At 42.0% G+C, this 576,716-nt stretch overlaps 6 protein-coding genes across 11 annotated transcripts; 2 read left to right on the top strand and 4 right to left on the bottom strand.

Annotated features, from left to right (window-relative positions):
• Positions 1 to 168,613: 168,613 nt before the first annotated feature.
• On the top strand, positions 168,614 to 366,908 carry tenm1 (teneurin transmembrane protein 1). 2 transcript variants are annotated; one of them, XM_061247744.1, is made up of 31 exons: positions 168,614 to 168,830; positions 186,173 to 186,433; positions 248,909 to 249,137; positions 260,867 to 261,105; positions 275,444 to 275,599; positions 281,597 to 281,805; positions 284,458 to 284,668; positions 285,963 to 286,064; positions 294,897 to 295,091; positions 298,805 to 299,005; positions 304,522 to 304,707; positions 305,735 to 305,761; positions 306,642 to 306,788; positions 311,314 to 311,530; positions 313,309 to 313,428; positions 314,070 to 314,331; positions 315,723 to 315,990; positions 318,109 to 318,252; positions 318,819 to 319,068; positions 319,916 to 319,936; positions 322,853 to 323,085; positions 339,305 to 339,459; positions 345,712 to 346,078; positions 351,794 to 352,304; positions 353,885 to 354,057; positions 357,337 to 357,572; positions 360,052 to 360,345; positions 361,482 to 361,869; positions 364,082 to 365,302; positions 365,531 to 365,673; positions 366,153 to 366,908. In XM_061247744.1, the coding sequence occupies exons 1-31, from the start codon at positions 168,614 to 168,616 to the stop codon at positions 366,906 to 366,908; spliced, it is 8,139 nt and encodes a 2,712-aa protein (XP_061103728.1). The 2 variants fall into 2 exon arrangements, with proteins under 2 accessions (XP_061103728.1, XP_061103729.1); XM_061247745.1 differs by lacking the exon at positions 305,735 to 305,761 and having other exon boundaries at positions 275,444 to 275,581.
• Positions 366,909 to 373,814: 6,906 nt separating this feature from the next.
• Positions 373,815 to 378,169, bottom strand: LOC133133142 (SH2 domain-containing protein 1A-like). Its single transcript, XM_061249183.1, has 3 exons — positions 377,858 to 378,169; positions 375,185 to 375,248; positions 373,815 to 374,768 (listed from the first exon to the last, which is right to left on the bottom strand). The coding sequence occupies exons 1-3, from the start codon at positions 377,992 to 377,994 to the stop codon at positions 374,625 to 374,627; spliced, it is 345 nt and encodes a 114-aa protein (XP_061105167.1). The 5' UTR covers positions 377,995 to 378,169; the 3' UTR covers positions 373,815 to 374,624.
• A 6,599-nt stretch (positions 378,170 to 384,768) lies between these two features.
• LOC133133690 (type-2 angiotensin II receptor-like) lies at positions 384,769 to 387,683 on the bottom strand. Its single transcript, XM_061249839.1, has 2 exons — positions 387,427 to 387,683; positions 384,769 to 386,501 (listed from the first exon to the last, which is right to left on the bottom strand). Exon 2 carries the CDS (start codon positions 386,462 to 386,464, stop codon positions 385,301 to 385,303), a length of 1,164 nt encoding a protein of 387 aa, XP_061105823.1. The 5' UTR covers positions 386,465 to 386,501; positions 387,427 to 387,683; the 3' UTR covers positions 384,769 to 385,300.
• A 12,700-nt stretch (positions 387,684 to 400,383) lies between these two features.
• LOC133133029 (cell surface glycoprotein 1-like) lies at positions 400,384 to 414,084 on the bottom strand. Of its 3 annotated transcripts, none has more exons than XM_061248969.1 (10): positions 413,970 to 414,084; positions 411,598 to 411,699; positions 410,947 to 411,066; positions 409,513 to 409,567; positions 409,325 to 409,423; positions 408,644 to 408,735; positions 407,956 to 408,066; positions 405,119 to 406,661; positions 403,687 to 403,956; positions 400,384 to 402,186 (listed from the first exon to the last, which is right to left on the bottom strand). In XM_061248969.1, exons 1-10 carry the CDS (start codon positions 413,979 to 413,981, stop codon positions 402,089 to 402,091), a joined length of 2,502 nt encoding a protein of 833 aa, XP_061104953.1. In that variant the 5' UTR covers positions 413,982 to 414,084; the 3' UTR covers positions 400,384 to 402,088. The 3 variants fall into 3 exon arrangements, with proteins under 3 accessions (XP_061104953.1, XP_061104954.1, XP_061104956.1); XM_061248970.1 differs by having other exon boundaries at positions 403,687 to 403,923; XM_061248972.1 differs by having other exon boundaries at positions 403,687 to 403,893.
• A 2,600-nt stretch (positions 414,085 to 416,684) lies between these two features.
• On the bottom strand, positions 416,685 to 517,467 carry LOC133132719 (connector enhancer of kinase suppressor of ras 2-like). Its single transcript, XM_061248381.1, has 22 exons — positions 517,404 to 517,467; positions 485,770 to 485,933; positions 474,780 to 474,982; positions 473,452 to 473,539; positions 472,122 to 472,163; positions 468,297 to 468,416; positions 466,760 to 466,819; positions 463,666 to 463,734; positions 458,417 to 458,563; positions 451,046 to 451,176; positions 449,451 to 449,662; positions 448,230 to 448,316; positions 442,246 to 442,493; positions 435,082 to 435,130; positions 432,945 to 433,117; positions 430,736 to 430,809; positions 429,619 to 429,690; positions 425,568 to 425,638; positions 424,606 to 424,706; positions 422,044 to 422,602; positions 420,301 to 420,500; positions 416,685 to 420,039 (listed from the first exon to the last, which is right to left on the bottom strand). The coding sequence occupies exons 1-22, from the start codon at positions 517,465 to 517,467 to the stop codon at positions 419,818 to 419,820; spliced, it is 3,156 nt and encodes a 1,051-aa protein (XP_061104365.1). The 3' UTR covers positions 416,685 to 419,817.
• Positions 517,468 to 544,032: 26,565 nt separating this feature from the next.
• On the top strand, positions 544,033 to 573,642 carry LOC133132520 (ribosomal protein S6 kinase alpha-6-like). Of its 3 annotated transcripts, none has more exons than XM_061247982.1 (22): positions 544,033 to 544,317; positions 552,952 to 553,011; positions 554,952 to 555,068; positions 555,366 to 555,447; positions 556,560 to 556,640; positions 557,765 to 557,844; positions 558,922 to 559,028; positions 559,514 to 559,551; positions 560,143 to 560,285; positions 561,274 to 561,344; positions 562,024 to 562,112; positions 562,782 to 562,846; positions 563,364 to 563,466; positions 563,716 to 563,840; positions 564,596 to 564,721; positions 565,923 to 566,012; positions 566,730 to 566,888; positions 567,970 to 568,131; positions 569,185 to 569,261; positions 569,582 to 569,699; positions 570,845 to 570,985; positions 571,957 to 573,642. In XM_061247982.1, the coding sequence occupies exons 1-22, from the start codon at positions 544,267 to 544,269 to the stop codon at positions 572,080 to 572,082; spliced, it is 2,211 nt and encodes a 736-aa protein (XP_061103966.1). In that variant the 5' UTR covers positions 544,033 to 544,266; the 3' UTR covers positions 572,083 to 573,642. The 3 variants fall into 3 exon arrangements, with proteins under 3 accessions (XP_061103966.1, XP_061103965.1, XP_061103964.1); XM_061247981.1 differs by having other exon boundaries at positions 544,033 to 544,326; positions 564,599 to 564,721; XM_061247980.1 differs by having other exon boundaries at positions 544,033 to 544,326.
• Positions 573,643 to 576,716: the final 3,074 nt, after the last annotated feature.

The following is a 576,716-nucleotide window of genomic DNA, read 5'->3' as shown; positions in this document are numbered from 1 at the left end:
AAACATTAATAATAAAAAGCTATAAAACAAAGGAATGGTTGCGAACTTGACAGGAAGAGGATGCAGGTAAGGAAGATGGTGAGGAGGCCATAAGTAACCCAAGGACTGCAGTTTAAGAATGGCAGAGATTGAGACTTGGTTACCTCAAGACACAACCAAAGAAATCTCCAATGGCACCTCCATACCAAACTCTTTGTAAGGGTGGCACAAAGATTGCCCTTACTGACTACAATAAACAAAAGCATATTGAGTTTGCCAAACCTCATTGGAATTATGACTGTGGACAGTGACTCAAAACATACATCAAAATGCACACAGAAATGGTAAAAACAACCATGTTCTGCAACAGTCATTTCAATCTCCAGACCTAAATCCCATGAAAAACCTGTGGTCTGTGGTATCCCAAGGATATCAGTGATTCTGAAAAGTTGTGTTCTCAAACCTTACCACAAATTACAGGAAAAGACTCAAAGACTCATCTTTGCCAGGGGTGTTTTGCACAAAGTATTAAACCAGGGGTGCCAATATTTCTGGAACCATAAATGTCACATATGTAACAATAGAGGAAATCATGAAGGGTGTGGAATTATTTTAAAACGTCTTGACCCAGGCCTGAACTTGACCCAGACCTGAACTTCCGTAGAGCTATTAATCAAAAGTGCTTGCAACTGCACAAACGCTGCATGCAGAAAGTTTCAACCAGATGGTGTTAACCGCAACCTTAAAAAATAGAGAACAGTTAGGGAGAACAGGAACTTCTAGGCGGGTGACCTAGGTCACCCAGATCGCTCTTAACAGTCGAAAATAACTGTCTTGAAGTCACAAGAAAATACTGTGGCTTCTTGGAATTAAGGATAAGGATGCCTTCTGATTGGAGGAGAAGCAGATGTTGTCAGTCCATCACAGATGCCGACCAATCAGCATAGGCTCATGAGGGAATAAAGAGTGGTTTGAAGTTGGAAGAAGTGTGCGCGCTCCTGGATGTCAGCTGAGCAAATTGGTTGAGAGTCTGCTCAGTTGTTATCTGTATTCCTTGCTTACTAAGTTGTCTCATTAAATAGTTTATCATTGAATTTCAGTCTCAAGTGTCCTGTCTTCATGCCCACCTAAACGAACATGCAGAAGAGGAAACTAAATTCACCAACAAGGGGCAAATACTTTCACGGCACTGTACACGTTTACCATTTTACAGAAACACGTTTTTGTTTTCGAGTTCCCCTATTTTCTGCTGTGCAAAATTAAGTTACATGTATATATATACATAGTTATATAATAAATAGCTGGTGTATAAATAAATAGTTGGGGGAGTAGGGGGTGTAATGTCAGATGCTGCCATGATTTGTGTTATAAGCCACCCTCTGGTGTCCATGTTTCTTTTTTCTTCCGATGCATTTCGCATACACAGTTCACTGAGCCAGATGGGTTTTAGCAGCACGAGTTTAGCTGAGGAGGACTGCGCTTTTCCATGAAATATTGAACAGGTTCGGGAGTAATGCAAATCTCATGTGCAGTCAACTGTGGATATTATGGAAACATCTTGGATCACATTACACAATACATGAGTAATGAGTGTTGCTCAGAGTCTTAACTATAATCCTTTGCCCCACTTTTACATGCTTAGAGGCAGACTCACTCTCAAGAGAAGTTTCCTTAGTTTGGCAGATATGTCACCTGCTCTTTTTGAAGTTCTGTGGCTGCAGGGCATTTGTCCAATTGTACTAAGAGGGAAAAGAAATACATATGTGCCTGTCCTTACACCCCGCCCCCCCACCAAGTAGACATTTTACCTCTTTACAGTTTTTATTTTTTGTCATATAAGATCATTTTCAGTTTCCATGCATCCGTCATAATCAATATTTTCTGATCGTCTTCAATCTTGGATATTGCAAAATGGTTGTGGCTGTTAAAGGTACAATCGGTAAGATTTGTGTTAAAACATTGTTACAAGACCATTGTAAATCCCTTCCCATCACTGAAAAAGGCTCACTCACCCTCTGCTTGTGTCTATAGTCCTTAAATTTGGGTTTAAAAATACAGTTGACGGCCCGACACTGTACCAAAACATTGTATAACTACAATAATATAAGCTCATTGGTTGAAAAATGGCCACACTGCCACTGCCACAGCCAATGGATTCAACGCCAGCATGTTTACAGGGAAGGGGGATGGATGAACAATATTGTGGTTTGAAGGTGTTTTTGTTGCTGCTATTCCTCGCTTGACCGTTAGAAGTCTGAAATGACCTATTGTATCTCATGCAAGTTATGCAAATGCAATAATAAAAATAGCAGTGTTCCCCATATATATTTTATAAATCCTAATGCATTTTCAATGTTGGATGAATTTTCGCAATATATACCTGCGTTCTCACCAAGATTTTTCCGAATCGCACCAAGGCATAGTCCTGCAATATGTGAAGGTTACTTTCACACACAGTGAGTTCATTTTAATCAATTCCCAAAGGAAGAAGCAGAGGAGAATATTATTCTGCACTGGATCCGGACATGTGTGTCTGTGTTCAGAGGAAAGCGGGGCATGTTTCTCAAAAATATCACTCATCTGAAGCAGGCACTGTGACACATACCATTAACAATGACTGTAATGTGTCTGAGGAGGTGATCTCCCGGTGAGAACACAGTGCATACATCTTCCTTGGCGTTATTCAGATTTACATGTTACCAATTATAACTGTATAAACCAATTCACATATTTTCTGGTGTTACAGATGTACATGCATTTGATAATATAAAAAAGTAACATAGCTGTTTTTTTGGAATATGATTTGATTCACTAATTTGATGAACAAATGTATTTATTTGACTACTTCCTCCGGTAACAGTACTTATAGGACATGAAATCCATTTGAGAGCTCTGGGGAATTCCTCCCTTATCTTTCTGCAGAATTCCAAAGCAATACCCAGCATCATGTCTGTACCGTTTTGTTTATATACAGTAACCATGTTGGCACCGGCTTCAGACAGCGCATCCTCTCCGTTTTAGCTTCACAGTACCCACAAGAAATCCAGAAATTCCAGTGTACTTCCTTTGTGAAAGGAATCCTACCTTTGTGATTCCGAATTGTGGCATTCCAATAAGGATCACTGCCTTCGAGTGAAACCACTTAAGAGAACCATCAACTTTTTGGTGTTAGTTAGATCGGTTGAAACTCACATTGTGAAAAAAAAAAAAAAATCCAAATGAAAACAATCATTAAAAAAAAAAATAATAATCAACCCAGTTATCTGATATAACCCGGTTTAGGTAAATGTTTTACCTCCCTTTCTTGTGACTTTGCACTTGTTTCTAGAATTAGAAACACATCTTATACATGGTAAGGTATATAAAATATCCTGTTCAGTGTGAAGACCAAGCTTGAGGGCCAGTTTCTCGTGATGTATATCAGTATCGCCGACCTTGTGCCCAGGTGATAAAACATTATGAGCTTCTGTCGACAGTACGGTGTGCAGTCACTAAGCTAACATGCGCTTAAATCGTCCTCTGTGAAAATGTCATTCCACTCCTTAATTACCAGCGCTGGCTTTTCGTCGGCTCATAAAACTCACCTCGCCAATATTAAGCGGCCTTTGTGTGTGTATATATAAAGACAACCCTCGCTGGTGCAATCTGGCTATTCAAGTGAAAAATTGTCACTTAGAGACCTCAGAAGCTACACTGATATTTTTTTTTTTACTGTCCTTTCGCTATTAAAATTGGATTCGTCGTGGAAAAAGTAGACTTTGTAATTAGCTCTCTCAGATGGCTTAACTATTTCGGGCATGACCAGAAAGCACCTATGGCTCAGTAGAAGAGGAAAGCGAGGTTAAGGAACAACAGAAGGTCACGTCCCCACAATGAGAACAATATCTGAATATGAGACTGATCATGCTAAATATGCACTTGTAATGTGAACCTTTATATAAAAATACTCACTTTATTTAATTCGAAGGGCTTAACCAGAGTAAGTTCTATAGCTCTCTTTAATATATATTATACATATACATTCATTCATTCTCCTAACCCGCTTAACCTGAACAGGGTCGCAGGGGGGCTGGAGCCTATCCCAGCATACATTGGGCGAAAGGCAGGAATACACCCAGGACAGATCGCCAGTCCATCGCATGGCACACACACCATTCACTCACACACTCATACCACGGGCAATTTAGACTCTCCAATCAGCCTAACCTGCATGTCTTTGGACTGTGGGAGGATACCGGAGTACCCGGAGGAAACCCACGCAAACGCGGGGAGAACCTCCTTGCTGTGAGGCGGCAATGCTACCCACTGCACCATCCGTGCCGCCTATACATATACAGTAAACCAAAACTGTAATCTGTTGGTTATTCACTAAATCTATTCTGGTTGAAGCACTTTGTGATGATGCATGGCCTTGCATGGGTGATTCACCACAACCATCACATATGTAATACTGGGTGATTCACGGCAGCCATTTTATGGCACAATGTGAACCTATTGTGTCTGCTTAGGCAACTGTGAGATCATTAAACAGCCATTTGCAGGCAGAAAGAAAGCCAAATTAATTTGGACTGGAAACCAATAATCTGTTTTGTTTTGTCATAAATGCCATCGGGCCATAAGTTGTCAGGTATGTTGCTGTCATACTGTAGTCAGATACGAGTAATGTTTGACTGTTTGATATCTTATGCAAAAAAAAAAAACTCAACTCATCCTCATTTGTTGTTAGATCTGCAGATGTTTATGACATTCAATTTATCCCTAGCACTTGTTATGAAATGGATGCCGTGTTATTTTTGCTGCCAAAGTAGTCAGTCTTGTGCTCAGAGCCCCAGATTAAAACCTGATAAGTGGCACAAAATCCATTTCTCTTTGCAGTTCTGCACATTTTCATCATCCGCAATCATTATAAAAAATTTAATATTTAATTGGGTACAGTTCTGTAAGCTAACAAACTAATGAGCAATTCAAGCAATCTATTTTATTTTTCAAACTGCCAGAATTTCTGAATCGCCTGACATTTAAAATTTCATAATGGAATAGAATGCAAATGTTGTGTGTTTTTGAGTATTTTAAAAAGCATTTTGCTGACAGAAGACATAATGAATTTTTATTTACATTTTTAAAATATTAAAATTACTAAACTAAAAAGCACTTAGTACTCTGAATATGTACTCTTCGGACCCCAACAGACTACGGTGATGTGTCCATTAAAAACAGCCGAGGGACACATTAAATCGAATCCCGCAGTTGTAACTGAACAGTTTTCTTGTAATGGTCAGAAGAGACAGTCGACTGCAGACCACAAAACCACGAAAATAGGTGGTGGTGAAAAAAAAAAAAAATTTGCAGGATGAAACTGGATATTCCCTTTGTACTGAGGCATGTTCTCATAACACTTGCAGTGTGTCAGGTTGTAAATATAGTGTTAACGTATATTTCAAATGTATTTTCTCTACACACACATCTATTTCATTGCATTGAATGGGAGCTGAAGTAAAGAGAACAAGTTCTGCAGCTTCTATCCAGGATTACTGACACTTCTTCCAATGGCCCGGCAGTTAAACCCTCCACGTCCACGTCCATCTTCCCTTCCCAGCTGTGGTCATTATTGTTCATCCGCACGGCTGTTCATGACAATGCTTAAGTTCACAGTAGTGCATCAGTGTTGGTCAGCCCAGTGTAGAGCACAGCATAGACAGCAGGGATCGGTGCAGTCTGTTCTACAGTATACAGACCAGCTCTGTGGCCATGCAGACCTGCATTACATACACTTAATCAGCGGATGATAACTGAATCATCGGTCACAAGGGAACGATTGGTTAATCCAAAACAGAAACCTACAGGGAGTGGTTGTTGCCATAGGCAGAGAATATTTTATGAATCTACAACAGCTCAATGGCCAAAATCTGGTGTAATGCCAGAGAACTTAAAGCCCTGGGAACAGGGGGCTTCTTGCCACCTTGTGTGGGTGCAAGTGGCAATTTGAAATAAAAAATAAAAATCCAACTATGTAACTATCATAAATGATACGAATGTTTGTGTAAATTGTACAGACTGCTCTTAAATTATTTTCCTTAAACTCCTTAAAGACCTTCATGTCCTACAATATGGCAGTTCTCCTTCCTTATATAAGCTCCTTTAGGCAGCCTCACTCTTTTCGTTAGCTACCAAAGGCATCTGTTTCTGATCCCAAGAGAGATATCCTCAGACCTGTGATGCCATGTGATCATTTGCGACAGTATTTCCCCCAGTTACAACATCCATCACAATGCCGTTTGCGACGGCTTTGAAATTCATACAGACAAATGAATGCGCAGGCTGCAGTTCCAAGAACCCATTTGAACAAATAGTTTCCACAGGGGAGAGGGAGCAAGAGAGATATAGAGAAATATTGCGCTAATAAATACTTGATGAGACACGGTGAATATATGCATAGCAATACAGGAGCGTGAGGCCAAAACAGCGTGTAGAGCCGAACCAGCTGTGGTGGGGCTTGAGGGAACCCTCAAAGAAGCACTCTGAATGATGAGCTCCGAAGAGCGGATCCCCGGTTTCACCCGGAGCGGTCAGCTTTCCTCGAGGTAGTGCATGGGCTCCCATTAAGGAGACTCCCACTCCCTCAGAAACCAGAGGGGATTCAAACAGCAAAACTAAGAGTTGCTTTTTTTTCTCTCCAATGTAAGATTTTCCATTCCATAAAAAAATATCAAACGTAGTATTTATCTCTCCCTGATGCTGGCGTGGTGGGTGGAACAAAGGCCAGTGTACAGGGCCGGCCCTTCCGCTTTTACCGTCCGCCTTTGTGGGGAGGATGAACATAGCAGCATCTGAAAAGTGAGGAACAGAGGGGGACGGGGGTGGGGAGAGGGGAAAGATGGGTCAGGTTAGGCAATTGGCAGCAACCGGCATCTGTCAGAGGATCAGATGCAGCGAGGCGCCTCAGGGCTCTCCAAGGGCCTCTGACAGGTCGTGGAGCCAGGAGGCACAACACCCCGATCGATCCCACGCAAAACTCCCCGCTCGTAGCTCAGACGGATTGCGCTCTCACACACTTACTGCTTCAGAGAGCATAGAGGTCGGAATAAGGGAAGATTTGTAGAAATGCCAACACTGACAGCACTCCGGCTACATGGAGAATGAGTTAGCATTAGCACTTTACCGGAGGTGCCCAGAAGATGATGCTGAACTCCCTGAACCGGGTGACACCAATTGGCGTCATAAAGCACTACCTTAAATCTCTGTCGAGTAACTCTTATTTCTGAACAAAGGAACGTTTTTTTTCACGCAGTGGAGACTTGCGACTCAAAATGAGTGGCTGCATGAGTGGTTATCTATTACATAAATCCGTTTAATTTCAAAATATGTGGTGTGAAAATGACTATGAAACCAGCCCTCAGAAAATATCAGTATGTAAAGTTATTTACTAAATGTTGATGATTATTTGAATTATACTGTACAGATTACACGGACTAAACAATAAATTAGTAATTAAAACTCCACAAAGATGGAAACAAGCCATAAGTTCTAAGAACTAATGAAGATGAAATGGTATGTTTTGATTTGCTTTACAAATTTGCATGTAAGAAAAGGTTTTCCAAAAGTTACAGCTATACTGTATACCTGACAGGACTACCTCAATAATAGCAAAATTCTATACTCTTTCCCTTGAAGAATCAACATTTTAATGTAGCCGTCTGGTGTTTCCAGTCAGTCCCTTTCAGTACCTGACTGTTTCTTATTTTCCATCATTCCTGCAGTCTTATTGTCAGGCTATATATAAAAATCTTTAAAAAGTGCTTTCTTTACCATTCCTGTTGTGTACATGTTAATTTACTCCTGTCTAACATTTATTTGTTGTTTTTTTTCCAGTTTTACAGTATACACTTCATAACCTTTATTTATTGTATTTATTTACATAATTTGCGGACCCCAGGAGATCAGCAGTTTGAGATACTCAAACGCCCCTCTGGCACCAACACTCATTCCTCAGTCAAAGTCACTGAGATCACATTTTCCATTATTATTCCCCATTTGGTCTGAACAACTGAATGTCTTTACCAGGTCTGAGTTTGATATTTGCATTAAATGTTGAAACATAGAAACAGATAAATAATTACTGTAAACGTTATTGTTATGTTTGTGAAAATTATTTTTACACGCACTCATTAGACTAATCACAGCAGATAAATCTTCATGTTTTTCCTCTCTGCTGATCCAACTCACCCAATCTCCTCTGTTCCATCACCTCTCACATCAAATGCAGCCTTTGATGACAATTTAAAAACAAAACTAAAGAACTTAAAACCTGAATGCTGCTCTTCAACTTTTTGGTGCCGCTGAGTTGCCAGCTGAGGTAGACCGCTAAATTCGATCAACTCTGCTCGATAGCCAGCTAATAACTCTAGGTAGCAGAGAGTAAGTGAGATACAATTGGTCCACTGGAGGCAAAGTTAGCAGGCCAATGGCAGAAACTAATTCACTGCGGTTTTCGAGTGGCCTGTTTTTAGAAGAAACAGATTTTTACTTCTGAAAATATTTTGAAAATGTTGCATGCACACACACCTGAAATTTTGCCCATTAACAATCATATAGTATACATATTTCACAGCGAGGCTTCGTGCTTTTGGTTATGGAATTGGGCTTGTAACCTAGATGTTTGCAGGTTTGATTCCGGAGTCCCCACAGTTGTCGTAGCCTTGAACATGGTACTTAACCGGTGTCATTCCATCCAACTCCAGTCCTAAATATCTCTCCTGTGACCGTTGGGAATTCCAGCCTGACCAAGAACTGAGCACCACAATTTCAGTTTTGGATTTATTCTGTCCTTCAGTTCTACAGTGAGCACTATTTTTACTCGAGCTCATAGGTAATGTGATGATCTGAATATTGCTGAATATCAAACTTGTATCATTGTTCCATTGTCAAGATCCCAGGGTTAGCAAAGATAGATGTTTAAAGAGATTCTTGTCTCTTGAATTTGCATCAGGCATTCATCTTTTGTTGCTTAGAAGCTACTTTTTAAGCATTATGTATGAGTAATACTAAATAACTGATTATTATGCTATACAGTCAACACATAAAAAGGAAAAGAATATATATTTATATATTATAATGCATTCTAAACAGGTGGGAATGGCCGTATATAATCAGGGTTCGGGATGACAAGCTTGTTGAGCAGACAATGCTTAGTTTATTTGCTTTCTGAATACATTCAGATCCCTGAGCCAAGCAGGGTTTACCAAAAGGTCACAGCTGTGCTTAGCGCTGAATTACAATGAGGCTATAATTTTGTTTAAGAGGAAGCTAATTTCGGTTTTTCACTCGAGGAAGAAACACATGCATGCACGTGCGCACGCATTATAGTATTTCCATACATTGAGACAGCATTTCATTAAATATATGGCAGCCATACCCTTGAACTAGATATTAGGAGGCCATGTTGTCAATGTCATCAATACGTTTTCTAAATATTTATTTTATTGGCCAGTTATGGCTTAGCTTGGCTAGTGTTGGCATTGTAAATGTAACAACTTCAGAATGTGGCATGTGTTTTGTGTGTGAATATGTGCATAAATCTGTGTAATAAAGGGGAACTCAATCACAATTTTAAATTTGGTATGCTGTGTGATCAGTATGAAGTATAATTTCAGAGAGATAAATATATATGTTTTAATGTGCATTTGGCCCAGAGCTGAACCCTCCTATTAACTGCTGGTAGCAGAATAAAAACAAAGGGAGCTATGGCTTGCTGCTGTAAGTCAATATGAGGACATGTGATATTTGCCAGAATTACTTTTCCCTGATCACTTATGCTAGATTTAGATAGTCGCCCTTCTGATACTATATACTGTACACTATTTATTTCTTTAAAATTAGTTTTTGCCTCTCATAGATGGTATGTAGTGGCCCAGTGTTCAGACACAATGCAGTATGAAACATGCATACGCAAAATTAAAAGATTTGCAGGGAGAGTGATACGTATGATTTGAAAACACATTCACACAGGTCACATTAAGAGAAATCATAACCGGCAATTGAAGGCCTAATTTTTTTGTTAAACATAATACGCTTTTATGTTTGTGTGCACCTGCATGCTGAACATTGAACTTTGACATTTCCTCTGCTGAAATGCATCCACATATGATGCCTTTTGATGAGTGCAGAGAACTTGATTTTGAAATTTTGATTTGAGTGCAGAGAATTTGATTCACAAATAAAAGGCAAAGCTGCACTTGCGCTCTTTTCAGTTTGTACTGAAGTTTTTACTTTGTCCTTCCAAATTTGCTCAAACACAACATGCATGCTATAGGAAGCAGTCATATATTGAACATATTTTCCAATATCTGTGAACCAATTTCTACCTTTGTACCTTTGTTCATAACAGAACTTTGAACAACTTTGTATGTAATGATTATACTGTATTATGGCAGTGTTACTTATTATATGATTTTAATAATGGACAAAACAGGGCCTCAAGTTTCCTTACCTTTAAACAGAGGATTACTCTCAACTGGTTTCCATTTACATATCTTGATTATCAATTATTATTTAACACTTATTTAATTGAATAACCAATGTAAATAAATGCAGCAGTGGAGGCTGGGATGCCGAAACGGTGGGATATTTAAGCAATAACTCATGACAGACAGTGGTATATTGTAATTTTATCATCACAGTTAAGGAATGTTGTTCAGCCTGACTCACAGCAATGGGTCGTAACCCCCGTAGCTGTGAAATTATTCTGTTCTGGAGTGATTATTATTATTGCAATTATAACAGTTACCAAATATGAAGATATAGATAGACTCAGTCCAATTAAAAGCATTTTCTTTATTAACAATGTAATCTACAATAATTTACAATAAAATAGTTCCCTGTTGCTCCAGATAGAGTTTACGTTGCATAGCATAAATGGGAACTCAATCACAAGATTATATTATTTGAGATAATATAACTATTGTATTTGCCATTATGTTTTATATTTGGTTGCATATTGTTTGCATGCCATAACTTCCTGAAGTCTGTGACCTAACAACATCAGAGTCTGGATATCATATTTTCAGGTTGTCGTACAAATGATACAAAAATCTCTTTGGTGTGACTAGATTCAGCTGTAAATTACACCAACAGTATGGAATACATTTGTTGGATAAGTGGCTTTCTCATAAAGGGTCCAAGGTATCAGATGAGCCTCAAACCATTGTGCCGCTGCCAGATATGCTTTAGATACTAAAAAGGATATTTCTGACTAATTTTCCTGTTCTTCAATAAAATAATTATTCAGGAGAAACATCCCTTGAATTATCTACTGTTTGAGGCTGGTTTGATATCTCAGACCCTTAATGACTTAAAGCCATTTAGCCAATAAATGTGTTCCCTACTGTATCAGAACCATTCACAGCTGAATCTAGTCCCACTAGATCCATTCAAATGCAAACAGTTATAGTATGGCTAAGTATGACGTTAATAAAAAAAAGCCAGAAAAAGGCAATGCGTGTTCAAACTTGCAAGCTACCATGAGTGAGCAAACAAATCTGGCATCTGAGTTTCTGAATCATGTGGAAGCAGAGGCAGTGTATTGCTCTGCGTCCCTGCTCACATGGATATCCCTTTGAAACACAGAAATCTTTAAGTTAAAACATTAATAAGCCATAGATCAAACTAAAATAAAACTGGGGTCATAGGGTCAAAGGTCAGTTCTGAGGTGGTTTCTCCCAATAACCCCTGTGCATTTAAAGGTGCTGGATCAGTAGGGTATCAAACACATGAAAAAGTCCACTGGAATTGGAGAGTCTAGTGGACTTTTTCATGCATTTGTTTGATGACCAACTTCTTGACATAACATTTCAAACTAATCTGTATGACATCGAAGCTGGAAAACTTCCTAGTCTGTTTCTACTGAAGAGAGGAAGGTGTTCATGCCCATCAATATCCTCAAAGGGGATGATGACACCAGCATATTGTAATTATTGGCCCTCGTATGCACAGCTGAGATGCTCATACATTTCCTCTCTGATGAACCTTGATTCTTGCTAATCTACACTAACAATCTTGAGCGAGAGAGTGAGAGAGCGAGAAAGATGGGAAATTGGGCCTGAAATTTCAAGACATTCAGGGACAAGCATGGTAACAGCAACTGTCCGCGCTGCCATTTCTTCTGACACCCTGATCTCCACCACTACGTTGATCTTCTTGATCCTAATCACTGCTCTCACTTTCATCATCCCTACATGAACCATCTGATGGAATGTAATCCACTAGTAGTCTTGATTCCTCCTCAACACTAAACTTTTTTCTGGCCATGATGTCTTGCAAATAGGTGTGAAATTAATATATGTGAAGCTAAATTAAAACACTCAGAGTCTCAAATACTGCCAAATCCCTAATTTTGCATGAAGAAATGAACCCTCAAAATGGTGTCCTAGATGCACAGTTGTCACTGAGAGAAACCACCTGTTTTTTGCCTTATAAAATTGGCAGATGTTCATTTATTTGATACATGTTATTAATAAAACTAAATATTAAATATTAAACCAATCTATATCACATGGGAATCAGTTTGAAGAGCACCCTCAAGCAAGCATGTGGACCCAACTTCAGGCAGGAACTACAAGGATTACATCACTTCCTAGGTGCTACTTCTTTTCCCATCCCCTTAAGGAACTTAAGGAAATATTCATAAAATACATTGGTTCCTCGATAAACAATAAAACTAATTAAGAGGGAAAATAGGTGGTTTCTCCCAGAAACCACTGTGGCTCAAAGAGATATCCTGGGCAACACTGTTGCAAGGTGATTAACATAGTATCGGTTTTTCATTTTGACTTCTTCACCGGAGTGATAATTGAAATAGAACTGTAAACAAGCATTAGAAGTCATATCTGGTATATTGTTGTTTTTTCCCCACTGCTATTAACTAATCAGATTGAGAGATTCGTTTTGCCGATTTTATAAAAAGCATTACCTTTATTAAAGTGATCAATTTTACCGTTTTCCATTTACTTTGATTAACAATCGAGTCGGTCAATAACCAAGACCAATAGGTAAAATGACTATCAATGCATCATGAGATTGCATTATTGTTCTTTGCATTATAAACTTGTGCAGCATTTTCCAATATCCATTTATGATAACAAAATCTGTTATTGTGCCAAGATCCTTCACATTCTTTATTCCTTCACATAGGTATCTAGTTTACCCTTATTCTTTCTTATAGCCATCTTCATTATAGCCACATTAATTTACCTTACTTAATTCCTCTACATTCTTTATATTATCCCCAATTATTTGATATGCCTGTATTTGTATACAGCTTTGACGGCCTGTGGACTGCTGGCCACATTCCGTTTAATTGCCCATCGAGCTGCAGTTTACAACCTGTGCTATTTATGACTCCACCAATGTGCGACAGTTGAATTATGAAATTCAGGATGACGAAGGTGCAATGTGATAGTAGGGACAGTCAATTTTACCTTGCAGATTCAGTAATTATAATTTCTTAATCATTATATGCAACATATTGGTCGACTATTCTGCATTTGTTTGTTCAAGTAAAACGGTTGAGAGCACTGATAGTTTTAAGTAACATTTCATGGCGTCTTCTTTGCAGCGTGCCACTACATACATCTAAATGCTACACAATTTTATGACAAAGATAAATGCTAGCGCACAAAAATCACTATATTTATTGATCTTTGTTATTCGGTTAATTAATTACTTGATTGATCATCAAGGAATGTAAATGGAAACAGGTTGAGAGTAATCATCCATTTAAAAGGTTACAGAAGGCCTGATTCCACATTGCATGATACGCCAGACGGAATTTTATAGTGGATTGCGGCAAGGGTATGTATGTAGCAACTTGAGAAAAGAAACTACCTCAAAATGTATGAGTGGGGTGAACAGCACAACAAATACGGTGAGTTTCCAAACAAACCTTTGATAATTAGGAAACGGGAATTAATAATAATTTCCTGTTAGAGTCCCATGAAGGTCAGTTGTCTCCTTAGAAAAGCCTGCTGTTATTCACTCCACAGGATCAACGACAATAGTACATATGTGCAAGGACAATCAATTCCGCAAATGCTACCATGAAAAATTGGTTTAATATGAAATCCAAAGAGTAATAATTGTGTCATCTGTGGCCCTTGCTGCAAATGAAGGAAATTAATGTGTATTGACTTTCAAGGGATGCCAGTGTCTAGACGCCGTATTATGTAAATGACAAGATGCAAAATTGGATTTGTAGAGTCGCTTGCTGTTAAAGGAAAGAACTTGCCCTAAAGTTCCCATCACCCTACCACCATTTTATAGCACTACATGCATTGTGACCTGTTGTATTGACCTTTTCTTTGTGTAGTCGTGTCCTCTTCATTCTTACCTGTTTCCCTTTTAAAGCCGAGGTCAAACCGGAGAACGAGCGATGCTAAGAATGCAGTCCCGCAGTTTACTTGAACCCTGTTAGAATTGTTACGGATTACCCTTGTGTTTCCCCGTTCAGCAGTATTCACACAGACATACACAGCAGGTATGGGGGGAGTGAGGTGGAACAGGAATTATATGCATCCTGTTTTTTCGAAAGGTGTAACCCACAGGTCAGGCACACCTACAAAATCTTCATTACGTTTCCACATTTATATGCTAATTTGTGTTCGGAGACTGTCATGCACAAATGAGACTCTGCCTGAGGAATCAAAATGATTTCTTCAGAATTTGGGAATAATTACATAAGCTAATGTGGGAGCACACACACCCTGGCTCGTGCCCTGTCACGGAAAACCCTAGACCCAGTGAGAACTGTCATTCAAAGAAACATAAAAATACATACATAAAAGGACATATGGTCACATTGTGTGTCAATGTGATAATAAAAACACAAAGCACACATTGATGTGAACACACACACAGGCATACAAATAGAGAAAAAAAATGTTCCTGTGTGTGTGGGGGGAGGGGGTGGATTTTTTAAATGAAATTGGAATCAGATTTGAATTAATGTGAGAGAAGAGATTTGACTTGAATGAGGCATGTTATTATCTGAAACATTTCCAAGAGGTTTCTTACACGGTCTGTGGGAATCAAGATATATCCAAAACAATAAAGAACAGTGCATTCACCCTGAGACCAACTGAACTCTGACCATGCCCTGATTTTATACAACCCGAGGGTCTCATAAGTCATAGTTGGGTTGGCTAAAATGGTAAAAGTACAGGTTTCTGTCTCTACAGTTTTGGCAGGTTACAGTTTAAAATATTCAGTGTACACCATAATTATTTCATTTTGAGCTCCTTACATGTAAATCAGGACACATTTGGCTGAATATGCATGCCGTTTAATTCTAGGCCTTTGCAATTTGTTGCATTTTCCCTTCTACATCTAAAAAGGAAATTCATGTTTTCTGGATACTATGTAAAGGCAAAACATATAGCAGAGTTTTTACATTGAAGAATCGGCCTGTAGCATAGTGGTTAAGGTAAATGACTGGGACACACAAGGTCGGTGGTTCAAATCCCGGTGTAGCCACAATAAGATCCGCACAGTCGTTGAGCCCTTGAGCAAGGCCCCTTAACCCTGCATTGCTCCAGGGGAGGATTGTCTCCTGCTTAGTCTAATCAACTGTATGTCGCTCTGGATAAGAGCGTCTGTCAAATGCTAATAATGTAAAAGAATCAAATTACAACTGAAAGTTAGTTTGATTTTATTTAAGAGGATCCTAATTTGTGTTGGACAGTATTTTTGGCAGAGCAGTGTTGTAGTAGGCATGTAATGGAAGGGCCATGCAGACATTTTGGGGGGCAGGGCTTATTAAAAAAGGCACTCACTCCACCATCACACATTATTCCCACCCCAATGTTGCCACACCACCACATCCATAATCACACACTATTTTCATGGGGCGTTTACAATCTACTGAAACACATTATTCCATGGAGAAACCACAGATTTGATGTAGTAATGCAAGTCAGTCAGGGTAAATCATGCAGTCAGTGTTCAGTTGTTTAGACCAATTCAGACATTAGATCAGTGGTTCCACATGCAAGCAGAACACACTCTTATATATTTGTTACATCTATGCGTATGGCTGAAACTGATCCAGGGTCAGGGAGGTGAGAAATATTTTGTCTTTCATTGGAGACAGGTGTATATTTGCCTCATTTAGCAGTGTTTATGCTGCGTCTTATTTCCCAATCAAAATTGATTGAAATAACCCTTAAAGTGATCCATCCATATCTGACAACAGCATGATGGTTCGAGGCTCATTTGATACCTTGGTTCCTTCGACTTAAAGCCATTTAGCCAAGAAATATGTTCTTTACTGTATCAGCATAATCCTTCCTACCTCCCTGTAAATCTAGATTCAGCTGTAGATTCCCAGAGAGATCTGTTACATTACATTACATTAATGGCATTTGGCAGACGCTTTTATCCAGAGCGACGTACAAAGTTGTTTGATAATCAGAATTTTCTTCTTTTTTTAAATACTGCAACACGCAAATGTATGAATATACTTCTTACCCAGCCCAACAAAACTAGCAAAGGAATCATTGTAATGACACAAGTAAATGACATCGATAAAGACAACAGTTAAGGTTTACAGGGAGGTAGGAAGGACAGGGCAGTGCAGCTTGAAGAGGTGTGTCTTCAGTCTGCGCTTGAAGAAGGCAAGAGATTCTGCTGTTCTGACCTCCACAGGGAGTTCATTCCACCACCGTTGAGCTAGAACAAACAGTCGTGAATGGGAGGTGGAAGTTCGGAGAGGGAAATGACGCCAGGCATAATGTGGAGGCCAAACAAAGAGGTCTGGCAGGTGTGTATGGTTTGATGATATTTTTGAGGTAAGCTGGGGCTGACCCCTTAACTGCTTGAACCATGACAGGCAGCCAGTGGAGGGAAGTAAGCAGGGGGGTGACATGCATTGTTTAGCAGTGTTAAGCAAGGTTGAAGACCAGACAAGCTGCCGGATAAGTTCAGGGTCTGATGGCAGCTGCTGGGAGGCCAGCCTGCAGTAGTTGGAGTTGCAGTAGTCCAGGTGGGACAAAACCATCGCTTGGACCAGGAGTCTGTTGTCCATCACCACGCCGAGGTTCCTTGCACAGGGTGATGGCATCAGTGAGGTATCCCCGAGGGAAATGGAGAGATCCAGATGGGGAGAGTTAAGAGCAGGAATGAAGATAATGTCAGTCTCACCTGGGTTGAGCTTTAGATGGTGGTTGTTCATCCAGCTCTGGATGTCACTCAGTCAAGCAGAGATGCTGAAACCTGTGTCAAATGGTGGGAGTGAGAAGAGTTGGGTATCATCAGCATAGCAGCGGTAGGATAGACCATGAGCAGTGATAGCAGGGCCAAGGGATCTAGTGTAAAGAGAGAAAAGAAATGGGCCCAGGACTGAGCCCTGGAGAACTCCTGTGTCAAGGGGTGTCGATACTGTACCAGCCTAGGCAACCTGGAACGAGCGACCAGAGAGGTAGGACTCTAGTTCAGGGCTGTGCCGCAGATCCCCGTTGCAGACGGGGAGGAGAGGAGGATGGAGTGATCCACAGTGTCAAAGGCAGCAGAGAGATCTATGTCATGTCTCATGTTTGTCATGTCATGTTTTATGTTTAGTTATTGTCTTGGTTATGTTATTGTCATGTCACGTATTATGTTAGTCTAGTATCACCACGTTTTTAGGTTTCATGTCATGTTATGTTTCATGTTTAGTTATTGTTACGATTTAATTGTTAGTCTTGCCATGTCATGTTATATAGTTTGTCATTGTTTTTCAAACTTATGTCACAATTTATGTTCCATGTTGTGTTGTACTGTTCATTGATTTAGCATACACTTTTTTGTGTCTTTCTGCAAACCTTGCATTCCTGCTTTCTTCTCTCTCTCCCTTTCTGTCACTCACACCATAATTGTTTCAATTTCCCTTGTCTATTTACTAAATCTACTAATGCTAGATCAGGATTGGGTAATACTAACATACTAATCATGTGTTCATGTTACCTTACGTTTCTTGTGCATGTCATTTACTAATTTACTAATGCTAGGGCAGGATAGGTATATTACTAATGATTACTAATTACCTTGTTAACTTGTCAATCCTCCACACCTGATTTCCATTCTCTTGCTGCTCTCAAGCTAATTGTCTACACCTGTCTACACCTGCATATAAGCTCAGTTTCATGTCATGTCTGTGTGAAATTGTTTGCCTCCTGTTCGTCAGTGCATGCTCTTGAGCGGTTATACCAAGCCATTGTGTACCCGCTACGATCCAAGCCTGGTTTTGACCATTGTTTATTGACTTCTGTTTTGTTGACCATCGCCTGCCTGTACCACGACTTTGCCTGCCGTTTTTGCGCTTTTGCCCCGCGGAGCAGACTTCGGTCGTGACTCTTGCACCGTCATTGACCCTGAGCCTGCCTACCGTCCGCCTGTACTTCTGCCCCGCTGACAGCTTTCCTGGCTACCGGACTTCCCACATGGTGTACCGACGACGAGACTGCCTTCTCCCTCGGTACTGCGCTTTGGTTTTCTGGCTGGATATTTGCGTGTATGAACATTGCTTGTTTTTGACTACACTCTCTGGATATTCCCCAAATAAAGCCCTGACGGGACTTTACTACACTACTGGGGTCCTACATTTTGGGCCCAAACCCCCCACACACCCGTCTCAATCTAGAAGAATCAGGACAGAGGAGAGAGAGGCGGCTCGTGCGGCATGGAGTGATTCACTGATGGAGAGAAGCGTGGTCTCTGAGTGGCCAGATCTGAAGCTAGACTGATAGGGGTCTAGCAGGTTGTCCTTAGAAAAGAAAGAGTCAATTAGAAGCAGCTCCTTCGATTGTTTTCAATACAAATTGGAAGATGGCAGTAGTTCTGGATGAGAGGAGTCCAGGGGTGATGTGGGCCTTCTTGGTAGATGGAAAACAGCCAGAAGAGTAGAGTTCACAAGGGAGGATGTCAGGTGTGATTGTCAGGAGGAGAGAAGAGGGGATGGGTGTCAAGAGCACAGGTTGTAGGGTGGTGGGAGAGCAGGAGTTGAGACATTGGAGTCTGTAAGGGGAGAGAAAGTGTAAAAGGAAGGGATGGGCCTGGTGGGGTGGCACAGAGAGCTGGGCGGTGGTTGCAAAGGATCTGCGGATGTCTGATCCTCATGGAAAAAATGAAGAGACTATCAGAATTCCTACACTTTTAACCTGATTTAGATGTAAATACCCTCAACTTAAAGCTTTGAACTCAAATTCATCATTTACTTCCAACTCCAATATCCTGTGGTAGACAGTAAATATAATAACTTGTATGAAACCACCAAGAATTGTGGTTTCATAATTAAAACTGTGCCTACCTGAGCGATATGCAATGCAACTATGTTTTTATGACGAGTTGTATTCGGAATGTTGGAAGACACGATGTTGATTGATTGATTTAGACAAAAGCATTTGGAAGGGGTGGATACTTTTGTAGATACTACTTTACATTTCCCTCTTTATATTTTTACAATTGACACCAGCCAGCAAAAACCCTAGGAGCAATTTGTTTTATTTACTCATTTGCACAAGTTAGTGGCATATACAGAAGTACATTTATGGGTAGCTCCAGCACTCCTGTATCATACCAACTGCTGCCTTATGGTGCTATAAAAACACAATTATGGAAATACTTTATTTTTTTAATTACTATTACAGCAAAGTACACAACATACAACCCATTTACTATCCGTAGGAGGTCTAAGCAATTTATAAAATCAGAAGGATTTACTAAACACACCCTCACCCACCTTATTTACAGTTTTGGAGCAGTGACAGTGCAAGTCCCACATGAGTTTTACCAGAGTGAAGTCAGCTTAATAAAAAAAATAAAAAGCCGGGTGTCTCGCTGGCGCAGCCTGCAGAGCACTGACCGCATGCTCAGTGTGAGCCGCGACGTCAACGGTTCGAATCTGACCGTCTGACAATTTGTCGCATGTCTTTCCCTCTCTCTCGCCCCCATTCTTCCTGTCTCTATATACTGTCCAATAAAGCTGAAAAAGGCCTAAATAAATAAATAAAAAGCCAACCGACTGACAACTTTGCTACATTTTCTGCAGGTCCATTTTCTCTAGAGATCCACTTGTGTTTAAGGCATCCATCTTCCTGCCTAACTAGCCAATTTTTAAATTTCACTGCCAAAACTAAGTAGGCCTGATTATATCATTCAGCGTCATCACTTTATAAAAATAGACTTTTAGATTGGACAAGATAGCATAGACCTGCATGTTTCCCAATATTTGCACATTAGAAAAGAGGACAATACCGCTTTCAATTAAAGTAGCATGCTACAGATAATTTCATATATGTATATGTACATAATAGCCTGCAAGCTACTCACCAGCAGTCTGACTTAATTATTAATTATCTAATTAATTATTTTCTCGCGCCATGTTCACGTTTGGTTGTGAAAGTGACTTGTTTATCTTTAATATTTATCTAGTTTGGGGGAGAAGGGGCAGGACATTGTGCATCTGGCCCAGTTTCAATGTAGGGACAAACATTGTGAGGGACAAATAAGGCTCTCATATTGGGATGCGTGCCCTGTTGAAATGACACATTCTCACATTATGAATTTGGAGATGCCTATGAGATTATTTGGGAGCCTAGTCTAACTATACAGGTGACTGTGAGGAATACCACTTGGGCATTATGCATACTACAGATTAAATACAGATGTAACTTTGATCAGGATGAGAAGCCGCAAGCCTCACTTAGAGCTGCCATGTGAATCAGCCTGGTGCAGCAATGTAAAGGCCATTACGCATTTCTTCTTCTGTTAAATGAGGTGTTTCAGTGAGTCACATGGTGCCTGTATGTCATTTCATGCCCCACAGCATATTCACCGTGGTGTGTTCTGACACAGGTGGCAAACGAGCTAAACACCAAAGCACCACATTTCTGCACTGCATTTCTCATTATGTTCTCTATAATAGGAAGACAAAGGTGCATGGTTGGCCCACTCAAATTTCAGCAATGCAGTGATCAAGAGATGAATGGGGGAAAAGATCTCTACATGGAGTGATGGCTGTATGGTCACACCCCACATTGAGGCTAAAGGGCTGAATAATCACGTTAAAATATATGTTTTTACATCCAGCGCTGTGGAAATGTATGCATTTAATTTTTTGTAAATTAAAATTATGACCTGAATAATGCTGTACTTGAGAAAATTGACTGTTGGACTGCATGTAAACACACACACACACGCATGCACTTGTTTCACATTTCAGCAAGCACTCCAGATTAGTCACAGATTGAGTTCTCCTCCCACCTCCATTTAATATACTGTACATTCTCAGAGGATGTTTATTGGGGTTACACTTTGGTTTGGCAAAGCGTGGGGAAAACAGTTCTCACTAAAGATTTTACTAAAGTGCTTTATCTTGGCTGGTATTTTTCTATAGATTCCAGCATTCACTGGCAAAAATCATGTGACTCGATGCGGTAAAGAAGCTACGAAATGAGGTACCACTTGTCGGGATTGACTAATCCGTTTTGTAGATATGGCATGTTAAAGTAAAGTGACAGAAGTGGTTTTGTGAGCGGTTATCACAGATTCTCACGTAGAAGTGACAGAGGTGTAAAATCAGCCACAGCTTTGGAGGGTTTTGCATGTAGGCATTTAGGTGGTAGGAGTAACACTTGAAAGGCAGCAGAGAACAATAGGATAGTTTCAGTCAAAAAACAAAGTTTGAGTTTCCCCTCTGTGAAAAATATTCTTGTCCAGACTCATGTCGGTAATATGAAAATACGTAGCCTCGTTTTGAAGTATGGCAGTGTGCGTGTGTGTAGTCTGTAGGTGCTCTTGGTCCGCTGTCAGTCTGGTAAATGAAAGAGCAGCCAGCGGAGGTCGGAAGATGTGCGCAAATGCGGGACAAATGAAGTGGAGGAGGAGGCTTTTTAAAAAGTAACATTTCTGGGGACGCATGCGCTGACCGTGATATCCGCCTTTCAGGTTGTATAAAGCTGGGGTTTTTACCCGGTCCAAACACCATCAGCTCTGTATACAAAATTGGGTTGTTCCAGTCCTTACCTGGCTAGCATGTCTAATTTCAACTCATATGCAGCAAACCATTCTGCAGTGTCCAAAGAAAGCTTTTACCACAATATCAAGAGTTGGTGCTGGCTCACTACGCCACTACGGGGTGTAGGCTCTGGGTATCACATTTCCAAGATTTTTTTGTAATTATTATTTTTTTTAAATTAACCTTTAGAACGATGAGGATTGCATCTGCATTACAGAACACTGTCGCTTGTGACAGGTATTGATTTAAGACGTTATGAGGAGGCAGCCGGTGGATTAAGGAAGCAAAGTAAAAAAAATTTTTAAAGGCATGTAAAATCAATGTCAGTTAACTGTACAGCTACATCCCCCGAAACTAACTGTAGAACAGCATTGGTGTTCGCTAGTTCATGAACTCAGATGTTCTAGGGTGTTACCAGGCCCTACTGGAACATGGGTAATTAGATGTTCTCATTGATCTGACTCCAAAAGATAAGTTAACTGCTCCTCTGTTCGAACAGTCCAACAAATGGAACTGCAAATGCCCGCCAGTAGTATGGCTGTGTAGATTTGGACGTGCCTCTGGCCTGTATACTAGTGTATAGGAAGCGACTATGGAGTGCAGGTATCCTATGTTGCACATGTCTGTTTGGGCTCTAAACTGCATAGTAAGCAGTGGGCGAGTCAAGAGGATGCAAGTCAAAATCAATACAATTTAACAATGTGCAATGCAGAAATAGAATGACAATGTGTGAATGGCATGCAGGAGGTCGTATTAGCAAGTCTCCTCGAACCATTCCACGTTTCCCTCCATTACTGGCATTTAGCAGATGTACGTTGCTGTGGACAAGAGCAACGAAGTGCAAATCGAACACAGGGACAAGTGCGATGAGGACCCTAGAGGAAATGTATACCCAGGGTTTACAGGAAAACAAATCAAATAGTCACAAGACAGTTGGAACAAAGGTCCTGCTGATGTTCTCTGTACCTCTAAAACCTGGTTAACCTTTGTACACAGCTGGATGCCGACTCACAGGTAACTTGCATTACCTGTGGTTTATTACCAAATGGTATTTAAAGATTTGTATTCACCCAGTTTACCACAACAAACTATTTCCCGACAACATTAACTATCTAAAGATACCAAAAACAGTACCATTTCAACTCATCAGTTCTGGGAGCATTCCACTGAGGTGGTAGAATTGCGCAGAGGCAGCACAATGATGGGGGCAATAGTCCTGTATTGACAAGCACTGTCTTTTCATCAGACCTTGCTGACCCTGTGTCAACATGGTCAACACAGTCCATTTCCTTTTGGGGGTCTGCAGAGAGGCACACCCATAAAATGCCCTACATCTGCGAAACACCTACATGTCTACATTGTGAAGCACCCCACCATTTTGCTCAATACCACCACCTGTAACATCATGCTTGTCATTGTTGCCAAGGTTAGTCGTCATCTCAGGTTCTAATGCAACAACCATTCTTACGGTTTGCAGCATCCAAAGCTCGTAGCAGGCCCCCAAATACATCCTCACGGTCTACAGATTCAGCCTCAGCAGGCATATTAACGGCTGCTTGGTTAATATTGTTTAAAAGTCTAACTTATTGATACTGTAAATAGCTGTATGAATATAAATACAGCAGTGTTTAAACACTAGCCTGCATGAGGTAAAACCTTCCCTAGAGACCGGCACGAGAATCACTTCATTCTGAGTGCCTGGTTTGGATTGGATACGGACTTAAGTCATGACTTACTTCCTGACAAAGAGATTAACGTAATTTTTCGTCACCACTCTAACATAGCTACAAGCTGATGTACCTGCAAAGAACATGGAGGACCAACAGGAAATGCAGCTAGATTTCATTGTCGGTGTACTAGAATCACACGGCTGAAGTCATTGGTGTTTATATGAATCTGCTATAAGTTATGAAAATGATAAAAGCAATTGAGAATTTCTAAATATGGATACGCCCCCCCTGTTAAAACATAACTTAACTGTGGTTTATCAAACCTGAGTTCAATTTATCTAGCCACACCCAGGCCTGATTACTGCCACACCTGTTCTCAATCAAGAAATCACTTAAATAGGACCTGCCTGACAAAGTGAAGTAGACCAAATGATCCTCAAAAGCTAGACATCATGCCGAGATCTAAAGAAATTCAGGCACAAATGAGAAAAAGTAATTGAGATCTATCAGCCATTTCTAAAGCTTGGGAACCACAGTGAGAGCCATTATCCACAAATGGTGAAAACATGGAACAGTGGTGAACCTTCCCAGGAGTGGCCGGCCGACCAAAATTACCCCAAGAGCGCAGCGACGACTTATCCAAGAGGTCACAAAAGACCCCACAACAACATCCAGGCCTCACTTGCCTCAGTTAAGGTCAGTGTTCATGACTCCACCATAAGAAAGAGACTGTTCCAGAGTTCCAAGACGAAAACCACTGCTGAGCAAAAAACATTAAGGCTCGTCTCAATTTTGCCAGAAAACATCTTGATGTTCCCCAAGACTTTTGGGAAAATACTCTGTGGTCAAAAGTTGAACTTTTTGGAAGGTGTGTGTCCCATTACATCTGGCGTAAAAGTAACACCGCATTTCAGAAAAAGAACATCATACCAACAGTAAAATATGGTGGTGGTAGTGTGATGGTCTGGGGCTGTTTTGCTGCTTCAGGACCTGGAAGATAAATGGAACCATGAATTCTGCTGTCTACCAAAAAATCCTGAAGGAGAATGTCCGGCCATCTGTTCGTGACCTCAAGCTGAAATGAACTTGAGTTCTGCAGCAGGACAAAGATCCAAAACACACCAGCAAGTCCACCTCTGAATGGCTGAAGAAAAACAAAATGAAGACTTGAGTGGCCTAGTCAAAGTCCTGACCTGAATCCTATTGAGATGCTGCGGCATGACTTTAAAAAGGCGGTTCATGCTCGAAAACCCTCCAATGTGGCTGAATTACAACAATTCTGCAAAGATGAGTGGGCCAAAATTCCTCCACAGCGCTGTAAGAGACTCATTGCAAGTTATTGCAAACGCTTGATTGCAGTGGTTGCTGCTAAGGGTGGCCAAACCAGTTATTAGGTTTAGGAGGCAATAACTTTTTCACACAGGGCCATGTAGGTTTGAATTTTTTCTCCCTTAATAATAAAAACCTTCATTTAAAAACTGCATTTTGGGTTTACTTGTGTTGTCTGACTAATATTTAAATTGGTTTGATCTGAAACATTTAAGTGTGACAAACATGCAACAAAAAAAAAAAAAAAAAAAAAAAATCAGGAAGGGGGCAAACACTTTTTCACACCACTGTATATATAGCCTGGTGGCTTCCTTTTCCTTTAACAGCATTCTAGGATTCATGAGCTGCTGAACATAACTTTATTTCATCTTTACCCTCAATAACAAAACTGATGGTTAAATGGGTACAAAGAAAATTAATAACCCCATCATACTCAATTTAGGCATTGAAGAATAAGAATAAAGTCTGTTTCAATAATGTGTGTGTTTGAATAATGTATGCATTTGATTGATGCCCACCTTAATATTCACAATACCGGTAAAATTTAACACATTTCAGAGAACCAAAGGGTACTTGAAAACCTTACTTTAAGTATCAGTCATATCTTAGGGGACCTTTGGACATAGGACAAGCTAAATCATATTTCTGTGGCTTGCAGTTACCTTTTACCATTTCAGAACCTAAGATTAACAAAATGGCATTTTAAAAAACGTGGTATGTTTCAACCAGTTAATGCACATTCTGCACGAGGCTTGTGGCGGTGTTCATATTAGCCGGTGGGAAATGGTGCACAAGCCAACACTGGTGTATTTATCACAGTCAATACCGGCATTTTGCAATTTAAACATTTTAAATTAAATGCAAAAAGAAACAAAGTTACAAAAAGTAGTTGGTGGTTTGCAAAATATGTAATGAAACCCCACTCCCTTTACTACACTGCCGGTATCAATGGCGTTTCAGGGAGTAAGTCGTGTCAAAATGGTTGCAGCCTATTCTGCACCCAGTGTGTAAAATTGCATAATTTCATGTAATCTGGTCAAAATAACAGACTAAAGCATTACAGCAAAATAGTTATGTACTCTTTGGGCAATGGGTTCCCCTTCAGCACATTGTTTATTTGGAAATGTGTTATATGGGTACAATTACAATTATATATGGCACTCGAGTCCTGCTGTTCCCCAGTACATCAATCTGCAATCAGCAACATTCAGTGGTTTAAATTAAGTTTAAATGAATTTCTATTCGATAAAAATGAGCCGTCTTGCATACTGTGCTGCATCATTTACAAGAGGTCATGCTTAATCACTATGTTTAACACAGAAGAACGGACATTAGAGCAATCCTGCTTGTTAAAATAAGCAGCTGTATACAGAAGTAATTTTACTCTTACTTTCCTGAACTACAGGTGGTACCCCTTACAATTATTGTAAATTAATCAGTGAAATTGGCAATACAATTTTACTTTAGTCACTCAGTCTAAAGGAACGGTCATTCCATAACTTCCTGTTTCAGTATAAAAATTATAAAGGTAACAAGCATACAAAAATCCCTTTGTCAACCATCAGCAGGGGAAAAGCTGAAGAACTGTTAATTCAGAAGATAGATGGCAATTAAATATCATAAGTCAATAAATGGGCACAAAAACATACCACTTAGAACTAAGAGCAATAAAAAGGCGTAACATATGGAATGGTTGCAAAGCGCATTTCATCCCCATGGACAGGAAGGTAAGGGAGGCCATAAGTAACCCAAGGATCGCAGTTTAAGAATTGCAGAGATTTGGCTTTGTGACAAAACATACAATGGCACCTCCATACCAGCAAAATCTTTTGAAGGGTGGCACGAAGACAGCAGTTATATTGAGGACAATTAACAATACCAAGCATCTTGAGTTTACCAAACGTCATTGGAATTGACTGGAAGAGAGCGCTATGGTCAGATCAAAATTGAACGTTTTTGGCCATACATGCCATCAACATGTTCGGCAGCAAAATGGAATGCATAAAAGGAAAAGCGCCTCATACCTGCTGTCAAATATGATGGTGGGTTATTGATGTTTTGCTCTCCAGGGGCACCATTTGAGCACAATGAACTTAAATCCCATTTATATTTTAAAAAATAATTTAAAATAAAAAATCAAATAAAAAAACATTTAAAAAATAAAACCAAAAGGTGGTCTGAACTGAAGATGTTGGTCTCAAGTATCTGATAAAGTTCTGCATGCAAGAAGTCAATAAGCCCTAAAATGTGTTCTAACCTTATCACAAATTATAGGAAAAGACTTGTGGCAATCTTTGTCAGGGGTGTGCGCAAAGTATCAAGCCAGGGGTGCCAATAATTGTGGAACCTCTTTTTTTACTTTACTCATGTTGGAAAATAAAGCTTATGTCAGAATTTTGTTTCCAATTTAGTACAAACTTTACAAAAAATTTATTTGAATTTACCTAACATTTCTTGCCATTTTGCTTTCATGGCAAGGTGCACTCAAGCTGGACGACTACACAAATTTGTGCAAAACCTGATGATCCACTGAATTCAATTTTATTTGTATAGTACTTTTCACAGAAGACAGTCCCAAAGTCACTTTAGAGTAACAGAAGGTAAGAAATAATACCCGCCCTTAGCCCCCAAATAGCATGAAGCTACTCCCTTATTGGGAGAAAAATAACTCCTTGATGGGAAGAAATCTTGGAAGGAACCCAGGTATAGGGGGATTCCCATCCTCTGCTGGCTTATAGGTTCAGATGGTATCATTTGATGCATTACACTAGTAGGTAAACCAGAAAGTCCATATGGAGGGATGTAGTGTAAGTGCATAATTCTAACCAGGTGTGTTGGTATCGCTGCGGGCCGTCCACTAGACGCGGTAAAGTAGATTTGAAATTGCTATTTTGAACAGCGGAGGTTAGGGCTTGAGCTAGTTTGTTTTTATCGCTGTGTTAATCACTGAAACTGGTTGCATACCTGTGAAGTGATTGAACGTTTCTTTTAAATAGCACTGGAATTTGTCAGTAGATCAGCCTTGATTTGATATTCCTTGTAAGCGATTGTGGGCAATTGAAATAGGTGTGCTCAAAGCGCTCCGTCCCAGTTTGTTATGTTTCACCCCATCCCAGTCTGCCCTCTCCTTTGAAGACACTCCCTCCAACCTCAGCTACCCCCCGCTGACCCCCTGTGAGGACTTTGCGGTCACAGGGGGACTATGGAACTGCCACTCTGGAAGGCTGACTTCATCCCTGCATATGCCTCCCTCCAGTCCCTACCATTCCTTGCCCTAACTGAGACCTGGATCACACCTGACAACACTGCCACCCCCGCTTCCCTCTCCTTCTCCTTCTCCCACACTCCCCGGAAACTGTTCTCCATTTTCTCCTCTCCTCAGCACACCGCCTCCTCTACCTCAGTCCTCCTTTGCTGCTGATGACTTTGCTGATTTTTTCGATGAGAAGGTCACAGACATCCGCAGATCCTTTACAACCACCGCCCCCTTCTATGTGCCCCTCCCCCCATCTAGGCCCATCCCTTCCTTTTCCACTTTCTCTCCCCTTACAGACTGATGTTTCTCAACTCCTGCTCTCCCTCCATCATCCAGAACTACCGCCCAGTATCTCTTCTTCCTTTTCTATCTAAAACCATAGAATGAGCCGCTTCTAGTCAACTTTCTTCTTTCTTTTCTAATAACAACCTGCTAGACTCCCATCAGTCTGGCTTCAGATCTGGCCACTCGACAGAGACCACGCTCCTCTCCGTCAGTGAATCACTCCATGCCGCACGGGCAGCCTTCCTCTCCTCGGTCCTCATTCTTCTAGATCTCTCTGCTGCCTTCGACACTGTGGATCACTCCATCCTCCTGTCCTCCCTGTCAGCAACAGGGATCTGTGGCACAGCCCTGGACTGGATAGAGTCCTACCTCTCTGGTCGCTTCTTCCAGGTTGCCTGGGCTGGTACGGTATTGACACCTCAGCCCCTTGCCACAGGAGTTCCCCAGGGCTCAGTCCTAGGCCCGCTTCTTTTTTCTCTTTACACTCGTTCCCTTGGCCCTGTTATCACTGCACATGGTCTATGCTACCACTGCTATGCGGATGATACCCAACTCTTCATCTCATTCCCACCATCTGATACACAGGTTTCAGCCCGTATCTCTGCTTGCCTGAGTGACATCCAGAGCTGGATGGAGAACCACCATCTAAAGCTCAACCCAGGTAAGACTGAAATTATATTCATCCCTGCTATTACCTCTCCCCATCTGGATCTCTCCATTTCCCTAAGGGATACCACACTGATGCCATCACCCTGTGCAAGGAACCTCGCCATGGTGATGGACAGCAGACTGTCCCTCTCCGAGAACATTGCGGCAGTGACCCGGTCATGCAGGTTCTTCCTATACAACATACAGAGAATCTGCCCCTTTCTCACCCCCTACTCGACCCAGCTCCTGGTCTAAGCGATGGTTTTGTCTTGCCTGGACTACTGCAATTCCCTCTTGGCTGGCCTACCAGTGTCTGCCATCAGACCCCTCCAACTTATCCAGAATGCAGCAGTTTGTCTAGTCTTCAACCTTCTCAAATACTCACGTCACCCCCTGCTTACTTCCCTCCACTGGCTGCCTGTCATGGCTTGCATCAAACTCAAAACATGGTGCTGGTGCTAGCCTTCCAAGCAGTTAAGGGGTCTGCCCCAGCTTACTTCCAAAAAAATCAGACCCTACACCCCTGCCAGACCTGTTCGTTCAGCCTCCACAGGCCGCTTGGCACCTCCCCCTCTCCGAACTTCCACCTCACACTCACGACTACTGTCTGTTCTGGCTCCACGGTGGTGGAACAAACTCCCCTTTGAGGTCAGAACTGTAGAATCTCTTCCCATCTTCAAGCGCAAACTGAAGAAGCACCTCTTCAAGCAGCACCTCTCCCTGTCCCTCCCTACCTCTCTGTAAACCTTAATTGTTGTCTTTCTGTGATTTACTTGTGGATCAGGATGTTTTAGTTTGGCTAGGTAAGCAGTGTTTGGCTAGGTAAGGGGTTTGTTCATAATTGTGTGTTTTTTTTCTTTTCTTTTTTTTCTTTTTTTTTTAAACAAACAAAATTAAATAGGCCCTGGTCCTTATCTTTGTTGTGCAGGTAGCAGTACTTCCCTCTAGGGTCTTTCAGCGCACTTATCCAGAGCGACGTACAACAAAGTGCATACCTATAGCCAGTCAGTTTAGATAATATTCATGTTTGGTATTATTCTGATTGTTTCAGTGCGACTGGTGCAATGGTTTCAATTCTGCAACAGCAAACCTTGGAATCATAACAAACCAGGAACCAAGGAGACACTGTGTGGAGCTCTGCCCCAGTGAAAGCCATGTCCCTCAACCCCCCTGATCAAATCTTGTTTCCTGGGGAGGCCTGGCTCCAAATTCCAAATGGTTATAAACGCCAGATGGTTCATTGGTTCATTGCGGAACCATTTGAGTGGTCAACATCAAAGGCCTGATTTTGGATTTAAGGAGACCAAACCAAGCAATCAGGGAGGATGCAATCAGACTCCCGTGCACAACGTGCACATCTCTTCTATGTACAGGGTGTCTGTAGCCAGACCCCCGTATGTAGCTTTTATTACCAGGTATGACTTAAGACTCTGTAATTTGGTTTCCCTTGTAATACTTATGTATATTTTATTTGGAACTAGAGTGTAATTACATATATAACCTGCCTGGTAAAATAAATTAAAACTTAATCTGTGTGGTTTCGCTTATTGAACACTCACTGTTACACAGGGAATGCTGTGTTACCCCCTCAAACTGGTCTAGGGAGGATGTCAATTCACGCTTAATGTATCACGGCGTATCGCGCCTGTAGACCTCTGATGGTAAATCACTCGCCTCCGCGTGGTAGTTCATTCATGTCGAGAACAACCGTAGCTAATGTTAGTTTTCTTGGGTCCCTAGGCAGAGGATTGTTCAAGCGAGCCCGTTATGGTACAGGATTCCTGTAGCGATCAAGTCCAAATTATAAATAAGATATCGACCAAATGTGGATAACTAATCTAAATTATTATTCAAATGGAGTCAGATAAAACGAAAGTGAATGTGTTGGCCCCATTGTGGAGATTCTTGGTCAGCCCAGACCAGTAAAGAGCGCGAATACTGTCTTTGTATCGTGGTCCTCTCTCAGTTATGCGCATTTGTAAGTTCCCACTCAGCTCTGAATTTATGAACGATTCTAAAGAATTGCATCAAAATACATCTGGGTAGGGTAAAGATCTTCTCTGATTTCTCCATCTCACTAGGGGATACCACAGTGACCTCATCCCCTAGTGCAAGAAACCTTGGAGTGGTGATGGACAACAGGCTATCCAGGCTGTTCCCCCCCTGACCTGGACGGCAAACCGCAGTCGTCAAGGCATCCCTTACCGCGGTCGCAAAACCAAAAATATAATGAATCTCAACTTAGCAACCTGGAACGTATGAACTCTCTTGGATATGTTGGATGACGCTTCAAGACCCCACAGGCGCACCGCACTTGTTGCCCACGAGCTTGGCAAATACAACATCGACATTGCTGCCCTGAGCGAGACCCGTTTCTCAGGAGAGGACTCGCTCACAGAAGTTGGGAAAGGATACACCTTCTTCTGGAAGGGCCTTCCAGAAGACACCCGACGACTACACGGAGTTGGCTTTGCCATAAAAACCAAACTCCTTCGTAACATCCCAGAATCACCCCAGGGAATCAGCGAAAGACTAATGACCTGGCGCATTCCACTCGCCAAGGGCCGCTTTGCTACCCTCATTAGTGCATACGCACCAACCCTGGTTGCAGACGATGGTTTAAAGGATGCATTTTATGAGGTCCTAGACAGTATACTGTCAAAAACACCTTCCTCCGACAAAATCATCCTTATGGGAGACTTCAATGCCAGAGTGGGCACCGACAATCTACTCTGGCAAGGAATTATTGGAAAACATGGCATAGGCAACTCAAACAGCAATGGCCTAAGGCTTCTCTCACTCTGTGCTGAACATCAATTGATCATCACCAATACCATATTCCAGCTGAAAAACAAGCATAAAACATCATGGATGCACCCACGATCTAAACACTGGCATCTACTCGACTACATAATCACTCGTCAACAGGACCAGCATGACGTGTCCAAAACTCAGGCCATGCATGCATCCAGTCCCCTGATGCCCTGGCGAGTTACCGCTGGAAACTCTATGGTCTCTCCACCCTCCAAGCTAGCAACCCCTGCAGCAACACCCTCAACATTGAGCGTGCCTGGGCTAACCTCAGCTCAGCCATACACACAGCTGCATCTGAATCACTAGGCCTCGCCAAAAAACACCATCAGGACTGGTTTGACAGCAACTGAAAAAAAAAAAAAAGCTGAAATTCAACATCTCTTGGAAGCAAAACGTAAGGCTTATACTTCCTATATCTCAAACCCACAGTCCTCCTCCCTCCTCTCACGGTGGAAAGCCATCCGTGCGGAGATGGCTTTCCGAACCATGGAGAATGAATGGTGGCTCAAAAAGGCTCATGAGATCCAAGCCTTTGCAGACTCTAATAACACACACGCCTTCTACCAAGCAGTCAAGTCACTCTATGGACCACAAAGACATGCCATCTCCCCAGTAAGGTCCACTGATGGCTCAACACTTTATAGGGACAAAAAACTTGAATTATTGAAGGCTGGGCCAAACACTTCAAATGGCCTCCTTAACCAACAAAACCCCTCAGACCACTCTATCATATCCAAACTTCCAAATCTCCCACCAGTACAAGAACTGGATGATCCGCCCACCTTCTCTGAGGTCCTTGCAGCAGTAAGAGGCCTCAAAAACAATAAAAGTGCTGGCCCCGATGAGCTCCCTGCCGAGTTCCTAAAGAAAGGTGGCTACTTCCTCACATCTAACCTACACAAACTCATACAAGCAATATGGTCTCAAGAAACTGTCCCCCAAACCTGGAAAGACGCAAACAATCACAATCCATAAAAAGAAAGGAGATAAAGCCATCTGTGGGAACAGCCGTGGCATTTCGCTCCGGTCTGTGGCTGGGAAGGTGCTAGCACGGGTCATGCTGTTCCCCTTGACCCAGCACATCACAGAAAACATTCTTCCTGAAACCCAATGTGAATTCAGGAAAAGCCGTAGCACTAGTGACATGATCTTCATCGCTATGCAGATCCGAGAGAAGGCTAGAGAGCAAAATCAAGACCTGTACATTGCTTTCCTGGACCTAGCCAAAGCCTTCGACACAGTTGACCGGCAGGCACTCTGGAGTATCCTCACAAAGTTTGGGGTCCCACCCAAATTTTTGAGTATCCTTCAACAGCTACACTCTGGCATGCAAGTCTGTGTGTTAATCGGTGGACAAAAATCCCCACCCTTCCCCTTTCAGGTAGGGGTAAAGCAAGGTTGTGTACTTGCTCCAGTGATTTTCAACCTCTTTCTGGCAGCAGTAACTCTCCTTGCGCATAAGTCTCTCCAAGCCGATGGTGATGGGATCCAGCTTCAGTTCCGCCTTGACGGCAACCTTTTCAACCTCCGCCGTCTACAAGCCTTCACCAAGACTACAACCATCACTATACACGAGCTACAATATGCAGATGACTGTGCCCTCATCGCTCACACCCCTGCCGCAATGCAACATGCACTGGACACAATAACAGAAATTTACTGTGCTGTTGGCCTTCAAATCAACACCCAAAAGACGGAAATTATTGTCCAGTCTGCAGCTCCTGTACCCACCCCCCCAGTGTTCAATATCCACGGTTCACCACTAAAAGTGGTCCACCAATTCTGCTACCTCGGCAGCATCCTTGCATCAAACTGCCAAATTGACAATGACATCCAAGCACGAATCAATCGTGCTTCATCTTCCTATGGCAGGCTGCGCTCTCGGGTCTTTGAGAACAACAACCTAAAGTTACCAACTAAGGTAGCAGTCTACCAAGCAGTCTGTGTTTCCACCTTACTGTACGGTGCTGATGCATGGACCCCCTACCGACGTCACATACGCCAACTGGAGGCATTTAATATAAAGTGCCTCCAGCGGATCCTAAAAGTCACATGGCAGGACCGAATACCCCATACAACCATCCTTCAACGCACCCAGACAATCAGTGTGAAAGCAGCCTTAGTACAGCGCCAACTCCGCTGGGTCGGGCATGTAATTAGGATGCCTGAACATCGCCTCCCAAGACAAACCCTGTATGGACAGCTCCTGGGAGCCAGCAGGAACCCTGGAGGACAAAAACAGAGGTTCAAAGATCATCAAGGACATGCTCAAGAAATGCGGAATAAAGCCAGGGGATCTTGAAGCAACTGCTATGGACCGCCATGTCTGGACTACCTCTGTGAAGTCTGGCGTCGCCCTACTAGAATCAAAACGCACATTCCAGAGAGAAGTACAACGACAGCGCAGGGATCACCATGCGCAACAACCCCTAGCATCACTAGACTCAGCCCTCACGTGCCCTAGCTGTGGCAGGGCATGTGGATCGAGGATTGGGCTTCATAGCCATCTTCAATGGCACTGCCGTCAGCAGCGGTAGCCACAACACTCCACCACTCACCCCAAGGAAGTGACGTCATCTTCGGCAACGATGGTCAGCAGCAAGCAAGCAAGCCTTCTCCAAGAACATCGCTACGGTGACCCGGGTGTGCAGGTTCTTCCTGTACAACATCCGGAGAATCCGACCCTCTCTCACCACCTACTCCACTCAGCTCCTTGTTCAAGCAATGGTCATGTCCCTTCTGGACTATTGCAATTCTCTGCTGGCTGGCCTTCCAGCATCTGCCATCAGACCCCTACAACTCATCCAGAATGCTGCAGCCCGTCTGGTTTTCAATGTTCCCAGACATTCACATGTCACCCCCTTGCTCAGCAACCTCCACTGGCTGCCTGTTATGGCTCGCATCAAATTTAAAACTTTGGTGCTCGCATACCAGTCAGTTAAAGGATCAGCCCCTATATATATATTCAATCCCTTATCAAGACCTATACACCAACAAGACCCCTCCGTTCTGCCACTTCGTGCTGTCTGGCGCCTCCCCCTCGCCACACCTGCACCTCACACTCACAACTGCTGTCTGTCCTGGTCCCACGGTGGTGGAATGACCTCCCGGTGGACGTCAGAACGGCAGAGTCTCTGACCTCCTTCAAGCGCAGACTGAAGACCCATCTCTTCAGGCTACACCTTTCCCTCCGCCACTCACAATCACCGTGATTAGCCTTAGACTGTAATGGCACTTATGTATAGATATCGTTACTTGTATAGGTATTGTTGTTTTTATTGGCTGTTGTATTCTAGCTGCCAACTGTGGTGTGCTAGTTTGAAAGTTGATTGTACTCTTCAAGGGTTCTGAATTTCTGTGTTTACACTAGGACTCGAAACTGTACTGTCCTCTCAGGTCCACTTTTGCACGTGTTCTTGTTTGATTTGCACTTTGTTGTACGTCGCTCTGGATAAGAGCGTCTGCTAAATGCCACATAATGTAATGTCATGTAAAAAGAGGCATCTGTTGATGTAACCGTCATATTTCCAAACAACGCATTTCCTGTGTGCATCGCAACTTGAATATTCTGAATATTCAGGAATGCGCGTTTGTAAATTCCAACACACCGGTGATGCGTTTTCATCCTACACGGCCATCTGGAGTGCAACTGAGTCCGGCACACACCCATACTCCACTGGAGTATCCCATGCAAGGTAAACAAGGCATGTTTCTTTAATTTAAAGAAAATAGGTTAAATAACTGCTCCATTGATGGATCAAGGGTTTTCAGAGGACTTTTGATTACATAGGGTGTTGGTGATTTAACGTTGGTGCGCGCTTGTTTGGCCTTGATGTATGAAACTTATCCCTTGTCTGTTTAAGCGTTTATTGTTGTGGTTGTTGTTTAACGTTTAATGTATAAGTGTTTCGTACTTGTGTCTGGTATACCGTTTTGTTAAAAATAGCTTATGCATTTTTTGGCATTAACTTTGGTAGTTGTGTTGTTTAGTTTAGAGTCCTAATAATACAAAGGAGTGCTAACATTAAGTCGTGCTAATTGTGCATCCTAGCTTAAAAACGGTAATCTGTGTGCGATTCTGTGAGTGACACGCGAATAGCCTTTGAGAAGTTGAAGTTTGAGTTGTCAGTAATTTTAATTTTGTAACTGAAATCATGTTTGGGGAAACGTGATAAGAGGCAGGTTCCCACTTCTGAGAAAGGCGGAAAGGCCGTACCTGACGTTACCAGTGACTCCCTTATCAAAGATACAAAAGGTTTTATATATTCACATTTGAAATTGGAGGACATGGAAAGGTATATTGAAAATAAGTATGGTTTTCAAGTTGACGAAGATAAGGTGTGGAGTTTGGATAATATAAAGAAAGCGTACGGGAAATTACTACGCATGTCAGATAAACGTAAACTTCCCCTCACTGTGCTTATTGTTAGTCATATGCAAAGGCGGAATTAAATGAATGCCAAGGTTGAAACCAACCGCCTCCTTGACATTGAGAGAGAGAAAATAAAAAATCTAGCCGAGGAACTAAAAAGTGCCAGAGCAAAGAGGGCTAAGAAAGACGCCAAAATTAGTGCATTAAAAGAACAGATTAAACATTTGCAGAATGTTCAGTCATTGGCTCCTGAGAGTGGGGTGTTCACCGGGTCAGTTCAGCCTTCTGCTCCGCCTCGTTATGAAGATAGGAAATCTGTCATTTAGCTCGTAATGAGTGGACTAGCAGTGATAGTGACAATGAAAACTCCGACAATGACATGGCACCAGTAGCGCCACACTTAAGAGCTTTAACACAGTGTGCATTAGTGTTCTGCAGTGGGTTGGTAGCATTTTCTCCGGGATTAGTTAAGTATCATTTGTTTGTTTGCGGTTTCTAATTCAGTATAGTTGTCATTATAGTGTTCTGCTGGGTATTTCTTTGTTTGTTTGTTAGCTAATACAAGTGGTGTTTATTTAGATTAGTGAAACGGGGTTTGGTTTGTTTCTCTCAGGTGAGCTAGGCTATTGAGTTAGGCTATTGTTTTTATTGGCTGGCAGGCCACAGCTTTTGTTGTAGGAGGAGCCAATAGTTTACCCTGCTTAGGGTATAATTACTGGCACACCTGAACTCACTTCAGTGTGCATTAGTGTTCTGCAGTGGGTTGGTAGCATTTTCTGTATTCAGCGTCAGTGTTATTTAAGCAGTTGTGTAGCGCACCAGCGGCAGCCTCGGCTACTTGCCTCGGCATACGAAGTCACAGGCATACAAAGTCGAGGGTGTCTATCTGCGGGTGTCCATCGAGGCTGTCAGAGCCTGATGAGTGATTTTGTTTTCGCTGCCTGCCCTCATTTCACTACGTTTTATTCCTTTGGCCTTCCCAGTTCCCTCCATGTGTTTCCTCTCCCCAGGTCCCAGTCTGGTAGGAGGTTCGCCTCCTGCCAACATGGGCAGAATATTTCAAACCTCATCTTCCCTCCCAGATCCGCTGGTATTGATCTCTGTGTGGCCGGCGGCCTCTGGAAGTGCCAGTCCGCCGTCCAGAAAGCAGACTTCATATCTGCCTATGCTTCCTCCAGCTAAATCTTCCTTCTTTCACTCGAAAATTAACGCGCCCACCTCTAATCCCCGCAAACTGTTTAACCTTCTCCTCTCTTCTGCTCTCATTGCTGTCTGGGATGGGTGTCACAGGGTCTGCACTCACTTGGTTTTCCTCCTACCTCTCTGGTCGCTCCTACCAGGTGACTTGGAGGGGCTCGGTCTCTGACCCTCACCCCCTACAAAGTCCCGCAGGGCTCAGTTCTTGGGCCTCTCCTCTTCTCGCTATACACTATGGGTCTCATTCATGTGTTGGGGCCAACGTAAGAACTTTTTGAAACAGGGAAACGCCTTTGTCCACGCCATTGATGACGCAATCAACGCCGCCTCCCACTGTAATTTAATGGAAATTTAGCCAATACAGTAACAGCCGGAAATACGCAACTGCTGGACCTCACAAAAGCCTCAGGCGCGAATTTCACTGCCTCTTTCTAACCTACGGCTATCCCATGCTGTTCGTTCCAAAAGAGACTCCCATCTAATTAATTTTAAGAACACTCCCTTTGTGTCTGAACCCTTGATCACGGTTCTATTCATTGGGCCTGCTAGTTCTGAAATTATACACATCCGAATACTTGCAAGGACCCGATATTTTATCGGAGATCGCACATACATTGTGCGGTTTTAATCAACTTTGGAGCTAGAAGACGACCGGCTTCTCTTCCTCCTCCAACCACGCGTGAGACGACGACGCCTTCCCCTGGTTAGGCCAGAGACGGATTTCCCTGGTCCCGCCAGAGACGCCCTTCCCCCGGGACAACGGTACCTGGGCAGCGTTAATTCCCTGGAGCATCACAGATTCTCCAAGCAAGAAACTTTGCCTGCTGACGACGGTCAGCTGTTTGAGACTGGTCGAATATCATCAGATATTCGCCCCCAAGTAAGGCTGCGCATCTGGGCATTAGTTTTGTTAATGTTATATACATTGTATCGTTAGATTAACTTTATGTAACTTTGTTAAATTGTTTCTCGTTTACAACTTCCACATGATCATCCAATTACATTGTTCTCTCGCTCTCTCTCTCCTCCGTACAAATAACCCTCCGGGCTTATAGTCAGTGGATTGTAAGTTTATAAATTAATTTAATCAAGCACCGCAAACTCGCGGAAACGCTTCCCAAAGCGCAAGTACTCTTGTTGCGGTGATTTCATTAATTTGTCTCCTGACCACCCAAATTTTAGCTAGGTGTACGCGCCATTACGCGCTAGAACCATAGGTCCACCATTATAAGGCCCTACCTACATTCTCCACCAATTCCTTCCCCCATCCTCTTCGCCCGCTACGTGTACCCACGTGCACGCGCTCTTTCCCTCTTCCTTTGTCTCCTTCCCTCGCTTTCTCGACGCGGGCATACGTGTACGCGCATTCCTTTGTCCTCCATCTTTCTTCCCACTTCAATGCGTTACTTTTCCGTCACCCTTCTTATTTAGCTGTGTTTATATGTTTCTTGTGTTCAATAAATACCCCTTTATTGTAACCGGTTGTCCGTCAATGTTTTTCCAACACTAAATCAAGCCAACTAGCTATTTAAGAACTACTTATATGAGTTCGAATTTTATAAGTAGCCTTATAAGTGGTTGTTGAATTCATAGTATTAATTCAACGGTATGACTGTTGAATGATTTATTAAATCATTACCATTGAGTTCGTTATTAATAACGTAGCTAAATTTAATAATTAAACGAGACTGATTACTAAATACGATATTACCCTTCGGAACCTACACATGAAACGTTAGTAAATCTATGTGCAGATTTGCACATAAACGTCCACGCTACTAAAAACCTACTCTGGATTCATGAACGCCGCGGGAAACTCAGATCTGATCGTAAACTCGTGTGTATGATCATGAATGCCAATCCATCGTAAAGTGAAAGCACGCTCCCGGTAATCAGCAATTAGCATAAATCCCCGCCCATGAATAGACAATAATTACCATATAAGGAGGTGTAGACGCATCCAGTCGACCTGTCAGTCATCATGGCGCAAACAAAGAGAGAGAAAGGAAAAAAAACTTTTCTGAAGCGGATATCGAAATCATTTTGGGTGAAGTGGAGTCAAGAAAAAATACTTTATTTTCCTCTGTCAGTAGTGGTGTTGTGACAGGGACAGGCAAAGCGAAGGCCTGGAAGGAGGTGACAGATGCTGTTAATGTTGCCTCTGTAGACAATAGAACCATATCCGAGGTGAAACGTAAATGGTTTGACATGAAACTGGAGGCAAAGAAACGCATAAGCGCACAAAAAACATGCATCAGCCACAGGAGGAGGCTCACAGGCACAAATATCACCTGCTGACGAGCGCATCACTGGCATTATTGGGGAGACCTCTCTGTCAGGAATTATACCTGACGGAGACACCGACATGCCTCCACTGGAGACAACATCAAACCCAGATGGTAAGGTGATAATTGTTGTATCATAATACATTCTGAAAACCATCACTGATAGCTTAGTGGTTAGTATAGTTTAACCTAGGTCAGTGTCGGAATGTAGAGCTATTTAACATTCATTTCAAGAAAGGATATGGATAACATATAGCCCACTGCAGTTTTGTATGCATCATCTTCAAATTATTTGAATCTTAATAGCCTAAAGCTGTTTTATACTGTACAGCTCCAAATAAGTCAGTCTGCAGCCAACGTAAAATAAACATTTTTAAAATAAGATTTATTAAAGGTTTCTTTCAAATGAAAAAAGAGCCACACAAAACGAAAAAAAACAAACGTCTCATATTTCTAGCTGGCGAGTGCAATTGTATAGGCAGGCTATATTCTTACCAATGAGCCAGCCATTCCTCACAGCTCCATCCTCCAAACGTGTGCCAACTGCGCTATTACGCAGGATAAATGCATCATGCGTCCCACCAGGCCACCGTGGCACAACGTTTAACAGCACACACTGCCTCACAGATCAGTTGCACATTAACGGAATGAAAGTTTTTCCGGTTTATGTAAGCAAATGTGTCACCAGATGGAGCCTTGATGCGTACGTGTGTGCAGTGTATGGCACCGATGACACCTGGCATGTTTGCAATTGCACTGAATCCCTGCATCACTTCTACCTGCCGTTATGCGTTATAGGGAAATGTGATGTACTCTGGCACTAGTTAAAATACCATTGAGCACAGCAGGGAGGATGCGGCTCATAGTTGGTTGCGAAATGCCGGACCTGTCACCTATCTCACTCTGGAAGGTCCCTGTGGCTAGAAAACCAAGCACAGATAGTACCTGTAGATGTGCAGGGATGGCATGGCTGCGCCTTGTCAGATTAGGCTCCAAAATGTTGCATAAATGCAACAGAATTGGTCTTGGTAGTCAGAAACGACTAATCAACCATTCATCACTCTCAGCCAACATATCTGCCCGATCCCTGAAATACCTCTCTCTCCAGCGTCTTAATTGCGCCAAATCATGCAAGAGCGCAAGGTCAGCCATTGTTACCATTAACTAAGACTGAAGGCCTTTTATATTGTGGGAAGTTTAATTAGAATTGACTCCACCCGAGTGACCCAGATATGGTAATTGTTTATATCCTTTTTGTGATTATCCTATTATTGGCCTATATTCTTATAAATATATATATTTTTTAATTATCATTCAACATGTAGAAAGAATGTGTAATCTATTGAGTCGATTTACATAGATAATTCACAATCATGAACCTAATCTGGATCTTAAACCTGCTAATTGCCAACTAATTTAACTAAATGTTATATTTAATTGTTTGTCATGTTCATATCACATGTTTCAAAGGCATCTGCGTATTGTTTACATAAGAGCGCAATATGAAGTAAAATGTAAATTTCCAATAGTGACAAGCATTATTTATGTGCATTCTTGAATTTACACAAGCACTACGCGTGGTCAGCAGCAGGTGTAGATTTTGTTAGTAGCTACGAAAAGATCGGAGCTACTGAAATATTGATGAATGCCAAAAACCCGTAAATTCCCCTCTACTTCCATTTTACACAAAAATTCGTTCTGCTCACGTTTCATGAATGAGACCCTATGTCTCTTGGTTCTGTTCTCTTCCCATGGCTTTTCTTATTCTTACGCTGATGACACCCAACTTTTTATTTCCTTCCCCCCCGACACCCAAGTCACCACACAGATCTCTGCCTGCTTGGCTGATGATATCTCTGCGTGGATGACTTCCCATCACCTGAAGCTCAACCTTGCCAAAACTGAGCTTCTCTACATCCTTGCTAAGTCAATCGACCTCTCACTGACTGTTGAGGACTTTGTAGTTTCCTCCTCCCGTACGGCAAAGAATCTTGGGGTGACTAACTGCCTCACCCTGGCTCCACAAATATCCTCCACTGCCAGAACCTGCAGGATCTTTCTGTATAATATACGCTATATCCGTCATTGCTGGTCTCCCAGCGTGTGCCATCAAGCCCCTCCAGCTGGTCCAGAACACTGCAGCCTGCCTGATCACCAGTCAGCCCAGGTCGGCTCATGTCACCCCGCTTCTCATTGGCCTCCACTGGCTTCCTATTGCCGCACGCATCCATTTCAAGGCCCTAGTTTTGGCATTTCAGGCTGCTAAGGGGACTGCCCCACCTTACATACAGTCCTTGATCGCTAGACCACTCCGGTCTGCCAGCTCTGGTCGCCTTATGGTTCTGTAGGAGGGAGGCGAAGTGTGACTGCCATCTGTGAGGAGCCTGTGAGCTGGGGGGTTGACTCTGCCATTTGTGAGGTGGGGGTTCTGGTGTGTGTCAAAAGGGACAAAGGACAATGCTGTTTGTAGTACCTTTTGACGAGTTCCAGACCAGTGACGCCAAGAAGATAAGGGATAGATATATGGTGGGTGGATGAGCAGTTCCCGGGCAATTAGGCCATGAGGGCCATTAAAACTCCTGGAAAAAGAATGTGCCTAAAATCTTATGACCCCACACCTGGTCACTTCCAGGGGGAAAGACTCCGGGCAGTACCACAGTGGCCTCCTTTGGGCACTGCTGTCATTACCCCAGGGACTACTCTCTTGGAGGAAAACCAAAGAACTGTTGTTGAGATGGTCAATAGACCCGGTACAATATTGTAAACATTGCCCATGTGATCCTTGTTGTATTGCAATATGCCCATTGTAGTAATAACATGAATTACATGTAAAATGGATACACAGGAGGGAGGTTTCATGATAACTGCACCATAACAAAACATTAGGATAATCTGTTTGGTATGGATGTGATCCAGTAAAATCAAGGAATCAGATGAGATACATTTCATACCAAATGGATTTTAATAAACCATAGTTTCAATAACTCAAGGGAAAACCTACACGTCCTCTCTTGGTAATCATCTAATTTTCCCTACGCAACAACCCCCAACGGTGGGGGTCTAAATTCCAGATTCGACAACCCCACCAGGCTAATTTATGGCACTGCCGCCTGGATCAAACACATGATTTGGCATAAAAGCCAGGGAGACGAGCCTATCAGGGAAGATCGCACTCGACTTCCCACACTGTGCATACTTTGTATATGTGTGTAGCGAAAGCAGGCTGGGTAAGACTATGTCACTCTATTCTTTTTATCTTCAATTTGTCTTTTCGTAATTGACTGTGTAATTCTACGCTAACTGCCTACCCGTCTGCAAATAAACTATTTTGTTTGTAACTTGCGTGATCTCCATGACTCTAATTCATCTTGTACCTTTTCAGCCTAAATTACAACTGAATATTGAGGGGGACAATGGGGACCAAGGACTGACCGATCGGCAGTCCCTTGGTACAGGTGATAGTTCTAAGCTGTGAGGCCAGCAAGTTTCTGCCAACGTAAAGGGTCGGCTATGCACGGCTCTTGTGATTTGACGCGAAGGGAACCCCTGGGCGTTACGGCGCTGGTTCCTGTCAAATTATCTCTAAGGAGCCCAGTTAATGCTACGCCGACCTGGGCTCGCAACTATCATGACTGTGTTGCATGTATTGTGTTGACTGGACCCTCAGCCTCTGAGTTCTACACCGAACTGAGATATTCAGCAATAATGTTAATCGCGAGAACATATATTGAGTAATGGTGGCGCAGGTACGAGTCGAGTGTAATCACTCCCGAGGTTCGCGTAAATTTCAAACCCAAATTTCTAAATTATATATCTTAAATGGAGTCAGATAAACGAGTGGAACGAGAGTAACCACTAAGCTTTCAATACGGCCCCGTTTACGAACGGAGAATATTAGGAATTTTACTGATCTGTTTCAGGCCAGTTGTAAGCGGGATATAGGGCAGGTCAATCCATATCCGACCCGTGACAACAGACCCAGTATATTCCTAAACATAATTGTGCTCTGTTTGTGTGCGGAGGATGATAATTAAAATCTTTCATTCAACAGCCAGGAAAGAACACGTCGTCCCTTCACCTCCAGCTATTCCCTCATAGGTCTAGCTGTGCAGGTTCTACAGTTCCCTCTCTACATGCACCTGGCGGTTGAGCTGCACGTTCACGCCTGTTTTCCGTTCTGGTTCCTCAGTGGTGGAATGACTTGCCTACCACTGTCAAGACAGCAGAATCCCTGCCCCTATTTCGACGCAGACTCAAAACAAGTGCACTTATGATGACGACTATATGTTATATAGAACATATGACTATATAGAACAGCATTCCATGTGTATTTTCCTAGTTCTGGATGTGATGCTTTGACTTGTGGTAGAACCTATGCACTTGTAAGTCGCTTTGGATTAAAAGCGTCTGCCAAATGACAAAAATGTAAATGTAACAAAGACGTATAGCAGGTGACATTCGGTTCAGTCACAAACCAACCAAACCCCAAAACATTGACAAGTGGTCACAGGATTTAAAACATCCGCGTGTGGCCGGCATGGACACCTGGGCTAAAATTAATAATTTGAAAACAATTTATTGTCTACATCCGTATGACGGTGTACAGCTGATGGCAACGGTGATAACCCCCACAGAGGTTAACAAACTTAATTTGTCTGTTACTATTGTGTTGGAAGGTAATGGTCAAAATCTTGCTAAAGGATGGGAGGTAATTGAGGAATTTATACGGAAAGCTACAAATGGATCTACGAATTGAGGAAAAGTGGCCGCCTGTATTCAAAAGACTGGCAAGTCGGTTGATGTTTTTTCTGAACGTTTTTCTGAAACCTTTTTAAAGCATTCAGGAATTAAGGAAATAAAACGCGACGATTGTTCCTCCAGTATAAATGGTCCTCTGAAAACGACTTATGCAAACATTGTTGCCAGAAATGAGATCCGCCACCAAGCTGGCAAGATGAAACCATTACATTTGATCAGCTATTATCGGCAGCTAGAAGGGTAGAATTGGAAACGGAATGCAAGATCCGTGTTTTGAATAGTTATGGACATAATCACGCACATGGTAGACGCAACAATAACTGTCGTAATTGTGGGAAACCTGGACATTTTTGGAGACAGTGCAGGGCACCAAAGCGACACAGAAATGATGCCCCCTCCACACGTAATTATGCAGAAGGGGATACAAACACACTGTTTTACCGGCTTCATATGCGAAGTATAATACATTGCGGTTAACAGACTGTGTACAACGATGCTATGGCGCAAGGGGGCAGCCTGTGACTTTGCGACAGACACAACCTGTGCCCATTTCAGTAGGGCCTGCAGAGATAACGGCTAATCTATTGGTTGGAGAAGCGTGTCAGCCCTTACTGGACATGGCTGTTCTATTGAAGTTAAACTCGAGTCTTGAATTTTCTGACGGTAAAGTCATGTGGAATTTAAAACGCCTACAAAAAGCAGATGTAGCTAAACACCCAATTTGGGCGGAAAGTAAAAACGACTGGTCTTCTTGATATGGAACCAGTGTTATTCACCGGGACATTTCCCGCAAACACGCGACCCCATTAGCAGGGAGGCAATCGATGGCATTAGACCTACAATTAAAGAACGTCATATTTTGGTCAAAACTCAGAGTTGTTCAAATAGTCCTTTGTGGCCCGTGAAGAAAGCAAATAGTAGCTGGCGTTTGACTGTTGATTTCAGAGAGGCAAATAACACAATTGACAAGCTGACACCTTTGGTAGCAGATCCCTCCACGATATTCAACTTTTACAGTGATTGATATGGTCAATGCATACTGGACCATACTTTTAGCTACAGATTGGTGAAAGCTCAGGAGAACGTACTCACTACCTGGAACCACAAATAAAGAGCTGAACTTGTCTTACACCCTCGAATTTCGAGTAACAACTCTTTCTTTCCTGAAAACGCGACTCGAATTACCAGCAGCGAACAAGTCATAATTCAGAAGAAACAAGAAGTTCTTCACCAGGTAAGACGGAGGTTGTGCTCGGGGTATTCTAGCTGCCAACTGTGGCATGCTAGTTTAGAAGTTGATATAAATCGGAACCCTTGAAGAATACATCTGTATGGTTACACTAGGCCTCGGAACTGTACTGTCCTCTCCGGTCCTCTTCGCACTTGTACTTGTGTTTGTCTTTGATCTGCACCTCTTTTTACGTCGCTCTGGATAAGAGCATCTGCTAAATGCCTTGCAATGTACATACAATCCGTAATCACTCCCCAACTCCTCAGCAAGACCACTTTGGTCTGCCAGCTCTGGTTGCCTTGTGGTTCCTTCACTACGAGCACCTGGCAGTCGAGCTGCATGTTCACACCCGTTTTCCGTTCTGGTTCCTCAGTGGTGGAATGACTTGCCTACCACTGTCAGGGGGAGGGGATTCTGCAGAGAGAATCCCTGTCTGAGGGTATAGTTGTACAATTAACTAGTGCAGACCTTGATTTGGATGTTTTTGAGCATAGTTGAAAACGTGGTTGAGCAATTTTGATATCTTGGCTGATGACACATTTTGTTCTGGTGGCGCACATTAAAAACCTGAACGGTGGTGTGGGAGCCCGCCGAAAATCATAATGTCAAGGGGCAGATACAGGTGTATTTCCTGGAATGTATCCAGAGAAGGACCCAAAAAAATGACAGGAAGTGGGGAACACCACAGCAGGAAAAGCTCTTCTGGTTCAGACTTCTCATGGAGACAATTCAGCAAGCCTTCTATCATCCTCACAGGAAGGTTGCAGTGGATGAAAGAACGGTAGCAACTAAAGCAAACACTGGTATGCAACAGTATATGAAAGAAAAGCCAAAGTTGGGTTTCAATTTGTTTGTGCCGTGTGACTCGAGCAATGAATATACTATGGACTTTGAAGTGTATCACTTGTGAATCGGCATACTTGGGTTCTGGATATAATGTGTACATGGACAATTTCTATACAAGCCCAAAGCTCTTCAGGGACTTGGACAAAACACTGGTGCTTGCGGGACATAGGAACAGGAAGGACTGTCTGTAATGCTCCAAGTCAAGGAGCTTTGAGGTGGATAGGGGATGGTCTTCTGGAGTTTGTGAAGTGGATAGACACACAAGGTGTCTGTCCATTCCACAATCCATGCAGCCTTCACTGGGGACACAATTCAACGGAGGGTAAAGGAAGACGGTTATTGGATTTCCAAGAACTTCCCATGCCCCCTGCCATCAATTACAATGCACACATGGGGGGTGTTGCATTAATTACCATGCATTACTTGTAATGTAAAATGTTACACTTCCAAGGCATTTAGCAGACTCTTACTCCAGAGCAACGTACAATGAAGTGCAGATCAAAAAGGACAGTACGGTTCTGAGTCCTAGCGTGATTATACAGATACAATCAGAACCCTTGAAGAATACATCAACTTACAAACTAGCATACGGTTGGCAGCTAGAATACAGAGTACAATACAATAGCGAATACAAAACAAACTATAACTAAGTACCATTATAGTCTCTGGCATATACAAGGCTAATCATGGCAGTGAGGTAGGGAGGGAAAGGTGCAGCCTGGAGAGGGGAGTGTTTGAAAGAGGTCAGAGACTCTGCCATTCTGACATTCACAGGGAGGTCATTCCACCACCTTGGGGCCAGGACAGTCGGGACATAGAACCCTGCATGCTCCATGTTTACCTAATGCGTTTGTATGGCCATGTAAGCTTTTCAAATCTTATGATCCTACAGCCTAGATGTCAACCATGTGGCTTGCTGCTACCCAACTGTTGAACTTCTCCGGCCAACCTACCCACTTGACCAGAACCAGCCTTTTCCCCCTCTGCTTCTTCTCCGCAACCTTTTCAACCTTAATTGTCCCATCTTAATCCACGGTAATCTTCTGCGATTCCTCCTCATAAAATGTATTGTCAATGTTTTCACAATCATAATCCCTCAATTTATATACGGGTGGAATTCTGTAGACCCGTTCAGCAACTGAAATATTTGTATATAGTTTGAGTTTCCAAAGTGCGTGGGAAGTTTGCAAAAGGCCATCACCCTCCTCAAGCTTCAACTTCAGCTTTACCTTTTTGGAAAAACACTAACACTTAAGTGTTAGTATCATTTACATCAGGCTTCATTTTAATTGTACTGTGGTAACTTATTGTATGACTATATCTTGTACATTGTCTATATAGCGCCTTGTGTTATGCGCTGTGAAGTAACACTATATTCTTGTTTTATGGTCCTGTTAAACTGCTCAACCACTGAAGCCTTCACATTACCTGTGGCAAAATGTGTTGCTTCATCAGCTTTTGGAAACCCTTGTTGAAAACTTATGTACCTTTAGTCTAATTTTTAGGACATCGGTGCTAGAATGTCTTGGAAGTCCCTAGTCACCACGGTACAGCTCTTGTTCTTGAAGGCAAATCCAAGCATTTTGACCATCTACACGTTAACATTTCACATTTACATTATGTTCAGAAACTTGTTGACTAAAATCGATCTGCCATTGTGAGTCGATGTTACTCACAAAAATCCTGTTTCTTCTGAAATTAACTGACAGGTTTATGTAAAGTGTAGGCATCTTCCCCGACAACCATTCCGTAACTTTTTGACAGCTTCAGTCCTACCGTTTCAAAACAGACCTCTTTGCAGCCATTCTTTCCCCTCATAAGAGCTGGGATTTTCTGGGGCATAATATAGCCTTCAGATACTTCTCTGCATCCATCCTTACAGCTAAGGTAAGGACAAGATGTGCACAGGGTTTGGTCTCAGCCCAAACACTTTTGAGTGCCTTGGAGTGTAGGTCTGCCAGCCATGGTGTCTTGACTTTGCTCACCAATTGGTCAGTGGTAGTGGTATTGAAACTAGAGCGCCTCAGGTTCAAAAATAGACAACCGTGTCTCCTCTGGCTGTGGTGGTCATATCCACACCCCAGACATTCGCCTCTCAGCTGGTTTTCAATAACTAACCAGGATCATCTTCAGGACTTTAACCACAGGTGTTGTAAGGCAGTCAACTTCATGTGGCTGCTCTGGCAGTGGTTGGTCACGCTTGTTGCAGCCAGTTGTATTGTACAGCTCGCCATCTTCAACAGCACCATGCTCAGTTGTAAAGGCCATCTCTATTTTCATTGTTGAGCCATGGTTCTGAAACGGCAGTTTAATTATTCACCAGCTGCTCAGAGTCCCACAATTCTGCATTACCTGAACCCTGTAGGCTGACTGGCCATGCCTGAAAGAAAGCATCAGCCTATGAGGGGTGTGTGGGCTTGACTTATTTCACTATAGCGTTAAGATAAAACCTCTTTAGAATGTTAAAGGCGTTGTATTTAATAAAATAAAAATAATTGTTCACAACATACAATACACAACTCTTTGTAATATACAGGACCTAAATACCACAATACAATGTTTTTACATTTAACTTCATTTAATGAAACAAGACTGATTATAAAATATGGTCTTCTTCATCCTCAGTGTTGTATTGTGATCAATTTCCATTAACTTCTTAACTTTCAGAGTCAAAGGATCTCAAGATGGAAATCTTCAAAAATATCATCAGCTTGTTCAAGCACTTTGTTCAAATCCAGGTCTTCAAAACAGTAAATGCTGTTACTTTCTGGTGGTATTCTGCGGAGACAGGATGGTGACAAACGATGTCCAAGAGCCAATTCATTTCCTTTTCCCTTTGGCAAATTGACAGTTAGTGATACAATGCTGATGTGTATTAGTGTCCCTGGTTAAAATTTACTTTGCCTCCTTGATCCACTGGTTACATTGTAGCATCTTTTCAAATCAAACCAGTCACAAGCGTTGCACACAACACCATGGTCTGTAATACAGACACCATCCTAGTCTTTCCAGCAGTTAATTAAACTAAATTTGGGGGACTTGCCATCCATGGTAATGCGATACTCGACTCAAGGTCTAGTGAGCCAGCCCCAACTCTTGAAAATCACCGCAAAAGCTTTCTCTGGACACCGCAGAAGAGTTTGTGGCATGGCCCCAGCTTCCAACAAGGTAGGTGTTGAATTAGACACATTAGAAGGGTAAGGCCTGGAACTAAACAAATCTGGTATACCTGGAGCTGATGATCGTTTGAGATGTTAGGACTTGGTAAAAACCCCAAGCTTTATACACAACCTGATGGGTGGGTTTGTGTCCATCTTTGCAACATGTTAACACACCTCACATAAATGTTGCTTTTAAAAATAATAAATAATAATTGCCCTTTCCATACCCTCAGCACCTCATTGGCTCCCCATTCACGTCACAAAGCACACATCACATCCTCCAAATTCTGTGGTTCTGTTCAGTTACCAACCTTCTTAAGTTAAGAATCTTATTTCTTGTAACTTCATTGGCCCCACAGAGACCATTACCTCTGAATTTATATTTTTATTGGGAAATTCATGAATTATTTTCAGCATTAAAAAATAAAGGGGCAGGTCAAAACTAATGATGTCATCAATAAGCCAATCACCCATCAAATTGCTTTTGAGGTTTGCCATACCCAATATCTGTCCTAGGACATTTGTAACTTTAACAAACCCAGCTCCAGTGCTGTGGGGCACTGGTCAAAATCCTGACTGGAAAATTTCATGCATGTGATTTGAGTTAAGGCAAATAGAGTTTTGCTTTACCATGAGATTTGGCTTCTTAAATAATGGCTTAACAGGCATTTCTCAAGAGTCTGGTACAGATCCTGTTTCTAAGGATGTGTTAATGATTAAGCACATTATGGCTTAGTATGGAGAGAATTCTTTTTATTTATTTTTTATTTTTATTTATTATTAATTAACCAATTTTGAGGGGGGATTGGATCAAATAGGCAGGTAGTTGTCTTTGCAGACAACCATTTTAGACATGCATCCACATCAATGGGTGTAACAGTTTACTGCCAGTCAAATGTTTCTTCCCATCACAGCCAAGAGTTGGCCCGGAAAGTTGTTTAAAAGTTAGTAATTATTCAGTGAAGCATTGCATTTTGACATTTGCCAATGCATTCTTTACTAAAGCAGATTAAGACCAATTATGTAAATCAAATTCTGAAATTAGAATGAATTTGGCCTATGTATTGTGTACTAATGCAGATGAATTACACAGTCCAACATGTTTGGAAAAGCATTTGTCCTAATGAATAGTCAAATTTAATATTCACAACCTTATTTGCAGAATAAGATGGCCTGTAAACAGACAGCCAAAAAAAAAAAAAAAAGGACTGCATGCTACCACTTATTTTAGCTGGGTGATGCTGTACACAGTTAATAGGAAGAACTTCAAAAAGAGGAACAGATTTCCACACTTAGCGGTCAAATTCAGAGTAGATCGATAGAATTCCTGCAAAATCACCACCTCTACCCAACAGACGGGCTTAAACCAACAGGAGGCGCATCATTAAGGGCACCATATTCACTAGGTCTTAACCAGGTTTCAGTTAAACAATAGTATTGTGATCGGTGTTCAATTCATAAGTGATGCTTTGGGAGCAAGAGATCTAATACAGCATTTAATAATCCAATTTGTAAGAATGATTCTTCACTGCTTGTAGCAACAGGATATGCTTTTATAGCAGTGAGGCGTTCCAAATTAATACCCTGGTTTGCTTTAAGTTTGTCTGCTCCTTGCACTAAACCTCACCACCTAGAGTGGATCAGGGTTGCTGCGTGTTCAGCTCCCATACCCATAACCACCACAAGGAGGCAAGTTTGGCCAGTCAGCACAGCCAAAACAAATGCTACAAATAATTAAAGCCTACAGGGAGGACCACCATTCAGGCTAGCCAAAAGGATCTTGCAAGGATAGGTTCTCAGCCCCGATGCAAGCAAAACAGACAGCATAACTAAGCTCCAAATTGGGCACCAACCAGCACAGAGAACCAAACAGGTTCAGCATTTCTAGCTTCTAATGATTTCTGCCATGAGGCCTGCACTGGAGAAGGCTGGATCAGGATAAACCCAACGTGATAGTGCTGGTTCCTACCTCTTTTAAGACCATAAGAAAGGGCGTCGTCACACCCTGATTGGCCATGAGGAGAATGCACAAGGCTGCACTTAATTAGTAATCAAGAGCCAGTTCCCACACCCTGAGCTGCAACTGATTAAATTATCTTCCAATTAACTGTGAAAGTTAGCTCTGCTGCAAAAAAAAAATCTCTAAATAGGCTGAATGAAAATAAAGTAAAGAAACTATTATCAGCACCAGAGAGTGGGTGACTGCTATGATGTTACTGAATGCTTGGATTTTGTCAGTCTTCATGAATGCTCAATGGGGTTAAGGTCAGGTGATTAACACTCATTATTTGGTCTTCAAGTAGTTCTTGCAAAGCTTTGAAGTAACTTTAATTTGTTTTACAGTTTTCAAAATCCTTCAACTTTCTGTTTATTTCCAGGATTACATGAAAAGGATGAACAAGATGTGTGCTCTCAGCGACTTTGGGCCACAGCCACGTTCAAACGTAGCAAAACATTAATTTAAACAGAAACGGTAGCGCACTGAACATCCTAATGCAAACCGTGGGTGGACTGACTGACACAGTTTGCTCCAATGCGTCTGAGAAGGCGTTCCCCAGCCTTTAAAGCATAAGCCTACAGTTTTATTGATTCAGGCCACACCCCCGACACACCTGTTGTAAAACGTTACACACCGTTGGGAGAGAACATATCGTTCAAACAGTAGCAAAATGTTTTTCAGATTGAATATGCCATCTTCCTGTTCTCAGATAAGAACCGTAAAATGAGGCTACAGTTGGCATGTGATCCAGACATCCCAACCTGTGGGGGATTATGCGACCCCCTGCAAATTATGCTACCTGGAGGGATTCCCCTGCACGTTGCCATTCCTCAATTTGCAACTGTTCATCAATTGGCTATACCAGGGGTCAGCAACCCTGGTCCTGGAGAGCCGCAGGGTGTGCTGGTTTCTGTTTTCGCCTTAATACCAGCAACTGATTCAGACCCAAGAAACCAGGTGAGGCGAGTTAACTGTGTAATCCACTGCTTTAAATGATCAATTAAGTGCTGAGTAACGACAAAAGCCAGCACACCCAGGACCAGGGTTGCCGACCCCTGGGCTATACGATAATGCAAACTTCTATACTTCAATTCAACCTGTGGTGCAGATTGCTGATTTGCAGGCGATCCCCGACTACTCACACTTCAGGGAGCAGGTGACAAATTTTGGGAGACTTCCAGAAGAGGTGGGATGCCTGGTGATCACCAAAACTGGATGATTAATCTGAAAAATTGTTCTCAATCTCTGCTGTGACATGCAGTTACTCGGGTCAGAATTTAGTGCAAATAGCATAAATCCACAGATTCATCCTGCCTGTGTCAATGGTGTAGGCTGCTGGCGTGGTATGGGGAATGTTTTCTTGGCACACATTTGGCCCCTTAATACCAATTTAACATAATTTGAATGTCACACTATACCTATATGTTGTTGGTGACCATGCGCATGCCTTTATGGCTACAGTCCACGTTTTTTAATGGATACTTCCAGCAGGATATAATGTGGTATGTCAGAAACCATGCATCATCTCAAGCTGGTTCCACATAACTTTTACTCCAAAGGTTAATGCTTGAAATTACAATAATATCTGTGGCATGAGTCACATCGTGAGTGCTGGAACAATTCTGTCAACAATTGATTGTGTTATAACTAAAATATTTGATCATCACGACATTGGCTCTGATGGTAAGAGCAGTCGTCTGGCAGTCGGAGGGTTGGTGGTTTGATCCTGCCCTGGGTGTCTCCAAGTGTCCCTGAGCAAGAAGCCTAACCTCGAAATGCTCCTGACAAGCTGGTTGGTGCCTTGCATGGCAGCCAATCACCGTTGCTGTGTGAGTGTGTGTATGAATGGGTGAATGAAAAGCATCAGTTGTACAGCGCTTTGGATAAAGGTGCTATACTAATGCCAACATGATTTGACAATATTGTTCCATAGCTAGGTCTTTTTGCCTTCTAGCATTTGGTTTACATTTTATTTACAGTGTGTGTGTTTGCTATGTAATGGCCATTCTATAGTTTGTGTATATAAGGAATGGCTGTGCTATTATTTGTATGCACTGTATTTTAACACATTTGTGATCAGTGAGTTGTGCCGTTAAGCAGAGCGACAGCAATTCATAGACCTGCTGATAGATTTTTATGGCTGAAATGACTTGGAAGAAGGACGCTGTTTGCAGTAAGCAAATAGGCTATGGAAGCTGTTAGTCCGCTGAGGCAGTTCCAGTTCTGGATGAAATAATTAAGGCTTTAGGCTGAAATGTCCATCCATATGTACATACGGTAACATTACATGGTATCCTCCTTGCTACAGGACCTGACAGAGGGGGAGGAGATGGTGGAAGTCAAACACTTATGCATTGTTTGCCATGTCACTGAAACCTATAACAGGTTACCAAACACTCACATTCAGTATGTTCATGAATAGTTTGACACTTACAGAAAACCACTGGTATGAGTGATAAATCCTGTTGCCAACAACTGAAATAAAATGTAGTTGGCTATAACTAGCTGGAGTAGTTATTTTTGTTATTTGGAAAATTGTATTTGTTCAACATTTTTGTCCATTTTTTGGGGGTTTTTGGAAAAATACAAACTGTCCTTTCCATACGCACATTGTGTTACTTAGAGCAGAAGGTTGCTGGGGTCCACTGATATGTGCTTTTACATTTGAGTGGGTATTGAGGATGCTGTTCGCAAACAAGAGAGAGGGAGGGAAATGAGAACGTATGAACACAATCCATTAGTGAAAAGGTATCAGCGGGAGTGGATACTGTATACAACAGTCCCTACTGACATCACTGAAAACAAACAGTACTTTAGTCCTCTTTCTGTGAAGAAAGTGGGAACACCATGACAGACTCCCACAGGCTAAAATGATAAGTCCTTCCATTGGTCTGATGTTTTTTCTTTCATTTTCATCACCTAATTGAAGATATACTTAATGTAAATTATCATTTCATTTGCATGGAAATGCTTGAAATATAAAAAACATGTGAATTAGACTGAATATGTCCTACGGCTATGCATGTATACCTTTATAATTTAGTCTTAAAACCAACAAATATTCACAGTTTGTGGAAGAGGTTTTGGTTATTTCACAAGAAAAATCATAGGCTTGTGGGTGGTAATGTGTGTAAGTCGGGGGTACGGAATTCTCCGGAAATCTGCTGAAATGATGTAGATTTGCCATCTGTGTAAGCAGATTTGCTAAGCATTTGCAGGGGGTAAAACACATCCAGAACTGTCATCACACACAATACCATAAATCACTGGTGCACGGTTTCTGAACTCATGCACCTGCATTTCCTGTTTTATGAAATGTGCTAAGTGATGGGGGATGTATTTTGTCAGTTAGCCTTAATTAATTCCTGCATATTTTCTGGGAATATGTGATAGAGCAAACACAAAAAAATGATTATGCAAATATGAATGCATATATAAGGACATCAGGACTGAAGACAGTCTTTTGTAAAATTGTAGGTAGGGAGAGGGGGTAAGCATACAATCCTAAGTGTCTTATTAAATCATTTTTAAAGCATACATTTTTATTTTAAACCACAGGCTTTCATAATTAATGGCGGCTCTGACAGAGGTATGACTTGGTGCAGATAATGTGGAAAAGTAGCTACTTAAAACATGTTCAGAAAGGATAAAAAGAGGTGGGGGAGTTAAAAAATATATAAATGTGAAGGAAATTTCATGGTATACTGTATAACCACACATGCAGAAGATCATCTCTGAACACACAATGCATCATAACTCTAAGTGGATAGGCTACAGCAGTAGATGTATAAAAAATAAGTATAATAATACCTGATAAAGTGCTCGGTGCGTGTATGTGCACCAAGATATGCAAATAATGGCTAAATAGCACTTTGAACAGAAAATTGTCCAATATGCAAAAAGTGGTTATGTGGATTCAAAATCCGAAAGGAAAGCTTGCTTTATAAGAGATACTGCAGAGACTGTAAAGCGTTACTTTGTTGCGAACTTCACCAGGGAAATGGTTACAACTATGCCTGCAATTATATCCCTTATCCAGAATGTTTCAAAGGATATTAAGACATCTAATAACTAAGAACAATGACACGCAAGGCAGCAGGCCCAATGGCTTATATCCAGGAGTACTCATATACCCAAGAGAACTTAAATAATTTATACAGTAACAAACAAGCTTCAGAAAGTACTTCAGAAAGACCCCTAGACTTTTTGCACATTTTATTGTGTTGTAGATTTTATTTTTAATGGGTCAATAACCCATAAGGCAAAGTGACAGGGGTGTGTCTATGGGTGGGCTGGGGTGGGCATTAGAACGCTACGTAGCTACGCTACAGCTTTAGTTGGCTATCATTCACTTTCAAAAACGTTTCCATTGATATTGGCAATATGGCCTACTGGTAGTGCGTGCTTTCCCATTTTCCCTGTTCAAGTGCAACCTTCACTTTGCCTTTTTACAGCTCCATCATGGCCAAAGACCAAGTCCTGTGAAGCTATGTAACATGGCAATGTCCGTAGCATGATGTATTTCCTAACTATATTGCATTTAACAGATACACTCATTGTGCATTTTATTAGGCATTTATTAGACTTTAAAAAAAAAAAGATTGGTTCAATAGTTTAATCATTTTAACTTCTGCTGCTGTAGCCTCCCCTCCGAGGAATCGCCACCTTAACGTGGTGGAGGGGTTTGTGTGTCCCGGTGATCCTGGGAGCTAGGTTGTCGGGGGCACTGTTAGCCCCCAGTAGGGTCTCCCAAGGCAAATTGGTCCCGGGGGAGGGGCCGGACTAAGAGCGATTCAAAGACTCCCATGACACGGCCACACAAAGACCCAGTTACCTCGCCCGGAAAAGGGAAACCGGGGCCCCCTGCTGGAGCCAGACCCGGGAGGGGAGCTCGTCGGCGAGCGTCTGGTGGCCGGGCCTTATCCCATGGGGCCCGGCCGGGCACAGCCCGAACTGGTCACGTGGGGTCGCCGCCCTGTGGGCTCACCACCTGCAGGGGTCGGCATCGGAGTCGGGTGCTTTGCCCAACGGGCAGTAGGCAAAGGCGGGGATCTGGGCGTGCTGATCCTCGGCGTCGCAGACTGGTTCTGGGGACGTGGAACGTCACCTCTCTGGTGGGGAAGGAACCTGAGCTAGTGCGGGAGGCGGAGCGGTACCAACTAGATATAGTTGGGCTCACCTCCACGCACAGTACTGGTTCCGGAACCAAACTCCTGGAGAGGGGCTGGACTCTGTTCTTTTCTGGAGTTGCTCAAGGTGAGAGGCGCCGGGCGGGTGTGGGGATACTCACAAGCCACCGGCTGAGCGCCACTGTGTTGGAGTTCCACCCGGGGAACGAGAGGGTCGCTTCTCTGCGACTACGTGTCGCTGGGGGGAAGGCTCTGACTGTCATTTGTGCGTATGCACCAAATGGCAGTTCAGAGTATCCGGCCTTCTTGGAGTCACTGGGTGGCATCCTGGAAAGGGTGCCACCCGGAGACTCCATAGTTCTGCTGGGCGACTTCAACGCTCACGTGGGCAATGACGGAGAAACCTGGAGGGGGGTGATTGGGAGGAACGGCCTGCCTGATCTGAACCCAAGCGGTGTTTTGTTATTGGACTTCTGTGCTGGCCATGGATTGTCGATAACAAACACCATGTTCGAGCATAGGGTAGCTCATAAGTGTACTTGGTACCAGAGCACCTTAGGCCAAAGATCGATGATCGACTTTGTGGTCGTATCATCAGACCTGCGGCCGTATGTCTTGGACACTCGGGTGAAGAGAGGAGCAGAGCTGTCAACTGATCACCACCTGGTGGTGAGTTGGATCAAGTGGCCGGGGAGGCTGCCTGACAGACCCGGTAAACCCAAACGTGTAGTGAGGGTGAACTGGGAACGTCTGGCGGAGGCCCCTGTTCGCGAGGTCTTCAACTCCCACCTCCGGAAGAACTTCTCACGCATCCCGGGGGAAGCTGGGGACATGGAGTCCGAGTGGGCCATGTTCAAAGCCTCCATTGCAGAGGCGGCAAGCAGGAGCTGTGGTCAGAAGGTCATCGGTGCCTGTCGGGGCGGCAACCCAAGAACCCGCTGGTGGACACCAGCGGTGAGGGAGGCCGTCAAGCTGAAGAAGGAGGCCTTTCGGGCTTGGCTGGCCCGGGGGTCCCCTGAAGCAGCAGACAGGTACCGGGTGGCCAGAAGGGCTGCAGCTTCGGCAGTCACTGAAGCAAAAACCCGGGTATGGGAGGAGTTCGGGGAGGCTATGGAGAAGGACTTTCGGTTGGCCTCGAGGAAGTTCTGGCAAACCATCCGACGACTCAGAAAGGGAAAGCAGGGCTTGTCTCAGGCTGTTTTCAGCAGGGGAGGAGAACTGCTGACCCGGACTGGGGATATTGTCGGACGGTGGAAAGAGCACTTCGAGGAGCTCCTGAACCCGAACAACACGTCCTCTGTGGAAGAGGCAGAGCCTGAAGACTCGGGGGAATCTGCACCTATATCCCTGGCGGAAGTTGCTGAGGTAGTCAAAAAGCTCCTCAGTGGCAAGTCGCCGGGTGTAGATGAGATTCGCCCTGAGATGCTGAAGGCTCTGGACATTGTTGGGCTGTCTTGGCTGACACGCCTCTTCAGTGTCGCGTGGAGATCGGGGACAGTACCTGTAGAGTGGCAGACCGGGGTGGTGGTCCCCATTTTCAAGAAGGGGGATCGGAGGGTGTGCTCCAATTACAGGGGTATCACACTCCTCAGCCTCCCTGGGAAAGCTTACTCTAGGGTACTGGAAAGGAGGCTCCGACCGACGGTCGAACCTCGGATTCAGGAGGAGCAATGTGGCTTCCGTCCTGGCCGTGGAACAGTGGACCAGCTCTTTACCTTGGCAGGGTTGCTGGCGGGGTCATGGGAGTTTGCCCATCCAGTCCACATGTGCTTCGTGGACTTGGAGAAGGCTTTCGACCGTGTCCCCCGGGGAACCCTGTGGGGTGTACTGCGGGAGTATGGGGTACCGGGGCCGTTGTTACGAGCCATCCGGTCCCTGTATAACCAAAGTGAGAGCTGTGTCCGCATTCTCGGCACAAAGTCAAGCACGTTTCCGGTGGGTGTTGGACTCCGCCAAGGTTGCCCCTTGTCACCGGTCCTGTTTGTGGTATTCATGGACAGGATCTCAAGGCGCAGCCGAGGTCAGGAGAGTGTCCGGTTTGGTGACCTCAGAATCGCATCTCTGCTTTTTGCGGATGATGTGGTTCTGCTGGCTTCATCGGACCGTGACCTTCAGCACGCACTGGAGCGGTTTGCAGCCGAGTGTGAAGCGGCCGGGATGAGAGTCAGCACCTCCAAGTCCGAGGCCATGGTTCTCTGCCGGAAAACGGTGGATTGCTCCCTCCGGGTTGGGAACGAGTCTTTGCCCCAAGTGAAGGAGTTCAAGTATCTCGGGGTCTTGTTCACGAGTGAGGGTAGAAGGGAGCGTGAGATCGACAGGCGGATCGGTGCAGCGTCAGCAGTAATGCGGGCGTTGCACCGGACCGTTGTGGTGAAGAAGGAGCTGAGCCGGAAGGCGAAGCTCTCGATTTACTGGTCGATCTACGTCCCAACCCTCACCTATGGTCACGAGCTTTGGGTAGTGACCGAAAGAACGAGATCGCGTATACAAGCGGCCGAAATGAGCTTCCTCCGTAGGGTGGCCGGGCTCAGCCTTAGAGATAGGGTGAGGAGCTCGGACATCCGGAGGGAGCTCGGAGTAGAGCCGCTGCTCCTTCGCGTCGAAAGGAGCCAATTGAGGTGGTTCGGGCATCTGATCAGGATGCCTCCCGGGCGCCTCCCTTTGGAGGTTTTCCGGGCTCGTCCAACTGGGCGGAGACCCCGAGGGAGACCCAGAGCCCGCTGGAGAGATTATATATCTCTCCTGGCCAGGGAACGCCTCGGGATCCCCCAGGAGGAGCTAGAATGCGTTGCTGGGGAGAGGGACGCCTGGAATACCCGGCTTTGCCTACTGCCCCCGCGACCCGACTCCGGATAAGCGGGTGACGATGGATGGATGGATGGATGGATGCTGTAGCCTATCCACTTAAAGGTTTGATGCATTGTGTGTTCAGAGATGCTCTTCTGTATACCACTGTTGTAATGTGTGGTTATTTGTATTACTGTCACCTTCCACAGTCGCCCAGTGAGATATTGCAATGCAGGGACCACCATCAAGGCTAGCTCAATGGATGGCGGAATTCAATAGGTCTTTGTTAAAATCACTATGGCATCACATGTTAAATACTGAGATCTCCTGAACATTGGCCAGTTGGTAACTAAACAGTCTTTATTAGGAATACACTTTTTTGGAAAGCAATGGGCATTCCATCTCTGGTAATTTAACAGTTAACACTACTGATTGGCTAGACTTCACTCCTGACTCCCAAGTAAAGGGAGGGGGGGGGACCAGCAGTTCCCAGCAGTTCCCGGCCCTTGAGGACCCTGATTTGATTATCCCTGCTCTAGCTCTTGCATACAGCCATGATAAGGAATACTGGAATGATTGAGACGGGTGCGTGGGGGTTGGACCCAAAATGCACGACTCAGAAACAATAGTAATATAAAGACCCCTCAGGGCTTTATTCGGGACGAATCCCAGGAGAGTAGTCAACACAAGCAAAGTCCATACACGTAGATCCAGCCAAACAAAAAGTAAACAAACAAAAAGCACGGTGCCGAGGGAAGAGGCAAACTCGTAGTCGGTAGACGTGCAGGGAGGTCCGGTAGCAGGAGAGCTGTCAGCGGGGCAGATGAACAGACGGACGGCAGGCAGAGGCGTAGTCGTGGACGAAGCGGGAGTCGAAACCATGAAACAATCAGCGAAGCAAAAGTACAAAAACGGTAGACAAGGACGAAGTCAAAAAAACAAACGATGATCACAAAACAGAAATCAATAAACAATGGTCGGTAAACAGGCGTGGATCGTAACGTGTAATCAAACAGTAAATAATGCTCAAGAGTTGCGTGGTAAACAGAGGCAGACAATTTTGCAGTGAACAGTTGCGCGACTGGGCTATAAATGCAGGTGTAGACAGGTGTAGACAATTAGTTAGAGCGTAGCAAGGAAATGGAAAACAGGTGCGATGGATGACAAGTTTAACAAGGAGATTAGTAATCGTTAGTAATAAACCTATCCTGCCCTAGCATTAGTAAATTAGTAAATGACATGCACGAGAAACGTAAGGTAACATGAACACATGATTAGTTTGTTAGTCTCTACCCAATCCTGATCTAGCGTTAGTAGTTTTAGTAAATAGACAAATAGAAACAATTAGGAAGTGAATGACAGAAGGAGAGAGAGAGAAAAGGCGGAACGCAAGGTTTGCGGAAAAACATGTAAAAGTGTATGCATAAACCGTGACCAGTTAACGTAACAATAAACATAAATCAAAACATGACACAACGCGAAACTAAGACGATAACCACTAAACATAACCAGGAATATAATCGTACGAAAACATAACTAGACATGACAAGAAAATAAATCGTAACGAGACATAACTAAACATGACAAGAAAATAAATCGTAACGAAACATAACTAAACAACATGACGAACCTAGACTAACATAATACATGAAGACACTACGTGACTAAGACAACATGAATAAACATAAAACATGGAGAGACAGACCTGAAACGTGACATGATTCCTGATATTATTTTTAAGCTATTGTCTTCAGGACTCATCATCCGAAAACACATCTGAAAACACAAAGCAATTGAGCAAGGCCCTTAACCCTGCATTGCTCCAGGGGAGGATTGTCTCCTTCTTAGTCTAATCAACCGTAGATCACTCTGGATAAGAACATCTGCCAAATGGCAATAATGTAACAGGAAAAAGTGCAGAAAAATGTCTCTTGCATGTGAGCATGGAGTACTGTATTGTTAAGCAGTAAACTGCAGTGAAGCTGAATACATGGGCAGAACAGTACAGCAGCAAATAAGGAACAATAGACTGCTGGATTCAATCAATATATGACCTGGCATGAGCTTGAGGTTTCACAGGGGAGGCAAAAAAAAAAGTAATTTAATTTAATACCACAATCACAATCCTGAAGATCTAGCATTCCCCCACATTCTTTTAATTCTAATTGTTGAGTAAGTAACTGAAATATCGTTAAACATTGGGATTAATTAGTCCTCCAGAATCGATAGATATAAGAAATATCTTTGACCCCCAGTAAATGTTGGAGTCCCGTACAAAACCTTTGGGGGTTCATACTTTTCATACATACATACTTTTCTTTGATATGGTTCTAAAGTAGGAGATGATCTTTTATTGACTCTGTGATGACAAGTTGCAATATAATGTAATACTATCATCCTATTATACAAGCCCAATTCCAAAACAGTTGGGATGCTTTGTAAAATGTAAATAAAAACAGAATGCAACGATTTGCAAATCTCATAAACCCATATTTTATTCAAAATAGAACATAGAAAACATATCAAATATTTAAACTGAGAAATTGTACCATTTTAAGGAAAAGATAAGGTAATTTTGAATTTGATGGCCGCAACGCGTCTCAAAAAAGTTGGGACAGGGCCATGTTTACCACTGTGTAGCATCCCATCTTCTTTTATCAACAGTCCATAAATGTCTGGGAACTGAGGAGACCAGTTGCTGGAGTTTTGGGAGAGGAATGTTGTCCCATTCTTGTCTGATATAGGATTCTAGCTGCTCAACAATCCTGGGTCTTCTTTGTCTTATTTTTCGTTTCATGATGCGCCAAATGTTTTCAATTGGTGAAAGGTCTGGACTGCAGGCAGGCCAGTTCAGCACCCAGACTCTTCTTCTCCGAAGCCATGCTGTTGTAATAGATGCAGTATGTGGTTTAGCATTGTCTTGCTGGAATATGCAAGGCCTTACCTGAAAAAGACATTGTCTAGATGGGAGCATGTGTTGCTCTAAAACCTCTATATACCTTTCAGAATTGATGGTGCCTTTCCAGATGTGCAAGCTGCCTATTCCATAGGCACTAATGCACCCCCATACCATCAGAGATGCAGGCTTTTGTACTGAGCGCTGATAACAAGCCGGATGATCCCTCTCATCTTTAATTCGGAGGACGCGGCGTCCATGGTTTCCAAAAACAATTTCAAATTTTGATTCGTCTGACCACAGAACAGTTTTCCACTTTGCCTCAGTCCATTTTAAATGAGCTTTGGCCCAGAGAAGACGACGGCGTTTCTGGATCGTGTTCACATATGGCTTCTTCTTTGTATGATAGAGCTTTAACTTACATATGTGGATGGCACGGCGAACTGTGTTCACAGACAATGATTTCCGGAAGTGATCCTGAGCCCATGCAGTGATTTCTGTTACAGAATCATGCCTGTTTTTTTTAAAGATATTTTTTAGGCCTTTTTCAGCTTTATTGGACAGTATATAGTATAGAGAGACAGGAAGAATGGGAGCGAGAGAGAGGGGAAGACGTGACAAATGTCGGACGGTCGGATTCGAACCGCCGACATCGCGGCTCGCAATGAGCATGCGGTCAGTGCTCTACAGGCTGCGCCACTGAGACACCCCATGCCTGTTTTTAATGCAGTGCCGTCTGAGGGCCCAAAGATCACGGGCATCCAGTATTAGTTTTCGGCTTTGTCCCTTGCGCACAGAGATTTCTCCAGATTCTCTTAATCTTTTGATTATATTATGTACTGTAGATGATGAGATTTTCAAAGTCTTCGCAATTTTACGTTAAATTTTTCCACAATTAGTAGACGCAGTCTTTCACAGATTGGTGATCCTCTGCCCATCTTTACTTCTGAGAGACTTGGCCTCTCTAAGATGCTCAAATCATGTTACTGGCCTGTTGCCAATTAACCTAATTGCAAAATGTTCCTTTCTTTTTAGTACTACTTACTTTTCCAGCCTTTTATTGCCCCGTCCCAACGTTTTTGAGACGTGTTGCTGCCATCAAATTCAAAATTACTTTTTTTTTTTCCTTAAAATGGTACATTTTCTCAATTTAAATATTTGATATGTTTTCTATGATCTATTCTGAATGAGATATGGGTTCATGAGATTTGCAAATCATTGCATTCTGTTTTTATTTACATTTTACAAAGCATTTTTTTTCTTTATTTTCTGTGGTAGACGCCTCTTCATTGGTCAGCAGGAAGTGACATACAGTGCAATCCATAAGTATTTGGACAGTGCTTCTTTTGCCCTAGCACATTGGATTTGAAATGAACCCATGGAAATTAGGTTAAAGAGGAGACTGGACACATTGCAGTCTGTTATTGGCGTTTGTCAAGAGTTGTGCCAATGACAGTCAAAGACGGCTGAAAAAGAACAATATGAGGCTGAGGAATAGAGACATGCACAAAACTATATGCTTACCAAAATTGTTTGGAACATCATTAAGAAGAAAGTGATTACTGGTGATCTCAGTAATCGCAAATGACATACTAGGCCAGAAATATTTAAACAATATCATCAACTGGTACCTCATTTTTTAGCTCTCATTCTGTACTTTAACTGAAACAGTCACATTTTGAAACATGTATCCGGAATATGTAGCTGGTCACATATTTGTCCTTAATGTTGAAATATGAACAGCTCATTTTTCCCCCCTTTATTTTCTTTACAAATTTGACATGACATTTTTGTGTTCACTGAAAAATTAAATGACAGCACTATCAGTAAAAGTAACGTACAGATGCTCGGTCAGGCCAGGCCATGATTTTCGAGATTCAGTCAAAGGGTAAAATGCTGCTGTGATGTGGACATACGTAGGCGGCTCTGACTGCCAAGATAAATATCTCTTTCATGGTAGTCAGATGAATCATTCCGGATTGTGCGTTCCTGTTTACAAGAAGGCAGTCCATTCATAAGATTAAAAGATGTGTGTCGCATCCGATAGCTTTGTCCAGATAGGATCAATGAATACATCTTCAAGATAATAAAAGGCACTGAATCTAATAGTGGGGGACAAGATGCACCATGAGATAAGACACTGCCTTAGACAGGAAGAGGGCAGTGGGGGTTGGTAGGGGGGGGCTTATTTCTGAATATACAGACCACTTTATTAGGTACACCTTTCTAATACTGGGTAGGACTTCCCTTTGCTCCGAGAACAGCCTGAAATATTAGTGCGGCACGGATTCAACAAGGTGCTGGAACTTTCCTTAAATATTCTTGTTTTAAGAGATTTAAGCAAATTAAGAACAAATCTGTTCATACGAGTGTCGAGCATGAGGCCCGTTCCTTAGACATTCTGTTCCATGTTGACATGATAAAATCAAGCGCTTGCTGCAGATTTGTCGGCTGCACACTGATGCTTCAAATCCCCGTTCCACCACATCCCAAATGGGCTCTATTTCTTAGAGATCTGGTGACTTTAGAGGCCATCGGAGCACACAGAACGCATTGAGATGTGAGTGAAACCAGCTTCAGATTAAATGTGCTTTGTGACATGCCGTTATCCTGCTGGAAGTAGCTGACAGAAGGCAGGTAGACTGGTAGATGGAAGGATTGCAGATGGTCAGCTACAATACTCGGATAGGCTGTGGTATTTAAACAATGCTCAATTTGTATTATGGTTGGCATTTATATAGCGCCTTTATCCAAAGGGCTGTACAATTGATGCTTCACATTCACCCATTCATACACACACTCACACACCGATGGCGATTGGCTGCCATGCAAGGCGCTGACCAGCGCGTCAGGAGCATTTGGGGGTTAGGTGTCTTGCTCAGGGACACTTCGACACAGCCCGGGCGGGGGATCAAACCGGCAACCCTCCGACTGCCAGACGACCGCTCTTACTGCCTGAGCCATGTCGCCCCCTATTAAGACGCCTAATGTGTCGCAAGAAAATATTCACCACACGAATACACCACCACCACCACCAGCCTGAACTGTGCACAGGATGGAACCATGGATTCTTATTGTTTATGCCAAATTCTGACATGCTGCATGTTGCAGCAGAAATCAAGATTCCTCAGACCTTTTTCCAAGCTTCAACTGTCCCATTTTGGCAAGTCTGTGTCCACTGTAGCCTCCGTTTCCTGCTTTTTGTTGACTGGAACCAGATGTCTTCTGGTGCTTTAGCCCATTCGCTTAAAGGTTTGATGTGAAGTGTTGTTCACTGTTGTAACGTGGCTATTTGTGATATGAGGTTACGCGAGGTGGTTAAGGTCACCTTCATTTCATATTGAGCCAGTCTGGCCATTCTTCACTGATCTCTCTCATTAAAAAGGTGTTTTTTTCCACAGAACTGCCATTCACTGGATCTTTTTTAGTTTTTTGCACCACTCTAGTCACTTTTGTGCCTGAAAATCCCAGGAGATCAGCAGTTTCTCAGATCCTCAAACCACCCCTTCTGTCACCATCAATCATACCATGGTCTAAGTCACTTAGATCACAGTTCTTTCCCATGTTGTTCATTCTGAGGTCTGAAGAACAACTGAACCTCTTGACAATGTCTGTATGTTGCCACATGATTGTCTGATTAAATATTTCTATTTACAAGCTGGAGTATGGGTCTACCTAATAAAATGGCCACTGAGTATATCTGTTTGCAAATGGAGCCATTTAAAAAAAAGGTCTCCCCAAGAGCAGAGGTGATGACCAGCTGCTGTTTGGCAGGCCAATCGAGTGAGTAATGGGGTCCTGGGAATGCAGTCAGCGAAATCCAGGGTGGGGGGGGCAGTGATGGGGTGAGCCCTAGCTTTTATCGAATGGACAGATCACCTTGTACGGAGAGAGGGAAGAAATTTCATGCTGTGGGGTCCTGGCTTTTTGGCAGGCTCCTCGAGCAACAATGAGGGGAATCCTCATTTTCGGTCCTTCGCTGTTTGCAAGTGGCATCATGGGACGGCTTTGCAGATCATGTCTGTGTTCTCTCCTGGGAGTGCAGATGGATGCACCTTCCATGCCTCTGCTCTGATGTGCTTGTAAAATGTTAAATTATGGCCGCCGGCATGGCATCAACAACTTCTGTGCAGTGATGGGCAGAGGACAAGTTATGTTCTAATGCAATTACCTGTTTACCTTGAAGCTATGCTTAGGAACGCAAAGGCAGTCCCGGTTCTGCCAAAGCGGAGTTTGGCCGGCTCATGTGGGAGCGGGATAATTGGTCCACCACTTTGAGGGTGAAGGGAGGGACTCGGCAGGGGAGCTGTAGAGCATACAATAGAGCGGCGATTGCACTCGCCTCGGAGTCACGGTCGCGGTGTTGAAACGATGCGGCTTGGAGAAGGCGTATCATTCTCTGGAGCGCTAGATCTTCCCGGCCGCCGGAGGGGGTCGTAGGCGGTGTATCCCCAGCTAACATGGGTAATTGGAATAGATAGGGTGCAATTGGCTACCAAATTGGGAGAAAATTGGAAAAATCTGAAGCAAAAAAAGAAACACAAAGCCAGAATGAAGGAGCACTGTGATTTTGGGTGAAACTGAGACTAAGTGGCTTCAAATGCATAACTCCTGTTCCTGAGGATTCATTGACCTGTGAAAGACTCAAAGGGAAAATGCTCAAATGCTGGTTTAAAGTCGGTTCTTTGCAATGCCTCAAGGAATAGTCCGTAATGGGTGTATGAGAATGGTTTAATCCATGCAAAGCCGTCTGTAATTACAATGCCACTTTGGTAGCACAAGGTTGTCCACCTTAGATCTAGGCTCACAGCCAGACATCTACCTAACTCGGTCAAGGATATTAGACAGGAAAATGGCAGCTTTCAAGCTTAGTTAAACCATATAAGTATGGTTGCATAAAAATGGTTGTTTTCCTTTTTTAAAAATAAAGTCTTAGCTGTTTATGTGCACCTGAACACCTAAATCATCATTGTGTAATTCCCATTGGAATCCAGTGTATGGATGTATCTTATGTATGGCTGTACATTTGTTTGTCTGCAAATGAAGAACAACATATGCCACAATCAATTATTTATTAGTCAGGTGGGTCCATGTCATCTTTATGTTTTGGAGGGAGATAATACTGAGCCAAGAAACATAGTAGTCCAATTTAATATGTAATAGTATAATATTCATAGGGGCTGTTTTGTTCTTGTTTCTATAACTTCCTGCTGAGTGGGGTAGTTGACAAGCTGCCAATCGAGACCTTATAATTATGAGGTTGTAATTTACATTTTTGACAAAAATTAGTTAGTGCCATAAATATTTGGTTATAGGGCACTACAAACACTCAGTGAGCAGTTTATTAGGTATTTATTAGACTTATTTTTTAGATGTGTTGTGTGTTCAGAGATGCTGTTCTGCATATGACTGTTGTAATGTATGGTTATTTGTGTTACCTTCCTGTCAGTTTTGACCAGTCTGGCCATTCTCCTCTGATGTCTCTCATTAATAAGGCATTTCTGTCTGAAGAACTGCTGCTCACTGGATTGTAAAACATTTTTTTGCATCATTCTTTGCTCTAGAGACTGTTGAGTGTGAAAATCCCAGGATCAGCAGTTTCTGACATACTTAAACCACCCTGTTTGCCACCAACAATCATTCCACGGTCAAAGTCACTTAGATCACATTTTTTTCACATTAACTGAAGCTCCTGACCCGTATCTACATGATTGTATGTATTGCATTGCTGCCACACAATAGGCTGATTCGATAATTGCATGAATAAGTAGGTTTAATAAAGGAAACATGTTCCTAATAAAGTGCTCGGTGAGTGTATACGCGTGGCGTTTTACACAAAAATACTGTTTACAAGTCTGAAAAAAGCTACATTTAAAATGTTTTATCTGCTTGGAGCCCATTCACTTCGGTATCTCCGAAGCTCAATATCTCAAAACCACTCAGAACACAGATAGAACCTTATAATTCCAAGGTCACACAATAGAGGGTGTACTTCATGGACTAGCTGTCTCTCTTGGGACTGCACTTCCCCCCTCAGGGGAATTGCTAGTGCTATTGCTTTAGATAAGAGTGTCTGCTAAATGCCAAAAAGTAATAATAAAATGTAAAGGAAAGCTGTATCCTACCTCCAAAAGACAACAGCAAGTACAATGACAACTATAATAATAATAATAATAGTAATAATAATATAAAAAAAGATGTTGTTTTGTAGAAGGAAGTCCCCAGTATTCAAACTGAAAGATTGACATCCCATTACATAATGAGGAAAGCCCAGAGCACCAAGACCCAGGTCAGAATTCAGCAGCAAGTTGTGCCCAGGGAAAGTACAGACTGTTCGGAAGCTTCTAGCTTCAGTTTGCTGATTTCATTATGTTGTCACATGGCCTTCTGCTAGACTCTTCAGACTGCAAAATGCTCAGAGAGAACACCGTTGCCGTCTGTCTGAGGACTGTGACCTTACCTTCAGTTTCTTCCAGAACCGATTCTTTAGGTTACAGTTCATTAAATCCTTTGCAGAAAGCAACATAGAAGAGACTGCTGAAGGGCATTAGTCAGCACAAAAGTGTCTATGTATTCTGGAAAATGAAAAGCATAAAGAATGGAATGAATTTTTCTATTTAGTGGTTTACCATTCAGAAGGTAGACAAGTATAAGTAAAAAGACTTAAGATGAAAAACTAAAGGGCCCATAAACTTCCATCCATCCATTATCCGAACCTGCTTATCCTGAACAGGGTCGCAGGGGGGCTGGAGCCTATCCCAGCATACATTGGGCGAAAGGCAGGAATACACCCTGGACAGGTCGCCAGTCCATCGCAGGGCACACACTCCATTCACTCACACACTCATACCTACGGGCAATTTAGACTCTCCAATCAGCCTAACCTGCATGTCTTTGGACTGTGGGAGGAAACCGGAGTACCCGGAGGAAACCCACGCAGACACGGGGAGAACATGCAAACTCCACACAGAGAGGCCCCGGCCGACGGGGATTCGAACCCAGGACCTCCTTGCTGTGAGGCGGCAGTGCTACCCACTGCACCATCCGTGCCGCCGCCCATAAACTTAAGGCAGGATAATTACACCAACAATGTTAATGACCTTGACGTTTTTATGACTTGTGTGTTGAATGGAGCTTGTATTGAAAACATATTGAAAACAGTCTGAATTGGTTCACTTTGTGAGCTAGCTTGAGCAGTGCTGAAAAAACGTTAATGGAGTTAATATCCAGTCATGTTTAGATCATAATAGGAATTGTTTAACAGGGATTTCATATATTTTATGTCTGGAAATTGACATGCTGACCTCATTTACAGGTAATGAATAATACCATATTAGAATGAATGTGTGGCAGTTGTGTAGTATGGAAATAACCGAACTTGGTGGGTAGCTAAAAACATTTTTCTTGCCTTATCTAGTGCATTTCCACTGTATTATCGAGTTACTGGACATGAAATGATTCACTAAATATTCAACTTTATAATAATATTGCAGCAGTTCTGTGGGCAGAAACACCTTGAGAGGCATGAGGAGAATGGCCAGACTGGTCAAAACTGACAGGAAGGTTACAGTAACGTAATTAGCCACACATTGCAACAGTGGTATGCAGAAGATCATCTCTGAACACATAATGGAAATATTTAAATGAATTTAAGAAATATTTTGCTAAATGTGTGTAACATTTAATTACACATTTAGCTAAATATATGAAACATTTAGCTAAATGTACAAAACATGTATATGGTCAGTGTCAAAATATGCAGTTGTGACGAGCTGTCAAGAATGTGTGCAGGATCTGAAGGGAAACCTCCCCTTTAGGATCTGCTATATTCCACTTGAGTCTGTGCATCTTCACTTGAATTACATTTGCTCTGCTGCACTTCAACCATACATGTGTGTGGTGTGTGTGTGTGTGTGTGTGTGTGTGTGTGTGTGTGTGTGTGTGTGAGAAAGAGAGAGAGAGAGAGAGGTCTCAACATACTGTATTGTTTTTTTTACTATGTCAATATGTTTTTTTTCATATGTTTGCTTTCATACACGTTGCATGTTGTATATGCGGTTCCTATGTTCCTGTGTTTCTGTATACAGTATTGTAAGAAAAACAGGAAGGTCACCCAAACTTAATGAAAATGATGTTTATTTACAGGCAGTTGTCATAAATACATGAAATGTATTCTGGATTCAGCAGAGTCAGACTGAGTCCAGAACCTGTGCTGTAATGGCGTTGTATCCCATTCCAAGCCTTGATCAGGAATGTCCAATACACATTATAGGAGGATGCAGACAAATATGTGACACCTATCAGTCAGGCCATCATGTACTGGCCATCCTGCTGTGACTGAATTAGCATGTCTGTCGACTCAAGTAGCTCCTTATCTCTCCCTCCCGGCCTCTATTCTACCACTGTACCAACATATTATAATACTGATAAGATCCAGAGAATGTGTGGCCAGTAGACATATTGGCGTCAGAGACAGATTGCTTACAGTATATACTGTACATCGTATTATGTGTTGCTTTGGCATGACGAGTGTCAAGAAAGGAAATTGAAATTGTGTGAAAGAGAGAGTGAGAGAACCCATTCACTTGATTTACAAAACAAGGACATTTTAGATAAACCCATTGTTCCATTCCCTTGAAAGTACATATTGCCTTATCTCTCCCTTATTATGCTATCCATTGCTTAAAACCTTGCCCTTACAATTCACCGGCATGATCAATGATTCCCAACCACCCACAAGGGGCAATAATCTACCCCATTTTGCCATAAATATGGATCTTCAGTAACGGACACAAACACACACACATACACTTTAGTTTGTTGTTGATGGAGTTCTTTATTCACAGGATGGAGACGGAATCATATTTTCCACCTATAATTACTTCAATTGTTGGCAATTATTCCACAATCTGAGTTAAATGGCCGATTAAACAACTGAAAAAAAACCTGGATTGCAAAGTTGATTGGCTCAGCACCCTGTGGTTGGCAGAAAGTGAAAATACAAGGGAGACTAATCAAGGCTCGATTCAATTCAATTGTATAGCCCTGATTGGAGACACTTTACAGAAAAGTAGGAAGTAGGAAAACTGGGAAAAACTGAGGCCGAACCCCAAAGAATCCAGAAAGTGAGTTTGAAAAAAACACTCAAATGGTTGCAAGAAAGAAGACATTTTGGGAGGAACCTAGATATGGTGGAGGCACCCATCCTCTGCTGGCCAGACCAGCAATTAATATAGGCTGAATGGTAACAAAATTGGGTTGTCTACCGGAGAAAGTAATCATACTGGTTGGTAAGATTCTAATTTCTAGGTGTTACATTAGTAAGTAAAATATATAGTCCAAGCAAATACGTTTACATTAATATGCAGGTCAGAAGGTGGAAGCAAATACATCTAGCCCTCAGGTTGCATCGTGTGCACCAACTAGGGGAGGGTCACGGCTAGGTCAGCCACGGCTAACTGAGGGTGGAGGCAAGGGGTAGAAGCACCAGAGAATATAACGGGAATGGAGATGGGTTTGGAGCTAGATGATTAAATATTGCACAGGCCTGAGTGCAATATAGAAAAGCCCCCCGGGTGCTACACTGTGGTAACAGCACATGTACAGAAAGGGTGTGTACACCACACAACCTAACACTGCACAGGATGGCAAACCAGAACTTTTTCATGCAGTGACAGGCATACAGTGTGCTCAGCACAGCCTTTCCTGCATGTCTTTAACTATAGCTTTCTCTAAAAAGGTGTGTTTTCAGCCCACGCGTAAAAACCGGGAGTGAATCTGAAGGCCGAACGTGCAAATGGAGATGATTCCAAGCTCTGCCTCCTACTGTAATTTCAGTTATTCTTGGAAATACCTAGCATCTTGTGAATTGGCCAATCATGGCGGAGAATAAAGGCCACCTAATTCACAAGGATAGGTAAATCAGATATTCTTTATGATGTTCTTTTTATATCATTTCACCATTGTAAGCCTTATACATTTGGAGAAGAACCTTGTTGTCGATTCTACATTCAACAGGCAACCAATGAAGAGATATGTGCACTGGAATATGTTCACAATTTCTTTTCATTTTTGTGCCATTTCAGCTGCAAGACTTTTCAAGGTCAAATTAGTCCCACCAGATAAAAAAGCATTACAGTAGTCTACCTAAGAGGTTAAAAAGCATGAACTATTTATTTGTAATCATACAGGATCAGTATCTTCCTCAGTTTAGACATATTTCAGTGGTGAAAAAAAAACACTCCAGTCATATTATTAAAGTTGGCCTGAACAGCGAGCTCTGAGGCTGAGAAATAGTAAATGGTTGGCATTTATATAGCGCCTTTATCCAAAGTGCTGTACAATTGATGCTTCTCATTCACCCATTCATACACACACTCACACACCAACGGCGATTGGCTGCCATGCAAGGCACCGACCAGCTCGTCAGGAGCATTTTGGGGGTTGCTCAGGGATACTTCGACACAGCCCGGGCAGGGGATCGAACCGACAACCCTCCAACTGCCAGACGACTGCTCTTACTGCCTGAGCCATGTCGCCCCTTATAGAGAATGACTTATAGATCATGAAATTGTAATTGCATAATGTTTGGAAAACAATTAGCGACAAAAAGTCTTCGATAATCAACAGTCAGCACTCTGAAATCTGCAAATGGAGTATAATTGAGTTCAGTTTACCAGATGTCTTATTTATCTGTAATTGTGAAACTTAAGTTTTGATGGAGAGCACAGATGTAGCTCCTTGGCTGTAATTAAATTTAGCTCATTCAAGAGCTGTAATCCTGTTTATTTCCTCTTTTTCCAGCCGGGGTGAATACTGCTTCCAGTTTCCACTGTATGGTGGCAGTCTGTAGCCTCGTGGCTAAGGTACATGACTGGGACCCAGAAGGTCAGTGATTCACCATGATAAAATCCATGCAGCTATTGGGCCCTTGAGCAGGGCCCTTAACCCCATATATTGCTACAGGGGGATTCCCTCCTGCTTATACAACAGACAGCACTGCTGGGGACCATGCTGTCTTGCCTCCCTCAATCTGTACCATATATGAAATCACTGTTTCAACCAGGGCATATTTGGTGCTCATTTGTGCACTCATTCGAATATTTGAGATCACTCCAGATCAACTGCCTGTACACCAGGTTGCAGATATTCATCTAGCACAAGCAGTCCAATAGTTACATGAAGGACTTAAATGGGAAAGAAAGAAAAACTCAGAAGGACGATGTCAGTGGTGGACTACCTGCAGAAGTGTCCCTTGATGAGATGAGTGCTTCTCCTCGTTGTAATGACAGGTATTGTCTTTGAAAATGGGTACAGCATTCTAATGCTCTCTATTTGTCTGAGAGGGGAGAAGATCTCAGACACAAGACTGGCATTTTCATTTTCCCTCGGTCATTGTTTCTACTGGAGAGCGGGAGGAGTACTTCAATTGATTTTGTGACTCATTTGACTTTTACTGGCTCCCCACATGTACATAACTGAATGAAAGGCTGGCGTCTAGTTAGATGTTCTAATTAGATGCTTCTAAATTTGTATGGGGTCGGTTGGTGGGTTGGTGGGTGGGGAGGGGGTGGTCGGGGAGTGCGGTGAAGTTGAATGCGAAATCCGAAGGGAAGCTTTCTTCCCTGCAGTTATTTTATCGCTCTGCAACAAAACACAGCAGGCGAATCAAATCTATGCACGTAAATTTTCAGAATAATAAGAAACATATTTCGAAAAGATGTCTCGTTAATATCCAAAAATATGAAATATGTACGCGGAGCAATGGGATGAGAGCGCTGGATCCCTCGAAAGGAACAGGACGGATGAATTCTTCATCAACACCTAAAAACCCTTTGTGTAGTGTACTTAACAACAATGCTTAAGGCAAGTAGTGACACTGGTGGGAATTGAGGAGTCTTTCAGCTATACTAAATAATACATCTGAATGACTGTGTTACTTTCAATCAGAGCATCCCGCTGCTCACATCCCAACGGGTGGAAAAGCCTACATGAATGCAGAACGCTTTTCACAGTCTCGTATGATTCTCGGGGGTGGGGAGGCCTAGCACTGCTCTCTGCTCTGGATCTGAAACGTCCGTCATCCGAGTCCATCCAACTGCGCGTCCCCGGGGGACAGGAGAACAGCAGTCCACAGGCGCCTTGGACTGAGTGGCTAAACAATACACTGCAATCGCTCACTCCAACGAAAAGACAAGGTGACTGTCAATAATACACGCTACAGACAAGCGTGTGTGTCAGAGATGCCCCGGTAACGCATGAGTGCTGGGGTCATCGCATTACTTCATGGATTTTAACCAATAAGGCAGTCTTTCCCAGAATTCCGTTGTGCTCTTTACATTACATTGCTCTTTGAGGCTCCACCCAGGGCTTTTCACATCAGGTTACCAGCTTCCAGGGGATATCTCTGGGATTCAATCAAATGACATAAATGATAAAATGTGAATGATTATCTTTAGCCAGACAATAAAAAAAGGGGGGGGGGGGGCTTTCTGAATCGATCCGGCATCAATATCACAATAAAGGCAGTTTTCTTTCTTGCCATAGAAAGACATATGGAAGTGAGCGGTTTTAGCCAATGAAATTTGCTATTAGTTCTCATGAACTAATTGACATTGTTGGGTGTTTATGTTTGGTTAGGCAGTAGAAGCATGTGTGTTTGTGTCACACATTACTAGCATGCTAAATCCAGCTGAATGCACAGCAATGGAAAATTATCACATTGCGGCTAACGGTGGTGCAACCAGTTCTCGAGTTTACTGGAAGCGGGCAATTGCTTATGCACAGGGGGGATTTATGTGTTTTTCAAAGTGAAATCGTAAAAATGTGCTTGTATTCCTATTCCCTTTGTCTATTATTTCATTTTGTCGAAAGATTATAAACCATTCAGTGTGAGAAACATGGAATAATAGAAGAATGCTTTTTCTTGGCACTGCATTATACTATCAATTTTAATTATTTTTGATATTGTGTGTCCTGTAAATAGATGCTTTATTGTAACTAAAATACATTTTAAAATCTGTTCTCATTGTGATGCTTATAGCATTATTGCTTCATGTCATTTCAAAAAGAAACAAGCTTAATGGTCATTCCAGTGAAGCCAGTTGGCATATTTGCATAAAACATTTGCTGAACATCTCACCAGGGCCAAGTGAAGCTCAGCTGTTTGTGCTTCTTGCAAATATAATGTGGTTCAATGACGCAAAATGTTTGTTGGTGAATGCATTTGCATTTAATTACGATTGTAAATTGTGTGTAAAAATCAATTACGGGTTTTGTAATTGACTTCATTTTCACATGCCAGCAAGATACTTTGTTAATTACAGGTCTCTGTATTTGTAAGAGAATGTGGTTTGGTTTAGTGATGTGATATGTAAAACAAACAACATACAGTGTAAGTATTTGGACAGCGGTACAATTTCTGTTCTTTTGGCTCTGTACTCCAGCACATTGGATTTTAAATGAAACAATGAAAATTAAATAGACTGTATACAGTACAGAAGTACAGAATTAAGCACCCTTTACTTTCAGGGTATTTACATCTATATCGGGGGATCTGTGTAGGAATTACATCCCTTTTCATATATAGTCCCTCCCTTTTAGGGGACCAAAAGTAATTTTGCTTCTCAGCAGTTTCTGATTAGTTAGGTGTATTCAATCACTTCCTTACTGCAGGGATAAGAAACCTTTCAGTATCTAGTCTTGATTATAGGCTTTTGATTTCCTTTGGAGTCTGTTATTGGCAGTTGTCAACAAGGGGACAACAGTAGTGCCAATGACAGTCAAGGAATCATTTATGGGAATGAGAAATAAGAAAAGAGAAAACAATAGGCTTACCAAAATCAACTGTTATCAGCCACCCATATCCATAATCACCTTGAGCAAGACCCATCCCAACTTTACTATTTTGCAGCACAAAGGAGTTGTGCACTCCCTGCGAACAATGTCATTTAGCAGGTTGTGTTTTGCATCTGATATAATTTGGACTTGATGGAGTGATAGGCTACTGCTTATGATTGAGGAAGGGAAATAAGAAGGGGGAAGGATTTTTGATGTATAGGCTATATACACTCAGTGAGCACTTTATTAGGTATGTATTACACTTATCTTTTAGACTTATTAAGTCTTCTGCCCTGGCGGCATGGATGGTGCAGTGGGTAACACTGCCGCCTCACCGCAAGGAGGTCTTGGGTTGGAATCCCTGTCGGCCGGGGCCTCTCTGTGCAGAGTTTGCATGTTCTCCCCGTGTCTGCATGGGTTTCCTCCGGGTACTCCGGTTTCCTCCCACAGTCCAAAGATATGCAGGTTAGGCTGATTGGAGAGTCTAAATTGCCCATAGGTATGAGTGTGTGAGTGAGTGAATGGTGTGTGTGCCCTGCGATGGACTGGCGACCTGTCCAGGGTGTATTCCTGCCTTTTGCCCAATGTATGCTGGGATAGGCTCCAGCCCCCTACGACCCTGTTCAGGATAAGCGGGTTAGGATAATGAATGAATGAATGAAAGTCTTCTGCCAATTAAAGCCCATCCACTTTGAGGTTTGACACATTGATTCTCTTCTGCATACCACTGTGGTAATGTGTGGTTATTTGCGTTACTGTTACCTTCCTGCCAGCTTTGACCAGTCTGGCCCTTCTCCACTGACCTCTCTTCACAAAATCTCTGGGACTGTGCCATCTGCATGCTGGCTATTGAACCAGTGGGTCTCTGGAGATTAATAAAGTGCATCAGTGGTAGACAGTCACATGAAACGGAGCAGCTGAGGCCAGATAAGCAAATGTCCTTCCACAACCTCCCACAACCACGCTTTTGATCTCCTGATGACTTTCTTTTTGATTATTTCTCTTTGATCACTGCAGCAGTGGTCTGGTAGGCTAATAAGGGAGTCTGCTGATAGCATCCATAGGCACATAACAGTATATTACAGCAGGAGGCCCTGTGAGGTCTTCATTGTAAGTACTTAGCAAACCGGCGAAATTCATTAATATTGCCTGGATTTTACTGGTTATACAAAGCTATCGGCTACATTTAGGTTTTTTCAATTAAGTTTGGCCTTTAGTCTGCATAAACTTGTACATCTTTTAAGGAAAAGAATCAGCAAATATCATGATTTGCGGGCCCCTCCAAACCTGGGAGTCATCCCTGCTGAAAACAAAATGCTCAAGCTAGGTTTTAAAACAGCTGGTTGCTGGTAATTTCAAGATGGTCATAGCTGGATCATACACCAGGGATACTGATGTTTTTTTAATCAATGTGGCGAAGGAAGCCACTTGAGTGAGTGGCTCTGTGAGTACATTTTAACAACGGTTTTGAATCCTGAATCGGTAGTATGGTTTCTCTTTACACAGCATGGATACCCTTTCAATATTGTTGGATAAATATGTGGTGTTATCAGGGACCTCAGACGGACAGACAGTTATTCAAAAGTACTGAAACTGCTCTCAGCCATGTTTCCCCACATCCAATAAATCCATAGTTTGAAATGTTATAACGAGTAAAAAATCCTTACTATATGTCTTACCCAGGGGCTAAGATCCTGTACTATCGTATGTAAAATGAGACATAAAGATTGAAACTGCTGTTTGTTTGCTCTAATGGAGCCCTCTACGGAAGGTAGAATTGCCTTCACCGATCGCCAATGAGGAGCTCACACAAAGTATCAAAAGACACTTTCAAAACTCACCCACTCCGTCTAGCTGAGGGACGATAAGACGTCAGTCACTTAGCTTTGTGAAAAGTGCTTTGAAGACCCGCCCACTTTGGCAGAAGTGCTTTAAAGCCCTGCCCATTTTGTTTCGCCGGAAGTTCTTTGAGGCCACACTTACGTTTTTAGCTGAGGCTTTTAAAGTCACACCCACTTCGCTTTGGCATTAGTGCCATGTCATTTTGCATTGCCATATACACTTAAAAGCCATTGCCACCTTGCATTGTCATTGGCAGAATTGCTTTAGAACTACTGTATGCCCACTTTAGTTTTGGCAGACGTGTTTTAAAGCCATGGGCAGTTTATTTTGACAGGATAACTTTAAAGCTACACCCACTTGGGTTTGGTAGAGGTGCTTTAAAGACACGGCCTCTTTATTTTGGCAGTCGAACTTTAAAACCACACCCACTTTGATTTGGTAGCGGTGCTTTAAAGACACGGCCGCTTTATTTTGGCAGGAGAACCTGAAAGCCACACCCACTTTGCTGTGCCTCGAGGCTTTTAAACCACACCCCCTTTGCCTCGGCTGAGGAGGTATTGTTTTCAATCCGCACTCCAGCCGGGCTGAGTTGACGCTATCGATCGGCTTAAAAGCTTTGAGGATTATGCTTTTTTCCTTCGCTTTTTCAGGAGCCAGTCCTAGCGCTTCCCATGGCTGGGGCCCTCTCGGAGCGCGACGGCCTTCAGACACGGACGGGCTGTGTTCCCTCACCTGAGAGCGGGACGCGTCCCCCTCCGCATAGCCACACGACACAGTCCTCGGGGGACAGTAATCAGTCACTCGCATCAGCTGCCTGTGCAGCAGGAGCAGAGCTGCCAGCGTGAGGTGATTTCACCTACACAGAGGGCAGCTCTCCAACACCTTTTGTCTTTCTTCTCGAAGCCACCGACGTGAAAAATATTCCCGTCCTCAGTCGGCAAGGTGTTGATTTTCTCTCTCTGTTGGCCGGTTTTACCCACTCTCCTTCCCTTTCTTTGGCTTTTTCATTCTGTTCACAAACTGGTTTATGTTTGTTGCACTGTGCTGATCTTCGGAAAGCCAGCTAAGAAGACCATCAGAAAAGATATCGATCCGAGGACTGGCTGAATGTCATAGATAGGCGCTTTGAAAAGGCCGGAATGCAGTTAGGCTAATGTCTGAGTACACGTTTGTTCCTTTAACACCCAGCCATCCACGTAATGGCTTTGGTATTTAATACAATTAATAGTCATTACTGTTTTTCAGTTGTGTTTTCACTTGAGCAACAGTGGACAAATAAAACTGTTCAAGGATAACTAACTGCCTGGGGCGGATTTTGTTTTGCACAGCTAGCAATGGGCTACGGTACCTTAGCAAGCAATTACACACAAAGTGCTATTATCCAAATTAATGAACTGTTTTATATTCCTGGTACACGGTATAGAAAAGGACTTACAGATGTTGGGGAAGACTTCAGCTGAAAGAATAGCAAGATCGAAGTGACCATGTAGTACAGCCAGACTTCATTTTCTGTGTTGACATATATTGTCTAGACAAAACTAATTTGCCTGCTTATTGTAATATTGATTTCTATTATTTAAAAATGCAACAGTGGTGCATGGTCAGATTGGTAATCTGAGTATTAACTCCTTGACCGTGTCAATCTCCAGCTTGTTTGCAGTACATTTTTTATGCAGTCACTTCAGAAACAATAGAATCTTGCTCCTTGTAAGACATTTATTTTCCCACGGTGGTTGATTATTTTCACAAATCAAGAATTACAACATTATTATTTAATTTCCACATTATTAATGAATGTATCAAATCTAGGTAATTTTCACACTTTTAATTGCTCAGTGCATTATGAAGATCATAATATTCCCTTCATGCATTTATTGAGAAGGGGGCATGTATAATCAGATCACATCACCAGAATGATGGCATATTGTGCATTATCTCAGATAGTAAAAGGAATAAAGCAACCCAAATTCATTGGATGTACTGGCATGTCCTTTGAAAGATAGCCACATTATGATGAAATATGCAGTTTAAAAAAAATCCCAGACATGTCTATTAATAATTGAATAAAGCCTTAGTAATCATTCAAAACATGTATAAATGTCAAGGCATCAGTGAAGATCCCCTTTCCTCAAGTTCCTTTATTCCATGCAGAAGCGTGGGGAATAAAGAAATCTTAAATAAGTCAATAAAAGCAGCACAACAGCAGCATGTGGGAATATGGCATGTAAGCTCTGCCTGAAGAAAGAGTGAATCCAATAAATGTCCTCTGCAGTGGAGGCTCTGTTTCCAGTAAAAATGCACATTATTTGTTCCCCGCTGCTCCGGTAGAAGATGAAAATGTAAAAGTAATGCGCGTACCGCGGTGTGCGTCCGACGCCACCTGGCCCGGTCGCGTTTGCCTCCTGCCACCGACTCCTCGTCCTAGATGTACACCGCTGCATGAAATCTTGACGCTCTGCCAAAGCCTATTACTTTTCCCCTTTCAGGAACACCCTCCCCCGTGAGGAGAGAGGAGAGCCGGCCTCACACGCCGTCAACACGAGCCGCGGAGGCAGAGGCCCGCCTGTTTTGAGGTAAGTGTTGCATTTTTCCCCGGTTGTAGTGTTTCTCTTGTTCGTTCAGGGTAAGGGGGTGGTGAACAGGCGGCCATGCGTCAGCCGCGTGGGCTTTGCGAGGAAGGTTCTGGAGACCCGGCAGCGGTCACGCGTAGAGTGCCTCTCTTGTGTCCCAACCAGCGGTCGCAACATGTCCTCCTTCTTTTCCAGGCTCTGTCCCCGTCCAAAAAAAAAATAATGAAATAACTTTTCCTAATCTGCGTCCACCAACTGCGTGCCCTTTGATGAACCTTGTGAATTCACCTGTGTATTTGCAGAGGCACAGACCAAACCCACACAGAGCAGACATGATATCCAGGAAGTTTGGCTCTGCAAAATACCAATCATTTTTTAATGCAGTAATGGTCAGTTCCACCATGTGGTGTATTCACCTTCTTCTCATCATTTTCTCTTTAATTATACGTATGATGCAGTAGTAAACATCCAAATCACAGAAGCCACATGAATTCTTCTGGAGAAAAGAAAAGGCCCCACTGTTATCTATAGGTCCAGCGAGCAAACACTATCCAAACCCAATACTCAAGGGGGAAAACCTGGCGTAGTTTCCATAGAAAATCAATAAAGTGGTCAGTTATAGGTCTTCAAATTAGGACAATATGGAGAAGTATTTTTTTTAAATGCCGATTTTCCGAAAAAACACCTGATGTGTGGCTAACTGCATGGCAAACATATTTCAAAACCTAGATTCACATTTGTATTTATTGCTAAGAAATCGTTGGCTAGCAACAGTTAACATCACTTGCTCACAATACTACATCATTAACATTGCTTCTGCAATCGAATATTCAAAGTGAAACCGTTTGATTATGGTCAGTTAGCTACGGTTAGCCTGCTTTTCGTGGTCATGGCCGGATCATAGTGTTATTGATGTGGTTCCTTACTGGGGGATTCAATAACAGAAGAAATGTCAGGAAATGAAACCTCAGGCCACTGAGTTGGATCATTTGTGCACTTTGTAATTGCGCAAGGACAGCACTATTCAGTTCATTTTCCCAAAATATCTTTGCAGATCTAGGTTTTTTAGGATTGAATATAATTTGCTTGCATTATCATAAAATAGCAATGATAGCTATTCAGAACAGAATGTATTCAGAACAGTGACCAGCATATTGTCCAGAAGGTAAATTGAAAAAAATGGACTTGGTTTATTCCATTGAATCATTAATAAAGTGCACCAGTTTACGCATGTTGAAAAATAAAACTCATGTCAAGAACTGTATATAACGTTTTATAACTGTATAGCACTTTTTGTGAAGATTTATCAGGGGTGCCAATAATTCTGGAGCCCACTGTGTGTTTTTCGGAGGTACTACTTCAGCTTGACAAACAAACACAATTTAGCGAAACATTGGTGTCATTTTCAAACGCAATTCTCGTTTTACCGTTGGTCAATTCAACGTATTTGAGAGTCACATGTCTCTGCTGCTTAAAAGAAGAAACCGATCCTATGTTCAGAAATAAGAGTTATCCGGCAGAGATGAAAGGGAATGCTTTATGATGTCGATTGGCCTCGTCTGGGTTCAAGGAGTTAAGGAGCACACTAGGAGTCATGATAGATAAATGAGTAAGGAATGTAACGGAATAAGAGGTCAAGAGTTTATAAAAAATTAAACCATGTGTCAGTTTTACAGGAGGAAAGCCTCATTTAAATAATCCAAGATTCACCGGTACACCTGATCAGTCTCTGAGGCTGGTATGGGTCCTTCATTTCTGAGCATGCTGGCGAGTTCTACACCTCCGTAACCTTGAGAAACAGCCTCGATTCTCACTTCAAAATTCCATCCATCCATTATCCTAACCCGCTTATCCTGAACAGGGTCGCAGGGGGGCTGGAGCCTATCCCAGCATACATTGGGCGAAAGGCAGGAATACACCCTGGATAGGTCGCCAGTCCATCACAGGGCACACACACCATTCACTCACACACTCATACCTATGGGCAATTTTGACTCTCCAATCAGCCTAACCTGCATGTCTTTGGACTGTGGGAGGAAACCGGAGTACCCGGAGGAAACCCATGCAGACACGGGGAGAACATGCAAACTCCGCACAGAGAGGCCCTGGCCGACGGGGATTCGAACCCAGGACCTCCTTGCTGTGTGGCGGCAGTGCTACCCACTGCACCATCCATGCCGCCCGCTTCAATATTGAGGGTGATAAACAAATCATTCTGTTGGGAGTGAAAGTAATCGCTCTGTGTTTGTCTGCAAGCTGTCAATCTTTGAGTTAATATTGTTATGGATTTTCCTTGGTTGTGGAGTATGATCTGATAAAAACATATTCGTGCTGGGGTTTTTCCGAAAGACGTGCAAATGGTACTAAAGACGTGCGCAGGTTTGTTTGCTTTTCACGCAGACAAATTTGGTTTTGATTTGTTTGGGAGCAGAACCAGCGACTAATACACTTTACGTTTTTATCTTTAGGGCTCGGTCCGCATCTGAACTTTCGGGCTATTATGAGTGCTTCATTGGAGACTCAGATAGAGCGAGGTGTTTTGCTCAGGAAGATATTAACTGGTAAATCTTAAAGGCATTAATGACCTTCCGGGCATTTAGCATTGAAAAACGATTGCTGGCAATGAGTGCTGGTTGGAACATAGGCTGTGGTGGTGTTCTCTGCCATAAGATACAGCTCCCTCTGTTGGTTTCACACCTGAACTCACCAGATGGAAAGCAGACTCGTTGTTGTATAATTGATCATGAGTAGTTTGGCTGTATATTTCTGCGCACTATGCTTGGTCGGTTATGGAGATTTACGGCCTGTGTGGGCTGTTAATTACTGGGAGTTATTGAGCTTGTGGCAGATTCATGGTCCACAGGGCCCCCACCGTGGCAGGCAGAGAAGACAAACTCCGGTATGGTCAATACTTACAAACAATATGGTGCGTTTTCATCGTGGACAACATGCCTAAATAAAGGAAATTGTTGGTAATGCACATTACTGTTCCCTTTTAATGGAGCCGAGTGAGGTACTAGCATAAAATCCGCAAAAGGGTAAAATGGGGAATATGTTATGGAACGTTACAGCTATGTCACTGCAGAACATATGTTTTTCTTTATTAATCAGCCATAATACATTCAAAATACATAGTAGACAAGCCTTTTAGCAAGTGGTGTTCTGCACGTGGTATTTTTCATATAAATAAATTCTAATTGGCATAGGTATTTAAAAACATGGGCAAGTGGGCTGTGGGCAAGAATGTGATTCTAAGGAGAGGATTTTTTAAAAGAAACTTTAAATGCAAGCTTCATACTTAAATCAATCTGGTCCAAGCTTTTGCAAATATCTGTGCATTCAGTTTATCCAAGCAAAGGATATGTGTTCAATTATTGATTCTCCTTCCAAAAGTTTTGCTTGTTAGAGTGTCACTTTACATTAATTTGAAAGACAGCTGGTAAGATTTAACATTGTTTCTAGCTAAATTACATTTTCTGGTTGTCTGCAATCACAGTAGATGTCAGCAGAGCCCCTGGATGATGATACGTCACCTCCACTGCCACAAGCTGGTAACAAACTGATATGCAATATGTCTAGGAAAGTAGATATTAGGTTTGGCTCAGCCCAAGATCTTTGCAATGCCTGCAACTGTTGCTAAAAGGAATCTATTCCCATAGATTCAATAACATTATGTCTACAAGGGCAAATGCAACCAAGTTCCCTTCCCTACCCCCGTAGGGTCACTGTAGGCATTGTCAGTGGCACTGTCATCTGATTGTCACCTGAACAATTATACAATTATAAAAGCAATGTAGTTGGCGTAATTGTCTAAACCACCGGGTGTGAGGAAGACATGTGACATGGATGGAATGTGAAACAGTCTTTGAGTGGTCTTCTTCAGAGCTCTATTTAAACAAGAATGGCTACTGATATCAAAGACTCACCTTGTGCATATTTTAAAATATGATAAAATGTTCATAGGAAATGTAAAAAGATTTTATTTATTTATTTACTATTGTTTTCACAAAGAATACAGAACAAGCAAGAAAGGTGTTGTTAAAGAAATGTAACAAATGTAACATGAATTAATTGTTGCATTTAACGCCTTCTGAGCACCCTCAAACCTGAAAATGACATACCCAAAATAAACTCCTGAACCCTTTTGGTTACAGGCATATGCATGGTCTCTTCTGAAGTCTTCTATTAATCAAATGTTTCAATTCATTTGAATTATACTAGCAAATACAATAAATAAATAAAAATAACTAGCAATCACAACTTATACATGAATAAAAGGGCCACAGATACATATGCTCTCCTGTATAGGTGAACAATGGATGCCAATGCTGCAGTGAGCATCAGAGTAAGAGATGGAGGAGGGGTTGGAGTTCTCCAACACCATGCCAACCTCGGCTCCTACAATACTGCCCATCTGATCACCTTTTGGCCACCCTCCACATCATGATTCCACCAGCACAGATGGATGGGCCAGAGCAGCCCATGTATGTGGTCATCTGGGACAACTTTAGTTCCACCAAGCTGCTCTGGTCCACAACTGGTTCCTTGCCCACCCCAGATTTTCCGACATTTGTCTCCCACCATATTCACCAGTGCAGAATCTAACTTTTCTCTGCATGGTGATGGAAGGTTTACGACCGGAATTCACAAACACAGATACCCCTTCTACAGGCAACGGAGAAGGCATGTGGTGATATTCCTATAGTAGCATTCGACAGTTGGATACGTAATGCCAGGATATGCCTACCCCTGCTTGGCCAGAAAAAGCATTGCTTGTGATGTGGATGTGGTTTTGTGGCCAGACATAACGGAAGACAGGAAAGAGTAAAAAAAAAAAACTCAGTCATGAATACGTGGAAGTGAGTGCTACGGTGCACTGTCCCAAAACCCGTGTATGGGAGTATTTCAGAAAATGGGAAAGTGGAGAGGGTTGTCAATATAGAAAGGTTTTGGGGCAGGAATCAAACCCTGGGGTCCCAGGGGATGCCTGTGGGTTTCAAATACCAGCTGCCCTACAGTGAGCAGCACATGGTCATGCCTTGTTGTATTCTATTGTCAATGTAATCTTTTCTGTTGCAGAGAATCTTTGAGGTAGATGCACATCCTATTCCACATGCATATGCTATACACTCAGTGACCACTTTATAAGGTAGACCTCTCCTCCAGCTTGTTAATGCAAATATTTAATCAGCCAATCATGTGGCAGCAAGTAAATGCATAAAAGAATGCTGACGTGGTCAAGAGGTTCAGCTGTTTTTCAGACCAAATGTCAGAATGGGGAAGAAATGTGATCTGTGTGACTTTAACTGTGGAATGATTAATGATGTCAGATAGGGTGGTTTCAGTAGAGTTTACTGAGAATAGTGTGGGAAAAAAAAAACGATTCCAGTGAGCAGCAGTTCTGTGGGCAAAAACGTGTTGTTAATGAGAGAGGTCAGAGGAGAATGGCCAGACTGGTCGAAGTTGACAGGAAGGTGACAGTAATGCAAATAACCACAAATTATAACAATGGGATGCAGAAGAGTATCTCTGAAAACACAATGCGTCAAGCGTCTAAGTGAATAGGCTACAGCAGAAGAAGACCAATAAGTCTAATAAATACCGAATAAAGTGCTCACTGAGTGTATTTACATTGAAGAGGCTGGCTTTAACCTGGTAAAGGCATGGCAACCTGGCAGGAATATCACTGGCAACAGGGCAGTTGGTGAGGTCCCTGGCCAGCGTGGGGGAAATATAACAAGGGGGGCAGCCATCGGCCATCAAGGCATTCACTGTTGCCATGCCAACCTTGGGCCCTATAATACTGCCCATCTGATCACATTTCAAAACGTCATCATTCCACCAGCATTCCACCAGCAATTTTTCTCTGCTTGGTGATGGAAAGTGTATGACCGGAATCCACACACACAGATGCCACACTGTGGCAAATTATCATTATGCCACCTGTGGCAGACACATAATACTACAGTGGGCACACAAAGGAATTAACTGATAGAGACCAACCCATAGTCCTCCCACTGATTTCATCAGGTGGGGGACAATGATGAATATGAGATTAAAGTGCAGACTGTCTGACTGTCAGCTTTAATCTTATGGCATTTACATCAATATTGTGTAATCTGTCTAAGAATTTCAGCCCTTTCTATAAATTGTCTGGCCATTTTATGGGAGCAAAAATAATGGGACAATTGACTGCTGTTTCCTGGCCTGCTGTATGGCTTTGCATCATTGGTTCATGCACAAGTAAGCTAAAAAAAGGTCTAGAGTTTATTCTCGTGTGGAATTTGCCTTTGGATTCTTTTGCTCCAACATGTAAACATATATCTAATGATGTTTTTAAAATATTGCCGTGTTAACGATGTCTCCAAACAGAAATCCTGAAGGTCCCCTTAAGTGTGCTGCTTTATCTCTCCCTACCATACTGTGTGCTTTCTCAATAAACCTTCATCTCCCTTTCTGGGGCAGTCGCCCTATAATATCCACCAGAACATACTGTATGTGAGGGGAGACAGAACTTAGCCTGAGGTAAAATTCTTTTTTTGATGTTTCTTTCATTCCTTGTCAGGAATATATGTCCATATTTTAGTTAAAATAGATATTTTAAATCCTTTTGCAGTGGAAGTCCAGCTCAGCTTTCCTGACAGCTGTCTAAATCTTTTTTTCTTCCGATTCAGTGTGTAACTAATAAGATGAATCGTTGAATCACTGTATATGATATTCAGAATGAATCAATTAATCTGTCACATGTTTGTTATCTATATTATGAGAAACTCCAACTGGAACTTGTGCATTGTTTTCCACGTTTTTTAGAAGTATTTCAGCCTACCTTACACAATTGGTGAATCTATTTTAAGTGCTGTAATATTTTACTGTGTATTATCTAGTTGTAATTGTTATTTCATGTTTATCAAAGTAAATGGTATAAATATTTTGCAATACAAATTTGGACATTGTTAAAGTAATAGGTATATTGTATGTGCCTAGCCTTTGTGCCTCCCTAGGTGGGGTATTTTGGTCAGTGTATTGAAAGCAGTGGCCCTGGTCATACATTGTTCCCAAACCTTCCCAACCTTTCCCAAACATTGTGCTTTTATTTAAGATGAGCCAGATTTTCCATGTTTTGCAAATATTTTGTTGTCTGTTGTGATCACTCATAGCATACTAAAAAGCAGAACAGCTGCACCAGTACAATCAGAGAAGCAGAGCTCTGAAACAAAGTCTTATGGACAGATAAAATGAGTATTAGCCTGCACCAAAGTGATGGAGAAAGAAACAAACTGCTCATCTGTGAAACCTGGTGTTGGTAGTGTTATGGCTTAGGCATATATAACTGCCACTGGAACTGGCTCACTTGCCTTAATTAATTATGTGACTTCTGAAGTGTACAGAGATACAGTATCTTATCTGCTCAGATGACCAAATGCCTCATAACACATTGGACCTTGCAGTGGGACAATGACCACAAACATACTGCTAAAGTAACCAATTATTTTCTCAGGTCATAAATGTCAATACCTTTCCTGAATGCAACTGCACAAGGGCTTAACTTTACGGTGAAAAGCCCCTAAAACAGGAACCTAGGATGTCAGGCCTCACAGAGCATCAACAGGGAACATACCCAGCATTTGGTGACATCTGTGGGTCACAGTCGTCAAATACAAAGGATTTGCATCCAAGTACTATACAGTATGTGATGATTTTATTTCAACACATGTAATACTTGTACAATGATATTTGGTCCTCTGAAATGGGGGATTATGCATACAAATGGCTGTAATTCCTGTGAGAATCACTGAATATGGATGCAAATACCTTCAAATAGTACACTTTCACCTCTTATTCATTGCTTCAAATCTACAGATGTACAAATCTACATGGGTACAGAGCCAAAACTAATAAATAACAAATCTAACTAAAATACATTGTGTCATTGTGCAAATATTTAAAGACTGCACTACATACATAATTGTAATACAGAAAAAGAAAAATAGAAACAGACAAAATCTCATTCTTCAAATTATTATTATTATTTTTTGCCATCTATTCATCCTGAGGAAGCCCCATCATGGGATCCTGCTTATTCTGGATCTGGATATAATGCAGTGTGTACTTTTACCATGCACCTTTACCATCGTTGTTTTTCTGACCTGCACATCTCTCTCTCTTCTATCCCGCACCTCTCACTCTCTGTCTCTCCCTGTGTCTCTTTTCACAAGGATACAGAGACTCGCCTTAATTATTTTCCCAATAACAGGCAAAGGTGGGGGATTTTCAGCCGAGTAGAGTTTTGAGAGCCTGGTAAATGGTTTGGACATCTGGCAGCTGGATGTGTGTAGGAGTTATACAACGGCGTCTGTATAGCTGTGGTCTTTTGAAATTCAATGAGATGGGTTCAGGCTGTTGCAGAGAACAAAAGTAATGGAACCGAACCTTGAGCAATGAAAGGGACAGTGCTGCAATGCCAGTCTGTCTTAGATGACATTTATGAGGACTTTTTGCATGGCCACTGCACTGACACGGGGCAGAATGAAGCAACAATATACACGCTTTGATCTCAGGTTTGATATTCCCCAGAATCTGCCTTCATAGCCTCAGAGTACGTCAGACGTGAACAAATAGGAAATAGCTTTTGTGGTGGCTGAAACCTTTATTCACCTTTTTAGTAGGAAGCTGGCTACATGTATATCAATCCCTAATTATCTTGTTCTATATACAGCTACAATCCATTATTAATTGTTCCTATTAAAATGTTTACCACTGAAAGGTAACAAAATGCAGATGTGCTCTTCTGCTCTAATCTGTGCTCTTTCCCCTGTTCCGGTATGTGTCAATGTCCTTGGCGTTTCACGTATTTTATCCCTTGTTGCTTTACTGTTTTCGACTGTGATGATGATTTCTGGATTCCCTTTTGTACCGTTTGCCTGGTTGGACTGCCTGTTGGTAAACAAACTGTTGCTCGTGACATCGACACTGTCTTGGATTACCCTTACTACATCTGTCTGCTGACGATTGACCCGTTTCTGTTTGAACTGGCCTTGTCGGAATAAAAGCCTCTATTCAGCACACTTCCTAGTTGCTACTGGTTCCTCTGCCTCACCATTTGAAAAAAAGGATCTCCTAAATACATGCATGTACAGATTTATACTATTACGAAAGATCTTGACCTTACGTAAACTGGTAGGATCAACTCGTCAAAAGTATACATTGGAGAGGGTGTGTCTGTGGACATGTACAGTGCCATGAAAAAGTATTTGCCCCCTTCCTGATTTCCTCTTGCATATTTGTCACACTGAATGGTTTCAGATCTTTAGACAAGATGTAATATGAGATAAAGGGAATCTGAGAAAACACAAAACACATTTTCATTTATTTATTATTGCATGAACTGCTTGGCAGGGCCTGAAACAAGCAGTTTATGCTTGAAAACCTACCAATTTGTCTGAATTAAAGCAGTGGGGAGGCGGCTAAAATTCCTCTAAAGCAACGTGTAGGACTGGAAATTAAAGGAAGCGCTTGGCTGCAATTATTGCTGCCAAAGGTGGTGCAATCAGTTATAAGGTCTAAGGGGGTAATTACTTTTTCATAGGGATGATATGGGTGTTTGATATTATTTCATTTATTTAATGAAGAAAACTAATGTGTTTTGTGTTGACTTGGTTCCTTTGCTCTAAAATTACATTTTGTTCAAGTTCTGAAACCATTCAGTATGACAGATATGCAATAATGGAGCAAGTACATACATTGTCATAGTACTGTAAAAAGAAAAATCCTATTTTATAATCTATAATCTATAACAGGAAACCATGGCTGTTTGATAGATTCACGTTTTGTTGGTTTAAACAATTTTTCCCATTTAAAAGGTCTGCACAAAAATACAAAAATTTGGTGAACATGGCTGGTAATATAATTTTTCTGTACTCGGAATCAGATTCAAGATTAAATACTCTTGTGCAATGTTGGTTACGCACAACCAAACAGACACAGTAATTGTGCGCACTGAAGTCACAGGCAGCGCGACACAAGAAAAGAGCCAGAGGCTAGGTTTGTTCCTCGCCGTGAGTAGGTGAAGGCCAATGTTCGACAATAACACCTACAGAATTATAGGGCCGAAAAAGAAAACAAACAGCAAACTAAAGCCGTGCCTTCCATTTTAATTTACAGTTTGACAGGTGCCTAGATCCGTGGAGATGGCCATCTGGAGGGCTGCATTGGTCATTTGAGCAGGCAGTAGAGGCTGAAGGTTGATGGATTCTCCCGGGCATTCTGCAAGGGGAAAATAGAGGGATTGTGGAGAAGCGGTTAACACACATTATGGTTCTGCATTCGGCCTTCTCCCTTTTCCCTCTGGGGGCCGTGTTTTCTTATTTAGGTGCGCTGTATTTTGGGCAGCTGTGCTGGTTTCTCATGTGGGACAGCTGTGGGGAGAGAGTGGTGAACAAAAGCCAGGGGATCTGTGTCCCTGCTGTTCTCACGGCTTCTCTTGTACAACGGCAAGCACTTATGAATGTTGGCAATGTATAATCACCTAAAGAGAAGACATTGGGAAATGAGAGAAAGAGAGAGATAGAGAGGGAGTGTAAATGTAATGTAAATATCTACCCAGAGAGAGAGGTATGCATTAGGCATCTACCCTGAGAGATCTACCCAAAATGATGTACCTAAATTCAGCATTGCAGGAACTAAAGTAGGAAGATGGAACCAGCATAAAATAATAGAAGGAAATATTTTACCTTCTGACCCTTAACTCATCCGATTTTAAAACTGTAACCCACCTAAAATGTATACTGTATATTTAAGAAAAATCTCCCAACAGTTATAGAAATACTGCTAGGATTGACCCTGACCCTGATGGCTAATGCTGAGTTAAGGAGGCTGAGAAAATGTATGGCAATTACCTTTTCTCAACATTGAGGTGGCCGAAAGCAGAGCAAGACATCATGCTATTACAATCAAAATATTTCTTTTTTAAGGCTCCATTGAAGGAGACCAAAATTAATGTTATAACATAATTCAGCTTGAGCATGGAATACCTCTAACAAAATGGGAAATTCACTTCACCATTTTTTCGCCAGAACCATTTTCAGGCAAAGATTGATGTTACAATGTGATAAGGCCAACCATGACACAAATAAGGCCTTTATTTTTACCTGATGCAGCCTGAAAGCCGAAAAGTTTAACACTAGGAAACCTCAATGACCATTCTTTACAAGGGCTAAGGTAAGACACTCAAATTATATTTTCAACTGACCATCGCAAATCGTAAAATTACATTCCGAACTCCACCAAGGCAACAGTGATAGCCTAATGAAATAATATTATAAGACACAGTGCCTTCTTCTGGATTACAAATGATAGTTAGTTGTAAACACATAATTTATCGGTCACTATCTTTATTGTGAGCTCATTTGCTATAAAAACCTGAATTTTTTTATTTGTCAGCAGATATTTTCAAAACACTGAAACATGCATGAGTTGCATGCAATTTTCTTGCATGAGTAATAAAAACCCACAGATTAATATTTGACAGAGTGATTTTTTCTACAATAACAGCAAAATAAGAGTATTTTTGGATATCTACAGTGGTTTCATGTTTCATCTGGCCTGTGGCAAATTTGCATATATTTTATTTTTCCACAGTAACTACCACCAGGTGGCAAATGTGAGCACTGAAATTCATAGCGGTCTGAAATATTAGCAGGTTCCAACAGTAGGGGGCAGCAGTGCCCTTTTCCATCAGGAGAGGCTTGCGTCATCATTATATGCCACAGCTTAAATACCCGCCATATTGAGTTTGATGAGGGACCATGCATTAAACACAGAACTCTCATACAATTCTCAGAACAGTTCTGTGGTTATCAACTTCACAACATAGAACCACAACATAACCTGATTTAAATGCCTATTTACACACAACTCAGATAAACAGTTTTAAATATAGATTAATTTGTAAAGGGAGCAACTCATCCGATTTCACAATTATTTTTTATTTAAAGAATAAAAAGAAAGGCAGAAAGGCGGATTAACAAGCTGGTGTACAGGTCTACCTAATAAAGTACTCACTGAGTATTTTCCCCCCTAGCACACAAAGATGTTTTTATTTCGGCCTGTAGCGTAGTGGTTAAGGTAAATGATTGGGACACGTAAGGTCGGTGGTTCTAATCCCGGTGTAGCCACAATAAGATCCGCACAGGCCCTTGAGCAAGGCCCTTAACCCTGCATTGCTCCAGGGGAGGATTGTCTCCTGCTTAGTCTAATCAACTGTACGTCGCTCTGGATAAGAGCGTCTGCCAAATGCCAATAATATAATGTAATTTCCCCAGACATGCTCTGACACCCTCGTTTGGCAACTGCTGAAGCTTTTATCATTGGTTCATCCTCAGTGGTACATAATTTAGTCCACGTCCTTTTTGTTGTGCTTGAGACCAAGGACACATATGAGCATGCCCAGATGAGCAAAACTGCTGCCCTGTGTGGTGGAATGTTTCCCCAATGGTTTCTATTGGCATTGAGGTCTGTACAGATTATATGCTAAACGCACTGCACGCATGGCCATGTTTAACCAATGGGCAACATGGGCTGCTGCCCAGGGCCTCCCCTGCCAACGGGGCCTCCCCAGGATGTCCTCAATAGTTTTTTTCATCAATCATAGGCTTGTGTCTAATATTTATTATAGTACGACAAATATATGTTTTTGTTTTTTTTGTATTGTTGTGCCCTCCTCCCTACAACGCTCTCATTCACAAATGCTTTTGATTGACCTTTTATGCAAGCCGTAGTTTTCAGCTATTTAGTTGCAGATCACACTCTAAGCTATCATACATTCACAGCAGACATAAGTATATCAGATACGATATACTTAACAGGAAGTCGGGGCAAATCTTGTGGAGCCTCACCCTGGCTCCACAAGTATCCTCCACTGCCAGAACCTGCAGGTTCTTTCTGTATAATATACGCCGTATCCGTCATCTCCTGACTGAGAAAGCCACCCAGCTCCTAGTCCAGGCGCTCGTCATTTCCCGCCTGGATTACTGCAACTCCCTCCTAGCCGGTCTCCCAGCGTGTGCCATCAAGCCCCTCCAGCTGGTCCAGAATGCTGCAGCCCGACTGATCACCAATCAGCCCAGGTCGGCTCATGTCACCCCGCTTCTCATTGGCCTCCACTGGCTTCCCATTGCCGCACGCATCCGTTTCAAGGCCCTAGTGTTGGCATTTCAGGCTGCTAAGGGGACTGCCCCACCTTACATACAATCCCTGATCACTCCCTACTCCCCAGCTAGACCACTCCGGTCTGCCAGCTCTGGTCGCCTTACGGTTCCCTCTCTACGTGCACCTGGCGGTCGAGCTGCACGTTCACGCCTGTTTTCCGTTCTGGTTCCTCAGTGGTGGAATGACCTGCCTACCACTGTCAGAACAGCAGAATCCCTCCCCCTATTTCGACGCAGACTCAAAACCCACCTTTTCAAACTCTACCTTAGTCCTCCCTCCTGATTTCCCCTGCCCCTCCTTTCTGATATCCCTATCCTTGTCTAACCTCCCCCCCCCCCCCCCCCCCCCAAAAAATAAAAAATAAAAAAAAACTTCTGATGACAACTATGTTTAGAACAGCATTTCCTGTGTATTTTGCTAGTTTCTGGATGTGATGCTCTGACTTATGGTAGAACCTATGCACTTGTAAGTCGCTTTGGATTAAAAGCGTCTGCCAAATGACTAAAATGTAAATGTAAATGTAAATCTTACTTTAAAGTAAGGGAAGAGCTACACACAAGTAAAGATGATAGGTGGCGAATGTAAAATGCTAACATTACACTGAGTAGTGAGAAAAACAATAAGACTAGCAATGTTGCTAATAGTATGATGGCTAAATTATTCTCTCAATGGCTGCCACACTGTACCACCTACTCAAGCTGATTCATTATGAACTTTTAATGCATGTATTTATACTGCCTTACTGCCTGTTTTTTTAATTTATTTTTTATATGTATTGCTCTCCAACAATTGACTTGGTATTAAATATTGTTTTATTATAATCTTATCATTTACAGGTTCACCAAAAATTAAAGCATGAGTGTACGTAAATCTCACCATTCAAATGAAAGGGAGAAATTTATGGTAAGAATACCAAAATGTTTTTGCATGAGGCCCATTCTTCGATATTGTGGAACAAACTACATTTGCGACCTAGTCACTACAGTTTTGGGAAATAGTTGTGGCTAGTTCAGTAGTTCCTCAATCCATCATAATATTGTGCTTGAGCTGTGACTTTTTGTTGTTATTTGGGAAACATACCCCAGGCCAGTTCTATGCACAGCTCTTGATATTGTTGACTGGTACACCTTCCCAGACTAGAGAAAATCAACGTTTGGGTTTTCTGGAAGTAAATGTCCTAGATTATATTTGCTCCTTCCTCTACAGTTCATGAAGTAACCTTGTTTATTATTTACTTGACGTTCTCTGCAATAACACATCCATGAAAATGTATTTCCAACAAGCCATCAATGTTTATATGATAGTCATTACCACGTTATTTCTAGTAATTTGTACTAGTAATTATAAATAATTGCATCAAATTGTAAATGCATTTAAGAAATGGTACTTTAAGGAAGACTACCGTAAAGATTAATATCAAAGTGTGTTTCATATGTTCCTACTTGTCTGTTCCACTGTCACTTTCACAGAAGCCTCTGTACCATTGTTTATCTGCCTCTAGTGCCTGGGCTGTTCCTCCTGATAACCTGATCATCATTCTGTCTGAACTGCACTACGGTGCTTTTTCATCTCCCCTGCCCCCCAAAAAACAAAAACACCAAATGCACTTCTCGCTTCCTGTGCGGAATGGACTCTGTGCTCTCAATAGCCAGTGAATGTCATTGAGCAGGTTATTTAAAAAAGTGTTGTTTTTCTCAAAATTCCCTGCCATTTTCGAAGGGAACGTTTGATATTAAATGTATGAATGTCATGCCCTTTGAAAGATTCTGCTCATTATTAAGGTCGTGCTTCAGGAGAATGGAGGTTTGAAAGTCTAATGGGAAAAGAGAGAAATAAAAAAGCTTTTCACTGGCTTCTGCTTCATCAGTATTCTTCCTGAAAAGAATGGAAAAATTCTTTTTTGAGGCTAATTTGAATGACCAAGCAAACACTATCAATGGTTAATGGTCCAATGATGTCTCCTAGTTGTACATTTTCTTTTGGACAAAAAGGTATTTTGCACAAATATAGTCTGTGGTGTTTTTGCACAGCAGTAGGTACTTAGATTTTAGTCTACTTCATTAGATGGAACATTTTCCTGGAGTATATCATTTAATTGAGCTCTGTACTCCACAATTTTTGATTTGTAATCAAGCAAATACTTGTGCAGATTTTATTAAATGGTATTTTCATACACTTTCATTTCACCGTGTTGAAATTACAGCACTTTTAATCCATTAATGATCTGCAACAGAGACATAAAAATGGCTACTTTTACTTTCATAACATTCTCAGTGATGGGGTATTAAGGGTATTGTATACATTTTGGTTTCACCTCTTAGAAATTACAGCATTTTTTATGCATAGTGCCTTCATTTCAGGCCACCATAATGCCCAGCACAATATTATAGTGTCCTGAAATGGGGGAACTATGTATAAAAACTGCTGCAATTTCCAGTAGGTGAAACCAAAGTGTATACAAATACCCTTAATATCCCACTGCTGAGAATTTGCACTTTACAGGGCCACATCAAGAAAAAAAAAATCTCTTTGTCCCAAACATTATGGAACACACTGTATAGCAAGTGTTCTGTAATCACTGAATGTAGCTGAATTGCCATACAAGTGAGAGACAGGTAATCTATGACGATACAGAATCAGTCTTTATAAACCTGACCTCTTTAGTTTGTTTCTTGGCACCTTTGCCTGTTGGTAGAAAATTAATATTAAGAACCTTTGAGCTGCATGGCATTATCTTTCAGCACAAGCAAATTGGTACTACTCCCTATACAATCCGTTTTTTTCATTGCCTGTCTAGTTTTACAGTTAACTTGTACGGACCTTAATTAATACCTGCGGTTAAATGGATCAGCTCTTTGCTGTATTAGAGAGGTCTCAGGTAACCTCTTTCAAAGAGGAAGCTGTGAAAAAGTATATTGTAGCATTGATCCATTTGACATATGATTTTAAAGGCCATTCCATCCAGCCTGCACTATTTCCCAATATTTCCCATGAGCTTTGCCCAGAGCCTCCTTCATAAAGACATGCACTGATGCATGATAGGAAATGCTTTCCATGTTTCCTTTATTACAGTTCAAATTTTGTGTCCACACCTTTCTTTGGGCAGAGGGAGCTTTGTGAGATTGACTCCTTGCCTTTGGAGACTTCATCATTACAGCATACATCTGACCCAACACAAGCTTGCCCAACATTTATCAACTTTACAGAATAAATTGATATCCTTGGTTTTGCGCTTATGGACACCCCTTTTCAGGTCAGACCACAGGTTTTTGACGGGATTTAAGTCTGTGGACTGAGATGGTCATTGCAGAACATGAGTGTTGTTTTCACTTAACCATTTCTGTGTGGATATTCCTCGCAGAGACAAACCAGATGTCCTGCCAAAATGTCCTGGTATTGCTGAATTCATTTATGCCATTGAACGTACATAATGCCACTGGACCACTGGCAGCAACATATCTCCAAATATCTCCGAAACATAAATGACCTGAATGTTTAGGTGCCTGGAAGTAGTACATGGCCCCTTCTGCCAAAGGTCATCAGAAAGCCCAGTCCATAATCAGTTTCTGGTGCCTATAGGGCCTCAATACTGATCAGGATGAGAGAAATTACAAATAATAATGATGAACAACCTATGACTTGTATGTTTAAAATATGTTTAAAAAAATGTTTAAATGTTCATATTTCAGTATGTTTGGCCACATATTTCCTGCTGATGGTACCAACATTTGATGAAAACCACTTTTTTGAAAACCACCATTTTGTTTTCTTCCCATTCTCAACGTTTTGTTGTTGATTGTAATGTATCTTGAGGCTGAGAGATCAAAAGGAGTAAATGCAAAGCAGTTAATTAAAGCTGAATAGATTGCTGATGTGATTCTAACAGGTTTTTTGGCTCATCCACCTACACTGTCTAGGCTTTGGATCCTGCGTGTTATGTTCCCTTTGTGCTGCTATCTTATATAAATCATATCCACTGCCTCCCACTATAATTAAGTAAAACTACCAGTAAAGTGGGTCACACAAGTATGTGCACACTGAGGGGGACACTGTATCATGGCAGTGTACGACATCATTTTATGGGGCTCCAGTATTTACTGCTGGTTTCTGTCCCATTGCACCTCAGTGCTTTGTCAGAGTTCTCCTTTCAATTCATTTAAGTTGTGGATAGACAATTTCAGGCCTAACGGATCCAGTTCTATTTCAGTTTACCACTGATATACACCTAGCATGCCAGGTGAGTTGACTTTTTGTCCTGTTTAATAACTGCTATTAAGCAATTACTATCCGAGCTATAAGCAAACTTGTCAGACCTTGTGGGCCTCTGGGCCAGGACCAGCTCATTCCCTGGTCCGAGTTCCATAAATCCACCCATTCATTTAAATGAATTTCCCCTGGATATCACACACACAACAGCATTAGTGGTGAAAATCTCATAACATGAAATAAGTGGTATTTCCTTGCATTTGACAATTGAATTAGTTTAAGAGCAAACTCAATAAAGATCGCCTCAATGAGGTGATTTAAAAGGATGCTTACAAGCTTATCACATTTGGCCAGAGAGTCACATCCTCAGGTCTGTCTCTCATGTATATGTGCTGCATTAAAGCAAAGCTTATTGCAAGACTGAACTTGCATATGAACTTCCTTTATGAGCATAATTCAATTGTATATGCTCATATTCTTGTAAAGGGAAGGACTTTTTTTAGCTGGTTTTCTGCTTTAATTCTAACTGTTTCAACCCATTTGAATTGTTTCTAACCACATTTCTGTTTATCTCTTGCCAGCCAGTGGAGGATGGGCTCCCCTTCTATAGCAGGGTTCTTCCCAAGATTTTTCTTTTTACACTGTTTGAGGGTTTCTCTCAACACAGGAGAGTTTTTTACCTTATATTTGCTATTTGCTATGCTGTTTGCCCTTTTCTTTTTTACCCTTCTGTTACTCTGTAAACCGTTTGTGACAGGCCTCTGTAAAAAGTGCTATACAAACAAATAAATTGAATTGTATTATGTTAAATGTTGACGTATAATCATTGTGGGTTTGTTCTTAAACGATGGCAAAAAAGATGACCACTATGACATTTCAATAACATAATAAAAAACTTTGAGATTTTTTCTTTATTTTTTTCTTAAGTATTGCCCCTTTTCTTGACACACACTTGAAACTGATATACCCAAAATAAAATGGTTACTATTTTTGAACCTTTTTGACTACAGGCATAATCCTGGTCTCTTCTGAAAAATAAACCTTTGGTTATTTTGCAAGAGTCAGAATTACTGTTAATTTTACTAAAACAAAGTTACAGAAGCTCAAACACAGCGAAAGTTTTTTTTTTCTGACTGAAGATATTTCTGGTTTTGACTAGATAGAGATTAGTAGTTGTGGCCGGTGTGCGTAGAAACACAATGGAGCCAAGTCATAACATTGGACAAATCCCATTTTAAATCTGAATTTCTGCATTGTTTTCTCTATTTGTTGTCTAGGCAGTTTTCCAAAATGGACATCTGGAGACTCCAAAAGGACACATGGAAACTAAATTATATTATGGGTCTTTTATGAGGTGTAAAATACTGTATTTTGTTTACTAAATGGTTTTTATCCTGAAAAAAAGTGTTTGCACCACCCCTCTCTGTCCCAAACTCTCTCTCCTTGCAGCTCTCCTCAGACAGCAACAGCTGAAGAAGATCATAAAATATAAGTACAATAATCACAATAATAAACAATAATAATAATTTTTGGCAAATACCCCATCAATAAGTCAAACACATTTCACAATTTCACATGCAATTTATTATACAAAAGCAGACTGGATCCTTATTTATAAGCATACTGAATAATAGTAAAATATTTTGAGAATGTATTTAGATGCTCACTGATATAATGGGGTCACATCACTGAAAATGCCCTCTATGGTGCGGTTAATGGTGTTTTCACTCTTCCTCATAAATATTCGCTCAGACAAGAGATGCCTTGGAACTCCTCCAAAGAAAGTCCCCTATTTAGATGTAGGCATCACAAAATTATTTTTTTGTTGTAAAACATCAATCTTTTTTGGCAGAAAATCTCAAACTTTCTTTGCCAAAGTGCAACAGTCTCAGCATGTGTATTGTAAATGCTATGTTTTTATTACGCAGGCAAAAAATGCTGTGTTTTATACAAGCCTTTATACAAGCCTTTATCGTTACCGATACTGGTCAGTGACACTCATACTTGCGCTCATCATATTCTAGAAAGCCTATGCAAAACATAGATAATAACAAGTTAGCACATTTTTAGAAAGAGAAACTATTACACATTTGGTCCGGACCATTGTCATGAAAAGGACACTGACATTGCCTTATTTCTTGTAGAATGTGGATGCAGAGGTCCCCCCACGCTTGTTTTACCACCCAAATGTTACAAAATGAAGAATGCTAAAGCAATGGTATCTTAAAATAGCTTATACAGATAGAACCTTAATCTTTTAACACTTTCAAATGGTATATCCTGTTACCATAGTGATTGAAAATTCCACTGTGAAAAAAAGGCATGAATGCAAACAAACCATCACTGACCCAGCCCTGTGCAAGTGAGGTTTATGTGAATGAAATGAGAGTACATGTTAAATCGTGGAGGAACTATGTATATAAAGGGCTGTACTGCTAACATGACTCACCCAGTATGCACGGGGCGGCCCTTGAGCAAGGCCCGTAACCCCACATTGCTCCCCGGGCGCTGCACTATGGCTGCCCACTGCTTCTAGGTAACTAGGATGGGTCAAATGCAGAGGACAAATGAACCCACAGGGTTCAATAAAGGATATCTTATCTTATCTTATCAGTATGGATGCAAATATCCTCAAATGAAAGTGGACAGTGTGCATTTTCACCTTATATTCATTGTTTCATTGTAGTTCACCACCAAACAGTTTGGTTCTCACGTCTTTGGTTTGTTTGTATCAAAAATGCACAGTTATGTTTTCAAAATAGGCACTCAGAACTTGAAAAAAAGGAATGTAAAGGTTATATTGGCCATTTGGCCCACACTGAAAATTAGGAATACAAAGGTCGCTAGACTCATGCTGCTTTAATTTAAATCAAGTATCTTGCTTGCACAGTCTGCACAAGTTGTGGCAAGAGCAACTTACAGCTGTCAGTTAATCATTTCGCCAAATGGCGCATGTGTGTGGCACTCAGATAACATCTCAGGAAAAAAGTAAATGGAAAACGTGCATTAGTCCATGAAAAACATTAATCAGTTTATAGAAAACATCTGTCGTTTTAAGGAAACCGCCTGTCATCAATGTAAAACATCTGCCAGTCTATAGGAAATGTATGTCAGTCCATGGGAAACATTTGTCATTCTATTGAAAATGTCCTTCAGTCTATGGAAAATGTCCCTCAGTCTATGTGAAAACATCGGTGTGTCTATGTAAAAATCCGTCAGTCTATGGAAGAGGTACATTTTATGGAAAACATCCCTCTGTCAAAGGAGAACCTCCTTCAGTAACATATATAGGCAACTTTGTTAGCGGTAGCAGGCCATTTGTCACTGACCATTTTTGCTTGGCCTGCCTGATTTGGTATGAAGCACTGATTCGGACAAAAGTCTGTCAAGAACACCGCAGGGTCAACCGTGAATTGAGGGTAACTTGCGCAGCCTGTCGAGAAGTAAGTAGCGAGCAGCCTGTTCAGTATTGGCAAATAAACCTCTTCTTCTATGCATGTACAACTTATTCTGTTCCCAATAAGTTTCCAACCCGATAGTACTTTTTAAAAGCTGATTACCTGAGTATTATGTCAATATTACTTACAACTTAGCTAGCTTCCAGCGCATCGCTTTTGTGGAATTTTGCTGATCCTGTTGCTGGGTAACTACAAGTTAGCCGAATAACAAAAATTTTTCAACTAAATTCAGGTGGATGATATCCTGAGTTTGTTTTTCATTGTTTCAATGAAACGTCGCCTTCATTCCATTTAAATAGACATTATACTATCAACATTACAATATGCATCACTTAGCCTATTTACCTATAAAGAAGGTTGGCTTTTTTTCTTTGCACAAAATTCATAATTTCGTTGAACAAAGCTCCGTTCCCTTTATTTTCCGACAGTAAGTGAGCAAGTCGCAGGACCACTCTGAACAACACATCCCAATGTGTTAAGATATTTTTACAGTATAGATAACACTGCCTCTTAAAATTCCCCCAAAGTGGTAAATTAGAGGCTAGCTAAGTTAGACAACTTGTAAGCAAAACAACAGTTTTCTAGGGACATTCACCTAATACTCCATTAAGTATAGGCAGTAATATGACCCATGTCATCTTTAGTTTCAGATTAGCAGTGTTTTAAAAGTGCAATCTTGCTGGAAGCTTATGAGGAACAGAATAAGTTGCACATGTACATTAGAAGAATTTGTTTTTGCCAACTCTCGACAGACCACTGGCTATTTACTTCTCAACCGGCTCAAATCTACTGCCAATATACTGAAATCAGGTACTATAATATCAAGATCATACATTTCTTAGACTTAGATGTTTAGATATAGAAATGATCATCGTCTTCAGATATAGAATATGATATTATGCCTGGTTTTGAAATGCAGTCATTATATTTTCCAGAAATGTCCACATAATGTCCTGCAGGCACACTGCAGACTTTCAGCTTTAATTTGAGGGTATTTACATCCAAATCAGGTGAACGGTGTAGGAATTACAACAGTTTGTATATGTGCCTCCCACTTTTTAAGGGACCGAAAGTAATGGGACAAACTAACAATCATAAATCAAACTTTCACTTTTTGGTTGCAAATCCTTTGCAGTCAATTACAGCCTGAAGTCTGGAACGCATAGACATCACCAGACGCTGGGTTTCATCCCTGGTGATGCTCTGCCAGGCCTCTACTGCAACTGTCTTCAGTTCCTGCTTGTTCTTGGGGCATTTTCCCTTCAGTTTTGTCTTCAGCAAGTGAAATGCATGTTCAATCGGATTCAGGTCAGGTGATTGACTTGGCCATTGCATAACATTCCACTTCTTTGCCTTAAAAAACTGGTTGCTTTCGCAGTATGCTTCGGGGCATTGTCCATCTGCACTGTGAAGCGCCGTCCAATGAGTTCTGAAGCATTTGGCTGAATATGAGCAGATAATATTGCCCGAAACACTTCAGAATTCATCCTGCTGCTTTTGTCAGCAGTCACATCATCAATAAATACAAGGGAACCAGTTCCATTGGCAGCCATACATGCCCACGCCATGACACTACCACCACCATGCTTCACTGATGAGGTGGTATGTTTTGGATCATGAGCAGTTCCTTTCCTTCTCCATACTCTTCTCTTCCCATCATTCTGGTACAAGTTGATCTTTGTCTCATCTGTCCATAGGATGTTGTTCCAGAACTGTAAAGGCTTTTTTAGATGTTGTTTGGCAAACTCTAATCTGGTATTCCTGTTTTTGAGGCTCACCAATGGTTTACATCTTGTGGTGAACCCTCCATATTCACTCTGGTGAAGTCTTCTCTTGATTGTTGACTTTGACACACATACACCTACCTCCTGGAGAGTGTTCTTGATCTGGCAAACTGTTGTGAAGGGGTTTTTCTTCACCAGGGAAATAATTCTTCTGTCATCCACCACAGTTGTTTTCCGTGGTCTTCCGGGTCTTTTGGTGTTGCTGAGCTCACAGCCTGTTGTGTTCTTTCTTTTTAAGAATGTTCCAAACAGTTGATTTGGCCACACCTAATGTTTTTGCTATCTCTCTGATGGGTTTGTTTTGATTTTTCAGCCTAATGATGGCTTGCTTCACTGATAGTGACAGCTCTTTGGATCTCATATTGAGAGTTGACAGCAACAGATTCCAAATGCAAATAGCACACTTGAAATGAACTCTAGACCTTTTATCTGCTCCTTGTAAATGAGATAATGAGGGAATAACACACACCTGGCCATGGAACAGCTGAGCAGCCAATTGTCCCATTACTTTTGATCCCTTAAAAAGTTGGAGGCACATATACAAACTGTTGTAATTCCTACACCGTTCACCTGATTTGGATGTAAATACCCTCAAATTAAAGCTGAAAGTCTGCAGTTAAAGCATATCTTGTTTGTTTCATTTCAAATCCATTGTGGTTGTGTATAGAGCCAAAAAGATGAGAATTGTGTCGATGTCCCAATATTTATGGACCTGTGTAAGCCAGTCATAAGTAACTTTTGGTCTCATGCGCTGGTCAGCTTGCTGACTTCCCCCTCCTGGAGCATACATTGTTAGCCCACACCGTTGGCTCACATGCCTGTGGGGGAGAGCTAGAGAAGGCGCCTTCTTGGGCCCTGGGGGCCCCCCTTTTCTCACATTCCTGACAGGTTAGAGCACAGGAATATTGGAGATGGCATAAAGATGTTTCATGATAATCCCAGGTCAGAATATAGTAATGTTTGGTGTTATTCTGGTTCAGTGTGACTGGTGTAATGGTCTAGTTTTTGTAACAGTCTACCTTTGATAGCATAACCATTCAGGAGCCGAGGGGAAACTGGGCAAAAGCTATCTCTGTAGAAGCCATGTGTTTTAGCCCCCTGAACACTGCCTGGTGGGGCTGGCTGTAAATTACAGATGGGTGACTCACTTTTAGGGTCAAGAACTAAGGCCTGGATTTCGGAGATAAGGAGAAGAAACCAAGCAATCTGGGGGTTTTGTCTCTTTTCCTTTCATTCACCCAAATCAGGTTTATCCAAAAGGTATATTACCATGAGAGGCACAAATACATATTTACAGCATAATGCAGTTATCGTGAGAACTCCCAACTACAGCATTCATAGATATGATGGGGCGGCCTGTAGCATAGTGTTTAAGGTCAGGAAGGGCTGCCATTTGTGAGGGGCCTGAGAACTGGGGTTTCTGGTCAATGTTGTTTAAACTAGCTTTGTCAGGCCGAAGGAGGTAAGGGGAAGATGTTTTAGTTGAGGGGTCAATAAGTCATGGGAATCGTGACCAACTACCAGGGCACCTCCAAGGGGGAAGACTCCGGACAATGCCACGGCACTGCTGCCATTACACCGGTGACTGTTCTCCTAGATTAAATATTCAAAACTGCTATTAAGATAGTAAATAGACCCGGTAACACCTTGAAAACATTGCCCATGTGATCCTTGTATTATTGCATTAAGTCTTATGTGATGGTAACAGGAATTGCATGTAAAATGGATAATCAGGAGGGAAGTTTCATGATAACCGCAACATAATAAAACATAAGGGTAATCTGTTTGGTATGGATGTGATCTGGTAAAATTAAGGAATCGGATGAGATACATTTCATACCAAATGGAGTTTAATAAACCATAGTTTCAGTAACTCAAGGGAAAACCTACACGTCCTCTCTTGGTAATCATCTCATTTTCCCTACTCAACAACCCCCAAGGGTCCAGGTTGATTTATGGCACTGCCGCCTGGTTCCAAACGTATGATTTGGCATAAAAGCAAGGGAGACAGACCAATCTGGGAAGATCATATTCGACTTCCCACACAGCATATTGTACGTGTATGTAAGTATCAGGAAGATCACTCCCGAGGTCCGCGTAAGTTGCAAACCCAAATTTCTAAATCATATTTTAAATGGAGTCAGATAAACAAGTGAAACTATAGTAACCACTAAGCGTACAATACGGCCCCGTTTGAGAATATTAAGAATTGTACTGATCCGTTTCTGGCCAGCTGTAAGTGGGATAATAATTAACCCTACTAATGTTCTCCCAGCAATGCCAGAAGGACAAGCAGGCAAAACCCCCTTCGGCCCCCGCTAAATTCCGTCATTGGGTTAGCGTGGGGTTTTACACCTGACTGTATCAGATAAAAATGTGCTGCTCCAATTTCTGACCGTGGCTTGTGATTCACCCTCACACTGGTGTGGGCGCTGGTGGGAGTAGGTCCCCGCTTAGGAAGAGCTCTGTGCTCGTTAAGTAATCCAGGACCTCCTTGTCATCAAGTTTAATTTCAATCATGGGCTTCAATGGCTCAGAAAATTTGTCCCCTTCAATCCCTCGACAATGAAGCAAAGGTGTCATCTGAGTCTTAACAAGAGAAGGGATAACGATCTCCCCTTTGGCACAAAGAGGCTTCATCTCATCTAACCAGCCATCTTTACCTCCTGCTGAAGAATAGACACAAAACAGCATACCTGCACTGTTATAAACAATTGTATATAATGCGTGTGTGTTTCCATGTTGTCACTGTCTGTGTGATTCTGTCAAAAACATAGCTTTTCAGAATCTGTTTCAGGGCCTGTGCTTGGTGCTCTCCTTACTAACAAGAGCAAGCATTGGAAGCAAACTTAATCTCTCTCAAAATAACAAGAAACAGCACAGAGCTCTTGCAAGCTAGATGTTTGAGAAAAGGCAGAAATATATGACTGGCCCCTCGTAAGAAACAAAAACAATAGTCAACATTTATATTTGATGGTCATTTTATTGGCATGGCACCCCACGTGCAGACGCAGCAAGAGAGATTTTTAAATTCACTCCTCGGCCTCGGATGGAAGAGTGAGGCAATCTAAAATTGCTCGGAACAATGCGTCCAGGAAGGACGGAGAGCGCAGAGTCAGTAAATCCATACGGATTGCAGGAAGTCTGCGGACGGATATCGAACCGAGGGATGTTTGTGAGATAGGGGTCTTTCGGTGAATTGGCGATCTCCTACCCCCCTTAAGCGCGGACAAAGATCTGGGCCTGCCACCCGCTGGAGCCAAATTCGCCATGCTCCTCCCTCCCTGCCCTTCTCACCCCCCAGCGGGAGGCTGTATGGAGACTAAAAGGAAGAGGGGAAAGGGCCACAGCAGGCGGAAGGCTTTTGCGGCACTCTCCAGCGGTTTCCTAGAGCGGGTGAGCGCGGCTTTGAGGGGGAGGGAGTTTAGGGAGAGAGGACAAGAGCCGTCTGGTAATGCAGGAGAACGGAGCTCCAGATTTCTGTTTCTTTTTTAATCTTCTTTTCAGTGTGCAATGCGTAGGTTTCTCTTCCCAGATAGAGTTTACCCAAGGTAATGAATCAAAGGTGAGCAGCCTGTGGGCTAGTGGTAAAGGTGTGTGACTGGAACCCAGAAGTTTTCCGGGTGAAGCCCGGGTGTAGCCACGATAAGATCTGCGCAGCTGTTAGGCCCTTGAGCAAGGCCCCTAACCCCGCATTGCTGCAGGGGGGGATTGTCCGCAGGTTAGTCTAATCAACTGTTAGTCAACTATTTATTTATTTATTACACTGATGTATTACACTGATGTACACACTGATGTTCTTTTTTTGTCAATTTTCCTTATATGATTTTCTCCTTGTTTCTCCGAGAGTACTAAATGCAGTTCCATCGAAGATGAATGTAAACATTTTTTAAAGTCACTCTCAAGCCAACATCATGAAATGCCATAAGCCATCTGATCCTGTCATATTTAATGTTTGATGGATGGCAGAAGAATGACAGGCACTAAATCTCATACAGTAGGCTAATTAACGGCCAGCTACGTATGTGCCTCACGAAAGAAAAATCCCTGGTCTGATTCAAAAACATGTATACAGAACAGATATTTAGAGCAGAAAAATCTTGGGCCAAACACTGTTGGTGCAAGACAAATGTGCTAAAATTGTTTCTGGTTTGAAGCAAGTCAGTATTTACTCGAGTATAAAATGTCCTCTTATATTAATGCATTTTCTACTAGCATGTATTCTCTACTATCAGTGTGACCCACACATGCATATACTGAGCAATAACCTGGCTTTTCCCCACCAGAGATGCATGGAGAACAGCCTCTGTGAAGCAGCCTTAGCCACAGATTGTTCCACAGATTCTTAGATCAAAGCGTCCGAGAGCCCCATCTCTGCGCTCAGACTGTAGCTAAACTGCTGAAAACTGGCAACGGGTGATACTTCATAAAAATTATATGTCTCTCTTGGTTGGGTAAACTTCCAAAATGTGCTATTTCAGCATCTGCTGAACTGCCTGCTGCCAGCCCTGTGTTACAACCGTAATGGAGAAACGATCTGATGCAGAACGCAAGCGCCATGTCGCTGCCAATCCAACATTGTGACCAAGTCATTAATATCCCAATGCCATTCAAGGAGTCTCTGACACAGGCACACAAACGGTCATTTATACTGACATATCATGTGTTGATAGGTGGGAGGCCAGTGGTTCCTTTTAATGAAAGATAAAGAGGCTAATTTGATAATTGCTAGTCGGATCATTTAACTTTATTTACATTCATCACGGGTTTTGAACTTCTTTCAGCGCTAAGCTTTGTGTGTATTTACCTGAGCTGACATCAGAAAGGCTTTGATTAATGCATAAGGTCTGTTCCAACCAGATAAGATTTATTTATTTATAATTTTTTTGTGTTACGTTTTAATAAGTACTGGTACTGTGTTTTTTTTTTCCAGATTGAATGTGGGGTACACAAAATTAGATTTCTCATCAAACTATGCTTAATACATTCAGAAACAGATTGCCTTTCTGCTTCCCTGGGGCTTGTGAATGTCTGTAATTTATTTATTCCTATTCCCTTCTAGATACTACCAGTTATCAAAGAGCCTCATAATGAGTGGGGGGAAAAGAAAAAAATAATAAACTTTTTGTCTTTCCCGAGACGTGATGTAGGAATCTAGTGAAGGGTTTGATGAGCTTGGAAACCCAATGACTCCAGGATTATTGGCAACCCCTGACTGGCAATGTGCAAAAAATACTTGTGTGTGACCTGCTCTATCAAAATCAGTCGCATTGACCCTAAAACGTATTTTGAGTTTTAGAAACTGTATGTTTTCTCACGAAAGTTATCTCTCTACTCAAGGGATATCAACAGATATCAGATATTGTGTCCCGTTGCATTTTGACTGCCACCAAACCATCCATCCATCCATCCATTATCTGAACCCGCTTATCCTGATCAGGGTCGCAGGGGGGCTGGAGCCTATCCCAGCATACATTGGGCGAAAGGCAGGAATACACCCTGGACAGGTCGCCAGTCTATCTCAGGGCACACACACCATTCACTCACACACTCATACCTACGGGCAATTTAGACTCTCCAATCAGCCTAACGTGCATGTCTTTGGACTGTGGGAGGAAACCGGAGTACCCGGAGGAAACCCACGCAGACACGGGGAGAACATGCAAACTCCGCACAGAGAGGCCCCGGCCGACGGGGATTCGAACCCAGGACCTCCTTGCTGTGAGGCGGCAGTGCTACCCACTGCACCATCCGTGCCGCCGCCACCAAACCATGTTATTATTATTATTATTATTATTATTATTATTATTATTATTATTATTATTATTATTATTATTATTATTAGAATATTATTAGTTTACTACATTCAAATATACATATATGCTATCATTTATCATCGGGTTCTAGCTAAATGGCAACATGTCACTTTGGCAACATGTCAATTAAATGTGACATGTAACGTTGCAATGAGCTTGACTATTGCCGGGATAGAATGAGAACGTTGTGTCGGAGAATATTTGGTGTTGAAACAGAGGTGCATAAAAGAAGATGCACGTCATACCCATTTAGTGGTGGACGTTTTTAATTCCAGAGGTCCAGGGGCACTGGTTAACAATACAGGAAAAGTCTCAATGCTGTGATCCTTGCCAGAGGTGGGATGCACCAAGTACTAAACCAGGGGTGCCTTGATTTTGGTGAAATCTATGAAATTAATGCTTTTGGTTGGTCCCATTTTAACATTAATAAAGTACTATTCATGTTCAGCATTCTGAGTTTCTCAGTATTTTTGTGCATTGCAGTGTATATTCAGCGCTTCTGGAGATACTTCTCAAATTTTTCATTTTAATGCTTCACAGAACAATTTTCAGGAGATAATTTGGTGTTTACAGAATTTAACACATCAAAACATAAACTTGGCACATAAGGCTCTGTTATAAAGATGAACATCTTTATTGGCATCTCAGCACAACTGACAAAACAACCTGGTCTCCCACTCATCCCCCATCCCATCCTGATCTATTCTATTTCTTCCACCCTAAAATTCATACTTATCTTCGACTCCTCACATCTCCGAATCAATACAAACCAGAATGAAAGTATTGAATAGATACTAGTGTTTCCCGTTCTTTGCTAAACTATTGCAGACAAACTACAGTATATCATTATTATTCAACTACATTTATTTCAGGGTTAAATATGATATAGTGTTTTAATATATTCAAGAACCCTCTATTTCATAATTACCCATTCAATTGATTCCAAGTACTCCAATATTGATAGCATTTAATTGTATTTCTTGTATATCAAGACTGGGTTTCTCATGGCAAGATTGTTCAGACCCATAAAATATGACTGCCTCTGTTTCATTCACCAGACACAAGCACAGGGGTGAAAAAACCAACCTCCTGGCAATTGTAATTTTATGTGCTTAAGCCATTCCAAAATATCAATCTGCACTTGCAACAGCTGTGTTTGGATTAGTGGCAGGCAGTTTGCATTGTACAGGAAGTGAAAAGGTTTGCAAAGGCTTGACTTCACCCGTGGTGCCATCCTGTCAAGTTCAACTTTAACACCGGTAAAGGTTACAGTCAGTTTAAATTTAATTTTAAAAGTCCCATCATCCCCTATGTACACCTCTATGTCTATCTTTCCAAACAAGTATCAAATGTAGAGTAATAAGGTTTCTTATGAGTAATTAATATTTTAAACCGTAACAGCTGAAATAAAGCATGATTAAATGTCACAGCCTGAGTCAATACGAGACTGAACACAAGGACTGAACTGGGTTCACAGCGTTTCAATAAAATCTCACACTAGAAAATAAGATTTGTTCCCTGATTTTATACTGCTATATATAACCATTATGTATTATTGTATAACACACTATCTTGTCTGCATACAGCAAAGTTGTGTAACCTTAATAAGATAAGAAAAATAATTTGAAAATGAAAAAGAATCCATTTGAGATTTTGGCTACATTAAGCATCAACAAACATGGAGCTTTCCCTTCCCAATCGTGTTTCAATTTACAAGTCTGTCTTTCTTGACTTTTGTCTGGAGTATCAGATATGTCAACATGTTCACTGCAGGCCCATCTGTGAGGTGCAAACTGAAGAATAAAGTCATGAAAAATATACATTCACCTACAGATATGTGAACATTTAGATTTCATGAATTATACATTATTTGCTGTTCTGGTTCATGAATATTGTGCATGCAGTCAATATGTGGCTTCAAGTGTACTTCTTAAAATAGGAAACTATAGAAACTATAGAATATATATAACTATTGTATATATATTCTCAAATTTGGTTGGCAGTTAAACTATGGTGGACCACACTGCAGGTAGCACTGCCTCTGTCTGTCTGTTTATATGAGGTTATTAATAAATTCCAAACAGATTTTAAAAAATTGTATCTCACTGCTGAAAATATATTGGCCTAATTCTGTTTGTCATTCATTAGAAGTTTTATATGAATTATATTTTGATGCAACTTTTAAAGTAAATAAAGGCAAGTTTAGCCAGTGTGTGCAAGTGTGTATAGACAGAAATACACTGTGACAGCCCAATCCCACAAATGTTGGTTCATAAAATTATAATTCAGTTCATCACATTTTGCAATAAGGTTAGAGTTCCCACCTATCCTGTGCTATTGCAAACAAGTCTTAATTATACAAAGAAGAGATTTCAGTAAGAATGTTTTAAAAGCTGCCTTCTGTATTGTTATGTGTATCGACTGTGGAGCTGCACAGTCAGGACCGGCAGGGGCCAGATTTCATACAGCACCAGGCTTCGGGGCCCATCCATCAACTAAAATCCTCAAGTTCATCTTCAAATGGTCCAATTAGGAGAGAAAAGTGTTGATATGGCAAGCCCCTTGCCACATGCGTTTTTCATAGATTTTTAGGAGCGTAAGACCGCTCTGAGGAAGCACTCAATGTGACAATCTGTTTTTCTTCCATCTTATTTTAAAATGTAACGAAAGCCTGCCCATTGAATTCTGAATTCCCCCTTCCACCCTAGACTGTCTCCTGTCGGCCACATTTTCACCTGGCCAAAACCAGACGCATTTTCCAAAGAGGGCAAATGTATTTTATCCAGAGGTTGTAATGCTATAATTTGAATGTATCTTGATTGCCCACCGAGTGAAAGCTGAATACTATTTGCAGATAACTTGTGAGATTTGGATAACCTGGCTACCATTTATTATGGAGAACCAATTAGAGTGGAAAACAAAGAAGATTTGGTCATTGCTTTATGCTGACACACACACACAAAACTTTAATAGTAAAAAACATTTTTTTAAATATCATTTCCTGATTAATCTGTTTTAAAAATGGACAAATGCCATTTGCTACCTGGACAGAGAGGTAAAAAAACTGCATTAACAACTGGTGTACTGCTGTCAGAATCTGCAACATCAAAAGATAAACTCTGACTAACTTTTCAGCAGGTAATGGACTTTTCTAATGGAACTCCACTCAGTGGTCTATATTGTTCTCTTTGAAGGCAATGGCAGAGGTGTGTTTTTGATGGACACCAAAACCACAGTGTGAATGCTTCTGTGTAAAGGCTGTATAGTACATCTTCCTGAAAATGAGCCTGAACACTTTAGGCTGGTAGAGTGTGTGTGTGTGTGAGTGAGTGAGTGAGTGTGTGTGTGTGTGTGTGTGTGTGTACGTGTGTGCATATGTGTGTGTGCATGCAAGCGTAGGAACAAACAAGTATATATGACCATATATACACTGGGGTCCAAAAGTCTGAGACCACATTGAAAATCTGGGATGTTTTTTTAATATAATCCTGGAAACAAAACAAAGGATTTTGAAAAAAAATTACAAATTACAAATGAAAGTCAGTTCACAGCTTAGCAAAAACTACTCAAAGGCCAAAGAAGAGTAAGGAGTGCTGCACAATTCTTAACCACCTGACCTCAAACCCATTAAACATTTATGGGGGCACTTGAAAATTGACAAAAGCCAAGCATTCAGTAAAATCACAAAATGCTCTTTGGGAACATAATGCTGGGATAACATGAATCATGACAAATGTGTCCATGCCAGCTTGAGTGCACATTGCCATTCAAGCAAAAGGTGTAAATACCAAATACTAAGAAATTCTGAAATTAATGTCATCTTTTAAAAGATTCAACTTTTCAAATTGTTATGCAGATAATATAATTAGTAATGAAGTTTGTATTAAATTAGAAAATAATGCAAAATAGAGGCATTTTCGCTAGTCGTCTCAGACCTTTGGACCCCACTATAGCTTTCACCCAAGCTATTCACTGCCAATCATATGGCAGCAGTGCAATGCATAAAACCATGCAGATATGGGTCAGGAGTTTCAGTTAATGTTCACATCAACCATCAAAATGGGGAAAAAATTATTTTGACCGTGGCATGATTGTTGGTACCAGATGAGCTGGTTTGAGTATTTCTGTAACTGCTGATCTTCAGGGATTTTCACACACAACAGTCTCAAGAGTTTATTCAGAATGGTGCAAAAAAACAAAAACCATCCAGAGAGCAGCAGTTCTGCGGATGGAAATGCCTTGTTGATGAGAGAGGTCAATGGAGAATGGCCAGACTGGTTTCAGCTGACTGATTGAGTTACTGAAGGCTACGGCAACTCCAATAACCACTCTGTACAACTGTGGTGAGCAGAAAAGCATCTCAGAATGCACAACACGTTGAACCTTGGGACGGGCTATAACAGCAGAAGACTGCTTCGGTTTCCACTTCTGTCAGCCAAGAACAGAAAGCTGAGGCTGCAGTGGGCACAGGCTCACCAAAACTGGACCATTGAACACTGAAAAAATGGAACAGGAATCTGCTGAGGCATTCACAATGCAGAAACTTTTTATCCATTTCAGGACACCGTAACATTTGGGACAAATGGCTTCACAGGTGGTTTGATTAGTTGGGTGTGTTCATGGATTGCTTCTTTAGTACAGGTATACGAGAGCTTTCAGTCTTTATTCTAGCTTTTGATTGCCTTTTGAGGCTGTTATTGGCATTTGTCAACAAGATGACCGAGTTGCTAAGAAGTGCCTAAATGATCTTGCAGAGTTCTGGAAAAAATGTTTGGACAGGTGAAACCAGGATTCAGTAGCTTCAGTGTGATGGAAAGAGCAAAGTGAAGCCAAATGAACAGCCCAAGATCCAAAACACCCGCCTAATCTGTGAAACACAATGGCAGGGTGTTATAGTTTTGGCAGGTATAGCTGTCACAGATACACTTGTCTTAGCAACAGGAGAATTAATTTTGATGTGTACAAAAGCATCTTATCCACTAATGTTCAAGCAAGTACCTCTAAACTCCTTGGAGATCCATTTTACTAAAGCAAACAAAAAAAAGTTTTTCAAATGATCACATGATCTGAATACAATTGAACTTGAATTTCATATGCTGAAAAGAAAACTTAAGGCAACCCCCCCCCCCCCTAAAAAAAAGAAAACACATGAAGAAACAACAATAACAACAAACAAAACAAAAAAAACAGGAGCTAAAGATGGCTGTAAAACAGGCATGCCAGAGCATCCCCAAAGAAGATATCCCCGGGACAAACTGTCATTGCATGCATGTACTAAATATGACGACTTTCATCTGCAAAACATTATGTCCCAAACATTATGGGGGGTCTATAATGTTTGGGACATTATGGGGGGACGATAAAAGCTGCTGTCATCTACTTATATTATATAAAAATACCCTTTAATGAGAGCTGGGAATCTACACTTTAAGCACATATGCATACATATGTCTTTGTGCTGCTCTACACTTGCAACTGCACTAGTTTTTTAAATGATACAAAGGAATATCCATGAAACCATTTCAATTTCTCATAAATGTTTGATTGATAGATGCACACATAAACTATGCATAAGCTATATGTGTCAAAATTTACTTTGTGGTTGGCTCTATGTTTTGCTATTGGATTTTGCTGTAAAACTGGTCAGATATTTCACACTTTGTTCTGCAAGCATGCTACCAAGAGAATTGCTAAATGAGCACATAGACTTGAATAGAAAATGTGCATCTTGGTGTTGAAATAATTTCCCTTGACATGCATAAAGGCCGGTCACAGGACAGAACCCGGTTCTTTAGTAATTCATTCTTGTAGTATATCACACTACATCATAGGGCTAGGCTTGCGGGGGTCTCAAACTCTAGTCCTGGAGGTTTAACTTGGGTCCTGGAGGCCAACAGTGCCTGCAGGTTTAACCTTAGGGCTTTCTTTCAGACAGCAGACAATTTTGGCCATGGAAACAAGGTGTGGGGAATACACAAAATACCAGCATACACACATGGATATGAGTGAGATCCTTGATCTAGAATGAAAGAAAACTAAAATAAAACAATCTACAGTTACAGTGTTAGGCTTCATTTTTATGGTTACATTTATTGGTAAGGTGCATGCTCCATAGCTGATATTAGTATATTCATTTATTAACTGAAGATAACGGTGCAACCACATGAATAGCATTTCTGCACTTTTGGAGCAGCCTAGTCTAATCTATCAGATTAGACAAGGACCAAGGAATATTCCAAATGCTCTTGATAAAAAGCCATACACATCCACTTTATTTTGCTTAACTTGTGAGGATCACTAATGTTTTATTAACCTTTTTAGGAACATGCATTTCATGTTACTTTTCTTTGAAAATGAAATTATGAAAACTTTTCAAGCTCCGACAGCAGTATTACAGTTGGCAATATGGTCTTTAATATATCTTAATTCATGTCACAATACGGTGGCAACGTATTGTGATGGGTAAATGTTTTTAAAAAAATACTCAGTTCTAAATTTGGATGATCTGTCACTGTTAAATATTTACCTACGCTCAAATGTTACAATACAAAACAATCACCTATCATGTGTATTTGTTCCCCTACAAATCACTCTTAATGTACATTCAAACAATTCCTGACATAATTCACCCTTGCAACCACTGCAGCCGCGCCTCGCCGTCGGGGCAGTGTTTCGGTGTATGCTGGTGTGATGCCAATTCCTCATGCCACACCCCCTTCTACACCGTGTCATGGTATATTCCAGTGATGCTGAATTTGAGAGCTTGGATCCGCTACTGAAGAATCCTGGAAGATTTGCTACTGATTCATTGCTCTCAGGAAGAGGCAATATCACGTTGACTGCCTGGCTTCTCACTTCCCCTCACTAAGCACACCTGCTATTGCCCGTTACATCCCCGTGTTGTGTCTGAAAACACTAGATATCTGACGAGCCAAGCTTGACTCATAAGCATAACTGACTCGGGTCTCGCTATTTTTCAAGGATAAATGAAGATAGACCAAAGGGGGATTTAAATTACCTTTATCTTTATTTTTACTTCACCCTCGCACTGAAACTATGGAATGGAACTAACCTCCCGGCGTGGTCACGTCTTGCAAAGGTAATGTCTGCTGTTTCAGCGAAATGTTGCTTATTATTTGTATAATTCTGTGCAATTGAAGATGTCCATCTGAAAGACAGCCGCAGACTCAGAATTGCATCCTGGCTAGCGCCTAGCTGCAAAAACCGGTAGCACAAGATTCATGTATAGTTTATTGAAACGGTTATGTGTTCCATGTTGCCAATTAATTATCGACACAATTCGACGTATCTAAGGGTATACGTTTATGTGATATGGGCCCGTAATGACAACACGTTACGGAAATCGCGAAGCAGCAGTAGTCATTCTGGGCAAGAGACGCCTGTTAAGACACAGTCCGTGGCGTTACATTGAGCTAATTACTGTGCTGCTCTTTTCTGAAAATCTGTTTTAGAAAAGGAAGTTTCTTTTCTTTCGCGTGAAGCTGGCATTTATGTTAAATCTTGCTGGGCTGTGTAAAGGATGAACCAGACCGATGCGTGTTGATGGGTCATTATTAAACTTTACGTTTGAAATAGTTGGTTATGCTTTATTTTATTTTCATTCATATATATTTGTAATTTTTACATTCTGTGCTTCACCATTATTGCGGATGTGAGCTGCGGGTGGCAATATAGCCTATACTTTAAAAAACGAATCAGACAACTTTTGTATGCGATTTATTCTTGAAGAAACATTATAGTCTAGTATAATCACATGCGGGTTGGCAAGTCCAATTTCCCCAAAAAATATATGTAAATAAGCAAAAATATATTGCAACATAGCCTCCTTATCCAATCTTCCATAATGGAAAAGGGGATGCTGTAGATTAGACTACTCAATCCGGAGTCTGAGCAGCCTAATCTATAGAATCTGGAGCTTTCAAAATGTGGCACATTTTTGAAAAGGGGACGAAGTAGTCGATATTGCACTGTTATCCATCTGTTGCTTTCGGCTGCACCACAATAACTGCATTAAAAAAAATAGTTAGAGAGATGTTAAGTACATGCAGTCCGGCATTAGGCTACGATACATTTCGAATATAATTTCAACACACCTACCTGTATGAGAACATTTAGAGAACTGTAAATTACAATAATGTGCGTATGAATAGGCTATTCGATGTTAATCGTAGGGACGGTCGCCTCTGCATGGTGTTCTCTCTTCAGCTAAAACTTTGTTTCTCCATGCTAGATCGAACGTTTAGGACTTTTACAGGAGCAAAATAATACTATGCCTTGAGAATTGTACTGTAGTCTATGAGGCAACCGGATATGGCAAGTCTGTTGAAGAGACCTTTGTTGCAGTCAGAAAGATCTGACTGATGGATTTGTATAGATGTCAACATTTTCCACGTCACATTTCAACAAAATCGGTAGTCGAAAAAAGATTTTGTAGAAGTTATGGTGATATTCTTACCTACGATGTGTGAACATTGTATTTATTTCATTTTAAAGGCTGCTAGGTTAATGATGTTTGAATGAAATAAAACACTCAAGGGCGCTTGCCTGAAATATTAATGATCGTATTATTATTATTATTATTATTATTATTATTATTATTATTATTATTATTATAGTCCCCACAGAAGTACAGAACATACGCACAAGTCACATAAGTGAATATAAATCCACTGGATTTCATGAGTTCTTCAAACAGCTGTGGAAATATTACAAAAACTGAGTAACCATAAAGTGCACTCTCGCAATTATATGCATTTTGCAACAACGGTCTCTACATACTACAGCTTTATTATATAGCAAAATAAGTATTAAGCAGCCGTTTAAAAATGTACCTATGGTTTGTCTGTTCTCTAATAATCACATTTTATATTATCTGGTACCAGTCACTGTCTTTAGAAATGGTATTGGTAGTGGTATTACATGCAGATAGCATATCTTCAAGCATTATTCATTTAGTGCAAATAAAATGTGTACTGGTGCGTGGGCATGGTGATCTGTCATTACTCAGGGTAAATGGCTGATGATTTATATGTGAACATTGTGTTGTATCATTTTGCCCAAGGTCACCGAGGCTAATACTTGTGGAAATGCAAACTGAATGTGGGGCTGTGCCATATGGCGCACCATGTGATTGATTACCCCTTTTTTTATTTGAACAATGGGAATGGTAGTTATTTATGCTATTTATTTATTAAATTTTTTATGGTAGAATATTTTACAGCTTTGTAGTCGAACCATGCAGATTTTAATGATACAAGGCTTAAAGTAAAGGCATGGGATGACTTAACCTCTCCTGAAACCCAACAAGGATATTTTAAGATATCTCCCTTGTTCTGTGTAAGAAAAATGATGATTAGACTCCAGCCAGGTCCTGATATTTCTCATGTAAACAAAGGTGTTTACATCCACATAGACAGCCACCGCTTGCAAATATTACTTTGCGTTACAGCTTTGATTTGTACTACATTATTTGGGGGAAAATCACACAAATAGTTCCTACCATGCCACTGCAACTGCATCTGTTTTTATAGTACAACACAGGCCAATCCAAAGTGGCTGCATGTTCTCCCATGTTATAATGGTCCATCTGTTTCTCAACTGGAGACGCTGTTATACTGTATACCTGATCTAAACAGAGTATAAATTGGCATTTGCTTTATTATTTTAGGAAGGTTCATAACCATGTTTGACAAGTAGAACACGATATTGCCAGCGAATGTTTCATTTCAGTGTCATGGTGTTGTTGTTTTTTTATGGCTTTACGGGCAAACGGTTCTTTACAATCAGTGTCTTAAAGGCAGGGGGAGCTCTCTCATCAACGACTCCCTGTGTTTACCAAGGCTACGTTTGCACTGAAGCTGAGCTGAAAATGTGTTCAGTTTGATTATTTCCATTATTCAGAGAAGAATGTCCTGAAATCATGGCGACATATTTTTCTTTCTTCATTGAACCGCACCATGTTTTCTATTATGCTTATTTTCAATGTAAAGAGCTTTGTATTTTTCTTATGGGAATGCTATAACGAATTCCCATGGTTTAGCCTAACAAATCAAAGGATGGAATTATAGTACGCAATTATCATGAAAACATTTCTGAACACAATTAGGCTCTGTTATTGTACATAAGTTTTCATAGGTCACAGTAAACAGTTTTTTTTTTTTTTTCTTACATGCTATTAAATGTACTTTTGCTGAAGCCCCAATACCTTCCTGATTTCTCCACATTCACATAGTCATAGTCAATAGTGTGGGTAATGTTATATGGATTTGTAAAGAAAGTAATAAGTAATTTTGGACTTCTAACGGTCAAGAGAGGAATAGCAGCAACAAGCACCTTCAAACCACAACACTGTTTATCCCTCCCCCTTCTCTGTAAACACGCTGTGGCAATTAGAACCAATTTTCAACCAATGAGCTTGAATTATTGTACAGCTATACAATGTTTTGGTACAGAGTGTCGGGCTGTCAACTGTATATTTTGAAACCCAAATTTAAGGACTATAAACACAGGCAGAAGGTGAGTCAACATGTCAGTGAGCCTTTTTCAATGATAGGAAGGGATTTACAATGGTCTTGTAACAATGTTTTAACACAAAAATCTTACCTATTGTACCTTTAAGTACATGTTAAAACTCTCTTATTAATATCACTTTCATTTTTAAAAATCCAACTGGTTTTAGGAAGGACCCTTATGCCTCATAACCCATGAAGTGCTGTTCCAATTGAATTTGAAAGCTCAGTCAATGTTCAGTCAATCTGTACAACCCTGCCTCACACAGGTAACACTTATAGATACAAACTAGAAGAACCTTGATTACTGGTAAGTGTTTAGATTTCTGAATTGTCCATCACCACTCTTAAATAGCTCTTCATGCCACTTTGCTGGAGTAGCCTAAATTAGCCAGAATTTCGATGTCCTCTCGTCATTGTTTGATGGCGCCTGCAATGTGCTTTAATTCCCTTATTCTTTGTTTGAGTGAATGATACTTTCACAGTTTAATTCTCAACCGTCAATTGAAATGTGTATCTGCCTGACCTGATTTTGGCCAGTGAGCTCGTTCCTGTGCTGGGGCAGGACTGTCCTCTGAATTATGTGCAATATTCCTTCTTGGAGCAATCATGAGGCTATGTTGCTAAGTGTTGTCATTGATGGGATGTGCATTGCTTGCATTGCAATGGCGTCTGTAAAACTTGAGGGTGGCTCAGGCTATTAAAGCACTGTTCTAGTGCATGGATGGGCCCCCGGTCTGATATCTGTGAACGCTCTGTTCTAGTACCTGAGTAGGCACTATGGCTTCTCTCAAATCCAGATGGTGCCAGTCCTGACAGTGGAGTGCAGCTTTGTTGGGTGACACATAGTTAGTTCTAACATGGCCCAAGGTTTCGTGGGTTTCAGTGGACCAAAGCATCATATAGTTTATCAAAATTTAGTATGGTAAATATTTCTTACCTGTAATGAAGCTAATAGTGCTTTATGTGTTCCAAGCATCATCTTGCTTAAAAGCTTTATCTGGATTTCATTTGTTGTAGTGATACTTATACTGAGTTTACGAAAGTGTGAATTTTTTGCTTTGCTACAGAAAGAATGGACATCTTTCTTTCTCATCTAAATCCTTTGATTCAGCCTGTGAATACTGTAGGGGAACACTACGGTCAAATTATTTAGTATTCCATAGGTCTCAACATTATTAACAATCCAATCGTGTAAGCCTAAACATTTCATATGGTATGAATTTTAAATAGTTTTGACTTCTAGTAGGCTTCGTATTCTACAATCCTTAAACCTAATCTAACATGGCTGTCTGGCGCTGCATGTGATGTGATGTTTAGTGACAAAATATATCCTTGAGCATGATGCATTTGATTAGATTTTTCAAGATTCTATTGTTGTTCATATTTTCAAAGAAGACCGTTTAAAATGACAACGAACAAATATGATCAACTTTTATAAATCTTAGAAAAATTGATTATAATAAAACAAAATAATCACAACAAAAATCCCTTTTCTCAAACCAAAACACTGTTTATTTGTTTATTTGGATCCGCGTTAGCGGTTACAGCTATTCCTCCCGGCGCCCACAAAGAATAAAAAAACGGACGAGAACTGTCATATTTACGCCTTGGGTACTTTGTTATAATAACCCCTCTAAAGAGGCCAAGAAGGTGAAAAATTAGCCTGTCACACACTCTTAGCCAAGAAAGGTGCTTATGCATGTCATAGACTAGTTCTAAATTGGCAAGAAGAGCAGCTTTGTTCTTTCTTGAGGCACTTGACCATACGGCTGAGCAGTAGTCTAAATGAGATAACACTAAGGTCTGAAAAGCGTGGACTATTGAGTGTGGTGATGAAAATGTAGAACATCTTCTAACCATAGCCAATGCCCTGCCCGTTTTCATGACAACCTTTTCAATGAGTTCAGACCAAGAACACTGATTGCCTAATGTTATGGCAAGCAGTTTGACTTGTGCTACCTGTTCAATTTGTGCACCTATTAGTGAAGGTCATTTGTCATTTTTAGAACCTGTCGTATTCATATGCATGCTCATGCCCGCACACACACACACACACACACACACACACACACACAAAGCATCTGTGTGTGTACATGGGCACGCGTGTGTGTGAATAACATAGGTTGACAGAATGTGCATTGCATCATTAATTGAAATGCATGGATCTCTTGCTAACTCTTGCTGGTATTTCATTAGAACTGGTATATTAAGCATGAGGCTGTATATTTTGCATGGGTCTGCAGGAGATCTAATCACTTCCATGTAAACATTTTTAAATTCTATGGGAAATACGTTTTTGCAGAGGGAACCATAGAAGTTGATCAGAAGTAAAAATGAATGTGTTTTCATAGGATTTCTACATGTATATACTTTTTCTGTTTTGCATTATTTTTGTAATCCATCCTTTCTAGAAACCAGAACCATGTTACCATGTTTATATGAGAGGGATTGAACAGAAAGACAGATTTGTCAGCACATAAGCTACCATGAAATTGCAATCCTAATTACGGTCTTTGTGCTAAATCCCCTTGTCAGACAGACTGATTTTAGGTCTGTCAGACATGAGAGACTTCTGCACTGTTTGTTAGGAAGCGCCAAAGTGCTGGGGTGTAGATTAAATGATGAAATACTTTCGTGACTGGAGAATACTCAGTGAGTTATTTCCTATATAACGGGGCTATTAGTATCATACTGTAACTCATATATGTGTCCTTTACAGTAGAGTGACTCGATAAATCACATGGAAATATCCAACCCGAGGCCTGCCAGTGCCCCTCCACAGCACTTTAATTCCAGAGGGTTCCAGGTGAACCATGTTTAATTTCGCCCAAGCTTTCTGAATATTTATAGTCTTAAAACCAGACAATCCAGCGCTGAAAGCTCTGATGAATAGAATAAAAGGCACGGGAAGGGAGCACCTAAAATCCAGTCACGTAGACCATAAAAGGGCGGCACATCATGATTGACCGTTAAATGGACCAATAATGTAGGCTTCCACGGACAGATTAGAGCCACGTCTTTAAAAACCGCACCCTTTTCTTTTATTTCTTTCTTTCCGCATTGTCTTTAGGTGACTGTCAGTGGATGTTTTTTTTTTTTTCTGTGAATATTTTATTCATGTAATAAGTTATTTTTCGTGGGGGGGGGGTCTAGTATTGGTTATATTACACAAATGCCTTTTCCAGAAAGACTTAAGCTGCTTTCACATGATCATCGTCAAACTCTTATGTTCCACACCAAGTATGGCGTTGACTACACATGAGAAGAATCGAGTGCCGCCAGTTGTTGAAACTTGTCGTCATCCATCCAGGAAGCTGTTAGTTTGTTAAACTTTAACAAGCCACAACATTGCGATAGTCGTTGGTCATCTGTGGTTCTAAAAGGCTAAATTGTGTACTCGCATTGTGAAAACAATAATATTGATTTTCTCAAAACGTCAAGAAACTCAGCTGGTTAACTCAGTTAGCCATCTAGCCTACGTGAAACATCTCTGTCTGTGTTGCTAGGTAGCGTATACCTGCTTCATACAAAGCTGTGATGTGACTAGGAAAGGTCAGCTTCAAACGAGGTCAAATTTGAAACAATTTGAGCCCTGATGGCACTCAACTTGGCTTAATTTTGAGTTGTGCCATAAGCCAGGTTTAGCATTGCTGCCAAGTCGTGCTTCAACGTACCATCCATAGGAATTTAATGTCTTGATACCGTGCCAAGTGTTTTGACGCTGATCATGTGAAAACAGCTTTAAGGTTCAAGCACAAGTGTAAATGTTATGGATTGAAGTGTAGTAATTCCCCCAAGGAAGAAGGTGTAGTCCCAGGTGATACATCAGGTAGAAAAAGTGCAGACTTAATTGACAATTTACCAGTTAACCTATTGAACCTTAAACTAAGTTATTAGAAAACAAGAACCACCCTACTAAGTATTAAAATACATTACATGAGCAAAGGACTGCATGCACTGAAAACAGAAAAAGAAGTTGCACGTAATTAGGTGTTAAGGCTAGTTAAAATTCATATTGTCATATACTGTAGAACAATGTGGCATGATTTAGATGGCTCTGGTGTTCGATGTGGCTGAAGCCGTTATGAATATATCTCGATTTAAAACGCAACTGGGAGTTTTGATGACTTTTATATACACTCAGTGAGCACTTTATCAGGTATTTATTAGATTTATTTTTTAAACTTATTGGTATTCTGCAGCTGTAGCCTATCCACTTAGAGGTTTGATGCGTTCTGTGTTCAGACTGTTGTAATGTGTGGTTATTTACCTTACTGTCACCTTCCAGTCAGCTTCAACCAGTCTGGCCCTTCTCCTCTGACCTCTCTCATTAACAACACATTTTGTGCCCACAGAACTGATGCTCACTGGATGTTTTTTGTTTTTCACTCCATTCTCTGCAAACTCAAGAGTCTGTTGTGCATGAAAATCACAGGAGATCAGCAGTTTCTGAGATACTCAAACCACCCTGTCTTCTCAATTTTGACATTTGGTCTGAACAACAGCTGAACCTCTTGACCAAGTCTGCATGCTATTAGGCTATTTAGTTGCTGCCACATGATTGGCTGATTAAAGATTTGCATTAACAAGCTGGTGTACAGGTCTACCTAATAATTGCTCACTGAGTATAGTTGAGTTATCTGGATTCCCTATCATTTCTCCAGTGGCTTTATCTACAGTTAGATATATATATAGCAGTTACATTAGAAAATAATAAGAATAATAATGCTGAAAACTCATAGGGGAAAGGTGGAAAGTCCTGCCGTGCGTTCCTACCACCCATGAACTAATTCTACTTCCCGGCTGAACAATTGTGCTAATTAGCACATACATGTGATTGGAACAGAATACTGGGCAGGACTTTCACTTGTCGTACAGTATGTGGTGTGAGCAGATGGCCTGGTGAGGGGCCTGGTGAGTCAGAGCTCTAAGCATGGCTCCACCTGCAGCTGAGAGAATCGAACACTCACGTTTAAACTTCACAATCCCCTGCCGTGCTATACACTCTCCGAGAACTTTATTAGGAATTTATTAGACCTATTTTTTAGGCTTATAACGTCTTCTGCTACTGTAGCCTATCCAATGAGAGGTTTGAGGTGTTGCATGTTCATAGATGCTCTTCTGCATACCACCGTTGTAATGTGTGGTTATTTGTGTTACTGTCACCTTCCTGTCAGCTTCGATCAGTCTTGCCATTTTCCTCTGACCGCTCTCATTAACAAGGCGCCCGCAGAACTGCTGCTCACTGGATATTTTTTGTTTTTTTTGCACCATTATGAATAAACTCTAGAGGCTGCTGTGTGTGAAAATCCCAGGAGCAGCTACAGAACAACAACAATCATGCCACAGTCTAAATCACTGAGATCACATTTTTTTCCCCATTCTGATGGTTGATGTGAACATTAACTGAAGCTCTTGACCCGTATCTGCGTGACTTTATGCATTCCACTGTTGCCACACGATTGGCTAATTAGACAATCGCATGAATAAGGAGGTGTACAGGTGTCCCTCACTGAGTATATGTCCAGCATTTTGAGTTTCTCAGTAATCACATTGTTTATGAATTTTTTTGTGCATTGCCAGTCAGGGGTGCCCATAATACTGGAGCCCACTGTTTTTGTAATGATTTGCACATGGCAGTTCAAAAAATGACATTTTGATTTGTGCTCAGTACTTTGTAATTCCAATGAGTTCCAGTACCTCGATATCTGAAGTGTCTTAATGCCTTTCTAACTTAACAAAAACGGTTGGTTACACGGCAAACAACAGTTCCCTTTGAAGCATTAACGCTTGTTTTATTCATCAATTTCCTATGTGAAATTAAACAGACAGACCTGAAATACTCTAAGATATTGCATTGGTAAACAGCAGTTCCCCTTTAATCATGCATGATGTTAATGTGGCTAGAGTCCTACTGCTCTGATGTATTAAATCGGCTACAGGGGGTGACTCGAGTGGATCAGCTTCACTTTAGCATGGTTCATTTTCCCTCGGAAATGCGAATAGAGACAATAAAGACTTTTTTAACTTCTTTAACCTTAAACTTGCTGTTATGTCTGTTGAAATTGTGTCCTTTCTCACTGTAGAAACACAGCACTATAAAGGTTCCTGGTCCAGGTGGAATCTTGAGTATGTCTGACATAGGATGGTAAAAAAGGTATGCTTTCGAAAACGCATATATAAACTGCATGTGTATTATGGGGTTCATAGTCTTATTTTGAATTACCTCATAGATACAGCAACAACAGCAGTGTTTCCTGAAATTTAGTGTGTAAGTAATGCAATATTTGAATCCTATTTACATTTCTGCATCTGTCCTGTGGACTGAGCTTGGTGTAGGGGAGGTATGAGGGGTTGAAGTAAAGAAAAATCATGTGTCGTTATAAAAGTTGATGATGTGAATTGCAAGTGAATTGATACATTTGCAGTTAAATGATAAATACATTTCATTAAGAAAAACATAACTTATTTGAACAGGCTTAATTTTGTATTATTGCTCTGCCCGTTTAACATTTATTGTGTGCACTGGCTGGCAGTTTATCACTTAGTATGTGCATTACTCCTCCTGCCAATCAAAGAGCCACACGCATTAAATTTCATCTAAGTCTTTAGCTCCCGATTGCTAACCTTCAGTAGGCAAATCATCCGCTGCGACCTCAGATGCCAACTCCTGAACTATCTCTAGTAGTCTAGGATTCACTTCAATACCACTGTGTTTTCAAGGAATGACTGCAGCCAATTAATTTGACGCTGCATCACATCGTGACTAGAATTACTGAGCCCAATGTTTGTTCTTGCATAAACAAGTTTTTGCAGGACCAAGTCCCAAATTTCCCTGCTGTTTTACCTTGCCGCCACCATGTTTAAATATTTTTCGAAATGACTCTGATTGAATGTTGAGGGAGAACAACAGTCAGGAGCAGGAAACTTCAAACTTTGTGGGTTGGCCTTTCATTGACAGGAGGTTGAATGCAGCCACTAAACGATAAAGGGTAAAAATCCAATTTTTGTTACTTCTAACCCTCATAGGGAGGGGCACATTAGACTAGCTAGCAAATATTTTCATTATTATTTAAAACATTTAAAAAACTTTACATGATGGAATAGGTTATACTGTATATCCCCATGCAATGTTTATTTTGACTTTCTATGGAATGCATGCAAAAGCTATATTTATGTTTTTTCAGTATGGAAAGAAGCCAGTGTGTTGACATTCTGTCAATATGAATGCTAGTTTCTGTAAGTGAGAGAAATTGGACACAACATTTAGAATCCTAGTGACTGTGAATTAATTTAATAATAATAATAATAATACTACTAATAATAACGCTGCTGCTACTATTACTACTACTACTACTACTACTAATAATAATAATAGCAATAATAATAGCTACAATAATAGTAATAATAATAATAACGTGTTTAATTAAATAACTGACCACACTGAGCAGCAGGAATTAAATAGGCTCTTCTGCTATGAAAAACAGCATGCTGAATTTTGAAAGGAAGGCCCCAACAGTTGTGTATACCATCTGTTTGTCAGAAGGGCTCATTATTTTTGTACCATTATTTGTTCCAGCAGTATTTCTTCATTTCAATTTTGTTTGCTTTTGGCTTTTTTGTTTATCTGGGCTACAGACACAGCAGCTGGCTGTTAAAACTCCAAAATACCATCAGTTCTAGATAGCCGCAAAGTGCGTCTCCGTAGCGCACACGTGGCGTTGTTTCACGCGGGCTCCAGCGCTCCACTTCGGGTTGTCAGGGAGGGGGCCGAAACGCCAGCGATGACAAAGTGAGAGCAGTCGCTTGTGATCAGCGCAGCCTCCAACCGGGGGCATCTGACAGACGTGTCTGTGGGCGCTGAGTGATGCGATGCATCTGAGTGGGCGGCCAAGCGACAAGGATGGAGCCAAAAGTTGAATGTCAGATCGCGCGCCGCTCGGGGGGGGGGGTGGGGGGATGGGCAAAACCATGCGTGTCACACATGCGTTTGACATTGAAGGTCCTGAGTGACACCCTCTTAACGCGGGCGAAAGATTTGCAGCAGCCGCCATGCGCCACGGGGACCCTGAAAATAGAGGCTAGCGCTCCCGAGATAAATTTACCTGCTGCCTGTCAAGAGTACATGTGTTCCAGAACAAAACACCCCCCGTCCGTTTTCCCGTTTGATACGTCCCCGGGTAATATATATCGAGAGCGCTGCCGTGTCCATCTCTTCATTGAAATGAGGGTTAGGGAGAAACTCCCCGGTGCCTGGCTGGTCCCACTGGTGGCTGCACACGTAGCAAAGCGAAATGAAATTAGCGCCCAATGCCGAAGTAAGGTTCAGCAGCCTGAAAGTCATTCCAAAGATGCGCTCCATCTTTCACGGGTCACTCCTAGAAAGGGAACAGTTGCTGTGTTCTTCTTCTGGTGTTCTTCTGGTGTGCTACTTCTTCGACGGGAGGACTTTCTTGACGCAAAACTTTACATCGGATTCTGAACTCTTTTTCAAAGAATGCCATTCATTATTTGAGTAAAACCAGAGAAGAGAATCCTGCTAGGGGCCATAGTTTGTTTCACAATAAAATGTCAAACCTTTTAGTACACAACTCTCCTTAATGTCTTTTCAGAAACAATCCTTTATTTGTAGTCTCAGTACAGTCATGTTGCCACCTATTTTTTATGTACAGTATAGAACCATTGCCAGTATCTAAGTAATCCAAATAAACAAAACAAAATCATTTGGACCCTTGTTTGGTAATCCTCCTACTCATTTAGTGTCAGTGACAGTAAACATGAATCAATGGACTGTATTTTGCCTTGTCCGTTTTGGTACTGAACTTCTGTGAGGAAGTGAATTTAAGTCCCCTGAGAATGCAATACGTTGTTTTGCTTTCCTCATTGTTGTGACAGTTTCAATTTCAAGTTTAAAATTGAGTGTAAAATTTTTGACACTACCAATGTTGCTATTCTCCTTTGTGGATGAGCAATTGTATGCCCTTTTTATGCAACTTATTTGACCTAAACAACCTTTCTTTTGGAAAATACAGTTTTCTTTACAGGCATGTGCTCCCCTTCAGGGCAGACAGTATAGAGCCTAACTGTTGTTTGTCCTTCATGGCAAAATGGCTCTCTTCTTACAAATCACTAAACTGTGAAAATGAACAACATAGTAGCAAAATTCATTATTGCTTAATTTCTTTTCTTAAAATGAGCTCAAGGACAAAGCTCTATAGCAGTTCGTTTGTATATCCCATATGGTCTAAATCCATTATCCCCAAATGTGCAGTTGATGTGACCTGTCCAAGCTAATTTAGGTAAGGGTAACACAGGAATGGTTCACTGCCAGCCAATGGTGGTGGCTGTGTTTCTCACACATGGGTTTGGTGTTTACTCTGAATTTCATTGCAAACTAAACAGGGAAAAAATAACTGTTTTGATGTTTTATTTTGTTGTCTCTTTCCTTCTTAACCACTGCAGCAGTATGTTGCTTGTGACATGGAATTGCATCTATCAGAACATATCAGAACAGTATGTGGCACCCTGAGGATTTGGTGCATCATTATTTTACTTCACTGTGAGCTTTTTTGGGCTTTCTTTATTGTCTTCAGTTGTTTCTGTTTTCAAATGTTTATTTCATTTTTAAACATTCTCAGCTTGAACCCGATAGTAACCCTGTTGCAATTTGTAAGTTATTCATTCAGGAATTAGCTCAACATAGTCAGAAAACTATACCTATAGACAAAAGGCTGTGGGGTACTGGAATACATACAAGTGTGTCTTCTGAATTGTAAAAAATTAACGTGTCTCAGTAGTCAGTGTCGAAAAATATGTCACGTACAAAAGGTGACAGAAAATGTAATGCCTGATGTGTACTATCAAATTGACAGAAAAATGAATACTGAAAGAACACTAATGGTCAGTACGACACATAATTCGATACACTTCTGTGGTTTGGAGTGCATCAACGTACTGTGTCGTGCTAGTGTATCCTTAGACTGTTTGTAAGCTGTGAGAGTGGAGGCAATCTTCAAAGTCAAAGTGAAACCCGGCACTGTTCAGGGTGAAAACCTAAAATGTCGTTCCGAGCTGTGAAAGCTACACCTGCATTTATGGATTATTTCTCACAAATCACGCCAACGATGGATGCATTAGCACCAGTCACCTTTAATCTGTGTGCACTCAGGAAAAGAGCAATTTACACCCCCCCCCCCATCCCCATCCCCATCCCCATCTCCATCTCTCCTTTCCAGTGTCTGCTTCATTAATGGCGTTCGTTTGTGGGGAGTGATCCCTGATCCGCAAGCTTTTCTCACAGGTCCAGGCTCGTTCTGTGACAAGGTGAAAAATAATGATAAAATCCAGCTCTAGGATAGAGGAATGGAGAAATAAGGAGCTTGTGTCAAGAGTGCAGGCTTCTGAAACGGTGTCATGATATGCGAAGCTACACATGACAGTGGCCGTATTCTCCCCTCCGAAAAGAGATCCGAGAAGCGAAGTGTGTCTCTGTATGACAGTTGTGTGCTTTTGACAAGTGCCTTGGGTATCACCTGCACATCCAAGTAATGAATGTTAATGTAAGAACAATGACTTATGCAGCATTTTATGTTTGGTTGGGCTTGAAACGATTGGTGAATTGGGCCTACCCCACCCCCCCCAGCCCAAACCGATATTCTTTTTATGGCCAACATCAATCCTGTTGGGTTGAAAAGAGCTCCAAGTCATTTTATTTTTATTTTTATTCCTATGGTAGGATTGTTGGAATGACATGACAGTGCAAGCAAAAGTGACGGTAATAGCTCAAACAACAATCTTTTGCCATGTAAAAATACATTGATTAACATTTCCAACAGTGTTCTGTAAGCCTGTTGAACCTGGCCCTCCTGTTGACAAAAGAAGTCATAGCTTTCCTTTGGAGCGACTGTAAAAATGCAGCACTGGAGAACTATTTTTTCTTTAGACACTGCTTTCCTATTTTGAGCATATAAATTTGATTTTGAAACAGCAAGCTGTTTCCACAGGAAATCATCCTCTATTGACAGCTTCCTCTAGTTTATTTTTAGCTGTGTTCCACTCAGATAACTTATGGAGAGATAGATAGCCAGATAGAATACTACAAATAATTGTTTGATGTCTAATACTTTGAAAAAAAAGAAAAGACCAGGGATAATAATAAAAAACAAAATAATTATACCATTATAATAATTATACCAATTGTACCATTATTATTCTTCTATAAATACAGGAACATTACATTCTTGAAATGTATGAAATAATAATCATGGCCTATATTTTAAAGGTATGTTTTTGTTCTGAAGGGCACAATAATTAATACCATTGAATTGATTGATTGACTGCTTTAAAAGAAGAAACATGTCAATGATATATAATGATGGACATCTTGCGGCACTACACTTTGTCATTACAGCCCATATTTTAAAATTCATGAAGGATGCGGATTATGGTGAAGACAAATGAAGCAGAGCAGAGAGTTTTGCATTGCAAATGACTTGCATGAACAAGATGATTCTGAGCGATCCATTTATTCATACGATCTTTAGGAATTCATATAATTCAGCTAATTACATGCATCATATATGTCTTGTGTTATTTAATGGCCTCACATCTTTACAGCACAACATTAAGGTTGAAGTTTGTGTGAAGGTTATATAGTTGAGCTCATATTGTTGAGCATTCACACTCGAGAAGTAATGCTCAAAATCCTGAGTTATTTGGAATAACACCACAATCAGCTTAACCTAGCGAACAATTTCATAATTTCCTGTGACCTTCTGGTCTACAGGTTTTTTATTTATTTTAATTTTTTATTTATTTCCGATTTTTCCCTTTTTCTCCCCATTTAGTAACCAATTGTACTCCCCTCTATTCCAATTAGAGTTAGTGTTAGATACACCGTCCACACCCCGCCCCCTGGCGGGCCGAGGAAGAGCGACACACCTTCTTCAAGACGTCTCATCTCTCTAATCGTGTCCGTGATTCCGAGGGGTCCGAGGTGCTTATTGTGCGCCGATCAGCTAACCCTGCCAAGACCCTCCCTCTGGAACAGCAAGCCAATTATGCTGCTCCACGTGAGCCGGCCAAACTTGGCTTTTGGCAGGACTGGGACCCCCGGTCCTCAGTGTGCAACTGCAGGAAACTGCAACCGCAAATCTGCTGCATCTTAGCCTGTTGCGCCACCGCAGCCCCTTTCTGGTCTATTATTTCTAAGATCTCAGATTTGAAAATCTAAATAAACTATTCACATACATGTAAATGTCTGCTGGAGTGATAAAAGCACGACTGGGAACATTGCAAAATATAAAGCTCATGTGTTCAGTGACAGGAGAGATGTGTCTTCATGGTAAATTAGTCTGAATACATACAATTGTGCTTCAAAGCTTGACTATTGCAAAGTGCCTTTTTTTCACAGAATGATGCTCAAAAAAATGACTCAATATCCATCATATACAAGGACTACTGTACCTTATTGCAATAAAGTACCACCATCTTCCCAAAGTGAGACACATTTGCTACATTAATAACTTTTTTTCTGAGATATGTGCCTTCTGTTGCTTGCCAGCTGATTCAGAAGCACATCCTAACAGCTGCCATTACTGCATACTCAGAAAAATCCAGCACTGTCAGTGTGTCTGTATATACGGGTGGGTTTAAGAGGAATTTAACCTTGGTTACTGTACGGTAGTGTGCTAGATGGGGCACACTGCTGTCTATCAGTATTAAAAGTATTTGAAAGCTTCTCAGCTCATCGTGCTTTGTTAAGGGAGATGGAGGAGACTCCAGGGAGACCTGTGGATTTGGTCTTATTTATATTTATTTGGCATTATTATTGCGGAAAATGTAAAAGACAGGAGTATAACATGCAATAGATATGCCAGAAATATGTTATCAGCTTTTTTATTCGAATATTTCTTATCAGTTGTGACTGATATAATAATGAAGTTATTGTATACGTATATACTGACAAAATATAGTCTTGAAAGGAAATATGCATATATTTTGCCTATTGAGATGTTGGAACTGGAAACCATTCACACTGGAAGAATATTTATGAGTACTTTATTTAGAGCAGCCATCATCAAATCTGGACCTTGAATCCAAATCCAGCCCTGGTTTTCTTTTCTCCCAGGTGATTAGCTGAACAATTTGTGCCACTGATTGGCCAGACTGTCTTCACGCCAGACTCCCAGGTAAAGTTCTCAGTTCTCAGACCTTGAGGACTGGGATTTGATGATCCCTGATTTAGAGGATCAAATGGATTGGAGTTTCATAAGCATGAATTCTGTTCCTTTAATGAATGTTAACTGCCCCACCTATACTGGAGCCCATCCTTGTGCTGACCTGTGCTCAAACATACCAACTTTACTACACCAGCACTCTACACTACACAGCCAATCTGAGACCATATGCTGAATCTCAACTTAACACCTTACCTAGCAATGTTTCAGATCATATTGAGACAGCTTGAGAGCTATCTGTCAGGCAGACACCTCCCAAGTGGCATATGAATCTCAAACTATTTTAAAATTCTCCCTGAATTTTTATTTTTATTTATTTATTTTTTTCAAGTACTGTTTCACCTTTCAGGAGCTGGGCCAGAAAACCAGCATCTAATGAAAAAAACCTGCAATGAACTTATCACCTCTGCTTCCTATTCACAGCTGAAATAAGAATAGTCACTTATGTAATTCACCACCACCAAAATAAGTTACCATTTTCTGTATTCAGTGTTTTAACATCCCTATCATGGACAGAGGTCACATTAAATGGTGAGATAATACTCTAAATTTTAGATTTTTCTGAAATGTGTAGTGGCCTAGGAGTGTGCTTTATTAATGATTAAATGGACTCAAACAAAGTCTTATGTTTTTCTTGATCTTAAATAGTGCCCCTGGACCACTGGCAGAAAAATATAAATGTCCCACCTCTATATTTGACAGTAGGTATGAGGTGCTTCTCCTTGTAAATATTTCGTCTTTTTCTACCAAACATGTTGATGGTGTAAATGGCCAAAAGGTTCCATTTTGACCATAGCACCCACCTTCAGCCATAATTCCAATGCCATTTGGCAAACGCTCGGTTTCGTTTAATGTGCTCAGTAAGGGCTTTCTTCGTGCCACCCTTCCAAAGATTTTGTTGGTATGCAGGTGGCGTTTTATGGTTCTTTTTGAGACTTGGTGACCACTCTGCTCTGGACTTTATGGTCTCCCTCACCATCTTCTTCACCATCCATGGAGACAATGTGCACTCGCGTCCTCTTCCTGGCAACCAATTTTACTATAGTCCTTACAGTGATAAATGATATGGTCAAATGTTGATGTATTTTTTGTAGCCATTACCAGACTTGTGAAGGTCAATTAATATCGGTCTCTTTTGAATTGACAGCGCTTTTCCCATGCTGATGGATTACAAAGGGATTTTTCATGCTTGTTACCTCATATTTATACTCTTGTGAAAAAATAATAAAAATTGATTAAAGAATACAGAAACATGAGGGCAAATGTATTGAAATAGTAGTTTTCCAATATGTTTGAACATAACATAGATTATTATCTTATTATATGCCACCTTTTTCTTAGTTTTATCAAGGTTGCCAATAATTATAGAACTGACTGTATAAAAGGAATGTAATTAGGAAATAGGAATGTAATCTCCAACCCGAAAACATATGTTTCTGTAAACGGGTAAGGCATACAATGTGGTCCAGTCATATTTGGACAGTGACCCAACTTTTGCTGTTTTGGTTCTCTACTACAACACATTGGATTTTAATGAAACAATGAATATGAGCTTAAAGAGCAGACTTAATTTGAAGGTACAGTACTGTGCAAAAGTTTTAGGCAGGTGTAAAATGCTGTAAAATAAGAATGCTTTCAAAAATAGAAATGTGAATAGTTTATTTTTATCAATGAGCAAAATGCATGAACAGAAGAAGTGAATGAACAGAAGAAAAATCTAAATCAAATCAATATTTGGTGTGACCACCCTTTGCCTTCAAAACACCATCCGTTGTTCTAGGTATACTTGCACACAGTTTTTGAAGGAACTCGGAAGGTAGGTTGTTCCAAACATCTTGGAGAACTAGCCACAGTTGTTCTGTGGATTTAGGCAAACTCAAATGCTTCTGTCTCTTCATGCAATCCCAGACAGACTCCATGATGTTGAGATCAGGGGTCTGTGGGGGCCATACCATCACTTTCAGGACTCCTTGTTCTTAACGCTGAAGATAGTTCTTAATGACATTGGCTGTATGTTTGGGGTTGTTGTCCTGCTGCAGAATAAATGTGGGGCCAATCAGATGCCTCCCTGATGATATTGCATGATGTATAAGTATCTGCCTGTACTTCTCAGCATTGAGGAGACCATTAATTCTGACCAAATCCCCAACTCCATTTGCAGGAATGCAGCCCCAAACTTGCAAGCAACCTCCACTATGCTTCACTGTTGCCTGCAAACACAATTCTTGTACCATTCTTCAGCCCTTCGGTGAACAAACTGCCTTCTGCTACAGCCAATTATTTTGACTCCTGTGTTTTTGTGCATAGTTGAGTCACTTGGCCTTGTTTCCACATCGGAGGTATGGCTTTTTGGCCGCAATTCTTCCATGAAGACCACTTCTGACCAGACTTCTCCGCATAGTAGATGGGTGTACCTGGGTCCCACTGGTTTCTGCCAGTTCTGAGCTGATGGCATTGCTGGACATCTTCCAATTGTGAAGGGAAGTAAGCATGATGTGTCTTTCATCTGCTGGACAGCACATCTGGAAACCCCTGTCTGCCTTGAAATTTCTGCCTGGGAGAGACCTTGCTGATGCAGTATAACTACCTTGTGTCTTGTTGCTGTGCTCAGTCTTGTCATGGTGTATGACTTCTGTCATTAAACTGTCTTCAGCAACCTCATCTTGGAAGGAGTTTGACTGTTCCTCACCCAGTTTTAACCCTCCTACACAGCTGTTTCTGTTTCAGTTCATGATTGTATTTCAACCTACATATTAAATTGATGATCATTAGCTCCTGTTTGGTATAATTCTTTAATTACACACCTGACTATATGCCTACAAAATCCTTGACTTTTTGCAAGTGTACCTTGAAGAATTGATGCTGGTTTGAAGGCAAATGGTGGTCACACCAAATATTGATTTGATTTAGATTTTTCTTCTGTTCACTCACTTTGCATTTTGTTAATTGAAAAAAATAAACTATTAACATTTCTATTTTTGAAAGCATTCTTACTTTAGAGCATTTTTTCACACCTACCTAAAACTTTTGCACAGCACTGTATATACAGTACATAAATATTGGGTGATCTGTGTAGGAATTAGTCTTTTAATGCTAATCCCCCCATTTAAGGGGAGCAAATGAAAGTGGATAGTTTCTTGGACAACTGTGTGTTGGTGCATAATTAGTTCCTACACAAGTAAACTAACAAAAGATCTAGTATTGACTCTAGGTGCGGCATTTGCATTTGGAACCTGTTTCTGTTGTCTCTGAACATGAGGACCAAAGACGTGTCAATGCCAATAATGAGGCTGAAAGATCTGAATAAATAAATCAGAGACATACGCAAACATTGGCTGCTTCAAAACCAACAGTTTGATACATTGTTTGGAAGCAAGAATGCACAGTAGAGCTCAGCAGTAGCAAACAACACTGAGGTGTGTTCAAGACAGTGAACATTCACAGTTACTGTTGAACAATTTGAAATGAACATTCCATTTCTTTTGCCACCAACGCATTTTGAATACAAATGGATGCGACTTAGATTTAACAATGCAGCTAGCTGATTTGTTGCTTATCTGTAATTTCTTTTTTAAAGTAAGAGCAAATATTGGTAAGTACAAACTTAATTAAAGTGTATTATCGCGGCACACTACCTTTTCAAATAGTTACCGTAAATCCTCAAATTGTGTCCGGGGTCTTTTATTTACTTAGGCTGCACAAAGCACAGGCCTTTATTTGGGGCAGGCTTGTATTCGAGGCAGGCCTTTATGTCTTATTAGGCTCCTGTTGTAGAATTTTATCAGGAAACACCGTTTGGTAAGTCATAGTGTCAGTCTTAACAGACTTAGTTTATTGCAAATATTCTCAAACACAATAAATCTCATGCAAGTCCAGAATCCATAAAATAACAACTTGCCAGACACGCCTTCATGAACAATAACAAATTAGCGTAGATAACAGCAAGTTAAGGATCTTTTTTTCCTAAAGTGCGTTTTATTGTGAGACATGCCTTTCGTTTGGAGCAGCATACCGGTAGGCTATCAAAAGATTTTCGCTTTGGTTTGGGATTTAATTTACTTTTGGATTGTTTGAATCTATTGCTAAATGTTTGGACTGATGGGCACTGAAATCTGGGGGGTATTTGATGGTTCACTGTTAAGTTTTATGTGGTTGAAAGAGTGTCAGGATTTCCACCCGTCTGTTTATTGCGAGCCAAGGCAACCGCTTTCATTCATTCATTGAACGTGCACTGTGCTGTAAATACATGGAAACCTTATTGCGTAGCCAAGTAGCCTAAATTGAGTTAATTTTTAATTTAGCCTGATTTACTTTGTATTAAATTCGTAGGCTGGAATGGCTCGCGGCAACAATTGTGTTTAAATGTATACTGCTTCAGCCTTTGGCAAGCTACTTAAAAGGGGGCGGCAAGCGACTGGTAGCTTGAGAGCAACGTGTTGGAGACCCATGGTGTAGGACAACGACTTTTCATTGGCAACAGTATTAAACCACCCAACAATATAAAATATTAAGAAGAGCTCTTTTATTTCATTGAGTTAAATCGAAACAATGTCTTCTAGTGCTCATGGTCTGATAGCCCTACTGGTAGGCAATATTACCCCGGCTTGTATTTGGGGGCCGGCTTTTATTTGTCCGAATCGGCCACGCCCCCGGCTATTATCTGAGGCCCGGCTTCAAATAGAATCCCGGACACAATTTGAGGATTTACTGTAGCTAACTTTAGCTAAAGAAGTTTTAATATGTTTGAAAACACTCTACAGGATGTAGGCATAGATGCGTGAAAGATGACCATAAACAGAAGATTACTCCAGCATAACCTCAGTGAATTCACCGCAAGATGCTAACCACTGGTAATCCTCAAAAGCAGGTGAGGGTTAGGGTGAGGATAGAGTTTGCTTAAAAAGCACATTAAACAACTGTAGAGTCCTGGCACAAGGTCTCATGAACAGATGCAAGGGTGTAATTTATTTGGGGGGTGGGTGGGGGGGGGTTAGGGACATAAAATTACGCCCTTGGACTGATGAGACAAGTATTAGCCTGTACCAAAGTGATGGAAAGAGGAAAGTGTGGAGATGTCTGGCCACTTCTGGAACTGGCTCACTTCTCTTTATTGATGTTGTGACTGCTGACAGCAGGATGAACTGTGAAGTGCACATAAACATCTTATCTGCTAAGATCCAACCAAATGCCTCAAAACTCATTGGAAGGCACTTCACCTTGCAGCCCAAACATACTGCTAAAGCAACCAAGCCATTTTTCAGAGCCAAGAAGTGAAATGTCCTTGGCTGGGCAAATCTTACTGAATATAAGGTTGAAGACAAAAAGCCCCTAAAACAAACAGAAACTGAAGATGGATGCAGTGCAGGCCTGGCAGAGCATCACCAGGGAAGATACCCAGCATCTGGTGATGTCTATGGGTTGCATAATCCAGACATTCAAGTATTAAATATGACCAGTTTCTTTAAGATTGTTAATTTTTCAAATGATTTATGTTCTCCTAAAATGAGCCTATGGACAAGGGCGTAATTCCAACACGGATCATCCGGTATGGAAAGAAGTAAACTCAAATTAGAACTGACAGTCTTTAACCAGTCATTGTTTCATTTCAAATCCAATGTCCTGTTATATTTATGCAAGAACTCACAACAGACAGTTGTTGCAAACTCACAAAACGGGTGCAGTTGGCCTGATGTGAGGTTATCAACATGTGCTATTGTAGATATTATAGACAGAATGCAATCTAAAATCAAAAAAAAATTTTATTAACAATTTCATTACAAGTGTAATTTATAAGAACGTAGTTCCCGCCAGGCAGTTGCTATGCAATGTTAGTAAACTCTCTTTTGTTCTGCTGAGGTTGTTCATCTCATTTTTTTCACAGCTCTGTGTGTTATTTTTTGGCCTGGAGGTGGATTTTTATTGTGGTGACATGCATTGCTCCATCCAATGTTTTATAGTTAGACCTCTATGAATCTCAAAGTTGACCTCAAATATTTCCATTTTGGGACTTATGGTTATTGTTACATATAACATATTTTTTATTTTGACTGCTTACCCACAGAGTGATAAGAAATTTCTATTTTGGCGAAGGTCTGTGATGACAGTTCTGTTGCCACTATGGTAATAAGTATGGTGTGGTAATAAGATGACAAACAGCTGATGTTTACATTTTTTTAAAGAGGGTGGAGCCAGGTGTAGCCTATTCATGACAATGAATTTCAGGGTTCCATCTGGCTGTCAAATCAACACTGCTGAAAGTTTGCCTGTGTCTGCAATATTCTACAGGTGCGTGACACTGAGAAAAAAGGCATCATGTTTGTCAAAGGACACTTGAAATATAAATGATGTATATCCTGCCAAGCATATTTACTGTATCAATTTGCAGAATTTAATCTTCAAGTTTCTTTAAGTGTGAAGTCTTCTTCACACACCATCTGTAAATACATTATGTGATTAAACAGGTTGAACACTTTCCTGAAAACCAGCCTTTTTTTTGCATGAGGAACAATCAATCAAACATACAGTGGGCTCCATAATTATTGGCACCTCTGACTGGCAATGCCCAAAAAATAAACATAATTATTGAGATAAACAAAAAAATGCAAAAATGCTTTGGTACTTGCTGCATCCAACTCTAGCAAGAATGACAGCATGGAGTCTTTTCCTGTCATGCTTGAGAAGGAAGGGATTTTGGACCACTCCTTTCTGCAGATCCTTGCAAGACCCTTCACATTCCTGTGTTTGCGCATATGTGTTTCGCTCTTCAGTTCAGCCCACGGGTTTTCAATTTAATTTAGGTCCGGCACCTGAGATGGCCATCACAGAACGTATAATTTGTTGTCACAGAATGATTTCTGTGCGGATTCTGTGGCACAGTATGCTTTGGGTTATTGTCTTTCTGGAAAGTCTACCTACAGCCTTAGTCTCAGCTTTGTGGTAGAGGCAACCAGATTGTCTGGCAAAATTGCCTGACATTTGGTGGAATCTATTATACCACTGATTTTAACCTGTGCCCCTGGACCTCTGGAATTAAAACAAAACGTCACTGACCAACTCGCATATTTCAGTGTGTGGAAGGTTAATGCACTGCAACCTTTTTTTTGTTTTAGTGATCATCCTGCTGGACTGGCGTGACATTAAATGTAAAATATGAAGCATGTAAAAATAAACTTTTACTTTTCTCTCGTAAGTGAAAAGTAAAATCAATTACTGAATTGATTGAACTAAATATCTCATCTGGTTTGACAACTGTATTGCTAGTGCTGAAAGAAATTTGAATGTCAATTGTGTGTGTTGAATCTCACAGTTTCAAGAGAAATAGATGTTAATGGGAATTCTTTGAAGCATAGTTCCAATAAAATGCGTAAATAAAGAAAAAACCTTAACTGCTGATTGCATTTGCATTTATTTAGAATCAGCTACTGGTCAACGTATGGTTGTTTGGTTTTCTGGGCTGCTTCCTGTGGCATTCTGGGCTGCTTCCTGTTTAAGACCGTATCAAATAGATTTAAAGACTGAGATCAAACTGTACTCTGCAGCCATGTTGATACTTTTATGTACTGTGTCTTACCTTCTTGCTGACATATTTTTGATCTTTTGTCAGAAGTCATACCACCATGCACCTTGCTCCTACTGAATGCCTGGAGCTAAGCAGGTGTGGGCTTGGTTAGTACTTGGATGGGAGACCGCCCGGGAAAACTCAGTTACTGCTGAAAGTGGTGTTGGTGGGCTAGGTCTTTCCTCTGATCAAGTTATCCCCAATGCCCCAGTGCAATGATGGGAACACTGCAGTAGGATATGCGGTCTTTCGCATGAGGTGTTAAACCGAGGTCCTGACTCACCGTTGTCGTTAAAGATCCCATAACACTCTTTGCGAAGAGTAGGGGGTTCCCCAGTGTCCTGGCTAAATTCCCAACCCTGGCTCTTTCAACCTGCTACCTAATCATCCCCTGATTCAATTGGCAAAAACATTGTTCTTTCGCTCTCCACCTCAGCTGGTGTCTGATGAGCCTTCTGGTGCAAAATGGCAGCCGTGCATCACCTAAGGGGGTGCTACACATTGGTGATGTTTGAGGCGAGTTTCCGTCTCACTGTAAGCACTTTGAGTGTCTAGAAAAGCACTATATAAATGTAATGATCCATCTATTTAAATGTGTAGAATTGAACCTGGGGGCATGTAGCAGAAAGCTCTGTCAGGAAGTAGTTTTTAAGTTAATATTTGGTTAGAATTAAGCCAGGAAAAAACTGGGTGTGAGTGTTTAATACTGTGTTGAACATGAGGTTGCTTACTCTACAGAAAATAGGGGTAATTAACACTGGCTCCTATTTTCATGACGAACCATAAATAGAAACAAGCATTAAGTACTACATACTTATAAAATATGTTGTGTTTCTTCAAGATATTCAATGTTCTAATTTTCACGTTTGCTGAATTGTAAACAAGCCTGTTCTCTTATATTATATTTACATATATGTTCTTCAGTTATTATTGTTATAACTGACTTATTGGATCCCATTAGCTAGCTGATTAACACCATTAGCACTTGCGTCAGGAGAATTAGAAATTGTATGCTATCGCTAATTTTCAATTTAAAGTATTCATGAAGTCACAAGATTGCTTATTTTTCAAAGATTTATACAATAAAGTATGTAATTTGTAAACAGGAGAGCCGGAGATCTGACGTGTTGTGTCATCCTTGTAAGTGATATTCACATCAAGTTTATCTTTGATTGACAGCCAAGTAAACAGAGCCCTGCTGTTTACATTAAAGCCACCATGTTACTTGGCATCCAAATGACTAATAGCACATTCTCCTGTAGTGGGCAGTGTAAGTGCTTGCTGCTTTCAAGATGAAATAGGCTTAATATCAAGGCATTTTGATTTTTAATGATGCAAATTTCTGTTAAAAGAAATACACTTACTAATATACTGTAGCTGTAGCTCATATAGCATAAGGTACATTTCCCCAATACGGATTACCTTCCTTTACTGTGCCACAGAAAGTCTCTGGGCTTCAAATTTCAAAAAAAATTTCTGATGCTTCTCTCTCACTGTGAGTGTTGAGTGCTCACCTCAGTTTGTAATCACCAGTGGCTACCGGACTCAAAGAGGACTCCATATCCATTAAAATCTAGTTTAGCTTCACTACACTGACATGATGTTTAGGACATAGGGTTATCCACCCCTCCTTCCCAGTCAACTTTAGAAATATTAATCTGAGGCCACCCTTTCGCATGTTAGAGAAAATAACATACTGTACTTATTTACAGGTTTTAGCAGTATAGGGATAAGAGCTTTTTAACATACCGGAAACTGATAGTGGAATGGCAGTGGTATTAATTTACAGCTCCCTACCTGATGTGAGCTTTTATTTCTGGCACACAGTGAGTGCTACTAAACATTGGTAGCATTAGAGGTGAGTCCCCCCCCCCCCCCCACTTCATTGTGAAACAAAACTGGTCACTAAACAAATAAATATTGTGGTCATGTTCATACTGTAATGGATAAACAACTCTTCCTCATTATAGAGATTGATGCGTGTTCCACTGCCAACAGGAAATACATTACCTTGTTTATTCACATTTTATGTGTCCTTGAAAGCCAACATAGATCCCTTGAAATTTAATAATTATAGATTTAGAAAGCGCAGTGAGTAATTACTATGAAACGTCCCTCTAACATTCACCTTCACAAGAGCAGCAATGGGAAAACTTTGTTTTATAAACTGCCTCAAAACCTTAGTGTGACACTTGTTAATTTGGGGGAACAATTAATGTGTGGCTTAGTAGTTTATGGGCTATAACTGTAATGTTAGATTCTTCCTGAAATCCACTGCACATGGTGCGTCTCTGGAAGTGAGCGCAAACCCAGAGCATATTCACAAAAACCCCATGTTCCATCCAGTTTCATGCACAGGTCTGAATGGAACAGGGACCATGTAGCTTTGCTGGGCCAGGAACATATGGTAACACTGAGGAACAATATGGACTTTCCAATCGCTTATCCTTCACCTGCTTATTCCTTTCCTTGCTCCGTTTCTAGCTCCTAGCTCCGCCAATTAAGGGGGGCAAGAAAAGGAAGCTAGAAAAGGAGATGAAGATGGGGGAATCGAGAATCAGATCAGTCAGTTACAGGCAGTAGCAGATGCATGGCAGATGGTGGCAGGTGGATCCATAGGTCGAACATTTATACGAGGATTAAACCAGGGTTCTTCGATCGATTCCATTGGTAACTGATTAGTGATGTGGTATTAATCGAACAGGAGTGTGTGATAACACTGATTAGTGATGTGAGATTACTGGAACGTGTGTGTGGTAACACTGATTAGTGGTGTGGTATTAATCGAACAGTGGTGTGTGGTAACACTGATTAGTGATGTGATATTACTGGAATGTGTGTGTGGTAACACTGATTAGTGATGTGGTATTAATCGAACAGGAGTGTGGTAACACTGATTAGTGATGTGCTATTATTGGAACAGGAGTGTGTGGTAACACTGATTAGTGTTGTGCTATTATTGGAACAGGAGTGTGTGGTAACATTGATTAGTGATGTGATATGACTGGAGTAGTGGTAATGCTCTGAAGTGGTAAACTAGGAGCTTGTTGTAACACGGCCAAAGTCCATGCTACTTGAGGGTACAGCTTGGCTACTTCATTATGTTCTGTCGACTGCACACTCCCATTTTCATTTGTATGGCCCCAGTCACTCACGCCTTCCTTCAAACTGGCAAACATGTGAGCATACTGTCATACAATTCTCATTTTTCTCGAATGCATTAACCTTTAAAACTTTGGTGCATGAGAAGTTGCAGTGCCACATTTAGTCCTACCAGCAGTAACTGAATGTTAATCAGAATAAATGTGTCATAACAATTATTACAACTGAGCAGTTGTGTTTCATGGATGTAGCATTGCCATAACTGGACAAATTATTCAGCCTGCAGCCTTTTTAAGGTGGTTATCTAGGTAGCTAATATCACCTAGCTAGTGATATTTTCACACTGTTAATGAAACAAAAGTGATAACTTGTTATACAGTAAAACATCACATTTTTATGTTTAAATTAATGAAGGGAAAATGGAAAATGTTTGGCAATTAGAAATGTGTAAAATGTAGGTTTGGAAATAACATTTCACAGGATTTCATGTTACAAAGGACAATATTGCATGGCAACTTAATGTACATAATTTGTGAATTTTCACTCTGTTCATTTACACAGATTGTAAATGATCATTGTGGTGTTGATGCAATTACATAAATGGAAGTTTCTGTAAATAATTGGATGTGTATGTGTGTACAGTATGTGTTTATACACAGTATGTGTATATGTGCACATTACATTACATTGTGTACGTGTGTGTGTGTTGGGGGGTTGTATTGATCTTTCATCCTGCATCTGACTGTTGTCAGCTTCAATGTGACAGTTACTAGGAGGTAAAGGCTCCACCAGCTGCTGTGAACATGTGAGCAAACCATGGCAACGCTCTTCTCCATTAATTGGAATTCCTTCATCCTTGATGGAAAGGCTTAGTGTGGGAGCTGATTATATTCCGGCTGAGATTCCTGTAGTTTCTCTCTTTGGAAACGGTGCTGTATATCCCTATATATTAGTGCTTGTTTGCCTGCTTTGTTGTGATGGACTGACAGTTTCTTTAACTGCCTTTGAATCTTGTTTAATTTATATAGTTTGACTAACAAGTGTGTGGAATATCGGCATAAGCCATTAGGAAGTAATCTATCACAGCACTACAGTCACTTTGTAGATGGTTTTATCCAGAGTTATTTTAAGTTAGCGCCAATTAGTGTGAAGTTACCCAAACAAACCAACAAGAAGTATTGTAAACAAAAGTGAATGACCACAACAGTAAAAATACCTATACCCATAAATATCATCATCCCAGAAGGAATTTCAAAATAAAGAACGAGGATACCAAAGAGGGTCAGGGGACGTGTGCTGCAGTCTGAACAGGTGGGTCTTCAGTATGTGTCAGAAAACAGTAGGGTGTCTGCTGACCCCACAATAGCTCATTCCACTACGTTTGAGTGTAATAACGGTTTTAAAGGCAAGTTTTGTAATGGACTGCTTTAATTGGTTTTCCACTTCTGCAGTCATCACTGGACAGTTTTCAAGGATTTTATTAATTATTTTTTAAAGGAGAGTGGACAATCTACTCTTCTTGGAAAAGCAAAGAGGGAATTGAACCCCTGGATATACGGGGTGGGATTTGCATATGGGTTGCACGTAGACCAGGTTCTTGCAAACCTGCTCTAGCTAGATATCTCTGAAAGGAAAGTGAAGGAAGAGGGAATTTAGGCTTTTCCCCTGTTTTGCCAAATTTGGAAACTTGTATCAACACTAATTACTGCAACCTTCGCTGTCGATGGAGAGTGCAGGCAAACAAAGATTCTCTCCTCTGAAGTATGTGATGCCACTGTTCACACCGTTTGCACAGATAAGAGTTGGAGGAAGACACTTGATATGCTGTACGGCTCAACATGCAGACTTGCGCTCACCTGGACAACCAGAAGGGGCCACTAGTACAGTGATGAGACAATGTACTCCTGGTGGACTGAAACTCTCCGACCCTTGAGCAACGCTAGTTACCCATCGCCCTGTGGCACAGTCAGGTTCGAACCCAGGTCATGGGGCCCATCCATGCACTAGAACAGTGCCTTACCACCATCTTAGTCTTATTATGTCATGAGAATTCAGTACATTACATGCTGGTTAGCGAGACGGCCAGTTTAATATTTTTTGAATCAACAGCCACAATTCACTTTTGGTTTTGCAGGCTGATTAAACCATTTTTTTTGTTTTTCCAGGGAAATAGAAAACACTGCTTTAGTTTGCCAGTTTTATATAATGTTAATGAGAGGTACTGTACTGACACTTACCTTTGCATTTCTGCTTCATCAGCATTGCTACTGACTTCTTGATTTCAAAAATGAAAGGAGAAACATTAGCTTTGAATACCAGGCCAGTGCTTTTGTCTGTGTCCGTCTGCACACAAATCATGTGTGTGCAGGAATTGGCATTTGGAAAGCTTGTAATGAGAGCAAGGTTGAAGCTGATTTTGCCAAGCCCTCTTGTCAACCTTGAAGGGTGTGGCATTCCCACCCTATTGATATTCCCACCCAGGATCGACTCCAGTCAGAATGAAAGAGATTAACCTTGGACTAGGGGAGGCCTTGTATGTAGATCGACTCCTCATCTTGAATTTACACCGTGGATCAACGGACATTTTCAGAGCACCCTGTTAAATCCCTCTTTGTTGGTAAAATATAGGATAATAGTGCAAATAAGACTTCAGTTCAAACTCAGAAGGTATTAGACATATTCAATCACAAGGAACACAGAACAAACATATTCTCAGTGACAGTAACCATATGCAAAAGGTTTGTAAAAATATTATATGTTGATACAAGTTCATATAAACATGTATGTTGTACTAAATTACACATACAATACACAGTAGAAAACATAAATTTTTTACATGACTGTGGCTCCTTTTATACAAGTGCAAAAACATACAAGAAACACATATGGAGTAGAAAAATCAAAAATATGTTATAGAACTGGAACTATTTATGAGACCTAATATTAAGTATTCTGCTACTGTAGCCTTTACACTTTGACATGGCATGTTGTGTGTTCAGAGATGCTCTTCTGCATACCGCTGTTATGGTTATTTGCGTTACTGTCACCTTCGACCAGTTTGGCTCGACCTCTCTCATTAACAACGCATTTCTGCCCACAGAACTGCTGCTCACTGGATGTATTTTGTTTTTCGCAGCATTCTCTGCAAACTCTTGAGACTGTGATGCATGAAAATCCCTGGAGATCAACAGTTTCTGAGATAGTCAAACCACCCTGACTGGCACCAACAATCATTCCACGGTCAAGGTCATATTTCTTCCCCATTCTGACTCTTGACCATGTGCATGCTTTTATGCATTTAGTTGCTGACACATGGTTGTCTGATTAAATATTTGCATTAACAAGCTGGTACAGGTATACCTAATACATTGATCAGTGAATTCACATTAATTAACTCGTTCCCTAACATATAATGCACTTCACAATTAAATTTCATATTGTGACCATAAGATTTGTGCAGTATATTGTATTCTATTGTTTATAAAACATAGGTGGCCTGTAGCGTAGTGGTTAAGGTACATGACTGGGACCCACAAGGTCGGTGGTTTGATCCCCGGTGTAGCCACAATAAGATCCGCACAGCCCTTGTGTACCCTGCATTGCTCCAGGGGAGGATTGTCTCCTGCTTAGTCTAATCAACTGTACGTCGCTCTGGATAAGAGTGTCTGCCAAATTCCATTAAAGTATTGTAACATAGTGTTTTATATATCTAATCATCATACATGATTTTTACAAACCCTTTGCATATGGGTAGCTGTAGCTTGTTCTATATAAGGTTTGTTTTAACTGCAGCTTACTTCATTTTTAACTTTGAGCAACACCTCTTAGCGAATGCAACAATGCGCCTATTCATACAGAACATCATGACTTCAGCAGTTGCCGAAACAAATTAAAAGTGCTATGCGAGCATCCAGGAAGCACACCGCTTGCTCAGTTGCTCAAAGTTACAGTAGGGACAAAGCATTCTGCCGTCAGACCGAACAGAGTCCCCCCGGTGAAAGATGTGACGGTTCCAACACAATGGTCCCAATCACAAGTTTATCTCACTGTGCAGAACAAACAGTTATTCCCCAGTCCCAGTCTCTTCATCAAGCCACAGAGGGCATTCTGTCCTTTTCCAGCACAAAATGAATCTGGGATTGGAAATTGTATCGTTGTGTGTGCGTGTTATTTTTTTACACCTCCATTATGCAGTGAGTTTATGGCGTCCTTGAATCTGTAAAAAGTACATTTTTACAGTCCAAATGTATATAGAGTCGTATTATAATTATAATCGCCATATTGTTTTTATTGTACCGCACTATTTTTAACAGTTTTTTTTATCATTTTCTTTCTTGTGTGTGTGCACGTGTGTGCATGCGTTTGAGCTAGCTCTCTTAACTGTATAGACAATACTATACAGTGAAGCCTGATGACATAATTCATCTAACTAATAGGGGTGTGTCCACCATTCGGAGAATCCTACTGCATTTTTGATATTATTTTCCAGATACAGCTGCAGTTCAATTACTGCAGATCAATATCTGCGGTCGGAGACAAAATGCATTTTTTGTTAAATGTGCCTTTGTTGCCATGGGGTTCTGGTGGCTCCCCACCAGGAAGACTTTGAGGTAGTTCCCTGATCTGCTTATTTTGGTTTATTTCTGTTACTGTCCTGCACGCATGTGGCTGTGCAAAATAACTGCTGCAATACAAGGGTAAAAAGGGGAAAAAAATATAACTAAAATGCAAAAAAATGTGTGCATGTTGCATAACGTGATCTGAACAGGAAGCCTAACAACTCAAAAAGCCTGCATAAGTACACATTACTGTCAGAATGTGCTAAATAGCTGTCCTTATTTGCTCTAGCTTTGTCCTAATTATCTCCCTGCTTACCAGCAAACCACACCTAGAGAATGCCCGACAGCAGCTAGCAGTGCTGCTCCCGGAAACCATTTTCTACAGATTCCTGGGAGCAAGCACCATTCAGAAAGTATTATTATAATAATTTTCCCCTTTGGGTGCAACAGAAGATGTAACCCTGTTTCTCAATGTAATAATCCAAAGATTGCTCCATTTCTAAAATGTACGCCTTTGACATAGTGAAATGGAAAGCACAGAGCAGGGTGTGAGTTCACAATTCCATTAAAAAAAAAAAACTAGGTTAGGTGTTCCAATTTGACAATCTTCTCTGTTCACTCTGTGTGGGAGTAAACCTCTGTAGCCAAGGCTCTCAACCGAGCGGTCCAAGCTAATTAATGTGACTTTCAAGTCAGTGTGGCTGCTTTTTCGCAACTGTCAGAGCAACTTTTACCTGTTGTGAGGACTTCAAATACACTGGACAATACACTTGGAAGTTAAATAAGCGTTATAGTCATACTTACATTGCTATACTCTGTGAAAAAGATTAGCTCTGAAATGGGGCAGTGATGTTTGATTAGGTACGGACTCTTATTGTGCTGTCTGCATCTGGTTCTTTGCGTTTGCAGTGGTGCAAAATGCCATTTCACTTGTACAAATGTATTTTAATGAGTAAAGAGTTTGGAATTTGCAGGTGCATTTCATTTCATTAGAATGACACCATTTGAACATTATTAATTTATTTTAATATCATTTAAGAAACTGATTCAATTTTTGTTCTCATAAGGCAGCATTCAATTACTTTGAATTATGGAAATGCACACCATAGAGTATATAAAAATATATTCATATAGATATGCATTACATTTTACTCCCACCAACTCTTCTTTATTTCCCTTGTTGCTGTGTGGAATATTGCCTTTCTTAACTTCTGTTTCTGTGGTACATCACTTCGTTCTGAGTTTTTACTTCAGTGTGGGCTGTGCCTTTGTTCTAAGCAGACACGAGGGTCAGAGTTCGCATTCTAGTGAAGGCTCTGTAATTACAGCAACCGGCAATTAACGTGAGGGAAGAAAGAGGCAGTTTGTCTGCTGGTGTTCGGTACAAATGTTCGAAGTCGTTCTTTGTTTCACAGCTTTTCCACAACTCCACAAGGCCAATTTGTTTGTGACCCAGCTAGCAAATTAATTAGTCAATTGCGCAGACACACACACGCAAACATACATGTACGCACACAAACGGACATCAATTAAATGTATTCCGTTATACCATGAGTAGATGGGTTTATGTAAGCCACTTTGTACAAGGGTTTGTTTAAATGTACAATTTACTCCCTAAATTGATTGTTTTAGTGCATGTTTTTTGATATAACATATCCAAACAAGACAATTCCAGCCTATGTTAATTTTCAAAACATAATTCCTGCCGCACTGACAATACTTTATTTCTAACTTTGAGAGATGAATCATATTTCCTAGTTTAACCATCTGGTTGTATTCTGGTCAAATTTGACTGATTTACACTTTTTCTGTGTCAGGAATGCAGATTCTTTCAACCAGTTTCCATAAGTCTTCATCAAATTTATATATTAGGCATCTGAATATGTAACATATAAGCATTCATTTTTAGGGTTATCTGTTTCTGGTGAAATATGTCCAGCTGTCAATTCAGAAGACACAGATGGTAATTGACCCTCACAAGTCAGGTAATGAGTACAACAACACAAAAAATATATATAGTTAAACATACAACTTAACACTGTAAAGGTAATAATAAAAAGGTGTAAAACATATAGAATGGTTGCAAACTTGCCAGGGAGAGGATGCAGGTGCATATTAACCCCACAGATGGTAAGGTATTGAACCCGTAGATACAACCATTTGCATAAACCACAGTGTCCGGAGCACCGCGGTACAGAGGGAGGGAGGAGATCATGTCAGTCAGTGGCCACGGGTCAGAGAGCTCTGCCCAGAGCTATTACCAGCCATCGCTGGACAGCAGAAAGCGCTGGAGCAACATCGTTGGATTTAAATACCAGCAAGACCACCTAACTCCAGTGAAGCAAATGATGACTCATAACAATGCTATGAGTTATTTCAATAACTGTACATTAAGTGGCAGTGTCTAGATCAATGTCCACAACAAAGATACTTGAGTGTCAGTTTTGTCAGGTGTAACGTAACCTAGCAAGCTAGTCAGCTATCGTTAGTGCAGTGGGGATACATTATTGCATTATTGTTAGTGGAGTGGGGATACATTATTGTTAGCTTACGTTACCAATACCATTACTTAGCTAGAGCAGCGGGGATACATTATTGCTAGCTAACGTTAGCAATACCGTTGCTTAGCTACCAATGAACTACTGTTCAGCGGAAGAAAACATTTACCATAAAACAGTGTTGTGTTCTCTACATTGAATGTTGGCAAGAACTAGCTTACTTGCATCTTCCAGGACCGTGTAGTTTTGACTATTTCTAAAATCAAATAGGATTGTTTGCGTAAAAGAGAAATTCTTAGTCCTTAGCCTTAGCCTACTATATCCACTGGATATTCCCTGTCACCACAACATTAATCCTGTCACCACAAAAATTGCCCTGCGTCGTATAAAATCGAATGCCACAGCAAAGTTTACTGTTACATAAAATATAAGCCAAATTGTATATAAACCATTTGCATAAAAGTAAAATCATTAGACCTGTCGACTATGGAATCTGTACAAAATGGGGGTAAGCAGTGGAATGTCAGGGATATGGCTGTTGTTGTCAAGTTACACAAATTAAGCTGAGAACAGAAAGCACCTGAACCTAATTATAATATTCAAAAAATCATTTTGCCACTCTAAATTAAAATAAACCATGAATGCATTTGGATCCTACTAAAAAACTTACATCCGAAAATTTTGTGTAAATCCATTTTCGAAGGATTTATGGTCCATTTTGTTCGGCTCACGTTTGATAAATGAGGCCCGTTGTGACACAAAAATAGTTAAAAAAGATACTACATACTAAAACTAGAAGTTTCTTTCTCCTCAGTCATGTGCAATAGCACATGCACAAAAGGGTTAACCCAATGTGCAGTTTAGAGCTGTGTATTACTGAACGTAGAAATGGATGACAACAGTGGCACCTCATACTCTCCTAATATGTTAATGCAAGCACTCTAAATGTAGCCCTCTGCAAGAGCAGTGACTCCCAGAAAAAAAGTAGAGAGATCCATTATGGCTCGAGTTGCTGTATGAAGGAGTAGGAGAGGACTGGAGCTTCGACTAAAGAAGGAAGCAGCAGTTTTCTTTTCCTTTCTTTCTTTTTTTTTTTTTTTTACCTGTCTCCAGGGTACCAAGCCTGTTTTAAACAAAGCAAACAGAAGGTATTGGCACCTAAAGTAGTACAGCAGACTTTTTTGAGCTGTGATCAAAGCCGAACAGTGTTAGTCGTGTGTCATGTTTGGTTCTACCAGAGCACTCCTCATACAAATACCAGAGATTTGCTGGCTCGGAGGCTGGTTCATGCCACCACAGAGGCGGCATGAACCGCAGTCAGCTTCTAAAGGCTGCCTATGTGTCACAGCCAAGCTACAAATAGAAGTACTGAGGGGAACCGGGGAAGGTCATGCTTATATAGCATCATACAACAGTTTGTGATTGGCTGTGAGGCATTTGAAGGAGTGGCATTATCACACAATAAGTCACTCCTAACTTGGCAAAACCAAACCGCTATGTTTATGTTAGGGTGATTAATTGTATCGCAAATACATAACCTAGCAGCTCTTCAGAAGAGCTCCTTTCGGTTGTTAAAACAGCATGAGTTTGAACCTGAGGGACTGTATCATTCTTTAATCTGTTTTTATAAAAACGTGTTGGTAAAACTGTTGTATAGTTGCTATAATACATAAGAAGGAGTGACTTATATAAATATTTATTTTGTGTTCATAAAATATTTATAAATAAAAATGTATTCATCGAGTTTATAGATGGAAAGTCTTTTGTAATTAAGCTAGTTAGTTCTAGTGAGCAAAGCAATCTGCCTTCCTTTCGCTAAATGATGACTAAATAATTCCTTATTAATGTGTCAGCTGTCTAAGCCTTTTGTAATCAGGCAGACACATACAGAGCCTGGGGTGAAAGACTTGTGATGGGTGGATATCATGCAGTCTGAGGAAGGACGGCAGTGCGCCCCTTGTTGCAAATGAGCATTGCCACGGACTAAACCTCAACACGACTTCACGGGCCAGAGTCAGTTGATTATCTGAACTGATACATGTGCTGGCAGGCTTTGAGCTTCACACATAGTTTAATACAGGGTGAGTTCTGTGCAAACGAAGGTCTGGGCAGATTGCAGAATACATTTTGGGATATTGAGAAATATCATGCAGTTTTCAGCTGTCAAACCTGTGCTGAAATGTTATCATTCTTCAGACTGTATGGCATCAGTGATGTATTGTCATCCGATCTGACTTCATCCATGAACCAAAAAAGCTTCATGTCTGATTCATCAGGCAGAATGCAGTAGGTCTTTAACTCCCTGAAATCGCTGTTTAATTTCTCTATATAGTTGCAAAATTGATGTTTAAATTGTCCTGGTTTTAATGTCTTCAATGTGTCCTCAGCATTTTGACATTATGCACGTTTCTAAGTTCATCTGTCCATGTCACTTGCAGTTCCAGGCACCAAAGTTCAGTTTCATGTCACTTAATTCCTTATCATTTTCATAAAATTCAGATTTTGTTGTTTAGATGGAAATTGGCTGGGCCTGTCAAGGACAGAGACTTGTCCTGAAGGAACACCAGCATTGTCTTGGCTGTATGCTCCGGTTCATCGTCGTGCTGAAAGGTGAACCATCTCCCCAGTCTGAGGTCATGTGCACTCTGGAGCAGGTTTTATTAAAGGACATCTCTGTATTTGGCTACATTCATCCTTCCCTCAATAGTGACCAGTCTCCCTGTCCTTGCTGCTGTGAAACACCCCCATAGCGTGATGCTGCCACTACCATGCTTCACCGTAGGGATGATACTAGCCAGGTGATGAGCAGTGCCTGGTGTTGCCATACATGTTGCTTGGAGTTCTGCCCAAAGAGTTACATTTTTATCTCATCAGACCAAATAATATGTTTCCTCATGCTCTCAGAGTCCTTGCATTTAAATTGCATTTGACAAACTCCAAGCGGGCTGTCATATTCCATCTAATCAATCTTCCAGGAAGGTCTGATTGATGGAGTGCTGCTGAGACGGTCGTCCTTTTGGCAGGTTCTTTCCTTCTCTGCAGAGGACTTCCGATGCTCTGTTAGACTGACCGTTGGGTTCTTGGTTACCTCCCTGACCAAGGGCCTTCTTTCCCAGTTACTCAATGTGACCGGACAGCTAACTCTAGGAAGAGTCATGTTGGTTTCAAACGTCTTCCATTTCAAAATTATTGAGGCCACTGTGCTCCTGGGAACACTCAAAGCTTTGTAAATGGTTTTATGCCCTTGCCTTGATCTATGCCTCACCACAATTTTATCATGGAGGTGTACAGAGTGTTCCTTGGACTTCATGGCTTGGTTTTTGTCCAGACATGCAGTGTGAATTGTGGGACCTTTTATTTGCTAATCAAGTTCTAGAGACATATCAAGGATAATTAAAGCATGCAGGATGCACCTGACCACAATTTGGAGTGCCACAGCAAAGGATCTGAATAATTTCTAAAGACATGTTTTCACTGTCATTATGGGTTATTTAGTGTAGATTGATGGGCAAAATGTCAAATTTATCCATTTAATATTAAATCTACAACACAATAAGTTGTGCAAAAAGTGAAGGTGTCTGAATACTTTCTGAAGCCTCTGTATGCTCTGAATCCCCTTCTGATAATGAGCACAGAACTTGCTGGCTAAATAAATAATTAATAAATAAATAAATTCAAAGTATGTCATGATTTTTCATTTCTACAGCTATTTACCCAAACTCGTGGGACTCATCGCAAGCAGTCTCCATATGTTGCAAGGCTGTTTACTGAGCTAAGATTTGTACATCAGTTTTCAATTTATTCCTGTAAGGAACAGACTGTTCTGCCCAGCGGGTATCCCACAATGCTGTGCATGTGGTGTGACAGATTGTCCAGTAAGTCCACGTCTGATGTGTTCTCTCAGGAGCAGGGCCTCTGCCATCCTGATTTGAACAGTTCTTTACTTCTTAGTCATCTATGTGCATTCTTAGTCGTCTTCAACATTTTCAGAATGACCAGTACATTCATGAAAAGAGTTTGACATTTTGCGTCCAGGGCACTGCATCCTTTTGATGCCAGTGGCAAATTAGATAATATTACTCTTTATTTGGACATGGATTTCCTTATGTGTTTCTGTAATCTGGATTGATTGTAAAATTGACAAGTGACAGCTCTGCTGTTATTTTTGGCTAGAAAAATAGATCAGTAATTAGCTTCGCAACTCACAAGCTGGTGGTTCACTTCTGACAGTGGTGATACTTCCCTAATAGACATGTTGAAAGCAAAATCCCTTTCATGGTTAAGGAAGTATTAAAGAACTGCTATTATGCTTATGATGTTGTGGCCCATAGGTTCCTTAGTGTGCATCCACCGTTTCTCAAAACACTTTTGATCTTTTCAGCTAACAAGGGATCCCTCTCTGTCAAACGTGTTGTCAAAGTGTGATTATAACAGTGGGAAAACACTGCCTTCACCATGAGGCTGGACTCCATCAGGCAAACCCAATTTCAGAGAAACAGTGATGCTTCATGGCACTGTTATTATGAGCACAAAGAGTGTCAAGAAGACAGTCGGTGTTGTTCAGGCATTTGACAGTTTGAATGTTCAGGGTCAACTGATTAGAACCTGTTCCATACAGGCTATATTAATGTTGTAAATAATGAAACAGAATCTCTGGTTTGGGTACACCTGATATTGCAGTCCAAGACGAAACATGGGATATACCACAGGCTCGGGAAAGAGCTCCGATTGGACGTTATTTAGAGATTCTTTATTTTAGATTGAACCATTCACAGTTTGAACACCTAATAGTCCCAATTTGTTTTGTTTGACCTGACAGTTGAAGCTAGCTATCTATATTGTCTCATTTCCTAGCAGCATCTAGCTGGTTAGCTAATAGTGAGCTGGATCCAGCCATTTTATCATTTCGAAAATAAGAGAAGTAAAAAAATGGACAGATTGCGATATCATAATAATGTTTTTACATTTTTTTATTCCAAATGTCCTCCCTTTCTTCGACCTCTAGCATATTTCTAGCTTGCGGTTGTCCATTTTGAGGAACGTACCACTTCCGTCCCACTGGCATTTGACCTTGCCATGGCAGTAGACAGTAAAAATAAAAATGTTATCCCGACGGCAAGTTTGTCCTACTATTACCGACTTCGCTATCGACAGCTGCCTTGCCATCATTGTCTCATTGAAAACAATGATATCCTGTTTCGCCGTGCCGTCAACAGTTTGCTGTGTGGATGGCCCTTTATGCTGTGCTCACTAACATTCATATTTCACATTCAGGATCAAGACAACTAGAGGGAAATGTTGAAAATATCAAATATCAAATATCAAAATATCAAAAAGGTTATTATTTAAATTCTCAAAGTAGTTAGTTTATGGGTTGCATCTTTACTTTAAGCTAAAGGTTGCTGGAAAGCCAATGTTTACTTGAAATGTGTTGTCGAACAGAAATTTAATGTTTCATAATGTAATATTTGATGAGGAAAATGTATAGGATTAGCAAAGCACCCTCTCTTTAATGTTTAGAGTTTTTCATTGTCATTTGAAATACTGGAGGCTAGTTGATGGAATACGTTATAAGGCCCGGACACACCAAACCGACGGTCGGCCGTCGGACGTCGGTGGCGCCCTGTCGGCCGAGTCTTTCCGGTGTGTCCCGCACGGCGACACGCCGTCAGCGTGTTTTGGAGGGCTCCGATGAGAGAGAGCTCTCTGATTGGCTGTCCAGCTAGCGAATCAGTGCACGAGAAGAGAAACGGAAGCGACGAAAGCAAGCCATTCCAAAGTTACTATCACTACCAGACATAATTTTCGATTAGTATTACTAAATAGCGAGAGAACAAGGAAATTGCTGCAAACTGTTTGTTGTGAGCGAGAAAATGGCTGCTTCTAGGTCCAACGCAATGCAAACGCATTCCCCGGTCTTCCGGCTTCCATTTTTTGAAAGACAAATACATACTACCGCCACCTGCTGGTGTGGAGAGTTATTACCTCTCACGCAGGCGCAGAACGTACGTGCAACTCGGCCGTCGGCGGACCGTCGTTGCGGTGTGTTAGGCACAGCCAACATTAACGACGCGTATCGACGCGAGGCGTTAGATTATGGTAAACTTTTTAATAACCTGTTAATAACATATTATATTTTTCATATGCACTAAGATTGCTTGTTGTGGAGCTGTGAAGCTGTTGGTTTTCAGAATATTGTTACTATGGTATATCAATCCTATATTTCTGCTTCTATCTTGAAGGATGTCTGAATATACCACTTAATTTCATCCATCAGTCCAAGGAATTGACTGCTCCTCAGGCACAGTCAGATTCTGTCTTAGATAATAAGATAATTGACCCATTGATCGCTCTGTGAGGTACAGATACAGCATATAAAAAACCGGGTGCAAATTCTGTGTTTTTATTTTGGACGAGTGGGTCATAACAAGCATTCATGTTCCATTTGATTATACAAGAGTGAAGGCAAACCTAGGGCAATGCATGTTGTTGATGTTCAAGTCTAGTCTACTTCAAACAGTTGTCTTGTGACATGACAGGGCGGTGTTAGAATGTTTTTGAAGAAAATCTTAGTGGTGTGTACTGTCCAGTTTTCAAACGCCTACTCTCGTCAGCTAGCGTTTCTGAAACTGACCATGTCAAGTCTCGTCTCAGGTTGACTCTTTGTTGTCAACTGGTTTCAGAACATTGGGCTATGTAATAAACAAAACGTATTATCTTAATAACCTACCACAAAGCAATTCACTAGAAAAACGGCCAGTAGTGCCGCAACGGCATCGGTGCCAGTGTCAGACACTATTTACGAAGCTAGATTGTTTTAGCTAATGTTATGTTGCTAAAAAAACAACACAGTACCAAACAATATAGACAATACAACGTTTTGTTAGCTAGCTAAATAAAATACACATATAAAGGTCACTAGAAGAAACATTGTCAAGCACGCAGAGTAGTTATTATGCAAACATTTGTTTATGCTTTGGTGTGGACTGCCTAGTTTTTACTCCCAACGTTCTGAGATTTTAATTTGGGCTTTCTTATCTTTCTCCCGCCTCGTCTCACTTCAGAATAATTGAATTCTGACAATTCTTTCAGTTAGTGTCATAAATATGTTGTTTATTGTGCACTAAATATAGTTTTACACAGTTGTACGCAGAAGTACAGTGTAAAAGTATGAAAGAATGCTACACCTAGGTTGTAGCTCCTTGGAGCTTGTTCACTTTGGAATCTTTGAAGCTCAATATCACATAACCTCTCAGAACACAGATAGAACCTTATAAATCCAAGGTCATGATTAACGGACCATCAAAACAAAGTTCTGGAGGGCGGGGTTACTTTTTTAACTTGGGAGAACTTTAGGGCATTAAATAAGTTGCTGTGATGTGCCTCGTTGCTGGGGATAAACAGTGAGAGTGAGGGAGGGGGATAGATAAGATGCAAAAATTAATTTACAGGTGCAAGAGTCTGAAAAAAAAAAGGGGGAGCGCAGTTCATTAGCAGTGGGAATCCTCCACTGTAACTCAAAACGTGTCAAACCCAGGCCCTATAAAGAAAAGCCTTTTTAAATGCACAAAGCAATCCTGATGTAATTAATTTAATTAATTAGGCTACTAAGAACTAAGAGCAAGTTAGGTTTAATAGTTAACTGCATTACCCATTTATTTAATGGGATGACCTGAGGGATAAGTTGAGGTAATTGCTTGTCTTTTAAATTTTTTTTTTACTTTACAGCATTTCTTTAAAGACATCAAGCACAGGTTTTTTGCAAATGACTGACAGTGCATGGGTGATGTACAAACCAGATCTGCATTCACTGCGGCAGTGCCATCCAATGTAACTAACAATGGCCCCTTGCTCCGCTATGGGCATGGTGAGACTGAACACTGTGTTCTTTCCATAATTTAATGATTCAATGACGAGTGTTTTGCAGATAGGACGAATATAAAGTATTCCCTGAGCCTTACAGGATAGTCTACCCTTGAAAACAAGTTTAAACTCAAAAGATGTTGAGATGTAGAGATAATGATGCAGTGTACTATCAAACATATTAACATTATTAAAATATGTAGTGCTTGATACAGTAAATATTGGAGTGTCTCCAATCAATCTTAGTTCCTTTTGCTAGCAAGGTTATCAATTGCTAATTCAAGGTTATCATTTATGTTTTGATGGTATAGATATTTATGAATTTCTTTACGCCTGTGAATGATTGAGGTTGGAAGGTGATGGCGTTTCCCTGCAAATTGAAATGTTGAGCATCTTGTGTCTTCTCCCCCCATAATGTCCTTCCCATAGTAGCATGAAAATATTGCTTTGTGTTGCTTTTGATTAGAGGTGACACATTTGAGACATTGTGTCTTGGAGGTACTTATGCTCTTGAACAATGGAGAATGCCCAAAAGCAACAGAATATTCTTAGTCGACCCAAGCTTGACTCTTGCGTTTACCTCTGTGTGTATGCGGTTGTTTGCAGATGACCCGAGGAACTTGTCTAACAATGTGTGTTCTCTACAGAGAGAGGTCTTGATGGATGTCTAAAAAGGCCCAGGGCTTGCCAAAAAAAATATTTCTCCTCAGGTAGAATTTCGAGCACATCAGTCAAGGGAGCGGGGCCAAAATTTCCCGCTAGGCATGCTGGCGCCAGCGCTGAACCTTGGCGGTTCTCCGGAAACGAGTCCGCTAACTGTGTGCGTCGGCCATTTCTGTCTCTCCCACCGGGCAGTACACTGAATACTCCCACAGCCAAATAAAGCAAGGGAGCGAGGGAGAATATGTTCCCATTTCCCCTGTGAACACTGCCAACAGCATGCCATCCCGAGCTCTTTCAGCAAGACAAGGCCTTCACGGACGACATCCATCGCCCCCTTTGGTCTTTTTCTTTACGATGAAAGAGAAGAAGCAGAACTGCCGTATATCAGAGAGAAAAATAACGGCAACATTCATGCTCTCCCTCTCCACCTCAACTGGAGTGAGATGAGTGCCCTGGCACAAAATGGCTGCTGTGCATCACCCAGGTTGGCTCTGCACATCGGTGTTGGTTGAGGCGAGATTCACTGTAAAGCCCTTTGAGTATTTGGGAAACGCTATAGTATGTAATGCAATGTCTATCTATCCATCTAGCAAGATTCTGTTTTTGTTTGCTGTTCATGCATATTTTCTCCAAAAAATAAAGAAAACTCAAAAGTGAAGGAGAAAGTGCATTTCATTCAATTAGACTGAATCTATAGGACCACAAGTCTCTTTATGAATGTCCCAGGATCCATTAATGCATTTGTCTTCTGTTCCTGCATTAATTAACCATGAGAGACCACTCTAAATGGCCCTGTGCTTTCACATTTAGTAACAAATATTGTCATACAAATCCAGGATTCATTATCGTAGTACTGTAGGTGTGTTTTAGACAGAACAGTGAAACTACTCAGAGCTTCACTAGGAGTGACACATTTGGAGGAAGAGTTAAGTAATCGCTTCTCTTTCAAGGTCCAGTCTTACAAAATCTTACCAGCATGCGCAGTTTCCAAATTACTCCACAAAGAGTTTGATATTACAGTCTGTAAATATTGATCAATGATTTATTACTTCACATTTTAACAGGATACATTTGTTATTAACACTGGTATGGACTGGCAAGCTGGGTTTTAAAACAACTAGTTACCAGCATTCGCTGGTTGACCAGCTCATATCCAGCCAGACCAGGTTATGAGCAGCTTGACCAGCACAATCTTCAAGCAGTTCAAGCTGACATGGCAGTATTTTACAGCAGGGTTATTCTAATTAATTCATTATTCATACTGAACATGCAGTTAGTGGTATGTTACTTATTCAGATTTTTAGATCCACACTGCTTCATGCTCTTTTTTAGGTTTATAAATGATTTTTTTTGTCACAGTGATGAGTTTGTGGAAACATACTGCAAACAAGATGAGAAGAATGCGATGTGCCCCAGAGTTAAATTTAGACCTACTTAGCAGTTGGAGTCCCCGATGACACATCCATAAAGCCGAACATGACTTGTATTTCCTTGTACTCTGGGTATTTGGACTGAATTTTGCTTATCTTCAAGAAAGTAATGACAGAAAATGTGATATGATGTAATAGCAACCAGCAGCTGACTTAAGAACATGGTGATATGAAACCTTTCTTAGCTCCAAGTGCAGTGGAAGATGTGAAACATCAGTATAAATGTATTATACGAGGAACAAGGCACTCTTGCATGTAATAGATGAGTAGTGTTGGTTATACAGTAAGGCACGCTTTATGTGTGTGTGTGCATTTCCAGGATAAATATAAGAAGAAGACGAAGAAGAAGAATTTATTAGACAGGCAGATGGATAGATACCTTTATTTAAACAGAGTGAGGTGCAAGTGCAAGTTTATGGAAAAAAACATAATTTAAAGAAACCCTCAATGCTAATCACTTTGTCCAAATTGAGGGTAACCTGTAGGTGATTCAATTTAAAAGGTGCATAGAAGGTCCCTCTAATTCAGTATTTAAATGAGGGTTATAGAGAGTAGCAAGTTACTGAGAGTGAGTATACCAGTCAATGGATCTAAATAGGGAACAGATATAAGATGGAAGTTTATCTGACATCGCTTTGTAAATTATTATGAGGCTGTGGCATTCTCTTCTAGCTCAAAGTGAGGTCAGGCCTACTTTCTCATACAATGTGCAGTGATGTGTTCTAAAACTATCATCTGTAATACATCTAAGAGCACTATGATACACTGCATCAAGCAGGGTTGGAGCAGATGCCTGCATACTGTATAGATTATATCAGCATAATCTAGCGCAGATAAAAAATGTTTTTAAAAATGACGTAGTCTAAACGTCCCTTTTAAGCAGTTTATTTTCCGATCATCATCTAACCAGATACCAAAATACTTACAACACTGGGTTCTCTAAAATCTCTAACTTTTTCTCTAATTTGTCTGGGCTGGGGTGACCACACGTTTAAGATCGAATGGAGCATTCTGAATGGCATGAAAAGCCTGGAAAGTTCTAAAAGCTTCATGAACTGAGGGTTTTGATGTGAAAATGATGGTCATCTGCATTGATGTCAACAGAACTATTTGTAATGAGTGAGCCCAGATCATGTATGTATAAAGTAAACAGCGACCTAAAGTGACCTAATGTAGAACCACGGGGGACCCCCTTGTTTGCTTGTGCTTTGTCTTTAACCCATTATGGAATCTTATGGGCGCCCTATAGAAAACCAATAGAAAGGCCTTGGAATCACAACGCATTTCAGCGGTGATATGTATTGAAAAACAGTCTTATGATCAAATACAATGCTGGCGTCTCTTCCACCCATAGGGGGTTAATATAATCCTCAAACCACTTTGTCAAAAAGACATTGTCATCACAACCAACTGACTTCAGCCAAACTAAAAGAACACTGCGATTTACTGTAGTAAAGGCCTTCGATAAATCAATAAATAAGGCAAAGACAATGCTCTCTATTGTCCAGTGAACTAATTACTTGGCTGAAAGACTTAAATGTGTTATTGTAAAACAAATAATAATTATCGAATCGTCTTAAAATATAAGTGGCTTGTAATATCGCATAATTAAATTACTTCCAATGCGGAGTCGGACATATTCAATTCCCTCCCTAATTCGGAGCGTCTGATGAACTATTTGCAGCCTCAGTCAGACGCGATCCCCGCTGCCATTTCAGGAGAGTGACAAAATCCACGGGTCCCTGACATGGTGTGAGCGTGGGGGCACTGCTTCTTTTCACGCTGCAGCTCACAGCCAAGCTCACGCAGAGCTGGAGGAAGATATCTCTAATGCGGCTTTTGGCATGCGGTCAGGTGTCAACCAAACCTTCCCATACCCTGCACGGTGATGTAATCAGCAATTACGCATCGCCCTATGGCGCTACGGGCTCATCAGCGCCGGCGCAGGATGGATTCGACTGGATTTTATCCGAGGCCGTCGGGGTCGTCCCTGCGCCCCAGCGTGGCGCCTTAACCAAATGAGCCACCCAGCAACCCCCATAGATTCATATTAATGTACCGAGTTTTTACAGTATGCATAATTTATAGCCGTGCGGGGACTGCCTTATGCTGGCTGTCATGTGTGATTTTTTTTGTTCTTTGCCGCTTGTCTCAGATGTTCCTGAATGCATGCATCTGTAATACTGTATGGACTAATCCCCCAAAATCAAAGCTTCCCTGCTGAGAAAAACAGCTCAAGCTAGATGTTGAAAGAGTTGGTCGCTGGTTGACCAGTTCATACTAAATATGTTTTTTTCAGCTCAAGCTATGTTTAGCTGGTGATTTCAAGGTGGTCATAGCTAGATTTTACAACAGGGTCCTCTTTGAATAGTGTATGCAGTTCATAATACACTTTCTGTGTATGGACATTTTTGTTTGTCATCTCGGTTGTAGAATTAGCAAATTGGCTCCAAAAATGCCTTGCTGTTATACATATACCCTGTAATAGATTCATGGAATACATGAACAATGCAACAGTTTCGCACAGGCCATGACCAAGCCGTGTTATAAAAATGTCCACAGCAAGGTTGAAGTGATTGGATTATTAAAACGCTTGCGTCTTTTTGACATTTTTATTTCCCTGCATATCCGAGGTAAATCCAATAAGCGCACCCATTAGCTGGAGAGTGTTGAATAAAAGTCGGCCGTTGTCGTAATGACCCATGAAAACTAGGTTGAGTGGGGAGGGCAGAGGCCCACAGTAAATTACATAAAGGATTTGTCCAGGGTGACTCGTGCTACTTACTGACGCGTGTCTCATATCATATATTCTGTCACCCGTTCAGAGGAAGAAACATAAAGCACCTTCCTTGTAGCGAAAAACGGAAGTGCAGTGCTGTGCTCATTTGAATGGCTAACAGGGGAGGTGCAGTGTACTTAAGGGAATGTACAATCCTGTGTGAATGGCTATCAATTTAAACTAGCTGCAGTTAATGCATTGTTCCAAATTGATTTGTGACTCCAACGTTGTTAATACTAATTGCTTCGAATACTAATTGTTAGCATTGTTGTCTGTCCATCGTCTGTATAACATCTCTTGTTCTATCTTTTATGCTGAAGAAGGCGTAAGCCAAAATGCGTCCACGGTGACCGCTGCCGTCTAATATATTCCAAGAGTATTTTTTCATTTTTGTGGAAAAGCTATGCGAACACGTAGTGCAGTCCAGTCAGGCAGGGCCGGGTGAGTTTTGGGTGAGCGGAGCGGTGGTCACGGAGCTGTGTGTGTGATGGGGAGTGAGCGAGCGCCCACAGCTTGCCCCCAGCACATAGACGAAGTTCGCTCCCAGTGCACCCCTGTGCCTCGCAAACGGGAGGGTTTTCCCTGGCCTAACAGGGGATCCGCATGAATATTTAATTCCCCTCCCAATTACCGGCCGCCACGCTCCCGAGAAGCGCGCAGAGATGCCGGGACCTGTCAGCAGCATTCCAAACTGAGCAACCCCCCCCCCCCCCCCACTAACAGGAATCAGAAATTTAATTCATATATACCCCCCCCACCACCATCACAGACAGAGACACACACCCGCCCATCCAGCCACTTTCAGATGCTGGGGGGCATGGGAATCCAGAGACGGCAGGGGGAGGTGGCTCGGGTATGGGGACTTCAGGAGAGAAGCATTATGGGAGGAGAGTGTGCACTGAACAGGGAAACAAATAATTAGACTTGAATGAATTATTCCAGCTACTCCTGTTGGTGAGTTGGTGCAGCTATTTTTTCTTTTTCTTTTTCAGGCCTAATGTTTTGATGCATTTCAAGAGCTTATTTATTTTTCATCAGCTGCTGTCAAGATAAAATACCCAACAACAGTAAATATGATAAAGCTAATATTAGTTCCTGCATTTCCTAAGATTCTCTATGGACAGATTCTACATATCTAAGTGGTCTTTTTTATTCACAAGTTTGTTTGACAAGTTGATCACGACTACTGCTAAACTCAAAAGACTTTGCGCTGTAAACACTTGCTTTTGTTAATTTGAAAATGAACTATGAATCAGAATATTTGATGTCAAAAATAATTAGGAATAAAAAGGAATATATTAAAATATATAAATAAGGCAAAGTTAAGACTAAGTTAGTTTAACACGGAGGAGAAGCGGCATGCTTCTATGACACTCAGCAAAATGATAATAGCCTGCTGGAGAGGTTGATTGTACTGTGTATGTCCTTGAGGTAATTATACAGTGTGAGTTACACATGGCATTGTCTGCTTCTTGGAGACGAAATAACATATTTTTTCTCATCCAAAATGTGCATAAAATATAGAATTAGAGGGAGATTATACAGTCTCTGAAGCCTATGTACACTGTCTCTGTTCCATTTCTTTTGTATTAACAATTCCCTCTTGGTACTACTGGCACACGAATATTATCTGAAATAGCATTAGTTTTTATTCTGGTCATTTGCATTCCTAGAATTCTATAAGTCGACAAAAAAGTACAAACCAGGACACGATGCCGAAGTGTTGTTTACTCGGGCCTGTGTTCTCCGTGCCTGCTTGGCAGTCTATTCGCAAAGCCCTAATCAGCTCATTAAATCTTACTCTGTGCTCATCGGAGAGCCCGGTGTTTTTCGCCCCGCGCTCCTCCGATCGTTGATGGGCGCGCGGAGAGGCCCGGGCTGTGCCACGCCTTTCACATTTCAGTACGCACGAGAAATACCATAAGGTGTGAAATGAGGGTGTTTCGTTTTCGTCCTAATAAATCTCTGAAGAGACAGACGCGGGCGGCCACGACGCAACGATCGTCCGCTACACGGGGATCGTTAAGGGGCGGACGTGCTGCAAGGGCAGAGGCGAGAGCGTGAGGCTCTGTTGAAGACGTGGAGTCATGTTTGGCAAAATGGGGGGGGGGGGGGGGGGGGGGGGGGTGTTCATAGTACTCGTGCCATTTGTAAATGGAAAAAAATGACATTTTCTTTTAATGACATTTCACAGTGATATTATTTATTTATTTATTTATTTATTCAGTCATTAATTTTTTGAGTGAGGCAAAAAGTGTTGTCGTAAAGATCAATTCCGAGACTGATTAGATTTTTGGTAGTGCATGAACTACACAGCTCTTTGTCCAGACCAGTTAATATACAGTGCATACTGTTTCAGCAGATCCTTCAATTAAGTAAGCTTCCAGTCAATCAAATGAGCACAAATACTCCTTTTGATTGTAAAAGCCAGGTGTTTGTGGTTTCTTTGCTCAAAAGCACAATTTTTAAGAAATTCTCCAAAATTGCAAAACAGTCTTTGCGAAAATGGACACTAACACCTGGAAATGTCAAATTCTCAATTTAATTGCTTTTCTGTCTTTGTGTGTGTGTGCATGTTTCCGCACGTGTGTGTGTGTGCGCATCCTTTTTTTAAACATCTGAAAACAATATTTCCTATTATGGAAGAGAGATATATTTTCGCCTTATAAAGAGCCCACAGATGATGTCCCATGTTTCCAATATTTATTATTTTCAATAGTCGTACCCAGCACACACTATATGTTTATGGTCTACTGCAACAAAGAACAAACAAAAATGTATGGACAGTTTGTAAACTGCCTTATCTGCTGGGTTAGTACAGACAGACTGGACAGCCAGTATGAACAGATAAATATTAAGCTAGCAGTTATTGGATATTTCAAAAGAGGATGGTATTCTCATAGGGCTGGCGTGCAGTGGGTTTAACAGAACCACTCTATTAGTAATTTTACACAATCAATCAGAGATTCATTTGCATTTATCAACAATGTACCATCTGGTAATAGAACATTTTGAAATCGTCATCTCTCTGTTGTATGGTCACCATAATTCCTACAATTTATTTGCTTTCAAATGAATCCCTTTACTTAATTTATGGTGTGGCTTAAAATGTACTTGTGTTGAGGCTACTATGCTACTAAAACAATTCATCAAATTTGAATTTGAAAAACGGGCTGTAATGATGAGTCTATGGGCAGTGGATCTGGAAATACTGCAAACCTCTGTGGATCTGCAAACCTCGCCTTCTGGTCCTCTTGGTTGGCTCAATTGCATAAGGCAAGATCAATCGAGCACAGAAAACTATTTTAATACAAAACAATTATGTGTTTGACCCAGGTCTGAAGGGCAGTCTGTAGCTTGTCTATACCTTTCACATTTTATGTGGTGGTTGGAGGCGTGCACCTCTTGGTTGGTGCAGAGAACAAGCACACCATCCTCGACTTCCCACACTCGCCCTGGACTGTGAGTCAGAGTGCTGAGTAAAAAAGCCTTCATTTCCACAGTGGGAAACAGTTCCTTGTTCATTCGTCAGACACGCCCACTGGGAGCCCGCACAGTCAGTCTAACCACAGTGCGCTTTGCCTCTTAACTTTCAGTGACGGGCTTAAGCAAGTGTCGCGTTACCCCCCCCCGCACTCAATGTTATGAGTAGTCACTGAAAGGAATTAAATATGTTCAGTAAAATTAAAAACATAAGCCTTTGTTATTCAGATTCATAGAGAAAGGGTCCTTTGCCCAGAATATTTAGTGATTCACAGAGAAAGGGTCCTTCACCCAGAATTAGGGCTTCAGTCTCATCGGCTCAGGCAGAGAAGAGCGTTCTCAAAGGAGAACGAAAACAGCGCTTAAAAACAAGCCTCTAATGGTCAATTAGCAATACAAAACACTGCCCACGTGCAAAATTAATAACGTATTCCCACAGCAAGGCAGGGATGGGCCATATAAATGAGTATTTGATTATCACGTTTGTCTTAAAATGCCATTCAAAGTTTCAGATGTGGCAACAGCGCATGCGGCTATCCGTTGCCTGGGAGCCTGCATTGTCTGTTTGATGTAGCAGGAGAGGATTGAGGGAGGTTATTACCTGGGAGTCGTCCTGTTTCTCTGCCGGAGAACTCAAGGACAGTGCTGTTGTTCTATCTGCAGTAGGGCAAGGCTCTGGGCCAGTGCTGTGTCTGAGGTTTAGTAGCTGTCAGGGGGGTTGACAGAAAGGTCAGTGCGGGCGAGTCTACGGGCGGAATAAAGGCATTAAGTCAGTCATTGAAAGGTCAGGGGTGGGCCTACACCGAACCTTCAGCGTGCTCCGGCGTTTTTAGTACAGTCCCAGGTGTTGAAACAGCAACCTGGAAAACACTGTGGTTTAGGTAAAGGACATTTAAAAAAAATCCACAATCTAATTTCACTGCTGCTTGCTGCTTTTTTGTTTTCTTTTTCCACTAGCAAGGAATAAGACAGACTGTTCCCCGGCTTAGGCCAGTAAGAAGCATGATGGCAGTATTAGAACTAATTTAGAATATTAGATTACAAGTTCCTGTTCTCTGATGCGGAGATTAATCACGTGGAAGCACACAAATCACATCATTATCCCCTCCAAAGTTTCTCCTGGAGTTGTGGATGAGAGTCATTATAACTTTTGGTATTTTTTATTTAAGTGCTTCAGAAATTACACAAGATTAAAGTAATCTCTCATCCTGTTTGCCAAAGGACTTTTCACTCCTGCTGCTTTCAACGCGACAAAATCTGACTGTGGTACGACCCAGCAACATCTCAATGCTCAGAGGGTTTGGTGGATGTTAGTAACACTGGATGTTCTTAAATCTCACATACTAGCTTCACTTAATCAGAGCGGAGCTCCAAAACTGCACAGATGATGCCCACTGTACAGATGGTCTAAAGCCCTTCCTTGGTGTCTCCTTGTACCTCCAGGTTGCTCTGTGCGCTGCGTAGTGGAGCCCATGATTTAATGAGTGTGGTTGAGCTTGCCCAGCCATGGAACAGAGGGATTGCAAACCCTATCAGCCACTTTCCAAGGCCCGGCACGAGATGGAGCTATCCTACACCAGCTCTTCAGAAGACAGCGACGACGGACGCGACCCGCGGAAACCCTACACCTCCCGAGACACCCCGCCCGACTACGGCCAGGACCTGCGGCTGAACTACAACAGCCACAGCAAGAAGCGCAAAGTCGGAGACGGGCCCACGCAAGGTGCGGTACCCTTCCCCGCTGAGTAAAACTGCTCGAGCTAGGTTTTGAAACATCTGGTAGCTGGTTGACCAGTTAAGACCAGCTCCCAGCTCGACATGGTTTAACCAGCTTTAGCTAGGTTTTGAAATTGTTGGTAGCTGGTTGACCAGATCAGACCAGCTCCTAGCTTGACATGGTTTGACCAGCTACCAGCTCAGACAAGGTACCAGCAGTAACTGGTTGACTAGCTCATGCACATCTAGACCAACTTATGGCCAGCTTGACCAGCTCAATTTACAAACTGTATTTTACAGCAGGGTTCTGCTCTTTATCAACTTCAGATGACCTGCTCCTCCAGGAGATGCAATACAAGTCAATCAAATACATAAATAAGTTTGTTCTGTAGACTAATTACTGCTAAATTAGAGTCATTACCTGACCTTGTTGTCTTCAGCTGTAATAAAAAGTAGTTCCTGTGTTACACATGGAAATGAGGCTGGATGGGTTGGGCTCACATAGGTCATCACCACCTGCATCAGAGCCAAAATGGGGCTTATGGTTGGAAATGATCAGGGGGTTATGGCAGTTATGCAGGTATTCTGCTTCCTAATGTCTCTTGTCCTCTTTGGTTCTCTGTAGCAGCCAATTAAGATGAGAGATGTACTGTGAACATAGAAACTGGTCAGATCCTCTTCGCCATGTGTGCATTATTCAGTTTCCTCATAACCAGGGCAGTGAGTTTCTTGAAAATCCAAATTAAGACATTCTGGCTTACTCAATCAGAAAATGAGATATTCATATATAATGCATTCATTAGTATAGCAATGCTTTCTGACTACTATTGAATCTATCACCAGCATATCTTACTAGTAGCGAAATACCTAATTTAGCTAATTATGGTGAATACTTTAAAACATAATTACAGAAAGATTATGCTATCTTTAAAACATTAGATGTCTTTCACTGTTCATGGAAAATATTCCTTAAAATTAATTACCATTGAAGTTATTATCAAAGCTTGTACTCTTACCAGAAGGAGGACACATTAGTACGTAGCAAAAGGAGTTATTGAAGAAATGTCCCCTGGTGTGTTTACAGCGATATTAGTGGCCCAGAAGATTCAGTTCTTCTGTTAGAGGATGTACACACATAAAGTTGAAATTGTGTGTTTATACTGCAGCACATAACATTTACGGTACCCTACTTTCCTTTTTTGCCACAACACTTAAAAAGGGAGATGGAGACTGCACCAGGAGTCCCAAGGAATAGCTGAATTCATAATTCTTCCTTTTTGTAAGAGCTGTTTCCACACTTTTGTTTTTTGTTTGTTTCAGCCTTTTCAGATTGTTTCATTCCTGCTTGCAAACATGAAAAAGAAAATAATGTACATAGGGCATATTTAACTGCTCTCTCTGTGTAATTTAAAATAATCTATACTAATTAGTGAGTTAAAGAGGAAAGATACATTAAAGAAGTAAAGAAGAAAAGAACATTATCTGTTTTGAAAACTGGGTTATGATCATTCATTTTGCTCATTATATCTAATTGTTTATTGATCAGTGGTAAAACAGTAGGTTGTTCAAGTAAGATATTGTAGGAAAACTATGCTTCATGCAGGTAACCAATCACTAAACTAAGTATAATTGGCTCTATCCACATGATCTGTTCACCTGTCTCCAACTGTGCGTCTGCATTCTACATGACCAGTTTTGCTTCTATGTTGGGAAAAAAAGATTTGCCATTTGAAGTGCTAATTACTTATAAACCATGCTGAACAATAACAGATTTTCTCAGCTTTCTTAGTTGTATTGATTAAGCGCTTACTCTTGGCCCTCTTGGTGTTGCTGCTAATGAATTATTGTAAAACTGTATGCCGCTAAAAAAGACTAGTCTTTGGAGCAGTAACAGAAATCAAGCTCTGCCTGTACCCGTTAGGCACTTGTACAAAGTACTGTGATGTATGGCCAAGATCAAATGTAGCTACTGTAAACCCTGATACAAGGTTCAAAGTACAGAGAAATACTGAAGAAAACCATTTTCTTTCATATTTCTCGAAGACCAAAGTTAGATCACCATCAAATTGAGATATGAGAGAGTCATTGCAAATATTGAATCAGCCAATCATGTGGCAGCAAATAGATGCATAAAAGCATGTAGAAGTTGTCAAGAGGTTCAGCTGTTTTTCAGACCAAATGTCAGAATGAGGAATAAATGTGATCTAAGTGACTTTGACTGTGGAATGATTGTTGATGCTAGACAAGGTGGTTGGAATATCTCAGAAACTGCTGGTCTCCTGGGCTTTTCATGCACAACAGTCTCTAGAGTTTCTAGAGCAGAGAATGATGCCAAAAAATGAAAAAACATCCAGTGAGAAGCAGTTCTGCAGAAACACGATGTTAATGAGAGAGGTCCGAGGAGAAGGGCCAGACTAGTCAAAGCTGACAGGAACACAAATAACCACATATTACAACAGTGGTATACAGAAGAGCATCTGAACACACAACGCATCAAACCTCTAAGTGGATAGGCTACCACAGCAGAAGACTTAATAAGTCTAAGAAATACGAATAATAAATACCTAATGAAGTGCTCACTGAGTGTATATATTAACATTTAAAATTTTAATTCAGGCTCACATATCCGAAGAGCTCCCCACAGTGTTCTTTAACAATCATTACAACTATCTTAGCATTTGCTAACTCTCAGGCTATTCTCAGCTCAAGAATAAAACACTGGGCAAGATTCAATCAAATGTACTAGGATTTGATCTCGGTTTGATTTGATTTTATTGAAATATGTGTGTGCACTTAAAGGGATTATGTACATTTAATTGAATTTAATATGCCCTTAAAGTGACTAAATGCATTTTCCTGAATTGGGGGGGAATTGAATTCCAGTATGTGGACGTATCTTTTTAAGGTACAGCCAGACAGCTTGTGGAACTGGAGTATTGTAAGCTTTGTAAGGGTTGAGACAGCAAACACAGTTATGCAGAGTATTTATCATTAAACTTTAAAAACTGTGTTTTAGAAATGAGCATGCCTGTAGTTAATGTTAAAGCGTAATAAAAGCTGTGGAAAACACAGCTTCCATTGGTTCCATTGGTTCCATTGGTTGTGGTTACTGGTGTGCAGTGGTTGGCGCATCCAAAAGGGTTGTCTGCCAACCTTGTAGGGACCTGCAAGTGGACGGAAGCTTCCAGAAAATGGGCTAGCTGCACCACTAGCAGAAGTGAAGTTTAGAAATGTGCATTCTCCTGCCGCGAATTGATAAACAATTGATGGGCGGATTAAGTAACCGAAAAGTGCAAACTCCCCTCTGATACTGATACCAATTAAATTTGTTAAATGAATCATATGAATCTTTACAAGTATAAATACGCTAACAAATAATTTACAAAAACTGAAAACAACATCCTGCAGCACTCAGCCCACCACATGCTAATCAACTGAAATCTTGATTATCATGATACACCCCTAACAGCTGCACTAATAACAGTGATCACTTTAAAATTAGGTCTGTATTCTTTTTAAAAGAAAAAAGGACAGTATAATTGCAAAAGGTTATAGAATATTGCTTGATTTTCTTATATCTGAATATCATATCCGTATCCGTACAATTAAACTAAGTGTAATTGTGCTTGTGCAAAGTGAATGTAAGGTCGTCAGGCTAAAGCATAACTTTATTATCAGGCAGTTTGTCTATTCCTGGGTGTCTAGTCCTCCAGCAATAAAAACTTGTGTGTCCCTCCGCAGAGCGTTAAGTTCATAGTCCGTTATTGCAGCTGCTTGGAGAAACTCCCTTATGCCATTGTTTATTTTAAGGAGCTTATAGCCTAACAGCACCTGCTATCTTATTATTATTTTTATTATTATTATGTATTGTTGCCTAGTCCTCTGAACATTACAATAAATGTTACTCAGATTTTAGTGAAGGGATATACTGTAAGTATGACTAAATACGTAATGCACAAATGGCTGTGTTTAATTAACACATAGAAAAGTGTATCTTCCTTTAATACATGACGGTCAAGGTCAAATAAAAAAGAGACAGCCATGGTTAGAAGTTGCTTATGAATGCAAATGAATGAGGAGGTCAGGACCTTCCGCTCAGATGAGGTGCAAAAAGGGACATCTGATGAAAGAGCTATGAATATACACAACTCTGTAAATCATGAACTCTCAATGTAAAATTAGCCATTCACATAATATGCATAATATGAATATTATTCATTTTTTATATTATTCTAGTATTTCTCTATTTTTAGGTTTTAGAAATATCTCAAATCCAGCCTCGGAAACAAACACAAAGCAAACCAGAGATCCGTATACTCTAGACATTCTAATTAGTCGTGTTTATTTTAGTAGTTATGAAGTGCTTTACAGGTACTGTATGTCCTATATATTATATTATATTTGTTAAATCAATTGCTTGTTTTAATTACAGAAACCAGAAGCTTGTGCCAACACTGTAAAAAGTGTTTGATTCCCCAATTAAAAATTATTTAGCAACAGACTAAAATACCACTTTAGAGTTTGTTCAGCTCTCAAGGTTCAAAGTTCTGTGGATTAAGTCTCAGCTCTGGTGACAAGGCTTTTATATTGGCACAGTACACTACAAAAATTCTTGTAAAATATTGGTAGTTTTGTGAACTACATTTTATTACTCCATTCAAACTCCATTCAAATACAAAACCAAAATTAAACCTGGAAGCAGGGGTTGAAGGAGGCCAAGCAGTCCAGCTGGGCAGGGTCGCCCTGGTTTCTTGATCAGATCATGTTAAAAGTGTGGCTATAAGCACTGATAGCAAGTATTATGTCAATTGACCAACGATTGGATGTAACTGACATGTGAGCTCACGTCCAGTTTAGGTTGTTTGAATGTTTTTGAAAATCAAAAATGCATCAGAGAAGTTTTTTGAGGATTGGTCTGAAAATGATCGGTGCCCCCAATAATAAGAAAAGGTAGAAACACACTGTGTGCCTATGTAATCCATCCATCTTCTTTACCACTTAAATTATTCAGTATAAAACATAAAAGCAATAACCATTGACTGTCCCCATAGTCAAGAATTTGCAGTGGACATTTGAAGAAGGCTGCGCTCGGCTAAGTCACAGTATTACAGAATATGTTGTAAATGTTTCAGGATATGTGTGAAAGAAATAATTCAAAGAATTTTCATTTTAATTAAACAAGAAATGGGCCAAATGGGTGGGTGGTGGGGTGGGTGTCTAAAACATGTTTGTGGACATGGACGAACCTTGGGGGCAGAAAGGTAGAGAACCACTGCACTACAGCATACATTTAGTGATGTATGTTCCCTTTAAAATAGAGCTGGACTTGCAGAGCACAATGCGAAATGCACACATGAGTTTGGATAATGACTGAAATGTCAGTTAACCTCAATCATAGTTTATTATGCATTCATAAGCAACTGACTGGCAAGAATTTGGCGTGTGTCATTAAAGTGTATCTCTGTATTCACAGCCTTTTGTTTGATGCTGTTATATATTGATTGAAATATTACATGTTGCATGCTTATTAAAGGTATTTTTTCCCCATCGATTGTATATAAATCAAGGAACAGAGATGTTGACTTTTGTCTCTGAATGCTCAAAATCCTGCCAGAAACGATGAGCTTACCTGGCTTGATGTGAGCAAAAGACAGCAGTTTATTGCTGCAATTTATGGCTGTATTCAAATGACAGTGCAGAAAAAAAGCTCTAGTTACCATGGAAACTGCATACACTGAATAAATAGCATTCACTGGCTATGGATTTTTTTACCTCAGCAGATTGACAGCAAAAACAGAATACAAAGCACTGTGTTTCAGTTGACAAGGGGGATCTTCCTTCCTTTGATTCAGGGGCTCAGAGGTCAAAGTGATGTCTACTAGAACTAGTTACAGGTTAAGAACTATCTCCAGTAGTGGATCAAGAACTGCAGGGGTATGGAATTAGGAAAATCACTTGTGTTACGCTTAATCAAGAGCAAGTGTGTGGAAAGTCTCCATGAGTACATGGCACTCAGTGAGAGAAATATAGTCCCCAGTCTAATGCAAATATAATTCTCAGGCATTAGCTTTTTGTATGGAATATATTCATGACTTGGCAGCAAATTATATGGTGTATTAAAAGGGTTTTTACTTGGAGATTTTTCAGGAGAGTAGTTCTTACCATGGCAATATTGAAGAAGTGTGCTGCATTGAATGTTTTTGAATCAATACTTTGGTCGTAATACTTACGGTACAGTATGTGTCTGGAATTAATCAGTAGCCTGATGTTAATTACAAGGGAAGGTTACATGATTGGATATGTGGAATTTATATTGCACCAACTTTCACTACACACACCCACTATTTCTTATGATATTTTGCCTTTTGCAAATGTGTAAAGTACAGTTGTCTTCCTTTTTTCAGCGTTAAATTCTGGACTTTTTTTCAAAATGAGATACTGCTGTTTGAATTTTAAATGCAGTTTGTTTTGTCTTGGATAATCTGAGGCAAATTATTCAACCTGCCTCAGCCATCGCTGTCTCTGAATATAATATTCCACTCTGCAGTGCAAGAATAAAAAAAATGAAGAAAGTTGATTCTCCCTAAAAATGTTAATTGAAGATTAAGCTGAGATGCAAAAACTATAAGAGGAACTGCACGTGTGTCACAGCAGGCTTTAGAGCCAGTTCTCTTCAGTTGTGCTAATTACTGTGGCCAAAGTCTTACCAGTGCGTTCCAGATTAAGCTCTCACCAGACAACATCACAAAGTCAAGGACATTTAGACTTTCAGATTTTTTCTCCTCTTTGGCTCACTCTACATTACGCTGCCTAAATCGAGCAGGTTAAAGAAACCGGTGTTCTGAAACACCGGCGATTGTGCGACGGTCTGAGATCGCGGCGTTTTTCGTGCCCGCCGAGGCCGAAAATAAAACAGGCAATCTCGCGTCACCGAGGTTAGCGCGTCATCTGAAATCATTAATTACGAACTGGCGAGCGGCCCGCGTGGTAAGCTCTCCCCATAGGGGGCCGGGCGTGGGACAATCCCGTCGCTCTCCCTCGCCAGCAGACATTCGGCGAGGACAGATGGCGGCGGCGACTCTTTAATCTACGGGAAGGCCCTCCGAGGGCACGGGCTGGGCCGTTTCACAGCTGGCCTGCCCTGCCTTCCCAATGCGGGGATCAGGAGGCGCTCACACTGCAGGATGTGTCCACCCGCCCTTCCTTCTGCAGAGCGCATATTTTTTTTGCGGAAGCTACGCACCAGACCTGGGTCAAAAATATGTGGTTTGGATTCATACTTTTCTGTGATTTACTGATCTTGTCCGGTGTATTGAAACCTATGAAATACTCTCAAAAAGTGAAAACCCTACCTTCTGGTCCTCTTGGTTGGCTCACTTGCGCTAGGCCAGATCAATCCAGCACAGGAAAGTATTTGAATTCTAAATAATTACATATTTCATTAATAATTATGTAAGAGAAACTATTAGCTTCTAAGCTACTGTTTGCATAAGAGTGAGATATTCTTACCCCATTAGCAAATCTTGACATGAGTCTATCTGATTAGGTTAACCAGAGCCCTGTTGGCCAGTACAATTTATCTATAGCAAGTCATAATCCTGTAATTGTCTGTTACCACCACATATAACATGGATGTGGGGTTGGATTTTAAGAGGCAAACAAACATAAAACTATGTACAGAAGTACAATATGTATAATAAAAGTATAATAAGGGCTCAGGCAGTAAGAGCACTCGTCTGGCAGTCAGAGGGTTGCTGGTTCGTTCCTCCGCCCGGGCTGTGTCGAAGTGTCCCTGAGCAAGACACCTAACCCCCAAATGCTCCTGACGAGCTGGTCGGGGCCTTGCATGGCAGCCAATCGCCGTCGGTGTGTGTGTGTGTATGAATGGGTGAATGAGAAGCATCAATTGTACAGCGCTTTGGATAAAGGCGCTATATAAATGCCAACCAACCAACCAATATTGCAATATACACAGACCGAGAGCAATATGATGTCTCCAGTACCAACACACACGCTGAAAAAAACTGTTCTCTGATATTGACATATCCTACAGTCATGTATCCACAACAGCCAGATACCACCCCCGGGATAAGCTAAAAACAGTTTTACAGCAATATACCATTGGTGAAAGCTTAGTGTATTCTGCACAGATTTATGTCGGGCAAAGATTTACCTGCAACGCAAACGCTCATTGGAATGTTAGGCACGTCTGTATAACAGTTCTGCGATGGGAACGCAGCGATATTCCGAAACTGTCCGTCACCTGAATATGACATATTATACCTTGTTGGAAAGGGTAGGAAGTTTACCATCTTTTACATTAGTTCAGTACTGAAATGACCTAGCAAGCAACAAGAAACAGTTCAAGACAACATTTAGGTATAATCCCGAAATGACTGGACGGATTACAAAATCAACTTCAATGTTCGTCAGAAAACAATCGTAGCTTCATAACTAGGTGGAATATTTGATTCCATAAATATGTCTGTATTGAATAATTTGCAAAACAAACTTCTATTTCTACCAAAATGGAAATAGTATGTCGGCTGGACACGCAATACAATTGAGCTGAAAAAAAACAACAATGTGTTTATTCATACAACTTGTTGTATATTTTTGTTCTTACATTGGAACAAGATTTTTTGACTTCGAGAAATGGTAGCAAGGATTGTTACAATATGCCTTTTATTGTCTGAGTCTCTGGTGACATGAGGGCTATAAACTGTGAGCGTGGCGAGGGGGAGGCTGAAGTTGTATTGCCCTGTTTTGCAAATTAAAGGCTGATAAGCATCTAAACTATTATACTTGCTCATGGAGTCTTTTTAACAGGCATTGTCATTTTGCGGTTTTATTACGTCCCAGTTTATATTATAGAAATATATAAGTATATAAGTTATAAGCATAAATTAAGTTAAGTATAAATATTCAACTAAAATACTTGTGAAGATTGCCTTTTTTATTTTTTTTGCAGTGCACTGTATTGTATATCAGGTGCATTCTGTTTTGCTGTGAGTGATTTACCCGTGGTAAGTGTAAATATGTCAGATATTTGCAGCTTTGCATACAAGATAAGGTTCTGGTCCTATGGACATGCAGATAGAGAAATGGCTGCTTTTAGCATACCGCAAAGCCAGAGTAAACAGCGGCGACCACTGCTGTCAGTCTAACTATTAGGAGCGTGTAATGGCAATCACGGTTACTGTTGATTAGCTGAGGGTGGGCTGGGAACTGTAGGATTTTTAATGACTGTTTGTTGCTGAGAAACAGAGAAACAGCCTGAGGTTTCATCAAGTGTTTGAGCTGTAATTTGTTCATGCCAGTACTGACAAAGAGTGTTTCGGCTGCACTTTGTTCATGCCAGTACTGACAGGGAGTTTGAACGGCAGTTGAGCTGTAGTTTGTTGAGTGCAGACTGTTTCTTTTAGGGCTCCAAATCTAAAGTGCATTACATATGTTACACACAGAAGCACAGGGACATCACTGACAGTGATCAGAGATTCCATTTGTAGGTTTCTGCAGTAGCCCTTGACCTGCGTTAATTTATGTGAATAGGATGACATGTAAAAACAATGAAAGGAAAGAGACTATGCATTGTTTATTTATTTTTTGCACAGTGATCTGCGACATGGCTTTGGTTTATTGTCTCTTCTTGGTATTAAATATAAAATGACTTTCAACTCCATTAAGCATATGAGATGTCATTTAAAACGAATGTACACTCAGTGAACACTTTATTAGGTAAATATTAGACTTATTAAGTCTTCTGCTACTGTAGCCTATCTACTTAGTGATTTGACGCATTGTGTGTTCAGAGATGCTCTTCTGTATATCACTGTTGTAATGTGTGGTTATTTGTGTTCCTGTCACCTTCAACCAGTCTGGCCATTCTCCTCTGACCTCCCGCATTAACAAGGCATTTCTTCCTGCAGAAACTGTTGCTCACTTGATTTTTTGTTTTGTTTCTTGCACCATTCTCTGCAAACTTTAGAGAGTGTTGAGCGTGAAAATCCCAGTAGATCAGCAATTTCTGAGATACTCAAACCTCCTTGTCTGGCACCAATAATCATTCTATGGTCAAAGTCACTGAGATAAAGATTATTTCCCCATTTTGATGGGTGATTCTGATTAACTGAAGCTCCTGACCCGTATCTGCATGATTTTATGAATTGCAGTGCTGCCACATGATTGACTGATTAGATAATCACATGAATAAGTAGGTGTACAGGTGTCCCCAATAAAGTGTTCAGTGAGTGTATATTTGGCTTTATGTTCTCAAACTGGAAGATCAGATTTTTTGCAAGAGTATAACAAAATAAGCATGCTCATCCCTTTTACCCCATGCTCAGGTGTAGAGAACAAGGAATCAAAATTAAACACAATATCCACAACACTCGCAGGCTGAAATGAATGCTTGAAATGAAGAACCTTTCACACAGTTCTATTCTAGTGTTCCATGCCATTAAACATTACAGGATCACTGCTACTCCAGAAATCAGGGGCACCACAACTCAATATTCACCTGACCCTTGCAGTAGTGTGTATTTTATTCTGACTCTCGGTTGATTTAATTGATGTACTACTTTGAACTGCATTGGCATGCTCTTGCTGACACAAGTCCTAGTTTTCTAATGCAAATTAAATGTTTAGCACACACTCTGGTAAAATGAGAAATACTGGTTTCTTTTATTTTATACTAAACCAGTGTTTTTACCAGAGAAAGCAGTTTTTGTGTTTAAATGAATTCCATGGCTTTCATGGTTGGAAATATCATGGTTATTTTACTTCTCAGTAGCCACAGATGTGTGTGAAATTAGCTCTCTACACCCAAAATTGTTCTAAAATGCTCCAAAAGAAAGGTTTAGGTAATTCAGTAACCTTACAAAAGAAATGGTTGCAGCTGTGAAGTACAGATCTGGGCAGGTAATATAGTGTTCACTGGCTATTTACATATTACACATACATCAAGCATTTTAGTCTTTTAATGAGAAAAATTTCTTTTTTTTCTGAAGCTGAAATTATAAGCTCAGTTAAAAATAAATGCACTTCCACCACCAGTGACAAAATTTACAAATTGGTTGGATAATTGAAAGAAAGATTCTGTCTGCATAATAACTTCCTGTCAGACTGTTAACTTTACATTCTAAATCAACACTCGACACGCTAGTCTTAGCTAGCAATCTTTGGCTATTTCAGGCAGTTAAGAATTTTAAGAATGTATGAGACAAAAATACTTTTAATTAGTTAATACTGAAGTTATTGAAGCTTTCTCTGCTCCTGATAGGAGAGTGTATGCGCACATTGTCCGTAAATCCTTCGGAAATGCATTTACACAAATTACCGAAATAAAAGTTTTCGGATGGTAGTTTTTGTTTTTTTTTATAGATATTTTTTAGGCCTTTTTCAGCTTTATTGGACAGTATAGTATAGAGAGACAGGAAGAATGGGAGCGAGAGAGAGGGAAAGACATGCGACAAATGTCAGACGGTCAGATTCGAACCGCCAACGTCGCGGCTCGCAATGAGCATGCGGTCAGTGTTCTACAGGCTGCGCCACCGAGACACCATGGATGGTTGTTTTTTAATAGGATCTGAACAGACTTCACGAGTGCTCTCAGCTGTTCGTATTGTGTGCAGTTTTATTAATCCATTCATTCATATTTTATTTTGATTTATTTTAGTAAGCCAATTAAATATTATAATCATGTCATATAACAAACACAACTGGATTCAACATTTTAATGGGTGATGTTTAATTTGGGTAATCCTGATTCATTAATGTTTAATTGGAGTTATATATAAATTCCGTACAACACATAAATGATGTTAGCTATACATAAGGTGTAGAAGTCATAGCTACATTCATGATGGGAGGATTTCCAAATAATTAGGATTTTCTTGGTAGTGTAGCTACTGCCTTGCACATCGGTTGGGGTGGATTTGATTGGGTCCCAGAACAGTTGCATGTCCTCGAACATATCAATAAATAAAAATATTCTTGATCCAATATCTTGCCTAAATTATTGACTCTGGTTAAACATGTAGTCTGTTACAGATTGCAAGCTAATAGGTAGCTCCCGCTATTAGTAATCCTAAACAGTGTGCGGAGGTGAACTAGTGCAAATATAGGTATGAAATGATATTATCATTTATTTAACTTGAATGGTTGCTTAATTAGGTAATGGAAGCCATTTCTCTTGTTGCATTCACTTACAGTATGTAGGTTTTAGACGGCTAGGCTATATCTTGTCTTCCCCAGCTCTGACAATTCACTGCTTACACTACGGAATAAAATATGTTTTTGGCTTGCAGTTCCGTTAACAGAACTTAAATCTCTGCATTAGAGAAGCTTTTTTCTTTAGTCTTTTTCAGCTGAAATTCCAAGCTTCTTATAAGGCATTTTAGGGGCGTCAATGTATCACAAATTCCGTGAACGTGCTTTTGATGTGCGATTACTTGGTATTTATCTACATTTGCACGTGGATACAAAAAAAAAAGTTTATCATGTGTTTGTTAAATCCGGCTGAATTTGTTTCACATGAATTTGCACACGGATTTCTGAAAATATTGATAAATGAGGCCCATTGTCCTTCATGGTACCATCCCTTGGCTTCCAAGAAAATGACTCTGGTAAGGCTCAGAGGTTTTCCCAAGAATGCTTCTCATCTCAGGAGTCGGCAAATGATGATCTGTCACCCATGCAGTCAGAGCCACAGAAGTATTCTTCTACTTCCCTGATTAATACCAACCTTCCTGGGAGAGAGTAAGCGCTCCTCTCATTATTCCGCTCGCTTTTCCCACACTGCTGCGCTTTACCATCATTCTTCAGTTTGTCCAATAACGCCAACAAAGCTGAAATTTTGCACTTCTGAGCCTATAGTGAGTGGGGCCACTACACTGCTAATTTTCACAGGTTCTCATTTACTTGACCAACAATGAGAGGGTAAAAAGGGTCCTTAACCCTTAAACCAATCTACACAGTTGTCCTCTGATAGGCGGTATTACAACTTTGTTGCATTCAGGACAATAAAAAATGGTTTTATCATCTCCAAATTAATAATGTAGGTTTTGTTTCTTCCATTCATGTATAACTGTCCAGTTTTTACATTTCACCTCTTCCAAATTCAGGATTTTATCAGATGGCTCATGATTGCACCTTGCATTAATGCAATTTCCAATCACTATGGTAACAGGATATACCATTTGAAAGCATTAAAACTCATGGTTCTCTCTGTATAACCTATTTTAAGATGCCATTGCTTTAGCGACAACAGTTCCTTATTTTGCAACATGTGGGTGGTAAATAAGTATGGGGGGACTTCCACTTCTCTGCATTTTGGAAATCCATATACTACACAAAATAAGGTAATGTCAGTGTCCTACGGCAAGGGTCCAGTACACCAAATAAATTATAGTTTCTAATTCTGAAAACATACTAACTCAAAGAAATGTCAATAGAATACTTGGATGTCTCTGGAGCAATTGTCATTGTTGTATTATCTACGTTTTGTTTAGGCTCTCTCGAACAGGATGAGCCCACTTGCAAGCTTGTCTGACCAATATTGGTAATCCAGTTGTCCAATAAAGGCATGATCCCCATCTGTGAGCAAGAAATAAAGTATAACAGTATTAGCATTTAAGCTAATGACATTACGCATTCAAGCTAAATTCCAACGATGTATAGTTCTACTTTTTTTTTTCCTGACTAACAAAACCTTTTTAATACTCATATTGGGACTGTTACATATTTTACATATCTTCAATAAATGGACATCAATCAATATATTAGCATACAATATGTTATTATTGTGATTATTGTACTGATTTTTTACAATGTTATCTACCTGTTGCTGTCTGATGAAAGCACAAGGAGAGGGAGAGGTAGGGGGAGGGTGACAGGTGGGGCAATGTGCAAACACTTTCTAGTTGTATGCTTTAGTAAGCAAAATACAGTATTTTGCATGTCATAAGACCCATGATATCATTTTGTTTCCATGTATCCTTTTGGAGTCTCCAAATGTCCTTTTTGGAAAACTGCCTAGACATAGCTTAGACAAAAAAAAATCATTATGGAGATATTTTGAAATTTGAAAGGGGATTTTTCCAGTGTTTTGGCTGTGGCTCTATTTCTAAGCACGCCACAATAAGCTGTATCCACTGAAAAACAGAAAATATTTTCAGTGAGAAAACAATTTTCCACTTCCACTGTGTTTGAGCTTCTGAATCTTTTGTATTTTTACCTTTCAGAAGACACCAGCATTAGGCCTGTAGTCAAAATGGTTCAAGAATAGTAACCATTTTATTTGGCGTATGTATTTTTCAAGCTTGTGTCAAGAAATGGGTTGATACTGAAGGGGTTAAATATTTAAAGGTAAAATTTGTGTTAAAAAATTGTTACTAGACCATTGTAAATCCCTTCCTATCATTGAAAAAGGCTCACTGACATGTTGACTCACCTCTGCCTGTGTTTATAGTCCTTACATTTGGGTTTAAAAATATACAGTTGACGGGCCGGCCAAAATATTCATAGCTCAATAATTCAAGCTCATTGGTTGAAAATGTGTTCTAATTGCCACAGCCAATGGCATTTCAATGTCAGTGCGTTCACAGAGAAGGGGGAGGGATAAACAGTGTTTGTGGTTTGAGCGTGTTTGTTGCTGCAATTCCTCTCTTGACCATTAGGAGCTTAAATTCATCATTCAGAGTAAAACGGCACATGCATTGCAGGCCAAATTAGAGCCCTAGTTTCAGACAGCTCAGTTAACGCAGATGTCTAAGGAGACAACGCTCTTGTTAATTACCGTTCATTGGTTTTATGCTACTAGGTGGGCAGCCTCTCATGATTTAACATGAATTAATCACAACGCTCACTTACAATATTGAATGAACTTTGGATCATATCGGAATGAATTCAATGTACTTCTCAGTCGAAGCTAATTAGCATCATCGGGCTTGAAGGTTGGCAGTCACTTCGCTGTTGTTCAGATCACCGTACAACGGCCGAACCCGTTTGAAAGCAGAGCGACGGCTTCCTGTTCTCGCATTAAAGCACGGGGGCTGCGGTTGTGTACATTTACATTGGCTGCCACTAGCCGTCTGAAGTTATGGGATATGACAGCAAAGGGGAGCTGCCGGATCATTCCGTGTGCAGCTCGTTTTCAGAGAGGGTGTGAGAGTGAGTGAGAGAGGGAGAGGGAGAGGGAGGGAGCGAGAGAGTGAGTGAGAGAGAGAGAGGGAGCGAGAGAATTATTTCTTTCCCATGGTGCATCTGAACTTCTGAGCTGTGAGCTAAACGCCCCCACAGGGGAATGTAAGCGAGCAATAAAATATATATGACTTTGTAAACTTCACACACACCCTAACATGCCGTACTGTAGATGTGAAGCCATTAAGTCCTAACCCTTTCCACTCCAGATCGATGCCGATTTTCATTATAATGATGCCGGTTTATTCCGTGTTTAATGCGATGTGGTTTGCAAAGAAACCTATTTGAAGGACTGTAGGAAATACATTCAATGGCTTCATCAAAATAGTTTATGTAGTTCATGAAATGGTCAATAAAGGAGATAGAAATGACCGTGTTGTTGCTACTGGTCTCGGGTGACGAAACATTCTCCTCAGAAATCAAATCACTCAGTCAGAAATCAGATCTCCATTCCTGCCATTGTAAGCCATAATGAATTCACATCTGTAGCTATCGATCATACGGTGTCACTCACTACATTGTTATTATTGCTTTCTGCAGTAATAGTTTCAAACATGTCCTTGGTATTACTTATTTTTATTTCCCAAAGTGAATATCAGCTTTTAATAAATCAGAAGGTTGCTGTACTGGAAGCCTACTAAATTGGACCATATTGGTCTTGTTTTGCGCAATTAAATGGTAAAATATACACAGATCAGGCACATGAGCCTTTACTGGCAAACAGCCTGAAAAACCTTGGCATTCTGAAATTTACCACTATATCGAAGCGTTTGAGCAAAGTGAAGTGTTGCCTGTGAAGTGTTGTTGAATCTCTTCCTCCAACATCGCCAGTATGGAGAGGATATACCGTAAAGCCACACCTACATTCCGGTTTCACTGCAGACAAACAAAAATGAAAGAAGCAATAAAATAAAAATGAAATATCTTACCATACACCTCTGTGGAAGCTGCTTAATGGTGAGAAAATGTGTTATGGAGAAAAAATTGACTTATAGGAACAGAGATTCTGCCAGTGTCACATTGGAAAAAAGCTCTTTATTACATTTTCAGGTGAAATACTGTACAGTATTACAGGTTAAAAATAGACCATGTACAATACACTTCACACCGCAAGGTGACAACTTTGAACAGATTAATATCCATGCATTATGCTCTGGCTCGAATTGTGTCATTCTAGCTGGTATGACCCTTAAATCATATTTTACACATATATCGGAGTGTATGTGGTCTTGTTTTATTCAGAGAGTATATTTCTGATTATATGGGTGGCCTGGAGGCTACATTTTGCAGTCTATAGTGCCATTTTACTAGATGTTTTGCAGTCTACACACAATGTGAATATGGAAATGTGTCAAAATGAATGTCTTATGTGGCAAAAGTGAATTTGAAAATGTGTCAAAGTGAATCTTTTATGTGACAAAAAACTGAACGAGGGAGTAGAATGCTTTCATGCCACATCAAGACACTTGTGTTTATGTCTTTATTATTTTGACAGGATAACACCTGTTAGCCAAAGTTAAATATTAGTAACAACAAGTTTGCATGTTGCAATCCAGCTGTTCATCATTTCCATGTAAATGAACTGAAGAAGGGTTTACACAAGAGAAAAACCAACAAAGAGAAACGTGGTATTTGGCTTGTGCTGTCAAGACTGAATTATGTAAATTACATTAATTTCAGGCAGCATGCATGAAAAATCTTAATTCTTGTGGCCAGAATTTTTTTTTAATGTAGCCTGTTGTATAAAACCTCCTGCAACAATAGGCCCTATAAGTCAACTTTGGTTTTGTACATGACTTATGTTTTTGGACTATTTTGTTCACATTATCGTCACCTTAGAATTATAAGGTTCTATCTGTCTTGTTGAGATATTGAGCTTCAAAGCTTTGACATCGTACCGTACACAACAAAAGTGAAATGCAGGGCAGTTGTTCATCGATCAAAATGACATACACCCTAAAATTATTCTGTGAATGTAGAATATCAAAAAACTATCAACAGCATATTTACTACGCCGATGTCAGTCAGTACCTTATAATTCTAAGCTCTCATTATGTAAATAATCAGATGAAATTTGCCTGCATTTCTGTCGCCATGGTGATCCTGTGGCGCGGTCTCAGATGATTTCCCCGATGATTTCTCCCACAGAGTTGGAGTTCTGTGAGCCTCCCCAGATGCTCTGCCCCAGCTACCAGGTGGAGCTGCGCTCGGTGCCCCAGCGCGGCTACCCGCTGGCCCTGGGTTCCGACGTGGACACGGAGACGGAGGGAGGCCCCTCCCCGGACCACGCCCTGCGGCTCTGGATGCACGAGATCAAGTCGGAGCACAGCTCCTGCCTGTCCAGCCGAGCCAACTCCGTGCTGTCCCTCACCGACACCGAGCAGGAGAGGAAGTCTGACGGAGAGAACGGTAAGAGCTTGCGGTGCACTGTAGCGTGGGCATTGGTGCCCACGCCCCCCTTTCTGATATCCCTATCCCTCTTGTCTAACCCCCCCCCCCAAAAAAAATAAAAATAAATAATAATAATAATAATAATATTTCACTTATGATGACTATATGTTTAAAACAGTACTTCCTATGTATTTAAAATGTAAATGTAAAATGTGTGTCTGTGTGTGCGTGTGGGCCTGTGTGTGTGTGTGTGCGTGTGTGTGCAGGCCTGCATGTGTGTGTGTGTGTGTGTGTGTGTGCAGGCCTGCGTGTGTGTGTGTGTGTGTTTGTGCTTGTGGGCCTGTGTCTGTGTTTGTGAGCACCTGTGTGTGTGTGTGTCTGTATGTGTGGGCGTGCAGGCTTCTGTGTGTGTGCATGTATGCAGGCCTGCATGTGTGTGTCTGTGTGCCTGCGTGCAGGCCTGCCTGTGCTTCTGAGGGCCTGTGTGTGCGTGTGTGTATGTGCGTGCGTGTGTGTGTGTGCGTGCGTGGGCTGTAGCCGGGAATCATTGTGGCTTTGTCCTCTCATCAGGGTTCTCGGTTCTTGGTTAGCTTCTTGTGTCTGTTCTGAATTGATCAGCACTTTTCCCCGCTGTGCGTTCTGATCTTTCCCTCTCATCTCCCTGAGCGGTGGAACTTAACAACCAGTACATACTAAAAAACATAGCCGGTGCAACCTCTACTGCTGTTAGCCGTGGGTCTGCTTTACACGGCCTAGGTGAGGAGATTTAGAGCGCATCGATGGGTCGTAGCTGCAGTTACGTTGCTGGAACAGCAGAGAGAAGTCCTGTGGAGTGACCTACTGTACGTACGCCATCGGCCTCTAAACCTCCGGCCTGCCCTTTCTTCACAACATCAAAACGAGTCTTCTGTAGCCAGGAAAGATGATATATGAGGCCGAGCCTGACCTCGTTCCGCTGACTGTGAGAGAAACCGTGATATGGATTTTAAGAGATTACCGCAGAGATCAGCCTGCCGAAACGCACCTGAGATCCCCCGACAGCGCAGGGGAGGGAGGGGGGCGGGAGGGCTTTCCGTCAAACACGTGAACCCTGCTCGTTCCGGAAAGGTCCGGAGGAAACCGCAGGTAGCGAACACAAACAAAGGAGCTAGTTCCATCGATCGGCGGCGGTAATTTATGCTCCGCGGATATAGGCGCGGCGCTCTGACTCACACCTCGCCTCCCCCCCCCCCGCTTGGACCGATGCCGGAAAAGGGCGAGAAAATTGGCGTGAGATTGGAGTTTGTTTGCGACGCGTACCTCGCCAGAGTCGCTCCTAACGAGAGGCGGGAGCGGAAGGCGCCGCTTCACCTCTGTCGTGTGCGGAACGGCGATAACGGGCGCAGAGTGCCAACGGGACGCGGCGCGCGCGTCTCTCCTTACCGCACGCGGCAGAGGACGCGGAAAAGAGGGCCCAAAGACGGCCATCCCCCTCGTGCTAAAAATGGTCTGCCTGTTAGGGCTTAAAGGGTAATTACACTCCCTGCTGTTAAATCCAGCTATGCCAGCTTGAAAATTGAGCTGGTCAAGAAGGTTATAAGCTAGTCTAGCTGGATATGCGCTGAATAACCGGCTAGTGCTGGTAGTTCGTCTGAGCTACCAGCTGTTTCAAAATATAGCTTGAGCTGGTCAAACCATGTCGAGCTGCGTGTTGATCTGAATTCTACTTACTTCCTCCACTCCACTTTGGCTCTGCCCCAATCAGGATGTTAGGGTACCACTTTGAAGGTGCCTCTATGTCACATAGATGTTAACCAAGGTATTGAAAAAATAGTTGATGCGCACAAATTTGTCAGTTTACTTCTTAACATACATTCTCGAAGTGGGAATGCCAGCTGTTATGGATCAATGCTACATGGAACACTGCCGGCACCTGATTGGTAAGAGGATACTTTATGCAAATATGATGGACACACCCACCCCAGAACACATTTTTCAAAATTGTGTAGTAGGTGAGTGTAATTAGTCAGTCCAAAAGGCCTGTGATTTGGCTGAGGTTTCATCTCTCACATCTTATTAAAGTTGGAATAGGTGAGTCAGACACCAAGGATGGGATATTCTTCTGAAGAGAATAAGTTTAGTCTTCATCCATAATGCAGACCCTCTCTCTCTCTCTCTCTCTCTCTCTCTCTCTCTCTCTCTCTGTCTCAGTAAAGTAAAATAACTTTCAGAGAAATTATTAATCTACATGTAGTCTACTGCAGAACTGGACCAAATACATAATTTCTTTGGACTCAAATACTTTTCTATGCTTTACTGAGCTTGTCTGGTGTATTGGTACCTATCAAATACCTCAAAAAGTGCAAACCCCGCCTTCTGGTCCTCTTAATTGGCTCAATTGCACCAGGCAAGATAAAATCGAACAGTATTTGAATCCAAAACAATTACGTATTTGACCCGGGTCTGGTCTACTGGACCGTGACCTTCAGCACAAAGTCTTTTTCTATTTTTTTCAAGGAGGGTGTTGCTTCTCATATCCCAGCAGGCAGGACTGAACTGGCAATTATAAGCGTAGTATCCTCAGACACACTCACATTGCCTTGAATTAATGGGCCCAAATTAAAACAAATGGCCAGATGGTCCAGGAAGAGAAACGCTAGGGACGGAAGCCGTGGTTCTATTAATCATACAAACGGCATCAATTGATAGCCTCTTATAGAAGCTGAAAATGTTCACTGGCCGGTGCGACTGACTATAAGCAAAGGGGACATAAACAAATGCTTGTCTGACATTTTCCTCCTTTGTTATTTGTTCATTTATTTCATAATGAAAATCTATTGTTAATGTGGTGGAAAATACTGCTGACATTTTCAGCAAAGAAGAAAAAGCTCAATCGAACAGTGTCCGCTTTTATTAAACACCAAATATCACATCGCATATATAGAATGTCAAGTCTTGTATACCTCAATTTTTTATTTTTTTGTAAAAGAGTTGACATGAGTAAAGTATAGTCAACAAAGGCCACTGAAGATTATACACATGCAGTATATTTGTTCAGTTATGACAACTAAATACAACTGATAACAGCGGCATTCGTGCAGACTGTGGAAATATGAGGCTAAGACAATGTTGCAGTAACAATGTACATGACTGAATCTCTGAGTAGGCTGTGCTCACAGCCTCTGAGCTGTGTGTGATTGATGTTTGGCAGATCCAAAATGGAGCCATCAAGCGCTGCTGTGTAGTACACTGATAGGAACATAAAGCAGCATAAAAGAATGCCATTTTCTGAGATGTACGTCTGTTCATCAAACCGATCGTTGAGCAACTTATTGTGTGGCTGCGCATTTCTGTTCAGTTCACTGGTGTATCATGTCCAGTCTTATGCACTGCCGAAGTGTCATGTGTGTTTTTGTTTTACTGCTGAAATCATGTGATATAAATGCATTGGGGATTTATATCGAGTCGAGATTTGTGGAGATGTTTATAACAACCTCAGTAATAAAACATCCCCTTTTAGCCAGACAATAAATCTAGGACAAACACTGGAACCTGTTTTGAACAGGTCATGAACTGTGTGAAACGGTTATTTACAATTATTTGAAGCCGCAGTGAAGACATTATTTTTCCTGTGTCAATATACGTTCATTTTGTTTGCTATAATATGTTTAAAATGTTATCTATTTTAACACGGATCACCTGCGACTTGATAGTTTACATTAGTTACATTACTCTTTTTTTGGAATCACAATTGTTGTGTTCATTTACACTCACCACCCAGTCATACTGTAAGCAGCATAGGATATGTGTATTTTAATTTGTTTGTGGATGATCATAACTGGGCAGTCTTTGTATACGTTTCATCTGCATTGTAGCTGAATGTCTCACGTTAAACCCTTTGATTTTCTTTCAACAGAACAATTTAATTTATGAACCATTTCATGAATACGTTATTATTTAAGACCTATGCCTTATACACCCATAGATGTCAAATAGAATAAACCTGAAAGTTTGTGCAGTCAAAAACAATTGAGGCCTTAGGATCATTTTGTGCCCTTAGGTGTCAATGTTTTATGAATCTGAAGGCATGTCCTACCTTACACGTAGACAAAACAAATGCTAATATGCACAGGATGCAAGGTAGTTCACCTCAGATGTTGAAGAGAGGAATCTGGAGTCAATTATGCATGTGGAAATTCAAAGCAAATGCAAATGACCATTTAGAATGGCTCAGAACACCTATCATGCCTGCACTTGAGTGAGAATAGCCTGAACATTTGGGTCATTGTGCTTAGCTTAGTTATTTTAGCCTACCGCTACTCTAAATCTAGCTTAACTATTGGACTTTTAAGGTAGTACAATATGGAAATAACTACAGTAGAACCATCAGAGATACAAACCACGAAATAACAGTCTGACTTGTCAGCTGAACCAGGAAATACAGTAGCACATCAGCAATTACGCATTTTAAAGCTCCTTATTAAACAATATATAGATTCTATTGTCATCACTAATACAAAAAAAGTGAGTATTGATTGATTAAATGATTGATTTTTATTTATTAAACGGCCTGCTTTAAAAAATAAAGGTCAAATGATGCACATAACTCAGTCAGTAAATGACTCAAGTTAAAATTGATGCATTTAGGTTTCACTCTCTCAATTATGACCATGCCAGAGTACCGAACAACCCGTATTCCACATGAGTTTCCATCTCTGAAGTTATTGGTTTTACCCACATCAAGTGATTCTTTGTAATTGACTCCACCTGTCTATTTTTCATGAGCTTACATAAATAATTTACAATAGTAATGCGTAGGGTATAAATAATGTCTACCATACGCACTGATATGAATGACATGATGGAAAAAAGAGCATCTATTCAATTGTCATTTGAAATTAATTTATGTCTGTTGTTCAGCATACACGGCAGGCAAAATACTTTCAGTCTCCTGTAGAAATATAAAGTGTGAAATGCTATTTATTTGTGTGAAGCACAAAGTGAATGTAAATGACGGCGTATACCTGTCCCAGGAGGCCTATTATAAAATGCTATTCTTGTGCTGTCAGAAAGCAAACTCCTATGCAAAAACATCAGCATTTGCTGTTTGTTTGTATATTTTCTTGTACTACATCTGAAGTGTTTCGGCGGAGAGCACACATTTCGCATTGTTCATTTGATTTTTTTCTTTTGAAGGGATCACATTATACATTCTTTATAAAGGGTCTATGGATATAATACATAACTGCGTATGCACGTTTTCACGAATGTAATTGTATGCAAAAATATACATCTTTGAGAATACCGTCAAATGTTCCACCGTCAATTGGACAGCCTGAGCTGCGTTAGGTGATTCATACTTTGTGAGGCAACATAACAGAAAAGATGCAAGGGAAGCCTGCTACTGATATTGTACAAACGGCAGTTATCAGATTGATGTGGCTGTTAACTACAAAGGGAACACTGACAAACAGCAATACGGAGACATTAGAATTAGTCATACATCAGTCTGTTTCATGTGTGTTTGTTTTTCTGTTTTAATCAGGTCCAGGGGGTAGTGCTGTCACTTCATTTCTTGCCAAAAGTATCATGAGAATGTTAAAAAAAATTACAGATTGAGAGTCCAGGTGAAATCCAGCTCTTCACGATTGTAACATAAAACACGCAAGTCTGTGTCTGTTATATCTTCCTGTGAAGTCCATGGTACCTTCAAAGCAAAAATGTAAGTGAACCCGGTGGAGATTTTTGCAGCTGTATTATATAACCAGCACTTTTCAGCATCCAAACTCACTGCATCTGTACAGCCCTTTACATGCATAATATGACAGCCATAATTAAGCTTAATTAAGCTCATCTTAAGTAGTTGATCTATGAGCAGTTAAGTTTTAAAGTGGCACGAGTGGGTTGAAACAGAGAAGTGGGAATGTAAAATCCTTCATATTTCTTTATTATTTGACACACCAGTGACCCCCAAAAAGCTCAGAGGGTTTCCTTAAACGGCTGCGCTCTGTTATCATTTGTCCGGTTGCTTGACAGTTTCAAATTAAATACCTACAAAACAAAATGGAGAAAATAAAAGTTCCTCACAAATCAATAGCTTGTTGGTCGCAAACTGTGAAATTGTGACAGATTGCATGTGGATTTGGTCCTGGACTGCTTCCTGGGCAGAAGTAAATCACTGCAAGCATAGACAAAGATGGAGTAATACACTATTAATCAGCACCTCTTTTCATTTTTAACTCTTATACTGTATGTTGGTGACTATCTTCCAAAAAGGGATATTCTTCTTTGTTGGTTTTAGTTCCCTGCTCTTTTTTTTCCCCACACACAGGCCATCTATTGCAGTGCGCTCCTGGTGTATGCACCAGATAATTGGATATTTATGCATTTAAAAATGATGCCCAAAACTACCATGTCCTACTTTGCTCGTTATTATTCAGAAGCGGTTATTATTCTCTTTCTGAAATTCTCGGTTAGCAAGAAGGAATTTCGCTCCACAGTTAAACACTGTATGTCCTACCGGGCTTGCTGCAGTTCTCATGCTAAGTAACCCAATTAGCTAAAAGCAGTAACCTTAGGTGATCTTAGGCTGTGCTTGAAAGGCTGAGAATTATGCATATTTCCGTGCAGAGTGTGTGGATTTGTCAACATGTCTACGCGTACCTGTAATTTCGTATTCGGTTCTATTCCATGCTGCACATCTTAAGATAAGCAAACGTCTTAATGCTAAATCTGCTCATTCCTCGACCGTTTGGGAAGGTAGAATGGTTTGTCATGATGAGACTGCTATGCCCACGCATTCTAATTAGCCATGTCAGGCTGTCTTTCTGGAGCAGCTGAAAATATAGCCACTGCAACTTTTTCCAAGCTCATCGTCAAACTCCAATCGCACATTTTAAGCTTAATTGACAAGTAATTACATTATGAAATATTGCCGTTTTCATACCGAATCCCCGCTTAGGTTTTCTATTATGAGTGTACTTTGCATGTCATCGAGTTTACGACTGTAAGAGTTACAGACGGTGCCATCAAAGAGGATCCTATTTTCTGTGTGAAAATACGTTGTGGTGCTCGATAATATTTCCAAACCGCTAATACAATTCTGTACACATCCAAACATTTTAGAATGACAGATGACTGAGAGGCGCGACAGAGGTGAACCACATGAAAAGAGGCCCCCCAATCTAATGACTGTTTGACAGTGTCATCATTCCATGGCTGAATGACTAAAAACTAGATTTGAGCAGAATCCAGACACTGCTCCGACGTCTGAAGAGTGCCAAGCTACCTCGGGCCCTTGAGCCATGAAATTACCATGCTACTCATTAGCGGCCAGCCAAGCCCCCTTAGCACAGACTGGGAAAAAAAGATTATCCGTACATAACCAACTCTGGGGTAAATTGAGATTTTAATGGAAGCTGTAGCCCCTCACGATTGAAAGAAGGCCCTTTCACTTTTTCCTCTAATGAATCTCTGCAGTCTCCATTTGGCAAACGTGGAATACGCGGTAGTATCGCAACACTACCAGTGAATTTTTATACGGAATAAAGTAACATTAATAAAGGGCATTGCTGATATGCTGCCAAGCTGCGTACAAACAGCGGTTATGTTGAGAACACATTCTTCCTCCATGCCTTGCAAAATAAAAGTACAAAATGGCCGGGGTTTTGAGGGAAGTTGGGTGTGAGATTAAGGCTTGTACTGAGAGACTGGAGAAAAGCATCTGGATTTTAGCTCCTAAAGCACGGCCCCCGGGGAGTTATCGATCACTCTCTTCCTGGTGACTGCAGGGTCTTTAGCTGGACTGGTAGCTTCTGTCTCCCTGGACAATTCGACGGAAATAAAAGGTGACAGAGCGGTTGACACTCGTCTTCACCACGCACCTGGGGAATCGGCCAAGGCGATGCATGGATAAGGGGAGACACTGGGGGTGATAGCATTTCTTATATCAGAAAACTCACCGTGGTTCGGCTGTACCGCACGTAATGGGAGCGATTTCTATCACGTTATTCATCCAGCTGCGAACCGCAGATGTGTGGTCTGGACTTCCGCTGGAGCCAAAAGTCATCTCACCGCCTTCATATGGCAAAATAAAGAATCTGTGCACATACCATGCTCATCCTCCTGCTGAGTCATAAATATCTAATTTATATGAATTATGCTTGATGAAATTCATACTCAAGCTGCAGGGGGAAAAAAATGAAAATACAAGTTATCTCCAAAACTTTCCGTCGTGTAATTTGATATAAGTATTAAAGGTGACAAGTCTTAATATAAAATTTATAACAAGGAGGTATTATTTGTTCGATTTGTTTTCCCTCCCCATTCCATTTTAAGTTGGAAAATTGGCAAGAAGGAAAATGAGAAAAAGATAACTCGAGCTCTGCAGCGGTTCAATAAGATGGTTCTATTAATGATTAATATTTCAGGGGACCGTGCACAGCACGGCTGATACTGTCTGATGAATTCACATGTTTGAATTCACTTCAATGGTTTAATCTAAAGTGTTGACGTCTCGAGAGTGCTCTTTCCCTCGGCGCTCAAAGGCAGGGCAGCCGAATACTCAAAGCAATAGTGCGCCACACTGCCTGCTACCTGGCACAGTCCAATTAGTTGAGATAGGGGAAAAAACCGTGGAGCACATCGCTAGGAAAAACAGACTTATATTAATGAACTTGCCGAATGAACTAGGGTTCGCTATGCTGCAAACGTAATGGCGTTTTTAAGTTATGTGTCTCTTAATGGCCCGGGCTGTGCGTTTCTGAGCTTTCTTGCTCTCAGTAATGTCTGTGGAAATTGAATAGGTTTTTTTTGTATTTTATTTCTATGTAACAGCTGCTCTTTTCATCTTCATAATGAAAACATCATCTTGGTACTGTGTGAAACCTGTGCCTTGAGGAAAATTGCCGTCGTAGCAATCTGAACAAGCCTTACTGTACTTACTTCCTGTCAATCTTGAATACTCCAGGTGACTTCCGTCAGGTCTTGGATTACCCCCAATTTAGCTTCTGCAGATTTGGCGGAACAACAACATGAAGGGTTGGTTCATATGAGAAATAGAAGAGTACAATGCATGTGTCTGTAACCCGCACGTACAAGACAGCAGTTGATTTAAGTCCACATTTTTTTTATTATCCCATGGATTAACATAAATCCTATGGTTATTAACATAAGGGTGGATTTATTTAAGTCTTTTTTCCTTTGTTTTTATTTTTTTGATTGAATTGTGCATTTACAATAGCTGCCTTTGTCATTTTGATTGAATCCACAGTTGGGTCCTGGCAAAAATAGATTTCTTTTTGTTGTTTGACCTTCACCAAATTTAAGAACAATAGTGTATGAAAAAGAAAAACAAATACAACAATAACAAGCTAACTGATGTTTTATGAAAAAGGTGTCAGCAGAAGTTTGAAACAGACAGAAACAAATGGCTATTCTTAAATGGCGTGACCTGTTTTTCGAAAAGCCAAAGTGAAAACCGGGTATGTTTTTCTGTTTGCGCTGTAGCAGTATGTAGCATTGATATTTGAGGCCTTAACATAGTTCAGAGTCAGAAGCTGAATGGTATCCTCTGCTTTAAAAAGTCCATATAGAAACTTCAAAGCTTTATTGAATTTTTACTCATAGATTATATTGACTCATCCTATGCTCAGACAGTTAAGCTAGGGCAAGGCTTCATTTTATAACTGTCTATTGTGGGATTAGCATGCCATGCTATTGTAACAATGTGTGCTGTTAACTCATTGAATACCACTGACATTCCAGTGCTGCTTTGAGCTTCTAGCTCACACTTTATCTGAAGTGTATAGTATACAGGTGGCCTGTAGCGTAGTGGTTTATGTACATGACTGGGACCTGCAAGGTCGGTGCTCCGATCCCCGGTGTAGCCACAATAAGATCCCCACAGCCGTTGGGCCCTTGAGCAAGGCCCTTAACTCCATATTGCTCCAGGGGAGGATTGTCTCCTGCTTACTCTAATCAACTGTACGTCGCTCTGGATAAGAGCATCTGCCAAATGCCATTAATGTAATGTAAAACCTTCAAGAATTTCAGTCTAATGGCTTATAACTTCTAAATGATATGCTATGCTTCCTATGTAAATGCAATGCTTTATGATGGATTACACGCCACATACATACCTGTATAAAACCCTAAAATGTGATATAGCATGCAATGTCTAATGACTTATCAATCAAACACAAAAGCTTCAGAACATCACGTTAGGGAGATTACATGATAAACTCACTAAAAAAAAAAGTCACTGAGCAAGTAGCCTAGGCCTAATACAATTATTTTTATTTGCATTGCAAAATTGTGCACATTTTATCAACATTATATGTGGGAACATGTAGACTTCCTCATTCTCCGTACTCGGATAATAGGCCATTTATGACAGACATGCAGATGAAACAATCTTGAACAGATTGCTGGTTATGATGAAAGCTAACTCAGTAGTTAACAGAGTGGTGTATCTTTGTTTGTTTGTAGTGATTAGTGATTTAGTGGATTTTTCTATATATCAGGATGCACTGCTTTTTTTCTCTCTATATATATATATATCAATAAATATATATCAATAAATAAATGATTTCCTTTCAGTTAAGGTTGTTTTAAGAATCTACATAATGTGGCTAAACAGATCATCCTTACCCTTATCAGATCAAGCTATGCAGCTAACTTTAAGAACCTTTGTCTTGGTTTCCAGAATTTTATTTCGCCTTTTATTTTTTTTCAATCAAAGAATACAGTCTTTGGATGCATATATTCCGTATTTTGATATCCTATCTTTCTAATGGCATGCAAAAGTCAGGTTGTCTGGAACTGTGTGCTGGATGGTTGAAAAAAAAGACAAAAAAGTTTGGAAAGGATTTTAACGAGGATCTCATGCAGAGTTGTTGTTATTGCTTTGGGGGTAATGCCAAGGCTATGAATATCCCAAAGATGCCATTGTTAATTCATGGCTTTTGGTTAACCTTCACTTTATTTCTTATTTGGCTTTCAACATGGCACACGCTCACAGACTAGAACATATGCCAAAGTTTAGTCTGTCAATTTGAACGCTGTATCTGTTTTTTTTACCTGATAAAATATGCTTGTTTTTTCTTCGATTTTTCTAGAGATGCTTTGGTCTGTGCTGTTATGCAAATTAACTTTTCTCTCCATTTGTTTCACCGTGCACGCTACGGCCAGTAATAAGATATGCATCTGCCACCCCCCACTCTCCATATTGGTACAGTACCACAAGTTCAAGTGACATCAGTCTACAGCAGACTAATGACACAAATTGTTTATTATTCCACGGAATCACCTTGTCGTTCTTGTGATCTGTTCGAAGGGGAATTTACATCAGACCAAAGCAGGTGTTGCCTCAGACCTAAGCTTTGTTCACTGTAGATTAGAGGAATCGAAGCTGAAAGGAATGTGGAGTGTGCCTGGCATCGCCGAGTGTGATTAATGCAGAAAGCCACCACGGTGAAGAACCGCCTGAGAAATATCTGCTTCTGTGGCGGCCATCTTATGACTGACTCTCATCTGAATGTGGTTGATGAATAGCTTGTGTGCTTTTCGTTTTGGATTTACTCATTAAGGATGAATATCTTTTTCAAGAAATTTCTACCCCTAATGCACCAGATTCATTTATTGTAAGAGCTCATCGACTCTTATAGATAAAATGAACTGACATAAATGAGATATATTTAATTGTCAATACATGGATATCATATTCTGAATAATAAACCAACCGTCAAAGGTCTCTGGCATCCAGTTTGACAAAAGCAGCATTATTTGTACATTTTAACATTCATAAATCCGTTTATTGTATTTCTGCTACATTTATATATTCAGCTACAAGCAATCTCACCATCCTTTTAAAGAGCAACAGCCAGGTTCATTTTTATATGTCAATAGCATAAAGTGCTTTCATCTTCCCATTATTTCTCTATGAAATTCATTATTATTTCTAAAATTTGTCGGTATAAAACAATCTACTGAAAGCATGTAACTGCTTTGTCACTGATTTTTATTTGTTAGTCTGTCTCTATGCTTCTTTGAGTAAGCCATCTATTCTCACATTTTCTCCACAATTTTCTCTCACATTTTGAAAGTTGAAACTCCAGTGCAGTGTGCTTGACAAGCAGCACAATTACCAAATGGCAGGGGAGTTGATTGAAAGGGTGCATGGATTTGACTCAAGATGACAGATAGAAAAAAAGAAATGGCTTATCATTAAATGGTGGATATTCAGTTCAGAGCAAAAATAAAAAACTTGAATAATGCAGAATCTGAAATAATAGGCACATTGCTAAACGCTACAAAGCCATGTTTTCTCAAAGAAACATGTAATTTCTGTCGAAAAATAAACTCAGTGATAACCCAGCATAATGAACTGTAAATAAATGGCATCAAACAGTTCCTGCTGATTTTTTGGCCATACATTCTGTGCTGTGAAAACTCCCATTTCACCTCATCCCAAAGGTGCTCTGTTGGATTCAGATCTGTGGACTATGCAGGGCACTTTGATAAACTGAAGTGTTTCTTTTTAATGATGTTCCTAACAGTTTATTTTGCCTATTGTTTGGCATACTGTATTTTCTCATTTCTCAGCCTCATAGTGGCTTCCTTGACTTTCATTGGCACAACTCTGGTTCTCATGTTGACAAACACCATTACCAGACACCATTAAGACAATGTACTGAAAGCTCTCTTATACCTGCACTATGGATGTGATTGAACACCCTGAAACAGGTGAAGCCATTCATCCATTGACCATTGACACATGCTGTTTATTCAATCTTCATTCATCTGTTTTTTATCACATGCTCGTTGTAGCCTGATCTTCCTGTTCTTAACTGACAGAAGTCAAACCCTTCGTTCCGTCTTTTGCTATTTTCTGCTTCGAGGTTCAAATAATTATATGTTCAGAGATGCCCTTCTGCCCACCACTGTTGTAACAGTTGTTAATTGAGCAATGGTGGCATTTCTGTTAGCTTTCTTGAGTCTGACAATTCTCCTCTGATCTCTCTCATTGACAAGATGTTTTTTCCCACAGAACTGCCACTAACCGGATGTTTTTATGTTGTTTATCACACCATTCTCTGTAAACTTAAAAGAGACTATAGTGAATACAAATCCCAGGAGGGCAGCTGTTTGTTCCAGCTGATGGAACTACCACATTTGGCATCAGCAATCATAACTGTCAAAGTCACTTCGGTCATCCATTCTAATGCTTGGTTGAACAATGACTAAACCTCTTCTCCATGTCTGCATGCTTTATATATTGAATTGCAGCCACATGATTTACTGTTTGGAGGAGCTAGCTATTCGCTTATGTACCTAACTAATTGTGATAGCAATACCTTACTATCAGGTCTGGAGCCATTATCAGTGTGATGCAGTTAACTGTCAAGTCTTGAGTTATTGTTTGTGTGATGCAACTTATTAGCAAGTCTTGATTTATTATGCTGACCATTTTAATTTAATTAACTGAGACATCACTAGTTTGTACGTTCCACATAATTCCACAACCAAACATCATTGGTCAGAGGAGAAAAATATTGTTTTCAGTCATGTGCCTTAATTCAGTTCAACTTTGAATTGATAAGCATTTGTTTTGAGCGAGAATACTAAAAATTAAACTTTATACACTTTAAGGAGTGTTCAGTCGTATCCAATTAGGGCTGATGCGGCCACAGGTTTTTCTTTTAATCCAGCACTGAGACACCTGATTCTATTTTTCATGGTCTTGATTGAAGACCATGGTTTGTAACAGTAATTGAAATCTCAAATAAGATTGGACACCCCTGCTCCAGATAAACAAAAATAAACATGATGTTCAGCACAGTGATTCATAAAACCCAAATATACAAATAAAATCAAACACTGCCATCTTTGTTCATAAAACTGTCCCATCAGATATTGATGTGAACTTCGGGAATGTTGTGATGTCAGGTACTTAGTGTTTTGATCACTTTCGTTCACTTTTATGTACATCAATTGCTATATGTGGGCAGTTGACTGTCGTCTAGCACAGGCCGGATGGTCTTGGGCAGTCTTGGCACGTACGAAATATGGCTCCGCCGCATTAGAGGTTTCAGTGCAACTGGTTTATTCACAGTGATCCTTGGAAGAATGTATGTACAGTGAAAAAAATATATACTTCCAATGAGAAATACAAAACAAGTAACTACATGAACACAAAGATGCTTTCAAAACAATGGCACAGCTACAGTCTGGCTCTTTACTCAAAACAAAACTCCACTCTCCCCCACGAAAGAAGGTCGGGGGCTCCTTATAAATGCTTAGCCCCTCCCCCAGGAACATACCACCTGTAGCATTTACTGTGCTCACTCTACATAGGTGATGGCAGCTGATTTATATCCCTGCACAGCTTAAATAAATATAATAACTAATTACATAATTGGGATTACATCATCCCATACTCCAGTTATTGACAGTTCGTACAAAAGGGCGGCCTGTAGTGTAGTGGTTAAGGTAAATGACTGGGACACGCAAGGTAGCTGGTTCTAATTCCGGTGTAGCCACAATAAGATCCACACCGCCATTGAGCCCCTGAGCAAGGCCCTTAACCCTGCATTGCTCCATGGGAGGATTGTCTCCTGCTTCATCTAATGAACTGTATGTCGCTCTGGATAAGAGCGTCTGCCAAATGCCAATAATGTAATGTAATGTAAATCGCATTTGCGAATAACGGCGCGTTCCAACTCTCTGGCTGGCAACGCGCATGTGCAAATCAATGCCATGCACAAACCTAACAACACGGACAAATGAAAACACGGACAACAAACAGAGTGCTCCACAACATTTAACAACTGACAACAATAAACAGTAACAAAGTGACGAAGACATTTATGTGTATGTTATTTTGAATTAGCAATTTAACTGTAAGGGTATGAACATGAAGTGGATGTGTTGCGTGTGTTTGCCCTGGGAAACGTGAGCTAGCAGCCGGGTGTGCACCCCCGAAATTATGGAAAGCGATTTGAATTGCGGAATGAAAACGAAACCAACAAACACAAAAATGGTACGATTATGGGGGTTTGATGTAGTTAGTGCACCACTCACAGCCAGGGACAGATCCCTCTGTCACATTGACAAACCACAATGAACATCTGATCTTTGACAGAAGTGAACCATAACATCACAAAGAGAGGGATAGAAGCAGATTTGTTAAATGATTGCCCTTCCTTTTTGCTACAAAACAGGGAAGAACACACTGTTGGATACACAAAACACACCAATGCTGTCTACACCCAGTCACCACTTGAGATTTGAGTACTTCATGTTCTTGGATGAAATCATGAAACAACATGGACTTCTCTGGCTCTGTGGATTAATTATATAACTTCAGGAGTTGGAATAATAAAATGGCCTCATATACAGTACGGCTGTATGATAAATATGCACAAAAAAACAAATCAATAATATTTATTGACATAAGCTTTATTTTCCAACACCTGTAAAGCAGCATGCCTTATTATTGATTCAATTGAATAACCAAAGTCTTCCATTTTTCTAATAAAAAATAAATATTAACCCAAAAAACAGGTTCTACAATTATTGGCACCCCAGGTTTAATACTTTGTGCAAACACCCCTGGCAAAGATGATAACCATGAGTCTTATCATTTGTGACAAGATTAGAGAATATATTTGGAGGGATTTTTGACCATACAGAACTTCAGAATCATTGATATCCTTGGCATACACCCCTCTTCAGTTCAGACCACATGTTTTTCATGGGATTTTCTTTTGATGCATACTTGGATTCATTGTTCTGTTGGACAATCTACCTTAGGTTGGTGTTTGACAGGGATTTTGCATGTTTGTTACTTCACTTTTCTACTCTAGTGAAACAGGAAGTGACAGAATGACACAATATAGCTCCTTGGAAAAACGTGGATGCTCACTGGATCACTTAGTTTTGTATCAACAGTACATTTTCATTGTACCTACATTTTCATTGTAGTGAAATGTACCCATGAATGAAATTGGCGGGGAATGTAGATTATAATTAATCCAAATTATAACTCTCAGCAACGGTTGTTCTAGTCTCCTTTAGTATTACACTGAAGATAAAGGTTCCCATCTCAATAGGATGAGGGAATAAGCACAATCGAGCAAAAGTATTTCTAGTTGCAAAATTTTTGAATGAAGGGAAGGAAAAATGAAAAGCAACACCTCACCTGCAGGTGCTCCGAAGTATTCACGTCGTATTCCGTCACCGTAGAGCCGCAGGGCGTGCTGGTTTCTGTTTCCACCGCAATATCAGCGACCGATCCAGACCAGGTGAGACGAGTTAACTGTGTAATTAACTGCTTTAATTGACAAATTAAGTGCTGAGTAACAACAAAAGCCGGAACGCCCTGCGGCTCTCCAGAACCGGGAGCGAGAACCACTGCTGGGGAGCCTCACCTACTGTACAGAGGTCTGCCCGTAGCCACAAGGCCCGCTGTTCAATGAACCGGACCAGCCTAAGCTGGCCCCCGACTGCAGGCTGTTTGTACGTGGGCCGCTAATTGACATGTGTTCAGACCGCTCAGCCATCAGCGCCATGCTGAAGCAGTGCAAGGGGCCGACTCCATCGGCAGCGACAGCCAGCAATAAAAGAGATTAAGCCTTGGCTGGCTGGGGGCTGGGTGGCGTACGCTTTGTCTGGACCTGGCCACCAGCCAGCTGGCAGGACAGAATATATATATATTTTTTGTTGTTGCTTATTTATCTCTGATGAGTAAAATGAGCTATACTCTCAGAAATAAAGGTATGAAAAGTGGCTAAAAATGTACTAATGTTTGCTGCTGGGGAGGTACCCTAAAATTACATGAAATTGTAGCTAGCCGGCAATATATAATTAATTTGTAGCTGTTTTGCTTGGTAAAAGCACTTAGTTGTACCCACGGAGTACATTACTGTACTTTCAGCCTACATTTTGGAAATATGATACAAAATGGATACAGTGGATACCTCCTCTGTCACTTTATAGCTGAGAGTGTAGGTGTCATGTCAGTGGGAAAAATAAAATGGTGGTATCCTTTACCACGACCATGAAGGCAGCCATGTTTTTAGACCATACTTCTGTTCACTTAGGATTTTTGATGTGGATGTCCATTTATCAAGTTTGATTATGTCTTTATTTATTTGACATATACTGTACATCCAAGGCAGGAGTGTACATCATAAACCATGTTGGCAGTCACTGCGTTACAAGAATGTATGACTGGGTGAGCTATGAGTTATAATGTTCCTTCAATGTAATGAAAATTAAGAATCCAAGAAATAGGTCTGAGAATCCAAGAAATATCCAGTGTTTCTATTTGCATTGGATGTTTAAAAACAGTTTTTAGTAAGTATGTAAAATTTATAGTTTCCATTTTAAATATTTTCCAACAGTAACTCCCCACCCATTGATTGCCAATATTGCACAGAGGCACACATAGGATATCCTTTTTCACAGATAAATACATATTTTCACAGCTTCATGGTCCCATGTTTATCGATTGCAGCATGCATAATCTCTATCCAAAGCAACTGTTGGTTCAGCTATGCTCCTCGAAGGAGATATCTTCAGTCTATCAGTCTTCTGACAAGAGAGACAAGTGATTGATCAGAAGTCCAATTTTCAAGCCCACTTTGTCCCTTGTTCCTATTTACTAGGGAGGTGTGATATTGAAATACTAGGGCCAATATTAATAGCCAATATTTATTTGGCCATGTTGATTGATACAGGTACCTTGTTCTACAATATAGCAGAAATGTAAAATTAAAGCAAGGGTCCACATTCATGGAGGAAGTATATGAGCATACATCAATGTATGCCAATTATTTGCATTACAAAATATTTTAGCTTGCATATTAAGGATAGAGCTTTAGACTCTCTGGATAGCTTTGCTTGTTTGGTCAAATGTTAGACTAAATGTAAATAATAGAAGGAGGTTGAGGTGACTAATTAGGGTGATGCCTAGTTATTATTGATCATTTTCACTTCATTTAAGGCATCAGCAGCACATCAGGTGTCATCAACATACTGACCATAATCTCCGCTGGTACAAATGAATTTGTTTTAAAATATTTAGGTCAATACATACTGTATATTGCCCTAATATTATCCTGCACGCCGATATGGTCCCGATGTTACTATGTACACCACTGTGGTCCTGATATTAGCTTGCACACCAATATGGTCCCCGATATTATTAGACACACCGATATGGTCCCTATATTATTGTCCACATATTATTACGCACGCTGATTTCGCCCCGGCATTATCACAAACACCAACATGAACCCGATCAAGTACCCAATCGTGTACCCCAATACCAATATAATCTCTGTATTATCACGCCTGCTTTTACTCCCTATTCTCCTCCTGTCATTCCTTCTTTTACTCCATCACTTTTTGTATAAACCAAGGAGAGGATGAACCCGTGATTATGTGAAGGAGATAACAGCACGGTGGCAGGAAAGGGTTCAAGCTTTTCAAAGGATTGGACCTTTTTTGCATTTAAATTGAGTTGTCACATAATGACCATAGTAATCAATACCGTAGTCTCTGTTATCATCACCGCGCAATATTAAAAGGTCACTTTTTAACTCAACCTGCCTTTATTGCTGCTTCGCAGTCTCGCTTCACTTTCTATGGCTCCCTTATACCCGGGAAGCAATGAAATTAAGGCACGCATCAGCATTTTTCATTTAAATCCGACAGGCCCCAGAAATAATTGTATTAAATATACATGTTCCCCTTGTGAATATTTGCTTTTATGATGGCTCAGGATGATTTTATCCGGATCAGGAGGCCGTCTTTCCTTCTGTCTGGATTGTGAGTGACGTTTTTTTTGTTCCAGATCAAATGCTTACCGCTGGTTGTTTCAAAGCTACGCCAACGAGTAGCGAGTCAGAAAACAAATAAAAAAGAAAAAAAAGAAAAGCTTCTCTATGGGCCACTCATATACGGCAAGTTGTGAGGAAGACGTTTCTAAGAGCCGTGAAATTCGCCATCTGAAGGGCTAGATTAATGTTTCTCTAGTCACCCGCACTCGGAAAAGAATCTGTGGCGATAATCGATATGTGTGTCTGGGAGACTGTTTTTGGCCTACAGATTGCATTGGGTTCACTCTTATGCATTGGCAGTTCTCCACTGTACAGCGCTTTTAGCTGATAGCCGCTTCTCATAGATATTCAGAGGAGATGTGGCACACAGAGGAGGGACCCCCCCAGGGGAGAGAGCCTTTGAAAGGCCGTTTAGTGCGCCGTTCCCATCTCCATGGGAACTCTTAATTTGCCAGTTTATTTGTTTAATTAGATTAGTATGCCACTCCCTTGCTTTTCCCTCGAGGGTAGGGGTTGATTGTTCCTGGAAAAGACAAAAAAGCAACTACCTTCCTCTCAAATTAGTGTCAGATACAAATGCATATTAAATGCATACAGATATAAAATGTTTTTACACTTCTAAATATTTTACATGTACATTTGGTAGTGTTGTAATTATGTCTGACGGTGCCTGCACTCTTGAATTAAACATCAACAAGAATATATATTGTGTGGTTGGTTAAAGATTCTCTGAACGGCATTTACCATCGTTAAACAGCTTCAACATTAATGCACGTGAGCTCAATCTCTGATAATGTTTTGTATGAATTCAGATTTCTATATTCCCCTCCTTGTAGTAAAATCAGAAATTTGTTTACAGGCATATTTGACTGTGGCTGTATGTTAACCACACTTTTCCCAATATGCTAATGGCTTTCCCCTCCCGGCTGATGCCTCACCCCGTGGATTGTCCTCAAAAACTCAAAGCAAAGCCGTTTCATTTGTTTGGTCAACTGCACTGATAACGTTTTCTTATGAAGCTTCTGACTTAATCCGCCAAAGTCAAACATCTATTTGCGGCGCCCTCAAATTCCATTATGATTTCAGTAATAGAATGGCAGCGGCAGCCTCTTATCAGCTGGAAATGTCAGGAATGATAATAGATTGACCCCAGCCAGAATGCTTAATGTTACTTACCTGGGCATGCAGTCCTGCTATGCATACTGCCAAGTATCTGACTGCATTTTTGAAGTCGCTTACCCAACTCTCCTTTTGTTATTGTCACTCAGGGCTTCTGTTTCTTGGATTTAAGCCTTTCTACTCCCGGTCAGACACCAGATGTTCTAACTCTTCACTTTGTAGATGATATTTCCCTTTGTTTCCATGATGTATAAACAATTAGATAATTTGCAGATCAATATCAGGTTGTGATAAGAAGCTATTATGTTATGTCACCATTGTCACTATGAAGAAGTAATGAATATATGTTTGATTGGAAAGGTATTTGTCTCCATCTTTATTTGTATGTGACATGGCAGTGCTAATAATAACCGGCGATTACTAATGTTGTTCATTAGCATTCTTCTTAAAACGTGATTTCTCTGTACGCTTTAGGTGGTGGCAGCTCACGAAAGGTTGTGATTAAGCCTGAACCAAGGACCTCATGAAATGCTTCCTACAAGTTTGCAGGCGATGAATGTTTCATGAAGTAACAATTCAGTGTTTTACAACCTTTGTTTGTCTTTGTCTCAGGAAATCTTTAGTTGTCAGTTGCATGACAGTTTAGTTTGTGGAGGACTGCACTTGCAAAAAGAAATAACACTACCTTTTTAACCACTGAGTGCAGTCAGTTGCATGACAGTTTAGTGTGTGGATGACTGCACTTGCAGTAACACTATTTTTAACCGCAGAGTGAACTCCAGGTGAAAGTGTGTTCTTACACTGTTGGTAAAATGTACTAGGAGGACCTCCTAAGACCAGGGAAAGCAAAACACCTTCGTAATTGATCTGCTTAATGAGGACTGTGGCCCGAAAATTATGAACACCACGCCTCCGTTCTGGTATTATAAAAACACAGAGGAACCGAAGTATAATTGTAACATCTCAAAGAGGGGTCTGTCTCTTTACTCCGAAGTGTTTAAGGGTCTGCTGGAGCATTTGGGAGGGACGGAGAAAACCAGTTTTTTCCAGTTTCTCAGAAAGGGGTTCCGCCGCATTGCAATGAAACCCTTCGCATTGCATGGGCTGTCGGCCAAATGTTTACTCAAGCTGAGGCGTTTCTAAGTCCGCCGCGCATGTGAGCATCGAAAAATTATACGTGTTCCTGCTTCGAACAAACACACAGCACATCAGGGGCCGCCGTCCCAAAGAGCCGGACAGGAAACCTACACAATAAGGGCCCTCGGTGTGCTTTAAGTCATGCTTATCAGAGAGCACACACTAACCGCTGTGAGAATTAGCCTCCCCTCCCTTGTTATTGTGCTGTCAGGAATACAAATGGTGACCCATCTCAATAAAGTGGATTCACTGACATGATGTATGGAAGTCCTAACAGCTAAATATACAGTGTTTAAATTGGTGCATTTGCACTGGGCGAGAGGCAAGAGCAGGAAGGTCCCTGCCTTATCTCTCTGAAGGCACTGTGCCTGGTCCCCGCATTGGTCCAGTGTGTGCCTCACAGTCAAAAAACGGATCTATTCAATATAACCACAACATGCATCGCTCTTCACTTCAAATGACTGAATTCAAGCAATTACTCGTTTTACGTTTTAAACATTAGTTGCGGACTGCTGAAATGTACGGAAAATGGAACACAGTTCAAAGGAGAACCATGTTGTTTTAGTGGTTTGGTGCTTGTGCAAATTATATGCTGCCTTCTGCTTGTGATTATTGCAGATACTTGTTGTCTTTTTTTCCTAAGAATTGTCTACTATCCAGTCCATCCACAATATAAATACTGTTCTGTTCCCTTGTGCGATGAAGGCACTGATGGAAGATTGCCTTTTTTATGGGTGGGAGAATGTTCTCTAAACGAATGTTCAGTGAAAACATTATATTAAATACCAAAGAAAATCAGCCCCTGGACATAATGCAATCTGCTTTGAAATGAGAGGTGTTTAAAAATAACACAGACTCCAGTGTTTTCCATTTGCCAAAGATTTCTAAGATTTGTATTTACTTATTTAATTGATTAGTTATATGCACAAAGTACAGTCCATGTAGTAATTAGGCGAATCATTTGTGCCAGAGATGCTGGAAACTGTACAGGGCCTATAATAGAACCTTGCCTTAAGAAATGAAACATTAATTGAATAACAAATAAAGGATAGTATATATAGTATTAAACAAAAAGATACAATTTCTTGAAGCAATTAGAAATAACTCAAATATAGACAAAAAGAGAGAGTGGAAAAGAAGGGGGTAAATACTGCTTTTAAGTACATTTTAATAAAGAACATGTATACCTGTGTTTAAACTCTGTTTGAGATGGGGAAAGTATAAGAAAATGCTTGCTAGCATTCCATAAGGGAGGACCCCTGTATTTGAGTAATAAGTGACTTTAAGTGATTTGTGGTATTGAAAATGTGGAAGATGAAAATGTTTTGATTGCCTTGTTATATGTGTATTAATATGAGTTAAGGTTAAAGTAATTGTGAAAACACAACTTCCGCAGAAATGTCTCCACTTCGAATCATGCCTAACCACCCAGCTAACTGTGCCAATATCCACTGTATACTACAGGTTCTCATTCCATAACGCTTAAATCCACCAAAATCAAGGTTCCATAATTATTGGCACCCCTGTTTTAGTACTTGGTGCATCCACCTCTGGCAAGGACAACGGACATTACATTACATTACATTAATGGCATTTGGAATATGCTCTTATCCAGAGCAACGTACAGTTGATTAGACTAAGCAGGAGACAAAGCTTCCCTGGAGCAATGCAGGGTTCAGGGTCTTGCTCAAGGGCCTAACGGCTGTGCGGATCTTATTGTGGCTACACTGGGGATCGAACCACCGACCGAGGGTCCCAGTCATGTACCTTAACCTTATCTTTTCCTGTAATGTTTGGATGTAATGTTGTAAAGGTAAAGGAACACATTTCAGACCATGTCTTTATGCAGATCCTTGCAAGACCCTTCATATCAACTTTCCTCTTCAGTTCAGGTTTTTGATTGGATTGAGGTACAGTGCCTGAGATGGAGAACATAGATTTTGCAGAACATAAATATTGTTGTCCTGGAACCATTTCTCTGTGGATTTTGACGTATGCTTGTGGAAATTGTCTTGCTGGAAAGTCCACCTACAGCTAAGTTTCAGCCCTGTCGTAGAGCCAACCAGATTGCCAGGCCTGATACTTGGTGGAATCCTTTATACCATTGTCCCTTTTTAACCCGTGCCCCTGGACCTCTGGAATTAAAACAGGCTAAAGCATCACTGATCCACTACTATATTTAACTGTGGGTATGAGGCACCTCTCGAATTTCTGTTTTGACTCCAAACATATCAATTCTGTATCTGACCAAAATGTTAATGTTGGAATTTTTGTGTTTATCTCAATAATTCTATTGTTTCTTTTTTTGTATTTTTTGTCAGTCAGGGGTGCCCGTACTTATGGAGCCCACTGTACTCAGCAAGGTCATTAATATGAATACGAAATATCAATGGTCCATGGACGTATCCTTGAGGGCCTCCACAACATCAACTTGTTTTGTTTGACAACCATTTACCATAACACATTGTTCTCTTTCAAATAGTACATAGTCCTTAAGCCACATCATAGTCTTATTTTGAAAACCATAATGATATGCAGGTAATTTAGAGATTATTATTGTGTGGTGCACTGCATTGATAACTCCAAGAAGATACCTGAAGTATGATCAGTGTTGTCTTAAGCTGTAGAAATATTGTCAGCAAACTGAAGAAGCCATATAACGAGAATAAATCTTCCTGAATCCATATTGATGGTCTTAAAATGCTCTTATCATCCCAGTGCTTTAAAATTCTATAATATAACAACTTTACAAGATCCTTAAAAAAACAGGGTAACTGGAGATTGGTTCAGAATTTATTTTAAATGGGTAGGGTCAAGCAATTTAAAGAGTGGAATGACACTGGCAACTTTCATGTCTTTTGAAAACAGCCTAGCTTCCTTGGAAATATTGATCACACAAGAGGCTCAATGATTGAATTAATAACATGTGAAGCACTGATTTCATTTGATTTGTCTGCCAAATGACAAAAATGTAAATGTAATGTAAAGACCGGTGTAGATCTTTTTAGTTTGAGAATAATATGGATTGCCTCTTTTGAACTTGGAGATTCAGATCAACAGAAAGAAAGATTTTGGCCTTTAATGTCATCTATAGCACAATTTGTGGAATTGATCCTTTTAGGAAGCGATGCACCCACATTTACAAAAAATCTTTGAATTTGTTTGATTTATAAAATGGATTAGTAAAGGATCTTTCTCCATCAATGTTTATGGAAGTTTACAGTAACAGGATGTTTTTATAGTAAACTGATTAATTTGGCCAGAAGCATGCATTGATTAAATCAGTTTTTATATTTTTATAGTTTCCCAGATTAGATGGTGTTCTGTTTAGGGGGTATTATTTCTATAATATAATCCAATGTTTCTTTACAACACTGCTTGTTTTCTTATTGGCTGTGATGAATGAGAAACATTTGTAAAATGCAGACTTGAATTCATTTAAAGTTGATAGAATATGATGCAGAATCTGCCTACCTACGTATGGTTAACTTATCCTAACAACTTATAGTTTAATGTGACATGTAGTATGCATAACCACAAAGAGAACAGTCCAGCTTCATAAATCCAAGTCCAAATTATTATTTCACTCAGGATTTTTGCTTATCCACTGTATATGATTTTTTTTATTGTACACAATGTCAATGGTCACAATTGACTGAAAGGAATTAGAACAGAATTAGAATTAGTTAGTTGATTTGTCCCTATATAACATGGACTATGTTCAATAATAGATCTTTACACTTTAACAGTAGGGATCAGTGTTTCATTCAAAAATTATATTCCATAAAACATTCTAATGGCTATGTGACCTGGAGCAGCCTACTTCACCCAATATATAATTAGCATAGCACACTATTTAAATGGAAGTAAAGTCACATAACTGTAATCCTGTCATATAAACTTTAATAATTAAACAGGGCAGTAGGTGCTATAAGCACGTATTTGAGTTGATCCCCAAACCTGCTCTGGATTTACCGTCAATGTGTAATAACCTTTATTATTATCCCCAGTTGCCATACAAAGTTGAATCCCAGCCTAGCATTTTGTGACAGTATTGGTTTTATCGGTAATGAAGTGGTATTCAAGCCTCCTATCTCTTTTGTGTGGTGTCTGCCAGCAAGCAGTAATGACAAACTACGTCTAATATGATTTTTTCATCCAGGCTCCCAATTTGAGTGATAGGATCTGTTGATTTCTGCTCCCATTCTGTTAAATATAGCTCCTTAATTAGAATGTGCACGTCTGTCGTGTCTCTCATAAATCACCCCTTTGATAACAAGGTCGATTATGGATGTGCATTTCAGTTTGCTAGCTGGACCAGGCACCATGTTCTTTGAGCCAGCATTTAAATTTTGACTGCTCTAATAACAGACATTCAAACTGTTAATAATTAATTAATGTGGTTTCCACTATGTGGCATTTTTACAGCTTCTCACCTTCAAAATGTGCTTGCGAACCTGACCTCAAATATAAAATAAATGTGAAAATAATGAAATGCACATTCAGTGATGAGACAAGTACTGTAAACAACACTTCCACCAAGAATTTTGTGTCAAAGAGTGTGTCGCACAAGGCTTACACATGACACAAGTGAGACTCTCTGACTGTTTATGCAAGATCGCACCATCCTTGAAAATGAAATAGTGACCATGAAATGCACTGCAAGAGCCGTTGATGAGAGAGCCAGAGGAACAGCTCGATTCAGTCGTTCAGTTGTGCAGTCAGTTGCACATTGCGTCATATAGACCAGTGGATGAAATATGCCATATGCATTGATGTGTTGTTTGTATATATGGGGGCTGGAGACGGTGAATATTTATTTATCTCTTTGTTTGTTTATGTATTTTCTCATCTTCAGCTTTAACCCTTTGATTGAAAAGTAATTCCAACAGCTAGTTTTCAAAGCCTAAAAGTGAACACTGACTGAAAGGAATTCACAAAATACCTGCTGACACTACAGCCCTTCAGTACAATGCCTATGGATATGAATTTAGGTGATAACCTAGACAGGGTTTGTGTTTTTGTACTTTGCTTTGATGCATTTATATATAACATAAATCACTATGATAATCGGTGGGTCTTTGCTTCATTGTAGCGATTAATGGGGGTTGCTGTTTGGTTTTTGTTTTTATCTTTTGTCAAAATAGAACAAAATAGAGTCAATATTTTACCCTAAGTCACATTCCTGTTCCCCTGTACTTGCGGAAAGAGACCAGAAGCACAGAGAAGCGATTATCTAGTAAACAAAATTCCACACCCTGGCTTAGAAAGTCAGGATTCTTAAAGATTTTTGTGTTAATACAATATCTCAAGACCATTGTAAATCCCTTCCTATCATTGAAAAAGGCTCATTGACATGTTGACTCACCCTCTGCCTGTGTTTATAGTCCTTAAATTCAAAATATGCAGTTGACGGGCCGGCACTCTGTACCAAAACATCATATTGCTGTACAATAATTCAAGCTCATTGGTTGAAAATTGGTTCTAATTGCCACAGCCAACGGTGTTTCAGCGTCAGCATGTTCACAGAGAAGGGGTGGGATAAACAGTGTTGTGGTTTGAGCGTGTTTGTTGCTGCAATTCCTCTCTTGACTGTTAGAAGTCCGAAATTACCTACTGTACCTTTAATCACCGGCAGCTAACTAGCTACATAATCTCCTGCTTGCCTGTCTTTTTAATGCCCCTTTCTTTTACAGTGCATCATAAATTGCCTCTCCATTGACCTTATAGGTTGTGCGGAGGTAGACTTGTACTTGTGTATTTGAATTCAGCGCTGTACACAAATACCTGATAGTCACAAAAGTGTATGACCTCCAAGTACACAATGATTGGATTTTAGCAATGCGCCTCAATCTAATATTGATTTGTTCTGTCAGTAAGGTCACACTCTTTGTTGCATCTGCATGGCTCTGGAGTAACCCTTGTTATTCAGTCATATATCATATTCCCTCCTCCGTAACGCTACCGTAGACCTGCATTGTGATGCGCTCAAGGCCTGTTCAGAATCTCAGGAATAATGATGTTTTTCCTTGTTATATACATATACATTTTTAGTCTTGAATTTTTATCGCCCAATCATGCACTTCATTGAGGATTCATTGGGCTGTTGACAGAATGTTCTCCGCCACGGTATTAATTCATAGTTTCCATAATCATACGGATTTGCATATGTCATAAACTATATATTTGACTGACTGTAATAGGCTGTTTACTTAGGAAAGTGAATAATAAGAACGAAATGATAGCACCCTTCTCCCTGCGCCTGAATTTAAATATACCTATTTGAGTGTATGTAGCCATTGATGGAGGAAGGAGAAAATCAATAGACAGATATTCCCGGGATGTGGGGCTGAGCACGGATATCTCATGAAAGTCTGATTCACCACTGTGAGGAGTGTGACTGCGAGCAGGTGTGCTCTAATGCGTTTCGGCCCCCACCCGGGGACCCTGGGAGTATTGTAAAAGCTTAGCGCGGCAGGGTCCGGAGAACTCAGGTACCCAACGCTGACGGATGTGAGATCTTCTTATTACTCTGTGCAGCGAGGGACCCCTGTCTCCCAATCCATTAATCCTGCCGCAGCTCTCTCTCTCTCTCTCTCTCTCTCTCCCTCCCTCTCTCTCTCTCTCCATCTCTCTCTCTCTCTCTCTCTCTCTCTCTCTGTCTCTCTCTCCCTCTCTCTCACTCTCACGACGGCTCCTTTTGGATTGATCCGTTTCCGCGCACGCTTCTCACGCGAACGCGAGCAGATCGTGCGAGCCAGGGAGCGGACCGTACGTGACATAACGCGCAAAACGCACGCGTTCATGCTGGCATACTGTATCAGGTCCTGAAGCCACATTGCGAGAGGGATACATATATGTAAATCACGGTCACCCGCTGCTGCTCCAGCAGGCTGGGGTCCTCACATCTCGGAGGTCAGTGATTCATTTGGCATTCCGGAAAATTCCAAGAGACAGAAGCCCGTGTGGGCGAGGAGAGTGCTCGCTCGTTATTTCAAAACACACGTAAGATTGGACCCGGCTGGCACAGGAGCAGGCCTCTTCCTGTCCCTATCGCCGTACTTATTCAGCTGAAAGCACCAGTGGTCTTTAGACCTGGGAGAGACTGCGTGGGACTCTTGACTCGGCAGTTCGTGTTTTTTAAATATTAAATCTCACAGCGGCTTAATGAGCGTTCTAAGAATAGCCGCATCCCTTCGCCGCGTTATCAAAGCCGGGCCCTTTAGAGGGGGAACGAGATGGTTTCTTGTCAGCGCGGCTCTCCCAGACTCCCCCGGAGCTCTCACGATGCGCCCAGCGCACGGCACAGTGCGTGACGACCTCAAACCCGGCTCCTTCACCGTGCCCCCACCGTATCGCCACAGGATTCACGCAACTGCCTTACATCACTTCAATATGTCATCACCACCATGCTCATCCAGTGCAGTCTGTTTCGATCAGTCACGTACACGTTTCCCAAGGTTTATTTCTTAAAATGCAAAATTATGCAATTTCACAAAAAGGTTTTATTTTAAAAGTACAATAGGCAATTTCTGACTTCTAACAGTCAAGAAGAAACTTGCAGCAACAAACACGCTCAAACCACAACACTGTTTATCCTTCCCCCTTCTCTGTGAATATGCTGACATTGACCCGCCTTGTTCAGTGATAGGAAGGGATTTACAATGGTTTTGTAATAATGTTTTAACACAAAGATCTTACCAATTGTAGTCAACCTGCAATTGTGAAACATTAACCTTAATGTAAGTCACTGGCAAATGAGGGTGTGTCAAATTTCAGTAATTTTGTGCAACTATTGCGCAGTTGTAAAAGAGGTTGGTTTGACAGGAATACATTTACTGGGGCTTTTATTGTTGCCCATCACCATTCCTGTCCCTTTAAAAGCAGCATGATAGCAACAGAGTCAACTGCTAATTTGATCATCATGTGTAATGAGAGGCTCCATGACTAGCCTCTCTATGAAACATTAATCGTGACATCAAAAACAAAGGTGAAACTGAATTTTTAAAAATATTTTTTATATTATTCCCCCTCAAACTAAATACATTTTCCATTTATATACCAGCGTATGTGTATTTGAAGTTAGTTTTAATAGCACTATTTAAAATGCTATAAAAAACAGCACTTCAACCAAGTTTAATTATTTTCAGACATGCACTTAATAAGATGAATGTAGCTGCTCTCTTGTGCATTTTTTGCATTCATTTATACCCAGCTTTAACATTCTTACATCCATTTGTACAGCAATATACATATACTGAAGCTATTCAGGTTAAGTACCTTGCTCAAGGGTACAATGGAATTCTAGCTAGAAACTGAACCTAGGTTACAAGCTCTTTTGTTTACTTTTAGCATACTACACTACTATGATGTGCTGAATACAGAATGCCACAAAGAATGCACTCTCACTTTGAGTGTACTCTATTGTGATGTACCCAAACATCTTTTTTGACTTTCCAAAGGTTCATTTGATCACTGACCTAGCCCTGCCAAATGAAAAAATAAAAGAAAATTGTCTGTGAGTGGAGTGAGTAGCTGTGATGTTAATGCGTAGCCACTGTCCGCAAATGCCCTGCCTGTACATGTTCTCCTTCATATGTCATCCTGTTATGTACACACATTTAATAAACACTTACAGTACATTATTTGACAGATGGTCCTTGTGTCATTCAAGTAATTTACACTGATTAACTACATTTAGCCAATATTGATCCACATAACTGAACACAGCTTGCATATCAAATAGTCACATTGAAATAAAATATTTTTCTCATGTGTGTTATTCATGCATTAATATGTGCGGTGCATTCGTAACACCACTAAAATAGCACAAAATAGCGCAGTGTATGGTTTGCATTATTGACATTATTGACTCGCAGTGTCGGTACTTGCACAACTCTATTGACACCCCTATTGCAGCACTCAACCCATGTTGATGCAAATGGGATTACTGCAAACCACAATGCTATCAGTCCCTACAAAGATAACAAATATTCCAAGACGAAACAAGCAATTTCACTTGCACCCAGGCGTATATATCGCATTTTCTTTGCCATGAAAAGATGGCCCAATGTCTATCCAAATGTGCCAATGAGTGGACCAAGCGTTCATGGCCATTGAAGAGGGAACACTACAATTTAAGATACAGTCTCAGGTTTCCCCTGTCCATATTCTAACCTGGTCTATTGATAGCTAAAAGGTAAACTGGTACAATATCAGCACTCCTACTTTTTAGGCTCTTTGTGAATACGGATATAGATCATTAATCCTTATGCACGATCAGGGCTCCCTCCACAGGCTCTGCTGAGACTTTTTCTGGAGATGGAAAAACGGCCCCGTGGGGCTTTTTGGCAGAGAGGCTGGCTGAGAAGTGTCTCCAGATGGGAACGTTCTCACGACGTGCTTTTCCAGTCACTGTGTGAACACCCGCTCCCCCCCTCTCCGGTTAACCAGGCGCTACTCGTCCAGGCCATCTTAAGTGTTAAGATGGCTTATGTTGCGTTTCAGCCAGGACTGCTCACATGCCACATCCTGCATGCACCATTTTCACTCTGCATTTCTGCAAACTATCAATTCAATCATCCCCGGGTTCTTCGGACCCCCTCCCTCCAACCCCTTATAGTGCCCAATGTGTCACAGCAAGAGTGCGAACTGTGGCAGGGAGAGGAGAGCTGTTGTTCTAATGGGTTTAGCACTAGGATAATACACTGTCCATTTAGCATCTCCAGTGTGTCATTTCCTGCTTTGTGTCGGAGGTTGGCTGCTGGCGTAATGACGGACAGCAGCAATGTGTTAATTAAGGATACGGGTTTTCGAAACGAGTTTCGAATGAGATCGGCGTGGCCCCTGTTGGCAGATGCAAAATTTGGTTGGAAAATATGCGAAGTGCTGAATCCATATCTCAACAAACAGCGCTTCCAGAGTTTCCGAAAATACCCATATGGCCTAGTCTGAGATGTCAGGCTGACTTTTACAGTGCGGTGCATGTACAATTGCTGAAATAATGATGAAAACAGACAAGTGTTGCCATGGGGATGAACGGGGCACATCCTGTCTCGCTGATATAAGCTTTGTTCTTTACTCCAGCTTAAAAACTTCAGGAGCTTATTTTTAGTTTTGGTTGAAATTAATAGTTAAAAAAGGTTTCTCATAAAAATACAGTGAGTAACCTTGTACTTCAGAGAGAGTGGTACACTAAGGGCATTTTGACTGAATGTGGCTCAAGGTTACGAGCATTTAACGTAATAATATTTGGCTGATTGTTTATTGTGCATTTAGTTCTCTTTTTCCACAGGAATCACTGCTTTTTCCAGGCTGAGGAGATGTTCAGCAGATTTGCTGCTGTTCTCTGCTCCAAATGGACTGCTATATCTGGACTACCAGGGGAAATCTTCCTAATTGACAGCTTGATAAACAAGACAGGCTTTGCTCCAAGCTAAACAAGCGAAGTGCTAATCCACACATCGGGAAACACATTTCCACCTATGACAGTGGTTCACGCTGACTACCAGCAGTCGTCCTTTAGCCTTTCTTCGCAGTCAGAAAGGTGGTGCTCATACAGTAGGTATTATGTAATGAAAGTTATGAAATAAGTGACATTGTAGAGTCTGCCCCCTGCATTGTAGAATTGTAATCACTTCAGCTGAGGAGCTCATTGCAGAAAATCATTGAAAAATGTAAGCTGCCTCTCCAAGGAATTCCTTTCCTAGGTTCCTTATTTAGAATAGTACCTTTAGCACACTGGGAGCTCAGTTGGTTGTGATTGTTAATTATATTGTAATTAACATCTTTGATGTAAGTCAGAGGCTTTTCCCCCTCATGATTTCTTCCGTTTCCAAGTCTAAAGGCACAAGTTGACAAACATTTTTCCATGCTCATCTTGAAACGATCAACCAATGGCATCATTGCACCTTATGAAGTCACACAGCATCAAGGCTGGGAGAGACGGTCAGAATTACATTTCCACTCAAATCAGCATGAGCATTTCAGCATCTAATGACACTGTGACGTGAGCCTAATTGGCAGAGAGATAGGCCAAAGTCTGTATTTGGACCTAGCAATCTGTCAGTGTGTGCAAAGCGTGCTTGATCAGTTCACCATCCTCAGTGACACATATAGTATTCTGATGTGTGTGTGTGTGCGTGTGTGTGTGTTGGGAGGGGGGGGGGGGTGGATCGGGGGTTTGGGGATGGTATAACTTCATGCTGTTCCTGTTTGGACACCAGCAATCCAGCTAATCCTGGCCTCATGGGGACATAATTTCAGATAAGGAGGATTTAGGTAGACAGGAAATACCGCTCGGCAACATTGCAAAGCTAGAGGTAAATGACGGAAATGTGGAGGTGGCAGATACATTTGATTTGGCTCTGGTTGAAATCATTTGACAAATAGAGAGCCTTGCTATTTTAGCTATTTCACTGTGAACCTCATTGCACTTTTCAAAGTATGCTAATGACTTTCCATGGCTCTGCATGCCGCGTTGTTATTTAAATCTTAAAATCTCTCTTTTTGTATGCTACAGAATAGAGTAATGATACAGCTATGGGCTCAGTCACTGAGCTTCTTCGAAGTTATGGCCTTCACTCTAAGAGGGTAATGTTGTCTAAGAGGGTAATGTTGTCAACCTGTTGTTTTCTTAACTGAAAAAACGAGAGTGTAATGTTGCTCCTTACTATCCAGCTATGTAGGTATGCTTCATGAAAAGGGTATCTGACTGTTTTATGTCCGTGCATGACATTGCCAATTTTTATTGAATGAGTGAAGAATGCACATTTGATTTCTAACATCAATTTATTGTTCCCATGATCTCTGTAAATGTAATCAAGCATATAAGTAGGTGAGGCAGTGCAGGGCCATTTATTTAACTTTTTTGTGAAATAAGATGAAAATATTGCCAATGAGATAAGACAGTGACTCATTTGGCTGATGGAATAAGAACATTTTGAACATTACAAGATCTTATTACAAGACTAAAATGCTTGTTAAGACAGTCACTTTTTGCAGTGGATAACCCAAAAAATTTCAGTCTTCAAAGCACAAGAGTAGCGACTAGATTATACTGATAAACCTTGTCCACGGTAATTTACGATCGACTCCAGAATTATTGCCGCCCTTGATAAATATGCACAAAAAGTAATTTAAAGTAAATAAATAATACAATTGACATAAGCTTTCTTTTCCAACATGAGTAAAGCAGTGCTCTTTATTTATGATTTAATAGAATAAATAAAAAATGCATGTCCCCAAAAAAGAGGTTCCACAATTATTGCCACCGCCGATTTAATACTTTGTGGAAACACCCCTGGCAATGACACCCTTGAGTCTTTTCCTATAAGTTGTGATGGGGTTAGAGATTTTTGGCCATGCATATCTTTTCAGAATTATCAATATCTCTTCATACCCCCTCTTCAGTTCAGACCACAGGTTTTTCATAGGATTTCAGTCTGCAGACTGAGATGGCCATTGCAGAACGTGGTTTTTGTTTTTACTTAACTATGTCTGTGTGGGTTTTGATGTGTGTTTGGAGTCATTTTCCTGCTGGATCTACGACCAAGACTCAGCTTCCTAGCAGAGGCAACCAGATTCTCTGCCAAGATTTCCTGGCACTTTGTTGAATTCATTGTGCCATTAATCTTAAATAGTGCCCCTGGACAACTGGCAGCAAGAAATCTCCAAAACATCAATAACCCACCGTCATATTTGACAGTTGGTATGAAGTACTTCTCCTTGTATGCATTCCATTTTGCCGCCAAACCTGTTGATGATGTGTATGGCCAAAACATTCCATTTTGGTCTCACCTGACCATAGTGCACTCTCCCAGTCATAATTCCACTGAAGTTTGGAAAACTCAAAATACTTGCTTTTGTTTATTGTGCTCAGTAAGGGCTGTCTTTGTGCCATCCTTCCAAAGATGTTGCTGGTATGGATGCTCTACCATTCCATATGCTTTATGCCTTTTTATTATTGTCGTTATAGTGCTAAGTGGTATGTTTATCCGTTCATGTATTTCTTTTATACCCATTACCAAACTTGTGATGGTCAATTACATCTGCGTCTTCTGAATTGAGAGTTCTTTGGCTTTTCCCATGCTGATGGTTGACAAAGAGATTTTGCATGCTCAATACTCAATAATGTTCTATCTGCATTCTGGTCTCTACAAAGATACCAAAGTGAAGGGCTCCAATCAGGTACAACTGTTTACATTTTGTACTCTTTCATACATATTTTAGTGCATAAACAACATGACACAAACTAATGTCAGCTAGAGCATTATAATTGTAAGGTCTAGAAATAGAAATGACGTGTATCAGCAGCTGCTTGAAAAAAATATCCCATTGTGAGGAACTGAAACCCATGTTTCCATATTGTACAAGAAGGTGTGTTCCAACAAGCAAGCTTGTTGTTGTACCCTCTCAGAACAGACACAGACAGCATCAGTGAGAGATATTTAAAAAGGGAGGAGCTGTGTGCCACTGTGCAAGCAGTATCTGACTTCTCAGCTGAACTTTTGGCAGTATTAATGTATAAAGGCATCCATGAATGTGTCAAACAATGAATTATTGAATGTTTATATAATTTTGCTGCCTCCTCTGAAACGGACTTCCTTTGAAACTTCTCACAAAATTTTAATCACCTCATGTATTAATGGATAACTTTATTAAGGTAAGGAAAATCAAGTAAAAGTTTTTTTTTTCCAAGGATTTAATTTGGCCTCAACACTATCCTTCATTTAATTGCCCTAGCACTAGACCAGCGTAATCAAAATCAGCACTGCACTCCTTTGCAATTATTGCAGTCTATTTCATATACCAGTCATAGAAATACACTCAAGTATGATTGTAGCAGAAATTATATTTCAGTCACAGAAACACTCTCACATACGACTGTAGCAGATCGTTATACATTTTGTTACAGAAACACACATGGACAATTGTAGCAGACAATTTTATATTACAGTTACAAAAACAATCTCATGTATGATTGGAGCAGTCGTTTTATATTGTAGTCACAGAAATATACTTATGCACAGTCGTAGCAGATCATTTCATATTTCAGTGACAGAAATACACTCATGTATTATTGTTTCCACATAGCGCTTTTGGCATTTTTCTCGATGTACTCTATCATCCTGTCCAGTTTTCTATGCTCACGTTCCATTTGTCTATGCCAGTGTTGTCATGGGGACATGTCACCCGGCAAAGTCAAAGCTGCCTTACAGGCAGCCAGTACAACATGATCTCACGTGGATAGGCTACAGCAGCAGAAGACCAATAAGTCTAAAAAATAAGTCTAATAAATACCTAGTAAAGTGCTGAGTGTATATTTCCACAAGTCAAAGAGAGGTCAAAGCCCAGCATACAAGTATGGCTCACTTCATACTGAATTAGCATATTAATCTTGTGTGATTTAGCAAAATTTTTGCAGGCTTTGGCATGTCCTGTTCCCTATCACAATCATCAGTATGGTGTGAATATAACAAGCATCACGAAACAGTTGTGGAAATAGAATCGCTGCAGCAAACAGTAACAACATGCATAACGCAAGGGGGCTTAGGAGGGAACTCGAGTCTGAAACAATAGCCTGGTGTTTCAATATTAACAGCAACCGTCTATCCACTAACAAAATGGTGACCAGAGGCATGTGTTCGCTGTTTCTCAACGTCCAGTTTGAAATGAGATACAGAAGAAGGCGGTTTTAATCGCTTCCCGCTACTGTCACGCAGCAGCTGAAACGCATTAATACCGACTGTTTTTGCATTTCGTTCTGTGTGGTGCGAACTGGTCCTTCCGTGTTCTTGTTCTTTCAGCAGGGAAATCATCTTCTGCCCAGCGCTCAGAGAATACCCAGAGTGCAGCACCACTGCATTAACATTCATTTCCCGGGGACGCGTTCACCCCGGGAGGTTCCCCGGCGCTCCGCGTTAAGTTGGAGGCTTCTCTGTTGCTCTCCGTCGACGGCGTTTGTTAAGCGTGTCTCCCGCCCGCTTTCCAGCAGCCGTCCCTCCTAGTTTTAATCAGCAAATAGCTGCGGGAGGGGAGGGTATTTTTAGACGCCCTTGCAACATCGCTAAAGGGCTCTGGCGGGCCCATTGTTACTCTGGGTGTAATTTAGCTGTGACACATTCGCGCGCGGCATCTAAATACCCCCGGTCCTGTCAGTCTCTCAGAAACACGGGGCTTCTCTCGTCCTCTCAGACACACGCCAGTAGGACGGGGTTTCTAGGCTCTTCCTTGTGCGTCGCCGGGGAGACCGCGCCCCCGATCTGTCTGAGAGAGCGGCCCAGCTCCCAAAAACAACCTCGTTGTCAAGGAGGCCTCAGGTTAAACTATGTATAACAACGGTGTTTTGTGTGACCGGGTGACGATTCTTTTAGGGGACGCTCGGATGAATGACAGTGTTTCATTAACGAGGAACACTCACAACTAACAGCCTGCTTTAATGGCCCTGCCCCACAGAACTCGAGCAAGGCATCTTTTATTTTGTCCTTGTGATGTGGCGGCCATCTTTTTCCCCACCGTGTATTTCACAACTACCACTACAGGGCTCAGTTAAAGCATGACACATGCCAGCAAACAGCCTATCGCAGGGGAGGTGGCTGAAAGGTTGCAGTTTTTGATGCTGTTTGTATTTGATTCGGTTCTTTTTCCCCCCCCCTCTCCCCATATCCTCTCCGTATTCAAACATCAAACGTTCTCCACGCAGGTTTCTGTGACCGGAGGCTTTCCTTTGGGAGAGCACCACGGAGTCGTCTGCTACACAGCTGTAAGTTTGCTGGACTCCCTGGGAAAAGGTGGAAGCGCGGTTATCGGGGAGAGGAGTGCGTTTCCATCCGGGCCAGTGACAGCTCTGCCCTTGAGCGCGAGGTTGTCATCTTTCCCGGTCGAGGGCTGTCACTTTAACAACAGCCCGGTGGGACAGGCGGCAACGCCCGCCTTTTGAACGGAAGGCGAACGGTCATTAGATGAAGCAATAACAGGTGTCCGCCTCTTGTCAGGCGCGACGCGGAAACCTGCCAGTCCTACAAGGGGCGGGATGGGACCGAACGAGAGCGTGGCGTCGGGGGATGTTTGATGCGGACGGGCGGGTTGAACTCGATTCGCCGTTCGGTCGACGCCGTTAAACCCGGCGGGCCGCCTCAGATAGGCCGTGATGGATCAGGTTTGATGTCTCTTAATTATCCGAATTATCGCACCCTCCCTCCTATTTTCGTTCGGTCTCCGAGCTCCGGATAAACATTCGGCTGAGCCGGTCCTCCGAGGTTCCCCTAAAAGCCACGTCCGATTAGTCTCAATTTGTGGCGTGCTGCCTCCCCAAGGTACTCGCAGTGGCTAGCCCGCCTGCTGCACCTCCATGCATGTGCTGCGCCTTTAAAAATGTAAGCTGTGCCTTTATAGTACCTATATATCTCCCCTTTAATTATGCAGCAGCCGTATCATACCGTACCGGCCCAAAGTCAGCGGCAGCGCACCGAAGAAACTCACAGAGCCACTTGTTTTGAAGCAGCAATACTGCTCCAGCTGTCAGGAATGCGGTAATTGCTTTTTAAAATGTATATCAAAATTCATTTGAATATAAGTAAGTGGCCTAACTCGAGTGATGACAAATCCTCTGGAAACAACAGCTGCGTACTGGGTAGTGACAGCGAGGAATTGTCAAAAGCTGTCACGCTGCTCTAATGTTGAAGCTATTATTTATTTATGTATTTGTTTGTTCATCTGTTTGTTTGCTTGCGTGTTTTTATTTATCTGTTTATTCGTTTTCTCACACCTCTGGCTAAGAGGTCAATTCGGGCGTGCGCGTAATTCGCCCCTCCGTTAAAACCGAAGACGCTTGTTGGCCTTGGCGTTATGGATCTGTTTTTGTCAATTCTCCCCGACCGCAGTTTTGAAATTGTGGTTGGAGAGAAAGTGCAGAAACTGCATCAATGAAATAAGCCCCAGGACTCTGTGGGAGTTATCCCAGCTCCACAGCCTGCCAGGGCCTGGTCACTCGGACACAGAACCGCAATCTGTAAACACGGTTTAAGCTTGTGCCAGTTGGCCTCAGAACTGATACAGTACCAGCGGTTCTAATCTAGTCAGCTGAAGCTCTTCCGTTCACTAGTGCCGTTGTTAGGTTAAGCAACTGAAATAAATAATTCACGGCGCGATTCGTTAACTTGTAATTCGTTTTAAACGGCCGGATTAATTGTGCGAGAACCCCTGGGACGCTGTAGGAATCGTTGTCTGGAACAATTAAACCCAAAAGAAACGGTCTAAAAGTCACTCTCCTAAGAAGCCATTTCAGTGATAAAATGTTTTTTTCCCCCCCCAAATAAAAATAAGTAAATATATAAATAAATGTCACGCAAGTTCCCAGAAATTGCTTCAACAAAGTCCCAAATCTGGTGGGTGAGGATGCACATAATATAAGGCATCCATTATTTATAAGTGGAGCGCTTGCGTTTTCCAGTTTGTGTATGAGATTACCCAGCTGTTAGTGCTTTCACTGGAAGCTGAACAGTTTGGACAGCTCTGTAGCACAAGCTGAACCATTTTTTTTTTTCTATTTTGATAAAATAGATGTATAATCGCATACTGCAGGTGCAATCCGTACAGGATATGGAAATCAACTATGGTGGTGAGAGCTGAGCTTTGTCCTTGTAGCCGTCTCTTGTTAGACCGTAGCTTTCCCCAGATATGTTGGGTCGTGTCCCTTGTTCACCATGGGGGCATTCCCTGCCCTACTGAACCAGTTTTGGTTCATTTGTTTTCATGTCACACTGGTACAAACTGCTTTTTGAACGGATTGTTCAGTGGCCATATCAAGCAGAGATCAGAACGGTTCGCAAAGTCATTTAAGGCACCATGACAATGATATTAAAATAATGTAAATAAAACATGACATGCCAAAGGTGTATTGCCAGGTGGCGTAGCAGGACGAGGTGTGATACCAAAATCTGATTTCACTAACCGTATATATAATTTTATATTCGGTTGGATAATTTAGTTTGTAAGTTTTTAATTCTATTAGTAAGTTCCCACCAATCGTGATAAATTATGTATTTTTAAGTAGTCTATTCCTGCAGTGTTTTATTCATAAAGGACACTACTTTCTCTCATGACACAGTCAAGCAGTCGCTGCATGGAGTGGATAATCCATTTTAGAGCCGTCGATGGGCCTAGTAACGTAGAAAGCAACTGCCTAAGGGATCATTTGGGAAACACGGCTAGAAAAGTAAACAACTTTAGTAAGGTATACCTTTCGAGTCTTCGTAAAACACTAAGAGACACCGTTATAGGGAAACACGGCCATGGTCATTTTATTTTTCATGCAATTGCGGAGCTATTTCTGGAATAATGTGGTCTAGGGTAAATAATTAAGAAAGATAAACAGCTTGTTAAAATGATTCAGCAGCAATTGGGGCTGGAACAAAAACCACCACACACAGAGGGACTCCAGGACCAGGTTTGGGAAACCCTGGATTAGACTAAGCAGGAGACGATCCCCCCTGGAGCAATGCCGGGTCAAGGGCCTTGCTCAGCTTATCGTGGCTACACCAGGGATTGAACCACCAACCTTGCGGGCCCCAGTCATGTGCCTTAGCCATTAAAGCTACAGGCTGCCTGAGATGATTATAGGGTAGGGGTGCACAACTCCGGTCTGCAAGCTGGTTTTTGTTCCAACCAGTTACCTTAATTTATTCTTCTGACAGTTCCAGAAATTATGTTGGTTCACTCCTGCACAGTAAAATCTTTAGGATACACCTACAGTCTGCAGCTACAAATGTCTGCTCAAGATACTATGTAGCTAATTAAAAAGTTGGCACAAATTACTGAAGTGGATCGGCCCTTGCTATGCACCCATAACATAACATTAATGGCATTTGGCAGACGCTCTTATCAAGAGTGACGTCAGAGAGACAATCCTCCCCTGGAGCAATGCAGAGTTAAGGGCCTTGCTCAACGGCCCAACCGCTTTGTGGATCTTATTGTGGCTACACCGGGATTAGAACCACTGACCTTGGGGGTCCCAGTTATGTACCTTAACCACTACGCTACTGGCCACCACCCCTGTTATAAGGAATAACTGCAGAGGCTGTATGTCAGCCAACAGAAACTTCAGCGGTAACCGCGCGGACACGACGGCGCGGTGCGTCCGCGCGGATAAGACAGACCTGTAAGTGGCACTCGCCCTGACTTCCGCTCGCAGCCTAAGACGCGTTTTGCCGCGGATTATAACGGGATTTAACTTTCCGCTTTATAATAAGTGAAGGCCCGATCCTTTTCAGTAAAGGAGTTCATTTCGCATTAGGAAGGGCTTCTCACTTGAACCCCCCACGGCTCACGGCGCTATTCCTCTCCCATTGTGCGGGGAGCGGGGAGAACGTCTGTGTGAAGAATAGATAAGCCGTTTCAGTAAATAATGCAGGGCAGATCAGATACTCCCTGAGAAAAGGAGGGACCCATAAAACGCCTTTCAGCCCAGGCCTGGTAAATTAAAGCTCTTTTACTGGTAGGCAAAGAGCGGGGGGGGGGCCCGCCAACGGCCCAGGCAGTTAAAGCACAATAGCAGCCGCGTCTGCCAATCCGTCTGCCTTTGACAGGGCCGAGTAAAGCACACTAAGGGTAAATGGATAGACTTCCTGGTGACCTTTGTATATCGTTTTATAAAAGGGGATCAATACCAGAGCTGCCAGCAGTAGCACTTTATCACAGACGCACCATCTGGTACAAGAGTAATTTCTCACCTGAATTATTTCAAACAGCTGTACGCGGGCTCGACAGACAATAACGGGGGTTATCCGGGGCCCCTTATTCATGGCCGGAGATCATCTTCCGTCCGCGCCGAATCGCTCCGAACGCCCCCCGGACGGACGCGTGGCATGTCTTCCGAGCTGCTGGTTTTTAATGCGGCGCACTCCGTGGTCGTGCGGTTCACGAGCGGGCGTTTCCCTGCTCGGCCAGGCGGGTAATAGGCCTTTTGCATGCAAAAGGCTGCACTTTGGTGCATGCCTCCCCTTTATACTCGGGCGAAGGCATGTCCTGAGCAAGCACTCGCACAACATGCCGTCTTCTCGGAAAGGCGTAGAACTTTCCGTGAGATGGAATCGCATTTATCTCAATCCATTTATCTCTAGGGCATGACAGTATAATTATCTCCGGTGCGTACTGTGGCAAGTGCTGTGTTGAATGCAGCCTTACGTAACTGAAGGGGTTGTTCGTAGAACTTCACAAATGGTGAATAACAATTCCGGTGTCAGCCATCTTGAAGGTGATTTTCTGTCTTGCCGCAATGGTTTTGGCAGTTAAGTAGATTTTTTGCTATGATATAATTTCTCTATGACTGGGACTCTGCGCTCTAATTGCTTCTCGCCTCAAACACAGGCCTAAGGCTCGTTGGCAGTTGAAAGTGGGGAGTCTTCCACCGATCCTCAAAAAAGATGAATAACATTTGTGTGTTGCCTGGACAGTCGAGTGTGTATCTTATAGCGTGTGGCAGCAATGCAGGCAACATTCAGCCAAACCTGTCCCTCTGCTTCACAGAAAGTGTGGGAGCGAATAAGAATAATAATAAGAATAAGAAAAATAATGAGAACAAGAATAAGAAAAACTTTGTGGAAGAAGAAGAAAAATAAGATAATAAGAATAATAATAAGAAGTAATAATATTTTATAATAATACATTATTTATGAATACAGTTATGGATATTATAGAATGATGCCAAGGCCATCATTCCCTTCCATTCGTTACAGAATAAAACATTGGGGTAACAAGAGCAAGTCTGAGGGGAAGGAATTCTAGTTGACATTTTCACACATTAAGGATCTTTATGCTCACTTTAGTAAGCCTGAAGACTCAGATGGATAATTATTCTCACATTCTTCTCGCTTTGTCTCACCATTTGCTGTCTCTGGGTGAATTTGGCCTAAAATTGAAGCGGCTGGATCCTTTTCATATTAATGAGGTTGTGTGCAGTGTGTCACACTCTCCCAGGACGTACAGTGTGGTGGACAATGGAGAAATCTTACAGACCAATCATGTAAATATTGTCTGAAACGCTCTTTCTGAATCAGTAATACATGTGAGGTTCGGTGCTATGTCTAAAGGTACAAGAGGTAATTTTGGACTTCTAATGGTCAAAAGAGGAATTGCAGCAACAAATAGGCTCAAACCACAACACTGTTTATCCCACTCCTTCTCTGTGAACGCGCTGATGTTGAAACGCCATTGGTTATGGCAATTAGAACCAATTTTCAACCAAAGAGCTTGAATTATTGTACAGCTATACAATGTTTTGGTTCAGAGTGCCGGCCCGTCAACTGCATATTTTGAATTGACTATAAATACAGGCAGAGGGTGAGTCAACATGTCAGTGAGCCCTTTTCAATGATAGGAAGGGATTTACAATGGTCTTGTAACACTATTTTAACACAAAAATCTTACCTATTGTACCTTTAATACTACTGTCAACAGTAATATCATTCAACATTCAACTGATTATTCCATGTATTTTAAATGAGTAATACATTACCATCATATCCATCAAATAAAAGAATGTTGAAAAGAACATGTTGTGTACTTAGGATCTAATGTATTAAAATGTAAGCTTGAAATTAATTATGGGTCAACAGATTTTTATATTGAAAATGTACACAGTACCTGTATATAAAATAATTTGTGGTTGATATGGTATGAAGATAAACATATTAGAATTTAACAATTGAAATAGATATTGGTGTAAATTGGTTACTTTCACAGGTTTTATAGAATAGAAATTATCCCGAAGACAAACCATTATATCTGCACAAGAACTCTGGAGAGGACAACATTGCGTCCAATATTGCATGTTACTATATTTTTTTCCATCCATAATGTCACTATGTCCAGTTTTCTAAAGTACACTGGGCACAGTGTGAGCCTAATCTGGGTAATAATACATCGTCTTACAGAGACACAGTACATGATGACCATGTACTGTATTCATCTAATATTAGAAACTTCACAGCACTTAAATTTAAGTACTTTTTTCTTGATTGTGAGGTAGTCATAGTTACAACAAGCCAGCAGAGAAATTATGCAGAGTATCTTTAACCATTTGTCATGTACTTGTCAGCATAGCATTTACACTGTGCATGACACTACACCCTCAGCCATATGGAACAGTTACATAAGCCTCACAACACATTTTATCAGGTCAAAGTTTATATTTTAGTGAGTAAAAGTCATAAGTGAGTATAAATCCATTATTTTTAATATGCTACCCAATTAATGAGAAAAGACAGGTTTGACCTTGAAGGGTCATTAAATAAGCTTTGTCATAAAATATCAGAGAATGGCAGTACCAATACAATGACCCAAGATTAAAAAGTTTTTCATTTAAGAAGCTTCATTATTTAAATCAAAAAAGGCAGGCAGCCATACAAGTTTTGTAAGTATCTCCTTCTGTATATCAGGGTCAGGACATCAGTGTTGCTTTGTTATATACCCAGAGGCAATTCTGCAGTTATCTTTCTATAGAACTGTATGTAATTATATTTAAAATATGTACAACAAACACACTGACACATGCAAATGGGAAATGTTTGACATTAAATGAGCAGCTTTGTGTTTCTATAATTACAGAGTAGTTTATGAAGAAAGTTCAAACTTTGAATCGGATTGTACATTAATGAACAGATGTCGGTCAGCTACTAGTTGAAAAAGAGACCTAAAAGCCCACAGGACCACGTCTTCCGTAGTCCTGTGACTGTGCGGAGATTGTCACACTTTAGGTGAAAGAAAAGTACAATAGGCCTCATGCAAGAACCACTCGTATGAACAGATTTGTTCTTAAACCGCTAGCATCTCAAGAAGTGATTTAGGAGAACTTGGCACATTCACCAATTTTCTCTTATTTTCTTTCTTTGGTAGGAACAACATGTATGAATGGTCCTGACCTGTCGTACAAGTCATGTAAACAAGAGCCTTGCAGTGCATGTCAGTTCAGTTCCTCTGGCAAACAGACCCCGGATCAAACTTTCAAACTTTGATCCGTTTTCAGAAACGTATTTTAGTGGACTTTTTAGAAGAAAAAAGACAAAGTTTATCAACAGTCTGCCATATTATTATGTTTTGCCAAAAACTAATAATCCCCAGTCTACCTAATCAGGTATCAGTCATCGCTTGTTTTTGTTAATCCCATTGGCCATCAATCTGACAGAACCCACCTACAGCTCTGTATATACTGTATTATAAGAGATATCTTCATTTAGAACAGCTTGAATCCAACAAGGCACACTCGTATGAGCCTTTCATGTGAAAAGAAGTGAGAGGAATTTATGATAAGACTATGTTCTTGCATGAGGCCCATTGTCTCTAAATAGACAGCATTGTTTAGCCTCAGAAGTGCAACTGTCCTTTCATTTGATTTGTTTTGCACACTTTCCTCTGCACTCAGCCACAGTTTGGCTCTTTGATCTGCCCTTGTTAAATAACCTTATTTCTATTACGACCTCTTTCAAAGTTTTTTGAAAGATTTTTTATTATTATTTCTATGTTTTGGTGTGAGAGTAATACGTCCGGGTCTTTTTATGGTGGTGTACCCAACTTTATTTGGGCATATGGTCCCAGAGGCTCTGGCTGAGAGTATTAAACTCTACAAATTCTAGAACCTTCCCTGTGCCCAGTGCCGCATAGAAAATCCTGTCTGATATCCTCCCCAATGTTCTACAGGCCACAGAAGCACAAACACAATGGCTTATTTTCCTTGTGGGCTGTATGAATGTATGTTCGTGTTGATTGCAGGAGTAAACAAAAAAGGATACACACAAAGCCATCCAGAAATAGACTGTGTCCATTTGTTTGCTCATTACTTTACATATTGTAATGTTTCCTTGACAAAGAAGACAATGGTGCGAGAAGAAAGAAAGCAAACTTTAGGTTCTTTCAGCTGCATGAAGTCAAAGGCAGTTTGACACTTTGCGAGCCCATCTCCTTGGTTTTGCCAGAGAGATCTAATGTGTGGCTTTTGTTCAGCCCCATAATTGCACAACAGGATTTGCAAAGGGTTTTGATGATACTGTTTAAAAAGAACAATTCAATGAATATTCTTAGCTGACAGTGTTATTATTCAGCTAAATGGGAGCTTTTGATCTTGTTAGTTGTCAAGAAAGTTTGTGTTATATGTCCATTCCATTGTGTCTTGAAGAAACATTTCATCCAACTGAAATCTGAAAGTGTTCTTTGGTTGGCTTTTATCCATGAATCCAATATGATATATTCTGAGCTCATACTGATCTCTAAAGGCCGCTTGGTGCAATACTTTAATGGCAGAGATTTACTGTCATCGACGCGATGGAAGTGGTCATCAGCATTAAACCTAGATTGCATTGGCATTTCTCAATGTGGTAAGGAAGGTATTTGAAGGCCGGGTACTTGCTTCTTCATTTGCTAGCCCACTAAGCAGATATCTCCACACCCACCCCCTCCACCCCGCACCCCCAAGTACTGTATATCGACTGAGCAAAGCTAAAAAATGGAACTCACAACGCTACCATGGAATATCCAAAACATCCTCTCTGCTGTGGCCCACCGTGCTAATCACACTATCAGTCTTCCATGTTTATTTAAGTTCTCCTAGTTGCAATACTGAATTCCGCTTCTATCATTAATTTATCCTCTGCTCCAAAAATCTCTCCAGGGTTGAATGGGCCATTAATCACTCTAGCAAACACAAAGGCTCAGGAGAAGTTGGTAAACAAAGGTTAGGAAATGGGAGAGGGAGGCAGGGGGGAGGCCTCTGTGTCTTCCTTTGTGACTTTTTTTATTTCATCACATTGCTGAGTCTCCAGGCAGCTATGCTTGTGATTCTAAGATTGTTACAGCCTGACCTGGGCAGCTGTTTACTGTTCTTTGGGAGATACTCTATTTACCAGAGGCTGTTTTCCCCTCTATAACAATAATTAAAATCATAAACTACTGTATGAGGATTCAATCAGCAGGTCCTTCGTTTAGACTTAATATTTTATGCAAGTTCTCTTCTTCCCCCCTAGTAAACAATCACAGAAGTTTTCAAAGTACAGTGGCTGAGACATTCAGAGCATCGCATATCACTACGCAAATGCAAATCAGAAAGCACATTAACAAATAACAAAACGCAAATGCTAATTTCAAAAGACAAGGACGAAGAACAAACGCAAAAATTCAAAAGCGTGAAATAAGAAAATAAAAACAACAAGAAATTGCAACCGAAAACACAGTAAGACAAACACATTTCAGAATAACAACAAAGGAAGTGGTCACTTATGACTGAAATACAGGTGGGACCAACCACTGTGAGATTGAGAGTGGAGGGCATCCTAGACCGGACTTAGCAAGGCCGATTCTTTTATTTGTTTTGCTTCGGATGTCTCGGCCACCATAGTGCATTTATCAGAATGTCAAATTTATGGACAAATATTTGGATCCATTTTGTGATCATTGGCTGGATTCCAGTCAAGAGAACATTTTAACATTGCGCACACCTGTCAGTCTACATACATATGCAGGTGCAGACAGCAGTGATTGCTTTTATTGCTGGATAATCTCTCTCACAGTGATTTCAATGAGGTGTGCTGGTGAGCCCCCTCTGGTTAATTGGGCACCCTCAGTCTGCCTGCACAAGCTGAGCATGATGTGTCCTCCTGCCTCCACTAAGTATAATAAGCCTACAAGTACATCAAATATACAAAATGTTTTAGAGTATATTCAAATAAGAGATCGAGGGGCATTTGACAGTGACACAAAATATTGGAGGTTTAGCAAATTCAGAGTTCTGAATCTACTGAAGCAGCCCTAGAAGATTTAACCAGAAGTGGGCGTAAACATTAAAGTTATATTTAACTCTTCCAGTTATATTTGCCTATTCCATGGGCAAATATTGAAATTAGTCAAACTGTCTTACCTCATTGATGATATGGGTGTGATTCTCAATATGAAACAAAAAAAACACTTTAGATAACTTTGGATTTGCAGTGTGTCCAGCTGGAAAATCATGCCAAAGTACCATGGGCATTACATTACATTACATTATTGGTATTTGGCAGATGCTCCTATCCAAAGCGACGTACAGTTGATTAGACTAAGCAAGAGACAACCCTCCCCTGGAGCAATGCAGGGTTAAGGGCCTTGCTCAAGGGCCCAATGGCTGTGCGAATCTTATTGTGGCTACACCGGGATTAGAACCACAAACCTTGCATGTCCCAGTCGTTTACCTTAACCGCTACGCTACAGGCCGCCCCCTTGTTGTTGAGTCCTCGACATCTCAAATTATTTATTTTCTTCTTAGCTCTTTCTAGCTTAGCTCGACCAACATATTTCCTGTTTGGTAGAAATATACGTTTGTTTGCAAATTATTTGATATAGACATATTTATGGAACCAAATACTCCACCTGATTATGGGGCGAACAAGGCTTTGGTTAACCTAATTTTGAAATACAGTTCCATTGTAAATGTGATGCAGGTTGGTTAGAATGGATTAGGGTGAGTCATTTTTAGACACTTTGAGCCTGTATATAAAAACATACTCTCAAATATGGGTGCAGTTTTGGAAAATGTGGAATTTGAATGCCTGTCGCTATCCAAATTTTGTACACAAGTTGACATCAAGTTCATGCACAGATATAAAGTTGTTCTTGAAATGGAATAGTCAGTGCTAAGCATAAGGCATTTTTGTAGTATCTTTGTTGAAGTTTTAGTTGTATCTTTTGTGTACACTATATATACATGCTCTGACATCAATTTGTTCTATCTGAGATTTCTGAACAGTACAAGCCTCTTCTTTAACTCAAGTCTTCAACCATGTGTGCAGTAAATAGTTTTTGAGATATTGACACTTTTTTAGGATAATACAAAATAGGTGTAAATTGCCCTCTGAGTGGAAAAGGTTAATCGTTCTGCATGTGGGGAATAAAAATCAAAATGGAATTAACATTACGGGAGGATAAAAATGTAAAACATCTTCAAAAAGATTTGAGAACAGTAGTTGATGAAATCTATCGGTATGTAGACAATGCGTCATAGCAGTTAAAAAAAGCTAACATGAAGCTGAGATGTACTGAGAAAAGACAATGGCAAACTGAGGAAAAAAATCTCATGCTGCACATTGATGTTGCACAGCATACTGTACGTATTTGTCAGACAACATCAAGAGTATTGTTTCCAGTCACCACACTTAAAGAAAGTAGTAGGACCTCCGGAGAAAGGTAAACTAGAAATTATATACGGTGGGCTCCAGAATTATTGGCACCCTTAATAAAAATGGAGGAAAAAGGGTGCACATAATAAATAAACATGTCTAGTGATCTATATTTTATGTTCAAACACACAGGAAAATGATATACAGTGACACCTCACACAGTACAGTACAGTAGAGTTTAATTTCTTCATGACCGAGCTCGTTTTATGATTTACTCGTTTTACAAATGAATTTCCCCATTGAAATTAATTGAAATATAATTAATCCGTTCCAACTCCAAAAGTCCACCCAAAAATCACCCAAAATTTTTTTTTTATGGGTTTTAAAACAGAAAAGGTGTAGTTACAAGAAAAATGACAATTATAAAAACATAATGCAGTAAAAGAGAATGCAAAATAAATAATGTAAACTGGTTTTATTAATTTAATTACCTTAAAGATGGGACGATTTGAGCACGAGGAAGACGATGGAGCGGGGAGGAGGAGGAGGATTGTTAGTGTTTGGAAGGAGAATCTCCTTCCATTAAGACTTCAGAAATAACATTTTCTGGCGTTTTCTCTCTCACTTCGCTTAATCTAGGCTTTTTGGATGTACTTTCTTCACATTTTACACTTGCAGGTCGTATGAACCTTGCTCGTACTGGGGATTTCCACTCGTACTTCAAGACAAAAATTTGCAGAAGCCGCGGCTGGTACAACAAATTACTCCACTGGTGCACTCGCACTGCGAGGTTCTATTGTACTTACTATTTACTTGTATTTACTTTAATGTTTCAAAGTTCTTTATTTGGTCATCTAATTTCTTCTGAAAACCACAGGTGCCAAAATTATCGGCAACCCTAACAATTATTGTAAATAAAATTAAACAAGGTAAAATTGGCTTTCTCAGTCTAAAGGAACTATATTGTGTCATTCCATTAGTGTTTGGTTAGAGTATAAAAATCAATAGAGTATAGTAACAAGTGTTATTATGTGTTACTTGTAGGCAAGATGTAAAATCCCTTTGTCAGCCATCAGCATGGGAAAAGTCAAAGAACTGTCAATTCAGAAGACACAGACGGTAATTGACCATTGAGTCTAAAGTTAGGTAATGGGTATAAGAAAATACCTAAATGGTTAAACATTCCATTGAGCACTGTAAGGGCAATAATAAGAAGGCGTAAAACATATGGAATGGTTGCAAACCTGCCAGAGGATGCAAGTGCACATTATCCCCACTGGTGGTAAGGAAGATGGTCATGGCCGTAAGGATTGCAGTGTAAGAATTGCAGAGATTGGTTGTATCTTGGGGCCACCAATTCTAACAGCCCACTCTGAGCACAATAAACAAAAAGAAGCATCTTGAGTTTGACAAACCTGATGAGATTGTCACCGTGTCAGATGAGACTAAAATTTAATGTTGTGGCCATAGACACCATCGACATGTTTGGCAGCAAAATAGAATGCATACAAGGAGAAGCACCTCATAACTACTGATAAATATGCCAGTGGGTCATTGATGTTTTGGAGATGCTTTGCTGCCAGTGGTCCAGGGGCACTATTTAAAATCAATGGCACAATGAATTCAACAGTGTCTGTATGAATTGAAGAGGGAGGTATCCCAAGGATATCAATGATTCTGAAATGTTCTGCATGAAGAAATGATCAAAAATGTGTTACCTAACAAAGATTATAGGAAAGGACTCATGGCTGGCATCTTTTCCAGGGGTGTTTGCACAAAGTATTAAACCTGGGGTGCTTATAATTGTGGAATCTGTTTTTTGGGAAAATATTTTTTATTTGAAAAATGTAACACTGTGGTTGATTCCATTGAATCATTAATAAACACTACATTACACGTGTTGGAAAATAAAGCTTATGTCAATAACTTTTTTTGTTTTTGTTACAGCACTACTAATCTGTTTTTACAAGCTTGTTTGACATGCACCAACGATCAAAAATTAAAATGTTTTGAAATAAGTCCTGCGGCAAACAGGTGCTATTCAGTATTACTTGACAGTGATTGACAGTAGACATATGTATGTGTACTGATAGGGGTCACAGGTCCTCTACGAATATCTGTTCTTGTTATGGTCATTGTAATGCCTTGTCAGTCTAGTGTCATGTAATAAACTTAATTTTAATATACTATCCTGTCAGTTCTCCAACATACACTCACCGTGCACTTCATTATGAAAAGTTTTACTTTATTAAACCAACTTATTCATGCGAATATCTAATCAGACAATTGTGTGGCAGCAGTGCAATGCATATACTCATGTAGATACGGGTCAGGAGCTTCAGTTAATGTTCACAATTGATCTAAGTGACTTTGACCATGGAATTATTGTTAGTGACAGACAGGGTGGTTTGAGTATCTCAGAGTATCTTGCCAAAGCTGACAGGAAGGTGACAGTAATGCAAATAACCACACATTACAACATTGGTGTGCAGAAGAGCATCTCTGAACATACAACGCATCAAAACTCTAAGTGGATAGGCTACAGCAGTAGAAGTCTAAAAAAGAAGTCTAATAAATACCTCAAAAAGTGCTCGGTGAGTGTATATTTTTTGAGAGAAAAGGCTCTCTGAGTACAAATGGCAATATTACTGTGTATTGGAAAGTCCTTCCCCTGTTCCCTTGCATTAGAAGAAAGCAGAGTTTTGAAGGATAAATGTTGAGCATGGGAGTCCATGCATAATGCTCTGTGTCTGATGCATCAAAGTCCTGGGGTGAACAGGAGCTACACTCGATTCCTCTTGTATAATATATACAGACATAACAGGACAGGACCCATGAAAAGGTAGAGGCACCACCATTTCCCGAAAGCTCTGTGCAGGTTTTGTCAGGTTTTGGCTCAGGCTAGTGAGCTTTAATAACATAATTGGTAAAACATAATGTGAGCTTTGCCGTTCCCTTTGGATGTCTCTCAAAATGGTTAGATTCAATTTATTTCTTCGAACTGACTGTAATTGACTTTTTTCTAGCTTGGAGAAGGAAGAGGGGAGAAGCAAAGCTCAATTCAGGCCTGATGCTTGTTCTCAGCATTATGAGACTGAATGCTAAGAAATCCCATCTCTGTTCATGAGGAGGCGGCCATTTTGGGATCAGAGGAATCAATAGAAATGGTGATCTGGCACACAGGGCTATTCAAAATAAAGCAGCACAAAGGAAAAGTGAGCAAGAACAGCTACTTGAAACAAAAATGGCTTAATGTCGCATTGAATATGGCGAGGAACGTTGAGACACTGAAGCCTCTTTTGACGGACCTTTAAAAAGACCTTTTAAATAAATGTTTTTCATACTAGGAAAGGGTTGGTGAGGAAAGTAATTGAGAGAAACTATTAAATTGTGTTGAAGCTAAAGGTTATTGGATCATTCACGAATGCTTTGACATAAATGCTAACATGAAGAGGAATACTTCAAGCAATATTATCCTGTCAGACATGTCTCCTCAGACAGCATTTTGAGGCTCAGCTTCATTGTGGATATTAATAAGCTGTTCAAATGGAAGACTCTGCCTCAATAATCTAATAAAAACACTTTTTTGTAACATTCTGAGCAACTCAGTCTCAGGTACACAAAAGCCTCTCCTGAAGAATGTCTCACTTAATTTATCAGAGCGGTTCAAATGCGTGTGAAACTGTAGGCATATTTTCAGAGCAGAAACCCACACACCTAAAAGGGCACCTGAGATTAACGATCGCATGCTCATCTCCCTGCAAGGTATCCAGCTTCTCCTCTCACCCGTGTACCTCATCAACCTTTGTTGCCTAGTAACTGAACCCAGGGGAGCGCTAGTCAGGTCAGGACACAAAGACCCTGTATCACATAGCGGCGGTTACAGTGAAGGATAGCGCACTGGTATGAGCGAACTCGGTCCGCTCTGCACTTTGGCCCTTGAGGAAAGTGATGGTAATTAAATTTCCCCACAGTGGATCTTTAGTCAAGGTCAGTGGCAGCCGCATAGAGGATGCAGAGTCTCAGCAGTCTAATATGTGTGATCTTATGTTTACTACGTTTCCCAGCATCACCGCGCGGGGAATACGCGTGTCTCCGTCCTCGTCCGTCGCGCGGATGAAAAGTGAATCCAGCCAGGGGCACCGAGGGCGATGATGCGAAGACATTTTAGCCAGCTCCATAATTTCACTTCGGAGACCAGGAAGAGCATCCGCGTATTCTCTGCCCCTTCGAGTATTCCTTGTCCGAATGACTAACTGCACATAAAATCTGTCTGAGTATTTCCTGTAGCGGAGTTGAGGATTCACTTGATTTTTTTTTTTGAATGCTGGGTATAGTACTGCAGTGATTAGGGTCTGTCACAGGTTGCTCATTACTCATTGCTACTCATAGGGGAACAGGGAGGGATGTGTGGTTCATGTCAGAGAGAAGAGTGAAAGAATTTGCAGGGGTTGCTGAAGAGTCCATTTTGCTGTGCATTAATTATGCATGCGAGTGTCTGACCCACTGTATTTACCTTAATCAAGGTCAGGAGATTTGCGTAGCCATTTTGGCCTACTTTCAGATTCCCTGAAATCCGGGGTATATAGAACCGTGAAATACTCTCGTCAGTAATAGCAGGCAATGGAACTGGAATGACTTGCAGCAGAAATGATTCCTGTTTCTGCTGGGGCTGGGTCTGTGAGCCGGTACGCGGTTGGAGTGGGAGCTGAAAATAAGAAAGTCTTTTCTCGGAAAAGTGAAGTAAAGTGACACAATCTTAAGAGACTTTTATTTCTTGTGAAAGACCTGCAATCTTGTGGCAATCTGGAACATCAGCACCTGGAATGGGAGCGACACGACTAAAAGTAACACAATCATTACTTCTCAATTCTGCTACCCTGACTCCTTAGTTATGAAACTCCTACATATTGCAAGCAAGAAAAGTATTTTTGTATTGTGCTGGAACATGACCCAGGTCTGCCCTTTACACCACATATTGAGAGGAATAATAGTCGTAAAATACACCCAGTGAGCACTTTATTAGGTTGACCTGTACACCAGCTTGTTAATGCAAATAATTTAATCAGCCAATTATGTGGCAGCAACTAAATGCATGAAAGCATGTAGATGTGGTCAAGAGGTTCAGCTGTTTGTCAGAATGGGTGATTTTGACCGTGGACTGATTGTTGGTGCCAGAAAGGGTGGATTGAGTATCTCAGAAACTGCTGATCTCATGGGATTTTCACACACAACAGCCCCCTAGGGTTTGCAGAGAATGGTGTGAAAAACAAAAAAAACATCCAGTGAGCAGCAGTTCTGTATACGTTGTTAATGAGAGAGGTCAAAGGATAAGGGCCAGACTGGTCAAAGCTGACAGTAAGTTGACAGTCATGCAAATAACCGCACATTACAACAGTGGTATGCAGAAGAGCATATCTGAGCACACAACATGTCAAACCTCTAAGTGAATAGGCTACAGCAGCAGAAATATTATAAGAAATATTATAAGTCTAATAAATGCCTTTATTAGATATACACTGAGTGTATATTGTATATAGTCGTGCCATTATGTCAGCACTGACAGTGACAGATCGACACATCACGACAGAAAGTATGGCTATAATATTGAAAATAATGATGCAATTTCCTGCAATTGCGTTACACTCGATGATTTGGGGGGACAAAAAATTCCATGAAATCAGTTTTGTTACAAAGTAATCTTCTACCTTAGAGTAAGTACTGCATATGTTTTTTGAGATTTTCATGTCTACTAATTACTTGTGCCATTTAAAACAAATAGAGTGAAAACTATGACCAGACAGCACATGGTGCAGCTACGCTTCCGTGCATCTGTGAATGGCTCTCGTATGTTTTCCATGGCCGGAAGCAAGAGACATGCCCAGCCAAAACTGACAGATATGAAAGACACAAGGAAGAACACTGACTTGAAATATTATGTATTTATGTACACAATTGGTTCTGGTACATCGGCGATTTAGCGGACAGAGAAGCCAGTGTTCATAAAAATTTTGTATTCAAATATTTGGATCATTTTTTCCTCCCATGCGCCCCTATTGAGTGGCCACCATTGCTTGGTACTGTAGTTCCTTGAAATTATTACTTGGCCTATTTACCATGTATACTAGTAATGTTCATGGCTGTACAACTGCTTCTATGTGAACCTTGTGTTGTACCTCGTACAACCTGTTCTGTAGTTTGTTGTCGCTTTGGATAAAAATGTCTGCTAAATAAAATTTAATGTAATGTAGAAAAGACAATATTGCAGAGCCCTAATGAGTATAAAACAATGCCTCCCAACTAACTAAACTACACATGACTCCATTCTCCCATTGACTGAACCTGCACTATGCTGCAACTCAGGAGGCATCTTCACTCACAAAGCCACCTGGTCTACTGCTGCTGGGCAGAATAAGCAAAGTGGGAGAAAGGAAAGATTAGATGGAAGAGGGAAGGGGGGCTGAACCACCATGCCTGACCAGGCTGCATCGTGGAGGCTGCAGTGGATATGGTTTTTGATTAAATGGAGGGCGAATTGCACAATGTTGAGTATAAAAGGAAAACATGTTACAGCAGCATTAGCAATGCAGGTGAAATGTTTTTTTTGACATTTAGTTGTCTACTGGACAAAGTTCAGGTTCTAGAACTCGCTAGAAAATAACTTTTAAGGAACTTGTATACCTTATTGATTTTTCATACCTAAGCTTATTATTTCTATCTGCTGGGATGCAACATTGACTAGGGCCCTGTGGCACAGCCATGTGTAGGAGTTGAGTGCCCAGAGACACTGCATATAAAGGCAGAGAAGAAGACATTAGCTGTATTAAATTGCAACAAAATCACAATTTATCTCCAGGTAGTGGCACAGAGAACATTCAGTTGTGTAGATGTAGCTATTGTACTAAGTGACAGAGTGCAAACCCAGACAGTAGAAAAAGTCTGACATATTGTACAGTATTCTGAGCAGAGGTGGACAGGTCACAGTTTTTTTTGTCCTGGTGCACCATGGCAACAACAGTAGGTTCCCAAGTTACTGTATAAGTGTGGCTCTGGGTTTTGCCGTGGGCGTGACGTGTAGTGTGGAGTCTGCACTGTCCATGGCCCTGCACCACTCTCAACTCCCAAGTCCTTCTGGCATCTCAGATTGATTTCATCTTTTTGTCTCATAATTAGGGCCACCATTTTGTTTCCCCTTGTTTACACATATGGCATTTCAGTCCTCTGCCAGCTAGAGGTCACAATAGCCTCTTTGTTAAGCCTCTTCTCAGACAATTATCCCATTTGCGCCACTTCAATCAATCAAGGTGATAAAGTAATTGCCAGTAATTAAACAGAAAATGATTGACGGCAATGTTTACAAGCGACACTCGCGTGTTAATTTCAGTTTGATTACTTAGTACAGTGAACATGCTGCAGTGTTTTTAAATGCTGAACAGGGGCATGTTTTTGTTAGAAGCAGAGGGAAATGAGAGAGTTATGTAACATTTGACTTGCACAAATAGCTTAAAGGTACAATAGGTAATTTTGGACGGTCAAGAGAGGAACTGCAGCAACAAACGCCCTCAAACCACAATACTGTTCACCCCTCCCCCCCCATTATTGTACAGCTGTACAATGTTTTGTTACGGAGTGTTGGTAGAGGACTATAAACACAGGCAAAGGGTGAATCAACATGAAATTTAGCCTTTTTCAATGATAGAAAGGGATTTACAATGGTCTTAACTATGTTGAACACAAAAATCTTACCTATTGTACCTTTAATTAAGAAATTTTATAAATAATAAGAAAATAGTTTGCAGCTGTTGATGCACAGATCTCAGAACATTGGTTAGCTGAATACAGTAACTTACCATTCGAGTGTCTGCCAGGTCCTTGTCCAGTATCAACCCATGGCGGTGACATCCAGTTCTCATGGGCCACCAACCCTGTCCTGGAGTGGACCCTGCCCCAGATACCTGTAAGGACTATTGGCCACCCTGGGCACTGACACCCCGTAAATAGCTTTGTTCTGATGAACATTTCAACTGAGGTGGGACTCATAGATTTAATGTCTAGATTAGGGTATTAGTGTGACTTTTAATTGCCCTAAGGACATTTCCTTTGATGTTGTAGCATGGAGAACAGCCAGCATTCTTATTAAGAAAAAATATTACATTGTCTGAATCTTGAACAAGTGTGCCCTATCCTATTACATTATTTATCTCTCTATCGTCATAATCGAAACAGAATATATCTGACAGGATCAAAAATCCAGACAGCCTTAAGAAATTTGTGAGCTGGTTCATATAAATGCGGTTTATTTTAGAGTTGCAGGGTTGTAATATAGAGTTTATCTGCAACTTCAGAAAAAGTTTAGACGCATTGGTGGTCTATTGTTATTTCTGTGCTGTGTGCCTGCGGAGCAATTGCACAATATTTATTTGTGAGTTGTTCGATTGTATTATAGGTTTGGTGGATTCTGATGCCATGACAAATTCTTGCCATTTTCAGCAATTAACAAGAGCTGTGTTTCCAAACCCTTATGCCTCAATAATACTGTTTGGTGTGATATCCATCTCCATTTCCATAAATCTGGGATAAAAACCGCCATACTTTGAATGGTTCTCTGCAACAGAATACCAACGTCCCCATCTGGTTTTACGTTGTTCAGGGGGGAATTTTATTTATTGCGCTGCATCCGTGCTCCTAATATGTCATGTATATTCCAGCTTGGACAACGTTTACAGCAAAAAACAATGGCAACAAGTTCAAGGGAAATAAGTTGACCAAATACTGCTTGTGGCACAGTGTACAATGTGCAATGAATTTCAAAACCAATTCTATGATCATTCACTAGACAGTGCTGCTGGAGTGTTTATGGGGACCTCTGTGTGGAAGTTGAAACCAAGGCTAGTTATAATGTGAGTGTTTACTAAATCAACTACAATATAGTTACATGAATTGACAAGAACTAACGTTCCTTACTAACTACTAAGAAGTTAATCTGTACAGCTTTGTTTATGTATTATCACATCATTAGCTCATGTTTACAACCTTCCAGTTCATATTGGATTGAAAAGAAAAACATTTAATGTATTCTTTAATGGTTAACTATAGCTAATAGCTAATGTATAACTATTCATGTAACTAATACATTAGCTAGTTAATAAATACATTAACTAATGAAAAGTTAATTTCATGTTGAATTTATGTATTTGCATGTCAATTCATTCATGTACTGTATTAATTGATTTACTGTATTAATCAATTCAGCAACTACTGTACATTAGTTAATGGCAATTCATGTGCTATCATAGTAAAGTGAGACGCAATTGGGATTCAAACATTAAGTAATCAGAATGTAACCTTTTACTTTAAATGTAGAATATAGAATGTAGAATTATGTCCCATGTTTTGCTTGCCTACTTTATTTTCTCACTAAATAAGCAGGAAGGGTCATCCAAACAAACCCATCTGAATTTTCTGGGGTCATTGTCATTGGATATCTTTTAACAAATTCTTATAAAAATAATTATCATATGTTTTAGCTAACCGCTGTATGTACAATTTCTTTCTTTGATTGGTTGCTTTAATTAAAAGTGACTGGCATATGCCCATATTACATTTATGCTTTAACTTAACAGTGCCCCCATAAGGATATTAGTACACCAAATGTAAATTATTTGTGACACTGCAGATCGTGCTGCTCTTAGCCACACAGACAGCACTGTAATCTGTGAGACAAACTTCATGGCAAGCTGAAATTAATGTTGTTGCCTCAGTATCTTCAGAGTGAAAGATTGAATGAACAACAGTGGACGCCCTGGAATTATGTGTAAATCAAATCAAATAAACAAACCAGAACAAATGTTTTAATTTATTTTTTGTATCCTTAAATATTATTCTCAAATTGATTTGTATCTGTAAGGTTTCACCATTGCCTGGAATAACCAGAGTGAAATACTGTGTAATAACATTCTCTGAGCTCCATAGTCTCTCAATTAATGTGTGGGCTGAACTGACTCACTGCTAATAACAGCACAGCAAAATGGAAGAACCTTATTTACTAATCCACAGCTGCACTTACTGAGAGCTTATATAGACAGGGTAAAACATTTGCAGCAGGAATGACAAGTTAAAATTGTCTGGTGCCATAAAGTTTTCCTTTTCATCTCACATGGAAGCCCAAAGACTCTGGGGATGTTTTTATGGCTTAGAATGACATTAAGATTATTAACTTTCATTTATGGATTTGCAGTATTCAAATTCATTATTAATGTCACATAAAAGTCATTGGTCCAAGTCTCTCTGTTTTTTGAAGACAAGGAAGGACTTCTAAATGTGAATTGATGGTCTCATTATATCATCACACCTGCTTATTAGACTGATCAACAAAACTCAAACTTTGACTTTGTAGTTCCTTCACTCCCGGAAAAAGTGTCTGCCAGCATTTCAGTCTTGTAATAAAACTTAATCCTATTTTTTACTCCGAAGTAGAAAATATTAGCTTGTTTAAAGTTAACGTTTGCATGACAAGTGCGATTTTACTTATTCCACGGGCAAATCTTGAGATGACATTTGCTTGACAAGTGAAATTTTCTTATTCCATGGGCAAATATTGAAATTAGTCAAACTGTCTTACCTCATTGGTGATATGTGTGTGATTCTCAGTATGAGACAAAAAAAACACTTTAGATGACTTTGGATTGCAGTGTGTCCAGCTGGAAAATCATGCCAAAGTACCATGGGCATTACATTACATTACATTATTGGAATTTGGCAGACACTCTTATCCAGAGTGACATACAGTTGATTAGACTAAGCAGGAGACAATCCTCCCCTGGAGCAATGCAGAGTTAAGGGCCTTGCTCAAGGGCCCAATGGCTGTACGGATCTTTTTGAGGATTAGAACCGCCGACCTTGCGTGTCCCAGTCATTCACCTTAACCACTACGCTACAGGCCACCCTATGGTGGTTTGAGATCCTTCCCTGACTGAGTACTGTTATACATTTTCCTCGGTTTTTACCGCTAGCTGCCAGGTCCAGAGAGTGGGTGACACAGTGCACTCAGCCGTAAGTTTATGCACGCTCAGTTTTGACGGCGTACCTGAGGGAGAAAAATTCAAAGTATATCTCATGGCATGACATCCCCATGCAGTCACCTCTGTTCCCTCTGTCAGGAAGGGATCTCCCCCTGAAAGCTTAGCTCTTCAGGCCATCCTTGGGGGCTTCTCCATAGTTGGCCTGATACTTATGCTATACTCCTGAGTTCCTGTTAACTCAGCTGACATTAGTCTGGTCTCAAGTGCGCACTACAGATTGAGATTTGGGTTGTTTGAAAGAGTTAAGTTATATAACTGAATGTTCTGTACTTTTTATATTCACTCAGTATAAAATACGTAGACGTGGTGAAAGCATGCCCTCCTGGGATTTTTACGCTACAGTCTCGAGAGCCCTGTTACTCAGATTGTGGTCCTTGTGGGCCAAGAACTGCTGGTTAACTACACTCCCTCTATATGGAAGTCAGGTGTGAAGACAGTCTGGCCAATCAGTAGCACTAATTGTTCAGTTAATTACCAAGAGAAGAGGAGAGAGGTGAAAATACATGCAGGGCTGGATTTAGATTTGGGGCCAGACTTTATGACCCCTGCTCTAGAGTTTGCAGAGAGAGGTGCGATAAACACAGAAATAGTGAACACCAGTTCTGTGGACAATGACAATGATCTTGTTACTGAGAGAGGCCACAGGACAATGGACTCCAGAGCTAAGAAAAAGGCCACACCTTTAACAGCAATTCACAATGGTGATGTGCAGAAGGGCATCTCTGAACATACAATATTGAAGCCCAGCATTGAAGTGGAATGGCTACAGCAACAGAAAAGCATTGCAGCTTCCACTCCTGATAGCTAAGAACAGGAAAATTAGGCTACACCAAAACTAGAGAACTGAAGATTGGGAAAAGCATCACCTGGACTGTTGAACAGAAAATAGTTGGGTCAGCGTTTGGTGTAAACAGCTGAATCCCAGGATCCATTCTGCTTTGTGTCAACAATGCAGGCTGGTGGTGGTGTAATGGTGTGGGGAATGTGTTTTTAGGCTCCTTAATATGAAAATAGTGTGTTCAAAAGCATTAGAATACAAATTTAAAAAGCACATACAATGAGTATCATAACTTATTGGACAGACACAATTTTGTTATTTTGGTTCTGTACGCTTTGAGTTTGAAAGGATACAATGGCAATGAGCTTGTAGTGCAGACAGGTGAGCACCTTTTGTATGGTCCCCCCATTTTAAGCTACTACAAGTATTTGTTGAATTGGCTTCACAGATGTGTTTTGTGAGGCAGGTGTATTCATTTGTCTCATTAGTGAATGCAAAAGCGAGCTGTTGATGTCTAGTCTTGATTTTTGATTGTTGTTGGGGTGTGGCCACATGAGGAAGACAAATTAAGCTGGCCGTCATAAGGCTGAGTGATGAATCAGGAACATTCCAAAAACCCTGGGAATGCAAAAGTCAACAGTTTGGTTCATTATTGACAAGAAAAAAAGGACCAGTGAACTCAATTCTGACAAAAGACCAGATAGACTGAGGAAGACCACAATAATGGATGACTGGAGAATACTCTCTATCGTGAAGAAAACCCCCCTGACAACGGATCAAAAACACTCTCCTGGGTACAGGTGTAGATGCGTCAAAGTCTACCATACGTAGAAGACTACACCAGCAGGACTACCTTAGTCCTCCCTCCTGATTTCCCCGCCCCCCCTTTCTGATATCCCTATCCTCCTTGTCTAACCCAAGACAATGACGACTATATGTCTAGAACAGCATTCCATGTGTATTTTCCTAGTTATGGATGTGATGCTTTGACTTGTGGTAGAACCTATGCACTTGTAAGTCGCTTTGGAATAAAAGCGTCTGCCAAATGACAAAAATGTAAATGTAAATGTAAACAGAGGGTACACTACATCAACGGGGACCAATGCACCTGCAATTTACCTTTCTTCAGAGAAATATTGGACCTGGAAGATTAAAGGTACAATAGGTAATTTCGGACTTCTAACGGTCAAGAGAGGAATAGCAGCAAGAAACACCTTTAAACCACAACATTGTTTAACCCTCCCCCTTCTCTGTGAACATGCTGAAGTTGAAATGGCATTGGCTGTGGCAATTAGAACCAATTTTCAACCAATGAGCTTGAATTATTGTACAGTTATACAATGTTTTGAGTGTCGGGCCGTCAACTGTATATTTTGAAACCCGAATTTAAGGACTATATACACAGGCAGAAGGTGAGTCAACATGTTAGTGAGCTTTTTTCAATGATAGGAACAATGTTGTAACAATGTTTTAACACAAAAATCTTACCTATTATACCTTTAAGAAAAACTGAAGGTTGTGTCTGTTGTCACATTGTTGTATCGTGGTCAGAGGCTCGCTGCTTTGCTGGGTTCAAAGGTCAGGAATGTACAGTAATGACACTGGCTCCAGTAGCGCTTGGCTCCTGACCGGAAGCTTCCAGACGGAATGCGTTTATTTCTCTACATGGTTCCCTTATGGCTGCTTTCACTCCTTATCAGAAAATGAGCTGAGCTTATCTGGATGCTTAAGTAGATCAGTCTCTCAGTATCTGAGGAGATGCAGATGCAGCCAAACCTCTTTCTTCATCAGTTCTCTCAAGGTCAAGAGGAGAAAGTGGATAATGTCTGCATTCTGCTATTCAGCATTTTTCACCTGGATTGTTTCTATGGTTTCCACATATGGCACTCATATACGATCTGAACTTCCTACATAATGATTTTCTGGCAACAATACAACCCCCATGGGGGTTCACACACTGTATCTTCCTACTCTTTACTGGCAAAAAAGCTGGGGAAGAATGACATATTAGCCAATACGATGTTGAATGACTTTGATAAGGGTACATTTATTGATAAGTTCAGTTTGTCAATATTTAATACATGGCTTTCACATTCAGTAGCAGGTTGAACTTTGTGAATGCAAACAATGTTATTTGAAAGAATTATGTAACGAATGAATGGTCACTGTATTTAACCTCCCTCTCACTTTCTGTCTCTGTCTCTCCTGTATTTTTTTTGTTGTGTTTTCACATGCTTGGTTGGGGTAGATTTTGTGTGTATGTGTGTGTGTGTGTGTGTGACCCATAAGATGATCTAGGGGCGTGGTCTTCTCCTTCTTGCCCTGGTTTGAAGTCTTTTGTAATGAGATGTTTCATTCAAGAACATCAAAAGTCAAAGTCCCTCTCTCTCTCCCTCCCTCCCTCCCTCCCTCTCCAGAGTTACCCAGCAGCCCACAGGGCCAGTTCACCTTCAGGCCGCTGCCCCCGCCGCCACCCCCTCCGCACGCCTGCACCTGTGCCAGGCCGGCGCCCCACGCCCCTGAGTCCCTGCACAGGAACACCATGCCAGCGCGCAGCCAGGCCACGGAGGGCAGCGGTACCCAGATGGACAGCGGGCAGCTCCACAACAGCTGGGCCCTCAACAGCAACATCCCTTTAGAGACCAGGTGAGCGCTTCAGTTACCTCTCCCCTGCCTGGTGCCTCTCCCCGCCCGCCTGCCCTTGGGCGCCAAAACATCATCAAAGGTCATCATATGACAACCCCCCTCCCCTCCATGCCACACACACACACACACACACACACACACACTGATGTGAATCATCTGGGTTTCTCATCGGACTGTCTGTTTACGCCAACCCCAAGGTCAAACTCCCGGATTTAGATTCAGTCCGAAGAAAGGGGTTTAGAGGCTTAGGCGCCTGATGTTTTGAGCCAAACCTCTATTGATATTGTTTACCAAAGGCAATGAAACAAAGATATTGAAACTTGGTGTTTCAGTATCAGCAGATAGTTATGAGGGATTATGGTCTTCAGATTCAAAGAGCAAAATGCACAGCGGGCCCAGTGTGTAGCCACAGTCTCAGTCAGACAGGTGAGTCATATTTGACATGGCGTGACAGGAATAAGGTGGGTAAATCAATTTTTATATTTTATAAGCATTTTCTTTTTAGGGAGGCCAGAGATACGTATATTTGGAAAAGCCTTTACAAGCTTTCTGTTAGCTTGTTGCCCTTTACCTCATTGTCTTTTTGGGACATATACTAACATATGATTCTAGACTAGTCTATCGGTCACATGCTATCCTATATGGAGCTGCTCATGTTACTGCTGCCTGACTTAACCGTGTAATGTTATGTTAAATGCAATGTGTAATTCAAGCTACACTGAAGTATCAGAAAGGTAGTAGTAGATCTGGTATAGAATAAAACTGGTAAAAAACACTGAATCTTTCTGTAGTGCAGTGGTTGGCACGCCATTCTCTCCCCTGAGACCTGAGTTCAAGCCTGACCTGATCCCTGCTGTGGCTGTTACAGAACATTGCCCACACAAGCAATATAGTTTTCATGAGAAGCAAGAGAAGACATACCATCAAAATTTGACATGATTACATAATAACCTGGTTGAAAAATCATGTATCTTATTTGGCTATTAGATATTTCACATCAGGCTGTAGCTTTTGGTGTTATTTTTTTCCCATGAAAGTCAAGGCATGTTGCATTACTTCCATTATTCCATGCATTTCGGCGAGTAATTATTGGGTGCAACATTGCAGTGTCTTTGAGCACTGTAGTAGATCGCTTGTTAAGTGGACCGTTATGTTTCCATGGTTACCGGTGTAAGTAACAGTTGCAGTTACTCCCACTTAGTAGACATTTAAAACTGGCACAGGTGTGCTTTGTTTGTTATTTCCCTCAAAAGGTTTAGGCATTTTCTCTTTTAGTTACTCCCAGTGTACACCAGACGTGGGTATTTAATGCGGGAAATTAAGAAAAATGTTCTCTTGAGGAATGATGCCCCCAGATCACCATACAAGGGCTGAACCTCTGATTTTCATATTATGTTTGGGGTCTGTTTTACCCCATTCAGTGTTTGACATCTCTTAAAAATCTTAACCATCTGTATGGTTTTTCTACTTTTCTAATTTGGTGGTTTTAAACAGTAAACATGAAATGAACCCAATGCTAAGTCTTGTACAAACTTACAAACAGACTTGGGTTCAAATAGTATTTGTTTTGTATTCAAATACTTTTCTGCATTTGACTAAGCTTGCGTGGTGCATTGGAACGAATGAAATGATCCCAAAAGTGTAAACCTTGCCCATCTGTCCCTCCTTGCAGGCTCAAATGCACCAGGCAAGATCAAGAGCACAGAAAAGTATTTGAATCTGAAACGAATACTATTTGAACCCAGGTCTGCTTACAAAGGTGTTGTGTGAGGTTACGTAGCTTTACCCTCCGTAGCTGTATAAAATGTAAGAAAATATACAACCATTTTTATTTTTCTCTCAGGATTTCTTTGTGGATGATTCTGGTGGCACTCTCCCATACATTTGGCAAACTTTCTCTTTTTCAGATTTATGGGTAAAAGGCTAGTCATTAAAAATGCAACACACAGTGTCTCACAATAATTTTGTGTCAATTCAAACCGTTTGACCCTAAACATAAAAGCGGTCATAAAATTGTAACATAATGCGAGGGTAAAGCAATGCTGGAAACACCCCATTCACCACCCCAGGGCAAACATGCTCACGTCATTTGGAAAATTAAACAGTGAGCATTACTTCTGTGGCTTTGGCACTCTGCCTCTACAGATCAGACTTAATGAATTAGCATTTGAAGTGATATGGAGAGATAAATAACTGTTTGAATTTTTAATGAAGTTTGCAACAGCCAAATTCCTTCTCACAATTACTTTATACACTAGGTTGGCAGAGAGCCATTCGGGAAGAGAGTTTCTTAATAAGATATGAATCTGTTCAGAATTAGATCTTCTTTCAGTTTAAGGAAACTTATGTAACAAATTCAAATAAATGGTTGGTGAAATGTAGGTTTATAAAAAAGCAAAAACAAAGGAGCAACAGAGGAGAATCACGTCTAATGTTGTTATACTCTGTGTCTTTCTGATTTTGAGTCTGCTGTGCTTTAAAATATTTTTCCCACAGGCAACCTATTTCCCTTTTGTCCATGTAGCCCAGCCACCCAATCATCTACAGGACTGAAAATATAAGTCAAAATAAACACAGGACAAACATAACATGTTTTACTTCACATTTGGCCATATTCCGTGTTGAAATATTTTACTCTTGAATTCCATGTATTACTTCTTTTTTTCGGTACTGGGGATAATTAGTCTTTTTCACTGTGGTCAGTGGGGGTTGAAGCAGAGATGAAATGCTGAAAGGCTGACTGACATGATTGCGTAGGAGAGGAGCAATGCTAATTGACGATCATTCAGGAGGAATGATTCCCACCAACAGCTGCACAGGGTTATAGGTGAAATAGAATTGGCTGCCACGCAATATGGGCCAGCCATCTTGGCTCCTTTCTTTCCCGGGGCTTCCTGCAAGAGCCAAAATAAAAAAAGAAAGAAATGAAAGGGGGTCTCGGTTCAACAGAGAACGTAATATAGGACTCTTTAAAAAAACACAATTAGATTAATAAATAAAATCACTCGCTAAATTCTCTGAATACGGCATTGTGGATTGCTATGCTTTTTTCAGTTAGCGTTAGCGTCTAATGCATAGGCTCCAGATTGTGTTGCTTCAGATGGAATCCATACTTGTCCCTCTTGGCCTTGATGTAAAAAAAGAGCAAATCCTACCATTCCACTACCGGAGGAATAACACTCATTTCTCCAGAGTCCTCTGGGGAAATAGGGATTGTTTTATGAGATTTGATCCTGAAGTGTAACATGAAGCCAGTGAATATTGTCTTGGACGAAAGTGAAAGGTTTTGAATGAAAAAATCAGTTCTATATGAATGTCTTGCATCCTTTGAAATAGTTACCATGCCTTTTAACAAACTGTTAAGGTGCTTGCCACAGTCATTAAGATCACTCCACATTTGTATATTTTCTAATATCCAGACCTGGGTCAAATAATAATAGTTTTTTGATTCAAATACTTTTCTACGCTTTACTGAGCTTGTCTGGTGTATTGGAACCTCTGAAATACTCTCAAAAAATGCCAACCCTGCCTTCTGGTCCTCTTGGTTGCAACAGGCAAGATCAGTCAAGCACTATTTGAATCCAAAACAATGACGTATTCAGCTTTGCCAGATGCCAAAAACTAAATAATCCCACCAGAATTATCGTATTTCCTGGCAAACTATTGTACATTCAATACGGACTGTGGCGCACCCAGAACTGCTTCCTTTTTTTATGTCGTCAAGTGGACAAGAGAGGGTCTCATGGTGATTGGCTCATTTATGGCAGATCCAGGGTCAGTTTCCCCAAATACATTATTGACATAGATGCTGTGACATGAATAATCAGGCTGGATCCAAATCCACCGCTTCACTGTTATGAAATCTGTCAAGAATCGGGCAGAGGGAACCAATCACAGACTCAGGGATAATGTGAAACAGGCAGGCTTTAATAAGAGAGGGCTGATCCAAAACGTAATCCACAAACAGGCAATGGTCAAAATCCAGACAGACAGGTATTTACAGGGCAAACAGATCATTAACCGAGTTCAAAAACCGTAGGGAAGTTCAAACAAGTGAAGGTACAATAACCAAAAAGGCACGGTGAAGAGGAGGCTAGAACCGGGGTAGCAAGCAGAAAAGGTGAACAAGCACTGAACGAACCGAAAGGCAGACGTATATAGAACAGATAACAAGGAAGTGAAAACAGGTGAGACGAATGAATGGAGAGACATACAAGCTACATAAGCACAGAGGGTAACAAAATGCAAAAAACGCTGAGGACCTGGACATTAAACAGATAACAGAGAAACACAGATGGCAAAAGGGCACAGAAGTGACAGAAAACCAAAAAAACATTATCAAAATTATCATACATTTAGAATTATTGATCGTACAAAGGGCTAAATTATCGTACAAATGCAATAATTATTGTGCAACTGGCAACGCTGTGCGTATTTGACCCAGGTCTGCTAATAGCATGGCCAGCAGAAGAGCGAGCGTTTAATATCCCTTTTACAAAATCTCCTTCTTGTCCTGATGATGAAATGTGCTGACCTCGCAGTCTGGAGACGCCCACGCTAAGACACCCTCCCGAGTCGGAGATTGACCTTGGCATGCTAATCTGATCTCGCTTGGCTCGGACCAACCTTGTGGCTACAGTACCTGACAGCTCTCTGAATACCCTTTTTTAAGAGGCTGTCAGGCACAGAGACCGTTCACACTTGGACTGTGTCCTGGCGAAATTAACGGCCGCAGGAAGGAGAACAGCATCGCTGCGCTTTGGCCAAGACTCCTACTCAGACTTTTAAGCCCTGGGCTGTGGCAGCTCTGGATGTGAAATATTGAAATGATATAAAATTGTGCATCATAATCAAATGCATGTGCCAGCTGGGATTTCAGCTCCCCCCCAGGAAATTCACCCACACTCATCGCCACACACCAGAAGCTTCGCTTTTAAAAACATCTGACCGTTAAATTTGAATGCCTCTTTGTCGACTGCATAAACAGCTTGTAAAGTTTGTAAAGTTGTGCAAAGTATACCTTCATTATGTGACTATTTACTCGCCGAAGAGACAAAAAACATTTGGTTATTTTTGTATTGAGTTGGTCTAATATCAGTATTAAATAGTACAGACTGGTGTAGGCCGTAAAGCCTTTTAAATTAAACTACTGTATATTTGGTCTTAATATGGGTTACAAGTTAAATCTCTAAGCAATTAATTTTGTTTGCTAAAAAGAATATCGATGGGAATGATAGCTTTTGTTTGATGTTCATTTTCTTCTGGTTTAAACATGCCTTTTTCTCATTAGTCCCAGTGTTTGCCTTTCAAAATACTATTCTACTTTAAGAATTAATAAATCCCTTTTCCATGGAATATGATATTGAACTGTAGTGCTCTTTTTCTACATACAACCTGTTTTCAAAACATTTGCACTTTTTCAGCTGTGAGAGTTATGTTTTTATTAAGCACAATGCAAGAGGGACCTTTCCACACAGCAAACTCTCACATGGTGACTCTCAATAACTATCTACACTGAAGCAACTGCCGAGCACACTTGACTAGTAACTCTCTGCAACTGTAATGTTTATTTTCAGTATGAATCTTGTTGCACCGCATATTACTCGGGGAATTTGGGCAACTCTAGAACAGCAGTGGACATCAACTTATTTTTCTTCAGGAGGAATAATCTTGATTTGGAAAAAACAAATAATTGTTAAATGTCAATTTTTTACATTGAAACTAAACAGTATACAGGTACATTCTTAGTGTCAATCCATAATTGTTTCTTATTCAAAATAAAATATTTGATAGCTTCTCACACTGGCATTTTTCTAGGAATATTGATTCAATGCGTTTGCATTCTTGCAGTAAATTGCTCCTCAATATGCTGCTTTCCACGACTCGTGTCAGGTGCGACATTCGTGTCACGAATTCAGCATAGTATCTTTGGCATGGCTCACACTTTCCCCTCACATAACAGTGAGAACAGTTCCTGCTATTGCCTGGAAGTGGCAATCCCCGCATTGTGCACATTGTTGCTCGTGAATTCTCTAGCACCAGGTGTGAAGCGATTCATGGTTCGGCTGAGTGAAGGTAGACACGGGGCTGCTCCACAGAGCTCCGTGCAGGGGCAGACAGAACTGAGGACTAAAGTGGCTGTACTGTACAGAGAGGGACAGATTTCATTCAGCTTAGGCCTCCTGGAATCAGTTTATCAACTGCAGCGAAGCTACGAGGGTATGTTCCAATACCGATACTGGAAAATGTAATCCCTATCTAATACGCCTAGGGTATTAGCTAGACTGAAATGTTAATACTCATTTTATGGTTTTTGCAATTAGAAGTCGTCGGTATGCGTGTGGCGGTGCTTCAGCCAGACCTGGTAATGGGCTTTTTGTGCAACGTGCACTCAGTCAGAACTCAATCAGCAACAGGAGCAACTGTTTTACTGCATCTGTAAAAACAACTACATTCATCACTGCAAAAAAACTAAAAAAAGAAGTCTCTCAACATGTATTTTTGAAATATTGACCCCTAAAATTGACGCCTAATTATTTAACTTTTTTGCTAAATAAGACAAAAATGTTGCCAATGAGGTACGACTGTCTGGCTCATTTCAAGTGCCAATTGCGTAACCAGTAACTTAAAACAAGCTAATATTTTCTTCTTGAGAGGAAACTAAATTACAAAACTTGCTTCTTCAGACAATAATTTCTTGCAGTGACATTATTGCTTTTTTCTGCAGCCCTCCAAGACTGGAGGTAAACTTTAGTCCCCTTGGTGCAGCAGGGTATCCTACTGTCCACAGTTGTGTGATTTCACTTATACGTAAAAAAAAAAGAAAACCCTTATGCGGGCCGTTTGAGGCATTTAAATGCATTTAAATGCCAGGAAAGACATTGCTGTTTACCTGTGGGAAAGGTATTTCATCTCCACGATTGAAAGGAAACAGTTACAATAATTGAAAAGATTTAACATTTTAAGTCACTTCTTAGAATGTTTGTCTCGTCCCTGGAGATAACACAATGAAAATGAAAGCTTCACTGTGACATATGTCTTATCATCACAAATTCCCTGTCACTGACAACAGCCTTGTATGTCTTATCATCACAAATTCCCTGTCACAAACAACGGCCTTTTTATCAAAAAAAGTCATTTTACAGCATATATGCCATTTCAGTATGACCGTCGACATGTCATATCACATCCAAACATGTCAAAATCCTTAAACTCCTGTCCATGAATACAAATCTGCTCTACTGTTTCAAAACAATAGCAGCTCCCCGAAAGGCCACAAGAACCCATGTTTCCTGCTCTGTCCCTGTTGCAATCTCCTCCTCACGCACCTTACAGACCTGCTCTGAACAGGCGGGTAGTCACGCCGGCAAACTTGGATGAGAAAAATTGTCCAGGCGCCCACAATAATGACCACTCATCGGCATGTAGGAGTCTTTGCCACGACAAGTCCCATCAGTCTGATGTGAAAGCTAACCCTGGCAAACGCAGTGTTCTGGAAGAAATAGGGTGAGTGGATGGGGACGGGCCTTCGGTCATCGCGAACCCTGCCATCAGACGATTAGTCTGCCGATTCTGAGCCAAGGGGAGCTCTCTGATAGGGCAGCCACGAAGCACAGGCCTCGGTCCGCTGTGAGGCGCTACGTTCTGTGGAAGCGGCTCCGGATCACCTGACCTCTGGAGTAGCAGCCCTCCGTTAACGGCACGGCCAAAGGACAAGGTGACCTTCTGTCTGAGGCAAACGAAGAGGCGCATGTCTGCATGGCATTTGCTGACATTGGAGCCTAAACGAACCTTGTCAATTTAAGCCTGATCGATGCTGGAATACGATACTTTGCCAAATCGCATTTGGATCAGCAAACCGTAATGTAATTCACATCCTCCCTGGCATTGTTTCTCACACCGTTTTCGATTGTAATTAGATTTTGACAGGGTGAGACATGACTCTAGTGGCTTGATACCATATCGCAGTACTGCCTGCGATTTATTTTTGCATCAAGGGATAAGTTCAGACTAACTGCAGCAACCACTGAACACAGTGGTGGCTTGTGGCCATTTACCTGGGTGGGGCACTATACACATGCACGCACACAGATACATGCCAGTACTCACCTCCAACCTCTATAATTACAGTGTTATGCGGGCAGTGGAAGCAATGATAGCTGCCTGTTAATAATTTCAGCTTTGGACAACTTTAGTGAAAATCAAAAAAAAGCTGTTATTGCCTTGTGAGGTGCCCCTAAACAGATAGGCTATGCAGTTATTCTGGCTACAAGTAAGTTCAAAATGTAGTTGGTAATGCTTGTGGCTATGCTAAGTCGTTATGGGGTGTGATTTGCTGTGATGGAAGCTAAGCTATATTTAGTTACAACAACACAAATTATTTATTTTAAAACTAGTTATCTAGCTAGTTAGCGAATTTGGGAACAGCTTACGTCAATTTACAAGTTAACTGGTTAAATTATGCTTTTATAAACCAGTTAGACAGTTAGCTTTGTTTGCTTTGGCTACAAACATTATGCCCAATAGGCTAACGATGAAGACAGACAAAGTCCAGCCAAACTAAATCAATATTTCTATCCAGTTCACCTTACATGCTGCATTTCACGTCAGAACCCATACATTGGTGTTGCTGCTCAGATTAATAACAGCCTGTTATGCTTGTAGTGTTAATTATTTCACATTGCCTCCCATCTTATGTTAACACCAGATAACACATTAGAATGAAATTAGGAACCAAACATTGCTTACTACAGACATACTGTAGCACACGTGAATATTTAATACATTTAATTCCTTGCTAGGCCTGGACTTATTACTCCCCCACCCAATGTTGTGCACACTCGTTACCCGGGAATGTAGGGTAAACGTATCCGGTGTCCGACTTTGCCCAGCTGTAGCTGCCACGTAGCTTACATATTTCACAAATGGGGGTGCTTTGGCTCATGGGTTGTTCCTTCCTGTCTCCACTTTTGGCTTTCCATTGTTTTGGTAAAGGTCTCATCTATCCATTAAACTTTGTTCCAGAGCTCTGATCTGTGTATTGTTTTGGCAAATTCCAAACTGGCCTTTTTGAGTATTGCTCGTCATGAGAGTTTTGCATCTTGAAGCCTCTGTAATTCTTCTCTCGAAGCCTTCCACATACAACAGCTTGACATGGGGTTTTTCTTCACAAAGCTGTCCTTCTTAATAAATTCTTCTCAGCTTACAGATCAGACATTTCTGTAAAATGGTAAGACATAAGCATGCACATAAATGCCATGAAATAAAAACATACTGTCTGTACCTCTGTCTCATATTCATCTTTTGTTCTCAAATCTAAATACCTTAAGTACTCTAAATAGCCAAAATCACAAATTTCACACTCCTGTTCCCATACTTTGGAGGGCACTGTTAAATAATAAGTAAATAAGTATCTGCAAACTTATCTATGAGAAAAATAATTAATTGTGTTGGATATGTCAGTGGCAGGGCTCCCAGTTATTTGTCTGAAAAGTGAAGATCTGTTGGCTGGGATGTAACAGCCTGGAGCTGATTAAACAGACAAGGTTCTTAATGAACTAAAGTTTCCTTCCAATTAATGCTAACAGAGATGAAGTGCTTACAACACTGCAAAATGTGCCATTAGATGCTTATTTACCTGCTCAAACACTATCACACAAGTTAGAAAATAAAGGTGTTCAGTATCACTTTTACAAAATAATTAGCACAGTATTATATGATTCAGGGCCTGGTAGGGACTGGAAGAGGTGAGAAAGAACTGGCATCATTAAGTATAGAATTAATTACAGCATTGATTCAAGGAATAATTACTTTATTAATTACTTTGCTCAGCAATTGTCCACTGCACGATGAGATGATGATGTAGACCTTAGCCTGAGGAACTGTCTTTCAAAATAATTGGAAAGATCCCAAAAAGATTAGTCATTATAATTATTTGATTTCTAATCAAGGATTGCTAACTTTTCATAAATGTGTTTAGCTTAGCTTCTCGGTATTTCGTTAGTTAGCTGCTACATTAGTTAATGCCAATTTATGTAACCTTATTGTAAAGTGTTACCAGATGTTGATTGATTTAAGATGTTGGTTGAGCAGAGGCTTATGTTAGCAAAAATCATCACAGTTAATCCAACAAAGGTAGCCCAACACAACAGTAAACACACAAAAACTCTAGACCTAATAAGCTAAAAGCTACAGAAATGTGAGAAATGGGAGCCTTTTTTATATAGTCTGAATAATTTCAGCAAAGTGGACTTTGCATTTGAAGGCACAAAGAGCCCCTGGTGTTATGGCGGTGACCCAGAAACAGTGCAAATCTATAGTTTTGTCACATCAGCATATTTGCAATATTAAAAACCACAAGTATATTCTTTTTAATTTCTTGAAATTACACAGAGACAGCAATTGATTGGATGCTATTGACTTTTTTTACCCTTCATAATAATATTCAGCGGTGTCAGCATAACAACGGTGTCTGTCTATAATCAGATAACAGTGCTATCAGTTTTCATTCATTGGATTCATTAGAATTGGCCAAACATACTGCACCTCGAAGTACTGCGTACGTTTATTCTTATCAATTTAGCAGACTGGACAGACATTTTTCTGGCACAAAGTGTATTTGGTTGTTTTTCAGAATATGCAAACACAGCATAGTGCTGCTAATTGTTCTTGTAAAATATAAATCACACAACACCATTTTGGTAATTGTACATTGTTGCTTCCTTAAAATGCAAATGACATGACATAGTCGTCTTAATTGGATGTTGTTCCCATAAAACAAGAAACTAGGCAACACAATGTTAATTGTATGTTGTTGTTTTCATAAAGTACAAACAATGCAACCTAGGGTTGGATTTGTCAATAGTATGCCAGGTTTGTTTTTAATTGCCTTTTGTGTTATCTAAAACGGTTTTCATGTTTTGTCCTATATCTTCTTTGATGATTTTGAAATTTGTTTAAGATGAAGATTGTTGGCTTTGTTACAGTATTTCCAGTACACATTGCACGTCATTATTCTTACAATAAAATTAAATCGCACCACACCAGAGATAAACAAAATAATGAAACAATATGCTGTATTTCATTCAGCAGAATAAGAAACATATCCAATAGGTTTATTTCAAGGTGACTTCACAGCAGGTTTTGTAATAGCATCATGGAAGATCTTTCATCCAATGCATTCTGAAAGAGAGCTTTTCTAAGCTTCCTTTCAAGCTGTCTTCAGGTTTTGTATTGATGCAAGGGCAATATGTGCATACTCCCAAGTGAGGCTTGAGATGCAACAACTGTGATTCACAGCTGTTTAGTCCCCTCTCACTTTAAAGGTGACAATTAAATGGCTTGCTATAGGCTTTTTAAAACATGACCTTATGTCTTCATCCTGAAATTAAGCACATTATAGACAATGGTGTTAAAATAATTGAATTATGGAGTCTAACTACTGTACCATGTACTTTTTTCCACACTAATCTGCCTTCTGTTGCTTTTAAATAAAGATTTCAAGGTCAGGTCTCAAGGTCAGGGATCAATACAAACTGTGCGTTGAGCGGCTTCTAAATTTTGATGAATGGCTCTTGTACGCGTGTGTGGGTGCGTGCATTTGTGTGTGTGTGTGTGTATGCGTACATATGTGTGTGTGCCTCTGTGTGTGTGCACGCAAGTCTGCGTGTCTGTGTGTGTGATCCTCACCCACTGAGACTTGAGACTTCCCCTCTGCTGGTAATTTGCAGGCATTTCCTGTTCAAGCACGGCTCCGGCTCCTCGGCCCTCTTCAGCGCGGCCAGCCAGAACTACCCGCTCACCTCCAACACCGTGTACTCGCCCCCGCCGCGACCCCTGCCCAGGAGCACCTTCTCCAGGCCCGCCTTCAGCTTCAGCAAGCCCTACAAGTGCTGCAACTGGAAATGCACTGCCCTCAGTGCCACCGCCATTACAGTCACCCTCGCCCTCCTGCTCACCTACGTCATCGGTAAGCTCTGACCCATACCCACACACACACACACACACACACACACACACACACACACACAATCCGTTCAGCCCACAGAGTGTAGAGAAATATTGATCTACTACCCACTGACTATCCATGGGCTTGTGAATAGCGTTTTGAAGCCCGGGAAGTCAAGTTGACCGGCACCGCCATTTTGTACAGTTTGCAGCTAGAGACTGGGCAGTAGGGAAGCTGATGGGGCTCCTCCGCTAAGCATATTAGAGAGAATTATGTAATCTGTCCCTCATTCGTCCACAAGGTATTGCCATATTGTCCTAATAACACAATTACTTAAAGAAAATTGGCACATGGGGAGGCATTGGATGAGGAAAAAAACACAGATTGCTACTACATTTTGTTGTGGGAAGAAATGATTGACTTCGCATTTTAACTGCAGTTGTACCATTAAAAATGTGTCTGCATGATCTATATTAGAGCCAACCGCAGTGGTGCTAGTGAGCACCATCTCTCAGCATGACCAGGAAATTAGCTTCAAAAAAGAAGCCTGGTTTTGGGCGCTTGATTCAGCTTTACCCTCTGCCCCTCCCCGGCACCCCCTCCCTCTACAGTTACAACGTTAATCCTTGTTTTTCCGGCCACTTCCCAAGGTCACACTCTAATTGACCGTCTGCAATCCAAAGCGGGGAAGTGAAAGCCATTAGCATTCAAAGCTAATTAATTACCAAGTCTGCAGTGCACTATAAGTGCTTGGAATGGCACGAGTAGAATCAGAGGTTAATTGATGCGTTGGAAATCATTGTGCAGGTGGGTATGTGGTTTGATGGAATCTTTTCAGGGTGGACTGTTGCAATTAGCTTACATTTTGTCAGACTTTCTGGCAGCCCTGGTGAAAAGTATAAATAGAGAAATACTCAACCAGCGATGTGTTCATGGTTGATTTATTCAAGGGAAAATTGCAATGAAAAGGTACAAATATTGTGAGAATCTCTGATTTAACTCTCAGGCTAGTATTGTTCACAGTACATACTCTCCCTATTGATTGAAATAAAAAACTGAAGTAGGTTGAAACAGCTTTGAATAAAAAGTGACCAATGTTCATTAGCATGACTGACAGCTTAAAGCCCACTGTGAACAATTAAACCAAAAAATACAAATACTCGAACATTTCTTATTTCTTTTTTATTGTAGTAAGTAAGGGTTTGATCCTAATAAGGTGAGATAAGCTTCTTAGTGTTTCATCATTAAATGTGTTCGAGTCTATTTCTATTCTCAATGTCACTTGGGTCACAGCAACTCAAAGGTGTTTATGAATACATTTGAACAGTCTGCTCTCTGTGGTTCCATTTATTTATATGCCCTAAATATAATACTGATGTTTGTGAAATATTTGTGAAATATTTTTTTTTAGAATACAGAAAACAAATCTCACGAAAGTGAAAATTTGTTTAAAATGACAATTTCCAAATACGAGTTTTAGCAATTAACACCCTTGTATAATGTTTTCCACACTGAATACCAAGCAGAAGTGGCATCAAAAGCTGCGGTGGCAGATGCAGCAGACTTGCGGTTGCAGTTTGCTGCAGTTGCACACCGGGGACCGGGGTTTGATTCTCGGTCCTGCCAAAAGCCAAGTTTGGCCGGCTCACGTGGAGCAGCATAATTGGCTCGCTGCTCCAGGGGGAGGGACTTGGTTAGTAGATCGCTGCACAATAAAGCACCTCGGCACTGCAACGGGCAGACGAGACTATGAGACGAGACGGCTTGAAGAAGGTGTGTCGTTCTCCTTCGGGCCGCCGAGGGACGGGGTATGGGCGGTGTATCTAATACTAGCTCTAATTGAATCAGACAGGGTACAATTGGCTACCAAATTGGGAGAAAAAGGGAAAAAATCTGAGAAAAAAAAAGTGGCATCAACTCCTCACGTATCCAACATGTAAAATATATTGTTAATATATTGTTGTTCATTATTATCAAAGATATCAATTATTCTTAAACAGCATCTTAAATAATTATTAAATTGCCAAATTCACTGATAGGCAACCTGTTATATCTACATAGCGATTAAGACTTTCAATTGATGATTTCATATGAATGTCACAGATATGCATTCAAACCTAAAAAAAAAAACAGCAAACATGATCCTTATGATGTTCCGTAGCCACACTGGCCCCTGACCCCATAAATGTATTACAATTACAAATTTTCATGAATGTTTTCTCAGTTAGTTTGATTCTCTAGGAGAGAATACATAAGAATAAGGAATATACAGGTTTGCTCTATGATCATGCTTCGTTACTATTGACTATGAATACAGTCTTTGCAAAAGAGTGGGGGGGTTACCCAGTGTCTTGGCTAAATTCCCAACCTGGCTCTCTCAACCTGACACTTAATCATCCCCTGATTTAGTTGGCAAAAATAGTGCTCTCTCCCTCTCCACCTCAGCTCATGTGTGGGGAGCATTCTGGCGCAAAAGGGCTGCCGTTGCATCACCCAGATGGGTGCTACACATTGGTGATGGTTGAGTCGCCAGCCATATAAATGCAAGGAATTATTATTATTCATTTTATGGAAAACATACACTCATGCACAATTATGCATTTTTTAGACATAGTTTTTAGAATTATTGGTCTCCTGCTGCTGTAGCCTATCCACTTAGAGGTTTGACGCATTGTGTGTTCAGAGATGCTCTTCTGCATACCACCGTTGTAATGTGTGGTTATTTTCCTTACTGTCACCTTCATGCTACAGCCTCATACCAGACTAATAGGACAACTGATGCAACATGTTCAAAGTTTGTGCTGCAGTTCAATAATGTTCAATAATGTCCATTTGTTTCTCGCTTGCATTATTATGATGATGATGGTTATTATTAAATGTGCCCATTATTTTTCTCCTTTGTCGATGTATGTTACCAGTAGGCCAACAGTACATGTCGCTACTGACCATGGTTTCTTGGAGAGCATTCATCAAGTGATGAACATTGTATTATTACTATACTGTAGATATAAAATAGAGAGTTAGTTACCTGCCCGTAGCCTAATGCAACTGACATATTTCATTATTATGAGACTGAACAGTTGCCTATTAGCATAAATCATAGCCTACATGTCACACTGTAACGTTCCCTTATTAAGTCAATTTAGTTTATTTTTTGAAGTTGGTGAATGGGGAAGAGGGGGCTCTCATCATGCCCTGCACCCATATATATGACAGACTAGCTCCGCCCATGATTGTGAGCGAAGATTAAAGTACATATATTCACGAAACATGCCAAATAAATGATACAGGTGGAAGATATATTACCCACAACCCTCTGCATCACAACAATAGCCAGTGGAGGTGTCAGTCATGCCAAATCATGGCAACTGGGTAACCGCACTGCCTGGCTGGGGTTTATGAGATGCGGGGGTTCCCCTGTGACTTCTGGGGCGATCTGGTGCATGTATTTACAGCGCCTATCAAAGAAGGAGAAAGATGGAGAGAGCAGCACCAACAAAAGTGAGCTGTGTACTGACACGTCTGCCGTAGTTTTACAGTCCATCCACACTGTCAATTATGCTAATCCCAGGTCATTTCCAGCTGGGACATTCTGCTTTCTCACATGCTTATGTTCATGTCGTTTGTATGCATAATGAATATGGCATGCATGCATACAGTTCACTCGTACCACGAAGGAGGATACAAACAGACAACGGAGGTCTTCAGCGCATACAGCAAGGCGCACGAGCCCCCCTTGGGTGGTGTGCATGAATTAATGCTGAGCAAATTGTGAAATGCGAGTGCTTATGGCTTAGTACTTACTGACTCAAATTGAGCTGATCCTTCACCACCCTCAAATTACTTTGCTTAAGCCTGCATGGTGTCCAGCCACCTATTTTAAAGGCAGGGTAGGGAAAGTGCTCTCCCCACACTAAGCGATTGGGATTACATGGATATATTTTATATTCACATAACAAGGAGTTATTAACTAGGAAATGGTTTTAGCTGTAATTTTTTGCTGAGCAGCAGATTAAACACCTCGGTGACACTTTACAATAAGGTTACATGAACTGGGATTACCGAATGTACGTAGTCGCTAACTAACTAACTACTAAGAAGTTAATCTTTGTTTATGTATGTTTTCATCAGTTATTTATTGATAATGATATATAACTTTTATTAATAAGTTATCATTCATTCATGCTAACAACAACATGAATGTTAATTTGTACTGAAATAAAAAAATACTCAATGTATTTGTTAATGATTATATATCATGAAGTTCATCCTATGGTTTGCTATAAATAAATATCCATGTAACTTCATTCTTAATTAGTGTATTTGTACATCAATTAATTAATGTTAACACCTTAAGTATTGCCCCTTTTCTTGACACAAGCTTGAAAATAGCATACCCAAAATAAAATGGTTACTATTCTGGAACCCTTTTGACTACAGGCATAATCCTGGTCTCGTATGAAAGGTAACCCTTTGGGGTTTGTTTTCCATGACTCAGAACTCCAGTTAGCACATTTTTAGAATGAGAAACTGCTATGCATTTGTTCGCCTGGCATTACCTTATTTTGTGTAGTATTTCCAAAAATGCAGAGAATGTGAGGTCCCCCCATGCTTGTTTTACCACCCAAATGTTACAAAATAAGGAGCTGTTGTCGCTAAAGCAATGGCCTCTTTTTTTTTTAAAGATATTTTTTAGGCCTTTTTCAGCTTTATTGGACAGTATATAGTATAGAGAGACAGGAAGAATGGGAGCGAGAGAGAGGGGAAGACATGCGACAAATGTCGGACGGTCGGATTCGAACCACCGACGTCGCGGCTCGCAATGAGCATGTGGTCAGTGCTCTACAGGCTGCGCCACCAAGACACCCCAGCAATGGCCTCTTAACATAGATTATACAGATAGAACTGTGAGTTTTAACGCTTTCCAACAGTTTACCCTGTTACCATAGTGATTGAAAATTGCACCCTGAAAAAAGGAATGAATGCAACCACACCAGCTCAGCCAGGGGTTAAGATGCCAATTCATGTACCCTTATGGTAAAATGTGACCAACACCTCAGATTATGTGTTATACATGGTACAATGAAGATAGAGGTCATGCATAACAATGCTATAGTGGAAGACATGAATAAGCTAAATCAAGATATCTCAAAACTGTATTAGCTACTGATAGAACCCTGTAATTATGAACTCTCGGCAGGACCTATTTGTAATGGCACAAATGGTAGAAGTGAAATGGTTGAAGTCAACACATCTGGTCTTGCGGCTCTATTTTTACTCAGCTACTCGATGAAAGCAAAACTATGAAATAATCATTTCCCCCAAGATGTTTATAAGTGCAATAACTCATACACAATATCTCCAAGGTTTCTTTATTACAGGTATCGAGCAGTGGAAAAGCTAATGAAATCCAAATGCTCTTCTCCAAGGTATATCGATGAGGTCCAACCTGAAAGAAGAGGCATATTCTCAGGAGAAAATTAAATGTCTTGATTTTTTTTTTCTCCCTGAGTTCATTAGGCCACTGGAAAGGAGATCTGTCAGCTGTGGTATTGGTTTAATAGACTGAAAAGTGTTACAATCAATAAGACTGAGTAATGTCAAAGGGCCCAAGTCAGATTCTCTGTGCTGAGGAGAAGCTGGATAGCCGAGGAATTTCTGATTCCAGGCAACTTGCCTTGAAGGTAGAAGACCTTTCATGCTTCATTGTAATCTTATCGATTGATCCATTTTCCCTTTGCTTTCAAATCGTTATTCTGGTCTGTGCCACTTTAGACCTCACGTTGCCCTTTTCTAAAGAGTCCAGAAGCTAGGGCTCAGAGGCAAACTATGAGCTGTTCCTCCCAGCACAGAAGACTCTGGAGATATACTGTTACTGAATATTACTCCGAGCACTATAGCTAAGGTCAGAGAGTCAGAACATTCAGGGAGTAAATCTCACAGATACCGTATTCTTGCTTCAAGTCAGCATAATGCTCCTGCGAGACACAGCTTTTACTTTTTATTTTTTTAGCTGTCTGTAATTGTGCATTCATCTTCTGAATAATAATATAATCATCATCATCATCATCATCATCATCATCCTCATTATTCAACATCATCATCATCATTAGGGCTGTAAAGTTCATTTTAAAAGCCACAAGAACAGTGATTGAAACCTTCCAAACAGGATATTCTTGATGACTTGCTTTCAAACACACATTTTTCAGTAAATACAGTATCAGAGTGCGCTAATGTTGGATAGTCTACATGATTATTTCTCCCCTTGAAAGGGGATTTGGGTAAATAGAAATATTTATCTGAAAATTCATGAATGCCGAGTTTAACAATTGTAATTTCCTGCCACATATAGAGTATAGCCGATACTGTAATGTATGGGAAGATGAACAAGTTCTGGATGATTTCTAGAAATGCAAACCATCACCTTTGTACAACAAATCAGTATATATAATTTGTATAATATTTAATATTCAATATTGTGCATAGACAGTAATAAATACCAAAAAAGACACTGGGCACAAAGCTCAGTTTAGAGAACACATTTTTTATTTTTATTTTTTTAATTGAACTACATTAAGTACAAATGATTCGCTGAATGAATATGTTGAATTGTGGGGATTTTCTGAGGATTCAAAAATAAATATACAACAGCACAGTGAAGCACATCTCCATTTTGCCACAATTCACAAACCAGCATTCCTGCTGTGTTCATAGAGTAGCACACTCTTGGTGAGAAAGACCCATATCTGGGGACTAATTTATATGGAAGCTCAAAGTAATCACATAAATGTTCAGAGTTACAGAGCTGTTTTCCTGTTGAACATTTTACAGGGTATTTACATTAATGTTGCCTTTAAATGGGATCTCATGAGAACATTCGTTATTTTATTCTAAGTCGGTTTTCCAAAAGTACAACCAAATTGTTCAGTGGCCTGTTATTCTTAACCTCTGATTTAAACTGTTCTGGCTATTTATTTTATAACAGACGCTATTGACTTTCTGACATTGTATTCTTTTAGTCAAACTTTGATAGTGTTTGGATTTCTCTTAGCAGTGGAATGTGAGACACAGTTCCGTTTGATCATCTCTTTGCATCGGTGATAAAGAGATTATTTTTAAAGCTTAATTGTACATGCTTCTTCTCAGTTCATATCATATTCTGTTGAGCAGTCAGTTTTTAGTCTGCGGTTCATATTTCTAAGATTCTACTGTACTCATTATGCATGTTTTTATGCATTATGTTTTACAAATCACATTTTGCTGTATAAGCACACTGAACATGGAAAGTTAATTCAAAATATCATACTTTTACATATTGGAATTCATATTTTACCTTATAAGGGGTGTGTCCTCTCAAATGCACTGGTACTGAGGTAAGCCTCAATCCTCATGCACAGCAAAGCTGTTCTGTATACTCAGGGTATACTCCCTATCACAATGGATAGTTCTAAGAGCATAAAATACTGATGACTCCATTTTAAGGTAGCCTCGGCTCACTGAAATGAAAGGGCAATTTACCTCAATCTTCTGATAAACTCCCCCCATGGCTGCAGTGATAAAGACAATTTGGGCATGGAAACATCTACACCCTTTTCTGTAGCACCTGTAATGTCTACACCTTTTTCTACATCCTTTTACTGTAGCACCCCTAATTAATTTCCCTACAGGATGTGCATTATTGAAAATACTTCCAGGTTTCCAATAAGGAACAAGACTCAGGCATGTTTAAAATTCCTTTCACAAGGAGCTTGGCTGAGAGTCTGGGCTTTCTGGAAAAGATGTAAACGCAGTACGGAAGAGGACTGCCTCGGCAGCACTCAGAAAGCAGCACTCTCGATCGGCAAACAATGTCACGCAGAGCAATGGCTCTTTGTTAAGTCTACAAGCCCCTGTGTTAGATCTCCCGGACGCATTTAAAGAGCCAGAAACCAGACTCCGTCGGGATTATACACATCTGGTCTCCTGCTGAGTATCCAATCCGACAATTCGCATTATTACCTTCCCAATGTTGCAATTTACACATATCTCCACAGGGTACCGGTAAAGAGTAATGCTTCCCAATCCCCTCAGTAATCTCACAGTTAGACTGATGTGAAACGTCTTGATTTGTAGCTACAAAGACGTGGAGACTATGGGCAGACTGGAGGGGGTGTAAATTGGATTCATCGGTATAAATGTGGCCTCCTTTCTCTGGGAGAGACTCATACTACTCAGACAATATACCCAATGACTGTTTTACTGCATTGCCCAATAAAGGTCAACAGCCATTGAGAAAAAATGCTTTTGCATCGTAAAAACTCGAGACATTTAGCTCGCTGCTTGGCCTCCGCGGCCAGCTAACTGGGGTTAGCTGCACCATAAACATGCTCTAAAAAACCCCATAAAGCTGCAATAGCAATTAGATATGTGGTCTTCAAATGCACAGACCAAACTGAAAATGAAATCCCGCCTTCTAATTAGATTAATGACCTCATTTGCTGGGCCATCAGCCGTGTTTCCTATGAACAAAGCAGCAACCGAATGCCTGTGGTATTCACATGTTTCTGTGTTTCAGTGACAAGGCTGTATACTGCACGCGGGTGTGTGCGCTTCCTTTTATTGTGATAACTTTCCAAGGGCTACTAACTCCAAGGTTCCTAATGCATCTCACCCCCTCTTCTGTTCCTCAGGCAGATACTATAATTATGTCTCTGCTATAGTGTAGTGTATAAAGAGGATGCAAATCAGTTTGAACTACTTTGAGCTTAATTAGGCTCTCTCATCAGCCACTGATCGAACAGTTACATTCCCAAGCAAGCATTGTACAAGACCTAAGTCCAGCCTGCGTTTAATGCTGGAGATTCCCAGACAGAGGAGTAAAGGCACTTTTGATGTTGTCAGAGGTCAATTGCATTGATTTGCGTATCTAAATGCTACACATGAGAGTAGCTGTTCGCTATACAGATCACCATTTGAAGAGCAGCTACTGCTAATCACCAGCAAGCTTTCCTTGCGGGCTTCCTGTAAGGCTGATAGCTTGTTAATGCTGCGGTAGTAAGCTGGACATTTATTAGGTCATTTGCTGCCTACTCTGACAGTGGCTGTGTCTGCACACATGTAGAACAAGGCATCATATGCATCTGTCTTTCAGCTTCTCAAATTGATGCATACAATTCACGCAACGCATTTTAGTTTTGGCACTGTACACTCAAATTCCAAGTAGAAATTTGTGCGGGCAATAAGGCTAGAGAATGCAGTAACGTGCTTTCAATCTGTATAATTCATGTATTACAATGTAAATTATGAAGGGTGTGTTATAAATGAAGGCTGACCTTTCTTAGCCCTTCCAGTCACATCACAGTTTTGTATAAAGCCGGCAGATGTACTATAGTTTGCTATTCTGTATTATCACTACTTGCAACATAGAGCCCATGGCTGTTTTACGTATGTCGCTAACTGAGTTAGCCCAATTCCTTTGTTTACACTTTGGGATAAGCCCAGTATTTTCGGTCTCACAAAGCAAGTTTTCACTTTAGCCTTATATCACTGCAGGCAACCTACTACTGTTGTCGCTTGTTATAGTTTTTTCTTACTAATGGCTTCCTGGATGGATGAAGTCAAGATTGATCAACACTTGATTCTTCTCATGTGTAGTCATGGCCTTACTTGGTGCTGAGTGCACTATTTGATTCTTGCCATGTCAAAGTGGCTCTGCTAGGCTAGTGCAAGTGCAAATCAGCGGCTAAAAAGTAAACAGACAAATTTGTGGGCATCAACCACTTTCCCACTCGATATCCTGATTGACGTCTATATGATTGAGGAGGGGCCAGATTGGAATGCAGAAAGCATTTTTCAAATGTTTGCAGGCAACACCACATTTTATCTCAGAAATGTTTCAATAACTGTATGGATTAAAATGCTTCATTATAAAGTAAGCATAGAAAACACTTGCAGCTAAAAAATGTGATCTTGAGTATAATTACTCTTAAAGCTGTACAGACCTTTTTATTTTGATATTTACTATAATTAATAGCAAATCTCACAGGATGTTAATTTGTGTATGGAACAGCACACATGATATATTTAATGTACAAACTAATCATATTTGTAATTGTTTTCCTAAGTAATTTACAACCTTGAATCGATTATAATTTTATTTTGCCATTTTATCATTTAAACAGACATTTCTGTAAGCTTTTAATTTTATTCTCATTACCTTAGGTGATTGATTTCCCCTAATGAATGAGCAAACATTTAATTATTTTAAAGTTATTCTGACATATGTACACAAGAAGTGATTCTGTGTGGCTCACAGATAGCACATAGATATCCACTAATACCTGATTCAATTCAACAAGGTATGATGGAAGACTATGATGAATGTGTTCATTTGTTTAATCATGTGTCACAGTGTTGGACTGTATCAAAGACATTCACCCACACCAGCCCTTTTCAGTTGACTGGACACCAATGTTATAGCCTCTCACCTCAATTGTGATGTCCTGCAGCCAACCAGTGGTAGGATGTGACTGCTTTCATTCAGTAGGGGCTTCCTTAGAACATTCTTTAGATTATTTAATTTGGAATAGTCATTTTGTCATTGTTAAATCCAGTGTTGGTGAGTGGTTTTACTAGTTCAAAGACTTTCAGGTTAGGGACTACAGATGGAAATGAGCTCATTGGCTAACTCTCGAACATTGTTGTGGAAACTGAAAATGTTGATTCATGTGCACTGTCCATGGTAAATAAATAAGATACATAATTTTGCAGCAGTTTACTGGTAATTCACCCACACTCAAATGTGTGTAGCCCTTAAAAAGTGAATACGTTTTTTGTCATTTGTTAACTTGTCATTTGTTAACTACATGAACTACCAACTACATTTATTTTTCAAACTCTTTTGATAAAATACTGCCTCCTCCTTCTCTTTTCCTTTTCTATTTTCCAACGGTCTCTTTTCAAATGCCAATGGCCACACATTCTATTCACGTTTCTTTCGCAAAAAGAAGGCATTACATCATGTCTGGGGAACATTTTTAAATCGTTTAAAATTTTTGAGGAATTGTAGTTTCACAAGGGCGGCACAGATGGTGCAGTGGGTAGCACTGCCGCCTCACAGCAAGGAGGTCCTGGGTTTGAATCCCCGTCGGCCGGGGCCTCTCTGTGCGGAGTTTGCATGTTCTCCCCGTGTCTGCGCGGGTTTCCTCCGGGTACTCCGGTTTCCTCCCACAGTCCAAAGACATGCAGGTTAGGCTGATTGGAGTCTAAATTGCCCATAGGTATGAGTCTGTGAGTGAATGGTGTGTGTGCCCTGTGATGGACTGGCGACCTGTCCAGGGTGTATTCCTGCCTTTCGCCCGATGTATGCTGGGATAGGCTCCAGCCCCCCTGTGACTAAAATGTAAATGTAAATGTGACCCTGTTGAGGATAAGTGGGTTCAGATAATGGATGGATGGATGGTAGTTTCACAAGCTACCTTTCTCTTTAGTGTAGCTTGGTAGTTCAACTACTCTCAGTGTGAAGTCATTGGTAGTTTGTACAACTGTGATTTCATATTCTCTCCCTAAACAAATCAGTTTTGATGAGTTTGGCATATGTGGCCCACCGTGGCGTTAGCGACCCACTAACCAGGAATTGAATACTGGACTACGCCACTCCCGCTTATGCAGGGTGGGAGATCTTGGACAATGCTAAGATGAAAGGCCCTGCGAGAGGCCCATATAATGGATAGACAAGGCAGAGGCTGCAGTACAAGAATAAATAACAAAGCTTTATTCTGACCACAGTTTGGTTCAATAGCATAAGTAAAATTCCACTGTTAGTCCCACATACTATTGTTATAAGTTCCTTCAAGCAACAGCTTCCCTTCCTTTCTCTTTTTAACTAATTCTTTCATTACAAGATAATTGCATTAAATCACTTAAGCTAGATTGCACATTCCCAGTCAAATATCATGCTTATCATTATCCTTAAGCACTGGTCTTTGTCAGAATAATTCATCTGCACACAAGCATCGATGTTAAAGCACTCCAGACGGAGATAAGGAGGAGTTGAATACATGCTAACTAGGGCCTAATTGCCCATACTTGGGATTGAACTGACTAGTGCTATCATAGCACTCCACAGCAACACCCAGTGACCAGTCCAAAGGCAAGTTATACACACAAAGGTTAAAGTGCCTATATATAAAGTGCTTGGTGCAAATAACATAACATAACATAATGATGAGATCATGTCATTCAGACCAGCAATGCTAGCCTTTTTCTAAACTGTACCTAATGCTTAGTTTACCTAGATAGTATCGAGATTGTATCGAGCACTATATCAAGCCTGGTCTTGAAAAACCTCCACTACAGTACATGTCCTGGCAAGCTATTTCACACAGATAGTAGTCTATAGGTCCTAATATCTATGTGGATATATATCTATATGGATGTATTGCCAATTTCAATGTATGCCCTCTCGTTCTGCTAGCGAAACTCACTGAAGAATCTCCTGTAGTTCACTTTGTTAATCCCATTTAGGCATGTAAAATCCTCAACCAGATAGCCCCAAAGTAACTTTTATACTAAGAGATTAAGCATCTTAAATCTTTTCTTATAACATTTATCTTTTATACCAGGAATCAATCTGGTTGCTCTTCTTTGAACCTTTTCCAGCATCTCTATATCTTTCTTGTAGTACGGAACTCCACACAATACTTTATGTGTGGTCTGACAAATGTATTGTATAAGGCGAATATTACTTCCAAATATATACTGTATGAATTATGGCAAATGTCAGAGAAAGCCCTGCAGTGGTTAGCACTGGCCTAAAGGCTCTATAAAACACAAGGAATACTGTGCTGAGAGGTTACCTGAAGTACCAACAGCATTCCAACGATAAAAGGATAAAGTCTTAAATGGCGAAAGTGGCAACAGGGTTCTAAGTCCTACCCGTCACATATATACATATATTCATATTGGTATATGAATGGATGGGGGAGATTTCAGAAATAAATGCTGAAATCTTTGAAGAAGCCAATGAAGTAGAGGTCACTGGCTTATGTAGTACAGGCCCAGGGCAGTGGCTTATGGAGTCGAGGGCATTGGCACTGGCAAATGTTTTTTTTTTTTTTATGTATGTTTTTTATTCATGGATTAATTTCCTCTGCAGACACGCCAAGCATTAGGCATTCCATTATAATTAGTAATTATAAGGACAGACTGGGCTCACAGAGTTCCAGCTTCCATCTGACTGAGGTTCCGTCGACACAGTACGTGTATCTCACCCCAAACTTCTGCTATTTCCGAAACCCCAACCTGCCGTGTGACAGAGTACAATTTTTGGCGGGAACATTAGTCATGCTTGAGTAGATACTGCTACCAACACACAGCCCACGCAAAATCTGGGAAGATCACCTTTAATGGCCCACCGCTGTCATACCGTGCTCTAATAAACATGTAAGCAGCATGAGGTTTGTGGGATGGAATATTAGTGCGGACTCTTTTCTCAGGAGGTTGATGCAAATAGGGCTAGGTGTTAAAGAGGTACAACTGTTACATGAGCTCACAGATGCCTGGTGCCACAGCTACATATTTATTTGCTTGGTAGGTGCCCTCAACTCAATTTCTGAATTAATTAATTAATTTATTGTGTAATATGTAACACATGCCATGTTTGTTACATATCTATAAATAGATAGGTATGCATACAGTATATATGAATGTGTGTATTTTTATTTTAAAATCCTGCAAAAAGGTGACACGCATCAGGTGAAGGTTTGCTGACTTAGATTATGTAGGACCCAGATACAAATAATAAACAATGTGTCAGACAGGCAGTGTACAACCAATGACTGTAGCCACTTGCAGTCGATGGTGGGCATGGTATTTTCGGTCAATTTAGTTTAGCTACTTTTGGCAGTGCTGAAGAAGAGCAGATTGCTGGAAACGCATCTCTGCATACCGCTGCAAAGGTAGCTGTATTTACTGCTTGTGCATTCATTAGACATCTGTCACTGGGAAAGCAACCTTCACCTCCACTCTACCTCAACTCTGCCATTTTGAATACTACTATTTTGAAACTTTATTTCAACATATTTGTGAGATTTTAATTGAGAATGCAATGGCAGTTCTCCACCTGGGCACGAAACACGATGAACGTTCCAGACCCCTGTTTTGGATTCAAATACTATTCAGTGCAATTCAGCCAACTGAGAGGACCAGAAGGCGGGATTTTCACTTTTTGGGAGTATTTCATAGGTTCCGGTAGTCCAGACAAGCTCAGTAAAGCATAGGGAAGTTTGAATCTGAAACAATTGCTTATTGTGAACAAATGTTCCCTGCACAGTGTAGCAGTGTTCTCCAGTAAGGACGTGACCATGCGTCTCTTCTACAGCAGTTCACCTGTTTGGCCTGACGTGGCAACTTCAACCCACAGAGGGGCAGCTGTACGAAAACGGCCTCAGCAAACTGGATCGAGACATCGCCGTCTCTACCTTCTCTCCGCTCAATCCACCTGGTCCCAACAAGACCAGCAGAGGTGATAAAGGAGGTGAGTCCCAGCCCATAAGCGAGAACACATTTTATTTTCATAATAAAAGCCTAGGATCTCTGTCGCAGGTCATTAATATGTTTATAGGATGTTCACTGCCGCTTCATCACACAGAGCGGGTGGTAATAGAGTTCTGAGGTGTAGCATTATCCTGGCTCCGTGCAATTGCATTTTGGTTCAGATAAAGGTTTATGTGAAAGGAGGAATGAACAGGTCGGTCTGCAGTCTGCCTTACCAGAGGTAGGGCCCCAGATCATGCGATAAAGATCTGATTATTGGATTTTCATGCTCCTGAAAAAGTGCGCTCATGTAATCACCACAACATTAAAAAGAGTCATTCCAATAACACCGACGCAGCCTGGGGTTCAGAAATACCACGGACTCCAGATTCCATATCGAAAGCGGTTGATATAACTCAGTTTCATAGCGTATAATTCAATTTCTAAAATGCTAAGAACTCCAAAAATGTCCGCTGCAAAGAGAGCAGTGTCGAAGAGTAGATTAAAATGAAATCAGTTTAAAAAAAAAAAATTGGATTGCCATGCAGAAGTGCGTAATGAATCCTAATAAAAGCTCACTTTTCAGAAGAAATTTCGCACGTAACATCCTTCTCTGCTAAAGTGGTCTGACACCCCTCTTTTCAGCTACTGAGGGAGGAAATGAGAACAGCCTGGGTCATACGGAGGATTATCACAATTTATAATGCGGTATAAACCACACTAGGAACTCGCCGCACTGCAGTTGGAGCACTCTGTTTTGTATTGGCCAGAAACTCAAATTAATGGAGATAAGCACCACGGGCAGTTAATTAAAGCAGGAGAAGAGACTACCTTTTAATCTTCTCCTAAGGGACGGACTGAGGAAATGGTTAACCCTTTCAGAAAAAGATTCGCTGGCAAGTGGAGTTCAGACCTTTTTCCTAACCCCACCTCTGTCTGTCACAGTGGGCTCAGATACTGTGGTGAACATTTAGAAATACTTAAATGAGCTGGGTGAAAGATGTGTTTTTGCAGTCGGGCAAATGTCAACTGACAGAAAGAATACCGAGGCCCTGCCGAGGGCATTTAAATTAGCTTCCTACCTTTTAATGAGCTGCAGTGTGTATGTTCTGTAATAGGTTTCATGGTTAGCAACCTTAATACGTGTTCCCTGGGTCCTAACTACTGCTCAGAAAAGCTCCCATATATTTTCCCCACTTTCAGATAATGATGTATACCTTCAGCATATCTACCCTGCTGTACTCCAGCACATTGTATTTGAAATTAAAAGGATTTGAGCTGAAAGTACAGACTGTCACCTTTAATCTGAGGGTATTTACATTTATATCTGGTGATCAGTGTATGGATTACATCCCTTTTATGGAAAGTTGGCTTCTCAGCTGTTTCTGATTGGTCAATCGCTTCCTTAGTGCAGGTATAAGACAGCTTTCAATATCTAGTCTTGATTCTAGGCTTTTGATTGCCTTTGGAGTCTCTTATTGTCGTTTGTCAACATAAGGACCAGAGTTGTGCTAGTTAAGAAGCCATCTGAGAAATAAGGAAAAAAAACTGTCAGAGATGTAGGCCAAATAATAGGTTTACCAAAATAAACTGGAACATTATTAAGAAGAAAGAGAGCACTGGTGAACAAAGACCTCTACAGCTGATGACCGAATAATCCTTTCCATTATGAATTAAAAAACCCAAACACCTGTCCTACAGACCGGAAACACGGAGGCAGACATTGATGTCTCAGTGACTACTTTCCACAGAAGACTTCACAAACATATCTACAGAGTTTACACTGCAAGGTGCAAAACACTAGTTACTGTAGCTGCAAAAACAGGATGGCCAGGTTACAGATTGCTAAGAAGCACCTAAAAGAGGCTTTAGAGTACTGGAAGGTCCTGTGGACAGACGAGACCAAGATTGGCTTGTATTAGAGTGATGGCAAGTGCAAAGTGTAAGAGGAATGCTAAAAGGTGGTGAGGTCGCTAATGTTCAGAGAAACCCCACAGTCGCATACCGAGCACAAAATGAATTTCACATTCTATTCAAGGAACAGATAGATATTGTGCTTTGCTTCATTGCTGTTCTCTTATGTTATCAACTAAATTGGGCATCATAGTTTTGATTGAAAAAGAACAAAACAATTACCATAACACACAGTAACTGAACAGTATACAGCACATCGAATACAAAGAGTCATCTGAATACAAAGCCTACCCACGTCAGTACAAACAGAAATCATTATTTACAGTACAGTGGCACAACTTGATACGAAGCTATTGATAGCTGATCAAACATTGTTTGGTCTTCTAAAATATGGGAGCAGCCACCGAAGAATAGATTTTTACAGAAGGCATCGATATTCTGCTGTGTCTCTCATGTCCCGACAATTGACGTCTCTCTGGTTCATCACCACTATTGATCTACGCGTGCGGTGATACAGTCTCTAGGTCTCGTTGAGGTACAATACATCCTTGGTCATATTTTATGGTGACAACTGACAAGACCTATTCCAAAAAAAAATACTGTAACTGCAGTAGTAGAATTGTCACCTGTGACATGCTCATTATATTCGCTATATATAATTGTATTAGCCAGCTAAGAGGAATCTAAATGAGCTTGCGAGAAAAAAAATGAAATGACTTTCATACAGACTGACTTGTAGAAGGTCTAAATATAGTGCGAGTTGTAATTCTTTGTTCTGGAAATAACGATATTCCAAAGCGATAGATATATATATTTTCATTAACCCTGATTTTCTCTATAATGGCTGGAAATGTTATTGACACAGGGAAATGACGAGATGTTTAAAAAGAACGTACAGTAGATTAAAATAATTACAGTATAAACTTGACTTTAACAGCAAGAGTCCAAAACATTGACACCTTGGGATCCATGATGCCTTGTGTGTAATCAAAATAAAAATGAGTTCATTTTCAAACGAGCGCAACAATGATTGAGCCCCCATTAAAATTGATATTGTACGGTACTATATTATGCAGTGCTGGGTGGGAACTGTGCCAGGGACTGATTGAACACAAAATAATAGTTGAATTTGCCAGTGGCTGTTTTATTGCCCTTTCCAGCAAACAAAGATCCTGTAAACAAAACAAATAGGAAGTGTCCCAGGGGCAGAGCCTCCTCCTGCTGAGACTGCTGAATTCATAGCGCACAGAAGCAGTCTGTGCATAACAGAAGCTGGGCTTGTGAAGCAGAACCAAGCAGAACCTGGGCCCACGAACATCTGCAGCAAAACGGCACAGCAGGTGCGTTTATAGCAGCCATGAAAGAAGCAACACCTGGGCCATTTATTGTAACAGTCAGCTACAGGGTCGCCTTCAGCCCTGACAGAACGTTTATGGAAACGGAAATGGTGGCGCGTCGAATAACCTGTCGCAAAACGTGGGCCGATTGACTGACTTGGGTTCGGTTTGCTGCGATGATTAGCGATTCGGGCTACACCTCCGACACACGTGCCCCACGGGAGCAAACATACTTCAAAGCCTGTTGCTAAACGTTGCACGCTGTTGGGAGGAAACGTATCGCTCAACACGGAAACCGTAGCAAACTTTTCAAACGTTTTCCCATTGAACCTGCAGGTGTTCCTGCTTGTAGATGAGTTCGCTGCTGTCAAAGGTCTCAACCAATCAGCTACAGGCTGCTTGTCTGTAGACAGGACTGCCGCTCACCCAGAAAGCCTATCGGAGCCAACTAGGTGACAGGAACATCTCGCAGCGATAAAAAATTATAAGTAAATAAATGAACAGCCCTCTTCACTTCTGTTCCACTCATCCTTAATGACTCGCACTGATTCATTTGGAACACTGGCTGGAAAGAGATTAGGACCACTGATATTGATTGTTATTTCTTTTAATGGGGAAGCGGCATTCCTGGAAAAAATTATGATAGAAGTGCAGGTGACCATAAATAATAGATATCCTCTTTGTTGTTTTTCATTTATTTGAAATGGAATCTGGTGGACGCGTTGACTAATTGAAAATAAATAGGCCCTTTGATTGAATGGAATTACCGGCTTGTTTAATTGACCTTGAAATAGGAAGAACGCCGGAAATGTCATTCTCTATTTACACAGCAACTTTAGGGATTGAATTTTTTTAATTAAGGTGACCCGATGTTCTGTGATATTTGTATTAGTCCTAAGGCTAGTCCTTTAGTAAAATATTACATTCGGTAGTTGCATGAAAGCGATGGTGGATTAAGGAGCCGCAAGGTGATTTTATTTTCACTGTTTCACCTGAAGCTGGCTGCACAATAAAGCCATGTCACTTTCTGGTGTTCATTTGGTTCTGAAAAATAATACCACTAATTGAAAAGACAATTATGTTTTGTTGAAAATAGATTATACTGTAGGTCTAATTGTTTTATAGGGGTAACCTTGGGGCTATGCGACTTAATCAGCTTTTATGTCAGGGCTCTTTATTGACGTTTTAAATTTTGCTTTACCTCTCACTGACACGCTTTTAATGCACTGGTAGAATACCTTTGAGTGGAGGCTAAAAAAGCATGATGGGAAGCTTGTTCATTTGAAAAAGGAACACTTAATTTTCCCTACCTCTTACTATCTAATGCTTCTGCTGAAAATTACAGCAGTCAGCGTGAAGCCATTTTACAAACTTAAAACAATGTGACTGTTGTGGTTAATGTTGTCTAATTGATCTGATGCAGGGGTACATGAAAATGTAATTCTGTTCCCAAAGTGTGTGTAAAAAACATCTTAAGTTTACTATTTATTTTATTGGTTTCACTCTATGAAATGGAAAATGAATGGAAACAGAAAAGAGATTATGTTTCAAGCTAATTTTACACATTTAAAATGACATTTCAACATATAAATTCTACAACTACAGTATGTTTCAGTATTTAGTGTTATACCCGCACTAATTGCTTCATAGCTTTTTTATATTCAATGTTTTATATGCACTCATGTTGCATATTTCACGCAGTAAAATTGTGGATTGCTTATCATAAAACTCATCATGGTGCACCATCAGAAAAGGTTTTAACCTTAATCATCACGCAAAACTCATTTGAAAATGTATTCAGCAAATATACTAATACTGTAATACAGTAGATATTTCAGGAAAGTCTTTTGTACAGCTGTACAGTTCAGAGGTATGAAACAACGGCCTTTTCACTTGAACGCCTCACATCACTCTACAGTCGTGTAGAGAATGAGGTGTTACGTCCTTGAGTGCTGCAGTGTAGAATTGTATCCACGTTGAATAATTGTTTTTACCACAAAGATCGAATAAACGCGTGTAAAAATGTGCTGTTTATTTTCCAGGGTCAGATACACCAGGCATTAGCTCGCTCCTGGCCTGGCTGGAGCTCTGTATTAATGTTTAACCGCACTGACATGAATGTGACATATTCTATGATTCATTCCTGTGGATGTCTTGGGTGAAGCGGCCTCAGTCATTAGTGATAAGAAAGGTACAGCGGGCTGCGTCTGAACTTGATCTTAAAGATTGTGAATCACTACTAGAGAAAAGCCTTTGTTTCCAAGCTATGGGGGATCTTTCATTGTACTGTACGTCTCAAGTTCAGATAAGGGAGAATCATAGAATGATCAGGCAGGGGTGGAGGAAAAATGGTTTTAAAACAAGGTAACGATTGAATGCTCTAAACAATTAGAGGACAACTTTCTGATGTGAACCCACATCCCAAAATAGAATTATCTTTGATTTAGTCAAGAAGGATTGTGATTCCTACATGCCCCATCTCTTGTGTGATCAATATGCTATAATATTTGTATTTGATAAACCTGCTAAATACAGGCCATAGTTAGAATGTGCTTATTAGTTCAGAGGCTAGGCTGCAAACTGCTCTGAAGCAGACTTTCTCTAATTTAATGTATGTGCGTGTGTGTGTGTGCATGTATGCACGTGTGTGTGCGTATTTGTGTATGTGTATGTATGTGTGTGCATGTATGTGCGTGTGTGTGTGCCTGCGTGTGCGTGTGTGTGTGTGTGTTTGTGTGTGTGTGTAGATAAATCTGTGTTCCAGAGGGGGAGAGTGATTGACAGAGGAGAGGTAGATATTGGCATCCAGGTGACTCAGATCATTCCCCCTGGGCTTTTCTGGCGTTTCCACATCACCGTCCACCACCCGGAGTACGTCAAGTTCAACGTTTCCCTGGCACGAGACGCCCTGCTGGGCATCTATGGGAGGAGAAACATCCCGCCAACTCACACCCAGGTACATACCTTTCAAATACTTCTGCCGTTTTTGTACTTTTCACAGAACATTTGGTTGCTTTTCGATTACAATTACGTGGTTGCTAGTGGTACTTGTAGCATTTAATGTCTTGTGCTGGCATCTAGGTAACCTGCGCAACAACTTTGTGTAGCCTAACTATGATACTGAGCTTTTGATACTGTTGCAGTTCACATAAGGCTACTGTCACAATGTCAATACATCTGAGGTAGTTTGGCATGGTTTACTTGGCAAAACGTTAGCAAACTATTATGTCGACATATTGCCTGACCAATGAGTGATGAGTTTGTTTCAATGGCGATGAGCCGAAAAAAGGACTCAAAAATGTCCATTATTTCAAACAATGAAGAAGAATGAAAGGGAGAAGATGGAAGATGAACAAGGAACTAGTGTTGGTCCAACACTTATTTGAAATGCTTATTTTTATGAAGATCTTTACCATAATATTATCTGTACAATTACACCATAGCTTTGTCTTTGGTATAATTCATTAGCATTATATTAGCCACAGAAATTACTCAGTGGCTACAGTATTAATGTTACTCCTGAAAAGAAGTCTAATGTGATGCACGATTGTTGCGGCAAAACAAAGCCTTTCACATTTTTTGTTTCCCTAACACTTCATGAAAGGATCCAGCTGATGTACGCTGGTAAAATGTTGCAATATCACTGTGGATAAACTGCCTGCTTTCTGTCCCCATGAATTACACACAAGCCCAGATCCCATTACAAATTTTTCCTTCGCTGACTCACAGTCGATTGTAACTGGAGGGTTCAGCCGTCGTAAGAAAGGATTTGCCAAACTGCAATTGTCAAGAGAAAAACAAACACTTGCATTCATGGACACGTGTTGTTTGGATCCAGGCCACGGTTTACTACATTGTTAATTCTTTAAGTTTATTGTTGCTCATTCCCTCAGTAAACTTTTACTCCTTTGGTGATTGGTTAGGGGACAGACAATTCCATTTTGGCTTTGAGGAACATTTGCTTTAGAAAGGCATACGTTATTAAATGACTATATTGGAAGTAATTAGATTGTTACGAAGATGTTCTGCCCATAAAACCTCCCCTTATTTGCACAAAGCTCTTACACCACCTGTTGAACACGATGAGCGTTTTGTAATATAAACAACTTTAATCGTTCGGTAAATTGAGCGCTGTCTTAATTCAATTAAATGTTTCTCAGTAAAGGTTCATTATGCACAAATATTTCTATTTAGAGGTTCATGAATCCCTGTAGATGCTAAGCTGAATGAATTAGCGCTAATTGCAGGTTCCTGCTAACAGGGTCACGCCGTCGGTCTTCCCACCTTTACACTCGCAATGCACACTGGAAACACGGCAGGCCTCCTGATTTTTAGTCTCCAGTCCCCGCGCTAATACATTTGGCAGCGCGAGGAGGCTGTGAGACCGAGCCCCGCCCCGGTGCGCATTTGTGGACAGACATATGTTCCCCTTGACCAGGCCTGGTTCGAACGTGATTACTGCTGATGGAGTTCCCAGCCGGTCGGCGGGCTGAGCAGAGGGGTCAACGAGAGCTGCTCGCCCTCCCCCCGTCGATTCATCCTCCCCCGTCGATTCATCCGCTATAGGTCCCTTCAGACGTCCCCGCCAAACCGCCAGCCGCTACCTGATGAATTCTAATAGGAGGCTCGAGTCATTAATCTGCGTTGACCCCCCTGGGTGGTACGCTGAGTTCGTCCTGGTTCCAAGGAGATTTCACGTTTACAGTAGAGAAGGGGAGGGCGGAGGAAGAACGGGGAGGGCGGTAAGGGAGTGGGAAACGGTCATTTTCATTTCCTTCTGTGCTCGCCGATTGCTGAAGCGCAGGGACCATCGCCGGTTGTATCTGCAGGTTTTATTCTATTGCTTTGTTTTCTTTTGTTTCTTTTTTTTCCCTTCCCAAAGCAGTGCTGACAGCAACTCCCCCTGTGGCTTACTAAATTATAAGCAAAATTATCCATGGTCTGTAGACCGGGAGGAAGGAGGATACTGTGGTGTTTATCAGAGCGATTTTACTGCCCCCTCCACCCTCCCACCCTCCAGTGTTGAGAAATGTAGGAGTTGGCCTTTCCCTTAGAACTATTGCCGAAGAAGACTATCGGTCCAAGTCTGGGGTCAAGAACCCATTTAGTAGAAATCACAGGAGCTGCTGACGACTTTGCAGCTTTGGTGCACTGTTTTAGTTGCAGGTCGTGGGTTTACTTGCTGGACCTAAAACGGAGCTAAGATCTGAAAACTTTCAGCAAGCTAAAAACATGTCATGAAAATGCAATTACTGTAGGACAGATTTTTTAAATGACTAAACACTTGTTAACTTTCCATGAATTTTAAAACCATAGATGTTCACTGCAAAACGTAACTGTCTTAACAAGCTTTTTAGTCTTGGAATAAGACTTCAGAATCTGATATTTTTTTCAGAACATATTAGCTTATTATTTTAATAACTATCTTACCTCATTAGCAATATTTCCATCTTATTTACATTTTAAGTCTCAATATAAGACTTATACTTGTCATGTATTTGTTTTCGCTGTGTTCCTGTTCTTCCTCTTCAAGCAGGTTACCATCTGCAGACGAAAACACCTCTTCCTTCCCCCTTCTGTACCCACACTGTTTACTCTCTCTTCCCAGTTTGATTTTGTCAAGCTTCTGGATGGGAAACAGCTTATTAAGCAAGAGCTGAAGACTCCAGAAGATTCTAGTTTCGCACCCCGGAATCTCATCCTCAACACTCTGCAGGAGACTGGATTCATTGAGTATATGGACCCAGGGACATGGTACCTGGCCTTCTACAACGACGGGAAGAAAATGGAACAAGTCTTCGTCCTCAGCACCACCATCGGTAAATGGCACCTGTCACTGTACCATGCAAAATAAGTGTAAAAGGTGGAACGGCCCTGACGTGTGTTCGAGATATGAAACTATGTTTGCAGCCAACAGTTACTGTCGAACAACTTTAAATGAACATTACATTTAGTTTGTCACCGACCCATACTTAATACAAATGGATGTGACTTGGGTCTAACAATGATAGCTAGCAGATGAGCTGCTTATCTTGGATTTTTGTAAAAGGTAAAAAAATATTACATTGATTAAAATGCAGGTGTGTATGTGTGTGTGTGTGTGTGTGTTGGCGTGCATGTATGCGTGTGTGGGTGGAGGTGGCCTTAGAGAATGTATTGCTAAAGGGGAGTCTGACCGAAAAAGTTTGTACAGATCTATTAGCACAAACCGATGAAGGATAATTCTGTTGTGGGTGTCAAGCAGGTGTAAAATAAAGGCTGTCCACTTTAATTGACTGACCTTTGGTCATCCATCTCCAAGCATATGCTAAGAAAGAGGGGGATTTAGTCATGCACTTCCCATAATGCACTGCTCATCCTGTTCTGATAAGGCTTTCTCTATTTTTAACATATTGAGTTATATATGCCGCAGGGAGAGCCTTGAAACTAATGGATTTTTGATGCAGGGTTATGTTGGGATGGATTGGAATTTTACAGGCTAAATTTCTGTTTCAGTACTCCATTAAATGTGCTTGCAACGAAACACTAAACCACAAATCGTCTTAACAAATATCATATGTTATCATATGTACTTCTTGTCAGGATGGTGTGCACTTACGTATTTAGTACATATTCACAATTATTTTCAAAGAAATATTTGTATTCTTCTCAATGGAAACGATTAATTATTTCTCGAGCAGTTTTGAAATAGGAATCCTGTCTGTTTTTACCGCACTTCTCTCTGTGCATCATTTCTTAATAAAAATCGCCTCTTACTTTCCCACCAAGAGAGAATGGAGCCAGAGGCAAAGTCATAGCTGTAGATTTATAGTGAGAAAAGACATGCCTTTCTGAAACCATTTCTGAGCTGTTGAAAAACAGGTGCTATTTCCCATGAGTTGCACTGCGGCAGCATTAAGCCAATCTAAAGCCTATTACCGCCTGGAGGACAATCAACAGAAAAGCACGGGCCGATATTCACAGAAACGAATGCTTATTTCTTCGGGAGCATGTCAGAGAATAAATTAATCACCGGCTGCCTTTCGCAACTAAGAAACAACTTCATCAAAAAAGAGACGGGCCCCCACCGACAGAGGCGGCTGTCATTGGCTGTGTTCTTTCTGTCCGTCACAGAAACCATGGACGGGTGCTCGACCAACTGCAATGGGAACGGGGAATGCGTTTCAGGCCACTGCCACTGCTTCACCGGGTTCCTCGGACCGGACTGCGCGAAAGGTGCGTGCACTCTGTCCCTCCCTCACTTCTTCCCTTCGTTCTTCCGTGTGTCTGTCCTCACAGTACCCACTCGAGTGGCAGAGAGGACTCTTTGAATCGGGCTGGGCCTATCAGCCTGTCTCTACCACTGAGGCTGAGTGCGCATCAGATGCCGGCAGAAAATGAAAAAGAGCGAATGAGAGAGAGAGAAAGAGAGAGGGGGGGGATTTTTCTGCACAGACGCTTAAACAGGGCCACGGATTCTCTGGGACTAAGCGGCATGCAAATGAGCTCCAGATTTCACATGGGTGCCATCGTCTCCAGGTATGTCTATTCATAATGAATTACCGAGGAATGCCTGAGCCTTACGTAGCCTCCAGCTACTGTCTCCAGCCGCAGTGTAATGAATAAAGGTGTAACTCACTTCTTATTACGGCTCTGTAAAAGGGCAGATATATGTCCTGTGTATTTCTTGTCATTTGGCGTTCATATGTAAATGAGTGAGATGGCGGTAATGATATATTAAGCAAATCAAGATATTTACTCAGCCCACTGTTTTTCCAGTATCGTGCAGAAATGGAAAGCCCTCTCATTGATTGTGGTGAAAATGCCAGACAGAATTATTTCAGTTTATCTTCTATATATTATTTTCTGCAGGACAATTGGTCCTGCTCAATCCAATCATAAACGTGAGGTGCGTTCAAGATAGCGTACGTTAGCTAACGTATTCAAACTTTCACACTTCAAACTTCACCACAAATGTTAGCTAACGTTTGCTAACTATTTGAAAAGGTAGTGCGGCGCGAACAAAAATGGCTGCCGACAGGGAAGACACAGAGAACAAAAGTTTGGCTGTTATTTGGCTGTTATAATACACTTTAATTCATTTAATATTTGTCCTTACCTTAAAAAATAAATCACAGATAAGCAATGAATCAGCTAGCTGGCATTGTTCGATCTAAGTCGCATCCATTTGTATTCAAAATGCGTTGGTGACGAACTAAATGGAATGTTTATTTAAAATTGTATAACAGTAACTGTTTGCTGCAAACATAGTTCGCTGTGTGAACGTTCGCTGTCTTGAACACACCCCTGATAAGCTAGTACCCCCAGTGTAGTGTGCTGTGGCACCTCCACTCTGTTCAGGTAAGACTGCAGTTGAAGAGTTTGTACTCTTCCAATATACACTCACTGAGCACTTTATTAGGAACAACTGTACACCTACTTATTCATGTGATTATCTAATCAGCCAATTGTGTGGCAGCAGTGCAAAGCATATAATCATGCATATACAGGACAGGAGAATCAGGTAATGTTCACATCGACCATTAGAATGGGAAAAAGTATGATATAAGTGACTTTGACCGTGGAATGATCGTTGGTCTCAGACAGGGTGGTTTGAGTATCTCAGAAACTGCTGATCTCCTGGGATTTTCACGCACAACAGTCTCTAGAGTTTGTAAAAATAAAAAAATTAAACATCCAGTGAGCAGCATTGTGTTGTTAATGAGAGAGGTCAGAGGAGATTGGCCAGACTGGTCAAAGCTGACAATAAGCTGACAGTAACACAAATAGCCACACATTACAATTGCGGTATGCACAACAGTATCACTGAACACACAACGCTAAGCTCTAAGTGGATATGTTACAGCAGCAGAAGATCAATAAGTCTAAAAAATAATAAAGTGCTCACTGAGTGTGTAATTGGTCACACTTTGCAATAAGGTTCCATGAATTGGCATGAACTAATGCAGTTGTTAAGTAACTACTACCGAAAAGCTGTAGAGCTCGGTTAATGTATTTGTTAATGGTTAACTCATTATTAGTTCATCCTATGGTTGTTGTTACCAAATGCATACTAATGATGATTTCATGCTTAATTAATGTATTTGTTCATCATTAATTCATGTTAACAACTACATTAGTTCATGCCATTTCAATTTCATGCCAAAACCTTACTGTAAATTGTGACCACATAATTACTCAGTTACCAAATTATTGTAGATCTGGCATCATTTATCTACAGTTTAATTACATATGTTTGTCAAGAAACATGCTTATCTGAATATGCAAAGAAAACCAAAACCCTGTATAGATTATGTAAATCATAATCTATAGAATTCCTAATCTGAGTTAGTGGGCTACTGCTCATATGATAATGAAAAGAAGGACCTCTGACTTGTGAACTCCAACACGCCTTTAATTGGTAATACGCAAAAACTTTTCAAAAGACGTTTTCGATCCTGTCTGGATCTTTTTTCGAGTGTGCATATCCCCAATTAAAGGTGTGCTGGAGTTCAAAAGTGTGATGGCTTTCTTTTGATTATCACTTAGGAATTATCTCAGCCCAGCACCTTGTCTGAGGATGTGCGTATGATTTTATGATGTATGATATTTATATACTACCCCTTATATGAAAAATATGAATTTGCTGGTGCTGCCGGCCCATAAATGAGATGAATTTCACCATAAGCTAAGAACATTGTGCTCCAATTTTCATTGATGAGCATTTTGAAAGAAAGTTTCCTCGATCAACAGCTTTGTATTTTTTATGTCAAAATGTGATGTAATGTGAAATTGCGCATAGTGTAAAGACCAAAACAAATCTATGATAAATGACAGATAGATTCCTTCTTCTCCTAGACCCAGAGAGCACATCGACCATAGAAACATTTGCGATGAAATGTACTGTATACGTTTGTATGTAAATTATTACTGAAGACTTTAAGACCTGCCACAGTTAGCTATATAACACATTACTCAGTGTACTCAGATAATCAAATTAGCTATATTAGAGGATATTAAAAGGGTTTATTAAACTTGGAGAACACAGAAAGTGTTTTTTTCAAAATGACAGTGCACAAATATGTGTTGATTTAGATCATTTGAAAGTAATGAACAATGTTAATGTCTGAAATGTAATATTTCTCACTCCAAAGCGGTGTAAAATTATTATTGAATTAATCATCACACAGATGCTTCTAAGTACAGTAAAGATGACAGTTTGGTAACCACATATTAAAATAACACAGATGCGCGATAGCTAGTTTCTCTACAGCAAAATTGCATCAACATTCCCATCAGTGGAGGCTGATGGCCATTCACCTGGGTGGGGCACCACATGCAGGCAGGCACACAGACACACACCAGTACTCACCCCCAACCTCTATAATTACTCCCTATAAAGAAAGACAAAGCAATGCCAATACTAAAATAATGTTTTTATAATAACCCCTGTGTTGGTAGTACGTAATACAAATTCTTCCACCAAAAAATAATTAAACATATGATCTCATCATCTCCCCTTGAAACATTTCATAAGTTTCAATCTTGGAACCATGGGTTGTTGGACAAAGTTCAATGAATTAAAATTACTCTGGATGCTGAGAGGTTTTAGAGGGCAGGTTTGGAGGATATTGTAATATTCACAAAGGGGTAAATAGATTTAGATTCAGCTTTTCTTTATAGGGTAGCAACACAAAAGATAAGAGAAACAGAAAGCCTGCAACAAACAGCGTACCCTCTCTTTAAACCGAAGGGATTCCCTTCACAGTGTGAACAACTTCATACATATACATTTCGACCTCATTTACAATATTAACATTACACTTACACCATGCTTAGAATGCCTTAATCGCAGTGATTAATTAGTACACCACGAAGATAAGGCTTCTTGGTTTGCAGCCTAACTTTCCAAACGGTTGTTTTGTTTATAGTCCTTAAAGGGCTACAATATGTTTTATAAATAAAATAACAGTAGGTATCAAGGCAAGATATTGTTGCAAGCGGCAGCTGCTAACGGCAAACTTTGCTTTGCTAGCCCACTTTTGTTTCCTGCCACAGGCAGCTTCTGTTTACAACCCGGCCTCGAACTGAACTGGTCCGTCCCCTAAAACTTCCTCGCTGCAACCTCTCCAAACACAAAATGACCCACCTACATAACACATAAAGCATTCATCCCCTACGGTGGCATATCCCTCATGAATCCAAAACAAAACTCACCTTCAACATAATAAAGGGATATTATGGACAGTAACAGCGCAAAATATTGAAATAGTGTGCTGATAGAAGACTTGCAAAATCTTTCTTCTTTCATTCTTTCCTTTTTTCCTTCCCGGCAGTATGTGAAGGACGGGACAGGAAAGTAAGGTATAATATGAGTACTACGCGTCACTGCCAATAGTCGCTGCTCTAGCAAAGGCACTGGGTGGGAATAGAATGCCTATTGGCCAGGGACGCAAAAATGTGCGCCCTGCCAGGTTTCAGGCAGTAGCCAATCAGTGTGGCACAAATACGTGACCCAAAAGAGAAAACACGCCCCTCCTATTGAACACCTATTTGAGCGCAGTGCAAGTGCGCACCAGGGCCGGAAGCAAGAGACGTGGCCAGCCAAAACTGACACAAATGACAGAAAAAAAGGAAGAAAACTTTAAATATTATGTATTTATGTATGTATACAATCTTATGTCTGGCAAATCAGTGATTTCAGTTGTTAATACAGTGGTTTCATTTAGCCCCTTCATTTTTTTACATTGACTAGCCATATCCGTTTAAGACATTCAGCCATAGCCACTGGGAAATAAATGATTGACAGAAGTAAGGTGGAAAGAGGACACTGATTGACAGCAGTGTGTCAGCATTCATCATGAAATGAAAAAAATCAGCTCTTTACCTTGTTAGCACACTTGGGTGGCACCTGATTTACTTTAAAAACACATCTAGAGGTAACATACAAGGACAGCAAAGTACAGTTACTGTAAATAGTACCATACACACTGTCTGTAGTCTTCCACATAAACTCTGCATAAACCAACTGACCTGGGGAGGGAGATGAACCAGGAGACAGACAGACGGGTAGACGGACAGGCCGGGGGGGACAGATGGACAAATACGCATATCTAAGTGTAGCAGTGCCGTGCAGTTTAAATTGATGCTGTGCCTGTATCTGTGTTTTGCAATAACTGGCTGCTACAGACGGGAACCGGGGAGGGGAAGGGGGGTGGCAGGGGGTGGGGGGGTTTGTGGGTAGGGGGTTGGGAGATGTGGGGTGCAGGGAGAGGGGGGTGGGACTTTTTAGGATGGGGAACAGCATGGTAGCAGAGCTCCTGTTGATTGATAGGCTTGGCAGGGAGACCTGTCAGGCAGTTACGGCTGTCTAAACGGGAGAGCAGGGAGAAAAAAAGAATGCCTGTGAGCTCAAAGTAGCTCGCACGTCAGATGGGGGAAGTATTGATTTCGGTTGGTATGCCAGGTTTTATTTATTAATTTATTTTATTTATTTTTTTTCAACTGTTTTACATAAGCAGACTCGGTAATATACCTTGTGGACATTTTTTTCAATTTACATTCCGATTGACAGTTTTTGGCTTCTCTGGACAACCTGAAACTGCATATAGACAGAAAGCTCCAATGAGTGTATAAGCTTGTCTTCGTTCCTGTATATACGTACACTCACATTATTAGGAACATTTTTACTTTATTACACCTACTTCTTCATGCGATTATCTAATCAGCCAATCGTGTGGCAGCAGTGCAATGCATACAATCATGTAGATATGGGTCATGAGCTTCAGTTAATGTTCACATCAACCATCAGAATGGGGAACAAATGTCATCTAAGTGATTTTTACCGTGGAATGGTTGTTGGTGGCAGACAGGTTGGTTTGAGTATCTCAGAAACTGCTGGTATCCTAGGATTTTGATGCACACTAGTCTCTAGAGTTTGTAAAGAATAGTGCAAAAAAAACAAAAAGTAATCCATTGAGAAGCAGTTCTGCAGGCAGAAATGCCTTGTTAATGAGAGACGTCAGAGGAGAATGGCCAGACTGGTCAAAGCTAACTGGAAGGTGACAGTAACACAAATAACCGCACATTACAACAATGATATGCAGAAGAGCATCTATGAACACACAACAAATCACAACGCTAAGTGGATAGGCTACAGCAGTAGAAGTCAAAAAAATAAATCAAATAAATACCTAATAAAGTGCTCGGTGAGTGTATATAACCAGTATAGGACACTTCTATACTACTGTTGGTTAAATCTAGCTCCAGTATTTTCATCTTTTCATCACCATTTCATTGCAAAGTGATCCTTTCTGACATGCTCCTGATGGTTCACCTGGCGGTCTATACAGAGATTTTGGACCTAAATTCAGAACCTCATGGCCAAGCTCAAGTCCTGTTTTGGGGCTATTTTGAGAAGTTACCTACTTCTCCCACAAATATATCTTCCTTTAATCTGATTTGTGCCCCCGCCTTGCTACCGCTCCCTGGCCTGCGAACTGCTGCAGAGAATATTATGTGTCTGTTATTGACCCCATTGAAAAGCTGTGCCAGGAATGATTTGATAACCAATAGCGAGCTACAGGTCAGACAGGTCTGCTGCCTCGGCTTGGCGCGGCTGTCCGTAGGCGACCTTGAAGAATCAGAGAGAGGAGACATCACCCCGGCGCTCAGCGCATAAGCAAAAAGAAGACACCCACCCACTCCGTGCTGCGTGTCTATATTTGAGTATCGTCGGTTTCTGTGTGCTTGTGTTTCAACCCCGTCTCTAAAAGTCAAATTATTTTAAATGTTATCTAAATCTGTTATGTGTGATATTCCCTGATTCCTTCTGTTTCTTATCTACTCCTGCTCCCTTTCAAAGCCGTAAGACTTTGAATGTATGAGGATTAAACAGAACAGGCATTGGTTATCGCAATTTCGATGATCTTGAAAGTGCGCCCGGCTGTATTTATGTAAATATCTGTGGACATACTAAGCGCTAAGCTTAAAAGACTGGAATTGACACCAAATGGGCAAAGAAAAGATGGCTGTGCTCTCTGCTTAGCTTTAACAGAAAATGAGGCCATTACATAAACCCATTCAGTTTTCAAACTTCAGAGTGAAGTTATCTAAGCAGAATTATGATATTTATTTGCCTGTCTTTAGGCCCCAGGATGTACATGGATGCATTTTTTCCTCGTTTGTCCCGATTTTGGAATTACTCACTGTGCACTGGTGTCATCAGCATGCCACACCACGCCAGGCAGGCAGCACTACCCCTGAATACACACACTCAAATAACATGTTCTTACATGTATCTGCCATTTTCCATACTGTTAGCCACACGGCGCACTTCAGGACTGCTTGTTCTGATTTAACAAGATAAACATCTCCCACTGACAATCACTAGGAACCTGTAGTCACCAGTGCTATCTAAATTGTTTATTATGGGATATGCAGCTGTATTCACTCACCTGAGCTAGCTTTATGATCACGCAGATGATCAGGCATTCAGTTCAGTTTGTTTGTTCTACTCTGAAATGCTTCTGACTTGCGGGTGTCTTCTGTTTCCAGAATCACTGATCTATTGGACATTCTCTGCAGTTTAGTGAAGTAAGCTCTGCTTACAAGTTTAATTTATCCATGTTATTTCATCATGGGTGTGTGCAGAGAGAATCATGTGTATTTCTTCCTTTGAATTGTACAGTACTGATGTGGTAATGTTGCAGCTACTGTTAGAAAAATATACTGGCTGTGTATTTCAAGACCAAAGAATCTTTAATCATCAGGAACGGGAGAGCGGACATCAATAAGCAGTTGCTTTTGAGTCTTTGGGTTGTCAAGAACCTTTTGAAGAAAAAATAAAAAACACATTTCAAATAATATTTTTATTCTTCTTTATTTATTTATATGCTGTGGATAAGGCATAAATGATTCTCGTGTGATTAACCTTGATATAGATTCTCCTACAAGGTATGAATACAGATTACAGAGAATTCAGAATTTTAAAAAGGCTGCTTAGGCTGTGCAGTGAAACATTAAGAAAAAGGAAAGTGTTTATTTAAACACACCAACCATTTTTATATCAGAAGGATGGATTTTCCAGATGGATAGTTTAAAGGGGAAACCATATTAAAGTTCCAATCGACTTTCCTGAAATCTGAAAATTATTTTAAAGCCCCACTTTGGTACTCAGGTTGTTGTTCAGTAAAGTGGAGTATATCACTGGATATTTCCCCAGAGAACGCTACAAAGCATATTTAGCACCACAGCACTACCTACCCCCCAAGTCCCCGAACACTTTCCAACCACACTTACACCGTTTGCTAGATACTATTTTTACATTCAATTAACACGCACAATGAACAACAAGCACCTTCAGATTAACTGACAAAGAATTTGTGAGAGGTGTGATGGGTGAATTTATGAGCATGTCTTTGTCGAGATACGCTATGGCATTTCTGAGGTGCTGTCTGAGATGACTCGGAGCAGCATATCGGAGCCCAGGCAGTCTGACGCCGTAGAAAAACGCTAAGTGCGAAGCCTCGCTATCGCTCCATTTCCGTCTTCGTGTTTATCGTGCCGCCCCGCCGCTCACAGTCTCTGCCACTTTATTTTTTAGTTTCATAAACATCGCGCTTCGCTCGGAGAGGGAATGGCGGGGGCATCGGTCGGATCTGCCCTCCTCCCCGAACTCCACTTCATCCCCGCTGCCATTTCAACACGTTGAAGGGTTGCGCGGATTAGTGGTTGTTCGCGCTGCCAGTCTGCTCCGCAGCCGCGCTGGCCAATTACGCACAGTGATCACTTAACGGTTCTTTTGTTTTATTCACAGCCAAGACATAAACAAACAGAGAACTGTGTCTCAAGGCACATGCACTACCGCACAATAAACGCATATCTGGGAGATTGTGATGATATGGCTGCTTCCTCTTGTTAATGTGCAGTAGGAGTGGTGTGCTGATGTCATGGCTGGTTCTTCTTGTTGCTGTGCAGTAGGAGTGGTGGGCTGATGTCATGGCTGGTTCTTGTTAATGTGCAGTAGGAGTGGGCTGGTTATGAAATGGCTGCTTCCGCTTGTTGCAGATTCTTGCCCGGTGCTGTGCAGTGGAAACGGGGTTTATGAGAAAGGTCACTGCCATTGCCACCCAGGCTGGAAAGGACCAGAATGTGACATCCAGGAAGACCAGTGCATCGACCCTACCTGCTCCAACCATGGAACCTGCATCCAGGGCATCTGCATGTGCATCCCTGCCTATAAGGGCAACAACTGCGAACAAGGCAGGCTTCAATCTACCATTTTACAATGTGGTCATGCGAACATGGCAGGCTTCAATCTACCATTTTAGTCATTTTGCAGATACCAAATAAACATGGTTTACAAAAGGTAAGTTTTAGTAAAATCAGTTCCAGTGTTGAACTGCATGCTTCAGCACCTGTGAAATAAAGGCAGAGAAGGATTTTTATATTTATATTTATATATTTATATTATTATCATAGATATGCAAATCAGCTACTGTGCTCTTTCTCTGAATGTGTTCAATTGTCCTACATTTCACATGGATAACAAATGTTTTTCATGACAGCAACTTGTGTATACAGCTGGACATTTATGAAATTTATGTTAAGCACCTTGTTCAAGGAAACAATGGCAGTACGACTCCCCTGCTGAAGAAAAGCAGCTGGAGCTAGGTTTTGAAACAGCTGGCAGCTGGTTCATCAGTTCAGACCAACTCACAGATCGACATGGTTTAGCTGGTTGACCAGTTCAGACCAGCTCCTAGCTTGACATGGTTTAACCAGCTCAATCCATGTTTTGTAACAACTGGTAGCTATCATCTCAGTCAGGCTACCAGCACTAGCTGGTTCACCAGCTCATACCCAGCTAGACCAGCTTTTGACCAACTCAATTTTCAAGCTGGCATAGCTGGACTTTACTGCAGGGATCAAACTTGAAATGTACAGGTCCTGTTCCCTAAGCATTACACAAGGCTACCCCCCGCTTCTCGGAAAAGCATAGGGCGAGCAGTCAATGTGCTGTCTTCATTAACCCCACTTTTCCGCCGTTACATAAAATGTCAATCCCGCATAATGTGAACCTGATCATTGTTTAGGTGATTGAGATAATTTTCCATATGGATCCGCCTGAGGAATTGTGCTCTGATTATCATCTCTCCCCTTCCCCCGTTTTCCAATCGAGACTGGGCTTGACCACAAAATCAAATGATTGTCCGTCAGTAGCTCTATCCAGTGAGATAATTGCTAGATAATTGCACTGGAAAGCAACCTTGAGCCTGGGGGCAGAGCAACAGATCAAGGCTGAAAGCTCCATGGTAATTACAAGGGTTAACATCCAATATATTTTACAGAGCATTCATTATTAAAGGAACTACTTGAAGTGTATCAGAATTATGTGTGATCAATTAGCTTGGGACTTGTATTGTGCAGCAGCTTGTTAATTTTTGATAGGAATCTGACTGCAGCAGCCGATATTTTCATGTACAAATAGCCTTTTGACGTTCATATTATGGGGTGGCCGTTCTTCGGCTATTAATGGTTCCCCGCTGAGATGCGCCGTTCTCCTTTTGCTGCACACATGATAGCGTACTATCGTGAGCTGCTGCTGTGTTGCTGTTAACTCTCTGAGAGAGGAAGAACCAGGGCATTCAGGCATCGCCGAATCTGGTCCTCGAATCCAAATCCAGACCTGGTTTTCTTTTCTTCCGAGTAATTAAGTAAAAAATGTGTGCAGACATGTTTTTTTTTTTCCAAGTTTGCTTTGCATAGCTGTTATTTCCTTGGCTGTCTGATGAGGAATACCTACAGTAGTCGCCTAGTAATGCTTGTTCCTCCACTACAACACGGTCCTTCAGGATTGTATAGAGTGGCGTGCGTATCCTCCAATGCCCGTGCAGTCAGCTGTCGCTAATTTTCACTCAGCAGGACACTGACTGCGGGTTGCCCTGGCAGGACACAGGCACCTGATTTGTCAGAGCAGCCGCTGTCTTGGAGCCTGGCTGGGAATAGCTGGTTGACACCTATGGGCAGTCAGGTGTGGGCGAAGGTTTCATGGTTTTTTTCCTGATGCACCAATGTGAAAATTCCATTTCCACAAATTCCTCTGCACTGAGATTAACGCACCGGCCCACAGACAGATACTGTATGATCTAGTGCACAATCGGCAAGCGAGAAGCGGCCGTGTTTTTCAGCCTCCTTATCTGCCCCACAAACTATTGATTCCATGATGCACTTCACAACAGACCTAGGTTGAAGTAATATTAGTTTTGGATTGAAATACTTTTCTGCATGTTACTAAGCTTGCCTGTGTAAAACCCCACGCTAACCCAATGACGGAATTTAGCGGGGGCCGAAGGGGGTTTTGCGTGCTTGTCCTTCTGGCATTGCTGGGAGAACATTAGTAGGGTTTAATTATTCTCCGTTCTCAAACGGGGCCGTATTGTACGCTTAGTGGTTACTATAGTTTCACTCGTTTATCTGACTCCATTTAAAATATAATTTTGAAATTTGGGTTTGCAACTTGGGCGGCACGGATGGTGCAGTGGGTAGCACTGCCGCCTCACAGCAAGGAGGTCCTGGGTTCGAATCCCCGTCGGCCGGGGCCTCTCTGTGCGGAGTTTGCATGTTCTCCCCGTGTCTGCCCGGGTTTCCTCCGGGTACTCCGGTTTCCTCCCACAGTCCAAAGACATGCACGTTAGGCTGATTGGAGAGTCTAAATTGCCCATAGGTATGAGTGTGTGAGTGAATGGTGTGTGTGCCCTGCGATAGACTGGCGACCTGTCCAGGGTGTATTCCTGCCTTTCGCCCAATGTATGCTGGGATAGGCTCCAGCCCCCCTGCGACCCTGATCAGGATAAGCGGGTTCAGATAATGGATGGATGGATGGGTTTGCAACTTACGCGGACCTCGGGAGTGATTATGCATTATGAGATGAGGGCACTGTGGCATTGTCCGGAGTCTTCCCCCTTGGAGGTGCCCTGGTAGTCGGTCATGATTCCCATGACTTATTGACCCCTCAACTAAAACATCTTCCCCTTATCTCCTTCGGCCTGACAAAGCTAGTTTAAACAACATTGACCAGAAAGCCCAGTTTTCAGGCCCCTCACAAATGGCAGCCCTTCCTGACCTTAAACACTACGCTACAGGCCGCCCCATCATATCTATGAATGCTGTAGTTGGGAGTTTTCATGATAACTGCATTATGCTGTAAATATGTATTTGTGCCTCTTATGGTAATATACCTTTTGGATAAACCTGATTTGGGTGAATGAAAGGAAAAGAGACAAAGCCCCCAGATAGCTTGGTTTCTTCTCCTTATCTCCGAAATCCAGGCCTTAGTTCTTGACCCTAAAAGTGAGTCACCCATCTGTAATTTACAGCCAGCCCCACCAGGCAGTGTTCAGGGGGCTAAAACACATGGCTTCTACAGAGACAGCTTTTGCCCAGTTTCCCCTCGGCTCCTGAATGGTTATGCTATCAAAGGTAGACTGTTACAAAAACTAGACCATTACACCAGTCGCACTGAACCAATCAGAATAACACCAAACATATGACCTGGGATTATCATGAAACATCTTTATGCCATCTCCAGTATTCCTGTGCTCTAACCTGTAAGGAATGTGAGAAAAGTGGGGCCCCCAGGGAATCCTTCTCTAGCTCTCCCCCACAGGCATGTGTGCCAAAAGGTGGGGGCTAACAATGTATGCTCCGGGAGGGGGAAGTCAGCAAGCTGACCAGCGCATGAGCCCAAATGTTACTTATGACTGGCTTACACCTGGTGCATTGGAAGAAAGTAATTGGTCCCAAAAGTGTAAGCCCCACGCATCTGCTCCACTTTACAGGCTCAAATGCAACAGGCAAGATCAACAGAGCCCAGAAAAGTATTTGAAACCAATACGAATACTGTTGGAACCCAGGTCTGGTTCACAGTGGAGGAAAGATTCTGACAGTGTCTTCTTCTCTGGTTCCATCCTCAGTGGACTGTGTGGATCCTCAGTGTGCGGGCCATGGCGTGTGTGTGAAAGGGGAGTGCCTGTGCTCACCGGGCTGGGGTGGTCCTAGCTGTGAGATCCCCCTCCCTGCCTGCCAGGAACAGTGCTCGGGGCACGGGTCGTACCTGCCCGAAAAGGGCACCTGCACCTGTGAGCCCAGCTGGACCGGCTCCGACTGCTCCACAGGTGAGTCCCATAATGCACTGCTCTCACATTATCTCACACTCATCCCCTCAAAGTCTTTTATCACTGGAGATCTGAAGATTAGGTTCCTCCATTGATGAATGTTGCATTGACAACCCAGAATCCTTGAGTACAAAAATACCATGCAACCTCACATCTGATGTGAACATGGTATACATATTATAACTAAGGCTGAGTGTTTGTCATAGAAGTTGCGGTTGTCATGTTTTTTTTCCGTGATTCTTGCCTTTTTTTATGTAGTTCTGTGACTTCCTCTTTTTACCTTTTTCACCATTTCCCCCATTTTAGTGCTTTGGATGACAACTGTCAACCTTAACATAATCTACAGTGTGCTTTGTATAGGTCTAAGCCCTTTAACCATATTAGCTGTGAGAAACAAAGTTTGACGATATGCACAGATTATGCATTGCACCAGGATTAAGATTCCTATCCGCATTGGTTGTTGCAATTAGATGATTGACAGCCCCTGTGAACAGGGTTGATGGTGAGGTCTCCTTTCCTGTTACAGAAACGTTGTCAACAGACACTCCTTTCCATGATGGACTTAGGCGATTAAACGCACAAGCTTATCACTGCATTTTACTGATATTTGTTCTTACTGGCGACTGATTGCTGATTTTCCTTTAAATTTCAAGCCCTGTGCTGTTGCTACAGTTGTGCATGTTGTTTCAATTGTTTCCCACTGCTACGCATTTTGGTTGTTAATTGGAACCCTAATTATAATGATGTGTCAGTGGTGCTTTAGAAGGAAAGACTTGGTCATTGTTGACTATCAACACATCTAGCTGTTATTTCCCTTGCATGCCGAGTGCAAATTAGTTTGTTCATCGTGGTTGGTCTCCTTCCAACTGTTTCTGCCGTCTCTTCACAGAATGCCGCTTGTCACAGTCTGTGTGAGATAGCTTGCAGTAGGTTGGGAACGTTTTTTCAGATTTGTCACTCCGAACATCGTGTTCACTTTGAATTTTTCGATCTTTGATGTAGACGATGCTGTTGTGGAATGCAAACAAATTAATGCTGTTGTTTCATAGTAGTGACACAACATTTTCCTTGCATTGAGATGCAGTACATAGTATGAACAAGGATTTGTGCATTTCCAAATGTATTTAAATTAACATGTTGGGCTAAAGAAAGCAGTTTATTTAAGTTTATTCAGTAAATAAATTATCCCCAGCTCTCCACTGTCTGTAAAATCAGAGAGAAATAGAGCATTTTGAGTTTTCTGGTATGATTGGTTGCAACCTTAGAAGCACCTTCACATGTCTCACTGTGTGGCTTTCATTCAATGGGCTGTGAAATGGTGGCATTCAGTGAGCATTGGATTGTTGACTGCATACTGTACTGTAGGTGTTGACTGCATAGGTGCTATCTGTATTGGGCTAGAAATGAGGACCAAGCTACCCATGCACAAGTTCTTTACAGCCCAGCCCGAACCAGCCCGACAAGCTCTAGCCAAATTTGAAGCCTGAACCTGATATTGCCAGGTTACTGAAATAAGACGCCAAAGATAACATATGGCAGAAAGGAAAATAATGCTGTGTTTTACATTACATTACATTACATGGCATTTAGCAGACGCTCTTATCCAGAACGACTGGATAAGGAAAGGTGCTAGTTATGGTACTTGTGATGGCGCACAGCAAAGCTTCTATTTTTTATAGTGCAGGCCTACTCTTATGCTCAACTAAAAATTTAAAACAGCCATATTAAACAGTACCATTTTTAAATGCATTAAAAATTACACTAAATGTGGGTTAAATGTGATGCTAATAAGCTTGTTGATGTTGAGCTGTCATACAGCTTTTTTAGTGTGCAATGAACACTGGAAGCTTTGCCATTGTTAACAGCAGAAGTGTTGCTATCCTTCTATTTGTAAACTTCCACACATCTAAAAATAGGGCCAATATCAGACAGAATCATAGCGTACCTTTGCACCGTCAACTCGAGCCAGGGTGCAGATCTCTAGCTTTCTGCTGAACGCATGCAGTGGCACCATAGCATAGCATGGAGTCAATCCCTTTTTGTTCATTATTTTTAAACACAGACACAGACCAAGCCCCTGATGATGTCAACAGAAAACATGCAGTATTTTTGTTTGTTTTACTTTTTTGAATTCTCCGTTCCCCTGAGCTAGATTTTAAAGATTAGCTGCAATTCTCTTAAAATAGAGCTTACAGCCTGTACTAGTTTTTGGGAGAGCGGCCAGTAACAGGAAAAAAATAAGTCTTAATTGCCTCTTGTTCAAACTTCTGCAGGGCTCAACATTTCAATTAATCCAAATCATATTGGGTCCAGTTCCACTTCTGAACAAAACGCATACCAATTGTAGGTGCTGCTAAACAAAAATGCCACTGTACTGAAATGCATTACATTATGTTAATACAATCGCATTCAGTAAATATGAATGTTATGCAAGCTATGCATGCGAGCACTTTATTATGGTGGAGCTGTCCAGCACTTATTTTCAAACTGTATGATAGGAGAAATAAAATAACCTGCTTAATTCATGATCAGGGCACCACTAGTGACAACATTATTTTGCTTGTCTACCGCCGCGGATAACTCCTGTTGTGGTAGCTTCATCTTTGAAATTACCAGAAGTGAAGTGTCCTTGTTTCCTAATGGTGAAGAAATCGAACCGGTTGAGAGATCATTAATTTAGCTGTTTTCTCTCTTGTGAGAACAAAACACAGTGCTCATAATGTATTGAGCATAATGTCAAGGAAATGAAAACAAATAGTGGAGGTAAATTAGAATGAATGAGAGCGCCTGAGATGAAAGTTAAATCATTGATGTTTTCTCCGTCTCCTGAAACAGGGCTCTAGTTGTTTATCCGTTTACCTACTGTATGGCACACCTACATAAAATTCAAGGATGCTTAAATGTGTTTAAAACCTAGCTTTTTTCTTCATTAATGAAGTAATTCATTTTTTGCATTGTTTGCATTGTTCAGGGTTTATGCTCTTAAGTTTTCTTTTTCTTATATCTTGTTTTCCTGCATAGTGTCTTTTTGGCAGTGTCAAAAAAACATTATGCAAATTAAGATCTTTTTATTAAATTTTTTAAACATCAGTACATGTGGGGTGGCCTGTAGCGTAGTGATTAAGGTACATGATTGGGACACGCAACATTGGTGGTTCTAATCCCGGTGTAGCCACAATAAGATCCGCACAGCTGTTGGGCCCTTGAGCAAGGCCCTTAACCCTGTATTGCTCCAGGGGGGGATTGTCTCCTGCTTAGTCTAATCAACTCTACGTCACTCTGGATAAGAGCGTCTGCCAAATGGCAATAATGTAATGTAATATATGTGACCCATTCTATCACAATCAGTCGTAAGTTGCGACGGCCAATTTTACATAAATCGACGTTTAGAACAATATTGTGGCTTTCATAATCTGCACGTCTTAATGCCAAATTCAGAGTAAAAATATATTTTTTAAGCTTTTAAATGCAAGATGTCAAAGTGAAAGTAATACCAGAGTTGTGCATTGTTTGGAGGCTATCCAGCTTGTCACAGTTCACTAGTCACAAACAACCACATCATCTGTGTTCATGGCTACCTGTTAATGTATTTGCTTTCATGGTCTGTATGCCTTAATGTCAAGAGTAATTGTTCAGAGTAAAAATATAGGTTTAAAATAGGGCCGTGGTGGCGCGACAGGCTAAGATGCAGCAGACTTGCGGTGGCAGTTTGCTGCAGTTGCACACCGGGGACCGGGTGCAAGTTTGGCCGGCTGACGTGGAGAAGCATAATTGGCTCGCTGCTCCAGAGGGAGGGACTTGGCAGGGTTAGTAGATCGCTGCACAATAAAGCACCTCGGGCGCCTCGGAATCACGGTCACGAGCATGAGACGAGACGGCTTGAAGAAGGCGTGTCACTCTCCTTCGGGCCGCCGAGGGACGGGGTACGGGCGTTGTATCTAATACTAGCTCTAATTGAATCAGATGGGGTACAATTGGCTACCAAATTGGGAGAAAAAGGGAAAAATCTGAAAAAAAAAAAAAAAAAAAAAATATATATATATATATATATATATATATAGGTTTAAAGGGTTTTTAGATAAGATGACAAGTTAGAGTCATAAAGTTTTGTTAGTCTCTCCATGTCAGTAGTCTCCCAGCCTCACGTAACTCTCGCAACCATTTGTCTCAAAAAAACATGGTTAGGTGGCACTCAAAATGGGAGTGGGACAACTCCCTTGATACCTGGAGCAGAGAGATAACTTTGGTATCGTTAGAAAGCTTACATTTGCCACTTTTACTTTTGACTTTGATTTCAAAATATGTTTTGGGGTCAATATGGCATACATATAAGAACACTGTCAGTAAGTGTAACATGCACCATTGGTGGAAATTGGAATAATGGGAAAGTGTGATTAAATAAATTCACATGTTAAGCAGATTTCTCAATCTGCTTTTGAAGTTGTAAGAAAAGAGGACCTCAGGAAATGATTTGAATACTTGAAGTTAATAATTAATATTATCACGCATTCATACAATAAGTATGGGCTATCTCATTTTTAGTTTATCGTGAAGAGCTAGCAATTAAGCATTTTATCAAGTTACAATAATTAGAAACAGTGGCCCATTCTTCAGTAATTTGTTTGACTTTATGAATTTCTTGGATTCATTAATACCAGATAAGACTCAAGAGTAGGGGCTGCTGGGCAGAAGATTCTGTAAAGGCACTGTTCTAGTGCAAGAATGGGCCTTACAGCTGAATCTTGACCGTGACAGGGCGGACTGTAGCCGGCAGCCCTGTTGCATTATGCACAGTGAGCTCTAGTGTAGCCCAGGGATGGAATGGTTTCCGTCAGACGAATACGTAAAAGTTCTGTGCTCGGTTGCTTGGCTGGTGCAATTGAGCCGACCAAGAGGACCAGAAGGTGGGGTTTGCGCTTTTTGAGAGTTCTTCTTAGGTTCCAATAAACCGATAAAGCTCAGTACAGCGTGGAGAACTATTTGAATCTCACATCCCTGAATTGTAAGCCTGCAAGTCCACTCGTGCAACCCCTAATTAAGCTCTGTAGCCTGACATCATGTATTTCGCAGGAGGGGCTGGGCTCAGTACAGTTAAAAAATACATATCACTGGGCAATCAAAAATCAGGAGACAAAGGGGAAAGGCACTGAAAATAACTAAAGAATTTCAAATGCAAGAAAATAAGAATATGGGTTTTTGTTTCCCCTGATAGATTCTGGACTGTAAACCCTCTCTTCTGTACTCTTGTAGAGGCACACCGAGTACATTCTGGACTGTAAACCCTCTTTTCTGTACTCTTGTAGAGGTGCACCTGGTACATTCCGGACTATAAACCCTCTCTTCTGTACTCTTGTAGAGGTGCACCTGGTACATTCCGGACTATAAACCCTCTCTTCTGTACTGTTGTAGAGGTGCACCTGGTACATTCCGGACTATAAACCCTCTCTTCTGTACTCTTGTAGCGGTGCACCTGGTAGATTCTGGACTGGAAACCCTCTCCACTTTGTCCCTTGTAGAGGTGTGCCTGGTACCGTGTGGCAGTCACGGGAGGTGCTCTGAGGGCCGGTGTCAGTGCGAGGACGGTTGGGACGGGCCGGGGTGTGACCAGCGGACGTGTCACCCTCGGTGCGAGGAGCACGGCCGGTGCAAGGATGGGACCTGTGAGTGCCATCCCGGCTGGGAGGGGGAGTACTGCACCACCGGTGAGCCCCGCCCGCTCTGCTTCTTCTGTTTTCACTGACATCACTTTTCCACCTAGTCACCCGCCCACTCTGTCCATTTCACTGTGACTGACATCACTGTTTCAACCCTAAGCCCCGCCTGATCAGTCCGTTTTATCATCTCTGACATCACCGAGGCCTGCCTTTCATCATCACTGACATTGATTGATTGATTGATTGATTGATTGATTGATTTTATTTGACATTTTTAAATATACATACTGTCAGTAGCCCTTAGGCAACAACCATATACATGGTAAAATTATTGAGTAAACAAAACCCAATAAAGTCATGATGACTTATTTCCTCATTGTACTAATCCTTGGTTAGCACAGGCAGGCCTGACTGTATGCATCACCAAAATTAAAAGGATAATCCACAAAACATATATACAATACATACAGGCTCAAAGGGCACATTGATATTTTCCTGCTTGTTCTAATTTTAACTCCCTTTTAAAAGGCATTCCTTCACCAGTCTTTTGAAACGTTGGAATGTCAGGGTTGAAAACATTCACTCTTTCAAACGCAAGACCGCCGATGCTCTGGCAGTCTGGCAGTCTGGGAGGGACTATGACAACACGCCCGCGAGCCAGTGCTCCACACCGTCACTCTCGCCTCTCCATGCCTGGGTATCTGGCTGCCAAGCCTCCGTCTAATTAGCTAATGCCGTACTCCTGTTCATGCTGCAGAGTGATCTGGGGTCTGCGAAAAACAGTGAAGTACCTGGAAGCTATGAGCAAATGAAAATGAGTAATAACGGTTTGAATCATATGGATGTGCTGAAAAGCGTGCTATGAAATCACTGTGTTCCACTTTTCATTTAAACTGGGGATTAAAGACAGACTCTCTGTCTCTATGGACATTTGAAACAAATCATAAATCCTAGCCTCTGGCGCAATAATAAGCTGCAATTATTTTATAAAGTCTGTCGGCCGGTATCTTTATGGCTTAGTAATTTAATACAGCTCTCTATTTCCCTCCATTTTCTCTCTATTTTCTCTCGCCAGCACACTACTTGGATCTTGTTGTTAAAGGTAAGACATAATCTATGCCGGCAATGCTACTTCAAACAACTATGCAGAAGAGCTGTATCCATTCACCTAGGTGGTTCTCATTCTCTTTTAGTTTTTCTATTTTATTGTTGTTGTTTTTTTTCATTTTAATGTTTTATATACAGCAGTCTCATTAAGTCCTGGAGTCATTTTGTCATTAAAGGCCCACATACATCAGCGTTCTCTTCCTGGTTCTAGTATCTAAAACACCCACAAAACATTAGCAAAGAGCAGTGATGTAGGTTTTTTGAAAAGTCTGTAACCCGGCCCCCAGAACCCAATTCCCCCTCCCCCTGCCCCAGTCAGCTCTCCGTATTAATATTTAGCAATGCCATCCAATAATTATTCAAAAACATATGCAACAACACCATTTCACATGGAAAATCATGTTGTAAGTAGCAGAAAAAATAGCAGTTAGACCCTAACATATGCATACTTTTACCACAGTTGTTTTACTTGGATCAGTATGGAACACTAACCAAAAGCTCCAGGGTTTTTATGAAAAGTTCAAAAACAAGAAAAAGTGTGGGCCTTTAACTCCTCGAGTCCTGAAAGTTTTTACTCCCCCAGAAAGGTCCCCCTGATCCATCATCTTGAACAAGCACACCTAGCTTCTATCTGAAGTTTAGTTCATGTTACCGAGGCTCAACAGAGCTAACCATATATTACAGTCCTGCAGGGAAAGCTCCGATAAGCCTTATCAGTCAGGTACCATAGACTAGATTTGTTATAGCTAGAGTTGTGGATTAATGGCCAGGATCATAAAGACAGTGTGTTGTTGTATGTGTGTTGATTGTGCTGCATTGTTGAAGAGCCGCATTATATAGTATTTGGGTATGTACGCCTTCCCCCTCGGTGACAGACGGTTGTCCGGGACTCTGCAACGGTAACGGGAGGTGTACTCTGGAGCAGAATGGCTGGCGTTGCGTGTGCCAGGCAGGCTGGAGCGGCATGGGCTGTAACGTCGTCATGGAGACGGAGTGCGAGGACAACACCGACAACGACGGAGGTAAAGTCGTCACTTTCCCTCCTCCGTCCGGATAGAGCGCCGCAACAATTTATAAATCAGCTCGGCGAAGGTCGTTCACGTGTTGTAACCTTGGCTTGTCTCTTCAAGCAAAGAAACATGTTTCTGTCAGCATCGTATCGTGTCTTCATTGGGTTTGTAAGGAAACGCTGATGAACTGGGTGCATGGTAAGGTCACCTGAGATCTTCCTCCAAGGGTCATTTTCAATGCTCTGCGACATCTATACATGTTAATTGGTAACTGCGAGGCAAACAATATTTTTTCTGAGAAAAGCCCAAGGTGTCTCTTGACCTCTCTAGCTGCTGAATGTCAAGGACAGACAAACCATTTGCCCAACTTCTGTCTACAGGGAACTTCTCAATAGCAAGAAGGAAATGTTCCAAATTTCAGCAGAAACCCACACCAAACATAAAAAACAATGCTGTGGAAAATGTTTATATTTATATGAATGTGTTTCTCAGTTTCAAAATGAATGGTGTAGGTTAAAGACTTTAATGCTTTTCTGCTCAGCTGAGATAAAGCATGACAAACGGCAAGAGCAAGCAAACAAGAACAGACGAGCTACATGCCTCATCTCCGTGAAGAACAATGATCAATTTTCCATTTACTCGTTGTGACACCCGTATCAGTGTACAGTATGTTTTTGACTTCATAAGATAAAGCACGCTATAATAAGGTCACTGGTTTGTCTGAAAGTATAACAGCAACATTTTTGACAGGGAAAAACATTTTGGACTTGCATGTAAAATAATGCCAGCTGATTTGAAAATCACACAAATCAGCAAATCAATCTTTAATTTCACCTGACTGTGTGGCCAAAATAGATAGATAAAAATACAAGAATTGTTTATCTCCTGTTAAAAGGATGCTGTGCAGTATTATGACTGGTTCCTCATATACTATATTTATTATGTATCTAAAGGTGAAAATGTTAATGTGCGAGATTTAGAGCACATTTCTAGCGTACGTATCACAAACATTCAACTCTAAATAAAAATGCACTGAGCATGCAAGCAGCAGAATACAGTTTAAATTAACAACAAGCCAATGAGCAATAACTGCTGGAAGGAGACCATTTTGTTTTTCTGTTTTTTTTTTCTGCTGGTGGGTGCAGTTCAGTGCCAGGACATTGTCAAACTCCATCTCATTTATCCTTTGATACATTAATCAGTCCTTTGTAAATGTACCCCTTTCAGGCTTTGGCTCGCCATGTTGTCTGAAGTGCCCTTTCTGTATGCATCAGTGGCAGGGCAGATTAAAATAGACAATTTATCAACCTCCAGGTTGGCTCCTGAGCAGGTTTTAGGCCTGGAGTGCTACAGGGTGAGGCTCAGGCCCGCATACCGTGCTTCTCTGGCCCAGTACACTGGCAGCTCTGTCCGCCGGAGCTGATACGAAACAGAGTGGGACAGTAAGAGGCTACGGCGCCTTATCTTTTACTTCGAGAGACAAATTTGCACATTTTCTTACCATGCTCCTGCAGAAGACACATATTCTGTGGTCACTAAATGAATTTAAAAATACTTAGCAAAATTGGGTGATTAAACCCATCATTCAAAGTTGAGAACAGAGATCCGTATTCCCCACCGTCTCGATCAGGGAAAGTTATTATGGAAATGTGACTATTCTCCTATTCACACTATTCACGTTTGTAGTTCAGTATCTTTTTAATGTTTTGCAGGTGTTAATTCATAATACATGCTGCTTATTGGAACGTCTTGTGCTGTTATCCATCTATGGAATAATTGGCTTCATGCACTGTCTGCAGCTTATTGCAAAGACATACAGTACGGAAGGTTCTGGTTGTTCTGAACTTAATGAGACTGCTGGACAAGGTGTACTCATTTCCCTTCTTCAAGTGTATGGAGAAGTAGCGGGTTTAAAACTAGCCACATGCGTGCTATGTAATGAAGGGGCAATAATCAGCTATTGGCAATTACTCACCAGCAAAATCTACATCTAAATCCGCACCGTCTTCCTATCTTCATCTGATCAACATTTAATTATAAGTGTCATTTATATTCCAAATGAGATCTCATTAGAGCTGCAGTTAGGGAAACTAAATGGCAATTAATGACCTCACACAAAAAGTGATTAACAGATAAGATAATGAAGTTTCCCACCAGCTGTAGGGACGAGCTGCTCATCGTTATAAAGATGGGTGTTTTGGCATTTCATTTTGATGCACCTTCATTTTACAGCTCCGGTGCTAGCCATGCTAATTTCCAACACAAAGCTTGCTATACGGTACGCTTACAAATGATGTATTTCGTGCAAAATGTACACACACACACTCTCTCTCTCTCTTACACACACACACACACACACTCACACACAAACTCACACACACATTTTCTTCTCATTAACATTTCAGAAAGGATAGTACGAGAGCTACATCACACAATCACCGCAGTGCTCTTTTTCATAGGTTATTACCCTTTACATGCCCTTTACATGAACAGTGACATGCGGTTCAGCTTCTACTGTGTGATGCATGGCTGTGATGTTGTCATTTTCTCAGGAAGGGACTCTCTTTTCTTTTCTTCCAGCTTGTAAGCTGATGTTTCAAATACTGTGGTCGTGTAATACAGCGACTGTAATTGATAATTAAACAGACTGTGTTACATAAACCTTTAAATTAGCTGTGATAATACAGTCCTGGCAGGCGTTAGTATTTTCACAAGCTGGTGAGCTCTGAAGATGGACCTAATGACAAGGTGAACTGGTGCAATCGCACCTTACAGTATAAATGCGGCCGTCTGCAGTTATGGGAATTTTATGAAACCCAAAGCTTCCAACGCTGGACAAGGCAGAAGGAAATAAACACTGTGTGGGAGAGTGCGCTTAAGCCCCTTTTGCCTGTCTGTACGTACAGCAGAGGCCTTTTTATGACTGCACTGCAGCAGCCTATGTGTGGCCCGGGACTTGAGTGTAGAGTGGACACCACTACTGTAAGTGGTCCTCATAAATATAAGAATACAGTATGAATGTTTCAGAAGCTGTGAAGTATACTGTATCTCTGTTGGTTCCATTACCTTAGTGCTTGTAGTTTGAATTTATTTATTATTTTAATGAAAGTTAATATAAATTGAGTAGATAAAAACTATATAGATCGAGCTTCAGTACAATACAAAGGCACTTTAGCCCGTTGCTTCCAATGGTCGGGATTGTATAGCAGCTGTCCTGCAGCTGTTTCTGTCTTCATTCATATTGTTTTGATGTTAACAGATGTGCTAAGTCCAGAATGGGTAGAGTTAGCATTAGGGCTGCGGAGTTGGCTCCTCCATTGATTGAGGAGCACGTTGTTATGGACGGAGAAAAAAATAATTGGATGTTGTATTGGGAGCAGAAGGTTATCACTGGAAGCTGCCATCTAAAGTAGCATAATAGCCTGTGGAAATACCATAGCTGCTGTATAGGCGAGAATTTATTGGCCAAAGAAATGACATTCTGTCCCACAATCATATTCCCCCCCCGGAAGACTGAGAAGACCATGAAGAAATTTATATTTCAGGGCACGTTGACATTGGAAAGCATGAAATAACCCACTTGACTATCGGGAAAAAAAATAGTGGAAATGCGCTGATATCTACCTTTCTGTTAGCCTCATACTCTAGACTCGCTCCTGACTCGTACACCACGGGGATGAAAGATCAAACACAATCCTTTGTTAATACTTTATATCACTGGCTTCAACCGACGGTCCAGGGAATCCGCGATCCAGAGGGTTTTAGCCTCTCTGCTAGCTCTCTGCACGTGATTGACACCTACTAACAACAGATGATTTAGCTCCTGTCCAATGGATGTCTCTGAGTTAATAATTAAGAGTGGAGTTGGAAGAAAGAGCAGCTAACTGTGGGTCCCCATCGGTCTCCTGCTCTTTGTGCTGTGGGGATCGCTACTACAGGTAACTACAGTAAATACTGGTAGGGCCGTATTTTCTGGAAACAACTTCGCACAGCGCTTTGGCACAGTAAGTTGGGGAGGTGCTTGGCGTACTAGGCGTGGCGATTGAATGTTGCCATTTTCACAGTCAAGCCAGGGGCACACAGATCAGGGTGCGTGGCGCAGGTGGCAAATGGGCTGGATTATATTCACAAAATTGATTCATTCATATCCAGTCAAATTAACTATTTTCGTTACCATTAAGATTACGGAATGTAGTCTCCACCATCCGTAGTCTCTACAAATAGAATGGAAGACGAGGATAAGGCAGATGTTGCTCCCTAGCAGGTTCAGACTTGTGCTGATTTCTTTTATCAAAAATTGCCTTCTAACAAATCTCATAAATAAGAGAAAAATCTATTTGTACATATTTTCTTCTGCCAGAATTTCAATAAAACATTGATAATAGTACGTAATGAACCGCCGACTTTGAGAACTGGAGATATAGCTGGAGCTGGCTCTCTGAAGCGTTTACCGGGGCAGTAACCTAGACGCACGTTACTGGATGCCATAGCCGTGCCTCTGTAGCGGCAGACGTATAGAGTGTTCTGTGTGTTTCAGACGGGCTGACGGACTGTGTGGACCCGGACTGCTGCCAGCAGACCAGCTGCAGCAGCGGGCCCCTGTGCCAGGGCTCTCCCGACCCTGTGGACCTGGTCCAGCAGACCCAGGCGCCCTTCCTTTCGCTGCCCCCGCGCCTCTTCTTCGACCGCGTCCGCTTCCTGGTGGGCCGGGCCAGCACCCACGTCTTCCCCGGGGACATCCCGTTCGACAGCAGGTGCGTGGCTGCTTTGTCAGAGATATCCGTCCGACTGTCGGTTATCTATCGCCCTCCAAGAGAGGTGCTTAATCACGTTCCATGGAGCGCCGAGAGTATGCAGGTTTTCATTCTGATGGCACCGGCTGATTTCACTAAATAACACAACGTCAACCACGTTGAGAACTAATTTGTGAAATCAGCAGGTGTAGTGATTGGTTGGAATGAAAACTCATACTCTCAGCCTTCCATGGCACATAATTGGGCACCCCTGCCTTAGAGAATATGCTGAAATGTATGTATTTCTGCAAAATATAATTATAATTTTATTTTCAAAAAATCCACATACAGCATAAATATGCAGTAAATACACTCAGTGAGCACTTTGTTAGGTATGTATTCCTTTTTTTTTTACTTGCTGCAGCCTGTCCACTTAAGAGGTTTGACGCATTGTGTGTTCAGAGCTCTTCTGCATACCATTGTGTGGTTATTTGCGTTACCTTCCTGTCAGCTTTGAGCAGTCTGACCCTTCTCCTCTGACATCTCTCATTAACAACGCGTTTATGCCCGTAGAACTGCTGCTCACTGGATGTTTTTTGTTTTTCCACACCATTCTCTGCAAACTATAGAAACTGGTGTGTGTGAAAATACCAAAGATAAGCGGTTTCAGAGATACTCAAACCACCCTGTCTGGTCCCAACAATCGTTCCACGGTCAAAATCACTTACATCAAATTTCTTTCCCATTCTGACATTGGATCTGAAAAATTGCTGAACCTCTGACTATGTCTGCATGCTTTTATGCATTTAGTTGCTGCCACATGATTGGCTGATTAAATATTGGCATTAACAAGCTGGTGTGCAGATCTACCTAGTGTAACAGTATTTTCCCTCATAAGGGGAAAAATTGTATTAAAGCATGATTCAAATGTAGACACGTGTCTACAAGTCTAGCCATCCATTTATCAAAGTAAATATAATTTATCTACAGCATGAGTGAGAAAATGTGGGCTCTGAAAGACCATAGACTTGCCAGACACGGTAATATAATTTCCTCATATGCAGCCATCATCAGAATTAAGTTCAAATTGGCTTTGATGAAGGTACATTATACCATTGAACTTTAGAGTAACAAACCATTCTATGCAGTGGCCAGGTACTAATCAGATGCAGGGCCTGTAAACTAGTCTTGTAGGAGTTATATAAGTTATATAAAAAGATGAAAAACATGTTTTATTACTGACATTTGCTGGCCTGCCCCTAAGTGTGCAGTGGAATCCTGTGTCCCAGTCTGAATTATGTACCATGATTTATAATCCGCGCACAATTATCAGGTTCTTGGTCTGCTGTATTTAGACACTGGGGCCAGGGGTGGCATCAGTTGTCAGTTAAATACCCTGCTTTGACTCTTTTCTGGAGTTTAACCTCATGATTCCTTTTCTCTGTAATCAGTTTTGCTTTCCTCCGTCCAAATGAAGTGGAGAAAAATACAAAAGAAGGGTGGACTGCTCTCGTTAAAAAACCCTGTTGCTGGCTTTTCAAATTTTCAAGGAAAGGTGGCCGTGAGTTTCTGATCTGTCTTTCAGAAAAGTCAACAATAAAAGTAAAAAATTCAAGGAATAAATCAGTTGTTTGTGAAATGTTGTGAATTCTTTTTTTCCCACAGCCCTTTAAATGTAATTTTAGGACATAGATTGCCTCTGCGCTAATCCCAAATGGAGACTACCTCTGGCTTATCCTCAGCAAACACCCACAGGCCCCTCACTCTCTCCTTCCCCACGATCCTCTTCTGTCTTCCAGCCGAGCGGCTGTGATCCGGGGTCAGGTGGTAGCGCTGGACAGGACCTCGCTGGTGGGCGTCAACATCAGCTTCCTGTATTCCCCGGAGCATGGCTTCACCGTCAGCCGCCAGGATGGCAGGCGAGTCTTCAACTCCCAACCGTGCAGCCTCCTTCAAAAGCTTGCAGAATTACTTCCACCCAGAGGAGCACATACTGTTTTCACTTTTAAAAAAAAATGCTTTAAAGGACACCCTCTGCCTGTGAAAATGACCCTGAAATAATATTTTCGAGATTCCTAATAGAAGTTTTTGAAGATGACCGCTCACTTGCTTTTTAGTAGGCACCTTCTGTAGCTTAGTTCAAGAACAAAATAGTTCAACGGATATGCCATGAGTGCCAAATATCTGTTGAAATATACAGTGCAGTCCATAAGTATTTGGACAGTGACACTTTTATATATATATATATATATATATATATAGGAACTCCAGCCCATAGTCCTCCCAATTTTAGGGGAAACATTTGTGCAGAAAATTGTGCAAATACCTTTGGTCTGCTAAAATTAGGGGGACAATGTCTATATTGTTTACAGTTCACCCAATATGGATGTAAAAATCTACAGTCTACAGACAGTCTACACATTAACACAGTGATTGTTTTACAACAAAACAACAATAAAAATGTGTCATTGTCCAATTACTTATGGACTGCACTGTATTTCACTTTCATGTGTTCATGATTTGTCTTGGGTTTGTCCCCTTGCGCTGTGCTCTCCTGCAGTTTTGACCTGTTAGCACCCGGGGGTGTCTCCGTTACCCTGGTCTTTCAGCGAGCCCCCTTCCTCACTCAGAGACGTGCCGTCTGGTTGCCCTGGAACCAGTTTGTGGTGCTGGACAGGGTCACCATGGACAGGCTGGAGACTCCCCCCCCTGCCTGCGACATCAAGAACCTGGCTATCCCCTACCCCATCGTCCTGCCCTCCCCTCTCACTAGGTTTGCGGGAACCTGTGAGGAACGAGGCCCCGCTATCCCGGAGCTACAGGTACTGTCAATCACAGACCTCTATACACAGGCCTAATTATGTGTTCCATGTTTCATATTCATGTGGCTGACAAGAAACCGAAGCTAGCCATGTAAAATATTTAGTCCAAAACATCCTCAGACAGCATTTCCAAGAATGTACGCGCATGTACTGTAAATAAACATTATTTACTTTACGTAGGAGTAATCATCGAGCGAGAGATAACTGTGTTGTGTGAGGAATATTGCCGCCTGCTTTCAAGAGGAAAGGCCTTATAAAAAAGCAGGCACCTTTTGTCTTTCTCTTATGCTGTGCAATTTTCAAACCAAGGCAATGCCCGAGTTTAGACATGGAACAGTATGCGGGAATAACTACTAGATTAAACCTTCGACAAGGTACTGTAAGCATTCGGAAAGCAGGCGATGACATGCAAACCGTCTAATCTGCGGTGCGATTGTGGGGCCCGATATCACGTGTGGGACCGCTGCCACTCCAGACGGACTGGGAGTCCCGAGCCCTCCATTACTCATTCCGCTCAGAGCTCCGAGGATTCCGCTGAATGCAAATGTCCTGTTCTCTGCCACTCTAATAAATAGGTGGCAGTGTTTTATTTTTTACGGCCTATAAAATATACGGCCAGGGGCCAGGTTTGCACAAAGCTACTGTGAGTCCGCATTGTGCTCAGCCCCATAAAGATGAAGCGCTGTTGATTTTTTCTGATGATGATTAAAGGTTCAGCGTGGCAACATGATATATGGCAGCTTGCATTCACAGTGCGGAAAAACTATACATCAGCGAGGGTTCTGTCTGGCGTCCAGTGATTCTGGGAATCTTTTGGGAGACTAAAAATAGGCCGGGGATTAATGTTTGTCTGTTTGTTTTCTCTACCCATTCTGTTTTCCGGAATGGGTTAGAGACAAAGGTCCGGATTTGATTTCAAGAGCTTCAAAAATTGAAAGAGCTTAGAAAAACGGGGTTCAATTTAAACAGTTTTGAGAAAGCAAGCAATATAATTTTTAAGTTCTGTATTCTTTTGTTGCACATACCGTACAGTATATTAATTTGAACACATAGTCATTTAAGGGCATTAAAATGCATTATATGCAACAATATAATATGCAAGAAAGAGCACTCCCACATATGCTAATGACTCCTTTCTTACAGAAATATCTTAGTAGTCATTATCAGCTGTCCATGTGTCCATAGCTTTGATTTAAAAACAAAAGCTTTTCTTTCTTCCTTAACAAACACAGTTTGGCGAGCCAAGTTTGCTCCTTGCTAAACTCACTAAACAGTTGGTGAATAAAGAAATGTGAATCTGGTTTGGGGTCACTCAGAGGACACGGTATGCGTACAACAGCTACTCTGCGGGAAACTGACGTGGCCGCTCTCGGCCGATCGGTGGGTTTCAGGCCGTTCAGGAGGAGATCGCCATCCCCGGCAGCTTCCTGAAGCTCAGCTACCTCAGCACCCGTGCCCCGGGCTACAAGTCCCTCCTGCGCATCATCCTGACCCACTCCGTCATCCCCGCTGGCCTGGCTAAAGTGCACGTGTCCTCCACCGTGGAGGGGCGCCTCTTCCAGAAGTGGTTCCCTGCCGCCCCAAATCTGGTGTACATCCTGGCCTGGAACAAGACCGACATCTACGACCAGAAAGTATTCGGCTTGACGGAAGCAATCGGTAGGTCGTCAGGACACAAAGCTAATACTTTATTTTGTTTTTGTTGTTGTTTTGTTTGTTTGTCTGTGGCTGGACCAGAGCCAGTGGGAGGTTGTCAGGTCGCAAAGCTAATACTCTATTTTGTTTTTTTTTGTTTTTTTTTTCCTTTGGCTTGACCGAAGCCATCGGTAGGTCGTCAGGCCACAAAGCTAATGCTTTATTTATTTTATTTTATTGTTTTGTTTGTCTTTATTTGTGCTTTGTTTATTTTTTTATTCCGACTCTCCTTCAGCTATTTGGAGTTAATTGCATTTACATACTTAATACGAGATTTTGAATTCCAGGCTGCAGACAGGTTGATGGGATTTATAATTTGAATTTCCCCCACAACCCGGGAGCCGAATAATCCATTTGGACACTTCCGCCGCTCCTCTCTCTCCGGGGATGAAGGGATGACTTCCCCGCAGGATTGCGTGTTGCGTACCGGCAAGCTTTTAAATCCTGAGGTTTTTATTCATCCTGCATCACCCCAACTGTTGTTTTATTAATTATACGGGGAAGGAATCCATTTGTAATTTTAATAGACTTTAATTAGCGTTGAGGGCTTTGTGTAGCCCCTTGATTGACATGCTTATGGTATGTGGTCCACTAAAATGAATAACGTGTAGCTGTTTGTTCTGTCGGAGAGCACTGTCACAGATCTTGTAGAGTCGGCTTTCGCATGCTTTTTTTTCTCTCGTTGTCAGATACCAGATATTGCTTTGAGTAAGGAATCTTGTGCGACCTTTAGCAAGATAATGCATCATATGTAGTCACCTACTATTTAAGAGAGCAGGGATTATGAACTGCACTGTACTGTGCATGCGCAAATGTTCCCAGAGTGGAAATGACAAAGGGGAATGGGTAGATCCCTGAATTTTATGTGTGCTCGCCCATGTTGATCCATATATTGTGCATGAGGCCCAGATTAGAAGAGAGAGAGATTCTAATTTCTTTATCTCTGGATCTACTCCAGTAAAAGAAGCTCACCCCTAAAGCCATATCCACTCCCTGAAGCTGAGTGTAAAGGCTCGATCTATCATGCTGACAGTTGCAGGAGCTTCCCGGCTGCAGCTGTACTGTATAACTAGTGTGTGTGCGTGTGTGCGTATGTGCGTGTGTGTGTGTGTGTGTGTGTGTATGGGTGTGTGTATGTGTGTGTGTGTGAGTGTGTGTGTGCGTGTGTGTGTGTGTGTGTGCATGTGTGTGTGTGTATGTGTGTGTGTGGGTGTGAGTGTGTGTGCGTGTGTGAGTGTGTGTGTGTGTGTGTGTGTTTATGTGTGCGTGCGTGTGGTTTGGTGCAGTGTATCTGTATATGTGCGTATGTGTGCTGTTTCCTGTGGATGTGTGCACTTTGTATGTGCGTGTGTGTGTACATGTATGTGTGTGTGCGTGTGCATGTGGGTGTGCTTATGTTTGTCCATACACGCATGCTTGCGTGAGAGTGTGTCTGTAGATGAGCTGTTCTGGAACAGTCCATGATGATATCAGTGAGGCATGAAAAGACTCCCGGGACAGCGGTGCTGATAGCACACAGACAGAGCTCCGCTGTAGCTGAAAAGATGTTTGCTTCGCTCCCGCTCTCTGCAGGCTTTCTGTTTCACGCTGTGCACCACATTTTTATCCACCGTATGTGGCTCTACCTACGTGAGAGGTACTCCCAATACTATTTTTCTATGCTGTGCTATGCTGCTCTTCCGCAGGTTTTTAGCACCTACTTTTAGCACCTATTATTTTCATGGCTATATTATCAAATATGTTATACACACATGCTATCACTGTCTTAACATTGTGTACACCAGGGATGTCTCTGTTCCTGGAGATGTAATGTCCTGTAGGTTTTCTGATTGGAGCCTAAACCTGATCAGCTCTGATTGGTTTAGGACCATGATTAGACTGTCTATGGAAAGCAGCAAAGAACAATGTTTCAATAGAACTTTATGGTTGGCTTGATGATGTTGTCAAAGTTACGGAAGCGAAGCAGTTCTCTGTTTCGCAGCAGGCCATAAGACACAAATTAAATAAAACATTGATAACAGTAACATGGCACAGCCCACGGTCAAATGCTCACTACATTTTGCGTGGCTGTATGTCTTCCAGTGTCCGTGGGCTACGAGTATGAGTCCTGCCCCGACTTCATCTTATGGGAGAAGAGGTCCACCCTGCTGCAAGGCCTCGAGATGGTGGCTTCCAACTTAGGAGGGTGGTCCCTTGACAAGCACCACATCCTCAACTTACAGAGCGGTAGGGTCCAGGGTCCTCCCTTCTGTTGGGAGGCGTATCACCTCCTTATTACTCACAGCTAGCAAAGCGGCTACATGGCTGTGGGAGGTTGTGTTGATCCCATAACCTTTTTACCATGTTTTTTGGTCAAAACAAACAGGGTAAAACTTTGCATTGATGGTGTAGTCATGTTATAAAATTGATCATGTTTTTCGAATTTTTTAAGGATGTGTTTGTGACCCAACAAACTCGCAAAAGTATGGGACTTTTTTTTAGCTGGATATGATTTTCTCAGACTGTTACATTCACAAGATGATGAAATTGCAGATCTGTGTTTTCCAACCCAGAGTGATTGTGTCAATGAAATATTATGCTGTAATTACTATGACAGGGACAAGTGTTTTTTTTCCTGCCTTTTTTCTAGTTGTATTCCCACCTAGCCATTGCGAATGTGTGTGTAGTGGATAATTCTGTTGTGCGTTTGATTGTAGAACAATGGCAGACATCAGAGGGATGATGTTGGAGAAGATAGAGGCAGGCAGGCTCTGAATTCAATCCTTGTTGTACCTCTCTCACTTTTATGTTAGGTGTATTGCACAAAGGGAACGGGGAGAACATCTTCATCTCCCAGCAGCCTCCAGTCATCACCACGGTGATGGGCAATGGCTACATCCGCACCATCCCCTGCCCCAGCTGCAACGGCCCCGCCCTGGGCAGCGCGCTCTTCGCCCCCGTGGCGCTGGCCTGTGGGTCGGACGGCAGCGTCTACGTCGGAGACTTTAACTTCGTCAGGCGGATCCTCCCGACCGGCTACACAATCAGCATTCTGGAACTGAGGTCATATTCTTTAAAGAAATAAGAAAATAACATTTCTGAAAGTGAATGCAGGTTTTTTCTGCTCGTTCATCATATCGTTACTGATCAAACTGAAAATATGCTTCTTCTTCTTCTTCTTCTTCTTCTTCTTCCTTCTTCTTCTTCTCCTTCCTTCTGCTTCCTTCTACTTCTTCTTCTCCTTCTTCTCCTTCCTTCTTCTTCTCCTTCTCCTTCCTTCTTCTCCTTCTCCTTCCGTCTTCTTCTTCTCCTTCCTTCTGCTTCCTTCTACTTCTTCTTCTCCTTCTTCTCCTTCCTTCTTCTTCTTCTTCATTCTTCCTCCTCGTTCTTTCTCCTCCTCTTTTATCTTCTTATTCTTTTTCTTCTTGCTGTTGCTATCCCGAACATCATTATGAGTATTATTTATAGTGATATACTGTTGTATTTTCTGACATTAATCTTATAATGTAATAAATAATAAATATAATAAACTATGAGCTCTATTCTCAGCGCAGCAGTGCAGTGTGGGAGGATTAGATTGCGACTCCTAGCCGCCCTCGGTTTTCTCCCCACCTCACCCTCGCCCTGTTTACTCTCTATAGCCTTTGGCGTGAGGCACCAGCTCCTGCCCTCTAACTCCCAGGGAAACATGGTCCTAAGACCACAGTAGAATTCAGAAGTAGAATTTTCCTGTGCTGCTGAGCCAAACTCTACTGCTTTTGGTTAGTGCCAGTTAAGCAGGGAATTGATTTTCTGTGCACTTTATTAGGTAACACGCACATTGCAGTCTGCATGTATTTTATCGCAATGTTCATGTTAAATAAATAAATGTCCATTTTCGTGTCTCCCCTTTTGAATGCTACGCTGTTAGGAACCGGGATATAAGGCACAGGTACGTGTCCCCCCTGCTTTCCTCTTGAGATGCAATTAATGAAGCTTGTGTTTTCCAGTTCAGCCTTTGTGATGTGTGTGTTTTAGCATTCTCCTTTAAGAGAGGGCTCTGGGCATTCACTTCAAGCAGCCACACAATGAGCACTGAAGGCAAGGCGATCTTCTGCCCTCTAAGCATTTGCTTACAGGGTAGAGGATTAGTAAAGTGCTGGTAGCCGGTCAATATCAAAGTTTATTGACTGGCATTTGAAGGTTGCAGGGATTAAGGATGGGACCATCTTTCAAGCAAAGCGTCTTAGAGGAGGGAAGGTCCTCTAAAGTCCACCTCTTACCAGAGACAAGTCTTGTCTTTAATGTGTGTTTAGAGAGACATAACTCCTATGGTGAAAGGCACTGCACCGCAATAAGGTTGGGGAGAGACCAGTATGTCCAGTGTGACTTACATTCCCAGCTGAAAAAAACAGTTTTTGAAAGAGCTGGTAGCTGGTTGACCAGTTCAGACCAGCTCCATACTTAATATGGTTTGACCAGCTTAAGCTATGTTTTGAAACAGCTGGTAGCTGGAAATTTCAAGCTGGTCATAGTTGGATTTTACACCAGGGTACAGTGAGGTCCATAAGTATTTGGACAATGGCACAATTTTAAAGGGCTGTATTCCTACTGTGTGGACTGCCATGGAGTGAGCCATGTCGGAATGATAGCTCTTTAAAGTTGTGTCACTGTCCAATTTATGGACCTCACTATAATTGCAGTGAAAAATGATCTGATACCAAGCCATTTGGGTCACAATGTAGACTCCACAGTACTTGCAAGAGGATGACTGAGAGTGTAGTGCTTACAAGTACAACTGGATGTCAGGATAAAGCTTTAGATGTAGCATAGGTAAGGCTAGTAACAATTGGGTTTCAGGATAGAGCTTTAGATGTAGCATAGGTAAGGCTAGTAACAACTGGGTTTCAGAATAGAGCTTTAGATGTAGCATAGGTAAGGCTAGTAACAACTGGGTTTCAGAATAGAGCTTTAGATGTAGCATAGGTAAGGCTAGTAACAACTGGGTTTCAGGACAGATCTTTAGATGTAGCATAGGTAAGGCTAGTAACAACTGGGTTTCAGAATAAAGCTTTAGATGTAGCAATTCTAATGCCATTCAGAATTCAGCAGTAGGTGAATGTGAGATGCAGTTTACATGCATCATGCATCAGATTTATATAATGAAATCATTAAAATATCAGGGCATATTTAAAGGGCTCATAATGTGGACTGTAAGCACAGAGTATTTCCCCGGCAAACAAGCAATAAACCTTTCAAGATAGGTAGACAATAGAGAGGATTTTTATTTGCGTTAATAAATCTCCTTTTTGTACAGACTGTGGAATGAGGTACCCACAGTGAATCTGCACTTTTGCAGTAATTTCTTTACATATAGTGAAATGCCTGTCAAATATGTAGTTTGAGCTGCCAAAAAATGTAGTATGAATATAAAAGACGTTGCACAGAAATATGATGGATCCATAGAGATGTGCATACAATATATAATTTGTTAGAAATACAAGGTAAAACTGTGTAAAAAAGTGTTACACTGTAAATCAGTTAAGTCAGAAGGAGAATATTTCACCCTGGCAGAGTACATTAGGTCTCTGTTGGACACGGATAAACTCTGTTAGAGTTGAATTAACACTGAGCGCTAAACTGTGTATACGCATAATTGCTATTCGGTGATAAACTGCTCTGCGGAAAGGATCAGTCACTTCCTACCATTAGGGAGCGGAAATTATACATGAATTCAGGATCATTTTTTTCCCACAAGTAATCTAGAAGTGCAAATTTATTTCAAACGCGCAAATATAAATGAAACCATTCCTACTTTTTTCTTCCTTTATTTTTTTAATGAGAATTTTCTATCTCACTGCAGGTTGTGACCCAGCAAAGACAAACCATTTCCACAACATCACAGTAACTTTGTTATATTGCCTGTGTTTATCTGGGGAGAGACTCAATAGTGACTTTAAAAAATTGAAATAAAAGCTTTGGTAATTATAAAATGCAGATGTGGGTACATACCGTTAAGTCTAAAAAGCCCATCCTGCTAATATGCAGGTTGTGTAAATTAATTTTCTTTGTATGATTGTTCGCCAAGTTTCTCTTCATTAAAAAAATGACCGGGAGTAAAACATGACAGAACAAGATATTTGTTTTTCTCTCTCAAATTAACTAATGCTCTTCCAGACTGCCTTGGGAGTATTTCTTAATAAGAATTTTAAAATATGAAAGATAGACATCTCATAAAATTTTGTTTGTGTGCATGCAGGTTACTCTTTCGTATTTTTTTTAACTTTGTTATGTACACGTTTTTGCGCTTTTTGGCTGCCTTAAAAAAATATGGAACTATTTGTATCAAAGTTGTCTTATGTTGTATCAGATGTGCTGTCGTGTCATGGAAATAATTCAGTTGCTGCAGATTTGTCTTTGCTAAGCGGGTGTAGGTTTTCTGTTCCTTGCAAATCAGAAATAGATGCTCCCGATGTTGCAAATTTATGTGGTGACAATGGAAAAGTAACTCATTACGACTGCCTTTTAAAAACCAAAGAGCATCAAAAGTTGGATAACTAGGTCTTTGAGGATGACGAATCTAGAGTTATAATTATCAGTACATTATAATTAGAGGTGTAAAATCCACATTCACAAAGTAAAAGTCCTCCTCAGTGTTTTGTTACAGTCACCTGGATTGCTCATTAGCACAATTCCTCAGCCAGGCGGTAGAAATAATTAGTGAAATCAACTGGCAGAGGAAATGAGTGGAAGAAACACACGGCAGGACTTTTACTTTCTCACCACTGGACTGTCCGCCAGCGTAATGAATAATCGTCGCAGTTTTCCGAGCGCTTGTTGACTGGCGGCGGCTCCCTGTCTCTCGTAGCACGAGCCCGGCGCATAAGTACTATCTGGCCATGGACCCGGTGAGGGAGGCCCTGTATCTGTCGGACACCAGCAGCCGGAGGGTCTACAGGCTGAGGACTCTCACCGAGCCCAGGGATATGGCCAAAAACATGGAGGTGGTGGCAGGCACGGGGGAACAGTGCACGCCCTTCGACCAGAGCCACTGTGGAGACGGGGGGAAGGCTTCCGAAGCGGCGCTCAACAACCCCAGAGGTAACGTCAACATTAGCATGCTAATTGAGTCTCAACAAAGTCATAAAGTACTTTCCTTCACGATTAGCCTACAGCTTAGGCAGAAAATATGTCTCAGTATTAGATACTTAACATCATTATTTTATGTAAACTCTGTGTTGATGAGGATGATGGGTATTAGATACATGACGAAGTATGCTTTTGCACCTCTGCAGTAAAACTGACAAAAATCTGTAGTCCAGCATCTGTATGTGGTATCACAGAAGCAGGCGCTACATTGACTTCTTCAAGCTGCGACACATTTTACAGTATCTTCTATTATTGCTGAAAAAAATGAAATCTCTGGCCGTGACTCTAGACTCAAATGCTATGATTATGTGGTGAACGGTCCCATTAGGTAACCTGTCTGGTCCCTCAGCTAAAAGCCTTGAAAGCCTTGAACTCCCAAGGCCAACCTGTTCCTTGTATACATGTGCAGCTGTCCAAGTTCCCTCAAAATCAATTTCACCCAGACCCGGCTGAACCAATCTCAGAGTGCATGGATTATACTATCCTTAAAGGCACTGGCACTGCGGTGTTGTATGGCACGGTAATACTGTAATGTGAGAGGGATTTCAGGCACTGAAAAAGTTATCTCTATGCAACCAAGTCCTTTAAGGAGACGCACATCTCTGACACTTATCCTTAATTGTACGCCCCGGATGCCAAACTCATAGCACTGTGAGTTTACATATACTGCGCCCGGCTAAAGTGAAACACTGACCCCACCCTGCAGACCTACTCCTGAAAACTAATCAAAGCTTCCACCGGGGGATATGTTCTGGATACTTCAAGAACTTACTGCATCTGTTTTTCTTTCCAGCTGTATAGTGTTCTGCACTCTGGCCTGACTCCACTTTTTGCACATTTGCAAAGCATGGCAACACGGCATCCCTGGTTGAAAATAGGAAGTCACTTGAAATTCAGTTTGTGCAGTGTAATATTCAGGGGCAGTGCACCCCAGAATGAATCTGCCTGTTCTCTTTCGCGTTTTAATAAAATGTCGCCAGTCAATCTCAGAGAGTAAGGAATATTTAATGTGAGTAAGAAAGAGACTCCCTGCTGCAAATGATTTGTTTTTGGCATATTCAATTAGTGTACGACACACATTATGAAGGTGGGCAGGGAGGAATATAAACGGCTGATTATTTCTGTAAATTGCACAAAGATGTCAGCAGTTCTGCTGGTGGGCTTGGGCCTTCTTAGTGCTGCTTTTGATCTTAATATTTTGGAAGCCCTGCTGTAAAATCCAGCTATGCCAAGCAGTTATGCCAACCTGCAGACACTGCAGCCCTCCAGGAATAGAGTTTCACACCCCTCAGCTGGTCAACCAGCATGTCTAAGCTGGTCATAACGCTGATCTAGCTAGGTATGGGCTGCTCAACCAGCTAGTGCTGGTAGCTTGTCTGAAGTTGAGCTGGGAGCTGGTCTGAACTACTCCCAGTTGTTTAAAAACCTAGCTTGAGCTGTTTTTTTATCAGCAGGGAGTCCTTTTGATAAGCTCTGGCTTGAGCTTTGACCGTTGATGATGATACAAGCAGTGACCATCCTCCAGATGTGCTGGCTTTTAAGTTCAGACAGAGTGTCTTCCTTTGATTCCCTAACCCCCTGCCCTCTGGATCAAAATCCCCTCGCTCCCTCTCCCAGTGTTTAATGCAAGGAAGAGCCAAATGTGGTCCAGAACAATTCGCACAGATAATTGAACCTGGATTCAGTTAAGGCAGACTGATTCTAGTGGCACAAGTTATTAGTGCTTGTTACATTGCTTTCTCCCCACCCTCCCTGCTTATCTCCCCCGCACTGGCCTTGGAGCAGCTTAGTTAGCGCACACACCGCGCGGGGCTCTCCGGAAATTACTTTCTACAATCCCACAATGCACTTTGCCACCATTCAGTGGCCCCAGAGGTGGCTGAGTAATGCCTTTATCAGGTGGTGACACTGTCGCCACATCTGCCCCCTTAAGCAGGACCCTCTTAACGCCTGTACATTACAGTGACACTGTGTCAGGGAGGGAGGGGGGAGGGGGGGGATTTCTAATGAGCGTGGCCTCGCGGCAGTTCACAAACAAGGCAGCACAAGGATATTAAAGTCACATCTCACAACTAACCAAAATAACCTTAACCAAACACTTGCAGTATAAATAATGGCTCCATCTTACCGGTAACCTCTGCGGGGAGTCGCCCGTCATCGACACAGACGATGGTAAGGGTTGACGGACGTGTTGCCGGTACACCGTGTAACAGGTCAAGGGCGTGGCGTTGATGAAACGGACGGCTAACAGACGCTGCCGCCCGTGCTTACAGCCCAGCAGCCGCTTTTATTGATATTGATATGGTATTGACACACTCAGCGTTCCCACAGTATTGCGGTCTCTAGGCCATACATAAAACATTGAAACTATTAATTATCGCCCCTCCACTGGACCGCAGAGCCTCAGCAATCATTAATCACTGTCACCTTTGCAGTCCGATGGCGGATTTATCCTTGTTTTTCTTGTGTTTATTCGCTGCGTCGTGTTTTACGGCCTTCTGTTGCCCTCGGCAGCGGCAGATGGAGGGGGCGCTTTTCGGCTGTACTTTTTCCTTTGTTTATTTTAACATTTTTTCCCCAAAGTTATTTGTCACTCTACTCCATAACGGGCAAGGTCCTGCCACCCTTTTTGGCTTTGTATGCGCGTATGCATGTTCATTATTGGCTTTGTTGTTTTTTTCAATGGGCAATCACCTGCAACCGTAGCTGCATCTATCCGTGGACCACATTTGGGAGAGTGAGGCTTTCCACACCGCAGACGACAGCTAAACTTGCATTGAGCGGAGTTGGAGTTGCAGTTTATCTACGGGCTCCCGGTTGACCAGCGGGGGTCAATAGATAGTGACGTGTGTGAAACCCTATCCAACTGCACCCTTAGCATTAGCATTAGCATAATCCAGGGCTCTATGCTATTGCAAGGAGCATGTTTGCTTCTAAATTGAAAAATGTACCATTAAGATTTGTAGATGTACTCCTGAGTTATTGTTCTAGTGTGCACACATCAGTTTTCAGGAGCAATTGCTCCTAAAATGGGAGCACTGTGGAGCCATGTTTGCCCCATGGCTCTGTTGTTTTGTTGTACTTTTACCTTTCTACTCTCGGCATCTCCTCTTTGAATTAGTCATGAACAAGATCTGTGAATGTCTCCCGGCCAAAACTCTGGTGTCAGCGTTCGAGTGAGTGCAAAGAACACAACGTTTGCGCAGGTTGTAATTTTGTCAAGTGGGGTGGGCAGTGTGCAGATAGCACTTTACAATATATCCAGAACATTGTAAATACTATATGTGTAGCCCTCGGTTAACTTGTTGTCTTGTATTGGAGACATGCAGCATGTCATGCCTTTTTGCTTAGGTGATTTAAAAATTAATTGGTGCCTAATTCGGGAAGGCCGTCTGTGCCTCTCTGTTCAAAACTGTGCCACCTGCGTCTGCATTTACAGCTGATTGCACTCTTCAGGTTCAGGCACCTGTAACACTGACTGTTTGACACTCCACATGCTCCATAGCACTAGCGCACAACACTCACAGCAGCCAAAAGTGCTGTGAGTACTTTTGGGAGGTGGTAACACACCTGCGATTTGAATCCACCTCACACCTGGAAGAGAGATGATTGCATTCATATAGTGCTTTTCTCTCACTCAGCGCTTTGATGAAGGGGAAACTCACCTCAACCACTACCAATGTGTAGCACCCACCTGGGTAACAGCACAACAGTTGACGTACCCCTGAATTTGTTTTCTAGTTTGCACGCATCAGTTTTCAGGAGCAATTGCTCCTAAAATGGGAGCGCTGTCAAGCCCTGTTTGCCCCATGACTCGGTTGTTTTGTTGTACCTTTGACTTTTACCTAATGCATGGCAGCCATTTTGAATCAGAATGCTCACTGCACAGGAAGGAGGACACCTATTGTTTCTTGTGTCCTATTAGTTTGGTTATTTCATTATTTTTCACTCACACAGAAAACAACCTTAATGTAAGAGTTGACAAGAGTTATGTTTTATATGGAATTGTATTGCTCGTTTTGACATGTCTGTCCTTGTGTATTTTGAGACATTAGTCGCTGCTCAGTCACGGTGACAGCAGGGAGGAGTCTTCCCTTTTCAGGCTCACACCCCTCCTAGATTGACTGAAGCAGGCTTGGCTAAATTAAGACAGATGCCTTCTATTTTTCATGTCTTTTCATGCTATGTTTTGTTTGGCAAAATGTTCTGAACATAACAGTTCATTTTGTTTCCCTTTTTCTTTATTCCAAACACTTTGCATGGTCACGGTTCTGAATCCAGCGGCACGGATGAAATTTCCACTTTTTGAAATGAAGATATGGAGGATTGCAGCCGGAAAGGGTTCACGTTTCTATATTCTTGTTTGCACGTTCGCTTTTAGCACGTGTCTTTGGTTCTAATTCTCTGTGTATTAATACTCATTTTAGCTGAGTGAGATCGCTATAAGTGGGGGCACAGCTCAAATCCTGCTGAGACACAGGCTGTTCTTCACGTTGGTCCCGAATAATGACAACCTGATAATTTTATTCCAACAGTACGGAAACATTTTCATAACACGTAATATGTTTGAGGACTGTTACGGCGATTATAGGCAGGTTCTAAAGCAATTGTGTTGACTTTGACTGCACGTCTGTGCATGTTACGGTCTGTGTGTATGTATGTGTGCGTGTGTGTGTATGTGCATGTGTGTGTGTTGGACAGGCAGGGGAAGACATCAGTCGTAATTGAGAATTTCCCTGCTCTGAAAAGCCCTGAGGAAATGATGTAAGTCAGGGGAAGAGTTAACATGGCAGATGAGGACAGCTCTGGTGCCATTTACGCACACTAAGCCAGGGAGCCATTAGGATGGGTATGGTGCTGATTACTGCACATTAAGCGGGGCTCTTTGAAGTGCGCGTCAGGGGAGGCTTATCAAGTCTGTCTCCAGCCCACCTGAGACTGGCAGCCTTCAGCAACTCCCACAAACCTCCCTGGTCTTGTCTACAGGCACAATTGATCTTGACACCAAAGGTGATTCTAGTTGTGCTGATGTCAATTCTGTTCAAATCACTTTTTCTCCTCATTTTTCACTTTCTACATCGAATGTGATCAAAAATAACAATGTTTTGGCAGAAGAAGAGTTTTATCAGAGACTGTAAATGATGATGTTCATGGAGTTTGATTTGTTTTGCAGCTTTAAATAGTTTTCTGACAGGGCCTGTCTTCTCTTCATCTTCTGGTTAGCTGCTCTTAGATGAATCCACACTAAACTTTTTTTTTCCATTCTGGGTCTCAGGTGGAGAATATATTTTTGATTTTGCAAATGCCTATTATAATAATTTAAATGTTTATCTCTGAATATTGAAAAAAATGATAATGGAAAAACTGTATTCTAAATGCATTTTAAATCATCTGAATCCACCAGGAACCTTTGTTGGTGTATGGGTGTCCTAGTTTGCATAAGATGCCATCAGTTACAGTATCAGTTGTGTGCTAGGCAAATGGTCTATATATTGCCCCCACAGTTATAATAAATTAAAACATGCATGTTATACAATTATAATAATGCTGTTTGGGTTGCTGTCCTTTTAATGTCATTACTATGCTCATACTTTAAGGCTATGGCATAGCAATATTGCCTTTAGGCACTGTAGGAATACTTGTTGGTACACAGACTGAAACGCCAGTGTAGTACACAGACTAGTACTACTATTTAATTATTTGATACAACAAATGATTAGACAATAAAATAATTACAGAATACCAGTGTAGTACTGTGGGACTTTTAACCATCCTATTATGTAAAAGGTTTTTGTTTTAGGTCAAATTGACCCCAACAATTTAAATAAATGCACTTATTATTGCAAAGCAATAATTTGGACACTTAGTGTCTTGCCTTCTTAATGTCTGCCAAATGGCAAGCCTTTTATCCATAAATATGAACAATTTCACATTTACATTTTAGTCACTTGGCAGACGCTTTTAATCCAAAGCGACTTACAAGTGCATAGGTTCTTCCACAAGTAAAAGCAATGCATCCATAACTAGTCAAATACACATGAAGTGCTGTTCTAAACATACAGTCATCATAAGTGCAATTACATTTTTTTTTGGGTTAGACAAGAGGGATAGGGATATCGGAAAGGGGGGGGGGGGGGTGTGTGTGTGGGGGCGGGGGGGGGGGGGGGGGGGGTATCAGGAGGTAGGACTAAGGTACAGTTTGAAAAGTGTTGTGTTTTTCAAAATACGTGAGAAACATTTTATAGTCCGGGGTACAGAAAATAAAAGTTCGGCACCTGTATGGGTAAGTGCTACCAGAATTATCCACAAAGAAATCTGAGATAAAAATAAAAATGGTTGTATATTTTATACAGTTACCGAGGGTCAAAATAAGCCCATGGAATACCAAAGTAGAAAATTAAAGAAATCAGACAGTGTCAAGATGGAAAAAAAAGGTTAACTGGTTTTCAAGAGATGCCAAACCCTGAATGGAGTCAAACTGACCCCACACATAAGAGGAGGGTTAAAAAAGGCTAACTCCAAAACTGCACACAATTTATGATGGAAAACTACCCAGCTGCATTTTTCCCAAGCTCAAGCAGTGAAGAAAATGGAAAAGAGCTGTGACGCATATTTCATATTACATGCAAATTAATTGCTTCAAACTTCTGTTCAAACAATTAATGTAACATAGAAATGTATGCTGGGAAGGATTCACAGGTAAATCTTATTAGCACCTGTCAAACTTGATACATTTACCAGTCTATTTTTGCTTTGGCAGCAAGGTGGTATGACACAGATTATTGCTGAAATAGAGAGGATTGCATTAGAGTTTACAGTTTTTATGAGAGAGCATATGGAATCAAAAGCACTCCTCATCAATGTGCGAGTGGAAATAACATAATGATGTACATCTTTTTAGCAAATACTGAAATTATTCCTATTTGACATACTGCTCATTTATGCGTCTGCTTATTTAAATATTTATTGCATATACTGTAGCTGTTGCTCAAACTCTAAATGAAAGTTTTAAAACAATTATACGTTCCGGCAATTCTGTATTTAACTAGTTTAAAGTTTTTTTTAGCTTGATTTAGTGTAGCAGGCTCTAAAAACCTTTACCGTAATTCATAATTCTGTAATTAATCTTTTACTAGCCCACCATATTTGATAGTGAATTTATCCTTCCTGAAGCACTAAGCCCTGTTAAAAAGCTGAAAATGTGATTACTGATTTTTAATCTCAGATAATTTCTTCATTTGGCAGAATGCATTTCAAATTTTCAAAGTACTGTTTCTCACCCCACTCCACAGACTCTATGTCTGTATGCCTCAAGTTTCTGCAAAGTCTTTGATAATTTGATATTTTAATGGGTTCAGAGTGAAGGTAACATTGTACTAACAGTGCTTTTCTGACTCTGTAGAGATCCAGTAGCTTTGTACAGTTGTAGTTCTTTAGATATGTATCAGGCAGGGATTTCATTGTTGTTGAATGTTTTGTTTGCGTGTTTTTTGTATGGTGGTCATACTCAGGCTTTTTAATAAAGCTTTCTGATGCCTTACATGTAGGTAGTACGTGTGCCATTTCCTTCAGGAAACGGATTACTCAGGCAAGCAATTGTTCACTTTTTTTCAACAAGACTTTTGACTTTTGATGTTCCTTTATTGAAACTCACAACGTTCCAAATTTGCCTTAAAACCCCAGCCCCTATTTACAACACCCCCCTATTTTCAACAAGAACAGAGGCCCAAGTCTTTCTCGACATGGGACAGGTACTTAAAAATACTTTAAAATTGGAATTGTCCTTTATTAATTCCGATCACGCTCATATTGGCCAGTTAATGAAACCGTCTCATCAGCTTCCGCACTACAGAACTGCAAAACTCGACAGACAGAAGTGTGACCCGCTCAGTTTCATGGGACAGGCTTTTAGCTCCGAGGATGACATGCAGGTATTATAAGCCTACGAGCACTTCTCCGCGCAAGCGCTCGCCTGGGAACCGCAGGGGCTTTGAAAGCACCGCTTGTTTCCAAGACAGTCGAGCACAATCGCCGACCGCTCGCTGACAGCCCCTCGTCTCCAGCGCGTACGGCCAATTACCGACCTCCCGCGGGCCCGGGGAGTCCAGTCGCCTGCCACGGGAAGCCCTCTCCGGAGAGAGAGCGGGAAGCTGTCCGAGAAGAGCCGTCTCTCTCAGCCGCCCGCCAACCTCGGTGCCGGTGCGGAGACCCGGCTTTTTTTTAACGGGAGGGGCGTGCCGGAGAAGCGGAGGGGGGGGGGGCTCCGGCGCCCACGAACGCAACACGACCGTCGGCATAGCGACCCCGGGCACGCGCCGCTGCCCCCGTCAGGACGAGCAGATGGGGCTCCCGCCCCCAGCCGCAGGGCGGGAGTTAGCTCTGGGTCAAGTCCCCTCGCTTAAAACCTCGAATGTTTTTAATGCGCGGAGCGGGGGAAACAGCGGCGGGTCAGAGCCGCTGACAGGTAGATTTGTCATTTAATTTTCCACCTCTCCCAGGGGGGGTGTGCTGAGGCCCGGCCAGGGGAATTGCACTTGACGCCTGTGGTAATACCATTAGCGTAGCGGCTAAAGGGGAGCTCCTGTCACGCGCCCGTTTAAGTAAACTCGACACCCTTCGCCTCAGCCCTATAGCACCTTCACAAAGGTAAGATTTTATTTTGGGTGGCTACCATGTTCGGGGACCCCCCTACGGTGATCATTGTTTCCTTAAAGCACGCTTAGGGTGGTTGAAGGAAACATGGACAGGTGAATAGTTCTCCTATCAGAGAATCGTATACCCTACCTGCCACTGTGTCCATTCTTTATCAGTGATCATTTGAAGATCATTTTTTGGGAGGAAATTGCTTTTATTAACAATATTGCCAGAGATATTGCACCAGTTGTAACAAATTTGGCAACAATAAAGTTTGGTGTCTGCCATGTCAAACTTGATAGCGACTCCTTCACAAAACAATATAAACATTCAGTGCCTGGAACTCTGTGTAGACTGGAAGGATACACTTTGTACAATCTCTCATACAGTACATACTGTGCTGAAAGGGTTCTTTGGCTTGATTCCATAGAGGAACCCTTTTCAGTTTTTATTGAACCCTCTATCAAAGGTGTGAAGTGTGAAAGCTCCCAGACAAAGAACCATTTTGCCAGACAAAGAACCCTTTAGCGAGATTTGGAAACACAGGGTTACTTTTGGAACCATTTTTTTCTGAAAGTGTATGTATCAAATCAGAATAGAATTAGTTGTATACTCTTCTGCCGTAGATAAACATTTTCAGGTTTAAACTGATATTTGTTGGAGATTTTAAATCTCTCTTTCTTATCGAAGCCTTTGTATAGATGCTTCATTTGAAAGCATTTGAGTAAAAGGAGCTTTGCATTGCTTTCATTTCTTAAAGGTGAGACTCACTTCGTCATTTTTGTTGTTTCATTTTTTTGAAGGATAAAAGGGGAGTACTTTACATGACAGATTGTGCATAATTAACTGCACCATGAGGTTAATATATTACACAATTATGTTCCATAATTAGATAGCACTGTAAGCCAGCTTTATTGATATTGATGATGTGTGTATTTGTGAGTATTGGATGTAAATAATGTCTGGGAGTCCAAATGATTATTCCTGCAGGATATTGTGTGTGGAAATGTGGGGTTTTGAGAGAAGTTCCCACCGCTAAACTGGTCAATGCTAAGCCTGCGCATTCAAATCATGATTGATCCCCCAATCTTCCCATAGAACTTCACCTTTATTAGAATGTTTTTGTAAATATCATACTGAGAGCTAGCTTACTGATCGTACAGTGGCAAACGCCCTATTTTATTCTGTCTACGTGGTGCTTCTGCCAAAAGTATGCTTCTGTGGGACAGTTTCATTTCATACACCATCTCTGCCAATGTTACAGACAGAAAAAAAACCCCAGCGTCTACACAGCACGACCCAGCCGGAGATTAAATCTGCATTTCTCTTTTAGGCAATCTCATTTAAATGTGCACGCCATGCGTATAATTGCCTTAGCCTGTAATCACGTCCTTAGTTCTGCAAGACATAAGGGATGTTCTGTTGGCTTCCCTCCTTGTAGCACGGCAGCGTGTGAAAAGTGACACCAGTAAAGTTGCCATGTTGGGCGGAAGCTCGCAGAATATTCTCCCCTATCATTTTGGAGTACTCGTGTTGGCAAATATATACATGCGAAAATATTGCGTCACAGACTATTTGAAAGGAGTAGTGTCTGTTTGCGGCCTCATGAGCCAGAGGCGTCAGTGCATGAGCCAGTTACTTGCAACCTGGTTTAATTTATGATGTCTGTATAATTATTATTTATCATGTATGTGCAATTATTATTATTATTATTATTATTATTAGCAGAGTAAGACTGAATTTACCTTGCACCCATATCAGTAAAGGGGAAAGGAAAGAAAAAATAAGAACCAGACTGCTATTATTTCCTGTGCTTTTGTGACTGAATGTCCAGACTTAGAGCAAAATATGTAAAAGCAGAACAAAATTTCGAATATATATCCTGTATATTCAGCAGAAAACCACAGACTTTACACTGCATCATTTGCTGTTTTATGATTGGTAACTCTCATTTTAATTTGGGGTGGGAATTGCGGTGGGACCGAGGCGGAGATGTAATTAAGATGTTGATCCCACCCCTCAGCTCTGAGCTGGTGAATTTCATCTGGCTCATCGTTAATTTGGTTTCAGCAGTTTTAGTACGGATGAATCCTTCAACTACCCACCTCTGAAAATCCAAGTGTTTTATGTCTGTCTTTGACTGACATATCAAAGCTCTGGAGTGTCCTTTTTCTTTGTTCTTTTTAGGTTGAAACATACTGTACTCACCCAATGTGTAACTATCAGAATGTCTTTTCAAGGCATTTCTCAAAATTTATGACAATTTTGGAGCGCAGAGCCATAGCGGAGACGTGCAGTGAGTTTTGAGGGGCAGGTGCTGAGTGGGAAAAGGGCACACCAACATGTATTTATTTATTTATTTAATCTAAGGGGAACATCGGACAAAATGGGCAGGTGCAGGGGTAATCATGGTACCCCCTCTTGGTGTGCCTGGTACATAGTCAACACTTACGCACCCAGAACCACTTTGTGATATCCTCGCTGAACGCAAATTATCAACATGCACAGGAGAGTGCATTGTGGATTCATGCCATGGTGAATGTATCATGTCTTCCAGTTGATGGCCAGCTATTGAAAATAATGCTGTGTCTCAATGAAACTAATGGACTAAAAGATACAACAAAATATGTGGCTAGCTAAGGACATAGATTATTGAAATGCAGAAAGAAACCAAAGAGGTAAATATTGACTACCTTACTCAGCACAGCTTGCTTTATTGAGGGTATTCCCGCAGTTTTCTATTTTGTTAAAAATATAAACCTACAGTGCTTCCTGAATGTTTAAAATCATATATGAAAACATGATTGTTGTTAAGTCTATTGAGACTGCTCATTTCTTCCAGATTTGGATTTGGATGAGTTCCTCATACTCACCACACGTGGACATTTGTCTCCCTGTGCGTACGTTGACACGATGTCAGTCATCAAATGCTTGCTGGCGACTGTTCTGACTAAGCCCCGGCTTCCAGGTAGCAGGCGAGGAAGGGCACGAGCAAAGCATGCTGAACTAGTGCCCCATACTGTAAATCCAGCAGCAAATAAATATTCACATAGGTTGTTCGCACATAGGGTATTTTTCAGCTTGCAGGGTTCGTTCAACTCAAGCTTTTCCATCCGAACCCTCAGAGACGGAAGATGAAACACCGCAGGCCTGGGATTGGAGGCTGTGTTAGTCATGGTCTTAATGAAACTCATGTACCGTGCAGAACGAGGCAGACCCAAACACCGTCTCTGAAGGCAAACAGACGAAAGGCCGCTCTCTTCCGATGGAACATTGTGTTGTTCCTTGGCTAAGCGCAAACCAGTACACAATCCTGATATTGCAATAATTTCATTCTTTGCATTGTCCCCTTTTTGGGAGAGACCATAGATGTGGCTGGAATAAAGATTTCTTAATTCTTGCTGGGAAAATACTTGTTTGGTTATTTTCTGATAAAATGTTATAGGGTTTGGGTCACACACACAAACTGTAAAAAGTTGAATTTACATTATTTATCATAAATCAGGAACACAGACAGCCCACAAAGAGAAAACTGGTGATTCAACAAACAGAAGTTCTGCATCTGACCTAGTTGTAGGTCATACGTCAAAAGGGGCTGTTTGAGTTACTGTATTGCATCTTAATCATTGCATATTCATCATTTCAGCTGGTTGAAATGCAAGGTGACTGCTTTAATATGTTTGTACCCTTGTGTAAAATCCAGCTGTGACCAGCTTGAAAGACCAGCTACCAGCTGTTTCAATACAACCATGTTGGGTCAAACCATGTTGGGTATTGAACAGGTCAACTAGCTGCCAGCTATTTAACAACCTAGCTTTTGTTTATTTAACGAACAGGCTTGGTTAATAGTTTAGCTTCTTAGCAGTTGTCATTCATTTAATCATGAAGAACAGCTGTAACAGGCTGTGTTTTGCCTATTAGCTTTTGGTGGATTTTCTGAAAGCTGTTTGGGTGAAATACCAATCTTAAAGGTACAACAGCAGGTTCCCAGCACTGATACACTATCACCAGTGGCCAGGAGTTCTCGAAATTAGAGACTTATAAGCACAAGGCTCATCAGTGTCAAAAAATACGTGTTTCTTGAGAGGTGCTATTGGTCTTTTTTACTCTTTAGATTGTCGTTTGCTGTTTCCCACAATTCCATAGAAGGCACTCCTTTGGTAAAATGTAGGCATTACAAAATAGCATTCCAATTCCAGCATTCCACCATTCCAATCCTCATCATTTTGAATGCTTTATGGTCTCTTAAGACACAGGTGGGGTTGAATGTTCCCCACTCTACTAAATGACCAAATTGCTTGAGAGGATAGTTTCTGTGAGTGTTCTGTGTTATTGTTTTAAAGTTGGTTATATGCCAATACTATATCTTTTGGAAACATGTCGTTGCTGTTGTTGTTGTTCATGTTGTTGTTCCTTTTTTATCCGAGCATAATGGAACAAGGAGCTTTTTCAATAACGTCATGCTTGCCCACATCTTTGCTTAAAACCGTCTGAAAGGACAATTAAATGTCAAAATGGGTTTTGAGGATCTACGCTCATTAGAATGGTTAAAGCTGGCGCTTTCAGTGGATTGTGAAGCGGTGGACCTGGTGCCAGCGGTAGCCAATCTTAGATCTGCATTACTCTGCAGGGCCCCCAGAAATGTGAGCACACAGGGCAAAGCACACCAGATAATGGCCTGGTGCTTGATTACATTAATTATGAATATTAATATGCGGCATGCATCTGTGCAGATGCAGGGGGAGGAAAAGAGATCCGTTGCAGTCTGCGGTGTCGGAAGCTTGTAAAGCACCTGAGCTGGGAGGAGTGACTGTCCCATGCTGCCACTCCACGATGTGGCTCAGTTTCACACGTCTCTGTGACAAAGAGTCCTCCTATTCTTACCCAACTTTACTTTCTAGAAACGGGCCAGTCGTCTGGATGACCTCATCAATTATAAATGTATCCACGGTTACTTGTGCAGGTGAACGACGCCTGGAGAGTGTCACATATCTCAGATGCCGCACCGTTCTCGAGCCTTAAATAGTCGCGCTGATAATGGGAATGATTTGATACCTCCTGTGTCATGTGCGCATTTAACCCAGTTTACTGTACTGCTTAATTAGCCCAGTTTCAACAACAGTTGCACTCAACTTTTTTTTTTTTTTTTTTCTATTTTTTGGTAAATAAGTTTGTGCTTGTGCCCTACATTCTGTTGTATTGTATCCATGGGTAATGTAGGGTTGTAAATGTGCGCTGCTAATTAGCTAATTAAGTCAGGGACACAAACGTACTGTACACGCATGACCCTCCAGGGATAAGGTTTGCAACCCCTGGTACAGTCTATTAATAAAGAGCACACGCTTCATTAATATTGTCCTCCCTTGTCCTTATATTATATAAATGTGTTTTGTTTTCTGTTTGCCCTTAACTAGGATGAATTAGAATCCTAGGGTGGGATCGTATGGTTGTCAACTGAGGAAATGTAAAGTTACTCAGTAGATAACCATGTACACAACTTATGTAGCCTGAATGGAATGAAAAAGACTGTCTGTCCTCCATCTTAAAAAATAGGTTGTCTATTTATTGTTAGGATGTGTTGCCCTTCCCCGTGGGGTCAAATGCAGGACAATGAAGAACATGCGGACAACTTCTGTTAAGTTTTCATGTTTAATGCAATTGCGCAAGGGAGAGACAAACACAGAACATTCGGGCAGTCTGTTCTGAGAATATCTCGCCCCAACTAGTGTGTGTGGTCTGTTGAAATACAGTTCACGGTCATACATATCTAAGGGATGTGCCGTGGCTAGCCGGAGACAACGTATTTGCATTTCTATCGGAACCTTGGATAATCCATTTTAGCCAGAATGTGTTATATCCGGTAAGATACAGAAAATAGTGTTAAATGAACACACAACATATGTTTGAGGTACTGGTACAATTAGCAATAGCAAAAACTGGGAACCTATCAATATAAAAATACTATAGCAAAGTTCATATGGTGGATGATTCTATTGGCTCTCCTAAGACAAAGCGTGCTTTCTGTTTCTACCTGTACAATTAATAACCTGTCAGTCACTTGTCAGTCAAATTTAACAAGTATTTTGATTGATGTAGTGAGAGGCCTAATGTCACATCTAATGCCACACTAGAAGGCAGTATAGCCCCATCCATAACTCGCAGTGTCAATAACAAGACAGGGTTTCATCTAATGACAGTCCAGCAGGGGAATCGGCATTCCATAGAAGACTCACTTAATCATCAAATTTCTTAAGTTGTACAAGGTGTTTTGCGGTATTTTGTCATGAACTATGGTGTGTAGCCTTGTTCTACACGAGGGTCAAGCCATCTCTTTTAGCTTTTTACTGACTGCTCTGTTTGCTCTGTGACACATCTGGCCAGACCTGGGATACGTAGGCTACAGTAATTATTTTGGATTCAAATACTTTTCTATGCTTTACTGAGCTTGTCTGGTTTACAGAAACCTATGAAATAATCTCAAAAAGTGCAAACCTTGCCTTGTGGTCAGTTGCGGCAGTCTTGATCAATCGAGCACAGAAAAGTAATTGAATCTCGAAAAATTATGCATTTGGTCTGGTGTGGCCGCAGTCGTCATATGTGTTGAGCAGAGAACGTGTCTGTGGCTCTCATTGTTTTCCTGTGACTATACCCCACATCTCCACTGTTTTCTTCCATGAGAATTGGGGTTGGTGCACAACAGCAATTTTTTTCATTTGTATAGAAAATTAATTATGGGATAGCATATCAATTTGGAAGCATTTTATTGGGACCATTTATTTTGCATTGTGCATCCTATGAGTGTTTTTATGCCAGCATTTACTCAAACCATTTTCTCTACACTGCACTTTTAAAGCTCCTTTTAAAAAGTGGCACATATACACTCAGTGATTAAATATTTGGTATTTAATTGACATATTTATTTTATTTATTGGTTTTCTGCTGCTGTAGCCTATCCACTTAGAGGTTTGACACATTGTGTGTTCAGATATGCTCTTCTGCATACTGTACCTCTGTTGTAATGTGTGTTTTTTCTGCTACTGTCACCTTTCTTACAGCTTTGACCAGTCTGGCCATTCTCCTCTGATCTCTCTCATTAACAAGCAATTTTTGCCTGCAGAACTACTGCTCACTGGTTGTTTTTTTGTTTTGTTTTTTGCACCATTCTCTGCAAACTCTAGAGACTGTTGTGCATGAATATCCCAGGAGATCAGCAGTTTCAGAGATACTAAACCCACCCTGTCTGGCACCAACAAACATTCCACGGTCAAAGTCACTTAGATCACATTTATTCCCCATTCTGACATTTGGTCTGAAAAGCAGCCGAACCTCTTGACCATTTATGCATGCTTTTATGCATTTAGTTGTTGCCACATGATTGGTTGATTAAATATTTACATTAACAACCTGGTGTATGGGTCTACCTAATAAAGTGCTCACTGAGTGTAGGTGTCTGCATTGCCATTATTGACTTCAAAACAGGAAACAAAATCTGAGGAAACTCCTTCCCCCTAAGGCCTGTGCTTGTCTCCCTCAACAGGCATAGCTGTGGACAAGCGAGGGTTTGTCTATTTCGTCGACGGGACCATGATACGGAAAATCAACGAGAAAGGCGTGATAACGACGGTTATCGGTTCCAACGGGCTGACGTCCACCCAACCGCTGAGCTGTGATGCCGGGATGGACATCGGTCAGGTAAGCTGCCGCACGTCACTCGGGAAAAGCACTGCATGCTTTTTATGATCCAGTGGAAAGTGTTTGTCACTCTGATACCTGATTTATACTTCATTGGACACCCTATTCTATTTGAAGTGGCGCCTTTCTAGACACTCAAGGTCACCTTACATTGGGCAAAATACAAAATAAACATGGTAAAAACATGCAACATATCCAATTAAAAATAATTTACGATGAACATACAATTCATATCAAACAAACAGACAGCAGACAGCAAACAGATGAGTTTTGAGAAGTTTTTTGAAAGATGACAGTGACTCTGTATGGCGGATGTGTATGGGTTCCAGAGCCTGGCTGCTGTAGAGCTGAATGCTCGAGCACCCATAGTAGAGAGTCGGGTGGTGGGGATAGACAAGAGGCCAGCTGAGGAGGAACGGAGAGTGCGAGTTGGGGTGTAGTCGTGAAGAAGGTCAGAGAGATAGGGGGGTGCAAGGGTGTTCAAAGCCTTGTATGTGAGTAGGAGGATCTGGAAATCAATGCACTATTGAACTGGTAACCAGTGTAGCTGAGTGAGGATGGGTGTGATGTGGTCATGAGATTTTGTGCGGGTGAGGAATTTTGTATAATTTGAAGTTTGTTGGTGAGTTTGGTGGGGAGTCCTGAGAGGATGCTGTTGCAGTAATCCAGCTGGGAGGTGACAAAGGCATGGATTAGAGTTTCAACACTGGTGTGGGAGAGTGAGGGGCAGAGTCGGGGGATATTGCGTAAGTGAAAAAAAGCAGTCCTTGAGATGTTTTTTATGTGGGGACCAAGGGATAAAGTATTGTCCAGGATGATGCCAAGGCTTTTGACCTGTGTTGACAGGGGGACAGGGAAACCATCAATGGTTGTCAGGAAGCTGGGTGTTTTGGGCAATGTGGATTTTGAACCAATGAGCATGATTTCAGTTGTATTGCCATTGAGTTGAAGGAGGTTTGTAGTCATCCAGGTTTTAATGTCATAAAGACAGCTGAGGAGGGACGGGGGGGGCAAGGGACAGAGGGCGTACCATCGTTTTTCTCATAGAAGAAGATTGCAGAATTTGGTTAGGTCGCAGACACGGTCATACTTTGTTGCGCATCTTCATTTTGACAACCTGATGGAACACTGAAATTCATTGCCATGGATAGGCTATGTATGCTAGGCTCTGCTGTGTTTTCAAAAAAGTAAAGATCTGTTTGGCATCTTTTTACCGTAGAGACAACAGAACCATCATCGCAGTCCTTCCCCGAAGTATAAATGCAAAACGCTGCACGACACTGTCATATGTTTCGCCATATGACACATCGCAAGGGTCGTGCGAAAAAACGTGTAATGCAGACAGTGTAATAATTGCCTGCAGAACAGCCCTTTTACCTCCAGCTCACCCAGAACTGGGAGTACCTGGAAATTGCAAGTGGCAAAATCAATTCAAAAGGTGCTGATTTCTTGGAATTACGGTGTGACAAGTGCCAAGATGGAGACCCTGCCCGTATCAAGCATGACCGAGGAACGGGTTGGAGAGTCCTTTCCCCTTGACTGCTCGTAGTGTCAGAAACCAGCAGTTTCAGGCCAATTCAGGAGGCTCCGAATTCAAACGGCACTCAAAGAAATCGTTTTGTGTGGTCTGTCCAGAGACCTTTGCCTCTGCCATTATCCCTAAATTACATTCCAACTGGGGGAGATGCTCAGCAGTGATAACAGTGAAAGGAGTCTGAATTCTATGTTGAGAAAGTTGGAAAAAAGTTTTAAAGTGTAAAGTTTCTAATGGCTCTCTGCCACATAAATGTGAACTTCTGCTTGTATCCCTCACAGAAACTTAACCTGACACACATGCATACAGTAACTGCAATTATTATGAAATGCAAATGCAGAGAGTGACCGGAGTGTGTTATTGTCAATCAGTGTTAACTTGTCACAAGGATGGTGGTTTTTGGCAGGAAACCAAAACTGGTTTCCTGCCAAAACTGTCGGCTTTCTTTTGTGTTTTTTTCTTTAATCATACTTGATGTGGTAGTAAACATCCATATGAAAAGCTTCTGGGAAAGAACCATCACCACTGATATCTGTTGGGTGTTGATAAGACAGCCAATCAGCTGTCAGCTGTGCACAAACTAGGGCTGGGCTATATTATTGTTGCAGTAGATAGCTGTCAGCTGTGTACAAACTAGGGCGTGCTATATACCGCAACAATAATTTTTTAAAGCTAAATATCAATCATCGCCGCCATGTGGCATATCAGCTTTCTTTTGTGTTTTTTCCTTTAATCATAACTGACAGGGCAGTAAACATCCAAACTTCAGAGGCCACATGAATTGCTTCTGGGGAAGAAACATCATCACTGATATAAGGGGGTTGATAAGACAGCCAATCAGCAGTAAGGCCTTGCAGCTTCTATGTGATTGACAAGAACGCATCACATGGTCACATGGAACCTGTATGACCTTGCTGCCATCTTATCGACACCCAATAGAAAACAGTGGTAGTGTTTTTTTTTCCTGGAAGAAAAAAACCAGTGCACCACACGATTGTTATTGCAAAAATCAAACCATTCAACAATTATGTTGCTATGTATCATCCAGCCCTGGTTCAGTTTCTGAGCCCCTCATTGTAGACAGGATTTTGGACAGGATTTGCCTGTGCAACCTGCTTAGTTCTTCCACTGCAGAGAGGGTGATTTTCTGATTAGGGGAGTACCCTAACCTTAAGATTTTCCATTCTGACTGCCCGAGACTTCTCTGAAGGTACCCTGACCTGCAAATCTCCCATTCTGAGAGCCCCAGATTTATCTGAAGGTACCCTGACCTGAAAATCTCCCATTCTGTGAGCCCAAGACTTATCTGAAGGTACCCTGACCTGAACATCTCAGATTCTGAGAGCCCCAGACTTATCTGAAGGTACCCTGACCTGCAAATCTCCCATTCTGAGAGCCCCAAAAACTCTTATCTGGGGGCACCCTGACCTGAAAGCAGTTATTCTCAGCCTAGACCTTGTCACGCAGAGACCGTTAAAACAAAAGTACTTTTATTAAGCACCTATAAAAAGTTGGAAAGTGCTGAGCCGGTATAACCTTCAGAGGCACTGCCGGGATGTACCCCGCGGTCAGTCTCAACTCCAGCAAACCAGAACATTGACCCATATTTGAGGCAGTTTCATACTTTTATATGCGGCATGGAAATTAACTAGCAAACCCTCCTCCATAAGGGCTTATATGGTAAATGGTAATGGTATGTGCTTATATCAAGCACAGTACGATTCACATTTATGCCCAGGTCTTCTGGTGAAAGATTATCCAGGCATATCACAGGTCCACACGTAGAATATATGAAAGAATCCTATGAAGAAGAACTTACTTTACCATAATTAGGAACACACATTCCTCCAATTTGTATTCATTTTTCTTTTTATGTCAGGTCTGTATATGGGACTCTTGTGTGCCATAAGCAGGCTTTGAAAGCTAAAATGCGTTGTCTTTCCTTGGATTACTGAGGATGTTGGTAGTCACTGTTCCCAAACAAGCAATCTGCCAATCCTGCAATCTGCCAACAGAATGCAGGATTGGACAGGCCAAGTTGGTAATGGAAGGTCTTAAGAGAGGCCTCAAATCTCACACATCATGCATCCGAGTCACACTTTAAGTGCAAATCTCACTTCCAGCTGCTAAAATCTCACAAATTTCAATTGCATTCAGTGCAAATGTAAATGCATGTTAATGCAAGTCAAATCCTGTCGGCTTCATTGGCAAATTGGACAGGTTTTAAATCTCATCACTGGATAATATCATACCACCCTCCTCAAACAAATGTTGTAACATTTCATTTTGGCCTTTATGAAATTGAGATGTATTTCTTAAGGAAGTGCAGACGATAAACTGCAAGTATTTGAATGACCTTATATGTGGAACAATTATAATAGACTTTTAGACATTTAATCCTGCTGTTTGTCAAATTGCAGTTACTATCTCCCTCCTACTTCTTCATTTATTCACATTTCCCTCCTTGGTTTAGGCTGTATGGCGCCTCTCAGCAGGAGGCCTCACTGGCGATGAGTTCATTTCGGGGATGTCATACCCTGGCGTTGACATAATGGACCCATTTAAATTGCCTCGTAGGATGTGCAAGCACCGCTAGCCTCACGTTTCCCCGTCCAGGAATCACACTCAAGCCTCGCTCGCTCCAACAAGCGCTGCTTACTGACCCAGTTTCTGTGTCAGCCGCAGATGCGGGACAGGAGATGATTGCTTACTGCGACCGGCCCGAGGGTCGTCTGCCAGGACCCCGGGTCCTCGCGCTTTATAGGAACAGATCATGCATTTCGCTTTGAGTCTTCCCAGCTCGGGGAAACCCGCTAGCGGGCCAGAAACGCGTTTCCCTCGCCGTTGAGAGTTGCAGACGGAGGCTGGGTAGGTAAAGACCGACCCCGTTCCCTGGAGAAATCATTCGGTTTGTTTCTTGCTTTTCATAGCCGGGCCCAGGGCTGCTCAGCATGCAAAGACAGCAGGCAATTTCTCACAGCTTTCAGCGGTCAGCCCAAAGCTCGGCCCCCCGGAATGAGCGCCGGTTGATTTTTTTGTATCGGATTCTGATGAGGGTTATTTAGCTCTCGCGTCAAGCTGTAATAGACCGGGATCTCCGCTCAAATCCCGAGGAGCGCTGTGCCTTTAGAAAGTAATTCCGAAACCAGCGCAAGAGCAACAAAGTCACATTCTTAAGAAACCGCAATGGGTCCGGTCCTCGATGAGCGGGTTGTAGTTGTTACTGTCCATTTGCGCAGATTGGCCTCGCTGTTTAATTCCTGATGGGATCTGTCCTCCGCCCCCTCAGATAAACTGAAATAAAAGTGCCTTCATTTGTAAAATAATGTCAAAACAGGCCTGTTGAATACCTGTGCTGAAAGGAATAGCATTTTGAATAACTGTGATAAAAGGATTCAGTGCCGTGGCAGACCTGAATGAATGACAAGTGCGAAATGGACTTCTCGTATTTGTTTTTAAGCCTCCACAATAGTTACGGTATATAGTATGGCTCAAGGTGTGATCATGCTGCAGCATTAGGGTTAGATACCTCTCTCATGAGGATTCAGATACTTTAAGAAATACTTTAAATGTTTTGTAGATAACATGTACAAGCATGTACACACATGCATGCACACACAGATATACTCCCCTGGGAAAAGTGTGACATGTCTGAAACATTTGACGGAACCATACTTTCAATCGAGTGCAACATAATCTGTCTCTGATGAGGTGGCAATAACATGCACAGTACAGGCAGTAACATGAATGACATCAATTAGCTGCTTGTGTGATGATGAAACCTTACTGCAGGCCCAAGCTAATCTTCCTTTGTCTTCAAACCGCATGCTTGTGTTTAGCTTTTCCACAAAAACAACCGTTCGCTCATTTCACTGTCAGCGACAGTTAAGCGCCTTCCATTACTCTCTTTTTCCACTAACACTCTTGATTACAGATTTCCACCGAGATGTTTTTTTGTTTTCATTTCATGGTCAAATTACAGTTGTTACCAAACAGTGACAGTTGCCAATACAAGTATGCAATGATTTGAATGATTTGATTTATATAGAATTTATATAGAATTTTTCACCACATAATACAGTCTTTACAGTGCTGGGGGGCTTGACTAATTCCCCACTAGTAGTTAGCAGCCACATTTTCCCCCAGAGCCCTGAGTACACATTATTGTGTTAGAGAAGGGAGGATTTTAATTAGCTGCAAAGGCTGGGTAACTGTTTGATTTCTGCGCTGCTAGGGTTTAATTTGGACTTTGACCAGAATGCCAAGACAACGCTGTGCCATGAGTCATAAAGCCCTCAGTGACCTCCTTGAGTGAGGAACCAACTGTAGCATCTCATGAAAAAGACATGATCTCCAGTTTTGTCATTCTGATTAAGTGGATTCCCTGCTGGTTTAAGCTTTTCGACACTGGTATAGCTGGTCAACCAGCTATTCTCCAGCTGACCAGCCAATGTATCAGCTTGTCCTCTAGTTTGACCACCAGCTTACTTTACTTTGACCAACTTCCCAGATAGAGACCAGCTTTAACCAGCCACAGACCAGCTATGACCAGCTGGAAGTGTTGAAAACCCAGCTTAGACACATCTTAAACCATCTTAGAATCCCAGTTGGTTTAAACTGGAATTTTAAACAGGGTTAGAGAAAGAGTTCCCTCATTGGTGGGTGGCAGCTGGTTGGTAGAACAGTCAGCTAAGGCTGGGTCTGCCTCATTTCCTCAGGTCCGCCTCGAATGGCCCACTGATTTAGCAGTAAACCCGCTGGACAACTCCCTCTACATCCTGGACAACAACATTGTGATCCAGGTGTCGGAGAGCCAACAGGTGCGCATCGTGGCGGGGCGTCCTATCCACTGCCAGGTCCCGGGAATCGACCACTACTTAGTGAGCAAGGCTGCTGTCCACTCCACCTTGGAGGCCGCCAAGGCCATCGCCCTGTCCCACTCGGGTGTGCTCTACATCGCCGAGACGGATGAGAGGAAGATCAACCGTGTCCAGCAGGTCACCACCAACGGGGAGATCTCTGTCATTGCCGGGGCGCCCTCCGAGTGCGACTGCAAGATCGACCCCAACTGTGACTGCTTCTCAGGTGAGCCGCACTTCGCCCCCAGGAACAGTTAGTTCGTCTTGATACCCTGTTCAGGAGTGCATATGTTTGCCACTGTTTAAATATTCCATGTGCTATCTGTTGAAATTGCTCGCGCTTTGCTTTCTGGGTTAGCTACACAACTGGGACCCGGAAAGGTTGGTGGTTCAAGCCCTGGCGTAGCCACGATAGGAACCGTACAGCTGTTGGCCCTTGAGCAAGGACCTTAATTGCTCCAGGGGGGGTTTTCCCCTGTTTAGTCTGTTTAGTTGCTTTGGATCAAAGCATTAGCTAAATAACAAATGTATTATTATTATTATTATTATTATTATTATTATTATTATTATTATTATTATATAGATAGACATACATTTTGAATCTCTTATCTATTTCAGGGCATATAATGTTCCTGAAAGTAAAATACTTAAACACATAAAATAACCCAAGCTCAAGCCACAGTGAAACAACCAGGCCTTTGTAAATAGTTTTCCTGTTCAGATAAGATATGAGCATTCTTCTCTTAAAAATAGTGCAGTCCTGCCAACTTCTTCTGAACTCTGACAGGTCACAACTGTGTAGAGAGACAGGATTAGCAAAATGATCCACACAGCACACACAGTTTCATGTAGATTTTTGAATATGTACAGTGACCTTCGTCTTGGGACGAAGATATTTTTCTTGATTTGGCTCTGTACTCCACAATTTTAGATTTGTAATCAAACATTGCACATGTGGTTAAAGTGCAGATCCTAAACTTTTATCAAAGGGAATGTTTATACCATTTAGAAGTGTAACATTTACAGCATACACCCCTGCTCCCCTGCCCCAATTTCAGGGCACCATAATGGTTGGGACGAATTAATGCTATATAAATGAAATGTTTAGGACTGTTACATATCCTGTGCATGCAATGACTGTTTGAAATATGTGATCCGTAGACATCACCAGGTGCCGAGATGCTATCTTCTCTGGTGATGCTCTGTCAGGCCAGTACTGCAGCTAGTGGTTAAGGTAAATGACTGGGACACGCAAGGTCGGTGGTTCTAATCCCAGTGTAGCCACAATAAGAGCCGCACAGCCGTTGGGCCCTTGAACAAGGCCCTTAACCCTACATTGCTCCAGGGGAGGATTGTCTCCTGCTTAGTCTAATCAACTGTACATCGCTCCGGATAAGAGCGTCTGCCAAATGCTAATAATGTAATGTAATAATATAATCAGCTCCTGCTTGTTTCTTTAAGTTAAGGGGTAGTTGCATTAGGTTCTCTCTTCAACATATGCAATGCATGTTTAATTCTATTCAGATCAAGTGAGTTACTTGGCCAGTCAAGGATTTTCCGGTTTTAAGCTTTGAAAAACATTATTGTCACATTATCAGTACATTTCAGATGATTGTAGAATGAAGCACCGTTCAATGAGTTTGGAGGCATTGGGATAAAATTGAGCAGATAAAATAAGCACATTTCAGAATTAATTATGCTGCTGTTATCAGCAGTTACATCATCAATGCAGACAAGTCAGCTAGTATCTGACATACACCCCCACCACCATGATTCACAGATGAGGGGAGATCCAATTGATGTTCCTTGCACAGTTCCTTTTGCCCTCCACACTTTGCTCTTGCCATCACTCTGATTCAAGTGAATCTTGGTCTCATCTATCCTCAAGACCTATTTACAGATCTATACATGCTCTTTTGCTGTAGGTACTGTAACCTAGCCATCCTGTATCTGTGGATGTCTACTGTAGTGCCTTCCATCTTGCAGTGTAGTCTCTGTAGTTCTGTTTGTGAAGTCTTCTGTGGACAATAGTAACTGACAGATCCACGCTTGCCACCTGAAGAGTGTTTCTGATCTGTCAGACAGTTGTGACTTTCGTTGGCACAATATAAATGTGAATGTAACTTTTATGTACGTATGCATTCTCCACTCAGCACTCTTTTCTTTTTCAGTGTTCAGTATCATAGAACTTGTACAGTATCCAGTTGTTCGTCCAAGTGATTATTTTAGCATACAGACCTCAATTCCAGTGGTGTAGGCATAGAAGACAAAAAAACTAAAAACAAAATGTAAATGTAAAGTACAAAGAAACAGGATATTCTGAAAAAAGTAAAAATACAAAAGCAAAAAATAAAATAAATCATTCAGGGTCCCATCTCTGTACTTGATCAGGCCAGAGAATTTAATCTACATCACAAGATATATTTTCCCTGGCTAAGCAGGTGGGAGATATCTTCTGGCATGATGGAGCCACCACTGGTGTACTGTAACTCTGCCAATATGTCCCCACATGCCTCCATTGCTTGGAGTTGGGGAATATGGTCATGGTTGTTTTGGTTATATCTTCCACCACCATGCCTACAAAACTCTATTGGGTAAAGGAAAGGCAATTTTGTTCTCTAAAATGACAATGTACATCGTCTTGCTCCCTCTGATCCGGTGATATGAGACTATCGTAGTGTGTCAAGGAAAGTGGGAATATTGTCACTAATTGATACTGTGGTACTCTGCAGGACAATAATCACTGAGTATTGTATTGATATGTTACAGTAAACGACAATGGAAGAGATATTCTCATTTCTAAATGTTTGCATGGGAGAGGCAACCATGAAATGACTGAAATTTGGCTGAACTGCCCATGGTTTAACCATGGTTGACCACATGGCCACACGCGGTCAACCAAAGTCATCCGGATATCATCTGATATATTTGCCCTCCTTGTTCTTCCTCTTCCTCCTGGTCCTCCTCTCAGTCTTACTCATTTGGTGCATCCCAATACTCCAAAAATCCATCCTCCTTTCTTCCATTTGTCTGGGGAATGGGGGGAAGAGATGACTGGAGGAAAGAAAGATACATTTTTAGTTTTAGTATTGGGATGCACCCGTAATCTCACACTCCCTCTTGCAAAATCATAAGCCATTGTTCTCCAACACAGGAGAGCTCACCTTTTGCCCTATTTTTGTACTAAAGCTGTGATTGCTGATTTGATAATTAAAGCACCTACTGTGTTTTTAGTTGTATTTGACCTTGGTGAAGAGTGGGTGTGTTCAATTGTGTGTTCAATTCAAACTGTTTCGTGAATTGTATCACTTTTACTGGAAGTGTGTTCCATGTGAATACAAGAGATTTACTTTTTTGCCTCAAGAAGAAAATTGTGTTAAGTTTCGGAAAAGTGTGAGACTTAAATGTCTTTTTACGCACTACTTGAAGTATCACTTTTCTTAACTTGAAAAAGACGTACCCAAAATAAAATACCTATTATTCTTAAACCCTTTTGACTACAGTCATAATCCTGGTTTTCTGAAAGGTAACCCTTTGGGATAGAAGAGTCCAAGAGTCAGAATTACTCCAAATATTACTAAAACAAAGTAACAGAACTCAAACACGGCAAAAGTGGAAGCTTTTTCCCACTGAAAGATGTAGTTCTTCACTGGATACAGATTATTGTGTCTGTGGCTGGTGCACATAGAAACACAATGTAGCCATAGCCAAAACATTGGACAAATCCCCATTCAAATTTGATGACAATATCCCCAAAAATCAGCATTCTCTGTAGATTTTTCTTAGTTATGTCTAGACAGTTTTACAAAAAGGACATTTGGAGGCTCCAAAAAAACACATGGAGTCTTATGACGAACACTTTTTATTCTGAAAAAAGTGTTTGCACTTCCCCCCGCCTGTCACCCTTCCCCTACCTCACCCTCTCCTTGTGCTCTCCTCAGATAGCAACAGGTTCAGAAGACAGTAAAAAGTATACTAATCACCAAAATAACATCTTGTATACTAATATATTCATTGTGGTCCATCGATTGACGTTTTTGTCGAATTCCCAACCCACATCAACAAGTCAAACACATTCCACAATTTCACATGCTATTTATTATTCAAAAACAGGCTTGCTGCATATTTACAAAGCAATATTTTGAGAATGTATTTAGATGATGATCACTGACATAAAATGAGGTCATGACAATGAAATGCCCTCTATTGTAGAGCCAAAGGTGTTTTCACTGTCTTCCTCAGAAATATTCACTCGAGAATACTAGAGACTTAGTCGTTCTTAGGCATCGCAAATTTGTTGAAAAATGTAAACCTTTTTGGCCATAAAATGCTGTGTTGTTTTATGAAAGCCCAACAAACTATACACCACTGGAAACATTATGTAATTAGCTAAAAACTTCAATACCATACCACTAGCCGGTTCTAGGTTCGGATGAAGTTATACTTTTTGCTCATGGATGGGGATCACACTTTTACTGTGAAACGGTAAACTGATACTGGTCAGAGACATTTGTTTGTGGGCTCCTCTTGTTCTAGAGTACTTTTGTTGGAGTATGCAGCTGCAAAATGGACAACAATGATAATTGCTCCAAGGAACTGTTGTCGCTAAAGCAATTGCATCTTAAAATAGGTTATACAGATGGTGGTATATCCTGTTACCACGGTGATTGAAAATTGCACTGTTAACAAAGGAATGAATGCCAAAAAATAACCCACACCGGCCCAGCCTGGTAAATGTAAATGCACCAAAACTATTCAGAAGTTACACACAACATTTCACTGTACTTTTATTACCTCTATCCCCTTCAGTCCCTAGCCCAATATGAAGTGGCTCTACCTAGTGGCTTTGGTTGAGCAAATTGACTTTTAATAGGGGCTCGAAACAATAGTATAGCAGTCATTTTGATTGGTTGAAAAGGTATAAAGCCAAGTTTCACTTGAGTGCCATCTTGGGACTGAAAGGGTTAATGTTCTTTATGTTTTGCTGAATGGTTCAGATTTTCAGTTGAACATTACTTTATATAAACAGTAATGCTTAATTATAGTTTGTTGTTTAATTATATGTCATCTGACCAGGTTCACTTTAATGTGGTATCTGGAACGAAACCCATTACCTGTCGCTGAAAACGTGATTTTCTCAATGTACCTTTTCAACTGAAAAAATGCTTTGTTATTTTCTGGGGAAGGCACTACTAGCTGTTCCCAGTTGCCAGGCACCTGGGTTGGCATGAAAGGATTGGGACATGTGCCTTTTAATTCCTAATCCAAACACATTCAATTGTTGAATTACCACGATGGCATGTTGAAATTACATTGTTGAATTGCCTGGGTGGCATGTTGAAATTACATTGTTTAATTGCCAGGGTGGCATATTGAAATTACATAATTTAATTGCCAGGGTGGCATGTTGAAATTACATTGTTTAATTGCCAGGGTGGCATATTGAAATTACATAATTTAATTGCCAGGGTGGCATGTTGAAATTACATTGTTTAATTGCCAGGGTGGCATATTTAAATTACATTGTTTAGTTGTCAGTGTCGCACTGCCGCCTCACAGTAAGGAGGTCCTGGGTTTGAATCCCCGTCGGCCAGGGCCTCTCTGTGTGGAGTTTGCATGTTCTCCCTGTGTCTGCGTGGGTTTCCTCCGGGTACTCCGGTTTCCTCCCACAGTCCAAAGACATGCAGATTAGGCTGATTGGAGAGTCTAAATTGCCCATAGGTATGAGTGTGTGAGTGAATGGTGTGTGTGCCCTGCGATGGACTGGCGACCTGTCCAGGGTGTATTCCTGCCTTTCACCCAATGTATGCTGGGATAGGCTCCAGCCCCCCTGCGATCCTGTTCAGGATAAGCAGATTAGGATAATGGATGGATGGATGGATAGTTGTCAGTGTGGCGTGTTGACTGTTTCTTTCCGCCTGTTGTCCGCTCCCGGTTACAGGCGACGGTGGATACGGCAGGGACAGCAAGCTGAAGGCCCCGTCCTCACTGGCGGTGTCCCCCGACGGCACCCTGTACATCGCCGACCTGGGCAACATCCGCATCCGATCCCTGAGCGCCAACAGGCCGCGCCTCAACGCCCGCAACATGTACGAGATAGCGTCGGCCGCAGACCAGGAGCTCTACCTATTCAGCGCCAACGGCACGCACCTGCACACACGCAGCCTCATCACCGGCGACTACACGTACAACTTCACGTACTCCGCGGAGAGGCACGTGAGCACGGCGGTGGGCAGCAACGGGAACGCCGTGCACATCCGCCGCGACGCTAACGGCGTGCCCCTATGGCTGGTGGTGCCTGGCGGCCAGGTGTACTGGCTCACCATCAGCAACAGCGGCTCTCTACAGAGGGTGTCGGCGCTGGCCCACAACCTGGCGCAGATCACCTACCACGGCAACCTGGGTCTCCTGGCAACCAAGAGCAACGAGAACGGCTGGACTACTATCTACGAGTAAGGGGTCGGCCGTGTTTTTTATTTATTTCTTCTTTTTTTTTGACAGAGGTGTTTAGGTCACTGCCCGGAGTGTAAGTGCCCTCACTTATTTTTTGGGTATTTGGCGGGCGGTCGGCAGGCTGGTCCATTGGGTGCTGGTTTGTCTCGTATTTCAGGGATGGCCTGGTGGAGAAAGACGTATCTCATATTGTTAAGGTATAAAGAGGCAGTGGCTCATTTGTGGTGACATTGCTATTCTGACGTGCCACGTCTGCCATAGCTGACAAGTACCCCTTCGTCAGGGGATCCCAGCTACCCTGTGTCACTGGAAACTGGAGATGCAACAAACAGTCATGCAACAAATGCATTTGTGGCGACTATGTTTTCAGCTTCAAAGGCAGAATGAGGGGTTGTTTTTATTTTGTTTTTGGTCAAAAAAAAAGAGACACCCAGACCTAAGCATTTGCAAGGTTGTTCCTTTAACATTGCGCAATCCCTTCCTCTACTCATTTCATAAAGCTGAGATTAAAAAAACGATTGTCGTTTGCCTCGTCAGAAACCCTCATGAATTCTAAAAAAAGGAGTGGATTACTGTAAATTCTGTCTTTCAAATGTGTAAATATCCGCTGAGCCCTTGTTCGCATTTCAAGAGAAATGAGACTTAAAGGACTTACAGCCTGGCATCTACACCCCGTCTCAGAGTGAAGAGATGGTGGAAGGTCTGTCTACCATTTCGCTTAATGAAAAGATCTGAATTGTTACCTTCAAAATGAAGGTTTTTTTCAGCATCTCTGGCATTTGTTCAGCGGGGAAATTAGCTTTACCGACCACACAGTTTATTGTCTGCGAAGGCATATACTTAGTGTACACTACCTTCAGAAATGAAAGTTTATTCTTCAAGCTTGCTTTTCAAGAATGTTTGCTTTCCTTGATGTTTTAAGCCTTTAAGTTTGGGAGCAGGATGATTATGTAAAATGTTTGTGAAGGCATTTTAAGTGCTTTCAAAGAGCCTCTGGGACAATTGGTTTGAAAATGTCACATTCACAATGTATCTCAGTGCTGGTTATTGTGTGTTCCGGGCCACTTAATATTCACATTTTACATGACAGAAACGATGACCTTTCTCGCGTTGTCATTTACAAAGTGAGGTAAAATGTAATCCATTTCAAACAAACTATTTTTTTCTCAGTGTTGATTGATGGTTTTAGTAGATTCCCTTCCTGGTATATTACCTTTGTTGTAATCATGTTTTATTACTGCCATCTTGTGGTGTAGTTATGAAGGTACAAGTTTTATCTTGCTCTTTTCTCAGGGGCTGTTTGCTCATGGCGAATTTACATCAAGCAATGTTAATAGAACAAAATCTAACTGGTTCGTTCAGTGTCAATGCAAGCAGGAATACAGCTGACCGCCGTGCTTAATAGAACAAAATCTAACTGGTTCGTTCAGTGTCAATGCCAGCAGGAATACAGCTGACTGTCCATTTTTAAAACATGCTTTTAATCCATGCAGTGTCATGCACACTAACACGTTTGTCTGTTTGACGGTCGACGTGTGAACAAAAGCATTTCTCATAGACCCGCTCTCTCTTTGCGCAGGTATAATGCCGAAGGTCATCTCATCAACGTAACCTTTCCGACGGGGGAAGTTGCCAGTTTCCACGGTAACATGGAAAAGACCGTGAGAGTTGAGGTGGGCACGTCAAACAGGGAGAACTTCATCACTGCCACCAACTTCTCAGCCAGCAACACAATCTACACTCTGCGTCAAGGTATGCGTCAATGTGAACGCACCCCTCTCTGCAATTCGCTGCATTTAAAAAAATTTTTTAAATAATAGTGTCAAAAGGTGTAAGTTAAAAACAAATTAAACTTTTGAATGCAATTAACTTATAATTATCTGCTTATATAAGTACACATATCATATAATAAAATCTTAATTGTTTATAGACAGGTTTATACAGCTTTAAAGCATTTCTAATCATGAAAAAAACTGGTTTAAGGTGGTTTTAATGTTGTGGTATAATCATATCTGCTGTAGGGGAGACCGGGGAACAATGTCATGTAATGAATGTCTCGGGAGAATAAGAGTGAGAGCTAAATAGGACGGAATAAGTGCATGGTACTCATGGAACATACAATGTTACATTAAAAGTTATTTTTGGCTGATGCATTTTAATAGGCTGGGCTAGTTGTACTCCTGCATAGCTCACAGTCTCTGCTTGCTGGTGACATGTGCCAAAACTATACTGCCTTATAACCCACAACACAGTGATTGAAATTACATATATTTGGAGTCTTTGGTGTTAACCGAAAAACACTTTGGTGAAAAAACCTTACTTTCATGGTGCTAAAACACAGATTTGTTAATAATTCTTGATGACGTTTTCAAATTGTCCTGCCACTCACATATGAGAAGTGGGTTGCTATAATACACAAGTACTGAAAACAAACCAATCATTTTTCAACATGCCCCATGTTAGTTTGTACCCTGTCTCTCCTATTTTCCATCACTGTTTTGAGTTGATATCATCACAAAAATATTAAGCATAATGTGATGACTAGGTTTGATTTTTGTTTTTCTTTTGATATGCTAATTTACGAGGCCAGCACCACAGCAACTGCATAACATTTCTCAAAGATCTGTTGAGATTTGAATTCATGTCACACTTGCTTTCCAAGAAATGCTGTGATAATGAATGATTGCGATCGAAAGTATAGTTCCGTTTCTTTGGTGTTTCTACTGGAAAATAAGTGAAGTGTGCGAGTGTGTGTTGGAAATGTTGAATGCTACAGAAATTCATTTTTACATGGGCAGTTATGTTGAATGCTACAGCAATTAATTTTGCTTAGTACCCCATTGCTTGTGCTCATAAGTTGTTAAAGTGTGTTTTCCTTCTTTGAATGCTAGGAGCAAAGGTTGGGTGGAATGTAGCTGCAGTAGCCGATGCTATCTTCTCCTTATTAGTTTCCATGGATGAAAATAAGAAAGGAAAGGAAATATGCCCTGTAAATGCACATGATACATTTCCATTAAAGAGTTAAGGTGAAAATGTTACACTCAATTAACAATCGACATACAGTGCTATACACACATTTTTAAGTGTAACTATTTCTCAGGTTTTTCATTAAAAAAGCAATACATGAAGAAAAACATTTGGAAACATTTCATAAGTAGTCATTTTCTCCCAAATAATTTGGTGGCCAAAGGTGTATATAAATCCCACGCTAATTTGGAATGTCCAGTTAGCTAAGCGGAATTTGTGAGTGAGGCACACGGGCGAGAACATACCCATGACTTAGAGGATAGATGAGGTTTTTATCTACCCTGGGTGATACTTTCATCATTAGCAGGCCGCCCACTACGGTGCGGTGGCCGTTTGTGCATACAAAGTTGCAACTATGCATGAAGTCAGATGTCTTATCTCACTTACCATTCTGCTTCACCACACATGTGTCAGTCTGCGACCACAAAGTCAGTTGTTTGATGTTGAACTCTTGGATCCCACCGTAGTATGTTTAATCCAAACAAGGAGCTAAATGCTGCATGCATGTACATGTTTTCTTAAATTAAATTAACTATCAACTATTGATTGTGTTGGGTTTTACAGCATTTAAATTAAGACATTTTCTTGTTGTCTTCATTTGTTCCCGATAGAAATAACCTTTACAACATTAAATAACATTAAACCAGTCAACACTGAATTTGCGTTTGGGTAATTAATTAGCTCATTTTCAAATGTTTGGGTAATTAATTTAGTCGTTTTAGAATGATTCCTTTTTCCGTTATAAGACGCGCATTGATAGGTGAGCGTGCAATAACGTATTGAGATTCGGCCATAGCCTATTGTTTTTTGTGGGATACGTGCATCCTTTGGCGAGGCCTCTGTGAACATCACATACAACAGCTCGGCTTGCTTCACTGCATGCAGGCTTTGCAGAAAACGTGTGAAGCGTTTGTTAGATGTGAGCTGAAGCGAGCGTCCTCCTTTTCGCCGGTTGTATTTTGACACATTTTAAATAACACCTTTGCCTCCTGTTCTAGCTTCAAACACGTAGACTATTACGGTACTGTCAACAACCTCCATTTCAGTGCTGCACATATACAATACATGCACAGATAACTTAATTGTACCTCCCAGTGACTGCTATTTTGCATATCTCAAGACTTTTGCAGAAGTCCATACATTAGAAACATGCACCTTTTTTAACACGAGTAGGGTAAACAATTGCTTTCAGTTATTTCACACCTTTCGGCCGTGTTTTACTATTATTTGATACTAATAGTATGTGTTAATAATAAAAGTATGTACAGGATAGACCACAGGAGATGCACAAAAGCCTGTAATAAAATAATTGATTCTCTTGCTGTGCTTGCAACTTTACTGATTGAAATAATGACTGTGTCCTTCACCGCAGTCTTCAAACTCAGCAAGAGACACAGTGTTGCGGAATTAATTGTTTTATTAATGATAATAGTCTGTGAAATGTGAAAACCGAGTCCGTGAAAACCTCCTGAACAGTTTCCTGTTTTTGTGTTAAAATAAATACTGCAGTTCCTTTTCGGTTTGTTTTGCTTTTAACCCCTTTGGTCCCCAGGCCAATATGATGTGGCTCAACTCAAATCCCAAGGGCTTTGGTTGAGAAAATCCAGTAGGGTTTTAACAGGGGCTCAAAACAATAGTATAGCAGTCATTCTGATGACTGGCTGAAAAGATATAAGGTGCCGTATGGTATTTTTTATGGCGGTTACACTCGAGGGCCATATGGCACCTTTGGGGCTGAAAGGGTTAAAGTGGAGCAGCCTGTAGCGTAGCGGTTAAGGTAAAGGACTGGGACACACAAGGTCGGTGGTTCGATCCCCGGTGTAGCCACAAAAAGATCCGCACAGCCGTCAGGCCCTTGAGCAAGGCCCTTAACCCCGCATTGCTCCAGGGGAGGATTGTCTCCTGCTTAGTCTACTCAACTGTACGTCGCTCTGGATAAGAGTGTCTGCCAAATGCCAATAATGTAATGTAATGTAATGTAATGTTAACCCTCCCCCTGCACAGACCACGCCCAGAACACGTACCGCGTGAGCGCCGACGGCTCCCTGCGCGTGACCTTTGCCAGCGGCATGGAGGTCACCCTCAACACGGAGCCGCACATCTCCGGAGGCGTCGTCAACCCCACGGTGGGAAAGTGCAACATCACCCTGCCGGGGGAGTACAGCCCCAGCCTGGTGGAGTGGAGGCAGAGGAGGGAGCAGGCCAAGGGCAACTTCTCGGCCTATGAACGTCGGCTGAGGGTACGGCCACCATCTCCTTTTAACCCGACCAATCCACCCGATGGGTATCGCCGTCGTGGTTGGAAATGTGGGCAAGAAATGGTTCAGCTCAATTCAGTTGTGTGTGTATAGCGCTTTTCACAGGGGACTGCCCCAAAGATGCTTTGTAGAGTAACTGAAGGGAAGAAAAGCCTTGTGCCACCAGATAGCAAGAGGGGAAAACACTAGGGGGGGAACCCGGCTATAGGTGGTGAGGCGTATCCTTTGCTGGCCTACAGGTTCAGTTAGAGCAGGAGTTCGCAAACATGTTTCTGATGTCATCCCAAATGAATGTTCACAAACTTACACAACACCAAAACCCCACCCACATACGACCGCAACACCCCACCCACACACACCCGACCCCAAGACGCCACACACACATCTTGTGTCTAACACCACCCTTTAGCTATGCCTACACTGAAAATATACCACAACCTCTCCTGTCTCATTGCTTTATTATAGTTGGGTTGTTGTAATGTTGAACATGTAGTGGCCTACATTCACATATTGTGAAGAGACAAATTACATTTAATCTTTTTAAAGATTTCCAGGCGACCCCATCCTGAAATCGGGAGACCCAACATGGGGTCCCTACCTACCCACAGTTTGGGAACCCCTGCCATTTATTTTTTAAGAGTTAAGGTTCAGGGCAAATATTTATTGAGTCCTAGCCAAAGTGTTAGTTCTAAAAGTGTTTTTTTTTCCGATGAGTGTTTGTTATTTGAGAAAGATAGTCGTTGTACCTTTAATAAAACTTTCCCCACGAATCACAGATTTTTTCAGACCAAAATAATCTTCTGTACTTTCTGTAATGGAAAATGAAAGGCAACTAGCTGATGAGCTACAGCTCAGATATGTAAAGGCTGAAGCGTTAAAGTGCGATGTTATCAGAAAAAAGGAGAGAGTGGGTGTTACGGTGACTTGAGGCGGCACTGTCTTCATTGTTTGATATGGAAAAGACACATCAAAGCTAACGGTTTCCGTTCAAACGCTGCCTCTGGCGCTTAAAGTCGCAGTATCGTCGAGTCATCTCACAATACACCTTATCAATAAGTGCATCCAAAGTACGCCTTTGTGTTTCTGATCAGTATCGATGTGGGTGAAACCGTACTCCCTGTAAAAGTTCAGTTTGAATAGTTGCGTATTGCAATGTGTGAAAATAATTGTATTAATTGCTTTAGTAATGATGTTTTATTAATAAAATGAGTGTATGTGTTCTAATGAGCGAGAGCGGGAGAGCTCATTAGTATACATACACAAGTGTTATGAATCAGCCGTTTTATGATAATGAAGACGAGTTGCAGTTTATATTGACATATTATTTATAGGTCATAATTTTGACACATTTGATAAAATCCCCCATTCAACGTAAGGTTTTTAGATAGGGTTCTTCAGTATGCTTCTTCAGTTACCAGTAGCGTACAGGCCTGTTTTGCGGTGTGACTGGGATATTTTTCAGTTTATTCAGTTTTTTAGTGGATAGTTGAACTGTGAACTGTGAACTCTCCAACTGGCTGTTGGCAGCAGTTTGGTCTAATAATTTTTTTCATATGAACTAATTTAATACAGCTTGCATAGTGATGGGTTTGAATATTGATTGATTTATTCATTCTTATTGATGCAATCTAGATATCTATGCTTTGTATGGGCCTATTTGTTTATTTACATGACATTAGTTATATTTCATATACAGTACTTTTATATTTGTTTTTACAATGGAGAATATTATGCATAAATGTGGCCATGGCTATGGATATTTCTGCAAGGTAAAATGTGAAATGATTCTCTTACAGATTCTCTTGCATTCTTTTAAAATTTAATACAAACTTTTTCATTACTAATTATATTATCAGCATAACGATTTGAGTGAAAAGTTGAATCTTTGAAAAAATTTCATTCATTTCAAAATGTCTTAGTGTTTGGTATGTCCACCTTTTGCTTTAATGGCAATGTGCACTTAAGCTGGCATGGACTCCACAAATGCGTATAAAACCTGATGATTCATGTTATCTGCATGTTATCATATCCCAGCATTATTTGACAATGTTCCAAAGAGCACCTTGTGATATTACTGAATGCTGGGCTTTTGTTAGTCCTCAAGTACGTAAATGTTTAATGGGGTTGAGGTCAGGTGATTGTGGATTGTCCTTCACTCCTTGTTTTTCTTTGGTCTTAGAGTTTGCTTATTCAAAATCTTAAACGTTCCTTTTATATCCATGATTACTTGAGAAAACCCCCCAGATTTTCTATGTGGTCTCAGACCTTTGGACCCCACTGTATGTGTTCCCTATTTGGCTCATATAAACTCTGCTACAGCTGCATTTATGCTGGATTTTTACTGTGTATACTTTTGAAGCAAATGTCCAATCTGTCAAGAAGCCCTGAAAGTTGAAATTCATGTGAGAAAATGAAATTCATATGACCCAAGTTCTAATGTATCTTTTAATGTGATTCACAGGCCCATAACAGGAATCTGCTGTCCATAGACTTTGACAAGGCCACCAGGATGGGCAAGATATACGATGACCACCGCAAATTCACCCTCAGGATCCTGTATGACCTCATGGGCCGTCCCATTGTGTGGTCTCCCAGTAGCAAATACAATGAGGTTAATGTCACTTACTCACCAACAGGCCTTGTTACCAGCATTCAGCGGGGAAATTGGTCTGAAAGACTTCAGTATGAAAGCGGAAGAATCGTTTCCAGGACGTGGGCCAATGGGAAGATTTGGAGCTACAGCTTTCAGGAAAAGGTAGCGCTGCTAACTCGACCTGATAATTCACGATATTTCTATCACAGAGAGTATTCTTGTCTGCTTTCAGTACGTGGAACTAGCCTCATTAGGAACTAAAGGTCCTATCATGATGTCTTGAGAAACTGGGGTCTTTTGAGACATGAGATGTTATTTTCAAGACTTGTTACTTAATTTCAGCGCAACAAGGCATCTGAAGAGATCTTTTCTCACCTCTCGTAAGAGATGGCAATGTCTAAAGGTCGCACTATTAACAGGACGTTTCAAAGAGTGGTGCTGCTGCCTTCTTTCAGTTTCAGTTTTGCGTTCATAGCCATATGCAGAACTGGCCCTTTTAGTTCCTTTTATGAATTATAGGAATTTAGATATTCATTTTATTTATTTAGATATTAATTATTTTGGTTTCTGGTTTATCTGGTTGTGCTGTATGACATTTACTTCTGACGAGTGCAACTAGTTTCTCAGTATTTCAGTCTAAAAAGCTTTCTTGTGGTAAATGTTGCATTTGCTACTGTCTGTCTAGTGCAGCTAGTTATTTTTCTGTTGGTTGTATAAGAGACGTGTGCAGAGGCACACCAGCATGTCTGTGTGTTTGTGTGTTGTACAGTGTGCAGGGCCACATCAGCATGTCTGTGCATTTGTGTGTTGTACAGTGTTTAGGGCCACATCAGCATGTCTGTGCATTTGTGTGTGTTGTACAGTGTGCAGGGCCACATCAGCATGTCTGTGTGTTTGTGTGTTGTACAGTGTTTAGGGCCACATCAGCATGTCTGTGCATTTGTGTGTGTTGTACAGTGTGCAGGGCCACATCAGCATATCTGTGCATTTGTGTGTGTTGTACAGTGTTTAGGGCCACATCAGCATGTCTGTGTGTTTGTGTGTTGTACAGTGTTTAGGGCCACATCAGCATGTCTGTGTGTTTGTGTGTTGTACAGTGGTTAGGGCCACATCAGCATGTCTGTGTGTTTGTGTGTTGTACAAAATAAGTTTGTAGAGGGACATCAGCATGTCTGTGCATTTGTGTCAGTAGTAAAGTGTGCAGGGCCACATCAGCATGTCTGTACATTTCCGTCAGTTGTCCAGCAGCAGTGTGCAGGACCACATCAGCACGTCTGTACATTTTCTGTCTGTTGCAGTCGGTCCACCTCCTCCTGCACAGCCAGCGCAGGTACATCTTCGAGTATGACCAGACGGACCGGCTCCTGTCCGTCACCATGCCCAGCATGGTGAGACACAGCCTGCAGTCCATGCTGTCAGTGGGCTACTACCGCAACATCTACAGCCCCCCCGACAGCTCGGCCGCGGTCATCCAGGACTATGCCCGCGACGGCCGCCTGCTCCAGACGCTGCACATGGGTACCGGCCGCCGCACCCTCTACAAGTACACCAAGCAGTCCCGCCTGGCCGAGATCCTGTACGACACCACCCTGGTCACCTTCACTTACGACGAGGCCTCGGGCGTGGTGAAGACCATCCACCTCATGCACGAGGGCTTCATCTGCACCATCCGATACAGGCAAACGGGTAATTCCTGCTCCTCGACCGTTCGTTTCCGTGTACACTCTGAGGATAAAGGGTTCTTTGGCTTGTCTCCACAGGGCGGCGCTACTCGACTTCACGTCCTGAGGGCAGCAGTGTCTGCGGGCATTTGTGTCAACCGTGCACTACACCAGCTGATTTCACTAATTAGCTTATTATTTGAACCAAGCAAGTAAAGTAATTTGTGAAATCAGGTGGTGTAGCACAAATACCTGCAGACACTGAGGCTCGCAGGACGAGGAGTTGGGTAGAGCTGCCGTAGAGGAACCCTTTTCAGTGCATTACGGAAACCTCTAGAATAGGTGTGAAGTGTGAAGAACAAAGAACCATTTTGGCTGATGAAGGTTCCTTGAACTAGATGGGGTTCTCCTATTGAATCAATAGGAGAATCCTTTTAGAACTTTTTTGGAGAGTGTATGAGGTATTAGTTTTTAGCTACAGTCACAATTCTGGTTGTGTGTATGTGTGCGCGTATGCATGTGTGTGCGTTTGTGTGTGTGTGTGTGTGTGTGTGTGTGGGAGTAGGTCTGCAAAATGCTGTGAGTTGTCATTTATTCCTTTCAGCATCTTAAGAATTCTCAGTCTGGGAATAACTGGCATGAGCGGAATGCTAACTGCATCTGCCAGGAAGAGATTATTAAGCGTGCCTTATGGTCTTCTAAATTTCAATGTTCTGGCAGGTTGCACCACATGGCTTTGCAAATCATAACGATTGTCTTAATTTCATTATGCACCACAATTAAATGCTGATTACTGTCTGTAAATGTAATAAAACAAACTTATGCAAGGGTTTTTTTAAATTAGCCATTCATGTTTATTGTTTATAATGATCCCTCTTGCATTTACAGGTATTAACTGTTGGTAAATAATCATCATCAAACCAAATGCCCACATCATTCATTGTATTTATTTTATTTTTGTGAAGGTGAATAAAATGGCTCCCAATGGGGATTTAATCTCGAAAGTCTTCAGATTTTGATAGGCTCTTAAAGGGACAGGCTGACTCAACCTACGCCTGCTACCCTTGGCAACACCAGGAGAAAGTGTCCACAAAACACTTTGCTGCATCAGTTGCACTTCGTTGTCCGTCGCTCTGGATAAGAGCGTCTGCTAAATGGCTTGTAATGTAATGTAATGTAATGTGTTCCTAGCTACAGTTACACAAATTAATCTCCAGCTGTAGCAATCGAGACAAATCGTTGCAGAGACTTTATGATGGTTTAGTTAAAATGCCATTACTGCCTCACTTGGGAGAAGTGGTGATGATGATGATGAAAGCCTTTAGTACGAAGCACACAGCTGAGAATTCAGCAGTTTGAAGTTCTGTTGGTTGACATAACTACATAACAGTTATTGAACTACAGACATCAATATTAATGAGAGAAAGTCCTGCATTTGTTAGTAGAATCAGAAAAGATAATGAAAATGACCTCCTGTAGGTATTTGACTGCACACTCAACAGTACATGTTAAACTGTGGGCTTGGCATTGATGCTGTCAAAAACTGAAATATAATAAGAATAATGTATTATTCTCCATTAACACAATGTCACTCTGCAATACAGATACTTAAATAATTCAGACATGGCCCATGGGTGTAAGTGTGGAATTGTGGACGTAATAGAGGTGCAGTCTGTATTATTCATCACAACATATGAGTGTTTGTCTACGTCTCTCTTTCAGGAAAGCAGATTAAATATACTTGCTTGAAGGACATTCACTATTAGAAGTACATTCAATATACTAAGGGAACTGCATTAAATGTATTACATTCAAGTTCATTACATAATTAAGACAAGTATATTAAATATTTTGGAGTGAAGCACATTAATTATATTGCAGGTATATGTACACATAGTGTCTTTTATGGCAGAGTGATTAATTATATACATACTATATACAAACAGTACTTCAGCTTTTCCTGGTATGTACATGTGGTATGTTTAGAAACAGCTGTTTTTGTCCCCCCAACCCCCCAACTTATTTTTTCACAGCTGAAAATGTGAGAACGCAAAAAACAGCTGTTTCTGTAAACTTCATATCTTCATATTTTAGTCACAAATCATGTCTTAAGTATATACTGTGCATGTATTGTCACAAAAATAACAAATTACTGTAAAATATGCATTTCCATGCTTTTGGACAGCACTGTACTTACACATTTGTCGCTTTGCTGATAAACTATTTTGTCTCGGCAGGTCCTCTTGTTGGACGCCAGATCTTCAGATTCAGCGAGGAAGGACTTGTAAATGCACGGTTTGACTACAGCTACAATAACTTCAGGGTGACCAGCATGCAAGCCATGATCAACGAAACCCCGTTACCCATCGATCTCTATCGCTACGTGGATGTTTCCGGGCGGATCGAGCAGTTTGGAAAATTCAGCGTCATCAACTACGACCTCAACCAAGTCATCACCACGCACATTATGAAGCACACCAAGATCTTCAACGCCAACGGGCAAGCGATCGAGGTCCAGTACGAAATCCTCAAGTCCATCGCCTACTGGATGACGGTGCAGTACGACAGCATGGGGCGCACAACCATCTGCGACATCAGGATCGGCGTGGACAACAACATCACGCGCTACTCGTACGAGTACGACGCCGACAACCAGCTCATGAGCGTGTCGGTCAACGACCGGCCCCAGTGGCGGTACAGCTACGACCTGAACGGAAACATCAACCTGCTGAGTCACGGAAACAGCGCCAGGCTAACCCCGCTACGCTACGACCTGCGCGACCGCATCACGAGGCTGGGGGAGATACAGTACAAAATGGACGAAGACGGTTTCCTTCGCCTGCGGGGCGACGTGGTTTTCGAGTACAACTCCAATGGGCTCCTGATGAAGGCCTACAACAAAGTGTCGGGCGTGAGCGTGCGCTACCGCTACGACGGTTTGGGCCGGAGGATGGCCTGCCGCACCAACCTCGGCCAGCACCTCCAGTTCTTTTACGCCGACCTCAGCAAGCCCACCAGAGTCACGCACATGTACAACCACTCCAGCTCGGAAATCACGTCTCTGTACTACGACCTGCAGGGCCACCTTATCGCCATGGAGCTGAGCAGTGGAGAGGAATACTACGTCGCTTGCGACAATTCCGGCACGCCGCTCGCTATTTTCAGCAGCCGAGGTGAAATCGTGAAAGAAATGCTATACACCCCTTATGGAGACATATACCAGGACTCCAACCCCTCCTTCCAGCTGGTCATCGGTTTCCATGGCGGCCTCTACGACTCCTTGACCAAGCTGGTTCACCTGGGGCGGAGGGACTACGATGTGGTGGCAGGTCGCTGGACCACGCCCAACTACGAGTTGTGGGTAGAGCTCAGCGTCAACCCAAAGCCATTCAACCTGTACTCCTTTAAAAACAACTACCCGGTTGGAGAGCTGCAAGATGTTTCTCAGTTCACAACAGGTACGGCAGCTGCACTCAACTCAAGTAGCAGTGCAGTCTTATTATTATTATTATTATTATTATTATTATTATTATTTCTGACATATAATATCACAGTGATGAACATAAATAATTTTCTATAAAAACTATGAAAGCACTAAGCATTTGTAAGTACTGGAGGTATGTACCCATACATGTTAATATGGGACCCATCTCATCTGCACGCCTGGTCCTTTGTTTTGTTTGCAGACATTGGTAGCTGGCTCCAGCTTTTTGGTTTCCAGCTACACAACGTGGTTCCTGGTTTCCCCAAGCCAGATGTGGAGAGCATGGAGCAGACCTATGAGCTGATGAAGACCCAAACCAAGACACAGGACTGGGACCCTAGCAAGGTGATTGTAATCGGCAAAACATTAACTTGCCAAACTATGTGCAATAAATAAATTAACACTAATTTAAATGTATTTTATGTTAACTGTATGGACAAATGTTGAGTGAATCCAGGCTGAATTTAAGGGCAGGTGTTGAGAGAATCGAGGCTGAAATTAATGGCAGGTGTTGCGTGAATCCATGCCATAGAGTTTCAAGCAAGGGTTGATTGAATCTATGCCATAGAGTTTCAAGCAAGGGTTGATTGAATCCATGCCATAGAGTTTAGGGCAATGGTTGATTGAGTCCATGCCATAAAGTCAAGAGCAGGCGTTGACTGAATCCTTGCCACAGAGTTAAGGGCAAGGGTTGATTGAATCCTCGCCATAGAGTTAAGATCTAGGGTTGATTGAATTCAAGTCAAAGTTAAGGACAACTGTTGATTGAATCCAGGCACAAGTCTCCTGCTGCGTCAACCACTCACAGCATGACTCCTCAACAGGTGGTCCTAGGGATCCAGTGCGAGCTGCAGAAGCACCTGAGGAACTTCATTTCTCTGGACCGTCTGCCCATGGCTCAGGTGAGTGGCACACCGGGGGGCTGCCAGGGACGCAGACCCCGCTTCTCCGCCATCTCCTCCGTATTCGGCAAAGGCGTCAAGTTCGCCATCACGGACAACGTGGTCACCGCCGACATCATCGGGGTGGCCAGCGAAGACAGCCGACGCATCGCCTCTGTCCTCAACCGCGCCGTGCACCTGGCCGGCCTGCACTTCACCGTGGAGGGCCGAGACACCCACTACTTCGTGAAGGCGGGTCCCCTGGAGGAGGACCTGGCCGCCATGGGCGGGGCGGGCGGGGGCAGGGTCCTGGAGAACGGCGTCAACGTGACCGTGTCCCAGATGACCTCGGTGGTGGGCGGGAGGACTAGGCGCTTCGCCGACATCCAGCTGCAGCACGGGGCGCTCTGCTTCGTCGTCCGTTACGGGGCGACCGAGGAAGAGGAGCGGGCCAGCGTCCTGGAGGCGGCTCGCCAGAGGGCGGTGGAGCTGGCCTGGGCCCGGGAGCAGAAGCGGCTCCAGGAGGGCGAGGAGGGCGTCAGGGCGTGGACAGAGAGCGAGAAGCAGCAGCTGCTCGCCGCGGGCCGGGTGCAAGGCTACGACGGCTACTTCGTCCTGTCCGTCGAGCAGTACCTGGAGTTCTCCGACAGTGCCAACAACATTCACTTCATGAGACAGAGTGAGATAGGGAGAAGGTAACATTAGAAACGCACCAAACCGCCTCTCTTTCACCAAAGACTGCCTGTTTTTACAATTTCACTGATTTCTTGTACTGTTTTTCTAGGATAACAACTCTGTTAATGTGACAAAAAAAACTGGAAGAATCATTTCCAACTGCCTTTAAAAGTGACAAATGATGGTATTTTTGTTCTAATTGGACTTTCTTTCTTACAGTGACATGCTTTCAACTTTTCAACAGCCTTTTCCTTTTTGTCTTATTATAATTGGCTATATTAACACAGTGCCAGTTTTTCTATCGTAGAACAGCTTGTTTTCCTCCAGAGCAACTCTGGAAAGTCTCACCTCCCTGTGCATGAGTTATACATGTTTAAACATGGACGACAATGTGGAGGGTAGGCAATTTTAATTTACCTTTATAAATGTGTATATCAGTATAAAAGGTGTGCTCTAAGCTTTAATTTACGTTAATATACAGCAACAGGTTTAATCTGTTGACACATACTTGGTAGGGACTTCTGTGGGTAACACTATGTTTTGATTCTTCACTACTATTACAAAGCCAGAATCATCTTAAATCTCTTTTTCTTACTTCCAGTGTGTTTGAAATTATGATGGTAACAATGAATTAGAGTGTATACTTTTAGTCACAACTACTGTAAATAGCAAGTGCTTTAAGAAGAATAAGTGCTAAAACTGATGTGTCGTCACCCATTATTCTGTGTCAATATTGTTAATAGATGCAGTTGTGTTAAACAGCGCTATTCAAAAATATTAATGCTGAAAATCTGTATAGTTTACTTTTCTACAAATTAGAGTACAGACTGAAGTTATCTGTGCGGTTTTGGAATTTGATGGGAAATCTGGGTGAAGTGTGTGCCTTTTTGTTCATAAAGAAATATATTTTAAGTGAGAGGTAGAAATATAAAGTCTCGTTTCCATGCCACATACAGTATACCCTGATTATTATTCAAGTGTCGTGCATACAATCCTGTTCAGAGCAGTCATTGTAGATAAAAGTACAGTACAAAATTTAAAAACATATTTCAAACCACAAATATATTGTGATGCATCATGTATGAATTCTACAGGACATTAATTACTGGTAATAACCTTGAAGCTAATATCACAACCAGCCACATTGCAGTTTGCAAGAAAGTATCGGTTAAATTATAATTATATAATAAAATTGTGTCAGTTCATTTTCAGAATATAACCACATTTAGAAGCCATGTGCACTCTAAAGTGTATCTTTAGAGCTACACAAGGATTCTATCACTCCACCAACATCACAGTTGTGGGAAGCTCTATTGTATTACTGAGGGCCAAAAATGCCAGATTGGTATGAGCAGGCAGTGAGATTAAAATGAGCATATAGTGAGATGACAATGAGTTGTGATATGAGAATGAGCAGGCAGTGAGATTAGCACGAGATTAGAAGGCAATCATTTGAGAATGAGCAGACAGTGAGATTAGCAGGCAATGATTTGGGAATGTGCAGGCAGTGAGATTACAATGAGTAGGCAGTGAGATGAAAAGAAGCAGGTAGTGAGATTAGAGTCAGAGGAGTCTAGCTGTGGGCTGTAGACCACAGATCATGTATTGTGGCTGTACTGTAGGGCACTTTTTTTGCATGTAAGGGTTAGGGTGAAGGAGTCTGATGGCATCAGTAGGACGCCAGTCACAGAAAGCATCACATCACAGTCCACAGGGTACTGAAATCAGATGTGTTTCATTGTGTGCGAGTCATTTATGAATGCAGTAAAAGCCGCCATTATGTTCTCTGAGTGGGTGAGTGCCTAGTGAATCTTCTGAGAGGTATAGAGGGAGATCATGCCATCCTCAGAAGTGTCAACCATTACCTGTAGAAATTACAAATTCACAATTCTGCCGTGATGCCATCAGTGATCAACTACAGGATCAAAACTACAAAGCAAAGTTTTCCTTTTAAAACAATAAATGTATTCTTTTAAGTATCTCAAACGGTTCCTGTCCACTCAAAAGGTCCATGGAACCACATACAGTAAAGAGGTTTTATTGGTTCTCACAAAAAAATATCACTTGAATTTATGTGGCAGGCATGTAGTGGTAATTTGCAACGATTGAGAAAGAAAACCACAATGCTTTTGAAGTTTTCTATCACTGAAATGTGTATGGCACATCCATGTTTTTATATTACTTTGTATGTGCTGCTTTTGTTTAAATTGTTAAATGATAATTCTGTGTGCATTTAAGGAAAGACACCCCTTTGTTATACTGTAAGTCAGAAGAGACGGGTCAGTGTCTGTGTGTGTAACTGAAAGGCAGTGTCACAAAGCTCAGAATTTCCCTGTCCTCAGTTTATTTTATTTTATTTTTAATGGCATGTATGAAAGCCTTGATTTTTATTTTTTACTGGGCAAGCTTGTCACATCTTGGTCTGATACAAAACTGAGGGCAAGAGGAGACATGGATTTGGTGGCTGTGGTGGTTTATATTCTTGAGTGATTATTTTTAGCTGCAGCCCTGAGCCAAGTCCCATGTATTGGCACTGTACTGTCTGATAACTCTGGACTAAAACAGTATGTCTTCAGCTGCTTTTAGTGGAATGATAGAAGGCCTCTTGTGCTATCCTCAGCAAGATTCCACAGCCAATGAAGGTGTATGGCTAAACCTGAGTGAAACATTCACTCACATCCAGTTGGATCTCTGCACTCTACCCTAACATGTTAATTATTTATCTCACAACTCCGACCCATGCTAACTTGTTCTTGGTGCCCTTGACCAGTTGTGACAATTTGCATAATTACTTTATCCAGGAATACTGTATACCGTGGTATACTGTGTGTACCATGGTAGCCCCAGTTAATAGTTTATTAGACCAACAGTAGGTATACTGTACCCAGGTATAATATATTTACCCAGGTGCATTAAGCTCCAGAATTATTGGCACCCTTACTTTTTTTTTAAAAGCATACAGTGGGCTCCAGAATTATTATTTACTATCATGTTTCAGTGTTTTTTATTTTGTAATCTAATTTTTTCAGAAAATGTATTGGCACCCCGAACCACAGATGCAATATAATTTTACTTTCATTTAGTCAGTCTAAAGGAACTATATTGTGTTTCACTAGAGCATAAAAATGAGGTAACACGCATGTAATATTCCTTTGTCAACCATCAGCATGGGAAAAGGCCAAAGAACTGTGAATTCAGAAGGCACAGATGACCATCACGAGTTGGGTAATCGCTACAAAAACATACATAAATGGTTAAACATACCACTTATGTTTAAGTGCTGTAAGTGCAATAATAAATCGGAATGGCTGCAAACTTGCCAGGAAGATTATGCAAGTGCATATTATTCCTATGAACAGTCCCAAGGAAGATGGTGAGGATAACCCAAGGATCACAGTTTAAGAATTGCAGAGATTGGTTTTGCCTTGGGGTCACCAAGTCTAAAATTAACATAAAATGACACCTCCATACCAGATATTGGAAGGGTGGCAGCAAGACACCCTTACTGTGCACAATAAACAAAACCTTAAAGCTAAGTTAATTGGAATTATACCTGGAAGAGAGTGCGCTATGGTCAGATGAGACCAAAATTGAACTTTATACACCATCAACATGGCATATGGTGGCAAAATGGAATGCATACAAGGAGAAGTTCCCCATACCTACTGTAAAATATGGCGGTGAGTTATTGATGTTTTGGAGATTGCCAGTGGTTCATGGGCACCAAGATCAATGTCATAATGTCCTGGGAAATCTTGGCAGAAAATCTGGTTACCTCTGCTAGCTGAATCTTGGGTCTTAGGTAGATTGTCCAGCAGGACAATGACTCCCAAGCATACATTCAAGTTAACACAGAAATAGTTAAGTAAAAACAACAACCATGTTCTGCAATGGCCATCTCAGTCTCCAGACTTAAATCCCATGAAAAACATGTGGTCTGAACTGAAGAGGGGGTATCCCAATGACATCAATGATTTGGAAACGTTCTGCATGAAGGAATGGTCCCTGCAAATGTTTTCTCTCACATTATCACAAATTATAGGAAAAGATTAATGGCTGTCATCTTTGTCAGGGGTGTTTAAACCAGGGGTGCCAATAATTGTGGAACCTGTATTTTCAGAAATTTTTTTTTTTTTTTTTTGTGTAAGATTGGTTGATTCCATTGAATCATTAATAAAGTGCACTACTTTACGCATGTTGGAAATTTATTTATATTTTTTATTTGACAGTATTTTTTGTGCATATTTAAGGGTGTCAATAATTCTGGACCCCACTGTATATGTAGTTATACTGAAATTACCTGGGTATCCCCAGGTGTACTTTATTCACCCAGGTATATCCAGGTGTACCGTATTCACCAAGGTGTGCCCGGGTATACTGTATTCATCCAGATACACCTATGTACTGCACCCACCCAAGTATTTCCAGGTCTAATGTATATTCCCAAGTATTTTATATAAGTATATTTACCCAGGTATACCCCATATGCAGCATGCTGTTCCTTGGCAGATACCAGGTAATATTATTTTCAATTAAAATAGATTAATTGTTAACCTTCAAAACTAAATGAGTGAAATATACAGCACTGTGGGAAACATGCTTTACCAAATGTGTGTGTGTGTGTGTGTGTGTGTGTGTGTGCGTGTGTGTGTGTGTGTGTGCGTGTGTGTGCGTGGAGATCCCAAGTGATCAGAAACCCCCATTTTGTTTGGTCAATCTACTCTGATTCTGTGCACACAATTAAATTCAAGTCATTCGAGTATTCATGTTTTAAATTTGTTGTTGTGCAGGTCTTCACCATCCTTTTTTAATGTGTCAGAGATCTAAATTAAAAGTGCATAATGTTTTATGGAGTACAGTATTTTTTGGGGTTTGGTTTGTTTTGTTTTAATTGTATATGATGTCAGTGGATATATACAGTAATAGATGCATATCGAGTACATTTTAATATTGAAAGTGGAATAAACTCTTTTGAAAGTAAATTGCCCCTAGTACTGATATCACATCCTTTTAAATGTTTAGACTGAAACTGTCTCTGAGTGGAGTTCTGAAAGTATGGTTGCTAGGAAACGGGGGTCTCTTCCTGTGGTGAGGATTGTGTGTGATGTGCATACAGTTAGAATGAGTGCATTGAAATTGCTTGACTGCATTTCCTACTCTGGGCTTCGAGCCAGAGGCATGTGTTTTTTACAGTGCTTCACAGCAACTCGCTGTACATAGAGACAGGAAAAGTTAATATATTGAGTGTGGAAAGTTCACATTCAAGAAAAAAAGTACTTACATTTTTTTTTAATAAATAAATGTGCAAATTCAATTTTGTTGCTTTTTGCCTCTCATTTTCTGCCTCTGTACCTTAACACAGTAAGAACAATGTCAATCCTAAACTTAAATGTTGAAAGTGGAAGTGAGTTTATTTTAGTCAAAGGTTTAGTTTACTCTTATATTATACTTATATTAGTGAATAATAAAATATAATAGGCCTACACAGCATGGATATCCTTCTAATATTATAAACAACATTCAAACACAGCCTGACATGCCCATGTTCAACTGTTACGCTCCATTTAAAAGTGTGATGTATCCCCAGTATGTGAGCTAATTCTGACTTTATATAACCATAAATATCTTATATTTTTTATTAAAGCACACTCTGTGTATATTTCTAGCATGGGAGACAGTATGTATGCATAAGTACAAGTGCATTACCACAGAATACATTATGTCCTTTACCTCATTATATTCTGTTGGTGTAGCTGTTCCACTCACTTGGTCTGTGAGCTTTTAACTACACCTGCAGGGTAGGGCAGTGGTCCTCACTCCTGGTACTCCGGCACTTAATTGATCAATTAAGGCAGTTAATTTCATAGTTAACTCACCTGACCTCGTTTCTCGGGTCTGAATAGTTTGCTGATATTAAGGCGGCCCAATTAAAATCCTGATCAGGAGTGAGGACCACTCCGGCAGAGGCAGCTTTCAAACTGCCTTACTTTTGGTGTATGTATAAGCAGTTATGTCATCAAAACCAGAAACAAACTCTTTAAGGCAAGTTTATAGTTAGGCGATGTATAATCATTGCAATTATCACATTTGATGGTCAGTCGCAATAACTTTGAGTTTATACTACAACGACGGATGATTTGATGTCGTCGCATTCACCACTGTTCCCATCGCTGAGACATTGTATTGAACTTCACCATCGATGGCTTATTTGTCATGACAACGTTATTCTAGAATGTTCTTTTCTGTACTTGTCTTTAGCAAAGTGTCACAACTAGCTTCCAGCTTGCAAATAGCTCCACTTCGGCGATGCAATCTTATTGTTTATACTTTTTATGAGACAACGTTCAATATCAAATTCGAGCGATAATGGAATGTTGGTAACAATGTAACGATATCCATCAGCTGATCATACATCATCTAACTATAAACTGGTCTTTAGACTTTGTACTTCCCAATTGATTTCAATGTCAGCTTCGTTTTTGTTTCAACAGCAATTCAATTAGTTTTAGTGTAGTTTTTTTAGATACTCCCAGGACTAATTTCTAAAATACACAGATTTAATCTAAAATTCATTAGATTTGCGCACAAATTACACGCAAACTGAGATCTATAAAAACATGAAACTGATTTGAAAATATTCTTATTCATAAACTCCAAAATATGCATACAAATGGTTCCTTGTGGCTATGCAGCTGTACTGCAGACTCAACTTTTTTCCAGACATGAGAATATTTTGCCAGTTCTCTCACATTTACAGATGTAGCCTACAGTATAGGCTATTGGACCATGCATCTTCATATTTATTTTTGTAATAAGCATTGTGAGATACAATGTTTTGGGCCACTAACCTTTCCATTTGCATTACTGTGTGCAAACATGAATGAAAAATAGAACAGCTACTACTAATAATAAGACAACAACGACAACAAGTATTTTCATGGTTTTAAGACATATAATAGGCGCACAATTTAAATATATATCACATGCCAATGATTGATGTACATAAATGCAGTTGAGAGTGAACAACAGAAGGCTTGAATTGATGGCTGTCAGTGACAACTCGACATTGAAAAAAAGCTAGGCTCTTGTATGAAATGTATAACATTAACATTTCTGTAATATCTAAATACATTTGCTATATATCAATTTTATATCATTTAACAATGGTTTCACAAGGAGTATAACAGAAAAACAAAGACATATAAGTATATTCAAGGGGTGTTAACTGGGTGGAGTTAATAAGCTTGGAAAGATTTAGGAATCATTTATCAGAACATTTTATGAAACTCACATTTAGCATTAATTCCAAGATGTTTGTATAAATGAGGCCTCTCATTTTTATTTTTATTTCAGTTTACAAAATGAATTTCATTTACTGAGAAAAGTGATCTAGAGCCACTTACAATATAGGAGAAGCAGATGCTAGCATGTAATCACCCAATAACAAAAATAACATCTTGTAGAAACAGTAAACTGAAAAACAAAACATGTCTTCATGTAAGAGTTATATTACACGTTTAGGACTGATGCATATCAATTTTGCAAATTGACTTTGGACACTTTAAACCAACGTAATACATATTTCAGCATCTTTCACATTTCGAGCTGGTTCAAAGTGTTTCAAAAATGTCTTATTAAAATGTATCAATTAATCCAATTCAAATCCTGATTTGCTTTGGATGCTTTGAACTGACTTTAAATACATATTTCAGCATCTTCGGGAGATAGGCTTGTAGAGCTTCATCTTTTGTTTGGTTGGCGCGATCGATTTTCGGCGTTGACAGGGTAGAGCAGAGGAATGGCGATTCCCTGGTCCGGTTTCTGAAAGGCGGCGATCAAATTCTTCACATTACGAAAGAAGCGCTTCTGGGTACCCGGAGTAGACTGAAACAAAAATGGAGAAACATTAATCACGGTGAAGGCGAGTCTCCACAGCAAACAGACCAGTTCCAACCTTTTAGGTGGAACTAGCAAACTCTGACTCGTATCACAGCTTTATTTCAGTGATCTTTGAACGTAGAAGCCTCTACCACTGACAGTGCATGACTTGTGTGTGTGCTAATTAAAATCCATGCTTGAAAATGGTTGAATAATAATATTGAATAAATTCTTCCATAATGTGATTAAATGTTACAATACAATTCACTGTTTAGTTATTTGGCAGATATTTTAAGTTGCTTTGCCTGAAAGCAAGTGCATTTAACAGAAGCAGTGTACCATTGTAAAAGTGCCATTGGTGCGGTGTACTATATGCTGCAAGACCTCTAAAATGAAGTTACTTCACACTTCTCCTTTCTCACCTCTGCAACCCAGGATCCTCCAGGAAACTGATATAGCCTGTAGGTGTACACGCAGTCTTTGAACCTGTCGATTCAAGCAAAACATACAGCTCTTTAGATTGTGTTTTAGCTCATTGTACAGATTCGAGAATCAGTACCTGTACCCTAGACAGTCCTCATTCAATTCATGGCTCCACAATTAGCCTATTAATGTAATTATGATTGTGAATATGGTTAAAGTGATGATTATTTCTATAGTATTATTAGTAGTCACCGTATTAGCAACAGTATTGGTGCAGTATATTATACAAATTAAACTTGAGTATTTTGCCTACAGCATAGCAGTATACTGTAGCACATTCAATTTCAAGAGTATACAGTTATATTTATGCACATTTTTTAAGATGTAGCAATGTCAGAGGAATAATATGTTGCCATTTTCCTTATGGAGGGGGGCACAGAATGTATGTACTGTATGACAATGTAAAAGTACCCAGGACTGCATTCATCTTCCTTGTGCAACAACAGCAGGGTTGTTTACCTTCCCGTTGCATTCACATAAAATGAGAACTGTACTTCCTCTCTTTGTTGTGCGAAGTTGAGTGGTAAAAATAAAGAGCCATTATCAAAACCATTACGGACTTATCCAGAGCGTAGCCTGCCTGACAATGCTGCAGGTTTCAATACTGCTCACTCACTAGCCACTTTATTAGGCACACCTATCCACTAAAGCAAAGGACCCACTTTCGGTTCCAGAACAGTCTGATTTATTCGCGGTATGAATACAACAAGGTGCAGGAAACAGTATTTCTCAGTTATTCCTGCAGAGTTTTCACACATACAATTCATGCTGGAAAAACTCCACCTCATCCCAAAGGGGCTCTATTGGATTGAGATCTGGGGATTGTGCAGGCCACTGGAGTAAACTAAAGTCACTGTCACTGTTTGCAGAACGAGCTTGACATGATGTGGGCTTAGTTCCATTGAGCATTCTGGAGCATCCTGCTGGAAGAATCCATTTGTAAAAAGGGAGACGGTAGCCATTAAGGGATGTACATGGGCAGCAGCGATACTTGGGTATGCTGTTCCACTGAAGTGATGCTCAACTGGTATTAAGGAGCCTAATGGGTGGAGAGAAAACATTTCCCACACCATTGCACCATCAGCAGCAGCCTGGTTGCATGACAGTCGCATAAATTCAGGCTGTTTACTGCAAATTCAGACCCTATCATCTGCATGTCACAGGACAATTGTTTCCTGTCTTCAATCATCCAGTTGTGGTGATCACATGCCCGCTGTAGCCTCATCTTCCTGTTCTTAGCTGATGGGCAGTTCTGCCGCTGTAGCCCGTATGCTTCAAGGTGTGATGGGTTGTGTGTTCACAGATTTTTCTGCACAGCCCCGCTGTAAACCGCTGATGAGTATTTTTTGTCTTTACTGTCGGCCTGAACACATTTTCTTCTCACTTCTCTAAGGTGTCTTCAGTTACAGAACCGCCGCTCGCTGCATGGTTTTTTCTCTTGTCCCACCACGGTCTGTAAAATCCAGAGAAGGTAGTGCCTGAGAATCCCAGGAGGGCAGCTATGATGCTGGAACCACCGTGTCTGGCACCAAGAATCATACCACGGTCAACTTAGATCAGGTGTCTTGCCCATCCTAAGATTTGGTAAATATTGATATGCTTTACATATTGAGTTGCAGCCACGTGATTGGCTGTTTGGAGGAGCAGGCTGTTTGCGCTAACCCTATATGGGCCGCATGATGTATAAATCAGGCATGTGAAAACATTCAATTGTATGAGCAGTAGTAGTAGTATCTCACCTATTGCATTTTAGTTTCAATTTGTGAAATAAAACCTCTTTTATCCAATCCTGATTTTATTTATTTATTTTTGTCATGCGTGTCATTTGGTGGGTTACCAAGGGAAGTAGCACAAGAACTACACGCTCACACTGCACATGGTCAGATGACTGCATGGTAAGCTTATAAAAAATATGTGCAATAAACTATATCACATTAAAGGATAAATATTATAAAAGGATGTGTATTTACAAATGGTCCATTAGGGGATGCATATACAATTAGCATAATCATGGACAATTATTTGAATGCATTTTTAGGTTTATGTCACTACATATGAAGGGAGGGAAGGAAAGTTGTAGCTGCTCGATTACGTGAAAATAGAGACGATATTGTAGCTGAGAGCAGCAAAGATGAGGAAAATGTGTAAAGTGATTGCAAAGGTAAATCCGTGAATGGATTGAGACATTATATGAGGTTATTATGGTACGTAGTAAGCATCAGCAAAATTAAAGAAATCAAATGAATGCAATACCGACTTATATGAGTCCAAACATTTCTTTCAGCGTGCAAGTCGCTCTGGATAAGAGCGTCTGCCAAAAGCCAATAATGTAATGTAATAATAAAGACGTGTTTTTTAAAAGATGGCTATTGGCAAATCGCATAAGAAAACCATGCAATGTAAAAATTAAAAATACATTTTTTATTATTTCAAAGTTTATTTAATTTGGCCACTGTATTTATGTAACTCATGTCATCCTACGTACACACTACATTCTTGATATGATAGCCCCGACTATGCATTTCAGGGGGAATAAAAAACGTAACAAAATATTTTCTTAATAATATGAATTGTTATTTGATAGGCGAAAGGTGTAAAAATATCCTACTTACAATACGCAAAGGCAATAAACTCCGGGCTTGGTCTCGCTGTTTCGTATTAAGAAGCTGCCGTCTTTTCCCACTGAACTGAGAAGTCTCATTGTGGCATCCTTGCTGATAGCACCATGATACACAGACAGTGATTCCATGTTGTTAGCAGTAATCACAACCTGTTGCTTCTTGAAGCAACGACCTACAGGAGCAGGGTTACTACCACTACGTCTTTTAAAAGAAATGAGTATGATTACAAAAAATCAAATTCGGAAGCAAAAAACGAAAGCTAAAAGACCGCCCAGCACATTTTGCGCATCCGTTTGACAAAGATCGAATGTAGTTTCCTACCACAACCTGTTAAACCAACAGATTAGAAATCGTGACGTTAACCTTACCCGAACCCTAAAAGTTTATTGACAACTTCTAAAATAAACGTCGAACTAAGATAAGGGAAGCATATGAATGGTATTTAGTAGATTAGAATAGAGGCCAAATTCGGTGACTGAAATTTATAAAATGACATTTGGTATGCATTAAATTCGGTGTAATATTGAGAGCAATAGACATAAATGTAAATATTTGTTTTCTGTAATCACCATCCTGCTGTGAAATAAAACTAGGAATGAAAAACAAAATTACAAAATAATGCTTTAGAGGAATTTAGAGAAATTCAGTAGATGCATTGGTTTTTATGAAGTAACTGAAATGTTTTTCCTGTAGTTTCAAAATGAATTATAAGGATCTGTACTTTATTAACTGACCCTTCTAAGTGATGAATAACAGTGTATACATTTTCCATTTTCCAAATGTATAATCCTGTTGTATTTAGACTGTAATCTACCATAATTAATAAAATATGCACTGTGACACTACGACGAAAGCCTTATCAGTACCTTCTATTGTAAGGGAGCGGGGTCGGAAGTCCAAGCCCGACCGAATTGGGTTCTATAAATTCTCAAGACGTGAGATAACCACTGAGCTTTTTTCTGAGGGCATCCCTAGAGACCAGGGACGCACCCCAGAGGAGGAAGGGGTAAACAATAAAGGGGCTTAACTCCCCGCAATTTAGCCAACGAAGAAAACGACCAATTGAAACTGGTCGACAAATTTAATCTGATACCTGCGAGGAAAATAAATAATATGAAATAGGAAGCCTACGCAAACTGCGCCGGCTCCCAACTGCGCTATAGCATACCAAAAACCGGGAACGGAAAAGTGATCACGAAAGACAAGACATCGCATCTCCTATTCCACTTGACAAAGCGGGAACACTTGCCCTAACACTGGAATACACAAAAGCATTAACAATTTAATACGATTGAGGAAGCAGTCTTACCAACATAACATCATAATAAACGACAATATTTACAATTTAATTATCCTAACGACGCTGGGTTACTTTGAAAAAAGGATATGGGAATACATGAAACGAATGAACCCCTAGTTCCACTGGCCGTCCTAATAACGGTGTAGGACCCGTACATACACAGCGGCAGGGGTCTCAATTCCGGACCCCTGAGCTTAACAGCACTTTCGTAAGGCTCTCAACCGGAGATGGGCGATCCGCCCACGACCATGTACACTACTTGACTTTGAGGAAAGTCAGCAACCACAGAGATTCACCAGGCGCTCCCCTAGGCTCACTGACTGTGCAGGAGACTTACAAATGCGCCAAATAAATGCACCTACGACTCCTATCACTCAGCACCCTGGGCGGTTTCACACGACAATGTATTTCATCACGGTGAACTCGACGAATATATATTTATTAAAAAATACACTAAAAGCCACGAAGATCCCCAGCTCTGTCTTGTTGAGGTTGAGCTTCAGGTGATGCCTGGTGATGCCAGGCAGATATTTTCTCCTGTGTGGCAGAGGGAGGGAATGACAGGAAAAGTTGAGTATCATCAGCATAACAGTGACAGGAGAAGTGATGTGATGCAATCACTGCAGCAGGAGAGTTTGTGTAAAGGGAAAATAGCAGAGGCCCCAGTACAGAGGCTTGTGGGATCATAAGCAGAGACGGACCCCCCTCCTGTCAGATGTCCTGTCAGATGTATTGTTGTGGGAGTGTCATGTGATCACCTGTATGGGTAGCCCCCCATAAACGAGTCCCTTCATTCAAGGGTGAAGTTTGAGCACCCACTACCTTCTAGGAAACACAGGCCGGAGATTCAGCATGTCCATTTTTTTTTTTGCCCCATATTTATGAAACGGCTTCACTGGCGGTGATTTAAAAAATGCCTACACATAATTATGGCATTTAATCCAAATAATCTCAACTGAAACAAGCGTGGCAGTGCTCCTTTAATTTTCAATAGCAACTAGTTTAAAAAAAGTGATGTAATATTTACAGCACAACAGATTACGGAAGTAGTACAGTAACTATATGAAGCAGTGTGCTATATCACAAGATGGCACGAGTGTTCTCCATGCAAGCATCAAGTAAAAGAAACGTTCCCTAAACGCTGTGTAACCTTGAATCATTTTCATTACACATGAAAATGTCACAGAACACAAACCAAGAGAGGGCAGTCCCAGAAATACCCATCTCAGCCAGGGTGTAAATCAGGATCAGGACACAGGAGAGGAATGAGGCTCTTGCAGTGGCAGGAATGAGGCTCTATCCCAGTGGGCAGGAATACACCCTGCACATGCCACCAATCCATCGCAGGGTACACACACCATTCACTCACATTACATTACATTGATGGCATTTGGCAGACGCTCTTATCCAGAGCGACATACAGTTGATTAGACTAAGCAGGGGACAATCCTCCCCTGGTGCAATGCTGGGTTAAGGGCCTTGCTCAAGGGCCCAATGGCTGTGCGGATTTTATTGTGGCTACACTGGGGATTGAACCACCGACCTTTGCACATTTAGACTGTCCAATTTGTCAAACCTGCCTGTCTTTGGACTGTGGAAGGAAACTCACAGGGGCACAGGGCGAACATGCAAACTCCACACAGAGGGCCCTGGCCAGGTTTCGAAGCCAGGACCTTCTTCCTGTGAGGTGTCAGTGCTACCCACTGCACAATAATATTTGTTGATTTATTTTCTTATTTTGATTGATTTTGTTATTGGGGATTGCACTGAACTGTGCACCTTTGCATTGCACTTGATGTTAGTAGACTTATCTTCGGTTTCTAGTTACCTTTTTGTGCCTGTTTCTGCAGTTTCATAAGATGTGGCAGGCCCACTTACACCATCATGTGCCGTGATCACATTTGAAGGACACAATACTGATTTTCCTGGGGTGTGTTCCATAAAGCAGGATTACTGAGTTAGCCAGATAATTGTATGCAAACATAAGATTTCCATAACTGTGAAATATTAACTGAGAACTACAGTTGCCAGTTTGAGAAACTATTGAGAGGTCAGTTATGGTCGTTCTTAAACACTGAAACTACAGTAAGTGCTGGATATACTCTGTAATAACCTGTAATACCCTGGTTCCTTAAAAAGATGGACTACTGAAACAGGAAGCCAAACACTGTCACGTATCACAATGTAAACATGCTGCTATATTTGCATTTGGTATCAATTTTCAAATTGGATTTGAAACAAAAAGTAATTCAATAGAAACTGAAAATATAAAACATATGGTTACAACGTTTAGCTCTGTTGTACAGGAGTAAAAACAGGCAAAAACAGTATTACTTATACAGAACAGAAACTCATCATATGCCTGTTTGCGGTTATTGAGAATCCATTTCATCCAGCCTAAGCCATCTTGTTTGCAAGCTGAAATGCGTGCTGGCTGAGACTGTGGAAAGGATCAGAAATGCTGTGTATTATCAGCATAGCAATAATAAGACAGGCCATGGGAGGAGATGACTGATCCAAACACTTTTGAGAGGAGAAGACAAAGAACTGAACCCAGAGGGTCTCCTGTTAAAGAGTTTTTGAGGTCTGAAAAGTGTGAGGTCTTCCCCTACCATACAGTACAACCTGGGAGGACTAACTATTCAGATAGGAAGCAAACCAGTTCAGGCATGTACTGAAGATCCCATGGTAGTTATATGAGACATCAGGGGATAGTTAACCATGTCAAAAGTTGTAGAGAATTAAAGGAGGATTAGAATAGAGGAGAGAGAAGCTGCCTTCACAGTATGGAGCTCCTCGATGAGTGTTCAGCCTTGAAGCCAGACTGGTGAGGGTTATTTTGTTATCCTGAGTATATTTTATAATTGAGAAATTCAATACAGTTACATCTGCATGATTTAGTAACATCCTTTGAGCGTCACAAGAGAAGATAAACCACACAAACAGGCACGCATGGCATGTGTTCACCCACCCACGCACACACAGACACACAGTGCACAATGTGCACGCGATAAAATCTAGCGAGACCGATTTCCCAGTATATTGTGCCTTTTATATACTGTAGGTGTATTTGTCCTTTTAGCTACGGTAATGCCTTATCTTATTTCCCTTTTTACATTTCTGAGTAATCTATGATATGCCAAAACAGGCTACTGTTGTTATTGTATTTTTAACATCAGAATAGTGCCACTATCACCCATTTGAAACAATCGGCTAAACAGACTACTGTCCACGACATTACTGAAGAAAACAGGACACTTGGTTGACATTTTATATAGCGCCTTTATCCAAAGCGCTGTACAATTGATGCTTCTCATTCACCCAGTCATACACACACTCACACACCGACGGCGATTGGCTGCCATGCAAGGCACCGACCAGCTCGTCAGGATCATTTAGGGGTTAGGTGTCTTGCTCAGGGACACTTCGACACAGCCCGGGCGGGGGATAGAACCGGCAACCCTCTGACAAAATAGCAGCACACAGTACTTCAACTGCGGGGTCACAAAGAGCGATTACGCATGACATTAAACTGCGGACCTGTGCATATATTATATAAAATACAGATTATAAGCACCTGTCTTGCTTCTACTTTGCCATACTGACTGACTTGACCAATATTTACGATGTGAACTAGATTTGATATTCATGGCTGAAAATAACTGACATTTTTTGTGAATTGTACATTGCCCAAGTTGTTCTGTGGCCTTCACCATGCACTTATTGTACATCACTTTGGATAAAAGCATGTGCTAAATAAATGTAAAAGATAAGGCAGAGGATAGGGGTACTGAATGAGGAGAGGGGAGGGTTGTCTGATGAGAGGATTGGCTAATGTGCTAGAGGAGTCTCGAGAGAATTGTAGATGTCAGCAACCTCTCTGTCAAAGAAGTTGGCAAAGGCATCAGCAGTGAAGTTCAGAGGGGTGTGCGGTGTGTGTGTGTGTGTGTGTGGAGGGGGGGGGGAGGAGAAAAATATTGGTCCACAGTTCACATGAGGCACAATATATTCTTGTTACATGGATTCTTGTTTTCAAGTTAGCCTTAGTAGCAGGATAAAAGTGCAGGGAGGAGGAAGTGGTAGCTCAACAACTTAGCTTCGCAAAATTGATCTTCTCTTCTCCATTTATTTACATTTATATTGAATAGGTCTGGGGGTCCTTTCTCACTGACTTTTGGCTTTGGCTAGATTCAGCCAAAGCATCCACATACTGTAACATTATCCAGTACTAAAACTTTCGGATCACATTACACCTATTCTGGGGAATTACAAAACTGATTTTCCATTCTAGTCATCATAACATGACTAAAAAAGGATATGTTGTGGGCAGTGATGGGCAAGTAATAGAGCAAATGATAGTTTTAGTTATTTTTTGCTGTGCCCATGGACGTATGTAATAAATATTGGCAGTTTGTGGTTTGCTGGTCTTAGTGCTAATGCTGAGGCATTGCACTAGCTAATATTCTCCTTATTTCCTCTCCTGGATTGCACTGGATAAAATACATTAACAGTCTTCCTTTTGGGTTGAACGAGATAATCTCACATGCAATTTGTGAAACTATGTTTTCGAGAAACTGGATGAGAACTGGCTTACGTAGTGAACCAAACTGACATCTGGAGGACAGTTTATCCTTCAGGAAATACTTTCCTGAAATAGAAAAAGCAATATTTGAGTCAAAACACAGGAGAGCCATTTTCAAGCCGCAGTATGCATAGTATGTAACATATTAATGTGCTTTAGAGAGAAAGGAAAACACATAAGACAAATAGTCTGACAGCGAGGTCGTTTCATTGGAATGAGGCCATGGTTTCTCAAGCTATCATACATCTTTCCTATCCATTTTATTTATCCAATTAGTTAAATCGCAACTGTGTGTATAAACTTGCATATTGAAGTAATACATGTATTTACCATATATAGTGCGACATGGCTCAGGCAGTAAGAGCAGGCGTCTGGCAGTCGGAGGGTTGCCAGGTTCGTTCCCCCGCCCGGGCTGTGTCGAAGTGTCCCTGAGCAAGACACCTAACCCCCAAATGCTCCTGACGAGCTGGTTGGTGCCGTGCATGGCCGCCAATCACCGTTGGTATATGAGTGTGTGTATGACTGGGTGAATGAGAAGCATAAATTGTACCTCGCTTTGGATAAAGGCGCTATATAAATGCCAACCATTTACCATTTACCATAGTGAGCTCCATAAGTCTTGGGACAAAGACATAGTTTTCCTTGATTTGGCTTACTCCACAAATGTAGTTATGTGATCAAATAATTAACATGTGGAGACTTTTAGCTTTTATTAAAGAGCATTTTTAGACATTTTGGTTTCACCACAAAAGCCAATAATCAACTTGAGGCAAGAGGCAATCAAAAGCTTTGAATCAAGACAAGATACTTTCTTATATCTGCACTAATGAAGTGATTGAACAAACTAAAACAAACTAACTCCAAACTGGTCTGAAACACCTGAGAAGTCATTTGCCCCAAATAGTATGCTGCTGCCCTGAAAGAAGAGTGGTTGGGAGGTGTGTGGGGGTAATTGCTGCATGGAAAATCCTACGGTGCAATAACCACATCACATATGAGGTTCTGAGGAGGGTACACAAGTTTCCAAAAATGTATATATTTATTTGAAATAAGGTGAGGTAGTAATGCCCTGATTTATAATCCCGGGATCATTTTGATCCCATGAAAAATATATTCATTCAACGTTAGCAAAACCATAACTTAAAAGTGCATCCGGATACTGGCAGTGGCTGCAAAATATTCCAACATGTTTGGTTCACCTCATGACAAAATAGAGAGAACTTTAAAATCACCATCAAAAAAACAACTCGCAAAATCATTCTTTTGCCGCATTATAGCTTAAACAATCATCCACTTGGCACTTCCATTAATATTTATCGGAATATAGCATTTTAGACTGCATTTTACATAAAGTGACAACATATTCTTTCATATATACATATATATATATAATACAAGACACAAGTTCATCGACCGCTAGATCGTGTCAGAGGCCAGCACTTAAAAATGCATATAATGATTCCTGAAGAAGGCTGGCCTCTATAAATCTGACTGTCAATGCCAGACAGACACTGCTGGTCTCAGTCACTTTGGTTGGGGTTACCGCATTGGGTTAAACGCATGACACATTACTGTCCTGTGCCACTATGTGACTCCTGACCCCTCCCCTGGACCCTCTATTGTGTTGTCCCTCACTCTCCTGCGAGCTCAGGTCCTTCTGGTCGCTGGGCTTCCTGGAGAAGGAGCTCAGTCTGGAGCTGATGGAGCCGGTTTTCTGGAACAACCTGGGAGCCCACGCCTGGACCAGGCAGGCCAGCTGCTCGCGGAAGTGGTTGCCCACAAAGCAGTAGAGGAAGGGGTTGATGGCGCTGTTGCAGAAGCCCAGGCAGAGGGCGAACGGGATCGTTGCGTGTACGGCCCACCTAACCCAGCAGGCCGTCAGGAGCTCCAAGGCGCCCAGGGTGTAGAGGAAGGTCAGGAGGTGGAAGGGGAACCAGCAGATGAAGAAAGCCAACACCACCGCCACCACCATTCTCAGGGCCCGGTCCAGGTGGTCCGAACCCTCGTCTACAGGGGCGGCCCCGAGCAGGTGGCGGCCGATGGTGCAGTAGCTGGTGGCGATGACGGCGAAGGGGACCAGGAAGCCCAGGACGATCTTCATGAGGGCCAGGCCCACGAACCAGCCGGTGCTGGGGTAGTTCACCGCGCAGGCCGTGACCTTCAGCTCCTCCAAGTAGTGGACCTCCCTGAAGACCAGGGCGGGGATGGTGGGGAGGGTGGCTGCCACCCAGACCACGCAGCTCACCGCCCGAGCCCGGCGGAGGTTCCTCTGGCTCTGCGACTGGAGCGGGTGCACAATGGCCCGGCAGCGGTCGGCGCTCATGCAGGTGATGAAGAAGACGCTGGCGTACACGTTGATGTTGAGGAGCCAGCCGCACACCCTGCACATCACTTTCCCGAACACCCAGTCGTAGTCATAGGAGTAGTAGACGGCCCAGAAGGGTAGGCTGGTGAGGAACAGCAGGTCCGAAAGAGCCAGGTTCAGCATGTAGGTGTTGGCCATGGTCTTCCGACTGGACCTGTGGCTTAGCACCAGCACCACCAGGCCGTTGCCGACGAAGCCCAGGAGGAAGATGACTCCGTAGATGGCGGGGATGAGCTTGTTCTGGTGTCGGGAAGGAGAGATGCTGCTGCATAGTGGGTCCGCTCTCAGGTCCTCGAATGATGCGTTCACCGCAGAGAGGTTGGATGGTTGGATGGTGGTGACCATAGCCATTCTTTGATCCAATGGAGTGAGACGTGTTTTTGAATTCCTGAGTGAGAGTCAGATGTTTGTTTATTCTTAGCCATACGGTGGAATACACACACACACACACACACACACACATTCTCAGAAGTGGCACCTCCATTCCACCACTTACATAAACAGACACTAATTCTCCAGTGTTTCATTTGAGGAGTGAAGATAAAGTACAGATGGGATACAGTTTAGCTTTTACATGATCCTTCAAATTTCCCAACAGTACAAATTCAGCTTACTCTACGGATTGTTCCAGCATGGGAAAAGTATCCTGTGACCTAGCCTCCGTCTGGTTATTATTAGGAGGAGAGGGGACAGCAGAACTCCTCTGGCTGGTGGCAACGGGGGTGGGTGGTGGAAAAGGGTCACACACTTTCCTTACTCCAACATTCTGGACGGCTTACATACTTCTCTTTGACAATTTCTATATTCTGAAGAAGTGGAAGCATTTCCTTCATCTTTTTCTTTCCATAACGGTGTATTTTCAGCACATATTAATACCAAAGATTTTGACGCAACTACTGAAATCATTTACAGTACATTTGAACTAACTCTTCTGAATAATTTACTCAAGATGAAATATTTTCTGGCCTTGATGTGAAAATGATTGCTGAAGGTTAGACAGTACATCTCAAAAAACCACATGAAAGGATTATTTTATTGTAAGATTACCACCATTCATGGAATTATTAATATAGTTCATTATTAATAGTCAAACAATTCACAGGATGTTAATGTTGTCATCATGCCTACTCCACAATCATTTGCATTAATAACTACATATTATCCATGTATTGACCGTGTGATCAATGGGTAATATATCAAACAATCGAGAACAAATGAAAGTACAAAGAAACTGTATACCAGAATGATCACATTCTGACAACATGTTCAGTGTTGTCGGATAAGAAAATAAATAGACAGGTATGCGGATTTACCTGTTATTGGAGTCCTCTCCTTCTGAAATGAGTGTTAGCGTCCTGTCCTTATCTTGTTAGCAGAATTATGACACCAGGGCTCCATGCTCTCTTATATCCCCACCAGTGGCCCTCTAGGGATCGGTCTATTCAGATCAGCAAGCCGGAAGGGCATGGATGCTAGCCAGCGCTAGGGGAACAGGAGTCGTCATTTTCCAGAGTTAAGCACAAAAAGTCAAGGGAGAGAGAGAGTGTACCAAATGAAGAGGTGGAGAGTGGAATAGCTTGACCAAGCTTCTTGCCAATCTTTCTCTGTTCTGCTCTATAGAAAAGGGGAGTGGTTTGAGGAAGTGGCAACCTATCCGCTGAGACCGTTAAAAAACTTAACTTAAACAGAAGAAGAAAATTATCCCAGCCGGTGTGGGTGACATGGGGGAGGGTTTTAGAGGAGGTGCGTGCGAGTTATAAATCTGTAATCTCCATATCTTTCAAAAATGAGTTAACCACCCTGAATATGCACCTCCTTGGCAGACCCTGGGCTCTGGGTCTGGGAGAAAAATAACTCTCTGTTGGTTTGCCTGAGGAATTTGATGTAGAAGACAGATGTGGTTAAGGACCAGAACACATTAAAAGGTTAGAAAAGGAGGCTTTGCTTAACAAGCAGGAATGTTGGGATGGACAAGATTTCTCAAGGGTTTGACCAGAAGCCATCCCATAACGATAGGCAACGTCACTCCTCTGGCAAGTTCAGCATTCCTGTGTGGAGTTACAGTTAACTGGTAATCCCTTCTGTAGTGCCCCCTTCTTAACACAAGCCTGAAAATGAAATAACGAAAACAAAATGGTTACTATTATTGAACCTTTTTGACTAAAGGCAGTCTCTTCGGAAACCTAACCCTTGGGAGTTTCTAAATATCACTAGAACAGATGTAACAGAAGCTCAAAGACAGTGGAAGTGCAAGTTTTTTCCCCACCGAAAACATTTTGAGTGGATACAGATGACTGTGGCTATGTCTGGCAGGCTTAGAAACAAACTGAGCGACAGCTTTTCAGTTGACCAGCGAGTCTTCCTTCAGTGCACTCACAAAATGAAAACTCCAACACAAAGCTCTCTTTTGAAAGCCCTGTTATTGAAATTAACAGGAATTAAATGACACACTGCCATCACATTTCTGGTAGTAGAAAGGAACTAATTATTGAAAAATGGTGCAAGGTTTGAATATATCATATGTCAAACAGATGGCATATGGCATGTTCTGTCACCTAATGTAAAAGATCTAACTAGCACTTTCCCTGTATTGATGTACAGTTGTTGGAAACTGATGTTACTGCACCATTGTTGATGTGAGGAAAATAAACATTAAACAGAGTATGCAAATGGAAGAGATGGCTATATAATACATATGCTGACATTGGTAACAATGGTCAATGTCAAAATACCAATGGAATTTCTGCAACAGGGATAAAAAGGCTGAATTCTAATGACAAATCATCGGAATATGAAGTGTTGCTATGTAACATCGCAGTGTACAATCACATTTGGGTATTTCCATATGTGTAATTTCACTATTAAAGCCTATTTTAAAATTTCTGTAAAATTACTTTGACCTGATCCTTTATTTTAGCAACATTATTATAGCATAATGTTGTTAAAATAAAGGATCAGGTCAATGTAATTTTACAGAAATATTATTTGCATGTTGTTTCTAATTGACAATATAATAATAATTCATTTCTATATCCCTGCTTTTGTATAAACATCATGCCTGTGCATTGCATTCGTCAAATAAAATAGAGTAAGCTGAAAAAGAATACAAAAACTATTTGATTCCTGCAAATAAAATAGTTTTTGAATGTGGAATGAGTTACATTATACATAATTATATGTATTTACAGTATTTGGCAAGAGTTGGTTATGGAATCAATGTTGAGTCAAGATTAGGATAATGTTTAGGACTTAGGGTTATTCAAGTCAAGTTTATAGTGGTAACACAAAAAACATATAAAAAACATATAGTAGTATAATTGATGTGTATTATATATACAGTATATAGTGAAAAGCGAATCTAATATACAGCAGAATGTTTTGGACCATTTATCCTAGAAATTATTTCACAGAAGCAGAGCTGAATGAAAGGGAAGATATTTTTGTTTTATAATCTAAAAAGCATAGAGCTAATTTTATTCATTAATGAGAATGGACCAAAGGTTAACTCTTCACTGTGACATCTGAAATTAATGTTTTGGGTTTCCCGAGAAGTGAAGTTTTCAACAACTCCATTTGCCTTTTGATTCCCTGCTGGACCATGTGCATCAGCACTGCAACCAACTTACACTCAACCAAAAACCAGTGATTATTTCCCACACAGTAGTTAGCACAGTGTAACAGGAGCTCAAAGACAGGGTGTATCCTTCATTTAAAACAACTCGGGGCCAGAGAGTTTGTTCAGCAGCGATCCAAGAAACACTGGCAAAATTAAACCCGCCCTTCCCTTTATCAGGTGAAAAAATAACTATTAAACTTGTGCAGATATTAAATTCCATTTCAGATAGGAATACCATTTTCTGACAATGGCTCTTGTTTATTGTACCATAAATGAAATGTTTCAAAAGTACTATCTATAATTATGTTAAAGAACTGTGAAAGATCCGTATCTTGATTTAATTTTAAAAAAGAGTGAACCAAATTTTCCATTTGGGGGATGTTAAGTTGTTAAATGTCCCTGAAAATCATCTCAAGAGGGTGAGTGTAGGACCAAAACAGACGCAGGATGCAAACATGGGGGAGAGGGACCCGGGGGAAAGATTAAACTGTGACGTCTTCTCGGCCAAGGACTTAAATGAAAATCGAGTGGAAAAGTTCCAAAGGCACGGTCTGTCACCGTTTCAGTAAAGTCTCATTAGCTTGTCAGCAGTTCCCACGATAACAGCAGCAGTAGCGTGGGCTGTGCGCAGTACTGTACATGACGACCACGTCAAAGGCTAATGGGAAGGACTCTGAATGAAGATCTGTATGATACCGGGCAGAATATAACAGAAAAGAACTGTCACAACAGGAAGCTCCCCCTGTGAGTTGCATACCTTCTATGGTATCCTGCATTAAGCATTCAAATGAATTGATTTGCCTCGCAGTGATCTACTCTATTGTAACCGTTTGTACCAGAAGCAGCGGTGGGCAAACTCAAATATAATTAACGACAAACTTCCAGACGTTTATTACATCTTCAATCTTTCTAAACTACAGGAGGCTCTGGTGCAGGAGTTTCTGGTGCAAGAAGATTTGGGAGAAGCCATTGTTTGACATTAACTAACATTTGACAGATTACGGTGACCACAGACCACATCCAGTAGCTCAAATGCACTCACTGCCAGTATTGTTTTCTTGTGAAATTGCCTCAGCATACACATGGCTGAATCGTCTTCTTCAAATATTCCCCTCGCAAACACAGGTTAAAACACTGGGGCATACTTTGTCAACATAGAGGCGCACATATATTTTGATTTATTCTGGATGGCTTACATACTTCTCTTTGCTTTTTGTCTTGGCCAACGAAGCATGTCAAACGTGATGTGACCTGCCAAACACACATTCTGTCTGGTTTGTTTAGCACTGTGCTTGTTTTGTGCAAGACCATAGTTGTAAAAGGCCTGCAATCTGTCAGACAGACCACAGCCATTATACAGCCATTGAGCACAAGTGCACAAACATTAAAGGAGCAGGATCACAGACACAGATTAACCCTGGACCTGAATTGAGATAAATGCTGGAATACAGTAGAACCCAGTTCCACGATAACAATAACTTATTCGGGGACATGAATCGCCACCATGTTAAATGTGGGGTCACTGTTTGAACCGGGCCATTAAAAATGGCTGTACAATGCTAAAACTGTTATAAAAACTTCATATTAGTATATTCCTTCGGGCGCTGCTTACACAAACCACTGGTAAAGAACTGTGTCCAATGATTTATTTGCTATGACTCCTTACCTTATACATCGTAAACATGCCTCTTGTTCTTTCTTCTTTTTTAACCACAAAGGGCTAGTCAGTCAGTTAGTCAGTCAATCTTGGCTAAATATACAGTTGTGCCAGTAAGCCAGGCACCCACTGAGTAGGCCTGAAGCCAAAGAGAGCAAAACAAGAGCAGCGATACCAGACTGACGGAAGAAGAGTGGTATGCCTGCAAGGTCACATTAAAAGCAAGGGAAATAAACAGGCCAAAAATAACACATGAGAATACGAGCGTGCATTCTTGTCTCTTTCCCTATTTGTAAAGGTCCTTGTTTCTCGGGCTGTCCTGAATCATACTGAAATATCTAGAAACATTCTATATTACTTTCAAGGCAACACAATTGCGGACAATTTCTGACGAACTACATGAACTTGTAATCTAATGCAGTTAAATGTTCAAGCATGCTTTTTAGCAAAATAATAACATTACATGTATTACATGTATTGTAAACATGCTGTATTGACTAGTGCTACTTTTTAAATCTTTATTCTTTAATAGTTCTTTTTTTTTTGTATCAAGCTTTTTATAGAGGTCTATAGCCAAACACCAGGCCAGAGCACCAAAATAGCAAATACAGGGTAAAAAAAACACTTGAGTGGGGAGAAAAACCCTCAAACATTGGCAAGAGAATGTGTTTGTGTGAGCATGTGTTTGTGTGTGTGTTTGTGACCATGTGTGTGTGCGTGTGTGAGCGTGTATGTGTCACCTGATTTCATATTCTTGCATTTCCTCCCACTTCTTAAAGAGAGCCGCACTCAAAATGTCCATTAAATCTCTTGTCTCCATGTCGTATCCTGGTTTAGGCCATTAAGCCGAGGTCACATACCAATGGTGCATGCCCATCCATTTTTACGGGCGGACAGAGACAGGGTTGTTACATGGCGGGTCATAAAGATGGCGCGAGATATAAATTTAATGATGCGTTTGTAAACAATTACATGCAGTCTCATGGCCCTCTGATTGCCCTGCTGCTTCCAGAACAATCTCAGAGGCTGACGCGCAAGATGTTCCAAGGTGTTCCTGTTCCTTTTGATATTCTGGGAAAATACATGCAAGAAGCAGTCCAGAAAACACGCACACAATATGCATAGTAGAAAAGAGTATGAAAAAAGGAAAAGGAAATCATTTAGTCAGAATTAATGAATTGCACTAAAACTGTAAATATTGTTGGGCTATGATAAAACTATTATTGCTAATGATATAATTATTGTTATTTTGTTGCTATTCTTTTTCTTGTCATTATTTTCTGTTCACTTTTGTTCAATGTGCATGTATGACATTGACTTTCCTTTCCAAACACGGTTTAATGTATGTCAAATGTTTGCATGAATCAGTATTAATGTAAAAAGTTGTCCCCCAATGTAGGGGGTGGTGGAGGGATAAAACATTTTTAAATAAAAATATTTAAATAAATAAATGAATAAGCGTAATAGAGAGGAATGCTTAAGTCTTACGGCGATACCGGCCTGGACACTGTCAGCGTCATCAGAGCAGGCCAATGGCTGACCTCATCTGTATTTGCGCGTGTGTTTATGTCAGAAAACAAAACAACCGACGGGCTATTTCCTCTGTTATTCTTCACGCTGCGATGCAGGCCGTGCTTACAGCCCCGAGCAGAGACCAGGAGCTCGCATTACGCCATCTCCCTGGGGACCAGCTTCTCATAAAGTCCGGGATCTGTGCTTGATACCATCACAGCTGCACCGGCTGAGATTAAATCCTGGTATTACCATAGCACACAATGACCAATCTTCTACTTTTCTTGTGTATTCTGTGCAGTCGCCGAGGAAACAACAAACCTGCTCCTCCTGAAACCAGCATTTTTATTCTTATGCTATTTACAGTTATATATAACATTCTCGAATAGAGTTATAGATGTATGTAAAAGAAAAAAAGAAAAGACTAAATATGATTGATTAGCAAGCCTAATTTTGAGGTTACGTGAAAGGGATATGTTTTTGGTTTGCTGAACAAGCAGGAAAACATCAATTCAAAAAGTGGTTTCAAAAAAGCACGTTTTCCAGACTCAGTAAGGTTTCTGCAATACATCTGGTGAACATCGTCTACACCATATGGATTATATACGACCCAAAATAAATGTTGTGATGTCTTTCATGTAGTCATATAAGATGAAAAACAGTTTTTGCATCTTGTGTGACTACATGAAGGGTTAAAGACACAGTGACGCACACCCAGTGAACCTTAGCAGGAGGAGGCAAATGCATTTCCTCCTCTGTAAACTGAAAGGAATTCACGCCATTTCACTAATTTCCCTGGCTCGCTGTGCACCTTGAGTGCAGCCAACATAGCTCCCACCCAGCTGCCCATCTAAAAGGCAGGGCTTCACGAGCACATGGGACAGTAAAAGCAGTGCAGTGAAGCGGATGAGAAAAGCCGACCATTTTGGCTCTATTCTGGGTAGAAAGTGCATCACGCCTCAGTGTCTGGGGTCTTGGCAGGGCCACGCAAGACCAGGCAGGGAGTCCTCTCATAGTTTCCCCTGACCGAGGCCTGGGGTCAGATAGAAGATATCCCTCACTGCCACAGGCCCAGTGTTGGGTTCATGGTGAGTATGACCTCTGACCCTGAATAACGTGTCATCCTGCAACTTTCAACGGGAGCCCAGCCCAGGACCTATATGAAAACAGAGATAAATGCTAACCCATGGTACATGAATACACCATCAGTCAGGAAAATGTCAGTTTGTTGACAAAACATACAGCAGGCTCCAGAATTATTGGCACGCTTAATAAAAATGGAGAAAAAAGGCTGCATATAATAAACAACATGGATAATCTTTTTTATTTTATGATCAAGCACATGGGAAGACTATGTACTTTTACTATGTGCCAAAATGATTGCCACCCCTAACAATTATTATAAATAAAATCAACCAGAGTGAAATTGCCAATACAATTTTACTTAATTTAGTTAATCTCTGTTTAAATGAACTATTCCAATTCCATCACTTCCAAGCATGCAAAATCCCTTTGTTAACCATCAGCATGGGAAAATCCAAAGAATTGTCAATTCAGAAGGTACAGATGGTAGTTCACCATCAAGTCAGGAATGGTCCAAAAATACATAAACGGTTAAACATACCACTAGCACTGTAATGGCAATAATAAAATGTAATAAAACATATGGAATGGGAAGCCCATATCATCCTTACCGACTATAAGGGATATGGAATAAGGCCATAAGCAATCCAAGGATCGCAGTTTAAGAATTTCAGAGATTGGTTGTGTCTTAAAAATCCTAAAATGGCACCTCCATACCAATAAATCACAAAGATAAGTCTTTCAAAATGAGCCATTCAGCTGTTATTGCCACATATCAGCCTTAAGTTATACACCACTGTCCTCTTGCTTTTAAATGCCAAATAATACTCATATGATTATGTACGGACAGCACTCCTAAACGGTACAACCAGGATGGAAGATAAGCATCTCCAGCACTGCAGGACCACAGCTGGTCATCTTTGCCGTACATCTAGGCTAGGCTGGTTCTGAAGGGCCACAGTATCTGCCTCTTTGCATTGCAGTCAGGCATCAGACCAGCAATCATCAAATCTGAGCCTCAAAACCAAACCGGCTCGGTTTTCTTTTCTCCCAGGTAATGTTACGCCTTTCCCCCTCCTCCTGCTGTTACTTCTCTACTGCTTGCGTTCATGACAGTAATTAGCAGAACAATTAGTACTGTCTTCACACCTGACTCCCAGGTAAAGGGAGGGTGGAAAACCAGCAGACCTCAAGGACCATGATTTGATGATCCCTAGACATTCAACTCAGTCGTTAGACCCTCTGAATGATTTTCCAATCAGACCTGGGTCAAACACATAATTGTTTCGGATTCAAATACCTTTCCATGCTTTACGGAGCTTGTCTGGTGTATTGTAAGCGCAGCCGCCTCTAATCCCCGCAAACTGTTTTCAACTTTCTCCTCTCTTCTGGCCCCCCCTCCCCCCCCACCCCCCTCATCACTCACACCTGATGACTTTGTCTCCTTCTTTGAAAAGAAGGTCGATGCTATTCGCAATTCCTTCTCCCAACCCTCCACCCCTGCTGACCCTCCTACCCTCCCCAACTCCCTAACCTCCTTTTCTCCCCTCTCTGATGCCGACACGCTGAAACTCCTTACTTCCCACCGCCCAACCACCTGTCCTCTTGACCCCATCCTCTCTCCCCTCCTACAATCTATATCTGAGGACATTCTCCCTTTTCTCTCCTCTCTAATCAACACCTCCCTCTCTTCCGGCACCATGCCCTCTTCCCTGAAGAGGGCCAGAGTCACTCCCCTCCTCAAAAAACCTACTCTCGATCCCTCTGCCCTGAACAACTACCGGCCTGTCTCTCTTCTTCCCTTTCTCGCTAAAACCCTGGAACGGGCGGTCTGCTCCCAACTGTCCACCTATCTTCTCCACAACAATCTCCATGACCCCAACCAGTCTGGCTTCAAGAGTGGCCACTCCACTGAAACCGCCCTGCTCGCGGTCACTGAGGCACTCCACTCTGCTAAAGCAAAATCCCTCTCCTCTGTCCTCATCTTCCTCGACCTGTCGGCCGCCTTCGATACAGTCAACCATGAGATTCTGCTCTCATCGCTGGCTGGGATGGGTGTCACAGGTTCTGCACTCGCTTGGTTTTCCTCCTACCTCTCTGGTCGCTCCTACCAGGTGACTTGGAGGGGCGCACTCTCCGACCCTCAACCCCTACGAACTGGAGTCCCGCAGGGCTCGGTTCTTGGGCCTCTCCTCTTCTCGCTATACACCATGTCTCTTGGTTCTGTTATCTCTTCCCACGGCTTCTCTTATCACTCCTACGCTGATGACACCCAACTCTTCATTTCCTTCCCCCCTGACACCCAAATCACCACACAGATCTCTGCCTGCTTGGCTGATATCTCTGCATGGATGACTTCCCATCACCTGAAGCTCAACCTTGCCAAAACTGAGCTTCTCTACATCCCTGCTAAGTCCTCTCCGTCAATCGACCTCTCACTGACTGTGGAGGACTTTGTAGTTTCCTCCTCCCGTACGGCAAAGAATCTTGGGGTGACTCTTGATAACTGCCTCTCCCTGGCTCCACAAGTATCCTCCACTGCCAGAACCTGCAGGTTCTTTCTGTTTAATATACGCCGCATCCGTCATCTCCTGACGGAGAAAGCCACCCAGCTCCTAGTCCAGGCGCTCGTCATTTCCCGCCTGGATTACTGCAACTCCCTCCTAGCCGGCCTCCCAGGGTGCGCCATCAAGCCCCTCCAGCTGGTCCAGAATGCTGCAGCCCGCTTGATCACCAGTCAGCCCAGGTCGGCTCATGTTACCCCGCTTCTCATTGGCCTCCACTGGCTTCCTATTGCCGCACGCATCCGATTCAAGGCCCTAGTGTTGGCATTTCAGGCTGCTAAGGGGACTGCCCCACATTACATACAATCCCTGATCACTCCCTACTCCCCAGCTAGACCACTCCGGTCTGCCAGCTCTGGTTGCCTTACGATTCCCTCTCTACGGGCACCTGGCGGTCGAGCTGCACGTTCACGCCTGTTTTCCGTTCTGGTTCCTCAGTGGTGGAATGACTTGCCTACCACTGTCAGGACAGCAGAATCCCTCCCCCTATTTCGACGCAGACTCAAAACACACCTGTTCAAACTCTACCTTAGTCCCCCCTCCTGATTAACCCCGCCCCCCCCTTCTGATACCCCTATCCCTGTCTAACCCCCCCCCGCCCCCCAAAAAAAAAAAAAAAAAAAAAAAATTCCACTTATGATGACGACTATATGTTTAGAACAGCAGTCCAGGTGTATTTTTCTAGTTCTGGATGTGATGCTTTGACTTGTGGTAGAACCTATGCACTTGTAAGTCGCTTTGGATTAAAAGCGTCTGCCAAATGACTAAAATGTAAAAATGTAAATGTAAGCTAAGAAATACTCACAAACCATGTAAACCTCACCTTCTGGTCCTCTTGGTTGGCTCAATTGCACCAGGCAAGATCCAAAGAAAAGCAAAGAAAAATATTTAAATCCAAAACCATTACATATTTGACCTAGGTCTGATCCCAAGATCCCGTGTTGACATCATTGATGTAATATCACTGTGCGATGAACTTGAACGTGAACCCAGGTACCGAATCCAGTCATGATGGAAGTAAGCAGAAATATGCCACTGCTAATATTCATTGGCAGGAGTAAGAGCACAAGGGAAATGTGCATTGGGATCCCAGGCTGCTCTTACAGCAGGAAACCCTTCAGCAGCTGCAGAACTTCAAAGAGCAGAAGGGATTCATTTGCAGTTGGAAAGCATTTCTAGTGACAGTATCGTGAGCCTGACAGGTGACAGCATGAGCGTGTTGAGAGACAAAAGAGAGATGAGGAGGTAGCGTTCACACAGCGATTCCAGCGCTTTCCCTGCGTCCTCCTGCAGTGACTGACTCATTAATATGAATCACATTTTAATTAATAAAAACTATTTACAGTGGCATCCGTAAGTATGCAGACGCCTTCACTTTATTGTGTTGTACACAATATGAAATAAACAAATTGCCATTTTCGCCCATCAATCTACACTCAATAACCTATAATGACAGTGAAAACTTTTTGTACACATTTTTATCAAAAAACTTAAATCTGTCAGATACATAAGTCAGACCCTTTGCTGTAGCACTCCATATTGTGGTCTGTTTGCTTTAATTATCCTTGAGATGTGTCTAGGAGTCCACCTTTGGGAAGAATTTCAAGCACTGTCGGGCGAACACCAGGCAGTGCTCATCACCTGGCTAATACCGTCCCTATAGTGAAGCAAGGTGGTGGCACCATCATGCTATGGGGGTGCTTCTCAGCAGCAGGGACAGGGAGACTGGTCAGAATTGAGGAAAGGATGACTGCAGCCAAATACAAAGAGGTCCTTGAGATGGAGATGGAGATGACCGTTCACAGACGCTCCTCATCCAATCAGACGGAGCTTGAGAGGATCTGCCAGGAAGAATGGGATGAACTGCCCAAATCCAGGTGTGCAAAGCTTGTAGAGACTTACCCAAGAAGACCTGAAGCTTTAATTGTTGCCAAAGGGGCTTCTACCAAGCACTGAATTAAGGGTAAATACATTGAGAGATTTCTGTTTTTGATAGTCTTTTAAAATTTTTTATTGATGGGCAAAAATGGCATTTAAAATTAGATCTACAACACAATAGAGTGTGCAAAAAAGTGAAGGGGTCTGAATACTTTCTGAAGCCACTATATATTCCACCCACCTGGGTGGAATACATAATTACCTTGGATGCGAATACTTTTCTGTGCTGAACTGATCTTGCCAGGTGCAAGTGAGCCAACTAAAAAACCAGAAGGTGGGGTTTGCCCTTTTTGAGAGTGGCTCCAGTACACCAGACAAGCGCAGTAAAAGCGTAGAAAAGTATTTAAAGCCAAATCAATCAACCAACATATTTGACCCAGGTCTGATACCCACACACAAATACCTGCAGGATGTGATGCAGGAAATGCTAAAAGTCTTTCATGGAATAATCTATGGAATATGTTAAAAATGAAGCGATAAATCTATCACTTAATGTGCAGTTTCAAGTACTTCACCTTAAGAAAACTACTTCACTACACTGGACAGGCCCTCATTTCCAGCACAGGTCAAAACCCACAATACCACCCTCAGCATTAACAAAGAATCTCTCGGACCACATTGGAAAGAGAGATGCCGTCACCATGACAACGGTCCTCGACCGCGAGCACAATTCTAAGGCAGTGGAGTAGTGTTTTGATTTCTGGTGGGCCACTTGGAAGTGATTGAAAAGCTTTGATGGATCGCCAAATAAAGGCGGTGAACCCAACAAGTCGCATTAGAACTTCAATTTAAACAGAATGACATTGAATGTTAAATATCACAGCGCTTTCAGATAAATCGCAGATGTTCTAGTCTTTTCATTTTCTTGGATGCATCTGAAGGACATCACTTAGAAAAAAATTAAAATGAAATGAATGGTTCTTTAAATACATTAATAGCTTTGGTGGTCAAAGGGAAAATCTCAACCATTTATGGTCAGGAAAAAGCTTGCTGGTGTTTTGACTCGATCACTCGGCAACATCCTGGATGCATGATGCCCTCTGCTGCACAGCAGGTGAACTTCTCTCAAGGAGATTTTACCAGATCACTTCTCCCCTTTCAAGTCCCTGGTGCTGAGGAGATTTGAAAGGGGTCAGAAGCTCCCGTTAGCTCAGACCATTGAAAATGAGAATGAGCTCTCTGACTCGATGAGAAAGAGGCCACTACCATCTCTCAACAGCAAATAAAATTGTAAATACTGCTCAAGGGGTATAGGGCTAGATTGTATACCCAAACAGCGGAAAATGTTACAGGATACAGCTTAACCCTTTCAGTCCCAAGCCCAATATGAAAAATGGCTCCCAAGGTGTTTTGGCTTTGGTTGAGAAAATTGAGAAAGTTGAGAATTTAGCAGGGCGGCCTGTAGCGTAGTGGTTAAGGTAAATGACTGGGACACGCAAGGTCGCTGGTTCTAATCCCGGTGTAGGCACAATAAGAACCGCACAGCCATTGGGCCCTTGAGAAAGGCCCTTAACCAAGGCCCTTAACCCTGCATTGCTTCAGGAAAGGATTGTCTCCTGCTTAGTCTAATCAACTGTACATCGATCTGGATAAGAGCGTCTGCCAAATGCCAATAATGTAATGTAAAATGGGTTTAATAGGAGCTCAAAACAATAATATGGCAGTCATTTTGATTGGCTGAAAAGATATAAGGTCAAGAGTGCATGGCACTCATGAGATTGAAAGAGTTAAACTACATCAAGAAAAAATCATTTTGCTTGGCAGTAATTTCAAGTACATCACCATCATTTCCTGCACCACATCCTGCTAATCGATTGTATGGTTATTCAAATGTGATTTCCTGGTTGCCATCTTTGAGCAACACTGCTATTAGTGGTTAAAAGAATGAGAAATCAGAAAACATCTTTTCAAATCTTTAATTTCCCTAATTGTTTATCCACTTTATACAGGTGCACACAAATTTCAAGACATCAAACATGCCATCTGTGACCAATTCATAATATTGAAAGGTAATGCTGTATCAGTGAAGAACATGCAATGCTCTACCTTTAATACTAGCAGCTACTGTAGATACAGACGTGAGGTATTTATGAAGAATAATGAACTGCAATATTCCTATAGATGAAAAGATAGACATGAGGTACTTATGAATAAGAAATAATGAACTCTAATATGACTTTTGATGAAGGGATACATGAGGTATTTATGAATCAGAAATAATGAACTCTTACATGACTTTCGATGAAGAGACACAGGTATTAAAAAATTACTGCAATATGACTCGAAGATATCCTTTAGAAAACGAGAACCAGCTTCCTAGCGTGTACAATGACGAGCACATTCTACCCTCAGTCTCCATTTTGACTGCGACAAAAAGATTCACAAACTGTTCACCCTGACATTACAGATCATGTGCATTAAGACTGTAGAGAGACCAGCTCTGGATTCTGTTCCTTGGTGAAATTAGTGTAAACTGGATTCCCAGTGAGCTTATGAAAACACCCCGAGTTCCACTTAAATATGAAATACTAAATATTGTAAAAAGAGGTACAAAAAATTGTAAACTGCAAAAAGAATAAATGTAAGGGTAACACTTCACAATAAGGTTACAAGAATTTGCATGAAATAATGTAGTTGTTAACTATATAACTACTGAAATGTTAAGCTGTTCAGCGTTATGCATTTGCACATCATAAATACATGCCAACAACTAGATTATTTCATGCCGATTCATACTGGAATGAGAAGAGCATTAACAGATACATTAACTGGTTAACTAATTGCATGTTCATCCTATGGTTCGCTAATGTATAAATATTCATGTAACCAATACATCTATTAGGAATTAAGAAATAGATTCCATGTTTAATTAATGCATTCGCAAATCATTCATTCATGTTAACAATTACATTAGTTAATGGCAATTCATGTGACCTTACGGTAAAGTGTTACCAATGTAAGAAAGTCATTTTGTTGGTCAAGGTTCACAGTAATAAGGTGCATTCATGGCTAGTTTGCTCGTTCTTACGGTGAAATTCTCACTCGCCAAAAACTACTAGTCTGTGTAATAAAATTTATCACGGTTTCAATTATAAAAAGTAACAAAAAGATTTTCCAGCTGATGCTACCAATAAGGAGAGGTCATTGGCCAGAGTTCCAGAACATATAAGACACTGATCTAACCAGTGTCAACTGTAAACGGATGTCACTGGCAATGGTTTCCAGCAAAGACTATGTAAAAATGTCTAGCTGAGTTCCCAGTAGAAAACAGTAGAAAATTACCATTGCGGCCAGCATGCAGATTAAATGGGTAATGTGCTCCAAACGAAATGTACTGTCTGAGGTGGCACCAAAATGGTGGAATAATGCTTGGAATAATGGCCCATATGCTTGATCCCTTTAAACATGGTGGCGAGCGCTCGGCTCCTCCAGACTAACAGACAAGGTAGGAAAGAGTAAATGTGTGCACACAGGTATTCACAGTAACTAAAGGAAACAATAAAAGCAGCGTAACGCAGGTGCAGCATAAGAAATAATGTACTGCCATGGGATATAAATGGTGGGGTGGGCCCATCTCCCTTCCTTCTACTCATTCCTCTAAGCGTTCAGCCACGGGTGCTGTAAAGGTCAGCGTCTTCAGGGCTGGCCTGTCCATGGTCCATCAGTGTAGGGTCAGGGGTGAAGCCAAGCTTCCTCGAGATGCCTGTACACGGAGAACACAGTGAGAAGACAATAGCATCAGTCAGGAAGAACTGTTCTCTTCAACTGGCACATTTCTGCATTGTAGGCTACTCTCACACTAAAAAATGACCAACTTATCAAGTTTTGTCTTGTAATAAGACTCTCTCAAGGAGAAAGTATTAGCTTAGTTTCAAGTTACTTGACAATTCAAGTGAAAATTTCTTACCCCATTAGCAAATCTTGGAATGAGGCAAACTGTCTTATTTTGTCTTGTTTAGCAAAAAAAAAAAGTCAAATAAATGTAAAACTAAAATACTTTGGTTTTGGCAGTGCAGTAAACCTGCTTTAACCAAATGCATATTGTTAACGGATTTTCAAAAACTGGTGTTCTGAAACGCGGGAGTCAAACTTGCTATTACGCTACAGATAATTGGCTGTGTATGTTTCACTTCTATATGCACATTACCAGGAAGAAATCCAAGGATTTTTGAATGAGCATCATCATTAAATGCCTATATTAACCATTACCCTCACACATGTCACCTGTGTCATGACAAACAATACAAATAAAAAAATGTAATATTTAAATTATGAAGCTCAAACATGCTTTAAGTAATGGATGGTTTCTCTATACATTAACCATGTAGACCGTAGGCAAACTATGTGCTGCAAAACTTCTCATTTCCACTCTAAGACACCCAATAAGGATGAGCCGGCTTTATGCTGCCAAGCAGTGATGTACACATTCAAATAATCTTCTATTCAGTCTACTCTACAGGGGGGATCTCACTGCATCAGAAGAGGAGAAGACTGGATTTAAGAATGGCAAGCGTTTTTGCATGCCGAGAATATTTATGTGCAACCAGAATGTATATGGGGAAAGCTAGAGATTTACTACTATGAATCTAAACGCATAAGCTTAACATAATTTTACAGTCTTTAAAAATATGAATCTGAATGATAAATCGGTGTCAGGGCCAGCCTGTGAGTCTGTCGGGCCCTAGGCAAGATCATGAGAATGGCCCTTGAAAAAATAATAAATAAGAATAATAAATAAAAAAATCATGCCAGGGCCCTAGGCGGTTGCCTGTATGGGCTAATGGCTGGGCTGATTGACTGGTGTGCACATCTATAGATCTGTTTCTGAAGAGTTTCCCTCTTATGGTTTTTTTGTTGAAGGACACCATGAATATAAGAACATGGTGGTATAGTTGCTAACCTTGCACTTCAAACAGAAATAACATTGAAAGCGTAGTCAGCATTCCAGCTCATCCTTGAGTAAACACAGCCCTAAGTAATGCGTTTATGCAAAGCTAATGGATAAAACATCAAACATGATTATATCCACTGCCATCTGTGACACCCGAAATAAAAATTGTTTAACCAACATCGGAGAACGAGTATGTTCAGGAAATGAGCTGAAATATTCATATAGAAAAATCCTTTGACATTTGGCATATTTAAGGAGACTGTGTGAGGAGATGCGGGTGCTTAATGGCTGGGTCTCCTGACTGTGTCTTACCCGTGACTGGCTCCAGGGAGGTGGAATCGGCAGGCAAGAGGGAAGGATCCTCAGGGGACTGCAGGGGTGCTTCTCCAGCAAGAGGAAGGGGTGGAGGTGCCACCTCCTCTACGGTGGCAGGAGCAGGAGGGGTGGTCTCTGCTGAAGGGGCCGTCTCTGCTGAAGGGGCCGTGGCCTCCTCTGCAGGGGGAGAGGGTGTGGTTTCCTCTGCAGAGAGAGCAGGCTGGTGTAAGTCCTCTGCAGGGGCAGGGGGTAGAGGAATTGTTGCGTCTATAGAAGATGGTAGGGGAATAAGTCTAATGAAATATATTTTTGTACAAAAACATAACAGTCAAAATGTATACTTATTTGAATGTGAACGCATGTCTGCAACGATTATCCAGTACAGAGATAGGACTATCTTGACTCTTGGAAGGATGGTCTCAGATGGGTCAGCTTTCACTATCTACATCTGCACTTTCACAGCACCCATTACCCATATCTGCAGAGATTATTAAAACCCATCTCTCTGTGGAGTGCCAAAACGGTGGCCATACACATTAAAAGCAAATGATAGCGTCAGAAAGCCTTCCAACAACACCCGGCACATCGTTTCTCCCCCACGCCAGACTCTGCAGCACCAAGTTCCGCCCCGTATTCAGGAAACGGCTACACTGACGTTGATTTAAAAAGTAACCTTGGAACATAATTTAAGCATTTAATCCAAATAAGCTCGACCAAAACAAGTGTGACAGTGCTCCTTTAAGAAAGTTCATTCTACGTGGACAACTGTTTTCAAAGCATGTCTGCTCCAGAAAAATAGCCAGAGATCTAGTGGACTGGCCACACCAGCTGCCGATGGAAGGAGGCTTTGAGCGGAGGGAGTGGGCCTGCAACGTACCTTCTGGTATTGAGCATCTCCTCTCCAGATCTCCCTTCTAAAAAGCCAGATCTGACAGCAGTAAGCTTTTTTCCTTGTCTTGTACAGCGGGTATTTTCATTGTAACGAATAACTACTTCGTATTGTGTCATTGTTATGGCCTTAATTTTATGCCGCTGTTCAGTATTACATTTGCATTTAAAATTGTGTACTTCTATGTCAATTGGGAAATGTGCCTCATGGCTGAATGCTGCAAATACCAGAAACACTGAGACAAGCCAATACTATGCATCTACCCGGGCTGCAGTAATTCATCCAAGTCCATCACAGTCCGAATAGCAACTACACTTGACCTCATGCTAATAAAGATATCCCTCCTCTGTCGCCATATTCTCTAACCAGAGCCTAAGTTCATACAAGCCACCTCCACCAGCATAATTTTTAATGTGGAGGTGTTTCCCTCTGCTGTATATAGACAGCAGAGTATAAATACAGTTATGGATGTCTTGTGTTTGAGGACATGTTGCCTTGCAGTACTGTCGTTACTCAGATGTGGGCTACTGTAAGATATACCTGTGGAGGGGTTTCCAGGAGTTAGAGGGGCATCGTCAGGCTGTGGCTCTGGTGATGCAGGCTCCTCTACTGGAGCAAGTGCCACCTCTGTGACGGTCTCCATTTGAGGGGCAGATTCAGTGACAGGTTCTTGGGCAGGTTCAGGGGTAGGTTCGGCAATGGGCTCGGGGGCAGGTTCAGGGGCAAGTTCGGCGACAGGTTCAGGGGTAGGTTCAGGGGCAGATTCAGCAATAGGTTCAGGGGCAGATTCAGCAAAAGGCTCAGATGCAGGTTCAGGGGCAGGTTCGGCGACATGTTCAGGGGCAGGTGCAGGTTCAGTGAGTGGCTCAGGTGCAGAATCAGGGGCAGGTTCGGGGACAGATTCAGGGGCAGGGGCAGGTTCTGTTACAGGTTCATGGGTAGGTTCAGTGACTGGCTCGGTGGCAGGTTCGGTGACAGGTTCAGGGGCAGGTGCAGGTTCAGTGAGTGGCTCAGGTGCAGAATCAGGGACAGGTTCAGTGACAGATTCAGGGGCAGGAGCAGGTTCAGTGACTGGCTCAGGTTCAGGGGCAGGGGCAGGTTCAGTGACTGGCTCAGGTGTCGGTTCAGGGACAGGTTCAGGGGCAAGTTCAGTGACTGGCTCAGGCGCAGGTTCGGCGACAGGTTCAGGGGCAGGGGCAGGTTCAGTTACTGGCTCAGGTGCATGTTCAGGGGCAGGTTCGGTGACAGGTTCAGGGGCAGGTTCGGTGACAGGTTCAGGGGCAGGTTCGGTGACAGGTTCAGGGGCAGGTTCAGTGACTGGCTCAGGTGCAGGTTCAGTGACTGGTTCAGGGGCAGGTTCAGGGGCAGGTTCAGCAACAGGCTCAGGGGCAGCTTCAGGGGCAGGTTCGGCGACAGATTCAGGGGCAGGTTCAGGGGCAGGGGCAGGTTCAGTTACTGGCTCAGGTGCAGGTTCAGGGGCAGGTTCAGTGGCAGATTCAGGGGCAGATTCAGGGGCAGGTTCAGGGGCAGGTTCAGGGGCAGGCTCAGGGGCAGGTTCAGTGGCAGGCTCAGGGGCAGGTTCGGCGACAGATTCAGGGGCAGGTTCAGGGGTAGGTTCAGGGGCAGGCTCAGGGGCAGGCTCAGGGGCAGGCTCAGTGACTGGCTCAGGTGCAGGTTCAGGGGCAGGTTCAGGGGCAGGTTCGGCGACAGTTTCAGGGGCAGGTTCAGGGGTAGGTTCAGCGACAGGTTCAGGGGCAGGTTCAGAGGCAGGCGGCGGAACAGACTCCTCTGTGGACACTGCCTCAGGTGGAGATGTGGGTGCAGACTCTACAACGGTGGCCAGTTCAGGTTTAGGGGCAGGAGGAAGAACAGGCTCTTCTGCAGGGGACAGGTCCTCTGCAGGCGCTGGGGCAGCAGGGATAACAGCAGCCTCAGCTTCTGCAGCAGGGAGCGGAGGAGTTTCTTCTGAGGGAGGCAGAGATAAGGGCTCATCTACAGGGGGCAGGGCTGGATCGGTCAGCTCCACCTCAGGAAGAGGCTTTGCAGACGACACCTCAGGTTCAGGGACTGGGGCTGATACTGCCTACAGGGGAGAGAGAGAGGTTAAGAACGAGATCCAAGCTGCATACAATTCAGTAACAATTAAACCATTAAAGTAAGTTACCAAACCTAGCAGACTCTGAAAAAGCAGGAAGGCATCTTTGAATATTGACATGGTTAACCGTTCTATAAAGTCTGTTGACTTGTGTGCCAGTTTTAGGGAGAACTGACCATGTAAACAATTGGTTAAGTTGAAAACAAATGACTGTAAATGAACATGGGACACAATCACTGACTGTACAGTTCATCCAAATTTGTCAGCTGACTGACTGCAGGCTACTGGACTGGCGTCCACGCACAAAGGCGCTAAATAAATCAACATTTTAGCCTTACGCGGCATCTGTTTAAGTACTGTAAATTCTTTTTGATAGTGCTTTAATTTGATTTCATGGTTTTATGTTATTTGTTTGTCTATTTGTGCTTAAAGTTCATTGAGACATTGAATGTGATTAGTTACCCTGATATAGTAGGTTACTAACCCACGGAGCGTTCACCTACAGTATAAAACCCTGGTGTAGTTTGATGATCTCCTGTTTGTACCGAACGAGAGCTACCTACTGTAGAGGTTGATCATTTACTTCTTTGTCTTGTTATACCTAGAGATCTAAAACCCGTAGTGGTTAAGAGTAATTAATTTAGTTTAGTGAATATTGTGTGGTGTGCATCTTAATAGGAATGATTCATGTTGGTTGTCCTGTATCTACTTGCTTTGTACAGACTGGCTCTACTGACTTGAATGTACTGTATGTTGCCTGCCATACACATAAACTACAGGTGACAATAATTTCTGCAGAGGTCTTCCTAATGTGTAACATTAAGTATTTTTTGCTAACTTAACAAAATTCAATGATGCTAATTAGCCTTTTAAAACATTTTGTAACTGTTGTATTTGTAAAAGAAATAAAATATGCTTCAACTGAAAACAAATGATAAAACTGATTTACAGACCAGTCAAAATTTCCAGTAGACAAATTTCCAGTCGGTGTCAAAGCACATCATTTACAATTCACTCGCAAATTGAGGTTTATTCCTCAGCCAGTTGTGCTGGAGAATATCCAAAAGCAGCTTTTAAAATGCCAGAGAGAACATGGGGATTAAATGAGGGGAACCGACCATGGTTAGTGGAGACTAAATTAACACAGTAATGAGCATGAGACAGATGCCTGCAACGCACGACAACATCTGACAGCCATGCAGTAGCAGAGCTCGGACATTGCCTCTTTGTAAGCGGATTTAGACTGGGCTCTAATGGGGGGTTGTGTGCCTTGAGTCCGTACCTCAGGAGTGCTTGAGGGGGCAATGGCATCTTTGGCTGGGCTGGGTCTCCATAGGGAGGCGACACTTGAACTGGTCCACTTTGTGGCTGCGTACGTCTTCTTTCCTGTCACCTGAGAGTGGAAAAAGGGAAGTGTGTCAGCACCACAAAAAAGAGGCACGGTTCAACAGACACAGGCAGATAGCAGGATTGAAAATAACTCAAACTTTAATGAAGAACAAATATTCAAATATAGATGAATAATGGTAAAACCTGAAAAGGCATGCACTGATGTTTGCAATTAAGCAAAAAATTCAACTATAAGTATTTACAACTAAAGCCACCATTTACAACTTCCAATATGTTTTTAACAGGTTACTGGTCTGCTACAGAGATAAGGGGCAAGTGTCTATCTCATCCAATCATGAGTGTGAGAACTACTCAATGAGTCACTTATAGACAGATTGTCAATGGAACTAAAATAAATCTTTTATTGACCCTCTAGTCTGTAAAAAAAAATAAATAAATTTGCATTTAGTGCTTTACTGATGTTGAACTTAAACGTGCTGGGTTTAGGAATGCCAGGTCTGTCACATAACGATGGAGAATGTGCTTACTTTCTGCATCCAAGATAACCGAATGTTATATAATGAGACTATGCGCAAAAGCGTGTTGTTGTTGAGAAGAGGGCATGAGAAGAGAGTGGTTACCTTCAGCAGCCCCACCGTCTGTGTAGGGTAGCACACGGCTGTCCCCACGGTCGCCAAACCCAGAGGCACTCCTATCCTTTTCAGGCGCGGCCCTGTACATTCACAATGGAATTTATTTACCCAAAGTGACTTATAGTTTATTTGACTAAGCAGGGGACAATCTCCCCTGGAGCAATGAGGGGTTAAGGGTCTTGCTCAAGGGCCCAACAGCTGTGCAGATCTTATTGTGGCTAGAATATAAGCCACAGGCTACATATCAAATGGCTGTTAGGGATTATTGACATAGGCTTTCACGTAGTGCTTATGAAAGTGCCGTGTACTGCTTTTCATGGAGTTATACACCAGATATGAAAGAATGTTGCAGAAGTGAGAATGATCTCAAGGATCCTCTTCACACTTGTCCCTGTGCTCGATCTGCACTTCGTTGTACATCGCTATGGATAAGAGCATCTGCTAAATACCTGTAATGTAATGTCATGTGTGCACGTAAGAATGTGACTTAAACAGTCACAAACTTGCCGATTCAGGGAACAGCTTTGACGACATTGAACTCCAGAGGCAACATGACCATGCTTGCGGAACAGTTCTTATAACGTTAGCATTGCTACTTGTCTTAGCAGAATACTAGGCACTCATCAACATGCACAAAACTACCATGCTTAATCAATGAATGAAACTCACCTTTTCTTGCCAGAATCAGACCAGCCAATCCTGACACTGAGATGACGCCAACCCTTGGAAGGAAGCCAGGTGGTGGGTCTCTGAGAAAGTTATAGGTACCTAGGAGAAAGGATTATTGAGGAAGGTCAAACATTTGGTGCAGACATGCACCCTTGTAGTACATATTCCTATATTTTGCCATGGCTTACCCCGTCCTGCCTGATAAACACTCACAACCCCGACCTTGACAGCTGTGCAGGCTCCCTGTGACAGAAAACACCAAAAATGAGAACAGAATTAAAATCTAGAAATCTGCTTTTGTTTTGTTGTAGTCCCATATGGCAAAGGTATAATTGTTTTCCACACTTATTTTTTTATTTTGTTAATGACAAAGTATGGGCTGACAACCCAAAAATGTTGGGCTACCAGACCAGGGTCAAATACATAACTTTTCTATGCATTACTGAGCTTGTTTGGTGTATGGGAACCTATGAAATACTCTCAAACAGAGCAAAGCCCACATTCAGGACCTCTTGGTTGGCTGAATTTCACCAGGCAAGATCAATCGAGCACAGAAAAGTACTTGAACCCAAAGCAATTACATATTTGACCCAGGTCCTGTCACTACATTTGAGAAACAAATCAGCAGGCCCTTGCTCCTAGTGTAAACTCCAGTTCAGTTCCCTTACTCATCATGGACTCAAATTAAGCTCTTTATGATGCAAGGTTGAGTCAGTACTGGGAGACATGGAGAGCACAGAAGCACTTAAGTCTTTATTAGTTTAGTGATCCTTTCTCTGTTGACAAATAGAATTGTTGCAGCTCTCCCAATCCTGTTAATTAGGTCAAAAGGCTCCTCAATCAGTTTAATTGGGCATAAATCCCTTAGACCCTGAACAAACAATGATCTTGAGCAGTAATTATCTTATTTTAGTGTACAACAGCACAACCATATAGTACCAGTACCAACTTGCATTTTTATTTTTTTTCTGCACTTGTAAAGTCTTCAAAACCTTTATATTCCTGTATCTGTAAACAGTTACATTTTCTGATTACCCCTACTTGTGTATCCAAATAATTATTCTGGCAATATGCAAGTGGTGTTCTGCACATGCAAAGGTACCAGTAATTGTGAAATATGAAATGCTTACTATAAAAGACATACGGACACGTCTTGAATCATGAATCTTTCCTGAGGAAATTTAACTTGAGTTTCATCACTGGACCCCATTTACTACTGAAGAATACATACCAAACAGGAAAGACCAGCTTAAGAGCATTCAAATGAAACAAAGCTGTTTGACCTTACCATATGCTTTTCTTATACTTTTTGTGAAAATAAACTGAAATTGTAAAGTGCTCAAAAAACTCTAGTGCTTGTACAGCACACCTACTGCCTGAGACACAGCGGCGAGCCAATTATGCTGCTCCACAAGAGCCGGCCAAACTCGGCTCTGGCAGGACTGGGAATCAAACCCTGGTCCTCAGTGTGCAACTGTAACAGACTAATGCCTGCATCGAGGTCCATTACTTTAGCCTACACCTATTCTGTCAATATTGTCATTCGTTATTTCTATGTGCATTCATTCTGTAAAAAGTGTGGGTTAGGGTTAGGGTTAGGACTGAAATATAACTACTACTACCTTAACAGCCCGGACGTACGGCTGCAGTCCCACCCGCACCAGACCGAAGCCCCTCTGCAGGAGGCCTGGCTGCTCCTCAACATAACGGAGCTGCCGGGCGGGGGGTGCGTATATGGACAGCTGGAGGAGGAGGAGAGAGAGAGAGAGAGAGAGAGAGAGAGAGAGAGAGAGAGAGAGAGAGAGAGAGGAGGGAGGGAGAACCCCGATTAGTCTTCAAAATTAAGATGCCCAAAACAAGCAAAGTTAACCCGATTTTCACTTTTAAAAAGGCTGGTGACCAGGGTCACCCCCAATCCCATCCAGATAAAATAAGATACAGATACAGAAAGGGGAAAATTCTTAACTTTGATTTAGAAGTAAGCAAGCAGTACACACTGTCTTTGCCAACCCAGTTCGGAGAGTGTGGTCGCTGAACCAAACTGCGCTTGCTAAGAATTACTCTCACTTTTAGTTTGTTAGTCAAAGTTAAGGGAAAATGTAGATTCAATCAGATGTATTTTTTTTTTTCCTAACTCAATTTCTATGGTGTTCATTAATCAAGGTTAATGTTGTCAACCCTCTCAGAGACTCATTAATCAGGCTATTAAAATTTGTCCAAGTTCTGTTCAATCAGTGCAATAATTATCATGATTGTTCTCTCCCAGCATGCACCTCTTCCCGAGTGAGCAGTTCCTCAGTCTTCTCTTCACTTAAGGCATAGACACGAACGGACGCTAATCCCAGGGCTGCCGGGACAGAAACCAGCTTCACCACCTGTGTACACGCGCAGACAAACAGACACAACATAAGTAAAACATACAAGTTAATTGCCTCCAAATTTGCCTCCATCATAGTGAAAAGCAGTATTTGTACAGAAATCTGAAATGTCTCAAGCACAGCCCCCCTTGTTAATGCAGATATGTAAATCACGATACTGGTATAGTTTTAATGATATCAGTATTAGCATATGCAGTGCTCTTAAATTATTGCTGTGGTACTGATTACCATAATTATTACCATCAATTATTGCTATTGCTTAAAATAATAGTGCAGAGTGCCTTCTCTGCTGATGCCCCATCAGGACTGTACAGCCATCTTCAGCTCTTGCTTGATTTGGGGGCTAGTTGTAGTATTCTCTTCAGCATATGAAGCGCATGTTCCACTGGATTCAGATCAGGTGAATGCCTTGGCTAGTCAAGAATGTTCCAAGGTTTTGGCTTTGAACTCATTTAGTACTATGTTTGAGATCATTGTCTTGCTGTAGAATGGAACCCAATCCAATGAGTTTGGAGGTATTTTCTTGAACTTGAGCAGGTGAAATTCTTCGGTACACTTCAGAATTAATTCTGCCGCTGCCATCTGCAGTTACGTTATTAATGAATACCAGTTTGCCAGCACCTGAGGCAGCCATACATGCCCAAACCATAACATCCCCACCACCATGTTTCACAGATCAGGGGGGTTGCTTTGGATCTTTTGGACCCAAACTTTGCTTCACTATCACTCTGATACAATTGAATCTTGGTATCCTTTGTTCATAATACCTTTTCCCAGAACTATGCAGGCCCTTTTATGTACTTCTTAGCAACCTGTAACCTTCTTAGCATCCTGTTTTTGCAACTTACTAGTGGTTTGCATCTTGCAGTGTAGCCTCCGTAGTTCTGTTCGGCAAGTATTCTGCAGACAGTAGCCACTATCACATCCACACCTGCCTCCTGGAGAGTTTTTTCTGATCTGTTGGTGGGGTTTCGGGGTTTGGGGGTTTTTCTTCAATATGGTGAGAATTATTTAGTCTATGGTCTTCCTTGGTCTACCTGGTTGCAATCATTAAACTCACCAGTCTTCATCTTTTTTAATGATGCTCCAGGAAGGTGATTTTGGGAAGTCTTAGATGTGGTCTATATCTCGGATGGTTTCTTTCGTATTTCTCAGTCTCATAATGGCTTCCTTGACTTTGGCACAACTCTGGTCCTCATGTTGAAAAACACCAATAACAAAGGCAATAAAAAGCCTATCATCCAGACTAGACACTGAAAGCGATCTTATAGCTGCAATAAGGAAGCGACTAAGCAGACCTGACTGATCAGAAACACCCGTGAAGCAATTTTTCCGAAACATGGTGCCATGAAATAGGGGGCTATAAAAAATGCTGCAATTTCTAAATGGTGAGACCATTTGAATGCATAAAAATATCCTGCAATAAAAGTTGACAATATGCACTTTAACCAGATGTGAGTTGTTTGATCACAAATCTAAACTTTTGCAAAACAGAGCCAAATAAAACAAAAAAAAGGGGGGGGGATCTCTGTCCCAAACATTATGCCACAATATTTTTGCACAAAAAAGACTGGTAACACAAATTAGTCACACCCATCACTGCACTAAAGAAAACACAAACATAAGGAGTACAGGAACCCTACAAAAATCAGTCAAAACAAAAAAGAAACATTCACACATTTTCTTGGGCAGTACAATGTCAGGACTTTTACTTTCTGATCCCTAGACTTTCCACCTCTGCATATGGGGCGTTAACAAGAACAAAGGCTCTGTTCGTCGCTGACGACACCGACCTTGGGCGCCGTCTGAGGCATAATTAATGAGCTAGATCGCTAATATTCGGTGACATTTTCTATTTCTTGTGACTAATAAGTAACATCCAACTTGTTGGAATATTAAATTTTCGTTGGATTTATACAGCTAGTTTTAAGCGGACAATTGATATCTAAACACGGCAGCTATGTTATCTAAACGGCTGACATACAACGTCCTTTGAATTGTCCTTTAAATAGGTCCTAACTTCTGCAGTGCATGGAGGAAATATCACGTTGTCCCTTTCTTGCAAGCTAGGAAACTACGTGAAGTTCACGCCCGAACAATTTAAGAAGAATGATTGAAATGCGGGTAACGTTTCTTCCAAGTATTTCCGTATATCTCATGCGAATGTATGGCATCTAAATCCTACGTTCCAATGACATAGAAATCCTGGCCGTAACTCACACCACAGATGCATGTATAAATAATGTTTTCACGAATACAACACTCACCTTGGCTGCCATAGCAGACCCTCCCACCTAGCTCTGCCTACGGATGGGAAGCAAGGCCCAAAATTGCTTAGCGTTGCCGGAAAACGCGTTCGGCAGCCGCCCTAAGAACTGCCTGAACCTCTTGAAAGGGGTAAAGCATAGCTGCCAACGCTCACGCTTTCGGCGTGAGACACACGCATTTGCCTGTTTTCACATGCACATGCAAATGCGTGTGTCTCACGCCGAAAGCGTGAGAGTTGGCAGCTATGGGTAAAGGCTATTTTTTATGGAGTCTATAGGTAAAGGTCGTTATTATATCCGCCTGCGATCCTCCCGCAATTGTTTGGACAAGATATAAGTGTCTTGGATGACAAAAACATGTGAAGATATATATAAACATCCAATTTTTTTATTGAACATAGTATTATCATTCTTGAGATTAAAACCAGAGGTTTATGCCCCCCAGTGTGGACAAATGAATTCCCAGATGTCAGGAGGATATTCCTGATGATTTTGGATAAATCAAAATAATTTTTTATTTATGTACAGATTTAATCTATGAGTTAAATTACATTTGTTTTCATAAAGAAACTAAAAATGCGTGGAAACTTGTGTGGAAAGACTCAGTGACTCAATACAGACAACAAACTCATCTTCAAAAGAATCCTGTCTAGACAGAAATGTAGGCGTCGTACAAGAAAATATGAGTGTGTAATGCACACTCAGTACAGTCTTGAGTGTATGGACTCCGCTTTCATGTGTGTTTCTGCAGCGTGCTACAATAACAAATTCATTAAATAATTATTAGGTGTAAGCATCAAGATAATTCCTGAAATACAAATGTAAATGAATCAGGTGACAAAAACCACACCACAAATAAAGAATGTAATAGTGCAGAGAATTCAGTTTATTAGTTTTACAACTGAAGTTTTACAATCTCTTTAAATATATATATATATATATATATATATATATATATATATATATATATATATACATATATATACATATATATATATATATATTTACTGTATATATATATATGAAACCAAAAAGGCTACTTTTTAATTTTAGGAAGAATAAATGTCATTTTCGTTCTCTCTTATATCACTTCTTTAATCAGTTCATTTACAGAATAACAGTTATTATCTTTGAAAAAAGAGCAATATGTTCCTTTTTTAATGTCGCAGTGCAACTTACATCTTACACACCTGTGCAATGTACCACGAGGTTTACACCCCCGAAATACCACAGTGGAACCCCATTCAGACAGATTTTTATAACACTGACACGTAAAGAAAGAAAAGGACAGTCTGTGCCTTAAATAAGGTTCTACACGGGCTATGTTTCGCTCCTCTGTCTGTAAAAAAGAAAAGACACTGAAATAGAAAAAAAACACAGGGAGCCGCGGAGGTGATAAGAGTGGCCCTGAAGACTGCTATTGCGAGAGGGAATGCGATCGACTGTGCCAGTTTGGGGTTTGAGTCGAGAGTGAGGAGAAGAGCGTGAAAGGCAATGCGAGAAGGTGCGAGCTTGTTATATTGCCCCGGGGCACATTAGAGCGAGTTCAACATCGGAGCGGGCAGATTCAATTATGGTAAGCTCAGATCCGCTCATAAAACACATCCGCTGTCTGTGCACCTAATGATACCACAGCTAGATGATCTGGGAAGGATAATTATGTACTTCAGTTTTCACCATTTAGACCCACAATATGAAATTAGCTTAGGCACACATTCCGTAATACAAGTTAAAACGTAGCATCAAATGTCTGTGGTCGGCGCAGGTCTTTTCTGAATCACAATCAAACCCTTTGCAAGAGATCAGGTACACAGCACTAGGCATATTTACATACAGTGTACACTAAATATGCATGAATATGACAATCCTAAGATGGTGTGATGTAATGAGGTGATGAAAGGTTTTCTGGAAAGTTCCGTTGAGAGTCTAACTGTCAGGGCCAATCGGTTACTGCCGAACCTGACAGCAGCTGAGTCGGAGGCTGTCTTACTGTAGCACCAAACCTGTCAGTTTCAGAGAAGCTGATAAACATCCTTCACAGCACCTGAAAGTCTGAATTCTACCCTCAGACATTTCGGACAAGGCAGTCTGAGTACTTTCATTGAGAGTTACTTTTACATAGACCCACCCGTTACTTTGTCGAACTGGAGTCAACCATCTCAATTGGAAATGGAATCAGCTGCTGTAACAGGTGTCAATGGACTAGAGTATAAATATTCCATACCTAAAACCCCCAGGATGGGGATCTGTATTGATGATTTAACATGATTTTTAGTCGCTTTCAATAGTTGGAGCTGATGCTACTGAAAGAAAGACACCAGAACCGACTGTACAGTACATTACGAAGTGTAGGAAGAAATCAGTGAACACAAAGACGGATTCTACGTCTCTTGCACCATTTTACCCAGTCTAGTTATAAAAACAGCAAATAATAATTACAATAATTATCGTTTGCATTTTACATACTCCAAAGCAATATTATTTGTGCACCAGAAGACTGAAGATACGATTGACCCGCAAGAAAATAAATTAAAACAAACAGGGTGAAAACAATTCTCAAAAGAAAATGTCAGATAGTGACACATAATCCTAAAGCTGTTTACTCATGTCCTGATGCTGATTATCTCCTAATCTCCGCATGGCGCTTATGGTTTCTCCTCACGTCAGATGTGTTCTGGTGGTACAGGTATCCTCTGGGAGGACAACCGAACTATATTAATATACACACAAATTTATTCTCCCACAGACCTTCACAGCCAGTACAAAAGGCATGATTGTATTTACAACAGCAATGCACATTGTCTGGATAAAATATAATAAATGAGATCTTTCTTATTTGGTTGGATTTAACATTTAAATATGACTTGTGTCTTCAACACATGCATATGATTTAGAGGGAATTGTGACACATCCGCAATAGGGCGTGCACTTTTATGTAATTGTTTAAAGTGCTTTTTCTTCTGAAAAACACACTCTTTATTTTGGCCATTCTTAACTAGACAACTAAATTGCTCCATTGGTAAATAATGTACAGTGCACTCAGTTAAAAATAATAATAATGCCACCCCTTAACATATGGTATATGAGATACAAGGTTTTGAAGATTTGGAAAAACAGTCTAGAGTTAAGTATACTGTGAATGAGTGGCCATTTCCTGCATATGTATATTGGTTTTATAATAAAAAATATTGTTTATCTGTAGGGTGGGGCTTTACCTCAAAGTCATAGCTGTACAGTGAGAAAGGTGTTCAGGCTTCTGTACATACTGCCACAAGGTTCACCATGTTAATAAAACTGAAAATTCAGGACTTGGAGTCAAAAACTTGATTCAGTCTAATCATATTGCACTTTCCCTCACCTCTGAGCAACAAAGCAGGCATTGATTTTTGTCTCTCCTCACAAAATATTTTTTTTTTTGTGAATTTCAGCAGTGTTGTTAAAAAATCTTTCCTTGACATTCAGAGTTAAGGAAAAAGCACACTGAAACTGAATCTATAACATACATTGAACCAAAGAAGCTCTTGGCATATTGTGTTTACAGTTCTGGAGTTTTTATATAATTTTTTAATCGTTTATTTCCCACTTCCTGATTTTCCAGGTGTGGCATAACCTTGTGGCATAAGAAAGCCAATCATTCAACAGTTCAAAAATAAATACATTTGTCATTCTTAAACACAGTATCTTTTTACAGATAAGTCTTATTTCCTCCTCAACAATAACAGTTCTTGTATCAGAAAAAGCATGATTCATCAGCAGCAGTTATGATTATGCATACTTTCCTTTACGGCTTAAAAGAGCTACAATATTACACTTCTTCAGTCTACCATAACATTAGACATTCTGTGGAGCAGTTTGTATATGGTTTAAATAGAGGGGCGGAATAGACTAGAAACATCTGTCATTTCCCAGTCAGATTCAGTGGAGAGACAAACCAATCTATCAATATCAACCCTTGGTTTTTAAGACAGAAGAAATATATACAAAAATATACAAGTAAAACACATATTTGAAAAAAAAAAAAAACAATATTGTGAAAATATATCAGCATCACTGAATATGGATATATGAATACTAAATGCTATCTTGGTGGAATATGTGCAGTTACACAGTTTCATAGAGCATATGTTTGAGAAAGCATAGCGTATGTTTTAGTATGGAACTCATTTATTGCAAGGTCAGTGGGGGAACCTTGCCTTACTGCCTTACAGTTCGGTTCTGTATTGTTAATGTGTGAGATTGTGGGTGCATGAGTACATGACAACAGGCTCTTGGTCATGATCACATGCATGTATGTGTGTATACCATAGAGCATATACTGTATCATAGATTTCTATGGCACATACCCCTAAAGCTGCACATTCACTTTCTCTCACTTGCTCTCTGTCTTACACACATGCGCACACACACTACTGTCACACACCCGTATGCATGCACACACACACACACACACACACACACACACCAAAATACACCAGACCAGGTATTTGCCATTAGTCTACACAGACTAGTAAAATCATGTTAACCCTTTTAAGAAGGCTAATACAGAGTGAAATAAATATATGTCAATATATGCCTAAACACATTGTTGCGATATATATAACTGTTATATTTATTTAGGTAATTGTGTTCATATATAGCAATTGTCATAGATTGCAAAACATTTTACAATATATAATATATATTAAAATAAATATAATTTATTCTATGACATATGTCGACATATATGAAAGTGTATTCCTTATATTTGAATGTCACATTTGAACATATGTTTTTAATCTGTTATAAGGGGCACTTGTATGCTAAGTGACAGGGATTCGAAGCCAATTCAGAAATGGAGAATTCGGACAAGAAATTCTGGAATCGAACCGAGGACCTGAGTTCCACCCACTGCAGCCATTTCTGAATTGAACCAAGGACCTGAGTTCACCCACAGCAGCTAACTGCACAGATAAAGCGACCGGTAATCGTTCAAGCGCAAAGCAATGTTTCGGTTTTTTTTGTTCATTTTTTTTTTCATTTTGTTTAGTCCTTTTATATGTCGATTTGTAAAAAGTTGATTCTGCATAGACAGAATCATAAGATTGCATTCACAAGGATAGTTCACAGTTTTAAAGAGTGGCCTGCTTCTAGACAAACACTGTTCTTCCTGTATATATACTCACTCCCAGCGATGCATGGAAACTTCTAGAACACCGTCTGATAAGACTGGTGGTCAAATAACGAATCCCCAAATCAGAAGTCGGTAGAGACCCTTCAACAGTCTTAAATTTGCATTCAGCCAAACTTTCCTCCATGTTTACACGAGCTTGCATTTAAAAACAAATAACAGTATTAGTATAATAGTATAAATATAAATGTTTATAAAAAATCTGTGGTATCTGAGAGCTGTGGTTTGTGAAACGGGGTACAGAAGTATACAGTGTTGTGGTGGAAATGATCCTCCTTCATATTGCTGCTACAGTTCTCCCTCTGCTATCAGCAGGACCAGGAAAAAGGAAATAAAGGAATAACCGAATAAGAGGACAAAAACGCTTCGCAACAGCAAAAGCCAGAAAAGTTGTCTTTTTTGTTCTTTAGCTTTTGTTTGTCTGCTTTTTCTTTTGTCAGTTCAGAAGATAAAGGAAGGATAATACTTTCTGCTCAGGCATGCAGAGGGCACCCTGTGGGGCTATTCTCGATTTTATCCACAGTTATTTACACCACGACTCTCTTCTTCCGTTTGTCCTCGGTACAGTATTTACACATATTACAGTGGCTGGTTGGTCAGTTGGTGTGGTGTGGAGGGGAGCGAGGGAGGGCGGAGGGGTAAGGAGGAGGTTAGGACCCCCCCCCTTCCCCTCGCTGTGTCTCACACGTGCGTCTCGATGAACGAGTGGGTGTGGGTCATGAGAGGAGTGGCCAGCGGAGAGAGCTCGGCCGCCCCGTTGTGGGAGTCCCTGGGGCCCGAGCTGAACTCACAGATGTCCATGAACAGCTCTTGATGGTGTTGCTTCCACTCGCGGAACTTCTTAGAGTTCAGGGCAGGGTCATCCAGCACTTGGTTTAAGATGGTCAGGTCCCCCTCTTTGGCCTAAATCAAGCAGATGGGAATATATGCAGTTGGGAGTTGCAACTCAAATGGACACCCTGCTGAAGAAAATACCTCAAGCTATTTTTGAAACAGCTGGTAGCAAGCACTCAATCAATCAACCTACCATTCATTTAACCATACAGGTATAGTCAACCAATCAATTAATTAACCATCCGACTAACCATTGAACCAGCCAACCACGTACTCTGTGGGGTGAGAGAGTGTTGTTGCTGCTTCGTGTTGAACAGAAGCGGCGGATACCTTGAGCGTGCTCCGTAGAGCGCGGATACGGTGCAGCTTGTCGTTGATGACGGGATCGTTGCAGCGCTTGACGAAGGACCGCCGGAACTCCTGTTTGGTGGAGGGGCGTTGCTCGCCGAACGCAGACAGGCTGGCCTGCTCCAGCGAGCGGTACAGCTGCTGGAGCCCGTCCGTGACGTCGTGTTCCTCCCGCCGGTACTCTGTGAGCGGGCACACGTGACACACGCATGATGCACACTTTCAAGGGCATGATTATTCATAACTGTCCTCATTTATTCACCAAGGACCATTGGCGGACTCGCTAGTAGAAGGCTCTTACTCAGGGTAATACATCTTTGGAGAAGATCTCAGCAGGCCTGGGTCAAATACAGTTTGGGATTCAAATACCTTTCTCTGGTTTACTGAGCTTGTCTGATATATTGGAACCTATTAAATTCTCGCAAAAAGTGACAAAAGCCCACCTTCTGGTCCTCTTGGTTGGCTCAATTGTACCAGGCAAGATCAATTGAGCAAAAATGTATTTAAATCCAAAGCAATTACATATTTGACACAGGTTTGGATCTCAGATCCTTTCTGGCTCCCAGAAGGCTGTTTACAATGAGTGGTCTTCCTATCATGACCCCCAAACATATGGAAGAAAGGGAACTCACGTCTCTTGAAGAGAGAAGGCACAAATATAAAATATCAACAGACAACCAGGTAGAAAGCCTACATAATTTTTTTTTAATATAATTCCATTCTCTCCAATTTGTTGCTTATGCTAAGCGTGTCACCATGAGCCACTACAGATTTAAACAGATGTAACCTAAGAAACTAAAGTTTAACCCTCAGAGACCTTATTTTAGCCAATTTTCTTCCTCTTAGTTTTTAACTCAGTCTGCCTTTACCTACTTTTTTTCAGAACAGTCTCAGCTACATGAACAAACCATTAAATAGTCGATTCACTGTATTGTGTGTGAACTGCAACGAAAGACCCAAAAAATTTAAATAACTAAGAGACTGAAGCAGTGGTAGATATTTTGGTATTTGTGGTATTCTTGTAAACCCCACCCACATGTAAAGGACTAGCTGCCTTTGTTAAAAAAAACTTTTTAGTGCATTTAACATTTTGAAAATACGTTAAGAAACAATGGTCAACTAACGTTTCATTAGGAGTGCTTTATTAACATGCTTTATTGCCAGCCAGGGTCCAGCCAGGTCTCAGTGGGTTCATGATGAGAACAGGCCATTTAGTAAATCTAGACTCATCAGTTTGAACAGTGTTGAACTCACCCCAGCTGTTGTGAGCAGATGTACTGAGCCGAAGCACTGAACTTTGCCTCTCCTCAGATTAATTATGTATTTGTGACTTACATAATACAACACGCAGCACTTTTCAACTTTTCTCCTTCTGTGTGCACAGCAGACCTGGGTCAAATACATAATTGGACTCAAATACTTTTCTACGCTTTACTGAGCTTGTCTGTTGTATTGGGACCTATGAAATACCTCAAAAGTGCAAACCTCAAAAGCTCACCTTCTACTGCATCAAGCAAGATCAAAACAAAGTCAGAAAAGTACTTCAATCCAAAACAATGATGTATTTGACCCAGGATTCCATCTTTATAGCCGCCATTATTCAATGCCTTAAGGTCACGACCTGCCCGCTCATAAATGCTGGTGAATATGTACGAGGTAGATAGCGGGTGCCCTCAGGGCCAGAAGAGCACTGTTGTTCGTGGGAAGAGGAGGGGGAGGCCTCACCTTCTTTGCCGGCGCCGTCGTGTACGTGGAAAGGCACCTCATCGTCCTCGCTCTTCTCGTCCGAGGTCCGGGCGAGGTGGAGGCCGGCCTTGGCGCCCCGGGCCTCGCGGTTCCTGGGCAGGCTCTGGCTGCGCTGTTTGTGGCTGCGGCAGTGAGCGTGAGCCCCCCGCTCCTCGCTCCCGACCAATGGGAACGGTCCGTCCCGGTCGGGGCGGTTCCTCCTCTGGACGGGCAGCGTGGCCTGCCACCGCCGTTCCGGCGACACGGCCTGGCGGCCCCCCCCACCCCCTCCCCCCAGCGTGCCGCCGTAGCAACCCCCGCCGTCGCCCTCGGAGTCAGCCGGGACGGTCTGCAGGAAGTGGAGGCCGGAGCTGGTGAGCGGCGTCTCGATGAGGTCCTGCCAGGAGCGGCGCTCACGGTGCGTGGAGCGGCAGCCCGACGAGTGGGTGCTGCCGGGGGCGTCCGGCCGGGAGTCCTCAGCGGAGGAGTGGGAGTACGTGGACTCGCTGGAGAAGTGCCTGCCGTGTTTGGGCTCTGGGAAAGGGCTGGAGGAGTTCACCTGGGGGGGGAGAGACACAGAGCAATGAACTCAGCACTCTCTCAGAAATAGGGTAGAACTCGTGCCCATGTTTTTCCCCCAAACTATGCTGAGGTACTTTAAAATTTAATACGAGGTCATGTATGACTTCCTCGGTTAGGATGTCCATTAATAAAATAACCACATTTTTTCGACTTTCCTTTACATAACATCCATTTTATACAACAGAACATAATGTATACTTAAGTCATTCAGGTAAAGTATTGTATCTTGCTCTACATTGTCACAAATAAAGTGACGGTGGTGGTACATTTTTGTTCTACAAAATTTCGCAAATGTACCCTGAAACTACAGTAATGTTCTCTTTGGTTACAAATGAGTACATTTTCCAAGCAAAAAAAGGTACAAATGTATTACATATTGCTGACTCAGGGTACAATTTTCGGCACATATTGGGCACTGCCCCAACAACAAGCATTTGTACATTTTGAAGCACTTTTCCATACCTTCATGTCTGAGAGTGTACTGGTGGGACCATAACCTTCACAGCTCCTTGACCAGAACACTGCCTCTCAGGCTAGCTGTGGGCCAGTGGTCTCAAACTGTGTGTATGCTAAGTTGTATTCTTGCCTCAGATCTTGATTATGTAATTATTTGCAGAATTAGGGCTGTAGGTTTGAAATGTGTGTTGTCTACCAATAAGTGAAATCAGTTCCTGGGAGGAGGAAACACAAGGCAGGACTTTTATTTCCTGATCCCTGGATTTTCCACCAGTCACACTGCTGGGTTCATTTCTGGGGTCGCTCTACCCACTGGGGACACACCACTGTGGAAAACACTTGCACAATCTTGAAAGAGTCTGCTGGTACCTGCATGAACCATCGCTATGCAAAGGTGTGATTTCTTAATCTCTGCTGAAAATAAAAGCATAAAACAGTTTTGCGATATCAAATGACCTTGCACCAGTTTGAATACTGAAATACAGTTCAGGAATTCATGATTCCACTAGAGACATGAGGGTAAAAATACCCTAGAGCAGACAGGTTCAGAAGGATCATGTAAAACCAAAAAATCATTTGAAGTGTTCGGAAGGTGTCAGGGAGTATTCAAAATATCACCACCACGCAGACCAAAGTTGATTTGTATTCAGATACAAAACCCTCTCAAGCCAAAAGCAAATTCCCTGCAATGCTGTGCCTTTGATCCTCCACTCTGGAACTTTTTGTGATGTGATTCCCTTCTCTACCTGTACGCTTCTCTGCGTTACCATGTCTGAATAAAGTATTCAGAAGGAGAGTGGACTCTTTCCATTTCCAAAAAAGAAAAAACCTTTTAGTTGTGTGGCTAAATATTATTTGAAAATGGAAAACGGAGACAGCTATCATACAAAACAGAATCTGCTTTGAATGCCACCTGGAGCTTGCTCCCAGAAGGAAACCACAGTACGGCAGTTGTAGCATATTTAAGCTCCCTCTAGTGGTGAGATGCAGGGTTGCCTGAAGGTGGATAAACGGTTCCACGTGATGGCGTTGCTCAGGCCTAAGTGAGAGGGAGTGGTGAGACGCAGCAGGCTCTGGTGTTTAGATAGAAACTAATACCCACACACTGCTGATAAAATGCTCCCCGGTAAATGTATTACAGTCAGCAAGACCATGTTTCGACCAGTTTGGTCACATGAGTAAGCCGGCAGTTGTTTAAATAGGTACCACACTTACACCTGACAAAGACCAAACTGGTCGAAAACGCTGTCTTGCTCGCTTTAATAAATATAGTACCAGAGAGCATCACGATTAACAGCAGTGTGCAGATATTAGCCTACTTTTTATTTTTGGCTTCTTGTTTTTTTACCTAGCACCAGTGCTAACTACTTATGATGTGCGCTTGCCTGTATTATATTATTGAAGCGAAGAGCCTTGCTCTTGCACTCGCTCTGAGCTAACTGGAGGCCCTGTTTCTCACAGCCTGTAATTCAGGAGTGATGGCTTGTGAGGGCATACACGTTTTTGGTGTTCGAGTACACCTACAGAGGGGGTGCGATGGTAGCTGTCACAAAGCGGGGACGGGCCTTCCTGCTTGAGAGTCATCGAGCCATCGATTTCATCCTGGTCACTCTCGCTCCAGTAATCTGAAATGCAAGCACATATTCGTTGAGCACAGGGACAAATGGGTGTGAATTAAACCTGGTGCATAGCACCCACTGATTCTGTAGTGCGGTGGTCTCCAACCCTGGTCCTGCTACAGGGTCTGCTGGTTTTTGTTGTTACTCTGCGCTTAATTAATCAATTACAGTAGTTGAATACACGGTTAACTCACCTCAACTGGTTACCTGGGTCTCAACAGGGTACTGATTTTAAGGTGAAAACAAAAAAAACAGCTGACCCAGAGGGTCTCCAGGATCAGGTCTGGAGACCACTGCTGTAGCGCTATTTAACCTTCCTTTCATGTTAAGAGTTTATGACCGCTTTTATGTTTGGGTCGAATTGACCCCAACAGTTCAAATGAATGCAAACTTATTGCAAAATAACATTTTTGACACTTGTGTGTTGCCTTCTTATTGTCTTCCAAATTACTAGCCTTTCATCCATAAATATGAAAAATCGGTGAGAAACATCTAATTCAGAGCCTGAGGTACAGGAAGTGAAAGTTAGGCACGTTTATGGGAAAGTGCCACCATAATCATCCACAAAGAAGTCTGAGATAAAAATAAAAGGGGTTGCCTATTTTCTGACAATTTATACAGTTACAGAGGGTCAAAATAAGCACATATAACACATGCAAAGTTGGTATAGGACTTCTGAAAACATAGCATTATGTTTATTCCATGTTTACTATTTAATAATGTTTACCCACCAAAATAGAAAATTAAAAAACATCACACAGTTTAAATATGAATAAAACTGGTTTTTAAGAGATGAAACAGTGAATAGGGTCAAATGACGGTTAAGGGAGGTCAGGTGATTTATAGTGTGCTGTGATTTGCTCTCACCTTCCTCTGGGTGTGGCACCTTGTCGTCCGGCGTGTAGCCAATGGCGGCCAACCCGAGCCGGTTCATCCATCTGGGAGGGAGAGGAGAGGGGTTAGCGTACAGGGAGAGCGCTGTGATCTGTGAAGGATGGAGCGTAGCGTTACAGGGCTTTGTTCACCTTTGCGCTCGAGCCAGATGTGTGTTTGCAGTTTTACTGTCATAATCAATCTGTCTCTCTGCCTATGTTGCTCTCTCTCACTCTCTCTCTCTCTCACACTCTCTCTCTCCCTCTCTGTCTCTCTCTGTCTCTCTCTCTCTCTCTCTCTCTCTCTCTCATGCTCTGTCTCTCTCTCTGTCTCTCTCTCCCTCTCTGTCTCTCTCTCCCTCTCTGTCTGTCTCTCTCTCAGCCGAACTTGTGTTTTGTTTTTTTGGTTGTTTTTGTTGTACTGCAAGATAGTATGAGACTTGGCCATCCTAATTTGATAATTATGTTTTGTTACAACTCAAAACTCTTTGTGTCGCTCTCACTTTCTCAGCAGAACTGCGACTGAAATCAGAGGGGGCACGCTCAAAAATCTCCCGGCTCCTCCACTCTCTCTCCCACTTCACTCCCATCCCTTTTTCTCCTACTCTCCCCTTCTCCTCCCCTCCTCTGCCCTCCTCTCCTTTCCACCACTCGGTAGGAAAAAAGAGAATTTTTGATCAACCCCAGACTGTGTACAGTAACGCAATAATGAAGCGAAAAGACATGAATTATGAAGCAAGAAGCTCAACTAGTAGCCACACAGAACAAAGGCTATCAGCAGATGTAAAACGCCCTAATTACTGACCCCAAAGGTTCCCTTGTGAGACCGGTTTTGGCACCCTTTGTAATCAGATCTTGGCAGAGCATCAGCAGAAGATCTCTGCTTCTTTGATTTTGTGTCGTTTGAAGGGTTTCACAGGGAAAAGGGAGCTGGGAATGTGAGTAAGGCTCGGGTGAGTAAGGCTCGGGTGGCACTGAGCCAAATTAGAAGAAAATATTATATGCCACAGAATCTCGTTAATCACATGCACTGCATTGGCTACAGATTTGACTGTTTACGTTTTCTTAAATTTTTAAGACTTCTTTCTTGAGAGTGGTTTATCACGGTCTCCATAAATCTTCACCTTATACTTTTATTAGCATGCCCTGGGATAGCAGTGATGTATTAAATATTTGATTTTGAAAGCCATAAAGAAGATCCTTTAAACTTTACAAACATACCCACAGCTCACACTGTAAAACATAAATAAACCATCCCCAGCCAGTTTGTGGGTTTTTTTTTTTAAATTGCGTGCCCCGCGCACTTTTCTACTTCCAGTCACTCCGTAGCAAAGAGGGAAAAAAGAAGGTCAATTCAACTTCTTTCTGGGACAAACGTGGAGCTTAATAATTTACGTCTCCCAGTCGTAGCTGTCATCGCTCTAAATTTAGCGGGAGCGGCGCCGAGAGAGGGAGTGAGTGAACGCCACACAGCGCCGCACGAAATCTCTCCGCGGCGGTGCTTATTTTCAGCGCCGCGGACAGCTCCGGCTCCGCAAATCCAAACAAAAGGAGGAGAGGATGATCCGATCGACGCAAGGAGAAACACTTCATTATCTTCCAGAATTAAGCAGCTTATTTTTTTTATAAACATTTACACACCTGGATAATTACGGAAGCAGTTCAGCTTAAGCACGTTGACCTACATCGGAGTGAAACCTGTTTAGTTCTAAACATTATGCTATGCTGCCGATTTATGCTAAGTCTCTCATCATTGCTTTCCCTTGCTTCTTTGTCCCTTTGTCCCTCTGTCACAATCATTTAATCAGCTTGTCACACTTTTTACTCACTTGTGACTCACTCAATTTCAGTGCGTATAAGAGTCATTTCAACACTAGTGAAACCCTTTAAGTGTTAGGTAATAGTATCTATACCTTTTATCTTCTTGCAATAATATAAGAAAAAGTTAGCAACTCACAAAGACAACCTGTCACTTTGTTACAACCAACCCCAATACGGGGTAGGTTGTCACAAAAAGAGTTTTCAGTAAAAAATTCTCTATTTAAATGTTGATAAATATTGTAGTCACCAAATAAGTTCTACATTTGTAGAGATTGGAAATATCTATAACATAAAAACAACAACAAAACTTTTTGTTGATTAAGAATAAACTAACCAAGTAACATTTCAAATGTTACGGATATACATTTGTTTTAGGCTATAGATTTGACATAAAAAAATGACATTTGACAACAAGCCTCAAAGTAAATGTGAATTGTAGCCTAATGAAAGAACCTATATAAATGATAGCCCACTTCAATAATGTGAGGCTTACTCATGAAATGACCATTTAGGTGAACTCTCACCCCAAAACTGACAATTTTCATACCAAAATAAGCAATGTGACAACCAGCCCCTGTCTCCCCTACATTGCCCTGCTTTCTTTAAACCCTTCTACAGAGCGCTGCCTCCCAGCAAATTTAGCAATGATACAGGCATGCCGTTGTGGAAACGTACAACAAACAAGCAGCGTGGCTTCAAATGCTGTATTTAAGCTCATTACAAAATTGTAGGTTATCATGCAGTATAACAACCTGCACTTGCAGAGGAAGGAGAATAAGCAATGGAACTTGTTCAAAAAAATATAGAACCCATGGCCTAGTGTTCACGGGCGTGTCCCACAAAATCTTTTTACATTTTAGTACACAAATAGCACTACTACCGTTTCCCTGTTCATCAGTTTAACTTCTTATTTCCAAGGGGTGGGAAAATCAGCTCTGCATTATCTAAATTGAGGAAAGACATCGCTACGGCAATGTGTTAATGAGCGGCAGATGGTCCGGTTATGGATGAAAGGCAAACATTCGCTGGGGTTTAACCAGGCTTTGGATTTGTGATATTAATTTCTTACAGTGACAGATTTTAAAATGACGAGGGGAGGAGGGTTTTTTATTTTTTCGGTCCCAGATCTGCTTATCTGACTCAGAGGAGGATGTGTAGTCAGCTGTCAGTGTGCTTATATTATTTTTATATGGGGCAGATCTCACTTCTGTTGATTTGCGAGAAAGAGAGAAGTCCACCTCTTTTTTCATTACGTATTTATGGAGCGGGTTTGTGAAGGGGGGTTGGAGGCTGAGAGATGTGTATGCTCTGTTTAATGTGTGTCCCCTTCATTAGTCCTCTTTAAACAGAAAGTGACAGGATAATTATTTTACAGCCCCGAGTCCAAACTCAAAGATGTAGGCTACTGCACGACAGCTGAAATTGTTCTCTTCAATTTCACAAATCCCAGTTTGTGGTTTCAAAAAATGGAGCCCTTAAACCAGGGTTCATCAACTACTTCTAATGTGCTTATGGGCCATTAGATATGTACATTAATATGAGTAGGTATAAACAACGTCACAATTTTTAATTTACCTCTCTTCTTCTAAATGGTCTGCGTATATAGCGCCTTTATCTAAAACACTGTATAATTGATGCTTCTTATTCACCCATTCACACACACACTCCAACACCAACATCCATGGGCTGCCATGCAAGGCACCAACCAGCTCATCAGGAGCAATTGGGGTTAGGTTTCTTGCTCAGGGACACTTCGATACACCCAGGACGACTGATCTTACTTCCTGAGCCAAAGTTGCCCCATTCTAAATTATAAAGTAGCCAAGAGTCCATGGCAGCAACATATGGCTCTCTAAACACCAATTTAAGGGCCATAACATACATAAATTGGAATGATATCAGTCCTAGGTTTGCTATTAGATATAGGACAGTCATAGATTATGAATATGAATGCTTGTTTATTTATGTTGTAGAGCAATTTCTTGGCACATATTATCCCTCAACCAGAATAATTGAAATTGCCATTCCTGTATTTGAGTACATTGTTATTTGTGTTGTTTCTTAAGGGCTCTCATTGGCAGGCACATATGGAAATTCTCCAGGGTCTTCCCAGTGTTCCAACAGTGGTCACATTGTTTTTTCTATGGAAAATATGATGGGTGGTCATAAATGATTATTTAGCTTTACTGTAATCATGTTTCTGGTCTCATGGGGGGAGCACATACCTGTTCATCTCCTCCATACAATCCGTAGCGAAGAAGAAACTCTTGATTTTGGGATGGCAGGCTTTGAAGGCACTGTGGGGAACAGACAGTGATGGTTGTGTTAGTGACTCTTCCAGCTCTTTTCCACAATATGACTCTAGTCTGATCCACTTTCCACCCCTGCTCGTAATGACCATGATTCCCTGCTCTCTCTATAATTCTGTCCGTCTCCAGATACCCCTACTCTTTCTAATTACCCCTGCTCTTTCTAGATGCTTCTGTTCTCTCTAGATGCTGTTGCTCTCTCTAGATGCTGTTGCTCTCTCTAGATGGCCCTGTTCTCTCTAGATACTCTCTCTAGATGCCCTGCCCCCTCTTATAGCTCATGCTCTCTCTTGATCCTGCTGGTCTCTCTTGATGCTCCTGTCCTCTCTTCATACCCCCTGTCCCTCTTAAGGACTGAACATCCCTGTAGAATTAGCCTCTGTGTGCCTTTCACGTGGTCTTGGGTCATTAGTGTGTGAAGCACAGCACAATAAAGCTCCACAAAGCATGTGTACCATGGCTTTAAAGTAGCTTTAAAATGGTAGGTGAAGGCTGAATGGCCTTTGGAGGATACTACTACTCAAACAGACAGAGCCCTTCCTCAGTGGAGAAGGGCCAATGTCTGAGTTCCCAGAGATAGGCTGTTGTTCTGTTGTGCTGATGTTCTGCCCAATGATACGGCCCCTCCACCTCCTGCCTGTACTACATTCAGCTAACAGCTAGTCAGCCTCTCAGGTGGAAAATTAGCTTTTTTCCCCTTAAAATATCTTTGGCCAATATGAGCACTGGGTATTTTTGGCTGTTTGTGCATTCATTAAAGAGCAGCCAGGCTCGTATGTCTCCAGGGCCAGAAGGCGTGGGGACTTCATGAGGATTCGGGAGATGACTGTGCACCAGTGTCATCTTCAGTCAGCTTCTGCTATATTTGTTCCGTCTGACCTCCTCACCCTGACATTAGGGCTGCCACCCCGTTCCCTGCCCCCTGAGGGCCATAGAAATTTCAGAGGATAAACATGAAGCGGTCTGGCGGAAGAGATGGGGTGACAGGAGACGGCGAGACCGAGGGGGAGGAAGAGGTTGGGAGGACACTCACAATTTCCGCCGGCATTCGATCGCCCTGTCTATCCTGAACTCAGGAAGACTGATGAATCCTTCGGCTTTCTCATCCTGGGGGGAGAAAGAGAAAGAGAGAGAGAGAGAGAGAGAGAGACGGAGAGGGAGAGAGAGAGAGAATCAGACAGAGCAGGAAAGGGAGACAGAGAGAGGGGGAGGGAGAGTGTGTGTGAGTGAGCGCTTTACCTCAGATGTCCCTCAGACAGGCGCTGCCGGCAGCCGTATCGGATGGGCTTCTCAGAGCGAGCGTGTGACATTACAGAGCGGCAGACTGTGGGTCCGCTGGGAGAATGTAGGTGTTGTAACGGTCTCTCATAATGTACCTCCCCTCAGAGGCATTTTCAAAAGATAAGAATAAGCGTGAGAGTGTAGCTGCAGAGCTGCTAGAATCTATTAGACAGAGGGCATCTGTGCCCTTAGAGATAAGAGCGATGTGAGAGCATGGCTTAGCTTGGACAGACAGCCCAAAAAATTTAACCGGGGAACGCTGTGTCCCCAGAGCTCCATGCGATAGGCAGGCAGGCGTTACATAATATGCCTGACTTCGTTTTAATTCCCCTGTTTTTCTCTATCCATGAACTAGAACAGTGCCTTAGCAGACCCTGAGGCCCTTTCATGTAATAGGAAAGTGCCATGCCAGTCTCTGGGGCCCATCCATGTACTAGAACAGTGCCATGCCAGATACCAGACCATGGGGCCCATCTATGCACTAGAACAGTGCCATAACAGATACCAGACCATGGGGGCCATCTATGCACTAGAACAGTGCCATTACAGATACCAGACCATGGGGCCCATCCATGTACTAGATCAGTGCCATATGAGATTTAAAAAAAAGGCCTGATTCTGTAAGCTCCCATAATATGCACGACATTTACTGTGCTGAGAGCTGAAAGCTGAGAGAATTCATATGCACTGAGCTAATACTATATTAATATGATCATCATTATATTTTTATTTTTATAGCTCATAAATAATGTAAAAAAAAACTGATGCTTTACAGTTTCCAACAAATTGTACTTGAAACTGTAATTGAAGAATGATACATAGTTCTTTGCTTGTTTGTCTCTGTAGTCCAGGTTTCTTCACCAGGACCACCCTTCTAAACCTGGACATTTTTATCCAAAAGGTAATAAATAATAAATAGATGGTAAAACTTTATTTTACAGCCTGTTAATTACATAGTACTTACTGGGTAAGTACACAGCTACAAAGTCAGTAAGTACCATATGTAACAGCCCATTTCATAGTACTTACCTCTGAAATCTAAACAGTTACCAAATAAGTACCTGGTATTTACCCAGTTAGTACTATGTAATTAACAGGCTGTAAAATAAAGCATTACCCAGCAGACTTTAAGACAAGGCAATTCAGAAATGTATCAAAAATGTTGAGTGGCTCAGGCATACTAAGGTCAGGACTAATCATCTGCAGCCTGAGAAGACCACAGTAGACCGGGTTTTCCGACTCAGAACTGGTACATGAAGTCTAGCCTGTTGGGACATAAAGTTTGAAGCGGTCTCTGATGTCAAATCCAGCTATGACTGGCCAGCTGTTTCAAAACATAGCTTCAGCTGGTCAAACCATGTTCAGCATGGAGCTGGTCTGAACTGGTCAACCATTATTACATTACATTAATGGCATTTGGCAGACGCTCTTATCCAGAGCGATGTACAACAAAGTGCATACCCATAACCAGGGATAAGTGCGCTGAAAGACCCTAGAGGGAAGTACAATTTCAACTGCTACCTGTACAACAAAGGTAAGGACCAGGGCCTATTTGAATTTTTCTTTTTTTTTCTTTTTAAAAAAAAACAAATAAACAAACAAACAACAAAGCAAAAGTGACCAAACTTAACTATCCAAACACTGCTTACCTAGCCAACTAAAAATACCGATACACAAAGTAAATCACAGAAAGACAACAATTAAGGTTCACAGGGAGGTAGGGAGGGATGGGGAGAGGTGCTGCTTGAAGGGATGCGTCTTCAGTTTGCGCTTGAAGGTGGGGAGAGATTCTACAGTTCTGACCTCAACGGGGAGATCATTCCACCACCGTGGAGCCAGAACAGACATTAGTCGTGAGGCTACCAGCTGTGTCAAAGCATAGCTTTGGTTTGGGGGTGGCCTTTGCGTGGATGAAAGCGGGTGAGTCTGTGTTAAGCGAGGCCGTAGGGGCGGGCTCTTACATTCTGGTTGGTGTACCAGTAGAGCGAGGAGTCCTTCAGGATGAACCAGTACTTCTTCCACTTCTGCGTGAAGTAGCCCTTGGCATCCTTCTTCTTCCACAGCCAGCCCTCGCAGTCGCCATGCCCCAAGTCCTTACAGGAGATCCGCCTCCGACTGGCGCTGGTGAGAGAGCCTGAGGCCCAGGACAGGGAGGGTCACTGATTCAGTGTGTCATTAAAATAGGGCCTATTAATACACAAGAACAGTGCCATAAGAGATACCAGAGCCTGGGGCCCACCCATGCACTGGTGAGAGAACCTGAGGCACAGGACAGGAAGGAGAGGGTCACTGATCCAGTGTGCCGTTACATTCAGGAACCCCGCTAAAATAGGGTCAGTGTTCCTTCAGATCTGAATTCCGTTGCATAATTGCCCTTCATTTCGCATTACCTGGGTACCTTTTGGATCTGCCGGTGTAAAATAATGGAATAATGCCGCAAAGTGAATTGAAAGAGTGCTTTATTATTAAATTAACACATTTCACCAGTGAAAGTGTATTGTTCAGCTCGGAAGCACAGTAAACATTATTCCGTTATTTTCACGCTGGCAAATGCAAAAGCTACCTACTTTAATGGGGGGCCCAAATGTAATGTGACGTGGTCACTGGACCAAAACCTTTTAAAGTTATTTTGATTGAATACGCTCCATGTTGACATAAGCATTTGACCCTGCCCATACAAAACCACTGTTTCTCCTTCATAGAGGCAGCAGCAGAATTATACACCGATGCTAGAATTATTTTTTGAAGCTATGCTTGGATGCAAATAACTTAGCTGAAAGAAACAAGAAAAGCTGTGTCCTATATTATCTTGCTAAATAGTTTTTCTCTCAACTCTACAATCACTAAAACATTAATCTTTTTGCCATAATGTTCATATTCTGGCATGAAACTTGCTGGGGTTGCATAGTGGGGTCTGATATATTTTTGCCTTTTATCCAACTTGTAACATGTAACATTTTTAGTCGTTTAAAAAAACAAACTACAGAGCAGGGATTTATTGTGATTTATTGCAATAGCATGATTTAATGGTCTCAAAGGAGAAGGGCAGTGTGTATGCTGGTTTCTATTCCATCTTGATTATATAATTACTTCATTTGTATGCCAAATTATGGCTGTAGGTTTACACATAACGTGTTGTCTTAATAACAACTGTTGCTTATATGCTGTGTTTTAATGCAGTTAAGTGCATATGGCATCAATTAAGGCAGCATTAATTCGTCGGAATGAAAGCCTGCATACACACGGCCGTCCGTGGCAACGAGTTCTAAATGTAGCACACCAAGCTTGTTGTATTACGATGACTCAATACAGTGACTAACCTTGCACTAAAGATGAGTATAGCGGTGCTAATCAGACTACACAGGCTACACAAGCCTATCAATGCCTGTACATCTCACAGATACTGTACACAATATTGAATTTTTCAGAGGATACAGATTATAATATAGTTCATCGTTGTTTCAGGGGGCATTACGGGAGTCCCTAGCACTGTTCGCTACCCCAACTGATTCATAGCTCCGCTGCGAGTGGTAAACACACACGAGTGGGGGATGACTGGCTTTCCGCTATGTGTGAACGAGATGCTGGCACGAACGCCGATGAATCAGCTGATGTGCGAATCAGCTGTAACAAATCAGCTGAGGCGCGAAACCAACAAAGTAGACTGCGATAGCTCCCCTTGAAGAAGAGACGACAAGCGAGAGAGGGAACTCTGCTCGCTTTTTCACTTCCTGAGAGCAATCTCTCCCTCTGTGGATTTTATTTTGGAAGGGGGGCTCCTTTATTACATATTCCAGTTTGAAATTCTGTTTTTGCGTCATATCAGTGTAAAAATAAATACGATAACAATGAAGTATGTTTCACATTTGGATATTAGGTTATGGCATACACAGGTGTACGTGAGATGCACGTAAACCTAACAGAACCCTTGAGAAACCCTTGTCCTAGGGGAAACACTGCAAATCTGTCTTAAAAGCCCAGCGGAAATGCTATTGCTAATTAGCACTGAATCTAATTAAACATATGCTCCGATGTCACGTTCTTTCATGTTCCTCAGGGGTTGTGGCTGTGGAGCATGCTCCGCTCACTGGTTCTCACCTTTAGGTCTCTTTTTGGTTTTTGTCCGTAAGGAGGCGTAGTGAAATGACTGGAGGAGAGAGAGAAAGGAGGGAGGGAAGGAGAGAAACAGATTGATCAGCAGGAGCACCCTGGGTCGATGACAGCCATAACAAACAGACACCGGCAGAAGAAGGCAGAGACAACCAGGAGTCATAAGTCATGATGCACCTCCAGATAGAGGCTCGCTGGGCCCAAATTGATGGCCAGAGGACTGACTACTGCTGTAACTCACAGCACCTGTTTCCCACAGTGTCTGGCAGAGGCGTCCTTAAATCAACACTCGGAATTGCTAAAGTACTTGCGCATAGCTTAGGTTTAAAAATGGGCCCATCTGAACCTGGAGCGGTGCTTGTTTACGTTTATGCCTCATTAAAAACGTTTGTATTGACACTGAAATCAAAGCTCCAGCAGTGAACTGAATGTGAACTGAATTAACATACAGTCAGCCTGTATGTTAATAGGACCCAGAAGCAATTGGACCCTTGAGCAAGGCCCTTAACCCCACATTGCTCCGGGGGGATGGGGCCCTGCTTAATCTAATCAATTGTAAGTTGCTTTGGATAAAAGCTTCAGCTAAATAAATGTAATATTGCCATACCATCATGCACCCAGCTCCTGCCAAACGGCTGAAGCTAAGCAGGTGTATGCTTGGTTAGTACTTGGGATGGGAGACCTTCTGGGAAAACAAAGTTGCTGCTGGAAATGTTGGTGGGCCAGTAGGCAACAATCTTCCCTCTGGTCAAATTATCCCCAATGCCCCAGTGTAGTGATGGGACACTGTGCTCTAGGAGACGTATTTCGGATGAGACGTTAAACTGAGGTGCTGACTCACTGTGGTCATTAAAGATCCCATAACACTGTAAAGAGTAGGGGGGGTTCCCCGGTGTCCTGGCTAAATTCCCAACCCTGGCTCTTTCAACCTGCTACCTAATCATCCCCCTGGTCTGTAGTGAGCATTCTGGGCAAAATGGCAGCCGTGCATCACCTAAGGGGGTTCTACACAATGGTGGTGGTTGAGGTGAGTATCCCCCTCATCTCTGTAAGCTCTTTGAGTGTCTGCAAAAGCGCTATATAAATGTAATTATCAGTCTATCTATCTATCTATCTATCTATCTAATATTAAGTCATACTCATGTCAGTAAGATTCTGCTGACTGCCTTACAGAGAGCATGCACAGGGAGTAACACTGTAATGTGTCACGGACGACATGGCTCAGGCAGTAAGAGCAGTCATCTGGCAGTCGGAGGGTTGCCGGTTTGATCCCCGGCCCGGGCTGTGTCGAAGTGTCCCTGAGCAAGACACCTAACCCCCAAATGCTCCTGACGAGCTGGTCGGCGCCTTGCATGGCAGCCAATCGCCGTCGGTGTGTGAGTGTGTGTATGAATGGGTGAATGAGAAGCATCAAATGTACAGCGCTTTGGATAAAGGTGCAATATAAATTCCAACCATTTAGGAACATTTACCTTCCTCATAGATGAGCCTCCTTGTCTATCAATGCCAGAACTAGCATACCTGTGGAAAGAGAGAGAGGATGTCCCATGATTCCACATGTGACCCAATGAGATCTCACCAACCTCCTTCATAGGAGGAAATGCCTACTACAGTTCAGACGCGCTCGGTGCCAACATTCACAAACAGCCAAACAATGACGCTCATGTTTAGCTGTGATGAATGAATGATGCTAGATCATTAGTTCTCAGCAGTGCCAGCGATAACTCTACTCCTTTTGCTGACTCGCCTGGGAGACCATCTGGGCACTGCTTTCCTAAAGAGGTAGAGGCACTGGCACATAGCCTTTTAGTCTGCGGACCTCTCAGCTGAATGAGGTATAGGGAGGAAAGACCAGAACTCTTCCTCTCTGTACACATTACACACACCTGAATATGGCACTCTGCTGTACACACACACTCATGAATATTGCACTCTGCTGTACACACACACACACACACACACACACTCATCAATTCATGCTTGTGTATGCAGGTTTCTTGTTAAGCATTTCTGGCAGCCACCTCTCTAAAGCCCAGCCCAGCTCCCCTTATCTGGGCTATCTCATGCCCCCAGTTGTAAAATGGCAGCACTTCCTGTTTATCTCCAGTTCATAATTATTTCATTGGCTTCTTGGGCCCCTTGGCTGATCTGTACTCTGAACCACAGCCTCTATTGTCCTATGAGAATGTACTCTGTGATACTCAGTCTTCAGTACCTCCCACACTGAAATTATATCATATATACTCACACTGTATGCCTCCATTTTGAATGAAAGCAAACAGGAAATAAGACACTAGAGCCTGGACTGAAATTAGAACAAATACGGAAAGTTCACCTTTCTGTTAAATAGACCACTATGAGCTTCACTATGAAATGAAACCTGTGACAAATTGCAATTGACAATTGACAAAATGTATGTTGCAAAGGTAAACCTCACATTAAACAAATGCCAAATACATGAATGCTGTAGGCTACAAATAAAGTCACTACTTAACATTAAAACTACTGCATTGCATTATTCTTTTTTGTGTGAAAATAAGTTCAATATTGTTGTCATGACAAAAGGTCGGATGCGTTTGCATAAGTGTCTTCACCGGACAAGAACCACAGAACAGACAACAGGAACTTCCTGCCTGCCTTTCAGCACAACAGCCCTGTGATAAACCGCCTGCTACCATTTGGCTAAAACCACTTCCCAGTGGTGATACTCTCCTCACTGTTTGAATCAGCGCTACTGTGCAATGCAATGTTCCTCTGAGGCTGATGGCAACGTTTCTACAGCTAGCCAGACAAGAAAACAAAGCAACATTTTCATTTCTAGATCTTGTGTCTCAACCTCATACCACTCCTCATCTCTTTCTCTGTCTCTTTCTCTCTCTCTCTCTTTCTGTGCACACACACATGCACACGCATACACACACACACACACACACACACTGTTGGTTCCAGATGAGTCATACTATGTGAGAACCACAGGACATTTGGTACCCTGATCACAGACACAGTTTTCAGGCAGCTGTGGTGCAGAAGCTTCAGAAGAAATTGTTTGGACAGAATTGCAGAGCTTAACCCCATTACATTACCAAACCTTATTTATGGAATCCTTTCAAACATTTTTTCTGAATTAGGTAACGTTATATTTCAGTATATGTTTTTTATATTTCAGTATCTACTGTAACAGTGACCCATATCTTTGCCAACAAATTATAGCTGCTCATGACATGCTGAAAATAGCACATCAATGTTTCCTTTACCATTTAATTTCTCACAGAAATCAAGCCTTTAATTTGAGAAAATAAACGTTAATTAGGATCACTCTGTATTTTTAAATGATACATTCTAAGATGCACAGGTATACGGTAAGTGATGCTAAGGTATAATTACAAATACATACACTCAATAGAACATGACTGGCAGTAATTAAGGTAATTTTATTTTCATTTTCACCAGCATGCAAATTCTTTATTCCTATTTAAAAGATTTAGAAACAGAACCTGTGCCTTCATCACTATATAATATATGGAATTCATGGCCTTGTGAATTTGTGTTACCCCATTAGCAAATTGAAATGAATAGAACTGGTTTGCCTTATTGACAATCTTGATCTTTTATTTAACAAATAATTGAAATAAGATTTCTAAGTCAAAATATTAGACTAAAATACCTGTTATTAGTTTTTACAGTGCAACAGCACAAACAGAAACTGAAAGAAAGATAACAATCAAATAAATGATGCTAATTTCATGAAGCTTGTGAAAAGAATGGCTAAGAGGACAGACCTTCGGCCTGATGACACAGCCCCGAAACCCACAGCCCCGAAACCCCGAAGAAGAAGTGTCCACTCACCTGTCCGTCTCTGCCCTCAATGTGTCCCCAGCTCTCTGTGAACAAACAGACCGTTGCATCAGATGCGGCGAAGAGGCGCATACAGACACAAAAACCCACACTTCCTGTTCCTGTCAGAGAGGGGAAAGATGCTGCAAACATTTCCAATCTCTGACTCACGTCCTTTAACAACTTTAAACCCACTGTGATCTGCACCTGTGAGCTGAGACGTCTTGAACCCAGCGCCTTCACATAACACTCATATGGTTTCATATGGTGATTTTGTTACCCCCCTTTTGTAATTAACCAGGGGAGGTCCCTGAGAGGATAGTTGCAAGCGGGCAGCGTGGATGAGAGAACAGGGGCAAAACTGTGGAGGAGTTTTTCAATTAAGGGCCTTTTTCTGTTGTCATTTAGGGATCCGACTTTCTTCCTCCAGATGCAAGTTATCACCCCTATGTGCCCACCAGGGACTTGAACCAGAAACTCTATAGTTGTCAACTTTATAGTTGTCAAGCAATCTACCACTAGGCTACCCTGCCACCATGAGTCTGCAGAAGCTGCACAAGTGGGATTTAAAGCTCATGACTGCTCTCAGGCAGCAGGTTGGCATCCTTGCATTGACTGATATCCGTCAGAGCTCTGGTTCTCAATCTCTGCCCTGCGGGCCCCCTGTATCTGCTGTTTTTTGTACAGGCAGTAATTTAATCAATTAAGGTTAATGAAAACATGTTTCATTTCCGTCAGAATTTTTTACTTAAACTGTTTTTACACCAAGCAGGTTTGGCCTGCTGCCATTCGCAGTCATTGAACATTGATTCTACAAATGGTGTGTTTCAGTGACGTGACACGTCTACGCCTTTAGTAATTAGGACCTCATAGACTTGACCTGCCAATCTATAATTGAATCAATTTGAATATGTACTGTAACGATGCACCGGTGTAGCATAATATTGAGGAACTGAGATTTCATCTCCAAGGCTATAGGTTTGATTCCCAGGTGAGGCGTTGCTGTTGTGCCCTTGAACAACGTACTTAACCTGAATTACTCCAGTCAATATCCTGCTGTATTTATGGATTGTATGTAAAGATTGTAATCTGTCTAAGTGGCTCCGGATAAAAGTGCCTGTTACACTTTTCAAATGAAAGTGTTTGGGTAAAAGCTGTGAACACCACTGTAAAATCCAGCTAAGTCAGCTTGACCATCTTGAAAATTGAGCTAGTCAAGCTGGTCATAAAGCTGGTCTAGCTGGATATGAGCTGGTCAATCAGCTAGTGCTGGTAACATGTCTAAGCTGGTAACTGGTCAACCAGCTAGGGTGGATTCCTTTCAGAGAACATGGAACAGAGAAGAACACGGATGGCGGGAGATTTCAACCTGTAAATAATGTATAAACTGAGTAGCCCACTCCCCACATTGTTCTGACACATTCTGTGAAAAAAAGTTCAAAAAATAAAATAAAATAAATGAATAAAAAAAACAGATGATGAAACTTGCTGGCTCACACTGTCTAAGACCAATGGGCGTCCAAAAAGCGCATGGGAAATTCCATCATTGTTTTCCATTGAAGCTCAGTTCCTGACTGGTGATGCCTATTTGAGCCAGTAGCCCAAATGACAGCCCGCCTCTACCATAACAAACAGCTTTGAATTCCCTATGCAGCCCTATTGCAAATCCTGCAGTTCCACCAATGAGCACGCAGATCATTTCCTGTACAAAAAGGCATTCCCTCTTAATAACTGACTTTTTTATTCGCTCACTACGCAGTAGGGTGCTTCTCTGTCTTTGCGTGTTTGCATTGCCTGTTTGTTTCCTATATTTTTTAGATAATTGTCAGTCTGTCCTGGGACTACAGACGGAAATTCTGGATCTAGTATCTTTACACTGATGATCATAGTTGTCCCCGTGTCATTGTTCCTGTCAACTAAAGAAATGCTGTGAATAAACCCTTTACTTCTGCTCTTGTTAACCAGCCTGAGAAATTCACATCGCCTCACAATGCAGAAATAGATCCTCCAGCATAGGTTCATGTGCCTCCTCTTCTGCACTCCTTGTCTTCCCTGGTGTAAAATCCAGCTCTGACCAGGTTGAAATGACCAGCTACCAGGCGTTTAAAAACATAGCTTGAGCTGGTCAAACCATGTTGAGTATGGAGCTGGTCTGAACTGGTCAACCAGCAACCAGCTGTTTCAAAACATAACTTGAGCAGGTCAAACCATGTTGAGTATGGAGCTGGTCTGAGCTGGTCAACCAGCTACCAGCTGTTTCAAAACATAACTTGAGCAGGTCAAACCATGTTCAGTATGAAGCTGGTCTGAACTGGTCAAACAACTACCAGCTGTTTCAAAACCTAGCTTGAGCTGTTTCTTGCAGCAGGGTTCAGTGCTGCTTTTCCTCAAACCTCTATTTTCTCCGTAACAAGAGACAGCCGACCGCGTGGTCAGCTACTCATTCGGGTCTCGTAACGGACAGACAGACAGCACTTTCGTTGCCAAGCATCACGTGAGTGACAGGAGCTCTCTACCCCTCTGCCCAATGAGAAAGGTCTCTCCAACCAGCTCTCTCTCTGAACCCCACCCAGGGGCTCGGCCTCTATGCTAACCTATGCAGGGAATATAGGACACAATTTTCACCAGAGAGCTTTGAACAGGAAATCAGGCATTCCTTTGAGCAGGAAGTGAGTTGGCGGGGACATTGACTGGCCCGAGGCGTCCGGGGGCCTGAGTCGTACATGACGGTTAATTAAGTACGCTTCGGCACAGTGCTGGCGCTCAGCAAAATTGGGAGGGTGGGGGCTGGAAAAGAAAGCCAATATGGACATGAAAGTTCTGCTCTAGACGCACGGTGTGGAACCGATGTGACGGCGTGCTGTGCCATGAGTGTCCGGCTCCCCAGCCAGCCGTCAATGCGAGCAAATTCAACTTCCAATTTCCTGTCAAACCTGCCCTGGTGTAAAATCCAGCTATGACCAGCTAGAAATTACCAGCCACCAGCTGTTTCAAAACATAGCTGGAGCTGGTCAAACCATGTTGAGTATGGAGCTGGTCTGAACTGGTCAACCAGCTACCAGCTGTTTCAAAACATAACTTGAGCAGGTCAAACCATGTTGAGTATGGAGCTGGTCTAAACTGGTCAACCAGCTACCAGCTGTTTCAAAACATAATTTGAGCAGTTTTTTTTCAGCAGGGTGGCTAACCTTTTTGAAAAGCTTCACACCTAGAAATGAACACATGTCACTAACCAAGCCCGCTGATGTAACCCTGACCCTGTTGGGCCGTGCTTTCTCAGAGAGGTGAGAACAGTCAGAGATGCAGAATGAGACTCACGTGGTACAGTGGCACAGTGTTGCTCTCGGGCAGCGGGAAGGGCAGCCCCTCGGGGGGTCCTGAGTCCAGTCTGACGGGAGGTGACAGCAGCGAGGGGCTGATGGGATAGCTGGGGCTGCTGGGGTTCTTGCCCTTCTTTCTGGAGCGCCGGCTGGTGTCTCGCTTGCTCTCCCGCGACGACTCCGGCTCCTCCTGGATCACCAGGATCTTGTCGTCGCTCAGGTAGCGCAGGAGGGAGTTGTCGGAGTCTGGAGTGGGAGAGGAAAAGGGAACGGAGCTGTTATCAGGCACGTCTGTGGCCCCCAATGCCCAGTACCACTGGGTCCTAACTGCACCTGCTCAAGAGGAAAAAGTCTGCCTATTTCCAGGAGGTAGGAGAAGTTTCAGGCCACAGTGTCCTTAGGTCCCTGCAGTTTAAAACGTTCCTCTAACAGCCTCAGATGCAGAACCAAAATGTCAGTTTTAAGCATACACATATGGGGCCAATTTCACAGGCACAGATTGAGCTTAGTCCTGGACTAAGATGAGTTTTGCATGGGGAGTCTCCGTTCAAAATTGTCTAGGACAGGGCTTAATACAGTATGTCTCATGCTCTCATACTCTGTCAATCACATATAAAGTTCTGTTGGTACAAAGAACTATTATTTCCCCTCTGGTCGGGAAATGCTTCTTATTCCAAAGTATAGAAATACAATGGAGCTTAAACAGTATTATTGAAATGATCCGATGGCAAATCTAGGGGGAATGAGAGAGGGTTTGAATCTTAATGCATTTTTTCATCGGCCGTTGAGTTTCCGCTCCGGCCCGCTTAAAGTCATCGCCCTTCGGGAGTCAGGACGCTCTCTGGATTGACTGACGGATCGGCTGACACGGAACTGCAGCGGAAGCAAGAGCGACGGGACGGAGAGATCACCTCGACGGCTCCATCAGTCACCTAACCGCGGTCTCCGAGCGCACCCTCCGCGGGGCCCGTAACGATTCCTCCAGCCTCCGAAGCGCAGAGTCGGCGTTTTTCCGCACGGCCGTACCCGTGAGGGTTTCACGTGAGCCTGCGAGAATCGATGGACTGCCGCTCCCCCTGGCTCGCCCGCTTCATCACGAGGTGCCGCCTCGGCAGAACGCGGCTCTCGCGCGGGGGAGGGAAAGCGGTCTTGGAGGTGGGCGGCTGCTAAAAATAGCCAGGGGTGTGGGAGCGAGCTGAGCTCGAACGCCCCAGCTCAATCAACCTCGCCGCTATTTGTGGATTTTCTCGCCTATTGGTTTTTTTTTTTCTGCTCGGCCTGAATACTAAGCGCAACTCTGCAGAGAAGAAAGGTGGGGGGAGGACCGCAAGAGGGGAAATGAGGGTGACGTCTGCACTAAGCGTTATGTTACACTCAGTTTCTTTGGCTTGTCTCCATAGAGAAACACCTTTTAGTTCTTTCTGGAACCCTCTATCATAGTTTTGAAGTGTCAATTCTGCAAGACAGAGCCATTTTGCCTGACAGTGGGAATATTGAATTGCATGGAATCACATGGTTCCTTTTGGAACAATTTTTTTCTGAGTGCACCCAAGGAGAGGGGATAGGAGTTAATAGTAGGAAACAAATTGAAATCAGCACTGCTACAAAGATAAAACTGAGAACTTCATTAAAAAAAGGATATTGTGGACTCATTATCAGCCCCACGGTGTTTCTTTTACCTCACCTGCACATTCTGCTTGATTGTATTTCCAACCTATTTAAATGCTTCTTAAATTCATTTCGTATGCGGAAATAAATAAATGAAACATTGTTCCACTCTAAAAATGTGCTTCAGAACAAGACCTGAAATAGAACCCCAACGAGACAGGAAAGAGAAACTAGGGCTGCAGGATATATCATATATTTATCGACATCGAGATACGAACACGCACGATGAGCACATCGCAACATACCATAAATAGTATTTATTTCAATTGATGTTCTGTTGAATTGATTGGCTATTCATGTGAAATTTGTTCAATAAAAGCATGTTGGAAATAATGTTGTTGTTTTTTTTCATAGGCTATTCATCGACTGAGGTCTGTTAGCAGTGTACCTAAAGCAGAAAGACATTACAACTGTGCAGTGTGCACAGGGCGCTGCCCTATCAATATAATGACTGAAAGCAGGGGGCAGAAATGGATGTTGTTTTTTGTTCAGAGACTTTGGAGAATATTCTTGACCATGCTTCCAGCTCTGTAAAAAAGATGAAAAATTGGAAATATGCATGCTGGTAAAAGCCGACAGAGAATCAGAGAGAATGAATGAGTGTTGGTGCCACAATATGTGGAAATGACAGTAAAAGTTGTAACTAAAAGGTTGTACCCTCAATACTATCAAAAATACCAATTTTGTAAAATGTGCAGTCCCACAGGGGATACACATTTTTTACAGTCATCAGCAAAAGCAGTGAAACAGAGAACAAAAAATGAAGTACTTGCGAGATGGAAAAGAGAGGAGGGGGAGAACGAGGGGTGTTGCTAATGGCGAATGACACCATTCGATACTGTAATTGGCCGTAGCGTCTCTCAGGTAGGCCAGGTGACCCAAGTCTCACTGTCCACCACCCAACCCCCCCCCTGTCAGCAGGGCTATGTCAACCATCTGCACCAGATGTAATTATGGTGGACCAACTGGTGCAGTTTCTCAGAACTACAAATCTGGCATTACCTCACAGGTCTACAAAGGAGCTTTGTAAAATGGCTGCAGAGCTGGAGAGAAGGAGGCCCGCTGTCTATTCTCACGCCAGGGGACGTGCGTGTCAGCCTGCCAGTCCTCAAAATCAGAGCGGATGCTGCAGCAGTTAGACAGGTCTACGATTCTAGTGATTGGCAATTCCACATTGGAGGGAGAAATAGAGGAAACCACAATAGAATGTAATGGGCGAGAGAGGAGAGTGATACTCTAATCTGGACCTGGAAGGTTCCAGAACCCCAGTGCAACCACAATAACATCCATGCAGCTGTGGGCCCTTAAGCAAAGCCATTAACCTCACATTGATCCAGGGGGATTGGCCCCTGCTCAGTAAAATTAACTGTAAATGCTCCAGCTAAATAACTGTTTACTTACTATAATGTAATGGAAGCAGATTACTTTTTGAGCCAACTATTTCAAAAATAAGATCATGAGAAGGACCTGCATGTATTAAAATATACATAGCTATTATTTACCATGTTCCCAATACTTTACCTTTTACCTGTTTCTAATGTGTAGTCATTTATCCATTTAGAACGAAAAAGTTACAGGGGCAGCCTGTACTGTACTGGTTAAGGTACATGACTGGGACCCGCAAGGTCAGTGGTTCGATCCCCGGTGTAGCCACAATAAGATCCGCACAGCCGTTGGGCCCTTAACCCTGCATTGCTCCAGGGGAGGATTGTCTCCTGCTTAGTCTAGTAAACTGCACGTCGCTCTGAATAAGAGCGTCTGCCAAATGCCATTAATGTAATGTAATGTAAAAGACAGTTATAAAGCAGGTAAATCGATATAGAAGGAAACATTTTTTCAGGCCCACAGTCAATAAAACTGAAGTGAAAGGAGCAACAGGCCATTCTACCAAAGAAAATTAAAATGGGTCATTTCAGACATTAGCAGATACATAATGTTAAGATGTGTTTTTGCTGATTATATTTTACGATTTTTTTATTTTTATCAACAAAAAACTAAATGTTTACAGTAGGGCACTGAGTGCTGAATGTGGTTCCCTAACCACTAGTTATATAACCCTACTATAACACACCACACACACATCAAACCCCACTCAAAAACGAGTATAATCTGGTCTGGAAAAACTCATGGAAATGTTGAGTTCGGAACCGCCTGCCGTTCAGAGAAGCCAACCCAGCGATGCGCAGGGGCCCCCGTCATGAGCAAACAGAGCCTCGCCGTGTCCTATTTACCGAGCGAGGCGCCTCTTTGGGGGATTTCCTACTCCCGCAGCCTTCCTCAGATCTTCCACCCACGGTGTCTCTAGAGCTGGAAGACCCACCCCCCGTTTGATGGGGAGACTGTTTGATGGCGGGAGGGAGGGAGGAGGAGAGAGAGAGAGGGTGACACACTGACGAGGAGAACCCGAGTGGGGGCTGAGGGAAGGATCAGAAACACCCCGCTTTCCCTCTGTGGGTGTGTGTTTGTGCGCTCCGAGCCTGCGCGAGATGGTGGAGGAGCGCCAAGTTGGGGACGGGGGGCAGGAGGGGGGGGAAAGGCTGGGTAACACAAACACAAACACACGCCCCTCCTACACAGAAAGCGGTTAGAATTCAAAACCCGGCAGAGGCGGAGCATTAAATATAGAATTGCCAGAGCTATTCTTGGCCTCCACTTTGTTGGTGGGGTGGACTTTTTTTTCAAAAGGGCTTGATCCCAGCGCGCAGTCTCTGCGGTCTCACAGCCCTGGGGACGTCATGCGCTGGAAAATAAAGGAAGCCAAAAAAAGGCAAAAAAAAGCAACAAAAACACTAAAATGTAACAACTGGTTATCAGATACAGTGCTGCGACAGTACATTGCACAATACCTCACTTTGCAGTTGATCTGAAAGAAACGGTAAGAACCCGCAAGAGAGATCTGATTAGATTTCCGAAAGACTAAATGATAAAAATAAGAGAAATGGTCTTGTTTCCATCATCAGTCCTACTCGATATGTTCCATATCTTGTCTTCCTGCACCATACAGATAGTTTGTGTAATAAATTGGCTGAGAGGGGAGACAGACGAGGTACGAGGGACTGATCCAGGACCTGAGACCTGATGTTATTCTCAGCACCAATGAGAGCCGCGCCAGACCCCAGATCAGTCCGATGTCCACTGGGCCCACAGCCTTTTCCCCCATCATTTCTGGTCTGGCTGTCTGGAATCTGTCCAGACCCTACAAGGAATGTCCATGGAAAATTCAAGAAGTGCCTTGGATTCCATTCCGCAGTTTTCCAAACCAGGGGAGCTGGGTGATGTTCCCGGAATGGTGCGTTTGGTCAATTTGGATTTCAGGGCAGGCTGTTCATCGAAATCTGTTCACATTTGAATGCTGTACATGCAATGCACAGCCATATCCCAACATTAATAAATCATGTGGCATACCTATAAATAGCATAATTATGGATAATAGATAAGTACTGTATATGCACCGCAAAATCAAGTCAAAAGCCCTATATGGAAGATTAATGGAAGTTGACAGCAAAAACAAAGAAAAATGATAAAGAACATAAAGAACAAATTCCAAAGAATTTTTTGAACACCAAAATAGGTGTTTTGACTTTTGGACGATGAATGTACTATATACTCTTATGGCCTTGGAAATGGAGTATACAGCATGTTGCACAATAATCTATTTCCATAAGGGTACGACATTCCCCAAAGGCTCAGCGTAACTGCATGACTGCTTCATCAGTAATCAGCAAGTCAGTCATTTATGCTAAATCCAGCCGCTAGAGGAAATAAGGGTTTAAATAAAAAACAATCCAATCCCTGAGGCCTGCTAACGACTGTGGGCACGAAAGCAATGGAAAGATCTCCATTTACCTGAATGCTTGCATCACGCACCGTGACACTGCCAACCATGGATTACTCAAAAGATAATCCCATTATAATCTTTAGTGTTGCACGGTTGAGGGCAGCAAACTTTTGCTACCGCCAAACAATGTCCTAAAGCAGATCGTGTAGGGCTCTTGGAGAAATGCGTATGGTTGAAATGGATGAATGGCGGTTGTTTGAGGTGGCTCTTTGGTTTAAAGCACCATTTCCTGAGAAGGCCCAGAGTGCTGAGAGGAGGGTGGCTCACAATCCGCTGGAAGCACTGACAAACAAAATGGCCGACTGTTCCCCAGCTCAACGGGAAGGGAGAACAGATCCGCATCATATGAATCCTATAATTTACACAGGGTCAGAGGGGTCTTTGAAGGGGGGGTCGGAAGTGGTTTGGGCGGGTGTATGTTGGGCGGGGTGTTTCCGGGGGCGACTTCGGAACCAGTATCCGTTTCCGGAACCCACCTCTGCTGCCCCTTTTGTACATATTGGGCTCCTTTGTCTCCACCATCCAGTTGTACTCCGTCGGCATGGAAACTGGCCTGAGGTCACCTGGAAAGAAGTCCAAGGAGCATGTCAGCCAGAGCGTGCTTGGAGAGCGGAGGGGAAGGGGGGGGTGGTTGAGTGTTGCTAGGAAAGGAGGGAAAGCAAGTGAGTGAGAGAGAGAAGAGATACCAAGGGCAAAGAGGGGGAGAGGGAAAGTAGGGACAGATGGGGAGGACTGGAAGGAGGGAGTGTGCGTGTAAGGGAGGAAGAGGGGGAGCCTGAGCGTGCAAGAGAGGGGAGTGGGGAGGGGCCCCGGTCGCGGCTCCCGGTGAATCAGATAAGCGGAAGCCTACCGCGCCGAACCAATTACCGGCTTGGAAGCCTTCCTCCGCCACTTCCCTGGCAGGCTGTTAATATGAGAAACGCCACAGCTCACAAAGCCTGAGGGCTTTATCTCCGCGCCGGCAGAGGCCCGGAACGACCCTTTCCGAAGAAGGCCTGCCCCCGGCAGGGGAGCTCAGAGGAAGCACTCCTTCTTACTCAAGGAGGGGAGCGCTTAAAATGGCTGTCGTCAGCGCTTGGCAGAGGGAACCGTGCCCCCCTCACCGCGGGCGCCACCAGGAGACGGTTGAACCGCAGCATGCACAGAGACAGAGCCAAGAGGAGCGAGGGGTGAGAGGGGAACGGGCGCGCCTGCGGTGGAGACCCCCCGCGGGCGAGGTGCGGTGGAATGGAGGCACGCGGGTCGCCCGTCATGCTGGAGCGACGCACAGTGGGTGAAAGCCCGGGAGTGTAAAGGCTGATTTATGCTTCAGTGTCCGTCACGCGTCCGCAGACAAAAACATGATTCAAATTCGACAGATTAGATTTTTGTACGGGCATAGATGCCAGTGTCAAGCAGCTGTGATTGGTTGACTGAAACTAAGACGAAAGGTTGCCATGGCGAGGCTACTTGTTTTCATGAATGAAGACGTTTCGTTTACATAATTAGCTAGCAAAACGGACAGGTTTGTGGAGAAGCTGGTTGCTATAGTAACAATACAAACTGTCTATACTGAACTATAAATGCGAAATGTCATCTTACACGGTTCTGTCCGCAGACACTTTTGTCATACGACACTGTCACCGAAGCATAAATCAGGCTTTAGGGGCCGGGGGAGAGGAGGAAGGGTGTGGCCGCGGAAAGTGCCGGGCCCTCACCGTGAGTCGGGGTTCTGTCTCTCCTTCGCACCCCCGTGGAGCGACCCCGGTCGTACTCCGGTCCCAGGGGCACGCCCTCGCCCTCCACCAGGGTGAAGTACTTCCCGCTCTCGTGGTCGAGGTAGTAGCTGGGTGACTCGGAGCCCTTCACACTCGCCTTGCCCATGCTGTACTTGTTGATGTCGTCGGAGGACATAACGCCCATCTCGTCCCTGTGGAGGGAAGCAGCGATGGACACCTGTTACCAACGAACTCGCCAGACCAGGGCTAAATGCACAGTTGTTTTCAATTCAAATACGCTAGTTTCCTCACCTAAAGTTATGTCAGCTTCTGCTTTCTTCTTCCAATACAACTCTATAAAGGTTTCAGGTCTGATAGTTAAATTAAAGATTTCAATGAGGCTGGTCTGGACCAGACCTGGGTCAAATATATCATTGTTTTCGATTCAAATACTTTTCTACGCTTTACTGAGCTTGTCTGGTGTGAAATGCTACGAAATGCTCTTACAAAATGCAAACCGTATGGTCATCTTGGTTGGCTCAGTTGCACCAGGCAAGATCAATCTAGCACAGAAAAGTATCTGAATCAAAAACGAATATGTACAGTATTTGCATTAATATTCTACTGTAGCCATTCAACAGCAGCACATAGAGCAAATAAACGGAGCCTTAGATATACCTTAGATTCTTTAAATAACTGAAATTCTTTATAAAACAGGAAACTTGAAATTCATTGCAATCCAGATTTACATTGGAAAACCCTACTATGTATTGTGTGGTAGCACCAGGCCCACTTACATTTTACAAGTGCGTAAACATGATTTTTACTTTACATTCAGCATGCTTAAGTAGTATAAATACAGTATACAGTATGTCGTACATAGTATGCGAGTTTGGGTTCAGCCATGCATTTCACAACGCATTTCACAATGCAAACCTCATTTTTTAGATGCTAGTGAGCCAGTAAGCCAGAGGAGACCACAATGTAGTTCCCCTTTTTGAAGGAAATTGTATTAGCAAAAAATAATATCATTTTCCCTTTCAAGTATACAATATATTTTGCCACCTGTATTGTATTTTATACAGACTTCTTAGCTCATCTCTATCTAGGTTGAGAATAATGTTGGAAAGCAGCTACACACATTCAAAAAGACTTGAGTTTGTTTAGCTCTTTAAGAAAAATGTAAAATTCAACACAGGACACCACCCTCTGGAGACTTACTGCAAAGAGTGTCTGCTGGTTGCATTTCCGCGTTTCTCATATAAAATTGTCCAAAGTGTGTACAATTTGTTGTTTATTCAAATATTTACCAAACCAGTCCTCATAGAAATGCTCAAGGGATCTTTATTTCACAAGCTTTGAGTGCTGCAAAATGTACCTGAGAATATTATTTATTATTAACAATTCTGCACGTTCCTCAGGACAGCATTCAAATATTGACAGTATTGTCAATTGACCATTCTAGTGTATTCAACTGCATTTGGTAGCATCCTTGGGAATGCCACTGGTTTAAGTTAATCCACTTATCACTGTATGCATGTGCGGTTTGGGCTGAACAAATGTGTTGGTTTCTTGACAGGGACCCTATTCTTCACCTGGGTCCATACATGCCAGACACGGGAGACAGGATGAAGACGTCGTGCATGCTGGAGCCGTCCATCTTAGAGCTGACGCCCATGGTGCCAGTCGGGGTGGTAGAGTTACTGGTGGGACTGGTGGAGATGGGCTGTGGAAATAGCAGCAGGAAAAACATGAGGACTGAGGGTTCATTATAAACAGGGTACAGACACACTGAAGGTTCATGATAAACAGGGTACAGACACACTGAATGTTCATGATAGACAGGGTACAGGCACACTGAGGTTCATGATAAACAGGGTACAGACACACTGAAGGTTCATGATAAACAGGGTACAGACACACTGAGAGTTCATGATAAACGGTACAGGCACACTGAGAGTTCATGACTAACAGAGTACATGATTAAGGGCACACTGAGGGCTCATGTGGTCAACAAAGCATCCCCCCCACCACCTCTACATCCACCTCCAGGGACAGCACAGAAGCAGAGCTATTCTCCCAGCCGGGGTGCTAATAGGACAGCAGCAATGCCAATATAACACTCCCGGTAAAGCCGTGAACCTAGCAACAGGACCAGACACCTGTGAACCTAGAGCCTGGCCAAGCTTCAATCTCCGGGTGTTTCTCTTTCCGGAACGCTCCCGGCCAGCTGGAACCCGCGCGACGTGGCGGAGGAGCGCGATGGCGCCGCCGGGCCCCTGACAGGACGCTACGCGTTAGCCGGGGAGACAGCTGGATGTGGCTGAAGTGTGATGATAAGACAGACCGTGCACTGCGGCCGGCGATGAGCTGTGGGGATTTCTGACGGGAGCTGTGACTGGCGCCGGGAATCGGAGGGTGTGATGGCTATATGCCACAGCCCAGCTGCCCAGAGAGTGTCACAATGTGCCTCATTGCATGAGACCCCGGACCTGACACAATGCCAGAGGGACACAGGGAAAAAGTACCTTAGCATGCTACACTATACTTCCTTTTGTATACTTTTCAAAAGAAAACATTTTACATGTATCCCCTTTTAGTGAAAATACGTACAGTAAGTTGTGCAAGGACATGACAGAGAATTCATTAGGTAATTTAGCTTGACGGCATTGCTACTGTGACGTGTTCCACTGCAGTTCTATTGGGGCAATATTTATTCAATTAAATCAATAAATTAACCAAGCTTCACAGACAGCACCGATACATGAACAATATTGACATTTTATAAATACACCACAGATATCGTGGAGTACTTGGGTGTGAGTCATCAGGAATGATACGCTTATCCAGACGGACTCACAACGAAACAAGGTGGTCCGCAACAGTATCTTGTTGTTGTGTAGTTTTGCACATATTCAGCCAACTAAAATGTCAATGAAGCTGTCTTAATTAAGCTGGAACTTCCATTATTCCATTATTTTTCACAACTGAAAAGCAAGTCACGACAATGCGATCAATCTACAGTGTGTATAACAAATGCTATTATGATGCTGGCATTTCCCCCAAGGTCATGGCACACGCAGCTCCATGCTAATGAAGGAGGATATTTATTTTAAAAAACACGAAGCTATGCTAATTTCAGAGATAATGCATATGAGCTTGACACCCCCCCCCCCTCCCTTCGTGCTGCAACCACCCCCACTGCTCCCCCACCCCTCCCTCCCAAAAAAGATATGAGATAAATATGAAGTGGCATCTCCACCACTAGCAACCATGATTCGGCCCTTAGCAACCAGGCAACTCTCAACAGAGGTCTCTTGGCAACCACGGTAGGCGCAGCAAGCAGACTCCATAGCAACCAGAGGTATGCTGAAAATGTTAACATTGAAAGGAGGTTTCTTTCAACATGTGCCAAAGGCCAAGGTTCTGTATTATATATAGTACAGTTCATGCAAAGTCCAGCTGATGATTTTAACAGGAGATGCACTGAATTAAAATGCGAGCTCTCAGTTCAGGGACCATGAAGGAGACGCATGTGCGGAAAAAGAAAACAGACTGTGCACAGAATTACGTTTCAGGGATATTTGCAGACCCACGCTTTCTGAGTTTCACCCCAGGCACTCTTCAGTGGTGTACTTTACTGTCTCCTGGAAAAAGGATGATGAAACAGCAGTCCTCTTAGACGCCCCTCTGTTTGTGCTGGGAAGAAATCTTCTGCTGAACACATTCTAAACCAATCGCATTCAAACATGAGCTGTTCCCATGACAACACGTCTTACTCCCAACTTTGAATGAAGACGTGAAACATAACTGGTATGCGGTGCACTATGTTTTTGCAGGAATACGATATGATTAGCACAATGTAAAAAAATACTGTGCAAGGATTGGCAACACAGGTGACCGTGTAGTATTTTAGGGGGCTGTCCTAAAAGTTGCACGTTTGATTCCCAGGTAGGACAATGCTGTTGTACCCTTGAGGAAGATAGAGTACTGAACTTGAATTGCTTCAGTATAAATACGCATATTCTGGATTGGCTAAGGCTCAAATGTACAGATTAGTTTGGCTTGCTTGTAACGGAAAAAAAGGTCAGGTGTCACATTCCATTCATTTTAATCTCTTCAGTCGAAATTGTGTTGAGAACCTTTGGTTATTTTCTTAATGGACATCCTAATCCGGGAAGTCATACATTATCTTTTATACAGTTTTTCAGTACCTCAGCATAGATTTGGGAAACAAAGAGCAAAAGAGTCTCATCCCACCCCTCACCCAGAATGTGAAGCCATAGCCTTCTGGTTCCGAAGGCTTATCCCCTCCGTACTTCCTCACAATTTTTTTTTGTGATTCCAGGCAATGCTACCTAATTTCCTTGATCCCTGCAAAAGCTTAGAGCATTGACACAACTTTTTTCAACCGATTTTGCACAGTTCCATAAGAATAAGACTGAAAACAATGTCTCTCGTTTTGACTTTTTTTTTTTTCCCCGCACATGTATTTCAAATACACAAATGATACCTTGTGTAAATAAGACAGCTTCAAAGTTGCTGTAAGGTGTATTTATTCACTTTGCAGGAGGTAGGCTACTGACTCCTATAGGCTTCAAGTCTTTATGCTAAGCTAACCCGTTATGCTAACATTGAAATTGAGCCAGTGAACGCACAAAAATGACAATTAAATCAAACATCTCGTCTAAGTCTAGAAAAAAGGTATATTTCCCAAAATGTCGGTGTTTTCCTTCATGTTAGCGCATCCACACTTGTCAATCACCTGATCTCTGAAATTCATTTTAACATTTTTATTATCAAGTGCCAAACGTGATAGTATAATAGTATGCCAAATATGTTTGGCAAATACACAGACATGGCAACCTTGCCCACCATGATCATGATTGTAGACATGTTGTCCTCATGTCTCAGCGAGATTAATAATAAATATGATTACGCACGTGTAAACCGAATTAAAAACTGTTTAAGCAAGATATTGTTCATTATTAATACATATCACCTACATGCAAAAAGTACAGAAAAAATACACTTATGCCCATGTGCGACTGTTTAAGGGTTTGCTTATGAAAAATGAATTCAGGTGCTAGGCTACAGGGGATACAACATGGAAAGAATGAAAAACAACGGCGCACAGAGGAAATGGTTTGCTCCCTGCACAATCTGCCCCACTTTCTGGAAGGTTCAGAAGAGAAACCAGCTCATTAACTGCAACTGCTATTTTTCAAAAAGCAGCTTATTTGCCTGTCCTGCTCTGAGCAGCTTATTTGCCCAGAATGTCCTTGCAGATACGATCGTAGCATTCGTCAAGGCTAAGATACGCAAGAGGCGGGGGACATTTTGTGCCGTCACGACGGCTTCCACGGTTTTACCTCCGCTGAGCACGATTTATGCAGGGAAATTGCTTTGTTCATGCTTTCGCGAAGGTCCAGCAACTGGACAGATGCCATGTTTGGAAAAAAACAGTTGGAAGGTCCAATTTCCCGACCCAAATATGGATTTACAGGACACTGTGTGACCTAGTTCCCATGGCAGTCCACGCCAGCATTCCCCGTTGCAAGGCTGCTTGTCCAGTGATAGGGACAAATGCACAATGAACAGTCCACCCCACACTGTATAGTCCACCCCAAGCAAGGTCCATCCCCCAATGTAGTCAACTCTCCCAAATGTACAGTCAACCCTCCCAAATGTACAGTCAACCCTCCCAAATGTACAGTCAACCCCCCGATGTACAGTCAACTCTCCCAAATGTACAGTCTACCGCCTAATGTTCAGTCCACCCCCAAATGTAGACCACTCTCCCAATGTACAGTTTACCCTCTACTCATTTGCATGTTCTTCCTCCCCAAGACAGATAAGAATAGCTCTCACACATCAACAGTATCACAGCAACACGCAGATGCACTCAGGAAGACACATGTACACACACACACACACACACACACACAAACACACGTACGCACACGCGCACACAAACACTGCTTGCTGCTGCCTCTTTAACTCCATAGCCTTCATAGTTACCCTTCACTTCCGTTCAAGAAAGTCATTGAATATTGTGAGCCTGGCCCGGCTCCGCAATTAATATTCAGAACACACCTGCGCAGGCAGCCCGCAGATGGGTTTAGAAAACAGGAAAGCTAGAAACAGAACAGCGTGCCCATTTCTGACAGCTATTCAGGATTACCACTGCTTGTGGAAACAGAATCACCACTAATCTTCCTCCTTTGTTTTTTATTTCAAATTTTTTATCTGCGCAGTTCTTTTCTTGGCACCTGTGCGCGGTTCTTTCGCTAAAGACAAAACCGAGCAGATGGCAAAATCCTCGCTCGCACTAAGCGCTGGGTCCTGCAAGCCCTTTCACAATTTCCCACAGTATTAAATGCCATTGTGTGTTATGGCTGGGGATGTTAAAGCCGGTTGCACAATGCCACAGGGACTGTGGGAATATTTGTGAGAAAAATAGGAAAAATTGGAGGCATTGTTTGCGGTTCTGACTCTTTCCTGCAGAATATTGTGGATGCAGAAATCGAACATAAAAATGCATCACTTTGTGTTCGCGTTCATGAGCGCGTGAGCTTTCATTCTGTATACAGATATCGCGCGAGATTAAAGCACACATTATGTATACAGCAGTCGGAACGCGCACTTATTATTTTTGTGTTGACACCTCAGAAATGAGGACAGCGAGAGGGAGACAGAAAGAGAGAGAAAGCGAGAGAGAGACTAGTGAGTCCTCGGTTAAATAAAAAGCAGGTTTGCTGCATGAAAGTAAATTAGTCCGGTCCGTTTCTAAAAATAGCAGCCGTGAAATTCCGGCTCTCGGCTTAATCAGCCGTGCAGCTCCTTTTAAATCGAACCCTCTGATGTCAGCCCATAGCCCCTCCCTCTCCCCCTCCTCTCCCAAGCACCACCATTCTCCTCTGTTCTCCCCTACCTCCTCCCAGTGACAGGGGTTTTCCTGACCCTGCTGTCACTAATAGCGTGGTCAGACTCATCTCCATACTGACTAATTCTGTGCAGAACAGTGAGCGATGTGGTGTCGCACTCCCACAGCAACAAACTACTATACGGGTGAATAAAATAATGCATTTCTCCAAAATGGAGTCACACACAGGGAAGAGAGCATAATGCTCATTCACAACACATATTCATTTGAGCAAAGGTTTTCATTCAGTTCATCCAATATGGCAACCCAACTGGCACAGAGATCACTGGCTTTCATAAATAAAGAATAAATAAAGAATGTATGTTATAATTTGAGTTTAATATGCTCATTTTATGCTGTGCAGATCAGCCGACACGCACTGCTCAGCGCAGCAACTTGGTCTATACGCTAAAGATTGAAAGGTACCTACAGCCCAACAGCCCATTCTATGTGACCTTTGGTAACTTCTGCTCTTGAACAAAGTCAAATGATAAATAAACAGACTTGGGAATACTTCAGTTGCACTTTGAATGCTGAAAATAGCAAAGAACCTAATCTAATCTAATAAATAAGATGAGGGAACAGGAGGGAGAGATGGGTTTGAGCAAAAGCTGATTTATGCTTTGGTGATAAAGTGTCTGTGATGTTTTTGTGGAAAAAAGTGAGACAGTTTCGAAGTCAAGCCAACACTTTTAAGCGTCAGCGACAGGTGTCCTTTACTTGAAACGTTTTGTGAGGTCTCAGACTCCAATCAGAATTGCTGCGCAGTCGTGATTGGTCGACTGAAGCGATGACAAAGGGTTGCCGTGGCGAGGCCTAGAGTATTAGGCTACTTTCTGAATGAAGATGTTTTGTTTACATAGCCAGCAAAATCGACTGGTTTGTGGAGAAGCTGGTTGCTATAGTAACCATGCGCACTGTCGCTGAACTATAAATACAAAACGTCGTCGGACGCAGTTCCGCTGTAGACACTCTTGTCGTACGATACTTTGTCACTGAAGTGTATATCAGCCTTTACTCCCTCAACGCAGTCCTGCTCTAATAGGTGAAGCATGCTCTGACCATGGAAACCAGGCCTCTCTACCGGTGAGTCATCTGTGACTGACGCAAGACTCTCATCAGATGTGTCATCCAAAGTGGGTCCTTCTTCAATAGCTTCAATAGCTGTTACGAGTATGCCCAATTTTAGAATCATTTCATGTTTTCCCCCAACAGATTTAGAGCGACTTTATTTTTTTTGCCAATTTTCACAAAACACAAATAGTATCTGAAATTAGTATCTGTCCTTTGGGTACAGCCTGTCCTTGTGTAGACTGTGAAAACTGGAAATTCATTCATTTTAAATACTATTGCATTCAAAACATGACTACACAACATGAAAGCCATCAAATATGACATCCACTTATTAAAATAAAAACACACTGATAAGATGAAGCTCAGTACCATTAGAATTTGCACCACAACCAATAATGTCTTTATCTTAGCCTTAAACTAGGCCAAATAAGCAAAATAAGCAAAATTTCAACACCTGACACCAAGACATCACCTAACCTTATATGCTGCCAAATTTCAGAAAGCCTGATACTATAACAGCCTATCTGTCTCTCCCAGCTTATCAGTTAAACTACTGAAACCTCTGTTCAAAGTGGTCAGAATCGTACCGGAGATTGTAATAGTTGTTTTGACTACCAATTTGCTGGGTATAAAAACAATGTCTACAATCAACAAAATGTACGAAAAGCTTCAAATAAGTCTACACTGTGTGATTGTAGATAACCCAGATAAAAGTTAAATATCCCAAGCAGTGGATGCACAAGTCTGCTTAGCAAGGTTTACAGTATGCTGTAGTTATTATTCCAATCAGTTACATCTGCCACTGCCGGTGGAGTGAGGGGGTGCTGGGCACCAGTGTGCCTGTGGAGCATTCTGGGTAAAGAGGGCATGGATGGAGAAGAGTAGAGCTTAATGGAGGGGGTGGGGTGACCGTGCATGCTCAGTGGAGGGGGTGGGGTGAGTAGTGAGCTCAGGAAGGGAGGGTTACCTGAAGGGCGAGGGGTTTCCAGCGCACGTTTTTGAGGAGGGCGGGGGCTGAGGTCAGGGTGTTCTGCGGCCTCTTCTTCAAAGTGAGGATGACTCCGTTGGGGTCTTCCCGCAGAGCGTTGACCAGGTTCTTCAGCTGCCAGCCAACCTGGAGAGGCACAGACACAGTGCCAAAAAAGCACAACCAGACCAGAGGCTGGGCTGCCTCCTCTCACTCCGTGTAACAGCGCCCTCTGCAGCACGGGAGGTTCCGTTTCATTGTGGCGAGTTTACGGCTGACACACAAGCAAAGCCTTTCCCTCCAAAGTGTGTCCACTGTTACAAAAAAAACAGACATTGCAGAATGATGTGAAGCTTAACTAAACGCAAGCGAAGTCTTGTGTTTGAATACAGTACATGCAAAGTCCAATTGTTACTTATATGTACAGGATTTGTGCTTTTGAACATTTAAGGAAGCCCCAATGAGTAGGAATACAACAGGAACTCAACTAAAACTAATATTTTTGAACTGATATTTCACATAAAATGTCTGTTGTAGCTCAGTCATTTTAGTTTCCCCAATCACTGCTATCCTCCTCATTAACAAATGAAAGACCAGAGCCGATGCAGTCAGCATTTATACTGTAAACTTAAAATGAAGTTTAACACTGTAAATGCAATGCTCTCCTCCTTCCATGACCTTTCCTAAATATTTGGGCTAAAATAACCGTGAAATAGCCCTGAGACCAAATCTCTTCGACGGGTATGCTCAGAGAGGCTGTGGGAAGAAATGTGACAGATGTGATGAAGATGAGAGGGAAGCAATGGGAACGGCACAGCTGTGCCTCGAAATGGTCGTGAACGCGAGGTCGCTCCTCTTGACCCAGTGTTCAGAGGCTGATGAGCTGTCACGGTCTTCTTTGTGGAGGTCAGACCCGCAGGACAGCGAGGTCAGGCCTCTTCCCCAGGGTGTGGGGGGGGGGGAGAGTTAAGACTGAGGCAACGGTGGAGGTCACTCCACGAGGAGCAGTGGGCTGTTTCTCCAAACCTTCATTCTGAACTCCCTCCTTATAGAACTGTACTGGGACCAATCACAGCTCGCTGACTGAACTGAACTATCTCCTTATGGAACTGTACTGGGACCAATTACAACTCACTCACTGAACTCCTTTCTTGTGGCACTGTACTGGGACCAATCACAGCACATTGACTGAACAGAACTCCCTCCTTATTGAACTGTACTGGGACCAATCACAGCTCGCTGACTGAACTGAACTCCCTCCTTATGTAACTGTACTGGGACCAATCACAGCTCAATCACTGAACTGAATCCCTCCTTATGAAACTGTACTGGGACCAGTCACAGCTCACTATCGATAAAATAGTGAAGCAATGAGGCATTCCCATGGTATAACACTGAAATGATAACCTTTATGACTTTTATAACAACAAAGGACGTGACTTTTATAGCTATCGGATTTTTATAATTGCATTCCTGCGATGACGCTAAAATATTAACAATTGTGACTTTTGTAATAAGCTATTGGATTTTTTATAATTGCAATTCTGTTTGACTTTAAAAAGCCCTTTGTGGTGAAAGCAACATATTAATTTATACGAGCCATTCATCCAAAAAGTCAATGAATGTGTGAGTGGACAGGTTTTTTCCAGAAACATTTAGAAAAATTGCACTTTGTCTAGGCCCGCCATGTTGCGTCTGGCAATAGCAGAGCGAGCCTCCCTGTTGGGTCGTGTCATTCGGCTGCCCTTCTGGTCAGTGAGCTGGAGACGGAAACAGACCTGTGGGCCTCAATGGGGACCTGACAGTGGACGCTGAGGAAAAGACCAAATCCCTCCATCTGTCGGGGTGAAACCATCTCTACCCGAGCACCCCGCGTGTCTTTACCGTTCTCCATTAATTATGCATGATGGCACCGTTCTCTCGCTCTCTCTAATTGTATAATGTATGCATGAATTCCGTGTCTTACTTGCAGAGTGAGTAAAAAAATCAGCCTAATTATTTTCAATTGCTTCCGTTTCTCCGATGGTGGGAGAGGCACATCGCCACTTTTGGGGGAGGGAGAGGGATGAGTGAGTGCCCAGCGGAGATTTGAGCTCAGCCCCTGCAGGGCGTAGGAAGCCATGACAGACACTCCTGACTGAAAGGCCTCTGGGATGGAACTCTTACCTAGCTGTCTACCCATGAGGAGGGGCTAGCAGCCAAACTTCCACCCAAGGGGGATTCTAAGCAGTACCTCCCCCTCTCTGAAGTAGAGTCCTGTCATGTAAACATTGACTCAACTGCTAGCGAATACACAGAGGACTCCATCTTTCTGCATGAGAGAAGACGGCTTGACTTGCCCATGAGAACAGGTGTCCAGATGTGCGTGTGTGTGTGTTTGAATGTGTGTGTGTGCGTATGTGTGTACATGCATGTGAGCGTGTGAGTCTATGTGTGTGGGTGTGTGCCTGCCCATCTACTATAATACATGAGAACCATCACCATCCATCAGAACCATCACCAGTCCACCCGAATTACTCCCCCTCGATCACATACTTTCATTGAGACGGACCGTGACATGCCCCCACAATAAGATCACCTGACTGCCTATAGCATTCCAGCAATAATTCATGCTGCAGTAGAGTGTTACATGATTGACATGATGTATCCTACTGTGCCTCAAAGTCACTCTCCCAGAATCATAAGTAGCTCCTGCAGAGTCACAAGAAGCTTGGTTGTTGACTTTGGCGACTGTTACACACCCATTAGCAATGTGTGTGGTTAAGTAATGTACAGGTGGTAGTAGTAGCAGTCGTGTTAGTCACCTTAGAACCACTATTATCAGGCTCATTGTATTAAGAGAGCTGGTTTGTCTGTCCCTCTGCAGTTGAAAGGGCAGCCTGGGGAGAGCTGGTCTCTTTTCAGCAGCAGAGTAACACTGTGCCGGACTAATGGAGGGTTGGGTGTTGTGACAGTTGGTTGAAGAATTATAGGTTCTGTTACCTCCCAGGTGGAGGCCCAGCAGGCCAGGAAGCATCAATCATGCCCACTCCACAGCACCGGGAGACAGGCCGGAGCAAAGATGGCCGCCAACACTCTGCGAGCGCTCTAACCTCCCCCGTCTGTCGCATTCGCGCACGAGCGGCCATGCCCCGCTTAAGTGTGTCACCTTGGAGAAGGTGAAGGACCTCGACTTTCGCTTTCTTCACTGGCCTGCCTCTTTTAATGAGGGACAGGGTCTAGCCCGGCTCTAGTGCTGAAGCACTGCTACCAACTTGGATCTTGTACCATACTCTAGGACCAGCAGCAACCTGGATCGTATACTCTACTCTAGAACCAGTACATATTACTATCTACTGAGGGAACATTTGAATTTGAGGGAAAAAAGCTACATGTTGGGGGACATTCTTTTTGAGGTTTGCATTGTGCTCAATATGAATTTAGAGCTTAAAGCTCCATAAAGCAGTCTGATTCACATCAATACATCAGTTTGAGTACCATGTTCTAAACTTCCTAAATGGAACCAAGAAAGTAGGAATCAGCTTAGATCATGGGTGCACAGCAAGGACTTATCCGTTTCAGGATTTTTTGCCAACTTCTGCTCTTAGTTATCTAATTAGCTAAATAATGTCTTGATCAGACATTTGTATATGCACCAGCTACAGCTGCAAGTGTATCCTAAAGATTTTAGTGTGTTCAAGTACAGGAGTGAACCAACATCATTTATAGAGTGGTCAGAAAAATAAATTGAGGTAATTGGTTGGAATAAAAATCATCGTGCACGCCTGGCTTAGATTTGTGCACGCCTGGCTTAGATTTCTTTTTTTAACTCTAAAAGGTATGTGTTTATTGTACTGCACAGGCTTTATGATAATGTTAATCCACATCATCCCCATGATCAAGTCAAACTACAGTCATTCCCACAGGCATTTCTGTCAATTGATTCTGAATAACATCCTCTCCTACTGTCCCTCAGAGTTGAAATGTTACACAGGTCTGCCTCTCTGCAAACAGGCATTGATCGTACTGCTAAAAACAGACAGGGCATACATGCAATGGCTGTGGCATGGTTGTCCTGCAAAACATAGCCCCAAATAGTCCACCAAATAATGTCAGTCCACCACGGGGTGATGTGAGGGAAGAGTTTCAAGGATAGGGTCATTAATCACAACCTGTCCACAGCATTAGCTCAGAGTCATGGATACACGGCAAGGGGCCAATACGTGTGTGTCTTTTCTTAGGATTACTTTACAAAGTGACAGTGAAATCCAACACGATGCAAAGCCATTTTGGGTCAAACAGCGAGCAAAAAGTAGCAATCAGAGGAAAAGGCCAAACCCAGGGCAGGCACTCATCAATCTCGGACCATTAGAGAGTAGAGTTAAAATGGCAGTCTGTTCTACCGAAAGTGCCAAAGGCACGCTTGACCACAGTGAAGGACTGCAAACACAAAGGCAGCTTACCTTTGTATCCTTCTTCACCATTACTCAAAGACTGCTTGCATCTTTTAAGACCATATATCATATTTCACAGACTAATTGTTCTTGATTTTGGACAAAACTACTAATTTTGGTCCATGATTAAAGACGAATGATGATTAACTAAGTGTAGTCATAGATCAACTCAAGTCAGACCATTTGAATACCATACCCAACCACAGGAAAGAGAGAACAGATAAAAGACAAATCTGAGAACACATAAATGCATACACTGCATAGATACAGAGAATATCAAGGGAGCAGCAACCAAAAACATTGACTGTAAGCAAGATTGTTATAGCACATGTCTTGTTTCTGGAAAATTGCCAAACAGTCCCATTGGTCGACAAGAAGAGAGATGATGGAATTACGTCTCCTAAGGAATAAGTCTGTTACCTGCTAGTGAGTGTTGAGCACTGTCATCCTCATCTAACGCACAACAGAATCAATTTACCCACTGCCCCCGGCAAGCACTCTCTATCTCCTGTACAGTGAGAAGTTCCAGCGAGAAGCCAGGCGATTGTCTCATAACTCAACAATTTCTGCTGCCTACTTTTGGCACCCAGAAAGACGGACACCCTCCTCATCCTTCCAAAAACATCTTAAAAACATCTTAAAACATATTGTCCAATGAAAATGTATTTTGTCAATGCCTTGTAGTGCTGCAACTAAAGCAATTCATTGGCATCGGCAGAGAAGCAAACAGCTAACAAACAGCTAACGTTAGCCAACAGCTAACGCTACATGGAAGAGTGTTCTCTGCAGTGCCCATCCAGGGAGTGGCACACTCACCACAGTCTGGTGGTTGACCTGGATGACCTCGTCCCCGGCGTGAATTTTCTTGCACTGGTCGGCTGGAGACTGGGGAAAGACCGGAAGAACGACGTGTTAGAGTACGAAGAGAAAAGCTGTGTCCAAACACTCTAAGCATGCGTTGCACTGGTGGTCGCGTTTGTAGCAACCTCCACTGACCATTCGGGCAAGTCCGTGTCCTCTGTCCATACCAGAGAGGGGTTGGGGAGCTGTTCTGAGCTGACCCATATTCGAACATCCAATATCGATAAAGAAAACAAAAAGAATAATATGTAAAAAATGTGAAACCGTGAAAAATAAAATGTGTGCACATTATAGTGGCTGTGTTCTTGACTTCCTAGGTGACAAGCCACAGTGAGGCATGTGTTTAGCTGCAAAACACAAACAGCTCCCATCATAATAATGGTAGGCCGTTGACCTCTCACACACCAACCCCTACTTTTCAAACCCACATAGCAGGAGAAGACTTTGGTCTTCAGAAAACTTCCGAAGGCTTTCATTCTCATCCAAAGTTTGCGGCACTTTCCAATAAACTTTTGGGGATAAAAAGGAAGCTGAATCAGAAATTACTTGCACACACATATGCACACACACTTTTCTCTTTCCAAAGACACAAGCCATTTCTCCGCTTGCTTTGAAAGCTTGCTAATTAAAAGAAACACAGCTATCGTTACCATCTGCAAACACACAACCCTCCTCTCCTGTCTCTGCAATTTCCCTGCTGTTTCCCACCACGTATTAACCACCCAGTCGCTAATTAAGGGCTCCCGCTTTGCGACACTAATTGGCCGCTTATCCCAAAGACGAAACGAGAAGGAAGCTTTAGGCAGGCTGTCAGAGGCTCGCGGGGCACCACGGAGCACGGAGCAGGCCTGAAGTGGGGCACACAGTACCTGCACAAGCCAGATCCTGCTGGAAAAAACATTTCAGGTTTTGAAACAGCTGGTAGCTGGTTGGCCAGTTCAGACCAGCTCCCAGCTTGACATGGTTTGACCAACTCAAGTTATGTTGTGAAACAGCTGGTAAAACAGCTACCAGCTCAAACAAGCTACCAGCACTAGCTGGTTGACCAGCCCATACCTAGCTAGACCAGCTTCATGACCAGCTTGGCCACGTTATGACCAGCTCAATTTTCAAGCTGGTCAAGCTGGCATAGCTGGATGTTACAGCAGGGGAAGGCAACAGAGGGACAGAGAGATTAGGAGAGATTTGTAATTTAACAGAGAAAAGACGTTAACCTGTTGTCTCAGAAAGTTCCAGAAAGTGCCAGAATAATGTCCCACACATAAAAACTGCCATATGTGTCAGTCAATGATCAGATAAATGATGTAAAATGAGAAATATTCCCATTTAGACAACTCATTGTTTCATCGTGAATCGTGATTATATTTACTCCACGGTGCTTGGCAAATTGTAATTTGCATTTAAATAGTTATTTTGTTTCGCTGTGTGTTCAGCAGTTGTAACAGAGAATGCTTTAGAACTTGTTGTGGATAAAGGCATCACCCCATAGACGAGTAATTATAACAGCAGCGCTGTTTGCACAGGACTGATGACTAATGAGCAGCCTTTCCCTCAGATAATGCAAAGGGGTGCTATCTCAGGGTCAGCCTCTATTGACTGGCTTTGGATTTTGCCTGATGTATAATTAATTTGAATGGAGAAATCACATTTTTGCTCATTAGCCGTAAGTACTGTATATGTTTCTTTGTGTATGCGTGTATGTGTGTGTGTGTGTGTGTGTATTTGCATCTGTGTCTGAGTGTGAGTGGGTTGTATTCTGTCAAAGTCTGCCAGCCAGAGTGACAGCTGTCATTGGGTATAAGCCATGTCACACTTGACCACCTCTCTCACTCTCTCTCTCTCTCTCACTCTCTCTCGTTCCTCCTCAGCCTCTGTAAGGGTTGCAGTCTCCCAGGTAACAGCAGAGTTGCACAGCAACAGGAGTCGCTACACCAGCAGCCAATCAGATTCAGTATTAGTGAGAGGGCAAGTGAGGGAGTTCTTGCCCCTGCAAAGTAGCACAAGGATGTGCACATCCCTTGCATATGCAACATTTCTACAGACTGAAGCCACTCAGGAAACTGCAACTGTGTCTCCTCTCTACGGACCTGTAACCCTTTCTCTACTGTGACTACACCGCCATAATGCTTTCTCTACTGTGTCGCTATATCATTGCATTTCAAGGGGGCACGAGCTCGCGGATATGATCAATGCTACGATTCGTAATGAATAATTTATTCGTCATTGCTTATTCTATGAGCATCTGTTCACTTCCATGTCCAACGAATGGTGTGTTCACAGAGCATGGAAACTTCTAGAAGTGAGGAGGCACCCTTGTGAGTGCCAGGGAAAATTCTGGCATCACCCGCCCCAGCTACCAAGGTGCAGGCCGACAGACTCCGAGCCTCATACCTGCCAGGACTGTTGGGATGCCCACGCGTGTGGGAAAGTGGGAATTCCTTGGCATGGGCCTCAAACCCAGGGCTGGAGGGCTTTCCTGGCAGCGCCAGGCTAGTATCACCCAGGGTGCCATATGTAGCAAAATACCATTCTGGCAGTAGAGAGGGTGGAAGGGCATCCACATGGACGAGGGGACAAGAGTGGCGACCGTGGAGACCCATTCGCTTACATGACACAGCCAACGCAACACAGCTTCCTACTGGCATTAGCTCAACCCTCCATCTTCTATAAAAATAGGGAGCACCATGAGACTGGTTACCTGCCAGGCCTGGGCCTGGTCTTTGTGAGTTTAATTTAGTTTTTCACCAGAAGTTTGGCAGTCTGGGACCAAGGTTGGTGGTTCTTAGCTTTCAGCATGAGTATCATCAGCAAGTCTAATGACATATAACAAACCATAAATGGGTGAGCAGAATTCCAGACATATAAAGAAGAGGTTGGTTCAGTGCTATATGGGACTTCTTTACAGTGCAGTTTGGTCCCATACAGGTGTTGTTGATGTGTGTGTAAAGTAGGGGGGTGGAGGCACTGAATGGTTTTTGAACATCAAGTGCCTTGGATATTATTAAGACTGACTCATCCCACCAAGAATAGCGAGAAAGGGGACACTTACGTTCTCCGTCGTCCCGGTGATGACGTGAAGGCCATCATAGGTGGACTTGATATACATCCCCTGATAAGACCGAGAAGGAGGGAGATGGGGAGAGAATACTGAATCAGTATGGCTGTTTCATGTTTATTTCAATTTGCACTTCAGTCTGAAATACTATAAAGATATTATCTTCTTAAAAAAAACTGCATTTACCGATGCTAAATTCGTATTTGAATGATTCACTTTGTGACATATTGAATCACTTTCTTCTTGTTTTTTTGTTTTTTGTTTGTCCAGTTGTCATTTTGAGTTTGTGTTGTTACTTATGTTGGGCTGTCTCATCCAGCTCTGTGACTGGCAATGTTCAAAATACCATGTGAATAAAGCATAATATTTTTTCTTGTTCCTGATAATTCAGATAGTTGGAGGATTTTGTGACACATTGATGATACACAACTTGATGTAACCAAATTACTTCATTATTCCATATGTGGGAATAAATATATTCACATTGGTTAACCAGGTATTATGACATCATTTGTAACTTAAAGTTTGTAACTTTGCTGGGATTTTAGAAATGTCCTCAAAAGTTTTGGAAAGTGTTAGAAATGTGTCTGTGTCTGTCCTTTGTCAAAGGCAGCAACAGGAAGCTATCCAGCCATGCTGCCATGATGGAGTGTTCTAATATGCAGGGCAATTTCAGGGCCACTACCTCCAGCAGGCCTGTTTCTGCCACATGTCAGGGACACAACTGTGTGTGTGAGTGTGTGAAAGAGAGAGAGAGGGAGATAGAGTGTGTGTGTGTGTGTGTGTGTGTGTGTGTGTGTGTGAGAGAGAGAGAGGGAGGGAGGAAGATAGAGAGAGTGTGTGTGAGAGAGAGAGGGAGATGGAGAGAGTGTGTGTGAGTGTGTGTGCATGTGTGTGTGCGTGACTGTGTGTGCATATGTAAGTGTGTGCATATGTGTGAGAGTGTGTTAGTGCATGTGAAGTGTGTTTGCACGTGTGTGTGTGTGTGTGTGTGTGTGTGTGTGTGTGTGTGTGTGTGTGTGTGTGAGCGAGAGAATTTGTACGTGTGTGAGTATGTGTGAATGCGTGTGTGTGCAGCAATATGTGTGTCTGTGGGTGAGTGACTATGAAAGTGTGCGCATTTCTTTGTAAGTCCATGCATGTGTGTGTGTATGTAAGAAAGAGGGAGTGTGTGTGTAAGAGTGTGTATATAAGTATGTGAATATTTGTGTGTGCCCATTGCCCTCTTTGGTACACCTGGCCCACATTATGAATGTTGCAGTGCACTTCAGGGGGTCCATTAATTTCTGTCTAATGATGTCTCCCTTTGTGTGTGACTACAAAGTACAGCAGAGGTCATGTGATCTCCCAGGAGCCTTTCTATCTTTACTTTGTCCATCTGTGGGCAGAGCGACTGAAATGTTCTTGACAGATTTGGATGCAACCTAGTGAAACATCTATATGGAATTTTCCCCTATATGTGATTCTATGGGTGACTAACAGCATATCTTTACATTGCCGTTGTAATGAGCTGAAGTCTAAGTTTACCTACCAGACCCTCGCTTGGCATGATGTTAGTTAGGTGAACCACCTCCAGGTGGGCCGACTGGGAGACCAGGGAGTCGGAGGAGAGCGAGATGATGTGGTCACAGATTCCAGACAGGGTTTTACACTGTGGAGACAGAGGGGGAGTAAGGGAGTGAGCAACTTCCTGGGCCTGGAATCTCAAGGACGAAAGAAATGTAAACCAAAACAACTGCTTGGACCTGTTGTCTCAGGAGGTTATTGACTGACTCTTTTGGCGGATTTAAGATTTGGCGACAGTGTCTGCGATGTGTCCGCGATGACAGTTTTGACATCAAGCCGACACTTTTGAGTGTCGGCAATACAACAGGTGTTCTATACCTGCAGATTTTTGTAAGGTCACAGACGCCCATCAGAACTGTCTTGCAGCCATGATTGGTTGACAGAAACAAAGACAAAAGGTTGCCATGGCGAGGATATTAGTTTACTAGACTACTTGTTTTTATGAATTAAAACGTTTTGTTTACAAAGCTAGTGAGCAAAAAGGACAGGTTGGAGGAGAAGCTGGTTGCTATAGTAACAGTATGCACTGTCGCTGAACTATAAATGCAAAACATCGTCGTACACAGTTCTGTATGTAGACACATTTCTCATACAAACTTTGTTGCCAAAGCATGATTCAGCCTTTAGGGTCTGCACTGGAATACAGTATGAGTTTAACTGACAGAACATAACCTGTTCAGTCACATATGTACAGAGGGGATTGCGTTTGTTCAAACTGTATATTGAAGACTGCTGACTCTAGCCTGCCTTTATAAAAGGTGCTGATGTGAAAGGAAATGGGTTTTGTCACCTGAGTATCCATTATCACACCGTAACCAATGTGTCATCATCACCAAGATCAAATGAGCCTGGAGAAGCTCACAGGTTCAAATCACGGGTGGGATGCTCCAAAGGCTTTACTTCCCTGCTGAAAAAAGCAGCTAAAGCTAGGTTTTGAAACAGCTGGTAGCTGGTTGGCCAGTTCAGACCAGCTCCCAGCTTGACATGGTTTGACCAACTCAAGTTATGTTGTGAAACAGTCATTTCAAGCCGGTCATAGCTGGATTTTACACCAGGGTTACAACTGGAATTAGCGCCATTTCGCATCAAGTCATGAAATAAGTGTCATTTGTGCTAATATATACAAGCTCATTCATATATGCACCGTGGTCCTGTTGCAGCGGGTGCAATTTCCGTTTCTTTGGCTACTTCTCTACATCCTCCATTTTGTGAGAAGATAGACATATTCATTCACTTTTCTTTTCAAGTACACGGCACACGAGCCGGCGCGCATTAAGCAGGGACGATAAAACCGGCTTCACTGAAGCCTAGCTGCCACGAAACCTTTAGCCGCGTATTTTCATGCATCCCATAATGCCCGGCTGAATGGAGCATTAGCGGCGGCAATCACCCACCCGGAGACACGTTCTTCCCCGCATGTTTTTCGAATCAGCGGGAACGCTGAGCGCCGCGTGGAATAATCCGCGAATCTGACCTGGTTTTGAATTAGCAATTACAGGATTAGGCCTATCCATCATTCGTCGTCTTCAAAACAACTCATCTCACACTGATTAGCGTGCCGTTGTCAAAGGATGTTGTTGTTGGCAAACTGAGCTGAGAGCCAGGTTCAGCTTCTATAGACAGACTGCTTGCACGCCTGAAAGCACTGAAAAATAGTCTGAAAATAATGTTAAACTCTGCATTTGAAGGTAAATATAAAATCCAAAATGTAATGATTCTGAGTCAAACATAAGTCCCTATATTTTAGAACTATGACTCATGCAATCATGATGTTTCAGATATGTTTCACACGTATAGAATATCAACAGAATGTAATTCAATTCAGGATACTGAAGAAAGATATTATATGCAATGTAATTACATTTCTATATTGAAGCTGAAGAAGATCAGAATGTGAAATTGCTTCAATCATCGCCGTGTCAAAATGTTTTTGTTGTTGTTGATGTTGTTCAAGAACGGGATTGGGTACTTATTGGATGCTAATGTACTTTCTTTTTTAGCACACATACAAATATATCTGTGAGTAAACAGATCCTGATATTGATTCTCTGCGAAAGAAAAGACACATACGGGTACATGCTCCAGCAAGCATGAAGCTCTCTCTCTCTCTCTCTCTCTCACTCCCTCGCTCTCTCTCACTCTTGCTCTCTGTCTCATATCTGATTGCTGTAGGCAGGGATTCTCTGGGGAAGTGGAACGCAGCAATGAGGATTTGCATTATTGAATACTGACAGTCGACCGAGAAGCTTGGAAATACCATTTTAGAGAAGTGTGTGGAAACGCTGTGATAAATAAGTCATACGTGGAAGGTGTGTGTTGAAACATGCGTGGGCGTATGTGTGTTAGGAGAGAACTGCAAATGGGTCAGGCTTCGGCTGGCATCTGGCTGACTGTAAGTCAGGAGTGCTGAACCAGCAGAAACACACACACACACGCACATATATACACACACACACACACACACACAGACACGCACATATACACACACACACACACACACTCCAAATCTCTCTCTCACAAACATACTCAAACAAAGACAAACACACATACACTCCATCACTCTATGGTAGAGGTGTCAAAATCCAGTCCTGGAGGGCCGCAGTATCTACTGGTCTTTGGTGTGTTTCAGCGCGAGAGATGCATTTCTTCATTGGCTAAAGAGTCCACACACCTTGTTCTCAAGGCCTTAATTGGCTGCTGATTGAAAGGAAACCACAAATACCAGCAGACACTGTGGCCCTCCAGGACTCTATAGAGAGACAAACAGGAGGAAGCTGCTTCACCCAGAGAATGGGAGGGTTCAGCCAGTTAGGGATATGTGTATCTTGAGACCCTGTCTGGACGCCAACAGACTGCATATGAAAGCTACATGAATGGTCTTCCTCCACAGAACTTAGCTGTTGTCCACAATGTGAAAAGAAGGAACTGGTCTATTAATGCTTAACTAATTGTACGTTTATCCTATGGTTTGCTAATGTATAAATATTAATGTAACTAATACATTAGTTAGGAGTTAAGAGATACATTAACTAATGAAAGGTTGATTTCATGCTTAATTAATGCATTTGTAAATCATTAATTCATATTAGTTTATGCCAATTCATGTGACCATATTGTGAAGTGTTACCACAAACTGCCAGAGCCTTTTCTCTTCATATTCATATCAAACACACAACTCAGAACTCTACTCTACTTTCACTAACGTCTCCTTCACTAATAATTCATGAATTCTGAAAACACAATTTAAAATGTTTCAGAGTGGTGCTTAAAAGCAGAACACACTCAATAATGGACAGAAAGTTATGTGCACACAAGGCACATAGTGCCTTCAGGCAGTTTAACGTAAGGAAAACCAGTTTCTGACCAGTTTCACCCAAGTTTATACCACCAAAACCGTATAAATATTTTAGATGATTCCCCAGAGCAAAGGTCTGAAGTTCAGCATCAGGAGCTGAAGCCAGCCCTGCTGGCAAAAACAGCTCAAGCTAGGTTTTGAAACAGCTGGTAACTAGTAAACCAGTTCAGACCAGCTCCCAGCTTGACATGGTTTGACCAGCTCAGACATGCTACCAGCAATAGCTGATTGACCAGCTCTTACCCAGCTAGACCAGCTTATGACCAGCTTGACAAACTTAATTTCCAAGCTGGCCTAGCTAGCATAGCCAGATTTTACTGCAGGGATGAAGAATCCTCCAGCATGAGGAGTGCCTTTTGTTGCCTGCCGAGAAACGCAGCCTGTGTTAAGAAACACAGAAGAAGGGAAACTGAGCCGGCGGACTGACAAACTTACCACATGGAGTATCTTGTTTTCTGTCTCATACACAGTGCAATCCTGAAACAGAGCAACAGACATTGAACCATGTTAATTCAACAGTGAAATGTTTTAGGTCATAGAAAGCTGCAAATGTGTAATGTCATGTTAATAACTAGGACTAGGTGTGAACTTGGTATGTATGTCAAATTCCACATTATAATTTAAGTTCATTTTCCAATAAAAAATGGAAAAAATGCGTATACATTTTAGATAATAGTTTGCTTAAACTGAGGCCGGCAGACAACAAACAATGAGGCCAGCTGAGTGGGAATGGGAGATGGAGCCATTGCCAGATGGCAGAGCCCCCTCACTACAGCCCATAATGCACTGGGACAATGAGATACCAGGGCACTGTGTTCCTGGGTCCAGCCATATAGGTGGTAGTACACTTGGGGAGCTTCAGTCCCACCAAATGGCCCCTCACATTTGTACCTCGAAGCACCTTCTCACCATTTCTTGGCCCTTAGACCCTTGGTCCTGGTGCCCCCAAGCTGGGCCTGCAGAAGATGAACTAAATACAAATGGGTTCTGGTATCTGGATGTAAATGGAAATACTCCTCACTGACTGTAGGTGGAGTCCAATGTTTTTCTACAAAGGGATGTGCCTCCATGCTGGTGGGTATTGTTTCTGTGTACAATGAAACTATGAAACGGTAGCGGTTTCGATTTTCGATTTCGATCAGGGTTACATTGGCATATGAGTGAAAAGGAAACGGAGGGGAGGGTGACATCGGCCCAAAAAACCTCCTGTGGAGCATCAAGCTCTGTACACGATGACACATCTGTGACCTTATCATGCACTGTAGGAGGTCCCTGTGCTCTCAGGGCAGGGGTTCAGGAGGTGGTGGGGCCAGGGGGACCAGGTGGGGGAAGGGTGGCTCTCTCGCTGCCTGACGGCATAGTGTGCGAGGATATTAATATAATAGCCTTCATTAATCTAACGGTGGGGAGCGAGTGTGTGTGTCTGAGCGGGGGGCCAGCAAACAGATACGAAGCTGTGTGTGGGCATGTATGACAAGCCCTCCTATCTTTCCAGAAACCTGACACTGGAGGCTCATGGGAAAAATAAAGCAGGCACCGAAGGGAACAGCTTTCTTTCAGAGAAAACTGCATCGAAATGGCTGCACTCAACGTCGAGGTGTACAGACTTCCATCCTGCAAGTCCCGGTTCTGTAGCACTAAGATGTGGAAGACTTGGCTGGGGTCTGTCTCCCTTCTTATTTTTAATCAACCATAAATCATCATGGGAAGTCAGGCAGATGCGTACTGTCTTCCAGTTGAGATTGGAAGCAGTGTGACAGCTTACCTGTTGCACTATGGTGGTTAACTCTAGGCACAGTTGAACGATGTTGTTTTTAAGCAGCGAGTACTCTGTCACGCTGACAAATGGGGATCTGTAGGGCAAAGAAAGGGTCATTAGAGGTAACCTGAAAGACCAGAGCGGTTCGATATCTCAGCCTGCCACACATGGCAATTTGCCAAGGAAAACATTTCTGAACACATCCCAAGTGTGCACACAAAATACCTGCAGAGAGGCACAATGCCGAGCTGCTATGTGGCTCATCGTGTCACTGTTCTTCTGCACAGTGAAATGACTAGTGTTAATTCAACAGTAATGGAGTACATACGAGTCAAATATGTATATGTTCTGTATGTAGAGTTTTTATTAGGCAGACCTGTGCACCAGCTTGCAAATATTTAATCAGACAATCATGTAGCAGCAACTCAATGCATAAAAGCATGCAGATGTGGTCAAGAGGTTCAGCTGTTTTTCAGACCAAATGTCCAGAAGGTAACAGTAATGCAAACAAGCATGCATTACAACAGTGGTATGCAGAACAGCATCTCTGAACACACAATGTGCAAACCTTTAAGTGGACAGGCTACAGCAGCAGAAGACTTAATAAGTCTAAAAAAATAAGTCTAATAAATACCTAATAAAGTGCTCACTGAGTTTATATGAGTCGAATGTGTCCTCTATAAGAGCTGATTTAACACTGAATATTTTTCTGTGCGCATAGACAGGCTCCATGATCTGGTATCTGTTAATGCATTGTTCTAGTGCAAGGATGGCCCCCACACTCTGCTACTCTGCTAAGGTATCTGCTAAGGTACTACTCTAGTATATGGATGGGCCTCATGGTCTGGTATGAAAGCTGGACCATGCTGGTGCCATTTTAGTCAGGCAGGATGACAGCATCATGCACTAGCGACACCTGCTGGCCAATAGGTCCACCTGTTGAGCTGCATGCTGCATGTGACTCATATGAGCAAGAGCTCCAATTATAAATTGAACTCCAGTGTGAAAAGAAGCACTGGCTGATATCACATGTTCTGGAGAAGAGTACCAGGTGTTAAATCCAGCTATGACCAGCTTGAAATGACCAGCTACCGGCTATTAAAAAACACAGCTTGAGTTAGTTAAACCATGTTGAGTATGGAGCTGGTCTGAACTGTCAACCAGCTACCAGCTGTTTGAAAACCTAGCCTGAGCTGTTTTCGTCAGCAGGGTACACTGGACAGCAGAGGCTGCAGCAGTTACCATTGATTAATATAATTGGGTGTTCTGTGGAGAGAAGGGGGAAAAAAGTTGTCTTAAGGAAGAAGCTATGAAAAAGAAGATGGCGGACGGACCTGTCCAGCCAGGCGAGCAGGTTCTTGGCCGCCCCGATGAGGTCCACCACGGAGGTGAGGAAATCGTTGGGCAGCCGGCGTGAGGCCCGCCCATCGTAGTGTCCGCCGCGGCGACGGCCCGTGATGAAGTTCTGCAGGTTCTTGGCCGAGGCGTTGAGCTTGTGTGACAGCGTGCGCAGGTTCTCCGTCTCCAGTCCGTAGTTCTGAAACAGAGGGCCGCGAAGACACACCCTGTGTTACTCGTTGTATCCACCACGCCTTCAAATCAAAATCCAGCCCCGGTTTTTCTTTCTCCCGGGTAGTTAGCGCAACTGATGTTAGCCTCACTCCTGACACACAGGTAAAGGGACGATGGAAAACCAGCTGTTCCTGGCCCCTGCCATACACATTCCAATCCGAAATGAAACATAGGTCATGAACTACAAGATGTGGTCAAGACCTACGGCACACAAAGAATGTAAAGTACTGAACCTTTGACATATACAATTTGTGCATATTATATACTGCATATATTTAACATGTTACCTGCATTTTATTATTACATATATATTTTTATCATGCTACAATGGATATTGGAAATGATTCATTTATTTGATTTCCTGAATATTTTCAGGAGGGGGGGAGGAGGGACTTTAGAGTCAGAGATATTTTCAGAGACTCCCAAAGAGAGTTGTACTCCCCTTCTACCTGAAATCTCCTAAGCTGATAATCAGAGGTGCCCTTTGTCATGGAGAGACAGGTAAAATTACAAGCAGTCTGGATCACCCAGGCTGCTAGGCAACAGGACGGGGTAGCTCATCACATACGTATATTTATAGTGTCAATGGCAGTTGATCAGGTCGGAGGGTGGCCAATAGCTTGACCAGTGGCCAATGGCTTCAGAAATTATACAGACCATTAATTTTAAATGGATAATTCTGGCCATCTGTCAATACACAATAACCCATAATGCCAAAGTAAAAGAGAAAATTCAGGAAGGACCACCATCTCATCAGCACTACATCAATCAGGACTTTATGGTAGAGTGGTTAGACAGATGCCACTCTTGAGTAAAAAGCATAGGACACTCCACTTGGAGTTTGCCAAATGACCAGATTCTCTGGTCTGATGAGGGCAAAATTGAACTGTTTGGGTAGAACTACAAGCACTATGAAGCGTGGTGGTGGCAGCGTCATGCTACGAAGGTGCTTCTCAACAGCAGGGACAGGAAGACTGGTGAGAAGGGAGAGATGAATACAGCCAAATCGAGAGAGGTCCTTGAAGAAAACCTACTCCAGAGTGCACATGACCTCAGACTGGGGCGACGGTTCACCTTTCAGCATGACAATGAACCGAAGCATACAGCCAATATAAAGCTGGTGTGACTTCGGGACAAGTCTCTGACTGTCTGAAGTCTCTGACTGTCCTTGAGTGGCCCAGCCAAAGCCCAGACTTAAACCCCATAGAACGTCTGTGGAGAGACCTGAAGATGGCAGTTCACAGACGCTTCTCATCCAATCTGATAGAGCTTGAGAGGATCTGCCAGGAAGAATGGGATGAACGGCCCAAATTCAGGTATGCAAAGCTTGTAGAGACTTACCCAAGAAGACCTGAAGCTTTAATTGCTGCCAAAGGGGCTTCTACCAACTACTGAATTAAGCGTCTGAATACTTAAATAAATGAGAGATTTAAGTTTTTGATAAAATTCTTTTTATTTTAATATCATAAAACATCAGAGCACAGAGGGCACAGTCAGACAGAAACAAGCACGTGCCTGATGGAGCTCCCTGCTCTACCCTGACCAAGATGTGTTGAACATACACCTCTTTATACCACAGCCCTGCTCTCACCTGAGGGAATGAAACAGGGGTATCTGAGAATGGGGTGTAGGGGCCATGGGATTTGGACAATAGCCTGACTCTTCAAAAAACCACCCCCTCCTCTCCCCTTGCTGGAGGCTGGAACAGGGTCAGTATTGATCGATTTATGATCGTGTGTGTGCGTGTGCGCATGAGAGTGTGTGTGGGAGTATGTGTGTGCATATGTGTGTGTGTATTTGTGTGTGTGCATGTGTGTGTATGTGAGTGTGTGTGGGTGTATATGTGTGTGCACGGGTGCGTGTTTGTGTACGTACGCCTGTGTGTAAGTGTGTGTGCACATGTCTGTGTATTTACACACGGACGAGTAAGCCTTTTCATATTTGTCTCCGAATGACAGATCCGGAAGAATCGGCGGCCCCGCTCTACAGATTGATGCCTTTAATCCGCCGTCTCTCCCCTTTGCCTGTTTAGCTAGTTGCCTTGGTAACCCCGGGCTGCACATCGCTTAATTGCGCCCGGGCCTGATGTTCCCGTAGTCCCCTCATCATTTATTGATTTCTTCGCTCTCCGCTCCGCTCGAAGTACGAGAGAGACGCCCCGCCGTCAGGCTCCGCGGCGGCTGATTACATCACCGCACCGGGAGGCCGTCCTGTCCGCCCGCTGAAATCCCTTCATTCTTTATTACAGTAATTCCCATATTCTCTTGGCAGGTTAGACCGGGGGTAGAAGGCCATAAAGGGTTTGATGAGGCGTTTAACAGCGCACATTTGTTCTGAGGTTGCGAAGGCAGTTTGGGACGAGCGCAGGTGATCTCCGGCATTTTAAGGACACCGTCCGATACGTCCGAGCGCAATCTAGAGCGGGGCCTACCCCAAGGGCACGGTGTCAGGTCGTAATCAGCCAAAGGTGTAGCGGAGGATCGACTTGCACCGGCCAATCAGAATGCTTTCTGCATTAGGAGCTGCGTCACGCGTGGGGTGACAATAGTCCCACTGGTGATGCAGCTCATGTGGTAAGAGTCTGGCAGTCGGAAAGGTTGCTGGTTTGATCCCCCGCCCCGGGTGTGTCGAAGTGTCCCTGAGCAAGACACCTAACCCCTAATTGCTCCCAATGAGCTGATTGGTACCTTGTATGGCTGTCTATTGCTGTTGGTGTGTGTGTGTGTGTGTGTGTGTCAATGGGTGAATGAGAGGCATCAACTGTAAAGGGCTGTATAAACACACACCATGACCATTGACGTGTCACTGTAACCCCTTCTATATGTACTACTGGACTTTACTCAGACATGCACTACCCAATCTTATTTGTTAAGAGTTTTTGCTAGAGTTACCCATTGCTCAGTCTTGTTTTATTTATGTATGCTGAAATCAATATAATACCTTATAAATACGGAATCTAAACTTTCCACATATTTGAATGGGTTGCCTTTTACATTTGATATTTTTAAAATACTTATCATCAGTTAATAATCTCATTTTTATTACACAGTCAATTACCAAGGGGATATGATATGATTGTATGACTGTAATTGCTATACGGCATACAGGATATCCTAGTCATAGTCATGCCCTAATGAAGGGGACTACAGTCATGCCAAAACAATGATAATAACAACTACTGTATGACACGCATGATTACGTTGAGGAGTAACAGCGGGAGCCAAACTGTGCCTGCAAGCCAAACATCCCAATATGCCTTCCAGACCTAGGTCAAATATATCATTGTATTGCATTCAAATACTTTTCTACACTTTATTCTGGTGTATTGGAACCAATGAAATACTCTCAAAAAGTGTAAACCCTCCTTTCTGATTCTCTTGGTTGGCTCAATTGCACCAGACAAGGTCAATTGAGCACAGAAAAGTATTTGAATCCAAAAGAATTACGTATTTGACCCGGATCTGATGTCATCCCTTTTCAGTGAGCCCTGCCCCCCAAGGACACTGTGTAGTGTTGCCCCAGGTTTCTGTTCATCTGTAGGTCTGTCAGTCAAACAGAGTGTTGTATGATTGGTCGATTCGGTTCAGATTTTCAAGCCTTAGTAGTGCATGTCCGTGGACCAATCCTTATCAATGCTAGCCTTCATCAGAAGTTGTAGTTGCCTTGCCATGGTAATTACAAACTTGGCCTATCATGAACATATGTTCATGGCCTTAAAACCAGTGATATACAAATTGTACATCATCTGACATGTTCAGACGTTTGTTGCGTGACCTTGATATGCACTGTTTTGTACGTCACTTTGGATACAAGCACCTACTGAATAAAATGCAGCGTAAGGTCATGTAATATGGTATAGAAGCTGACTCACATCCAGATGTGACAGCTGTCAAACGAATAAGGCTGTGTGCGTTAATGCTGCTAATTGGCCACAAGAGGGAGTCTGCACATGAATGACCACTGTCAAATGGAGGTGTCTGTCTGCCACCTCAGATATTAGTTGTTCCCTTTTGAGGGCTGTGCTTTTCCTGTTTATCTCATGGAGATATGGTTGCCAAGGGCAGCCTGCACAACCTGCTCACGTTATCCCACCCACCTCCCGCAACGGGCTGAGCTTGCAAGCAGAGAGGGGTAAAGTGAGCATGCTCAGTGAGACCGGTTTCTCTTACTCCACAGCAGCAATATTAGCAAAGCACAGCATAGCTTTTTTTATCTCATGTGTAACATGGTCTGTGGCCCACGGCACCCCCTCCACACGAACACACACTACTCGATCGCAGCTTCCTTGATCTCCAGTCCAAAAATGCCCCACTGCCAGCAGAGAGTGGGAAACAGCCCTATCTACAGCGGGTGCTGGAAGACTGCACTCCGCAGTCCCAAAAATAAATGGAGCTAATTTCCATAAAAGGTGCACAATATGAATTTTAAAGAGGTCTGCATTTCCCTCCAGCGATAATCCCATTTATCACAGAGACGGAGACACTGGCTTCATTGCCGAAATGCGTCCGCACGCTTTAAGCGCTAGCACAAAGCGGCTCCTGTGCTAGCCTTTGATCTGCGGCCGCGTCCGTACATGCTGAGCAGGGGGCAGCTGTAGCCGGGCCGGGGTGTGGAAGGCCCCTGTACCCGCCTGAACCCCCTCCTCCGCCCCCCCTGCTTCCTCCCTACAGCTGGGCCCGGCGCAGTCATTACTCATGTCAGCCTCTCCGCCCGGGTGACGCAATGCCTCCGCTCCGGAGAGCGCGGCGCGGATCGATGGGAGAGAGGGAGGAGAGAGAGAGAGAGAGAGGGAGAGAGAGAGAGCGGGAGAGTGGAGGAAGGGGAGAAAGAGGGAGCCTGAGAGAGAGGGAGGGAGAGATGAGAAAGGGGAGAGAGAGGAAGAGTGAGAGAGAGGGAGCGCGAGAGAGGGAGAGACTGAGAGAGGGGGAGAGAGAATGAGAGAGACTAAAAGGGAGAGAGAGAGGGAGGGAGGAGAGAGGGAGAGCGAGCGTGAAAGAGAGGGAGAAAGAGAGAGCAGGGTGAAAGGAGGGGTAGAAAGTGAAAGCAAGTGAGATAGAAGGAGGGAAGGGAGAGGAGAGACAGCAAAAGAGAGGGAGGGAAGGGAGAGGAGAGACAGAGCGAGAGAGAGGGAGGGGGAGAAGCAGGGAGGAAGAGAGAGCGAGCACAGGGGAAAAGAGGGATAAAGAGGGATGAAGTGAGAGAGGGAGGTCGGTAAGGTCTGGGAAATGGAGGCAGCACACACACAACGTCTGAGAGAAGCTTTCACTGGCACACCCAACATGCTGTGCCAACCCACGTTTTCTACAGACACTCATTCAACCGGCACTGTTCAGCTCAGTCCTGCCCATCCCGGCACGGCTCAGTAAGGCTCAGGTCAGTATAGCACGGCTCAGTAAGGCTCAGGTCAGTATGGCTCGGTTCAGTAAGGCTCAGGTCAGTATGGCTCGGTTCAGTATTTCATCTGGTTTCTCCTTCTGCCAGCCTGACAGAGAGTGAAATGCTTCAAGGGTGGTAAATAAATGCGCGGACACAGATGCACACACATACACACATGCTCACGTGCCAGCAAGCTCTTGAACACAAACACAGCGCATACAGAGCATACACAGAGTCAGCAGTCAACAGAGCCAGGAAAAGAGCAAGACTTGTTTGTTTGCAGAAATGGCCATCTCTGAAAGGCAGTAGCACAAGGCTGTAAATGTTTTTATCAGTCCATTCCGGTCCATTATTTCTTTGAAAACAGGTTCAATGTTCAATGTTTCTGAAGATACTTCAGGACTCTAGCCCACTCTAGTCATTGGTGGGGCATTATGAGAGGGACTGTACTACAGAATCTCAAATAATTCAAGTACAGAATAAAAAACAACTGGAGACACACAGCACAAACACAACACCGGATAGATGGATAAATAGATAGATCTACAGCACTAGGGCATTTGGCATCTTTATTAGAGGCTGAACTAATAAAGAGCAGCACAAAGCAGGCCATGTTGAGGCTTTTAATTTATTTTTCATGTAGGCTAATTATCATTTGTCTTTTATGAAGGGGATATATGACTGTAGTTCCAATGCTTGTCAGGTCCTAATGAAGGGGTCTATAGTAACGGCAAGAACAACTGTAATCGTGACTACTATACTGCAGGATTAGTTTGAGGAGTGATCCAAACATATTTTATCATGTTAGAAACGATGAAATATGCATAATGTTCACAACTGCAAGCAAGCCAAACATTCTGATATTCCATTCCCTTTTTGGTGACTCACTCCATTAACCAAACTAAGGTTAGAACATTCAGTTTGTAATCTAACTGGCTAGCTCGTGCATGGTCACATTAGCTAGCAACTACTGGAATGAAAATACAATGATTAAAAATATAACCATGCAGTCTGGTGAGGTACCAGTGACTACATCCGTGGTTTGTGTGCTGATTTTTCTCGGGCTATCACAGTGACCTTCATGCCATATTCAAAGTCCCAGTCCCAGCGCCGGTTTAATTAATCATGCCAGTCCTCAACCCCTTCCCCCATTTTAACCATATCTCTAATTAAAGGTACAATAGGTCATTTCGGACTCCTAACGGTCAAGAGAGGAATAGCAGCAACAAACACCTTCAAACCACAACACTGTTTATCCCTCTGTAAATGCGCTGATGTTGAAACGCAATTGGCTGTGGCAATTAAAACCAATTTTCAACCAATGACCTTGAATTATTGTACATTTATACAATGTTTTGGTACAGTGTTGGGCTGTCAACTGTATATTTTGAAACTCGAATTTAAGGACAATAAACACAGGCAGAGGATGAGTCAACACGTCAGTGAGCCTTATTCAATGATCGGCAGGGATTTACAATGGTCTTGTAACAATGTTTTAACACAAAACTCTTACCTTTAAGCAAGAGACCAGCTAACAGAGCAGCATGGCAATACGGTATAGACATACCCCAGAGAAGTAGATCGGGAAAGAACTAGGCTACTCTCGCTGATGGAAAAAAGTTTAGTATCATATCTTTTCACATTTTGAGATTAAATAAAACTGAAATTCCTTCAAGCAGTTCATATTGTACTTTAATTATTCATTTCGATAAAAAATAGACTTCTCAGTTGGCTTCTTTACTTATTTATTCTCTAAACTTGAAATCTGTTAACTCACAGGTTCAGTTCTGGCAGAATAGTGGGTGTGTATGTGGGTGTTTGTGCATGTGTGCCTGAGTATATATTTCAGCATAGTGATCAAACGGCTTTTTAAAACCAGGCTGCTGATATTCAGATGAACAAACCGCACTTCTTACAATAGAAGCGGCTATTATAGCAAACCTAATTTACTGTGCTGGAAATGAAATGCCACATCAGTATGGCATGCAAATAACATGGATCTACGAGTATAAGTGATCCACTCTGTCCTCATACCAAGATGAAGAATACAACCACCAAAGCCTGATTTATACTTGTTGTATGACCCTCGCAACAAGTGTCGCATGACAAAAATAACGCATTTTCAAAGGACCTTTTTCTCAGTGTCACGCACCTGTAGAATTTTATGTTTATTGAGATCCAGATTTCATTGCCATGGGTAGGCTGAGCTATGCTAGACTCTGCCAAGTTTTCAAAAATGTAAACATCAGCTGTTTGGCATCTTGTTACCATAGAGACAACAGAACCGTTATGGTAGACCTTCCCAGAAGTATAAATGCAAAGTGTTGTGCAACATTTTCATTTCCGTCAGACGACATTTGTCACAAGGGGCATATGACACAAATAAAGCAGGCTTTAGCCATAATCAAGTAATCCCTTTTTCAGTGATGAGAAGGAGGTAGGCTCACGGTGGCAAGTGAGATTACACCTATCAACTCTTGGACCTGTCACTGGGATCTGAGCAAAAGCAAACACAATGTGTCACTGTCCCTCAACAATAACTTCAGTCTGCCCCATTTGCTGTTAATATACATATATGCAACATCATAAATATGCACCAATGCAACCTTTTTTAAATAATTATATGAACTGGACTGTGGCTGAAATCACATACTACTGTAGCTTACTATTTGGTAAGTCAAAATAGTATTAGTATGTCCAAAACCATAGTTGTATAGTAAAATAGTATAGTGAAACTACCCGGATGTCACTGGCATGGATATCCCACAATGCATTGTGATGCACGACCCAAGCCACCAGGAGGTCACGACCCAAGCAACCAGGAGGATAGTGTTCAAAACAAAGTGGCAAAAGAGTTGAACAATTTAAATGTAAGTAATACCTTTCACTATGCTCAGCAAAGTAGTTAAAATCACTATTTATATGTACATTTTACATTTTTACCTTTAAAGTCACAAAGTCATATCAACATCATAAATGTGCACTGTGCTTAAAGTGGTTTGTTTCTTTGACGACATGGTATGTCCGAAAAATCCATCTTACTTTTTACTCATATACTAAGGCCGCCTCACTGAATGATAGTATGCATACGGTATATAGTGTGTAGTACGTAGTATACAAATTTTGGATTCAGCCATCCTCTTAAAAAGTGCAAACCCCACCTTCGGGTCATCTAGGTTAGCTCATTTCACCCTGGTCAGGCTGCAGCCTCTAGATCAGCGACAAGCGTGCTGTCCCCCGGAAAGTGATGTGAGCTGCTGCTTCTTATCACAACCGACTTGCACAGACATGAGTAGGAGGAAGACACATCACGTACAGCTCAATGAGCTGCAACCAGGAACCCATGAGCCAACGTAATCCCGGCTGACTGAAACCTCTCCCATCCCTGGGCAAAGCAGCCCTGCAAGGCAGGGCAGGCAGTCTCAGTTAGCCCTGGTAAAGTCCAGTCCACAGGGCCCAGCCACTCACTGGAACTGCGTCTCAACAGGACAAGCCAACCAGCAACCTTTCAGAGCAACCTTTATATGAATATGTCAACCTATCATATTCAAAGGTTTCACGCGTATGACCTTTCAAGCATCCTGTGTCCTAATGCCCACTGCAGTGAACACAGTCCCGAGGGCAAGTCAGTAGGTGCGATGGAATTACAAGTCCCCGTTATAAAACCTTAGGTACATATGACACACATCACGAGGGCCAAGAACTCTCCCTCCTTTCACCTGGGAGTGAGGTGTGGAGACAGTCGAACAGTAGCACTAATTGTTCCGATTATTAGCCGGGAGAAAAGAAAGGTTCAAACAAGGCCTGTACTCTGATTTGATGATCCCTGACATACGGTGTTGTACTGTGTTGGGTTTTCCTCCGAGCAGAGACTAAAAATACGAGCGTGTGTTTAAATGTCACGCATTACGCCAAATGCCTTGTAAATGTGTAAATGAGGAAAGTCAATTCTGCCCTGGAAGAGGGCTTTGTTTGTCAACAGGATCTACGGTGGCAGATTTCCGTGAGTCAGTCAGAACCTGTGGTGCATAGCCAACTCCAAATCAGGGGAGAGGAGAGAGATTACGCCGTCGCACGCAAGCACAGGCAAAGACTCGCTAGCATGTTGGCTTGCATTTCGTGGCCTGCATGTGTGCTTGTGTGTCCTTGGCTGCGTGCATGCTAGCATTTTCTCGGACCAAAATGCGGCTGTGGTTTGCAGTGGACCGCCAATGTGTCACAAATGTTTGTTTGTTCATTCTACCCTTAATGAAGTAAATCAAAAGAGTCTAACGGTTGTGTTGCTGATTGTGTTGGCCGTATTAACCCCTTAACAGCTTGCCGTTTCCCGTCTTTTCCACTAGACTGCTCTATAAAAAGCTGAGACGTATGGAATTATCGCTTATTGCTGTTTGGACGACTAAAGACATACTCTCTCCCTTTGATCACAGAAAATAAAAAAAGAGATATTAAAATGAAGCAATACTAGTGAGCAAGTGCAGGCCTGTATCTATAGAGGCAGTATGCTCCCCACCACTAAGATAATTCTAAGTTAAAAAGCAGTAAATATTTTAAGAAGGTATCCACTTCACACTTAATATATCTTCTTTAGACATTGTCTTATAGACTGTGTGTGGTAAATGTTTAATCCGTGTGCACCACTTAAAAAGGAATCTGGTCTCCAGGGAGAGCAGTGTATGAACCTCTCTCGCTCTCTCTTTTCTTCTTTCTCTCTCTCTCTCTCTCTTCTGAGTTGTGAACCGAAAAATTATAATTGTACTTTCCGACTGCTATACATGATGTGTGCTTTATGTGTACATCATGTGTGCTTTAAGTGTGTGCATCCCTCTCTGGTTGTATTCAGTATCAATGTGGACCATTATTCCTCTTTCTCACACCTTATTCCCCTCTCTGGGAATTATTTTCCTGGTTTTCCCAATGCTCCCACCCCATATCTCCACTGTGGAATACTGTGCAATAACCTGATTGTCAAAGACCAAAATAGACCAAATAAAACTTGATCGATAGCTTGACTAACAGATACAGAGTTACCTGAATTAATGTATAGGAATTGAATAAATGTATTAGCATATACATATACTGGGGCGACACTGGCTCAGGCGGTAAGAGCAGTCGTCTGGCAGTTGGAGGGTTGCTGGTTCGATGTGAGCCTTGAGCAAGACACCCAACTCCCAAATGCTCCCGAGAAGCTGGTTGGTGCATTGCATGGCAGCCAATTGTCATTGGTGTGTGAGTGTGTGTATGAATGGGTGAATGAGAAGCATCAATTGTACAGCACTTTGGATAAAGGCGCTATATAAATGCCAACCGTTTACCATTTACTTATACTGAATACAGGAGTTTTTGGGATGGAGGGGGTGGTTAGTTTCAACCTACCAAGGCACACAGTAGGTCAACAGCCTCGAGGATGAGCTCCTGGTGCCCGATGCGAGTAACGCCAAGCTCCTCCAGCTCCTGGTGGGTGATGTGCAGTAGTTGTTCTCCGTTTATCTTCTCCCTCTCAAAGTTCTTAATGTACTGCTGCAAGCAGTCGTCCAGGCCTGCGGGAGAACGAGAGGACAAGGTCAGCTTACACTCTCACTACTCAGGCCACCAGCCAAGCAAGCGCTTCCTTTCGGAGAACCACGAGGAGACAACATTCAGCTCTGGAGGGACCCATATTCAGTGCAGGGTAGTGGGGGCAGTCCTGTACCCGCTGCCCAGGCCTCCATCGGGCCTAAGGCCTGAAAGCCTCATTCCCTACTCATCCCTCAGGCAACAAACAATGACGGAGCTCAGGGGCCAGATGGTCTGTTCTTCCCTGTTTCAGTCCTATTCTTCGCTATGCAAACAGTGACAGATTCATATGCCAGATGCCATTATTGGCTCAAGTATTACAAGCCTGCAGCTCTGTAATGTATTTATTAGGAACTTCCCAACAGGATTAGTGGGACGCATTCAGCAAAGCCTTCCAGCTTTCAACAAGCACTCAGCACCAACAGAGCCAGTTGGGCCAGGTGACCCTTCAAACTGCAGAAGAACACTTTGGACCTACTATTGCATACTCGTGTACCAAAAATACACACTATTGAGTCTGAATAAATAATGCATTGTGCACACTGACTTGTGAGCTAGCTAAATTACAAGTGACCGTTTGATAAATTAATATTAGTTTGGTAACTGTTTGTAAATGAACCAGTTGTCAAGCAGCTAGTTTTCCAGTTATCTAGTTAGCAAACTAGCTTGTTAGCATATTAGCTAAAGACTATCACTGATGTTTTTATTGGTTTGAAAACTTTTCAATGCAGAGAGCTGTACAAAGGGGTATACAGATAGGTTATCATGCAAATCTCCTTTGTTTGATTGTGAGCATGGCTCATAGGATGCAAAATGACAAAGCGTAGGGGACAGTAGCACGCTTCAGATGAGGACCTGTATTCTTCCACACACAATTAGCGACAGAAAATTGGTTTCATGTTTACAGATATATACAGGTATTTAGCAAAGGATCAATATATATTTACAGTTAAATGCAGTATTGATATGGTGTATGAAGCGGGCTGTAATCCCTACACAGATAACCTGATATTAAAGAGTACAGAGCCAAAACAACAAAAATTGTGCTTCTGTCCAAATATTTAAATATTAAATATTAAAATTAAATTTGGATTGCAGTGATTATGTCTCAATAAAGATCCAATGAAGCACAAATGTATGGCTGATACAAGATATACATAGGGTTTTTTTACTTATTTTTTTCTAATGCTGATCTGCGAGGCCAGACTGGCAGTTTCCCGAGAGGTGAAATCATCACCGTCGTTCACTGCCTCTGCTCTCTGTAATGGACAAAACGGCTCTCCTGCTAGCCCCAGCTTCCGTGTAATAACTGTAAAAAACACCAGGCAGCAATAACCATGCACCTTCCGGGGAGGGGGGATTGATACCGGCACGGCGTTAAGTTCCGCGAGTCGGCCATTTGAAGCGTATCTTTCAAAGCCACGCCTGTGATATCGCTGTGTACAGTGGCAAACGTGAGCACGTCATTCATTGCGGTACCCCACTGCAAAAACCCGCCCGATGTCAGCCCCACAGAAAGACCACCCTCTGAATGAAAATGAAAGGCTCCACAACACAGGCTGAGTGGAGTGCTTTTGTGGCTATTCTCATACGAAGCTGTGTATATCAAACTAAAGCATGATTTATCGCTGGTACAAATCAATAAGTGTGCTGTCCCTCTCTGCGGGCACTCCATCATTAAAGATATTAAACCGCACACTGCGCACACTCGCTCGCTCAAACACACCGCAATAAAACTACTACTACCGTGCCGGTCCACAATCCATAGTCACCTTGAAATCTGCGAGAGTGGATTTTTAAATGCGCGGGGCACGAAGCACTCCGATGAAAAAGCGCTGAATTATTCAGGGATTGAGTGCAGCAGAAAGAGGCACAGACAAATGGCTTATATAAAGCAATCAGAGAAACGGCAAAGCTTTGAAAACACACAAGTCATGATATTCTAAAAAAAAATCCCGGTGCGGTGAATACACAATGCAAACACAAATAGAGCGCATTGAGCAGCCCTCACTCTCCTGGCAGGAAAAGCCTCTGTTTCTCTCGCAGTGGAACTCTCAGATCATCACTAATCAAATTATGAGGATATTGTTCCAGATTTTTTATTCTTTTTAGTCAAAAAGAAATGAGCAATCCTATTAACCCTCCTATTATGTTAGGAGTTTAAGACCGCTTTTATGTTTGGGGTCAACAGTTTGAATAAATAAATACATTTCGACACTTTGTTTGTCGCCTTCTTATTGTCTCCCAAATGACTAGCCTTTTATCCATTAATATGAAAAATCTGTGAGAAACATCTCATGTTAGAGCCTGAGGTACAGGAAGTGAAACTTTGGCACCTGTATGGGAAAGTACCTCAAGAATCATCCACAAAGAAATCTGAGATAAAACTATATGTGTATATTGTATATTTTCTGACAGTTTATACTGTTACAGAGGGTCAAAATAATCCCATATAACACATGCAAAATTGGTACGCTATGTTTATTGCATGTTTACTATTTAATCCCACCAAATTAGAAAATGTAAAAAATGAAAAAACGGTTGACTGGTTTTTAAGAGATGTCAAACACTGAATGGTGACAAATTGACTCTAAACATAATAAGAGGGTTAAATCAATTTAGCAATCAGCTATTCCCTGGAACAGGGAGAGGGGAAACGCTTCCAATCATTCGACTAAAACAGTGGTCGTCACTTCTGGTCCTGGAGAGCCGCAGGGTGTGCTGGTTTTTGTTTTCGCCTTAATATCAGCCACAAATTCAGACCCAAGAAACCAGGTGAGGTGAGTTAACTGTAAACAACTGCTTTCATCTATCAATTAAGTGCTGAGTAACAACAAAGGCCAGCACCTGGTTTCTCGGGTCTGAGTTTGTGGGTGATACTTAGGTCGAAAACAAAAACCAGCGCACCCTGCGGCTCTCCAGGACCAGGAGTGAGAACCACTGCACTACAGTCATCCAGCACCTCAGAAATACCAGAAATAATGAAGCAGAAAAGAGTCTGAAACGACACTGAAAGTTGGCTGTTTTGAAGGAAAATGAAGTTAACAAAACATTATCAAGTAGTCATATCCTATTATTTTCATTCAAACAGAATATTACATTTATAATATAACAAGAAAATAATGGCTTTAAATCGATTCATTTATTTTGCAATTACCTCCATTTGGCCATAGCAATAGAATCAGTGTGAGATTAACAAGATAGATAACACATTAAAATGTTTAAAAAAACAATACACACAATAAAAATAAATTAAATTTATTCTGTAGCTATTCAACACCCTCCAAATTTGAATGCGGCTACTTGGAATAGCATTCGCACATCTTTGTTTCTGATGCTCTTGACCTAGTCTTTGAGTGGCATCAGTAAGCAATTAAGTCACACTGGAATGATTACTGTATCCGTTTTTAGGCCAATATTTTTTGCTCCCATTCCACGAAAAGAAGTGTGACCTAAAAGCATCTTCCGGAATGAATCGTCAATGTGGTTGGAGACAGATCTCCCGCCCTGGGCACCTCTAAGAAAAACCACCCAGCTGATTCCTTTACGCTCCCTTAAGGTGCTGGCATGCCAGCAGTTGGCCATGACAGTCTCAAGGTTGACAGGGTCTCCTACACAACAAAACTTTTTTCTTAAAGGGAGAGACCATGACGCTCATTACATTGAGTAACACACTATGGAGAAATACCGAAATATGTATCAATTAATGACCAAAGGCTGTACTAACAAATTAATTATGAACAGCAAGTAAATATGTATGGTTAATATGTGCATGGTCCTGTTTTAAAATATATTTTGGTGGTCTTCATACTTGCATGGTATTTCCAGTTATGCATTTACATGTATGACAGACCTGGGGCTACATCACTGCCCAGAGTTATATTTAGTTATATTATAGTTCTATTTAGTTATATTATAGTTCTATTTAGCTAAACAAGTAGCACAGAGTCACCATACGAAAACGAGCAGAGCAGTCTGTGTCTGTGCTATGCGTTAGGTGAGACAAGGACACAGTCTCCTCATTAGTATGCGCCACTAGCTGCAAAATAGCATGTGCAATTCACACATAATACATTTTGGTGAGAACACAGTGACATTCACACACACACACACACACACACACACACACACACACACCACGCTATCACAGTCTATATATGGTACACACACACACACACACACACACACCACGCTATCACAGTCTATATATGGTACACACACACACACACCACGCTATCACAGTCTATATATGGTACACACACACACACCACGCTATCACAGTCTATATATGGTATACACACACACACACACACACACACACACACACAAGTATGAGTGCAGGCGTGCTAGGTCCCCATTCAAGGGAAGATTGTAAATTTTGACGTCTGACAGTCTGACAGTGTTCATCAGCAAACTGCCATTACATACCTAGCCCTCCAATATGTCCGAGCGCCTCTCAGGGCACACCAGTGTTAGAGGAGAGGATGAAGGTGCGAATGGTGAGGATATTACCACCTGTTCACCCCATGTGAACTTAAATCTTAAATAAGTCAGCCAGCCTCTCTCTCCCGGGATATAGGATATTCTCTGTAGGACAGGTCATGCCGGGTCAGCAAAATCCTTATGCCCAATGACAGAGAGGTCACAGACCCGGCAAATTGACCCGATACTCAGCGTCATATTTTCCTCACTGGATGTTCTGCCTCACAGCTAAAACATCTGATGCAACAGAGGATCTTCTGATTATAATAGCTTCTCTTCTAAAAAAGAGAAATAGGTAAAGTAGACAAACAGGAAATACATTTGAACACAATTTTTATTGCTGATTTAAAACTTTTTAGGTGCACTTAGTGAGCACTTTACTAAGTATTAGACTTATTTTTTAGACTTATTGAGTCTTCTGCTGTAGCCTATCCACTTGGAGGTTTGATGCCTTGTGTGTGTTCAGAGATGCTTTTCTGGCCCTTTTCCTCTGACCTCTCTTATTAACAAGGCATTTCTGCCCATAGTACTGCTGATCACTGTTTTTAGTTTTTCACACCATTCGCTGCAAATTCTAGAGACTGTTGCGCGTGAAAATCCCAGGAGATCAGCAGATTCTGAGGTACTCAAACCACCCTATCTGGCACCAACAATCATCCCGCGGTCAAAGTCACTTAGATCACATTTTTTTCCATTCTGATGGTTAATGTGAACATTAACTGAAGCTCTTGACCCGTATCTGCATGATTTTATGCATTGCACTGCTGCCACACGATTGGCTGATTAGATAATCGCATGAATAAGTAGGTCCTATTAAAGTGCTCAGTGAGTGCATGTTGGTTCAGTACTACATATCCTACACGCATATATTTTTATTTTGCATTACATAGTACATTACAATTATTTAGGTGACGCTTTTATCCAAAGCGATTTACAGTTGATTTGTCTAAGCAGGGAACCCCTGGAGCAATGTGGGGTTAAGGGTCAGGGGCCCAACAGCTGCATGGATCCTATCGTGGCTACATCAGAGCTTGAACCACCAACCTTCCTGGTCCCGGTCATGTATCTTTGGCACTAAGTTACAGGCTGCCCCTTCTGTGCTTTACTGTCACATATTTACAGTAGCATTTCTTTAGCATAGCGTGCATCATTTTGGGATGGTTTTATCTGTTGCCTATGGCCTCAATCTATTCATGTGTAATGTCTTGTAATTTCATGAGCAATGCAAATATAAGCCATGTATGTAAGCCATCTACTTTGGAACTTGATCCTTGATCTTTGTTTTTAGTTGTACACCATCCTTCATCACGACAAATAAACGATAAATATTAATGAGGGGGCTTGGCCAAGGGCAATGCTGTGGCAATGGGATGATCTGTCCTTGAGATTGGCTTTTTATGAATATTCATAAACTGTAATGAAGCACCAGGAGCTCATGTTATTAAGCAGCACCTTCTGTAGACAGGAAGTACAGAGAAAGACACTACAGAACAGTGGTCTCAAACTCAGTGCCACGGAGGGCCGTGTGAATGCCGGTTTTTACTCCAGCCTCAGCTCTTGATTATACAATTTGTAAAATAGTATAATCGCTGAATTGGGGCTGTAGCACATAATGTATATAAAATGAAATGTGTTATTTGTGCTGTCTAAATAGAAACTGTTGCTTATATTCCGTGCTTTAATGCAGTTACTGTGAATACATATGGATGAATGAGTAACCGGAATCGATTAAGGCATCATTAATTGGTGGGAATGAAAGCCTGCCTACAGAGGGCCTTCTTTGAGTGGTTTCAGACCACTGCGGCCCGATATCAGCTGATCATACAAGAGCTTGAGAGCTTTGGGCTCTTACAACCGCCCTACTTTACCACATCTGTGCCACGCTGAGCAGACCCACCCCTACCACTCTCCGTCTCCAATAGTAGCAGAATCACAAGAGCAGCTGGGCTCTGCAGGGGTATCCATGTGCTAAGACTGGAGGGCTATGCCAGAGAGCATTTGTAATTTATGTAAGGAATAATCCACTCTGGTTGTTAAAGGGTTTTAATGCTCGATGTGGAAGCAAAGAACCCTCCGGTGTGTGTTAAAACCCTTTAACGGCCACCTCCGAGTGGATTATTCCGCTTACACCATGGTCTTTTACCGAAAATTCAAATATAAGCATGGGTCCTTGATATTTTTGGGTAATTTGCTGGCATTGCTGGTATTTCCTTCAAGCCGATAAGGTGGCTACTGTTTCTTTTAAAGAGTATTTCATAGGCTCTGATACACCTGACAAGCTCAGTAAAAAAGCGTAAAAAAGGATTTGAATCCGAAACATTTATGTATTTGACCCAGATCTGCTGTGATGTCACACTATAGCACCACCAAACTCAAACGAAACATTTGTCATTTTGATGATTTAACACAGAACGTGATCATCTGTCAGATGCCATGTCCTTAAAGCACCCTGCCCACAAACTGCTGATCGAGTGGCCGGGGTAACAGTCATAAGGGCAATCCAATTAAACCCAAAGCATTGAAGCGTAGCAGCTAGCAGCAGCCTTAGCCCCACAGTCTGAATATGCAGCATATTTGACACCTAAAGCGTTTTGAAATTTTCCAGCACCTTATAAAAATCTCATTGACAACATTATTTCTCCCCCACAGAAAATAGTTCAATTGTTCCCATTGGCCAAACTGCACATTTATATACCCAGGAAAAAAATCCTTCTCCAATAAGTGTTTTTACCCTCAAGTGATCCGAGACCTTTCCACAGGAAAGCAATAACTATGGCAGTGCTGTAGTAATGCACACACACACTGAAGAACTGAAGTGTTTCAGGTCTGGGCAGCAGATCCAACAGCCCCTTGTGAGAAGTGTTCTGCAGCCCTGCCTGACCCAGCATCAGTGCTGTGAAACAGATCAGATCTGGGACAAATACTTAATTCTTTTGATTCAAATCCTTTTTTTTCTGTGCTCGATTGATCTTACCTGGTGCAACTGAGCCAACCAAGAGGACCAGAAGGCAGGATTTTGCATTGAGTATTTTATAGGTTCCAATACACCAGACAAGCTCAGTAAAGCGTAGAAAAGTATTTGAATCAAAAACAATAAGGGACACCATTTGACCCAGGTCTGAAAAAGATTACTGCACATATTCATTTTAATTAAAGACCTCTGTTCTGCAGCTACACTAGTGTGTAGTACCTGCAGCATGGCCTCCTGGGAAATAGGCCCCAGGCTGTGGAGGACCTCCAGGTTACACATGTAACAGTTTCTCAGCGCGAGGGACCCGTGACTTCATCGCTGTACAGAGGGGAAGACATGGCAGCTTTGCTCTAATGTCGCGTAAATGAAAACAACATTCCCCCGGGGGAAGACCTTGTGATGCAGTCCATGGGGCAGTCGACTTCCAAGCAGTGTACAAATGGGCGAATGGGCGTTCAATTCCCCATCATGGCTCTGTACTCTACCCCTCTCTGCTTTCTCTCATGTCTGAATAAAGTGGAGAAACTGTTGGTCCTCCTTTAAATAAATATCCCTGAGTGTTTTCTAGGGTTTATACCTCTCACGCAAGTAAATAAGACTCCAGCAAAATGGTGGTTGGAGTCATGCCCAGTCCCACCATGTTTCAGCAAACAGTGCATATAAACCACCACCAGGTGCAGGGTTGTCACTGTTACCATGGTGCTTTTGCTGGCTGTGTTTGCTCTGCCTTATCGGCTATTCGAGAGCAGTGCTGCCTAAAAGTTGCTTCAGAAGGATTCAAATGTGTCATGCACAAAGCATGTCATGTGTCTGCCTATTGAAACATATTAAATTCAAAGTTTTTAAGTTTGAATCAATATTTCCAAAGTTTACCCAAGAACAATTGTAATACATGAAATTGACATATTTTTGTGAATCTCACGAAATGATAAACATAGAAAAATATGTGATTCCTTTTGTGAGTACTAGTGCATCCCCCTGTGAAACAGCTGCAATTTCTAATAACCTGGAACCAATAACCAATTGAGAGCAAAAGGGATAATCACATAACACCACCGTTCTCCAATGAGAAAGAAAGATAGTGGTTATAGTCTGCCTTACCAACTATGTCCGAGCAGCAGGTATGGCTAGCAAAGTAACATCTGGTTCATGTACTCACACATAGCCACCAGCCAAAATATCAAAGTTCACCACTGCCATGAAAACCCAGGCAAATTTCATAACTGCTGTTACCATAGCAACATGACAATGGAGCCGTACTAGGCCTCTTCTTTAAGAATAAATAAAAACAAACAACGACAACTACAACACCTACAGCTACAACACCGTAGAAAGGCCATAATTCATTTTGAAACAATTACCATAGTTGAACTGCAATATTGTGAACACAGGTTTATAGCATTGTAATGCCACAGAAAGTGTTGTTTCACAGAAGAACCGAAGAACCGATTCGGTCGCTAAATTAGATTTTCAAAACTAGACTGTTCGGTTCTGGACTCCCTTGTAACCAGCAACTTCAGGTTCCATTGAGGGCAGAAGTTTCCCCCTCGTCCTTCCTCTGCACACAATTGATTTTCCTGACCCAGAACTTTATTTATGCTGACCCGTGGGGTGGGTCACAGGACTGTGGGTGACAGACAGAGAATAAGCTCTCCCTGATGACAAATGTGTTACACAGAGAAGGACTGCAGTGAAAGACAAGACTATAATGAGGTATAATTTACACCCATTTCTCAGTTCACGCCTCCTGGCGAGTCGATGTGTTCAGTAAACACTGGGCATTGCTTCCGCTGACCTCCGTTTCATTTCATTTCTGCGTGTGATGTCGATTCGAGCATCTGTGTAATAACTCATCCGTTCAGCCCTGGCCACAAAGATGACTGTGACCCAGAATGACTCCCAAAGCTGTGCAGGCACCGGCAAGAACCCACTATTGATGATGAAAGAAATAGAGAAAAAAACTGTCCATCAAAAAAGCACCCAGGTCATAACACTAGCATTTGTAGCCGCCATTTGTATCTGGTGCAGCTGTGGTGTGCACTGTGGTCATTCGATCCTGTGATCTTTACCTGTGCGGTCTGATCTCTGTAAAAGATCATCAGCCTGTCCACACTGATCTCTGTAAAAGATCATCAGCCTGTGCACACACTGATCTCTGTGAAATACCATCAGCCTGTACACACACTGGTGTCTGTGAAATACCCTCAGCCTGTGCACACACTGATATCTGTGAAAGACCCTCAGCCTGTGCACACACTGATATCTGTGAAAGACCCTCAGCCTGTGCACACTGATATCTGTGAAAGACCCTCAGCCTGTGCACACACTGATATCTGTGAAAGACCATCTGCCTGTGCACACTGATCTCTGTGAAAGACCCTCAGCCTGTGCACACACTGATATCTGTGAAAGACCATCTGCCTGTGCACACACTGATCTCTGTGAAATACCAACAGCCTGTTTGCACACTGATCTCTGTGAAAGACCATCAGCCTGTGCACACACATGTTTCTGTGAAAGACCAACAGCCTGTGCACACACTGATCTCTGTGAAATACCAACAGCCTGTGCACGTTGGTATCTGTGAGGCATCATCAGCCTGCAAAGCCGAAAGACCCAGGTGTGCCTGTAGTGTGTGTAGTCTGTAAAGACCCAGGCACTACAGGAGACTGAGTGTGCCTGTACCTCTCAGCCCCAGGGGATTTCATGACCTCCTACCGCAGGATGTAGGATTATTATATCAGTGCGCCCCACTGCTAATGAAGGCATTTCTCCTTCAGGAGTCCTTGCCTTCTTTGACTTTTCCCAGTTGCCAGAAAACTTTTTTCGCTGACTTACTCTACCATCGCTTAATGGAAAGAACATTACATTACATTAATGGCATTTGGCAGATGCTCTTATCCAGAGCGACGTACAGTTGATTAGACTAAGCAGGAGACAATCCTCCCCTGCAGCAATGCAGGGTTAAGGGCCTTGCTCAAGGACCCAACGACTGTGCGGATCTTATTGCAGCTACACTGGGATTTGAACCACCGGCCTTGCAGGTCCCAGTCATGTAGCTTAACCACTACGCCACTGGTAGTTCCGACCAGGTTATAAATAACAATTGTTACTTAGTTCATGCCTTTTTATCCAAAGTGACTTACAGTTGACTAGACTAAGCAGGGGACAACCCCCTGTGGAGCAATGGGTTAAGGGTCTTGCTCAAGGGCCCAACAGCTGCGTGGATCTTATCCCGGCCACACCGAGGCTTGAACCACCAACCCTCCGGGTCCCCATGATGAACCTTAGCCACTAGGCCACAGGCTGCCCCCAGATAAAGGTAGAGCTGGAATCAGGAGTGGCAGGGTGAATACTGCCATGTCACTGTCTTTGTCTGTGTTGCTTGGAGCTGTTGGTGTTCTGGTGGGAGAGAGGGGGTGATTCACTCTGGGGTGGCTACCCATTATGGGCTACGAGAGCGTGCCAAACCTCTCTGTCTGCAAGCCTGGAAAACTCAGCCACCTTTTTGAGCAAGTTTGTTAAGTACTCCCAAGGTCAGGCAGGAGTTTGTTCTGTACCCGTGTGCTCACCCAATTTGGTCACTGTAAGAGACACACAGACACGCTCGTGCTCCTGCGAGAGGTTGTTTTTATTAAAGCTGTGCTCTGTTTCTGTCAGTGGACTGAGAGCGAGATGTGGTTGGTTGTGTGAGAGAATGGGAATATGTGGCTGTGAATATGTGTGTGTGCGTTTCCATATGTGTGTGTGCGTGTGTGTGTAAGTACCGGCGTTAATGTAGTAGATGCACATTATTATAATGTTGTGGAAACTTGTCTGGAATCTGTGTAATCCTGCAAGTGTCCGTGTCATTATTCTGTACTGTGTGTCTATATTGTTTATGACCTTTATTGTCACTTTGGTATATGGACATGAATAAAAGTATTAAATGCATACAAAGTCAGCAGGCAGTTCGTCTGACCAACCTGCAGACAAAGCTAGCAGACATAAGTGTAGGCCTTCTTGTTTTCGAGCATGTCTGCGTGTCAGTTTGTCTTGGCCAACCTGCAGACAAAGCTAGCAGACATACGTGTAGGCCTTCTTGTTTTGGAGCATGTCTGCCCGTCACTTTGTCTTGGCCAACCTGCAGACAACGTTAGCAGGCATGTGTTTTGGCCTTCTTGTTTTTATACACGTCTACATGTCAGTTCGTCTGGCCAACCTGCAGACAAAGCTAGCAGACATACGCGTTGGCCTTCTTGTTTTCGAGCATGTCTGCATGTCAGTTGGTCTGGCCGCGGCCGCGTCATTCAGGGATGAGAAAATGTCCGTGTACTCGCCTGCCCCCCCTCCCTCCCGTGCTCCAGATCTGTCAGGAGCCTCTCCCTGCCAGAGCCCGCATGCCGCGGTGCGTGACGGCAGCGTCTGAACAGCAGCTGTCCGGTCACGGCCTGCCAGTCACACCCGGGCCCCGCCCACCACGCTGGGCTCCGCTGTTTCTCTCTGCCCCCCCCCACGGTGGCTGTCCTTACGCTCACGCACACCCGGGCCCCGCCCGCCATGCTGGGCTCCACTGTTTCCCCCCTTGCCCCCACCCCACCACGGTGCCTGTCCTTACGCTCACACACACTCACACACACTCCGAGCAGATAAAAGCACACAGTCGCACACACTCACACACACTCTGAGCAGGTTCGTGCACACAGTCGCACACACTCACACACACTCCGAGCAGATAAAAGCACACAGTCGCACACACTCACACACACTCTGAGCAGGTTCGTGCACACAGTCGCACACACTCACACACACTCCGAGCAGATAAAAGCACACAGTCGCACACACTAACACACACTCCGAGCAGGTATTAGCACAGTCACACACACTCACACACACTCTGAGCAAGTACCAGCACACAGTCGCAGACACTCACACACACTCCGAGCAGATAAAAGCACACAGTCACACACACTCACACACACTCCGAGCAGGTATTAGCACACAGTCACACACACTCCGAGCAGATAAAAGCACACAGTCGCACACACTCACACACACTCCGAGCAGATAAAAGCACACAGTCGCACACACTCACACACACTCCGAGCAGATAAAAGTACACAGTCGCACACACTCACACACACTCCGAGCAGATAAAAGCACACAGTCGCACACACTCACACACACTCCGAGCAGATAAAAGCACACAGTCGCACACACTCACACACACTCCGAGCAGATAAAAGTACACAGTCGCACACACTCACACACACTCCGAGCAGATAAAAGTACACAGTCGCACACACTCACACACACTCCGAGCAGATAAAAGCACACAGTCACACACACTCACACACACTCCGAGCAGATAAAAGCACACAGTCGCACACACTCACACACACACCGAGCAGATAAAAGCACACAGTCGCACACACTCACACACACTCCAAGCAGATAAAAGCACACAGTCGCACACACTCACACACACACCGAGCAGATAAAAGCACACAGTCGCACACACTCACACACACTCCGAGCAGATAAAAGTACACAGTCGCACACACTCACACACACTCCGAGCAGATAAAAGCACACAGTCGCACACACTCACACACACTCCGAGCAGATAAAAGCACACAGTCGCACACACTCGCACACACTCCGAGCAGATAAAAGCACACAGTCGCACACACTCACACACACTCCGAGCAGATAAAAGCACACAGTCGCACACAGTCACACACACTCTGAGCAGGTTCATGCACACAGTCGCACACACTCACACACACTCCGAGCAGATAAAAGCACACAGTCGCACACACTCACACACACTCTGAGCAGGTTCATGCACACAGTCGCACACACTCACACACACTCCGAGCAGATAAAAGCACACAGTCGCACACACTCACACACACTCCGAGCAGATAAAAGCACACAGTCGCACACACTCACACACACTCCGAGCAGATAAAAGTACACAGTCGCACACACTCACACACACTCCGAGCAGATAAAAGCACACAGTCGCACACACTCACACACACTCCGAGCAGATAAAAGCACACAGTCGCACACACTCACACACACTCCGAGCAGATAAAAGTACACAGTCGCACACACTCACACACACACCGAGCAGATAAAAGCACACAGTCGCACACACTCACACACACTCCAAGCAGATAAAAGCACACAGTCGCACACACTCACACACACTCCGAGCAGATAAAAGCACACAGTCGCACACACTCACACACACTCCGAGCAGATAAAAGCACACAGTCGCACACACTCACACACACTCCGAGCAGATAAAAGTACACAGTCGCACACACTCACACACACTCCGAGCAGATAAAAGCACAGTCGCACACACTCACACACACTCCGAGCAGATAAAAGCACACAGTCGCACACACTCACACACACTCCAAGCAGATAAAAGCACACAGTCGCACACACTCACACACACACCGAGCAGATAAAAGCACAGTCGCACACACTCACACACACACCGAGCAGATAAAAGCACACAGTCGCACACACTCACACACACTCCAAGCAGATAAAAGCACACAGTCGCACACACTCACACACACACCGAGCAGATAAAAGCACACAGTCACACACACTCACACACACTCCAAGCAGATAAAAGCACACGGTCGCACACACTCACACACACTCCGAGCAGATAAAAGCACACGGTCGCATACACTCACACACACTCCGAGCAGATAAAAGCACACGGTCGCACACACTCACACACACTCCGAGCAGATAAAAGCACACAGTCGCACACAGTCACACACACTCTGAGCAGGTTCATGCACACAGTCGCACACACTCACACACACTCCGAGCAGATAAAAGCACACAGTCGCACACACTCACACACACTCTGAGCAGGTTCATGCACACAGTCGCACACACTCACACACACTCCGAGCAGATAAAAGCACACAGTTGCACACACTCACTCACACTCCGAGCAGATAAAAGCACACAGTTGCACACACTCACAGACACTCCGAGCAGGTTCGTGCACACAGTCACACACACTCACACACACTCTGAGCCGGTTCGTGCACACAGTCGCACACACTCACACACACTCACACACACTCCGAGCAGGTATGAGCACACACTCACACACACTCACACACACTCTGAGCAGGTATGAGTACACAGGTCGACAACGCGCCAAACAGGACGCTTCCAGCTAGAGCCCCCCTGCTCAGCAGCAACTGACATAGATTACAATAATAGCAGCAATAATACACTGAGTACAGCAGCTTTCACACAAAAGCATTCTGCGTACAAGTAGCTCAAATTGTTTCACATAGAGGCATTAGCGCTAACTTATGTAAATCCCTGCTGAAGCTTCTTTCTGTGTTATTTTAAAGAAGTCTGCAATCCGTTTGATATGATACATGGACATTAGTTTCAACCCTATTGATGCTGGGTGCTCAAATTCCGAAGCATAACTGACAATAGCAAATGATTTGGGATTCATTCAAATGTAGAGTATTAGCTTTGGCAATAACAACTAAAGCGAGTCCTGATATTTAATGCGGTTACATTATGCAAAAAGTACATAATGATCTGCATAACTGACTAAACGGAGAGGCTGTGAGCTATTTCAGGAGTTGGAATGTTGACAGCAAAAAGTGGTCAAATGAAATATCTTTCCTTGGGATGTGAGAATGGCATGAAAGATGAAACTGTTGAGAGAAAAGGTGGCAGTGCAGTGGTTCCATAACGGTTGCATAATGGTTCTTGAGCAGTTCGAAAATAGTACCATAATGGTTCTGTACTCATCCCATACGGGTCCCGTACTGATTCCGTCACATTCCCGTAATGTCATGTCCAGTAAGGGTGATGTCATGGTCCTGGACTGGCCCTGTAATGCTCCCATAATGGTCCACAATGCCACACATTATTCTGCTTGTAAAAGTAAATCAAGTAACCATAATGTGATTCTGATTCCATCTCGATAGAAGGCCCGCAGCTGTTTCTGTGGAAGCAGCTGGTGTTTGAACCACTCTAGATTTTATCTTCCAGACCCACCAGTAGACAGTCTAGACCCCGGAGACACATAAGTAATCTCATTTATTTGTGAATGTTTCCTTTGAGGTCAATGTGTATTTTGTCCACTGCTTTGACCAACAGATGCCTTTTGGTTTTTCCTCTCTTCTCCCAATTGGTAAGCCCAGTCATATTCAGTCAGCACCGATTCAGTCCGGATTGAATGCAAGATTGTGGGGCCCATCCATGCTCTAGAACAGTACCTTAACAGATACTAGACCATGGGGCCCATCCATGCACTACAACAGTGCCTTAACAGATACCAGACTGTGGATCCAATCCTTGCAATAGAATAGTGCCTAGGCAGACACTGTACCAGATTGTGCGGTCTATGCATCCATGCACTCAAACAGTGCCTTCATATACTGAGCCGTCTAGCAACATTTCAGCATCTCCACCATGTCTGCACCCTTTCTGTTCTTTAACGTCATATTTCTACATTGCCACGATGACCTCAATGAGACAATAGAATATGTCTTGATATGCTAAATTTAACGTAAAACTCAATAACGAATACAGTATACTGAGCATATTTTAAAAATGTCCAGTGTAGTTAGAATTGGCTTTCATACGCTGTATACATAACGGAAAGCATGTACGCATAAACTGGTAGATACATTGAAAATTGTATTTACAATTTACATTTGTAATACATGCACACCATTTTAAGTGGAATTAATTCAGAGATCCCCTTCTTACTGCCAGAGCATCAGCCGCCCTGATGGCTGATTGTACTCTGGCTTCATTTGGAAATTGCTAGCTCCAGGCACTGCTCTACTTTCAATTTTTGGATTTGTCATTAATGTGGTGGAACAGACTTTGAAGTGCCCTTGTCACTTTATAGTAAGATAACCAATTAACAGAGCCTGGGTCTGTCTGGATGAATCTGAATTTGTCAGTGTTGTGTGTGTGTGTGTGTGTGGGTGTGGGTGTGTGCGCGCGTGCGTGTGTGTTCACTTGTGTGTGGGTGTCTATATTTCTTTATCCAAGCTCCTTCATAAACTTTGAAATTAAACAATACAGAAACTAGTCTGTGTTTACACATAACTGCGACGCTATGGTAGTATCACATTTAAATGAGATGGGCGTTCGACAGTCAGTCACAAAGAGAGAGTTGCTTTAAAATCTGAAATTGTGAAAACAGTGAATAATTACCATGACAACGTGCCAGTCATACCGTTTTTGTAGCTGTGAAACTGAGCTGTCATCATTGGTGGCATCACCACTCTTATTTAGGAATTACTGGCCCACATTCACTAAACATACTTTCCTGAACCTGTTCTTTGTTCTTTATTGTTCTGCAAAAACAGAAGCGATATTTGCTTGGAAGCAAGTGTGAAGGCATAGCCTAGTGTACATGCAGAAGAGGTTTTTATTATTGGTATATTATTTATGCAAAGTCAATTTAAGTGATTGCATATACAGTATATATAGATATTAACATACTGTTTACCAATACAATTATAGGCATATATAGGCTATTGAATTTAAATTAATCAACTTGAAATTACTAGTTTAGATTTTTATTTATTCATTTTTATTTCAGTTTCAGTTCAGTTTTTGTCTTAAGAGCAGGTAAGCTCATTTTAATGCATTTTTAATTTTTTTAACTAATTATTTTTATTTCACTTCAAAATAATAACCTTGTAGGTCACACATATTATTAATTTAATTCATTGATAAAAGTTAATGATGATGGTGAAGAACCTAAAAAAGTAGCCACTTGAAGTTATTTAATTGTTTAAACCAGTGTGTGGGGTTCCAATACTCTGGAACACAAGCAACCAAGAACAGATAAAATGCCCAGATGTGTTCTTGATCCGCCCCTTTTAACGAGGATGCATCCGAGAACAGAATATCAGAATATCCCAGCATTCATTGTGAAATGGCTAAAAGTTTTTCTTTTCACCGTTTTACAATTTCCACCGTAATTGTTCCTAAAATTTTTCCAAGAATAAGAATGAGGTGAGAAATATGTGTTATATTTGCCAAAGCTGACTTTAAGCATGCAACGTAGCCTATAACTAAAACATTCATACAACTCGGCTCACCTATCTCGAAAGAAATGAGAAGGTTGAAGGTGGAGAGTGGAGGCTGTCAGGAAAGGCTGCTAATGCCAGTTTTGTAACGGTAGTGCAAAGGCCATTCTCGTGAAGGACATGGCAACATGGCACTTCCCAAGAACACAAGGACCAAGTACGAGTACACAGAAGTAACTAGAGCTTCTGATTTATCTGACTGTCTTCACACCTGACTCCCAGGTAAAGTGAGGGTGAAAAACCAGCAGTACTCTGCCCTCAAGGACCCTGAGTTGCTGAACCCCTGGTCTAAACAACCTTGTGATAACACAAATCTCAACAACATCATCTTTTCATTGCTTTCCATTTATGTAAATAACCAAATCCTTACACCGCCTTTCTCCCATGCATTGCATTGACGGTGGCATCAGTCAGCCTCTTTGGGTGCTTTGTGGCCATTTTGTCCTGGCCTTCAGAATGGCAGGGCTGCATAATGACTTGGCGGAAAGGTGAGGGGCACACCTTCAAAGCCAAAGAGACACGCGTCCTTTCTATTCGAACATGAAAGGGCACCCGCTGCCTTTAATCAGGCTCTGTGATACCGCAACCCAACATCGGAAATGTCGCGTCGCAAAATGGAGCCTTTCAATTGTCTACAGAGATTCGCTCCAGCCTCCGGCCTCTCCCATTGGTCGATGGAAATGAAAGTATTAATTTCTTCCCCTTCAAGTTTTTTTTTACTTTAATGCTTGCAACAGGGGATACATAGAGTAAGTGTTGAATTATTTTATTTCACACCCCACAAAATTCATTAGAGAATAATTCAATTGCTGTGTAGCCTTCAGAATCCCTGTTTTTCAGTGTTGGGAATTAAACTCAATATCTTCAAGTAATGTATTTTTATGAAATGCGACACATATTCTCATTCAATATACAGTATGTTTATAATTTATCTGGTAGGCCACAGTAATTAATTGGCAGTAATGTCTTGGATGTGACAACACATTAACAATGTTTTTAACAGAGAAAATGACCTGCCCATTTTTACGTTTGTTGTTTTCCAGCGTGCATTATTGCTCTCTCTCTCTCTCTCTCTCTCTCTCTCTCGTTCCCTCTCTCTCTCCCTCTCTCCCTCTCTCTCTCCCCCCTCTCCCCCTCTTTCCCCCCCTCTCTCCCTCTCTCTCTCCCCCCTCTCTCTCTCTCTCTCCCTCTCTCTCACTCTGATTCAGACAGCAGAGCTTCAGTAATGTGTCTAATGTGCACTGTACACAGCCTGTGGCCTTGGGATGAGCATTGTGTGTGGGAGGGGACAGAACGAGGGAGACCCACTCTGATTCATCTACTGTGCATGTGTGTGTGCATGCATATGTGTGAGCCTGTGTGTGTGTGTGTGTGTGTGTGTGTGTCTGTTTGTGCATGCATATATGTCAGCCTCTGTGTGGGTGTGTGTGTGCCTATATGTGAACATCTTCGTGTGTGTGTGTGTATGCATGCCAATATCTGAGCCTGTGTGTGTGTGTGTGTGTGTGTCTGTGTGTGCATGCCTATATGTGATCTACTGTGTGCATGTGTATATCCTGTTTAAGTGTGGATGCATGTGAATACACCTGCATCATTTATACTGGCTGTATATTGACAATATGTGCATAAATAGTGACCTTTTCTTGATGTTCACCAAGGACTGAAAACATGAAACATGAAAATTCATGCACGCTTTTTTACAAAACAAACCACAGTTTGCCCATGAGTGTATCTGGAGGCTGCTGTCTTTTATTATCAGCTGCCAGCAGGGAAAGCGGTAATATCCAGTAATATGCAAAGGAAAAACTAACCATCAGAACTGCCATTTCAGTCAGCGCACCAATTAAATCTCTACAAAAATAAGCTCCAAATAAGGCCCTGCACATTCATCCCATTATTGCAGGGGAAATGACATCATCATCATGATCGTCGTCATGATCAGAAAGAGCTCTGCCACTCTGCTGGGAGTGTGTCATACTTAACTCACCATACCAAAGCTTCACTCTGTATGTGTTCATTCCCAGGTCCTCTAACCAGCCTCGCTGTACACACTGGAAAACGTGCAGTCTTAAATCAGCTCTCACAGAGTACATACGGTCCCCATTGAACATTATGTACTCTGTTAGTATTGAGTTAACACTGGATATTTTATTGTGCAGTTCTGTGTGAATACTTGTGTCTTCTATTTGGCAGCTACCTGTGCAGCCTTCTGTGTTTTCGTGACCGATATAACTAGCGCATGCAGAATTGTTCCTTCCTTCCTTGCGAAAGAAAATGCGCAGGTCCGCAAATGTGCAGGAACCGGCTTGATTAACGGGGGAATCGTAATGTCTCGTTATACTTCACTGCGTTTGTTCAGAAATGGAATAAAAAGAATCGCGATTTTTTGCGAAAGGCATGCTGAACAGGAACTAAAGGAGAGGTGCGGTAATGAAGCAAAGATAGCGAGAGAGAAAGAGCAGGGAGATGGGTAATGGCAATCAGAGAGGAGAGAGGGAATAGGAAAGAAGAGTAAGTGAAGGAAGATGAAGGAGGGGGTGGCGCAGGCCTCATAGAGCACCTGCGCCGAATATTAAGGAGGCCGTCAGACCGGGGGATGAGGGGCGGGGGGCACAAGAGGAGTGTTTTCCGTGGAAGCGGGAAATCTGCTCCTACGAAAAGCCTTCAGCTAAACGCGTAATTAGCCGAACGAGATCAATGCGGCTAAACCCATCAGTTCAGCGGCCGCGTTAAGCTTCCATTTCAGCGTCTTCTCTTCTGCCTCCGAGGGCAAAGAAAGTGCTGAGCCGCCACTTTCCCGCTCGTCTGTGTTCAACCGAAGAGCCAGAACGAACCGGAATATCTCACCACGCGATGCAGCGAGCAGTCCGTTTTACTGAAATAAAACGTGAACAGGCTCTTACACTTCACATTAAATCACGCTCGTTTTTAAACTTTGCCCACGTGCACCTGCGGATAAGCATCAGACCTGGGTCGATTACGTAATTGTTTTGGATCAAATACTTTTCTACCCTTTACTGTGCTTGTCTGGTGTGTTGGAACCTACTCTCAAAAAGTGAAAACGGCACCCTGTGGTCCTTTTGGTTGGCTCAAGTGAAGCAGGATCAATTTAGCACAGAAAAGTATTTGAAACTAAATCACTTAGGTATTTGACCCGTGTTTGGTAAGAATGGCCCCCATGGGGTGTAGGTTCTTTCTGCAATCACAGCGGATCAACAAATGATCGCCTTCAAACAAACCACCACATTTTCATACTCCCGTTTCACAAGCAATCGATTTTTTTGAACTGGACCGCTCCATGGGTCAGCCTCCCAGTCCTCAGATCGACCATGCAGCCGGTCGACCGAACAAGAACCAGGAGGGGAGGGGGTCAAAGACTCCAGGGCCTCATTCCCATCGGTTATTTTCTCCTCTTTTTATCTTTTCCTTGCCCCTTTTCATACTCCTATCTCTACCCATTGCTTAGAAAAATAGGCTAGAAAAAGAAGTGAAGACAGGGAAAATGTGAATTAGGTAAATGGAAGGTCCTTGCTCCTGATTGACATCAGTCAAAACCATGTCAGTTACTGTGTGTGGCATATAGGGAGAGGTGGCCCCACAGGTTGATTACTTATATCTCATGCTCTCCGAAAAAATAATTCTCCAAAGGATGTTCTCATGTTTTCTTGCTCAAAGGCAAGATTGGGAGCTCCTAACTTCTACGCCTCGCTCCTAGAAGAAACATTTAATAGGTTGGAATGCCCTTAAAGATGGCAGACCTCGATCGATTTCTGGGTCAGGAGCAAGGCTCAGGGGAGGAGTGGAGAGGTCAAGAGTGGCAGGAACATAGTCGTCGCTCTTTACCCCTACTTCCTCTTCATTTGGAACTCCTCAGTTTGACTATGTTTGGAGTCACAACAATGGAAAACCACAACATTGTAAGGATTCAGAATTGGTTTTCAGAGGAATCTTTGTTTTAAAATCAAAGATTTCGCAAAGGATAACAGTGACATATAGGGCAATTTAAGGGCATGTTCTGTCAAACACGATTGTTGAATGGCGGCTGCCATTCAATTTGTATGTCTAACTGCATCCTGAAATCAATATGAAATTGTACGGAAAAGGTCAATAGATATGAACCCCTCACCCCATATAAAGCAGCTGTTTTATTTTCACATTTTTCCCAAGCCCCAAATTTTCCATGAGTTCCCACCCACCTCATTGCCACACAGCATTAAATAGGAAGTGTGTGCCAAGTTCACAACCGAATGTCAAAGGTCAAAGAGCGATTGGTGAGCCATGAGCCATGTATGCCCAGTGTTTTATAAACGCACTGAGCGTTATAGGGACAATGGCCTCAAAACATCCCAGTTGTGACAACAACCACTCTCCTTTTAAATGAGACAGAGAAAGTTTAACAAACAAGTCTTTATGTGTATTTCTATGTACAGTATAATATTGTATTTCTTTGGCAATATGACTTTAGTTGTCCTGCCAATAAACAAAATGAATTGAGAAATAGATAGAGAGAGAGACAGAAAGCGGGAGGTAGATGTAGATGTGTTGTAGATTTGATTTGATGTATTCGTTATGCTTGCTATGCCAGTGCGTGCTTTGCCAATGTAAGTGTATCCTTACCATGCCAATAAAGCTTATTTGAATTTAATTGAATTGAGAGGGCGAGAGAGAGAGAGTGAGAGAGAGAGAAAGAAAGAGAGAGGGGGAGAGAGTGTGTGTGTGTGAGAGAGAGAGGAAGATTCTGCACTCTGGAGGATTGACTAACAGGGACTGGAGTCTGAGACGCCAGGCAGGCTCAGAACAGCGTGGAGCTGTAATATCCCTCTGTTTCGCTGACTCTGTGATACGTACACATGCACACGGTGGGCCTTTTAAAGGCGGTACCTGTGGGCAACTCAGCTGAGAACACCCCTGCATCTGAGACTTAAATCAATGGTTCCCCCAGGCATTGCACAAAACGGCAGAGTGACACATTTTACTAGCATCAGCGTCTTTTACTCCAGCTCACCGCTGAGCCTTTCAGCTCTGGAAAACCCACCGGTCTCCAGACCAGGGGTTCGCTAACTCACTGTGCAGACCATCATCACCACCCTTTCCTACTCTGCTACCAGCCTTTCAGCTCTGGAAAACCCGGAGGTTTCCAGACCAGCGGTTCGCTAACTCACAGTCCAGACCATCATCACTACCCTCTCCTGCACTGTTACCGGCCTTTCAGCTCTGGAAAACCCACTGTTTCTAGACCAGGGGTTTGCTAACTCACTGTCCAGACCACCCTTTCCTGCACTGCTACCGGCATGGTGGAGATGAACACACAGCTGCCATTCATATGGTAATCTAATCATGCATGCAGGAAATTAAGCTAATATTCATATTAAGCTATATATAGTAAGATTATTGGTTAGAATTTTAAATGTCCATTGTGGAAGTGGTCCATTGTGTGGAAGTGGTCCATTGTGGTCCAAGTGGTGTTCGAAGGTAACATTACATTTTTTGTTGTGCTAAAAAAAAGCGATGGCCTTTTTATCAGAACCTGGCATTGGTCCAGTAATGCCGTGATATGATTTCCCCAGCAGTACAACGTCTCATTAGTTACAGTCGTAGTCAGTGTTGGCATTGCGAAGGTTCCGTTTAATTTGCCCAAACAGGTGTTCTGCATCCAGAGCCAATTGCGGTTGACCTATGGCAGTGTCGAATTAGCCCTGCGGCAGCTAGCTCTTTAGTACACAGTTGGCTACATTTAATACAATCAAATGTATGCCTATTCTACATCCCCTTATGCCAGAAAGAGAACAGTATCGTAGAATAGCCCAACAATCAGCCACAGCTTGCAAAACAGCTAAACCCAGCAAGTGCTAACATGGTTGAAGTGACAGTCTAAATGAGACTTTTATTTTGATTATACATACTGCAGTTCTTGAAGTGGAAAAAAACCCAACTTCTGATACTGTTCAAGTAAGTTTTGGTTTTTACCTTAAAATCAGCACCCTGTTGAGATCCTGGTAACCAGTTGAGGTGAGTTAATTTGTAATCAACAGCTCTATTTGATTAATTAAGTGCAGAGTAACAACAAAAACCAGCAGTCCCTGTAGCTCTCCAGGACCAGGGTTGGAGACCACTGTGGTAGAGCCGGCAGCACGATTTGCAGTACAGCTTGTTGAGCTGGGAGGCAGGGAACGGTCCGAATTTCATTTTTATTTCCCTGAACATACCTCTGTCTGCACGCGCTGCACTGCATACTTCACCCTCTCTTATCAACAAAAACCCACGAGGCCTGGTGCTTTTTCATTTCTGCAAAGCTCAGATTTCAGAAAGGAAGGACTGCAGACATGTAAGCCGTCACATGAGTGCATCTATAATCATGTCATCACACATATGTATGATCATGTACACAAACACATGAATGATTATGTGTACAGACAAGAACACTTGCAAGAATCTGCTCGCTCTCATTGAAAAAAAAACACACACATCATCTTAGATATTATGTAACAAATCTACTGCATGGTTAGATAGGGCAAATGTGAATCAACACCTCAATTATATATAATTTCGTACAAAGAAATTTGCCGGTGGGAAGCGACGAACACATACTGTATTGCTTAAAACTCTTTCTCACATTTTGTACTCAAAACATAATTAGCATGTTCCCTTACATTCGGAGTGCACCATGCCTCTGTCGTATGGCCATAATCAATACGACCTCTGCTTACATCAAAGCACATGCAGTCTCCAACACTTCCGTTCGGCTCTGCCTTCACAGAAACTGGATCAACAGGAATAATACAGCGTAATGCAAATTCTGAAGCCTGCATGTTTATTTATCAGGGACAGTGCACATCAATCAACATTTCCAGTTTCCACATCAATGTAAATATGACAGAGTTCGCTAATGAGCTCATTTTCATATGTAATCCCTAATCTGCATGTTTTTGGACTGTGGGATGAAACGATGGTACCCAGAGGAAACTGAAGCAGACACGGGGAGAACATGCAAACTCCACACAGAAGGGCAGGGCTTGAACCCGCAACCTCGTGCCGCCCCATTTTCATAAGCAGCACCAGATGCAAAGCAAAACTGTAGGGTTGCAGCCATCAACTGTATCAATGTTTTAATATTTCATCAGAAAAAAATAAACTTTAGTTTTTTAATAGCATTTTAATACCAGAATATACACTATGACATTGTGTAATTACAGAAAATGATAACTGTTGTTATAATTAGAAGCAGATGTCATGCCATCAAAACATGCTCATAATTATTTGTTCATTCTTTCTCCTGAACAATTATGATTGTCACTCGCTCTGCAACAAGACTTGTATTTCTATATTATATTGTATCACTTTAGAAACAGTGGGGCACCTAGGTGGGGCAGTCAGCCATTTTGTGTCACCTTTCACACCCCACATCAGGTGAGGTGGAGGGGCAAGTCATTACGCTGCCATTTAAAATGTGGGATGATCAGACATCGACCAAGAGAGGCAGTAACTTCAGAAGTAAAGGATTGATAATGGAAAAGCAATTTGTCCCGGTATTTACAAAACAAACTGTTAAAGGTTGGCCATGACACATCACAAGTATTTTCTTTTCATTAATTTGTATGCTCATGTTTTCTGCTTCTCCCAATTTGGAATCCCTAATCAAATTTGTAGCCCTGTTTCATCACAGTAATTTCCTCCATTAATTCGGCAGACAAGCACTTGCTCTCGGGTGAAGCGCACACTGCCAGCCTCTGTTTCTCTATTTTGAGTTTTACTGCCTCAGGAAGAGAACATGCTGGAATAATACCCTTCATGTGCCTACTGCATGCTGGAATAGTACCCTTCATGTGCTGACTGCATGCTGGAATAGTATCCTTCATGTGCAGACTGTATACTAAAAGAATACCCTTCATGTGCTGACTGCATGCTGGATGAGTACCCTTCATGTGCCTACTGCATGCTGGATGAGTATCCTTCATGTGCAGACTGTATACTAAAAGAATACCCTTCATATGCAGACTGCATGCTGGAAGAGTATGCTTAATGTGCAGACTGCATGCTGAAAGCGTATCCTTCATGTGCAGACTGCATGCTGGAATAGTATCCTTCATGTGCAGACTGTATACTAAAAGAATACCCTTCATATGCAGACTGCATGCTGGAAGAGTATGCTTAATGTGCAGACTGCATGCTGAAAGCGTATCCTTCATGTGCTGACTGCATGCTGGATGAGTACCCTTCATGTGCCTACTGCATGCTAGATGAGTATCCTTCATGTGCTGACTGTACACTAAAATAATACCCTTCATATGCAGACTGCATGCTGGAATAGTACCCTTCATGTGCCTACTGCATGCTGGATGAGTATCCTTCATGTGCAGACTGTATACTAAAAGAATACCCTTCATATGCAGACTGCATGCTGGAAGAGTATGCTTAATGTGCAGACTGCATGCTGAAAGCGTATCCTTCATGTGCAGACTGCATGCTGGAATAGTATCCTTCATGTGCAGACTGTATACTAAAAGAATACCCTTCATATGCAGACTGCATGCTGGAAGAGTATGCTTAATGTGCAGACTGCATGCTGAAAGAGTATCCTTCATGTGCATACTACATGCTGGATGAGTATCCTTCATGTTCTGACTATACTAAAAGAATACTCTTCATATGCAGACTGCATGCTGGAAGAGTATGCTTCAAGTGCAGACTGTATCCGATGGACTGGTGAGATATGCCAACTGAAACTCTCACTCATATCCTGACTCTCCGAGGTTACGCAGGTCTGCCTAGCTATCCACGATAACATCCGAGCAATCCAACCAGCTCGGCAGCTGTTCACTTTAAGGTGAAAACTCACCAGATGGGAGCCTATAAAACACAGGTGGCCAGTTTAAAAAAAGAAACCTATATTCTTTATTTTATTATGCAAGTTGCTCTGGATTACAGTGTCTGCTAAGTGCGTGTAATGTAATGTAATGTAATGTAATGTGTGCTGTAAGGGAAACACTCAAAGTTGTCTCATGAGCCATGCTTCTTCCAAAAAGCCTGTATTCAATTTTACACACTCTTCCTGCAGTCAGTCCTCATAAAAAATAAGTCCTCATGACAGTGCTAAAGCTGTTGCACACATGTGTGTATGCCCTTATTAGCTAGAAGTGAGTAATTCCAAAGAAAGGCCGAAAGCATAATGAATTAATTTTGCACATATTAGTCAAGTTAACTCAGTGCAATGTAATACAGCTTTATTAGCATAACTGTCCAATCAAAAAAAAGAGACATTCACATTAGAAGACATTATTCCTGCATTATTCTCCAGTTAGATTGGGGAACTTCTGGCCACCTCTTTCCAGACTTTGCTTGTTAAAAATTGAAGAGAGTCAGAAACATATTAATGTCTTTAATGCGGTTCCTAATTAATATGGGAAACATAAAGCACATCTCAGACTGCAGCGGGGCTCGTACAGATCTTATGAAACAGCCGAGCATTTCAATTTGTTTTTCTTGCACAATTATTTTCCCCCTGATTGCCGTAACATCACACTGTAAAGTTGTTGTAGAGCGCCAGAAAAAAACACGCCTGCAACCCTTCTCATAACAGCGCCTTGTAATAATTTAGTATGAATAAATGTTTTTTTTGTATTTCATTATGAAGGGGGGCAGCCTATAGTTAAGCTACGGTAGTGGGACCTGGAAGGTTGGTGGTTCAAGCCCCAGTATAGCCACAGTAAGATCAGTGTAGCAAGGCCCTTAACACCACATTTCTCGCCAGGGGCCCCTGCTTAGTCTAATCAACTGTAAATCACTTTGGATAAAAGTGTCGGCTTAATAACTGTATGGTAATGAAGGAAAGAGAACATTAACAGAGTATTACCCCAGACCACTCATTAATTTAATGCAATGTAGGTGGCCAGTTCAGGCAGGGTCTGAGTGTAGATATCACTCATATTTGCCCATAGGGAGGAGGGGAAGTGGACAAAACGCCCTGCTCTCCGGCAGGGGATGAGCGAGGCTGGCTCCTTTCTCCGAGGGCTACAAGCTTCAGCATAAGACGTCAGATCAATGAACAATCCTTTAATCATGCACAGCTTGCGCGGGATGAATATCATTAGCTTTGAAGGGCAGCGCACTCACGTTCTCGTACGCCGTGTATTCCTCCCGGAGGAAAAAGCCCTGCTCGCGTGAACTGTGGTTAAACCATTGCAAAACCAGCGCAGGGTCCAGTCTACCTATTGGATAGAGCTGGTGTGGTTAAGCTGGCAGAAACCAGAGTGTGGGGCGTAAACCATGTGTCACCTGGATCTGCAATTGGCTGCTGAAAGTTGTTGATTGACAGCAAGATCCCTAAGCCATAACCAATCCCAAGGGTGCAGCACATCTGCTGGGAACATTATTCAATTTACACCAATCAGAGGGTGCCCTTTGCTTGTTAAATGACATCCGAAGGTAAGAGGGGGATTTCTCCTCTCTCTGGAGATGTTGTCTCGGCAACACAAGTAACCCAGCATAATATGTGAAAATAACAATAACATGGTTGAGAAGTGATGTTAAACCCAGCATCCACAAACATCAATGACAGGGTTGAGAAATTAAGTTTAACCCAGTACACTCAAGCATTAATAACAGGGCTGAGAGGTGATGTTTAACCCAGCATCCCACACATCAATAATAGGGCTGAGAAGTGATGTTTAACCCAGCACACTGAAGCATCAATAACAGGGCTGAGAAGTGATGTTTAACCCAGCACACTGAAGCATCAATAACAGGGCTGAGAGGTGGTGTTTAACCCAGCATCCCCACACATAAATAACAGGGCTGAGAAGGCTTTCAGGAACAACTGTTGGTGCTGACAGCTCTCTCGGTAAAGGAACACGCCTTCACAGCTAGACTGTATTCAAACACTCTGGAGTAGAGTCCTCCCTCTATCCCTCCCTTGCTTTGTCATTTCATGTCATCTCTGACACTAAATAGCTACTGGTTGACTAGGTGCAATGTCTCCCATATTACTCTCAGTTGGCCATGCACTACAGATGAGATGAAAAAGGAAGGACTTTTTAATTCTTCCTACTTTGTAATAATCGCTTTCAATATGACCTGCAATTTTCTGAGATGAAACTCTTGCCAATCAACAAATAAAACCACATGAATGTGCAGGCTTTTATTCTGAAGTTCCTCACATCTTCAGATATCAAAACGGAGGTGTCCTGTTCCGGAATATTCAGGAATCAGCAATAACACACAACAACATTTTCCACCTGTGGACAAGGTGCTTACTTCAAACTACACTGCAAAATGCCCAGTGTGACAAATTAGGTCCTGCTGCAAATGATTATTAAGTTAGTTAGTAGTACTTCAAGAAGCAATAGTTTTGTTCTTAGCTATGTAAGTTTCCAAAGAGTAATATATCTGTGCTGAGGCCTTGTGTGGGTTGCGTTGCCTCTGTTCTGTGTCTTTTATGCAATCATAAACATCCATATGGATTATACATAATTCAGAATAGTGATTTGACAATTCGGGCCAATCTGTGCAATTAGGTCACATATTGCTGTAGAGGACACCAGTATGAGAAAGAAGCAGAAGGAGGAAGCATTTGGAGTTGTGAAAAGAGTTGCAGGTTAAAATCTCAACTAGGGCATTTCTGTACCCTTGAGCAAGACGCTTAGTCCAAACTGTTGCAGTAAATGGGAATGTGCTAAAATCTAGACAGCATAATCAGCTCAGTAGTTACCCTGGATATGAGTGTATGCTAAACTAATTAGAAAACTGCACAGATAATCTAGAGAATTTAGGCTTTCTTTATTGGGCTATTATTATTATTATTATTATTATTATTATTATTATTATTATTATTATTATTATTACACTATTCAAACTGAGAACAGGATAATGGACATAGCTAGATATATAGGCTACATCGTGAAAATAATACGTTTGTATTTGCACGTGAGCCAGATGCACCCGAGCGTTATTAATACTTAACTTCCTCGTTTGAGTTCTTAAAATCGGCTTTTGTAGGGCAGGGTAGATATCAGTCAGTCACAAAGAATTCATTGATATTTATCAAAATCATTATAGTGCTATATTTTCGACTAGCAGTAAATTAATTTTCTAACTTGCATTGGACGGTTTATCCTTCAAATGACCATTTCGCATGGCGGAAGTGGTTAGTATTATGCCTGGACATTGTATTTTGTACACTGCATGGCCTTGGTTGGGACCTTTCAGACTACAATGTGGTATGATTGAGTTTGCCCACACGTTTTCAAGTATGTGCCCTGCTACTTGCAGAGTCCGATAGAAAATAACCATTAACCTGAATTTGAGTTGATTTTATTTGTTCTAAATCGTTTTCCTATCCCGCGAGTGCTTTACGTAGCCTGATGAGTCCACCTAGCTAATAGTCGATTATGATTTGTAAATCGTTTGGTTTAATAAGATTAAACATTTGGTTTCCCTCTACTTGGAATATGGGAAACTTTGTAGATTGTTGCTAATTGCAGACAATGCTTCTAGACGACACCTTCTGAATGTTATGCGTCTCCACTGTTAAATCAAATAATGAATATCGCTGACGTAGAAAATATGAACAGAAATAATCATTTCTGTCTTACAGTGGGCGTAGCGGTGGACGATTATGACTATAACTTTTCTCGTTAACTTGTTCTGTCGTTTTTCTTTGAGGGCGCATGATACAGAAGTAGCCTATCTGTATGTTATAATAAGTTTAAGATTTAAGTTTATAGATTTAAAGTCTCAAATATAACTACTTCAGTAAATGTCATTATATTGCACATTGGGGACTACTGAAACATAAGTAATGTTTAATGTTATGTCGATATTTCATATAATAAATTATGTAAATAATGATATTCATATTAAGGGTCATGCATCATCGGTTTATGATTAGTTTCTAATCACCGGAATTACCCGTGAATGCTACCTGGCAGCAGGCCTACACTGTGTGTCTAGAGGGATAGTCTTCCCTTTATCCAAATGTACTATAACAGCTTTGAAAGTAAATGCTGGTGGTGGGTGTGGATGCTGAAAATAAGATGAAAAGGGTGGGGTATATAGGTTAATGGCGTAAAGTTGCCGGGTTTTTATGATACATCTGACATGGATAAACTGTTACTCTAAATGTATTTTAGCTATTGCTAAATAAAGAATACATCAACCCTGAACCGACACACTCAAACATCATTTGAAAGTCTCCCTGTTTTCAGTTAGAAAAACCTGTTCCTCAATGGGGCCTCAGTTTCCATAAATCCTGTCTGTAAATGAAAATGAACGGTAACAATTTTCACATAAGGCCACTCTGCTATCCATGGTGCTGAATGGGGCTGCTTGCAAAGTGAGCAAAGGCAAGCGGTAGAAAATTGAACGCACGGGAAATTGGAAGGATCGGCTCAGCAAAATAGTGTGTTGACCTGCAGCGGCGTAGATGCTATTAACATTAATAGTCATTCATGTAAAGAAATCATTCATGTTGTTGCTACATTTGCTACTGAGCTAACTGATTCATAAACGCATTACTTTATCGTATGGCATGACCAGCGCATTGAACACGGAACCACAAAGTTGCCGTGATCATTCCACCTGCTCAGCCTTTCTCACTGATCAAGCACCCCCCAAATCACGCATTACATGCCCCCACTGATTCACACATATTTTACGCCAAGCTATGCGTATGGTAGGGTGGCAAGCGCATAGTACAGCGTGCTTCCAATTTACAGAAGTGATACAGTATGCACATTAGCACACAACGTGATCAATATTTCAGTGCAAAGGAACACAAACGTTATATTTCACAACGCGATGTTTATGGAATTTTCCATCGAGGCGATTGAAAAACTGCATGCTGAACCGAATCCAGAGGCACACTACTTAAATAAAAAGAGAGACTCAAAAACGTTTACCTTTCATCCAATCCAGGACTTGCTTGGGTGTCCATTTACTTATAGGTTCCATTACCAATGCCATTCTTGATGTCACTGTGTCTTCTGAAAAAGAACCAATCTGAACGTTTGTTTTCACAATGCGATGCAAAATATAAATGTTCCTAAGTAGATATACATCGAGGCGTATAATACAAATAAATACAGTGGTTTAAAGCATGGCTGGTTTAAGTGTTCAGGAAAAGGGGTGCGATGGTGCAATCCACGCGCGCACACACACGCTCTCTCTCTCTCTCTCTCTCTCTCTCTCTCTCTCTCTCTCTCTCTCTCTCTCTCTTTCTCTCTCTAACTGGCCGCCGACTCTCACTGTAATACTGAAGAGAAGTGAGGATGCTGTAAGCGAGCGAGTCTAGCACCCCCCTCCCTTTCCAGCACGCTGCAGCATCACACAAACCGCTGTACGACAGACACAGGAAATGGTGCAATACAAAACATTGTAGTTAAAACCTAATACAGGCGCACAGTCCGCAGGCGCCACGGCGCAAAGTAGGGAGCAAAGCAGGCTTTCACTGACAAAATTACTATATTACAGGGAGTGCAAATTTATGAGTGCTATCAATAGCAAATATAATAATAATAATAATACTAATAATAATAATAATAATAATAATAATAATAATAATAATAATAATAATAATAAAGAGTTGTGATTTATTGTTACATTGAAGGGGACACACAGACAGCGAGATGCGTGTGAAAGAATCCTGTTCTTCTGTGTGTGTGTGTGTGTGTGTGTGTGTGTGTGTGTGTGTGTGTGTGTGTGTGTGTGGGTGGGTGGGTGGGTGGATGTATGTGTGCGTGCGTTTGAGCGTGTGTGTCCGCGTGTGAGTGAGTGAGTGTGTGTGTGTGTGAGAGAGAGAGAGAGAGAGAGAGAGAGAGAGAGAGACGATTAGCACATTAAATGACATACATGCAAAGTTAATGTCTCAGTTAGCAAATGCTATGAAGTGTTATCAATTAAGCATAATCAAATATTATGAAAGTTAGGTCGTACACACTATGGCCACGAATGACGCGTTATCTACACAGAAAAGTATTTTTTCCACCAAATAACGTGAAATAACCAGTGTTCTGAGAGTAACTGACAGCGACCCCTGCTGTTAAACAATACTTCTTCATGGTGATGTCATAAAATATTGTACTCTGAACAAAATAATTGAGGTCACGCAGAGAAAAAAGAGAGAAACAAATAAAATTATAAACATTATAAACGGTGTCTGTGGTTTTTACGGTTTTTCTTCTACTTTTAATAATCGAATTATTTGTCATTTCCGAATTTGTGTAGGTATGTGACACTGCCATCAATTTCAACACCAAGAAAATGTTTTGTGTCAGCAAATTAAAATGTAAAAATAGCGGAGACACATGTAAAACCTAACGTTTGCCGACACAATTAATAATGCTAAAATTAAAAGTTAGATAATAGAATAATTGGGTCGGATTATTTCGAGAACGTCCTGAAATCCTATCCCCCAATTCCAGTTTACAATGATTATTTTTCAGAGTTGGGTGGCAAGAGAGCAGAGCATATTTTGATTATAAGTAAGAGGTTTTGATCTATTTTCTGTGCTAACCGCTTCCTTATTTGCACAATAACCCATTAGGTGTATCCACTGTGATATCTTTATGTTTGTTTTCCAGTTTTGAACAGAATTTTCTGCAAACCAAGAAATGAGTACACAGAGGTTTACAGATTGGAATATCTGAATGTCTAATCATGTTTTGCATTGTGTTGCAATAAGAAAGCATAAGGGGTGAAATCAACTAAACACACACAGCTCCAGTTCAATCTCTCCACACTTCCCAGAGGAAATATATATACACAATCATTTGACTAAGACATATCGGGGGACTTTTACAGTCAATGTAATAAATAGTGTAACAGAGTTTTTCTGTTTTCATCATCATTATCGTGTGCTACATAGATAACATGCAGTAGATATACCTAATAATACACTACAAAAAACCACAGATACTGTAATTATTGTTAATTTGAGTTATATGGAAAACATATGGCTAAAAGGCTATTTCATCAAAAATAAATGTCACCATTTACATGGAATTCCAGAGCAGAAATAAGTAATAGCATGGCTGTTTGGTGTAGTTGCACATAGTGCCACATCATATGTGTTGAATGTAATCTATCCATCCATTATCTGAACCCACTTATCCTGAACAGGGTCGCTGGAGCCTATCCCAGCATACATTGGGCGAAAGGCAGGAATACACCCTGGACAGGTCGCCAGTCCATTGCAGGGCACACACACCATTCACTCACACACTCATACCTATGGGCAATTTAGACTCTCCAATCAGCCTAACCTGCATGTCTTTGGACTGTGGGAGGAAACCGGATTACCCGGAGGAAACCCACGCAAACACGGGGAGAACATGCAAACTCCACACAGAGAGGCCCCAGCCAACCAGGATTTGAACCCAGGACCTCCTTGCTGTGAGGCGGCAGTGCTATCCACTGCACCATCCGTGCCGCCTCTCCTTAGAATTGTTTAGTTCAATTATGGAGTAACAGGTGAAATCAATGGGGTTTTAACAGTATGGAAATCTGGTCACTGTAATGAAAGAAAATGCGAAGAGCTTAGAATCAGGTTATTATAATATATAATATTATAATTAATATATACAATACAATCATTACATTACAGGCATTTAGCAGACGCTCTTATCAAGAGTGACGTACAACGAAGTGCAGGTTGAAAACAGGGACAAGTGTGAAGAGGATCCTAGAGGACAGTACGGTTTCAAGTAGTGACTACACAGATGCAATTGGAACCCTTGAAGAATACATCAGCTGACAAACTAGCATACCACAGTCGTTAGCTAGAATACCCCTAGTACACCAATACAATACAATCAACCTTATAGAATTTGAAGGGACAGTTTGTACATTTTAAACAGGGTCCGCTGAGCTTCAAATGAAGAGTAGTGTCATAAATTGGACTCAAAGTACTCTTCCATCCAATTTGTATAGTTCACTCTCTGTTAGCCATCAGCTTTGTTAGAGAAAAAATATCCAAATAACATGCATGTAATGGGTACTACAAATGACAGCTATTTTAGGAAAGACAGTATCAAAAGCCAAACTTTCATAAATACATATTGTGTAATCAAAACGTGCCAATCTATAAAGAATTGGAATAAATTGGACTGCTAATAAGCAAGAGACTCCTTTCTAATATTTGCATTAATTGTTAATGAAGGGGCAGCCCCTTCCTACTGAACATGATTTTGTAAACTTCCAAACCGCTTCCAAGATGCACAAATGTCCCTGAGCTGGTAAATGCTTAGCCGTACACTAAGTTCAACTGAAAGGAACTGTTAGACATTTCACTTGTAAGTTCCTGAGAATACGAAGCTCTGACACTCTCTACAGTCCTTTACTTGACTTGCCTTCTTTTTATAAAGTTTGGGTAAACAGTGCGCTTGCTGTCACTGCCACCCGAGGATTTCTTTAGTCTGCTGTTAAAAGAGAAGAGACACTTTACTCGAGTTTGACTGTTCACAGCTGGTAAACACTGGAAACTGCTTGCTAAAATTGTGATTGTTACAGTTGAATTCAGCTGGAGGAACATCCCAAAATGTAAAAAAAAAAAAAGTTTATCTGCATGTCTTCGCCGCCTGTTCTCTGAAGCACACAGAAATTAATTAAAGTAGTGAAAAGTGTGTCATAACAAGTCATGCATATTCTCTCTGTTTATTTTCTAGTGCATACTTGATATTTTCGCACATAAGAGCGTCTATTTATATGTGCAGTATTTCAGGAAAATCACAGATTGAATAAGCTTTCTATTTGCTACCCATAATGGGTGAAGGTGTTTAATCACAAAACGTGCACTTGGTTTAAGAAGCCTGGGACTCTTGAAAGAAACTAATTCTAAAAATGAGAATCGATAAACTATTTCGCTATTATGCGGCTGGTATAATCGGCCATCAGAACTCTTAATGAAACTGGATACGCCTGTGTTTTTTAAACACAAAGCTGACAGAGATGTCAAATGTTTGGTAAGAAAGCCTAATTTGAGCATATAACAGCATGCATTAGGCTGCTGCTTGCCAATGGAAACAAACACATTTGGTCGTAATGTATTTGACTGTAATGCATTTTTGATTTGATTGTAATGTACTTTCTGTGCCCCGGTGTGTCCTTCCATGATGTAACACAGATTGCACTTGGCCTAGATCCCTGCTCAGAGACATTTGCTGTTGTGAGGTAGCTCAATTAAAGCTTGCTGAAATCTTTTATTGGAAGCTATAATGTTTGCATTACAAATGATACAACTTCCAAATTCCTTTTATGTAATCACCGTCATGAGCTCAGCAGCTACTATTACTTAACAGTTCAAAACCTGTTAAGTGTAGAAAGTTCTGATTGAAAGATAGAATGTTTTTTTACAAGGATACTGCCAATGCCTGTCTTCGTTTTGTAGCCAAAGTTACTGCAAAGTTTTACTTTGCTTTATTCGTTCTCAAAGAGAGACGGCAGTGATGAATTTGGAAACCCCAGCATTTTGTGCACAGCCTAGAAATGCCACTCAGCAGATGGCACCATTGTATATATATATATATATTACTGTGTATTATGTGACTGTGCATATATGACATGACATGATGTGTATTATCTGATGCTGGTTAGCATTGCAGGTGGAGCAATGCTGTCCCCTTGGTGCCAGACCAGAAAGTGACTCTACTAATGTACAGCAGAGCAAATAGGTGCATTGTGAATGCCAGGCTGCGGCTAATGCAAAAATACATTAGCTGTAGCCTTGTGGCCAACATTGGCTCAGGAGGTAAGAGCAGTCATCCGGTTGTCAGAGGGTTGCCGGTTCAATCCCACCTTGGGTGTGTCAAAGTGTCCAAGAGCATCTAATCCCAAATTGCTCCTGATGGGCTGGCTTGGGGTGTGTGTGTATGTATGTGTGTGTGTGTGTGATGAATCATACAGCGCTATAAAAATGCAGATATTTAAATCTAACATAAGGCTCATATGCATGTGAAATGTGCCTTTTAACATGTGAATTAAACGTTTCACAAAGATACCAAGAGCAGTAGAGAAACTATGGTCACAGCAGCATCATACATTTAACAGCCAAACTATTACATTTAAATGAGCAGTAATTGTGCAGAAGAACAATGCCTTCTTGGATTTCTTCCTATTTTTTAATGACATGGTAAATAACAATTACAATGTGTTGAGACAAATGCTCCACTGTCAATAAGATGTTTTCAATCACAATGTCAATAATTATCTTTGGGGCTTTAAAATTATTACATCCTTTTGTAAATAAAATTGGTTTTGAGAACAACAATGAGCTTCATTGTCATTTCCTGGGAGGTGTATAGCATATTCTGAATTGTATCTTTGTGGTAAACATAACATAATTTGGTAAATTCCAAAAATGTAAAAATGTGGTACATTGTGACTCGGTCACCGTGGCTATCTTTAAACACGGTGGCTATCTTTAGTGTTCTTCAGTGAAGAACAGTGACCCTCTGGGGTGGGACATAGTACTAGAGAGAATGGGGACGAACATGGCACAAAATGTACTGTCCTGGATCTTACAGTCATGCACAGAATTGCATTTATAGGGAGCAATGGTAAAACAAGCATTCAACACAGTAGCAGAGAGACCAGTACACAATTATTTCGTTTTGTAGTCTCCAGTTTCCGTGGTTGCTAAATGTACACTAGCTACTGTAGTTCCAATGCAGATAAATTCAACAAATCTAGTTTATGTAACAAAACATTGTTTTCAGAAACAGTGGCAATATATGCATTATAATGCACTAAAATACTGCATCTTTCAACATAAACAGTTGTGCACAAAACACAAGAGTAATTTGGCCCCTTACACGTTAGCCCACAAAATGTGTCCCCCATAAGTTAAGGGCCGTAAGTGGGCCCTCAGTGGACTCATACCACCTTTGAAACGGCACTGTAGTAGGCACTCTTACAGGCTTGGTGTGGGCGGCCCAGGGGCCCACATGTAGCCATCATTTCATGGCTGAATTTGTATCCCACAGCACAGCCACAAAATGAGCTTATTTTCTGGGAAAACACAGAGCACAGTAAAGTAGGAGTAAATTAGAAGTTCACAGTACAAAAACTGAAAACAGCAAAACAAACAAATAAATAAACAAATAAATAAATAACCTTAATGCATTGCAAGTTTTTAATAGCCTATGGTCCCGGGGATTCACTGTACATGATGTTGTTGTTGTGTTTTTTATTTGGATACAATTTTTAAAAAAGCAATTCATTCAAATGTCACAAATATCATCATTGTAACACACGTATTTAACCTGATTCTAAGCTCTTCGCATTTTCTTTCAACAAACAAACCATTAAAAAATCTGAAACAAAAATAAATGTGCACCACATGAAACAATTCAGACAATTGTAATGGACTCGCACAGGAGCAGTTCTTTTTCCTCAGAGGTAAACCTGACTGTTCCACGTCTTACTAAATCTGCTATCATATTAGACATCTGCTAAGGGGCAAACGCGGTGAGATTTAAAGGAAATGGAAGATGTCATTCTGATTGGTTTATTGTATGTTATGCCCTAGACATTAATTAAGTCACTAATCCCAGCCCTTTTGAACCTTGCCCCTTAATTTGCGCATTAACAATCTGCCATGAAACTAGCAAAAGTGCGCCTGACCACAACCTAAATAGACTCGTTTGCTATAGACTTTGTTATGACTGTGATAATAGAGCCCTTAAAGACATGCCTCAAATTGCAGCAAGGTGGAAATAAGGGCTTGGGAGTGTTGCTTATGTTTGAAGAAAATGTACGTATAATTATAATTTACTGTTTAATACAGTATCTACTACCCTTGTGAAAAACCTGATAATAACGGTCTTTATATGATATCTGTACTTACATACAATATAATGAACGTTATTATAGCAATATTGTGATGTAGCATATAATAGAGAATCCTTTGGAAAAATATTTTTTTCTTTATTATTCCCCCACTTTTAATAACCAACACAAACTCTTGCTGTTTCATTAACAACCAGCTACTCCACTAAGATAAATACCATGTTAGATCTTTTGAACTATGTGTATGTATGAGTGAACTGTGTAATGAAATGGTTTGAAATCTGAATTATTACTTTTGGATGTAGACACGGTTTATACCTCTAGTTTTCCTTTAATGATTGGCTGCAGTATTATAGGTTGGCCCCATTGACCTCTGGGCTGAGTGGCAAATGGGCATCAGTTTAGGACCAGTTCACGGGTTTCACTGGTCAGCTGCCTGGTATCTACTTCTGATAATTAATACATTAATAAACATGTACATTAATTAATTAATTCATTTTCTGGTGTGGGGCAAATTCATGTTTTGCTCTTTGCAGTTGGATTAATCACATTTTATCACAACTGGAGCCAACTGGAGGGAAAATGTGGCTGAATTGGATTTTCATCATTTCAATTTGTTTTATTGGCAGGACAACCACAGTCATATTGCCAAAGCAACATATATAGTACTATAATACACAGTAAAACGGAAACCGTATACAACATGCAATTAGTATAACCCTCAACACTCACAACAAACATTCAAAATAAACATATTGTCAAATTTTTAAAAATAACATTCATTCATTTAGCCATGTAGAACATGAAAATTATATGACATTTATTCGAAACACATAAAACGTCATGCATTCTCCTTTACTGCATTTCCTGCCAGATAAAACCTCCCTGACAGACTGACAATCAGACCCAAGTAAGTGTAATTAGTGGTAGGTTCAAGCGTCAATGTTTCACTTAACTTCTTGTGAAGTTAATCAACATATTTGATCTTTATTCTGGAATATAATGACTCTGGTCTTATTCATGTTCACTGTCAGGGCCCAGGTCTGCCAGTGCTGCTCCAGCAGATCCAGGCTCTACTCTATTCGTCTCTTCTTCTCTCTCTCTCTCTCTCTCTCTCTCTCTCTCTCACACACACACACACACACACAAGAGCAGCAGGATGTCCTGGAGACATTCTACAATAATGGAATGACCAATCAGAGTAAGAGCTGCTTCCAGCTGATCCTACAGTACACTCAAGAGAGGAAGGTGGACTTCAGCGTGGACAGTGTAGGATGAGTGCACTACTCATGGTGTTATAGACTTCCTTTTCTCAATGAGTTGACAGGACAGTCGGAGAAATGTGCTAGATGGTCTTTCTTTGATGTTTATTTGCACTACAAAGTCATTATTTTTCTGCTGTTAAAGAAAATCCCCCTCGTGTGTTTTGAGCCGAAAGATTTATATTATGTTAGGCGTGTTCTGAGAATCAGCATTTTAAATCTTGCCCACTGTGCATCTTTAATGTAAGGTCAGCTCAACTTTCAAAGTCCAGCACTACACTGCAGCCTTCCTTGTGCATAGTCGGGTATTTTACTGTAAGCAGCAGTGTGTAGAACAGTGTCTCTGTATGGAACAGCAGTGTGTGTGGAACAGTGTCTCTGTGTGGAACAACAGTGTGTGTAGAACAGTGTCTGTGTGGAACAGCAGTGTGTGTAGAACAGTGTCTCTGTGTGGAACAGCAGTATGTGTAGAACAGTGTCTGTGTGGAACAGCAGTGTGTGTAGAACAGTGTCCCTGTGTGGAACAGCAGTGTGTGTAGAACAGTGTCTCTGTATGGAACAGCAGTGTGTGTGGAACAGTGTCCCTGAATGGAACAGCAGTGTGTAGAACAGTGTCTCTGTGTGGAACAGCAGTGTGTGTAGAACAGTGTCTCTGTGTGGAACAGCAGTGTGTAGAACAGTGTCTGTGTGGAACAGCAATGTGTAGAACAATGTCCCTGTGTGGAACAGCAATGTGTAGAACAATGTCCCTGTGTGGAACAGCAGTGTGTGTGGAACAGTGTCTCTGTGTGGAACAGCAGTGTGTGTAGAACAGTGTCTCTGTGTGGAACAGCAGTGTGTGTAGAACAGTGTCTCTGTGTGGAACAGCAGTCTGTAGAACAGTGTCTCTGTGTGGAACAGCAGTGTGTGTAGAACAGTGTCCCTGTGAGGAACAGCAGTGATTTCACAATAGGTAATACTGAGAAATGTTCTCACAACAGGTCCCAATGGGAAAGTTTCTTACGATGAGCTGTGGATGCATAGTCCTTATGAGGCTCACTGGTTTGTTTGGACGCACAACTACGCATGGGCATGGCACTTTGCGGCCTAGGTTAAAGCTAGGCTAAGCGCAATGGGAGCTGTTAGCTGATATTGCCCTCTTGTCCTTCTAAGCTCTTTGCATCTTCTCTGGAGCTCCCCTCAGGATGCCTGGTGTGTGTATGAAGCAGTGCACTCAGCAGGTTGCCTGGTGTGTGTATGAAGCAATGCACTCAGCAGGATGCTTGGTGTGTGTATGAAGCAGTGCACTCAGCAGGTTGCTTGGTGTGTGTATGGTGTGTATGAAGCGGTACACTCAGCAGGATGCCTGGTGCGTGTATGAAGCAGTGCACTTAGCAGGTTGCCTGGTGTGTGTATGAAGCAGTACACTCAGCAGGATGCTTGGTGTGTGCATGAAGCGGTACACTCAGCAGGTCGCTTGGTGTGGGTATGAAGCAGTGCACTCAGCAGGTTGCCTGGTGTGTGTATGAAGCAGTGCACTCAGCAGGTTGCTTGGTGTGTGTATGAAGCGGTACACTCAGCAGGATGCCTGGTGCGTGTATGAAGCAGTGCACTTAGCAGGTTGCCTGGTGTGTGTATGAAGCAGTACACTCAGCAGGATGCTTGGTGTGTGCATGAAGCGGTACACTCAGCAGGTCGCTTGGTGTGGGTATGAAGCAGTGCACTCAGCAGGTTGCCTGGTGTGTGTATGAAGCAGCGCACTCAGCAGGTTGCCTGGTGTGTGTATGAAGCAGCGCACTCAGCAGGATGCCTTGTGTGTGCATGAAGCAGCGCACTCAGCAGGATGCCTTGTGTGCAGAGGAAGTTTACTGAAAGTTACTAGGATTAATTTTGGCTTCACAATGTTGTCTATTGAAGTTATAGATCGATGCAGCTTTGCTTTGCATTGGTAGCTTTATGGTAAATCCCACTCCCATTTACATGCCTAAAGGACTGGCTTGCTTACTAGAAAAAAAAAAAGAAACATGAGAGTCTTAGCTTTTAAATGCAATTCACGGATCTAAAAGAAATTATGATTTTATAAACGTTTGATTACATTACATTACATTAATGGTGTAATGCAGGGTTAAGGGCCTTGCCCAAAGGCCCAACGGCTGTGCAGATCTTATTGTGGCTACGCTACAGGCCGCCCTATTATGAGAGTATGAGTATTAGCCCATCAGATTTTTGCTAACTCACCTCTTGGCTTTTCTGTTTTCCATTGTCCATTGTCTTTTGGTTTTCTTTGATCACCAAGGTATCCCTGGACACAATGGACTGCAATGTAGACCTCCGTGTGCATTAATCAGGCACCATTGCGCACAGCGAGGCCTAGTTCATTTGTATTGTGGATGCCAATAATCAGAATGCTAACAACCCCAGCACTGCAGTGGCTTCTCCCAAGAGGAGGGTGCAAAAGCTGAAGTAAGTGTTTGAAGTGCATTGTGCCGCATGTTAGCCAACTTTTAATGATGCACAGAAACTGACTTAATGAACACATTTAAAATAGGCTTTGATTACTTTTTTCAAAGCCAGACAGAAATAAATCCACATGGGAGAAACAGGGTCGTTTGAATTGGAGGGGGCGGGGGTGGGGGTGGGGGGGGTTGATGCATCTTTAAAAAAATAGCAGACTGGGTGCCACCTGTTGCGTCTTTGTTCAGCTCACTTGTGCGAGTTTAAGAGGGCAGAAGCACATTAAGACAGTAGGAGTTAGTATAGGTATATTTTGGGGTTCAATTAGGATAGCAAAATAAGAAAGTGCTTTTGTTTGTCCATTAGCCCTGTTTGTGAAATGGGTAAATGTAGTGTTTCTGAAATAGGTAAATACAGTGTTTGTGAAATGGGTAAACGCAGTGTTTGTGAAATAAGTCAAATGCAGTGTTTTTGAAAATGGGTAAATAGTGTTTGTGAAAAGGGTAAATAGTTTTTGTGAAATAGGTAAATGTAGTGTTTCTGAAATGGGTAAACACAGTGTTTGTGAAATGGGTAAACGCAGTGTTTGTGAAACATATAAAATGCAATGTTTGTGAAATAGGTAAAATGCAGAGTCACAGCCAGGAAGCTTTGATCCCATATTTTTTTATCTCAGTGTTACAATGTACACTGCCCGAATGCTGGGCTTCCATATGTTCCATTAAAATCGTACTTTCCCAGCATGCAAGGTGGAGTAAAGGTGAATTACTGTTCAACTCCTCTGACTGTTCAATTCTTTTGATCTGATTTAACATGTATAATTGACAGGACTAGTTGTAGTCTGGGCTGATGGTCAGACTGGTCGTTTGGGTATGTGCCAACACATAAGGCCATTTAGTCCTATCCTATCGGATTTTTGCTCATGTTTTTTTGTTTTGTCTTCCCACCAGTTAAGAAGGATCACATTAGGATCACGTAATCCAGGGATAGGATGTACCATCAGATGTGCCGTCAGTGTGCAAGAAGCAGAAGCTTGCGTTCTTGGTCTTTGTGAAATAGCTCCGCCCCTGGGTCTGGGAGGTCATGTTATTCAGAGACCTGCCATTAGATCCATTGCCTTAATTCTGTTCCTTCTCCTCACAACACTGCTGGGTCCAACTCCACAGCCCTGGATCATCAGGAACCCCTGGAAAAGGGCAGTAAGTATATACAATTCTGCCTTTGCGTTAACTTAGGGCAAATGCTGAGTCATCCATGGCCCCTCTCAGCCAGTGTGTTGTGTGACAGGATGCTCCATGAGAGAGGCATGACCAGCGCAGGCGCAGTGTGCCTGGAGAAGATGCCCACCGTGTCCAGAGAGCTCAGCTTACGTACACTGTCTATGTACACACAGGTCCCAAATAAGGGCAGCCTGTAGAGTAGCGGTTAAGGGAAATGACTGGGACTCGCAAGGTCGGTGGTTCGATCCCGGGTGCAGCCACAATAAGATCCGCACAGCTGTTGGGCCCTTGGACAAGGCATTTAACCCTGCATTGCTCCAGGGGAGGATTGTCTCCTGCTTAGTCTAATCAAGTGTATGTCGCCCTGGATAAAAGCGTCTGCCAAATGCCATTAATGGAATGTAATGTAAAATAAACAGAAAAACGTTTATTTGCCAGCTGAATGTAGAACTGATGCATCATGGGTTGGTGAAAGGATCTGTGTATAGGGCGGTGAGCATTTGTATTTAGTGTCCAGTTAACCTGTTGCTCAAAATTGTTAGATTCTTAAATTAATTTGTTTCTTGTGATGTTCAGCACATTGGGAGTGGGTTTTTCTTTGGTATAAAAAGCAAGAATGAGATAAATATTTTGTTAAAAAATAGGCATAGGTTGTTTTACAGGTGGTCAAGAGGTGAGCAACCTGTGTTATGTATAAAATGCATTTTTTAAATGTTCGTTTTTTTAAATGCTGCACATCCATGTAAAAGCTTTGAACATAAATAGGTAAAAATAGGTTACATGTTACATGAAATGTGAACCATTCATCTTTTGTAATGATTATAATTATTGTAATTATATGGAACATAATCGCTGCAAAAAATTCTGTGCATAAATCTCCTGTGGTGTTCCTGCTACCACACTCCCCCTACTGGCCATAATTAGAGATGCATGGTACAGCTGGGCAGATTGTGATGAGATGCATCTTATGCATTTGGATTTACTTTGCTTTTATTCTTTATTTCATGTTAGGAACTGCTGTGGGATCAGGCTGGGAACACAGCTGGTTTTATTACCAGGTTTTATTACCTGTAACTAGAGTCTCTAAAGAAAGGCACACACACACTCTCATAATTTGACTGGATTGAGTGCGTGTCGCTGATGCCCATTGGTTTCTCCCCTTCTTTCTCAGACCTGTACTGGCAATCAGCGCAGAAAAATTAGCGGAGATATTTATCTGATGCTTTTATCCAAAGTAACTTACTGTTAATTAGACTAAGCAGGGACCAATCCCCCCCCCAGGAGAGATGTGGGGTTAATCATGGGCCTTGCTCAAGGCTGCACTGATCATATTGTGGTAATACTGGGGCTTGAACCACCAACCTTCCAGGTCCCAGTCAAGCACCTTAACCACTAGGTTATAGGCTGCCCCATAAGGAAGTACTGTCTAGATGACACAGGATCCTGCTGTCTTCATCAGCCAACCACGTATGGCCTCACCTCATTCACTGACCTGTGAGGAGCTCTGGGGACATCACCAGGGAGGCACAGTGGTGCAGTGGGTAGCACAGTTGCCTCACCGGAAGAAGGTCCTGGGTTCGAGCCCAGAGTGAAGTTTGCATGTTCTATTCGTGTCTGTATAGGTTTCCCCTGGGTACTCCGGTTTACTCCCACAGTCCAAAGATTGGAGTCAAAATTTCTCCTTGACCAAGACACTTCAGAACTGGAGTTGGTACTACTGGGCATTATGGCTGCCCATTGCTCCTAAGTAACTAGGATGCAGAGGACGCATTTCATTGCCCACAATAAAGTTTAATTAAATCTAAGTGAGAGGATATGACATCATCTTTACCTGGTTCTGTAGTAACACTATCCCATTGGGATAGAAAGGTGGGAAAGAAATGTCAAGCAACACTTCATTCCGAAAATAAAAGTAATTTAATATGAGTTTGAGTTCCAGTGCACATCAAATCATAATGTAGATTCCTGTTTTTTTGCAGAGAGTGGGGGTTGGGGGGGTGGTGTTATAGCAGTGTGGAGGGTGCTGCTTAATTAATCCTCCAGTGGCTCAGAAGAACAATGCTGCACGTTTACCACTCACTTCCATTTCCAGTGATGGTCTTTTGATAGTTTTCTTCTTTTATCTTGCTAATGGCGAATCCCCAGAAACAGATGCAGAGCATGTGTGTACATGACTGTGTGTGTGTGTGTGTGTGTGTGTGTGTGTGTGAGCGCATGTGATTGAATGAAGCAATAAGGGGGCACATTAGTGTATGTGTTTGCGGGGAGCTCAGAGCAATATAAACAGTAGTTGGTATACCCTTCTGACAGAGTGCTCCTATTAAAAAACACTTGCTGGACTCCATAGTGCGATGACGCATTAACATACGACCTGCGAGTGAACCACAAATTCGGAAACCCTACACACCACCTCGCGCAAAATATTGCCCTGTAAACGGCTCTACCTAAGCCTTTTGAAACAGGGTGCCTGCTGTGCGTGCTTTATTATTCACTCCGGGGAGCCTGTCAACCCTCTCTCTTCTGAAAGAGTCGGCCATATAATTCAGAGTCTTCTCGTAGGGACCTGACAGTGAAACTGACAAATCAAGCCCATCTTACTCAATGATGTTTGCTTGTGGCAGGCGTGCGACTGCCGGTGGTTTATGGCCTAATCCTTTTTGTTAGTACAGCACACCAGCCCGGTCGTACCTCACAGCTTGGCGGGGATCTGAACATCTACGTGCCGCGCGCCAGGGCTTTAGCGAGGGCGCGGTTTTAACGGGGATAAACAATGGAACACAGACGAGCTCACGGAATTATCCAGGCTAATGCCTGACGAGGCTCACGCGAGTGGATTATGTCAGGAGCCGGGAATTTTTTCGCCGCGGATCCCGCTGAGACGGAGCTGGGCCGCGTTCGGAAGGCAGGGATGGGCCGGGGCCCTGTTTACAGAACACGGAAACTCTGACAGGTCTCCTGCGGTCTGTAGATACTTACTCACCTCCCCCTCCTCTGGCTAACCTCTCGCAGTGTTGGCCGAGAGCAGACGTGTTTTGTTCCAGCAACTTACCACACGAGTGTTTGAAATGGCCAGAGATGCACTGTTAGAGATTGCAATAAGCTAAACTAGCTAAAATATTAGCGAGAGTGTTTTATATCCTCTGTGTGCAGATATAAAACACAAGGCCCTTTTCTAGTTAAATCAGCGATGGAAAACCATTTATGGATATTATGCAGCACAGACCTAATCTGATGTTGAATAAATCTGAGCAGTGGCATTGCATGTGTGTACCCCGTTGAAAATTCCAGTTTAAACCAGCCAAAGCTGGTCAAGATGGTTTAAGTTTTGCGTTAGCTAGGTAGTCAGCTAGTCCACCAGATCAACAGCATACTCAACCATCTTAACCAGCTTTGACACAAAATCACAAAATCACAACATACTGCATCTACTTTGAACATATATATGCAATAGAAAAAATAGTTTTTACCAGCTTTGTCCAGCTAGAGACCAGCTTTAACCAGCCATATTACCAGCTAGAAGTGTAAACATAGCTTTAACCAGCCATATTACCAGCTAGAAGTGTAAACACAGCTTTAACCAGCCATATTACCAGCTAGAAGTGTAAACACAGCTTTAACCAACCATATTACCAGCTAGAAGTGTAAACACAGCTTTAACCAGCCATATTACCAGCTAGAAGTGTAAACACAGCTTTAACCAGCCATATTACCAGCTAGAAGTCTTCTTCTTCTTTCGTATATCGTCAGATGGCCAACTCAGTGTCATGCAGCCACGCCCTCGCCTCTGGTCCTAAGTCGAAAAGGCCAGCTTGTGAGGGTGGGCTGTATAGGGGGCAGCCGGTGATTATGAGCTCGGCAGTCTGTTCAGGCTCGCCACACTCGCATGCCGCACTGTCCGATAGGCCCCACTTCTTCAGAGATGAGTTGAATCGTCCGATGCCAGAGCACAGACGGTTCAGTGAGGTCCATAGATGGCGTGGCATGTCTTCTCCTTTTACACCGCCTCCTGGGTCCCGGATGGATCGTTGAATGCGGGAGGACCCAGCCGTCTCCCACGTCTGTTTCCAGGATGCTGCCAGCCAGGCGTCTCTGGACAAGTCCTCAGGGATAGACTGTAGCATCTCTTGTGCTGCCTTGTTGTAGGGATGGCGAGACTTAAACCTGCATGGTGGTGCCGGTGTTGTTGTGGCTTTGTGTAGGATGTGCCAGTCGTGCTTCTGGGCTTTTCTTGCCAGGGCGAGGGTAGCCGCATCCCGTCGGAGACTGGCTGGGGCGATTCCAGCTAGGACTGGCAGGTAGGACACAGGGGTGGGTTTCAGACAACCAGTAACTATACGGAGGGCGCTGTTGATGACCGTATCTACCTTGTTCACATGTGGACTTCTGCTCCAGGCTGGGGCACAGTATTCTGCTACGGGTAAGACCAGGGCTTGCGTGGATATGCGTAGGGTCTGGGGGGAAGCTCCCCAAGTCGAACCCGCCAGGCGGCGGATGAGCGAGACCCTTGCTGTTGTCTTGGCCTTCACTTCATCCAGGTGTTGCTTGTAGGACAGTGTCCGGTCCAAGCATACGCCGAGGTACTTGGGGGCTTGCTGGAACTCCAGGCGGTTGTTGCCAACATGCACATCCAGTTCCCTTCTTGCTTCCCGATTGTTAAGGTGGTAAGCTGCAGACACTGTCTTGCCCATGCTGAGCTGAAGGTGCCACTTCTGGAGGTAGTCTGCCAGGATGCCCATGTCTCGGTTGAGGCCATCTTCCATCGCCTTCCATGTTGGGCGTCGAAGCATGATGGCCAAGTCGTCCGCATAGCCATACTTGGTAGATGTTGTATCTGGCAGGTCGTGAATGTATATGTTGAACAACATTGGTGAGAGGACGGAGCCTTGTGGGACACCGTTCTTCAACTTTCTGAGCCTGCTGGTCTGGCCATCGCTGGTCTGTAGGATGAAGCTACGGTTCGATAGCATCTCCATAATGAACCTCACCATGTGCCGGTCCGGGATTGTCCTCAACAGTTTCAGATGTAGTCCACGGTGCCACACGGTGTCATAGGCGGCTGTCAGGTCCAGGAATACTACTCCAGCTTTTTCGTTATCCTGAAAGCTGTCCTCGATGTCCTGAGTGAGTAGCGTTACCTGATCCACTGTTGACCTGCCTCGGCGGAAGCCGGCTTGTTCCGGTGGGAGTTGTGGGTCCACCACTGGCTCGATGCGGCTGTGAATCAGCCTCTCCAGGATCTTATATGGGACACAGAGCAGAGAGATGGGCCTGTAGGACTTCGGGTCTTCGGCGGGTTTGTTCGGCTTTGGCAAGGCTATGACGGAAGCACGGCGCCAGGTCTTTGGGAGCTTGGACCTCCGGAAGCATGATGAGAAGAACGAGCATAGCCAGAAAGATGTTCTTTCACTTTGGTGTATGACAAACTCTGGGTGGATATTGTCTCGACCTGATGACTTGCCCGGCTTCAGTTTGTTGATTGCTGCACTTAGTTCGGCTACTGTGAAGTCTCCTGAGAGGTTAGCATCGACGCTGGCTGCCCTGGAGAGAGACGATACCTCACACGAGGTCAATCGTGTGACGTTTCTGTCAGCATCAGGGAAGTGACCATTTTTCAGGAGCTGGGAAGCAATGGCATCTGCTGTCACTGGACACCTGCGGGGGGTTGTTTTTCTCCCTGAGAGCAGGTTGATGGTCTGCCACGCCTTCCAGCTAGAGTGGGTGAAGTCGATAGCTTCCATTACTTCAGTCCACCTGGCCCTTCGGGTGTCGTCCAGCTTCTGCAGTAGGGTTGTTGCTGTTGCGTCCATTTCTTCCCTGGAGCTTGCCTGCTGGTGTTGGCGCAGCAGGCAGCTGCACTCCTCATCCCAGCCCGGGATGTAGTTCTTATTGTAGCCACGTGGGATGTTGTGCTTTGCTGCCCTGAGGAGGACTTCACAGTAGGCGGCGTATGCAGCATCCACATCAGCTGCTTCTGGGTCCAGGAGACCAGCAGTTCTTCTTTCCGTTTCCGCCATAAACTGCCGCCAGTTCGCCTTCCTGAAGTTCCATCTCCTGACCGGTTTGCCAGCTACCGGCTGTACCAGTGATGGTACTTTAATGATGGATGGCCGGTGGTGTGAACGAGGGAACCTGTCCAAGACACGTCTCTCCGGTTTCAGGTCGTTACTGCGGCATACGGCAAAGGCCAGGTCTGGGTTGGTGTGAGAGTTCCAGCGTGCAGAAAATAAGCTTGGGGGCTCCTTTGGGTCGAAGAGCAGTAGTGCCTCAGCGTTAGAAGCCCACTCACTCAGCGCTTCACCATCCTGTGATGTGTGGTTGTAACCCCAATCTGTATGTTGGCAATTGAAGTCACCTGCATAGATGGCGGGTGGAGTCACAGATGGTAGTGATGATACAGTCAGCACAGTTGGTGGGGGCTTGTATACATTCACAACAGATGTTTCTTGGATTTTGGTGACCAGCCACTCAATGTTGCAGCCGGGTGGAGATTGACTGGTGGCTGACTAGCTCAATCCTTCCCGGACAAAGGCTGCCATTCCATGCTTCTTGCTGTGGATGGATCCGGTGAGGAAGAACCCAGGCAGTTTGAGGTTGTCGTCAGAAACCCAGTGTGTCTCTTGCAGGAGAACAGCTGCCACTTTGTTGGAATCGGCGAGATGCCTGATGACTTCGAGTTTGGCGATGGTAAGGCCCTCGACGTTGAGTTGGAGCACCGATAGACCTTGGTTTTCGATGGTGGGGGTGTCCGCCTGTCCTGGCGAGGACGTTCTCTGCCTTGGTCTTGACCTCGGCTTGTACCTTGGTCCGCCAGCTCAACGATTCTTTGGCAACATTAGTTTCATGAGTTGGTCTCGCACCATTTCTCACTACTCACAGGAGAGGCCGCGTGAAGGCTGTCGTCTTCTCCCCAGCTAGAAGTGTAAACACAGCTTAAACCAGTTTAGAATCCCAGCTAGAATTTTCAGCATGGTGCATATTAAGAGTGTTTACGATTATTTATTTGAACTCTTCAACAAGTAAACAGTTCTCTTGGTTTTATCGATTCAGTGATCCTTGCCAAATCTGTTCGTGGCTTCTAAGGTGCCAACCACAATGCAGGTCGTGGGTTCCCCCTTCTGTGTTTAGCACAGTTAAGCACACACATGGAATAGTTATAAAAGGTAACAAAAACAACCCTAGAGTAGAAGGTCATGAAATTGCTAACTCTAGTCCGTATGAAAATAACCGTGAATTTAAATGTGTGAACAAGCAACAGTACTGAGCAAAGCTAATAAAGAATAACAGCAAACAACAAACTTTCCACCATTGCCCCCATGTTTACTGCAAGTTCTGTCCATAATTCATACTACTTCATACTCACTTTGTGTAGATTTAACGGGGTAGTTCAAGTCCAGAGCTTTAAAATGGATAGTTTGCTTTCCTTTTTAACTACTGGAACGTTTACTTTGAGGTTGTAGATTTAATGGGATTTCAGGGGTTTTAAAAAGAAAAAGAGTTCACCTTAAAGGGGCAGTTAACTTTATGGGGTTCTTTGATTTCAGTTTTTAAGCTTTTAATTGGGCCAGATCATTTTTGTGTGCAGTGAAGGATATTTTACAGTATAACTACCAGCAATATACCAGTTGTACAATGGACAAAGCAGTACAAAGCAGATTATACAGTGACATTATATTTCCAGAGATTGTATTTATAAACATTACATTTGTAGCGTTTTATCATAATTATTAACATACATATCAGTTTTTGTATTATGCCAGTACTTCAGTACTGTGTAGTAGTCTCAGGTTACAAGAGCCATATGAAATACTTAAAACCAAAAATTTGATTGAATGGAAGAAACATAATGGAACATACTGTAGAACCTCTGAAGCTGTAATCTCACTGTACAATGCAAGATTTATAATTGTTGAAATCTTTCATTTTATTCCTACCTCATTCACACTCTAAACTGATTCTTTGCATCACTGTACGCAACATGTTATTTAGCTGACGCTTTTATCCAAAGTGAATTACAGTTCATTAGATTAAGCAGGAGACAATCCCCCTGGATTTGGTGTTAAGGGCCTTGCTCAAGTGCCCACCAGCTGTGTGGATCTTACATGTAATGTAATCTAATATGGTTACACAATTGTCTTGGACACAGCAAAGGTACAGTCGAGTATAAGGTACATATGCACAAGGCGTAGTTGCTAGAATAGGTGGACTCAAATGGTTCCCAAGGGGCACTTTAGATTTTTATTTTTGGTAACCATGAAAAATGATACTTTTTCTGAATTCATTTATGTATAGGTTTTTTTTACAATATGCTTTCTGCAGTGTTTAGAGCCAATGGAGCTCATTTTTATTGAAAGACCATCCAACAAAACAAGGAGCAATCCATTTCAGGAATTTGTGCCAACTTCTGGTCTTAATTATTTAATTGACTCAATCATATCTTATCTGACATGTGTATGATCACCGGCTACAGCTGCAGACTGCAAGTGTTTCCTAATGATTTTACTATGCTGAAGTACAGGCTTGAACCAGGGTAATTTGTACAGCTGTCAGCAAATTTAAAACAAGAAAATTGGTTGGAACTAAAAACCAGTACACAGACCAGCCCTTGAGGACCGGAGTTGTGCACCCCTGATTTAAATAGACTCCCGTGGAGAAGGGTTTTGTATGTCTGCTTTGTTTATCAGGCATGCAACCTCTCTATTTATGTGTTTGTCTGTCAGTGGTGTTGTCTCTAAGAGTACCTCTCAATACAAGTGAAAACTTTTCCATCCCTCACCCTCTCTGAATATTACATGCTGCTTTGTTTTGGTTGGATAAACTATACTATAGTCTCAGAATATTCTCAGTAAGGAGTGTGAATCTTCTCCTCTTCGCCAACCATGTACAGGCTACAGAACCAACCATGAAAGACAGCAGACCTAGGTCAAGTACTGTAGGGGAAAATTCACAGAACAAAAGATCTCCCTCCTAAAAGCATGATAACCAATCACAAGTCAAAATCAGACTCCACCTGAGTGAGCAGGCTGGTTCCTCCAAAGCGCTCGACGATGTATGCTAAAAGTGTATCAATATATCCATATTAAAGTATGATATGTACCCTGTATAGTTTCAAACTGATTAACTGCTAAATTGTGCTAGGATTACACAGTGAGCCAGCCAGCTGGGGGGGAGGTGTCTCGAACTGTGTATATATATTTTGCACTTGTAGCTATACCCCCATCAAGCCAACAATATAATGCTGCCTAATACATTGTACATTGTACAGTTACCAGCCATCCATTAATGAGACAGTAGCTGACCTTTCAGGCTCTCTGTTCCCATAGCCTTTATCCAATTTGGCTGTGGTGGCCTAGTTTTGACTTAGTAAATTGCCACCAAAAGCCCCTCATGGATGATATTCTCATAACGTCTGCAACATTGCGGTATAGATAACAATGCTTACCCCGATCCTACAGTTGCACTCACACACAATAGTGCATGCAGTAGCATGAAATAAATGCCACACTACAAATGTCTTGTTTAACCTCTTTGTGTCACGCAGATGTATTTTTATTCAGGAGGAGCTTCCAGCAAACAACTTATTTTTTGCACTTGTAGCTATACTCCCATCAAGCCAACAATTTGTATATTCCTTTGAGACACTGCTGTAACCACACTTTTAGGATTATCGCCATATTTTCATGCTGTCTGAAAAAAATATCTGAGAGAATATATAGCATTTTATCAGTGTACTGCTTCTAAAATCATATTTGGAGTTTTTAAATAAAGGTTAGCCATGCACGTATCCAAACATCGTGGTACATGTAGGATCAACATTTCTCTCTATAAATATAATAAGTGAATAAACGAATATTGAGTAGCAATGATAAACTGAATAAATTAATGAAGTGCATTCACAGCTGTTGAACTCCTATGCAAAGCTTTTTTCTACACACACACAGGCTGTCCTGAAGAGGGTCCTAGAGGATCAAAAAAGACTGAACCGAAGTGTGGATTGACAGACTGTTGATCCTGAGGATTATTATGGAATCTGTGCACTTTATTTTCTTTCTTTTCTTTCTTTTTTCCTGCGGGTTTGGAATTGGCTTTGGAATTGTGTGCATTGGGTTTCCACCCAGCCTGCAGTCTGTTCAAGGAACGCTGCGGCTGAGGTGTGCGAACTCTTTCGAGCATTCGCCCATGAATCAGCGACAATGCCACACTCATGAGGCTACAATGTACACTACAATGGACTAATGGCTTTAAAAGGAGAGGGGCAATTCCACGGAGACTGACGTTACTGCTGGATATTTCGGAGGTAAAGCCCAATACAGCTACATAACAGAGACTGATGAGTTATTGACACCTGAGGGTTATAAAAACATATGTCAGTCTCTTATGTGTCTGTATTGGGCTTTACCACCCAAATATCCTGCAGTTGCAACATAAGTCACTGTGGAATTGCCTAGATGCATATCATTAAATCAACTATGTGTAATTTGAGAACAGTCGGAGTAACATGAGAAAATTTGGTTAACCTAGTCCCACCCTACCCCAGACCAGATAAAGCCAGTTGTTTCCCCTAGTGCTGCGGTTTCACCCTGCACCTGCGATAGCTTGGCTATTGGCTATGGGGCCCAGTGAACACTTGTGATAAGTGCTTTTACTGAGCTGTTGCTGAGAGAATAAATTCTCTCCTTTTCTCTGAGCTGGTGTTCAGCTCCAGGAAGATAAATCATAGTTTCAGACAGTAGTCAGATGGGCCCTTAAGAAAGTTATTGTGTCTTAAAACAGAAAAAAAAAGTATTTCTGGTTTCAGAGTCATAAAGTACAAAACATAAAGTACAAGCTGATAATTTGACCTATTTCATCTTGGACCGGAATTTCATCATGCCTTTTTCCCTTTGAGGCTTTTTTTATCAGCTGTAAATTAATTAAAACTTGTCACAATTCTTCACCAGTCCTCACATTCGACATGGCTTTAAAGGAATATACGAACATTTTGGGAAATATACCTTTTTTTTTATGACTTACCGTCGGACTTCTTTATACGTATGTTCAGTGGTTATAGTTCCAACCGTCTAGCTTCCTGTTTTTCCTGCATGTGTATTTCAAATACAGAAGATACCTCACATAAATAAGACAACTTTGAAATTGCTGTAAGGTGTATTTCTTCACTTTGCAGGAGGTAGGCTACTGACTCCTATAAGCTTCAAGTCTTTATGCAAAGCTCACACATTATGCTAACATGGAAGCCGACCCAGTGAATGCAGAAAAATTAAAATTAAATCAAACATCTCGTCTAAGTCTGGGTAAGTGCGGAAAAAAGGTATATTTTGCTAAATGTTGGTGTATTCCTTTAAGCGACATAAACTCTTAGAGAAATGCATGGTCAGCCATGACACAGGCCCTGCCAGTCATTTATAATCCTCTCCTTGAATCTGACTGTTTCCGCTTCAGTGGCAAGCGCCGCGCAGCTCTGGGGCTTCCCGGCTTTGCATACAAATAAAGCCAAATGGGTACAAATGATTCCCAGGTTCCAATTTGGGGACTGAGTAGATTGTGGAGAAGGACGAGGGACCTGCTTCAGCATTTAAATGAGCCAGGGCCAGCTTTAATTTCCCCAGCGAAGCAGGGGAAGATTTTGAGCGATAAAATCTCCCTTGTTGAAGATGGGTGGGTTGGCAGAGACCAAAAGTTGAAAAAGTGAAACTTGGTCTTTGCTTAATGAATACCTTTTACACTTACAATTTATTTGCATTAATTAGATTTCCTTGAGTTTAATGTAAACGGTTTCATGTACGTAACAAACCTTTACTGCCTGATTTGAGATAAACGTAAAAGCAAAAATTTTAAAGAACTTATTCCAAACTTGAATAAGCTTGTTGCTTTGATTCTGGGGTGGGTTCTAATGAAGGCAAACCGCAGATAATGTCTGACTACAAAACTATGGAGGTGTGCTATCAAAGCTGATCTGAACTAGGATGCCAGTTGAGTAACCAACGGACACAATGAACATAAATGTGTGACTGTTGGAGCATTAAGAGTTGTTTTTCAGAACAGTGCAGTTGCTTGAGGGTGTGCTGGAGAATCAAAGGCAGAAATACAAGTGGCTACAGACCCTCACCAAAAACCTCACAATCAGCAGATCATGACAATGAGAGAGAGAGTAGGTGAAGTGGTGGAGAGAGAAAACTGGGCTGGCAGCATCGAGATACAAGCATACAAGAACTGGAGACAGCTTCTCACCGGATCCATGGATGTCTACAGAAGCTACACATTGACATTGACACATGAAGCCAGTTCATGGAGGCTGCCATGGTTGACAATGGAACTTTTGGTACCAGATGCACATGCACACAGGGTAAATAAAGGGATGTATTTAAATGAAAAAAAATCTTATATCTTATGAAATATATAATATCTGATATCTTATATCTTCGTATGTGGGCCTTATTCATTAGTTTGGTGTGAAGACATTTTTTAAATTAAAAGTACTGTCCAAAATTTTATGATTTAGCCAGGGTGACTTTGTAGTTTTGAATGGACTTATATGTTAGTTTTTTTACCCATCACTGGGTAAGTTGTCATACTATGTGTGGTAAGTTGTGTGGTCACAATAGATTCGTCAACAAATAAGAACACAACCAAATCATTGTGATTTTTTTTTCTTTTTTCATTTAAAATTCAAAACCAAATATAACCAGTGGGGCATGATCTGGAAAGTGCTTTGTCTCCCAAGTGCAATTGCTGGTACCCTCATTATTGTCAGCTGCAAACCTCTGTGACTGCCAACAATCCCCATAACGAAGAGCTGCAGAACACCCCCCTTTACCCCCCATTCACCTTCAATAATCTCTACGACGGGTGACAGTGGAACACAAGCTTCCGCCCCCCCCCCGCCCCCATCAACGATCTCCAAAGTGAACAAAAGCGAAACAGTGTGGCAGTAGTCAGTTGTAGCCCACTGTATATACTGTATATCAACTCGTCAGATTCACAGTTCTGGCGCATATCAATTGCCAGGCCTTGGGTATAAGCATCAGTTTTATAGTCAGACTCAGATAAAAGCATGTCTTGTGTAGTCCATGGATATGTCTGCTGCTCGAAACTACACTCACCGAACACTTTATTAGGCATTTATTTTTTTACTTATTGGTCTGCTGCTGTAGCCTATCCACTTAATGCTTCAGTAGACAATTTTTCCTTGGTAATATTTGGTGAAGTAAATTCTCTTCACATTCCATCAGCTAACAATAGCAATTGCTCTGGGGAAAAAAATCTGATATCTGTGACATCAGGACAGATTTTCGGAGACTCATAGGAGACAGCAGTTTCTGAGATACTCAAACCATCCTGTCTGGCACCAACAATCATTCCACAGTCAAAGTCACCATGTCTGCGTGCTTTTATGCATTTCGTTGCTGCCATGTGATTGGCTGATTAAATATGTGTGGTGTACCTAATAAAGCACTTTATTAGGAACATTTTTACTTTATTACTTATTCATGTGATTATCAAATCAGCCAATTGTGTGGCAGCTTACTTACAAAATGTAGATACGGGTCAGGAGCTATGCTATCTGAGACACTGCTAAGAGACACTGTGCCCCCTTCAGGAGCTGTTGTCCAGTCTACCTCAAGAAGCTGAAGAAGATGGCAAGATGTCCAGAGAGGGGGTCAGAACCCAGTGCCTCCGTGATGGAAATCTACAGTTATTGGCCTAATCTGTATCAGAGGTGAAAGGAAGGGCAGCAGGCAGCCTCGGCAGGCGAGGCAGTGGAGGGGGGTGTGTATATGACAGTGGCCTTGAGGACGTTTCCCGCAACCATGGTCTGCGGACCATGTCTTTTCTGTAGATCTAGACCTTCAAAATCAACTCAGTGTAATGTAATTTGGGGGTGACATGGCTCAGGCAGTAAGAGCAGTCGTCTGGCAGTCGGAGGGTTGCCGGTTCGATCCCCCGTCCGGGCTGTGTCGAAATGTCCCTGAGCAAGACACCCAACACCCAAATGCCCCTGACGAGCTGGTCGGGGCCTTGCATGGCAGCCAATCACCATCGGTGTGTGAGTGTGTGTATGAATGGGTGAATGGAGAAGCATCAGTTGTACAGCGCTTTGGATAAAGGTACTATATAAATGCCTGCCATTTGTTCTCCTTTTTTGATTTGTTGGCCTGTGTGACTCAAGGTTCTGCACCACACCTTAATTTAATCACCTCTTATATTCTGCATATCCATATTTTTCATGGTTTGATATATTTTGGATATGTGATGCCCACAAACTTTGTAATTTTGTATTTTTTGTTGTATTTGTAGTGTACATTTACGCCTAGTAATCGTCTACTTATCTACTATATTACTTTTAAGCTGGTTTCCCACCTGCGGACCGTTTACTGGGGCTGACATGGGTGTTATAAGCAACAGGAAGGACATGTTGATGCACTGAAATTGTCTTGGCAGCGTTCGAATAGTAAAACATTTTAATCCAATTAAAATTGACGGGACAAATATCGTGCCGTCGCCTTTGTAAAAAATAAAATGAAAAAAATGCAGCACTATTCACAGCCATCAGTGCATTGCTGCTTGATGAAGGATGACAGTGTGTGGGTTTCCGATTGGGAAAAGCAATGCAACTCCTTTCATATGATTCCAGAAATCTGGAAGGAAAGTATTACGTGTTTCTCTTTCAAAAGTCGAGTTCTGTATTAATAGTCAAGACTCCGTTGCCTGTGCTATTTTTGCACCGGATATCACATTGTTTCCTATTTTTCCAGTTTGTTGCCTGGGATGGGGGAATCCTTAACTCAATGGCGTCAGAGCTACGTCAGTATGCACTCGGTTTCCATGCTGTTCCAGGTAGTTTGCTAGCTTATACAGTGGCGGCCATATTCACATCTATAGGCATCGCATTAGACGTTTTCGGTTTCTGTGGGACACCCAGATCTACAGACCGTTTTACACCGATTCTTTCTCTTACCTTTGAACAAAGACCACAACCGTCCATAAACGTCTGGAGAACACTGGAATACACACGGGGCCTCCACGACGAAGAAATGCAGTCTGAAATAAGGCGCTAGTTTGACTGTACAATGCCTTTTGCCCAGCCGCAAGATTCCTGGCACAAAATGGAGGTGCATAGCGTAAGTGAGGTATGTAGCTAGTTAACTGTCTTGAGGTCTAATATATTGCATGAAGCGCTACTAAACTACTTTTTATTTTCCTGTTTTGTTGAACATATAACAATCTGGCTCATATCTGCTTTAGTTTTTTAGTTTTAAATTTTCTGAAAGATCGCTACTTTCACTTGCACTAGGCCGTTAAATGAAGTTTTGTTGACGTTAGCTTGCTAACGTTAGCTATTTGCTACCGGCATCTAGCCAAGTTGAATTTCTGAAGGGTAATCGCGGCAAGCTAGTAATGTCAGTTTACCATAATTAATCACCATCATTAATAACGTAATGTTAGGTAGCCATGGTAAGGATAGCTAGATATGCTCATAGTGAGCTAGCTCACCACTCCTTTGGCACGTTTGTTGTGATGTGTGTTAACGTTAGTAACTTGATGTTTTTGTACGTGACTAACGTTAACGAGTTAGCTATGTAGCTAACGTTAGCTAGCTAGCGAGTAAGCTAACGTTGCATCTCCATTTGCACTTTGTGGCAAGGTAATACGCTTCATAACGTTCTTTAGCAAGTTAATCGTAACTTGGTAAGATGATTTACCTGAAGGTGTAACTTGCTTAGCTAGCGAGGCAGTTCGGCGCGGTACGGTTTCAAGCCAGTGTGGCTAACAAAATATTGATCAACAATTAAATTGTGGATCTGTTGCTAGCTTTTTTTGCTAGTGATAGCTAGTTAATCGCTTTGGTACAACAGTCTAAATAGAGCAAAAGTATCCCACCAAGGTCCTAGATCGTTAGTCACATATGGCTGTAGCCATTGGGTTGAATAAAACGATAATCGCCGGTGTACTTTGTCAGAAGTTTCAGAAAACAAGTTTAGAAACGCACAATTCAAGAGAACCGATGATGGATCGCTGTTATCAGTTTGCTATGCTATTTTACGCCTTTAACAATTGATTATTGGGTTAATGCTTAGATAAATAGCTAACCAGCGGATCTATCTTTGTCATACACCACCATCATGAACCACCATTCCGTATTTGACAGTCCAGCTACCCGACATTCTTTCCGCAGTTTCTGTTCGTAAAAATGTCAGGAATGTTTTACACGCTTTTGGTGTCGTTTTTTCGGCCCGTTGCAGTAGCGATGCATGAAAGAAAGCCGGTAAAGTCATTCATACGAACTGAGCTGTTGAATCTCCTTCATTTTTTAAAGTTGTGTCGAAATCATGTTTTACAAATGCCTCAATCTAGAACTGCTCTGGTCTAAAATGTTAACCAGTTCATTTTCAGGAACGTTGCCTCAGGCTTTTCAGTACGTTGACGTTAAACGAACAAGAAACAGGCGGACATAACACAGACTTAACTTGAAACTGAAAACTTAGTCTGTGTAGAGTTCTTGTATAATATCCACAGCAACAGTCTTCCACCCCATTAAGGTATTTAGGTCCTAGCAGGACCCCCTGATTTCTTTGGAGGCCCCTGATAGTACTGTATTGCAACACCAAGTTGACTACTGATTTGTCCCCAATAGCAAGGTTTCTCCTCAAATGAATGAGTGGCAAATGATGAGGCACAACCTGGCTAATATGTATGCTAAAGATGGTACAGGGATACATTGTGGTTCGTATATAGAATGCAGAAGTGTCTGCTATAGCCACATCTGTGTTTGGACAGACATACTCTATCAGCACAAAACATGGATGGTGGGTGTAAGTGGAAGGATGATTCTTCAAATGTTATGTCACGATTTCCCTGTGAGGGGTTGCATGATTTGAATGAAATAAGTCAGAAATTAAAAAAAGAAAAACATCCTGACAAAACGTTCAAAATATGCATGAGTTGCCAGTGTGCATCTCACAAATCCCAACTCACTATTGTAACACTTAAAATGGCTACCACTAGGTTTGGCATGAGGTGTGCTGTTTCCGGACCAATGGCAATAGGTATTTCACAGCTGAGCATATTTTTTCAGTGACCATGGCTTGGTTCAACCAATAAATGCAAAAATAATCCCAGTTCTTTACTCCTAAGCCTATGCTGCCTAGACCACAAGCATTACAGGAAATAAACTAGGTTAGATTCTATTGAATAAAAATTGTGAAATATCTATAGTATGCAGTAATTATACAAAATAATAGAAACAAGTCTTGACTCTCGATGCAAACAACTGCCATATAGATGCAAGCTGCAGCTGTAAAGTAGAAAGACAAGAAAGGGAGACATATTAGGCTATTTTTGTGATGTTTTTTTCCCCCTGCAGTGCTCCTGACAAATGGTATGAGTCATCCTGTCTCAAGGATGGCCGGAATCGTGTCGAATTGGTAGGCGCTGTAATACCGCGAATGGCGTAAAATGGGGTTTCAGTCGGAGTCCGAGGAGACAAATTCCCCCTTTTCCACCATGTTCCCGCAGGGGTGAGGCGTGTGGAGAAAGCTGGGAAACCGCGTTTGTTTCGTTTGTCGCAGGTCCGCATGATTGAAACGGGGGGGCTTGTGAAAAATCTATTCAAGTCGATGATTATTCTGAAGCCGCCGCTCTTATCTCGAGGAGAGTGACTCATTGCTGTTGAAGGTGGACCCAGAGGTGTTTCTGTGCCCAAATTTCAATGGATCCTATGGGTCCGTTTGATACAGTTACTGACTTGTTGTCTATTTCTTACGTTGTGTCATAGCTTTAGCTTTAGAGGACTGCTCGTCTGGTCTGTGCCCGCTGAATAGATGTGGCTAGTTCCTTGGCACAGTTAAGTCAGTTATTGGTATTTTTACGTACATCTTCTCCCTAATCCAGTGTTTTCAAAACAGTCTTTTTTCCCCTTTAACACTTTAATGCAGAAGGCCCTGAAGGTATGAGTTCTTCGACTCTGATAACTCCTCCTTTAACTGCCTGCGGTCAGTTTCTGCTTCGTATCTGCACGGTTGCATTCGCCTAAACGACGAGTGCTTGCCGCTGCAAGTGTTCCTCCAGTTCGTTTCTCAGGGCGTTCCTATTGCCCAGGGCCCGAGATGGTAATTTCCTGTCTATCTGGGGGCCCTCGGGGTGGAAGTTGCTGGAGAAGAATTGCTGAGGATTAGAGGGCGTTTTTTTCCACAGCGGTGTGCTGCTTAACTCGCTGTCTCTGCCCATGGGAAAATATGGGATGTGCATTGAATATTTACAATGATGATATGATGTGCGATAAACAAATATGGAAGAGTGCAGTTCTAATGTTTCTTTCTGCTTTAGGAACACTGCTAACATAGACCCCAGACAATGAATAGCCTATGCCCACTGCATAAAATAAAATAACTAAATGCATTATGAACAAATTGAACATGAACAGCTAATCTATTTAGCAGGACATCAATTTTGATGAACGCCGTTCGGGCAGTCTTTTACGATGTGTTTGTCTCGCATGTTCATATCTCGATGACGATAAATATTCAATATACCCTGCAGCCCTAGTGCAGGTGCTCCAGGGAGGCTGTGGTTTGAAGGTGTGGATCCTCAGTCTTGTCAGGCCTCTTTGAAAGCGAATGCACGGTGTTACCGTCGTGTCACGGAGAAGGCTCACCGTGGGTCTTTGTCCTCATCCTCTGCAGGCGAGAACTTCTCTCAAAGAATTCCGTCTGATTTTCTGCCGTTGCTTCACCTCGTATACCTTTGGTTTTCGCTCTGGTCACACGGTGTTCCTCAAGGCACTGTGAAAGGATTCACCTGAAATGACAGCACGCGGTATCAGCGCCGCGTTTGGAGCGACTTTGTTCCGTCTGTAATTCTGCCTTCGTCGCATATCTCTGCAGCCCAGGGGCTTTCGCGCAGGATACGGGAGACCTGCCGAAGTGCTGGACAGCCGCAGGGCGCTCTGTAATTCAGTGCCTCGGTGCCTCCGTGTCAGGGAAGTTGCTCGGTGCGGTGTGCTGATCGAGTTTGAGGTGATGGGAACTTGAGACTTGAGTGTCCCCGGCTGCTTCGGTTTGTGCTTTCCCATCGTTTGCGCTGGGTTCCGAGGTCCCTGCCACAGGTCGCATACATGGGGGGCGCTACTGAACAGCAACAGGACTGCTGGATAAGTACTGTCGTGCTTTTCAAAGCTCAGCAGTGTTATAGCGAGTGCAGGAATGTGGTAATTACTGTTAATTAATTGTTATTGAAATGATTAAATGTTGTGTTACTGCACTCTGTATAACACTGCTGTCGTGTTTCGGAGCTAGGCGGTGCAGTAATGTGGTATCCATGGCAGGGGGGTTCAAAAGGCCAGGAACTGTTTGCTGTGTAAACTTCATAGGTGAGATTCCTTTCCTGTCGCAGGCAGCTGCTTGCCCCAGAGTCTGAGACAACAAGCACAGCATAAAGGTTTGATATAGGCCTCAAAAACAGCGACGAAATGCACTTCCTCACTCCAGTTTAGGTCGCTGATAACTGGCAGGGATATCAAAGGTGTTTATAACTGAATATGCGGTTATAAAATATATTATATATAAGTATAGAAAGTTAATCCGCGGATGTGTGCAGCACCTGGAAACATACCATTGCCATACAAGTTGCTTTGGAGTTAAAAAGTGTATTTCTTTGCTTTACGACGACAAACCACGGACCTGTGAACCGACCATTCTAAACATGCCCAACTGTTAGAAGCTTCTGGAAATCTGTAATATACCCTTTATCCTGCACAACAACTATCTGGGCCAATCAGAAAACAGACACTAAAACTGAAATGATATCGAAAGAATCAGTTCACCGTTCAGGTAATAGACCTAATTGCGTTTTTATCCACAAACAAGTGGGCTGTGCTATTCACCGGTGTCTGCCCTTGAGAAGTTATCTCCCTTCCCGAGCACCTTTCCGCGAGCTGTTCTCTCCCGCTTCCAGGGCTGCTTGTTGCTGCCCCTCAGCTATGTTAGAGGATGTAGGAGCAGATCTGCCAGAAGCTAAGTCTGTGCCTGAGGGACGGAGGGAAGGAGGCAGACAGGCCTCTTTCAGGCTCCGTGACGCATTCGTGTGCCACAGTCACTTTTTTATGACTAACGGTACCATCTGTCCTGGCAAATTTCTGCATTAATAATACACGATCGGCCTGACTATTAATTACTTCGTGTTAGGGGTTCATTGACCCTACTGCCTTGTTTACCAGCATTAGAGGAAGATTAGGTGTCCACCCCCCCCCCCCCTCCGGGGTACGTATGTGTGCTACGCCTCCAGTGTCGAACAACAAGCCAAATGAAATGAAAATGAAAAGAGAATTGTTGCGTTTGGTCCACAGTTCAGTTTGGTTTCATATAGAACTGATCCGATTTCTCGCGCCCGGATTAAGCAGTAATCTGATGGTGCAATCCCTGACCTTTATCTTGGAGAAGGGGGGGGGGGGGGGTTGCAGGGGTGAGGACAATTATTGATCCAAAGACACGGAAAAGTCTGAAATGAGATGTTATTTCGGCAGCTCGACTTCCTGGTGCAACAGGGCATCCGCCAGACTTGTCAACGTTACTTCCCCTGGCTCGCCGCTGCGGTTCGGCGGCGGTCGGATCGAACGCTGGTCCTCCAGTTCGAACGCTGGCGCTGGCTCGCCCACGCCGCGAGCTGAGCTGTGGGGGAGGCGTGGACGCAGGCAGTCTGTGAGGAGAGAGGAGGGAGAGGCAGCCCCCACCCCCTCACAGCTGCTGTGGCCTTAAGGGGCTCTGACGTCAGCACACCCCCTCTACACCCGCACGTCACCGCCTCTGCTCATACGCACACACGCACGGATACGTGTGTGTCTCAGTCTCTCTCTCTCTCTCTCTCTCTCACACACACACACACACACACACACACACACACACACACACGCGCGCACGGATACGTGTGTGTCTCAGTCTCTCTCTCTCACACACACACACACACACACACACACACACACACACACACCCGCGCACACACACACGCATGTATCTCACTGTCTCACACACTCCCACACTCCCTGATAGATGCATTCTCTCTCTCTCTCACACACACACACACACACGCATACACACTTCAATAGATGCATTCTCTCTCTCTCTCTCTCTCTTTCTCTCTCTCTCACGCACGCACGCACACACACACACACACACAGATTCCGATAGATGCATACTCTCTCTCGCACGCACACACACACACTCCATTAGATGCATACTCCCTCTTTCTCTCTCTCACTCTCTCTCACACACACACACACACACACACACACACACAGATGGCTTATATACGGTCCTTCACTGCATTAGGGTTGGGCTCTGAGAACATGTACGTAGTAGTTGGCCTTTTTCCACCGGTCTCGCTCGGGGTTTTCCCCAAAATTGTCTGCTTCGTTCTCAGATGCCGGGCGCAGAAACGCGGACCATTTCGCACTGTCATAACAGACCCGTGAGTCGTGACGAAGCTCGCTAGCTCTGGGCTTATCCGCCCACTCGCTTTTGCTGTTGGTTTTCACTCCACTCAACCATAAATACCCACTGCAGCACTTTCAGGAGATGGACTGAAATCTGTAAACATCTTCTCTCTCCTGCTTTGGTGTCTGTGACAGGGTGGCTCTGTCCTTCTGTTTGCACTGGAGCAGGCCTACTCAACTCCAGGGCCTGAGGGCAGCAGGTTCCGCTAGTATTTACTCCAGCCATGCACTACACAACTGGATTTCACTCATTATTTGACCTGTTCGGTTCAGGACGTAAGGTCACTCGTGAACTCCGGTGGTGTAGTACATGGCTGGAACAAATACCTGGGCCTCAGGACCCAGAGTGGAGTAGGCCAGAATTTGTGTGTATGGTAATCGAAATCTCATCTCAATGTTGTTTAGCTCAGTTTGGGCTTGGTCCTTTTAGCGGAAAAATGTTATGGGCTAGCTAGGCGTTTCAAGTGCTGATTATCATATATCAGTGGCAAATAATAAATAATTCAGGACATTTTACTTACTAACTTACTAACTAACTAAATAACTAGTTAGTTGAACAATGAATACTGTATTCAAATCCACTGCAGATTTTTAGAATGTGATGCATTGAGATCCCCAGTTATGCATCGCATTATATACATCACATTGATCCTTGGTGATAATAGCAGGTTTTTCTTTTGGCAATTCTGTGTAAATTCTTTGAGAGAATGTGTCCTGGCTGGCTTCATACAGCCTCGTAATGGCAGTGACCTTGTCCCTGTCAGGCCAGCATTGTTTATAGATTGATGTGGCTGCACTGCCTCTGGGTGTAGTGGCTGGGGAACAGGGCAGGATTCACATGGAAATAGGGTTGTGTTCCTGGTAAATGTCAGGCACAGAGCTTACGATGCCCCAGTCTAATGGTGCACGGACACAATTACAGGATTAAATTGCCTTTGGGAGATACAATGTATTCCACACATTAATTTATGAATTAATGAATTTTGACACAAAAATAAATATCTTGTATTTCTCATGCAGAGATCTCATTAACATCAGACAATTAATACCAGCATACATTTTTCTAATGATTTTTATTCGGCATATTAAGTGTATGTTATAGTGATACCCAGCGTCTGGTGATGTCTAGGGGTCTCAGATTTCAGGCAAAGGAATTGCAACCAAGTGCTAATTATGACTTTATTTAAGATTATGTTAATTTGTCCAGTTACTTTTGGTACTCAGTAATGGGGCAACTATGTATACAAAGGGCTGAAATACTGATATGAATCGCTGGATTTGGATGTAAATACATTTAACTTCAAGCTGACTTTTTCAAGCCATAAAATAAAAAATAAAAATGTCACTGTCCAGATACTTCTGGACTGCAGTATGTTTGAAGAGAAACATCATCAAACATCATTCTCATATTTCTCGTTATGTGCAGGCAGGCAGTATCTTTGTGTTTCCTACACATTTTTCTTCATTTAAAATCTGAAATATGTAATGTCTCTAGGTCAGATGATTCAGACATTCTGTATTCATTTGTTATGAGTTATTTGTGGGATGTGAGCAGGCAGCGTGTGGATAGAAAGCTGTAGAGCGGGCGCGGTCACAGTCTCTGCGGGGGCGGGCGGGAATGGAACAAGAACCTCCATGGAGCGGGCAGGGATGGTCAGAAATGTTGCGGATGTGGGTTTGAGTGTGGTTAAAAAATAAAAACATTCCCCTGCAGGACTCTACTTCACACCGCACCGTGCTGCTGTATTTGCTGTTTCTTGATGTCATCACTGTGCTGCTGTTTTTACTGTTGTTGCGGTGGTGATGTCATCATTACGCTTCCCTTTTTGGCGGTTTAATAGGTTGATGTCATCACTATGCTGCCGTTTGTGCTGTTTGTTAATATGGTGATGTCATCACTATGCTGCCGTTTGTGTGGTTTGTTAATATGGCAATGTCATCTCCATGCTCCCGGTTTTGCGGTTTGTTAATATGGTGATGTCATCACTATGCTGCCATTTGTGCTGTTTGTCATCACTACGCTGCCGTTTGTGCTGTTTGTTAATATGGTGATGTCATCACTACGCTGCCATTTGTGTGGTTTGTTAATATGGCGATGTCATCACCACGCTCCCGTTTTTGCAGTTTGTTAATATGGTGATGTCATCACTACGCTGCTGTTTGTGCTGTTTGTTAATATGGTGATGTCATCACTACGCTGCTGTTTGTGCTGTTTGTTAATATGGCATCACCATCCAGTTACTGACCTTGTGTTTCCCCCCTCCTCCAGGTCAATGGGCATCAGCTCACAGAGGAGCCGATGGAGGAGGGAGAACCTCTCTCGCACTGTGTGAGTACGAGCTGCAGCTGCTGTTCACTGCGTGTGCATCTGCTTAACACATCAGTGAATGGCACAATTTTACTGATGCCATCATTTCGCTGATTTAATTTCTCCTATTGTTATGAGTGCAGATGCGTGCTATTGATTCAATCCATGGTGTTTATGTGATTATTTGCTTTGACTTTTGTTTAAATAGAAAATTGGAGTATTATTCACATAATTTTTTAATGGCTGGTCTTGAGTCGGCGGCACGGATGGTGCAGTGGGTAGCACTGCCGCCTCACAGCAAGGAGGTCCTGGGTTCGAATCCCCGTCGGCCGGGGCCTCTCTGTGCGGAGTTTGCATGTTCTCCCCGTGTCTGCGTGGGTTTCCTCCGGGTACTCCGGTTTCCTCCCACAGTCCAAAGACATGCACGTTAGGCTGATTGGAGAGTCTAAATTGCCCGTAGGTATGAGTGTGTGAGTGAATGGTGTGTGTGCCCTGCGATGGACTGGCGACCTGTCCAGGGTGTATTCCTGCCTTTCGCCCAATGTATGCTGGGATAGGCTCCAGCCCCCTGCGACCCTGATCAGGATAAGCGGGTTCAGATAATGGATGGATGGATGGATGGTCTTGAGTCCCGGGCTTGAGTCCTAGGCCAAGGAGCTCAGCCTCCTGCGCTATGCTGCCTGTGGCATCAGTTTGCCACCTGAGAAAGACTTTCATCCTTTGCGCCGAGAGAGCTAGCCATGAGCCAGCAGGAGTTCCTCGAGCAGTGAACCATGGCCAACCCTACCGACTCCAAACTCGAGCTGGCTTTTATTGTCCGTTTAAAAGAGTGACAGGGAGGGCGTAACTGAAGATGGCGTCCGCCGCGCGTGGGCTCTGGGTCTGACGTACGTCCGGCCGAGCCCCCTCTCCCCGGTTCCCCCCTGTCCTGCCTGCAGGCGGGCGTGAATAATTCAGCCACCACACGAGCCTCACACCGCTAAGCTCATTACCTCTCCTTTGAAGCTCAGCGTTGTGTTTGTTTCCACCCTCACCGGCCTGGAGAGCACCGGAGCTGCCTGACAGCTCCATTAAAATAATGCAGGGTGACCCTCCTCACCCCCTTACCTCTGGCTCAGGTACTGCCTGGGCCTGCATCCATCAGTACCACCCCCCACGGATGTGACCAAAGAGACTGAGATAAGATGATAATCTCCCTCAATTTTTATATGAGAGAGGCGGTATCTCGGGATGTTGCAGAGAGCCCTGAAAATACTGTATTCCAGCGTGTGCAGTTGCCAAGGTTACGGAAAGGTGCTGCTGTCAGCACAGTTTTTCAGTGAAATCGAAATCACAATTCTTTTTGTTTTTCTACTTTGTACGAACTAAAAGAACAGAAAGTTCCCCAGAAGTGATTGGAGAATGCAGGTATAAAATGGAGTAAGGCCTTTCTGACTGCAAAATCGGCTTTAAAAAATGCCCAACGCAATGCAGTTATTACCACGGTATTGTCCAAGTGAATTAGTGCAGTAAGAGCCTTATGTGCTATAAATGGATGTGCGTGCGTACACCTGTATTCAGGGCTTAGGTGTTCGTATACGTGCGTGCGCAGGTGTGTACACGCACCCAATGACAGTGTGTGTGTGTCTGTGTGCGTGCTTGCAAAGGTGTGTGTATGTATAAAGTTGGTAAATGGTGTCTGAGAGAGTGCATGTGCGCAGGTGTGTGCAAATGCGCATAATGATGGTGCGTATGTATGTTGGGTGCGCGCGCAGGTGCGTACTAACGCACGTAGTGTGTGTGTGTGTGTGTGTGTGTGTGTGTGTGTGTGTGCGCGTGCACGCACGCGCAGGTGTGTGCTAATGCACGTAATGTGTGTGTGTGTGTGTGTGTGTGTGCGTGCGTGTCTGTGCGTGTCTGTGCGTGTGCGTGCGTGCGGTTACGGGCACTCAGTGGCTATGTTTTGGGCCTGGTCTCTACAGGAGGAGGGCACCTACGAGGAGATCCCCATCACCCACCATGTGAAGGAGGGCTGTGAGAAGGCGGAGCCCGCCCAGTTTGAGCTGCTCAAGGTGCTGGGCCAGGGCTCCTTCGGCAAGGTGGGTCTTCTGTTACACCTCACCTTATTTACACTTTTACTTAACGCTCTTTCAAAGCTTTCATTTCGCCTTAGTATCCACACATTCAGCTGGATATTTATAGAGACTGAACGATTTGAAGATACCAGACAAGTGAATTGAAGAGCTTGGTGAAGGGAGCGTGACCTTCTCCAGACTGACATTTGACTGTGAGATGAGTGTGACTGATGGAAACACCATCCGATGATGAGGAGTATAGCTTCATTCTTACCGTAGTGCTTAAAGGAGTCCTCTCTGAACTCCACTCTGTGTCCTCAGGTTTTTCTTGTTCGCAAGATGATGGGTCCAGACGCCGGGCAGCTGTATGCAATGAAGGTGCTGAAGAAAGCCTCTCTGAAAGGTGAGTGCCTCTCTACTGCAGAGGCTGATATGTGTCGGGCCTTTCACTTTATACCTTCAGAAATACAGTATCTATGGTTCCTTAGCATCTTATAGACTTACTGGATCTATGGGAGAAATTAATGGGATTTTTTTATTTATTTTTATTTTAATCCTTTAAAATAATTTATGACATTTTGTTTGGATATGAATTTTTTTTTTATTCATCCAATTTTAATATATTTATATAATACTATATAAAAGAAAATTAGATATTAATTTAAAAAGCAAATTGTTAAGGCTAGATTGTTCGCAACTCAATGTTGCACAATAACAACATCACGCACAGTACTGTATCTGGCTGTATTTTCAGTTGTCATTCATGTGTGTTGCCGATGGCAATTAATAATTTGTCTTTTTTTACTTCATACGATTGTACATATTGCTGTGTCTATTCTTGTCTTAGTTGGTGTTCTCATTGGTAATTTCCTCAAGTTATTAGAGTAATTTCTTTAAATTTCTTTGCTGGCTAAAGGTAGCATTAGCTAGCCTGGGAACCCTTCTCACAGAACAGCATCTTAAATCACAGAGTCACAGAGACGGTTATGTGAAAAGCCTATTCATTTTTCCCCATAGAGAAATTGTGTTTTGATCCAGAAATCGAAGTATGGGTAACTCTTTTGCTCTGGGCTATGTCAGTCTTCCGAGCTATGTCAGTCTTCCACCAAACCTGGGTCAAATACATAATTGTTTTGGATTCACATAATTTTCTGTGCTTTATTGATCTTGATTGAATCAGCCATGGACCAGAAGGTGGGATTTGTACTTCTTGAGAGCATTTCATAGGTTCCAATACCTCAGCCAAGCTCAGTAAAGCGTGGAAAAGTACTTGAATCCAAAACAATTATTTGACCCATGTCCACCGAAGGTTTGAATGCCTTTGCTTTCTCTCACTTCTTACCTGTTGCTTTGCCCCATTGTAGTTCCCTCCCATTAAAATAAACCAAAATAACCTTTCCGTTATACCATCGGGAAAGTTAGTATCGATTAAGTATAGCACGTTCGATTTGCTTGACCAGTGAGTTGAGCCTTGTGTTCCTAGCCTGACATGACACGGTTGTCTTCACTTGACAGTTCGGGACCGTGTTCGCACGAAGATGGAACGGGACATTTTGGTGGAGGTGAATCACCCCTTCATAGTGAAGTTGCACTACGGTGAGCCCCACTTCTCTTAATCCCCACTTCTCCCCCCCCACAAGTAAATTGTATTCCAGAAGGAGGGAGACTGTGAGAGGGATAAGGTCGGTAGAGGGATTAAGAACTAAAAACATCTCTGCGTACACTGGTTATTTCTCTCTCTTTTTCCACATTCATTTATTGAGTTTGGAAGCCTGTACTTTACAAGTAGCATCTCCTCTTAACAGTCAGCCTTTATCATAATGATTTGATATCCAGTGGCCTGGTCAGACCGCACTCCCCCTCTGTGGTACATTGAATGTGAAATATAATTTATTTTCCTTGTCGACCAGCTGTTGCTAGTCAGCCAGCTGCTTTCAGATTCAGAAGAAGATATAAGCTCATCATGCGTGAAGACTGAAACTGAAAATCCAAAGACACTCCTCTTAGTTGCAGTACTTTAACCAGTTAATCTTACTCATGAACCCATCTCTCAGATGTTTCATTGCCACACAGGGTGATTTAAATTAAATATTTTTATTTCGGATATCTAATGTCACAGGTAGAGGATCCTTCTCACTCTCTTTCAGTGGATCTACATTATCATCGAAATTCCAATTTAACTGCCTTTAGAGTGGAGCTTGAGTTCAGTAGATGTAGTAAGTGGAAGTAGTAGACCTGAAGCCAAAAGTCAAGTATCTCAATCCCTGTGACCCTTACCTCCCCTAAAACCTTCCTCCCCCTGGACAGCAGCACCATATGGTCACTGACATGCTAGATGTAGTAGAATGTAGTAAGTAGAATCCTGGGTAGAGGGCAAAGCAGAAATGGGTTGGTTTCTAGAGCAGTGGTCCTCATGTCTGGTCTTGGAGATCCGCAGGGTGTGCAGGTTATTGTTTTTTCACCTTAATATTAGCCACCAATTCAGACCCAAGAAACCAGGTGAGGTGAGTTAACTGTAAATAACTGCTTTCATCTATCAATTAAGTGCTGAGTAACAACAAAAGCCACCTGTGGCTCTCAAGGACCAGGAGTGAGGACCAATGCTATCGAGTGAACAATGGGGTGTGCTGAATCAGAGCATAAGAATACATAATGATGTAAACAGGCCTTTCCACCCATGTACACACTCAATTTGCAATTTGTTTATTTTTATTCCACAGCATTTCAAACAGAAGGGAAACTGTATTTGATATTAGATTTTCTCAGGGGCGGAGATGTCTTTACTCGTTTATCCAAAGAGGTAAGCTCACCTTTTTTCTTTAAAAGACAAGATGTTTTCTTATGTCTTTCTTCCAGGAGCGCGGTCAAATCTCAGGCACATATGAGCGTAACTGAAGATAGTTTACCGCTAGTTTAGAAGAATATAGCTGGAGTTATTTGTGCTGGTTAATCAATCGTGGCTGGTTTGACAGTGGTCAGAACGCAGGAAAATAATACAATATGGTCTATAATTCCAGGTATTCCTGGGTCATCACCCAATGTAATCTTAAAAAGGATGACTTAGACTTGAACTACAGCAAAATATTTACTCGTTTTTTTGAGCCAATTGTCTTTCAGTGTCTGACATTTGTATTGTTTATTGGTCATAATATTTACACAGCTTTTGGTCACATTGCAAGATAAAAAAGAGAAAGCACTTATTAAAAAATGTTTTAAATGATTAAAGAATTTAGAGATTTTATGTTCTACAACAACATGAGTGAATGAAAACAGAAGTCACCCTCCCAGTGTTTTTTAAAAATATTATTAACCTATGTGCCAAAGATTTTGATCAGAGCGCTAACTTGTCATTTGTAGCTTATTTCACCCTGCTGTTTCATCCCTCGTCCGTTACAAGTAATATATGGTTATTATGTAACTACATACATTAATTATGTTTTTCTTGAGAGTTGGCATTATGGCAAAAAGAGTTATTTTTATTGTTAGTTGTAAGTTCAAAATTAAGTGTTCAAAATGTGTTTTTTGTGAGATTAACATTCACATGTCTAACGACCTTGCTCATTCTCTGATTTATCCGATTGATAAAGCATTTTAGTTTGATTGTATGAATTTTGAATATTTTTATAATAAGAATAAGAAATGAATAATGAAATTTGACTGAAATGTAACTACAGTATTCCATAAAGTGTTTTAACCATAACCCCTGTTTTTGTTTATTAATTTAAAATGTTTAATGTTCTCCTTTTTCGTTGACTGTTTTGTTGTTTAACTATAATGATGATAATGATGGTGTTGTTGTTGTTGCTGTTGTTGTTCTTGATAACTTGTTTGTCTTGCGAACAGAGATCAGAGGGTAAATCTGTCCAGTTCTCACTAGGTTATGTTTACAGAGGAGGATGTGAAATTCTACCTTGCAGAGTTGGCCCTTGCTTTGGACCATCTACACAACCTAGGCATTGTTTACAGAGACCTGAAGCCCGAAAAGTAAAGTATCCCAATCCCTGTGACCCTTACCTCCCCTAAACCCCCCCAACCCCCCCCCCCCCCGCTCCGGACCGCACCACCATATGGGAGCTGACATACTCAGGCTTATCTCAGCTTCACATAGACACTGCTATGTTCAGACAGTTATAGTGCGCATTTTTCACTGCCCTTGAGTCCCCGTTTCAGTAGTAGAAAAAGTAGTTCACCCGGATTTCTGTGCAGCATGTAATACTTGTCGCTGGTCGGCAACGCGAACAGTCTTGACAGCTCTCTCTCTAATGGCCGTCGCCCACTCGCTCGGGGTTATATTTTACTCAGATAAGCCACTTTATTTGCCGCCATTTTGCAACCGTTTTCTGACCGGCAGAGGGCCGCGGCTCGAGGGTTGGCAACACTGTTCCGGAGTTTTCCGATGTCATTGTTGATGTTCTGTTGTGGGAATGTATTTGTGTACCTGTATCGGAGAATGTGATTTTAATTTTCAGCATTTTGCTTGATGAAGCTGGACATATCAAGTTAACAGGTGTGTACCGTTGCTTTATTCAATTCAATTCCTGCGCCGTTTGTTCGCGTTTTTCTGCTGTTTTGTAGCTGTGGTAATTCTTTTTTTGCTGTAAGTTGCTGCACAGAGATTCTGTTGACAATAATACAATTAATTTCAGAGATTTCCGGTATCCCAAACATAGCAGGATATTATCAATTATGTAACGTGATTAAACCTTTATTTGTGGAGATTACATGATGTTGGTGCTCAGTGGAAGTCTGTCAAACATCAGATATCACCGGCGTTGTTAGTATTCTGTACAAGTGGGGCATGTTAAACTTCCAAAAAATATTTGTTTCGGGCATCATGTGGAAAGTGCTTACTAAATATGCACTTTGAGAATTGTTTTTTCTCGGAATGTCTTGGTGGCACATGTATCAACTATATATACTATTGTTTGCTTGGTTGCCCGCTAAAATCCTTGCAGTCCTGTCATTTGTTATTTTGGGGTTGATACACTTGTCTCAAAGTTATACAACAAACTTGTCAGGCAGAGAGGTAGGACGGTGGTTCCATGTGACTTAGTGTTTTTGTGCATTGGGAGACTAACGGGGTTCTGCTCCTTTTCAGACTTCGGGCTCAGTAAAGAATCAGTGGACCAGGATAAGAAAGCTTACTCTTTTTGTGGTACTGTGGAATACATGGCACCTGAAGTGGTCAACAGAAGAGGACACACACAGAGTGCCGATTGGTGGTCCCTCGGTGTTCTAATGGTACATCCCACACTCCCCCCTTCCCCCCCTCCTAATGAATGTGAAATGGTATGACCTGACACTGGAGACCTCAATCCAATCCCTTATTTTTCTCCTCTTTTTTTCTTTTGGAAATCGTCCAAAGTTCGCCATCTTTAAGGACGTTCCAACTTGTTAAATGTTCCTTCTAGGAACTAGAAGTCGAAGTTAGGAACTCCCAATCTTTCCTTTGAGCGAGAAAACGTCAGCGCATCCTTTGCGGAAGTCGTTTTTTCGAAAAGCCTGACTTATAAATGATTGACCTGTGGATCCCCCTCTCCCCATCAGCCATGTCGGTAGCTGATGTGGCTTTGAACTGTTGTTTGAAGGAGCGAGGACATTCCATTTGCCTAATTCACATGTTCTCTATATCCCTGTCTTCATTTACTTTTCTTGCCACTTTTCCTAGCCTCTTCCAATGGGTGGAACTAAGAGTACAGAAAAACGGCAAGAGAGGAGAAAAGAGAGGCGAAAAATAAGCGATTGGAATGAGCATATGGTCTGATCTGATGCTGGAGAGCCAGAATATGAGATTTGTTTGGTTTTCCCCTCTCTTCTGTCTGAGGTCTTTATCTTTTCACTGATCCCATATTGCACCGGGTGCGTGCCTCGTGATTATGAAGTTCCAGTAAACCCATGCAGTTTGAACCTCGGCAAGACTTGTGATGTTGCTCCCTTGAGCAAAATAATTAACATGAAATAGAAATATCTAGCTGGATTAATGCACGTTATCAGCATATGTTTAAGTTAATATGCGATTAATAACAAATATAATATACATCCACAGCAGCACCAACTTTAAGGGTTTTTGACTAGGTTCTTGCTGAATATGTTCAGAGTCTGATACGGGGTCATTCATAGTGGAGCTGGGCTGTGGTTAGAGATGATGTTCTGATTTAGAGCACTATCGGTTTGTGTGTTAGCTAAAGGGTTGTGTAAGATTCTTCCTTTCTTATTTGTTTCCCCACAGTTTGAAATGTTGACGGGTACTTTACCCTTCCAAGGAAAAGACCGGAATGAGACCATGAACATGATCCTGAAGTAAGTCCTGTTGCATCAGTCAACACCAAAGCCGACACACACTATAAAAGCTAAATTTTTAAAGGTTATTTGTGACTCCCCTAAAAAGTCTCATCTGTTTTCAGTTTCCAAGGATAAACTTACTATGTTAAGTTATGTATTTGTGTTTTCTCAAATCAGGATCTCTGCCACAAACATGCACTTGCATTCAGCCGACTGGATTGAAATTCAATTACTTTTGCATTTATGTATTCGGTAAAACGATTCTACCAAAACCAAGAAATATACACAAGCTAAATTCTGTATGGGCCCAATTAGCGTGTTTAAAGACCCTGACAGCTGTTCTATTTATTTGTCTGCCCACAACCATGCTTCATATGTGCCTGCATTACTGTAAATCCACCCCACACAAGGCCTTGGTGTGGGTGCCATACATCCATTAAAAAATGCCTCCCGTATCGTGATAACAAACTGTCTGTGATAACCTTGGCCGGCCAGAGTTACCCTTGTTTCTTTACCGCTGCACTCCGGTTGACAAATTCAGCATTTCCCAGGAGGCTGTGCGTCTGCGAGCCTCCATAATGTACCGCCACAGCTCCCGGATAGATAAAACCAGCGAAACATAAATTGCACGTCTGATCGGAAGATCCGTCTTGTTTTTTTCTTTTTTTCTTTCCCTCTTTCTTTCCTCCCGTCTCAGAGCAAAGTTGGGAATGCCACAGTTCCTGAGCCTGGAAGCCCAGAGTCTTCTGAGAATGCTGTTTAAACGGAATCCTGCCAACCGGCTGGGTACGTCCCCGTTGATGTATACATCCACAGCAGCACCAGCATTTTGACTGGGTTCAGAGCCATACATATATAATTGAATTGAATTATATTGTGTATTGAGATTTGTCTCTCGGGCCGCAAGGCTTTGCGATGTTCGCCGTTCTAGTGGGGGTGCTAATGAGAACAAGACACCTGGAAGTTAGCATGTTATATTTTCAAGCCCAAAGAACAGCATGAAGTCCCAAGGAAATCTTGGGCAGAATGATTCGTAACTTGTAGTGTTGCATGGCCGTTTCTAGAATGTACATAGAGGAAATTTGTGTGCATACATGTGCGTGTGCGTGTGCGTGTGCGTGTGTGTGTGTGTGTGTGTGTGTGAGAGTGTGAGAGTGTGTGTGTGAGTGCGTGTGTGAGTGTGTGTGTGAGAGTGTGTGTGAGAGTGTGTGTGAGAGTGTGTGTGTGAGAGTGTGTGTGTGAGAGTGTGTGTGTGAGAGTGTGTGTGTGTGAGAGTGTGTGTGTGTGTGTGTGTGTGTGTGTGTGAGAGTGTGAGAGTGTGAGAGTGTGTGTGTGTGTGTGTGTGTGTGTGTGTGTGTGAGAGAGTGTGAGAGAGTGTGTGTGTGTGTGTGTGTGTGTGTGTGTGTGTGTGTGTGTGTATCTGCGATGTGACCCTTGTTCCTCGCTCTCTGACAGGAGCTGGCCCAGATGGTGTGGAGGAGATCAAGAGGCACGCCTTCTTCTCCACCATAGACTGGAATGTGAGTGCACAATCAGAAAGCCCTTTTGCCACACATTAGGATGTGGCTCCCTGAGTTCTGGCAAAAAATCCTCCCGCACCTTCGTAAGATTTAATTTTGGTGAAAATGATTACATTTCATTACATTAATGGCATTTGGCAGACGCTCTTATCCAGAGCGACGTACAGTTGATAAGACTAAGCAGGAGACAATCCTCCCCTGAACCAATGCAGGGTTAAGGGCCTTGCTCCAGTGCCAAACGGCTGTGCGGATCTTATTGTGGCTACACCGGGGATCAAACCACCGACCTTGCGGGTCCCAGTCATTTACCTTAAGCACTACGCTACAGGCTGCCCCCATTACCATAAGTAGTTAGGTTTTTTTAACTTTTTACTTAGAGTAAGTTAAAAAGAAATACATAAAGAAAAATACATTGCAATGCAGGTCTGCTACACCCACAGCTTAATGGCACTGGAAGGCTAATCCCACTAATAGGGAAGGGTAGCATGCAGACACTAACACTAGTTTTGTCTTACAGAAACTATTCAGGATGGAACTCCAGCCTCCATTTCAGCCAGCGGCAGGGAAACCAGAGGACACCTTCTGCTTCGACCCAGAATTCACTGCAAAAACCCCCAAAGGTGGGTGTGCAGGTGTCACGTCTCATTTGAATTCCTCTGAGCACGGCTACACAAGAGTGTAGCATTCTCTGCAATCATTTCCTGGTTTTAAAATCGCTTGTTTGGCATCAAAAAGCCTAAATGTATCATCGTCTAGAAGCCGTTTGCTTGGTCGTGGAGTTTGCACGTTGTAGCACGCTGAAGTAGGCGACTGACGAAACGTTTTGCGCTTTGCTCACTTCAAACGGTGTGTGCTCCCTGTGCCCGCAGACTCCCCCGGAGTCCCCCCCAGCGCCAACGCACACCAGCTTTTCAAAGGCTTCAGCTTTGTAGCCCCAGCCTCCCTGGAGGAAGGAAAGGGCTCCCCCCTGGTCAACATCCTCCCCATCGTACAGGTATGAGACCACCGCAACCGCAGGGGGTTTGACCTGACTGCGCCGCGCTGTTCTGAACCAAACACGGTGAAGCGGCCACTTCCGTCAGAAGTTAACGTCCGTACGATGGTTTTAGGAGTGGGTTTCTGAGGATTCCAGCTCACGACACCCTTCATGTCAACTTTCAGTCAAAAAATCTTTTTTACTTATTTTAATTAAATACAACTTGTTGAAGTCATAATTCAACAGAAAGCCGACAGATTAGCACCAGGTGGTCGAGCTGCACGTTCACACATGTTCTCTGTTCAGGGGTGGAATAGCCTGCCTACCACTGTCAGAACAGCAGAATCCCTCCCCATATTTTGATGCAGACTGAAAACACACCTGTACCATAGTCTTCCCTCCTGATTTACTCTTCTATTTCCTATATATACTTATTTTTTGTTTTTTAAACCCTTTCTAAAACTTTACGATGACTTGTTTTTGGTTATAACTGTAATTGCTCTACATGCGTGTTTTGCCACTTGTGCATTTAATGCTTTTCACTTGTTGAGAGACTGACGCGCTCGTAAATCGCTTTGGATTAAAAGCATCTGCTAAATTGCTAAAATGTGACGTAAAAATATCATAATTCAACTTGCTGAGCCGAAATATGAACCTCAGAGTTAAAAGCCCAGTTTCCTACCCATTATAGTGCCCTGCTGTTCATATTTCAAAGGGCACAAACAAACCAAAGCCCACCTGCCTCCCCCGACCCTGCCGCACTCTCCCCACAGCAGCTGCACGCAGGCTCTGCGCAGTTCGCCGACGTCTACGAGCTGAAGGAGGACATCGGCGTGGGCTCCTACTCCATATGCAAGCGCTGCGTCCACAGAGTCACCAGCATGGAGTTCGCCGTCAAGGTGAGGGCACCTTCTCGTCAGCTCGGCCAGTCCCGCTGTGCTTGTGCAGTTTTCATGAAAACCACGCAATTTTTTTTTTTTTTTTTACCTGGGTCAAATACGTTGTTGTTTTGGATTCAGATGCTTATCAGTGCTTGACTGCCTGGTGCAGTCGAGCCAACCAAGAGGACCAGATGGTGGGGTTTGAATGTTTTGAGTAATTCATAGGTGCCAGTACACTAGGCAAAGTAAAGTATTTGACCCAGGTCTGGTACCATAATAATTATGGATTTATATCAATTCTGGTAGGGTATGTAGAGTAGTGGGACATGGGAAGGGCGCACATGGAAGAAGTGTTTCCACAGTGAGAGAACAGGACATATTAGCAGAGCAAAGAATCATGTCCATTGATATGATTAGAAATGATTGGACAAACGGCACACACAGTGCTCATTCCAATCGCTTATTTTTCTCCACTTTTTTCCTGTCCTTGTTCCTGACCCGGAAATCGATCAAGGTCCACCATCTACAAGGACACTCCAACCCCTTAAATTTTCCTTCTAGGAGCTAGAAGTAGAAGTTAAGAACTCCCAGATTTTCTTTGAGCAAGAAAACATTTTTGCATCCTTTGCAGAAGTATTTATTTGGAAAGACAGATGTATAGATGATCGACCTGTGGATCCACTCTTTCCCATCTGCCACGCACCTGCCACGTCTGTAACTAACGTGGCTTCAAACCAACATTTGAAGGATCTAGGACATTCTATTTGCCTAATTGACATCTTCTCAATTTCCCTGTCTTTACTTTTTTCTTTTTTTCTTTTTTTTTTCTTCCCCCATTTCATCTTTTCCCAGCCAATGGGTGTAGCTAGGGGCAAGAAAAAGAGAAAAGAAAAGGAAACAGATGAGAAAAATAAGGGATTGGAATGAGCCTTCATTAATGAGAAGCAGCCCTGAATGTTTCATGTGATTTCATGTGACTGCCAACAGAGGGCAGTGGAAGACAGGATATTTCCCTGTTATTCCCTTTTAAGTTTTCCTTAACCATCACTGTTACAGTTGCTTTCAACCATACTGATTATCAAAACAAGTCATTTTCGGAACTGCCAAAAAACGTTGCTATGTAGCATCCACTAAAATCTGTCTGTGTTTGACTGTGATTAATCCTGCCATCGGTGCCAAGTGTGTTTGAGTGTTTATTCTCATTCACGGCTCTCGATAGATCATCGACAAAATCAAGCGGGACCCCTCAGAGGAGATAGAGATCCTAATGCGATACGGCCAGCACCCCAACATCATCACTTTGAAAGACGTGAGTCCTCCTCAATTCCGTGTTCTTATAGCTCTTTCCAGTGTCCGGGTGAGCGGTGGCAGGGTAGCGTACAGGCTAGGCAACTCGACTTGCGACTGAGAGTTTGTAAGTCGTAGGTTTGGCTCCCAGATAGGCATTGCTATTGTAGGTCCGTTGAACAAGGTGCTTAACCTGAATTTCTCCAGTAAATATAGAGCTGTATAAATGGGATTGTGTGTTCAAGAATTTAAGCTGTGTAAGACACTCTAGATAAATGCTGTGATGTAATGAGTTCTTCATAACACCCACTGCAGCTGAACTGTAAGTGTTACCCTGACAAAGGCCCAGCATGGGTGAATACATCCATCACGCTGTGGTGTATTTTCCAGTTAATTCAGTGTTGTGTGTGAAAGGCTTCAGTTTTGTAGTGTGCATGTTCAGTGTGTGTGCGTGGACCCAGGGCGGGGACCAGTGGTTGTGTGTGTACCCCTGTGGTGTAGGTGGATGACGAGGGGCACTCTGTGTGTGTGTGTGTGTGTGTGTGTGTGTGTGTGTGTGTGTGTGTGTGTGTGTGTGTGTGTGTGTGTGTTTGTGTGTGTGTGTGTGTGTGTTTATCCTGTGGTGTAGGCATATGATGAGGGGTGTGTGTTGCTCTGTGGTATAGGTGTATGATGAGGGGTGTGTGTTGCTCTGTGGTGTAGGTATATGATGAGGGGTGTGTGTTGCTCTGTGCTGTAGGTGTATGACGAGGGGCGCTTCGTGTATCTGGTGACGGAGCTGATGAAGGGGGGTGAGCTGCTGGACAGGATCCTGAGGCAGAAGTACTTCTCCGAACGCGAGGCCAGCGGCGTGCTCTACACCATCGCCAAGACCGTGGACTACCTGCACTGCCAGGGGGTGAGACCCAGGGCGGGGACCAGGGCGGGTGTCACCAAGTATCGGCCATTTTGAATGACCGTCTGGTTGCCTCTACCACACAAGGCTGAGACTTGACTGTTGGTGGACTTTCCAGCAAGACGATGAAACCTTGCCTCAAAATCCACACACAAATTGTTCCGTGACACCAAAATCTATGTTTAGGTGCACATTAATGCATCACAATTAAATGTTCTCCTAAATGACTCCAGTTTCCAGCACATATCTATTTTCAGGAGCAAACACTCATAAAACGGTGGCGCTGTAGAGTCCGGAAATGAGTCCAGTGGGAGGCTGAGTCAAGCGACCGAAACTGGGCTCCATGTTTGAGGATCTATTTTGTATTTGAAAAGGTAGTGCGCCGTGAACAGAAAGGGAAGACACGGAGAGAACAAAACCTGACAATTATTCGGCTGTTTTAATCAATGTAATATTTGCGCTTTCCTTAAAAGATGAATCGCAGACAAGCAACGAACCAGCTAGCTACCAGTGTTAAATTTGTATTCAAAATGCATTGGCGGTGAGCTAAAGGGGACGTTCTTTTAAAATCGTTCAACTGTAACTGTTTGCTGCAAACATAGTTCACCGTGAACATTTGCCGTCTTGAACACACCTCTGGTCTTGTTGAGATACACGGCTGACCCAGGACCACTGCGGTTGGCTCCTGTATAGGTGTTTCAGCCACCCCTTTCAATGTCTTTGGTAACAATATGGTAAAAATACACACTCAGTAACTTTCTCCCACAAGGAACTGTAGTCACAATCTTTGTTTTTTCCCCTCGTCTATTGCATCTAATTTTCTTTAACTTATTGCGTTATAAGGACAATATAGTAATACATTGTGGACAAATCTGGGACATTTTGCGTCACTGCAGAGTCACACATCTCACGCACTTGGTGGAGGAGCTGCACTCCACAGGCAGTTTGCCTCCAAATTGTACAAAACAGCGGTGCCCGAAAAACATCGCTTCCTCAATTTCAGAAACGCTTTTCACTCTCGGAGTCAGCGGGGGGCTTCACAGGCGCTGGTCCTGGTTTTCTGACCGTCCTGTCCCCTCCCCAGGTGGTGCACAGGGACTTGAAGCCCAGCAACATCCTGTACACGGACGACTCGGGGAACCCCGACTCCATCCGCATCTGCGACTTCGGCTTCGCCAAACAGCTGCGCGGGGAGAGCGGCCTGCTGCTCACGCCCTGCTACACCGCCAACTTTGTCGCCCCTGAGGTGAGCGCTCGCCTCAGCGCTGTCCTGCGAGAGTGGAGCCCGAAACGTGCTAACACTGTGTTCGTTTTTGAGTGGAGAATGCTGTGTGGCTAACACTGCAGTGTGTTTGTTTTTGAGTGGAGAATGCTGTGGGGCTAACACTGTGTTTGTTTTTGAGTGGAGAATGCTGTGGGGCTAACACTGTGTTTGTTTTTGAGTGGAGAATGCTGTGTGGCTAACACTGCAGTGTGTTTGTTTTTGAGTGGAGTATGCTGAGGGGCTAACACTGTGCTGTGTCTTTGTTTTTGAATGGAGAATGCTGTGTGGCTAACACTGCAGTGTTTGTGTTTTTGAATGGGGTATGCTGAGGGGCTAACACTGATGTGTGATTGTTTTTTAATGGAGTATGCTGAGGGGCTAACACTGCTGTGTGTGTGTTTTTTAATGGAGTATGCTGAGGGGCTAACACTGTGCTGTGTTTTTTAATGGAGTATGCTGAGGGGCTAACACTGCTGTGTGTGTGTTTTTTAATGGAGTATGCTGAGGGGCTAACACTGCTGTGTGTGTGTTTTTTAATGGAGTATGCTGAGGGGCTAACACTGCTGTGTGTGTGTTTTTTAGTGGAGTATGCTGAGGGGCTAACACTGCTGTGTGTGTGTTTTTTAATGGAGTATGCTGAGGGGCTAACACTGCTGTGTGTGTGTTTTTTAGTGGAGTATGCTGAGGGGCTAACACTGCTGTGTGTGTGTTTTTTAATGGAGTATGCTGAGGGGCTAACACTGCTGTGTGTGTGTTTTTTAATGGAGTATGCTGAGGGGCTAACACTGCTGTGTGTGTGTGTGTTTTTTAATGGAGTATGCTGAGGGGCTAACACTGCTGTGTGTGTGTTTTTTAATGGAGTATGCTGAGGGGCTAACACTGCTGTGTGTGTGTTTTTTAGTGGAGTATGCTGAGGGGCTAACACTGCTGTGTGTGTGTTTTTTAATGGAGTATGCTGAGGGGCTAACACTGCTGTGTGTGTGTTTAGTGGAGTATGCTGTGCTGCTAACACTGTGCTGTGTGTGTGTGACTCAGGTACTGATGAGGCAGGGCTACGATGCGGCCTGTGACATCTGGAGCCTCGGAGTGCTACTGTACACCATGCTGGCAGGGTGAGTACACGCACACACACACACACACACGTATTCATACACACACACACACACACACACACACACCACAAGCACGTACGTTCACACATTCAGACAGCACACTCCCTGCTCACACGCTCTCTCACACACACACAGAGCGTGTGCACACATTCATACACTCATGCATACATTCACACGCACGCACAGACACACACACACATTCATACACTCATGCATACACTCACACATACACACGCGGAGGGGCTTATCTTCTCTAAACGCTATCCCCTGCAGCCTGCAGAGTGGACGTGTGTGACCCCGTGCTCTCTCTCTCCCTGCAGCTACACGCCCTTCGCCAACGGCCCCAACGACACGCCCGAGGAGATCCTGCTGCGGATCGGCAGCGGGAAGTTCTCCCTGAGCGGAGGGAACTGGGACACCGTGTCTGACAGCTCCAAGGTACAGGTGTTCACACGCATTCACCGATAGCTTTCAACCATTTAACATTACAAATGAAATGCGTGTGTGTAGGTTGTTTGTTCAGCAGTGACTGCTGACTATGTAGCCAATGTTTTTCTGTACTGAGAATGCTGTTAGATGGTGAAAATGGCAAATTTAGAAAATGGAGAAACTAGTTCAAATACAGGTATTGTTACTAAGACTTAAATTGTGAGTAACCATAGCCAAAATGTATTCCTTTAATTCAGAAAGAAGATTTAAGTCCACACTTGTGACTTAAACTTATGACTTATTGTTTAAGCTGGGCCTAGTGGCTAAGGACTGGGACCCGGAAGATTGCCGGTTCAAGCCCTAGTAATAAGATCTGTTGGGGCCCTTGAGTAAGGCCCTTAACCTCGCATTGCTCCAGGGGGATTGTCCCCTGCCTAGTCTAATCAATTGTAAGTTGCTAAATAACCGTAATGTAATGTCTTGTAAACGTAAATGACAAACAGCCTCAATAGGAATAGAGCTTTTAAGTTGATATAGCTTTACTACTTAGTGTCCACGTAGTTATTATCGGTGTTAGAACACCAGGCTAGTTTCATATTGTGTTCCAGAAATGTATTAAAATGGGATAGTTGGAGAGGCCCTCTATTTCTATGTAGCAGTTCAACCCTGTTCAATCCATTACTTAAATGTCCTGACTAGGGAAACCTGTCTTGCAGAAATACTAAAGATACAATATAAACATGAGACAACAATGATGATAGATACACAGCATTGACCAAATTACATTACAAAATAAAGGGCACTGTGTAATACATGAAAACACTATTATTCACAAATGATACACAGAAGATCTAAATTGGACTCAGTAGTAGCTAGCTATATAAACTATGGTTGTTTCATTACATTACATTACGTGGCATTTAGCAAACGCTCTTATCCAGAGCGACGTACAACAAAGTGCAAATCAAACACAAGAACAAGTGCAAAAGTGGACCTGAGAGGACAGTACAGTTCCGAGTCCTAGTGTAAACATATAGAAATTCAGAACCCTTTCTGTGCAAATTTAGCAAGGTTATTGAACAAGGTATGGACGAGTTTTTATATCTAACCACTGTTAACCTGGTCCTCCCTTTTGTGTGTTCTGTGGTGTTCAGGAGCTGCTGTCTCACATGCTGCACGTGGACCCCCACCAGCGCTACTCCGCGGAGCAGGTCCTGAAGCACTCGTGGATCGCCTGCAGGGACCAGCTCCCCCACTTTCAGCTGGCTCGCCACGACGCCCCGCACCTCGTCAAGGTGGGTGAGGAGGGGGCTCGGCCGCACGCGTGCTGCTCCTGGACTGCATTTATTACGCTGGTCTTTGTCTGGACACACTGAAACGTTATATCAGAGACGATTTCAGGGGGAAAATGAAGCGCATGCATATGGTGTACACTCAGTGAGCACTTTATTAGGTAGACCTGTACACCAGGTTTTTCATGCAAATATTTAAACACCTTGTTAATGAGAGAGGTCAGAGGAGAATGGCCAGACTGGTCAAAGCTGACAGGAAGATGACAGTAACGCAAATAATCACACATTACAACAGTGGTATGTAGAAGAACATCTTTGAACACACAACGGATCATAACTCTGAAGTGGATAGGTTACAGCAGTAGATATAAAATATAAGTCTAATACCTAATAAAGTGCTCACAGAGTGTATATATATGCATGAAAGGAGATGTGCCTCATACTCCAGCAGAATTATGAAAGCATACCTCGACATTCCATACAAAAATGGTTCTGTGGCTACAAAATCTATGTTCTGCAACGGCCATTTAGGTGCACACTAACGCATTAAAATGTAATGTTCTCCTAAATTATTTTTCCAGTTTCCAGCACAAGTCTATTTTCAGGAGCAAACGCTCATAAAACAGGAGCACCGTAGAGTCCTTAAATGATCTTCGGCCGTTTCAAATTTATGCTGTTTCAATTCGTCGTGCACATTCTCGGCTTATATTTAAGGGTATTTTTTAATGTATTTTGGTGTCACCATGTAGAAGTCAGGGCACCATAATGCTTAATACAATGTCTATATTTTTTAAAATAATTGAAAGATTTCATTCCACTGAAATCTTGTACGTACTACGTGCAGAGAACAGTGAAGGCTCTCAGGTTGTTTGGGTAGTTTCCAGGCGCTTGGTTAGTTTTAGGGCTGTCCTAGTTTACCCTTAGGCTCTGTGAAAGGCAGGACTGACTGTGACTGCGCTCGCTGTGTTGAACAGGGAGCGATGGCAGCCACCTACTCAGCACTGAACCACAAGACCTGTCTGCCAGTCCTGGAGCCTGTGGCCGCCTCCAGCCTGGCCCAGCGCAGGAACATGAAGAAGCTCACTTCTACAGACTTATAGTGCACGGCTGACTCTGCGGTGGGAAGGCGTGTGTGTGCGTGTGCGTGTGCGTGCGTGTGTGTGTGTCTGTGTGCGCATAAGTGTGTGTATCTATATGTAGGTATGTGTGTGTGTGTATATGTATATGTATGTAGGTGTGTGTGTGTGTGTGTGTGTGTGTGCGTGTGTACATGTGTGTGTGTCTGTGTGCGCATACGTGTCTGTATCTATATGTAGGGATGTGTGTGTGTGTGTGTGTGTGTGTGTGTGTATCTATATGCATGTGTGCGTATCTATATGTATGTATGTGTGTGTGTGCGCGCATATGTGTGCGTGTATCTATATGTATGTAGGTATGCGTGCGCGTGTGTGTGTGTTTATGTGGGTGTGTGCACATGTATGTATATTTGCGTACATGTGCGTGTATCTGCGTGCATGGGCAAGTGTGTGTGCCTACATGTGTGGGCAAGTGAGTGTGTGTGTGTGTGTGTGTGTGTTGGGGATATCTCGTCGTTGTCATTTATTTATTCAAACGTTTCCCCTCCCCGAACTTTGGCACATTGCTCCGCCTCCCCCACCTATACTGCCCACCTACCATTCCAAAACCCCGCCCCCCCCCAGGAAGGCTATTCGTCGGTAGACGGGTTTCTGTGACAGCCCTGCATCTCGTACTGTTGGGAAAGTTTCCGGGTGCGCTTGTCACTCATCGATTATCGATTATCGATTGGTCTCCTGTATGCACACATCCCCGTCTCCCGTCTCCCCTCACATAAGCACCAGCTCTTACTCCTAATTCACTGTGACTGGCCCAGCTGGAGCTACAGACAGACACTCTGTACACTGTGCATCTCCCTGCCCACTTCCTGACTGAGAGACCTTCACCGGGCCCCTCATCTGTGACATTGGGGACAGCCTCCACCAAACCCAGACCTTGCATTCTGGGAAAAAACGCAGAAGTGTCTATTCCGGTGGAATCCGATCGGATGTTAACACGGAGGGCGGAGATGAATTTCGCTATAATTCTGCGGTAGACAAGTCCGTTATTTAAGCAACCGTTATTTCCTCTTTTGAATTCATCGAGACGCCAGAGCTTTTGTTTATTTCTGTTATTTTCGTTTCTGTCCCGAAAAAAAGGGTGAGGTTTTAGTTTTTTGATGCGCACACTTGCAGCTTGTGGGGTGGCGCTCTTTCAGTGTTCTCCTGCTCTTAGTTTTCCTCGCTTTTAAAACCTGCAATTTTTTTTATCGTGTTCTTGGGGATTTAAAAAAAGAAAAGAAAAAAAAAAGCTACAGGCTAAAAGAAAAACAAACGAAAGGTCAACGAATGTGGATTTATCTTTATTTTTTTTTGTACATTGAGGTGTGTTGTAGGTACAGTATTATTCCTGAGGGGTGAAAGGTCAGGGACCCAAGAGGATGATGGGATTGAGGGAGGGGACCCCCTCCCCCCCAGTGTAAAAAGGCATCTCTTCAAAGACATTGTGGAAATTGTATCATATTGTATTTATTTCATTTAATTTTTGAAAATATATTTTTCTTTCAAGGTCTGTATATATTGACATTAAAGATCATTATTGATGTATGGCTTCTTCTTAGTTTTTGCATGTGCCTATGTGTGTAGTGTTTGCTGCATGTGTGTACACCTGTTTGAGGTGCAGAATCCTAGAATCAAGACTAGATAGAGAAAGCCTTCTTAAACCTGCACTAAGGAAGCAATCGCCTACACTGAGAAGCAGCTGAGAAGCCAACCATGCAATTATTCTTGGTACCCTAACTATAAAAAGGGATGTGATTCCTACACGCATCACCCGATATGTATGTAAGTACCCTCAAATTGAAGGGGACAGTCTGCACTTTAACCTCACATTCATTGTTTCAAATCCAATTTGCTGGACTACAGAGGTAAAAAAACAGACATTCCAAATACTTTGCCAAATGTAGTGGTAAAGTTTTATTTATTTTTTATTATTATTTTTTAAACATTCAAGCAATGACAGAATTTTTACAAGATTAGCAATATTTATTTTCTCCAGGGGGTAGTCAGACATACGTAAGAGACAAACTGGAATTAACATTCTAAGAGACCGCCAACATGGTTTAAGGTAAGGGTAAGTAATTGGAAAACCTTTTGGCATGCTTTGAGGAAGTTACCAAGTGTTTTGTTAGCAGGGCTTATTATATACTTTGATTTCCAACAAGCGTTTCATAAGGTATCTCATGACAAATGAGGACAGTAGGAATTACAGGAGCCATTTCAGACTGGGTTTGGAACTGGTTATGGGATAGAACACAGAGTAGTAGATGGAGGGACCTCATCTGAACAGGGTATTGTGGGAAGTGTAGTCCCACAGGGATTGGTGCTCAGACCACTGCTCTTACTCATGTATATAAATGACCTTGACAGAGACATTGAAAGTACTTTAGTTAAATTTGCAGATGATACAAAACTGGCAGGTTTAGCTAACAGTTTGTAATCTACTAAAGTCATCCAGGACGATTTAAACAGAAGTGGGCGGAAACCTGGCAAATTAAATTAATTACAACTAAATCTAAAGTTCTACATGTGGGAAATAAAAGCATAAGGCAGGATTATTTCATGGGTGATGCAAAATTAATGAAGTAAACTGCAGGTGATTCTTCGGGGTGAGTTTGGTTAGCAGAGCGAGGGCATAAATGGAAATTGGCAAAGGATAAATTCTGCACAGATATTAGGAAGTATGTTTTTCACACAGTGGTCACTGTGTGGAATGGCTTAGCACAATGTGTAGTGGAGGCTGAAACACTGGGTGTTTTCAAGGCCAGGCTTGATACAGTGCTAGATACCATTTAGCTTTTAGGCAAACTAAGCAGTAGGTACACTTAGGGGTAGGAAAAGGCGAACATTGCTGGCCTGAATGGCCTGTTCTCCCCATCACGTTATGTTAAGTGAATGGATTTTACCGTTAAAAAAAAGTTTGTAATTGGTGTATGTTGCACATTCAAACTAATGTTTACATTGCAAAGATTCACACACAATTTTGGATGTATCATCGTGAACTAATTATGTAAACAAAAACTGGCAAACATTTGAATGCATGGCAGAGACTTTGGTTTTTAGGTTCAAACAGAAGGAATTATTTGTTGCCCAGAGAAGGGCCTGAAAATCAATCTTCCCACACTTGCATATCATCTCCCATATGTCCACTGGCTGAGCCTCTCATGGGCTGAGTCTGAAGGAATATAAGAGCATAACTCTCAGCCTTATTATACCAACATATTGATTTTAAGAGTTTGTACGACTGCCCCACAGAACCTCCATTAACATATTCTGATGAGTAACTTGGCATGCACACTTTGTTAAACCAGTCAGCCTACTTGTAAGTCAGGGGTGCACAAGAAGGGCCGATCCGTTTCAGGATTTTGTGCCAACTTCTCGTCTTAATTATTTAATTGAATCATATCTTATCTGTCATGTGTATGAGTACTGGCTACAGCTGCAGACTGTGAGTGGATCCTAAAGATTTGCTGTGCTAAAGTACAGGCTGAACCAGGGTAATGTATAGAGCTGTCAGCAAATTTAAAAACAAAGCAATTGGTTGGAACAAAACCAGTTTGGGGACCGGAGTTGTGCACCCCTGTTGTAAGGTCACAGTCTCGCTCCATCTGGGTTAGACTCCCCTTGGACAGGTTTAAGGGTGCACATAAGCTTTTAGGGAATTTCGTCTTGTCTCTTGCATTTTAGAAATAATTTCTTACTCTGTGCTGGGACTGCCTCTGTTATAAGTATTAAGACAGTAACACAATTGCATAAATAAAATGTATTACTTTCATGAGAAATATTTTAACTACCCCCTGCTGTTTAAACTGAGGCCTCACTTCTACAGTAGATTTACAGTTTTAACTCCAGAAGGACACTACAATTGATAAAGCAACAATATAATTCCCTGAAGTAGCTGTGTACAAATATATTCTATCTGTGCCAAGTGCATGTGATGATGGTAGTACAAAGATGAGAATGTTGACCAGCATCCTGTGCAAACTAAATTATATGATTTTTTTTAGGAGTTGACGTACTGGATCTCTGATTTTATTCAGATCAAAACTAGGCCACATTCTTTGATTTCTCGCATGCCATGTAACCCAACTCCTTAAGGGAGTTATTAAAAGTAATCCGAAATGTAGAGTAACAAGAAATTATAACGAGCACAGCAAGAGTCCAGATTTCTTAACTGTAATTGTTTACCATTTCATTTTCCTTTTAAGTATGCTGTGTGATTTGGGGTAGGAAGTAAGATGTTGAAATAAAGGTCAAAGTGTTAGTTAAGTATCGATATGCTTATGGTTGTGTAGGCGGGTTTCGGATATACCTCCCTCCCTCTCTCGTAATGTCAAACTGCCAAATGCTGCCCTCTGTTGGACTTCATTTGCACATGCAGATGATGATGGTACAACATATACTGTTTATTTGTGCCATTATTAGTGATGCTTAATAGTTCACAATCTTAAAAGTAGAATAGGTAAGATGTTTGTGTTAAAACATTGTTACTAGACCATTGTAAATCCCTTCCTATCATTGAAAAAGGCTCACTGGCATGTTGACTCATCCTCTGCCTGTGTTTATAGTCCTTAAAATCGTGTTTCAAAATATAGCTGATGGCCCGACATTCTGTACAAAAC

Source organism: Conger conger, chromosome 7, assembly GCF_963514075.1.
Source record: "Conger conger chromosome 7, fConCon1.1, whole genome shotgun sequence".
NCBI lineage: Eukaryota > Metazoa > Chordata > Actinopteri > Anguilliformes > Congridae > Conger > Conger conger.
This window is presented reverse-complemented; position numbering and strand designations above follow the sequence as displayed.

Bases quoted from the DNA above. Each gene is read 5' to 3' on its own strand.
- tenm1 (XM_061247744.1), top strand. From the start codon at position 168,614: ATGGAACAGAGGGATTGCAAACCCTATCAGCCACTTTCCAAGGCCCGG. The intron at 284,669-285,962 runs GTAAATGGCACC...TGTCCGTCACAG, and splicing joins CGTCCTCAGCACCACCATCG to AAACCATGGACGGGTGCTCG. The intron at 315,991-318,108 runs GTAGGTCGTCAG...TATGTCTTCCAG, and splicing joins CGGCTTGACGGAAGCAATCG to TGTCCGTGGGCTACGAGTAT.
- LOC133133142 (XM_061249183.1), bottom strand. From the start codon at position 377,994: ATGGAATCACTGTCTGTGTATCATGGTGCTATCAGCAAGGATGCCACA. The intron at 375,249-377,857 runs GTAAGTAGGATA...TTGAATCGACAG, and splicing joins GTTTATTGCCTTTGCGTATT to GTTCAAAGACTGCGTGTACA. The intron at 374,769-375,184 runs GTGAGAAAGGAG...TTTTTGTTTCAG, and splicing joins GAGGATCCTGGGTTGCAGAG to TCTACTCCGGGTACCCAGAA.
- LOC133133690 (XM_061249839.1), bottom strand. From the start codon at position 386,464: ATGGCTATGGTCACCACCATCCAACCATCCAACCTCTCTGCGGTGAAC.
- LOC133133029 (XM_061248969.1), bottom strand. The intron at 409,424-409,512 runs GTAAGCCATGGC...CCTTTCTCCTAG, and splicing joins TGTTTATCAGGCAGGACGGG to GTACCTATAACTTTCTCAGA. The intron at 408,067-408,643 runs GTAACCACTCTC...TTCCACTCTCAG, and splicing joins AGACGGTGGGGCTGCTGAAG to GTGACAGGAAAGAAGACGTA.
- LOC133132719 (XM_061248381.1), bottom strand. From the start codon at position 517,467: ATGGCATTGGTAATGGAACCTATAAGTAAATGGACACCCAAGCAAGTC. The intron at 448,317-449,450 runs GTGAGGGCCCGG...ACTTCTTTCCAG, and splicing joins AGACAGAACCCCGACTCACG to GTGACCTCAGGCCAGTTTCC. The intron at 442,494-448,229 runs GTGGGTTCCGGA...CTCCCACTCCAG, and splicing joins GTACAAAAGGGGCAGCAGAG to ACTCCGACAACTCCCTCCTG.
- LOC133132520 (XM_061247980.1), top strand. From the start codon at position 544,267: ATGCCTTTTGCCCAGCCGCAAGATTCCTGGCACAAAATGGAGGTGCAT. The intron at 562,847-563,363 runs GTGAGTGCACAA...TTTGTCTTACAG, and splicing joins TCTCCACCATAGACTGGAAT to AAACTATTCAGGATGGAACT. The intron at 566,013-566,729 runs GTGAGTCCTCCT...TCTGTGCTGTAG, and splicing joins ACATCATCACTTTGAAAGAC to GTGTATGACGAGGGGCGCTT.